At 37.3% G+C, this 576,716-nt stretch overlaps 1 protein-coding gene and 1 long non-coding RNA gene across 3 annotated transcripts; one reads left to right on the top strand and one right to left on the bottom strand.

Moving 5' to 3' along the window:
• Positions 1-204,913: 204,913 nt before the first annotated feature.
• Positions 204,914-526,720, bottom strand: NCAM2 (neural cell adhesion molecule 2). Of its 2 annotated transcripts, XM_068911269.1 has the most exons (18): positions 526,514-526,720; positions 366,610-366,684; positions 364,920-365,126; positions 362,467-362,610; positions 350,824-350,961; positions 343,449-343,566; positions 338,735-338,895; positions 332,405-332,550; positions 306,678-306,828; positions 294,103-294,290; positions 290,986-291,082; positions 280,601-280,774; positions 259,515-259,634; positions 257,426-257,547; positions 249,330-249,510; positions 221,174-221,378; positions 217,259-217,378; positions 204,914-209,002 (listed from the first exon to the last, which is right to left on the bottom strand). In XM_068911269.1, exons 1-18 carry the CDS (start codon positions 526,563-526,565, stop codon positions 208,891-208,893), a joined length of 2,511 nt encoding a protein of 836 aa, XP_068767370.1. In that variant the 5' UTR covers positions 526,566-526,720; the 3' UTR covers positions 204,914-208,890. The 2 variants fall into 2 exon arrangements, with proteins under 2 accessions (XP_068767370.1, XP_068767379.1); XM_068911278.1 differs by lacking the exons at positions 204,914-209,002; positions 217,259-217,378; positions 221,174-221,378 and adding an exon at positions 233,320-237,475.
• LOC138065798 (uncharacterized) lies at positions 490,644-517,865 on the top strand. Its single transcript, XR_011138867.1, has 7 exons — positions 490,644-490,763; positions 494,774-494,850; positions 497,237-497,369; positions 504,787-504,824; positions 514,268-514,355; positions 514,447-514,628; positions 516,721-517,865. It is a non-coding gene; the product is annotated as an uncharacterized lncRNA (long non-coding RNA).
• Positions 526,721-576,716: the final 49,996 nt, after the last annotated feature.

Raw genomic sequence — 576,716 nt, 5'->3', positions numbered from 1 at the left:
GAGGGTTTCTGTGCAACCTTCTTAGGGCTGATATCTCAGCCAGAGGGGTGCCAACAGAGGAAAGGCATCGCGAAAACAGAAAAAAATCTCTTCCCTCACCATTCACAAATTGAAAAAGAGACTAGGAGAGAAACTCATACAGCTACCGAGTCTGAAGGAGATGTTTGCCACACAGCGCATGGGAACCTGGGAACGTTGCTCTGCTCTGGCTGATTTTGGATCACTGCTTTCCATCCACCACGGCTTGTCACCAGCTTTTTTCCCCAACTTCCCATTTTAAATCCTTGTAATTACCCTGGCCAGTTTCAAAGGATCACATCTAAACCAGAGGTATTCTCATGAGTTCATCCACACCAGTACAAAATAAGATGAATTTTAGAATAAATTTTGCAAAGCACCAAAAACACAATGATCACATGTGCTATTTCATCCCTCTAGGATTCCGGAAACTTTCGTCTAAGAGTGTCAAGACATTCAAGGCTTGCTTCTTCCTTAATGGAAAGAGGGAAGGAAGTGTTGTATCCCACACAGTTTGAGAAGTCCTGTAGAATTTATATCACCGAAATAATAATCTACAAGGATGAGACAGTTAACAGCGTTGAAGATCCTAATATGTTCTCGCCACCACTGTGTCAAAGTGAATAGAAAGAATAATCTTGTGAACCTACAAACTGCACGCAAAGTCAACATATATTTTCTTCAGCTGGGAAAAAAGACTGATGTTTCCACATTCATTCCTTTGTCCTCAGCCCTGTTGGGAAAGCCCCACTCCCTCCGGCACGCCAGTAGAACCGTTTCTAGCACCATACTGTTAACTAGATCACCAATGTGAGGTAAGTTTACCACAGGAAAAAGCCCCAACCACTCACTGCCTCTGGTTATACTGAGGTTTGCCTCAGAGGCAAATATATCATCAGTCCTGAGGGACAGAAGCCTCTTGGACAGTTCTGTCATTGAGCAAATCCTCTAATATATGCACAAAACCTACACTCTTACTTTACGGTCACTCTATCTGTATTTTAGGATGTCATCAGGAGTAAAGAGAGGGTAGGTATTGTTTGAATATAGTTTCAGTTCTGGAAAACAAGAGGATCATTTCAAAGGTCTTCCAGCTCCTGTCAGCTGCTTCCAGGTCTGCAAGGTGCATCTCTCTGCATAAAACAAAACGTTTCAGGGAAAGCGCTGCTAAGTATGACTGCTAGTGAAAGAGTACATGCTACCTTAAAAAACTAGAGAGTGAATTTCAAAATGTCAAAAATCAAACTTCTGTTGAATATCTTGCTAGTTTCTTGTATTTACCAGAAGTTGGCTTCAGTTTATTTTTTGCTTACTGTACTTGGCTGTCAAGAGTACATTTCATAATTGTAAATCAAATACGAATTTCTCTTTATATTTGGAAATATTAAGCAACATTAATAAGTGTTTAAATGGTAAAGCAGTGGATGTCTCTGCAAAAAAATGAGAAAATTAAATTTTCATTGGAAAGATTATGTCATTGTCATACTGGTTATTTCCCCCTTTGAGAAAGCAGAGCAAACAGACGAACCAACCAAATGTTTACAATATATTAGTCTTAGCTATGCACACATAAATTCATAAATCTACAATACATTTAAATAATAATAATAAATAAAAAAAATCACAACAGATCCACAAACAAACAGGAGGAGCTTGGCTCAAATCCACTGTAAAAAGACGTGAGATGTCAGCCCGTGAATTACTAGCATTGACCTCAAATTCTCTTTAACTCAGATTTTACTGTCAGTATTGCAGTTTATACTGCAGACTAAAGAATACTGGAATATCTGCAATTTGATGGTAGGCAACTTCTCTGTACTGAGCAAAAGAGAACGTCTTTTAACCGTTATCAGTATTTTCAGGCAGACAATCTAAAGTACAGTCAATCATTTTCAGTTACAGTATTTCAGCTGCAGAAATACTTAAAAGTCTTTCACATCTACCAAACCAATAACCAACCATACTTCCCTGCCCTATTTTATGAACAAAGGTCTGCCTTATACTGATGAGCACCACACCTTGACACATAGTCTGAGTCATTTTCGAAGGCTAAACTCCTCTAATACTACTACCCCCATTAATGTTCTTGGAATGTGTCTGAATGACTAAGTTCTTGTAATTTTTTTCTGTGCCTTGTTTTCATCTAAGGGAAAAGCTATTTATGCTGATGTAAAGTAAACCTGAGGTAAGAAAAATTATATATGTATCTGCATATATGAGTGTTCAAGCTGTGCTAAAACTACACCATCTGCACACACGCATATACATCTCAGTCTTTTACTCTCAACTTGCTGTTCCCTTCAGAGCATCTTTTCTTTGAGAGGGCAAATAGGCCTGAGCCTGTCCCACATGCATCTCTATGCAGCACAATATGTTTACATTAAGCACGGGACTTACAGTGTATGCTGTGCCACTAAGCAGCATATCAGACTATGCAACATCATGTGTTTTGTTCATTCAGTTAATACACTCATTAGAGCACCTGTATTGTCACTTACAACCTCAGTTCCAGAAGAGATGGAATTCCCGGGCCAGTATCTCATGTGTCCTTTTAAACACACTTTTGAATCTTTCCTAGATAGTCATTCTGTTCTGTAAAACTCACCTTGGGTGTCTTGAATATACATGTAATGATGTTACATACAGCTCTAGAACCTATAAAAGCTGAAATATAAACGGCAAAATTTCACAAACTGCTCTTCTGTAAATCGTTGCTTTACAAAGGTCTTGGCTTCTTATGTTCATCCGAACAGCTTTCTTTTCCTCATCTTTCAACTTTCTGAATCAAGACTTGGTGAATGGTTCTCTCTTTGAACAGCACTGCATCTCCAGAACCACATACCAATGCCTTACCAAATCTTATTACCCTATTCGCTTCTTCCCACTTCTTAATCACTATATTCTGCCTACCTTTAAATATCTATTTTTATTTTAGTTAGAAACGCTTATGCTTTTGCTAACATTCACCTCTGGCAAGCCTTAGGTCTGCAGACATCCATTCTGCTTAGCTGCCACCAGAAAATCAGAATTTGAGTTAGGGAAAAGAACCAATGTTCCAACCATTGATTTACAACCTAAGGAATATGTTAGGCTAAAATTTTAAAAGATCTTCATATATTTGAATGAGAAGAAATTCTATGAACTGAGAGCTCAAAACTAAAAAGACTAATAGCTTTGAAGTATCAGTTGCTTATCTCACATCACCAGTGGATATACTTTGAAAGACACTGCTCTGCATGTAGGCAAAGAATCCACAAGCAGGATTTTTAAGCATGCTGTAGACAATACATTTTTTTTTCAGTACCACCAAACTTTCGGTTCTTTGGTCAAAAAGGTTATTTACTTATGTATTTTACATTGCTACTGCTCAAGAGGGGAAGAAAACCATTTCAGAAAAGCATCCTGCTACCTACTAGGCCAGTAAAAGGTGTAGTAAACATGACTGGCGCACATGGCGCAACAATGTACGCTTGAAAGGTTTTGGAAGTTTCTGGAATCTGAAGGGACAGAATACCTCTTAAGCAAGTGTCTATATGTCTACTTTTAAAGGACAGATTCTCAAAAGTCAAAACTAACCGCATTTTATTTAAATCAAATCCTCTTAGTCAAAAACTATTCATTTCTCTAGGTCTTAGTGCTCTTTATGGATGAAATGCAAGGCTATTCAAGACGCTTAAATGCTTAAACTTGTTATTAGCTTTAACTAAAGAAGTAATCTATTAACAATGCCTTATAGCTCAAAGATTAGATACGTTTTATCACTTTTTTAAGAAAGGTATATCTTGTGAAACATCAAAGAATGAACACTGATGTCCTGAGGTTTGTGGAGTGTTGTTTTTTTTTTTTTTTTTTTTTTTTTTTTTCCAGGAGAGATGTAAGCACACATCTCCTCCAAATCCAACTTTGGCGATCTCAACCTTTATCGTCCACCACTATTTACACTTTCAACCACCTTTTCCACAAATATACAGCCATAAATTAAAATAAAAAAACCACAAAAAACTGTTATACATATGCACACTTTCAAAAAACGCATAGCTAATGACAATGACTAAGACCATTCTCCAAATCCCTTTCTAGCCTGAGCAGTTAGCATCATTTCAAGATGCATACTTAAATAGAAAAGAGTGCAGTTTTATATCCTTTTCTTACACATTTAATATTTAGAAGCAGAGTTTCTTTTTTTTTTTTTTTTTAACTAAGTATTGAAAGAGGAGGTTGGAGGGCAGTTTAAAAGAAAAAGAAGAAACTGAAGATGGGTCACTTCTCCAAGTCAGTCCTGGAAGCACATACTCCAGTCTTTCTCTGGACAGTAAGTATTGCCTGTTTCATGAAAACAGAGAATAGGAACCATTTTCACTAAATATTCTTGCTATTATTGATTTAAATTTAAATATGCTTAATAGGAATTGTACTCAAAAAGTTTTATGCAAGTCTCTGGAAGCACTGTGCTATTATTGCTAACCACTTTTTTGCCCCTGTAGTTTATTAGGAGATGCAAGATATTTAGACTTTGGATCCTTAAGAATAATTGCCTGGCTTCTCCAATGTTTAAGGCAATTCTAAAGGCTGATATTTTTTTTCAGATGTAATTCCAGGAGAAATTAATTTAAGAATGTAACATGCTGATGATTTGTACTGAAATGAGCAAACATATTTGGTCACTTTTTATTTGGCATTAGAATTAACAGAGTTGAAGTTAGTTAATACTGAGTACTTTTTTTGCCTTCTAAATGTTTTTGTTCCACATTCAAATTATCATAAATGCTTTTTAAAGTATAACCATATCTCATCACTTGAAAAGGTTAAGAGTACAGAAACAATTTTACGAATATTTCAAACACCTCCCCTCTACTAAAAAGGAACATAAATGAAAACTCCTCCTCACTTTTAGGTAGATATCAAGGTGCAAAGGTTACCAGATAAAATATGCAAAACCATCAATGCAAGACTAATATTAATTTTAGATAAACAAAATCATTCTTGATAACCTGTAGTACATTCTGAAGTATATAAATTACTTTCCTCTGACAGAGGAAAGCAAAGATTTCAAAGAAAAAAGATAGTGCTACGAAAGCTGTATTTGCTTAGTCACGTCATGCTTACATATGGTAACTGCCAATTTTCCACATTACATGGTCATACATGACTCATGAGCTTTTTCAGAAAGGCAGGCCAAAAAGCAGCTTCTAGAAAGTCATTAACTGGAATCACTCTAGAACCTGATGTTATGGACTATTACTTGCCCCAGCCCCCTGCATAGCCAGCAACCCTCTTCCCCCCCACCCCCCACTCCCCGCCAAACATACTCTCCCTCTCTTGCAAAATCTGATGTAAAAGAAAAAAAAAGGCGAGGAGGGCACTAATTGCTCCTAAGACTATAAGCAAGCTGAAAAGAAAAGAGAAGACAGCGCTCAGAACGTCCGCGTTCAAAAGACCTGCAGCTAGTGCCAGCCCAGAAGGATCTACCCAGAAACAACACGTATACAAAAGTCACGCTCAGCATCCGAGTTTTAGATTCATATTTTTATTCCTCTCATTTCAGGAGAGGAGAGGAGTGAATACATGTGCTCTCCAGCTATTTTCATGAAGAGTGGAAGATGAGTTCCTTTTCAGTATTATTTGAAAGCGTTCGTTATTCTCCTACAGGGAGAATGGGAAGAGGGGGATTATACCTGTAATTTCACTTCTGAAAGCCAAACACCTAGCTTACAAAGCAATTTTAACTTGAGAGCATATAGAATTTTGAAAACAAAAGGCATTCAAAATTCACTGAAATAACTATAAAACAAACTCTAAAATGCACTAATAACGTATCACTTGTATCTGAGGTGGCTGATCCTTTCAATTCAATACAGATTATATCCTCAGTCATTTGTGGTGCTAGTAGAGACACAGGAGAACAAATAGCTAAAGAAAATTAAGTTACAAAACTCTTACCACAGTTCCAATTGACACCACAAGAGGTTCTATTAAAACCATACAAATTTAATACAAAGAGCATATCAAGGATGACAGCTGCCTTCATGGGTCCACGAGGAATTCAATAATTATAGAGGATCTTGCACCATCTTTCAGCAACTGTTCTAGAAAGCAAAACTACCTTCTTCTATACTGAAGTAAATCAAAATCCAATTAATCTAACATCTTTGTTCCAGCATTATTTTATGATTCTTAAAAGTCTCAGGTATTTTCATGAAGTCAACTCTTAATCTTAAGTTTTACCTACTTGCTATTTCTCATCTTTGGCTTTCTTGTTTCAAGCTACGTCTATTCAGATGACTGCCAATCACTTACTAGCTGCATTATGTCAAAGCGTACAAGAAAAGATTTCATCCTGCCTTGCTCAAAAAGATAGAGCCAGAACTCTTAAGATTCAATAAACTGTGCAAACGTACCGGGTAGGATTTCTTCTGAAAAGGGATGTAAACGATGCTAACACCTCAGATTGTTTAAACAAAGTTCAAAATAAAGTCACTAAAGCTAGGTGACGTACTAAATATCAATTTCACGATAGAAGAGAAAAATCTTCACTTGTGGCATCTATGTATAAAAATCTGCTGCCTAACTATAGAAGATTTGCTAACATGACCTCCTGTGGGAAACCGTCTGCATTTACAAATAGGAAATCTATTTTTCATCTCAGAGAATTCTGCATCTCATGTGAAGGGAGAAAAGCTGACATCTACCTTCCTAGGATAAGAATTTTCATCGTGAAAGTGTTGATCTAATAAATATGGGTAAGAACTGAGACATTTAAAGGTAACATTTAACTAACATAACTAATTGTTTAGTTTAGCTTTTAGGCTGCAGGTAAGAATACTACTAGTTTGCTTACTGAAGACTACTTATCAGAACACTGACAATGTTCTGATATCAATTATAATCCAGAGGCAAACAGGAACATTTAAGAAGGAAATGCATAAAATCAGTGGTATCTCAGATAGAAAACATTGCTCACATATTAGAATATTTACAGGACTGGAAATTAAGTCATGACAAATACAGCTTGGTTAGGAAGCTTATCATGATCACATTTGAAGCAACAGAAGATAGAGGAGGGCATTGCAGCATGATTTGCAATAAATAAAGTGTATTTTTTATAAGGAATGTTCAAATCCTAAAATAATGAGGCTAGGAAGGCCTATTTTAGGATTACAAAGACACATAGTGTATTTAAATATTTTATTTGAAGCGCTGTTTTGAAATAAAGTACATTAACAACATACTGTAACTTTTTACTATGGTAATACATACAATACAGTTAGAAGGGCCTCTTCGATTTAAAGTTTAGTTTCATTTTTCTAGTAGTAACTCCTCGGCAGTCACTGATATCGCTTACTTTCCTTGCGCTGCAGGCACTATCAGTATGAACACTATCCAGAGAATAAACTCAGAAGCAAAGGTTAGGCAATGAAAATAAGCGTTTAACTACCTCACAGACCTTTCTAAGACAAGCATGTCATAGATTAGGGACCACAAGAAAAATATATATTATTTATTTATACATATATATATATACATACACACACACACACACACACACACACATGTGTATATATATGTAAAAAACTCAGTCCATGAGTCTCCCAAGATGGTCAGTGAAACTGAATAAAAAATGACTGAAGTTGGAAGGCACCTCTGGAGATCATCTAATCCATCCCTCTCTGCTCAGAGCTGGGTCAGCTACAGCAGGTTGCCCAGGACCATGTCCAGTCAGGCACTGAATATCCCCAAGGATCCAAACTCCATAACCTCTCTGAGCAACTATGTTCAACCACCTTCATGGGGGTGGGGGGGGGGGGAGCTTATGTTTAGACAGAAGTTCCTGTATTTCGATGTGTGTGCATTGCCTCTCCTCCTGTCACTGGGCACCACTCAAGGAGGTCTGGCTCTGTCTTCTTCCAAAACTCCCTCCTATCAGGTATTTTATACCTGATCATTGATAAGATCCTACCTAGGCCTTCTCTACTTGGTGCTGAACAGTCTCAGTTGTCACAGCCTCTCCCTCAGATGCTCCAGTCCCTTAATCACTGCCTTTGTGGCCTTTTGTTGGACTCACTCCAGTATGTCCCTGTTTCTCTTGTACTGGGGACTCCTGGACACACTACTCCAGATGTGGTCTCAAACAGGGCTGAGGAGAGGGGAAGGATCACCTCCATCCGCCAGCAACGCTCTGCCTAATGCAGCCCAGGACGCTGATGGCCTTCTTTGATGCAAAGGGCACACTGCATGCTGGCTCATGGACAACTTGCTGTCCACCAGGACTCCCAGGGCCTTTTCTGCAAAGCTGCTTTCCAGCCAGTTGGTCTCCATCCTGTACTGGCACATGGGGTTATTCCTCCCCAGTTGCAGGACTTGGCATTTCCCTTCGTTGAACTTCACAAGGTTCATCTCTGCCCCTTTCTCCAGCCTCTCAAAGTCCCTTCAGAAGAGCAGCACAATCATCTGGTGCATCGACAGCTCCTTCCCAGTTTTAAGTCGTCTGTAAGCTTGCTTAGTCTGCATTCTGTCCCAGTATCCAGGTCTTTAATGAAGATGTTAAACAATAATGACCCTGGTATCGACCCTAGCAGTATACCACCAGGGACTGGCCTCCAAACTGGACTTCATGCTGTGGATCATAACCTTTTAGGCTAACATTTTAGCCAGCTTTCCATCTACCTCATTTTCCATTTACGTAGTCTGTATTTTATCAGTTTGTCATTGACAATGTTATAGGAAACAGTGTAAAAAGTCTTGCTAAAGTTGAAATAAGCAACCACCACTGCTCTCCCTTCGGCCACCGAAATAGTCATTTCATTACGACAAGATCACAAGGTTCGTCAGGCATTATTTCTCCTTTGTAAATACATACACTAACTACTACCAGTCATCTTCTGCTTCCTGTGTTTGGGAATGGTATCCAAGATCATTTGTTCCATCATATTCCCAGGGATCGAGGTGAGGCTGACCAGTCTGTAGTTCTCCGAATCCTCCTTCTTGAAGGGAGGAGTAATACTTGATATTTTTCCAGTCCTTAAGAGCCTCCCCTGATAGCCACAGCCTTTCAAAGATGATTGAGATGGCCTCGCAGTGAGAACAGCCACTCTCACGGGTGCATCCCATCAAGTCCCAGGGACTTGGGTTCATCTATTTCATTTATATGTTCCTTAACCAGATACTCCTCCACCAAGGACAAATCTTCCTAGCTCCAGACCTTCCCATGCGTCTCAGGGGCCTGGGATTCCTTGAGGGCTAGGCTCAACTTGCCAGGTGAAGAAACAATGAAGTACCACAGCCTTCTCCATATCCTCTGTTATCAGGTCTCCTGCCCCACTCAGCAGCAAGTCCCCATTTTCCCTCATCTTCCTTTTGCTGCTGATACACCTGTAAGAAGCCCTTCTTGTTGCTCTTCACATCCCTCACCAGATTAAACTCCAAGTGGGCTTTGGCTCTCCATGCATGCTCAGTGTCCAGTGTCTCTATATTTCTCCTAGACCACTTGGACTTGCTTCCACTTTCTGTAGGCTTCCTTTTCATGTTTGAGTTTTGTCAGGAGCTCCTTATCGACTCCTAAGGCCTCTTAGCACCTTTGTTTGGCTTTCTGCACATGGGGACAGACCATTCCTGAACTTGGAGGATGTGATCCTGGAAAACCAATTGGCTCTCCTCAATCCCTTTTCTGTCAAGGACTCTATCCCATGGGATTCTCCCAAGCAGATCTCCTCAACAGGGCAAAGTCTGCTATCCTGAAGTCCAGGTTAGTTGCTTTTTGCCTTGTTCCATCCTATCAGAATCCTAAACTCCATCATCTAATGGTCACTGCCAGTCAAGGCTGCAGTATCCTTCATGGAAGCTATCTCAAGGAAACAGAACATACCACCCAGGAAGAATAATTGCTTACAAAGGAGTTTAGCAGATAATTTGGGGGGGAGGGGGGGGGAGCGATCCAAACCATGCAAATATCAGGTGAAATAACATTCTGATGGAGGACAAGCAGGAAAGACACCTTAGTTAAACAATTTCCCTATACCTTTCATAAAACATGCTAAAAAGTACTTCAACATTGAGAAAGCAGCATGTAAGTGCTAAATGGAAGACTAAACAGCTGTTACATAGGTTGTAAAGAACAACTTAGCCACAGAAAACACATGCACAGATTGACTGTGTCACTGTGTCATTAGAAACTAATGGAACCAAGCAGGAGCTGAACCCACAGGAATAACTTCAGTAATTCCAGAGAAGGAAGAAGGTGAGACTAAATCCTCACTAAACATTAAAAAGGGAGGAGCTAAAAAACTACAAAACGAACTGTGAAATGGCAGAGGATGTATTCGCTCCTTAATGAAGGAAGGTGGGGTGCATTTATTTGGAGAGGTCAAACAGCACAGTAATTTTACGCTAAAAGATTTTATATCATACTATGCCAGTGATACTAAGGCAACAGTATGGCAGAAGATGTGAAAAGAGGATTTAATTTTCTGTCAGTCTTCATAAGACGACAGTGGTACATTTATAGCACAGTACAGAACCAAAACTTAAATATCTTTTCATTGTGCTATGTAGGGAATTAGTAACATGTTTTTTGATAGAAATAACAGGAGCTGTTTGCCTAAATCCTCACATACAAAAAAAAAATTATTTTCTCAAGTACAATAGAGTATTTCTTACTGTAAACATTACTTTTAATTTACAAAGTACAGCTCTTTTCTCAGTCTTCAGTCATTGTAAGCACAAAAATAAAGACTTTAAATGCAAAAAGATTCAACCTTCATTAAAACATAATATTCATTATATTCCATTTAGCTAAAGAAAGTTCATGCATTACATAGCCTCATAATTAGACTGTAATATTTGAATTACTTTAACCAGCCTTCACAATATATTCTTCTGAAGTATTGGAACAAAGCTGAATATTTAAATAAAATGAAAATGTCCCATCAGAAAGGAAGAGTAATAACTTTTGAATGTTGATTCTTCAAGAAAAAAAACAGTTTATAATTGTTGGAGAGAGTGTACACACACATAACTCATCATAATGTTATTTGAGCATTTAAATCCAATGTACTTAAAATATTCTAAACCATACCAAAGATTTTGTTTTAGAGACACTCACTTTGAGCAGATTTCTTCCTGTGACTGTCAAGTCTAATACATATAACTTGAAGATAAAGTCTTTTTAAATACCTGAAAAGATAATTTTGGGGGAACGTATTCTTACATCTAAGATGAGAAGCTGGCAGGTAGAGTATTGCTGGTATTAGCCTATTTTGAAAAAGATGCACCCGCACATGAGTTCAGTAACAGACTGCTCAAGTAGTCAATCAGCATGCATCTGAAATGACCATTTAATCCAACAAGCTTTTTCTTTCCAGTGAATCAATTAAAAAAAAAACACAAAAAAACCCACACACTTACTGTTGCCACTTAATTTCAGCAATCATGAAGGCAGTGCAGATCAAGTTCCACTGTTTAATAAAACCATTTAAGGTCAAGAAAGACACAATGATGCAGATAAGTTTATGCATTCTCTGCTATTACAGAGGATGCATTAACCTTGTCACAATATATTACACTTGAAAACAGACTTAACAGCTTGTATCAAAAGCAGTATGACTGTGGGACAGTATTCCTTTTCATGATTGGTGACCAACAAACATCTGTTTTCTGGAAAAGTAAACACTGACTAAATTTCTTTTTGTTATTGAATATAAGCTACTTGCTCTTTCTATTTGACAGGGCAAAATTTACAGATGCCAGGATTCATATGCAAGGTTCACCTGAAACACTCTTTCAGGCAAATAAGTTGTAATCATTTGCACATTCATAATTCCATGATGCAAACCTTGATACTGCATGAATACCCAAAGCAATCTAGAATTAAGGTCATGCGCAGGATAAGGGGGCAAAGGAGGTAGGAAGGTTGAGTTTGGAGCACTGCAAGGCAAAATATGCTTTGCAAAGAATGATGCTGCTTTGAGCTAGCTTTTGCAGCTAGCCAGTAGTGATTACTGCAGAAATTTAGATGTTCGGGCTTTACAGCAGAAAAACCAACATATGAGGCATACAGAACCTTGAACATGTCAGCTCTTCAAAATAAAATGGAAATTGTGCCAAAGGTGCTTACCAAATGAGAACAAGGGATATGAGGTGAACCACTGCTTCACATTTCCCTGAAATTCAGAGCTCACCAGAAATGAGAAGACAATAAAAAGTCGACATTATAGGCAGCTCTATTATATTATCCAGCATTTCACTTTCAGAAAGGTTGCAGTCACAGTGCCATCCACATGTCAATCCTATCTAAGAACCACAGGGAAAGATCTGAAAGTTATTGCACTTGGCATCATATGAACGAATATGCACAGACTGATACCTTAGGTCTTCCTGCACTACAGAATCATGACTTCCTATGAATAAGAGTATTGGAATTCTCTCAAACTCCAAAACAGTAACTGAGGTTAACAAGATCTTTCATGCTTAATGAAAAATAAGCACATAAATACAGATGTAACATTCTTATCTGGCTGTATCTCCATTGGTCTAATGAACTCTACAAATTCTGAGTTACTAGGACACAAATTAGTGACCACGTACTAATAAATGTTCAGTTACACAGCATGAAACAGCTTTTGTTAGGCACTTAAAATTACCTATCATATTGAATGAAGGGGGGAAAGGGCGGAGAGAAACTACTCAAGAGATGTCACAGATTACCTTTCATGAAGTATCATTATGCTAATAAAGCCTGAATTTCTCAATGAAGGACTCTCAACCTGCTTTCATGCTCCAGTCCAGGAATTCTTTCTTTCATTGAACACCTTCACACACACACTCTACTATCCCACTTTCTTTGGATGACTGACATGAAAACTCTAAAATACACGTTCAAGAACAGTAACCTTTCTTTAAAAAAAAAAAAAAAACTGTCAACTTTCCATCCATAATAATCTGTGCCCTCCAATCAGGGAATTACCACCTAAAACTAATAACCCAATACACCCTTAACTGGTATTAAAATAATTACTTAAATCAAAATAATATGAATTTAAAACTCCAGATAATTTTGGCAAAACCTTTCACAACTGAACTATGTTTTAGATCCTTTCTCCTTTGAATATAAAAGCAAATAATTCTCCTTTTTGTTGGGTTCAACAAATCCAAAGACCCATATTTTCCAGAGGGTTTCATTTAATGACTGGGACACATATATCTAATTGCCAATTCCAATAACTTATGATGAGAATTACTATATTTCTTCTGTGGTGTTTCTGAAAGTTTTCTCACTGAAGGCGATGAAGGGGAAAAGAAAATTGAGTTTAATCAATGACTTGCAATCTCTGATCGTCCTTCGGCAACACTGCTGAACACACCATGTCGGCAGCATCATGCTTCACTGTCTCAACTGTTTCAAAATGTAGTATCTTGAAAAATTAAGTTGTAACAGGTTTGTCCTACTGAACCAGTTCACCTGATAGAATTTTAAACTAAGGTTTACATGTAGAGAGTGAAACTTTAAAAAAAATCAGAAATGTATTAAATACTTTAAAAAATTTTAATGTTATCTTAAATAAGATGATTTCTTAAAGGATCAGAGAGGATCAGCTTAAGGTAGCTTGGAATTTTATCTCTTTAAGGAAAGCAGTTTTAAGTGCTATACTGGACAACTTCCTTTAAAAGGGATATTTACTAACCTCACTGCTTAATAGACTAGATACTTATATAGCAACACAAAAATGACAGCTATTAGTTTGGGTGTGCAGGTGGAAAAAAAAAAGATTCATGATCAAAGACATGCTTTATGGAAAATGCACTGAACAGCTGTGATTCTTACCACCACCACCACATCCTTTTCTCCTTGCTGCAGCTGTACTGGAAACACTCTGATTAAAAGAGAGTCTCCCACTTCTGTGCTTTTCCCCCTCCTTTCAGTGTAGAAACGTCCTTACTTCCTCTTCCTTTGCCCTCCCCTCCCAAAAACAAAATGAGTGGAAACATAACAGGACAGCTAGAAAGCACCTACAGGTTCAGCAATCAATTCGTTGCACAAACAGCTCCCCAGTCAGTTATCTCCCAGTCAAAAATCAGCTCCCTGAAGTTCTGTTATACTGAGATAGGAGTCTGAGCCAAAGCATTCCTTTTTCACTTTATCACAACCTCTCACCCTAAATTGACATTAATAAATAAATAACACACTATTCATTGCAGTCAGTTGCTGGAGCTAGATGGAGTCAAATATTTAGAATACATGGGCACATAAAGTGTTCAGAGATACTCCCCATTTCAAAGCTTCCTAAGCATAAGCCAATTGCCTCTACTGCAAATATCCTTGGTAACAAGGATAACAAATGGTCTATATGTTCGCCCATCAGAAGCTCTTTCCTTCTAGGAAGAGCTAGAATTAGAGTTTTTTGCCTGACAGATCTCTGAGCACTTCACACTCACAATTCTCTCCATGCAAGGAAGTTCTCTGTTAGAGAAAAGCTTAAGACATTAAAGCAGAACAAGCATATGTGGAAGTCTGCCCACATCTCACCACCAGAGCTTAAAACAAGTTAGGAAGATAGGATAATCTCCAGCTCAGCATTTTAACGAGCCAATATCTTACCTTTCAAGAACTGATCTCACCTCTGAGTAACGCTGAGGATCTTGTTACGTGCAAAAAGGGAAACACGATTTACATGTGTCAGTGACTGTGGTGGTGGGATCCTTTCCTCCTTTGTTTTGGGTCTGCTTTGGGCCCGTTTTATACATTTTCCTGTTGCTCCTGCTCCCTTTCCCCCGCTCCCCAGCAAAGGGGTGAAAGCTGCCCTGCAGCCCTGGCCCCAGGGGGCTGTTTGCAGGGCAGGGGCTGCCTGGGGCTGTCAGACCTTCCCCGGTGGCGCTCACCGAGCTGCAGCTCCGGCAGGCTGGGCAATGGGCACTCGGCCACGAGGTGCCCGGTCAGCCCAGCTCAGCCCAAGACACAGCAAGCCCAGCCACTGCCACGGCAGACCCTGCACTGGCAGGGCACCCTGGAGCCTGCCCCTTTGCACTGTAATGGCAAAAATCTGGGTTATTTACTGGGCTACAAATTAGTGTACCGTAACCATCAGCTGCAATTCATATTCCATATTTATCCATTAAAATAGTTCTCCCACAACTCTAGTTCATAAAGAGAACAGCCATATAACCATTCCTCTCCCAGATGGATTTATTACTGAAATATTTGGATAGTCCAATCAGGGCTGATCATACGTGTGTACACACACAAGGTGACATATTAACATTCCCAAACATTGCTTTAGTAACAGTAAATACACAGCCACAGGCCTCGTCTGTAGGAGTTTCCTCTTTTTCAGAGAGTCTTGAGGCAAAAGACTAGAGACCTTTCTGACAAAGATAACTCCCCTGAGGCAATGGCATTTAAATCCATAGCCAGCCCAGAAAGAAAGTTCTCTGCCCCAAGAAACTGCCTGTATTAGAACTAAGGTAAGATTTCCTTGTCTAGAAAAGATTTACCTTGGTTTAAAGGATTAAATATATTGTTTTACCTCTTCTTTCAAGTCAGCAGAAATCAAGGAATAGCTTATTTATCCACTATGCAACTGAACATTCAGGAATAGGCAGTTCAATTCACTCATTATCTATAGATTCTGTACCATTTTTAGCATCATTTGATAGATTTCTTTTGAACAATGTGGGTTTTAGCTCATGTTTGAGTTTTTACAGCTTTGTGAATCGAAGGTCATTAAACCTAACAAAATATCGCTTGTTTTGAGGACAATTCCAGCATAACTATCAAGGCAGGCACACAGGACCCATGCTTGGCAAACAGGAGGGCACGTGCAATTGCCCGACCACATACCATGACCAGCTGCATTAGACTATTTTGTATGTCAAAGTATAAGAGGGTCACAATTTTCTATACCAAGTACAGTCACGCTCCACCATTTGAGGCAAGAATACAGTTCGGTTCCAGAGCTAGGATTAAAACCAGACTTCATTTATTTGACAGAAAGAAGCCTACAAAGAGACACCTCACCTCTTTGTTTCCAGTGCTTTTTCCTCCATCTTTATTTAGGATGTTGCTAGTATATTTTTTGTTGGTGAAAGGTTAAATTACCAATCCTTCCATTTTAAAGGATCTCAAACAACGAACAGCATCTACTATCTGATAAGATGACCTTTTCGGAGTCCGTTGTCAACTTCTGATACATGAAAGAAAGGGATGGGTGATGCAAACAAATGTATACGTACCTCAGAATACAAAGATCAGCATCCATGCAGAAAACGTAAGCTAGGACTTAACTGTAAGATGTTGTAATCCTAGAAAACAAGTGTTTGGAGTAACAGCAAAACAAACAAAAACCAACCAAACAAAATATGAATAATATAAAACAAAAGTCTTAGCCAATCAGATTAACCTCCAGATTAGCCTGGAGGTCTCTCACTAGGTACTTCAGTACCAATATTTTCAGTCTGATTATAAAAGACACTGGAAAATTTGGATAGTCTTCTCTATGACAGAAGAATAGAAGATAAAAGAGCACAGGACAAAAATAGTTGGAGACTTTGTTCCGATAATAATAGCCCTCTTCAGATCTAGCTGTTCCCAGACCTTCCTTTGCCACCCACCAGCCAATGGTTAGTCTTCATCTTTTTCCAAAGAACCACTGTCAGTTTACTTCAGGCAAAACCCCCCTTCTGTCTGCCTCTGAGCCCTGCGTAGGATGTGCTGCGCTGAGTGGTTACTGACAGCAGTGGAGGTGGGTGCCAGCCTGGCGCTGATTCACTCACGTGTTATAAATTCAGGGAGCGTGTCAGCTTAACCTGTCTAGGGCTCTCCTTCACATCGCCACCCTTAGCATTTCGAATTAATATGTACTCCAGTTTTATCTCTACATCACCGAGGTAGCAAAACTAACCTTTGCTACTGCTTTGCTGAGGTTTCAGTCAGCTCTTGAAATATTTACGTTCTGCTTTTCATCATATCTCAGGAACTGAAAAAAGAATGAACACATCATCAACCCAAATACCCTATGCACAGTTTGGCAAAAAGCAAACTGACAGAAACTGCACTACTTTTTATTGATTATTTTTGTCTAAGGCAAGAAATAAATAATTGACCAAGACATTCAGATTTCAGTTTTGTAAACTGTCAAAGTCTGAAGTCAGTTTAACTTGAGTTATTAATCTGAGTATAAATAAATACACTCATCTATATTTGCATAAAATAGGTCTACAGGTCGTATTTTTTTTCCATATCTTTATTATTAGTCAAGACAGAAATTAAGATGTTCTGATTTCCTATATACATTTTTATGGTAATAACTGCTTTCATGAAGCTAAACACACCAAGTGAATCTGAATGAAGAGCATTCAATTCTTCTAAGACGCAGTCATTATAGCTAATCAACTTTGGTATTAGAAAACTTCAAAATGCACAAAAATACTTCTTTGACATTTTAAGCCTATCAAAGGAGCACTATAACTCCCTTTTTTTTTTTTTTTTTTATCCCCTCCAGATAAAAACTTCCTTCCTGTGATTTTCTATCCCTATTGTTTGGGAAGTTTCCTCAGAAGCATTGTTCCAAATGCTTTAAAAGAGCTGTCATTAGTGGAATATCAGCTCTCTCTCTCTCTCTCTCTCTGCTGAGAATTAAAACATGCAACTTTAGAACAGAAAGAATAATGCTAACACTGTTATTTCACTCACTCTTGAAGGGTTCTCTTTAGCTCCTTTGTGTTCAATTTTATATCGTAATACTCATGAGGTGGTGGTAGGAGTAGGAAGCACTTAAGAGAACCACCATTATCTCTTATTTTAATGTATTTTGATTCTGAAGGCAAAATTAGGATGTGTTACATTTAAAAATGGATTTCATTTGATTATTACTATCCTCTAGTACTCTGTGTCAGAGAAAGTATTAACAGTTAAAAATTAAATGAATATACTGCACCTCAATTTCATACATTTAAGTTTTTGAATCAGAAAATGAAAGCAGTTAACAAAAATACGTTTGAAATAGCTTCTGCTTCAGAATTCCTGCCTCAGTTTGTGAAAGGGTAAATTGATATTATTTGTACTTGCAAAGTTCTGTACCCAGATCTGTGAAGTAATTTTACCCAAGTTAATCATATTCTCACAAAAATCAATACTGCTCAATCACCAAGATTGCAAATTAAATTAGGGAATAAGCACCAGCATCTAGGAAAGTTCACCAAGTCCATTAAGTTTGCATAAAGCAGGCACACAGAAGTTCATATAACGACAACAAAAAAACCTCCAGCATTTCATAAGTACAGAACACTAACAATTGCCTTTGAGTCTTTTTTTGGGTGTCAAATACATCTAGATGGTTATGCTTCTAGCTTCAGGCCAAGAGTTGTTTGATTAGGCTTTACTGTTCAGGGTTTTTTTTTTTTTTTTTTTAATTAACATAAATTATCATTCAGGGTTTAAGAAAAAGTAAATTACCAAAGCCACTAACACTAGGGAGGAAAAAGTTCTCTATAAATATATTCAAATCAGATTTTTAAAAAAGAAAAAAAAAACCTTCCATCTTATGTTTTGGTGGTGGTGGGTTTTTTCCATTTAAAACACAATTTCCATTGTCACTTCCACTTTGTTCATATTCACGTTTGCAGGTTAAAGATTTCCAGTTTATACAAGAAAAACAGAGAACTCTCTAGGCAAACTTTGAAAATACTTAATTTTCATGAAATACGCCTTCAGGAATATCAAGATTCATCAGAAAGATCAACAAGTTTTTATAGAGATCTCTTGAAATATTTAGAGAGCAGAAATAATAAAGAAGCTAGGCTTATATAGTCAAGTTCCTGCTTCTGAAATAGGCTTGTAAGAGATTCATCTATTGCTAAGCCACTAAGGAGACCACATGCATAAAAGCTGCACGTAGCACCAGTTTGAAAACTCAGTACTGAAATCTAAATGCTAAAAAAAACCTTGAGTATGAGTAACTTTAACATATGAACATTTCTGCCAAAGATGAAAGGAGCTGCTCTCCTGTGACAACACCTGCATGATGGCAGAAGTCCCCACACTGCCCATTGTTTTTAAAGGGATTCAGAACTCAGTCTCTGCTCCTGCAGAATCATTCAAAGGATCAGGATCTTGGTATTTGCCAAAAAAAATTAACAAGATCTTAAGACGTACACGTATTCACAAAAAGTCTTAAATGATATTTCTTTATCTGGCATAACCTGGCATTTTAAAATACTTGCTTGCACAATACTTAAGGGGGCAATTTTCAGTTGCTATCTTGTGTTACAAACGTATAGAGAAAAGCTCCTTGTTCCTTGATGTAGTAAATCAAACAAATGAGGAGTGTTCTGTGTCTGACTAGTGCTGAAAAATCTAACTAAACGGAAGCTTTCAACAAGTAGGAAAAACACCAACCTAATTTGCATCATTATATTTTTCAAAGCAAATTAGAAGCAAATGACACCACTGCCATGGCAGCATTGTTAAAAGAGGGGAAAACATACAGCAACTTCTGAATCAAGGCTCTTCTAAATTTGTTCATTCAAACAAATAACTCCCCTCCCCACAAAAATGCATGTCCCTCTTTAGCTAGAGAAATGATACAAATGTAAAAATATTTTTGATCTACATTCATCTGTTTGATAAAATGGTATGTAGTAGTTGGGGTTTTTTTAATCAATATTTCTTCAAAAATTAAAGGGCTTTAGTGTTTTACAATTCTGCACATGTTACTACCCGTCGTAGCTAGTCAGGGTATATAGAGTAAGCAATGCATCATTATAACTCTATTGCTGGATGATGTATTAATGGTTCCCATAACTGGGACAGAAATACATTAAGGATATTTCTACTTAAATTTAAGAGGACGAAGACTGGGAAAAGCTTTAGGAACTGTTCATGCTTCACAAATCAGAAGTACTAGTCAGAAGCTGGGCCCTTCTGTGCCTATAACAATGTTTTGGATTAGGAATTATCAATAATTTTAGAAAATGTATTGGGACCTATTCATTTTTAAAATTAAGTCCTGGTCTTGCAAAAACTTATGGAATTGCTTAACTACACACCTGCAGATTTTATAACCTTCACATAGGTAATGGTAAGCATAGGCCCAGGTTTTCAGAGGTTCTCATTTACTCAGGTACTTAAAGGATCTCAGCCAAATTTGAATGTAAGATACTTGTCAACCATATACACAACATTAAAATTAGGATTTTATGTTACACATTATATTATTTTACTGTATTATATATTTCATGTAACAGAATTAAAATATCTGGATTAAATCTACTGAATTTAAAATTAGCCAGGTGTGCTGTATAACAGCCTTTACTACAGTCTTGAAAATCAAGATTCTGGTAATCTGTTAAAAGCCAAACATCATTCTTCATACTCTTAGTTTTAACTTGGACCTTTTGTCCTGTAGTCTGTCTCCTCCCATGAACTAGAGGCAAGCCTCTCTAGACAAAGTTGATTTGGTACCAGAATCTCCACTTGGTTTTCTTTCTCATTCAGAAAAATCAGGTATTGAAATACCAGGTTATTTCCAAGTCAAAACAGTGTAACACCAGGGAACAGCTACCCAGCAGCTGCAAAGACTCAGAGTCCTCTCTTCTACACCATCTGTGCTGTTGCACACAGTCTAGCCTTGCTAAGCAATGCCATTAGCACACACACACAGGTGAACACAAGGAACATGAGCAATGTACTAAGTATCTTCATAATTAGGAAATTCAAAATCTGTTGTATGAGTTAGGTCACAATTATATAGTTTTCACTAGACTTCAGTCTCTAGTTACTTGTAGCTATCAAACAGCAGCATCTCCCATCTAAACATTTAAGAAATACCATCACCAGTCAGGTAGACCAGTGTAACTAGACAAAGCAAGTCTTAACTTAATTCAAAACCAAAATAAGACAGTGACGGGGAGAAACAACATAGTAGTCCTAATTCTGCAAATATTAGCATACATGTGCAATTTGAAGTAAATGAAATGACCATTTCCTTTTGCTTCCTTGGGTATCTAAAACTCAATCTCCATCCCAATGACGACATTTGCCATCACTTCTGACCTACTGCATGTGAAGTTGAAAACAGTAGCCCATAATTCTCTCCAAAATTCACGCACATAAATAGACCTTGTGAGAATGGAGGACTAGTTGGTTTCTTTTAAAAGGCATCCAAAGAACACAACACTGCCACCTCTTGCCTTTCATTGAAGTAGCCTAGAGAAGAAAAAAACTAGTTCATATACCTTCTTCACTCAACCCTCAGATCTCCCATTTTGATCTTTTGGCAGATCAGTCACAACTGTAAGACATAGGGAAGGCTAAGCTAAGGATATAACCCATAACATTTGTTTCAATGTGCAGCAAGAACAAAATATTAATCAAATTAGCCATCATACTCAAGAATACAATATTAGAGCCCAGTAGTGACTCTGCTTCCTATATGCTAAGATCACTTTGTATCTTTAAACAAAGGCTATTGAGGCAGGTAGAAGTATGGAGGCAAGAGCCAGAGGATCATTTGCCACCTTCCTGATTCTATGAGCTCTTTCTTATTTTTCCCACAGTATCTCAGCTTCAACAAGAGAAGTGAAATTATCTTTGTTTCCTACTTTCATTCTCAATCAAGCCTGTAACTTAGGGTTTATGTTAAGGAGACATGAATACATGTTTCAACTTCTAAGCTATTATTGCAATACATCTGCTATAGATTCAGTAAAAATAAATGCTAAGCTTTAGCACAGTGAATTATCCTGACTGGACAAAATCACCTGAATCACCTGATCTAGTTTACCCTGCTCTGAGCAGGAAGGTTGGACCTCTAGAGGTGCACTCCTACCACAACCATCATGTGAATTTACTCATCCCCTTTCTATTCAGGGCAAGGAAAAGGTCTCAGCAACCCTATTAAAAGCTATCTGATCACCAAGCCCTGCCCTCTCTGCTTGCAAGAGGAACTTAAAGATCAGCTCAGTGACTGTTGCCTTACTTAACTGATTAAGGACATCTGCCTCACAAATAGTGTTGCAGCTGACTTTACTTTCCAGTGATGTGGCATCACTCACCTTGTCTGGGAAGGTCAGCGCACAAAACAAGCATGGACTGTTCTTTATAATTCAAATTTATTTAACTAGATTCATAAAAATAAACCTTTACGTATGATTGCTGCTGAGCCTGTTGTAAGGAAATGGAGTGAACAGCAAATCACAAAATAGTGGGTTTTTCTCCAGCAAACAGGACAAATGGCCTGATGTGGAAAGCAGACGCTGGTAACACACTGCAACCTTAACTGAAGGGAGATGATGCAAGAACAATTTTGTTTACACACTAGAAGGGGATGCAACTGTTTTTTATATCTTATCATTATTACACTTCTTATTTTGTGCATATACCAAAAAATGCAGTTATTTTACATACATTTGTTGTTTTCTGTGTTGCTCCCTAAAACTGCTTCTACACAGCTCTCGAGGTTGCATTCCTAGAGTGACCAGTAATTGCTCATTTGTGGTTTGCGTTTGTTCCCTTGGAGCGTTTCGTTATTATCTTGCTCTTGTGCTCTCAAGGCTTTTACTGTCCTCCTATGTTGTGCTCCCAACAGCCCTTGCTTAGACAGGAGAGGCAAATTCTGAACTTGTGAATATCTCCTCCTCCTCCTCTTCATGCCTGAGGCACATTCCTCAAAGCGTCTAAGCAATGGCAGCTCAAGCTTCCCAGGCTGAGCTGATCTTTGGGGTAAGCATATAGAGATGGAGGGGAATTCCACTTGGCTACAAAAGCTGCCCTTCTCTCTTATGCTTTTGCTCTTAAAATAAAAATAGCATTGGCAAACCCTAACTAACTCACTCGTTACTGGGAACGTGCCTGCTCCTCATCTAGTGGCTGCATGAAATACTACGTCAACACAGCAGGCTGACCAAGGTGTTTCTGGCAGATTCCAGGGTCATGGTAATAGACACCACAGTCTGGTTTTATAATATAAAAGTTCTCACTGCAACACAGGTTAGATCTTGCATCTCATGCAGGCTTTATATGACATAAACGCACACACAGATGAGCAATGCCCTTTCATCTCTGCTTCACGTTTAATAGAATTACTAAGTCTTTAACCACGACATGTACTTCCTCTGTATTTGTAATATGCTCTTGCAGGATCCAGCCCCATAGCACTAGTTTGCCTAGTTTGTAACCACCAGTAGCAGAGAGGTGTGAGAGTAAAGCCAGTTCTGCCATCGGGGAGCGTTTGTGAACACACGTGGGGCCAGAACACGTACAGAACAACGCTCCACAAACTGCCCCAGCCAGGACCAGACACAGGGCTTTGTAAATCACCCATTGTGACTTGTATGCACTTACATTGGGGCTTGGACAGAATTTAAGTGTGATGTTTTGAAAAGAGCCCTGTAAAATAACTTCAGTGTCACTGCAATAAGCCTCTCCTATTAAACTGAGATGATCCGTCCACTTACGTTCTTAGGAGCAAAACGCAGTCATGAGACTCAGATTAAAGCACTTGCAGCAGATCACTAAAAAGAATGATCTAGCAATTTCCTTTGTTTTTTTTCAGCAACCACAGCACAGCATAGAGTGGATTGCTTTCCCAACATGATCTGTTAGCTTATACTCCTCTCCTGTATGTCTTTACATACAGGACATACTTTTGCATGCTCAACATACCTTTACATTTTCTTTTACTGCTCTGCCGTAATAAATTATGATGCTGTGCAGAGTCTCACAAAAAATAATGTTCTTTGGTTAAATAATTTTGAGGTGCAAGTGGAAGATGCACAAACAATTATTCTAAAAGCAGTCCTGTCACGATGAATTCCTTGTAGAGCAAAAATCACCAGCATATAATAGCTCATCCAGTGCATCTTTTCCATCTGCAGTGAACTAGGAAGTTAGCAATGTACTCTGTGACAGTGTGGAACAGATCAACTCCCAGAGGTGAAATTCTGATGCCTGTTATTAATATGAAAATTCCATAGATATTGGAGGGATTGGGACTTCATCTTGAAAATCATTTTATTTCCTTCTCAGCAAAGAAATCCTACTCACTCTGAAACTAGAAGCGCATCCCAGTTGACTTGTGTTAAAAGGAACAAGCACTAACAAGAAAACAAATAAATACATCACATACATACATTTTTAGTTATAGAAATTTTAGCTCTTCCTTTTACTCAGCTTCAGAAAAAAATGATTTGGTCTGAATATAGAATAGCAAATAATTGCAATGCATCATATGCCTTTCACTGCTCAAAGAGCACTGTATTCCTGATTTCCCATTTTTATGAAACAGGTGGTTACAAGAACATTTAAAAGTTGTTCAGAATAAATACATCCCTGTGTCAGATACTGTATCCAAGTATGAAAGGAACCTGAACTAAGCTACTCAAACAGATTTTGAGTGAGATAGTTTGGAACTCAGAAGCAGATGAAATGCAGCAGAACATACGTCAAAGTAACAGTACAAATTAGCTCGTCAGCAGTGTAAAACTACTGTTAGTAAACAGACTGTGAGTAGCAAACATACCAAGGCTGAATCCTGGTGAGACTTGCATAGGCTTATGCTTAGTCTTAAGTACTGAATGCCTTCCTTGGACTATTTATTACTAAACTGAAGATATTCAGATGTGATTATTGGTCTTTAACACAGACATGGTAAATTGCTATGATAACTGCTTTAAAATTATTTGTTCTATGAAACAAAAGATAAAAGTTACTTAAGTTTACTAAATTTATTATGGTGTAGGTAGGCCTTTGACTGACTCTCCACACACGCAACTGTAATGCAGGGCACTTTGCAGTTGATATACTATCCTGATATATACAATATTATATACCAAAATATTTTAAATATTTAAAATACTAAAACCAGAAATAGGTCACAACGTGTTGTATCGAAAAAAAAAAAAAAAAAATCTGTGACCTACACATTTATCAAGGTTTAACTAAATATTCTGAGTTTCTTCTTACTAAGATTCCGGACACTTATGACTCACTATATTCTTGAACGGTGCTCACATACTGCTAAGACTTTTTCTTTTAATAACATGTTATATTATGAGCCTACAACCTAAATATTTTGTGTATTCAGACATCAGTGTAATTATTATATAACAGAGTTTTAGGAATGTAATAATGATTGACAGGAAGCAATATAAGAGATAGCATAATAATAGAGGATAATTTGTTCCCTAATATTTACAAAGTAGCAGAAACCTCGTTTGATTATCATAAGAATAGCTTGCCTCTACCTAGTAAGACATGATGCAGTGGTATCAGATCCACAAGGAACACCATTTTTTTCCCTTAATTTTCTGATTGGCACACTCATGTGAATTAAACATCAAAAATCTCAGATTACTGTATCATGGACAGAAAGGTATAACAAGACGCACCTTGGTGACTTGAGATGCAGGGTCAGACAGAAGCCAAACAATTGTTTCATTTACTTATATATACACACACATATATATACGTACATATATGGACAGTTTGGGCAGAGACCATTCTGATGATCAAATCTGATCTTCCATCATCACAGAGAATCACGTAACATGACTAGTCCAGAGTCTATAGAGCACCTACTCTACTCAATATCACAAGCCCTAAAAACGTCCTATTTGCTGTTCGACCTTCCACACTAACCCTGCTCCCTTCGAAGTTAAAAAATAGCAATACAACAGAAAGTGCAGAAGAACAAGGATATCGACAAAAAACTTACTGCTATCACTTCTTAAGTAAAAACACCACGTAATCTTGAAAAATGGACCTATGGAAAACGTAACACGAGTGGAACATGGCTATGGAGGATCCTCTTGCACCTCTCCTGGGACGCCTGTATGCTTGACTGGCTCTCTGAAATGCCTGTACACCAATGCATGCAGCATGCGGAATAAACAGGAAGAGTTAGAGATCTGTGTGCGGTCGCAGGACCATGATCTCATTGCAGTTACAGAGACATGGTGGGATAGTTCACATGACTGGAATGCTGTCATGGATGGCTATGTGCTTTTTAGGAAAGACAGGCCAGGAAGGCGAGGTGGTGGAGTTGCTCTTTATGTGAGGGAGCAACTAGAATGTGTGGATCTCTGCCTCGGGGTGGATGGAGAGCAAGTGCAGAGCCTATGGGTAAGGATTAAAGGGCAGGCTAACATGGGTGACACCGGGGTTTACTAGAGGCCACCTGATCAGGAAGAGGAAGTTGATGAGACCTTCTACAGACAGCTGGAAGTAGCCTCACGATCACAGGCCCTGGTTCTCCTGGGGGACTTCAACCACCCTGACATCTGTTGGGAAGAGAGCACAGCTAGGCACAAACAGTCAAAGAGGTTCCTGCAGAGCACTGGTGATAATTTCTTGACCCAGGTGGTGGAGACACCAACGAGGAGAGGTGTGCTGCTAGACCTTGTACTAAGGAACAAAGAAGGTCTAGTTGGAGAGGTGAAGGTTGGGGGCAGCCTTGGCTGCAGTGACCATGAGATGGTGGAGTTCAGGATCCTACGAGGAGGGAGCAGGGCAATGAGTAGGATTGCAACGCTGGACTTCAGGGTAGCCAACTTTGGCCTCTTCAGGGACCTACTTAGGGGAATCTCCTGGGGTAGGGCCCTAGAAGGAAGAGGGGTCCAAGAAAGCTGGTTAATATTCAAGCATCACTTCCTCCAGGCTCAAGATCAGTGCATCCCTCTGAGTAAGAAGTCGAGCAAAGCGGGCAGGAGACCTGCCTGGATGAGCAAGGAACTCCTGGCAAAACTCCAACAGAAGAAGGAAGTACACAGAACGTGGCAAAGGGGACAGGCCACTTGGGAGGAATACAGGGACGTTGTCCCAGTATGCAGGAACGTGATGAGGAAGGCTAAGGCCCAAAGGATACAGAGAAGGCAGAGTTGCTGAACGTCGCCTTTGCTTCAGTCTTCACTGCTGAGGCCAGCCCTCAGGAATTCCAGACCCTGGGGACAAGAGAGGAAGCCTGCAGAAAGGAAGGAAGACTCTCCCTTGGTGGAGGAGGATCGGGTTAGAGATCTTTTGTGCAAACCTGACATCCATAAATCCATGGGCCCCGATGGGATGCACCCACGAGTGCTGAGGGAGCTGGCGGATGTTATGGCTAGGCCACTCTCCATCCTCTTGGCAAGGTCCTGGAGATCAGGAGAGGTGCGCGAGGACTGGAAGAAAGCCAGTGTCACTCCAGCCTTCACAAAGGGCCAGAAGGAGGACCTGGGGAACTACAGGACAGTCAGCCTCACCTCCAGCCCTGGAAAGGTGATGCAACAGCTCAGCCTGGACACCATCTCTAAGCATGTGGGGGACAAGAAGGTGATCAGGAGTAGTCAGCATGGATTCACCAAAGGGAAATCATGCTTGACCAATCTGGTAGCCTTGTATGACGGGGTGACTGGCTGGGGAGATGAGGGCAGAGCAGTGGATGCTGTCTACCTGGACTTCTGCAAGGCTTTGGACACTGTCTCCCATCACATCCTCCTAGGTAAGCTCAGGAAGTGTGGGCTAGATGAGTGGACAGCGAGGTGGCTTGAGAACTGGCTGGATGGCCGAGCTCAGAGGGTTGTGGTGAATGGCGCAGAGTCAAGTTGGAGGCCTGTGGCTAGTGGTGTCCCCCAGGGGTCAGTCCTGGGTCCAGTCTTGTTCAAAATATTCATCAGTGACCTGGAGGAAGGCACAGAGTGCACCCTCAGCAAGTTTGCTGATGATACTAAACTGGGGGGAGAGGCTGACACACCAGAAGACTGTGCTGCCATTCAGAGGGACCTGGACAGGCTGGAGAGCTGGGCGGAGAGGAACCTCCTGAAGTTCAACAAAGGCAAGTGCAAGGTCCTGCACCTAGGCAGGAATAATCCCATGCCCCAGGACAGGCTGGGGGTTGACCTGCTGGAAAGCAGCTCTGCAGAGAAGGACCTGGGAGTGCTGGTGGACAACAAGTTCAACACGAGCCAGCAGTGTGCCCTTGTGGCCAAGAAGGCCAATGGTATCCTGGATTGCATTAGAAAGTATGTTACCAGTAGGTTGAAGGAGGTGATCCTCTCCTTCCTCTCCTCAGCCCTGGGGAGACCTCACCTGAAGTACTGTGTCCACTTCTGGGCTCCCCAGGACAAGAGAGACATGGCACTCCTGGAGAGAGTCCAGCGGAGGGCTACAAAGATGATGAGGGGACTGGAGCATCTCTCCTATGAGGAAAGGCTGCAAGAGCTGGGCCTGTTCAGCCTGGAGAAGAGAAGATTGAGAGGCGATCTCATCAACGTGTACAAGTATCTGAAGGGGGAGTGTCAAGAGGATGAGGCCAGCCTCTTCTCCGTGGTGCCCAGCAACAGGACAAGAGGCAATGGGCAGAAACTGAACCACAGGAAGTTCCATCTGAACCTGAGAAAAAACTTCTTGACTGTGAGGGTGACAGAGCACTGGCACAGGTTGCCCAGAGAGGTAGTGGAGTCTCCTTCCCTGGAGACATTCAAAACCCGTCTGGATGTGATGCTGGGCAATATGCTCTAGGTGACCCTGCTTGAGCAGGGAGGTTGGACTAGATGATCTCCAAAGGTCCCTTCCAACCTAAACGATTCTGTGATTCTGTGGTCTCTGCTCTTTGACCCAGATATTCCTTCCTGAACTCAAGCAGTCTAACTGGGATCAAGACACAGCAAGAAGGCACATATGAAAATGTGGATACATTAAGCAGTCTCTCAACCCCATCACTCAATATGCCTTATTTTCAACATTTGGGAAAAGTGGGGAGGGGGGGAGAAGGAGAAAAAATAAACACAAGGTACGTGTTGTAATGGAAAAAACACAAGAAACCCTATCTCTAGCCATGCCAAACCACTCTGAAATCCTGAAACATAAAATTAATGAAATGCACTATAAATACAGTGCCACAAATCTGATAAAGCAGCACTACAGTTTTGTGTTGGAATACCAATTAGCTCCTAGATAAAAACAATTATCAGCGGACTTATGCCTTTCCATATCCTGTTTTAGTCAAAGCAAACTGAGTTTTGCTATAAATTGGCTTTAAAAGTTGAACTTTAAATGACTAAATTCCTTATAGTCCCCTGTTTCTCTGACCTGAAGGATATATAATTATTCGTTCCAAAGTACAATAGCTTCAAGGGAAGTAAATGAAATCCAGCACCACACATAAAAACCCTACTATTGAAATTGGAGAGAGAGAGCATGTTTCCTTATTCTTGAGAAAAGCACTGATTTTCTTTGTTTTGGATCGCCCAATCTCTGTTAGTTTGTCACAAGTACTCATGAGAATTCAAATCAATTTTCAAAGCAGACTTTATCTATCCAACATAAATTTTGAGAGGGGAAAATTACCTTGGCAAAATTTTCAGCTGAAGGCACAATGACTTCATGGTTTTTGGCCACATATCTTTGTCCTTCCATAAAGCTTGCTGCTGAATTAGGGCCTCAACATTTCCAGGAATCATTAATGGTGATATTAAGCCCTAAGTGTCAGAAAGTTTTAGCGATGCAGCAGGATACACCCCTATGCATCTTCAATTTTGTTAGTTTGGTCCATAAAAGCTGTCTGGAACCTGTCAGACCACTGAATCTTTAACTCAGAAAGATTAAAGGACTCCTATTAAAAAATGCAAGCCTATGCCAGCATATAACGTTTTATTTTATTCAGATGTATTGGAAATTAGAACTAGTGAAATTTTCAATCAGAAATAAGTATTCTGAGGGGGAAAAAAAGGCTCAAGTCTTTTTCTTAGCACCTGCCAGCTCTGCCTAAAAATTCCATCCTGGAAGGACCTCAGGGCAGAGTGTTTACTAAAGGCTTTCTTGAAGTCTCAGTCTTCATTACAAGTGTATATGACAATGGAGAAAGAAGAAAGTAATGAAGATAAAAATAATTATTACTTTATTATTAATATTTCTTTATCTCTAGTACTCTCTACAATGTACTGGTAATTCAACAGTCAAAAGAAAGATTGATCCTAGTTGAAAGTGTTAAAATATAAATCAGAGAGACATGATGGAAGAAGGACTATTGATGAAACAGATTTTAATGCCCTGTCTGATCTTGGTTTCTTGACAAAAACAACTTCCTATCAATTTTCCTCCCACTAGCTTTTGTAACAAATGTTCATATTCAGCAGAAGGATAGCCAAATCTGGTATTTTAACATCATACGTTTCCTGTTCAGTAAACAAACTGGGGCTGCATGGACTACCCAATATTCTGCCCAGCCCAATAGCATATGAACAGCAGCGCTTTCCGGTTAAGCCACCTCCTAGCCAGGGCATAGCGCATTTCTCCAGCCCATCAACATGCATGGATCAGCTGCCCCCTCCACCAGTTCAACAGAATGTCCTCACATGGGGGACACTGGTAAAAACTTAAGCTGCAAGAGAACATGAAAAAGCAAGGGGGATGTTGCAGGGGCTTGCAAATATTGTGGTTCAAACTCAGCACGCAAATCAAACCCAGTTCCATTTGTTTATAAATCTCACTATTATTAAATAAAATTATCATCTCTTCTTGCCTCCTGAACCTTCTATTATTAGCCAGCACTTCTTTGAAGGTGACTTGAGGGATTTTCAGTGTAGTGCGAGTCTACACATACTGGATTGAGTTTTACTTGCTGAAAATAAAAGGATTGAACTTTAGCCTTGCACTAGATGGGTATTACTTTCAGAATAAATATTTATAGAGAAAAAAATAATTTGGGGGAGAATCAGACATGCTGAACTTGAAGAAAAGATTAGTTACCCTTTGGTGTTTGGAAAAGTCCACATTCAATGTCGTTGATATCACAGTGTAGGGAACGGAAAGTATCACAAGCTTTCGGTAGAGCTGTGGGACAGAAAAGTGCTCCATCGCCCGGCTACAGCGAGAGCACTCTGTGCTCAGCACTGGCAAGTGGATGAGGCTTTTCCACTGCTCCTGGCTCCTGGAATACCCACTTCCAAACTGGCTCCCAAATCATTTCCCAGAGCACGCATGTTGCAGCTCTTCTGATAGCCTAGAGAACATATTGGGAAGCGGGGCATCTTATTAAAATGACTCATTTCCCTTGTTTATAGACCTTTCACACCCTGCTGTAAGTGGCTTAGTGTTTTTCAATACCTTGAAATCACTCAACTACATTAAGGTAAAAGCTCAAAGTTTTGTTTAGAGCACCCAAAAGAGAAAACTGTCATGTGTTTATAAGACATGCAATTGGAGAAAGAAAAAAAATGTGTATAACATTCATTCTAAGGTTCAACATGAAATCTCTAACCATGTTACTTAACTGACTTGCTGCAAAATGCTTTCCTGACACTCTGTTTAGTCACAAACACTGTTCTCCCGTATACTCCACATCCAAAGTCTCATTCTGAGACAGGAGTTGCTCTATGGTGTATCACAGCTTTTACAGCTCATCTGCTTTTTCAGTATAGTATTCAATATAGTGTTTGGAGGGATTTTGTCTTCTCTTAAAAGAAATAAATAACTGCCCTCCTCCCCGCCCCCCCAAAGCAAAACAAACATACCCTTGTAATTCATTCAGGAAATAGGCTTGCCTTTCTCTAATGTAAGCATTAAACTAATTCCTTGGTGATGCAAATGTTTATCAGACTGTCATCTCCTGTTACCCACCTGTACTCCATTAACAGCTGCCTACAATACAGTCACCAGTATGGTCTCTCAACATTCACCATACAGCATGAAGCAAACCTCTCGTGAGCTTTGTATTTTATATCAGTCTGTATATTAATAAACACAGTTGGTAAAAGCTTTTCAGTGGGTAAAACGTATCTAGCTCAGGTTCTTGAGATGACACATTAACCACTTAGAGCAATCGTGGTTTTGAGGCAATCATGTGCATTTATGATCTAGAGGTACTTCAACAGGCAGTCTGAAGCCAGTGATTTAAAAACACTGAAGATTTCAAAAAGAAAGGCTGTTTTAAGTAACTAAGACGGGAATGTTTTTTGTTTAAAAAAATCAATATCGTGTTCTGACTTTAAAGTTTTTCCTTCCTCAACTCAAGGAATTCCATGAGTTTTTTCTTTTTTTTTTTTTTTAATTTTTTTTAAATTTTATTTTACTCCCAGGGCGTACCATTCACTGAAATCATTTTGGCAGAAATGCGCATTCTACCCCGACTTGCACTGATGCCAACATTCCTCCTGAAACTGTGAAACTTCTTTTTCTTTTCAAATTTAAAAAGTATAATAAAATATAATCTGTAGCCATTCAAAAATAGTTACATTCATATACATATGAATACATACATATTTTCCTATCATTCAGGAGGAGTTATAAAAAGGAGAAAATTCTGAGTTGGTCTGGTTATCTTTAGTTCCTATTCAGCTCAAAAAATTGCAGATGCTCAGGCTCCTTAGATTTAATATATGAAACTGATATTCCATTTTATAGATGAGGGATATAGGAAACAAAAATTAACTGACTTCCCCAATATCACACAGACAACTTAGGGCAACAAAAGTAATTGAACCAACAGCCAAACTGGCAGCATCAAATCCAGCACACTAAATCTGCTTTCTTGACTCAAATGCTGGCTTTCCTCTTCTAGTATCTTTCCTTTCTAAAATGTATTTCCTAGTAGTTTGTTTGTGCTGTTATGATTTCATTACATCTAGGATGCTAGAGGAGGGAGAGAAAGCCACTATGCCATGAGCAGCCATCTCTTTATTCTAACCACCATTAAGTTCATTGGAGATAGCAGGGACTGGAATTTGGGCATAAACACCATTACCAAGGTATTAGAAGCCATTCAAAGTGAGAGGAGGGAAAAAAAAATCCACTTCCCATTTTAACAGAAATTTATCTACCCATACGGCCTCTTAAACTCTGGACATGACTCTCCAGCATGACATTTCAAACTCAATCAATAAGTGCATAATTGTGCACCTAAATCATTCACATGGTGTTCAAAATGTAATAAATATGTCCTCAAAGTGCCCAAATCTATGCTATATGATAACAGTTATTGATTCCTATAAATCCATGAAGAGAGGATGGTATAGGATTAGATGTAATATAGGATTAGATGTAATGTAGCAGGAATCATGAAAATATCTTGTTACTGGAAAGGTAAGGAGAAACACAGCTAAAAGGAAAAGCAAAGAAGCAGAAGGCAGGACAAACATAGGCAATACTGTATATCCTCTGTGGACGAGACATTAATCTCGCTAAAGATTCTGCGTCTTAGAGATGACGGTATGCTATCCAAAGCAATCTTTGCATTGCTTTATGTTGTACAGATGTCATATTAGCAAGGAGCATGGAGGGTTCTTTAAGTTCACCTTAAAAAGTTTAACTGCTGTTGGACCAGATTTTTCAGTTTGTTACTGCTGATGAACACCACTACTACTGCATATTTCACCACTAAAATGTTATGTCGGGGTGGGGGGAAGAGGGGAAATATAGATATGACAAACTACTTCAAGTTAACCTAAGTACCATATAGCAACCTGTTCTTTCCTGCTAAAATGAGGCACCTTTACCTATGCTGAAGGGACATTAAAACAGCATTACAAAAGCAAAAGATAAGCCAAATTTTTCAAAACAAAACGTTTTTCTTTCCATTTAGCAGATCTTGCATGATTGTTGGCAATGCCAGTCACTGTATTTCAGAAGCCAACGAGCAGTACGCAAAGTTTAATTTTTGTAATGTTCAGTATTATTTGGGCACTTTGGGGATATATTTATTACATTTTGAAACATCTTGTGAATTATTCAGATGCACATTTATGCGCTTACTGGCACTGGAACACCATTGATTTAAAAGAAATGAACCCTAAATTAATAGAGGAAAAAGGATTTCATGAAAGCTAGATATATCTGGAGTAACTGGGACATATCAGGCTGTAGGGTTCATTATACATACACAGCAAAAATCAAGAATGTTATTAAAAAGTTCTTCACATCACAGTATCAATAGTCCATGCTGAATGAATGGTATCGTTCAGCTTTTTTTGATACTGGAACTCACAATTAATAATTAGGAGATGAGCTTTAGTTAAGCATTAAGAAAACGTAAATGCAAGAGTACTATAATATTACCTTCCAGAAGTCTTACGATATAAAATAGTATTTAATAAATAATTTTAGCATTTTTAGGTGGGCTTTACTGATGTATGTTATTGAGCAATTAAGTAAGAAGCAACTATCAGACAAAGGCCATCCTTTTAAAAATAGTTATGGTAGTACACGATATTATGCATTTGCAGGAATCAAGAGTAGACTATACATGAGGTAGCTACCTGACATTCTGCCTACAGAAGAAACACTCTGTGCAAGATAGAACAAAGCTTGAACTTGAATTAAAAGACCTTTTGCAAGAAAGCCAGCCCACTATGAAGGTGAGAGATTAATATGTTTTAAGTCTATAACACTCTCAGTGAATGATGCTACCTAAAGAAGAAAAGAACAGCATTATCATCAAAACTTATGATGCTCATTAAGTCTTTTGATGAGCACAGGTGAATTTAATTGCTCTTCAGAGCCTGGAAGATAAATCGTAAAACTTGCATATGAAATTTTACCTCAAGAAACTGGTGGCTTATTATTGACATTCCTGAAAACAAAATGGTCTTCACAGATCAACTGGGGATTCATCACTCTTGAGTAATGCATTTACCATCTGTGCTCATCCCAAACTACTACTGATAGAGTGTCTGGACTTCATAAATATTCTTAGGTAAACAACTCTCACACTTCCCCAGGTAAGTGAATAGATAATTATTCACAGCCACATTTTCCTAATAGCAAAGTAAAAAGAGTAGTCAGCTAGAGTAAAAGCATACTTCAGGCAACATTGCCTGAGTTCATATAAAAGGTCTGCAGGTTGTTGTATGAAACCACCTTGGGACTTCCACATGCTGGTAGGAGAGAGCGATACTCAGATCCTGTCTCCAGTTTTTGTGCATTTCTAAGGTGAATGCTCCTTGTGTGGCATTCTCCTTCAGGATCTACAACTCTAGTAACCGAATAGCTTAACACTTAAAGATCTCCAAGATGACAGCAATAATCAAAGTAAAAATTTAACTGGAAAATGGAACTTACTAAACACTTTGTTGTAAAAACATAAGGAGGCTAGAGAAAACACAAATGTGATGCTCACTGTTTCCTTAACCATCCAAGAAGTTTTCTGGAGCTTTCTTGGCATCTGCCAGAAGATCAGTGTCCCTTCTTACTGTTTTTCTCCAATTCCGACAATAGCATCTCACCTGAGAAACCACATCTCTCAAAATCTTCTACGGCCATGTGCACTCTGCACTTTATACTAGAATTTTCCGTAATAAAAACCTCTAGTGAAGTTGATGGCAAATAATGTAACAGTTCTGCTAGTAACCTTCATTAACTCCCAAACAGAAATTACTCAATTGTGATAGCTTTTGATGGCCTTCCCAAGGATTTGCTGATAAACCCCATGAGCCTGTCACCAAGTATCAAATCAAACAAGCAAAACATCTGCTCTGGACTGTAGGTTACACCAAAATGTTGCTGGGAAAAGTGACTGTTTTTCAGTATTTCTGAAAAGGACATATTAAGGTGAAGTTTCCCGTGATATATAAAAATATCTAAAGCTCCTTAGCTTCAAAAAGGAAAACAGCTAATGAGACTTATATGCATATTTATCTACATATGCCACAAAGAAAAATACATATAATGAGACTGAAAATCACATGGTGTGGAAGGCATTGCACCGTCCTTTGCCAAAGACAAGGCCCGCAATTTCAAGTGGGAGTACGCTGAAAAGTAAAGCTACTACACAGAGGTGCCATGCTAGAAGAAAGATCTTGGCAGAACTTTTCAGATGAGAAAAGGAGTAAGCCAAGCATTTACGCAGCATCACAACAGAGTAACTAGCAGACAAAAAAGACAAAACTACTATCTAAAGTTTGAAATATCAATGGAGTGTATTATCACTGTTGAATTCCTCTCTTACAAAGTCCAGTTGCTATTCAGATTCTACTCAGGTAGAAGGAATTATACCCATTTACAATAAAGGCAGTTATTCTGCACAAATGAGCTTACAGAAAGATAAATGGCGTTACTTTGCACTGTCAATACATAATGCCACCACACCTCAACTGTTTATGAACCTATTTAGAACCAAAGCACAGTATCAACAAACACATCCATGCAAACACTAAATGCTTTGATATTTTGAAAAGAGAAATGTACTTACTCTAAGCTAGTTAGATCTGTAAACTGAGCACAGAATTAATTTTACATCAGCAAATTACTGGTTTTTTTATAAGTTACACAAGGCACAGAACCATATAATTGCCCTACACTTGAAATATGCTCTCTTTCAAATAGAGGTAATGTGGTTAGTTGAAAGTGCAAGTACATGGAAGGGAGGGGAAAAAAAGTCACATCTTATCTGCTCACTGACTTGTTCTTTACAGGTGGTTGGTTGGAAAATTAGCAGCTATTATTTTCTGCAGTAATAAATTCTAATATTTGAAGAAAGCAAGAACAGATGGATTACCAGTTCATTGCCACTTGCCACAGCACAATGAAGATTTAATCTTTATGATGAGTAATTCACTCTTTACACAACCACTATACTAGCATTTTAATATAAAGTCTCATCATCCCATTTTAAGGCAAGGAGCTTGTTTCCTGCAGCTCTTCAATATAAAGTTTGTTTTTATTTTTATCGAAATTATACACAAATTGCTCTAAGACATTTTAGCTTTACTTAAGCTGTATGTTATCCTTCAAGTACTAAAATCACAGAGCATATTGTTACGACGATTTCAAATTCACATTTGCATTCAGACATTTTATCAAAGGAACTAATAATAAAGGTACCTTTAAGACACAAAAAGGAACAAAAAATAAAGGTACCTTTAAGACACAATTCACTTATGATTATTTTTATTTTGCAGAAATGAGAATATACTGATCTAAATTTTCAGCTGTGACTTCTGTTGGTTCAATGAAACAACTTGTTAATGCTCTGACTTGGGGAGCAGCTTCTCCTGCTAAAACTGACTGTTGGACAGCTGAACATACCTGTGTCCATGGCTGGAGTCAAGTACTACTTTGTCAGTCCCTACAACACCTCATATAACATGGTTCGTTACTGTAACGAGTGCCAGCAGTGTGCAACATGGAAACTCCCATGGTTCAGAGACATCCCAAACACAAACTCAGCCTTCTCTGACTATTTAAAAATCATTGCAACAGTATGAAAAACCCTGTTGGAGAAATATGACTAATTTCTTCTCAGATACAATTAAGAAAACATTTTCCACTATGTTCACAGCTTCATTCAGAATATTGATTTTCTAATATAAGGCTCTTCATACTCGTGGCATAGATTATGAGTTGTTTAGTGCTCGTAAGGTAATAACAGTGAAAAATTAAAAGTTGCATTCTTCAAATATGTGGCAGGGCACAGTACAAGAACCTGAACAGAAAACTTACGACAAAACACTTTTTACTTTGTCCCTGCTTTTCTAGAACTTCCCTAAACTCCCGTGTGCCTGATTTCTTGGCACAGTCTTACCAAAAGCAGCAAGGGCCCTTCAGCCCTTGCTTTAGTCCTGTTTCCCTCCTCCTTGATGTGGAGCTGGGACTGCTTGCATTTTCAGCATGACTCCTCTCTGATTTCCTAACCTTATATAGCAGATCTAGGGATCTAGAGAGAATTGTGGTGTCTGGCTAAGCAGGTGCTTGCTTAATGGTCAAAAGTAAGTGCTCTGCAAAACCACCTAGCTAGACAACAGAGATAAAAAGGCCCCTCATTGAGGTGACTTAGATCATCTTGGTAAGAGCCACGCTTTAAAGGGGCAAGCTACATAGAGAACTTTGTGGTGATAAAAGAAACCTGAATTCATAACTGAAATTTGGGAAGGAAAAAAGAAAACACGCAAAAAAGTGTTTTTGCTTGCTTGTTTCTTCTCTGCTTGCTCAATTTACTCTTGCTTCAAAAATGCTTTAATTGTGTAAATAATTACAAAACCAGTAGAGGGTGCTGAACAGCATCCAGCATAGTTCTAGGTTTAAGAGCAATAAAACGTAACCTTGTTTTAGATTGCAAATAGCAGTTGCTCTTTAGCTTGTACATTAACTTACAATACAGTTCACTCTATGAAGCAAGCAAGTCAAGTTACCCACCCTATTTGCACATTTCTGTCCGTTTCCCTTAACCCTCAGTTTTCATCTACTCTTCTTACAGCATTTCAAATACTCACTCCAATTTGTGAGTGCACTGACCATTTCCCAGAGTGCCGTAAGTATGTGGAACAAGCTGGAAAGAAATGCAGAAGGAAAGCCTTTTAAATCTGAGCAAGGTCAGACTACATGATGAGTCATTCTCTGTATACGGTTCTCAATCAACACGCTGTTCAGTCATCTTCTAGGGTATTTGGGAGGGAGGAAAGAGCACAGATTTGTGTACTTTTTCAAATGTGCTTCTGGTCCTTCTATGCTTATATCGGCCCATATTTACCAGAACATGAGAATACAAAATAGTTTGTGGCTTAAACAAGTTCAACAAAAAAAACTAAAGGGAAACTACAATTTGAAACTATTAACAAAAACTGTTTTCAGTACCTCAAAATCCTAAATACAGGCTTTGTCTGAAATCACAACTATTTTCAAAGGAAAAATAAGTAATAGAAGGAGTTATCACAATTTCACTAGCTAGAACAACCAAAAATGTTGTAATATGTGTAGAGACAGATGTGTTGTAATATGTGTTGACTGTGTAGAGAGAAAGTTACTCATTGTGAATAAGTAATAAATTTAGTCTCTTTCTTTTGGTCACAGAAAACATTTATTCTCTGCGCATTTTTGCATAATCCTATAATCCCATATATGTATGTCCCATGCATAGTTTTCCTATGAAATTCATCTGTGTAAATTGCTTCCAGATGTGAAAAAGTGTTGTCAGTCACACACCCCATGGACATACCGGTGTTCTGTATCTAGTGGTGGAACAACTACTGGAAATTGGAAGAATAACTAGTGGAGTAACTGTTTTGTAGTTATTGGCAGAACCAGCAAATTGGGTGGCCTTGCAGTATTTTACGTTCTGTCCCTTTGGATGCAGCACTGTTTTTAAAATCACATATAGCATAAAAAAAGACTAGAGTCATATGATGTAATCTGACCCACAAGTTCACTAAACACACGGTTGGCACTTTAAAATTCAACTTGTATCTTAATGATCAGTATCAGCACTTCTTGAGGCAGAAGCTGTGACTAAGTTTGAAAAAACACATTAAATTTGGGATACTGCACAGTATTATGAGTTTTCAGCAATATATGGCATTCTTTCATGTTTGAAAGTCACCTCATATTATGGGGTTTGTATACGACACCTCAGCATTTCTTAACAGCAAAGAAAACATCAGCAGACTTATCAGCTATTACAAATCTTGCATTAAACATACACTTTAAAAATACATTTGGAAAAGAATAGCCCTATATGTAGAACTTCCAAATTTTTCAATTCTGATCTTAAAGAGAAATAAAGGGTACCTGAAGAAAAATAATTTACTTAGAAATCAAAGAAGAGGAGATAGGGTGGGGACTTTGTTTTCCTAGTCTTTCACATTTTCGTTCCTAAATTGTTAAATGATATAACCTCTATTGCCATCACCAAGCCAAGCTTTTTTTTCCCTAGAAGATATCAGGGTGAGTAACAAAAGTACATGAGGTATAATAGACTTTTATTATATTGGTGATGAGATAAGATGATCACAATAGACTCCACTTTCAAAAAAAAAAAAAAAAGGAAAAGAAAAAAAACTTGCTTACACATAGCTGTAGAATGTTTTTGGTAACACACAACAGAAAACTTCATACTCTAGCAGATAAGATATAATCTGAAGTATCTGAAATATGATAAATTATGAAAAGTAAGAATAAGCAATTATGGTTCCCAATTTGATAATCAAAAGCAAAATGTTTAGACTGCATGTATTTAAACGTGTAGCTGTCTGTATAGCGTCTGCTTTAGGTATAGAAACGTCACCCACTTCAAAACTTCAAAAAGCCAGAAAAAGGAAACTTTCAAAATAAATCATTAAATAATTCTATAAATAATGAGAATTTAAAACGTATTTTAAAGTGTACTTTGGGTTGCATTTTATTTACAACAGGGTAAGATCCCCAAACAACAACAATGGTAGCAGTTTGAATTTACAAGTCAACATAGAAAAGCATCAGGAAAAAAAATATAAAAAACAACAACAAAATCACACCTTCACGTCCACTTGAGAAATTGGGTATTTATGAAAAGCACCACAACGGAAGTATCTCTCTAAACTCCCGAATACTGATATCTAAGCACTCACATCTGAGCTAGCTACTCTGCATGTTGCTAGAAGCTCTGCATGCAATCAGAGGAATGGATATTCTGAGCATGCAAGACGTCTGACCTACCCTGAACCCTGAAAAGTGCTCATTTCTCTTCATTAATACAGAGGGAAAATAGATGACTACCTTAAATGTCAAAAGATAAACTAGATAAATCCTGCATACATACAACACCATATGGGGACATATATACAATACACACACATACATATATATCAGCCACCTTTAACACTGCAGGAACCAAAAACCCTAGAAAAGGATTTTAAACTTCTCACGCTTTAGGGTATATATGGCCTCATCATTCTGCTCAGTTCTGTAGCATTCTCACAGAAGAATCGACAATTACTATACTAACGTAGGAGTCTTTTCTCCTGCTGTCTTTCCTTACATCAGCCCACTGCTTGCCTTGAGGGCTGTTCAAAAGAGAAACTAGAGACATCTATCTAGAATCACTGTGACTCAGGGTAATAGAAAAATACAAGCGTAACATACTATCTATAAAAACATCCAGTGTTTTGGATGTTTTGTCAATGTCAAACATACACAAACTATGCTACATGGGAAATGAACAGGAATTAGAATTTTATGCATACTTGCAGAGCTATGATGTCACTGGGATTATTACAGCGATATGGTGGAACTGCTCATGTGAATGGAGTACTGCAATAGATGGATACACACTTTTCAGGAAAAACAGGCGGACAAGAAGGGGGAATTGGGCTCTATGCAGATGACTATCTGCTATGCCATCTATAGTCAATGGAGACAGGCTGGCCAAGAGCTTATGAGTAAGGGTTGGGTGTAAGGCCATCGAAGGGGACGTTATGGTGGGTGTCTGCTACAAACAACTCAAGAAGAGAAAGTGGACAAAACTTTTTTTTTTTTTTTTAAATGGAGATTTATGTTCTCATGCGACATGTCTCAGTAACTTCAGAAGGGCAACATGGCATGATGCCAACTCCAGATTTCTGGAACGTGCTGGGGACAATTTTTGATGCAGCTGGTGGACAAGCTAGAGGAGGTGCTCTGCTGGATCTGTTACTCATAAATAAGGAAGCAGTGGTTAGCAATATAGCAGTCAATAGAAGGCTTGCCTGTAAGGATGATGAGGTGGTAGAGTCTAAAGATGTGAGAGGAAGGCAAGTAGCAAAATAAAAACCATGGTCTTCAAGACAGCAGACTTCAGCTTGCTCAGGAAACTGATCCGGAGGGATCCTATGGCAGGCTGTCCTAAAGGGTGAGTGGGTCCAGGACAGCAGTTGGACCTTCAACAACGACAGTTGTTGAAGTTTCCTCAAGCGCAAGAACAGTCCTTTCTGAGGTGCAGGAAACCAAGCAGACATGGCTTGGCTGAATGTGGAACTCTCGACCAAGCTAAAATAAAAAACGAACAATGTCTCCAGAAGGCAGAAATGAGGCCAGGCTACTGAGAACTGAAACATCCTGGGCATGCCAGGACAGAATTAGGAAAGCCAACCTGAAGCTCACATTGAAATTGGCGAGGGATAGGAAGGATGACAAGAAGGGCTTCTGTAAGTACATCAGCACACAAAGGAAGACCAAGGAACATGTTGGTCTGCTGGTGAACAAAGCAGGCAGCCTAACTGAAGAAGGGTATGGAAAAGATTGATATACTCAATGCCGCTATCATTACTAGCAAGCAGGGTCTGTTCTCAGGTCTCGCAGGTCCTTGTACCAGGTGACAGAATTTGCAGGGAGAGAGGACTACCCACAGTAGAAAAGAACTGATCTAGGACTACTTAAGTCAACTGGTCATATACAAGTCCCTGGAACTAAAAATACACTTGAAGGCGCTGAGGGGTCTTTGTCACTGTGAGGTGACTCTTTATCATCTTGGAAAGATTATGGTGACTGTGTCAGCTCCCTGATGACCAGAAAAAGTAAGTTAACATTACACTCAAAAGGTAAGAAGGAGGATCAAGAAAACTACAGTCCAGTCCATCTCTCCTCAGTCCTGGGAAGATTATGGAGCAAGTCATAATGAAAGCCATTTCCATACATAGTAATGACAAGAAAATGACTGGAAAAAGCCAGCATTACCAAGGACAAGTCGTGCTTGACCAACCTGAATCACCTTCTGCAACGAAATGACTAGCGGATGGAGCACTAGATGCTTATGTTTACGGAAAGGAAAGATCATACTATACTCTAAGATGGTATTACTAAGAAATAAATTCAAGATAATAATTACAGAACAAGGCTGGAGGGTAGAGAATTCTGAACTCCATTCTGAACTCAACCCTAGAACTGTCATGTAAGTTAGCTATATAGGTCACTTCCCAGTAACTAATTTTCTTTTCCTGTACAACGGGCACCATATTACCTGACACCCAGAGGTGTTTTGAACTACATTAGCACTGATAATATGATGCAGGAAAGGACCTCAAAACTCTCTCCTCTGTATCTTTATCTCAACGTATAAGTTCTTCAGAGAGCCTTTACTTACCAGATAAAATAGTGACTTTTTTAGAGGCAATAGTTTTCCTACAGTACATAAGCTTCAGTTTGTTTGGCACATCTCTTGCTAAAATATCAGCTCTAAACGAGTATGCACATAAGAGACTCAAATCATTAAAAAATTCATACTCATAATAATTGTAAAAGTTAATAGGAGCTGATAGCCTTTGCTTATTATCCCCTACTCCAACAAAATGTACATTGGCATATAAAAATAGATGGTCTTGAATTGGCACGGGTCATCTCAGACCCAAGAGCCTTCCCAAACACCTCATACTTTCACTCCGGGCAATCAGTCAAGGTCTGTTTTGAAACCCTGTAGTTATCCACAAGGTTTTCCTTAGGCACTTGAGAAGATTCATGCTCTGGATAGTCCCCATAAGAATTTGGTTCATGTCTACTTTCACCATGCATTAATTTAACATATGAGGCTTGTCAGAAAAGTTGAAATATATTTAGGCTCCTGTGAGATGTAATTCTACATCAGCCTTCCCCAAAAAAGAAAAAAGATTCCTTTCTTTCTCTTTCAAAATAAGCAGTTTATAGTTAGGTGGTTTGAACTGTGATTCATCCAATCTAGAAAGAAACAGCATGCTAATCTCAATTAAAAATTGGTTTCTTTGTTCCCAGGAGCCCTATACTCTCAAAGAGCTGCTATTTCTTTTCCTGCATTATAAAAAAACTATTGATACCAATTAAGCAGTGTCAATGTCATTTCTACATCTTTGTTCCATCCTAGGTCAGCAAGACTGCAACTGATAAACAAAGATGCAGCAACTTTAAGACAGTTTGTCGAAACAATTCTTTGCAAATTATCCTGGTGATGTTGGAAGCACCACATAAAACTTAAGTTCAGGGAGTCAGGAAAATGTTCCAATTGATAAATGAATCGACAAAGACAGGAAATTCACAGGGACTGCTGTGCTGTAATTTTCCAGTCCAATTCTGCCTAGGCAGTGCTGTGAAACTGATACATCATTTTACCCACTGTCTTCAGTCTTCTCAGTGGCTAGATACAACATAGTAAATTAGGAAGAGTGACAGCTGTCAATTACTGTTGATTTATTTTAAATTATTTGAATTTCCATACCTAATTAGTTTTATAATTTCCTTAATAAGCTTGAAAATGGCATTTCTCTTGTTCCAGCCTTCCTTCAATAAAAGCTGAATCTTTCTTTTGTCAAACCCTACGCTTTTTTCTCATGGAAGAGAAGGCAGTTTGCCTTTTATGAAGTATTCTTCTCCTTTCCTCAGTACCAGATGTGCTCGTTTAGTCACAGACCTGAGAACTGGCATTTCCTGTTTATAACACAGCTAGGATAAGTTTCTTCCTTTCCTAGCATGATCTTACCTGGTGGATATGAGATATTAGTGTTTGCACACATATTACATTCCCTAACAGCCTCCCCTAAATTTGAATACTACTGGATTATTTCCTCTGGTTTAGCACCAGCTGAAATCGACTGAGGAAAGATTAGAGCCCATCATTCAGAGCCAGTTGTGGAACACACCTAGAATTATTCTGTACTAGAAATAAGATACATATTACTAATTACTAATGATAGGATTAAATGGATATAATTATATTTTATATATATGTATATATGCATACACAAATATTTATATATAAAAATATATTTATAAATTATTACTGTAGTTAAAGAAAAATAAAATGTAATTTGGTTTAAACTATCATACTACGCAATCTTAATGCTGCAATCATGAAGTCAGATCAGTTTTTTTTCATGACTTCTACCTACAGGCTTATGTCTACTATGGAATGGAAAAGTTTTCTGAAGCACATGGAAGCGAAACATTTACAATAAACAGTCTCCAGAAATAATCACATGTATCATCTGTCACTAATGCATACTAGAGATGAGTAGGGCACATTTCACCCAATCTACCTTGGGGCCAGTTTGAAAGGAAAGAAAGCAATCTTGTTTGCTATTTGCAAAAACACATAAAGAACAAGTAGTTTGTTTGTTTTCCCCATAGTAGTTTGTCTAGGAATTCAAAAAACCAAGGGAATTAATAAATAAAGGACCCAGAGAACCTAGTGAAGATTTGCCATAATATAAAACTATACAAAAAGATACTGAAAAATCAAGACGACAAAAGAATAAAGACACCCATAACAGATACTAGTGTAAGTGTAATGCCCTTGTAAAACGAGTGAAACTTAGAAACTATGGAAGTTAGTAGGTTAGTATTAGTTACAATTTGAATAACAACCATTAGTAGGATAGCATAATAATTTCTTAGCCTAATCAGGGAAACATCTTCTGTGAAATAAAGGGATTCTTTAGACCAAGAGCAACTTTAAGACTTTACCTAGCATGATGCATCATCAGATCTTACTTAACTCAGAGCAAGTCTAACTAACCTACTGGCAGGGTAACTGAAGAGGAAGAGCGTATTCGTCCTGACCATGCCCTTGACAGAACCACAGTCACCACTGAACCAGCAGGAGCACTTTCACAGCCAGCAAAGCAAAGCACAAATCATGTTCAGCACTAATTCACAGCTGGAATAAATAACTGTCAGCCCAGTTCTTTCTGCTACCTACCCGATCAGCAGATGATGGTGCTCGCTTTGCTTTTAACTTTAACAGGAGAAGAATAGTGTTACCTGCTTCTTTGGCATGTATTTGCAGGCACTTCTCCTCCCTCCCGTCCTGCTCTACTCCTCCCTGAAGGAACAGAGAGGGATGGGAAGCAGAGGCAGCTGTATGAATGGAAACGCTCATCATACAGTGACAGGAAACCAAAAGAAGTGGTAGGACTGTCAGATGCATTCAGCAGCTGTATTCACATGTATACACTCACCACATAGTATATTTACTGCCAGAAAGGATTTTTTTGCTTTCCTTTCATGCCAGAGTGTTTTGTTTTCGTGCTGAATAAAAAAACCTGTCTATCCATGCCCTGTAGTTAGACCTCAGTTCATGATTCAGTTCATGATTTATCAAGGTAGAGTACCTCCTGCCAAGAAAACAGGCAGACTAAACATACACATCACCACTACTTCTGAGTACATGATTGCTACTTGTTATTTATATACTCCATTTACTGGGCAGTGGTGTTGGGGCTGGTTCCTTCATGCTCTTTACAGAAAGGACTAATCAGGTACCAGCTTTACAGAGCAACCACACAATGTCACTTCCACATACAGAAGTTAAGAGGAAAACAAAGACAGCCGCATATTTAGCAAATTCATGGGATTTAAAACAAAAGCAAAAATTCTGGTTTTTTCTCCTCGATACGTTCATGCAGATACAGCAGTTGTACAATTACTTCAGCAACTATTAACACATTGTTATCTTGTTTTTCTAAGCAAAACGTAAGTATCTAATTAGTAAAGAAATAACACTTTAACATTTTTTCAGACTAAAACTGAATTGTCGGAAGCTTTAAAAAAAGAAAACAAAGAACAATGTTCCTTAATGTTGTACAGATGGATCTTTCTACCAAGTCATGTATATTCTGCAATACTTTCTTTCAGGTTCACCGCCCAACTAAAATCTTGAGCCTTAGTTCTGAAGACCTTACACAGAAGCCAATTTCACCTTGGTAGACTGAACCAGACTCAAAAGGAAGCACTGACATTGACTTATTTGGGAACAGGATACTAATACTAGGAAAACAAGAAGAATAGGAGAAAGCAGGCAGGAAAAGTAATCTTACCTGTTACAGCTATATCAGATAAAAATAATAAACCTCACAGGCAAAACTCAGGAGGCCCATACAGTTCTTTCACAAGTCCGAGCACACCAGCAGCCCCCCTCCCCCCCCCACACACACACTACAGTGCCACTTATCAGCAGCCCTCTCCACTGCTATCTGCACTGTTTTCCTTTAACACCTGGACGGTTATGGCCTTTGAATCAACTCAGATTTGGGAAGACATCACAGCAGCTTAAAGTCACCTTTACCATCACATGCAGAGAGCTGGGAGGTTTCTGCTTTAGTGGGCACAGACCAGAATCCCATTCTGTGTCTGTAAATTCAATGAAACATAGTCATCTGTATTACCAGGTAGCAACAGTTTCAGCAGTTAAAATACTTACTGAAATATTGCATTCAATCAAGCTGAGTTTGGGCTAATTTTACTACTGAAGATGGAATTGAGATTCACTAGAGCATGTCTGATTACCCGAAGTCAAACAATAAGGCAAACCACAGCAAGGCTAAGGCTGCTGCTGTTGATATTTGTCTACACTATCAGCTCATCCATTCAATGTGTCACTCAGAGTTCAGTCCACAATACAAAAATATGAAACTACTAGTAAATCAGTGTAGCATTAACTCAGTCTAACACATCCATCATGCCATCATGTTTACGCTGCTCCTATCTTCTCTTCAGACAAATGTGAGATATTTGGGTGATTCTGTAATTATTTTTTTTAATATATAATAGCTAATTTATTTGCAGGGTAGATTCAATCACTAATTGTGATTGAACTAGATTGTGAGTGAGCTAGAGTTAACCATAAGCTCAGCTATGGACACATAGAGGGAAAAGAGAGAGTACAGTGACCCCTTACTACCCTGCATTAGCTGTCTAGATCAGCAGATTAAATTATGGCAACAGAAAGAATGGAGAAAAATGAAGTGCCCCCCAGCCTCATCCCACTAATGTATAAGCAAGGTAGGTATCTTTAAAAGGGATTTTGCTGCTTGTGTAACTTCATGCACTGAAGATGACAGTATCGAAAACTTCACTCTACTTGTCGTTTACTCCCATCACAGAATGATAATGCTGATGGAAATTTCAAATTCGCTTCAATGTTGTGCACTTGAATATTCCCAGAAGAGCTGATGTTTTAGCATTCCTAAATGTTATTTCTTTAAAGCTATTTTGCAGGGGAAAGAGTGCAGTGAATTTGAAAGGACTGTTGTTCTTTTTTTTTTTTTCCCCCCTCTCCCCCTCTCAATAGCCACTCAGGTGTGCAAGAATTCAGAGCAGCAACACAAATAGAAGGAAAGGGAGCAGACAGCTGCAAGCTATCTGATGGCCATTTTGACAGCCTGTCTTTCTCTTTCTCTCTCTTGCTGGGGTGGGGGGGGGATCTATATATCACTTTCATAATCAAGAATGTTGATGACTTTTTATCAGCCCTTGGAACTTCTGCAGTTCAAGTGTCATAAAATCTACTTTCATTTATACTTAATTAATACCTTAGTGTTCTACAATCCTGGGGGAGTGAAAGATGTCTATGTCTAAAAAAACAAAAATCTGGAAAATTAACCACCTCAGAGCGTTGTAACCTCAGGAAAGCCATGGTAAACTCTTTCCATTCCCAACATTTACTACACCTCATGATGGTAGTCCTGGAAAAGCAGATGCAAACACAACTCATACAGATTATTCAGATATTTTATTAGGACTGACTGGCCATGGTAGAGGTGTTAAATTATTGCTTTTAAATCAAACTAATTACAGAGCTTCTTGTGATACAAACACACACCCTGAACTCTCCATTTTGTGCCTCTTTACCATGCTACCAAATATAGACCCGTTCACGAAAGATACATTTTAAATTCTATTTTTCATCAAAGCTCTAGAAGAAAATTAAAAGGTAGAATAATATTTCTGGTAGGAAGTATTTGTGGGTGATGCAAAATGCTAACAATAAAGAAATATTTGGTTTCTTTTTATAGTGAAGCCATTTCAAATAAAAACTGTCTGAACGTAGCTAAGTTACGCTAAGTTACGCTGTGAGTTCTTAGGAAGGGGCTGTAGTTAAAGTGGATAGGAGTGATTTCACATAGAAAAAAGAACACCATGAAAAATAATGTGATTTAATCTCATGGTAGGAGATAATGAAATATCATGTTCCTAAGAATCAGAGTGTTAAAAAAAAAAGTTGAACATTGGAGAACAAAAAAAAAAAAAACCCTAAAAAATTTTAAGGTTGCAGAAATATTTTGCAATGAGGGACTTAAGAGTTCAAACCTTTTACCCTGGCAAAAAGAAAACCAAAATCTAACAACACAGAAGTACTTTTGCATGGAGAAAATGGACTTCAGATGCTAACGGGCTCCAGTTTCACAGAGAACAATCCAACAAGAACTCATGATTGGAAAAGGAGATTAGGCAATTTAAAACGAAAAACAAGCAATTTTCTGTGTATTTGAAGGGGCAAATCACCATGAAGTGGTGATTCTGATCATGTTGATACTTTCAAATTGAGACTGGATATATTTCTCAAAGGTGCTCACAGCACACTCTTCTCAAGTCTCTCAAGCTAAAAATCCCAGCGTCAAGCCATTATCTCAGCATTCCTTCATAGCTTAGATAGAGAAAACAATACAATTTGCTTTATCCAGGCTGAAGAGCACATAGACGATCTCAGACTACTCAGCGGATTAAAATCTGATCTATCACACTAAGACAGAGTTTTGGTATTTATGAAGCACTTAGCACCTTTCCTATTTTAAGCGAAAATATCCTGTAACACTAAGTCAGGCATTAATAGTGCATCGTGTTGGTTACAGAGCAAAATATTAAAACAATATGTTGTGTTTCTTCACCTAGAAGAATTACATTTGACAGCAAAACTATAAAGAATATACACTTCTCCTGTTAAAATGGATTTCAGCCTTCAGTTCTACTTGCTTATTTGAAAGACTCAGTAATCGTACATTTTGATTGCTGTAATTTACATACGCTTAAGAACTAGCTAACTCCCTAGGAGCAAAATTGCATCAACTGATCTTAAGCTGCGTTTCTTCTCAGGCACAAATGTACAGGCACACAGAGTAACATCATAAATAAAAGACAAAAGTATTCTCTCTTCATATCACACACCACAAAAATCTCTTATTTTACAAAATACAAAGCACTAAAAACAAATAAGAAATTAGTGGATTTATTAGTAATTAATCTCTTCCACTCTCAAAAGCATCTTTATTCTGCTTCTTGTGGACACCTTTAGTTTTGCCAATTAGCAGGCTGGCCTAACACCATCAAACCTCTGGCTGCTCTGTCAGCCTTGCCTTGTGCACGAAACAACTGGTAAAATGCTTTCTCAAAAAGCTGCACTAAGCTACCAGCCACTTAGATTTTGCCAATTTCACATTTTAAATAAGGGTCATAACAGAATGAGAATGAAATGAATAAATTCAAGAGAGAGGCTCAGAGACCCTGAGAGGACTTACAGAAAGGATACTAGCAGAACTGCTGCATTTGCCTTTCTTACAGAGGTAGACAGATGAGAACACACTGAGAGGCATGCAAAGACTAGTAAGGAAAACTAGATCTAAAATTAACTGCTGAAAGACACCTAACTGTAGACAAAAGTAAAATAAGCTCAGGAATAGACCTACTCTATGTAAAAAAGTAAGATAAGACCAAGGTCTCATCTAAGAAAATTGGATTCTAGCAAACTAATAAATACTACTTTTTTATGGAAAGCCTTGCTGCTTTCCTTTCTCTTCTGCTTTTTTTTGCCACTGCAATTTCTTTTCTTGACATTTTTCTTTAAGAAAGTATTGCAGTCAAAAAATCAGAGAGACCTGGAAGCGAAAGAAGGATGTTGAAAACTACAGTTTTTGATTTAAAATGACTATCATTTTAACCTATTGCCTATTCCTGCGGCTTTCTTACAGGATGACTCAGAGCAACTGATCTCTCTTCTAAGACAGAAATTTTCAAATCTGAAAAAGAATGGGGGGGAAACAGATAAATCTGAAAGCAATAAAGATTTCAATAAATCTATAGCAAAGAGGTAGTCAAGAGTCAAATGGCAAAACTTTTTTTTTTCCCAAACAATACTGTTTTTTCTTTCTCAGTAATTTCTACAAACAAAATTTCACCATCAACATCAGCTTCTACGACTGTTTTCCTTCAGTATGAACACTGCCATCATAGATGACCTACAGCCATGTTTATCCTAGACCTTTGTTCCATGGTATTTACCAGCATAAATGCATTTTTAATTAATAGCTACATCTGTACTGATACAGCGTATTTCAGCTGTTACTGCTCCTGAGAAAAATAAGACATATATGTAAAGCTGCACTTCTGGAATAAAACTGTCTGTTCAACAGCTTCTGCTACCAGCACAGGTTTGCCCGTCAAGGAACATAATTCTTCACATTTCAACTGAAAACATTTCAGCTAACAGAAATCTGCACTATAGACAAAGTTTCTCTGAGATGATTTCAATTCTATGAATTTATTTCTTTCTGTAAATACCTATAACTCTTTCAGCCATTACACTACCTGTTTTCTAGTAAAGATCACATTCCTTTCAAGAACATATTGCATCAGAATACTATTCTCTTCCAAGTGAAAGGCATCAGCTGCTATTGCTAAGAGGTGATTTTTTTTCTTATTTCTCACAGGCAAACCTAAGACCATCTCTCTACCTTTTGCTCTCTACCCTGCAGTCTTCAAGGCCCACCACTGTTTAAATATATGAAACTGATATAAAAGGAAGTTAGCTATAATTACCAATGGTAAGCCAGTACTTACCATATTAATAAACAGTGAGAATTAAAAACACGCTGAACCACTGAACTAAAAATCTTTTATAATTCAAGTTCAGTAGTGACATTAATGTAACTACCACTGGCTGCAGACTACGGATCAAGTCATGAAGTTCACTCTTGGTAAATAAAACTGTTAGCATTTTTTTGTTAGCATAGTACCCGCTCTTCTGATTTTACCCTACACTAGAAAACGTACAGATAATTTCAAGTCATTGATAACATTGGGCCTACGAATATCAGGAAACCAGCTGAATTCAGAACTATGACAGTTTGCAGCAATTGAGTTACTTCCCTGATGTCAGCACCCCATTATTTTTGTTGTCAGAAGTCTTTTCAGATCATCAGCAGTGCCTAATACTGAAGCAATGGCAGAAAATCTTCCAGTGGGGACTAATTTCTTGAGCAAGCAATGAACCATAACTTTCTTGCCTCACATCACAAAGAGGATGGTGGAAAATAAAAGCTGTTCTGCTGCTAGCTTAGACTGACTGGCTGTTTCATTGTTCTTTCTACTTCTAGTTTCTGGTAATTGCTGAGGGGGAAAAAAGGGATGAGTTCTTAATCCAAATACTTTTTCTCCCCTGAATTGCAAATGAGAAATTAGCCAAAGAGGGAACAGATGCCTTCTGTATCGGAAGCCTGACAGGCCATCAGTGACACCCAGAGTGCTGCGAGAAACAGGAAATCTGTTTAAAATAGCTTGAACCACCTGATTCCTGCAGCTCCACATCCAGGAATGAGCTGAGACTAGGACCTTCAAAGGGTGAACTATCATCTTGATGAACTATCCTTGCTGTAGAACTATCATCCAGGCAGTATTTCTGTGATACAGATTACCCTCAAAAATCAGTAAATTCTTTGGAAAGAATTTTACCTTGTTTGCAATGTACAGATGCATAGGCATTACTCATTAGATGACAACACTTCTGAAAGAGGCCAAGAAGTCACTTCCATATTTGTGTGTTCGTCTGTTGTCTACACATGAAAATTGAATTTGGGGAAAGTGGTCAACCTTTTACATCTCAGATTCTTCACTAAACTGATCATACACATATATTTGGTTGGAATTTCAGTAAGACTTCTGTATGTTATAGTGCCAGTTTTTAGCATAAAGAGCAGAATAAAAATATAAACTGATTGATGAGTTCCATATAAAAACATACTGTCAATACTTTTTTTTTTTTTTAATTGTATGCCCTTATTTTGGGCAATTGACATTGTGAGAAAGCTGAAATAGAGTAAAATACAGCAACTGCTACTGCAATTTTAAATAATTTATTATCCAGATCCTGGAAGAACACTCTGCATTGTCTTAATGAGAGAATATGTTTCCCAAAGACTGTAAGTGAAATGAGAACCCATTGAGAGAAGCAAGATTTAATGCACAAGAGCTGTAGGTTAACAAGAAAACTTTCTTTTATTTTCCTTTTGTTTTGACTGAAAGTAAATAATAGAATTCATTTAAGGTAAATAAAATGGATTACTTCCTTTTTATTAGTCTATTAACTAATCTATGTCCAAAAACTAGCACAGAATATGTTTGCAATGTATGCATCCGTGAAAGTTAATAATTATCTTTAAACTTCTTGTTGGACAAAAATTGCTTTATTTCCTAAACTACAATATGTCTAGCCAAACACTTCCAAAAAGAACATTATCCAAGAAGGCAAAAATTCCCTAATTTTTGCTCTTTTTTTTTCTTCACTTTTATCCATGTGTATAAAATTTTAGCACTCAATGCAACAGAGCTAACAGAAAGGAGAAAAGGGTCAGAGCTGTAGAAATTTTCTGAAAGATACAACTCAACCCTTAAATATTTGCATATAAGAATTATGTATACAAGCAGCATTAAGTAGATATACCTGGAAATCACAGACTGTGAACTCAAAAATGACTTTCAATGACTTCTACATTCCGGAAGCTATTAGAGACCACATAAAACAGCAGTATTGCTAAGCTTGCAAACTTCACGTTAATGTTCTCTCATTTTTTACATATTGTATAAGCTGTAGCAACAAAAACAATATTGAATAATCATTAAAAAACGGTGGAAGATGATGTCTAGACTGTGTTTTCAAACACCATTTTACTATTTCTCTTTCTAATATGTCTTGCTCTTACTTCATGGTTAAGAATTTATAGCAGGCTTAATCAAAATCTTCAAAAATTCAAAAACACTATTAGTATGAACAAGTTACAAAAAAAAAGTTAGTTATAAAATTGCATTATAAAGGGAATAAAAGGGAAGCAAAATTACAATTTATTTCTCTATCTGATGTAGTTTCTAAAATGGTAAAAAAAAAGGCCCCACCATCACAACCCAAAGCTTATGACTTTTATATGCTCAAATTGATGATGAAAAATTTTCAAACCCTCAGCAGCCCAGATGCTTAATTATTATAAAAATACTTGTTTTCATCTATTCCTTTGACTATTCAACAACCACAGCCACTAACAGTCACTTAAAAATCAAACTTCACAATCCCTAAGATGTAGAGTCAATTAGGACCAGAGTACATCTGAATAAACACTAATGAGACTGTCACTTTCCATAAACATTACTGTGAAAAAAACCCAACTATCTATTTATCTACTGAAAAATCATTTGAAAAGGTCATGGCAAAATTGAAATCAGTAAGTTTCACTCAAACTAAGTGTTCATAATTGTCTCCCTTGAAGGTATGTACCTTTAAGCAATAAATTTACAGTGAGATATTTCTGATGGATAATTTGATACTCACTGCAATTACTGCATCACTAAATAACAGCTAAACATAAATACATGCAGGGCATGTAAAAAAAAAAAAAGACTATGCAAACTGCTTGATGCATACAGAGATGGAAGACATGGATGCACAGAGCAAACTATGAAAGCACAGTGCCTCAGAGGAGCTAGAAAACTCAGTGCAAAATGCTCCTGGAGGTCACAGGGGACAAAATACAAAAAAAATCTCCAAGAAAGGTAAAATATCTTGGAAGGTCAAAATATGTCTCTTACCTAACAAAGAGTTTTAGTATAAAATTGTACTTGCTCAGTATTTGGAGGATACAATGTCAAGAGCCACTTTTGAACCCTCTCTTTGAGATGATCGTGACAAGGGACTCGACATAAAGTTAAGGAGGAAAATGCCACCTTTCCATTCCTCCTGGAGCATTCAGTTACAAATTGGAAGTGGAGAAGAGTAGAAAACCTGATACTTCATGATGTTCTTTGTCCTACACTGTAACACGCAGCCATCAGTAACAGAAAAAATTTTCCCTTCAACAGTGGTCTGAGACTGTTACCCTGTTACCATGTCTGATTCTTCCGCTCCAGACCACAGGTTTGACCCATATCTGATTCAGTAGACTGTGATGTACTTTACCAGAAGCAACAAATTACTACAAAAACTAATTGATTAAACAATCAATAACCTAATCAACTATTAAACACAACACTTTTAAAATCACAATTATATCATTGCACACACTATTAGACACATATACAAAGCTAATTATTACTCTTAAAACCTATGAATTACACACAAGTATTGAGTTACAAATCTATCACTCTTCCACTTACAGTGGAAGTCAAGCAGTCTTTGCTCTACCTTCCCAGATCAAGTCTTTTGAAAGTAGGCCTCACTGGCAATCTAGATGGCTGACTCACTGATTTTATACCCCAATTCTACCTTTTTTCCCCACTACAAGGCCCTCCTTATTTCCATCCTTGCACCACCATTTCTCCAGCCAGTCTCCTCTCAGATAAACAATCTGCCCTAAGTGCTTTTTCCATTTGTTCTCAGTTTTGCTACATCTGTATCTAAGTCTAGTGTTTCTTGTACCATTACCTAGTTGATCATAGCCTTATACGGTTTTATCACTACAGTAACTACTGATATAGTTACTTTTAGAGCGCAGCAAGGACCCCTGTAAGGGATGGGGAGCCAGCAGCTATTGGCATCCCTGCGCCACTAGAGGTCTTGCCAGTCAGGGCCATCCCACCACCCCCAGCAAGGGAGCAGGGCAGGTCTGGCAGGTGGGGGCTGCTCCAAGTCCAGATCATCACATAAGTCAGCAGTGATGAGGCAGGTCTGAGGTCAAGCTGTAAAGTCAAGTCAGGATCAGATCAGTGTCAGACAGTCTGTGATTTCCAGGCAGGGCCACAGCAACAAGGCAGGGCTGGGGTCCGGCCAGGAAGCCTGCCCACAGATCAGGTCTGGATCAACAAGATCCAGGCTAGGCCAGGGCTCTGATGAAGCTGCAGAGAGGCCCACCTACGATGTGGCTAGGGCAGGAACTAACAGGCCTGGGCTAGGCTGGGGTCCCGGGCTAGGCCAATGGGCAGGGGTGGGGGCAGGCCCCAGGGCCAGCAAGGGCTGATGGTGCCCTCAGGGTCCCATCCCGTACCTGGCCACTGCTGACCTTGCAAGGGTCTGCTCCCCAAAGGTCCTCCAAGCTTCCTTGAAAATTTAAGGGTTATAGTAATCACATATTGCTTGCCTTACGTGCTCTCTACAAAAGTCGTTCTAGTTTAGCCCTGAGACCTCTACCTAGGTCCAATTAAGTTCAAATATTTTCTTGTCTTATACACAAACAGCAGCATGTTTTTCACTCTTCGATTTTGCACTCATAGAGCATCCTGCTCTCTCACAGCTGCCGGATTAGAAATCATCATCCTCAAAATGTTCCTTGGGCAACCTCCTGGTTCCCTTCAGAGGCCTTAGCTAGTTATGACAACCGCTTGCTCACAGAGTCAAAAGAGCCTTCAGAAAGCTGCCTGCTGGTTATATGCCACTTAAGAGACTAAGTCCAAATCTTTGGTTGAAATTTTTCCTTCAATAGCCTTAACGCCTATGAACATCATGAAAATGTATTTTAGAACACAATACAAGCCCTGAAATCTCACCTTAGCTTGAATTTTACTCCTGTAAAAAAAATATAAATTGCTTTAAAGCAGTTAAGCATGAAGTATTATTTATAAAACAAAATATTACATTTGTAACATTAAAAATAGGAAATATTCCTATTTTTAGGAGGAAATATTTTCTTCAAGAGTTAACAGTTCTCCTGACCTTTTTCAGTTTATTTCTAACATAGACACATCGTTTGTCAGAACCTTGCATGATTTTGGAAGTGATAGGTATTCCTAGATTTTCCCTCTCAGAAAATTATTATTCATTTATTAACAGAACAGATTCAACTACATATCCTGTCAATGATTAATTATTTGGCAATGATCACTTATTAAGGAATCAGCTATATGGCACTGACTGGTGTTGATAATTCTCTGCTTCTGGAAAAACTTTACATTTAAATTTAATTAAGAAAATGAAATTTGGTTATGTTTTCCAAAGATCTGATTTTCATTAGAATCGTATGTTTAATTACTCCAAACACTATGTATATTGGTGGAATGCTAGAGCTGTAAAATAGATGAAAAGAATTTTCGAATACATACTAGATGGTACCTTCACTGCTAAATAAAAGGATTAACTGTTTCTGTAAGATAACATCTGTCCATTCCAGGGGACACACCTTTGCATTTCACAATGCTTCACATAAATAGACTGGAAAGCTGTGCCCTTCGCTCTGTTACTCAAACTTCCGTTTTAACTAAAACGGGGTCATGATGTCTATTAAGTATACGGAAGAGTCTCTCAACCATCTGAAATCATTCAGTGACCCCCATGACATTCAGCTAATCACAGCTGTACTCTAATTTCTGTGTAATCTTCATTAATTAAAGGGGTCAAGCTTCTCCCTGAAGACCAAGTTGCAATATCTTCAAGAAGTGACGCTATAGTAGCACAGTAACAAAAGGATTTCTAACAAAGAAAACACAAGAAAAAGTATTTCAGGTCAAAGAAAACAAAAATTAATAAGCAGTCCTAATTTTGAGCTGTGAGAGAAAGGAAGATGCATCTCTGTCTTTAAAAGTATATTTTGTTACTGCACTATATATGCTTTTCATGTGAAGCACTTACCTCCTGTTTAACTAAACAAGCCACTACAGTGTCTTTCTGGAAAACCAATCACTTTCATAAATGATATGCACGCTCCAACTCTATCCAACAGACAAGAAAACTGAGAAGATAGACCCAAGCAGCAAACAAAAAGGAAGAAGATGCTTCAGAGGAGCGGTGATGCAATTGCTTCGTGAAAAACCCCAAGGGCCTAACCTTGCTATCCCACAAAAAACTCTCTAGGCGATAATCTGCTTCCCTGCTGTGGTCTCCAGACTTTTCATGGCTAATTATTTTGCCAAATAAAAATCTCAGATGAAAACTGATGAGTAACAGAGACAGATAAGAAACAAGGGTTTCTGGAGGAAGCAGCTGGAGAAAGTATACCTTAACACCCATTCTGCAGGCATTATTACTAAATACCGTGTAAATAATTCCAATCTGTCAACACTAATGCACAGAATAAAAGTTTATTTATCCAAAAAGCCAAAATAAATCACTTGTCTCAGAATGCCACATTAAAGCTGAGCAAAAACATGCAATAAATTGCAACTGGACTATTCAGGAAATAAATACATTTTTTATAAAAAACAATTACAATGTAGTAACTAAAATATAAATTTTCCATAATTCTCCTTATAATAGAAATGACAGCAACCCACTACACTGGAAATAAAGGAAAATATTGGGTATCTGGGTCAAGTTGCTGCAAGTCTCTAATTGTAAAGGGTGTGCTTACTTTCCTTTTAAATTATGACTGCTAACTCAAACCTAAGGGATGCCTAATGGGAAAAGTCACTGATGTTACAAAAATTAAGGACATAATCACTTCCATGTGATTTTCCTGAACATTTTAATATTTTGTTTTAAGCTATAAGACATTAAGTTTTCTTCATGTTCTTTACAGTGACAAAGAAGCTGATCATCTAGAACTATAGTAAGTGAAGGTCTAGCATGCATTACCTTGTTGTTTCTCATTTCTGCATTCTTCCTTTTTAAACATATATACATATTTCTATATATATATACACACAAAATATTTTTTGTCATAAATAGCAAGTGGCTAAGACGCTCAGCTCCATGTTGTCCTGGCTGCCACCTTAACTGATATTGGCATTCTTCATTTGACTTCTCTCTTCTCTTACATAGTCATTCAGATGTAAGATAGGAGAGAATTTAGCCTGAGAAAGGACACAATCTAATTAGTTCTCAGGAGCAAAAAACAGATATATTGTATACATAGAGTAATTTGTCTGGAGCCAAAGAATACTGACTAGCATAGCTTTGGTGGTTTACTAACTAGCCCTAGGGGAAATTATTTACAAGGGTTTTTTTAAAAAAAAAGATTTCCAGAGCAACACACACACACACACACACACACACACACACACACACACTTATTTATTTATTTATTTATTTATTTATATTTGGAAATACATTTTAGTATAGAAAGCTTTTCCAGCTTAGAACAACCAAGAAATATATCAACTAAAAATGCAAAAAGATCTTCAGTTCACATGTAATTGATGCCTAAAGACACATTTTTCCAAATTGAAGTAAATATTTGAGAACCTTTTACTTCTACATTCTTGTCCTTCGATAGAAAATTTCTCAAGCCAGGCACTGCTGAACACAATCGCAGATCACACTCAGCCACATAAAATATTATATTAGCAAGCTTTACTATTTTTCTTTTTAAAAATATTACACCACCTTTATTTAAAGAGCCCCTAGCAGGCACTTTTCTTTTAATTGCCCTTTCTTAATCCACATGTCTCTGTTTTCTCCCCCTCCTACATTTTCTCTCCCTTTTCTCTTTTAAAAGGAATTTAAAGATCTGTTTCTCTCTTCCTGCTTTTATTTTTGATCACCTTTCTTTTTCTCTATCTTTTCCTTGCTTGGCTATCGCATTCCCTTTTTTGCACAGTGGGCTTTTTATTAATACCTGCATTAGAAGGCGGGCGGTATTCTACGCTCTCCCTATATTCCCTGTGAAGCTGTACAAATTCAAGTTGGCTTGTGAAGCACTAAAAACTACAGGCCTGTCAGCCTCACCTCCAGCCCTGGAAAGGTGATGCAACAGCTCAGCCTGGACACCATCTCTAAGCACGTGGGGGACAAGAAGGTGATCAGGAGTGGGCAGCATGGCTCCACCAAGGGGAAAGCATGCTTAACCAGCCTGACAGCCGTCTACGACGGGGTGACTGGCTGGGGAGAGGAGGGCAGAGCAGTGGATGTTGTCTACCTGGACTTGAGCAAGGCTTTGGACACTGCCTCCCATCACATCCTCACAGGCACGCTCAGGAAGCGTGGGTCTGATGAGCAGACTGTGAGGTGCACTGAAAACTGGCTGGACGGCCGAGCTCAGAGGGTTGTGGTCAGTGGCGCAGAGTCTAGTTGGAGGCCTGTAGCTAGCAGTCTGCCGGAGGCGTCAGTACTGGCATTCAGTCTTGTTCAACATATTCATTGATGACCTGGAGGAAGGCACAGAGTGCACACTCAGCAAGTTTGCTGGTGATACTAAACTAGGGGAGTAGCTGACACCCCAGAGGGCTGTGCTGCCATTCAGAGGGACCTGGACAGGCTGGAGAGTTGGGCAGAGAGGAACCTCCTGAAGCTCAACACAGGCAAGTGCAGGGTCCCGCTCCTGGGGAGGAATAACCCCATGCCCCAGGACAGGCTGGGGACTGACCTGCTGGACAGCAGCTCTGCAGAGAAGGCCCTGGGCGTCCTGCTGGACAAGTTGACCATGAGCCATCAATGCACCCCGGTGGCCAACGGGATCCCGGGCTGCATGAGCAAGAACACTGTCAGCAGGTCGAGGCAGGGCATCCTCCCCCTCTACTCAGCCCTGAGGAGGCTGCATCTGGGGTAGCGTGTCCACTTTGGGGCTCCCCGGTACAAGAGAGACATGGAGTTCCTGGAGTGAGTCCAGGGAAGGCCTACTAAGATGAAGAGGGGACTGGAGCATCTCTCCTCTGAGGAAAGGCTGGGAGAGCTGGGCCTGTTCAGCCTGGAGAAGAGAACACCGAGTGGGTAACCTGATCAAAGCGTATAAGTATCTGAAGGGAGGGCGTGAAGAGGATGGGGCCAGACTCTTCTCCGTGGTGCCCAGTGACAGGACAAGAGGCAGCGGGCACAAACTGAAACACAGGAAGTTCCATGTGAACAGCAGGAAAAACTTTCCTGGCACAGGTTGCCCAGAGAGGTAGTGGAGTCTCCTTCCCTGGAGATATTCATAACCCACCTGGACGTGATCCTGGGAAATAGGCTCTAGAGGACCTGCTTGAGCAGCGGGGTTGGACTCTCCAGAGGTCCCTTCCAACCTCAACCATTCGGTGATTCTGTGATCTTCAAAAGCTGCCTGGACAGGGCCTTGGGCAACATGCTTTAGCTAAGCAGAGGGGCTGGACTAGATAATCTCCAGAGGTCCCTTCCAACCTCAGCCATTCTGTGATTCTGTGATAATAGAAAAACTTGAAATTCAGGCAATTGGAAACCAGAAAAGTAAAAATGATAAAACAAATTCAGCAAATTTTAGAGGAAAAGCCATATCATTAACGTTTAACACTAGCAACCAATAAGGAACATTCTAGCTCTGTTTACTATCCTTGGGTATTTTTTTTTTTTCAATTGAGCATCCTTCTGTAACATACAATTCCACAGTTGACCACACTGAAAAATGACAATGAATCTTTTTGCAAATACATATCTAAATGATCTTTTTATGTTGGAAAAAGAAAATTTACTATAGGTGTATAATTATCAGTGGCCTCCAACACCACTCCCAAGACCCATTCTTTTACAGCATGCTTTTGCTTGACAGCACAATCTTTGCATTTAACAAATTATCCTAACCCTCTGAACCATTATTTAATCACAGGTCTCCTCTGCCTTAACACTGAAACCTGAGCCCCAAGCCACAGTCTAGTAGGGATTCCAGGTTTCACTGATAACCCATTTTGCACCAGCTCTGGCAATCCTCATCAGGCTCTGGTAGGGGGGAGGTGCACGCTGTACAGTTCCATAAAGGCGTACCTGGGGTTAAACATGCAGCACTGCAGCTAGTTACTGCCACAAGCATCTGCCTGACTGCGTGCGCACTCATACTCTGCTAACTGTTCTTACTGGAAGCCTTGGTCTACCTACAGACAACCTACAGCAGGCATCTCCATTTCCTCCGCAACATTGTCCATCATGAGCAAACTCTCTTCCAGAACCCATTTCTGCTTCTTAAGCAGCACAATTTTTTTGGTTCAAATTTCCACACTCTTCTGACACGGGTATTCTGTTCAGTCTCTTTTCATGCAAATCCACTGTGGTACAAGAATGACGCACATCCCATGGTGCTACATATTTCAGAATGAGAGATCTAAAATATTGCTTTTAAATACAGAGGATAGATGGGGAAGGGACGGGAGACAGCACCTTTACACCAAAGGGGTTAGGAAACACAGACAAGCAGCATACGATGAACTAGGTCCCAGAATGGCTCATATTAATGGAGTGCTAATGAGGTACCTCCTCTGAGATAGGTTCCCAATAACATTCATGGCAAATACAGGTAGCTGAAGCACATTTGTAATACAACTATTAATTTACTGCAATATAGATTTGCAGATTGGATGCTTACTCTTAGAATATATTTGCCTGGAAGTAGGGACAAGGATAGACTATACCTGAAACAGTTTCTGTCAGGGATAGTTTTAACTCATAACTTCCCAGATCTTATCAATAAAAATGTATTCCATTGTCTTAGTCTGAAAATCCTGATCAATTTAAAAAGTTATTATCATTATTTTGAAACAATGAGACAGTTGATTCTACTGTTGTGTAGGGAGTCAGTTACTCACAGCTTATTATTATTATTCAGCCTCCTACTTAAACTTTCCAGTCTCATGAACACTTAACGATTAATGACATTTTTACAAGAGTGATTAGCCAACAAATAAATGCTACTGGCACGTTAATGGTTCTTACTAACAAAGGTCCAATTATCTGATTTAGGAACAAAATCATGCAAATTAAGTAACTACTCATACCGCACTGACAATGAAGAGTAAAGCTCAATCCAGGAATTATTTTTTCCCACAAAACATTCAATAAACTCTTGTAAAAATTCATATAAGTATGAATATACATACATATATATTTGTGTGGACATATATAGAACCCTGCATTTATTTACAAAATACAAAAAGAAAAAATCTTGCAAAACCTGTGTCAAATATTGCTTGATTTCCTCCATCATTTCACTATCTAATAATTGAATGGCTCTAGAATTAATTCCTTCCTTTGCTGATAAACGTAACTGACGGCTTGCTTTACTCATCTTCCTGTTGAGTCCCTGCATTATTAGTACATGTAATTGTTGATTCACTGAATAAAAGTTTTACTCCCAATTTTTTTTTTGCAGAGTTGATCAATAGCATACAAGTAAAAGCAAAAATGACTGCTTTTTAGAAGTTTTAAGAGTACAGTACACACAATTTTTCAGAAATATTTTCTAAAAATAGTCATGATAGATACCAGTGGGTGTGGCAAACAGGTCACCTACAGGGTGATCCCTGCAATGATCTTCTGTTAAACCATTTTCTTCCTTTATCTCCTCACTCTCAGAAAAGTTTAAAAAATAACCACTAAAAACTACCTAAAAATCAATATATCAACAATCTTGAATTATATTAAATATTTCAAAGTTATTTGTTCTGCAGAGGGACAACCACAGAAGAGGACTGCTCATAGTAATGCTATTGCTTTTCTAATGCACTCAGATACAGCAGGAGGAGCATACTCCTCCTGTATACTTTGCACATCTTTAACCACACACTTCCCTCAGCCAGCCATCAGATAGTTATTCTCTTAGATAAAATTATCAACTTTTCTGACTCATCTCAATACCATTCACATGCCATTATCAATGCCTAGACCACAGTATCAAAAAGATGCTGGCATTACTGATCTTCCAGTTACAGGGCTGATGCTCACAGGATGCTAAAGGAGCAATTACTTCCCCTTAGTTTTGCCTTGGGAAAAATAAGACAATTTGGCAACAGCCCCTTTCTCGGTAATGAATCTCTTGATAAAAAATATGAATGCTTTGTATGAATGCTTTGGCTCCCCTTAATTTATTTTCGAATTTCAGTCCAAGTTGCTAAAATACAAAGGAAACGGATAGGAATGCCCTATTACCCTAAGATAGGACACCTCTTACAAAAACGTTCCTCTTTATCATTACTATGTCTGCATTTCTGTATCTTCCTGAAGTCCAGCAGACATGCTAAAAACTTCAGATTAATTATTGCTAACTATAATTACGAAATACTGGATTCAGAATAGAACTATCAACAGCCTGGGTTACTGTACTTGGAAGAAAATCTGCAGCCTTGGCCTTTAATCCAGTTTCAGCATGTAGCATTTTATCTCTGTAGTACTGAGGGAGATAGTTGCCAAGAGCTTTCTGTACTGTAACTACTCAGGCATATTAAAAATTAGGTCCTTTTAAAAACAAATCAACAATCAAAAAATTGACACTTTTTAAATCAATGTGCCAACATTAGAGAATGTTTATTCTTTAAACAAAAAATTTGCAGTTCAGTTTGTCACTTACTAAAATTACATTATATGTTCCCATTTTCTGTCCTTAAAAATTTACATTTAAATACTTAAGGGAGAATTTTCTTCATATGTTTTTACATGACTGACAATTACATGCCAAGTTTTTGTAAATTAAAAGGAAGGTTATGACAAATGAAAATTATCATGTGCATGACAGCTATCATTTAGCAATAGTTACTCTCCAAGAAGCTTTTAGATTCTAATACTCATGAAAATCACTGTATTGTACAGAAAAATTTAATAACTAATGTTCAAAGAACTTATGTGTTATAGGTTTAACATTTATATCATATTTCACAATTTAATTGTGAATGGTATTTGAAGCATATTAAATACTCTGACATTCTTCAAGATCGCATTATGGATTCTTTAAACATTTTGTTCAAGCACTCAGTTTAAAATAGACTGAGCTGCAGAAGTACAGAAATGCATACCAAAATCTTGAATATTACCAAATTAATTTTCTGGATATGTTTGATAAAGCAATTATTGAACTCCTTGCTGCTGGATATCTTATTTATTAACTTTATGATAAATCACAGAATCACAGAATCGTTTAGGTTGGAAGGGACCTCTGGAGATCATCTAGTCCAACCTCCCTGCTCAAGCAGGGACCTCTAGAGCATATTGCCCAGCATCACATCCAGACGGGTTTTGAATATCTCCAGGGAAGGAGACTCCACTACCTCTCTGGGCAACCTGTTCCAGTGCTCTGTCACCCTCACAGTCAATAAGTTTTTTCTCAGGTTCAGATGGAACTTCCTGTGGTTCAGTTTCTGTCCATTGCCTCTTGTCCTGTTGCTGGGCACCACGGAGAAGAGACTGGCTTCATCCTCTTGACACTCCCCCTTCAGATACTTGTACACATTGATGAGATCGCCTCTCAGTCTTCTCTTCTCCAGGCTGAACAGGCCCAGCTCTTGCAGTCTTTCTTCATAGGAGAGGTGCTCCAGCCCTCTAATGATCTTGGTAGCCCTCCGCTGGACTCTCTCCAGGAGTGCCATGTCTCTCTTGTCCTGGGGAGCCCAGAAGTGGACACAGTACTCCAGATGTGGCCTCACCAGGGCTGAGTAGAGGGGGACGGTCACCTCCCTCGACCTGCTGGCAACACTCTGCCTAATGCACCCCAGGAAATCATTTGGTGCCATAGGTGGTTGGCAGAAGGAATTACTTTGTTCTAAGAACTGACCTTTAAGCTGTTCTAATCATCACAACTATTTAACAGCAACATACCATACTATGCAAACAGATTGTATAGAAAAAAAGCCCTCCTGGCTGCAATCAGCAGGAAGAGAAGATGGTTTGCAGGGATAACATTTAATGACCACTCATCTCCAGTAGTTAGCCACTTTGGGAATATGCTAGCCATTTAAATGAAAATGGCAAACTGGCTTCTACTTTATTAATAAATATCCCTCAATCTTAATGGAACTTCAAGGTTTAGCTTTGAGAGCTAATTACTGAAAGTTTTACCAACTACAAACCCACAGCTGCAAATATATCGTAATACCTGAGGTGTTAATGTAACTTACATTTAATGCAACAACTTATTTAATCTGCCATTGAACAGTGAATGGATAACACTGATTTTTTTTTTTTTTAAATGAATTCCTCTAGTAGCAGCATATGATTAAAATCTGCCTAAGCACTGGGTTATATCTGTAAACTAGGACAACTGGACTTAGCCATGTATTAGGTCAATATAGGATTATTTACTGGTGTATTGAAAAAGGAATGGCAGTGGTTAATTTTCTGTCAAACAGATTTTTATCATAAATACGTAAGTTAGCACATTTTGCCATATTTAAAATATCCAAATCCAGAAAGCTGTCATCTGCTTCTAAGAGCGGAACAGGGCAAAAATAGTCTAAGATCAGCATCAAAGTTCTTTCCAACTTCAGCATCAAGTCCATAGCAGGGACCTACAATGAAAACTAGTTTTTACTGGTATCAACAGGCAATCAAAACTTCACCATAATCAGATGCATGCCAACAGCAAAACACACAATTTCAGGGTGTAGGGGGGGAGGGGGAAACAGTTATTTTAATTTTTACAATCCACATTTCCAAATTAAGGCCACATTTTCCATTACAGTTTTCCACTCATTAAAAAATTTAATGTATAGGGGTCACTATTTAACCACATCCTTAAATTTATGCTATATCCTGGAGGGCAGTGTTACCACAGCTCTTTCCACGCAGCTTTTCTATGTAGTCTACAATTTTGTACCTATATGGCTTTTCTGTTATGTCTGTAGACTCTTAAAAAAAGCAAACACACATGCAGCAGAATTGTATATGATTCATAGTTACAATTGCACTATAGTTCTATAGACACTTCCTTCCTTTACATTACCGGATACAAGCAGTAAAGAGTTAGGAAGCTTTCACTTACTAAAAAAATCATTCAGTTAACACGCTCTTATCACTAAAAGCAATCACCACCACAAACGCACAGTTTTGGCAGCATTCCTTTCACACTATAGCTGTCTGAACAGGACTCAGTCATAGCTCCTATTCTGGACTCCTAAGGTCAATGAATAGGCATAACCTTTTGGGAAGGACAGTTCATTTCCTCCATCTTCAAAACTGAGGAATCTTCAGCCTTACTCTGCTGACTGTCTAGATCATTCTGGATATCCAGGTGAGAGGAACATCTTCCTCCCCTTATGTGTAAATACACTGAATCCATAAAAAGCAGCATTTGGAGTCCACACCACATCTACCGATTTCTTACCTCCAAGTTTTGAATTCCCAAGGGCTTTGACTGTAAAGTATTAGCAGCAGACTGCACTAAAGGAATTCCTAGGAATCTGTCAGAAGCATATTAAAATGCTATTGAATTATTTATGGCTGGCAATTGTAATGCTGTGATATAGCATTTGTGATTATAACCATTTTTTCCATTAGCTTTTCAGAGTTAATTTCAACAGATGAATTCATGTTTAAAACTTGCTGTATGGTACAAGATTGAGCCTTGTTTCAATGCAGAACATTTGATGACACCAGAAGAGTTTTTGATTTTAGTTGACATTTTATGGCTTAAGGTAATAGCAGTTAAACACATGGGAATTATGTTTATTTGACATTCTAGATACCTTTAAATTTATATGCTAAAGTTATCCTAATTTTTCAGCAATAGAACTGTAGTGTCTCAAAACGTGTTAGGAGAACCTACACATGCTTGAGTAGCTTTGTCGAATGCCCATAGTTTTAATTGTGCAAAAGCACTTTCTTGCTTATTTTCTCTCTTTTACATCAGAAAGCAGTAATGGAAATCTTTTGATTAGAACATAAACAGCACTGTGTTTTGCTGAACTGAAAGTGGCCGACAATGGTTGCAACGTGCTACAAAATGATGACTCTAGACTGCCTAACTCTACAACAGCACAATCTCCACAGTATTTCCCTGAACCTTTTCCCTGATGAAGCAAATACTTTGCACAGAATATTACTAGAACTTACTGCAGCGCTTGATAAACTGAAGTTCAACTCAAAACTATATATAGAGTTTAATTTTCGTTTCCAATGTAGCTAACTTAAGACCCTCCAAAACCAGAAGACTACATGCTGATATAGCGACACAAGAGAGCCCATTTAGACTCCGTTAAGCCTGCTGAATTTGAAGAGATGTAGATTCAGCTCTTGTATCTGACAGACTTCACTTGTATTATGACAGTATGTAAAATAACAGACATAGACTCATTTAATTTCTCCAGAAGCTTATTTTCCAACCAGAAAATGGGAATAATATTCTTTCTTTATTTATCTCTAGGTCTAGCAAGCAAATAGAGGTTTTACTATGATAGTTTTCCAATGCTTTGTACTTAAGAGTCTAAGCACATTTAAAGGGATTCACATAGTACAGAGATATCAAATATAAATAGCTGCTTCTGATAAAAATGCACCCAAACTCCCTCAAACTTGTTAAAGCCTTAAAGCTTAGAGGGAATGATGGTTATTATTATTACTGCTTTTACCATTTAAATTGCAGACGAGATAACTGCACGAAAGGCTTGATGATTCCAACGGGAAAGCTCAGTCTTCAGCGGAGAATAGCTCGTCCACAAGGTCTTCTGCAGTAAAGTTCTTTGTATTTGAGGTAGCATAGCAGTTTAGAACTAAATTTAAAAACTTGTTTCATTTAGATCAAATGAGTGCCTCAAATTTACAGTGTTTGTTAACAGAGTCATTTGACCAAGACAACAATTAAGTTAGTTTTTATCCTTCACTTTCAGTTTTCTTATTCCCCAAGGGTTCCAGTTGTAACTAAATGTATTTTTGAGCACACGGCTTAATTTAAGAAATGAGCTGTAGGAACTGAAAGCAATAAATAGCTTTCAAAATAGAACTAAATTCAGTTTTCATTTTTTTAGGCAAATTTTAACTATCTATTCTAGAGAAAATAATCAATGTATTGCTACTTTAGTGCATAATGGACATTGAAAAATCCTGGAAGAAATACAGTGTGATAACACAGCTTAGAGCTCATACTTTTTGCCACTGTTATTTTTAAAAGAGCCAGGCTTTTGGTGGCAGAGACTTATCAGTTAAATTGCAGTTGCCTATTCTAAATTTACTGAGCTTGATGGGAGCAAACACAATGTCTATGTTTCCCTTGGTGGCATCAATCAAAGGGCTAGCGAGAGAAAACATTGCATCCTAAGCTTCTTGATCCAGAATTCCTCTTGTGCTGGCTTGCTGCAGTGTTCAAGGCATGCTGATACAGTGGTGGATGTGAAAAAGCAATGTGATAAACTGATGATTTATTTCCTCCGAGATCAACAGCATATAGAAAACTGACAAATGAGAGATCTGGAGGGACTATGAAACATTTTATTAAAAAGTCGAAGGCCTGATTATCTTATCTTCTGCAATTTATCACTCCTTCCTCTCAAGACCTATCATCTTTGCAAAACTATCTCAGAGGTACAGAAAATTTCTGTAAATTAGCCCTCTAAAACTGAAATAGTACTTGCTCTACAGGTAAGGTTATTCCAGAATCACGAGATGTGAGAGCAAATGAAAAACTATAATGTTGAAAAGATTTTTTTCTTAAAGGGAAATCAACTATCAGAAGTATGTTTTAGCTATATAAGGTCTTTACACATGGCTGTGTAAAGTACTATGCATTTATTTTTGGTATATCTACATATTACACAGTAAATATACTTAATATTATGGAAACTGAGAGACATCAGCATGAAGGACGAACACAAAAACTCAGATATTGCTCAGAAGAAACTCTTCTAGCTGCTATTCAAAATATTATTATTGGACATTGCGACTTGCAGGATGTTAGGGATTTTTTTTTCCCCCTCCAGTAGAAAGCTACATGGATTTTAAAAAAATAATATCAAAGATATAATATCCTGGCTCAAAATCTGGGTGTTTTTCCTGCCTCTGCCAGAGTGCTGACTGGACTGTAGATTTGAAAATATTGGAGGATTACTTTCCAGTCATGCAGGAAAAGTTTGTTTTTGTCAATAAAGGGCAGTTGTTTGGGGGTTTTGACTGAACTTCTCTGAAATTCATTGTCACAAATGAATCTTCTCAAATGTATTGTTGTAACTTTTAAAAAAAAGAAAAACCTTACAAACATTTCACTTAAATTACAGTTGTCAAAGGCGTACAAATCAGCAGCCTTTGTCTTAAATCATAAGAAATTCAAAAGTGTTGGTCTCCTATCAAAAATATTAAAATTATTACTGATGCTACTAAAATCATTTCAAGTGATGCAACAGAATCGCCAGACCAAAAACGTTTCTCTTTCTGAAAAGAGTATCTTAAATAGGAATTTGAACTAGTAGATAGACTAATTTTCTATAAAGTGAGTAGAGAATTATTTGAATAACGTAGTAATTTTTTTAAGCTATTAGCCTGAAAAATCAAAGATCTGTCACGTTTAATTTCGTGAAAAGCAGTGCAAAATTAATTAGCATGAAAACTATAGGCCAGAGTCTTCCACTGTTACCTCACTTTACAGATAACACTGATTTCTACAAATCAACCTATAAAGTAATGCATTCTGTGGAAAATGCATTTTGTGTAACGATCTTTTCCTGGGAACATCATGTACTAAGCTAAAGGTGTATTTTGAATTTGTAAGGTATTAGACTACCTTTATGCATTCTTGCTGATTAAGCTACCAAAATTATTATATTTAAACTGACTTCCTACTCTGACTGTACTGTTTTCCACACTGCAGTTATTTTCCAACTCCTAATCCTGTTACCCAACTGTAACTTTAGCAAAAATCTCTTCATCACCATCAGCCATGCACAGCTACAGGATTTTAAGTGAGCATGTTGGATTAGAGGTGCACTGCCTACAGAAGATGCACCACTGTCACAAGAGATTCTCTCAGAAGACCTGAAGCTCAACAGAACATGTCTTAGCCCACGGTTGGAGAACTAGATAGAAGTGAGCAACTTACACAAGCTAGAAACGGACTCCCAATGGAAAGAACTGAGAAGCGTAAATGGAAACAGATTTAGATAGTTCTGAAGTATATTCTTTCTTCAACTGCTTCTCCAATATGCTTTCAGCCCATCGGATCACCACAGCTAGTCTGAGGTAAACCCTCTGAAACATGTACAATGCAGATCTCAATGCAGTACGCTTTTGCTCTAGATTCACTCCTGCTGCACTACACCACTGGCTAACACAGACACAGCTTTTATGCGGTGGAAGCAGTCCCAGTATCCTCGATGGGACCTGGCAACGCGTGTACTATACAGTTAGTCCTTTTCAAGACGGAGTTAAAGGTTCCCGTCATCTTCATTCATCAAAGATCCATCTAGATGGGGAATGCAGTCACTGTATTTTGGATTACTGTCGAATTCATGATTTTGGCCTAAACTGAAGATGGCAGGAATCTGAATATCTAGAATTGTGTGCATTTACGCTTAGGGCTAACTTTCCATGTGTATATACACACACACACACATATATATATACACACACAGAAAAAAATACATATGCAAACACATCATTTTTTGCAATCTTTTTTTTTTGTTCTTATAGCTCGCACTCCCCTGCTGAGTTTAACAAATGAGAAAAAAAGCCGTTCGATATAAAACTCTGTAAGCTACCAATACAGCAGAAATCTAACTTAATTTTAAACTCCCTTGTAAACATCTGTTCCTAAAAAAAAAAAAGCCCACCCTTTCAGCAATTATAAGATTACCATGGAGCAAATAACATCTAAATAACCTTTATTTCAATCCAGTTCCCACTGAGAGTCTCTGGGACATATATTTCCACCTCTCTTTCTCATCTTTTCTATCCCCCTCTGTTTCCTCTAAGTTATTTGCATCCTGCATATACGCCTCAAAACACGAGCTGCTTGCCAGAAATATGCCTTAACTTCAAAACTTGACCAAAGTTATAACTGTTATTTTTGAAAGTCCCTGTTAGGCAACCCCGTAATTAACCGCCTGCTTCCTTCAGGGCTGGTGTCACTTGGCATAAATTAGGGACTGTATCATCTTCTTATGAAAATAAATATCTATTTTCCTCCTTATGAAAGAAAACAGTTGGTCTGTTTTCAGTCCATGGCAACACAACACACAAAAACTAAGCACACTGAAGATGCATTCCTTGCAGCTTAATGTCTCCCAGCAGTTCTTGTTTTATTACGCTAATATTTAAAGATCAATTTTAAAAAATATACATTCCTCTAATAGAGCTGGTTAGGAGATTGAAAGCTTCATGTCATAAGACAGTAAAAATTTTGAAACTATTCCAATTTGACATCAAAACAAGAGCTGGAACATTTTTCCCCATAGGGATGATTTCCCTTCCTCCCCTCTCCCCACAAAGGCAGCAGCTGGTGGCCCTACCACCACCATTTCCTGTAAGGATGGAAGCTGTCCCTGGCTTCAGGAGCTAACTATAGCACGGCCTGAATTACAGGCACTGGAAGAACCACTGGATTTACCAGCATCCCTCCAAGCTGACTAGGAGAAAATTAGGCAGGTGTCCTGTAAACAAGTCTTTTCCTTCAAAAAGTTAGTACCTTATTCCCTCAGGAGTTCTGCTGACTTTTACAGTATAATTGATTCTGACTGCACTAGAGCGCACAGACATATACAGACTAAATTTTAGCCAAATTAAAGTAGACCGATCCATCGACTCAGCAGTAGCAGCAGGATCTTATATGGTAGAGTTTTCCAGGGAATATACCGAGTTTCAATGACAGTACAAAAGAATGTAACATAAGTATGCACCAAACAGAATATTGTAAAAATGCAATGAACTAATACCAAGAAAATCCTAAAGGAGACTGTGCCAAACAAGAATGGATGACACCTTTATGTTCTGCCACGGTAAAGTCCTGCATCCTTTAATCTACTAGTCTTTAATCACACATTTATGGCCTATTTCAACACTAAGGAGAAACAAAGAGAGACTGAGGAGTCCCATCCCAAACTTCTGTTACGCCTATCGCATATCCATCACACAGCTGTCATGTTCAGGTCACACCTCAAAATATAAGGTTGTCACAGATCAGTGCAAGGGCACTGGCAGAGATATACGGAAAAATAAGTAATTCCAGTCATGAAGGTTATTGAATATTAATATAAATAAGCAATAGGACTGAATAATTCTAAAAATGCTGACGAAGATGGACATCTTCAAGCAGAGTCTGGTGTTACCTATATATAATATTTTGCCTCAGAAAGACAAAACTTCCAGAGTTTGTTGTTAATGTTTTTCCTTTGGAGAACATGCCTCTTAAGAAAAAAAATTACCTCAACAAATTAGGAAGATAATGCACAGAAAACTGCATTCTTCTTTCAGGGCAGCATTTGCAGATTCACAGATTAATGAAAGGGATACGTTGGGGTAGCTGTGACAGGAAGGACTGGAATTCGATGACCTCTCTACCGTGTAATCCAGCCCAATTAAACCTCAAGTTGGCAGCTACTTCGCAGAGCGGACAATATATATGCAAATACTAGTGTGGGTACTAAATATCCAGTACTGGCTCAAAGTATAGATGTTTTAGTTTTGTCTTTGAATAAAACTTAAAAAGAAGCAAAGCCTTGAACAAATATCCCAGAATGCATTGACATTAGCCCTCAAAAATAAACTCAGTAATATGTATGCTTTACTTTAAAAAGTTCTCGAGGGTCAGGGAGGATCACAGCCATGGATCACAACAGAACTCACTCGGCTTCCTTTCACTGTTGTAATATGGAGCTAACACAAAATTATGTCGTGGTGTCGTTTACAGCACCATACTACTCACATCTGAAACTACTCCTATTCATACAGACAGTTCATAGTAATGCTAACATTTGAAAAGTGCCTTCAATCGTCAACATTTTGTAGTTAGGTAAATAATTGTCACAGGCTGGCCAATAAACCAGAGTTATTGTTTTCTTTGCAGGAACTGGAAAAAGTGGGGCACGTAGAGATGTAAAGCATGTTGCAAAGTCTCCTGCATTTCCTACTCATATAACTAAGATTAATCAGCAAGCTCTGTAATAAAGAAACTCCTTATTCTCAGCTTCATGTTTATTTTTCCAGAACATGAGAACACTTTAAATGCAGGTAATTCAACTTCACTTTGCCAAGTTTTAAATTCTTACTACAGGCTTCATCAGCCCTTTTTAGTTATAAACCTTGAGTCAGTTTTCAACTTAAGATTTTAAAGGTAATAATCCAGAATGAGTCACAGGACGTTTCAGTCTAATAATTCACACTCAAATTACCACGCTTCACTAAACAAAACAGTATTTACAGTAATGTTCTCTTTATTGGCTATAATCAAGCAATAAATAAACGAGACTGTTAAAAACAATCTTTTCTGGGGAAATATATTAACAACAAAAACTTGTAGTTCTTCTGAAAAAATAAGTTTTCTGATATCAACAGATATGTTAACATGTGTCCTGTTCTAAACTCGTGTAATTCCAGCATAATCAGCATGACTAGTCACATGCTTAAATCAAATCTGTACTTAGGTATATTACTAAACTAAGGCTTTGTAAAAATTCTCGGTTTTGTCATCTTACTCCGGCTCTACTTCATTAAGTCATTCAAATAAGCCCGTTTTCCCCAGGCTCTACTTCACCCAGCCTAACACCTATCACTAAAGCCCTGAGCAGCTGTACAGTCTTCTCCATCCCCCACCCCACTCTCTTCTCCCTAGAAAAGCGTTAGGCACTATTTGCAATAATATCAAGAGCTTTCTACCTGCTGAAAAAATTTGCAGGAATCATTGTCCTCAGCCTATTTAGCAGCCCCTCAAAGGTTGTTGGAAAACAAAAGACTTTGCAATTTTGGAGCCTGTTTTACATCCGAATACAAAAACAGGCTACTCTGGCGAAAGACTGTGCGTGGACAGACACTATCCTGGAGCTACAGTGTACCTGTTACTAGTGTCCCTACACAGCAACCTTCCTCTTCCCTACGCAGGTTATTGTAGAATCTGAAAGAAGGTGGCAATTACATGGCTGGGTGCAGCCACTAGCTACCACTAGTGATTGAATTGCCCTGATGTTAGCAATGTGTGGGAGCAAAGAAAAACAGCTGCGGACTGTGGCAGGTTGTACAAGTCTCCTAAAAGGAGAGGTGCAAAAATCATTACCACCTTCACCAAAAATAGTTTCAATGAAGGAAAATATATTTTCCATATATTATGGTCGACCACTCCGTTTAGACATTTGTATTAATGATGCTAGTAGGTCTATTCAAGAGACTACACTTATGGGCCTTTGGATGATATGAATATTAAGATTTATACAAAATACCACAAAATACCATTGCTAGGCAGGCAAAATAAGTCTTCAGTGAATCAAAGCAACTGCAGAACTATTCTATTTTCAAATTTAATACATATTTTAGATAACATTAAAATAATTACTGTTAACATCTTTTCACTACAAGAGCAACACATCACACTGTTTGCATAATCCCTGGATTAAGGATCAGCAGCCCCAATAGTACCTGAGTAAGAGTACCTACCTTGTTGCCAGGAAGGGGTGGGAGGAAGGTGAGGCAGCAGACAGCCATTTTAGTTGTGGAATGTATTTTGTGCTACTGTAAGTAATAACCAACAGTGTTTAAAACCTTTCAATTTTTCCTAATTAAAATATGTAATTGTGATTCCATAAAAGACTTCCCCTATGGGTAGATTTCAAAAGGAGGAATTCTGAAGAGGGTGAGGGAGGTTACAATACACAGCTAAGAGAGACAGTGGTGCAGAGGGGTGGAAAGGAAAGGGTGCAGGGCAACAGGTGCAAGAGAGACCTCAGCAATGATACAACAGGGCAAAAGGACACCCACCTCAAGCACCCGCTGCCAGGGAAACAAGCAGGAGGAGGAACTAGAGCTCCACAAAACTACAGCATTGTGGGAATAACTGAGACAGCTCACACGACTGGAGATGGACAGGTAACAGCTCACCAAGAGAGATGAACTGCAAAGATGGGGAAAGGAGGTTGTTCTCTACTTGAAAGAGTAGGTCAGATTTACCGGAGCTCCTCCGTGGGATAGGAGCCAGCCATCTTCAAAGTTTGCAGGTGCAGGTAGGAGGCCAGTAAGGGTGACATCCTGTTGTGAGTTACAGATGGCCCAGTCAGAGTGAGGAAGCAAATGAAACCTTCTTTAAACAACTTCAGGAAGTCTCTAAATCACAGACCTTGGTTCATGTTGGGGGGCTTTAACCTCCCTGACAACTGCTGGAAGGGGAACATGCCAGTAAGCAAGCAAGAAAAGAGATTTCTTGAGGGTTCAGGAATAACTCCTTGATAGATGTACTGGATGGAACAACCCAGGCCGATGGACAGCTGGATCTGCTATTCACTAGCAAGGAACAACTGATAGGAGATGTGGTAATCAGTGGTAATCGTCAAAGTCCTTAGTGACTATTTTCAGGATTCTGAGAGAAATGAGGAAGGCACTGACCCTGGGCTTCAAAAGAGCAGATTTCACCTTATTCAGGGAATTGGCAAATAGAATACTATGGGAAGGTCTTCCCATATTCCAGAGGGCAAAGGAATTCAGGACAGTTTTTAAAGATTGCATGCTCCAAGTACAAGAACAGTCCCTCCCCATACTCAGGAAAACAAGTAGACACATTGGGAGACCAGCATGGCTAAGGAAGGAACTTAACAGCAGACTTGCAGTGTAAAAAAGGCAAAAACAAGGGAAGAATTTAGAAACACTGCTTAGGCATGTAAGGGATGGGCCAGGAAAGCCAAAGCTCAACTGCCAGCAAGACTAGGACATCCAGGGCAACAAGAGCAGCACCTACTGCCTCATTAGCTGCAAAAAGCTGAGCAAGAAAAATGTGGGCCCACTACTGAACAGGGCAGGTATTTTAGGCAGCAGACACAAATAAGGCTGAGGTACTCGATGCCTTCTTTGGCTTAGGCTTCACCAACAAGGTCTCCCAGGCCTCTGTGCCTAAAGCCTCAGGAGGAGAACTATCAGCACTGGATGAGGACTGTATCTGGCATAACGTGAGAAAACTTGACCCATTTGAGGCCCCAGGACCAGATGGGCTGCATTGACGGGTATGGAGGAAAATGGCTGCTGTCCTTGCAAGGCTATTCTCTATCATCTTTCGAGGGTTGTGGAGATAAGGGGCGGTCCCTAATCTAGTGATAAAAACCCCAGTAATCCAGTGATAAGTTAAGTTTAAATAATTAAACTTAAACTGTAGCATTTGATCCAGGGACAGCACCTTAAGGTCTATATAAATACCTGGGGAAGCTTAGCATTTTCCTGAAATCCGTAGTAAAAGAATGTGTAAGACTAAACTAGTGAAACAACAACCAACTTCAGCAATTGGCTCCTCTGCTTACCCAACTGATAACTGGGAAAATAAGTAAGAACAATAAAGTAAATGCTAAGACAACATTTTCAAATCCCTAAAGCATTTAATGAAGTTTTTTTTTACTACCCAAATCAAGAGCTCCAAGTGTTGAACTAGTCTTCCACATCTAATTTGCTATTAACTTCCAATTTCAATTTAACACAAGCAACTTGTGTATCAATAACATAAAGAAAAATGGAAGTGACAAACTGCTATTACTATGATATACAGCACTAAAATAACAATGGGAAATTAATTCAGTCTCTTTTACAGAACATATATTACCAAATTCACAGCTGAAGAACTCGGCACAGTTTCTATAAAAGGAAGGCTATTCATTAGAATAAAACACTAAATTTAGACATAAGTGTGCATTTAACTTTACAGTATTCACATTTTAGAGCATCATTTAATAAACGTAATTTTAAGGAAAACTATTGATAGAAATACTTCACTGCTATCTTGCAAATGAAAGGTTTAAGATATATTTTTTAGAACTGCAAAGAAGCAGAAGCTGACTGTAAAACATCTCACTGTAGGGTACTTAAATGTTTCAAGTAAGAAAGTTTCTTTACCTCCCAAAGCTAAATGTAGAAGGCTGAGTTTTAGAAAGGTTAATAGCACCCAAAGGCATGCCCTCACTCTCATTTATAAAATATGAGGATGACCAGTTCTGATGGAAAAAAGAACAAACATCAGCAACCATCCTTTAAGGACATGGATCCTTCAGGCCTCTGTTCTTCCATCACTGATGAAATTTGCTTTTGCATCTCTCTCAAAGGAAAGCTGACAAGATGCACATGCGGCATCCTGGAAAAAGAACCGAGTGTTGTTAAGAGAGGTTTTTGAGATGATGGAGCTTGTACCTTTCTATACTAGAAAGGTCTATGCTGCATTCAGGCACCATTCCTGAGACGCTTACGCCCTTAAGTTCACTTTCTCACTAAAGAATTACTCTTCTACTAAATGATCTCCTCCTGCATCTCATCTACAGTCTTTAAGTGTATGAGTTTCTATGTAATTCAAATAAAAGCATCATATTGTATCACAGAGTAATTACAGACCACAGTAGTTGATTATATTACTGTAAAAGAGAAACCAGAGATTTCACCATGTTTGCTTCCAACTTCACTATCCTCACATTTAGTCTACTCCACAAAACAAGAGTACTGAGGTATCTTAACTTCAGGGAACCAAAAACACACAAGCTATCATTTCATCCATACTGCATGTATTTTAATCAAGTCAGCAACGCAAAACAAAGTTTGAACAACTAATAAAAATTCCCAGAAATCAATTAGCCAGGCAGCTGTCACAAAAACAAACAAAAAAAAAACACACAAACACAACACATTTACTTCTTTATATTCTAGTGTGGTAAACCAAAGTACCAACAATTTAAATTTATTATATTTAACTAGCTACTGTAATAAATGTAACAGCGAATCTCTCTCAAATCATCAGTTTCCCCCCACCCCTAAAAATTGTCTTAATTTCAGACTCATTCAAAATAGTTCTCTAAAATGAGGGTGGTCCTAATCCCACATTTGAGAACAACCCAGCGCTTTCTTATCAACAACAGGACATACATCATGCATTTCAGAAAACTGAGGGAAGAGAATATGCTTGAACTGGTTCACAGAGAGAGCACAAGTTCAAAGCACAAATACTCGCTAAACACAAGTGCTTATAGCACTTCAGCCTTCCCCCCTCTGCTCTCTAAGTTCCCCTTTGAGAAACCTGGAGCAGGACTACCTGTTTACAGGATTTCTCTCCTTTGCATCTCCCAGAATAGATAGCACGAAATAAAATGAATGCTGCAATTCTTTCATATCATCATCTTTCCAATTTTCTGTCATAACCAGCCCTTCAGCTTACCTCTGCTGCTGTCACTTTGTGATGTGCACCCTTTTCCTACTTTTAAAAGTTATTCCTCTATCATTATTGCCAATATTGGTTCTGAGTTACAGAAACCAAGTGCACTGACAAATTAAAAATTAGCACTGCAAAGCTCATTACAGTACATGTTAAGCTTTGCTACTAGGAAAAATAGTTTAAACACGTAGTCTTAAAGTCTAAAGCATTTTGATATGCATTTTGAAAAGATGAAATGCTTTCATAGTTAAAGTATACAGTAAGAAACTGGCTATCTTGGGGTTTAGGTCTTTTCAGGGTTTTTTGTTGCTGTTTTTGTTTGTTTGTTCAAGTGATGTGATTTTTCGAATGGTTCCATTTTCTTAGGTGGTCTAATCCCTGATCTGATCTCCAGATAGTGGCAAGCAGCTGCTTTCTAAAAGGCAAAGCCATTAGAATTTTTAGTAAGTCGCCATTTCTGAAAATGTAGCCTATGCTCGCTATTGCTGGTGTTGCTACTGGCATGTTTTGACAGTTTCTCACATTTTGTTTTTCAAACTCTGGTTGCCTCACTTTCCCACTTGTAAAATTAGTCTCATTGCATTTAGCTTCTTTACTGGGTGGTGTGAAAATTAATTAGTGTTTGACAAGCACAGTTATTTATTTTTGTTGTGCTTCTTAACAAGCTCATGTGCAGAAGCATCCATTAAAATTAAGCATTTGCTAGCTATGAAAATTATTTACCATAGAAAAATACTATAGCATTGGCAAGCACAGATGTCATTGTGAGGCATAGGTGATATGAAAATTTTAGTGGTAGCCATTACAGCTATGATGTGACACAATGCATCTCTTCATATAAATGCATTAAATGACACAAAACTACACTGAAATATTATGGGCTTATACAACAAATTTGGCACAGTACAGTCTCAATTCTGCAAGAAGCTTTATAGCAAAGAAATCCTTGCAACAGCAGCACAGGACTTACTGCAAGACTGTGATGCACATAAGCATCCTTAAGTAAAAATTGCTCATTTTGAATTTCATGCAAGAAGTGCTTATTTTTCTGACAGCTTATCTGCATATTCTGTTTTTTCTTCCGTTAACTACTACAGCATTTTCACAGCTTTGTGGGCCTCTGCACTGATGTAAGACACGATGATGGGTTACAATAAAATAGTTTTCTCAGCTATGTTTTTAGCTTCCACAGTCCAGAAACTATTCTCTCCCCAAAGGAGATGTTAAGATTTCTGAGTGTCTGTCGGCTTGAGTAGAGATACACCAGCATCTTTTTTCCCCTCTCATATTTAACACTAAAAATAAAGCTATTTAAAATGTATTCCCTATACTATTATATATCCTAACTGCAGATTTTATTCCTTGTATTTCCTACAACTGAAAATACAAACTGCACACACAGAGAGAATGCTGGAGAAGTTCCCTTTCCAGTCTCATTTCTAACCTATGACCTTTCCTCAATTATTGGTTCAATTAAATCTGATGTACTCAAGTTGGGCACTCAAATAAACATAATATAATGAGTAACCCAGCACTTCATTATGTTAACCTTATTAGCATGACATTAAATGTAGTGATAAATAGATTGAACTGCCTTTAACTGATGACAAACTGAAAACGGAGCACTAGAAAGAACTCCCATCACTAATTTAAATAATAAACCAATTTAAGTTTTGTAATGATTTGAATGCGTTAGGAAAGCTATATCTAGCCTTCAGTTAAAATAAGCTGCGTTTCTCTTAGCTCATTTTAAATGCAATTATTAGGTTTCAAATTATGACGGAGATGCTGATACAGTCACCTCTTATCCATAGTCATTAACCTCCTTGTTTTCTCATATAAACCACACATAATGAACCAGTTCTCTGAAACGGTATAACATATGATAAGGGAGGGTCATTATCCCTGACTTTGCCTACAGACAGTAAGAGAACAGAATCCTCAAATTCTGGTGGAGAGGAACTGGAAAAGTAAAAGGGTTCCTCATGAAATTGAGAGGGAATAGGAGTTTTTAGTGGAATCAAAATATCTTCATCTAAAGCCACAGGCAAATCCCTCATTCTGTATTAACTTGCATTAAGATAGTATCTGGCAGTGGCAAGATGATGCAGGTGAAGTTGTTCTGATACAGAGCCAGAGATAAAGGCTAAAGACAGAGCACAAAAGCAGCAACTTTTCCTAAAAATCACCTCCTCATGTAGGTGACTTCTAATAAGGAATAATACAACTGTTAGACAAACTGTTCAGTGTGATTATAATCTCACTGCGTTCTTCATGAACATCATCAGTAGTTTTAGTCTTCACTGTTTATTTTTCAATTCCTCACACAAATTTTCTTGTGTCCAGTTTAATGAAAATCTTTTCCTATCTGTAATGCTGAATGATTAAGGACTTAACAGACAAAGGTAAAAAATAAATTAGATGAGATGAAAATTTTCCTTTGGAAGATCTTCAGAATACTTGGCAGGGGTCAGTATCCTTACGTGTGCAAATAAAATGGCTATTACTACTAATAAAGTTGCAGCATTAAGTATATACAGGTGTTTTTTTCTCCTCAAGTTTATTACCTGAGTACTAAGACAAATCTCTGCATGTACATAATCTTTCTCAGTTTGGAGTTGGCCCCAACACTCCAAGTAGCAGGGTTAGACATTTTAATTATCAATTCCATTAAATCCCATCAAGCACAGCCTATGGATATGGACACTAGCCAGTAATACAAGCTGCAATTCAGTCCTAGAAGCTCCCAAAATAACAAGCATACCTAGACTGACTCGACATCATAAGTCAAGGTATTTTTATTCCAAACATATGCTTTCAAAATCCTAGAAATCCTTACAATTATGGACCAAATCTCAAACAGTGACAGCTGATTCCGGAAAACAATAAAAAAACATTACTGATGCCACCAATACACACATGAACTTTTTTTTTTTTTTTTTTTTTAAATACAGACACCCTTACAGATTTGAAGATTTCTTTAAAGGCTTAGGCAATATGAGTCCACCTAGAAAAACATGTAGGTGTTATGATCAAATGTTTCTATAAAACAGTATACACTACAAATGGTGAAACCGGTAACAACTAGCCACAGGCCATTTCTCCATAAACTAGTAAGAAACAGACTAATCTAAACCAACATAAGTTTTCCTTCCTAGAATCTTACATGTTAATCCTGGAGTTGCCAAGTTGCTTCATGAAGGAAAAAGACAGTCTGAAAATCTCTATGAAGAATGTATCACTCGAGATCAATTTGCACAGAATTGGAACACTGGAAAATAATTCAATGACAGATGATGTAAATCTAATCGGTCTCAGTTAAATGGACCCATTTCAACAGAGTCCCTGAACTCCAATTTGATATGAAGTGTCTGCCTACAAGAATTTAATTGATTAGTCATGATTAGAGCTGACTTGACAATTCTGAATTTAGCCAAAGAATATCATGCTATTTTTCATTTGGTAAACTGCTTGCAAGGAGGCAAGGCTTTTCCCAGTACCACAAAAAGAATTCAATAACATAATTGGTGCCAGTTACAGAGAGGTATCAATAATCCTAACCAGTGTTGATGATAAAAATTTCTGGGTACCTCTCTGTGCCCATGTCGAGGCAGGCAGTTTTAACAGTCAGAATACAGTAAAATATTCAGAACAGATCTGCCTGAAGACAGCACTGTGTAGGAGTGTTTTGGTCAGTAATTGTTGACAGACTCTTCAAGAAGCTGGCTAACCTGGCATAAGGTTATCTTGCCTTACCAGAGAAAAAAAAACAGCTCCTGCTAGAGTCATTATACACATTTTCCCCATTGCTACTGAACACAAACTGCGCCAGCAAATGAAGCTTAGATAACAATTCAGCAAGCCTTGCACTGTTGCATGCACCTCACTCAAGAAAACTGCAGTCTCCATGGTTTCAAAGGACAGGAAAAGTAGAGCAAACACATTTTCATAGTCATACAGATTTCTTCCTCTAGAAGAAGTGTACTGAGGGAGAGCTACTAGAGCAGCACCTTACCAATTTGCTTGAAGCTTGTTTTGATGAAGCCTACACAAAGCTGAACCACTGAACTGAAAGTCTGCTTATTCTTTTACGCTAGAACTGATTTTAATACCCATAAAAGTGCTACTGTGTACCTCATGGAACAGTAAAATACATTAATAACAGCAATTAATAGCACTAACTACTATTTATATCTGACTTTTATGTTCCTCATCAATAAGAAAGTAGCCAGAAGACAGTAAGAGCAGCCTAAATACAAATGTTAGAATTCTATAGATGTATGACATTTGCAAAGGCTTTTACTCTTATGATGTTTCTAAAGTATGATAATGGTAACTCATGATTGCATAATTTGCTATAAGAGTATTTTCCTGGCCTCAGGTAATACATTAACCTGCATGGGGGAAAAGAAACATTAAAAGGAAGAAGTAATTCCTAACTAAATACATCCCTAAGGGAGCTGTTTCTTCTTTCATCTGCTGATAAAGAGTGGCCATGAATTAGAGCACAAATTCTTCAACATCCTAGAACTGCTGTAAGCTGAGACTGAGAAATTCTGCACATAGACACAAGAACCTGAATTAAAAAAAAAAAAAAAAAAGTTGTCACGTATTGTTTTGTGGGGAGGGGAGTTTTTAAGGGTTTTTTTGTTTTAAGTGATCTTGATGAGACTGCACTATCATGAAATGCTGATATTTTGGCAGAGTATGAACTGGTAAGGAAACTCAAGTATTCTTATTAGGACACTGGAGCTCCACAGAAATTATGGAATTGTTTTCCTTCTCATGGTTCTGACGTAAAAACTAAACTGTGCCAGGCTGTCATTCCTTCTTTTTAATAGTCATGTTTTTTGGAGCCATGTTCAACAATCCTAATTTTGATGAATCAATGGCAACAAATAATCAAATGGGCTTCTTCATCCATGTGGCAAGATAGGATGTCACAGTGAATAGCTACAGCCAGAAGTGCTATATCTTAGCACTACACACAGAGCAACCAGTTCAAGTGGTGTAAAGGAGACTACCTATTGACTTTATAAACACTTGTGCAGCCATATCAGAGTCCAGTTGCTGCTACTCTCCTAAAAGCAGTGCAACTTTTGCTTTTTCTACTTAGCTTGGAGCAGATCATCTCCCTTATAGGAGGCCCCCTGCAGCTGCTGCTGAACTAGACTCCAAAACAACATTTCTCGGTGTGGCAGGGGAGAGGGGGGGAGCGACACCTAAATTAGAACTGCAAGAAGGAGTTATGTGTAGGGGCTGTGCAGTTAGGACAGCTCTGAATTCCTGACTGCATCTACAATGAACATTAAATGAATCATAAATCATTCTCCAGCTTTAACTCGCATCAGATTTGCATCTCCTTTCTCTGGAGAGAGCACCAGATAAAGCCTACTGCTTCCATTTGTCCCTTTTCCAGGAACGGGAAAGAAGAGAAAAGATAAGAGAGAAAGACACCTTGACAGCAGCTTCACTAGCCAGAATCCCACGGCAGTCAACTAATCTGAACTATTCCTTCTGCACAGTAGTTGGCCATATCATCACACCTCCTCCTACACACAGTTCCTGTACTCACATGAAGATTCAGCTCAAGGTAACTTAACTGCAGAGCCTAACTAGACCCTCCACAATATCTGGTCAGTTGTGGCTGTAGATTACATCACCCAGCATTTGTTACCGTCTTCCATTTCAGTTTTTCCATCTATTGTTCTTATATCTTTGTGTATCAAAATGAGTAAATCACCTTTGTTAAAAACTGGCAAAGGAAATAAAAATCGTGAAAGGAAAGGGGCTAAACAAGATACACACAATCCATTTTGTTCATCTTTTGGGTTTCTTAAATGACTGAAGGTACACAGAAGACATCAAGAATATCTAAGTGAATAAAGTGATCAAGGGGTAAAATCTGTATATAAATCAAGGAAAAAAAAATCATCAAAACAACTGTTGTCTATGGCTATACTTCAGCTGTCTGTGAAACAGTCATAATGGCATTTCTCCTTTTCTGGGCTCTGTACAATCTACATAGTACAGAGATTTTAAATGACCATTTACACAGGCATTTGAACTTGCGGAGGGAGGAAAGGAGGTAAACTTTTCTCCCAAGAGCTAACAGAACAATGAATCAAAGACTTGGCAATATTTGGGAAGTTTCAACTTATAGGTCAAAGCATTGACCTTGTTATTTAATTTTTGAAGATGCGGAAGTAACAGTAATAAGTCTGCATCTTTTATTCTCTTAAGTAAACAATTCTAAAGAGGAGGGGAGGGGAAGTTTTCCTTCTCCACAAAATCTTTCATTGCAAAGGCATACACCTCTGCATAGCCGTATTACAGCAATCTCAGCTGCAGGTGTTGGGGGAATGCGAATATCAGATGCTAAACAGTCTTACAGGGTGCAGGGACAAAGCAGAGGAAGGAGATCATTTTTGTCAAGTAAAAATTCAAATTAAAAGCAGAATCAAGCACTGTCCTTAATCATTAGATGCTTACTGAAATCAAAATGTGCTTGAACATATATAGACTTTTTTAATTGATAAGTTCTAGCTACTTTGGTGACATATGACATCTCAATGTTCACACTACACATGCATATAGGGCACGAGAGCCCCTCTACCACCAAATGTGATTGCAGACTTTGGCAGCTGCACAGAATTTCCTTGATTTGTACAGCCACCCACCAACATGAAAGAGCTTTCACGCCTGGGCCTAAGGCGACATTTACATATGCTGTTAATATACGTAACAGTACCATGCAGTAACTTTTTAAAAGAAATTCCTAGTTCTATTTGTCAGGGATAAGTAATGGAAGAAAATATTTGTCTTTCTTTAAATTATTAACTACACTTTAAGTAATAAACACTACAATGAATATAGTCATTAAATATTAACGTTTCACTGACTTGCTTTAAGCGCTTCCGCCACTCTAATTCCAATAGCCTTACAGCTTACTGTAAAAAGACACACATTCTGTCTTCATAGACTGCATGCTCTGACAAGGAAATTAAAGCATTTTGGTAAGTTGACTTAACTATTCCCGTTATTAAAGCATGTATTTCCATTAAATTAGAATTTGAAAAGTTGAACAACTTTGTTCACTTTATTGTCCTTTTATTCACCCCTAATGTGAAAATTCTTCACTTCTGTTTCCTCAACTTCTCTATAAACTGACACAATTGTTATGGAGGTTTTATCATACAAGGAAATCTAAGTAGCCTAGCTTCACAATAAAAAGTAGCAGGATACTACTTCATTCTGTATCATTACTCCTTTCCTACCGTGCATGTGAAACAGCAGAATAGGTACAGTTTGGAATAGTATGTCAAAATAAAAACTACTTTTACAATGCCCTCCTTCCAGGGCTAGAATCTGTTCTGAAAAATCAGGTATCAAACCACCCTGTGTATTTGAAAACTTTAAGAAAAAGACCACAATAAACAGAATAAGTGTTACTATTTTTTAATCTTTTCAAATTTAAGATTTTTTTAAAAACAGCTATCCTGTATCCATCCCAATGTCCGAAATATCTGGCATTTTTACTGTGTTGAAATAATTGTAAATAAATTATATGACTCTGAATGATATATTCTAACATTGTAGCACTTAAAGTAACTGCTCTATTTAGCACTACATTAAAATCAGAATATGAAAATAGAACAGTCATGCTTTATTGACAAGTATATCTGAATAGTATGTTTCATATTCATATTTTTCCCTGAATAAAATGATTTAAAATAAATCATTAAAACAAAATACCTGAAATAAATGTAATTTAATTATGTCTGAATGATCTTTAAGTAAAATCTTGACACTTATAGGGATTCATTAGGCTAGCATCAGGAAGCTTTTAAGGCTAAAGAACTGGTTAAAGCTAGCTGGAACAAGCATGTGCGACTTCAGAGATTAGGCATATTTTACAACGATCTTAATTTTCTGTGAACACATTTGTTAAAATGAAAGCAAGGTCCAAACAAAAATACAGAAACCTATACTACCTAAATAAAGGCAAGCATAAGACAGCTCAGGAAGAGTATCTTTGTGAGCAGACTGGCAGGTTGAGCATGGTAAAGTTTAGGAACTGTGTGTCCAAGCTCAAGTGGGGCATCAGAAGAACACAAAAGCAGTGGTAGAAGGAGGGAAGGTTCAGGACTGTGTAAACCCCCTAGCCAAGGGGTGATCGGGAGCACAGAGTGCTTACAAGCGTCTCGTGATTTTTGTTAGAGAGCTCTAGTTCAGTTCCTTCAGGGATCAAAATAAGACGTTCTCTATGAAACTAAGTTGCAGCAAAAAATAGGTGCCTTCATGGCCCCTTTATCCTCCCAATTCAAATACACAAGCTGGTTAATGAGTTAAAAAGACCTAACAATGCCTTAATTTCTGCATTTGTGAAGCCTGCTTCCTGGTTCCTATGTAACTATCTGCCAGCCAATGAACTTAACGTGAGCTGCGTTCCTGGAAAAAAAAAGTTCACAATCTGACTCTTTTCCTGATCACTTTATCCAAATAGCCATAGGTAACTACTATCTTTCACAGGAAAATTACTAGAGAACAAAAACATCAGAATCGCTGCACTTGAAACCATGCATAGCCACAGGCCAAAAAACCTGGCCATTTATTAGAAGAACCCTGCTGCTATTTGTCCAGTCACCATGAGTCAGAACCGAAGGTGACAGCACCACATCTCCATTTTCCAATACCTGTAGTTTTACCACTTTTAGAGCCTGCAATTTATTGTCAGACTGTAATGGAGTTGCCCCTCACTATAGGTGCAACTTAGCCGTTGTGATTACTTCTCTCCAGAGAGAAACCAGCATTTCACAGATCTAGTCATCTATATGGTAAACTGCTCCTCACTATCTTCATCTTGGATGAACCAAGCCTGTACATTCCTGACATCTAGTCTAGACATCTAAAGAGTTTTTAAAGACTCTTGTTATTAAATACATATATACCCAATATTATTCTATTTGAATATCTAAGTAAAATTGGTAGATTTGGGGAAACAAATACATCAGTAAGTCTGTATGAATTTGGCTTAAGGTAGAAGGCCAGCAAATCCCTTTCACAATTTGTTCTACTTCTTGCAACAAATTTCATATTGTAATATTGTACTGAGAGACAATACCATTTTTAGGGAGGAAGAAATGCACATTCAAAATTCATCACACTGATGGTGAGATTGAGCACATGAATTATTATTTGGTCAGCATGATTTCAGTTCTGATTAGTGTACCTCACAGAAATTGTATTACTTTAGCATAAGTATTTCCATGAGCTTTGATGCAACTCTTTCATAATTCCAGATGATGAAAGAGCCATTTTATAGCCCTTTGGCTGTTTGCTTGTTTTCTAAACTGCATAATTCCCTTATATCATAGCTGGAGTGCCTATTTAGTCTTTAAATTACATATTATTATTAATAGTTACTGAGCTACACTGTCATGAATCACTAAATCTTAGCTTGCTAAGAACTGCCTGACTCTCAAATGTATGAATGAAAATAATTTATAAAACCTTACTAAATGAAAAAAAACACTGAAATATCAAGCCACTTTTTTTTGCAGCTATTCCAAAAGGGCTTAGAACATTGATAATCATCAAAAACTAGTTACTCAACCAAAACTGATCATCACTAACTTTTCAGATACTCAAAAAAATCATCTGATACCTCGGCACATTGCTAGTATCTCTAATCTGAAAGCATTCGATATTTGTATCTTTCCATCTTAATCCACAGAGAGCAGGCAGATCTGCTGAAAGGACTGCATTGGCCTTGTTTCATAAACAGCGAAGACCAAAAGTATGAATATTTTTTTTACTTTCATGCATCTCTCATAACCAAACAGTAGGTTCAGTTAAAAGCCCTTTGGGCTCTTCAATCTTGTTTCCAGGTAACTCTTCAAAAACATTACTGAAATGTGAATGTAATGTCAATGAAAGAAAATTAATGCAATACAACCATATGAGTCAGAAGAAAATTCATAGCTGGAGAGGTTTATGAGGGCTTTGTAGAAGTTTGTCTATATTATCTCTGAATGTACACAGTAATGCATGTCTATCTTGAGATAAACATATATTTATTCCATTTCCTTATCGCTCTAAAAAGTATTTATAATTGAAGGAATTTATTTAATAAGCATTTACAACCCCCGAGCAGTCACCATCCTCAGCCTTTATGGACATGGTCAGCTCCTACATGTACTTGCAGGGCTTGAAGCCCAATTATTATATCCCTTTACGGCACAACTACTAAATGAGAGTTGATGCAATCACTTTGTACAGACTCTTCCTTATATTTATCATACTGTTTATCACACTAGTTTGCCTTATAAAATAACAGTTAACAGTAAGTAATTAACTCTAGTTCTGACATACCTACAAGACACAAAGAAGCCATATAAACACATATTAGCAAACTCAGGAAAAAAATGTATTTTAAGAGTATTTTTAAGTAAAAGCAGCAGCAGATTTAACAGTGTCTTCCTCCATTTATTTGAAATATTGTAAGGGATCTCCTCTCACATTTACCATTATATATCTCTCACATTTACCAATATATATCAAACTCCTTGCTTTTTATAGAATTACTAATAAGGTTGACCCAAAACTCACTCCAATTCAAAAATCTTATCAAATTAAAGCTAATTTTGTCACCATTTCTCTTAACAATAGCTTTATATGGCACAAAGTCTTCCTCTTTCAAAATGGTGTTGTCATTGGTATGAACACAACATGTACTGTGACAGAAAGAGGCAGGAGGAGCAGCAGGCAGGAGGCCCTGCTCCCAGTTCATGCCTGTTCAGGCATCAATGACATCAGGAGAGCAATGACAGCCCAGGTGTTTTGAATGATGCTTCTTCCCCTTTGCCCAGAAAAAAACATGGGCAGCTGCCCCTCCAGCTGTACACCAGACACATAAGGGTAGTCTCCCAGAAATGAAAATTGGGGGTGGGGTGGGGGGGAGGGGGAACAGCAGCAACATAATAACAACAATAAAACACCCTCCAGTTGTTTAAAAAAAAAAAGGGGGGGGAGGGGAGCGGGGAAGAAATAGCACATGCGCGCACACACCAAAGTTTCCCGCTTCCTGCCATTACTTTCCTCATTGCAGGCCTAGTCTAGCCACACACCTACCAGAGGAGAACTTCTGGAACACTTGGCTACAGGAAAACTGATTATCTATTTTAAATAGGTTTATGGAGCAGACAGAGAGATTCCTATTATCCAAACCATGGCCCTTCTAGGCACGTGCTACAGAGGAAATGAAGATGACAAAGCAAGGGAACTGCAGGATGTGTGGATGCAAAAAGATAACCAGATTTTTTTCTGACTATAAACAGATACAATTCTACTCAAACTGAACCCTGGATACATAATTTTCTTTCATGTATCTGGGCATAGATGAGAAACAGCGTTGGATATTTGGGTGTGGACACCTAATTCTTGCTGATTTCAATGGGAGATAGGGGGTCCAAGTGCTTCTGAAAAGGATGTTAAATGTCTATTTATACCCTTACGTGATTTAATACTTGTAAAATTGAGTTTAAAAGTTGGAGTATTAAAAATTAATGCTAAATTTGATTGCTAAGAATCACTACTCTTACATTCTTAGCATCTAGCGTATTTTAGGAATTCACAAAAATAAACTCATCTTAGAGCCACTTGTTAAAAAGCTCCTTTTTTAATCACATCTAGTTTCAAACATGCTAAAAAAGTGACATATATAATATAAATATGCAGCATAACTCCCAGAAAATCATGTTATACTTGACCAGTTGCTTCAAATTTTATTTGATTTCTTCCAAGAAATATTTCTAAACCTGGCAGATTTCCCAGGATCACTTATTTCAAAAAAAGATTTAAGTTCAGCTCTTAATTCTGGATTGAATAAATCCATTTCTGTCTCAAGAGAAACTTACAAGACAGCTGAAACAGCCCATCGCTTTCTGCCAGAACTGAAGTTAATTGATCTATAGAGATTCTTGTAATCCAGCATAAAGAACTTACCTTTTATTCTCTCTTACACAATATATTGAAAAAGATTAGTTTTTAAAATCTAGTTCTCCAAAAAGCAATACTAAAGTTTCTGCATTTAATCCTCTTCATTTTTGGACTATATTATAATATCCTTTCCCTACCCATCAAAATTTTTGTCAGAAGATCAAAGATAACTGTTTAGTACCTTTCAATATGTTTAAAAGAAAAGTTGAAACACAATGAAAAGAGCTTTTCATATTAGCAGTAGCTTTCAGAATATACACTCGTTACCTTCTCTTTTTTAATATAATGAAAAAAATACTGAAAGCTCATCACAGAAAAAATTACCTAGATTACACACACACACACAGGAAATTTATCACTTTGGCTCCATGAGAAGGTGGCATTGCAAAGTTCAGCTGACTAAAATCAAAGAAAACCAAAAGACAAAGAGTGAACACACAGCTTTAGTTATGCCTTTTTCACTATACTTTTCACTTTTGAATATAACACAAAATAACGCTTCTTTCACACATGTACAAAATTCAAGTTAACACATGTATAAGGCTCAGAGGGGCAGAAAGTTACAGACAGAACTCTGATCATTTATACCTGGTATCAATAATCCTGGATTAGGCAAAATTCTTAACATTAATATGTATACAATAATTACAAGACTGTCAAAAATGTAAATACAGAATTGAACTGCCCATTAAAAATGGAGCAAAAGCAAAAACATAATCAGTAGCAACTATGTTTTCTCCTATTCTACCCTTACAAAACCACCTTCTTGAAAACAGATGAGTAAACTTTGAAGACAACAAAAGATAATGGTTTTGTTAAGATGGACAAACAGACACTGATTCTAAAACCCTAAGCCCATAAATAGAATGTATATGCCCAATAATTATTTTCATTACTTTCCAATCAAATAGCCATTCAACACTTTCCTGAAAAATTGGAAAAGTGGAATACTATGAAGAATTCTAAATGTCACTCTCTGTTCAGTTCCCAGGGTGAAAATCTGGTCAGCAACAAAACTGCCTTCAAAGAGGGCATGGTTTTACCCCAAGTACAGCAAATCTATGATGGCACTTTGGGGGTTAATTAAACTGTAATTATACCTCTATCTAATAAAGACAAGCAAGACATTGAACACTACTGGAGAGCCGCCTCAATCTAAGATATAAAAATGAATATTACTGTTTGCAACCCTTACTACTATTTTGACTATCACCCCTTAAAAATCCTTCCTTTGTATCACAGACAGCAGTAAAACAAACATTGGTATCTTGAAAACAAATGTTCTCTCAGTTTGTCACAAGTGAAAAAGCCTGGCTTTATTGAGTCAGCCTCCAATAGCTTCTGGAGACTCGCACCATTTTGCAGTAGAGTACTACACACAGTGAAATTGCTTTAGTATGTTCTTGTACAGATATAGTGTTTTAAAATGAGGTCAGACCATTTTCCTTCTGCTTTTACAGAAACCACGAACATACAGATCGGAAGATGCACGTTCTGAACATTCTTCATTTACTAGTTTTTCCATGAAGTTCTGTGAAAAGCTCCATCACAAGCATCAGTTAACCAAACATTTTGATCCATGCAAATAGTTATAAATAATTCTGAAGGAAACCAGAAGAAAGATAATACAGCTTTATTCACATAAATACGCTAAGACTTTACCTGACAGGTTAACACTTCTGGGCATTCAATCTATCTTCAGAATATTCCTCATCATACAGGCCCTAGATACCACCAAAACACGTATCCCTAGCAGTAAGTCACCATCATGGTTGCCATTATTGATCTTTACAGTCAGTAACTGAATCAGTCTATGGGATTCTGTAATATCTATCTTGATTTTTACAAAGCCTTATCTTCCTGCCTAAACCCATTAAATGGTCATCTCTAGGTTTATATCATTTTATTTTATTTTGAGGGGCCCAATGAAATGTTGCAGTTCTTGCTTGTTTTCAAAATGCATCCGAGCCTCTACTATTACATCCTGAGAATTCCATTCCGCTTCAGAGTTTGCGTCCTCTTATCTTGGCTCCAAAGAATAGCAGATTTAATAACTTTTAAGCAGCAGGATATCAGAAATACCAGCATTAGAAATATTTAAATTAGGCATTTGATATGCAGTTCTCTACTTCCCATCAAATGTCTTCGAGCTTTTGTTGCCCACTTCAGCAAACAGGCCTATTCTAGTCACATTTTTAAGGTGCTTTCTTTGATGTGCAAATAAATGAAAAGCTTCAGATAAGAAAATTCAATATATTTCGCGCTCTTCACGTCAGCAAATGAAATAGATGAAGCAAGGTTACTTTGTATTGATGGCAGAAAATGTCACAAGGCATATTTAAAATTAAATGCTGTAATTGCAGAAAAATGTGTTTTAATATGCTATTATAACAACAGAGACTAGAGATGAAAGGGCAGAAATAAGTTTCAATCATCTCGCCTAGGTGTAACTGAATATAGTGCACCGAAGCCATGTACTTTTTATAGTAACAGGCTCACTGGACATATTTAAAATACAGTCATCTGATGTTTTTCATGAGACTTGAAGGTACCACAAATACTCAGGTAGTTTTGTCTATTTGCAATGTCTAAGTTCCTTTCTCTACCTCCAATGATTGATTAGTTTTTGTTGTCAGATGCCTGTCATCCAATGTTTGCGCTTTAAGCAGCCTGAAGTAGGCTAAAAGAAAAAGTCCAGCTGGCCTAGAAAAGAACTGCTAACGGTTCAGCTATTCAGTTTGGCTATGTCAAGTTATGGAAACTACTTTCCAGGTGTTCCTGGCTCCTGAAAAGGTCACACTACTACTGAAGAGACTGATGAAAGCTGTGCCAAAAACAAATGGGTGAAACCATATACGGGGTCAAACAGGTATTTTAATTAGACAGTTTTCATGGAATCTCACGGGGAATCTCTTTTTGGGGAATCTCATGGGGTAGGGCCCTAGAAGGAAGAGGGGTCCAAGAGAGCTGGTTAATATTCAAGCATCACCTCCTCCAGGCTCAAGATGGGTGCATCCCTCTGAGGAAGAAGTCGAGCAAAGTGGGCAGGAGACCTGCCTGGATGAGCAAGGAAGTCCTGGCAAAACTCCAACAGAAGGAGGAAGTACACAGAACGTGGCAAAGGGGACAGGCCACTTGGGAGGAATACAGGGACGTTGTCCCAGTATGCAGGAACGTGATGAGGAAGGCTAAGGCCCATTTGGAATTAAATCTGGCAAGGGATGTCAAGGACAACAAGAAGGGCTTCTTCAAGCACATCAGTAGCAAAAGGAAGACTCGGGAAAACGTGGGCCCGCTGCTGAATGGGGCGGGTGCCCTGGTGACAAAGGATACAGAGAAGGCAGAGTTGCTGAACGTCGCCTTTGCTTCAGTCTTCACTGCTGAGGCCAGCCCTCAGGAATTCCAGACCCTGGGGACAAGAGAGGAAGGCTGCAGAAAGGAAGGAAGACTCTCCCTTGGTGGAGGAGGATCGGGTTAGAGATCTTTTGTGCAAACCTGACATCCATAAATCCATGGGCCCCGATGGGATGCACCCACGAGTGCTGAGGGAGCTGGCGGATGTTATGGCTAGGCCACTCTCCATCCTCTTGGCAAGGTCCTGGAGATCAGGAGAGGTGCGCGAGGACTGGAAGAAAGCCAGTGTCACTCCAGCCTTCACAAAGGGCCAGAAGGAGGACCTGGGGAACTACAGGCCTGTCAGCCTCACCTCCAGCCCTGGAAAGGTGATGCAACAGCTCAGCCTGGACACCATCTCTAAGCATGTGGGGGACAAGAAGGTGATCAGGAGTGGGCAGCATGGCTCCACCAAGGGGAAAGCATGCTTAACCAGCCTGACAGCCGTCTATGACGGAATAACTGGCTAGGGAGATGAGGGCAGAGCAGTGGATGTTGTCTACCTGGACTTCTGCAAGGCTTTGGACACTGTCTCCCATCACATCCTCCTAGGTAAGCTCAGGAAGTGTGGGCTAGATGAGTGGACGGTGAGGTGGATGGAGAACTGGCTGGATGGCCGAGCTCAGAGGGTTGTGGTGAATGGCGCAGAGTCAAGTTGGAGGCCTGTGGCTAGTGGTGTCCCCCAGGGGTCAGTCCTGGGTCCAGTCTTATTCAAAATATTCATCAATGACCTGGAGGAAGGGACAGAGTGCACCCTCAGCAAGTTTGCTGAGGATACTAAACTGGGGGGAGAGGCTAACACACCAGAAGGCTGTGCTGCCATTCAGAGGGAGCTGGACAGGCTGGAGAGCTGGGCGGAGAGGAACCTCCTGAAGTTCAACAAAGGCAAGTGCAAGGTCCTGCACCTAGGCAGGAATAATCCCCTGCCCCAGTACAGGCTGGGGGTTGACCTGCTGGAAAGCAGCTCTGCAGAGAAGGACCTGGGAGTGCTGGTGGACAACAAGTTCAACACGAGCCAGCAGTGTGCCCTTGTGGCCAAGAAGGCCAATGGTATCCTGGATTGCATTAGAAAGTGTGTTACCAGTAGGTTGAAGGAGGTGATCCTCTCCTTCCTCTCCTCAGCCCTGGCGAGGCCTCCCCTGGAGTACTGTGTCCACTTCTGGGCTCCCCAGGACAAGAGAGACATGGCACTGCTGGAGAGAGTCCAGCGGAGGGCTACAAAGATGATGAGGGGACTGGAGCATCTCTCCTCTGAGGAAAGGCTGCGAGAGCTGGGCCTGTTCAGCCTGGAGAAGAGAAGATTGAGAGGGGATCTCATCAACGTGTACAAGTATCTGCAGGGGGAGTGTCAAGAAGATGAAGCCAGTCTCTTCTCCGTGGTGCCCAGCAGCAGGACAAGAGGCAATGGGCAGAAACTGAAGCACAGGAAGTTCCATCTGAACCTGAGAAAAAACTTCTTCACTGTGAGGGTGACAGAGCACTGGCACAGGTTGCCCAGAGAGGTAGTGGAGTCTCCTGCCCTGGAGACATTCAAAACCCGTCTGGATGTGATGCTGGGCAATATGCTCTAGAGGACCCTGCTTGAGCAGGGAGGTTGGACGAGATGATCTCCAGAGGTCCCTTCCAACCTAAACGATTCTGTGATTCTGTGATTCCGTGAATGAGGTTACAAATTGTTACTGGACACTGCTTCCCTGACACGTACTTGACAGCTATTTTAAACTGGTTTGTGAAATGAGTGATTTAAGAGAAATAATCTCACTACCATTGTGAACATTTCCCTACAGCTTTTTAAGGATGTAGGCTTTAACAAAGCTCGGAGCCTTCATTATTCCAAACAAGACTATGCCCAATCTCCACGCAGCCATCTAAAACCTAAGTCGAACCGGTTATGTTGATCTGGTGTTTCTCCAATCCACTGTTTCAGGACTGTCAATATCTTTCACCACTTTCTAGAATTTTTGTCTACTATTCTCTTTTTTTCACAAATGCTTGACCAAGACAATTCTACTTTTGTAGAAGAGCCAAGAGACTATATGACTTTTGTGCCAAGAGACTATATGACTAAGTAACAAGCCAATTAACATAAATCCACTAGTAAAACGTGCCAGTTGCTGAAGTGCCTAAGAGGCTGCTTTGTAATCTTCAAGCTAAGTAGCAAGCAAAAAGAATCAAGACAAAACTTTTTAAAGCTGTTTCTTTACCATTTGCAATTTGTTTTATGCACTGTTTGGATTTAAGAATACGTGACTACACTTACTCACTTAAGGGTCCGTTCCACCCTTCTCTCCCCCTGAAAGACCACTAATTCCATCTCCATACACCACACATGCAGTAAACCTGCTCTCTGATGCTTCCAGCAATCTTGAAGGACATCTAAGTTTAGGCAGAGAAAGAACCTAGAGTCAGATCTGACATTTGCAATCAATACTTGGTCACTAATCAGTGGAAGAATAGTAGCTTTTCAGTTGTGTTTTGCAAGAAGGGATTTTACCTCCTTGCTTTCTGAAGAAATATCTTAAGTGCTTAATTCCAGGAGATTGTTCAGCAGCCTGACTCCTGAGCAAAAGAAAAAGCCTTTCAGCCTAAAATACCTACCTTCTGGAAGAGAGCAAGGATTTAAAAATACATCCCTATCCAGTGTTTCCTTTGATGCAATCCCCAATTCAGATTAGGGATTTTAGAGACCCATCCTTAAGAACTTAAATTCCCCCTTGCATAGACCTGTGAGTGCTAATGAACAACTTGCATTTTGCAAATGCAATTAGGCAGCTAAGCACCTCAAAGTCACATGCTTTAACACAACTATCCTCTTTCATTTCTAGCCTTGTGAAGTCCTACTTTTCTCCTTTAAGCAAAAGCACTCTGCAGACAATGCTAGTACTCAAGATGGGAATACCCATCCTACAAGCAGCATCCTACAGTTATTGGAAATTCAGACTCAGACACTTTGTTCACTTTCCTAAGCACCTAAAATTCACCATTTTTGTTTCATAAATCAAAGATAAGTTAGAATAAAATCATTACTACAATCTCAGTGCTTGTATGCTAAATCAACTCATGGCTTCATGTTGAATTTGCTTTCACTTTCCAGGAAGAAATTGATCACTGGCTAAAAGCTTTCATGTCACAAAGGCTGAGATAGCATTACTGAAATATAACAAAAACGTCAGCATATCTGAGAAGTAATCAAACTTGTTTTCCTCTGACAAAATGAGAATAAATGTGAAATTGGAGAAAAGTCATCATTTGCAGTCAGATGTCACTGTATAATTCACAAGAAAACATTTAAGAGCCGTAGGATCTTATATGTTGCTAAAAATATGAATAGTGGGGAAATAACTGGGAAAACAAAATTAAGCTATCCATGACTGCCAGTACTCCCTCTCAAGTCTATGGCAAATTTGTCATTCATTTCAATAAAGCCAAGACCAGATTCATAAGCATCAATTTTAATGAGAGTACATACTTAAAATATTGTATATTTTTAAATTATGTATTTACTAAAATGCTAATAATCTATAGCCAGGGTAACCATGTAGCACAAGATTAAAAATTAGAGCACAAAAACATCTCAGATGGACATTTAAACTCGTTTCTTCTACCTACTTAGAGAACATCAGGTACTCAATATACCATTTTTGGTTTTATCTATGACAAAATACTGTAAACACTTTACACTGTCGCAGAAATATGATTTGACACAGTATTCTCTTATGTAATAATGATCTCCAAATCACTGGGCAGATTTACAGGCCACAATTTGAAAGTCTAGTTCCATTTAAAAAGATGCATATTTATTTAGATATGTGACATTTATTTTTATATCACACTATATACACACAAATAAAAGGTGTTACTTTGTTGAATTGAATGTTGAAATATTTTGTACTATCCAGTGACTCTTCAAATCTCAGAGCTAAGCTGCAATAACTTTACTACAAGCCTTTCCTTTATGATGATGATGCACTGTGGATCTCTGGCTTAGCTCCTCAAGCAAAGGACACTGGGCCTATAGTTTCTGGACAAAATAGGGAACTGCAATTTTGACTTCCAGGGACTATTAGGTCTTCAGTTCCATACACTATTAGGTCTTCAACTTGCTTATGTTTTTATACATCTTAACACTGCTTATTTACAGCTCACTTTCTGAAGTTCTGTTAAATAAAACAAAAAAACCCAAAGCAGTTTGATAACTATGCAATCTATTTTCAATTTGACCAATCTTTGAGACTTTTCCTGATGTCCTCTCAGCTACCTTCAGTATAATTTCACAAAACCTGCAGAGTTGTTGAACCATGCTGCAAAGCATGAAAAGTCTAGAATGAATATCCAAAAGGAGGGAGAAATTCATGAACCAATAGCTCCTGTGTTTTGTTCTGCTCTACATACGACATGTTATGAAAACTACTGAAGACCTAATCAGCGTATTTCCCATGTTTTAAGAGCCATAAATGTAAGCTCACAGTCACAACACTATGCTGGAATTGACAGTATCTCAGAATCCATTTAGGTGAAAGATTCTGAGTGACAAACAAGTATGGCTGCTGTTCCTCTCCATTTTCAATCATGGAAATGGAGAACTGGATGTCCTGATGGGTGCTTGAATTGCTATTTGAACCCAAATCCAGGCACCAAAGGCTTGATTCAGCACTTAAACACAGATATTTAATGCTATTTGAGACACCATAACACATCCCACCTTGCCCTAGCTGCTATTCCAAAAGATCCCTGCATCCAGCATGGAAGTCTCAACCCACAGCACTGGAAAATGCACTGGTCGCAATACTTGGGCAACAAAATGTAGTCTCAAAAGTCAACATGAAAATGCCAATATTAAGAAATTCCTGTCCTCATTGAATGTGCATTCAACTATGACCACACTGAAACATAAGGAACATACATTATTAGACTGTAAAAGAAAAAAATATGTAAGTGCTTATTTTTTATGATTCTCCAGTTTCATTTCCAGAAATGGCTTCAACAGAAAATGCTCACCATGGTGAAAATATGAATGGATGACATGACTATTGGATTTTAGCTTGGGGCTAAGGCAAAGAAACCCTATAGACAAAATTTGCTTTGGACAGAGACAGTGATAGGGTTCAGAAAAAAAGAAATCTGAGTGTATGAGAATCTTCTTGCAGAGATCGTTCAAGTAGCAGCAGCTGCTTCAGACTTTTTAGAACTTGCAATAGAGAAGAGCTCTTAGTACCTCAGCTTCAACCACTACCTCTTTTGTGGTTTCGAGCCAGGCAGAGGGATGGAGCATTTGGTGGTCACAGGAGTCCTCATACAGCCCACCCTGGCAAACAGCCTGGAGAACAGCAGCTAAAAAAGGAATGGGACTGTCAACAGCAGAGGTGAATCAAACACCCTAAATTGTCTCGGAGGGCATTCGCCCAAAACCAGTTATGCTGAAGAGACAGACAACCATCAACCAGAAAAAAACAGTAACTGAGGAATTACAAAGAGACTCTTGAAACAAAGCAGGAGTTAGCCTGAGAAGACTTATAAAAAAAGTAGACAAATGTGTAACGGGGGAAGAGATTTTGGAGCAGGAAGAGCAAGGAGTCAAGCCCTGGTTTGACACTGTCAGAAGTCACACACACGCTGACAACTTTGGGGACCTCTGCCTTGGCCAGACTTGACTGCCTTTCCATGCTGCATGCCAAACATAACAACGAGTAGCCTCCACACTCCAGAGAGGAGACTGACCACACAGGGTGCAACAAGCAGCGCCCCAGAGCTGGGGTGGGCAGGCCAACCCCTGGGGTGCTGTCCCAACAGCCAGGGCATTTGCAAGTTGTAGGCAGTGGCACAAGTGCCCATAGAAGCTGGAGCGCCCACAGCTCCACCAGGTACATGCAACTAGGGGAACCCACAGGCCCAAAAAGGGTCTGTATGCCTGTAACCCGTGCTGCCTGCGTGGTGGGGATACCTGTAACTGCAGAGATTAGATGCAAAAGATTTACAAATTTATGAAGTTTATTAGTGTCTAGGACTGTGGTTTAGCTGTTGTATTACTCATATTGATCCTGAACGTGTATTTCACTGATTGCTGGTTAATTATGCATCATTAATAAATCAACAAACCGCTTTCACCCTGATTTGGTTTAACTACATTAACTGAGCAGTTTTTGCCTGCAACTGCTGTCAGCTCAGCAAATGCAGAAATGATACCTAGAAGTCAGAATTTATGCAGGTAAACTTTATTTCTTCCTTTATTTTAAGTTTAGTTTATTCATTTGAAACTACAGCTTGAATTTGCAGCTGCCACTGGAGACCCATAACTCAAGTTTAGTATACTCAGCTTTTTCCACTTCTGCCTTTCTGTTCCCCCCCCCCACACACACTTTTTTTTTAAATAAGGGTCCAGGTGGGGGGAGCTTTCCTAGTTGGATTTTTAAATACCAAGAAACAAAGGATAACAATGTTGAGGATAACTCGTAGGAAACTAAAAACAAAAAAGATTAAATAAGCTTTTTGCAAATGTTTCTAGATAGTATTTACCTGAATTTTGCCACCAAGGTAGAACACCTCAAGATATTCTGAATATAAGGTGGGAGATGTAACAGGATCAGCTAACATAGATTAGAAATGCTGACTACACTGGAAACTAACAGATAAACATGCCTCTGCAAGTCTTTAACACTTTGGTAGTTTGTAGTTTTGTACAGCTATGGTGATGCACTGTATAACATCTGCATATTTGTAGGTCTTGTAGAATCTGCTGCCTTTAGTCTTACTGTGATTAAGCCATTGCTCCAAGAAAAACTAGTGAGGTGAAAAACTGATGAAATAACTTACACATAATGAGTATGAGAGGGGTCCACTGGATTTGTTTTTCTCAAAAGGTTTCATATATATACACACACATTCATGTTGTGGATTTTACACAATTTCTATGTTAAATGTAAATTTGTGACATTTAGAAACAGAGCAGTGAAAGAATAGAGAAACATAAGGTCTCAGTCTGAATTCCTTCAGGCATAGAAGCAGCATTTTAAAGGACTAAAAAAGAGTCAACATCTGTCTTGCATAATTGCATGGAATACACTGAAAATAAAACATCCTAAATATTAATCAAGACAAATGTTTGTTCATAGAATTATTGATCTGAATTTCCTGTATTTACTCATACTCAAAATTTTACAGAGGAGAAAAGCAAACTGGGAAAGGAAAATTAGATTCTTTAAGTAGAAAAAGTACCTGTTAATATAAAACTGAAATTGTTTCCCAAAGTAAAGCATGTTAAAAACTGCCCAAGAAAATCAGCAAATGTGACAAAGACTATATACTATCAAATAGTTCCAGTGATTTCCATCTTTTAGGCTCATCTTTTAGGCTCAATTTGCATCAATAAAATATTTTTTCCTGTTCTCATAGCTGTCCTGCGAGGTTTCCATATACAACAGTAACTGTAGTTTCTAGTCAGTTCTTTCAAAGCTTCCACCTTACAGAGGAAAAGCACAGATGTCAGAGGCATACTAGTTCTCTTTAGATCATCTTTAGCTTTTGCAAGCTCATCAGGCACATTTAAAGCTGTTAAAGAATGGAAATCAGACTAGTAATCCAGAGCGTGGCATGTTCTGGCAGTTTCCAGATGCTGCAATAGTTATTTGGACTTTCAGCTTCTTATAACTATTTAACACCCTTGGCTGCATTCCATTCAGTTGCGCTGAGATGAGCATTTCCATCATCAAAGATCTGGACCCGAATCCTGAACAATGATAGCTTATGTTTTAAAAGGACCAGTTCATAAGGACAACAGCCAAGCTGAAAAATGACTTTAAGGCTTTTAAGTACTTCAAAAGCTGAAAGATAGGAACTGGTGGGACTACTTGATGACAAAAATATAAAATGGGCACTCAAAAATGGTAAGAGCATCCAGAGAAACTATGCATTGCTCTTAACAGTGCAAGATGACAAGAAGATTCCCATACGTTGATTGTAAGAGAGAATCAGAAGAACTACGTTAGTTTGTGGTCTTTATATAGGGAAGTATCAGGTCAAATACATAAGCTAAATGTTAAAGAGCAGCATTCACAAAATAAGCATTCTGAGGAAAGTCAAGTGTGAAGTTGCAGAACTGCTGACGAGGGCATGTAAGCTATTACTACATGTAGTTACAGTGCTAGAGCACTATTAGCTTTCTTGTAACTCACTCCTGTACAGTAGTACTTGCACAGCTATTACTCCTGTAATATCAAAAGGGGGTTGCAGGGGATTCTGAATTACAGACTGATAAATCTGACTTCTATATCCAGTAAGATGGAAGGTTTACAATAAGGACTACAATCACCGAGCCTATATAGAAAGATTCTCTTGGGAAAGGGACCATCTCACTTTCTATAAAGAAAAATCCTGACCCACCAGCCTGCCAGAGCTCTTGAAGGGAGTCAATAACCAGGTGGATATCCAGCAGACATAACACACCCAGATTTTCAAAAAGCCTCTGAAAAGGTTTCGCAACACAAGTTACCAGAGAAACTGAGCTGCCACAGGGCTGGGGGTTCTTCCATAAACTGAAAGCTGACGACAGGACACAAAGCAAAAAGTGAGCGTTAAGCTCTCCCTTCAGGATGGAAAGGAGTCAGCTCCTCCAAAAATCAGGGCTGTGACTGACTGCTTTTATTCAACATCTTCATCAGTGACCCATAAAAGGGAAGGCAGTGACTCATCTCCAAGTCCACAGAAGACCTTAAGCTTTTCCAGGTGGACAAATACCACAACAACAGTGAGGACCTCACCAAACTCGGTCAAAGATGGCAGATGAGCTTCCAGATAGACACGTGCAAGGTGATAAACAAAGGGGAAAATGACCTAAACCACGCCTGTGTGATGCTGAATTCTGAATGGGAAGACACAGCTCCAGATCTTGCAGCCATCGCTGACAGTTCTCTGACATCTTTCACTCAGTGGGAAATGGTAGTCAAAAAAGCCAACAGTGTTGAGCATTGTCAGAAAGCATACAGAGAAAACAAGACAGGGAACACCTTCCAAAATCTCAGTGCACCTACATCTCAAGTACTGCATGCAGTTCTGATCCATCTCAAGGAGGAAGTTATGGAATTAGACAAGGCCCACTAAAACAATCAAAGGGATAGAGCAGCTGCTTTATGAGAAGAAATCAGAAGGGTCTGGGACCTTTTAGTTTGAAGAGAGAAAAGGTGGAAGGGGACATGATCCACATTTACCAAACCATTTAAGCAGATAACTGGGACTTGTTTCTGCCAGAATACAAAGGCAGGCTCTATCAGCAGGTTCAGAAAGGGTTTAGAAAAATTCAGGGACCATAGATGCAAAAACAGATATTAAAAAGGAGTAGGCAAGGAAGAATCCTCTAACATCCATAATATAATCATGGATGCCAGGCTATTTGAGGGGAACGGACCGCAGAATGCAAGCAGGTTCTCAAGCTATCCCTAATGAACTTCTCCTTTTGTTACTGTGCAAGAGAATAATGGACTAGATAGATGACTAACCTCAACCAGCTGGGCATAGCTTATGTCCTCCTCATTTGTTTGGAGCAAAAGTAAAGTCATTACAGAAAAAAGCCTCTTCTCCCTTTTCATCCCAGTTACATACAGCTGCATCTATTTAGCTTAGAAGGAAAAGGACAGCCTTCAATCTTAGCTCTCTGGCATTTGATCTTTGCAGTTTGCATGATAAGAAAACAAAGCTCAATTCCTGATGCATGTTTACATTACTCTCTGGCATTAGCAATAAATGTATAGATTATCCAATGATTTTTAGAATCTATTGCATTTTTACCTTGCCTTCCTAGAAACATTTCTTCTAAAAAGGCTAATTTAGCATATGGTTAGATAAGGAAGGCTAGTTTGATAATCAAACTCTGCATCAAAAATTAACTTGCTATTAAAAAATAAAAACCACACTTAAATCAAGTTATTTAAATAACGAGATAAAAGACCAAGTAGTGTGACTGCTGAAAACTTTGTCCTTCACTGTTGAATAAGAAAAGCATTAGAAGATTTACAGGCGTCTTCCCTGTTGATAAAATTTTCATCCATAATTAATAATTGCATAAGGAAAGTGCATTTCAGTACCACATTGACATAAGAGTGCCACTGATACTTTAAGATATCTTTTCAAAGTTCTTTTTAATTCTTTTTTTCCCTTTTAAACAGCTATCATACTCATTTGAATAAGTTATCATGAAATAAACCATTAATAAGCAAAAAATTACCAAAAGTAGTTTAATTACGCTAAATAGCCTACTTACATAATGAGAAACCCTTTTAGCCTTGAGCAACCACAGAATCAACTAACTGTGTGTGTATCTTTTCAAGTGCAGATGAGTCAAAAAAAGTGAATACTCACGCAGAACAAAAATATAACTTATATATACAGGAAAAGAGCACAGCCTTACAGTATAATCTCAGTTAACCCTTATCCTTTTAAGCATGAGATTATCTCATCACACTAGGAAGCCATGTCAAAAGCCAAGAGCATTACAAAAGCACTAGTTTACCTTCTACAATACATTCTTTTGCATTTCCAAGGTCCTTGAAAGTTCATAGCATTCATAATCAACCACAGAAACTCTTTATTTTAGGTCACTGGTTTAAATCCAACCACAAAAGCAATTACTTAGATTATCACCATCTGACTGCTGTTCAGTCACATGCATTGTACACAACAGCTTGGTGATGAAGTCTGGTGAACATATACAACAAAAAAAGTGATTACCATATTATTACATGGATACTCTCTGTACTGAAAAGTAACTGTGTGCACCTATGCACACACTGTGAAGCAAAGACTATAGCCAGCAATCATAAATGATATGAATGCAGATTTATTCCACTTAAAAGAGAAATAGAAGACTTCTGCAAAGATGGGTTTAGTTAACAAAAAGGAAATGCTATAACAGCATCACCAAAAACTGACAGAAGTATGAGGATATTTTACAAGGCAATTTTTTTTAATAGGTATCCCTAATATGTAAATACTAGTACATTTATAAAAGAATTACCAGCATTCGTTGCTACATGTTCTTCAAAGAGCTAAAAATCAAAAACATGTATTCTTTTGTTGAAAACAGGGGAAATTTTAATTTAAAATGAAGTACCATGCTATGCAGCATGTCATCATCTCTGTTCTAACATTCAAGTCTACTTTTTTATTTTTTTCTGTCAGATTGGCTGCCTACTCACAGCTGTATAGAAGCACTATTAAATGAACTCCTGATCCCTGGTTCATTTTTCCAGAATGATATACAATAAACTCACACTATATTGGCTGATAAATGATAACTAAAGAGGTCCAAAGAAACCAATTTGGAAATAGCATGGATTATTAAAACAAAGACAAATGTCATCTGGAGATTGGCCTGAAGAAGCACTTCATGATCAAGTTTATCATGCTGCAATTTTGTTTTTTTTTTTGACAGTGCAATGGTTCTCAAACAAGTTGACAAATACACTGTCCACTGTTACTTGAGACATAGTTATTTTTAACGATCAGTTTTTTATATAAAAGTAGGTCAAAACTTGACCTGTGACATTCTGCTAGGAGTTTTTGAGGACAGATGTCTAACAGTGCAAAATTGCCCATTAAAATGAATGAATACATTGTATAATTTGAAATGTCACACTGGTTCTATTTAAGAAGGTCGAACAATCCCTAATGGAAAAAGGCTGAGCTGTATTTAAAAAACTATAGAATGAAAGAAAAATGAAACTTTAAGATTTCAGCCTGTTGCCAATTTGGGGGAGGAGGGGAAGGGGACAACAGACCACTTAAGCAAATAAAAACCTAACCATGACCTGCAGAAAGATATAAAACCTTGCATACTGCATATACTCTAATCTCTAAAGTACTTCTTTTTATCAGTTACTTGGAAAGTTTGATAACTAGTTTAAACGAACGTTGTCAGAAAACTGTCAGATTAAAAAAGCACCTAATTCTATTTTCACGTTTCAAGTTACATGTAGCACTATAGATAGCATTTACAATCCCATATATGTTCTTTATAGATATATTTACACGTGATTGGCACACTGTACACTAAATTGATGCTCTACTCAAAGTATTATTCAATTTCTGCGAATGAAGTTAAGAACTAATCAATTTAATGTCGTTTGGAGAAGAAAGGAAAGCAGGCAGTATTTTATTTATATTTTTAAAGGAAAAATAATCTTTTTGCTGTCTAAATATTTCAAAAACCTGTTTTTATGTGAACAAGAATTTACATTGTATATCATCCTGTTCCAGTTTTAATTCTTTTTACTTAGAAAGTGCAAAACAGCTCCTCAACATGCAAAGACTTTACTGAGAAAGAAAACAGATGTATTCTTATCTTTCTGTACTGGCTACTCCACAAGCTTAGTATTCATCTTGTCTTTTGGGCAGTCTAGGCAGTGAACTGCACTTCAGAGTAGATGTGCAGATCTATACATCATCTGTCCCCTACTTGCTGCTACTGGAAGTGAAAGATTGAGATTCTCAAATAAAACTCCCGAGGGGAAAACCTGAGTGCCCTATGTTTTTTAAGAACCTTATTCTGTACCCGACATACCCAAGACCCCTGTTACTAAATGCCACTAGGGGTGCAAGAACAAGCACCAGCATTTGCATGATAGTATTCTTTTCCTCAGAATATATTCTTTTCCTCCTTTTCATCAGAAATGCTGGACAACCCCCTTTCACATTTGGGGGGTTAACATGGTTAATCCTGGAGCAAATACAGGAGAAACTCTCGTTCTTTCCAGTACAGATATACAAGAATATTTGTTTGAATAAAAATTCAGCAAGAAATCAAAATACAAGGCATACTGAGTGGAATGAGTGGTACTTGATCTTAAAAAAGATTAACAAAGTAGTTTAGTTTGCAAACAAAAATGAACAACCACTATCTCAGATGTTTCAAATACATATAAAATAAATGCATGCAGCAAACAATTCCAGTAAGGATTCTGAACCTTTCTCCTGGCATACATTGACTGCTCTAAACCTTAAAAGTGTGTTGCATTATGGCATAGCACTCTCTAATGTTAATGAATACTTTTTACAACACTGCTTACATAAAACTGCTTTATAATGCATTAATTTAGACATGTGAGACTTTTGCCACCTTTTTAAAGAATAAATGCACCAGCTTTTTCCCAGGTTCTGAATATGTAGTCCATAATTACAAGGTGAAGCCCATAGTCACAATTTTGAGGGAAAATGGTTTTAGCAATAACGGAAACAAAATATGTATGGAATTACTCTTCTCCATCCATTCATTATTTAGAGTAGAATATACAAACAGAATAAGCTTAATACATAAATCTATATGAAGCACACGACCCTGCCATGAATGGCTTTCACATTGCTAACCTTTTATATGTCATCTAAGTCTCCCTGATGGAAATTTAATTTCCTGGAACAGTTTTTCTATTTTGGCAAGGAATAGAAGGTTTAGACCTATGACATTTATTTTTCAAGTCATAAGCTAAGGTGCCAGAACTTGGTGTTCATCTGCAGGATGAAAGTCAGAAAACAGTAGACTGTAGGGACACATTCATCTCCAGTAATCTCTGGGGAGCAGTAACTACTGGAACTATGTGAAGGTCAGGCAGTCTCCAGATAATGGTTTACACTGTTAAATCGCATGCAAGTTCAGAGCATTAGCAGCTGCAGATAAATTCACAAACCCTACTTTTCTCAATGCATTTAATTTTATTATCGCTCATCCAAATTATCTGGACTAGAGGTTAGTTCTTAAAAAAAGCAGAAAGCTTTCATGGTAAGTAAAAGAGACTCTAATTTTCAAAACTTAATAAAACTTGCAGATTTTGAAAAGGTAAATACATTTATGATTTTTCTTCTTTTTCAATCACTGAGAAAGCTACATAAAGAGTGCTGAAGGGTACCTTTCAAGCTCAGAATCTGAATAAAATACATTATAAATAAAATATACAGTATTCCTACACACAGTGTTTTCTTTATGTTTTTAAACCATTTTTGATTTCTTAAAGCAGGTTAACATACAGTCCAGACTATTCACTTCAATGCCAGCAGGCTTGTACTGCTTCACAGATAGAAAAGTTCCTCCTCATCCAGAATGAGGTAATTTTTTCTTCTGTTAGCGTCAACATGCATGTTTCAAAGACTTATTCGGCCATTTTAGATTTGTAGGTATAGTCATTTTATGAAGATTTGGTTTATGTGCAAAAAGTTTACTCCAAGAGTACACGATAGCACAAGGTCTCTCTTCAGGAACACAGACCACACTGTGTCAAGTGGTACTTGATTTTATACAATAATCGAGAAACTCACCTAGGCACGTGATCACTGCTCCACTGACTTAATTCGTAAGAAATCTTAAGTCTTAACTGAAGTGTTTAATAGGGTATGATTCCTGAGCCTGCTGGTCAGAAATAATTAATCTATAAACTGAAGACTGATTAGCTCATAAGCAACAACACTGAATATATCTGGCTAACTTCTGGACTTTGGTAGGGCTTCCCAAGGCCAGCTGACATGGCCGTGATCTTTTGGTGTAGTTAGTTATCTATCTAAGGAGGAGTTACAGAGATTGAAATCTGGTTCCTGCAAACCAGAGATTCAGCCATGAAACACAACAGGGAAGGGAACTCAAGGGGAATACAAAGCACTTCTGTTCCATTCAACTTCGTGATTCTACCACTGAAGCAAAGGTATTCTATACCAAAGTAATATAGGGAACATTTAACTGATATTAGGTCATTTCCTCCTGTATCAACCACTTTGGATAATGCTATCAAGCATCCCATGTTCCTATGCTTGTGCCAGTATGATGTGTTAAGATTTATACCTGTTCTTAAAAAGATTCTTCTGCTTTCCTATCTTCTTTAGTCATTTAAATACAGTATTTTTTTTTAATTTTTGAAAATAAGTCTTTCTCAAATCTTTTAAGTGAGCTCCCATTTTTCAGATGAAGTCACTATCAAGACCAACCACCGCTTCTTTATTATTTGGTAACTAAATATTGATCTTAAAGTATTTAACAAGTAGTTAAAACAGACTTTCATCATGCAGTATCTAATTCAACAAAATACTTAAAAGATTAGTAAGTCTAAGAATTAATATTTCACTTTGGTTCTGTATCCAGAGTGAGAACTTCATTGAAGAAACCCCCATTTTAGCAATTAGTGAAGACATTTGGTTATACTGAGAAAAGCTGTAAAATGCTACATTCCAATTGGCTTTTTATACCTCAGGGACTGATCTTTCAAGGGAAACATATCACAAAAATCTATTACAGACACTATGCAAGACGATCAATTCTAGTCCTAAATCTGTATCTACATCACAATTTTGGAAACAAAAACAGCCCCCCCTCAAAAAACCCCAAATAATCTGCCAAGCAACGTGCCAAACAAAAAACAAAAACTGAAAATTCAGACCACAAAAAGAATCTCCATTTGATGGATCAGATCAGTCTCTAAATAAGATCCCTCACCAACTAAATGTAATACGAGGATTTTATATATATATATACACCTATATATATATTCAACAGACTAACTTGAAAAAAATTGGTACTCACTTTAAAAAGCATTTGGATTATTTAAAATCTGACTGACAGAGTACCGCATAATCACTAAACTCATTGTACTGCAAAGGCAGTCAGCAAAATTTGTTCCAACGAATTCTTTTTCCTGTATCTTAGCATTTTTTGGAGTAATACAAAGTATCAGATAGGCTGTGGAAGGCAAATTCTGTACACTCTAAAATTACAGCAAAAGTTTATTATATAATCATCCTCTGTACATGAACATAAAAGTCTGTCATAACATCTACATGTGTTTTATGTTTTTCTTTCACTTGGAAGTCTTCCCCTCTATATTATACAATGAGAAAGTTCAAATTGAGCATGCATTTTTTCTGTGAATCTTACTTTCTGACTGTCACCTTATCACTTGTTCAAACAGAAACTGAAGGGACAAAAACATCTTGTAACTTTCATTGACTGAACATATATATATGCACTGTTTCCACTGAACTGGGGTTTTAGTGAGCTCAACTTCAGGTTTCTTATTTTTCCCTTACTGCAGTACTATGTTCAGCCTTTAAGCTTATAGAAAGGGCTGTAACAATATAAAGAGTCTATTAGCAATTTATACTCCTGTGACAAATTTTGGGCCCACTCCGACTTTAAAAACTCTGCAGAAATAATTTAAAAAGATACAAATGACAGCTAAACCACAAAGGAAAAAAAGGATGCAAAAAAGACAGGACAGCCACTCACGCTGCTTCCCTATATCGGTAACAAATGAGTATCAGTAAGCAGCAAAGCAGAACACCTCCTCAAGGAAAAGTGAAATGACAGGAGAGGGTGACAGCAATGCAGGCATGCACAAAATGCCTTGAGTGGAAAGGGGCAGTACTGCAATATTGAAAAAAAAAAAAACATGAAAGGTCTGCAGACAGTGCCCAGGGTCAGCCACGGATCAGTGATCAGAAAACTTCATGGTGACCATATAGATTCAAGATCACATAATCACTGAGGCTGGAAGAGACCTCTGGAGTTAAGTAGGGAGGTTAGACTAGACTAACTAACAGCACAGGTTCCTCAGGACATTGTCCAGTTGGGTTTCAGCATCTCCAAGGATGAAGACTCCAATCACCTCTCTGGATCACCTGTTCCAGTGTTCAATCATCCTCCCAGGAAAAAAAAAAAGCTGCTTCTTACAGTTTTTCCTGTATTTGTGTCCACTGCCTCCTGTCCTGTCACCTTGCACGACCCAGAAGAGTCTAGCTCCATCCTCTTTACTCCCCTCCAGCTTTATAGCTTTATGCTGAGCCCCTCCCCCAAACCTGATTTCTTGTTTCTGGCATTGGCATGCACTGGGACATCTATTCTACAGGTGCTACTCATGCTGTCCCTTTCTGGTAAGAAAGGCAAACAACTATTCTTAACATACTTATTTTCAAACAGCGAAGGAGAAAGCATACAAGGAAGTTGATTAAAAAATACGTAGGATGTGGAAACTCCAAAACTCAACTGTAGTTTTGGAGAAAATCATACTTTTAGAAAATGCTTTATTCCCATTTCTTATTAAAAAAAAAGGAACAAATCTAGCAGCTACTTTATCACCACTTTATGAACAAGGTAAAGCTGGAATGCACTTGCAATATATCCTTTGCAATTTATTTCCTAGCCTTTATTCCAATAATTTCTCCATTACTCTTGAAGATTGACCTTTCTGTGGCATGTTAAAGCACTAATAGTTTAAACAGTAAATATAGCTTTTGTGTAGCAGCACCATTCCTCATTCTACTGCATTTCTACTTTATACAATATTACCTCTAGCTGTCAACATTTTTAAATTATCTGCTTTCTGCAGGAGGTGTTTATAACCACACTAGCCCTTGAGAAATAATACAGCACATTTTCTGCATTACTTTTCATTATTATTTCAAATTAAGGTGATATCTCAGACAATTATATCCCAAAGCATAAATTGTTGCATATGATTAAAATTAAATTATACAGTTTGCTATGTTACTTCTCCCTCTTCCTCCTCTTTTCTTTGGTTTTTAAATAACTTTGTCTTTTGTTTCTTTTGGAGGTGTTTGAAATTTCAACATAACCTGAAAGTCCCAAAAGTCCTGCGGGGAAAAAAAAAAGAACAGTTAATTGCAACTTTCATTACTCATATGCCATCTCCAAAAAGCTAATCTATGTTAGGTTACACAAGCAAAGCACTGTAGTGTAGCTTGATTATAACACCATACAAAACAATAAGTGATGGAACAGTCATCAATGAGAAGACACAAATGTGTCTATGGAAAGGCTAAGTCATGACAGAAAGAGGAAGAACAGCAGGGCTTCTAGTACTGACTAGAAACACAGGACAGGTACTTTACCATACTTCCAGAAAGAAGGATGTAGGAGTCATATGCTTGCTTAAAAGCAATAAGGAATCATAACTTTCCGTCAAAAAGCAGTAGGTGCAATTAAATGAGCATATTAAGATTCTGAGACAGGACTGCCATAGTAAAGTTGCTCAAAAGCATGAGTGATCTGCCCTTCTCTCTCCTCCAGCTTTAGGAAATCTTATTAATGAAACCAAAGCAATGCATGCCATAAGAGGTAAGAGATTTAGCTCTATGATACCCTTTTCACTTTATTATGATTTTTAAATAAACATGAGAATTATTTAGCAAGTAAACCTTGTCTGGCCAGTGAATATACAGTAGCTCAGTCTTAAGACCCCATAAAAACTCATGTAGATGGTTACTGCACGGCAAAAGTCTGTCTTTGCAGCAGCTCTGAAGTTGCTGCACACCAGGTGGAAAACTACCTTCTATATACTCAAAGAATACTCCCTGTAAAATATCATTAATGAGACCCATGATGACTGTTGGGGGGCACTCAATGTCTGACACCTGCTTAGATGAGTCTTACTCTTGGAGTGTTTATATCCAGGAATCTTTTGAGGAGGTTAACTGAAGTAGCAAGAAGCAATTAGGCTAATTCTAGCTACAGCTGCGTGAGAAACTTTTGTCAGGTACGAAGAGGAAACATATTTACCTTTAACTCTTTCCTGGACTTACTTTGTACCACAAGAACAAATGCAAAGATATGATGGGCGAGTTGCAGTAGTCATGGAATTCACTCAGATAACGAGAAAGGGTTAATACAAACTGCTTTCCCCTGAACTGTGCGTCTCCTTCCTGACTAGATATAAGGACCACAAGTTTCATTATTCTTGGTACCTTATTTTTTATGGTGGCCCCCACAGAATTCTATGGGTACATGTGATGTCTCCTAGCCTGACCTATGGCTGACCCCTCTGGGTATGCCTGATGGCCAATAGTTTTCTGCCTAGTGACTGGACGGTGATTAGAGGAAACAGCCAGCCAAATTCTACATGAGCAGAGCAAGTAGCACCTGCTCGTCAAAGAACATTCAAGAACATGCTGGAATCATCCTGAACCTGCCAGAACCACCACATAAAAGTGGCCACACCTCCAATTTGATCACAGCTATAAATAACCACAGCGGGTTTCTGAACCTTGAGATCACTGCATCAGACACAGCTGGTCTGCTGAAGTGAAAGAACTCCCCTCAGATGAGGATGCTGCCCGAGGAATTCCTGCTGGGATTTAAATCTCTCTCCGTATGGTTGCATGAGTGTTCAGTGCACCTACTGGACTGTTATTGTCCAATCTATAGAAGCAAAGCTTCTTTGTTAAAGGGGAATGTGACTGTCCAAACTACGGAAGTGATAGTTTCCTTACTCTCTACTGCTTTCCTCTTTTGAGAGCAGCTACTTAACCTTTTCTTGTCTGTTACTTTGTTTCTGTTCCTTTCTTGATGGCTTAACATATAAATATATGTAAATAGTTGATATATGTAAACAGTTTGATAAATACATTTATTAGTTAATTACTTTATTTGTTATCAAATCTATTTGTTAATAGTAGAAATGCCTATACCGACATCCGAATCTGTGATCTGTACAGTTCAAAAAACTTTTTAATGATGACTTTAACTTGGCTTGGTACTCAGTCCTTCTGTGACAGTTTTTAACTGTTATCTCTTTTAATAACAGAAAACCAGATTTTAAATTTAGTAAGGAATAATTGGATTAAAGTGAACAAAGTTGATTACTAAATGCCTCAAAGCACTATGAGTTTTCCATTACTGGACTTGAAATACGTCCTGAAGGTGGGCAGAACACAGTCAAGAAAAGCAGTTACATCTCAGAATCACAAAATGGTTTAGGTTGGAAGAGACCTCTGGAGATCATCTAGTGCAACCCCGCTGCTCAAGCAGGGTCAGTCTAAACCACATTGCCCAGGATCACGTTCAGGCGGCTTTTGAATATCTCCAGGGAAGGAGACTCCACTACCTCTCTGGGCAACCTGTGCCAGTGCTCTGTCACCCTCCCAGGAAAGAAGTTTTTCCTCCTGTTCACACGGAACTTCCTCTGTTTCAGTTTGTGCCCGCTGCCTCTCGTCCTGTCACTGGGCACCACGGAGAAGAGTCTGGCCCCTCTTGACACCCTCCCTTCAGATACTTGTACACATTGATGAGATCATCTCTGTCTTCTCTTCTCCAGGCTGAACAGGCCCAGCTCTCTCAGCCTTTCTTCAGAGGAGAGATGCTCCAGTACCCTCATCATCTTTGTAGCCCTCCGCTGGACTCTCTCCAGGAGTGCCATGTCTCTCTTGTCCTGGGGAGCCCAGAAGTGGACACAGTACTCCAGGGGAGGCCTCCCCAGGGCTGAGGAGAGGGGCAGGATCACGTCCCTCCACCTGCTGGCAACACTGCCTAATACACCTCAGCATACCACTGGGCACAAGAACACATTGCTGGCTCATGGTCAACTTGCTGTCCAGCAGGACGCCCAGGGCCTTCTCTGCAGAGCTGCTGTCCAGCAGGTCAGCCCCCAGCCTGTCCTGGGGCATGGGGTTATTCCTCCCCTGGTGCAGGACCCTGCACTTGCCTGTGTTGAGCTTCAGGAGGTTCCTCTCTGCCCATCTCTCCAGCCTGTCCAGGTCCCCCTGAATGGCAGCACAGCCCTCTGGGGTGTCAGCCACTTGCTGACCAGCAAACTTGCTGAGTGTGCACTCTGTGCCTTCCTCCAGGTCATCAATGAATATGTTGAACAAGACTGAATGCCAGTACTGACGCCTCCGGCAGACTGCTAGCTACAGGCCTCCAACTAGACTCTGCGCCACTGACCACAACCCTCTGAGCTCGGCCGTGCAGCCAGTTCTCAATCCACCTCGCTGTCCGCTCATCAGACCCACGCTTCCTGAGCGTGCCTGTGAGGATGTGATGGGAGGCAGTGTCCAAAGCCTTGCTCAAGTCCAGGTAGACAACATCCACTGCTCTGCCCTCATCTCCCCAGCCAGTCACCCTGTCATACAAGGCTATCAGATTGCTCAAGCATGCTTTCCCCTTGGTGGAGCCATGCTGCCCACTCCTGATCACCTTCTTGTCCCCCACGTGCTTAGAGATGGTGTCCAGGCTGAGCTGTTGCATCACCTTTCCAGGGCTGGAGGTGAGGCTGACTGTCCTGTAGTTCCCCAGGTCCTCCTTCTGGCCCTTTGTGAAGGCTGGAGTGACACTGGCTTTCTTCCAGTCCTCGCGCACCTCTCCTGATCTCCAGGACCTTGCCAAGAGGATGGAGAGTGGCCTAGCCATAACATCCGCCAGCTCCCTCAGCACTCGTGGGTGCATCCCATCGGGGCCCATGGATTTATGGATGTCAGGTTTGCACAAAAGATCTCTAACCCGATCCTCCTCCACCAAGGGAGAGTCTTCCTTCCTTTCTGCAGCCTTCCTCTCTTGTCCCCAGGGTCTGGAATTCCTGAGGGCTGGCCTCAGCAGTGAAGACTGAAGCAAAGGCGACGTTCAGCAACTCTGCCTTCTCTGTATCCTTTGTCACCAGGGCACCCGCCCCATTCAGCAGCGGGCCCACGTTTTCCCGAGTCTTCCTTTTGCTACTGATGTGCTTGAAGAAGCCCTTCTTGTTGTCCTTGACATCCCTTGCCAGATTTAATTCCAAATGGGCCTTAGCCTTCCTCATCACGTTCCTGCATACTGGGACAACGTCCCTGTATTCCTCCCAAGTGGCCTGTCCCCTTTGCCACGTTCTGTGTACTTCCTTCTTCTGTTGGAGTTTTGCCAGGAGTCCCTTGCTCATCCAGGCAGGTCTCCTGCCCACTTTGCTCGACTTCTTCCTCAGAGGGATGCACCCTTCTTGAGCCTGGAGGAGGTGATGCTTGAATATTAACCAGCTCTCTTGGACCCCTCTTCCTTCTAGGGCCCTACCCCATGAGATTCCCCTAAGTAGGTCCCTGAAGAGGCCAAAGTTGGCTACCCTGAAGTCCAGCGTTGCAATCCTACTCATTGCCCTGCTCCCTCCTCGTAGGATCCTGAACTCCACCATCTCATGGTCACTGCAGCCAAGGCTGCCCCCAACCTTCACCTCTCCAACTAGACCTTCTTTGTTCGTTAGTACAAGGTCTAGCATTGCACCTCTCCTCGTTGGTGTCTCCACCACCTGGGTCAAGAAATTATCACCAGTGCTCTGCAGGACCTCTTTGACTCTTTGTGCCTAGCTGTGCTCTCTTCCCATGAAGTCTCCTGTGAGAACCAGGGCCTGTGATCGTGAGGCTACTTCCAGCTGTCTGTAGAAGGCCTCATCAACTTCCTCTTCCTGATCAGGTGGCCTCTAGTAAACCCCCACCACGGTGTCACCCATGTTAGCCTGCCCTTTAATCCTCACCCATAGGCTCTCCACTTGCTCTTCATCCACCCCAAGGCAGAGATCCACACATTCTAGTTGCTCCCTCACATAAAGAGCAACTCCACCACCTCGCCTTCCTGGCCTGTCTTTCCTAAAAAGCACATAGCCGTCCATGACAGCATTCCAGTCATGTGAACTATCCCACCATGTCTCTGTAACTGCAACGAGATCATGGCCCTGCGACCGCACACAGATCTCTAACTCTTCCTGCTTATTCCCCGTGCTGTGTGCATTGATGTATAGGCATTTCAGAGAGCCAGTCAAGCATGCAGGCTTCCCAGGAGAGGTGCAAGAGGATCCTCCATAGCCATGTTCCATGCTGTCTCCCCTGTCTGTATGCACCCGCTGGAGGCATCTGTCTTGAGTGGTGTTTTACTGAACACCGTGTCACTATATCACTCCCCTTCCCTCATCTTTCCTAGTTTAAAGCTCTCCTTATCAGGTTGGACAATCTATTGGTAAAGACACGCGTGCCCCTCTTGGTGATGTGGATCCCATCTCTTTCCATCAGCTGTTGATCTTCAAACAGGGTCCCATGGTCATAGAAACCAAAGCCCTGTTGCCAACACCAGTGATGCAGCCATTTGTTAACTTGGAAAACCCATCTACTCCTCCTCCCGTCCTTCCCCATTACAGGCAGCATTGAGGAGAAAATGACCTGGAGTCCCAGACCCTTGACCACCATTCCCAGAGCTCTGAAATCCTATTTGACGGTATCTAATTTGCCCTTGAATAACACAGGAAGGAAAAAGAAATGCAACTGGAAAAGTAATCTGAAGAGAAAGGAAGGAGTAACTTGAAGAGGGACAGGAGAAATGCTGCAGGTGTTCTAGAGAAAGTGGAGGTAGAATGTAAGAGTTGATTGTCTGAATCTGTTTTTAGCTCCCCTCACATCAGTTTGTCTTACTTATGTTTATCTTCAGTCTACTTTTTAAGATCTTTTATCCTGGCTGCTGAAACAGATATGCTGTCAAAGCCCGCTGAATAAGAGTCACTTACTTATGTGAACTGATGTTTACATATCTTTAAAGCTTGCTATATTTATGTTGAGTATAGGATACACCTGTATGTTATTTCATGTTACAACTTTTAAATCAAAATGACTATGGGGAAACAGATCCCAACAGCCTTCAATTTGTTAAACCTGGATGTGGGTTTTTGTTTTTTTTTGGGGGGGGGCGGGGTTGGGTGGGGAGTGGTTTGGTATTTCATGTAAAGCTGTTCAGGTTCTATTTTAATTAAAATCCATGAAAGAATTGTCACCATATTGCCTAAGAAGTTAAAATATTCTGTCCTTGTGATGCTAATGCTAAATCAGTCCTCTTCCTCGCAGCATGTCTGACCTTCTTTCAAAAAGATTTTTTGGAAGAATGCATTAACCTCTGAGTTACCTTAAAAAATATTTTGTGTTAGCAGCTTTCAATGTTTTTAATGACTGATTAACTTCTTGTTTCACTTTTTAGAAAAACACAAATAAATTGTTATCTATACACACTTTATTCACAATAACTTTGGGCATAATACAGCATCCTAAAGTGATAGATGCCAAAGTGTTTCACAAAAGAGGATGGTATTTGAGACCTCACTTAAAAAAAGTTGGAATAAAGGCAGGAAACCCCAGAGTCATGTAGCAGGCTAGTAGTGTCAGTGGTATGACCCTGGGAAAGGGAGAGAGAGTGACAGAGCTGCCATGTAGTTCATGCTGCCTGCCTCTCTTCCATCATCACCTCATGGTGATGACCTCATGACATATCACATTTCTAATAGAAATTGTGCTGTTCAAGAAGAAGAAACATGAGGAGGAGCAAAAGGCATTAGCTCTTAGGCTTTATTGTTGCATCTGAGAAATTCTCTCTCTAACGCCTCCCTTCTTCTCCCCTCCCTTTTTTTGGAGGAAGAAAAGTGCTGTTCTCCCTGTTTGCTTATTTTATGGATGAGAAATTGTGGCATAAAGTAAGGAGCGAGTTGACTAAGGATGCTGGAAATTTTGAGCACGATCTCTGGCTTTTTCTTTGAGTTACTATCTGGAATTGAGTGATTCAAGGGAAGTTCTGTTCTCGTATTTTAATATGATTTTATACAGTAGTCAAAGAAAATGCTTACAAATTCACCTAGGCTGTGTGGTTACCCAAGTCATGTGACAAAATGGACATGAATTGAAAAATAATGTTCCCCCTCAGAAAGAGTGAGCAGTTCTTATATCCCTTGCTTGTTCAAAGTGAATCCATCCAGCAAGGATTTTGCATCCTAAGCTGCAAAGTAGTAGCTTTCCTATTTTTCAGGAAGAAACACGTGGGAGCTATTGTGGATGACAACTTACTTCAAGTTTTTTTGGCAGCGTTTTTCTTAAGAACTGGACTTTACTGCTGAATAAGCTTTTAATCATGCTGCATAATACTGGTATGTATGCCTACGGTTCTCTTTACAGTATGGGATCAGTGCTGAAGTTATCTAATTCCTATTCTGATCCTGTATACAGAGGTGAATGTCTTCTTTCATGGTATCAAGTCCACTCTTCTGTATTGTTTACATGCTTGGAGGATGATACTAAGAGAAAGATAAACAACATGAACGGGTTACAGGAAGGAGAAACAAAGTCCATAAAAATTACTGAAAAAGACCTTATGAAACAATTTTCAAAGAAAAGACTAAAATGAATACGTGCCAAACTTAGAAGTGATAGTACTAGAAGCTGTAGTGCTTATAGGTGTAAATGCACCTATTAGCAAAGAACTGAAAACAAAACAAATGAAGAAAACCCTTAGGAATGATCTGGAGCTGGAGTAGCAAAGCTCCTGAGAGTTGATACTGAAGCACTGAAGTCAATAGGAGCAAGAACAGGTTCTGGTCATTCTTTCCATTAATATAATGTAATACGAGGAAGCAGAGTGTGACTTTCCTAACAGTATACTTCTGATAAAATTACACAAAATAAAACAACCCCACAAATGTCTCATATGTAGCAGATTCTGTGAAAGCAGCTTGAAGAAGTGGTGACTCTGATGGGGAGGAATGTACAGCTGTGAAGTAATAATGAAGTGTTAAGACATGGCCCTTACCAGGTAACAGCTTTTTGTGTTTTAGACACAGTATCTATGTTTATGGTTTGGCTATATCAGAGGCAGCAGTTAGAACAAAATTCCTGAGCTGCAAAAAATGCCTACTGACCTTCTGTAAGGAGAAGAGAAAGTATAAAAGCTGATACAACACTAGTATCAGTAGAGATTTGTTAAAGCAGGAAATAATGAATTCCTAAGTGTAGCTATTTAATAATAGGAACTTAGTATAGAAGGATGAGACTTGCTGAGAAAGCAAGATGACTAGAGGGATTAGAATTTTTAAAAACACTCTTCATCTCCTCACTTTCTCCCTGGGAGTTCATTGGCTCTAGTTGTAGGCCAGGTATTTTCCAAAATCCCATCCTTACCTTTAGTAGAAATGTACAAAAGCATTTCAGTTACCTGAAAAAGCATCTTATATATAAAAAGCATCTTGAAATTAGGAAGCAAACTGTACTTGTATCACAGACAAGTTCTATTTAACCTATCAAACCAATGTACTTTACTTGAAATTTAATTGTTCAGAATTGGCTCTTTTCCTGAGAGGGTGAGATCCTGGAAACGTTTAAGCGCTTGAGTTACCTTATTCATGTTAAAGCAATTACTTCCAAGATTGGTGTCTTAAGATTGCATGTGCTGTCTTGTGTTATGTACTTCCTAGCAAAATACGTTCCTATGTATTCAAAGGCTGTTTGACCTGTAGTGGACCGTTACTCTAATCTTTACTATTAGAATTGAAAATTGTTTACAAAACCAGTGAATAAGGAATGTTATTTTGAGTGCATTCCAAATTGGCACATTTCCTTTCAAAAATCTTTATTCTGACAGCAAAAACAAACGCTTCTGAAACCCAACGTTGCAAGTAATTCTAGCAACGCTAATAACTTGTCACTTCATAATGGTAATGACCATTTATGTCATCACTTCAGGTAAGATTTTCAAGTCTATTTTCATACTCTTCGTTCTGTCAGGTGCCCTACAGTCATTGGCCCTAGGTTTACAGTAAGAGCTACAAAAGAATTCAATGCCATAATGAGACAGGTACATGATATCATCCTTTCTTTCCTAGCTTTTGTAGAAGAAGGCACGGACAGGGAAGGAGTTCTGGTATTTCCTATAGGGCCCCCTGCTCATGGGATCCATACTGCAGAGTATGCCTTTACCAGAGTTCACAAACTAATACCTCGTCCTCCCCCAAACAAAAGCCCTCTACAGTATTATTTGTTGATTTTTTTTATTGATAGAATGACTTCTGTGTTCTCAGAATAAACATTACATGCACATTTTAGACCCTTTCTAGAGACAGAGGGCCATTTGACTCGGGAAGAATCTGTAGAAATGAATGTTCGTTACAGCACTGGCAAAATATATGGGAAATCACACTAATTCTCCTTTAGGGAGATAGCTCTTATCTTTACTTTATTAAAGAGCTTCCTAAAATGTAATTGATCTCTGCAATTCAGGTTACACAGTCTCAGAATCTACTGTGGGGAAAAAAACAATTAAGGAAATCAAATATAATAAATAGTGTAGGTGACAGATAGAACTCTTCTTATGAAATATCCACAGGCAGATCATGAATTTTTTAGAGCTGTTATTCAAATATGTTTAATTTTTTTTAAGTGGTATGGGCTAATCGATATCTGCTTGACTGTACCAGTTCAGTTCTGCATTAATCTGGGAACTTCTTCACTGCAGTCACTGACATGTCCGTGGTTGAGTTATAGTCACTACAACCATGAAGTATTTCAAACAAGTGTCAGTAAAGTGATGCTTAGCAGAGCTGATATGCTGAAATGGCGATGTTCTGACATCCTGAGCTAGGTTACTCTGAACTATTTTGGGTTCTCTTTATTGTGCTATTTTGGCATATCCTCAAACTTAAAATAGTGTGAAACTGGCAACAGCCAAAAATATATAGAGAGCTCTCGTACACTGCTTATAACATGCTTTTTATTCTAAAGTGCAGAAGACTTACCCTCTCATTAGGCTGAGTTTACTAACTGACAGATGGCCACTTAGTGAAAGGTTATGGCTATCTGAAATGTTACCACTGCCATCAGTTTAGTATTGTTCCTTTGTCAGAAGTTACTACTCCCACTGTTCAACTAGCAGAGCTGTTTCTCTGTGCTCTCTAACTTCCATCAGGTAAAATCAGTCAGGTTAGCCTAACTAGCTTAAACCAGTGGTTTGAAGTAAACCAAACTGTGGGTCAAAGGCAGAATAGGGAACTCTGACACAATTTGTTTCATCAGCAGTGGCAATATGTAGCTGGTGACTGAGTGGTGATGAGTGTGTGGGGTCAAGGAAGTATGTAAAATCTGTTGCTTTAGTAAGAAGAGCTCTTTGGAGTTCTATGCCTGCATGTTGCCTAGCTTTCGTAAAAGTTGCATATTGCTTACTGTTCTTGCTGTTTCAGCATTCCTCCTGTTTAAATCAATGATAATAGCTGATAGTAGCTTCATTCTATAATTTCATAAATAATAAAGGTATAGAGAAATAACTGATCTCTTAAACTTGATTTAGTTCATATGGCTTCAGTCCTTTTTCTGGTAGGATACCAATAAGTGAAAATAGAATTATCTAGAAGGTAACTTCAAACATGAATTTTTGTGTATGTCTTGAGGGGGGAAATCTACAGCAAACATGGTTATTTCATGCTAAATTGGTACATCTAGCCTGGATTTTTCTCCACCTTTTTATGATAAATTTTACAAACTATAAACATGTATGTTTGTGTGCTTACAGGTGACTACTAATAACTAAGGTGATGTGAAGTTATCTGCAGCTTTATCTTTCTATTAAGATTTCCATCCTGTCGAATTAAGAAGCCTTTGTCTGTACTAGAAAAAGTGGTTATGTTAGGGATTGTAAATATCAGTTTATGATTGCGAAGCGTAATTGAATGGGGGGGGGGGGGAATGAGACCAAACATTTCCTATTCTGATTGTATACATAAACTAGGAACTTTCTCCAGAGAGATGCTCTCCCTTACCCTTCCTCTTGAGGCTAATTGGAAATAGTTTCTATACTGTCTCTATCTGATGTGCTATTGTGGCAGTTCAGGCACTAAGGCCTGAAAGGATGCATAAGGGGAGAAATCAGGAGGCAATGAGTAAGCATCTGCAATAAAAAAAACCAAAACGTGGCGAAGGGGACAGGCCACTTGGGAGGAATACAGGGACGTTGTCCCAGTATGCAGGAACGTGATGAGGAAGGCTAAGGCCCATTTGGAATTAAATCTGGCAAGGGATGTCAAGGACAACAAGAAGGGCTTCTTCAAGCACATCAGTAGCAAAAGGAAGACTCGGGAAAACGTGGGCCCGCTGCTGAATGGGGCGGGTGCCCTGGTGACAAAGGATACAGAGAAGGCAGAGTTGCTGAACGTCGCCTTTGCTTCAGTCTTCACTGCTGAGGCCAGCCCTCAGGAATTCCAGACCCTGGGGACAAGAGAGGAAGCCTGCAGAAAGGAAGGAAGACTCTCCCTTGGTGGAGGAGGATCGGGTTAGAGATCTTTTGTGCAAACCTGACATCCATAAATCCATGGGCCCCGATGGGATGCACCCACGAGTGCTGAGGGAGCTGGCGGATGTTATGGCTAGGCCACTCTCCATCCTCTTGGCAAGGTCCTGGAGATCAGGAGAGGTGCGCGAGGACTGGAAGAAAGCCAGTGTCACTCCAGCCTTCACAAAGGGCCAGAAGGAGGACCTGGGGAACTACAGGACAGTCAGCCTCACCTCCAGCCCTGGAAAGGTGATGCAACAGCTCAGCCTGGACACCATCTCTAAGCACGTGGGGGACAAGAAGGTGATCAGGAGTGGGCAGCATGGCTCCACCAAGGGGAAAGCATGCTTGAGCAATCTGATAGCCTTGTATGACAGGGTGACTGGCTGGGGAGATGAGGGCAGAGCAGTGGATGTTGTCTACCTGGACTTGAGCAAGGCTTTGGACACTGCCTCCCATCACATCCTCACAGGCACGCTCAGGAAGCGTGGGTCTGATGAGCGGACAGCGAGGTGGATTGAGAACTGGCTGGACGGCCGAGCTCAGAGGGTTGTGGTCAGTGGCGCAGAGTCTAGTTGGAGGCCTGTAGCTAGCAGTCTGCCGGAGGCGTCAGTACTGGCATTCAGTCTTGTTCAACATATTCATTGATGACCTGGAGGAAGGCACAGAGTGCACACTCAGCAAGTTTGCTGGTCAGCAAGTGGCTGACACCCCAGAGGGCTGTGCTGCCATTCAGAGGGACCTGGACAGGCTGGAGAGATGGGCAGAGAGGAACCTCCTGAAGCTCAACACAGGCAAGTGCAGGGTCCTGCACCAGGGGAGGAATAACCCCATGCCCCAGGACAGGCTGGGGGCTGACCTGCTGGACAGCAGCTCTGCACCCTCCCTTTAGATACTTGTACACATTGATCAGTTCTCCCCTCAGTCTTCTCTTCTCCAGGCTAAACAGGGCATTCTCTTAGCCTTTTCTCATAGGAGAGATGCCCTAATCATCTTCATACCCCTCCCCCTGGATTCGCTCCAGTAGTGCCATAATATTCAATTCTAAAATTATCTACTATATTTTCCTATCTGCTCTACTCCAGAGTAGCTCCTCTGCCAACTTATATGCAAGAACATTGCTTAAATATGCATTCAGCTGTACCATGAAAAAGCCTGAAATATTTCAACTGGAAGCTCATATCAAACTCAGTTAAAAGAATGTGTGAAAAGGAATCCATAAGAAACTACAAAGAAATGTCAAAAGGCACAGAAACAAATGCAGTGCTAGATATGATGCTCAAAGGTCATTTAGACATAGAAGAATGTGTGGCTGCACATTTAACTGCATTCAGACAACAAACTTGTGATGCTCTTAGCCATATACAAGCTTCCTCCCTCCTTCCCCACCCCTTTACTAAAAATCTTTTTAAAATAGCTTGACCTCAGCCTTCAACGCAAGTTTAGTCAGCCTCTAGTGCCCCAAAAGAATAAATTGATGAAGGCCTACTATTAGCATTAGCTATAAGCGCTCCACACCTTTCCAAAGAGTTTAGCTAGTTAGTGCCGGTTTAATTTTAACCCTAGCTTTTTGTACTCTTCCATAAAAGCATTAAACAGCTTACTGGCACTCAGTGTCCCTACTCTATTACAGTTTCTTCCTAATTTCCATTTTTTATAGGTCCATTTAAACACATTGATAAGCAGAGTTAAACTACTACGCAGTTTCTGTTGTGCTAGCTGATGTAACAATACATAATATTGGTACCTCTCTACAAAACACAGAATTCACTAAAACTTCTGCGTCTACTAGATGACTGGAGGATCAAAAATCCTTGAATTTAGAGAAATTACAGGAAACCAAACAGAGAATGACAGAAGAGGTTTTTGTTTTTTTTTGTTTTAAGAGCTTAATAACATAAAACTACCATTCAATGAAATGATGAACCAATAACATCAAGACTACCTCACCTTCTTGCTTCAGTGTTTTCCATTGGCTGCCAAGCTAAGTGATGCAAGAATAATCATATACCTGATTTTCACTTAGATTCAAGAACACAGAGCATTTCCTATCAAAGGAATTTGTGCTATGCTAATGAAGTGATGCGTGCACAACTTATATATATTTGTGTGCTTTTCTTCACATGAATGTATGCTGAACATTATAATCCATTTTAAGAGTATGAAAAGTATAAATCTTCTAAATCAATTAGGAAGCAAGAGAGTAAATAGTCTACTGTAACTATACAGAAAACATATGTGAGAAAGGTCTAAACAGAAGTGTAGTGCTATTTAGTTTACACAGGAGGAACCCAAATAATTCTTTTGTTCAAAGACGACATAGCAGTAAGATCTTATCTCATCTTTAAGTTCCATTAAGAGATAATAAAATCCATATAGTAGTGAGCAAAAATAGAGAATCATGTTTCACTTAAAGAACACCTTCTCCACACCCCTACCCCCCCCTCAATGATTTATACTTCAATGCACTTTTCTATTGAAACTGGTTTGCCAGGGAACAAGTGTGCACGAAAATAAAACAGAACAAAAAACCCCAGTTTCAGATGTCCAGAATAGAACCAATTAATAAAAATAAACAGAATAAACAGGATTTGTTTTCCCTTTCACACTCATAATACCCAGTAGTTTTGATAAAGTACAAACCAAGAATGCAAAAAAATCCAGTCCGTCTTTAGGGCTTGGATGCATTTCCCCCAACGCATCATTGCGTTTCAAGAAACACAACATTTCTTGAAAGTACTCTAACCTTCTAGGTAATTGCCCACCTTTGAGGAATGAGTTTCAGGTTACCATTCCCTCGCTCTTTGGTGAAATTATTCAGAAGGCTCATTTTTGTTCTAAAGGAATTCACAGAAGTTTCAAAGCCTCAGTATCCCAGTGTGGTTGTTTTGTTTTCATGAATGAAATTTTTGTTTTAAAGGCAGCCTTCAACTTATTAAATCCTTGTGCTGTTGTGTAAATTAAATTATTTAATTCTGACATGACAGAAACTCAACAAGGTCCCACGCAAGTATCCAGGATAAAACAGAACAGTCATCTGTATTTGTTTCTAAAGATACTGCAAATTCATATAGTCACAGTAAGCATACTACAGTCAGAAACAGTGTTTGCTTCCTCTTCCAATAGGAAATTTGGTTGTAATGATTTAGTTTGCATCTTTAAAGTCAAGCGTATCTTGGATTGGGGTTCCGCGCTGAATGCAAAACCAGAAGTTGCCTTTTTTTTTTTTTTTAATCTTAAAGAATAAACAGAATAACTCATGAGATTTAAGTTAATACTTGATTATGAATGTGAATTACATCCTTGCTTTAGTGCTGAAATTTAGTGAAGTTGAAGATACGGTTCAAAGTCCTCGAGCAGCAACTTTTTGGAAGCTGGGAGGACTAGTCTAAGGGAAATATTATTATATAACCGCCCAGAAGTATGGTCAGATAAGTGAGACCTTGACTATATGACCCCAGCTCTACCTCATCAGACAATCCTAGCATGCAGTGGGAAAACAAACATGGCACAGGTCATTGGTATGGGGGAGGCTTAACCAAAACCTGTGCCCTGTGGCAATGCTCTATTAATTCTTCAAGATTGCAACTTCTCATCCAGTCAAAAGATAATAGTTTTACTAGACCTTTAGTTTCATTCAAGTATAGCTGTTCCACCTTAACCTAACCTGAACATCACTGTGTTCAGTTTCCTTCATATCAGAGAGAAGAGAGGATTTATATTACCATTTACAATATTGCACCTAAGGTTCTCAACTGCTTATGCATCTACATACAACTCAAACGATTCATCCTAAAAAAAATCACTCAGGCAGTGCTTATAAACAGGATACTACAACATAAAATATTTCTAAAGAAGGTAGTGTCTCTGGATTCACATTTGGTTCAGATGCAGTACTGCAGTGGGATGGTTGTTCATCTATTTATAATGCTAATTAGAAAGATTGTTGCGTAGTTTATTTTTTTAAAGATCATTTAAAATTACTTTGGAATTGTTGCACACTATTTACATTTACAGTAAGAAGTGCTTGTTACTGAATACCTATTGAGAATGAGTTCATTTATGCATGAAATATTCATAATGCAAGGATAAAAACTTCCGAGATTCCTGTCAATGTCATCCAAAAATAAAGCTTGGGAAACAGCACGCATTGAAGATAAGGAGATAAAAGCTGTACATATTAATTTCAATTAAAAAAAAATCAAAATTCAGTTTGAAAATTCACTACAAACTTAATTCCAATTCAATTTTTGCTACATTTTCTGGAAATTTAAATGAATTATCATGAGAAAATAAATTAAAAAAACACAGTCATGATTTTTACAGGAGTACGTTAGAAACACACCTAGAAAATATTTCTTCCTAGTCACTTTCTGTCACTGATCTGGTAAGAGTAGAATTATTTTCTAAGCTATCATCAAAGATGAGATACCTTAGACTGTGCTAGAAACGGGTTGTCTTTTCTCTCTCTAAAAATATCAAAAGGAAATCATACACTTTTTCTTTATGCTTCTATATACAGGAGTTACTGTTCCTCACAGTGACTAGCACTAATTATATACCATCACTTTTATGAGGATACTCACCTTTCAGCTATATTTATTTTAGCACAGGAAATCCTTTTGGCTCCTCTTTCATCTGATGTCTACAATTTAAAACATTGAAAATAATATCAAGCTGAAAGTAATAGGTGAGAATTTCCTTTTCAAAGCTCTTCTCCTTCCCCAAAGCCTCAAAAACATACAGTTCTTATTACACTTTTCAGTGACTGCCTTGGATTTTGTGACTATTATCCCCGATTTCTTTGTGGCAGACCATGGATAGAAATACAGAACACTATCATACTATGTAGGAACTGAGTCTTCCTACATACTAGATGACTTATCCCTTCCAAAACCTTTGGTAAACATGCTGAGTACCTTAGCTTCAGCAGTACCTAAGTAAATAAACTGAAAGTGCCAGTACACCATAGCTACACATATATATCAGCCTCTGATACTCTGAAACTTATTCTAACTTCACTTGTTCAAATACCTCATCTCCCAAGGACACTTAGCAGCACTCCTTAATGATCCTCCTGAATGAGTAGTTCTGCTATTGTGCACATGCAAACTGGCAAAAACAGAATCACTAATCTCATTCTCGATTAATCAAAATAAATAAGCAATACTCTCCCCTTCCCAATAAATATAATAGAGAAAAACTAACAGATATACGGGAGCAATATATGGTTTACCCCCACCTACATGGAAAATATTCATAGAAGTAAGTAGTACAACAGACCCATGACACAGATTAAGCATCAGTGCAATGTAAACAGCAACAACCTTTATAATTAATGTTACTGATTACATTACTCTGAAATGGTCAAAGAGAAAGAGAGGTAATATATTACAGCAATTATGTAGTCATACTGCTGACATATTCATCAAATTTTACATAAGCTAATAATTTACAGCAGATCCTTTAAGCATCTGAAAAATTATGCTGATATTTTATGTAATAGGACATAATTTGTAACTGATAAAACAAAGTATCATTGCATTTAAAGTATTTCTATGGATATCATTACTATTAAAACTATTAAAAGTATTTAAAGACATTAATGAATTTACCCCTATATGATTCCTACAAATAGAAAAATACTATTACTGCCATTTGAAATAAAAAGCACCCAAAAAATTTTCAATTCTTAGCATTTCTGAATCTGCTTATCACCAGTACAGAGCCGATTGCCTGCAGGCCTTTAAGGATCCTCACAGAACTGCTGAGGCTGGAAGGGACCTCTGGAGTTATTCTAGTCCAACCTCCCTGCTGAAAGCACAGATTCCTCAGGACATTGTCCAGTTGGGTTTCAGCATCTCCAAGGATGGAGACTCCGATCACCTCTCTGGATCACCTGTTTCAGTGTTCAATCATCCTCCCAGGAAAAAAAAGCTGCTTCTTATATTTATACAGTTTTTTCCTGTATCTATGCCCACTGCCCCTTGTCCTGTCACCAGGCACCACCTAGAAGAGTCTAGCTCCATCCTCTTTACTTTCCCTCTTATCAGGCATTTATATATATTGATAAGATCCCTCCTCGAGCCATCTCTTCTCAAGGCTAAACACTCCAAGCTCTCTCAGCCTATCCTCCGACGACGGATGCTCCCATCCCTTTAGCATCGTCTTTGTAGCCCTTTGCTGGACTCGCTCCAATATGTCCCTGTCTCTCTTGTACTGGGGAGCTCCAGACTACACACTCCCAACTCCAGATGTGTTCTCACCAGGGCTGAGGAGAGGGGAAGGATCACCTCTCTCTGTCTGCCAGCAACACCCTGCCTGATGCAGCCCAGGACACTGCTGGCCTTTTTGCTGCACATTGCTGACTCGTGGACAATTCTGTGTCCATCTGGAACCCCAGGACCTTTTCCTGCAAAGCTGTCCTCCAGTCAGTCAGCCCCCAGCCTGTTCTGGGGCATGGAGTTACTCCTCCCCTGGGGCAGGACTTGGCAGGACCCTTTCTCAAACTTGCTGGAATTCCTCTCTGCCCATTTCTCCAGCTTCTCAAGGTTCCTCGGAGAGGGAGCACAATCATCTGGTCTATCAGTCTCTCCTCCCAGATTAGGGTAATCTGCAAAGTTGCTGAGGGTGCAACTTTGCCCCAGCACCCAGTTTCATTAATGAAGATGTTAAACAGTACTGGCCCAGGTACTGAAGTCAAGGGTAAACCACTAGGGACAGGACTTCATGCTGCTGTTCACAGCTCTTTGAGCAGGGCAGTTCTGCCAGCTTTCAAATCACCTAACTGTCCGGTTATGCAGTCTCCACTTCATTAGTTGATCTATGAGACTGTTACGGAAGACAGCATCAAAGGCCTTGTTAAAGTCAAGATAAAACATCATCCACACCTAATCTACTGAAACAGTCATTTCATTCTAAAAGGCTATCAGGTTGGTCTAGCACGATTTTCCCTTCATAAACCCCTGATTACTACATCCACGAATCTTCTCCAACTTCATGCATTTGGAAATGGTTTTCCAGGAGGATTTGCTCCATCACCTTCTCAGGGCATGAAGTGAGACTGACTGGCCTGTAGCATCTTCTGATTCTGCTGCTCTCTTGCTCAAACTCAGTTTTAAACAGAGATAGGCAAAACATACAGTCTTATCAGCCATTAGGAGACCTGCAAACTCTAACAGACTAAAATATTGCTTCTAGAAGTTTTTCAGTTGACAGGTTCATATCTGAAAGAACCCGCCTTGGTTATTAGCCAGATTCGATTAATATATAAGTATATGCATGTTTACACGTACACAGAAGAGAATCGAGAAAAGATATGATGTTGGAAGGGAAAAACTGAGATAAATAACAGAAATAAGAGTTGGACACTTTCACACATTAGCTGATAATCGGGGATTTTGCAGGAAGCATAATCCAGAGGCCTCATCCCCTCTGCGGCCTGCTCTGGCTAAGGTTATGGGAGCCCAGGGTCAAAGTATCAGATTACCCTGGGTGACAGATATGAAGGTGAAGCTTGCTGTTCTCACTTCTCTAAATTGTTTCAACTTTGAAATACAAAAAGGGATGGTGGCTGGAATCACCCCTATTTACTTTTTTAATCTGATTTCTGATCTGTGGTTCATGGATTCCAAGGCTCAGATTCAGTTTATTTAGCATGCAACACCTTAGCAAACTATCAGCACGCTTTGCTTTTCATTCTCTCTTTTATGATCTGTTGACTTTCAGTATCAACTAACGATGATCCTCTGAAGCTCAAATACAGGGACAGAAATTTCTCACCACCCTTTTCTGAGGGTAGTACATTTTTTCTAAGCAAGGGGAAATCCTCTTCACTGTATACTTCTTAACTATCACCGTTTCAATTGAATGAACAGCCAGACTCAGACCCAGTTGTACTGGAGTCAGTAAAACTGTAGTTTGCATCAGGATTCTGTTTGGCCATATATCTGAAGTAACACTGCTATACAACTAAATCTGAAGAAATACTTGATGTAAACAGATTAAATATCCTTTAATGACTTGCTATTAAATATTTAAGCATAATTCTGAAACTTCTGGATTTTAGTTTCTCTGCACGTGTTTTTACAAAACATAATGGAAATTTCCAGGTGAGAGGGTGATTACGCCTAATAGCTAGCAACCATTCTCCTGCATAATACTGCTGGGTAATGTTATTACTGCTGTGGACTTAAATAAAAAGTTTCTTCCTTTTGAAGTTCTCAAAAAAAAAAAAAAAAACAGGCTCTTCCTGTTAGCTCCCCTCTTGTCTTATAGACCTGCACCAGACACAACAATTCTGAAAAATAAAGGAAGAAACTTGATTCAGCCCTCAGGCATGCCACTGCTGAATCCTTCACATTCCATACACAGATACCATGCTTTTCTGGACAGCCACATGAGTAATCTTATTCAAAATGCATTTCATGCACACCAGCGCAACTATGAATTGACTTAGGCCAAAAATCTGAAAGAGACATCAGAATGATCAGAACTGATACTGGAAATACCTCAAAGAACAAAAGGCAAGAGAAAAGCACAAAAAGCCTTGATCTGAATAAGAACAGCCAAAATGGACTTCTTTAAACAGAAGTAAAATAAAGAACATCAACCTTTTCAGAGCTTGCTGCAGCAGTTAAGGTATTCTCTAGTTGAAATGCCTCTCCAAATTACTTACTCAGTTAAACGCAATTCCCCACTGCCTCCCCTTTCCACCTCTCAAAGACGATAACCAAATGCAAAAAAAAAACCTGTCAAAAGTAATTAGACAGTTATGTGTAAATTGATAGTTTTGTTGCATTTACTCAAATGCAAAGATTATCAGAAGTTAGAAACGTTCTACATTTTTTCTATAGAAAAATAATTTCCTACACATGCTTCTAGGCTGACAGGTTACATATGAAGTTTCAGTTAGAAAAAGTTTTTACAGTTAAACTGTAGGTCCCTTGGGAAACTGATTTTATAGCAAAAATATGAATATGGCTAATCAGAGATTCTTCTACCATTGTACCTACAACTGATGCAAGTATTAGGCTTTTTCCTCTTAGAGTATTTAAAGTCATTAGCATGTATACACACAGTGTGAAACTTTATATATAATATGGTACCAAAACTGCAAATATTTTTCTTTACGTAGTAGATGATTTCAGCTATTACACCTGATTGTTTCCTGCTGGAAAAATAATCAACCTCATTTGCTCTGCATAGTAGCTTGAATTTCTTTACTGAGCGCAATTATGTTCACTTTGTAATGCTGCTGTCCATATAATAATATAATTTATCAGGTTCCCCCACAGCTAACACTACTATTGAAATTTAAAGAGTGTAGAATTTCAGACAAAATACAGTTTACTAGCCTTGTCTTTAATCTTTTTGGTTGAGGGAGAGAGGATCAATATTTCTTTTCTCCCCAGAAAATATCATGGTTCTCTAAGCTCCCAAGGCACAAGTCACCTAAGACGACACCACTTCACCTATAGGTAGCCAATGGAAGACAGAGAAAAAAGTAACATCTTGCCCAGGACACTGAGGATGACAACCGTATCCTGGCCTGCAGTCTCAGTAGAGGAGGACGTGAGGTGTGGCAGAGTTCAACTGAGTCGAAGTAAAGCAGGCCTTGTTCTTTCATAATTGCTAGCATTAGGTAGGAAGCAAAGATGGTGAAGCCCAGCTACAAGGACTGAAGTGCATCACTGTCCCTCTGTCATCTCGCCAGCTACAGCCCTTTCTGAGGATACTCTGTAGCCACAAAGAGCTAATGGAAAAGCCTGCAACTGGATTCACACATGGAGCCTGGGACTAACAGCTGCCACAGAGCTAATAGCAACATCCTTAAAAGGAGGGGTGGAGGGGGAGGAGAGAAAAAAAAATTCACAGGAAGCCAATAAGGCACTGATAAAAGTTATCAGGAACAAGCTCTTCCCTCCATTCTGAACAGGAGTAGAGCTGGGGGGAGACCAAAGCAGCTGGCCATGCCTCCAATAAGGGCTTGATGAGGAAGGTACTTTTCCCCTGAGAGACTGATTTCTAAGAGCAGAATTGCTAGAGGTACTCTTATTGCCTTCCAACAACATGCTCACTCCATATGGAACAAAGAAAATGGGAATTATCAGTTTGGACACTGTATCTACTACAGTGGCTCAGACAGGTTTCCAAATGGTAATAAGCAACACCAGTGGCAGACCTACAGACACTGCATTACTGTGATAAGAGAAGCCATACTACAGAAGCGAAGCATGCACAGCATGGTAACTGTCTCTAAGGAGAAAGATAAGATTATCTAAGCGAGGTAAAGCTAAGCTAAAACAAATGATTCATGAAGAGACTTGATATTCCTTGCATTAGTCTTATACTAGCCACTGGGCTACACAAACAGCAAGTGTTCATCAGGGAAGAGAAGTGGCATCATGAGCCCTATGTGGTACTCAGGTTTTTTGTTTTGTTTTTGTTTTTTATTTCATTCTCAAACTCTGCTCAACAAGGAATAAGTGTTCTAAAGAATAGACTATCTTCATAATATTACATACTTCGAGCTTTATAGTTGCAAAATATGGCAAGGTCACAATCATCCTGAAAGACCAGCAGATAAAGCCACAAAATGAATATAAGAATATAGTTCTATCATTCTTATGCAGCTAAATAGAGAAGAGTTAAGAGATTCCATTATCATTTAGGTAATTTGATTCAGATCAATGAGTTCGGGATTTTTAATTCTATTTCATTCTAACCCTTACATTCTGTTCAGTCTCTCTTTCCATAGGCACAGTAAGCTTTAGAGTCTTATATGCAAAAATAGTTTCTTATTTACAAGAACTAGTTAAATAGTTTCATGTTTTTATCATGGGGGCTGGGTCACTTTGTCACCATTCGAAATACTTTAAAAGTCATGCAGACCAGTTAAAAGCTTTAGACAAAACCCTTTAATTAATAATGGGATTAACATCTTATGAAACCTCACTGCCAACACTTTTCCATCAAAAAGGTGTCAAACCTTTCTCTCAGGAGTGTCTAGTCACTTAAATTTTCAGCAGATTAATGCATCTGAGAAAAAAATGGATCTTTCCTGCTCTTGCATATTTGCAGATCTAGAGTGAATTAACATTTTTACCTTCTACTACTATAAGCAAAACTGTAACCTGTCTTTACGTAAAATACAAAGAACTTCATTTTTAAATTTCAGTACATAGAGGTTTCTATCTGCACTTTTTGCTTTCAGCTTTTTACTGGAAAAAGCCAATGCACAACTGTTGCTGGATCGTTTTACATCCATATGTACAGAACACCACATCATTGATTTGATTCTGCTCATTGTAAGGGTCACTGAATTGAAAGTCCCCCATTGACATTCAGCGATCATGTTCTTGAAGAGTAAAAATTCATGACAAGGCTATTTTACTGTCTTTTCTTGTCTCTTCTACAGGTGATTTATGTTCCCATATCATATGGATTATGATTATTCTTCTCCCTTGCCTAGCCAGGATAAACCAGAAAAGAAAGCAATTTTTATACCTGTGAACATCCCTGGACAATCTTGCACCGGCCAGACAACATCTAGGCCTTAGTTCTGAACTGCCTGTCAAAGAAAGTGCACCAGCAGGCACTCACACTCTGCTCTCTTCAAAAATCCATCTGTTATAACAATCCAGGTTTATCAGCAGTCATTGTGCATCTGTTCTATACTGAACCTACTCCTAACCCTTCTGAGTTTCAGGGGTCACCTGTAAGTTGCTTGAAGCACTGTCTCTTTTTTCTTCGCTATCTCATATTCTAATTATGAGAAAATGATAACAGCTTGCAATGCAAGTAATGATTATAAACATAATCCTAAAAAATCAAATTAGAGGGAAAACAGGGAACTTGCAATCTTTAATGATTATCCACAAACAGAATGATGATACTGAATGACAGCAGACAGGTATTGTATTACTTCCATTTTGCAGATAGGGCTTCAAAGCTTCCTGACACAGTTTCCAAATATATAAACCAAAGGACTTTGTTTCATATGGTTTTAATTCCAGTAAGTCCTATGGAAATCAAAGTTGCTGCATTTCTGAATTTTTATAAGGTGATACATTTAAGATCCAAGGATTTAGATCCCTATACTTGTAAAGTTGAACCCATTTCTTCCTAAGCCAATTCTATTCTGAGCTGATGCACTCTGACAGACTGCTGTGACAGCTAACAGATTTCTGGGTAAAACATTTCTTATTTTAACTTCAAGCTCTAAATGGTTTGAGTCTTATCAATTCCCACTTTGACTGTGTAGCATCTGTGACTACTTAGCCCAAGACTAGTCCTGAAAGGTAAATTAAAGAGGTAGCAAAACATGTGTTTTGTTTCATTTCAGGAGTCTACCACCATTGATGTTTTATTTTTATGGTTAAATAATTTGCATCCCGTCCTATACAACCTTCTTTCCCAGTGCCCAAACGTTGGGAAAAGTCATGGAGCAAGTCCTCTGGGAACACATTTTTGGGTACATGAAGGTGACTGGAAACAGCATGCATTGAGCAAGATTGTGTCAGAAAGTTGTGCCTAAACAATCTCACTGCCTTCTAGGATAAAATAACTGGGTTTGTGAACAAAGGGAAAGCGACGGATACTATTTACCTTGACTTTATCAAGCCTTTTGACAGTGCCTCTGACAGCATTCTTGTACCAATATTACAGTCTGTCTGGGTGGACAGCTAGATGGATCAAGAACTGGTTAGATGATCAGACACAATGGGTAGTGGTTAACAGGTCATACTCTGCCTGGAGGCCAGTAACAAGGGCAGTACTGCACATGTCTATCCTCAGCATCTGTCCTGTCAAACATATTAACCAGTGGCCTAAAAGGGGTAACTGAGTACACACATCAAGTCTGCAGATGACATCAAACTGGTTGGGGGTGGTGGGGGAGAGGATATTTGATATGCACAACAGCAGAGCTGCCATCCAGAGAGACCTAGACAGGCTGCACGAATGGGATGACAGGAACCTCATGAAATTCAACAAGGATAAATGCGAAGCCCTGCCCCTGGAAGGGAATAAGCCCTTGCAAGAGTACAGGCTGTGACACAGCTCTGATGAAAGGGACCTGGAGGTATGGGGTAGACAGCAAGTTGAGCACAGGCCAGCAGCGTGCCCTGGTAGCTAAGAAGGTTAGCAGCATCCTTGGCTGTATTTATAGGATTATAACCAGTAGATAAGAGAAATGATTCTCCACCTTTATTTGGCACTCACTAGACCACATACAGAAAACATAAACCAGTTTCAGGCCTCCCAGTACAAGACAGACATTGAACAACTGGTTTAAGCTCAGTGGAAGGCCACCAAAACTGGGGGGGTTGGAAGGGAACTGAAACATTCTCCATGTAAGGAGAGGCTGAGGAAATAGGGCTTGTTCAGCCTGGAGGAGGCTTTTGGGGTGCCTTCTTGTACCTACCGAGAAGTGATAAAGACAGAGCCAGGCTCTTCATAGCACTGCACGGTGTGAGGGCAAGAGATAACGGGCTTGAAGAGGTTCAGGCTGAACAAAGATTAACTTTTTCCCCTACGAGGGCTGTCAAGTAGTGGAATCAACTGCCCAGAGCAGTTGTGGAGGCTCTGTACTATACGGGTTTTCAGAAGCCCACTGGATGAAGCCCTGAGCAACCCAGTCTGACCTCACAGCTGAGCCTGCTTTGAGTAAGAAGTTGTACAAGGAGACCTCCAGAGGTCCCTTCCAACCGGAATTGTCTTATGACCTACCTTCATGATAACTTCAGTTTTACTCAGTGGGAAACTTACCAAGGTCATACCAACTGCGTGTTAAAGGGTTGGCCTGGGCAAGTTTACTTCACAAGTGGTTTTACATTGTAGTAGCTGCTATATTAACTAAAGTGAAAATAACTGCCTTTTTACCAAGAAAACAAATTTATGTTAAGCTCTAAATTTCAAAATTCAACCTTTAAACGTTCCCTAGCACCTTTCAGTCTGTCACAGCTCAGACTTACTTGTCATCAGTGTAAGTCTTCTTGTTTTTTTTCTAAAATTAGAAGGCAAAGGACATATTCCTGTGGTTCCCAAGTGAAGAATTCTATCAGTACAATTTTTTTTTTCTATTCTATTTTGTACTCTTCTTTTTAAACTTGTGATTGAAGTTCTGGTAGAAACCACTGAATTGGAATTATAATTTTTAAATCATGTAGTAGCAGCATTTTATACATATCCTGATCAGAAGCATTATTTGTTATTGATTAAAATATGAAGCAAGTTCATAGCTCTTTCTCAGTAGGTAAACAGTTGGTGTAGTTTCAAATCATATGCCTGAAGTACACCAACAACATTGCACTGCGCACATTTCACTTCCACAGCCAATAACCTTATTGACTGTGGCAGGTAACAAGGATGTGACAGTAAGTCAAATGAAGTAAAAGTGTAGGGTTCTCTTATCTTTGGTACTGTTGTCATTGCAACCTTTTGCATTTCATTCGTGACAATACAGCTCCTTATGATTGAGCACTTTTTAATGTAGTAAATAAATCACTTCAATAGTAACTTATGATACCATAATGTTACTTAGGTTTTTATAAGATATTAAAGTTTGAGATAGTTAACAAATTGAGTAAAACAGAGATAGCAATCACAACTTAAGACTTTAATGTTTCATTAACTAAGTCTAAAAGTCTTTGATAAGGCCACAGAATAAAATCTGTCTCAGAAAGACTAGTCTCATGGTAATTAACCTGGATAAATTGCAAAGTGCTTAAGATTTCAGGAAAAAGATATTCAAGTTTAAAAAAGCTACATACTAAATTGTAGCAGCTGTAAAAGGCCACACACACAACATTTTTAGGGGCATTTGTGGTTGATTTGCACCTAATTGTCATGGATTAACAGACACCTGAGGCAATTAAAGTGTTCTGATCTCTCAAGCACAGTTGTCTATTATTTCCAAGTAAAGAAGAAACTCCAAATGACCAACTTTCAGTTACGCCACGTATTTCTGGCTCTCACCTTCTCCAATACATTCCATCTACGCTTGGAAACTTGCACATCACTTAAACTACATGAGTAGCAACATAAATCAAATTCACGTCTTGTTCAAAGAATCTTTTCTCCAATAACCTCAGTGGTATAGTATTCAAAAGTGGGTAAATTCAGTAAAATAGTAACATCCCTTTGTCAACTGTGAGATACACCTGTTAATTTTTCAGACTCACTGAGAAGACTCAGCTTTTTAGTTTTCAAACTGAACACAGAGGAAAAAACCTTATGACCAAATTATGCAGAAGCTTCAGGTATCTGGTCAATAAACAGTCTGGTTTTAATTAGCTTTTATTAACTGGATGTGGCTGAGAATACATATCAAATTGTCACATAACACTATTTCAATACTGTTCATTTCATCACTGCTAATTATTTTGCTTCCATTACTATTTATTAAAATATAATATAGCTACTCTATTATGTGCTATAAAAGTTATTTGGGTACAGAATCAAACACACTCAAATATCCAAGGCTAAACAGGTGTACTACCCCATTTATCTGAACAAAACTATACACGCTTTTGCTGATAGATACTGATTTCGTATGCAGTACTTTTAAGTGATTCTTTGTACATATATTGAATCAAAAGTTAACTTCTTTACTGCCCTGCAGGCTTCTCTTAAAAAAGTTTCCTCAGATACATGCTGCTACACTGTTAGGCTGACATTAGCTTATTACAATAGCGTTTCCATTTCATGATGTAGCTACTTACGGTTTCTTCTTAATAACTCAAGACAAGACTTGAGCTGAACACTGGAAATAGTGAATACAGTGTCCCAATCAGCATCAACTACAAAAAGCTGGATCAAGCTATATTCTGAATGGCATAACGTCCAGGTTTAATGAATACCCAAAATAAGTAAGGTCCAAGATTTTCATTTAGGTTTCTTGAAAGACAGCACAAATTTTGGCACATATTTACCTCACCTATTAAGCTCAGGTTTTAGTGCAGATTTGATTGTGTGTTGTCTTTATAACTAGGACTTATTGTTCTTGTTATGCTCAGGAATTCGTATTTCAGGGTTCTGTAATAAGGTTATTAGCTGAGGAAGCTATTATTAGTATAGGTAGTAAATACAGCTTTTAGTAAAGTTTTCAGGACTAAAACTCAGCAAATACTGGAATGTTTTGAGGGAGATAACTATAGGCAAGCTGATAACCTCTGTCCCAAATACAACCAGAGCCATTATAGGGGACAGGAGGATAATCTTCATTCTCTAAGTAATTGCTTTCAAGTTGCAAGTTATGATTTTAATAACTGACTTTTACTCTGAAAAAACTATCAAGATACAAAACACTCTTCCTCCTTACTCCTATGCATTTCAGATTTTAACATAAATGGGTAGAAAAGATAAGTGACAAAACTAGTTAGGAAAGTTGTGATCCCCAAAACAAACACTTAATACATTTCAAAAGGTAGCTGATATTTTTCAGTTTCACTCAAACTCATTTATTGTAGAATTTCAGTATCAGTTATGAAAGGTATGAGTCACATCACAATTCTGCTTCCTTTATCAGGGTTTACACTCCTATCTTAATCCACAGCAGAAATTCCATTTCAAAGAGAGGCTCCTTTAAAAACCTAAGCTAGAATATGAAATATACTTTCAACATTAGTCTAATCCTGATCTAATCAGTTTTTATTTTCCTCCTTTCTATACTCCTTTTGTTGTCTTTCTCTTCTGCACTACCCTCTCCCTTAGTTCTTTCCTTGACAACTACTACTTAATTAGTGTCACCTTGTAGAGGGAGGGGTCAAGAATAAACAGCTACCAAGGACCATCCATACTGGCCTCCATAGATAACCCTACAACAGCAGAGTAGTTACTATGCAGTCATCCTACCCTTCAACTACACAGTTCAACCTGTCTGCCAAACTAGTACAATCATCCCATTTTGATGACAGTTTTGGAGGATTTCCAGTTTTGCGGGTGGGTGAAGAAACATGTTTCCCCACTGCTACCTATTGTGATACACACTGTTCAGTAGAAACAGAAAGATATAGCCATATTTCAAAAATCTTACACTTTAAATGTGTATCACAATGTTCTGTACATGCATCACATTGTAATATTGATTTTCAAAATATTTAGAAAACTAGAGTATTCCTAGAAAAACTAATAGCATTAAAAATGTAATTTCTGTAACATTAACCTCAATAAAAACAGATAGGTTTGCCTCATTTTGGTAACTTTGAATAACAAAGAGTTATTTACTGAAAAAGAACAAGCAAATCCAGTAAATGATTGCTTGTGGTTAATTTGTATATACATTTACTAGCTGTGTATGCTGCATGCACATTCCTATAAAAAATGCCTCATTTGACTTTGCATCTGCAGAGTTTTCTTTTTTATTTATTACCTTGGTAGCTACCTTTTGTGTTGAGAAGGCTAGCTAATTCTTAATATTGTAATTGGCAGCTTGAAAGCAATCCTTTAAAGACCCTGAGAAAAATCTACCTAGTATTCATATCAGCATTCTCAAACAGCAAAAAGACAAATCTGAAACAAGAGTGTATCCCATAAAGTATGATGAAAAAAAATTACACGTCATGCATAATTAATGTCAGACTATTAACTTTGACCTAGAAAACTTGAAACAACCATCAGGATCTTAATCCTGTGCTTTCAGTAGTTACCACTTCAGTAGTAGAAGAGAACTATGTTAGGAAGATTTTTTTTTTTAAAGTAGTTCATTTAGGAAAAGCAAATAAAAATTATTTGTTACTCAATTAGAAAGATATTTATTAGCACAGGAAGTGATATACAAAGCACTCCACTCCTCTTTGAGGAAATCTTTTCCATTTATCTTTTCCGGTTCTCTTATCACTGCATTAGAAGGAAAAAAAAAAAAAAACCACATGATTTCATATAACTGGTAAGTTCTCTAATTTTATTCAAATTGCCTCAAAGTGAGATCCCTGAGAAACAGTCTCAAGTCAAGAACTATCTCCTTTAAAGCTGTTCCAGCTTAACTTCTTTTGTGGTTAGCCACTTCTACACCATGACACTTGTTTTTATTTTTAGAACACATTGCAGAACTCTGCTACTGATTGTGTTTGGCTGCATGACCCACATTACGAAGAGAATCTTCCTATTGCTACCAAGTTTTATTTAAAACTGATGCATGTGTAGATACACATGGAGTTTTATGTACTTTTGTCACACCATGCACCTACTTTGATGTTTTCATCTCCGGAACTAGCAGCGCTCCTTGCTCAAATATCAACTTCTTATGTACATTTTGAATGCATTTTATGTACAGTCTCTTTTGTCAGGCTGGAGTAAGGGACATGTAATCCAGCCAAGTACTTCAGAAAAACCTTTAAGTCCATTTTCAAAAATCATTTGTCCTACTGCCTTTCAATACCACTTCCAATAGTACTTAGTTGCTTTTGAAAAATATATTCAGTCACGTCTTCATAGAACAGATCTATTGTAGTAATCTGGGTATGAATCAGGCATCTATTCCAACAGCACACACATTCCTGATAGAATTAAAAAAAAATGAGTGTTGCCACTTAAAAAAAAAAAAAATCCTTCCTTTGATCTCTTAAGTTTTAAATAAGTATGAAAAAACTAACTTCTGCTCTCTTTCTGTACGCTATTAAGCACCTCTAAAACAAAAGGCTAACGCTTGCAGCCATGAAAGAGTAAGTTACAAAAAGTACTAGACTGCAGTTTCAGTTGCTTAAAATGGTTGTTCATTAGCGCTAGCTTTTTCTGGTCAAACAGTTTTGAAAGCAAGAACCTTGAGGAGTTTCATGACTAGAGCAAAAAAAAAAAACTGTACCAAGACATTTTACCAGCATGGAAGAAGTTTCCAAAAAGAACGTCTTGCAGATTATGTAGCTGCAGATAGCTGAAAATATGAAATCCAGCATAAACCAGATAGTGTACTGCTTTTGCATGAAAAGTTTTTTTTAAACTAGCCTATATTTCAGATACAGGGCATCCAGTGAACACAAGCAGCTTGATGAAGAGAATGCATTTATCCAGACTTCACAGAAAATTATTTATCAACTGATAATGTATCATACCAACTAAAGCATGCCAGGTGCTGATTCAGCTTTGCGTATGTTTGTCCTCCTGCTCTAACAGAGAGCCACAGCAAAGAGGACATTGGTGAGAATTCTAATAGTACACCAAAATTTGATGGAGCTGACAGGGAAAATGTGGTAGAGAACATTGGAACAATGTTACTGTTGACGAGCAAGTTTAGTGTGAAAATAAAACTGAAGAACTGAGAAAGCAGCAGGAGAGCTAAAGTTTAGAATCCCCCCCCCCCCCCCCCCGACAAAACAGTGAATTCAATGAACCATATCCAATACCCAACCCGGTTTTGAAAGCCCTTTCTTCCACATAAGACAATGGAACCTGCCAACTAGAAGCACAGTTATCTAGATCAGACATCTGCATCAACTTGGCTTTCAGCTCATCCATCCAAGATGGACTGATTAATGATTAGATGTTTGCTGCAATCACAACTGAAATTAAATACTTAGAAATATCAGTTTTAAAACAAGTGCAACAAAATAAAACAGCATAGAACTAAGAACAAGCTTTCTTTAAGGTAACACTTAGAAACGAGATTTCAAGCACCTGAAAGGCAAGTATGGGACTGCAGATGGTGCAGCCCACAGAAGAGGCATCCGCTCTGGGGCACTCCCCAGGAGTTAAGGAACACCGGGTGCACCCTGGCCAGCACCACTACACTGTGGAGTTGCTATAGCCTGGGGACACACCCTCCAATAACCCCATGATTGACAAGTCCAGACAAAGATGCGACACCGCAGACCCACACCATGAACATCTCACTTTGTGAAGCCATTCCCTACAGACAACCTTGTTAATGGGCGCTTTGTTACCAATGCGGCAGTACTGTGGGCTGAGCGTGAGGTTACCTAGGGATGTGAGCACTGCTGTTGCCTAGAGCCACACAGCTTTGGCATAACGGGCTGGCACTGTTCTGACTGATAAGAGGGAGTAAGCCACAGAAGCGTATGTGGACTTAGACCCATAGTCAGCAGGCCCACGGACCCAAAGACCCACCTATCAGCGGGGATGCCACCAATGTCAATGGTGTGGTGAAGAGAAACCAGGAGCAGAAGGGTGGCCCACAGAAACTTAGAGCAGAAGGGTGGCCCACAGAAACTTAGAGCAGTCACTGTACCACGCGCCCATTGCTCGAGAATCCGGGGAAAGCCATACTGGAGGGGTGGCCCTCAAAGGAAAAGCAAGAACAGTCACTGTACCATCCACCTGTGACTGAACTATATTTATGCACCTAGCAGAGCTCTATTTTCAGTTCTGTTGTATTTCCAACTTTGCTATACTTTTAGCTTTGGTTATAACCTCCTTTCTTTAATAAACTCTCACACTTGACAAATGATGATCTCCTGGGACTTCAGTACAACTAACCCCACAATCTGAAGGAATCCCGGATGCCCCTCTAGTGGTGTGTCACAGCACCACACTTCACGCAACAGTAAAGATACCAGAGCAAATGCACCAAATGACCTCCCAAACTCAGCTACTGTACTACTCTAATATACAGACATGCTCCTCTGGGTTATGCTCAAGAAACCTATTGAAGTTAGTTCTCGAACTGTCTCTGAACCAGCATCCAAACACACCTCTGAAAGTCACATAAGGTTTCACGTGATACACAATGTTTAAAACAAATCTAAAACTGGATACACCAAAAAAAGTCATGCTTGACTACAAGGAGAATGGAAACGCAAGGAGAATTCCTACTGAAGAGGAGAAAAATATGCAGAAGCAAAGAATAAAGCAAAGCTGGAAAGAGTTTTAAAAATAAAGGAAGAAAGACCTCTGTAGACACATTGAGGACCTTATACTTGAAGTTCCGCTATGATAAGCCACAATGCTACCTACCACACGCTTAAAACTTCACACAGAATTTTAACAGAAAGTGACCTAAAGGAAAAAAAGATTAAACAGCGTTCAGAGCAGAACAGTGAAATAGACACGGTCAGCATGTGAGTCCTCTACAGGTCTTTTTGCCATCTCTGACATAGTATCACTTGCTGATGGAACATGAACCAGAACAACTCAACACTAATGCAACTCCAGCTGACAAGAAGAAGGAAGCACAGACTTCAATCCAGAAGCTGACAGACATCAAAACCTCAGGACAGCATCAGATTGTAGCAGAAGTGCTATTAAACCCTTCTAACGTCACCTAGTTAAAGTTGACTTCTGTGAAAAGCGATGCCCACTGAAAGCATTTTCACATGTCAAAATGAGCTTAGACTACTTCATTCACTTAAAGGAAATCCCATCTGTTGTGGAGAAAGCCTTCTGCAATACGATATAACACAAAACAGAAAGGACAGTTCATGTAAAGCTTTGGGATTCAGATCCTGGAGCTTCTGGTCCAACTTCCTAAAGGTACTCAAAGCTATATCATTTCAAATAGAAGGAAGCAAGATGTACAAAATGCTGCACAAGTCTAAACCTGATAAAACAGTTTGTATAAAGCCTTGAAGATTTACACAGTATCACACTTCAATTTCACCTATTGATAGCTTTAAAAAAAGTTCCACAGCACATTTGAGTACCACAGAACTCTAAAGAAAGAGTTCTGTATCAAAACTGCACAAGTGTGAAATGCTCTTCCCAAGTTCACAATCAGAAAGTAGTGTGTTCTGTGTGTGCAATGAACCATACTGTTTTCCACCAATATTTACAACACTGCACCGCAAGTGGCACACTAACACAGAGAGATGACACTTGCCTAGAAGATTTTGCCCCTTTCCAGAACCTAAGAGTTACCAAGCAAGCCACCTAAGACTTGTCTAAATAGTGGCAAGTTGTCCTTAACTTGTCCCTCAAAACAACCTTACTTGTAAAAATGCTGTACAGGAATATGGGCAAGATTGCTGTCTGGGTTTCAGGATCTATTAGACTGCTACTTAACTTTCAGGTGTACCTTTACAGGCTTGCTTCTTCTTCTGGCTGATGACAGCATTTTATCACATAATATCTCCCACAATGCTAAAAAGCAAAAACTCAATTAAGAACTAGGAAAACATCAAGGTAAGCGGGGAAAAAAAAATCCTCAGTTTATAACAGATCATGTTTCAATTCATGCTATAAAATTCAGTGCAATATTATCAAATTTCTTTCCAATCTCCATGGATCTCATCTTGCAAAGTATATCTTACCCTTCTACAACCCCTTACAAGAGCAAAGCTATTAAATGTGGTAGAGGTAAGAATAGTATGAGAAAAGCAAACTGTATAAAACCTGACACAGGGGTACTGCAGCACAAGGTACAGAACAGCTTTTACAAGAGAGTGGTCACTGCTCACTGATCCTTACTTATATATAGTTATTTCATCATCCAGATGAAACTGATCCTGTTGCCTTTTTAAAACAAAAACAAAAAACTGATGATACACATCAAAGTACATGTTCTTGTCTGTAACCATCTAATCTTAAGGAAGAAGAACACATTCGTGAAAATGAAAATTTTCGTGAAAAAAAAAGCTTACCTAGACTAGGACTTCCAAAACAATAAGCCATGCAGATATTATGGTAGCATTCTGCTTTATTTTGAGAGATGTAAGCAATTACCCACGTCAAATCACACATTTTATCTGAGCAACAGGGACAACAGTTTCTGTGCATGCTTGAAGAGAGTTCTACCTTACCTTACAAGTTACACCTTGCTCTGATTACTATAAAACCTTAACAGTTGTTACAATCCCACCCAAATGCTATTTGGGTTCCTGCAGCGCATTTCACCAGGCTGCAAATCTTCATGCAGAGCTGCTGTATGCACGATTAGAACTGTGAATGCTTTTGTTTGCACATACTTCAATTTCCCCACAATGTTAAAGAAAGATAGCTAAAGTGAAACTTTTGCCAAGCAATCCTGACTTCCCCAAGTAGTTAAAAAGAAACAGAAATATGTTTATGAGTTAATTGCACAGATCATTGACTAAATGTGTTGTTGGTTTGGGTTTCAAATGAATACTTTCTTAAATTATCTGCTTTCCATTGAACATTTCTGATTTTTAACTTGTTTTTTTTGCCCCTTACTCCCCACCACAAGTCACAGAAATAGACAGAACTATTCTTTTATTCATCAAAGGCTCATATTTTGACTACTATGATAAAAGTGTCCCCAATAAGTATATCGCTAGATTTCATTGGCTTATGGTTTAAATAATTTAATATACATAATCAAATAATACAAGTTGCTTGCAAGTTTCTGTCACTTGTGATGCATCTCAGAAAACAGCCTCTCATACTGTTGATCATCTGCAGCTAACAGGAGTAGTATAAAACCCTTTTTCATTTAATAAGATGAAATCATAGAACTACTGATAGAGTTTGCCAAAATATTTTCAGCATCTGTTCTCTGAAGGAGGTTGAAATACAGTGTAATATCAGGTAGCGATAAAATTCATATTGATAGCCTTTACGCTCTTGAAACTATTCTTTTATAAATTGCAGGAGGTATGAGAAGCAATTGAATCCATGCATAATGAGCCAAAGGGTCATTAAGTTTCACCTCAATTTTGAGTCACTTTTTTTGGCACAACCATGCATTGATGGCTTGATTACTGCTCTTAGTATATATTGTTCCAATAATTTAACAAGGAAGAAAGTAGAAGTAAGTACCAAACAACTAATATAACTGAAGAGGCTAAGCACTGTTACCACGCCACATGATTTGATGTACCATGAATGCCAAAAGAGAGGAGGGGGAAAGACCTAGACATTCCTTCATTAGCTCCTCTGAGAACAGCCTCTGGAGTACCACAAACATGACACGCTCCGTCATCCACAGAGCTGACATGCAAGCAACCCACTTGGGTTCCCTGACTGCACAGGTGGCCCCCAAAAGGCCCACTGCCTTCCACATGAGGAGTTCCAGTGGGTGCACGCACCCCCTCACACGCATAAAACAATCTTGTGGCTAGCTGTGCTGCCGGATGAAAGTAGCAACAACGGTAAGAACTCCTGTGGTGCTGCAGCAGGCAGTCAAATATAGCCAGCAATCTATTAAAAAGAAAAATAGAGAAACATTTCATTCATTTTAAGTCTTCTTTAAGGCTATTTCAACATTTCAGCTGCTTTATACTATTCTGAAGTACCTAGAGCATGCTAGCTTGTCTAACGGGTTTAAAGTTGCTTCTCATTTGCAGAGCACTGAAGTTAGATGAGGTATACAGTCCAATTTTTTCCTTATCATCCTTAATATTGCCTGACTTATTACACCCTCCTGCATTTCACTGCACACTCACTTCATTATTTTCTCTTAAACTCCACAGACCATAACAAAAGTTTACATATACTTCCCTATTTTTCATCCTCTCTTCAGCAAACTGGGATGCATTCAGGAAAAAAAAGGTGCGAGGCTTCAGTGGTTGCCATTATTTGTGGAAAAATGTTTATGTGCAAGCACAGTAAGTATCTGTGCTTCTGCTTATGAAGAATTTCGTGAGTATGGACCTGAAAATAATTTACCAGTGAAATGAATGTCACATCAGTTAGATTTGTCTCATGTAACAAGCGGTCCTAAAAATCTAGCTACCTCAAGCAACAGTGAAGCCACGTTGTCCAAAGAAAAAAAATGGAGTCTCGTGTTTCTAGGAGGTGACGATAAGCCTTTTATTAGGGGTGCTAACTCAGTGAAATTGGTCTTTTCTACAGATATCTACAAAGTTCAGTCCCCTTCTGAAGGCTACATAAAATGGCAGTTATTTTCAGACTCTCAAAGCTCAGACCTCCCTGCTCTTCAGATACTAGTGATAAAGAAACCTACTTACAATAAATCAAAAAAACATTATCAGTAATACCTAACACAAAACAAAATAGCTTAAGCTATAACACAGACAAAGGATCAAGACCAAAGAACCAGAATCTACTTACCAATAAAAAAATAAGAAATAAGTAGTTTAATTTTTGAATATTCACTTTGAACAAGAAATGCTGTAAGTGCCCTTCACCCCTGTCATAAGTCACATCCCCTCCTTACACAAAAAAATCTCAGCTTTATTTATGGAGTGAGAGCAAATGCCCTCCAGAACATAGAAAATAATCCACTCCAGCAGTGCTCCAGTCTGACAGATCAATGACATAAGCACAGCACAAGTATGGGAGTCTTACTGGTGACAATCAAAACATTTCTAATTTTATTTAAAAGTACTGAAAAATATGATAACATTTCAGCCTTATGACAAAATGCTCTGTCACTTCTCTACAACAAAAAAACATATTTCAGTTTCAATAAGAGAAATGGCCAGTTTGAAAATAATTTCAAGAACATGTATATTTAGTGAATTCCCCAAGATCCTCTTAATTTAAGAGGCACTGAAATACTGTATTTTCAAAGCCCATAAGTGAACTTAAATACAGATGATGTCAACAGATATAGGCCCCTACATTTAAGTTAGTTTTATTTCAAGATTGAAATTGTTCACCACACAAAAAAAGAAGTGAAAGCTATTCATGGAAACACATACTATGGGAAATACATGCACGTGAGTATATACAGTTTCTACATCCTTGACATTCATTGCATCCATGGCTTACCCACTGAAGGTTAACCCCAAACAAATGAGAAGACACCCTAGAAAACTTTTGCAACAGAATTCCTCCATTCAACTCTAGGGCCTCCCTTTATAAAACACGAAGTCAACTCGATCATCACAGTGTTTTCAGCTGCAGGCATACCACTCCAACACACTCTATTGTGAAAGAGCTCTCGTGAGGATACCACCCTCAGTAATTTATTACTCATTTCACTCTCAGCTGATATGCAGTAATGATTTGTGCAAGACATCCCAAGTTTACGTGTATGTAAGTGTAAACAAGCCCCTAAATACATAAGGTGCATGTGTGCTGCACATTAACATATATTGACAGCAACACATTCTCTACCAAAACTAAATCTGAAATAGAATCTCTATCATAACTGAGAGCTGATATAACAAATCCAATGGAAGTTTTGCAAAAGGTAATGTAAATACCATATCAAACTCAGAAGGAAAATGCAAAAGTGTTTCATTTTCAAAATATTATAGGAAGAATATTTGCAATAGGAGGCCTACAAAGACACAAGCGTGACAAAACATACTAAAAATGACTAGTCAAGAAGTTTACCTTCTATTTCAATGCAATGACCATCTCTCACTGGTTTTTAGTCACAGAAAATGACAAAGAAGTTAGAAATCTGGCAGGTACTCTAAACTGATCTACCAAATACATGCTGAGCCATTTGCCCCATTTGTCTTGTGTGACTAAGAAGCAGTATATCCAACTCCACAGGTTTCAATATAGAATGTACTCTGGTAAAGATGTTGAGAACAACTGCACTGACTGAACTGAGCACTCATACTGTGTTTAATATGCCTTAGTATGTTTCATGTTGAAACTGTTTAAAAATAAATCCAAAGTTTCAGTTCTGTTACAGAGTTCTTGAGGAATACATATATAAAAAAAAAAAAAAAATTGCATGCTGCCTCTGTGGAAAGGAACCCAAAGTTATCAACAAAAGCAGAACAAAAATCAGTTTTTCAAGTAACTGGTATTACTTGCGAGACCAAGATGATTACTGTGTTTTATATGCAATTCTTTTCTGTTATCCATATGGTCAGAAGCACTCCTAATACTGAAACATGCTTGGGAATATCATGTAATAAGCAACCCTGAAACTCTTCGCCAAAGTACCTGGGTAAGTGGTTCAAAGAAAAGCCAAACTACAGAAAATAGTAAATATGATGAAAAAGAACACAAAGTAGCAATGCTCTGAGTTACGACAGTTCACTGCCTTGAATTTATATTTGTAGACCTCTGCCGGGAAATACATGTCAAAACCTTTATGCAATTTCAGGTCTATATTTAAAAGCTGTTTTCTAAAGGTACATAAGGGCAAAATTTAACTTGGATCTATTATAAACCACATAGTAATTACCTAAGAGAGGACAAAGACTTTGTAAAGACTGAGACAGGATTTTAAGTGTGTATAATACTATTGAGCAGGGTTGAAAGGAGTCATTAAGACAGAAGTTGTGGCATAGGGCTTAATACAGGAATTTGGGTGTTGAGCTAGGGTGGAGGGGTTTGTTTTCTTTTCTCATCAAATCTTTTGACCTAGGAAACTATTTAAAAAAAAAGATTATCTGGACTTTAAGAGTAAGCTTTTTTTCTGAGCAATGACAATGAGCAAGCTGCTGTCAAAGACACTAATACATCTCAGACATTTTTATCTCTGGTATCACTGCCAACAGCCAATTTTTAAAAAGATCCTTTGTAAATCTTTCTAAATGTATCTTCAAATAGGAAGCTAGTTAACAATTCCAACAAGGTTAAAATGAAAACAACACAACAAAACCACGAAACAAATCCACATTAATTTAACTGCCATACTCAAGTGACTGATGAAATTGTCAGCTGCTGAAAATCAGAGTTGCAGGTGAGCTCCGCTACTTGGGGGATTGAACCTTAAATCTTATCAGTATTGTAAAACAACAGGAGATAGAAGCAATGAAAAAAAAAAACCTTCCTTATGATCAATTTTAACAGTCAGATTGAAGCAACAATACAAGTCATAGAAATAAGTCACAAAATGCAACAGAATAATCAGACTTTTATTTAAGAATACTTATTCCTTGTCCTTACAAGAACACTGTCCTGTTTCAGTTCAGGTCAGCACTAGCAATTTAAGCTTCAGTTCTGCATTCTGACACACAAGGGAGATTCCTGCACCCTAGTGGATGAGGTATAAATCCCTTCTAGGAAAGTCCTCAAATGCATGCCATGGGACAAGATTAAAAAAAAAAAAAAAGAAAGAAAAAAATAAAAAAAAAACAGCAACAAGCTACAATTGAATTAATTCAATGTAGTATGTCCTTCTTGAACTATAAAGGAAAAACAGTGTCCCAAAGCTAAAACATTAGGCTACAACCTAAAGTCCCAATCTAATAAATTCCATCTCCTTGACTGGTTCACTGGGACTTGAACTAACCTCACTGTCAAAAACATTTATCATAAATGTCAACAGAACCACCTTTTCAAGTTTTTCACGAGTCCATTTAAACACATTAAAAAACTTAGTTTGCTTTGAAAATCTCACACACATGAACACACACCAATTGCTGTATGAAGAGGTCTACAATGAGTACTAATATAAAGTACATGATGTACTATTTCATTTTGACCTCAGACAGATTTAAACCACAGAACAAGATGCAAAGGAGAGATTAAATTTTTATAATATTACATTTGTATGACTTAAACTTCTCATCTCCAGTTTCAAATTTTCTTTTTTTTTTTTGGTAAAGCAGAGACAGTGAGCATGATGCACTTGCACATGCACATTTAACCCACTGAGTGGAGAAACAGAAAGAATCAATCTCTAATCAGCATGGAGCAAATACAGACAAGGTAGATTTCATTACTGTCAATCTCCCCAAAGTTCCATGTTTTACTATGGCCCTCTAGGCAGCATTCTGACCATTCAAGAGTGATGATACGTTAACAGGTTTGTAGTTTCTACTGTTCAGTTTTCTTCCTACAGTATTTAAAGGGCAGTTCAAGCATGCTATCCTTCAGTCAAGAGGCTACATTTGTGGTGCCTGTCTAGAACAAACATATTAACTCATCACAGATAGTCCTTTACTGCAAAGTAAAACATTAAATAAGGGAGGGGTACCTTAAAAAAATGGCACTGCGTAAAGTACAGTTCTTGATCCTTCAAGTACCCAATACTTTTCTTTCTCCTGAAAGATCCTTCTTTCCCTTCTAGCCTGCAATCATGACATGTTGCCCCCAACATCTGCCTACACATCTCTCTATGATGCGAGAAGGGGCTATTAGGCACATGCTCCCTGCCTGCATAAAGTATATTGGGAAATATACTACCCATAGGACTACATAGGAGATGGTATTTCCCTCTCTTTAAATGCTTGTAAAGCTGGGCTGTGAATATTTTTTAAACAGTAAAATATACTCGTGCCTTCTCAGAAAGAGACCTGCTTCACATATCAGATGTAGTAGCATTACAAGCTTTGTTAAATATTGGCTTTTAACCTGAAACCACAATATATTCCTCCCAAACTGAGAGAAGACATTCTAGAGAGATTTTTGGGAAGATATGTCCAATAAAAAACTCACACAGCACACAACCTGTAGTCCTAAAAGGGCATCCTACCCATTCATAGTCATTTACCTCCACAAAATAAATTTTGATGTATTTTATTCTTTATGTTTTATAATATAGTTTTCATGTCAGAAACTGCTATACTTACAGCACCATACCACACATACAGCAGCATTTGAAGGAAATCAACATAGTTGGCTAGGGCCACTCTAAGAGAGTGCTGAACTTGGCAGAGATTCTTAGGCAGGATGATTTGCAAGAAATAAATGAAAGCCCAAAGAAAAAACCTACACCACAAGCACCAGGATGTGATTGCTCCAAGACTTCTCTACTGCTACATAACCCTACAAGATCTACACTTGTATTTAGAAACAGGGGTTGCCAGGAACACCATGCTTTCCTTCCAATTTGCACCAGTGGGCTCCCCTGATGCCACAGTAAAGCTGCTGTCAAAAATACCGATAAGTAAATTAAAAAGGATAACTTCTCTTTCAAGTATAATATGTTTCTCACTCTCAATGACAAATTTACAATGACTTTCATGATGAGAAAAAGAAAGCAGATTTGGCATTATTAAATATACATGATACACTGAATACTAACTTAAGTGGGAAAACTAAAGCAGCTTAGGGTGAGCAAGATAATCAGAACCCCCTTCATCTTGGTCCAGTAAGCCAGGAAAGTAATACTTCATCCTGCAGAAGTAACTCAAATTTAAAAGGATACTAGGAGACATCAACCGTATTGTTAAATGACAGTTAAGTCTAGCTGCACTAAAGAGCTAATAATAGAAATGCAATTAAAATTGCTGTATTTTGGGGTGGGGGGGTTGTTTTGTTTTGTTTTTTAAAGGGCTAGTCTCAGTAAAACCAACTGAATTCAGAAGAACTTCCACAGACCATCCAAGCTGTTCCTTTTCCCAGAAGCCACAGGCAGAAAACCCCAATTTTAACCCATTCAAACAAACAGATTTTTGGATGAAGCTGAAAATTCTGTGGAGGTTACAGACAGCTGGAGGCTTAGAGTACCACATGCATGCTGTTTTTATCTTGTTCATGCCCGCTAATAGAGGCAAAATACTAGGTGAACCCTTGTTTTGAACCAGTACTGCCATTTTTGTTCTTGTAGAAAGAAGCCCTTTGCACACGTGAGAGGACATAGGAGATGGATGAAAAGGGCAGGCATGTAAGCAGGTAGAAAGGTGGAAAGGGATGATCCTTTCACTTACATAATTTAATTTAGCCTACACAGACCTCAGAATAACGGAAGAGAGCTGGAAAGGCCCACAGATTTCCTGTCTTGCTCCTGAACTATTTAAGTATTATCTCAACTCCAGGTGGCTACAAGGTCTGGCAAATCCTATAACAATCAAGACACATCCTTCAAGTTGTGCAAATACCTTTCTAGAGCACAGTATTGCTTGGTATTTCTGAAGGGGATTAATATTCTCTTGACCTAAGTTGAATCCCTTGTACGTCTTCTGAGCCACATGAGCAGACCTTCTGGAAATAGCTATATATTCTATTCAATAGAAGACGTACAACAGAAATGCTTGTGCAATAGTAGTCAGTATTTTCATATTGCTCAAGTCTTTCTTTAGAGCAAAGACACTGGAACAAGAGCAACTGTATCAGAGATATTCTATCTAGGAAAACAGAGCTTCCTACAGATTTAAAGATTTGAAAACTGGCCATACACTCTCCAGAGGAACCCATTCAAGAGATAGGGTAAAGAATCCTACTAAGATAACTAGCCTTACTTCTCTTCAGCACCAGTTTGAGCTGAACAGTTCAAGAATGAATCCAACTGTCATAATATCAACCATCATCAGGCATAAAAATGAAACTGCATAGTCAATTTGATCAATCTTTGTCACCTGTAGTAAATTGCATGCATGATACAAGGTTAGTTTGAGATGCAAAATAGAGATTCTGAAGGCTGAGATTCAATTCGTTAACCGCCCTCAAATTTTCTCTATGCCCTTAAGCATACCAGATTTTATAGACACTTTCCAGATCCAAGTGCTTTCTCCAGATATTTACACAGCAATATTTCAAGTCCTCTCTTTTCTTCTTCTACACCTTGGTTTCTCCAGCAAGTAAACTGAGGCAACAGACTAAAAGGGAACCTGAAAGGAACACTCCAAGAAGCTGTGGACCTGGAGAACTGCAGAACCAAGCCCTTAGGTTGTACCACAGCATGCACTTTTCACACTGTTTAGACACAGCCAGCTTGTTTCCAGAAGATTTAGTTACTTAGGTACCTGTAAAATCTATCCTTTGGGGTCTTTGCCAGTGCTTTGAGAATAAGCAGTTAGACACTTAGTTAAACACTATTTGGACTATGCCATTGCCAGTCCTACAATTTCCTACTGATCATGGAAGTGCGTCATGGCCAAATTTCTACAAGAACATCCTAAGGGCTACTTATTTTGACCTACCAGGTACAACTACTTAGTGTTGTTTCATGGACTGCAGGCAGAACTCTGCATGGTCATGTGGTTTCATGAGGTAGAACCCATTCCAAATCTCGATCCAGAACAATCTAAAAATTTTTTTTTAACTTTTGCAAGCTTATTTTAGTTCTTCAAAGAGCAGTCAAAATGGACTGTTACTGTCATTTGATACTCTACATCTTGCATTTCAAAGACCATGCAAACTCAGGAAATGGTAAATACAGCCTCAATTAAAAAGTATTCTAATGCTATGTTTTATGTAAAGGAGCATCTTGACAGAAAAGCTTTAGAAGTGAATCAAAAGGAGACCTACTGTATCCATTTGTATAGGACTACTCAAGAGCATTTCATCTCTGCATAAACCGGTTATCTGCATTTTCCATCATTTCCCTGCAGTTGAAATAGTATCTTGTTTCCACTGTATTCTTAAGAGCTCAATTAGTAACTCACTACCAATTTATCCAGCTAAGTAAGCCTCTATTCCTTCTCAGGCAAGAGCAAACTACTATATCCCTCTACCATTACATGAAATTTTCTGGGGTGAAGAGGAAGATTCATTGTTAATATTTAACTTTCTTGGGTAACCTTAAGTACTTCCAGCTATTGTCCCTCAGACATCTAAGTAGTATTTGTTCCCTAAATGAATGAAATTGTGTATGTTTGTTTTTTATACAGGTTATCTTCACCTTCTAGTAGTTCTGACTGACACTGTTTTTCATGAACGATTATGTATTTATATATATTAAATACTACACATCTGAACAAGCTTGACAAAGTAAATACAAGAACATAAAATGGCTGAAGTGTAAGCCTTTAAAGGTTAAAATGATTATTCATGTAGTTTACATTATTTAGTCCATTTTAAAATTCATTATAAGAAATTTATAATAGCATAATGATGATTGAAATTCTGTGTAATATCTGATAAGCTGTACAGCTGAACATAAATTTAAAAAGCAACATGGAAAAGGGGAATTCCTTCTCTCTGTTCATGAAATGTTACTGACTGCAAGACAACACAGACCATAAACTTCCTTCATCTTTTGCAGACAAACAGCAGATAGTGACAGACGGTTACTATACAGCAAATAGAGAGATTTTTCATAATATTTGCTGCTACCGTGGATAAAACCTGGTACTGCCACAGCTGACTAACATGCTAATACCAGTTTAATTTTCTGTTGTCAGTATCATCATACATATTTTGGCAATGAGATAGAGGGCATAAAGATTTTAACATAAAAACAAAAAACAAAAAATAAGATACTGTCCATAGCCCACTGACAGCAAAATACTGATAAGAGGACCCAATCAAAACATACATGAATCAAAAATATACCTAATATGAATACCATAGGGTTACTTCCAAAAGAGTAAACTCACTCCTAGAACAGTTAACAGAAAAGAACCTCACAGTAACCATTTTAGCGTCTAGAAACATTCGCTTTATCTCAACCTATGAGCATACTAAAGAGCATCTTTGCTCACTATGGATGTTTTTACTTTCTTGGTTACTTTGGTGATCTTAGAGCATGGAAAAAAGCAACCCTGATAAAAATCAGTCTTGTACTTGACATCAGAGTAGGGACAGCAAAAGTTAACAGCAGTGAAAACTTCAATACACTGTTCTATCAGTGTTTCAAAGATTCAGGTTCAAGGGTTGAGTTCTCCAGATCTTTCTCATTTTGGCCTGCTTGCAAATATACTACTTTGCCAAGTGTGACGGTTGGGTTTTTTGTTTGTTTGTTTGTTTTGTTTTTTTAAATGATGGCACCTAGAAGTCTGGACTACAACTACTCACTCATTTCCTAAAGATGAGTGAATACTCCATTTAAAAAAAAAAAAAAAAGACACCCTACACTCTAAAACCTGGTTAGAACGTGAACACTTCAGTCTTGATAAAGCTACATTAAAAGAAAAATACCAAGTTATCCATGCTTCTCTCTAGTTTCCAAATTGTCTCAGATGCCTTTACACAAACGCACACAGCACAGGGAATAAACAGGAAGAACTAAGAGGTCTGTGTGCAGTCACAGGGCTACAATCTCACTATGACTGCAGAGACGTGGTGGGATAGCTCGCATGACTGGAATGCTGCAAATGCATGACTACATGCTCTTTAGGAAGGACAGGCCAGGAAGCCGGGGTTGGGGGGGGGGGGAGTTGCTCTTTCTGTGAGAGAGCAAATGGAATGTATTGAGCTCTGCCTAGGGGAGGATGATGAGTGCATACATAGAGAGCTTACAGGTAAGGATTAAAGAGCAGTCTAACATGGTGTTTGCTACAGGCCACCTGGAATCATGAAGAAGTAGAAGAGAAGGCCTTCTACCTGAATACCTGCTGGAAGGACAGCACAGTAGGACACAAGCAATCCAGAAGGTTCTTGGAAAGCATCGATGGCAAATTGCTAGCCTAGAGAAGCCAACGAGCTTCATGCTCTGCTAGACCTTGTACTTACAAACAGGGTAGGGCTGGTTGGAGATGTGAAGGTTGGGGGCAACTTTGGCAGCAGTGACCATGAGATGGTAAGAGTTCAAGATCCTGCAAGGAGGGAGCAGGGCAAAGAGCAGGATCACATCCCTGGACTTCAAGACAGCAGACTTTGGCCCCTTCAGAGACCTGCTTGAAGAATTCCATGGGATTGGGCCCTAGAAGGAAGAGGGGTCCAAGACAGCTGGTTGATAGTCAAGGATCCTCCTCTAGAACGGTCCATCCCAATAAGCAAGAAGTTTTGTGAAGGAGCCAGAAGTCCTGACCTGCACAGATGAACAAGCAGCTCCTGGCAAAACTCAAACAGAAGCGTACAGAAAGTGGAAGCAGGGACAGGTAACCTGGGAGGAATATAGGAATGTTGTCCCAGTATGCAGGAATGTGATGAGTAAGGCCAAGGCACATCTGGAGAGGGACATCAAGGACAACAAGAAGGGCTACTGTAATGCATCAGTAGCAGAAGGAAGACTAGGGGGAACACGGGTCCACTGCTGAATGGAGCAGGGGCCCTGGTGACAAAGAGTACAGAAAAGGCACAGATACTGAATGCCTTCTTTGCCTCAGTCTTTACTGGTATGACCTGCCCTCAAGAATCCTAGGCCCAGGAGACGAGAAGGTCTGGAGAAAGAAAGACTTTGCCTTGGTGGAGGAGGATCAGGCTAGGGATCAATTAAGCAAACTGGACATCCATAAATCCATGGGCCCGACAGGAAACACCAACGAGTGCTCAGGGAGCAGGCGGGTGTCATGACTAAGCCACTCTTGTTCATCTCTGAAAGGACATGGAGAACAGGAGAGGTGCCCGAGGACTGGAAGAAAGCCAGTGTCACTCCAGCCTTCACAAAGGGCCAGAAGGAGGACCTGGGGAACTACAGGACAGTCAGCCTCACCTCCAGCCCTGGAAAGGTGATGCAACAGCTCAGCCTGGACACCATCTCTAAGCATGTGGGGGACAAGAAGGTGATCAGGAGTGGGCAGCATGGCTCCACCAAGGGGAAAGCATGCTTGAGCAATCTGATAGCCGTCTGTGACGGGGTGACTGGCTGGGGAGAGGAGGGCAGAGCAGTGGATGTTGTCTACCTGGACTTGAGCAAGGCTTTGGACACTGCCTCCCATCACATCCTCACAGGCACGCTCAGGAAGGGCGGGTCTGATGAGCAGACTGTGAGGTGCACTGAAAACTGGCTGCATGGCCGAGCTCAGAGGGTTGTGGTCAGTGGCACAGAGTCTAGTTGGAGGCCTGTAGCTAGCAGTCTGCCACAGGCATCAATACTGGGTCCAGTCTTGTTCAACTTCCTCATTAGTGACCTGGAGGAAGGCACAGAGTGCATCCTCAGCAAGCTTGCTGAGGACACAAAACTGAGAGAAGCGGCTGATACCCCAGAGGGCTGTGCTGCCATTCAGAGGGACCTGGACAGGCTGGAGAGTTGGGCAGAGAGGAACCTCCTGAAGCTCAACACAGGCAAGTGCAGGGTCCCGCTCCTGGGGAGGAATGCACCAGGAATGCAGGGTCCCATGCCCCAGGACAGGCCGGGGGCTGACCTGCTGAACAGCAGCTCTACAGAGAAGGCCCTGGGCGTCCTGCTGGACAGCAAGTTGACCATGAGCCAGCAATGCGCCCCGGTGGCCAAGGCGGCCAACGGGATCCCGGGCTGCATGAGCAAGAACACTGTCAGCAGGTCGAGGCAGGGCATCCTCCCCCTCTACTCAGCCCTGAGGAGGCTGCATCTGGGGTAGCGTGTCCACTTTGGGGCTCCCCGGTACAAGAGAGACATGGAGTTCCTGGAGTGAGTCCAGGGAAGGCCTACTAAGATGAAGAGGGGACTGGAGCATCTCTCCTCTGAGGAAAGGCTGGGAGAGCTGGGCCTGTTCAGCCTGGAGAAGAGAACACCGAGTGGGTAACCTGATCAAAGCGTATAAGTATCTGAAGGGAGGGCGTGAAGAGGATGGGGCCAGACTCTTCTCCGTGGTGCCCAGTGACAGGACGAGAGGCAGCGGGCACAAACCGAAACACAGGAAGTTCTGTCTGAACCTGAGGAAAAACTTCTTTCCTGGGAGGGTGACAGAGCACTGGCACAGGCTGCCCAGAGAGGTAGTGGCGTCTCCTTCCCTGGAGATATTCAAAAGCCGCCTGGACGCAATCCTGGGAAATATGCTGTAGAGCACCCTTCTTTTACCGGGGGGGGTTGGACTAGATGATCTCCAGAGGTCCCTTCCAACCTCAGGTGCTCTATGATTCTGTGAACGTTTGAAGGCCTTTGTTTTATTGAAAATCTTACTGAAGACCTTTATTCATAAAGTCACCAAAACATCAGACTTTAAGAAACAGGATGAAGATTTCAATAAAAAAAGTCACAGAATATACAGTTCAACTACAGGAGGTCTTGTCAACTGATATCCAGAGGCTGGAAGTTTAGGAATGACAGGTAACAAGAAAGTGACAAGTATGATTATAGCGAGGAAGGATCCTCATATATCAGCTGGGCTGCCATGAATAAAGATGATTATCCATTTTCTAACTAGCAGTAAGCTTATGTCAGATTTTTTGATCGTTTTAACTAAAAATGTTTGACATAATACAATTCCTATCATTCCTCCTGACAAGCTCCAAACACACTCCCAAGTCATCCAGCTTAGTTTGATTTCCTTCACATACATCTTCCTATTACCCTTTTCATCTGATAATTCATAAATACCTGGATATCTGAATACCGTAAGGAAGCTATGCGAATTTAACTTACTGTTTTTCATTTTGTGCTCAAGATGACTAAGGCCCAACTTTCTCAAGATTCAAAAACAAAATATTATTTTGTTTGACTTCCATCACAGAGATAACAGGCAAATTCATTAGGAAAATGCAAAAAATTAACTTGCTTCTGCTCTGCAGACAGTGTATCATCAGAATAATTTTTACTATGTGTAAAATACATTCCACTATTAAGTAGAGGCACTTTAGTAGTTTTATTGGTATGCAGTTTTCCTCTTCTTCATATACTATATGCAAGTGAATAACATTTTGAAAGCAAGCATTAGGCCACCCTAAAAAGGTTTCAGACATGTCATGAAACGGACACTACTAGATTAGTGTTCCCTATGAACAGTCTATTCAGAGATTTTGGGTTCAGGGTGGGGGATGTACACACACACACCCCTTTAGTAGCATGCGACTGAGCTGGGAAGCAATAGGGCTTCACTACTAATTCATTGACCAAACTTCTCCAAGGCATGTATTGTACGACATTTCTACACCATATATATCTAAATACATATGTATCCATCCCTCTATCCCACTTAATATTTAGAAAAGTATAAGGCTGTCTGTTCCTCTACACAGCATGTCCTTTTTTGGGCTTCATGTACAAAGCAAAATCTGGCACTGTGCTCATTAAGTGGAGATTCATTTTGCAGCTGGTAAAAAGTAACAGATAAAAACCTCTACAGAAATATAAAGTTGATGTTCCGGCATTACTGATATTTCATACACAGATATTTCAGATTAATAGCTCTTTTTTTATTTTTTAAATTTTCCACAATTTAATACCAGTATATATTTTTCTCCCTTAAGGTTAATTCCTAGTCATCTTAATTAGTTCAGTAAAATAGGCCATGCTGTGACTTTTTTTCATTCAGGCTACTGAACAAAAAAGAATGAAGCCTTGTTACTTCAAGTACAGATATACTAGACTACATTAATCTACTACTAATCTCACATTACAAAGGGAATGAACTGGTTATCTTGGTAGAGGCAAGGGAAAGTGTTGGAGCAAAACCACTGCAAAAACTGAAACACAAATACCCTAAAAATTATAAAGGCAAAACCCAGAGCTGAAGAGCTGCTATACAAAAAAAGATAAATTGATTATGACAAAAAAGGAATACAGCCACAAAATGTAATATATTCATGTTCCATTTGAAAAATCTGAACTAAGACCACAGTTAACGAAAAGACACATTAAGATTCATTTAAGAGCCCCATCTACAGGTTTTCATTCCCTGTGAGAGACAGAACCAAAACTGTTAGTTTACAGGGCACTACTTGTTTGTATTTACAGATTTGTTTTAAATACAGAGAGTGACTGTCTGTATACCTTGAATGCAAACAAGTGGAAGGAAGAAACTGTGTAGCACAGAAGCCTGTGACTGAGTAAGGGAACATTGTCAATTCCTAACCTTCTTTGTTTCAAATTATTGTGTTACTCCTTTTGTTTTTGATATTGCTTGAGGTACCTCTTCAAAGCATAAAACTGAAGAGGATCACATCCAAATCTCACTAAAGTCAAGACCTGCCTATAACTAAATAGGAAGACCTAAATGTAACTGGAAAAACACCACCACTAGGTATCACATAGCTATAAGCTCTCCACAGACAGTCTAAGGCATTTCTTATTCCTGATTAGAGGTAGCTGAAACTTCTGTAGGTAGTTTTAACTTTCAGATCAATTCCAAAACACAGTGGGAGGAGAAAAAAAAAAGAAAAGAAAAGAGAAAAATCCTCAAACAAGAAAAAGTCCTTTAAGAAAAAGCTACATTTGGTGATCTAAAAATGAACCGTTTTTCCCAGGCTAGATGACTGAAACGGATTGCCAGGGTGCAATTCACTTGACTAAGAGTAGAAGCTGATAGCTGTTTTAGATATGCAAAGATGACACAGATTCATCTTTTCTTTACTCTCCACATTTATAAAACATGTCTGACAGCTTCACCCACTAACTAGATAATTACATTCAATCAACCACCTGTGTAAAGATGAAAACACTGCCTTACTCAATCATATGCAAAATGCACAGCAATGGCATTCTAGATGTTTTATAGCTGCTGAAATTCTCCCTGTTGCACATATACTCAGGGGATAGTGTTTGTTAAAAAATAATTTTCCGGAATCTTCATATAGGATAAAGCTCACATGAACACTAATCTCTCAAACAGAATGGTCTGTTGCTGTCCAGATGGCAACAGAAGTCTCCATTACCAGGACCCTTCCAACAGCATCTTCATCTGCATTAAAACTCCCCATAACACTGTCTGGAATTCCTATATCCAGCTGGTGTGCAGCCTACATGACCACTCCAGCACATGCATGATCGATTGCTACTGACCATCTTAAAGTACATATAAAACTTCTATCTTTACTACAGAAATGGTCATGTAGGACAGTCACAGTATATATCTGCTGGAACAGCTTCTACCAATCATTTACAGGTATCACAGTTACTTAAAATTTGGTCAATTCTGCAGCATGCACTATATACAAGCATGTGTGTATATATATATATATATATATATATATGTGTATATATATATATACACACACATACACACACTAAAATATACCCAGATACACAATTATAACAGTGGAACACTTCTGTTTCATCCTTACTTCTCACTTAATTTAAATTCCAAAGCTCACTCTGCTTTCACATCGTGCTTGCACTGTCAGCATGTCAGGTGTGTGTATGTTTTTTTTTTGTTGTTTTTTTTTTTTTTAAAGAAATGTGCCATGATCAGTAGTATATCAAAGAGGCCTCAGTAGCATGAGGCACTCTCCTGCTGATATAAAGATGTCAGGTTCACTTATAGTCTGCTTACATTTGGGTGACAGCACAAGTATAGAGAAGAAGAGGATAAAGTTAGCTTTTGTAGGAACTTCCCAAGAAGATTAGGTGTAGTTCTTATAAAAGGAATCATAGCAGAGCCTAAGGGTAACACTAGGCTTAACATAAGGATGAGAAGAATGACAGCAGGTAATCAGAACACAGTCAGGGAGAGCCTAGACAAGAAAGTAGAACAGAACAGGCTTTGGTTGGGAGAGTCTGTAGACAGCTATCCTAAACTCATCATGATGTTCAAAGCAATGCTTACTTCCTAGGCATACAATATCATTTAATCACAGCATCTACATACCAAGAGAAGGATTCTAGCTGTCAAAAATCCTATCAAGACCAGACAGGGTAGAGGAGCTGAGGACAAACAAAGCCAAGTGGGAGTTCTTTGATGCAGTAATGCTCTTTGTGTCATTGACTGGATACCGTCTGCAGTATCTTGTTCGCTACAGCATGCGGGCCTCTCCATTTTTCCTGGAGGAATTCTGACCCTCATAACATTATCTCTGGTCTTCTGCATATTGCTCCTCAAACACTGAAGCCATAGCATTCCCACATCAGGATATTTAGCTACCTCAATTTTCTGAATAAAAACCCCTTCCTGCAGGAAAGTAGTTCACTGTTCCAATAATGGCTTTCCAGTTTCCCATTTCCCTATCCTAGGTCCAAGAAACTCCTCTGCTGGAGCTAAGCTTATAATACACCTTTCAAACAAGCATCTTTGAACGTGTAACTCATTAGATTGCAGGCAGACACTAGTTGTGCTGCCTTCGCAGTAAAATACATGCAGTGTTGACTTCGGCATTTTCTCTGCTGTCAGCCAAAACAGATGTACTTGGAAGCGAGTACGCACAGCAGGTAAAATGTTTTGTTGGGACTCCCACAAGCTACACGTTTTCAGTACTTTCTGGAAGGGATCACTCATTACGCTTTGTTAGAAGCGTTCCTCTTGGTTTTTGTGCTCTTGTACAGAGGCATTAGTAAGCGACACAAAAGTCAAATTAGGTAAGGAAGGAGTACTCCCTTGAAAAGGTGAGTAGTAACATTTATGATCAAGGACCATGAATACATGCACAAGAATGAAAAGAGAAAATGAAAGGAGACAGATTTAAGCTGTGCCTGCTCTAGGAGTACCTTTCCTTTGTGCTGGTGCACTGGGAAGTCCCTGGGAAGTTGACTTGTTCCAGACGAGGGCCTAGACATCTGTACTACCACGTGCTTTATGATTTGAGAAATAGGTCATTCGCCCTGAGACCGATGAACTGTGATCGTTTTGGGAGAATAATCTAGCTTAAGCTTATGGTACCTTTTTTTTTTTTTTTTTTTTTTTGAAGAAATAGATGCATCAGCTCTGACTCATAGCTCTAGTATCAGAGAGTCTCAGACTGGTACAAGAGTCAGGAGGCCTTGGAGTCTTCACAGCCAGATTATGCACACTGAGATTACCGTGAATGGTAGTCTCCCAGGCTTCCAGCTCTTCTTAGGACCACTGAGATGCCATGAAAAGAGAAAGATGAAAGACCCCAGCCCAAGCAAGAGTTTAGGTTTTCCAGGCTCTTTTCTACAGTTAAGCCCATTCAAAGACTCTGGCTCCTGAGCACGGAGCCTTGAAGCTATGATGTGACAAGTTGCCCTCAAACTACTGATATCGGAAACCTTACAAAGCCTCCACAAAATTTCACAGAAGTTTACTGAATCCCAAGCTTCTGCAGATAAAAGTTTGATTGTAGGAGTTGACGTTCATCAATAGAATTGTTTTGGTAAGCTGGAGTTCTGGGATGTGTCATTAACAGGCTATAAAGCAGATGCACTGTCACAGGAAATAACGTACAAGAAGCTGCGACCCTGCTGCAATTTAAAGTAACATTCTTTTGCTCTAAGTGAAACCCACTTCCATTTCCTCCAGGAGCCACTAGGACAGCCCAAGATAACTGGAAAATAGTATGCCCTAGGCTTGCTTCCTTCACCCTCCAGCACATCTCCAACATGACAAACAAGAAGAGGAAGATGGCAAGGCATATACTCTTTGTGTGAACCTGCAAAGGACGCTATGGCAATTTTCAGCTGTCCTTTTAATGGAGTCTGCCATCTCTACTGCATTGTAAGAGGGACTTGAATACAGCAGTAATTATTCCACTTTGTAATATTATAGATATCTATAGAACTACAGAGATTATTTTTACCTATATAAGGAAATGTAAAATTTATAACCAGTATCAATGTGACACTGCACGCATATCAAACATGATTATCTCAGATATTTTATTAAGCTACAAAATCAGAACATTTCCCAAATTCATGCAACAAGACACTTGAAGAATATGTCTTCGAAGAAAAATGTGCCAATAATCTAACATACAAGAACAGATATATTTTTATAGGAAAACGATCTTTAAGCATCCCAGTATCTGTGTCAGTACAACAAACATTTTTACTGCCCATCTTTTAAGAGAAATACACTCAATAAGTATGAAATTTACTCAGCCACCCATTTAAAATACTAGCTCGGGCCAAGTCACAGATACTGTATTATTTATTTCAAACACTACGGCACCATTTCTGTTTTACCACAACCTTCTAACTTCAGTGACTTACTAAGAGTAAAACATGGTATTTATAACACATTAAATTATTATTACTCTTCAGGGACATTGTCTGATCACTTCTACCATTTGGACAAAATTCATCGCATCTGACTTTACATATCTGTAGATATCTATCAAAGAACAGGATGAATCATCCTCAGCTAGGTGTTTCTCTCCATTGATTACACAGAGCTTACATGATTAGCTTAGACTGTACACCTAATTCTGAAAAGGTATTAGGTAAGAGAGATGAGCAAGTTCCTTCCAAAAAGACAGCTCTGAAATACATACTTGAAATACTCACACACTCAGGAAGACAGCAATATTTTCACTGAAATGTAAATCAAAAGAAGTCTTGCTGCCTCCAACTTTTGACATGCTTATTCTTCCTAATTTTTAGTCACATTTTTTCAAAATGCACAGGGGTAGGTATAAGCAAATATACAGGCACATATACATATTTTATATAAATTTACACTGCTACTAGACATTCTTTAGCTGTTACAACAAAGACAAGCAAATGAAAACAATTAACCTCAAATGGGGCAGGGGGCGGGTCACACAAGCTCTCCCTCTAGACTGTCACCTTTTTCCTCAGTGAATATACTTGTGATATTACAAACACTTTCTCATGTTATATATCCAATGATGCCTTTAACAATTTTGAAATACATAGAACCCACTTCACTCTGATGCATAAAACTATTTAGCTTTAAGTATGTCCTTAAGACACCCTAATCTTGAGCACAGTAGTTGACACTTGAAATATATTGTTTTGCTGAAGACAGATTGCTAGGATTTATCCTCAGAGATGTCAAAACAAAATCCATTCTTCTTACATGATGGATGAACATCACTGCTGCTCCACAAAGATAAAAGATTCGGAATACTTTAAGAGAAGGCAATGTAAAATGCCTATGTAAAAATGTAAGTAGGTTGGTATCTCGAGAGAATTACTCAAGGTGAAGAAATAGAGGAAAAATGAAGCAATAGATTTGTCAAATCATATGAGAAAGAGGTAAAGGATACTGAGGAAAAAGGGCTCATAGTATTTTGTTCCTTTTAGAGGAACAAATCTTTTTACGTCTGCTAGAATAGTCTGAGTTTGCAAAGATTCCCCCCCCCCCCGCCCCCCCAAAGTCAGTTAGGGTTTCCTCTAGCTTTAGTTTGATTCTGATTTGACAATATTTGACAATGTTAAAAGGAAGTGAGGATAGTATGTCCGATAGGGTAACTGACATGCTTCCACAGACTGTGAACATAATTTTGCTCACTACGGTCCAAAATACTCTTTTTACTCTAAAATATTCCTCCGAATATTAGCCTTTGCTGCCAAAATAGCTGGTTAAATTCCAATGCTGTACCCTTTGTCCCCTCCCCACCTCCAGGAAAATGAAGAACTGCCTACCTCTTTTTGAAAAAGATAAATTGGATGACTTCGCAAAAGCCAAAAATATGAAGTTAGAATTATCATTAAAAATTCCCTTCTTCCATCACGCTTACTTTAGTCACTCATTTAATGAGAAAAGCCTTACCTGCTTCTTAGCTCATCTGAGAGCCCACAGGCTAACATTCAATCAGAAAATTAAGACAATTTCCTTTGGGTTCACACATTGCCATTATCAGAGGTAGCAATGTTACAGTGAAGATTTAACTACACTTAAAATATGTTTGAGCAAACAGATCAGCTCATTCTTCTGTGGATTAAATATCAAACTTTGAATATTTAAACATGAAGTATCAAGGTAAAGTTACTTACATGTATGTATAAATACTAAAGTTTTTACATGCACAAACATCCCCAAACAGCCAACTCCACGATGAAAATACTCTAAGCGTTTGTATTTGTGATCTCTTTTTGTATATGTATAAAAATCTGTACAGAAATATATAAGTCCTTTTTCAAATATGACAAGCTTTTGAAGCAGTGTTTAGAGCACTATCTTAGATAATTACCACCTCACTGTGATCAGGCATGTAGTAATTAGCCCCGAATGCCAAGGGCAAAGTCCTGCCAATTTTACCTGACCACTTCTTCTGTCTAACCAGATCACAGAACACTCCTCCTACAGACATACAGGGATCCCGCTTTCCCCAGAAAGTCCCATGCTGAAAGAGGGTTGGGAACCACAGTAATCAACTGATACAACACATTTCACTGAAGGACATAATGTTCTGGAGAACAGGCCTTCTCTTGCCTTTCAAGTATCACAGACTAACAGATAGGATGTTCTAAACAGAGTCTGTTTAACAACTCCTCCCAACAACCAATATGAATACTCATATGGACACATCCCTGCCCCACATCCCCACCCCTCTAGGATTTTAGAAAGGGGAGGATTTTGTGTTTATGCTTACTCACAGCAGCCTTTGAGGCTGGACTGGGGAATCCCACCACACAAAAGGTTACTCTCATTCCCAAGGCTCACTGGGCTCAGGAGAAGCCTCTGAGACACAACCCCAACAACACACAGCTCCCTCATGTCTTGAACATATTTAAAGATCCTGAAGGTTCTTACGCAAGGGTAGGCTAAGCACGCTTAGCCTATAATGTCAGGCACAACCTGAGGCATGTACTTTTTTTTTTTTTTTTGGGGGGGGGGGGGGGAGGAGGAATGTTTCTTCCATTCCAAAACTTACATTGTTTGCCTGTTTGGTTAAAAGCAGTCTGAGTCAGCAGCAAAGATAAAGCTGTTTCATTCAGATGAAAAAAAACTTGCATTTTTTCAGCTATATACATAGCTCCTCTCAAAACACCTATGTGATACATTAGCTGTACAAGAAATGAGATGGCTGCTTAGCTGCACACGTGAATAGCTTTTTTCTAATGGGAAGCTGAAGGGAGGAGACGCCACATTTTTTGGCATTGGACAAGCAGTGAGAACTTGATTGGCACAGAAGGATCAAAGCTTGGCAGGATTACTCAGAGTCTCATGAGCAGTCTGAGTGATGCTAGTCCATCTGAGTTTTCTCACCACAAGAGCCAGGAAGCTCACAAACAGAGCCTGCTTCCGGAAGAGCAGTCACCGTAAAACCTGAAGGTCATGAGATTAAATAGCAAAACTGAGAACCCAAAAAAATCACATCAGTATGACTACATCTTAAAATAAGCCTGACAGTAGGTACAGGCAAGTCAGATGACATAAGAACTAAACTCTTCTGTAACAAAGTATCTCCTGTTATCATTTACAGTTTTTTGTCAGACATCCAATAAAAGGTCATTCTGCAACAAACAGCCAGAAAACACAAGTATTTCAATTACTCATCAGCCAGATCACTTCTGTCATTCAACAGGTTGTTCCCCTGATCTTATGAACAGCGTTAAGATCAACACCTTAGTTTCTTGCAAAACGTAACTCATCGCTTTTCTGATAGCTCCCTTCTCTGTCATCAGACATTTATTAAGATGGCAAAACAACTGACTGAGGCCAAACACCATAACCAGCAAAACAGTTAGATATACAGCTGTTACAGAAGTAAGCTAAGTATAGTTCAGTGTATATATAGGTAGATACACACCCATAAACACAGAAAAATGAATAATCTGTAACTAGACAGACTGAACTCTGCAAAAGTATGATATTCCAGATCAGCACACATCTATGGGGAAGGGAAGAACAGAAACATTCTTCCAAATTAAAAAAAAAATGCAGCATTAATAGAAAAAGATAGTTTGCCTGCGTTCTAACTGTTGTTGTGGACACTTTCTGTAGGATGTAATATATGCAAATTATCTTCTCAACAGCACTTTGAAACTAATATACATTAAGTCTGTTGCCAGTTACCACTAGCAAATGAAGGCATTACATCAGCAGAAGCATCTAGGACACTGAAAATAAACTTCAAACCCCGATCTTGTAACAACTTTCTCAGCTCTCTTACATAACCCAGATATCTTCATCTGATCAATATCTTAAAAGTGAAAAATGACAGGAATCTAAGCTATAGTAAGAATTTTTTAGTTTTCTCCAGTGTATATAAAGGAAGCGATAATCTAGACCATTTGATGTTCTCCCTCCTTTCCCCAAGATACTTTTAATAGGTAAAAGACTATACTAAATCATTACAGTAACCAGCAAAATCAGTGCATTCATCAATTCTTAAATTTTTTTCATGTAGTTTCACTGTAACTTGCTGTTGCACTTCTCTGAACATTGAAAGAATATAACTATTTTCAGTCTGAAACATCTTTATTTTAAAACAAGAACAACAACACCACAAAGTCCAACACAGTCATCTCCCAAGGCCATCTCAACATGTTTGCAGGCATTTTTGGTGAACATCACCAATGTTACTACATATCCAGAGATCCATGTGTGATTACCTTCCACCCATCTCAGTCTGCAGCCACCCTGCTTGCTTTGATTCTGTGGTACTTGCCTAGACACAGGATCCATCTGCCAAAGTTCCAGGAAACACCAAGACCCAACTGCTTTTAACCCTCAGGCATTTTCCTTTCAAAAACTGCCCCTTATGAATGTTTTAGAGGGAGACGACATAATGGAAGCAACAAAGCAGAAATCCACAACAAGTTCCAAAACAACTTCACCGTAAGGTCCAAAACCATGGGGACAAAAAAAAAAAAAAAAAAACCCACACACACCAGTAACATACAAATGCATTTTCTCATCCCAGCTGCCATACTACTTTTGATCATCCACTGAGTTCTAATCCTTTAAGTCTAGGACCCATGACTTTGTGCAGAGTGCAAAGTTAACTCTACAAAGCATTGAGCCTCCCTCCTGTAAGGGAATTCAAGTCATCTCTGTGGCCACATCAACAAAAACTAGAAGTATACCTGTAAGATAGATTAGCATAGAATAGCATTGCCAGTACTGTTACATGGAAAGTGCCAGAACAGGTCTTAACATGCACTAGCACAAGCTGAAGTCTATCCATAACATTCAGTGTAAGAGTCATCTTCATTAGTCAAATGAAGTTTGTTAAAGGTAAACGGCATATACCTCTACCATATCTTCATTTTGCTGTTAGAATACACCTACAAAAACCCCTCAGCTGACCTGTGAAAAGCTGATCAGAAATTCTTTAAAGGAGACTACAGCTTTCTGTCAAGTACTATACTCTTTAGTTAGCTTGATTTTCAAGTTCAGATCTGATTTTTTTTTTTTAAACCTTTTTGAGAAATTGTGGAAGGGTAATAGCCATCTTTTTCTCCAAAGGATATTTTGTTTGAAGGGACAGTCAAAATTAAACAATCCCCTGTTGTTAACCCAGTGCCAAGTAACAGATTTTCTTCCATTACCTCCCGTAAATTCAGCAGTATGAAAGCCAAGAGAGAAGTGAAGGCAAATAAATCTCACATTCAAGATGGAGCTTGCAATCTGCCACTGATGTATAGAATCCTGAACAACAAATGAAATGTACATACTGTACATATACATACTGACAGTATATATATGTATACACAGTCAGCCTCACCTCCAGCCCTGGAAAGGTGATGCAACAGCTCAGCCTGGACACCATCTCTAAGCACGTGGGGGACAAGAAGGTGATCAGGAGTGGGCAGCATGGCTCCACCAAGGGGAAAGCATGCTTGAGCAATCTGATAGCCGTCTATGACGGGGTGACTGGCTGGGGAGAGGAGGGCAGAGCAGTGGATGTTGTCTACCTGGACTTGAGCAAGGCTTTGGACACTGCCTCCCATCACATCCTCACAGGCACGCTCAGGAAGGGCGGGTCTGATGAGCAGACTGTGAGGTGCACTGAAAACTGGCTGCATGGCAGAGCTCAGAGGGTTGTGGTCAGTGGCACAGAGTCTAGTTGGAGGCCTGTAGCTAGCAGTCTGCCACAGGCATCAATACTGGGTCCAGTCTTGTTCAACTTCCTCATTAGTGACCTGGAGGAAGGCACAGAGTGCATCCTCAGCAAGCTTGCTGAGGACACAAAACTGAGAGAAGCGGCTGATACCCCAGAGGGCTGTGCTGCCATTCAGAGGGACCTGGACAGGCTGGAGAGTTGGGCAGAGAGGAACCTCCTGAAGCTCAACACAGGCAAGTGCAGGGTCCCGCTCCTGGGGAGGAATGCACCAGGAATGCAGGGTCCCATGCCCCAGGACAGGCCGGGGGCTGACCTGCTGGACAACAGCTCTGCAGAGAAGGCCCTGGGCGTCCTGCTGGACAGCAAGTTGACCATGAGCCAGCAATGCGCCCCGGTGGCCAAGGCGGCCAACGGGATCCCGGGCTGCATGAGCAAGAACACTGTCAGCAGGTCGAGGCAGGGCATCCTCCCCCTCTACTCAGCCCTGAGGAGGCTGCATCTGGGGTAGCGTGTCCACTTTGGGGCTCCCCGGTACAAGAGAGACATGGAGTTCCTGGAGTGAGTCCAGGGAAGGCCTACTAAGATGAAGAGGGGACTGGAGCATCTCTCCTCTGAGGAAAGGCTGGGAGAGCTGGGCCTGTTCAGCCTGGAGAAGAGAACACCGAGTGGGTAACCTGATCAAAGCGTATAAGTATCTGAAGGGAGGGCGTGAAGAGGATGGGGCCAGACTCTTCTCCGTGGTGCCCAGTGACAGGACGAGAGGCAGCGGGCACAAACCGAAACACAGGAAGTTCCGTGTGAACAGGAGGAAAAACTTCTTTCCTGGGAGGGTGACAGAGCACTGGCACAGGCTGCCCAGAGAGGTAGTGGCGTCTCCTTCCCTGGAGATATTCAAAAGCCGCCTGGACGCAATCCTGGGAAATATGCTGTAGAGCACCCTTCTTTTACCGGGGGGGGTTGGACTAGATGATCTCCAGAGGTCCCTTCCAACCTCAACCATTCTGATTCTTTGAAACATAAATGCTTTCCCCAAGATTCTCTCAGTAACATCACAAACCAAAAGTTACATGCGTTGCTGTCAGGAGTCAGCAGCCCCTTTACAGAGGCCTTGCACTGCTACTTCTGCTGTAGCTGAAATCGAGAACATTTATTTTACTGGCTTTTGTATCTAGTCAAGGCTCTAGAATATGCATCCACCACAAAAGCAATACTGACAGCTGAACCTTACATACAGAGAAAATGCTAAAAATGTGAAGAAACACTGCATAAATATCCATGCAGACCCATGTTTCATGACTTATCCAATATTAATTGATCTCAATGTCATCTGCACTGAATATGAAGCACTAAGACTGGAAATTTCAAAACAATAACATGCTTAATTATTTTTAAGATGAACTGTGATTGTTAGGCTTGCTTACTGCAACTTGAAAATATTAACAGAAAATCCTCTCGCTCTGCACATAATGTGAAAAGGGTGTTTATGTCCAGGCTCTCCTGTGGGTAGCTACATGCTCCAGCTCCTGTACTTGATTAAAGATCTGAGCTTAAGTATGAAATATCTTCAAATTCCAATAACTGGATTGGATTAAGGACATAGCATCTTTCTGAAGGTACAGTGCAACTTTCACACTACTATTGATGTCAGTGGCTTAACTCTAAAAGCTAGGATTTAAAAAAAAACGAACACACACACGCCACAAGACACAGATTTCTCTTCTTACATAGATAAACCTCTCAATAACTTCAAGGGTGATATCGTCTGCAGCGTCTTCAGAATCAAGGTGCTCACCAGCAGCATACATAATTAGATACTTCCTGATAAACTAGAAACATTTATTCTTCCTCCCACTTTGCTTTTCATTCTCCTTTGCTTGACCTTTTTCTTTAGAGATCTGGTGGCAATTGCCATGAAGTTGTTATACTACAAGGGGTGCAGCAGGGGAGAGGGTTATATAAATTTTTTAAAGTTCTCTCCTTTTTCATAATTACATATTTTTCCCTCATTTTTGTCAAAGGCCTATAAGGTGCCTTAGTCCCTTATTAAAATTACTAAACACTGAAAAGTTCTTAGTTCTACAATTTTACCCTTCTAGCTTTAGTAACATCTTAACAATGAATTATACATACAACTAACCATAGCACAGTGCCTAAATTTCCTAACTGTCTATTGGGAGACACTCATCTTATTGCTCAAATAAGCTTCTTTCCCCATTACTTAAACAGCAAAAAAGAAGTCCTCAAATCTTCCAGATATGAATTTTATCACTTATCTGTAGTAATATGAAAATAAAGCATAAAAAGCACTTTTGATTTCTCTGGTATTTATTTTTGCTGGAAAGTCAGGGGAAGAGGGACATTTTTCAGGAATGTCAGTGTCAAAGCCAAAGTGGCACAGCTTTTCAGTTCTGTGCCTCTAACCAAATAGCTTTACATTGCTTTGATTGTATAGGTGCATTCTCTGCAACACCTTCTGAACTGTAGTAGCCCTACGAGCCTAAGAGAAACAATATAATGTACAATAGTTGTGTGATGCAAGCCATCTCAGCAGTACAGTTGTAACTGGAAACGGCAGTCAGTGATAAGCTAACATTTTCAAAACGTATACAAGCAGCATAAATAAATTCAGTCTGAACTTCAACAACTCTAGATAACCCACAGTGTTTTCTTGTTTTAGAAAGCTCAACGGTCTGTTTCTTGTTGAGAGGGCCAGTCTTAATAGCACCGCATGTTTCTCTCCTAAAACACACAAGGTAAGGGTCAAATGCTCTCACTGCATCAGCTCCTGGAATTGTTCTCTTCAGAAGCATCAATGCTTACAACCACTGAACTCCTACCCTTTATCTAGAGCACAGCACTGATTTTCTCAGAACTGAAGAGGCAGGCACCTGGAATCAGAAAGCTCTACAGGCAGAGCTTAGCTTATATTGTATCTCACAGGACTGGCTGCCTAGAAGCTGCAATAACCTCACAAGTTAAGTGATATCTGGGAATGGTCACAGTTCTATTATTCTCATTTTCCTATGCATAGCAGTCCCTGAAAAATCCTGCCTGATCTCCAGCTCGCTCTTGTAATTTACACTTTGTTTCTATCCCTCACTGGTAAAAAGCTACCATCAATTGCCATCAACCTGGAGCATCTTAGCAACTCTAAGATAATGCTATGGTAATACTATGACTTTAAGGGTTACAGTTCAGCACTTAATATAACCCTGACCTTGAAAGTAATGTTAAGTATTTCCATTAATGTCTACAGGAGTTACATATGCACGCCATGGAGGAAAATGAATCTCTAAGTGCTTTTACTATATGATTTAGAACCTCCTTAAATGAAGCATCATGGTATTTTAGGGCCTAATTCTACTCTCCTCACTCAGGCAACACTCATATGAGGAGGAAAGGTTGGGATTCGTAAAGCATACTGCATTAAAGCCCATAAAAGAAACCAATTGTTTACCAGAGATTAAAATCAGAAATGTTTCCACATGGAAAATCTGAAGCCTCTTGACAAGAATTCACTGCCAGCAGGAGCTAAAACTCCCTGTGAAGATACTCACTCTTTGCTTAAAGTATTTCTAGCAGACAATATATGAGGGAGTCATGAAACTTAATGGTTTCCTTCTCATATGTCAACCTCTTTGCTCCTCCCCTGCTCTTTTCTCTGTACTTTTTATTCTCTTTCAGACTCAAAACTACAAACATACACAAACACGCACAATTTCCTCTCAGTTCAAAATATTACAAACATTTTTATGCTTTGATTTCATTTTGTTGTGATCCCCTGCTCTTCTCCCCACAAAACGGTCAGATTTTTTCCCCCTAAAGTACAATTCTATTCTTCAACTAAAGAGTGGGGTGGGGGGGGGGGCAGGAGAGAGGGGATGGAACAGCACGTTTGTGTTAAGCTCTCATTGAATTCTTCAATGTCATATCGTAGACTAACATCTCATATCGCAGTATACATTTGTGAAGACATATGAAAGCACACAATTTTTCCCTCAGAATTACAGAAGGGGAAAAAATCCTAAATCTCTCTATCTTGGCTTTAAACCCTCCGTAAAATTTCAGAGGAAATACGTATTTTATTATAAATGCTGTCAACCTATCATTTTAGGGGAAAAAAGTTTTAATATCAAAAATGATCAGTTGTTTTTATATTAACCATTAGTATTTTATCCACTATAGTATTTTATTCCTATTTTTCCCTTTTCAAATATGCCAGAGTTAGATAAGGCCTAGTTCAATTTCTCCTCTGCTTAAAATTGCTACTTTTCCACTATCTTTCATCTTCTCTTGGGCTCCATCATTGAAGTCTGAAAATCAGAAATGTCTTCCTCCCTTCCAACATGCCCCGAACGATTCATTTCCATATAATTATACTTCCAACATCATGAAATTTTTTGTTATGCTTCTAACACAGCACAAACAGTTTCCCTTGTTGTATGGCATGGATTTATGAAATTGATTTGTTTTTAAACTTACTCACCATTCTCCCAAAAGTTATTAGTCATGATGTTGGAATAACAAAATTAAGAATTCTGTACAAGGTTTAACTGAAAGGTTCAGCATTTCAAGAAAAGAAGGTTTCTGGGCTCCTTCTCTTCCCTTTTTACATAAAACAATCATACAAGTTCAGAAGCCACAAGAAATATTCAAGCCCTTATCAACAAAATAGATCCAGATATCTCTGCCTTAGTAAAAAGCTGAAAAAACAAGATCTTTGTATGGTACAAAATTAATTGAGACTATTTTTACGGATTCATGTCACCTATCTCTTCTTCTAGTCTTTCATAGCATTACCAATTCAGTTCATGCATCCATCCACGCATGTTTGGAGGGGCAATTGCTAGCATGCACAGCAGGTAACAGCTCTGAGCGTGCTCACTGGTCAGCTGGTCAAGATACATGCTCTGACCAGCTAGCTGGCTTTTACTCCTGGAAAGCAACCAATTTGTAACGACCCTTTCAACAGTTAGAGCCCTATTTTGATTTCTCTCTGCTGCTCACATGCAGATTTTTTTTTTTTCCCCCCTTAAAGGTCTAAGAGCTTCTTAGACCTCAAGCCTTCCATCAAGTTCAGCTGGAACTGAACAGTGGTTTCAAGAACAGCTGACGGGCAAAAAGCACAGTTACAGCTCAGCATACAGAACCAAACCAAAAAATAACTGACAAAAGGGAATTTACTTATACCAGGTTTAGACAAATGAACCTTCCAATCCCTCTGGGTAATGCTTTTCTTAACTCCTATCCTCAAAGACACACTTCCACTCAGATATAACACAGCATCTCCAAGATTATGTGCAATACAGCACACACAAGCAAAACATCTGGGAACACAGTAACTACCAGTCTCCAAAAAATGTGACATCTTTCAGCTTTCTAGATACTTCCAAATGGTTTTTTGTTCATTTTTTCAAAATGATTTTACAAGTTGGCAATAGATACATTAGACTTCAAGCCACGGAGGAGACAGCTTGCAGAGCACTAGAGGTCACTTTTTGTTCCAGGAGACTGTGTCTCTATGGCCAAAGTTTTCAAATGCTAGCCACCTGAGACATGCTAGCACGCATTTGCACATGTGCACGACAAAGAAGGGCAAATGACTGCAGTCTTCTTTCACCTAAGCAGGCCTGTGAGTTGCTACTTATAACCCATCCTTCTTCTCCAGATTATCATTCTGAAAATTCCCTCAAACACATCTAATTCCCCTCTATCTTCAACACCATATAGACCAATGACAGAAGTAATGAAACAATATATTCTTTATTGTCAATGACATTATGATGTTTTCAAGCCATATTTCTCATTTTCCAAACCGTAACAACTCCTAAATGAACAAAAGTGAGTTCATACCTCTGGGCAGAGTCAAACTGACTCAAGAGGAAAAAGGAAACATTTCAAGAGATGTGCCACAGTCCATCCACTCAGTAAGTAAAAGGTTACTTCTACCTGCCCCTTTCTGAAAGGGGATTCTAAGGAAACCTCACAGCAGTAATCAGCTCAGCATTTACGCTCAATACTCTAATCTAGTAATATCAGTTGTTTAAAAAAAAGTTATTGCCACCTCAAACCTGAGCTTGTTAGGAACATCTCCCTTTTTTACCTGGAGAAAAATTTATGCAAAAGTAATTAACGCAGCTTCAGATTAACCTGCTGGCTGGAGGAGAAAACAGCAACAGTGTAGACGCCATTCAACTTGCATGGCACTCTTATTTATTCAGTGGAGCAGACAGCTATTTCATCTAATCCTCCAACATCTAGTCGTATTCAGTACACAGCTATCTCCATTTGGACAGCATATTCCATATCAATGCATCAGTATTTCTTATATAGCACAGATTTTAGAACCTCAGGCTAAGAAAGTAAAGCTTTAGTTAAAAATTCAGTGTATGGAGGAGGTGTGTTATACTGGGGATGAGCTTTGGAATGACCTGACTTCAGGCATGCAGTACAACCAACACTGCTTCCCAGTACAGAGATCTGAGCAAACACCATGCAAAATTTAGGAAAGGGAGAAGATGCAAGGTTGCAGGATTCCACTAGGGACTTCATTAAGCACTTCTGACTTACCTGGAAAATATGAACCCTAAAACAGAGGGAGGGGAAAACAAAACAGAAAAATGAAAAAAGCTTCAGTGACGAATATAAGGTATTTCAGTGGCGATATTCAGTTAGTGGCACACATGCATTCTATTTCTAACAACATAGAAACAGAACATCCCTTTCAAGGAGCCACAGTTCAGTTACCTATTCGCATAAAGGTATTCCTAAAATTTATATAGCTAATATCATTTTTCTTTTTGTTCCTTATATCCCCCTACATCTATCTGAAGTTTATCTGCAGTAATATCAACAACTCAAAACAGGAGCACATGAACCAGAAGAGGAAGAAAATAAATGAAAACACTCATAATGAAAAAAACGTAGGTTTTCATTATCCTCATTCCTTGAGGGAATAATGCATTTACGTTATTGTGGTCCGATACATAGCGTCCAATAAGCCACAAAAGTTCATTAACATCACAGAAACCATGTCTCTTATCAAAATCCTTCAAGGCAGCTAATAACTACTGACTTGAGAAGTCTGATTGTTCAAGTCTGAACATTAAGAAAACTGTATTTTTTTGTTGTAGAAAGTTCTAGATTGGTAGCAATCTTCAAATGAAGATGCATGTCTTTGAAAAATTATTTTCAGTGTGTCACCCGTGAGCTTCCTGGGGCACATTCAACTACAACATTCTACTAGAGGCACACCAACTCACAGAATGGTTGTTACTGTTCAGAATATTATGCTCAAACAAGATTAGTAATTTCATACAGTCAAGCGCAATCAATAAACACAGATCTTCAACAAGTGTTGATTGCAAAACGTGTCTTACTTCCTCTACCCCAGTTTGTAGAACCAATGCACAAAATAGACAGTAAACAGTCTATAATCAGCATGAGCTCATGAAAAAGCCAAAACCCTGCAGCTGACTCTTGTGCTATTTGACATACAAAATTTGTCTTGCCAGAACTTAGAATGCTTGCATGGTATATTAATTTGTAAACAGTGCATAGTAAGAAATGCATATTGTCACTTTTCCCCAAGCTGCATTACAGGAAAATCGCCTCAAAGGTCTGTAGTGAGGATGAGTTGCTCTATAAGACACCCAATAGCAGCTTGAAAGATTCCAGTCAATTAGTCACACAGAACTGATCGCATCTCACCCCTGCCAGCACTGCACACATCTGGGGTTATGCTAGCCAGATGCTGGTTGCTCTACCCTGTGGCTCAGCTTTCTGTTGCTGGGGGCCTTGCATTTCACTGGCAGAAACCAGCAGCTTAACCAAAGGCATTTGTCAACTTCAGCCCGAATTCAACTATCGCCCATAAAAACTAAAATTATTTTAAAATATTTGTTTTTTCCTGCCTTGAAAGGAAGGCTGAGATTCACATCCAGGTGGATTTCAACATAGCAAAAGCCATTTTCCTTTGGCTCTATGGGCAAAATTGCTAGTAGTTTTAAACAAGGCTGAGACTGTAACTGCTCATCATTCTATGTTTGAACCATAGCACTGAAAAAAAAAAAACTATTTCATGGTAGATATAAATTGATTAAGAGTACTTCTACACTGCTTTTATGCTCTGGAACAATTACTATTGAAACATCAATAAAGAAAGCAGATATAGATTTCAGATTAGATTGTTATGGTTCAGCAAGAAGAGTTTAAAGATTTAAACTTGCATCCCTCCTTTGAGGACTAGCTTCTTTCACCCCAACGCTTTCACTAAATTCTGTCTTTGCACTCACACCTTGTAATTTTCACCACAAAATGTAAATCCCTCTCTGTCACACTAACTACACTTAGTGAGTCTGCCTCTTCTTCTACCTTGGCTCCTTTCTCACTGACCTCACATCCCATGCTTTTGGCCTCTCCCTTTCATACACTTTCTTCCTCATTCACACCTTCTTCCCCATCTATCAAGTCCTGCTCTTCCACACACAAATACCCCATATAAACTTGACACCTCACAAGTAAAAAATACTGAATAGCTACACTGCCTGTAGGTCAGACAATTCAACATGCTCAACTCAGTGCCCTGCCAGCATAAGCAACCCCAACAAGGCTGAGACCTCAGGCAAAATTCACAAAAAAAAAAAAAAAAACCCTTACATGGCTTAAATTCCTAAATCTCATGACACTGCAGCTGCTGCCCAGAGCATAGACCCCCGACATACAAGCACTTGCATATTATCTTTTTTTTTTCTCCTCCTTGAGGAGGAGGGGGGAACATGGGTGATAGTTAAAGGGAAAAAGTGCAACTCCTCACTGTTTAAAAAAAAAAAAAAAAAAAAAAAACAAGCCAAACAGAGCACAAAGCCACACAACTCACAGCCACGCAGCCCCACCAACACACACTACACCAGCAAGCACTCCAGGCCACCTTCCCCCAGCTACCAAGCCCCCACAGAAGCAACCCCACCCCTTACCAGCTACCTTAATCCAACTGTCACAAGACCAGAGGAGGAAGCGAGCACCCACAAACAAGTCCACCCATACTGGGGAACCCAGCCATGACCCACCACCAACCCACAGGAAGCACCACCCCACCCCACCACCTGCCCTCAGCCTTTTATAGCAGCGGCAGCACCACCCTGCTAGAAGGTTCTGGGCCCGCCCCAAGCAGGCAGCGGCAGCCAATCTGCTTCATGGTGGCACTGCGGACTCCCCCTCCTCGCCTCCTGATTGGTGCGTTCAAACTGCCCCAACCACCTTTCGCTAGGCGGCAGTGAGGCGCCACGCAGCTGGGCACCTCACCTGCTCTGTCCTGTTTAGTCCTTTAGCATGTTAAGGTATTACTTAGTCAAGTAACTGTGACTGCTGTCATGGCTTTGCTACACTAGGAGAAGCTACACGGGCTACAGACTTAGTGAAAGAGGCATCAGGGTCATAAGGATACCTGCTAGTCCTTGGGGACAGCAGGCAGTGTAAGGACAAACTGAGGAGAAAGGTGGGCGCAAACATAAATAAATCAATTTCTGAGGGGAGAGCAGCGACCCAGTAGGGAAAGTGGCCGAAAATGCTATTGGAGGGAAAAAAAAAAAAAAAAAAAGACATGATCAGCATGGCTGATCAGAAAATTAAGCTGCTGGGAATAATGGATGAATTCCTAGGGCTGCTGGCCATGCTAATACATTGTTCCTGGTATCTGTGGGCTCTTGGCCAGATTTTGATCATCCCTAACATTTGCTCCATGGAAAGAGGCAAAAGGCTCAAATCAGAGACATCTGCTAGAATCATTGAGTACCTTGTTTACTAAATCCAACAAGAGCAAAAGCCTGCAGTAGCTCAGCTGTTCTCTTTCTGTCATAATTGGGAAACAGTATTTGATTTCATGGGACACAAAGAAAACAAGGACAGCATGAGATACCAAAATGCAAACCTCCAGTAAGAGCTGAGTTCAGAACGTTTTGTTTTATTTTTGCCACAGAACAGATTATAAGAGGGGAAACAGGCAGATCAGCATGCCTGAATTTCATTTTTTTTTAAAAAATGCAAAGCAACAGCACACTATTGAGTTTATATGTTTACATCTCACCTGAGAAGTCTGGGGATTGGTTTAGTTTGTTGTCTTGTGGTTTTTTGTTTTTTTTTTTAATACTTGAGCCTCCTAAAAAATGTAACTATGAGGGAATTATGAACAACTCCAAATTCTGTGATTTGGAACAAATTTTTTTCCTCTAGCTTCCAGCTGTACTCTGTCATGCCAAAAATGAAATAGATACTAAACTGACTCCACACTTAGTTTAGTACCATCTATAAAATGAAAAGGTAAAGTACTAGGCCACTGTAAAATTCAAAACCAAGCTTGTATAAAAAAACTTTCACAGGTGTAACTGGGTTTGATGGTATTCCTATTATACCAAAAGGCCTACTGGGAGCACACATAGAAAAGCCTTTACTAAGATATTTTTCCCTTGCAACTCAAAAGACGTTTTGATTTTTTTCTGTTTTTTTCCTCCTCTCTATTAATATCCCTACAAAACTTTAAATAGAGACAGGCATACTTTTCTAGATTTGCCTGATGGGACACATGGAATTAATTAAAACTAAAACCACAGGAGCAAGAACAAATAGTATCTTGGGTGATCAGTCATTGGCAGATAAAGGGAGAGTTCATGCACATACATACGCACACTTGAAACTCAAGTTTTTGTTAGGAACAAGTCCTAATAAAGTATATCTGTCTGTAGCTAAGAAGCTGAAGCTCAACACAAACCTCAGGTATAAGAGCATGAGCTACTGCCCATCTAGATGATCTGTTAAACATCACATGTTGAGGCAGGAAATTGGATAGAAAGCGATCTCCCTTGAAAAAAAAAACTGAATCCAGATAATGAAGAATCTTTGCTTCTTTTAATGGAATAAAACAAATCATAAGAGATATTCTTTAAAGACTTGAGGAATTTCCGTGTACTCCAGAAAGAGTATGTACTTCCATATATTAGAGCAAAAATAAATATGAAGTCCAAAAAAAAGAACAACCTTTTGTGCATCCTTATACAGAAAGCTTCTATCATCACAGCCTTTTCTGGGGTTGCACTCTTAATCAGATTATTAAGGTATAGATTATAGGCTATAGGTTACAATAATCCCCATGACCATCAGATGGTATTTCCTTTAACTGGGGTGGGGGAGGCTGAAAATCATTGAAAACTTTGAACCTAGATTCATTTTAGTAAAACTGGTCTATGAACAGCACCAACAGATACTTTACAAACACCACTATATCCACCCTCAAAAGCAGTTTAAAAACAAAAAAAAAAACTAAACGGTAATCAATGTCACTTTGAGAACAGAACAGAAGAAAAAGAGCAATAGCTACCAAAAACACATATCTTGTAATTACATCTTAAGTTCCTTAGGAACTCTAAATAGACTGCAAAACATGTACTGAAAGTGTTATTCCAGATGGTAGTTAGACTTCTGACAGCTTTAAGCTGAAGCATACCTCTATCTACTGAATAAAAAAGGCACCAAAGCTGCAAAAGGAATCAAAATCGGACAATGTGAGAACCTGCTCAGTTTTACTTTCCTTAAGCCAAATTTGTAGAGTTCTCCACATGACCCTCTCTTAAAAGCGTTAAGATGCTTTTAATACATGACAGGGAAAAATTAAACATGCATTTCAACATCTGCTTGGAGGGCACATTAGACTGAAAACCTCATTATGGGCAAAAGGGAACACACCATATGTGTGGACCCAAGGACTTTTTGTCAGTCCAATTAATATTTTGGCATTCTAATAGTACAAACCATCTAATACAGAAAAGTCACAATAATTAAAATCATTATGTATATTTATCTATGTCTATATTAAAAAGGACCTTCCTAGGCCTTCCTTTCTCTGTTACTCTGCCCACCCTTCCAGTATCTCTCTGGATCCTACAGTCAACAGTTTCAGTTTTCCCCACGCAGAGGGGCATCGCAGCCCCTCCTCAGTACCCCCAGGTCTGCACCTGAAGTGCAGCCTTCATGGTGGGGTCCCTTCCCCCTCAGTCCTGGGGTCCACTTGGCTTTCTCATGATACGTTTTCCTACTCCCACATGCTGGGAAGGTGAAAGCTGCCCTGCACCACTGGCCCCACAGGCTGTTTGCAGGGCAGGGGCTGCCTCGAGCTGTCAGACCTTCCCCAGCGACACTCACCGAGCCACAGCTTCAACAGGCTGGGCAATGGGCACTCGGCCACAAGGCACCTGGTCAGTCCAGTCCAGCTGCCACTGGAGACTCAGCCCAAACCGAGCACCCCTAGAGCTTGCCTCCTTCCCCTGTAGTGGCAAAGCTATACTAGACTATTGAAGGAGGCCTCCTTAAGCTCCGCCTGTGCTGGGATGGAGTCAATTTGCTCTTATTGCTTCTACCTCTCTGGGTAAGGCCATTAGCCCTCTGTTCTTCAGTTCTGCAGGATATTAAGGAAGAGAATTTCATCTGGCATGAGAAAGGTTCATACTATTTCATGTGGCAGGAAGAGCACACAGTATTATTTATTGCTCATTTGTTTAGCTTCTTTGAGTTATTTTGTGGAAAAGTTGAAAGGCAGAAGGAAAGAGAAGACTGGGAAAAGATACACATAATCAGAATCCTGACAAAATTCACAGTGCAGGAGAAGAAAGCATAGAGCAGAAGTACTGAATGGAATAAATTTAAGATGTTTTTGCTCTTTCAGATAACAGATAGCTGCCTGCTTTAATAGATTTATACTAGAGCTGTTCTCTAGTATGATTCACCCACTAAATAAAGAGATTGGTGCCACTGAAATCTCTGTTTATAGACATGATTAGCTGGGGAGCTATAATTCATATTTCACTGATTGAACTAGTTTCAGTGCCTGCTTGCCAGACTTTAAGGTTGCTCAGGATTATCAGTCTCTCACTTTTACCCCAGTTCAGTAAGAGACTTAATCAGGATAAGTCCCACTGGCTTCAATAGGATTTACTGCTTAAATTAGGCATATGCTTAAGACTCTAATTCAGTAAGGTGTTTAATCATTAGAGCCTGGCTGTCAAAAAAATATCCCTAAAGGGAACAGTGATTAAGCTCTTATTTAAGCTCTTAAATATATATTTAATTTTAAATTCATGATTTTAGTACTGTGCTGAATAGAAAGGAACTTAAGCACATGCTTAAAGTTGCATGCTATGTGCTTCCCTGAATGAATTTCATATTCTTTGGAATATTAAATTAACAAGCTAGCAGAAGAGGATTTGTGAATCCTTTTTATCTTTTTTTCCTGATAGCCTTATCGGAAGTGTGTTATACATATACACATATATACATATGCACAGAAGCTTCAGTTAAAGGAAAAAAAAATCCCTAAATTTTTCAATTAGTAATAAAAGAGGTATTTGATTAGTATTTTGGCATAGACGAAGAGCCCTTTGCGTTGTTATGAAGGTATTCATAGAAAGGTGAAAATGAAAACTTGGAAAGACTATAAAGTGTTATTACCATGATGAACTTATTTCAGCAGAGATGAAAATCAGCTGAAAGTTATCAAAAATGTGAGAACTACAATGCTGTGGCAAAAATAAGATCTATTTTAATTAAAGTGGTATGTAGGGGGAGAAAAATATAATTCCCTCAGTATTTACCACAGCTCTGATGATCAAAGTTTTAAAATGCTTGCTCAGTTGCAGTGCTTTCAGTTTGCATTCACTACACGGAAAAAGGACTGATCTATAGATTTCTGGGCATCCATAGCTCCTCCTGCTTTGTTTGCTAGCATGAATGCTCAAATCATTCTGGACATCAGATCAAAATGTATCCCTCACGCTACTACATGCAAGCTTAAGTTTACCAATAACTGCCTAGAGAAAATGAGTCATTTCCAATATGTTTAGATATGCAATTCCATTAATTATCTGTTTACTAGGTAACATATAAACATTCCAGAGTAGGAAAGGGTACAAGAGTATTATTAGTCTATATTTTAGATAGACTTCCTGAATAGTGGTTTGAGCAGTTTCCTAAATGGAGATGATTTCCCAAACTGGATGCGAGGCCAGAAGAAGATAGCTAGCAATCTCTGGAAGTAATAATATGATGGTTTGGAATCTAATATCTTCAGAGATCATTTTTCTTTTTCAGGGCTACTGCCGCCTTTGAGATCACAGAATATAAGCAAGCCGGTTTCAAAGTAAACAAGATACAAGGCTGGAACGATCTGTGGGCCCTTGATTTCAAGACTGGCTCCTTTGTTCCGCAAAATCTGCTTTTATACCTTCTTTGTTAAGACTGCTGTGCAACATATGATCTGTAGGAGCAAATATTTGATTTTGTCTTTTGTTTGTATCTTAATAAAAATATTGCTGAAAATGCAATTTGAAAATGAGAACAATTTTTAAAAGCTGTTTAAGCAGAAATTTACACAAATGAGATTTATAAGATGCAAATGATCAGAATAACAACAAAAGATAATCTCTCTCCTTTCTGCCAAGTATAATGAAGTTTATTTACAGCAGTGATACAAGTTAATGATGTATTTATCAGGAGATAATATGACAGCAATAGTATAGGCTACATTGGACTGTGGAATTATCATAATTTCTAGTAACATTCCTACTGAGATGCCATATGTCAGTAGCATCAGGGCTCATATCAACAACTTCCTTAGGGAGAGAAAGGGCATGAATTCATTTTCATGTAAAATCACTTGAAGTTTAAAATTTAAAAATTTAAAAAGTATTCAGTGCACAGATTTTTTTCAACTTGAATTCTGATGAACATTAACGTATTGAGTTTTCTAGTTGTCTGCACAGGAACGATATAAGCAATGCAGAACATGCAACAAGCAAGAATACACATTTATGGGCTATTTATTATTTATGGGCTCTTTACTATATAACAGATAATGCTAAATTGTTTACAGATATACTGCTTTTCAAGGACAACTTGTATCCTCTTAGAATGACATTTCAAAAGAAGGGCCAAAACCTACATCACTGTATCCTCTGAGGGACCGGTGGGTGCTTGCTGCTGACAGTTAAGGAGAGCTAGGTAAAGACAGCTATAGGAGGCCTTAACGTCTCCTAGGAAGCTCTAACTAGGTGTAGCTGCAGCTAAGGAGCTCTGTTGGTTCCCCCGATCAGAGGGAGTTGGGGCCTTTGTTCCAGCTGGCCCTTCATTAGGTAGGTCAAACACCCTGTTAGTCAGTGCCAGGGAGAGGCCTATCTAAGAGCGAAGCCCAGAGTGCAGCTAACAGAGACAGCAGTTTGTACAGCAGGATGCAAAGAAGGGGCCCTCCTCTTTAGCATATGCTTCTTTAGGTGAGGTTACGTAGCCGCTGGAGCACAGTCCACAGTAGCTGCTAGAGTTGCTGTCTCCCAAGTCAGAGGTTTCCACCCAGGCAGACCTTCTGACAGCTGATGCAGCCCTGCAGGTCTCAGGCTGCAGGGAGAGCCTGGGGATCCTCTGTGAGGCTGGCATTGACAGTCAACTTTCCTGCAGAAAGGGTGCTGTTGATGAGTTGTGTTGCCAGGTAAAGGAGTTACAGGAGGCAGTCAGAAGGCTGTGTAGCATCTGAGAAGATGAGTGAGAGAGGGATAGGATATTCTCAGAGACCCTTGAGCTTCAAGTGTCTCAACCCTCCTCAGCAGTGGAGATGTATACGGGCTCTGTGCCATGTGGAACAGTAAGTCCTAACTCTGTAGAACATGAAGGCTGGAAACTGGTCACCTCTCATATGAGGAGAAAGGCTCTTAATCCTGAAGACTTGCGGCTAATGAACAGGTTCAGTGCTCTTCAAGCTGAGGAGGAACTGGCTATGGCTTCAAGTGAAGCAACTGAGCCAAAGGACCCTGTGCCATGCAGGAACACCTGGAGGAAGGGGCGAGTGATTGTTGTGGGTGATTGCCTGCTGCAAGGAAAAGAGGCACCCATCTGCCAACCTGACCTGTCTAGAGAGGTTTGCTGCCTGCTGAGGGCTCAGATTTAGATATCATGGAAAGACTACTTGTCGACCGCTCCGACCATTACCCCCTGCTGCTCTTCCACATGGGCACTAACAATACTGCCAAGGTCAACTTGGAAAGTATCAAACATGACTACAGACCTCTGGGGGCAGATGTCAGAGGTACAGGGACCCAGGTGCTCAGGGAGCGGGCGGGTGTCATGACTAAGCCACTCTTGTTCATCTCTGAAAGGACATGGAGAACAGGAGAGGTGCCCGAGGACTGGAAGAAAGCCAGTGTCACTCCAGCCTTCACAAAGGGCCAGAAGGAGGACCTGGGGAACTACAGGACAGTCAGCCTCACCTCCAGCCCTGGAAAGGTGATGCAACAGCTCAGCCTGGACACCATCTCTAAGCACGTGGGGGACAAGAAGGTGATCAGGAGTGGGCAGCATGGCTCCACCAAGGGGAAAGCATGCTTAACCAGCCTGACAGCCGTCTACGACGGGGTGACTGGCTGGGGAGAGGAGGGCAGAGCAGTGGATGTTGTCTACCTGGACTTGAGCAAGGCTTTGGACACTGCCTCCCATCACATCCTCACAGGCACGCTCAGGAAGCGTGGGTCTGATGAGCAGACTGTGAGGTGCACTGAAAACTGGCTGCATGGCAGAGCTCAGAGGGTTGTGGTCAGTGGCACAGAGTCTAGTTGGAGGCCTGTAGCTAGCAGTCTGCCACAGGCATCAATACTGGGTCCAGTCTTGTTCAACTTCCTCATTAGTGACCTGGAGGAAGGCACAGAGTGCATCCTCAGCAAGCTTGCTGAGGACACAAAACTGAGAGAAGCGGCTGATACCCCAGAGGGCTGTGCTGCCATTCAGAGGGACCTGGACAGGCTGGAGAGTTGGGCAGAGAGGAACCTCCTGAAGCTCAACACAGGCAAGTGCAGGGTCCCGCTCCTGGGGAGGAATGCACCAGGAATGCAGGGTCCCATGCCCCAGGACAGGCCGGGGGCTGACCTGCTGGACAACAGCTCTGCAGAGAAGGCCCTGGGCGTCCTGCTGGACAGCAAGTTGACCATGAGCCAGCAATGCGCCCCGGTGGCCAAGGCGGCCAACGGGATCCCGGGCTGCATGAGCAAGAACACTGTCAGCAGGTCGAGGCAGGGCATCCTCCCCCTCTACTCAGCCCTGAGGAGGCTGCATCTGGGGTAGCGTGTCCACTTTGGGGCTCCCCGGTACAAGAGAGACATGGAGTTCCTGGAGTGAGTCCAGGGAAGGCCTACTAAGATGAAGAGGGGACTGGAGCATCTCTCCTCTGAGGAAAGGCTGGGAGAGCTGGGCCTGTTCAGCCTGGAGAAGAGAACACCGAGTGGGTAACCTGATCAAAGCGTATAAGTATCTGAAGGGAGGGCGTGAAGAGGATGGGGCCAGACTCTTCTCCGTGGTGCCCAGTGACAGGACGAGAGGCAGCGGGCACAAACCGAAACACAGGAAGTTCCGTGTGAACAGGAGGAAAAACTTCTTTCCTGGGAGGGTGACAGAGCACTGGCACAGGCTGCCCAGAGAGGTAGTGGCGTCTCCTTCCCTGGAGATATTCAAAAGCCGCCTGGACGCAATCCTGGGAAATATGCTGTAGAGCACCCTTCTTTTACAGGGGGGTTGGACTAGATGATCTCCAGAGGTCCCTTACAACTTCAACTCTTTTGTGATTCTGTGACGTGTTTTACACAGCAAAGTGATACAAGAACGTTAGCTGCTGGAAGGCTTCGGTACTTTAGAATTCAATCAACAATTTTAAGTGGTGACTTTAGAAATAGTGTGCTATTTCTTTGAAATTACAGCCATACACACTAAGACGACAAATCACACAGGAAGGTATATTTAAAAAGGAAAAGATAAAAAGTTTACCATGAATGGGATTAAATGGAATTCCTTCACAAAATATAATGAACTACAAGGTTTACTTTTTGAAATTTACAGCCTAGGAAAATTTCCCATACGGCTTTTGCAGGGAGAAAAGGAGAAGTTGCATGTACTAGCATTAACTGATGAGATCCACAGATCTGTGGAATAACTGCTATATTATTCTACTAAACTCTTTAAACATTAAAATATTTTTGTAATAAAAAAATTTAAATCTTTGCCACTACAACCTTTTCCTCACACTTTTTTTCGTGAATATTTTTGCCTCTTTCTAATACTCTTCTAGCAGCTTCTTTTCATAATCTGTCCTCTAACATCAAATTCTGGAGAATTCCTTACTGACCTTCTGACTACACTGGGAGTAACTAGTCCACTACTATGATTACATATGCCCACACCTGCCAGCCTTTATATGGCCCTCAGTGAAGCCTCCATGGAACAAGAAACGGGAGGGAACCAACATGCTGCAATTCCTATGGATTATGACAATTATAGTTATGACAGTTCAGGAGTATGAAAAAATTATGTGATCCTTCTCATCTTCTGCCTGTTCTACCTATTTAATTTAGTATCCTCATTCTTGATAAATGTAATAAGTGTTTTTGTTTTTGTTTTTGTTTTTTTTTGGTAAGTCACCATTTGCTCAGGAAATTCCATGCAGTTTTTCTGGCAATGGCACTTCTGCAGTGTTTTGCAGTGGTCTATTCATCAAGATTGAGCTGTGCTATTGGGGAAAAAAGCAGTGTTTATGCTGAAAAGCCAGTTTTTGTCTTAGACAACTTGTATGACAAGCTATGCTTTGCTTGAATATTCAGAGATTTAGAGCACAAGATGCTCGTAAAGAAAGCTTTGGCTACAGTGCTTTCTGAAGGTTTTCACTCTTTTGGTCATTCACCTTGTAGTGTTATATATTATCGATGCAAGAATACACACACTCTTTAACTACACTACGCAGAGTTGAATTGTAAATTAATTTCTTACTAACCAAAATTGCAATAATTTACAGATGCTGGGCCCCCCCCCCCAACGTATTGCTAGCCTAGGACGATGGGCATGATATAATATTATGTACATAAATGCAAACACATTCCAATATATGCACTTTTAAAAGCAATCTTAATAATCTGCTAAAATAGCAGTTACTGAGCCCTGAATAAAATCTGGAATCAGAGAAGTAGCAGAGTATTCTATGTAGACAGTATTTCAGATATGCCTCTCCAGACCTTCAGTCTTAGGCCTTTGCTCAGATGCAAGCTTTCAGTTCATCTCATTTTAAAAGTGAAGGCGATTCAGGAGATGTCTAAGTTGACCCTGACTCAAACACTGAACATTTCCAAGATGATGCTATTCCTGTCTGCTGCCCTTGTTTGAGCCCTAGTTACACAGACTTTTTTTAACCTTGGTTGACATTTAATTTTCACCATTACCTTTGGTTGAACAAACTATTGCTCATCTAAGAAGCGGGGAGGGAGGAAGGGAGAAGGAATACACATCTAAAATTATATCTGCTCCGTAGAGCCCAAAGACATTACACCTTCATTTAACAGAGACTGTGATAGCTGCCTGTGTATGGTACATGACTTGTCTTCCCTAATCAGCATTCCTCAGTTTGACACTAATGCATCCTAACAAGGACAGCCAGAAGTTGTGTAAAAACAAAGCGAGATTTGGCAAAGGGCTGGAGCTGTCGATAAAATCTTCTAAGTGAATCAAGGTTGCTGTGTCAAGTAACATACTCAGCTAGGGTGGAATTGCAAATTTACACAGAGAAGATAAATACTTTTTCAAATCTGCTTCCTTGTCTGCTATTAAAAATGCATTCCAGACAGCTTTCAATCCCTGTTGTTTTGAAATACAAACAACAATCACATTTCCCACCACTTCTATCACTTCTACTCATGTACCATATAAAATTAAGGGTTTGGGAAAGTCATGCCTCATTTTAGCCTCATGCTAAAATGGGTACCCGTATTGTACCACATAGCTGTAGAAATGTGTGTTTACTCCAAGCCTGTTAAAAATAAGTAGAGTAGGCTGAGAATACTAGAAAGAGGATGCTGAATACCATGGGCAAAATAATGTTCCCACATTTTAGTCTGAAGACCTGAGAAAGAAGCAAGGAAACAGCAGAAATTTCAGAGTAGTGCATTACCTTTAACCATATAACAACAACGTTATTAACGGTAACAACGTTATTCCAGCCTCAGCTGGAATTTGGCTACAGTTGTTCACAGGATAGACTTGGCATAAGATTTACAGTGAGAAAGGAACTCACTAGTTTAAATAAGCTACAGGTAGAGGAAAGAATAAGGAAAGATAAGAGCTGAAAGTAGCAACTATAGCATATAGTCATACAGGCAGCTTGTGTATAAACTGAGTACAGCATCTTTTTCTTGTTACGCTAGTTAAGTGTTATGTGGAATTCAAAGCTGTATGAGGATATTGACTCAGTAAAACAGCTGTCATTAAAAGTCATTTCTCAAAGTCATTCTGGTCACTATGGCAATACAGAAAGTTTAGAGCTTGAAAAGCATCAGCGTATGTTACCACTGCAATTGTTCTCTTGTACTAGTCGAAGCACCTGTATCTATACGCAATTACTTTTTAGATCTAATCCTGATTGTCAGGCTATGGTCAAATGCACTGCTATTAAAAAGGCTTAAGTGAATGACTCAGGGGAAAAAAAGCCTAAAAAAAACAAACAATATGCTTTTGATTTTCTATTCAAACTTGTACACTATAAAAAAATTCTATTGCATGCATTTGCAGCTTGAAATGCTGAAAGAAGCTGCAAATATATGCAAATAGAAAAGTGAGTTTTGAATTGCATGTGTTGGCTAATAAGCCTGAGTTTTCCCCATTCCATTGAAGAACACCATGTTCCCCATTTGGGGGAAGGAAGCACAGTACCTCTCACACATATCCAAAATACATAATTGGATTCAGGAACTTGGGAAGTGTTACACATTAATTCTTCCTAAGAGATTTGGTGTAGTGAGCTGTAGCTGTTTCACCAAACCAAGCGTTTTGGGAGTTAAGAACCCCCCATTAAGAGACTAATATTAACCATTGTATATTAATGAATGCTTCTGAAGATCTCAGGGTCATGCTGTTGATTCAGTTACCTTTCAAAATATGTCTATATTCACGTTCACCGAAAGCTTCCTAAGTCAGCAGCAGCCTATGGGTGTGTCTGTTATGAAAATATTTTAATAAGTAGGACAGAAAGGTCAATCAATTCAGTTTAAAAACAGTAGTAATAATGAACATATCCTCCTCATGAACTCAGCCAGAGCGTTCTACATATCTTAGCCTAGTATATATAAATTTTTCCATTACTTACAAAAGGCCACAGGTTTTGTATTCACTTGATCATGGACCAAGTCTCCAGCTGTGGCTAGGCTTGCTGTGTCCTGAGCTGGGCTGAGCTGGACTCACCAGGCACCTAGTGGCTGAATGCCCATTGCCTAGCCTGTCAAAGCTGCCGGGGAAGGGTCTGACAGCCCCAGGCAGCCCCCGCCCTGCAAACAGCTTGTGGGGCTGGTTCTGCAGGGCAGCTTTCACCCCTTTGCTTGCAGCACGGGGAAGAGGGCAGGCGAGAGTAGGAAAATATATAAAAGAAAGCCAAGTGGACCTCAGGACCAAGAAGGCAGGGACCTGCCACCAGCATCACACCCCTCCTGATGAAAACCTGGGGACACAAATGAGCCTCTGTAACACTCCCCACCTCTCTGCTTGGTGAAGGCCGAAATTGTGAACCATAGGACCAAGAGAAATATTGGAAGGGTGGGTATAACACCAGAAAAAAGTTTTCTTATTTAACAGTCTTAAGGGTATTATTATTAATGAAACTTCGCTATATTAATTTGGACTGTGTTAGTATTACTGGACTAACAATTTTTCTCATATTGTAATTAGGGTTTTATGACCTTAGTTAGGATAACAATAAATTGCTGGCTCTCTCCCTCTCTGTATATGGTACATTGTCTCTTGTCCCAAACAATAACTTGAGCATAGCTATATACATCTTGTTTTACAATATTGAATTATAGTGTGATGCCTCAAATGAGCTACATGTCACATTGTGTTAGGTTCTGCACATAGATATCAGAAGAGCTGGAGGTCCAAAAAGTTACAATCTTATTAGCTATGATAGACAAGAGATGGGAGAAGACATTAAAAACAACAACTGTGTTATATTTAGTGAGCTGAGGAACAAAAAGATTAAATAGATTGCCTTATAGCACAAAAATTCTTCGCTAGCTTAAAAGTTCCAAGTCCTTATCCAGTGTCTTGTCACTTCCAATCTCACAGCAATGATGAGTTATAAAATCAGAGTCCTCATGCTTTAACATAAGAGACATGTAGGTAAACAACTTCTCAGTGGTAGGTGGAGAGGGAATCTAAAGGTAGACTGATAAACTAGTACAATGCTTCCTCTTCTGTACCTTTAAATCCTTCTTATATATAAGCATATAGTTCAAATTCAGAATGAGATGACAATATTTAATCTCTGTATACCCCACCAATGCTTACTCAACATGCTTAAAAACAAAACGAAGCCAGATTTGTTCACTCTGAAAAGCAGGAGGTGGACAGTTTGAGAAGTTTGTGCTTTATCACCACCATAGCCAGCTTTTCATATATGACAGCCTGTGAGCTATAGAAATCAAATTACGCTCTCCGCAATTCAGAAAAAGAGATAACTAAGAGGGAAGGAGAAAGCCTCTATTAAGACTTACAAAGGCCTGACCCTTTCGATGCATTTAGTTGCATCTAAATTGACTTGCTCAGAATTGTCACAGCGCACACCAGTATTTTGATCATCTGGCTGGAGCACAAAACAGCTCCCTTCTCACCTGCACATGTAGGTATCCTTCTTGTGATTGAAGTCATGTGTGAGAACAGAGGAAAGCCTTGCCTTGAAACAGGCTCAGAACAAATACCTAGGACTCAGGGTTCACAATGTTCTCTCTTCAAATGTTCCCATTGTCAACAGAAACGTGGAAACTCCCAGCAGTTTAGGAAGTGACTGTTTCAGTTTCAGACATTGCTATTCCGAGCAGTGCAGACTTTCAGAAGTTGGGCTTCTCCTGCTCAGAGATGGTATCACCAGACAGCATGAAGCTATGAACAGCCACTTTCCTTTGCAAGGTGAGTGGGTGCAAAGAACTTATCCCGGGACTGTCCAGATTTCCTGCAGCAGCTCTGCTGAAGAAAAGGGCGGTAAGAGAGAGGATTCCTGTGGATTACCTCATAGATAATGATGTCCAACAGAGCTAGAGATGGTCATTCATATTTGCACCTTAACCCAAGGATCAGTGAGACTGGCTGAGTCACCCTCACTCTGCGTCTGGAGTCCTCCCATCTGTACAAGGGGAGAGATGGAGCTAATGGCTGTGGGATTTCATTGTCCCCTCTTTGTTGACACATAAAATCATATGCAACATGAATAGACCCTGACATGGGCCAACGGTGAATCATAGAAGAGGTTTTTTTCTGAGCAGGAAAAGGACTTTACTCTTATTGAATAATTCTCTTTCCAGTGGCCCACTATTTTCCTTCTGCCTTCCTGCATCACTTTTTAAATAACACAATATGCATGTAAGAGAAATTGTTTTGTATCTCTAGATAACAGTTCACGTACATTGCCTTCCTGTTTAAGTCATTGGGAATGTCATTAGGATAACAACTAATGAGGCAGTGAAAACTTTTCCCTCTATCCAGCCCCCTGTGATGCACAAGTAGAGAATGTTGATCATCTTTAACAAAAGGTGAAAATCATTCTAGTGACCATTAATAAAACTGAGTTTAAATTAGCATATTTTCTATATACTAACTGTCCCATACTTGCACATTTATTTTGGCTAAAGAAATATAGCACACTTAGGTCAAAATATATGTAAATAAGAATCTTAGGCAAGAGCTGTGCTGTGAGGTAGACCCATTTATAAATCATCAGTGGAAAAAAACCCTCTAACTGTGAGGCATATTACACTTCATCTTCCACACACAGCTTTGTTCCTATCGATGTGATAGGAACCTTAGAGAAGTTGCAGAATTAGGATGGGTTATACCTGTATAAAGACAGATCTACCTGCATACAGAGGTTCAAGCGTAGGACATAAATGAGATCATGGAGGATGAATAAGCATCAGTAGTATCCTATGGAGTAAGGCATAGCAGCAAGAAAACCTACTTCCAAATTAAGGAATGGATTAAGTTTGGCTCCATTTTGCTAAAATTACTGCAGTTGGACTTGGAATACACTGAAGCAATTCAGTCATTCTCTTCCCTTTACTCTCAGGGGATTCCACAACATATCTGACATATTCTTTCTCAGTTTGGTTTTAATTGTAGGTGGTAAAGTCTATGATAGTTATTTAACAATGCTAGGGATTGACATAACTCAATTCACTTATGTCATGCTAGGACTCGTAACTACCTAACCGGGATTTTGCATATTCCCATTTTCATTCTCATGCAATACTGGAAACCTTAGCACAGATGGTTCATCTTTACAATACTGTAATTGAATGTGTATCACCTCAGATGTTTTGGCAGTTCTGGATGGTCTGAGAAGGTTGGCTGGCAAAAGTAGTCAAGTTGATTCAATATTGTGATGAAAAGGAAGTGAATATGATGTTTATTTTTGAAATATTTTGTAGTGAATGATGAATTTGTCTTAATTCATGTTTAAGTACAGATTTTTCTCACTGAAGAAATTAAACTGTTGAAGAAAAGAATAAAAAAAGCACAGACATATCTCTCCGCCTGTATTTAACAAGCTAAAAAACTTTGATTTGGGAAGATGCTCTCTCTTCATACTACCACTGAGTAACATGTAGTGGAACATAAAAATAATAGGTCTAGAGAATCTGGGTCTAGAGGTTATGTATAAGTAGCCTTCATCCATCCCAAGTCAGATCTAATAAAAAACTTAAATTATACTGCTATTATATTTTAAACTCAACCAAAATTAGCCTATAAAATTCAGATATATGGTATATCTTCATTTATAAGCTACAATTTCTGTTGAAGGCAATTATCCTTCTTTGTAGTTTAAAACGCAGCATGATGTGATGGCAGCTTGTGTACAAGCACACTGGCACAAAGATAGTAAGGAGAAGAGACGGTAAGCGTCATTGCAAGTTTGTGCTGTATGCTAATATGTGCTTGATTAGCACATGCTAGCACCCACCAGTAAGTGACAATCTCCTGTTAATAGACTGTTTATTTGCTCAATTTGAGGCCAATAAATAGTGGTCAATTTGGCTTATTTATATAAGGTACAGCTTGGAAATCCATTTTAATATGGGCAGGAACTGATTCTTAGAGGGTATTTTGTATTACTAGAGAGACTGGATTTTTCTCTTAAAAAAAAAAAAAAAAGAAAAGAAAAAGAAAACCACACACAGCAACAACCTTGGCTACCAGAAGTGTAGTAACACCTACTGCAATGCATTCAGCATATTGAGAGATAGTCACGGTGTATTTTGCTTCGAGAAGATCACCTACAACCTGATTTGGACTTGCTTGAACTGATATGAATTAAGGTTAAGAAAAAGAACTATAAAATAATCAAAGACCCACAGATTAGCCATGTTTGAAACAGGGACTCGCCATTTTACTGTAGTAAAGAGATTTTTAAGAAACCCATATTACATGGTCATTGTGTAAGCAGTTTTAGCAATAGCCAAGTAAATGGAAATAAATTCACCCTCCCCTCCCCGCCCCCCCACTAATTCAACAGATAAGTTTGTCCAGTAAAAAGGACAAGTCAAATTAAATCATTTAACTCCTTTATTAGGGTTTTCTGCCCACAGCAGTAGTTCACTGTGTAGTACAGGCCTCATCGTAGTATTAGAGAAACTCAAACTAGCACTCAGAGAGCTAGCATGGTCACTGGTGACTATCTGCAATACTACAGAGTTCCATCCAGGCAAAATAAATTGCTAATGAAGGGAGAGTGAGGGACTCTTCATCTACCTTGTCACAGCTAGGCCCTGTAGCTGCACCCTTAGACAACCAGTGTATAGCACTAATTGCAATCTTAATCTGTACCCATGAAAACTTCAGACTGAGAAAACATTTACAAAGCCTGGCAGCCAATCATCCAGCAGTTTTATTTTGATAAACCTGACAAAGAGGACACATCCATCAGAGGCAGCAGTTGCTCAACAAAACCCAAATGCCACCAAACTCTTCTCTTAATGGTATGTTCACTCCATTTTCCAGCACATCGCTATGATCTGCCTACTCTCTCAGCTAAATTGCTGAAGTAAAATATATGAATTTAGAGTCAAAAACAACCTTTTGCTTGCTTGACAGATTTTGAAGTCTAAGCCATGGAGCTGCTATGATGACAAAGATGGTAAGAAGACGAAGTCGTATCCATGAATGAATAGGTCCATGAAAAAATATGTCCGTAAACGCTCCATACATCCATGAAAGGGCCCGTGCACAGACAGAAGAAAGAAGCAGCAGTGTGCTTCTCATGTTTGTCTTTTTTAAGATTCAGGTTTGACAGAGAAAAAGTTACTTAACAGTATAAATATCCAATTACACAAATTTAGCTTAATCTATTGTATGGCTATTCTAAGAATGTCCATAAAAAAAATTAGCTACAGGGAACGTAATTAATCTGAACCTTGCAAAAATGCCATCTCAGGCAGGGCTTTAAAGGACAGCTACATTCTACATGGTTGTCAGCAAAAATAGAGAAGTAGAGCCTGAAAGGAAAAAAAATGAATTGCTTACAGAAAAAAAATAAGATATTTCAGTCACAGTTACATGGTCAGTAGGCCCATATTAGGCAGGTCAGAAGCCCAAAGGAATATTTATTAAAAAACAAAAACCAGAACCTCCCCCCGAAACCACCACCGCCAAAGAACAGCTTAGTTTAGTACTATTAGTTAATTACATCTTTCAGTACCTTCACTGTTATCAGTGTCAAAGAATGGAAAAGGGAAGAATACAGGATTTACCCTCCTCTGCTTCTTTTCTGAAAAGTACTGTTGCCACCCCACAGGCCTGCTAGTTTTCATCAGCATAACAAGGTAAGACAGGACCAAGACGTCAATGATAAATATAAGACAGCCAGCATCACCGTGCACTTTGAGGATGACCATAACTAGCTAAGCAAGAAATATAGCCACTATACGAAAGCCTCCCATTCCCATTCAAAATTAGGAAAAGAGTAGCAAGAAATACCCGGAAAGTTATGAAGGATTAGGATAAACCTACCCTAGTCACTAACTATAGTTATCAGATTAGAATGACTTCACACCCTCCAAAAAACCTTTATATAGACTCAAAAAAAAAAAAAAAAACAAAAAACCCCCAAAAAACCTCCAGCACAACAGCACAAGTTAAAATTTGCTATAGTATCCATCCAACATTCTACTTTTCTCCCAGTCATCATGACAGATCATAGATTTTTTTTAATCAATTATTTTATCATCTGTTTCATAAGAAGTTTTTTTTCCTGTTTGCTTGTTGGCTTAATTTTCTCCTCTTTTTATTCTTATTTCTTCCACTAAACTCCTTCTAATACATCTTTTGCCTAGCTCTACAGTCTTTTACTCAAATCTCTGTGCTAATCTCCACACTCATCCTCTTCAAAAGAGAGTAATTAATTAAAACAAAACATTAAACCTAGAATTCTTGTCACCAGTACAGCTTACCTATTGATTTGTTTTTTCAGGCTTCCTTCCTTCTCTCCCCTCCCTCCACTTTCTCTTTTTTGATTCTTGACTTCTTGAGACTGGAATTCTGTTTACACAACAGGACCTCAGCGTGCTTGGAGCTTTTAGATACTGCGCTGATACTAATAAACAGCAAGCTTGCATGGCTCCACGTTACAGTCTGCTAATAACTCATTCTCTTAGAAAGAAAAGAGAAAGCTGTAACAACACCTAAACATGCTTACTTCCTGAAAAAGAGAGATGTTGCAAACACTAGTTTTTGGCAAAATGATCATACCTGGCCTACTTTTGTTTCACCTTGCTGAATTTAAAGCGCCAACCTCAAAAAGTTATACCAAGGAAAAAATATCCCAGAAGAGGGTAATTCTGCAGTAATGGATAGTTAAGGAGGCTCTCAGGAAAGATGTTTTGGGAAATACTGCTACTTAATTAGCATTTCATTGAGTGTCTGTTATGTTACTTGAGTATTTCTAGGGAAACTTAGGTGGTCTGTTACAGGGAAGAAATTATGTCTCTCTTCTCTGAATAGCAGGCTAATTGATGATTGCCTTTTCTCACAGAAGTTACTGCATTTCAGAGCACTACATCTCACAGACAGCATAAACTCTCAAGGTAGCATATGCTTTTGAAGCTAAACATAAACATTCGGTTTTCCATAATTTAGTAAAGAGTTCAGACTTCTTTAGGGTACAGGTAACAATATTATGCTCATCACTAATAGTTCTGCTTTGTCTAACCTGTCATTAGACTGTCGTATCTGGTCTGGCAAAGTTTCGGGTTATTTCCTCCTTGCCCAGATACTCGTTAACAGTTTAAGTACTAAACAATTGATTAGTAATATTTGTATTACAAGAACTAAATGCTCTAATACATGATATCACAATTGTACTAACACTGCATAAAGTGCTAGTAAGAAGAATTCTCTGCCACAAAACTGGAAAAAAAAAAACACTTTTAACCTAAAGTTTGAAGCTTGCAAACAATTTATGCTTGTTCTTACATTTATTGTGAGTTGTCTCACTAAAATCAGTAAGATAAATAAATCTATAAATTATTAGGGCTAAAACAGAAAGGGAGAAAAGAAACATTTCTCCCACCTGGCAGCTGATTTGTCCAGCCAATGCAACCAGCATCCAAAACAGAAACTGGATCTTCTGAACCCCAGTCCAGTGCTTCAATCTTTCTCTCTCTCAGTTTTCTGCTCTCTCACTTAAGACAGATTATGAATTAGCTCTCAAGTATCTGACACAATATACAGCAAATCCAATCTGCTGAGAGTGCAATTAGTCTGCTTGTTAAACTACACTTTTCTCAACTGAGAAAACAAGCTTAACTTCAATTGTCTAAATGATCAACATCATACTGCTCTAAAACGTTGGCAATGGAAACTTACTCAATTCTCATCTCCAAAAGATATTTTTTTCTTCTAAATCTTCCCATGTATCAATGAATTTTCTCTCTGGCTACTGACCTCCCCCCGGGGTCCCTCCCAACCTTCACTGTCCCTGTCCCCCCAAGGCCCCAGCCCCAGCTCAGGGTGTCAGTCGCTGCCCTGCGACACCACAGCGGTGCCAGCTCCAGCCCAGCCAGCACCCAGCCCCTCTCCACATACGGGGCCCCCCCAGCCCGACCAGGGCAGCACATTTCTCAGTCATACGTGCAGCACTTTCAAGTCCCTGTCCATCAGCACAAGCAACCAACACAGATCCTCCATATTCATTTTAGTGCATAGTTTTAAGTCATTGTGCATTTTACCTTAAGGTGCTTAGCATTTTGCCTTGGGGAAGAATGTAAGTGATGGTAACATAACATACAGCTGTAATGTAACTGTCATGTTACTAAATTATGCAACTGGAGTTTATTTGGTTTCCTTCACTCAAAGAAGCAAAAAGTCATATTTTATAGACTAAGAGAATATCTAGAATATCTTTTTTTTTTTTTCCAGAAGATATAACTTTCTACTGAATATACACTTTGTATATAGAAGGCTAGAACACAACACTGCAGCCAGGCATGCCACAAATACTAAGAAGTGCAGAACCATTACTCCAGTCTAACAGTTAACACTTGCTTCCCAATAGGGAACAGATTCATTACAAAACTTCTCTAAAATGAAAAGTTTTGTATAGGAAACCTCTAACATACATCACTTTTTTTTTTTTTTCCCTCCCCCGCCTCTGGCCTACTTATCACACAGTAGTTCAAAATTAATTGCAAGTGACCTCTTAATTAAACTTGCAGTAGATCATGTGCAAGGAGTCATTATACTCCACACTTTTCTTTTAAAAAAAGAAAAAAAAAACTGTAGTTCTCAAATCCACTAGGAAGAAATTCTTTCAAAAGTCATAATGTTTATATTTTATTACTTTGGAAAATGTCTTACACATACACCACATTTTACTATTTTGAGGAATTAAAGATGTTTTAGTCTATAGAATATAAGTAAGTGATTCCTTCCCTTTCCCCCCCATTTACATTCCCAAGTAAAATTCATTTGTCATGTCTTGGACCATGACAGTAAAATTCCTTTTTTTTTTTTTTTAAATTGAAAAAAATGAACAATAATTTGTTCCTCACTAGCTCAGTCCTGGAAGATGATATCTGCTTTACGGAAAAAGTTTTTCTTTTTCATTCAAAAACTTTTTGTTTGTTTGTTTGTTCATCTTCTCATGAGAACACCTGAATGACTTCTAGAAATTCATTGCCTGACTTGGTAAGCTGAGCCACAAGTGGTTCAGTCTGCTTTTCCAGCATGGAAAATGCTTTACAGTGGTTCTAAAAGAATTCCATTGTTATGTTTAATCCTTCTGGAAGAGTTGCATCTTTTTGCTACACAAAAGATTTTTCAGAGATTTTAGTATTATACTAAGCCCAATTTGGGGTTAAATTTTTTAGTAAACATTAAATGAATCATCAAGGAATTTTAAACCACATCCTCAAACAAAAGCATGTTCCACATAGAAATGAACTTTTGAAAATAGTTTCTCGTGATCTGCAAGGGCTCAAATGTGAAACTTTATCCTTTGCTTAGCCAGGAAGGAAAATACAACTAAGTGGAAGTGACACATTCTTTCATTTTTTTTTATTGGTACACTTTATCTGTATTGAAGTTACTGGCAATGATAGAAGTAAATAATGTTTGTCCTTATCAAGTTATCAAAATAACCTTTTAAATATTTTTTTCTCATATTTTGATGAGAAGCATCAGAACACAATGTATAGCAGCAAGGCTGAATTTTAAAGAGTTGGTTCTTTTTCTAAAGGTTTCATACATTATCATTATATTATTAGCAATTCACAATAGTTGTACTTACCATTTATTTATAAATTAAAGGAGGACCCCTCCTGTAGCCAGTGCTCTGAGCTCACTGACTATCTGAACTGGCTTGGCAATGAACTGTCTGTATCATTTGAAGAATTCCAGCTCCTTCAGAACAAGGCACATGCCTACACGAAAAACCTTCAGAGACACACTGATGTTAGCAGGCTACTAAGTCAGTTCTCTCAGGCTTAGTTTTTCAATGCAATGAGAAGGCCGTTTTGCTAATTGTTCATGTTGTCATTGCCGATTAGCTAAGCATGTGCCTAAGGTATCTGCAGGATCGCAGTTTGAGGATCTGTAGGGAGAAGAAGACACAGCTGTGAAGATTTACTGCCAGGTGCAACTTTTTTGCTGTGTATGGCCCCCTCAGTGTTTTGGCTCATGTAGTTTGCTGGAGCTTAGGTGGCACTCAGAAAGCTGAAGCACTTAGTGCTTAGGCACTACTTAGTAACTTTTTAGTGCCTAGGCACTAACGCACTGTCTAGCAAGTTTCTATGGGAATTCAGCCTCTTAAGAGGCTTCATTTTATTGGCAACAGACTAGAAGCCATAGATGTTCCCCTGCTGTTTCAGGAAAGTGGTTGAGCTAGGTTGTTATGAGTGGGCTTCACCCACTCATCCTCCATCTTAGTGGAATACAAAGCAGCAATGATGCAAAAGCCCATTTTATTGCAGACTGAGCCCAATGTGTTGTGACCAGTTCCCAGCAGTGCTAACACAATTACATGCCTTTTGGCAGGCTCAAAATCTGGCAAAACAAGCTAGCTTCTGCTGATAATATATTTTCCTGGCATATAATAACACCTTTAAAATGTTGCACCCTTCTCTGGAAAATGGATTACTCTTCAACACTAACATTTAGGGGGCCTATCATCATAGGTCCCAAACTCAGCTGGAGACGCAAACTGCTACAATACTAATTTTTAATAACAATGCTGTATTTGACAGAAAAGAGAATAATAAATTGCAGGATTTCTTGGGGATTAGTCAGCAATTCTATAATGGAGGGAATAAATAATTTATGTTTCTTTTTGGCAATAAGCCTCCTAAGGGATCAGATCTTCTTGATAGGAAGACACTTATCAAAAATAAATGTGAACTACAACACTTCATTAAAGTAAAAGTATCTTTACTATTAATATACAAATGGTGAAGAGTGACAAATAATTGATATACTTTAAGCCATACTTTCAATGTCTTTCATAAATACAAAACCAGCATCTGCAATATTACTTCTTTTTACAGTTTAGAGATATATATATGTACACAGCATTTCATAGGGACATAAGATTTTGAAACAATAAACAAACTAGCTCCAGTGGTAGCTAACTTATCAATATATAATTCAGGTGGTATATATCGCAAGTGGGCTCTTGACAACATGTGGAATAACAAAAACAATATGTGGTATGCTTTAGCTTATACTGTACACAGCATACAAATACATACCAAGTGCTCATCGTAGCAGGAAAGCTGTTTTTAAAATCTTGTCCAAATACTTCATATTCTTAGTGAGAACTTTACACCGTGAGCAATAAAATTATATTCCTGGGGGATCTGATTGTTTTAGACGTTTGTCACTGATCCATAGAGACTCTGAAGGTTTGTTTCCCTTCCCCTAACCCTATATTTTAAATTTAAAATGTAGCCTACTTACATGGTAGAGTTAAAGGAACAGCAGGGCTAACGTTATCCCTTCTCCAGTTTTCACAGTATGCAGTACCCTGCTTTTTAGCAACACCTTCTGGCAGCCTCTTTTGCTTTATTAGCTCCCCATTTTCCTTGTTACTATCTGAGCCCTCTCTCAGCTCAGTCCTTTGCACCTGTTCTCTCTGTTTGCAGCTTTCCTTAATATTTTCAGCACTGCATCAAGTCATCTTGCCCGCTCCCAATCTCACCTATGACTTAAAAGCTGCCAATACAAATTTGGCAATAAGTATTTATTTCATTTCTCTGGGCTAAATATGGCCAATATTCAAGTTTGAAAGTCAAACATCATGAGGCTCACAATGCCTGTTAAGAGGAAAGATACACTCGTAAACTGCGATTTCTCAGAACCTGATCTGAAGCCAAATCTGTAATGGAAAGACTTCCTTTTGGCTAAGGCCCAGATAGAATTATATAAGAACTCATTTATATGTACAGTGGAAATCTTGTAGATCACTTAAAATTTAGTGAGAGGTTTCCTCCATCACTACAGAACTGCTGTCAAATGGATTGGGTGCTCCCTGAAATGACATTAAAAAAAATCTGAAAAAGGTGATAGATCTTTTTTTTTTAAGATTTATTTTTAAAGTTTGTATTGATTTAACCATGGCAGCTTTGCATTGAGCAGCAGCGTTATCTGAAGTTAAATAAAGTGATTTAAGGAGAAATAATACTTCTTAAAACATGTTTATCCTTACCTAAACGCAATCATGGAGAACTATTTGGAGGGACTTTTTACTTTGCACACTAATTCTGGGCATATACTAAGGTATGGGACAAAACTGAGGTCAGATATTTTTAATCAACCTTTTCTGTTCAGTACAAACTCCTGATAGGAAATCCCTCCCTAAGCAAAAGGCGAGCAGGAGCCTGATGTGGCCCTTATATTCCACTTACACCTAGAAGTCTGATTGTCAAAAGTGATTCAATCGGATGAGCACATATGGAGCCTCACTGACATGGATGGACAAAATTTAGGCCCCACTGAAATCAGACTGTATCTTAAACCCCAATGAGAGTTGAAGCCACTGTAGCTTTTCTTGCAGGGTTCGCTGCACCCCTCCATAGATCATTTCCCAAAACTAAGGGCCTTGAGCTTTTTCAGTAAATGGTTAAAAGCTGGGGAGATGTTCCACATTATCTTTCAGATTTGAGAAAAGATTATAATGTTTTTGGTCTAAGTGCCTAAATAGGACTAAGGAGACTTTCTATCCGACTCTTCAACTTGATAAATTGGTCAATACACCCCTACATGCCTCCATGTGCTCCATCTACTTGCATCTTTTTAGCAGTAATATACCCACAATGACCCTCACTAGAATTGCAATCTCAATAGTTTTTTTGCAAATTTTGTGTTTAAAATATTTATGTGAATTGAGAATACTATCTCCAGTTTACTTTAGATGAGTATTATATATTTGAGCAGAAACGTATGTCATTGCAAAGCTTTCAAATATTTTAAACAGGCTTTGTAGACAAATTATTGAAGACTTCTTTAATAAAGCAGAGTGGCATGCTATCAAAAGGCACAAACACATTTTCATTATCTGGAATAGGAAACAGAAAAATGGCATGATAATTATACCACAGTTTGATGATTGGCACTTAAATAAATAATCAAAGTAATTACCATCATAAAAAGAAAGCCACTTTTTGGATGAACATCAATGTAGAGGCTGAAGACAGCAGGTGGAATTTATTATACCATGTACTGTTGTCATACAGCCTTTGCATATGACTGTCACTGTGCACTATGTTGTAAATATCTATGAAGAGATAGAAAGTAGGCCCAATCCTGCAAACTCTTCTATGAAAGTACATCCTTCTGCTCACATTGACCCCACTGACGTCAGTGGGGTACCATATGAGTGATACACAAAATTTCTTGCAAGACTAGGGCCTAAATAAATTAAACTTTGTCACATTAGGCATTAGCATCACCAGAATAGTATATATTTCTGCAACCACAAAAAAAATCTTAAAAAGCCAAAAAACCCCAAACAAATAAACAAACAAACCCAGAAAAAACTCTCCAGAGTACATTTCTATACTAGGTTGTAAAACATTAATTAAAATTTTTGTTACTATTGTGGTAAATTGGAATACATTTCTACTAAAAAAATAACAAGAAGCTCTAAGTCATTTTACTTAATTTTACTCCTTATTTTTTGTTGAAGAGAGATTGTCACTGCCACATTCCATATTGTCAATAATTTCCATAGCTCCCTCCCACCCCACTCCCTGGAGTATGTTAGTGTAACAATTCAGATTACTCTTACAAATAGTTATATTCTGTCAACTCTTCTGACATTTCATACTAACACTTAAAATTACTTTCAGACAGTAAAAGTGACATTTATACAGATATCTGATTTTTCTTTTTAGTCTAGAATAGGAAAAGAAAATAAAGAAATGATGTTATTCCAGTTCTACATATATCTTACAATTTACTACGCGCTGTCCCTCATTTGGAAATATTTGCAAATATCAGTGGTTTTGAGCATTCTTTCAAAGTTATAGTTTGGCTTCCTCCTGTATAACATAAGAGTCAAAACACAAGAGATAACCTATTAATCCACAAACCAAAGGGTAGGCTTGGAACAGTCTATCAGTAGTTCACCTCTATTTACTTCTCAGACCTCACACGGCACAACTGGCAAGAGACTTAACAGCAGGAAGAAAATAAATACTTTCGGGACTAGATTTTGATTTGTAATCCAATATAGTGGGAAATGCTTTTGCTCCCATTATTAACATAATTTTGCTGTATATTTGGCTTGCAAAGAGTAGCAAAAGAATATTAATGAATGTGCTGAAGAGACATCTTAGATTTTCTAATCTCTTCACAGTTGTTTGCATGTTGTAATTAGAAGCCATATTAGAAAAAAAAAAGTAGTTGTTAGGCAATTCAAGCTTTGTGTGTCTTAGGCAGAAATACTAAGATCTGGAATGTAGTTACAGCTGCACCTAGACACTGTAAGCTCTGTCACATCATATAGGAATCTTGTTGTACAAATGGTCATGCTGGCTTCAGAGAAAGCATCGTTTGCACAGCAAAGGTCAGCTTGTGTGAGTATGCCTGGAACCACCTAAGTTTGTGATGGCAGGTAACAGAGGAAAGGAAGTTTTCTACTTCATCCTCATCCTGGTAAAAATACTGTGTGATACGATGTGGGGTGCAGATGTTCAAGCCACACCAATCGCATTATTCTCCATTGCTTTAATTTTCCACATCCCTTCCTTGTATTTTGATAGAGAAAAAAAGCCCATTTGCCTATATATATATTTTGCAGAAAGAATGTATTTTCACACATATAAATGAGGCAAGTGTTCTTCTCGGTTATAGATAAGGGAGCAGTCCTGCTCACTCCGTGCTTACCCAGAAAGAAACAGGAAAGAAAGCTAGTAGGCCAGCAGCTACTCTCTTGGTAATAGTCCCCATGGGAGCAACAGTGAAAGCTCATAAAGGGACACTTCATCTTTGCTTGATCCAAAAGTAGTGCCTTAGCATTTAAAGAGGCTTCTTTGAAGCAGCTTTAAATTATTCTTGTTCATGATTTTCATCCTACATTGCTATCTCCTCTGGCCCATATTTTTCACTTTGGTTCTGGTTTCATGGGAACTTGGCCTCTTATCCTAGCCACTCCAGCGTTATGCCTCTGTCCTCACCTACTTGATTCCTTGTAGGTTTTTCCCAAAGTGAGAAAAACCTTTAAGAGAAAACATAAAATTGCTTGTTCTTGAAAAATAGGAAAGGTCCATATGTCCTCATCAGCTCCTTCAAGCGCACTAATGCACTAATGCTTGGATTAAAAAGAAGGTGAACCTGCCATTTTCCCCAAATTTAAGGACACTCTTTCACATTTCACTTTTTAGCTTTACTGGACAAAAGTCAATCACTTGCCATAACTACCAAATATCAGCGAAGGATTGAAGACATTCTGTGGGAAGTTAGGCAGTCTAGGTGCTGTGACTATGAGCAAAATTCAGACATACCATGGAGGGGATGTAATTTGCTGAGTAAAGTTACATTTAAGCCTCAGGTATGACTTTGATGTGGAAAATTCACAAGGTATTGTATAATTTGCTCCTGTCAAGTAGAATTTTCTAATCCAGCTTCCTGTAGAGTTTATCTACTTCCTCCAAAGCAAGACTTTGAACACTTTGGTAGATGTGGATATATTGTGCTGGAAAGGGAACAAAATATATTGCTCCCATTAGTAACACCATAAAATCAACGATAATAAATAAGAAAATTTTCCTTAGTAGTGTATGTTAACCAGAATAAGAAAAAGATTATCTTCAAGAATGCTTAGCAGGAAAAAAATGTATTTGGCCTAGTACTAGATGCTACTAAGTAATCACTTAAAACTGTTCTTAACCATTTAGCCAAAGTTCTTCTATCCATCTTTTCTTGTGTTTTCTGTTAAGGCAAAGGATATGAAATCATAAAGTAGAAAGTGCTCCTTAAATACGGACAATTTTTAATATTTTATGTAATGATTTGGGGTGAAAATGTATCCATTACACTAAAATGCAGTTTCATCCCTTGACTACATGGTTAGAACTAACAGAAGAATGAATACCATATATGTATAAATACATTGGGGCAGCTGATTTCAGCTTATATTTATTGTAAAGGTTCCTTTGAAGCCAAAAGTTATTATCAAAAATCAGTTTCCTTTCACACATTTGCCACATTTCAGTTCACACATGGCCTTCCAAACATTAATAGAGAATACCTGAAGCACTGAAAATCCTACGGCCTTTCAAAATCACACTCCTATAGATAGGATGAAGGCAATATAGGTCTACAAAATATTTAGCCATTTTGTTTTAAATCTGCACATCTCGGTTATTAATCTTTGAATATACCAAAGAAGTCAGGTGAAACTGTGGGTGGGGCTGGCTCTATGCCGAAGACAGTTTCTTGTTTTGTTTCAAGTGATAAGCACAGCTGGGATGGCTACTGAGTGTTTGCCAGCTTTAAGGTCTTAAATGTCATACTGAGACTGTTTTGTTTTTTTTTTTTTTTAGAGGCAACCTAAACTCTTGCTTTATTACAAATGAAAATAAATACAACAGTATATGGCACTTTCCTTTACATATGTAGCTTGTACTGTAAGATCTGGAGAGACCCGACGTGTTGGTGGAGGTTAGGGGTGCTTCATAAAGTAGTCTTCTAAACAGACATACTTTGTCATATAATATATTACAGTTCTTATTCTGCAGATTTTTCAAATTTTATACCATGGGACTGGTGTCAGCAAAACTACATACTAAAACCATTAACAAAAAATAGAAAGAAACTGTAGACAGAAATAGTTTCATCATATGTACACAGGTACTAACTATTCCAAGCTTAAGTTTCCAAAGAAATTAAGGTCAGCCATAAAGTTTTGGTCACGGGGTTACTTCAATTCAAATGCATTTTTCAGACAGCTGTAGTTTATCTTATTATGCTTTGCTATCATCTTCTTTTGACTGGATGATGTCATTAGCAACTTTGATTTCTATGGTTTCTGGATTTAAAGCTTCTTTTCCATTTTCCTCCTTTAGTGGCAGTTTCCTATCAGAAGAAAAGAAGAATCATGGTAGTTACAAAAAATTATACTTTTTTATACTATATTTATATTTAAGCCTACAATATATATACTGTTCATATAATACACTGTTTATAATAAAACATAATTTACTGAAAATAATGTACAATTATTTTACTATGACCACTGAGGTTTTTTTTGTTTTTAAAGAAATATATACAAATTCTTTCCATTTCTATTATGCCAGAGAAAGCTAAGTGGTGCACAATAAGCACACTGTTGCTTCCCAAAAATACAGTTTCTTCAATAAGCCAAAAGAAACAATAGAGTAAGGGCCTGACCCAAGACAGTACTGAGGTATATGTCCCTTAGCATATAGTGAAACACTTAACAGTTAAGTGCTTTGCTAATATAGATTTTACTTTTTGCTATGTCAGTTGTATATGAAAGAATAAGATCTTTGACTGGAGAGTATGTCAAAACATAGGTGAAGGAAAGAAGATTTATAGCAAAAGGAGGTAACAGAAATGATTTTCCTCTTTAGAAACTTCTACAATTTACTTTAGATCATAGATTCGAGCTGTTTTAGTGACTTATAACACTTTTAAGGCTAACTTGGTGAAACCTCCAAATGAACAGCACAATAAAAAGTTGGCCATTTACATTTCACCCCGCGGTAAAACTCTTCTTATCTAAATGGATGCAGACTGATTCAGATGGAATTTCAATTCAAGAAACAGTCTAAATATTCCTTTGGGTCTTCTAACCATTCATTCCAATGGCAAAAGAGTCCTCACTTTTACTTTAAAGAAAAGACAAAATACCTCAAAAAAGGTCTTAAAAATCATAGATTTCCTATTGCCAGTAGTTACCTGTCAAAAATATAGCTGTCAAAAATGTGTATGGTTTATTCAGATGTTCCTCTAATAACGTTGCCTGGGAATAATAGCTGTTAATCCTGATTCCGATTTGAGTTTGCTTTCTGTTTTTTAACTGGGGAATAGTATACATATGCCTTTTTTATTCCTAACAACTGTTAAATTTTTCTATAAACTGTCACTACAATTGTTTTGACGTCCCAAAGAGCAATATACTGTTCAAAAATTGCCTGAAGAATCCCTTAGGAATGTCTTGTAAAAACAATGTTGAATAACAAAGCAAAGCAATACCCAAATTCTCAATCGTATGAAATTTTAGGCTGGCTGAAATGAACTAGGCTGTCTTTCTAGAGGTTAAGCAATGCGCACAAACGATATCTGAGAGAAAACAAAGAGAAGGCTAACTTGTTCTATTACCGTAAAATGTGTGGGATGTATCAGCTGTCTGGCTTTGAACACAGAGTTCTCTAGTAACTGTTTCACATGACACAGTTAAAGGAAACGGAATTGAGCCCACAACGTGATGCCTGAATGAATGGAAATAGCAGAATCAATGGAAATCTGTTTTTAAAAGAGGATAAAAAAAGATGAAAAGGAAGCATGGAACCTGAGATACATTTTAGCTAAAGGCCTAGTAATGCAAAATACTTAATCTGTTATTAAAAAGACCTAATTTAATCAAGTTTTATAAAAATGCAGAGTGCAGCTAAGAGAGGCAGCCAACAGACAGCAGTTTTTGCAGCAGTGAGCACAGAAGAACACAAAGAATGACTACTCGTCTCTGTTCGGAGCAGCATACATGTTCTCAGCTATGGTTGTGACATGCCACAGGGCATGTTCCCCTGTAGCTGTTGCAGTCACTCTCCCTGCCATGTCGGAGGCTTCGACCCAAACAGACCATCTGACAGAGGATGCAGCTCTGCAGGTCTCAGGCTGCAGGGAGAGCCTGGGCCTCTCTGTGAGGCCAGGGCTGACAGTCACCTTTCCTGCAGAAGGTGTGCTGTTGCTGACGAGTTGTGTCACCAGGGCAAGGAGTTACGGGAGAAAGTTAGCAGGCTGCGTAGCATCAGAGACAATGAGTGAGAGGATAGATAGGATCTTCTCAGAGACCCTGCATCTTCAAGAGCCCAGCCCCCAAAGGCAGTGGGGTCTGTGCCCTGCAGGACAGTAAGTGGTAACTCCTAGGAAGGTGAAGGCTAGAAGCTGGTGACATCTCAGGAGGAAGGCTCCTGCTCCTCCTGAAGGCTTGCAGCTAATGAACAGGTTCAGTGATCTTCAAGCTGAGGAGGAACTGGCTATGGCTTCAAGTGAAGCGTCTGGGCGGACGGACTCTGAGCCATGTAGGAACACCTGGAGGAAGCAGTGAATGATAGTTCTGGGTGACTCTCTGCTGCAGGGGACAGAGGCACCCATCTGCCAACCTGACCTCCTGTCTAGAGAGGTCTGCTGGGAGCTCACATATGGGATGTCGTGGAGAGAATGCCCAAGCTTGTCAACCACTCCGACTATTACCCCCTGCTGCTCTTCCATATGGGCACTAACAATACTGCCAAGGTCAACTTGGAAAGTATCAAACATGACTACAGACCTCTGGGGGCAGATGTCAGAGGTACAGGGACCCAGGTGCTCAGGGAGCGGGCGGGTGTCATGACTAAGCCACTCTTGTTCATCTCTGAAAGGACATGGAGAACAGGAGAGGTGCCCGAGGACTGGAAGAAAGCCAGTGTCACTCCAGCCTTCACAAAGGGCCAGAAGGAGGACCTGGGGAACTACAGGACAGTCAGCCTCACCTCCAGCCCTGGAAAGGTGATGCAACAGCTCAGCCTGGACACCATCTCTAAGCATGTGGGGGACAAGAAGGTGATCAGGAGTGGGCAGCATGGCTCCACCAAGGGGAAAGCATGCTTAACCAGCCTGACAGCCGTCTATGACGGGGTGACTGGCTGGGGAGAGGAGGGCAGAGCAGTGGATGTTGTCTACCTGGACTTGAGCAAGGCTTTGGACACTGCCTCCCATCACACCCTCACAGGCACGCTCAGGAAGGGCGGGCTAGATGAGCAGACTGTGAGGTGCACTGAAAACTGGCTGCATGGCAGAGCTCAGAGGGTTGTGGTCAGTGGCACAGAGTCTAGTTGGAGGCCTGTAGCTAGCAGTCTGCCACAGGCATCAATACTGGGTCCAGTCTTGTTCAACTTCCTCATTAGTGACCTGGAGGAACGAACAGAGTGCATCCTCAGTAAGCTTGCTGAGGACACAAAACTGAGAGATACCCCAGAGGGCTGTGCTGCCATTCAGAGGGACCTGGACAGGCTGGAGAGTTGGGCAGAGAGGAACCTCCTGAAGCTCAACACAGGCAAGTGCAGGGTCCCGCTCCTGGGGAGGAATGCACCAGGAATGCAGGGTCCCATGCCCCAGGACAGGCTGGGGGCTGACCTGCTGGACAGCAGCTCTGCAGAGAAGGCCCTGGGCGTCCTGCTGGACAGCAAGTTGACCATGAGCCAGCAATGCGCCCCGGTGGCCAAGGCGGCCAACGGGATCCTGGGCTGCATGAGCAAGAACACTGTCAGCAGGTCGAGGCAGTAGTACTCCCTCTACTCAGCCCTGGAGTACTTTGTCCAGTTCTGGGCTCCTCAATACCAGAGGAATACAGATCTACTGGAGTGAGTCCAGGGAAGGCCTACTAAGATGAAGAGGGGACTGGAGCATCTCTCCTCTGAGGAAAGGCTGGGAGAGCTGGGCCTGTTCAGCCTGGAGAAGAGAACACTGAGTGGGTAACCTGATCAAAGCGTATAAGTATCTGAAGGGAGGGCGTGAAGAGGATGGGGCCAGACTCTTCTCCGTGGTGCCCAGTGACAGGACGAGAGGCAACGGGCACAAACTGAAACACAGGAAGTTCTGTCTGAACATAAGGATCCTTTTTACTGGGAGAGTGCTTGAGCACTGGAGCTGGTTGTCTGTGAACAGCTGTGTAGTCACCATCCTTGGAGATATCCAAATCTGCCTGGACAGCACCTTGGGCAACATGCTTTAGCTGACCTTGCTTGAGCAGGGGGGTTGGACTAGATGATATTTAAAGGTCCCTTCTAACCTCAACTATTTTTTGATTCTGTGTATTTCTGAACACAGGTAGCTGAAAAGGATGAAATATTTAGCCAAAGTAATAATTGGGCAATTGATAGAATATATTGAATGGAAATAAAAAAAAATTGCTTTTGGAGAAATAGATTTGGAGCATGTCAGAAATAATTGCAAATTATTTGAAACAGAAAGATTTGCTAGAACCCTTCAACGTCAGATCATGACACTAGATATTACTAAAATCCAACTTCATGCAAACAACGTGAAAAAATTATCAAATGTGACTTTCACTGCAAGCAAGAAAAAAAAAAAAACAAACAAATAAAAGGTTTGACAGGTTTTCCTCATCAAAAAGCTGTCCCATTATTCTTTGACTTTACTGTCTTAACAAACTTGTGGCTTGTTTTGGATATAAAGTGAAATTATTGGTTTAGTTATTGTCAAACATTATCCATTTTAACAACATTTTAGTTATTTTGAAATTTTCTTCTCCCTTGAATTGTTTTCAAATATTAATTCATATTCAGTCTCTCATATTTAATCATGCTTGTCTTTTGATTAACTGTATTAAGTTTAAATATTTTAATTACCCCTCCTCCTGTACCTAATTTTCCTAATTCAAATAATTTTGTATTTTTCAGCTGGGGCAAACAGTTATTCTTCCAAATCTTAAGCCATTTTATAATAAAAGATTTTTTTTGGAAAAAAAAAAAAGAGTCCTGAACCCTAAAAAGTTCTTCTGCTTTAGTCTGATACTGGTTGTTATCAATCATTAATAAGTTGATTTCCTTTAATTTAGCATTTGGCCATAACTGCAATATTCTGCTAATACTACCCATATAAAACTTTTACTAGAATATTTACTTGTCTGAATGACAGTAATATAGCCAAATGGCTCCCAGCCATTTTGATACTGAAATTGACTCAGTTTAATTAAAACTAGGAAAAACTCAACCAACACTAGAAACACAATAATATCAGACAATATTAGGAATGTAATTATAATACCATGTTGCATGTGGCATTTTAATCACGTTACAGAAATATAGTAAGAAATGCACAATTTAACAGATTGATTTCCTGTCATTACTACTAAAAGGTTAAAAGTGCTTTGTGCTGATCTGCTGTCACAAATGGATCCCTGGCTTTAAAAAGATTCATCTGAGTGAAGGTAAAACATAGTTTAAGGAATAATATGCTTGGCAATATAATGAAAAGACTTCATTATTATAAGACTAAGTCATCTCATCAGTAATTATTTTATAGAAATGCTTCAACTGCATTTAAAATTCTGAGTATTAATTGGTACTATTCAAAATAACACAGTGCCTGTATTTATTTTGTCCTATTGTAAAAATCTGCAAAAAAGACTGCCTGAAAGTTAGGCACAAAGACTAAGCTAGGCTAATTTTGCAGTCAAGGAAGAGACAGGCATCTCATCCACATGAGGGATCTTATCCTTAAATAAATTCTCTCAGACATGTAGAACATGCCTCTCTCTCTGCGGATTTCACCTAATTTAGACTAAAGGCTTACCTCGTGTACCTTCACGACAGCCAAAATTAAGCAAAATGAATCCCACCTCATATGAACACTGACTGCCTAGAGTATTCTTGAAACTCTTTCCTCCTATAAGCTAAACTCTTCCCTCCCGCACCCCTGCTGGTCGTCATTGCTCTGCTCAGCATCTGCCTTTCTGGCTGATAGCACCTGCTGTTGATAATGTGTTTGTGTGTTGTTATTCCTGCTGAGCGACTTAGTTCTACCCCGTTGCTTCCTTCTTTCCTCTAGTGGCAACTCACCCATATTTTGTATTGCTTCTCTGCTTCATTTGTTATGACTCCTGAGTGAGCAAAGGTCTTTCTGTGTCCCCTCAGTCTTAGTGTCTCTTCAGATATCCTGATTGCAAGATGCTTTTCTGTATTCATCTTTGGTTTCATAAGTTACACTATCCTGAATCTGTAGCTAACTCATCTGACCTTGGCCCAGCTGTGCCTTAAACTGCTGCCTTTTGTCACTGGTTGTGGGAGAAGAAATTGCCAAGAAGGCAATACTCATCACTAATAATATCGTCTAGCAGTTCTATTCTCCCAGGGATACAATACCCATCAAACTCCTGATCAGCTGTTCCTATGATTTAGATATTTCTTCTGGCATCAGTGACTCATTATTTTTTTCCTCCAATAAGATAGTAAAACATTCTTGATCTTAATGTTCTCATGTTTCATTCCTGCCAGCTGTTCTAAAGGCTGGGACAGGCAGGAAGAGCTGAACTTAATCTTTCCTTGTATTATGCCCTACGCTGGATGCAACTCAGTTGTATTTGCAATATCTGGCACTGCAATTAGTCTTTAAGATATTAAACAACTTGGCCCTGGTGTCCTAGCAGCTAATGTATTCAAAGCCAGTGGATTTTGTACAATGTTTTATCTTTATAAATAACGCCACATCGTTAATTCCATCTGCTGAGAGTCAATTAAGATTTTTTACAGTATACATCTCTACTAGTCAAAAATAGTATTAGTTATGCTGTAACAAATATCAGAACATCAGAATTTTTCAAAGACATTTTAAAAAAAGTGCTTCAACTCTTTACACTGAAAGTTGTTTACAACTGTATTCCTCCAATAAACTGACTCTTTAGATGACTGTGGGTTCTCCTCAGGGACCCTCAATATAAATCTAAGCATTTTTCAGTAGATTAAATTTCCATGTCAATGTGCAAAAAATATTAAGAGCAGGTATATCACTAGTCATTCAACAGATTCCGTAACTGTTTTATTAACACAAATTTGAAGATGTCGGATAACTATTCTTTAAAAAAAGTGTATAGCATCACTTGCAGTTGAATCCCCCAAGTATTTTACTACAAATGTCAATGGCAGCCAGTAACAGAAGCTTTTATTCTTACTAAGGGCTTTGACTTTTGCAGTTCTAGACAACGACGAGGATGACAATTTTGTTGCATTTTCAGAAAGAGAAAAAGACTCGTCTATCAGAACTTTCTTTCCTTTTCAAAACACAACGGTAATTCCATCAAATAATCAACAGGAGAGTTTCTATCTTTACCTTATTCACCACAGAAGTGTCTTCGTAGCCCTGACAGCTATAAGGTCTGATTAAGCAGGAAAACATGAAAGCTTTGGCTCAAACCAAAGCCAACTCAGAGTTTTCCTTAATAATTTCAAATCAATTAACTGTTGAGACTTAGAAATTAATCTCTTGAGGAATCAATTCATCTTCTTTAATGCCACACTAGGTGGGCTCGCAATAGAAGGAATGGTACTGTCATCACCTTTGTTGACATATTAGTTTCTCTTCAAACTATATTTTCAGAAGAAGAAAAAATGCACATCAGAAGCTCTCAGTAGTAACCCAGTCACGAGCTTAGTAAAATACCAGGCTTGCTTGTGACTTTTCACAAATTGTGCTATATCCTCTACCCCGTTTTGGAAAAAATGCTATTCAAAGTATGAATACCAACAATTCTATCCAGTTTAATCTGTTCTGGGGCTGCAATAGCAGAGTTCAGGAGAGGACCTGACCATCAGCATTTGTCTCCTTGGAGTCAGAGGCTGGGGCTCCAGTGACTCACAAGCCAAGTGGACCTTGGGAGTGCCACATGAAAACTACTGTGGTTTCCGCACCGAGAACACCTTGCAGAGATAGGAAGGGGGAAATGAGAAAAGAAACAACTGACAGAAGTGGCTGGCCTTCAGCGCTATTAATCCAGTTATACCATGTGGCTTTAAATAAGCAGCCAAGCTCTAAGTTTGGCTTAGCTGAATTAAAGCAGCAAGGGATAACTCTGTGAGGAGCTGGGTTTCTGGAGCACTGAGCTCCATAACAGGGGGTGACGCAATCTACAGCCATTCCTGAGAATCAGGAGGTTATAACCACAGAGCGGTTCATAGCTGCAGGGTAGGCTCCTTGGGAGGTGCAAGAGGTGGTAAAGATTAGCTTTATCTGATTAAGAAAAACCCCGTGCTCTTGCTTGGTAACTGTTGAAAGGTTAGGGGAGCTGGTCGGTTTCGGGGCACTGTGGCTGCAGAGGCTCTTGCAGAGGCCGGCAGGGCTGTGACCTGCCTGTGTCAGCCGGCTGCTGTCTCCCACAGGATGTAGAGGTTACTCTGGGTGGGCAGAGAGTCAGGTGGGCCCAGACTGCCATGATTTAGAATGATTATTGTAAAACATCACACTGGTAAACTGCATTGCCACAGCATATCATTTTCACGTCAATGTTATGTATAGCTCTCCCTTTCCCAGAGTGGAAAGTCTTCAGAACTAGAAGTTTTTGTAAACTCTGAAAAATTTCAGGCTACTTACTCAGGTTCTGTGAGTGGAGTTGTTTCATTTGGCTCATTTACTGGACTCCCGTCTTCATGATTGGTAATTCTTTCATCCTCTGTTCTCATTTCCACTATTGGTTCTTTTGATCCATCTTTCCTAAAAATTATTAAAAGAATCTTAATCTCTAGCATTATATTAACCGCATACACTGCACCTTATTAATTACCAAGATGCCTTCTTTCAAAAGTTGTCAAAGATAAGGTAGAACTAATTATCGAAGATTAACATCACTAAGACACATTTAACAAGAGTTCTCAAATCCCTGAAGTCTTCAAAGTACCCAGTATATGTGGCTACTAACCTATTCCATAAACATGGTTTTGTATCTCAAAACATCATTTTGTTCATGACTAAATAATAAGAGGAAATCCTCTTGCTAGGAATAGATTTATACTTTGCTAAACTAGTATAGTTAAAGAGCAAACTAGGTCAACTGATCCTCATTTACGCCTGAACTTTTCTGGCAGTGAAAAGAGCCTTTATGCAAGTATAGATGTTGTATATTTTGTTCTCCTACTCAGTTGTCAGAACATGGCAAAGAGCCCTTGTGCAATAAGAAGCTAGCCCATTCTATTCCAATTGATAGAAAAACATCTTTATTTCTCTGTCAGAATCCCCCCATTTTAGGAAAAAATGCTATTTCCACACTCTTAAAACACTAAATGACCTTTGTGCCAATAGGCCAATGAACTGTGAGGAAGATGGAGCATGGAGTCTTCTCATTATGCTTTTGTTCAGTATTCAGGATATCAGGCCCTGATACAAAAGTACTGTTTGCTTCTACAGCAATATTAACAATATTACTGTTAATTACTAGCTTATACTTTTACACTCAAGACAGATCAAAAGATATCCAAAATATATCTGATATTTTCAAAGTAAAACCTCTTCCCACTGAAATATTTCCTTCCTTTTTAGAAGATCACATTGGCAATTGTATCCTGGACCTTTATCAGCCGCAATCCGAAAACATAGGGTAACCAGGCTAACAATCCCTTCCATATTTAACAGACTTTCCAGACCTTTCACATTCCAAAGAGTTGTCAATCGGTATGTGCCATAGTGAAGCTCTAGTCCTTGTCTAATTCATACGTTGTATTTTTAAACTGTTCCTGAGAGGACAATCCTTAAACAGTCTGTTACAACAGCAAAAATCTAAATATTGAGATGGTACGTGGAAAACCCTACCACCTTATGGTAGGTATCCTCTAACAAAATCTTTATAAAGTAATGATGGTGCAGCACAAATAAATGTATATCCAATAAGTTGACTAGGGAAAGATTAATGGGTAAAAACTTAACAGATTTTGGTTATTTTTAAAAACTCTGCAGGACTTGTGTTTATTTACCTGTGAAAATAAAATTCCACTTTGACATATATAAATGAATACAATACTCATTTCTATAGAAGGTGCACAGAAATGAAGCATTTGATTTACTAGTTAGGAGTTAGTTATTTGATAACATTGCCATACAGTTATAATTTGGAGCCATGACTACCTCGTATCTGAGGAAAGATTATGGCTCATAATAGAACTGGTGAAGGGAATTATAAATTCTACTTTATTTAGTCTGTATATCTGCAATCTTATCTATAAACACATATTATTACATATCCAAAAGCCTAAGAATGGTATTATTAAGAAATAGCACTCACAGAGATTGAACAATTGATTGTAGAGAAAACACAAATTGTGTAACAATTAAAAGTTCCACAGACGGAAACTTATTTGTAGGAATCACGTCAAGTCACTGCTGTGCCAGGAATGTGCTGTCTGTATTTTACATGCATTATAGCATCTACAATTACTACATATGGAACATAAACAATGACTATGTTTTTCCTACTAATCAAATGTAACAAAAATACTCAAAGAAAACCAGCAAGTGAACTGACACCTAAAAAGAGTGAAATGTCAGTGTCTTCTAGGGAATGGCAGCTGGCATGAAACAAATTTAAATTTTGACTGTTTCAGAATGTTTTTAAATTTTAGCCTGACAGTCCTGCTATTTTATTTATGCAGAGAACAGGCTAAAATAAGAACAGTCCCAGAATATGTTATGATCTGACTTACAGAACACCACCCCAACAAGGAAAGAAATAAAACTGAGGAAGATACTCATGCTTGCAAAAAAGCGTCATGGAGAATTTAGTGTTAAATGATCAGCTTTGTGCTTCTCTGGGACAGCACGAGATGGCATTTGTATAATAGATGTTGGTAGCAACATATGAATTGCTGACAAGTGACATTTGCAACTTTAGCTCCCTGAAGTCTTCCCATTCAGAAGAGTCTATACCCCAATTCGTATTTAGCTACTTCCTAAACGTGAAATTAAAGCAAAAGTTTAAGTAAGTGCTCTGCTCAGCAGGAAGAGACAGCTGAATCACAGCCAGAAGCTTCAAATGCTGATTCTGCTCAACAGGACACACTTCTTTAGCACGATGGAGAAATCGGTGTTATTCTTTCTCTTACTGTAAGCTGCGGAGAATTACAAAATAGTTATTTTATGGCACAACTACTCTTATTCAGAAGTATTATTTGATGTAAATATTGCGTGCCTGCTTATGATTGGTTTTGTTCTACGGAGCTGTTTTACAAAGGGTTCTTGAGAATCCAGCCAGGAAATGTAATAGAGTGACCCAAGTGATTGACAGTCTTTCAATCACAGTACGCAAAACTAAAGCCCAAAATAGAAAAGCTTATCTCCACGAGAGGCACCAAAGAAGCCTGACACAGCTGTGAACAATGAAGTCTGCAAACCGCTCTGGGCTACAAACAGCTGGGGAAGGACGGCATCTGGGAAGCTGCAGCAGAACAAAGTGCAGGGCCTGTCTACAGGGAGAGCTACAGCATCCAGGAACTGGACCAGTAAATGTTATTTAAGCTGTGCAAAGATGGCATTCTCATTAATACGGCAGCATACGCATTAAGAAGTATTTCATATGAGGATAATGAAGAAGTGAAGCTAACATATTTAGTAAAAAATGGAACTGTTAAAATGAGGGAACATACATACACAGTTCTCTCCCCATCTTACCTTTTGAAAACCCTGTAAACATTTGTTCTTTAAAGTACTATTATTTTATGCAGTCAGTACTTGAACCATTTTGCCAGAGATCTCACTATTTTCTGTTATTTAAGGCAGCACACTCGGCCATAAATGAATGGTTCATTCCCGTTTCTCTGATGAGGTGGCCATTATGCAAGGGTATTTGTCAGAATCATGATTGTTCTTTCCCGCTGATTTTTGCAATCATTAACTGCTGCTATGAAGAATAATCACACTCACCAGCAATTTCAGCCATGTCCTTCTGAGCATTCTATTTTTAAAAGTCAGCAATACTTCTAATCCCAAAAATTCAAGAATGAGAGAGAGCAATAGCTGTATTTAAGAAGACAAGCTCTTTCACTGATTTTCCACAAAACCTACCGTTCTTCACTCCCACATTTACTGGCACTGCCACAATCATATACTGAGTTTGGATGTTAGCAACTCAAAGATAAGACTAATATAAATGGAGTTAAAATGCTCTGACATCCACTTCTCATGGACCAAAAATGTTCCTGTCTCTAATACTGAATTATGATTGATTTTACTTTTCATCAGAGTAGCCCAAGTTGCACAAACAGAGCATCTTAAAGCGAAGTACGGTGGATGCTTTTTTTTTCAGTTTTTTCCTCCTCTCTTTTTTTTTGAGGCAACATTCCCCCCCCCCCCCCCCCCAATTCTGTACATTTCAGGGGAACTCTGAATTACTCTTCTAAGTAATAGAAGTAGTTTATGAAGCATTCCCTTTGCCACACTGCAAAACTGCCAAGAAGTTAATACAAATTGGACAACCAAGATTTCCTTTCAGTGATGTTTCCAAGATACACGATTAATACTCACAAGTAAGCAGCCTTTCCTTCTTCCAGCTCTTTACTTTTTCCACTTGAACCACTCTTTTTCCCACAAATCCTCCTGGTGATGCACATTAGCAATCCGCATTGTCGTACAAAGAAGCAGCTAACATCAGTCACAACAAGGATTAACAAAAGGGCTGCCACTCCGAGGCCAATGACAGCACCGAGTCCAAGACCATTAAAAAGAGTGTCTTGAAGGAAAGAAAATTAGAATTCTTTAATAAAATTCATGCCAAAGAATATATTTTCTAAAGCTTTTAAGGAAGTCATAGACCAGGATGTTGAAGTATGTTTACTAATGAACCATCAGAAATCACTGGAAATAAACGGACTTGAAGGTTAACCATGTATACAACCTGATGAAAAAGGAATAAAAGACATTTTTTCCATTTAATATTTTCCCACTGCCAAATTCTAACAGGGTCACAAAGCCAAACTGACATTGTTTAATAGTTACATAATAACATCATATCTCAATATTCCAAGACTAAGAGAAATCAGTATGCAGTGTAAGAAACAAATTTTAAATGTTTAGCATAGTAATAGTCAATATAAGTTATGTAAGAATATAAGTCATTTTCCAAGTTTCAAATTTAATTAATTAGACATAGTGCTAAGCAGAATTACTGAAAGGTTGAAGAGAGTGCTAAAACCTGTATTTATTCTTGTAAGGGTAATTTTTTGGATTAAAGTAGAATGAAAAAGTCTTCAGAGAAGTTAATTTGAGCTAAGCGTCTGCAAACAGTTGCACACACTTAGTCTTAGATAAATCAGTATGAGGACAACTATGCATATTCGTAAATGACTATAGGGTCAGAACCTCATTTTGTACAATGTTGTACCTTGAAAATATATTCATATATTTAAAAAATAAATGTATTTTGCACCGATCCTACTGGTTGCCGTTGTATTATAAAAGCCGTGGATGGCTAATTTTACTTCACTATAAATCTCTGAAAAATCTGCTTAAGGAATATATCGACCCATTTGACGTTCTATAATGTACAGAAGTGTTACAGATTGGTCTGAATATTGTGAGTCTGAGACAAACGATGACTGTATTTGTAAACTCAAGTCACCCTATGAAAGGAGCCTGATCAATAGCCTTGGGAAAAAAATACCACCTCAATAACAGTTCATGGAACCAGCTAGCTCCAGAAAGTATCATTGCAGCTCAGAAACAGGGTGCTTAAAAAAATGGCCAATGGCAATTGTCTAGTGTGATGCTACAGTATGAGTAAATGCCACAAAGGAGTAAAATATTGCACATCAGTGTTACTTGCTTAGTGTTATCATGCCTTGGCATGATGTACTAGTCAGCAATGCAGCAGGACACTTCCATTTGTGCCTGCTGCCAAAATAAGAGCAAGATTTTTCCTACAGTAGATTATTTGAGTTCGGTTATAACAAAGAGCAAAACATAATATATGGTAAATTTTTTAATGGGATTACTACTATCATCTTCCACTTTCTTCTCTCCCTTCCACCTCTATGACAAACTGTGGACTGTTTTGAGATTAAGAATACTGTTTAAGCTTTCATTTTTTGTCTTAACTTATTTTCAAAGAAAATATGACGTCTTTACCCTTTCCAAGGTAAATTGAAAGTGGTTTTCTACATGTTTTCTATCATATTAACAGAAATTTGGGCTTTGTTAGTCTGTTTCATAGAACTCTTAAAAATTGTAAAAACTTTTTTCAAAGGAGGTGAATCTTTCGCCTCTTAGGCAATCAAGTTACTTTTATATTGTATGGGTTATTTTATTATAGCACTGTTGTTTATAAGTTTATTATGCAATAAGCCAGAGTTCACTGTGTGTATACTTGGATGGAGGACTGAATGGAGAGATGGAAGGATGGATGGAAAGACAGATAGATAGATACAAAAAATTATATAGAGATATAAATAATGCACAGAACGCATTTCTGTTTCACTGGAATATTGTGGTGCAGCAAGTTTCCCTCCCTGGAGCAATTCAGTGACAGAAATAACTACACAATATTTTCACTGGCAAGTGAAGGAAATAAATAATAAATATAACACTTTGAAGTTATTTTCCTTTCCTTAGAAAGACTTGTAAAATTACATGAATAACTATAATAATGGCACAGCGATGAAATGATGTATCATTTATACATTGCTCCATCAGCAATGAAGGTGACACTTCACATGAATTCATTTTCTTTTTTTTCATATCAACACTCCCAGTTAAACATTGCAGGTATATTTTCTGATACGTTTTCAGGAACTTATATCCAATCATCCAATAGATTACTTTATTCCTAAAATTCAGTCATTTGTATTTATGAATCTGAATCGTCAGGAAGTTATAAATAGCTATTTAATCTCAATTTATTAGAAAGCTCATATGTTTAAAAAGATATAATACCAGTAAAATCCTATGGAATCAGTTTCTTAGAGCTATGACAACAAAGTTTGTCCATATCTTCTTAATCATTGAATAGAATTGTGGAGGAGGAAAATTAAGGTCTTTCACTCCGTAGTTTCTAAGGGATTTGGGGTTGGTTTTGCTGTTGTTGTGGTTGGTTTTTTTTTTTTTTTTTAATGCAGTGTTAGCAGGTCTTTTCCATGAGAAGGTAACATTGACAAAGAGAGCGTTTCTGTCCCACTGTAACACTGATGCAGCAAGCTTCCCACCCTAGAGCGATTCAGTGACAGAAATGGCTACACACTATTTTCTCTGGCAGGTGAAGGAAATGTTTGTAGTAACACTATTGCTTCTTTGTATGAAGATATTTGTGTACATTTGTCATAGCTGTGGGGAAGACTTGTTTTTTTCATTTTTAATCTTTTTGGTATTTGGTGAGACATCTGAGACCTAAGCATTTGACTGCTACACAGTTTTCTCTGTCTTCAAGGTGGATACATTTCCTTTTTTTTTCCACCCCACCTGTCTCGAGTCAGATTATGTGTAAAAAGAATTATTTTAAAGAATGATTAATAGGCTTGGCAGGAGTGCAAATCCAGACTACTCAGAGGAGATATTTTGCAAGACTAATATTTTGCCAACTAATGTCTGTAACTATTAAAAACAGTAAGGTTCTGAATGGAATACATACTCATCTCCATTGAATATAACAGACATAAACATTTCTAAGGTTGAAAGAAACGGTAGGACCACTCCACGGACATAATCACTTCTTTAGGCAGTCACAGCTGGTAAGAAGCAGTAGCAGAAGCTCAGTGACCTTCTGCTTGGCCAGAGCCATTTTGTTCTGCCACATCTTTACCTGTACATACTTGGCACAGCTGAGCCACGGTTAGAAATGACACCGTCAGAGACTAATCACAGTATCTACTTAGCAATAACTGTAATACTTAGTGAAACGTAGTGTGCATTATGAAACGTTACTCACGTAGTAGATGCTTAGAGTACTTTAACTTTGATGACCACAACCAAAGTTTGTTTTCATATGAAAAGTCAGTTCGTTCTGTCCTCTCTTGTTACCTGCTAGACCTTTAATGCTAAAATACAATGAAATGGTGGTCTGAAAGTGACCGGTTTTATTTCTGATTTTATTACAACATCATTCTAAGTTTTGAGCACCAAAGTTAGCAACTTTTCATGTTCCCTTCAGTCCAAATTATCCATTATTCATTTAAATATTATTCTTCAGAAACACTGAAGAAAAACCCTGTTCAACATATTACATCAGATATTTTTATTAACACAATTTTGGAAGAAATTGGTCATGGAAATCAGTAAATCTGCAGATCACTGCGAAAACAAACTTTAAAGAGAGAAGGTAGAACTCTCATGATTTTCTTCTGTAGCAATGTTGTTAGGCCCTTACATTAAGACTGTATCAGCTTTCATGTTTTTTAAATAAAATCCACTGAGAGCTTAGGTTGGGAGAGTCATTCAAGAACAGGGCCCTAGAATGAATGTATGAATATTCTACTCAATAGTTTTATAAAGAATAAAAAATAGTTTATTTTTTTCTTTAAATAATTCTAAGATATTATTATTGATATCGTTAACAGTATTGTTGTACTTACTATAATACCTTGCGAAAACATATTTGTGGAGTTAATATTGGGTATTAAGACTAGTATGGTGAATTCAACCGTGTCCTGTCCCAAGAAAAAAACACTACAACTACACCACAACTGCATCTATACCACCTGCCTAGCAATCAGGAAATAATCAGCTGTGATTAAATTGGTTGAAAGCATCACTGCAAGTCTCTGGCCCTTTTGATATTTTTCTCTTGGAACATTTACTGTCTTGATGGGAAAACTTTTGACTTTTTGATAGTTTTGAGCAGATCCTCAGTGGGTTTACATGTGAAAGGGATTTATATATGGAAAGAACAGCCTCAGTTACTTTAGAAATGGACTGTTCTGAAGTATTGGGACATCTGCTTGCACAGAGCCTGTGGCTTTCATCCATCCATATGTGAGTTTTGTAAGGAATACTGAAGACTATTCCCAACTTCTCTTCCCAGGGTTAGGGAGGGGCTAGCCTGGAGCAATGAAAGGTATATATTTAGTTGGTGTCAAATCACCAGAAATAGCAATAATATCCATAATATGAAGAAAACTCTGCAGAATTTATAAATTTCAAGGACTATCCTATAACCTTTTACTGAACACTGAGCTGTGGAAGCTTGTAGAAACGAGTAACTGAATTAATTAGGTATGATAGACTGGGCATTTTCTTTGACTGATTTTACATTTATACATATACATTGTTTTAGAATTTTTTTTCCCCTATTCCTTCATTGAATTCTCCTTTTTACTTTACTTGGGCCCCTTCCATTTTCTCTTTGCCTCACTCCTGGTTGTCTGATTCACTCTCCGTTTTCTACTCATTTAATCTCAACTTTTCTTCCACCTATTTCAGCACCTTTGTGAAGCTACTTCTGTCTTTGACTTTATAATACCTCGTTTCCTTTTGGAACCCATTTGTTCATAGATTTCTGTTTTACAACTTGTAGAAAGTCTCTTTTTTGGGGTTTTTTTTGTTTTACAATTTCTGATATCTTTCCAAAAATTACATCCACATTTCTCTCCCTTATCTCACACACCCTGAAGAGTAACAAGAACACTGACAAATCCTGTGGTTGGGCATGGACTATGACTACCCTTTCTCCTTGTGGAGATAAACAGAAATTGGATTGTTCTCTGTTAAAAGAGTATCCCTATTATGGTTTATTTTTCATGTAAAGGAAGCTATATTAATTTAAAATATATTTTTGAGGTTCACCTTCGGCTTGTTTCTGTTCTTGCTTAAATTACTGGGACTTTGCACCAAACTGTGTCTGCTCCTTCAAAAGTCAGCTGTAATATACTTATAGCAATGCCAGTTACTGTAAAAGTAGATGTAGGCCTATTTTGACTGCTTTCAAAAATCATATCCTGATGTATTTATGGTATCACAATAATGTGAACTCTTGCATTAATATCTTATGACAGCAATAGAAATACAAGCTTATTTACTAGTTGAAATGTTAGTGTCATATTGTATATAGCTTTCAAATATACTTTTGAAAAACAACTTTGGAATCAAAAAGTTTTGCCTTTAATTAAATTGGGATTAGCTTTACTGTGACAATTCTTAAATAACAACAATACAAAAGATTATAAGCAGCACTGATTTTAAATCAATTTTTTTAGTGTTCTATTATGTACCAAATGGACTCAAAATATTAGTTCCATTTTGTGCTGTATCATAACAATGTATTTATACATTATGTATGTGCCTTCTTTTTCTAGTTGAAAACATATTTACATGATATAAATTCAACTTTAATTTGAGTGAATCAGATTTTAACATTTTTCTGGAAAGGTTTATTGTATATCCGTCTTAGTAATCTAATCCTAATGGTGCCTTTTAAAACATTGATTGAAAAAAATGTGTAACTTCCATAGTTCTGAATGACTTTTAATTATAATTTGTCAAATATATGCTAAATTTAAAATAATATGCTTTTTATTATATAAAATGTGGCATAAAGAATGTCATGTACCTTGTCATGATAATGAAAGAAAATGCTAGCTTAAAAAAAAAAAATCACTTCGTTCATTCACTCCTTCAAATATGTGGTTATCAATGCACAGTACTTCAAGAAATAAGATTACAAAACTCTCAGAACAGTAATAAAAAAATGAAGCAAGTTTCTATAAATGCCATGGAAAGTTTTCGCAATTTTCAAGCTCTTACTTATTCAATCAATCAGTTGTATTTCTAACTTTTAATAACATTTTTGAATATTTTTGCACAAATCATTCTTTAAACAATGGCAAAGAACAATAAAGAACTATGGCAAATAATTCAGAACTTCCCAGAGAAGAGAAATAATTGGAAAGATGCAAGCTCGTGGACCCTCAAATGTAAATTCTATATGAATTATTTCAAGCAGTTTAGATCAGATACTCTAAAGGGAGTCAGATCTAAAGAGTTTCTGAAGAGTCCCACCATCTAAATGTGTAGATGGAGTGCACAGGAACACTTTGTAAAGAGAAAATTAAAGCTTTTGCTTCTGCACAAAAAGATAGGAATTTTATATGCAAAATTCATATATTCAGATTGATGTTACATGAACGTAGATCCTCTGATGTGACAGAATTTGCCTGCACGCTTACAAAATCCCGGTGTATATATTCAATTGCTTGTGAAATAAACTAATAATTGCATTGGTATATGAGGTTCTGCTGAAAACCTGACCTTAGCTCTTTTTTGTGTTTTCCTTCCCTTCCCCTCCTCCTCAGCAGGCATGGAGCAAAGGAAAGACAGATGATTCTACATAGCCCTTAACCTTTTCCAGTTATTTACATTTGTAAGGAAAAAAGCAATGATACAAAACACTTCCCTATGCTCATGGGGTATCAGCTGACACCCACATTTGAATGGGTGTGAATGACTGTGCAAGGGGTATCATGCTTTGAGTAGTTTCCTTCTTTTCACATAGCTCAAGCTGAAGTAGGAACTACTCCGGAGCTTTGCAGCTGAAAACTATGAGCTAGAGAAGGAATTTGAAAATCCTGCATTGGATGGTGGCAGAATAAAGAATCATCTTACTTATCATCTTCTCAAACTGCTCTTTTGTACTCACTCTTGTACAGGCTGTCCAACCATGATGGTTATTCCTGCACTATGACTACTGTCTTTTACGGTACAACAGATCTGGAATCCTGCTTTGAATCAAAGGCTTCCAAGATTTATATACTTATTCAAAACCTCTAAGAACAATAAAACATATACATCTTAAAAATAATATCTATTGATGAGCATGCAAACACTCATAACACAGTACCAAAAAGTTAAACAGCTGTATAAAATTCTTCTAGCATTTAAAACTATACGGGTGGAAAGCCAAGACTACTGCCAGAACGAGCACCACCAACCTAAAGACCTGCAGAGAGAGGAAAAAAAAAAAAGATATACATCGAAACAACATGCATAAGGATATATCATGAGAAAAGCAAAACCAACATGATGTACCAGAAATGTAATAGACGCAATCCATACAAGTAACATAGATGTATAGCATGGGTCTATCACAGACATAAAAATGTATACAAACATTCAAAGGGGTGTGTGTATTGGGGGCAGGTATTGTAAATATCCAGTGGCCTGTTCCTCATTTTAATCACTACAACTACTCTTTTTTTTTTCCCAAGTGGTATGAAGTACTTCCTTTTTTCTCTTTAGAGACGTAGGTACACTCAAATTTGTACATAGTAAGTGGAAATCACCGACAACAGCTAAAAAAAGAGTCATTCACCTTTAATTATAAGGTCTGATATCTACATTTCACTGCCTTTTAATGCTTCTGTGCATTTCTTATATATACAATGGATATCTAAACTCACATGACTTTGCTCACTGCCTGTTAAAGCATCCTCCTCCTTCATTTTCCACCAGCAAAAATGTCTACAAGAGGTTTAAAGGGAGCCGTTGCGTGCTCCAACTCCTTTGCTGTGGGTGACCAGGATGCAAGGACTGTGATACACAGCAGATCTCACAAGTTACATGTACTCAGAATGGACTGTATCTTTGGTAGCATGGGAGGATAGCACATGCTCAGCTTTTACGGTGAAGCACCTAAGCAGAATGGTATGACAGCAGACGATGCCTAGCTCTATGCAAGAGCTGTCTACTACAAGCACCTCTGTCCCTTCCTGAGCATGGGAGGCAAAAAGTCTGCAAAGAAGCAATAACTTCCCCACCCCCCCAACAACAGAAAAACTCCTATAACCTGGCTTTTGAACCAGGTTAAGTGCCCAGCAGCTACATGTCTACCCTCAGTTGAAATAAAAAATCCAACAGAATTGCAGCATCAACTTTTAAACAATTATGATAGCTTGTGCAAGCATTTAGTGCAAGAACATATGCAAGAGAGACCACTACATAAGTAATATTCTTTTTGATCCAATTCCTTAATACAAAAGATGATAACAAGACTAGAGTCAAAATTAAATTTAATCCTTCCCCCAGCAATTTTTTCCTATAACTTTCTCTTAGGACAGATACTGCTGAAAGTACAAGCACATGAGGATATGTGCCTTGTACTGCACAACTGAGTAACTTCATTCTGACAGATATGCTTTAGATAAAAAAGCGGATAATATTGTTGAGCTTGACATAACATACTACCTAAAGTGAAGGCCCCCTCTAACTTTCTGTCCTTAAATGACATATTTTCCATCTCTGATAAAGCTAATAATCAGTTAGCTCATGACTAAGAACATGAACCCGATTACAATGGAGTTACTTGCACCCGTTTTCACTGGCAGCAAGGGCAAACAAAGTACACATTGTACCGCCAGGCACCGACGCAGGACAGGGACGGACACGCGCAGGGCACAGAGGCTGTAGTGGAACAAAGATTAGCAATTTTAGAGATGCGCGTGCCCAAAATGGTGTTTTCAGAGATGCTATGCTTGTCTAATACTTCTTCAAGCAAGAGAACTTTTCTTCACTACTGCAAAGACAAATTTTCTGAAATGACTTTTGCCTTTACATTTTAAGAGAAAATTTCTTTTATAGTGAGCCTTTCTGTGTACTAAGTAGGACCCAATTTCTCATTTATGCTAATGGCACTTTACAATACAGGTGTCTTTATACTGGATGTAAATGAAACGGCCAAACAAAACAAATGTTGCAGTGTAAATGAGGACAGCAACTTGAGTGTTCCCTTCAAGGATGCCATGTCCGTGTCCCATGAGGGATGAAAAGGGAATGGAAAGAAAGCTGTGTTGACTAGAAAATATGTACTGGGTTATGAATTGAAAATATTCTTTAGAGTTGTGGTTTATTCATTATTTTAAAATTATTCCTAGCACCATCAAACTATCTCCAAGAAGCATCAGAAAAATTTCGAATGCGACTGAGGACTTATCAGATAGCTAAAGCCTCTTCTTTCACGCAGCAATTCAGCAACTAAAGCAAATAGTATTTTTTTGCTACTGCCTGCTTCCATGGGAAGTCCCAGAGAAAACAGGATAAAAGTCCCAGCTCATTCTGTGTAACTATCATTCATATAAGGACAATTAAAAAAAAAAAAAATTCAAGGACAAGCTGTTTCAAACTTAAGCCAGCTGATCAATACTCACTTTCCTTAGCATTTTGGGATAGGAAGAAAAAAAAAAAATCACAGAGGAGGAAGGGGAAAAAAAAAAAAAAGGTGTCCCCAAAACCAAAAAAGCCACACTTTACATCTGCTGAAAGCGATGCTTTTCGCTTTCTACCCTAGAAGCTAAAAAGCTAAAGGAGAGGCAGAGACCGCCCAGACTTCCTGCATATTGAGGGAAAAAAGCTGTCCAATTCAGGCAGCTCGATGGTATTTGTGTTATCAGCTCTTCATCCAAGTTGTTAGAAGGCCTTGGGGAAATGACTGTGTTTCTGTGTCCCTGTTCCTTCAATTCAAATTGACAGCAGATTTAGTGAATATGTCTCTTGGAGGAACTTATACGAACCTGTGAAAATCAATTAAGATTGGCATGGGTATTGAAAACATCCAGTTATATGTGCTTTGAATACTGTTAATATATAAAAGAGAAGTTTATTTTTATTATGTTAATTGGGGAACTTAAAAATCATACTGTGCATGTAACACAGAGATCTGAGAGATGTTTGCATCTTTATACTGGCTGACAGCTGTAGTCAGACTAGTATAGTCAGGAGGCCTGAAAAAAGTTGAACCACGTAGGGATTCTATTTGGATTGATAAAATATTTCAGGCTTGACAGCACTTCCTTTTAGCTCTACAACAGAGGCAAACACAAACACCAAAATCCTGAGCTTAGTAGTATTACAAGGAATCCTACTTTAAATGTGTAATTATTAAATAGCATTAGCTATAAAAACAAAGTTTTTTCAAAGTCTATTGATTGCTCCTAGTATATGGCTCCTAGTTTTTTTTTTTTTTTTAATACTTAAAGTAGTTACATTGATATAATTAGAAGTGGCACCACAGTTGTATTTGGTATAGAGATGTTATGTACCAGTACAGATTTTCCTAGCATAAAAACACCTGCCTTTTAGAATATAACTATTTCAAGAAGTCAGACTAGATCAGTAAGGATCAAATGCCCAGCCTTTGTATTTACACAGACATTTCACATACTTGCTTTCTTAGTGGAATAGACTGGCCACCACCTAACATGAACCAAAATAAAATTTGGGGAATTTAAATTAATGATTTTGTTTTCCAAAAAGTTGATTCACTGTCAGATAAAATGCTGGAGTTTACAGCTGAAACAAGATTCAAAAATCTTTTCTGTTTTATGATATATAATGTAGATAATACAAAGAATATACAAGAAAAGCAGGGTTCATCAGTAATAAAGAAAAGACAGATAGAGGTGCTTTAAGTCAATTTTCTTTATTACGAAAATGAAGACAGAAGTTGCATAAAATAAAATGAACTTTGAACAACAGATGAGAGACATGCACACAGTTACATACATTTCTTGACATCATGTTTGGAAAGAAGCTGAAGGACATTACATTAACACTATGCACACATTCTCCAGGGAGAAAGCTGTGAGATGACAGCAAGTACTGCATGCTTGAAAGATGTCAGCGGAACAAATGGTGGTGAAACATGAATGAGATGGAAAAAAAAGTTATTGTTTCACAAATTAAAATCTACTATTTTAATTCCAGAATTTTTTCTTGCTTTTCATATTTGTTTTTAAAAAACAGAAGCTTACAGAAACTGCAGTGCTTACAATAGAGTTCACATAAGTAGTTTTTTTCATCCATTGTATATAACATTTTCAAGTGTAATTGTGCTGGAAACATACACGAGGTAAGATTTACTTTGCTTGTATTACAGCTCAGTTAACATGTATCATAATGAAGATTATATGAAAATAGCATGTTCACTGGAAGCTGCCTCTACAAAAATATTACATATAAAATACTCAGAAATATTAATAAGAATATCAAACTATGTAATGTGACCATGATGATAAGAATAACTACTACAGTTCCTCAGTATTTTAGACTATATAAAATTAATAAAAATGGGTATTGCTAACACATCTGCTTGACTTACTACTGGGAAAATATTTATACTTAATGCAACTCCCAAGCTACGATCACTTGCCCTTATTCTTAAATTTAATCTTATAGTCCTACTGTCTGTACAGAGGTGACTTAATATGAAAGTTAGATACTCATGTTAGCATTTTCAATCTACCATATGGTAAATGACAGCTAATAATATCCTGTAGGGCTCCCAAAGGTTGATGAGTTCTCACTGACACACAGCATCAGATCTATAACGTGCTATCCTTCAAAAGTAAAGAGCGATAATTGATATCACTCATTTGCTAATACATGCAAATATAGTTTGCTATCTCAATGATCTACTCCTGTGTCTTAAATCCTTCTTAATAACATGTGCTTCTCTCTTGCAGACTAGCACAATACCTTTAAATTAATATATTTATTTTGTTTTTCAATTTATGAAAATAAACCATTTTCCCTATGAAAACCTTATGTGATGCACCTTAACCGGGATGCGAAATCAAAATTCTATGGAGAAAACAGAATTGTTACAGAGTCACATGAATGGAAGTAGCAATTGTTGCGCTATTAAGTCAAAAATGGAAAAAAATGGAAATAAATGTCATAGTACAAAGGGATGTTGCTTTGGTGAAGTATTTATTGTTTCATGATTCATGCAACTTCCAATAAGGTGAAATACACAGGATATATGTATTTCATACCAAATTTACGTATACAAAATTGCACTCCCATTGAAGATAAATCACTGCTATTATGATTTATGACAATATTCTAAATTCAGCTAGTATTTCTAAGCAGGCAGAGTTGGAAAAATTTCTACAATTGATATATGACCTATTGACATTACTAGCATTTGCCAGTGGATGAAGTACAATGAAATATGCTCACATGAGATCTAGACATAGCAGAGATTTCAGCAAAGCTATTATAGACACCAGAAGCTATATTTGTCATAGTATTGTTCAAACTACTTCCTGAAAGTTAGAATTATTTTCCTTTCCTACTAAAATCCTAAATAAATGAGAAATTCAAAATCATCTTCATGCAGGACAATGGGTAGAAAATTCAATACTATTATCAAAAAAACCACACATTGCTTATGTCTCCATTACCTCTCAAAAAATATTGTTACTACTATATTTTTAAATATCTATTTTTCATATACACATCATAAGTTTTACGTTGGTGTTTGGCCCTATACTTCCCTCACAACATTAAAATGGAATCTTATTTTATTGTTTAGCGATAGTGGGTTTTGTGTGTCCTGCAGGACTACATAGATGGCCATATTTTATTTCCAGTGTATGCAGGATATGCATCTTTTTCTAGGCAATATTTCTGCTGTTTATCTAGACAGCATATTCTAATAACCCTGCTGTAATAAAAAAAGGATCACATTTGAAGTTTATGATGTAAATCATTTGACGCATGAATAATTTGTAAATGGTAGGAACTTGTCAAAACTCAGGAAATAAGACAGACAACAAGTAAAATCAGATAAGGAAAGAACCCAGTCTTACACTTAAAAGGTTGTAAATCAAAACATTTCAAAAATACTGTTCCTTTGAGATATAGCGCTATATCACAGAATAATCATTATCTTGTTTTAAATTTCTGTACACCAATTTAGATTTAAGACATAAGTTCAGCATAGAACATTTTAGGACTTCAGTCTTACAGACAGTTGAATATTAGCATTTCAAAATATGTGACAATGTTGAAAAAATGGAAACATCTTACATTGTCAATCATAAAAGCTAAAATCCCTTTTACAATTACTACATTTAAAAGATAAATTTACTTATCTAACATTTAAGTACTAATGACAGCAGAATATCAAATTCAATTTGTGAAGATATATTTATCATTTTAACACAGTTCAAACTACAATTTAAAAGCTCCTCAGTCTGTATCTACCAATTATAATTTAATTTGCAAAGCCTCTCTTCACTTTTTCCCCCCTTTCTTGTCTGTAGGAAGGCAAGATTTTAAAATCTTCTTTATCTTCCTACAGACTGTAGGAAATATTGTAAAATAATTCTGTTCTAACTACTCTTAAAGATAGAATTATGAAATGCTTTTAAAGAATGAAACACAAGTGTATTAGTTACTCATCTAAAAAGATATGTGACAACCCAGGGGTGCTATCATCTTCCTTTTCTTTTTCTTTCTTATTACAGTGGTTTAGGGACATCGTCCAGAACTGCCTGGCACCACTGTCACAGAATCCCTATGATATTGGCTTAACTCATCCTCTTTGGTCTCTGATCGTAGGGGTAGGGCCAGAAGAAAAGGAACATATTCAAAACACACGATAACCTCAAAATACAGACCTAAAATTTCTCTCGATTAACAATGGAAACTGATGTACTCTCCAGCTGAACCTACTATCAGGTGGAAATCAGAGAAGTGATCCAAATTTGTCTTTTTGTTCCACTGGCATGGTGGCATTGAGCATACAGAACTTCAACAAAAGCAAACTTGTCTCTCATGAAGTAAATTTATCTTTAAAATTTCTTAAACGCTTTTTTAGGCCTTTTGGTGTATATCTGGACAGTTCAGAGTTGGTCAGTCTCTGTTCTCTAATCTTTTCATCCTATGTCATACAGTGTATCATACATCACCCTGCAACGTCATGATGATTTGATAATAGATTTATAACTGATAAAGAGTATTTCAAATGCTTAACAAGAATAGGCGAATAACTTAGAAATTTGCATTTTGCTATTTGCATACCTGCCTTTAGTAGTCTGTCATCTCGTTTTATTAGAAAAGTAAGAACAGAGACATGTAAATGATATGTAAAATAACTAATAAAAAGTTTATTGGAGTAACTTCATGGCTGTAAATTTTAGGAATCAGGAAAATACTGCAAAATAAGACAACATCAAAACTAGGTTATCTGCATAACCTTAATGAGACCCTATTGTGAGTTACACTCCACGAGGCCACCTCAATTTTATTCAAGACCTTTCTTCACTCAGTGACTGATGCGCACTGGCTGCAATTGCATCAATAAATTGTTTTTCTTCACTTGTCTGTAGGTCCAATAAATGCTTAAACATGTTCTTAACATTAAGCAAATAAACAGTGTTTGTTGTAAGAGTAACAACTACAAAAGTAAGTAACAGTTGATGTCAATAGTTAAAAGTTCAAATTAATGGAATGGCATTGGTTGGGTTACAGTCATTTAACAGAGTTGAAAGGGCCACGGATGAAACAGTCACCTCACTTAACTCAGTGAGATATTTTTCTACAGTTTACAAGGAAGCTAAGATTTTTTGCTTGCCATTTTCATGATTTAAGCTATTCCTTTTAGCTAAATATGTAAGTTAAAGAAAATTGTCATTCTGTCAGCATATTAAGACTGTCTTCCAATTTTCACAAACACACTTTGAAAACATCTTACATGTGACATGACAGTCATTTTAGAAACTCACTCATCTGTTTTAGATGGGAAGAGGATTTATTAAAAGTGTTTAAAAATGAAGATTTCAAATTTAAGAAATAAGAATATCCCTTAAATTGATCCAGAAAAATTAAAATTTGAACAAATCATTTCAAAGTTATGAGCTACTGGTAATAAACCTTCAAATAAATGAGCTACAGGAAAAAAAAAAAAAAAACACTCAATATGTTGTGTAAATTTGCTGCATCTATTATGTTTTGCAACAATTTGAAGGGAAGTACCTGAAAATAAATCTTTAATTCTGCCTTAGCTCTGAAGTGCGCTGCTTGCTTAGGTTATTCCATACACAACAGAGGAGTCAACAACATAAAATTAGGCCCCAATACTGAAATCAAATATATACAAGTAAAAAAAATCTATGTGGATTCTCACTAAAATAACAACTTTTTCGGAGGGTTTGCATGTTGTTCTAACTGCATGGTTTGAAAGCTATTTGTTCAGCATGCAAAATATGACTAATTCAATTTCTTGTATTTTATTAAAGTCCAAAATTAAGCCCCCTGGAGATTTAGGACCAACAAATGCCACAAAATGCCACAAAACAGAATGTGGCGCTGTGCCATTTCCAAGAGGTAAGTCTGGAGGGCAGTAGGTGAGAGTCTTATTTTGTGCGTTGAGTCATGGTTGCAGAGAGGTAGGTAGCAAATATATAAAGTTCACTAAAGCAATTCATAGCTTGTATGGTAGGGAAGAAATGTTTGTTAAACACCACTAGAAAGTGGTGGCTTTCCTTTTTTTTTTTTCCTCCTAAGTTTTTCATGAAAAAGGTTAATATAAACATAACTCTGTGAAAGGGATTAATACAGAATCAAAATGCTGTCATGAAAGACGGATTCATGGTATGTCTAGAAAACCACGCTACTCACCATAATATATACAAGCCTATGCACAGTTTTCTTATAATCAAAATATGAATGAGAAAATAGAATCAAATCAAATAAATCACTGAGTTCTGCCACACAGAACAGCCAAGCATAATCTGCTGAATTTGTCATACAAACCCATATAAGGCTCCCAAAAAGCCACTTGAAGAATTTTTCATGCACAGACTGAAGTAATTACACTATACAGGACCTTAATTAGAAATGGAAAGTTTAGAAGAGGTCTAAGAAAGTATAATTTGTATCCAGGTCTGTGTATATTTTTCCCTAAATACAAAATTCACAGGGAGAAGAAGTAAACATATTGCTTGACTTATCAACAGCATCAAAACATGCACCAGAAACTTATGAGTACAATGAAAGAGAAATCAGCAGCAGTCAGCTGCAAGGACTGGCCTCCATTTTCACGTCTAGTGGCTTCACAGCAGCTATCTGTGTGGATGAGAATTGTCATAGAAAATCAAGAGTGTGAAAAAGAAATACATTTGAGACAAAAAGTGGAACAATTGATAAAAATATGATAAATAAAGTATTAAAAGGAAAAAAAGTGACAGTAGGAAAAACAAAAAAAGAGAAAAAAATAATTAATGCAATATTTACACTATGCCAAAGACAATCACTTGAAAGACATCACTCTAACAGAAATATCAAATTAGGACTAAAAGGTGGATGAAATTATAACCATTAAAGTGTTTTAGAGTTGCAGAATGATAAACCTGGATAATAAAGTTTTCAAACCACAGAAAAGGCATACCTTAATAGCAGAAACACATGGTTTTCCACAGCAGCCAATGTGGTAAACTCTCTGGTCTGACTTTACAATTCACTAAGCACTGAACCTGAAGCACGTGATCAACCTCATTAATCAAATACTCGTCAATTTAGAAGCAGTATTGCCATCACAGGTAACACCAGTTTAAGTGGCCCATGACTCACTAACAAAGCTTAAGGAAATGAAATAAATTGTGGATAATTTTAACATAGATGAGTTCCCTAGTGCTTTTTACCGCAAAGACCCATAAAGTGCTGCTTAAGCAGCTGAGTAGACATCCCAAGGGCTGGAATAAGTGCGTCACGCTTAAGACAATACTGAAATAAAAGTACTTCATTCTTAGTCATAAGTCCATAAATAATGAGTTTAGAAGAGGTAAAACTGAAAAGAACACATGGCAGAGGAACTGTAAATATTTTGACCTATTCCCTGGAAAGCTTGCAGTTTTGTTCTGGAGAATATTTGTGAAGAGGGAAAGAACATATGCAAACAAAATAGGAAATATAGAACGGAAATAAACAAATAAAGCTGTACTAATAGGAGCAGTACACTAAGTAAAGTTTGTAGGAAGAGGTGATTATCTGTGATTAGTTCAGTTGATTTAGCTAAAAGTCAATACTGGGCTTAGTTTGCCCTCATGAGATCTGAGAACATTCAGACAAGACTAACCTAAGTCTAACCTAAATACAGGCTTTCGTGTGTCTTTTTGTGATGGAGGTTCTTGGAACTCAGGAAACTACCATGCAACACTAGGCAGAAAGAGTGGATACTTGAAGCAACCACAAACACCAGTCCATAGGCTGAAATAAGGAACTGTAAAAAATGAGTAGTTACATAAAAATATGGTTCCATTCATGAATCATTCATAGGCACGAAGAAGAGAGAAAACTGTTTCAGCGATTTCTTGTTGCCAGTAAGTTAATCCTGTTTCTATGAGTTCTCATAAGGGTGCAGAATGGTCCCCTGTCAAAGCAGTTCTTAATAATGTGGACATAAGTCTACTTGAAATATGGATGACCAATGCATTTAGCACAGGCAGATGGATAATTATTTAGATATTGACTTTAACACTAGGATGAGAACAAAATAAAGTTTCTTTTCAACAGATGCAACTCCTTAGAGATTCACATCCTCAGAGTGTGTCTTGTTACTAGCCAGTGCAATGTTTGAAGACTGCATATATATTTTCTTCTAACATTTATATTGAATGCTCACTTTTTGGCAGAGAATGCAGTCACATTTATGCAACACAGTCTATGTTTAAACATCTTGATGTCCTCACCCGGTAGTAACTTTTTTACCGGCAGTGAGTGACATAGTTATTATACAGACAGTGACTAATAGCTGTGTTAGGCTACTGTTTCCAAAGACACTTCAAAAAAAGTTGAAATGTAGAAAATCTTGTGCAGAATGAACAATAATCTTGGTTATATCTAAATCTAATTGTTTAAAAGGTGAATTTTAAAAAACTGTAAAGGAAGTAGAAGAAAACTCTTACAAAACATTGAATTTACAAAATTGGGTGTTTACGAAAACACCCAATTTCATTCAAACTGCTTTGTGTCAGTCCCTTACTATAATTATTTAGGCCTTAATAGAATTTATTGAGAGTTAAAATCAGGGTAGAGAACTACTTGTTACATCTTAGCACAAATATATTGGGATAAAAAAATAGTAGTGGAAAATCTTCAACACAGTTCATTTCCAACAGTTGCTTTAATAATACAGCTTTTTAAATATTTTTAGAGAATATACTTAATGATTTCATCTTTCAATTGGCACTTAATTTTTTTTTAAATGACAAAGCAACATAATGCTAGCAATTACCTCTAATATAACAAGTTATCTAGGTGAATAAGAGTTACATACTCGTAAAGTGTGACACAGCATTTCAACATCCAACATCTAAGATCATTTTCTTTTTTTGTTCATAGCATTGAAAAGATAAGCAAACTTTAATTCATAAGGTAAAAAAAGAATTCATTTTCTTTTGAAGCAGAATTTATGCGAATACAAAATAATTCTTTAACTATTATTTGTTTTTCTAATGTTCTAGCACTTTTCTAGTATTCAGTGGTGGCTAATTGCTGTGATAGCTGTACTAGAAGAATGGAGTTTTATTAAAAATAAGCAGTTTTTCCATGATTTTCTTTGCTTATGAACATCCATTCATACTGACAGCGTACAGCTTTTTGTCTCTCTGATTTGTAACAAACATGTTCAATCAATGTTTGTAAGTGATTTCTCGTCCTTTTCATGTAAAAGCCATGGAGTCTTTGCAGGGAATGGAGCAAACAGAGCTATTTTTAGCCTACAGCAAAAGCGTGTCATACCAGTTAAAACAACGCTCATCTCCTGGACTTAATGAAGAACAGTTCTTACTCAGCATACTTCTGGTATTGCTTTGTAAAATACAGCAAGCAGATTTTGAAGGGGCTCTCATCTCACTGCGATTTTGGATATTAATTAATGATACGTTTTGTTGGGATTCCTAACAACAACTCCTATTCTCAAAGCATGAGACTTCAAAGACACACTTAATTTCTTCTCTCTGCCCTCTTCAGGACTTCAGTTAGTAAAAAACATTTCTTCTTCAAAATCAGCAAAACATGCTGAAGACTTTGCTTCAGATTTTTAGCTCAGAAATATGAACTGAACGTTTGTTTAGACCCCCATTTTTCAGCTTCTGGCTTTGCACTAACTATCCTTCAACCTGTGAGAAAATGGCTTAGGTAACTTCACAAGGGTAATGCTGCAGCTCTTCCTTGCCTTGGGAGTAAGATCAGAGCTGCAAGGATACTAATATGCTCAATGCTTTCCTTTCTGCCTGTTATACTTTGTTCTTCCTTCTGCATTTGATAAAAAAATAAACGAGACAAAGCTGTAGAGGTTTCTCAGGTAGACTAATGAATCTTTCAGTTTTGGATATCTCACAAACCCAGTGGAACAGGATACAAAAGATATGTGTGTGGTGCCTATGCTTGAAAGCACAAGGCTCTGGGCTTTGACATTTTGGCACCTATTAAAATACACCTATATTCAAACACACATAGACAAAAGCTTTTAATTTTAACTAAACAGAAAATTCAAAGAATAATATTAAAGATGTCAGATTATTAAAAATTCAAAGATTATTAAGAGGTTTATATTTCCATTGTAAAATTGTTGCCCCAACTCATTTACAAATAATATCAATGCTGTATTGAAAAAGATCTATTATTCATGTAAAATAAAATAACTTGACTTCCTACTTTAAGAGCAAAACACATCCAGACTATAGCTCTGGATCTCAGTTAAGCATTGAAATAGGTTTTCATTTAAGTGACTGGGGATCATAAGTCCCTAACAATAGGCTAAAGGGCAGAGTTGCAGATGAAAGCAAATCACTTAGCAGCTGATCTGGAGGAACTGCTACAGTCCTTCAGTAAATGTGCAAGTGATCCCCTGCCTTGGAGGAGAAGCTTGCCACTTAAGAAAGGAACCTGGATAAATATTTACTTCACAGGTATTGAAGAAATTTATTCTCAGCTATTTTCCACAGGCTGATATCAACTTACCTATCAATAAAATCCCTCATTGAATATTCATAACTTGGCATCAGGGACCATCATATCCAATAGCAGAAGATACACAAACCTCAAATTTCTTTATAAAATTATAATTATGTAAAAGAGATACCCATTTCAGTCTTAAAAATTCTGATTTTTAGAACAGAAATTTTACCTTTGAAAAGATCTTCAAGCTCTGCTCTGTTCTTTTTTTTTTTTTCACTTTGTTTCAACTTATTGTTGGTATCTAAGCTGGTGCTAGGTCCAAAGGTATTTTTAACTGATCTTTCCCAAATAAATCTGGTTGTTAAAAACAGGTCAACTTTTAAAACAGTATTTTTTTTTACTGTTATACAATTTTGCTTCTATCCTCAGTTACCTATCTGAAGAAAGCTTATAGGAATGTACTATTATTGAAGCCTCTATTCTCTTGCAAATTTAGTGCAATTGTCAACGGGATTCAAAAGTTATCAAAAGCCACACAGGCGAATTTATGGATGTTTGTGCAGATATGCATACTTACATCCCTGCAGAGGCAGTGCGGTCACAATGAGCCTTAAGCTGAAAATCAGGCTAAAATGGTTTTCCTAAAGAATTGATACCCAATATAGTTCTACAGACTTTTTCTGGAGATTTAAAGAGGCAGCTTAAGCTTCAAGTAATGACTTCTAGTTTTAGCAGATGTAGCTACTGGCAGCCTTTTGAGCTTAGTACCATGGATAGAGATTAGGGAGGAAAAAGAACAACAACTCTCCTGAAACCTCTTAATCTAATTTTCACTCATGCAACATATATTTCCCTAGAAATAAGAATACATACTAGAGGCCAACTGTTGACATTACCCCTTAGCTACCTATATGCCTTAGAGTGTGGCTCCGTTCTGAAATAACACGTTGTCATGGGAAGGATTTTCTCTTCAAGTGAGTTATGTAAGATCACCACTGACTGATTTTGGTTGCTGGCAGTTCTGCAAAATCCTCTAAAGGGTATACCTACATCCTTTTTTATTTCCCTTGCTCATTACCTACAGAATTGTTAACTGAAGTTCAATAACCAGAGAGTTTATAGCTACTAAGGCACACGGTTTACTGACTGGGTAGTAAGGCAAAAAGTTCCACAAACGTAACTGAAAACCCAACTTGGCCTGAAGAACGTATGTTGTTGCTAATGAGGTAAAGGAAGAAAGGAAGAAATTTGGCTTACTTTTATGGGAACAAAGGCTGTAAATGTAAACCTATAAAATAAACATGGCAGGGATATCACAAACCCAAAAAAGCCACATTTCAAGATGAAGTTTCCATAAAACCCATCAGTCCCAAAAAGGAAAACAGGTCAAGGAGCAAACTGAATAAAACAAATAATTACCTCCCCCGCCTTTCCTGACTTATTTTAATATTTTGCCTTCATATGTTTCCATTTCCTGTACCTTCCTGTAGGCTAAAGTTCTGTGTTGCTGTGGCACAGCTTTGGTGATGTGCTGGAGATCACTGTGAAATCACTAGCAAGCGGTGAACAAAGCACTGTGTCTATCTCTGTATGCGTCCTTCTACTGGGCCATTACTTTTGTTACATGAATTGTTCAGTAACTCCAGAACAAGGATACAGTCCTTGACTTTATGTTATGATATTACTAGTTATGTTACTGAGAAGTCACATCTTGGAGACTGTCGAAGGAAAATGGGGGATCCCAACTGAGACCACCAAAAGCAGATGCATAGGATGATAGCACAGGTCTTGGAAGTGCAAGCACAAGACAATAGAGGCCCCAGAGCTACAGGCACACACCACAAATGCTCAGCTACTGGTCACTAAGGCAATACAGCCTTGGGATTTGTGTAAAACTGATTTTAAAGGATAACAAAGAGAACAAAGAATAAGTATTCAACATGTAAAACATACTATATTTAATAAAATTTGGCTATAACTTGGAATTTGTGGTCCACTGAAGAAAGAGTGTGAAAGTAGACTGTTAGAAAACATATAAAACCAGACTTCCATGGACGAGGAGGAGTGAGGAGAAAGAAACACCCCCAAGCAACCTCATCCCTGTGAAGGATGTGGGATGCTGATGACTCACTGTAACAACAGACTGGGAGGATAAGCCTAACACCAGAGGAAAAGCTAGATACTAGAAAGTTTTTGTGTATCAGTTTTAACCATATCAGTGTTGGGAATGAGCTGTAACTGAAACTAAGGATGAGGAACAAACAAATTCTTGGAGCTATATGATGTAAGTTTCTTCACATAAACTGCACATCATATTTGGTATGGCACCCTCACCCTCAGGGATGGTTTCAGTTAGTTAAAACATAATTCCAAACAGAGCTGAAATTATTTGAAATCTAAGCGAAATGCCTCAAAGAACACAAGAGCTATTCTGAACTGAAGTTTATTTATAGTTATCCTAAGTCAAGAAATGTTATATATCTTTGCAGTGTGGTGCACAGGAATAACAGCGGAGTAGGCTGCATTTTTGCTTCTCCTAGCTGATGCATGGCCAGGATCAAGTGCAATCTTCTGGAGAAAGGGGAGGTTGTGCCCTCTAGTTGAAACACAGAACACGGGATGGGGCAGGGCAGGAGGGACGTGAGTGACAAGGAGAGCGCCCACAGCAGCAGAGGCTGCTGTGTGGTGGCTGGACATGACAGAAAGAAAAACCTTCCTCAGTGACCCGGATGGACCCACGCGGAATTTATTTCAACGCAAAAAATCACTGAATTGTTGGACTGAAAAAATAAAGAAAAGGATCTGCTCTGAGAGAACATCATGGTCACGAGGGAGAGTTTCATTTCTGTTTTCCTGTACTTAGTCATTCTCAGATTTTTCTGGATTAAAAAGTTCATTATCCTAGTTTGCATTCTAATAGTACACTGGCTTTTGGGTTGAAAAGCCATTTTTGGCATATTGGAATACTCATATAAGAAACAGGTACAGGCAAATCCACCTCCGAACTCTGTCTTCTCAGTATATTGGAGATTTAAATTTTGTCCTTCTTAGCAAGGGAACTTAGGTGTACTACTTGATTTTTCATGTTTTAAAGGCTTTGTATCCTTTAGAAAGAGTTTTATATCCATTGTATCCCCAAACTGATTACCTAAACATGATTTTTTTGAGGCTGAAAAACATCTCAGTGATGTCTTGGATATAGACTAGAGGCATGGTGGCAGGGTTCATACCAATTTCACTTTGCTGATTTTATTTCTTCATTCTTTATTCATGCACACACACACAAGCACAAATAAATAAGCACAAAAACTCAAATATACATATAGACACACACACCATAGCACTGATACAACGTAATTATTTTTCCTTTTCATTCCCTTTGACAGAAACCTTTGGAAATCCTAAAGCTGCCATTTTTAGTAAAAACTACTGATAAAAAGTATGTCTAGCATGAATGGTGTCATCTTTGCTACTGTACAGCATAAGGTGATGATAACAGAAGATACCATATATTACATTGTCCATCTTCGCCAATCAGTGTATGACTTTAAGCATCAGTGACAGACATTCATTGAAAAAGTAAATGAGATGCTCAGCACTGTAGCAGCAAAATTTATGGAGTTTGTAAGGAACACACCACAGATTCTGACTCATCCTCTGATGTTAATTTAAAAAAAAAAGTGTATGCAGTACTAGAAGTTAAAAAATAAACAATATAGCAAAGTGAAAAAATAGGTTAACTTCTTATTCCTATTATTTCCAAACCCTTTTCTCATTTTCCTAGTATTTATATTGCAACATTAATTTATAATGAAGAACAAAAAACTTCAAAAAAACAAAATACATCTATTTTTTAATATATCTATAGGCCTTCCAGAGAAACAGCACTGATTGGATAACAGTCTATGGAAGATTGCACTTACATAATTCTTCTGCCACTTATTTCTGAAAAATATACACAACACTTGCATGAAGTGTTATCTTTTAACATCTTTCTTATCTTTTTTTTAAGATTCGTTTAATCTAAATCTGTAGATGTGTTTTTAGGTTGCAACAGTAGCGACTCAGACTGACAGCTATGATTTGGATATTTCTGTACCAGTCGTACAGTACAAAAAGCCAGGATCTCTATCTCTACACTACTAAGAGGGAGTAAATGGACCCATACCAACAGCCTGTGGTGTTAGCTCCCAGAGTGGACGGACTTTTGCTGTTCCCAGTGACACCTAGTCTCAGAGAATTTGTTATGGCTGCAGAGGTTTGTCTATGCCATGCTAAGACTGATAAAGAGCCGAGTCAAAGCAGCTCCTTTGAGATACTCTTTCTTCCCACAAGAGTAGAAGAAGCTAACCATGAAAGAGAACCTGCAATAAAATTTGCTAAAATAGCACATACATCAGTACTTAAAATCTGGTAAAGACTTCACCTATAGGAAAGCACATTGATGTTAGAGTTGCATCTGCCTCCAAGTACTGCAGATTAACATCTTGGTGAGATATTGGAAAGTATTAAACACTATGCTTAAAAGTATGCCTCTCTTTCTTCAAAGAAGGATTCTTAAACTTAAATACATGGTCATACACCTAAGTAAATAGTGAAATACAAAGATGCAATTGCTGACTGCAAAAAATAACTGGAAAAAGTAGGTAGTAAAACTTTATACATATATATATGTGTATATGTGTATGCACATATATATACATGCATACACATTTATCTAAATCCAAATGTCTTAACTTAGTCTACTTGCTGAGCATTTCTCAAAGACAAAGGATCCAGTGGTAAACACTTCTGAAAACCAAGTAACTTTTATTAGGTGGCCTAATAAATTCTTGGGAAGTAATTCACCAATTTGAGTGAGTCAGTGAATGGAGATTAGTGTTAGAGGCCAAGGAATAGAAATTTAAAAAGATAGTACTTCTATTTGGAGGCTGCTGGGGCCAACTACGTAAAAAATTAAAGAAGTGTCTGCCTCATTTATACACCTTGTTGATGCAAGACAGCAATTTGCAGCTTAAGACTTCTTGCTAGACCTAAGATGGGAAGATAATCATACGGTCTTACAAAATTTGACTACCAGACAGGTACTCAATAACTAGTTATCACTTCGCTAACAATTAGAAGATGTGGGTTCTCTGCCCACAGGAGTTGTGCACTCACAGAAAGTAGAGTTTTGGCTTCCAGGCCCTGACCTCCAGGATTGCTACTTAGGCATTTAATCCAGGTCCTTGAAAATGCAATCAGATTTCTTCTGCAGGAATCAGAACCAAAGTCTCATTTCTGGTGATAACTCCCATTTCCTTGGTAAGTCCCCATCAAAGGGCTTCAAACATGGTATCCTTGCCTCTGTCTCTCTCCAGCTCCCTAATTAATTATATTAGCTTTACACATTTTCACCACAATAGTATGTTAAGAGTAGCCACCCACCAATATAGTTATGGGATCCTAATACTCTCTTGGGAGAAGTAATACCCATGAGATTGTGTCCAGAGTATCCACAGATACCTTGGTTTTGAATGGCATTAAGAGGAACACAGAAGCACTCAGCTCAGCCAAAGTAGCATCACCCTGGGCATGTAGAGATGAAAAGCTTCAGGAGTCTTGGAAACTTTTGTAATAATCACTTAGGAATGATGTCTCAGTCATCACAGCTAAGTGAGCACAGGATAGCTGATGCTGATGCTGATTTCATTCTAAAGTCTATCTAATGCACTAATATCATCTAGTCTCTCTTTGGACCTAGCCGCAAACACTCAAGTTTCAAAGCAGATAAACAGGGCATCTGAGTTGGCTCACTGATATCAGAAAGTGTTAATCTGCTTAAAGCTAAGCATTTTATACACATTATCAAGTTTTAGAAGTGTAGGTTTATACCTTTGCAATAATGTAATATATTTTATTACTATATTGCGATAGTAATTATTTGTCATTTCAAAACAAGGTAAGTAATATTGACTCATGAATATGAATGTTATGGCCCCACTGATTTTAAGTGTAGTCTGACATACACATAAGAATCACCGACAAAACATTCATATGATGTGACTTTCACACCCTTTTCAGGCTTTGCAAAATCAGTTAGCAAGGAAACTAATTAGTTCACAACCATAAATGCAATAATGATTCATATAAAGAAGACTTGATGTTACATGCTGTAGCAGACCTTCCTTACAACTGCTTAGAGGTTTTGGGAAAGTACTGAAAGAAAAAAGTCCCTAACTATCTATAAAACTATGCTCAAATAACAATGTTCCATCTATATTCTAAAGCTAATTTAACTAATCTACTTTTTACTTGAACATCTAGAGACCATTTATGTGGACAGATCATGTTTCTGCCAGTTATGGCAGCTGTGGTAATTATACAGAATTCTTTAAATTATAACACGATTAAGTTAGATTACATTGCAAAATAAGTAAGGTTTGTGTAAAGGGCAAAACCATACACTAAACAGTTTCCAATGTGCAAAATTTAAAAATGCCTCATCCCTTTCATATAGTCTCTACCTAAATAAGGTTTTATTTACTTTTCTACTTGATAAATATTTTTCCTTCTTTGGGACAGTCAGTTTCTCTACATCTCTGTTCCCTTTTCTTTCTTGACCCTTAATTCAGAAATCTTAATTCTGAATGATGGCAATCACAAGGCACTATCTGTTCAAAATCAAGTAAATGTTTCCCTATGAAGGTACTGAATCCCAGTCAAGATGCAAAGCAACTCTCACATAAGCAATTTGAGGGCCTAAACCAAATATATGCATTATGACTGGATTTGTACCATTAATGAATTAAACCCAAGTAACAATGCTTCTAATCTCAACAGCTTGCTATAGAATACTGAGAACTGTAACACAGATCCTCAGATAACTTTCCTGAAAATATATTTTAAGAAAAGTTGAAAAATTAGTCGGTTATTCCAAATAGTGTGTGATTCTCTCACACTCACTGCCATATTACTCAGATCAGTGCGAGTCAGATGCTCAGATTCAGCACGAAACACAGTTATTGAAATGCTTTAACATTTTAATATATTGGCCATGATATTTATTTGGTAAGATTTCAATTTAACTGTAATACTGTAATCTACAGCACATAGAAAATATTATGTTAGAGGACTTAGCATCTGTTTTTAAAACGGTAACGATGACACTGATCTAATTTGGAATTTACTGTTTAAGATAACAGTTCACACACTAGATAAAAATTTTGAAATATCTTTCGCATAACTTTGATTTTATATAAATTACAACTAACTAGATAATGTCAGAAATTGCCACAATAATTTATATTTATTCTGGAATTAAAAAATCTTACATTGTTGCACCAAAATAGTTATATTATATTTATATTTTAGAAAGGGAAACACTAAAACTTTGTAAGTTGCTTACTGAAACACTCTTCATCACTATGCTGTTTTCACTTTTAAGTTTCAAACCTTCCTGTGTACACACTTAAAATTATGAACCATTTCTGTATATTTCAAAACTTGTAAATTGGATTGTTAGAGGGCTGTATGTTAACTAACCTTAGGTTAGTAATAGTAAGATACTATCTAAACAAGACTACTTAAAGTCTTAATCTTGCCAGACACTAAAATAAATACCTTTATTACATGTGTATCTTAAAGCACACGTATAATTACTTTGACTCGGACTGAAATCTAGGATTCTAACATTATTTACTTAAAACAGGGAAATATTCAGTGCAAGAGAACTTAAAAGATATAGTGAATCTGTTAAATATTAATCTTTTATTAATTACCATCACCTGGGTTGAAAAGTCAATGTTTGTTCTGCACTTACCAATGACTTTATTGGTAAGAGCAAAGTAGGAAACAAGCCCCATTTAAGGACTTTTAATCTACTTTTTTTTTCTGATAATAGAAAAGAGGGAGTCAGGCTTTGTTAAAGATGACTTCAGTTACCTTACACGTAAGTTAAGAGACTGTTCAACCACACACATTGATGTATTATGAGTAGTAAACAATTTTATAAAGAGAAAACATTCTTAAATTAACTTACCTGTAATAATGTTGGGCTTTGGTGGCATGCTGAATTCATACAACGTTGGTTCAGAATAACCCAACCTATTGGCAGCTGTAATTTGTACTTCATAACCCATGGTCCACTGAAGATGCTCTAGGATGATGTGGTCTCTACTACCCTGCACTTTTTTCTCTAGCCACTGGTCTTCCTTATCTTTCTGTAAAGATGTAAATATTAGTTTAAATTCTCAAAAATTCTTGTATTGTTTATCTAAACTGTATGTCTATATGATATATAAAAAATATAGAATTTCATTTCCAAAGGTTATGAGGATTCAAACCATACAATCCTGGAGTTCTGCGCTTTGTATAATTTTGACCAGTCCTATTCAGGTTTCCACAAGTTGGATTCGGGGATTTTGTAGCAGGCAATCATTTTTTAACTTTTTAGCCTCAATTTGTACTTTGCTCAATTACCGATGTTTATCTTAGGGAAGAGCAGGATTATTATTTATATATTCTACTATGAATAAATTTTTAAAAGGTTTATTTTATACAGATATTTCAATTTATTCTAATCAATGCTCTTTAAAAGAAGCTTCCCATCAAAGCCAAGGTGAATAGTTCACAAATGCAAGCTGTGCTTATACCATATAGAAATTATATACTGAAAACATATACTAACTTTACCAGTATGTGGTACAACACATTGCAAAGAAGATTATATGCAGTAATATAAAAATCATTAAGAAATCAGGCAGTCCTATGTTTACACTAGTGAGAGGATACTCGTCAATCAGTACAATGGTGTTCTAGAAAAAAAAAGGGTTCTCATAATTTAGATAATTATAAATCGCCTATACAAAGGGATCATATGAGGACTTGAGGTGCAATCTTAATTCTGACATTTCATAAATCTGGGGTGCTTACCTTTGCAGTCTTTTCTTTTAGTATTTTGAGTGCATAACGTTTTTTAATTATTCTTTATAAAAATGAGAATTGACGAATACTAATTAGGTACATGTATAAAACAATATATACTGGAAAACACAACAGTGATCTTGTTCAAAAGAATATCAATGGCTGTCACTAACAATCCATGCAGCCCAACTCTTACTACGCTCTGAGGTACAGTACAGTGCCAACCACTGTGGCTGAAGGCCAAATCCTGGCCATCCCCCACATAACCCATACAACAACATAGACAGTTAAAAGGACAAAATCTTTCTGAAAGAAATCCTTCAGTTACAGGAGAGCATGGCTTTTTGCTACAGACCACTATGCTTCTCGGCAACTTATATTCAGACTCTTTGCTGAAGCATCTTCCTCTTTACTGATACAATTGTCAAAGAAATTAGCATCTAAATTAGGTAGCTCTTAGCCCACTCGTGCTGCTTCTGTATGTTCTTTTCATGCTCAGTCTTCAGAAAATAGTGTGACAAACTAAGCTCCCTTATGTGCACTTCTGCAATAACTTATTTCCCATCAGCACTGAGCGTGATGATTCTTCCATACAGACTTTGCCTTTTGTTAAGCCCTTTCTACTCCTTCTGGAGTCATTGGGCATTGGTGCTGATTTGTTAGCCCTGGGAATGAACACAGGCACACATACAATTCAGTAACATATCTTTTCAGGAACATCCGCAGTAAGGTCAAAGTGGCTACTTGCTGCAGCAGTAGGCCAACTAAAAGCATCAGAATGGCGGTAACATTATAAATGATGAAAAAAACAAAAAAAAAAGAAACTAATTTACTCACCATACAGTGAAATTAGTATTTTCTCAAAATGATATTTTCTAAATAAAGTGACTCAGTATTACTCCTCCTGGATAACTTCTGTTGCAATCATCTGACATTTCACTGCATGAATCCACTTATCTCTTCACTATATTATGCGATTTTTCAAAATGTACTTCATGTAACTGTTAAAAAGAATTACTACTGATTGCAATATACACATGCAAATACTCCTTACTAATGTTAGGAACAGCAATGTTATGTTGTACAGTATTTTAGTACTTGTTTATATTGGTGAGGTTTGGGAGTTTAGAAAAAAATATATCTAGATTCCAAAGAATATCCACATGACAAAATCAGAAGGTGAACTCATTACGATTTTGGTGTGCATGTACAGACGTGTGAATACAATGAGGGATTCTGAAGAGGTTCAGAACCACAGAAGAAGGGGAAAAAAATCTGAATTGAAAAATAAAAGTTCAGGCTAACAGGATTCCTGCAAGTGAAAGAGACAGTATTATGAACAGATATGACTATATTTTCAAAACAAAAAGAATCATATGTCATGAATAGAATGAACTTAAGATTTGGAAGGAAAACTATCCAGTTTTCCGTATGAGATTGCTCTTCTGTAGAAACAAAATTCAGTGAAAAGGCAGCTGTTCTGCAACTTGGTCAGTTGAAGTCAGAATTGATCATGAAAGAGTGGAGAGGTGAAAGTATACCTGCATGCATTGCCAGAGAAGTGCTGTCCAACTTTTAGTTCAAAGTGAAGATAACTGGTGGATTGAGACAAATGAAACAGACAAAACCCAAGTACCGAACTCAAAGGCAATGCAATGTTTTATAAAGACTGACAAGCACAAGTTAAGAGAAAGAAGAATAAAGAAAATGTGTGGAGAGCAAGCTGTCTTCTCCTAACGACAAATCAATCAAGTTTTCCAGAATTTGGCCTACATTTGGCATCTTAAAGAAAAGAGAGAACAACTGAAATGACCTTCACTATAGCTGTTACTTCTTATGCATTTTCAAGTATTTTTTAATAAGTAGAGCTGAGTAACACATCCAGAGTTATTTTACTATTAGAGTGGAAATGGAAAGAGAGGGGTGAGAACACAAAAGTCTGGCAGTTAGTTCTTTCTACAAATCTCCCTGTTTATACTAAGGCCCTTTAATTGGTGGCTTGAGAAATAGAAAACAGAACTATAAAAGAAGAGTCATATCTTCTTAGTCTGTTCTATTACTAATAATGCTTAAAATTTATAGAAAGTTTTACATATGTGCAGTGTTTTACAAGTGAAAGACAAAGTTTTAAATCATGAATCACAGTCTAATTTGAGGGGTGAGCTAATATAGTCTTGAATCAGCATTTACTATTAGCAGTTTTACCATTAATATGCACCGACAAATGCACATTTTCAGACACTGCAATTAGATTTGCGACCTCAGAGACTAAACCGGCCCTTTATTTTCATTTTGCTTTGTTTTCTGTAATGCCAGACTACTGCTTTACAGTAGGTCACTGATGCTGTGTGCTTAACCAATGACTGACAACTCAAGGACCTTACTGCCCTCTTCCATTACTCATAAGCCTTAGATTCGCCCTCTCCTCTCCCCAGTATAAGCCTTTAGTTGAAACTAACCTGTGACAATGCCACAGACTGAAGACACTTTTAAAAAATATTATTTCTTAATTACTTGCATTTTATCTTTGAATATAAGCCTCAGCCAAATTTATCTCATGTCTAAGAGCTATACTTGTAAGACAGCTGTGAATAACCAAAGCATCTAAATACCTTGACAAAAAAAAGAATAAAATGAGCATTGTGAAATTCTAATCTACCTTGACTTAACTGCTTCCCATAACTGAGGCCACATCTGACAGCAGTGGAAGTAATGAAGGCAATCCACTGTTTAGGCACCTAACTGTTTACTAGTCTAGAATAAAATATCTGTCTCTCTAATGGCCATTTTATATTGTGCCTAAGATACATTCTCTGGGAACTCATAAATCCTCAGATAGGATGCACCAGAAAAGAAAGTGGCTTACACTGTAATGAGTGAGGAACAAACAGTAATTAACCCCCTTCAGCCTCTTCCTTCTCCATCCTCCCTAAATCATTGCACTGAAAATTCAGATCAAGACAGACCTATTACTACAGTGGCCACTCTGATAGGAAAAAAGTGGCAGGAAATGCCTTACTGTCTTGAAACTTGTCAGGAAAAAAATAAAGAAACCCTTAAGAAAGGCTATTAAAGAGTTTAAAGCAGTGTGACTTCACAGGGCAAGAACTAATCACATTAAGAGGGTGCTTTATAGGTCTAGGTGATATTTTAGAGGAAGCAATAGAAGATTAATGCTGAACAGATAGCACAAAATGGCTTTTAATGTACATTGTGTTAATGTGCAGTGTAGGTTCAAGAATGTGGCAGCTAAAGTGGAACTCGGATGCAATATCTGTAGATATCTCAGAGAGGGACTAAATGAGAAATTGTACATTTTAAAATTATTCATATTTACAGAACTTTATTCTAGCACATATAAAGCAACAAAATGAGCACAGTCCTCCGTTGATGCACACAACCTACAAATCAAACTGTTGTCAGTGCCAAATTTCAGAGCTTTAACAGTAACATTGTTATGGGTCAATATAGAGAATAATTTTTAGGCCTGCAAAAGTTAATCGTTTCCTCCAGACATCATTATAGATGCAAAAAGAGAAGAAAAAGAAATTTAATGCTGTTTTTTTTAAAGAATAATTTTAATGTGATTTTTGTTGCCCCTACCTAAAAATGTATACCCATAAAAGATGGATATTTTTATTACTTCTTTCTAATTCTAAATTTTTACTGAAATTTGGCATGGCAAGAAAAAGTAAAACCTTTTTTTCTAGCTTGCTACTGGTATTTTGTGACCTGAATGTATAGAAACAGAATTTCCTTTTCCAACCACTCTGAAATCTATTCCAGTACTTGTTATTTAAGCATTATGAGATAGGATAGAATATGGTACTGTAATAATAATTAAAGGTTTGTAACAAATCTCTTCAAACTAATACACTGATTAGCAGGAATTGAATGAATGCATTAGCAGGAAACTGCGGGCATATGCACCAAGCACAAATTGACAATTGTAACACAAGCAGCTATAGAATAACTGCCTCAGTCAAAATGCACTGGACTAACAAGCACATATTTTGCTCATGACTATATGAGAGTCACGTGTAAGGAACTCTTCCTATACGGTGATTATGCATTGTTTGCAGGGTGCCTCTGGTCCCTTTAACCTCTGTAATACTGAAGGAATATTACTTTGTAATGTTACTTGAAATGGAAGGCCGTTTGCTGTGTTATAGCCTGCTTTCCCCTCGCAGCTTTGTACGCTGCCACCCAATCACCCTCAGTCGCTCTGTGGCAGTTTCTTTCCTCTGATATGCCAAGTGCTCTTGTCTTCCTGGCCTTCTTTATCTCCTCACCCTTCGCTTTGTAAGCTCTCAGTCTATAATGTCATGCTACGATCTCTTCAACGTTTCCCTCAAAGCTTTTCGTTCATCACTATAGAGCCTAGTGGATGCCAAAGTGGAGAACAGACATTCACACATCCAGTACCCATTTTACCAAATACGTACATGCAGAAAGCCTAAGAATCAGCCATTGTGCAACACCAGCACCAGTCACTCGTGCTCCAGTGAGCACTAGCAGCATCATAAACAGGAACAAACAATTGGGAGTTTGAGTGGGTCTCCAAGAAAATTATACAGTTATGATGAGAAAAGTGGCCCAGGGGACCACCTCCTGCACTGGACAGGATGCTCGTCCGAGGATCTCCATCATTTCTTTCCCAAGTTGGCTATCGCGGAGGAGTTTTCCCTTCGCACTCTGTTTGTCTCCTCCTTTTTTTCCTAGGGTAACTTTGCAGTCAATATATGCCATCAGGTATGGACCCCAATAGCGAAGCTTTGTGCATGTAAGCCTGTGTTAACCTTTTTTGTGCAACAACATAAGTCATTATGGGGCAGCTACTCATAATAATTGCATAGTACTTACTTCTCCAGAATACAGAATAAAATGTGATGCTTCTTAATTATCTTAATTACAGGTAATAAGTCCTTCCCCTAACATGAATAAATTAATGCTAGGAAAGCAAAATTTGGTAGAAATAAAATATATGATTCCTGGGAGGGAAAAAAAAAAAAAACAACTTGCAAATTACCCTGGACCAGATAGTTTTGCTGTATCTTAAAAAGCTGTTCCACTCCCAGGTTTAACAAGATATGTGTAAAACTTAAATATGAAGGAACTGATCCTTAATAAGATATGAGTTGTTATGAAGCATGAAAAAAAAAGCCACTGATATAGAGACTGTTATCTAATATGCTCTTTAAACATGTAAGCAAATACATTTGTCCAGGTGCTAGTAATGAGGCTGGCAGGAGTTACAGAAAAGCTAATAAAATAGAACCAATGGGGAAGATAGAAGAAAAGTAGTCAACAGATAATTAAGAACTTTAAATAGCATCCATTCATTCTGATTAAAACACCATAAAATTATTATTGTGCTTTTTTTGTTGCATGGAGGTCTTTAATTTAGTCAAATTGCTTTTTCAATTGGAAGCTCAAGGAGAGATGGATTTGAGGTCCAAATAAAAACGTTTTTTCCCTAACCTTTTAAGTTTCAAGTTAATGACTAAACTGTACATTTATCTTTCAACAATAAACACGAAAAGTAATCTTCTATGTAATAATATTATACCTTAGTCAAAATACTAGATCGAAATCAAGTTTCCAAGTTTATTCAGGATAAATCCAAATTTATTTAACTTACTTAAAAACTGCATGAATATATACTGCATGAATATATACTTAAAATCATACCTTGACACTAAATTTTAACCATTTGTGTTTTCTTATCTTCCCATGTATGAATACTTAGAATACTTAATCTAACTAGGAAGCTTATTCCCACAAAGCTATATTGTATCTTTTTTCTTGCATATTTTACTACCCTATCTCTTCTTTAAAATACCTTTTCTTCTTCTCTGAAATCCGCTGTACATTCATGGGACTGAAAGCCATTTAAGAAGGTCAGTTAAGATTTAGGGATCAGTGATAAACCAGAATAACTGCTGGTTATTCCCTTAGTCTGCTCCTGAAAGCTCTACCACCTTTTTCTCAATTGATTTTGAGTGACCAATCTTCTCTGGTTATACTTAGATTAGGAAAATCACTTTACATGCCAAGTTTAGAACTTGGATAGGCCCAGAGCTAACATCAAAAAGTTCCATTATAAGAAACATCAGGAAATGTAACAAAAACTATTGGGTTTTAAACAGGTTCAGCATTTACTTTCTCAAAGGTTGCTAATTTCCATGAAATACCTCACTACCTTCTGTTTAATGTGTCTAAATATGTAGTGCTTTATGCCTAATCTCTTTCAGACTCTTGAAATAGATGTGTAAGGCTGCTATTATACTCTAGTAAAATGTCTTCTTACTCGGTCTAGTCAGATAATCATGGGTCAGTGGCAAGTGGTAAGAACCTCCTAAAAGAATATGAAAAAGTTATTAGAAATGCATACTTTTGAATTCAATTCATTGCTTTTGCCAGCTGTATTCTACTAAATCATTTGTGACCATTTCATAGTATATCAAAGAAAGGAAAGACATTTGAGCTACTTTAATGAATAAGAACTCTCAGAAAGCTATCTACTTTCCACGGAAGATAAAAGAAGAGTTACACATTGCAAAAGAGACTGTTTTCTAAACTTGCTAGAATACCAGCTGTTAGAAGACCAATAAACTCTGCAAGATAGCTGTTAAAGACCTGAAACACACACTGAAACACATGAAAGTCCTAGCAACTTGTAAATTATTTGGCTTTTTAAACTAACTCTTGGAATCTAGAAAGACAGAAAATACACATCCTGACCAGATGATTAATTTCATTTAAATTAGAGAACTGCAATACAGTCTCTAGCACTTCTCTATAAACAGATACAGCTATAAGAGATGATCAATTTGCTTTTCAAATAAATAGTCTTTAGTTATGTAACGTTCCTATCTGCTAATCTCCTACACTGAACGCAATGTTTTTCGCTTGCCATGTAACACCAGGTAACAAAACAAAGAATATAGTAAGTTTTCTTGTTAGTATGACCTTTCCATTATACATTTAGGAGAAGGAGGAGCGTTTTTTGCTTGCTTGCTTTTGATAATCTGGCCTTAGCAGCCTAGTCACAAGGCAAAACACAATATACTCTATTTTAGATGTTTTTTCTACATTTTAAAGCATTCAAACCATTTTGTTACATTTCAAATTGTATCAACAACATTCTCTACATTAAAAGCAGATATTACTAAGCAAACCCCACCTATTTTGATTAACTGAAATACTTACACTTCTGTATTTCACAATATATTCCAAAATGGGGGCACCTCCATCATCTTGTTTAGTTATGCTAAGTTTAAAACTCTTGCCACTTCCTGGTTGTCCATGAATTGATGGAGGGCTTGGCTCCCCTAAGCAAGGAAGAAAAAATTTGATAAAAACAATTCGGCAATGAGATAAATCTTAAATGATGGCTAGAAGTCTGTCCATAAAATTATTAATCCAAATCTTTTAAATCAGTATGACCCTTCCAAGCACTGCAGAACATACTAACAAATGTGTTAGATGTTTTGCTTAAGGTGTGTTCTACCCTGGATTAATAATTTCACACAAGAAACAAAAAGATACAAAAGTACAAAAGAGGTCTCAGTTTCTTTGATTTGACTTCTGATGCTTTCAAATGTAACTTAATTCAGAAATTATTTAGCCATCAATTTGACAATGCTGGCAAGCTGCAAGCTATACTCCAGCAAAGTGAGTGTACATATCCTTAATACTAAACTTAACACTGAGCTTCAGTCTTCTGTGTGAGATCTAAATTGTAATACTGATACTCAGATAATAATTTAGTCTTTGATAATTGTGCTGTGGCAAAATTAGATACTTTTAGAGTACAAAATAACAAAAATCGGCTTTATTACGAATAAATGTAAAGAATAAGATTATCAAAAGCAAAGAAAATGTTCTCAACAATGAATGGATAAAAATCATCTTAAATGTACATATTAAAGGGTTAATAGATTATACCACTTGGCCAACAGCATTTCACTGATTAATTATCATTTATAAATACAATGCCTATTATCAAGTTTTATATCAGATCTCAGATGACCATGTTTTGTCACGTGGAAGTGTCTTCAAAATATCTGTGACTTTCCATTCGCTCAGACAGATCCTGTTTCTTTAGAAACAGTTGTAATAATTGTAATATTTGTGTTTGCCCCTTGTTTTAAAAAAAAAAAAAAAAAACCCAAAACTGATTTAAATCTCAATATTCAATTTGCTTAGCTTTCTATCAGGTAGTATATCTATCAGTTCTACTAGTTTCTATCACTTCTCTATTGGGTATAATGTGCCATATGAATGGCACAAATCGTTTTACTTGTCATTCAATATATTTAGAATATCCATACAATTTAAACAAAAAGAAAATTGAAAGCTGCCAAGTTACAGGTTTTAGACAGAAGAAACCTATCAATAAGAATAGAACATAATAACATGGGGAAAATATTTTATGTTCTTTGTAGTTGGGTGACTTTTACTGTTCATTCCATTAGTTGCAGATTATAGTATTCTTAACTATATTAAATAATGCTCTACTCTGAAAATTGTTCAGTTGCAGCAGACTATTAGAGACTGGTCTACTGACAGTGCCTGACATATTTTGGCGTATCTATTTCAAAGATATACAAAGCCATTTAGTAGTTCTTTATTTTTCTTCTCTCCTTGTATTTCATTTATTTATTATTGTTTCTATTTAAAAATAATTTGGGGAGGATACTTTTCATTAGCCTGTAACATTTAAATCTGAATTTCTTGCCTATGAGGTTCACAACTAACATGGAAGTGGCTTTGTAGCATTTGCCATTTTCATGTAATCCTAGTTTATATGGTTTATTCTCATCATTTTTCTATAGCTTATGATTTCTATTTGAGGCTGGATAACCACAAAACTCTTGGCAGCATAACTTACTTAAGAAATATCTTCTTAAAATGTCAATTCCCTTTGCATACAGCCTATAATAACCCGGGTATAACTGAAAAAATGTCCTTAATCTTTCCTAATATCTTTCATGTCTTCTTCTCTAAACATCAAGATATGGCTAAGTCTTATAAAATATAAATAGCAGGAGAAATTCTCCAATTTAAATTCATCCATATTACTTTAGGGGTGCAGGAAGAAGGGGAGCAAAACATGATTTTTGAGAAATTTACAATCTTACGAAGACTGATGTTATATACTGAGAAGCACAAGCTTTTCCTTAAGTATAAATAATATTATCCACAGTGAATCACATTTTAAATTATTAGCTGATCTGAAGGTTACATACTCTCATAAGTATTTGCATTTTCATTTAATAGCACAGATATTACTCACGGACAGGTAAGGTCTGAAAGATCTCGATTTTGCTATATTCTCCTTGCCCTTTTCCATTAACAGCAGCTATTTTGATTTCATATGTCGTATTTGGTTCCAAATTGCTCAGAACAACCATTGCTAAAGGAAGGAAAGAAAAATATGGAACAAAGTTTGATTAGGCAATACATTGAAAAAAAGGAAGGCAATTTTGTAATTTGTTTGCTTCACCTGCAAGTAGGTGCCCAATTTTTAAACAGTTAATTGTTCCAAACTATTAGCTGCCTTGTTCAGTGCCAACAGTCTACATTTTTTTAATCTGCATAAACGTTGTTGTGTTTTGAAGGAATTTTGTGTTGGTGTTACAGAAATCATAGGCAACAATTAAGGAACTTGATGATGATAGATATTTTATGTTCAGATTACCAGCACAAGAGAACCAAACCTGGAAAAAAATGATGCAAGTTTCCGTATTCCTAGCTGGCAATGGACTCTTTGGCATCTGACATACATTCAAGTCATTTTCACACAATTCACGGCTTGCCATTTCTCCCTCATGGAAAGCAGTACCAACCATCCTTGGTCTACATTCCTTGATGGAGCTACGTGCACATTATTGTGAATTATTGATGTTATGCTCTGAAAGTTCAACCATATATCACTCAAGATCTAAAATAACAGGTTCTCATGATGATCAAAGAAAGATTTTTGAGTTGTCTACTAAGGATCTGAAATTGAACTAAGCATGTCTGTACATATTTAAGAAGAGGTCTATGGGGAAGCACATTAAGTTATAATGAACAAAGTGATTCAGGAAGAAAATAGGTTTGAACTTAGGATTTAAAGCCAGTATTCTTGTAACTTGAGAGACAACACAATCCCTTCCCCCAGTATCCAGAAGATTTCCTAGTAAGATGTCCATCAGTAAGTACCATGCTTTCGGAAATCAAGACTGACCCTCGGTGGGAGTATTCCATGCATCTGAGCACACCTCTGGAACTCCAGCTGAAGATGATATCAAAAGCAGAAAACAAGGGGAAGAACTTGCCCGAAAGAAAATTGTACAGTTTCAAGAATACAGTTATGCTGACAGCATACAGCAACAAATCTAGAAATGAAATCCAGAAAAAGGATGTTGCATTCCATGATCATCTATGGGAATGTAGTATTGGAGATTATGTTACCACTGCATATTACTAATACCAATGCTGCACACGCATGTGGAAGCTTAGATCCGTAATGAGTCCTTTGACCATGACCCTGTCTTTACAAGAAAACTTTTATTTTGTTGTCTCTACAGCAATCGTCTGCTTGCTGTTTGCCACCTCTGTGGTGAGCTCTCCAGAGGTCAGGTTCCTACTGGGGAATGGCACACACTGGATGAACTGGTCGAAGCACGTCACTATTCGTCTTGCTCAGAAAAACAGGGACTGTATGATCTTACAAGAGGACATAGAATTGCAGTGTCTTGAGAAAGAGCCAGTTCTCTCTTTGCCAGGCTCTACGGAGCCTAGTTTCTTTTCGTTATAGAAGACTATTCTAATAGTTGCTTTAGGCTTGCTTTTCAAGTTTTATATTTAATGAAAGTATAATTATTTCTGTCATCACTCTTTGCTATTCTTTTGAGTCCAGATGTACTATAATTTCTCTTTCATTTTTCTTTTAGTTTCCACAGCAGACAGAAGTCCCATTACTAGCGGAGCTAAATGGATTCAATGAATTTTGGAAAAACAGTAACTTTCCCATTCCATGCTTTATTATGAGTACTTTGCCTGAATTTGCCACTGAAACATGATAACCATTTTCTTACAAAGAAAAGAGTAGTATTGTGGGTTTTCCAGCACTTTTAGTTTTATCATTTTCATAAGATTCAAACTATAAAAAGAACCATATCATGAAAAAACAAAGTGCCATCATGAGAATAAGAATCAAATTTGGAGAAGAAGAGAAAGATTATGATATATAACATTCAGCTATGGTTAGATGAAATTTAAAAACATAAAACAAGCAGTAGCAGCGTTTGATTTGCCTTTCAGCCATGATTACTTTCCAAGGCTGAATAATTTCATTGAAAATAAACCTTGGGGCATACTAAAAATTAGTGTTACTGTAAATGTTTTTAAAATTTAAACAACATCAAAGCATGGCTATGAGTCTACACTTAATAAAATGTGAATGTGTTAACTACATAAAACCTAAGGATCCAGTTCTGTAAACACTCGAGTGAGTCCTGGGGCCTATTTAAATGAATAAAATTATTTACATATGCAGTATTTAAAGAATCAGTGTCTACTTTAAAATCCCCTGCACAGCTACAGTGATTCTCACAAATACATTTACAGAATTAACCCAACTAAAATCTGATGGCATGACAGACTCAAAAACTGGCACCACTTGGTATTGGTAATGGTATGCTGTGGATACCTTTACACAGGAAATAAATTACTAGCTATATTCTCCAGGAAAAAACAACGAAATGAAAACAAAAAATGCATGTTGCTTATCAGAATACTTTAGACAGTCCAGGCATAAAAGACAATATAGAATAATTGTGCTAGATAAAAGGAATTATCCCATAGTATAAAACAAATGTGCAGGGCTTAAAATAAACTAAGAGTAGGGAAAGCTGTCACTGCCTGCTAAACATGCTTTGTATTTTTGAAATGATATGCTGGGAATGGAAACAAATTCTTAATAAAGTAGTTTAATAGTCAGCTTTCTTTTAAGGTTTGTGTCTTTCATCTAAGCATAAAAACGGCTTATTCATCTTTCCATGTACAAATTAAATTCTTTTTATAGAAGGAGTCCATAGCTCGCAGTCCTGGCCACAGCAGGTATTTTGATCACAGTTTTCAATCATCACTGAAGTAATAAACTTCAAAATTTCCTATCATTTTCTGAAAGAAATATAGGAATTTCATTTTAAATATAAGAATGTGAAAAAACTGATTAACTGTATACCACTGTGTGAATAATGCTGCTGGCAATAATATCAAGTCTCAAAGAACTGAGGCTGCTTAATCATATTCAGTCTTTTTCTACCTCCCCTATCTACCTATGTTTTCACACTAGCTACCTAATCATAGCACCTATATGCTTTATCTGAAGTATTCCACTTTGCAGACTAACTGATTTTACAGCGATTCTTCACATAGTAACTGCTTCTGTTGAGGAGCAGCCTTGGAGGAATTACTCCAGGGAGGAAAAAGTAGAAGATTGTCTTGCCAGTTCTGCAGGCATAGCGGGACTCAACATGACACAGAATAACTCAGGTCTCAGTGTTTTGACTTGTGAGAAGCCAGACAGGGAAGATGCACATTGCATGGAAGCCTTTCAGGAGATCATAACACAAGAAGTAACAGGTATTATGGTTCTGTTTTCATTTACTGTATAGAGAATTTAAAACAAAATGCTTTATACTCTTTCTGAAACAGTAGGTAAAGAACAGGTGGTGTTTTTTTGTACTCCATAATAAAAACAAACAAACAAACAAACAAACTGATAACAACCACAGAAAACAACCACAGACAACGACCATGACAAAATTCAGTTCAACCTATTTGTGGCAGGAATCCTAAAGCTTAATGTTAAAGTCCTTATTTTTGATTGTAAAGATTCTTCTAATTTGCAAGCAGATCTAACATGTTAAAGGGTTTACACAGTACAGAAAAAGCCACAGAATGATGGCTATATTAGATATATTATAGAAAAATTACAGAAACTCCATAATTAGTGGTCAAACTACTTCAAATATGGAGCGTAAGCACTTCAGCTAGAAAAATTTAGTTTATTATTACGATTTTAAACTGCTATCAAGAAGAACTATAGGAAAAAGCAATGTTTGACACAAGATTTGCTGTGAAATGATTTGTACTATAAATCCAAGTAACTATACAAAAACCTAAAAACCAGCATCTGATTTTCTGGTCCAGGGCTAGGTTGCTTATATTGCCTGGTTATATTAGAATGAGAGGGACATTGTCTGGAATATCAAACTGTCCTATTCCCAAAGAAAATCTAGCTCAGAAATCATTAAAGGACTGTGATGCATTACGTAAACCATCACCAAAACAAGGAAGGTTAGGGAACTAATGGTACGGATACACTACCTTAACCACAAAGCAGATCTTAGCTGCTTTGCTGACCACAAAGCAGGTCAGTTAACAGAAATATCATTTACATCAATACAATGTTTTCATTGGAGAGCTACCTGCTGCACAGAACAATGTTCTTCTAGTTCCTGACTTCAGCTTTTTGCAGACATCAGATCTTAACAAAGTAGGATATCAATCTACCTCGAAACACAGTAGTTGAGAGCTATCATTGCTGAAATATCATCTTCTCTCATATGTATTTCAGATAGTGGTAGCAGTGCAAAATTTCTGTCTAAGAAGCACTGCAGATTTTAGGAAGTTTTTTTGCTATTCCTTTCCCTCTAGTCTAAATCCTTATTATGTACACAGACTGAATACAGAGCAGGTTTGTAAGTGGAGTGCTTTGATTTAGCAGTATTTTGCTGCAGCTCTTACACACAATTGACTACTCTTAAGAAAAAACAGAGTCTCCTGGAAACATATGAATCTCTTTCAGAGGAAAAAGTGAAGAGCATTTTTATGACTTTTAAATAGGTTTCTCTTTGTGATGATGACCCACAGTCTTTTAAGGTCAGAAGACAAGGACATGGGAGGAGAGCTGTGAGGAAATTCTGGTAGTGCAACATCGAGCTTCTGTATAAACGTCTCAGAATTTTGTAGCTGTCACACAATTTGAGGAACTTCTCCTAAAACCTTGGTCTCCGTGGGTTGGCCATCGTGCTTTTGTCCAATTTAAGTGCTTGTGCAATGGAAGGAAGAGTGTAAAAACTGTTTTTCTACCTGTGCCTCAAAGAGTTAGCTCACAGAATTGTTGCCAAAATAAAGTTAGAAATTGCCCCAGGGTAAAAATACAGGAAAAAACAGATAAACAAGGATTTTGCTACAAAACAGGAAACATTCATCTGCAGAAACAGTCATGCTTTCTCAGTTCCATCTGTCTGCTTTGCCCAAATAACAATTAATTTCATAAATGCTGCTTCAAGCATCTGGCTAAAAATGTCAGAATTAAACTAACACAATGAAGTGAACTTCAATAATGAAAATATTTCAAGTGGTGTATTAGGATGACAAAAAAAAAAAAAAAAGCCACTACTGCCACTCAAATCATTGGAGTAACATCCATTAATATATACCGAAACAGGATTAGGCCTTTAAATTCTTGTGAATCAAAGATCTATAGTATATATATATATCTCAAAGATATACAGTATATAGCATATATAGTATATAGTGTGTATATCTGAACAATGCATACTAGCATATTGTGCATAAACACTATATACAGTACTCTATATATAGTATATGTGCACACACTATATACTATACACTAAATATCAGATATAAGCAATATAATATAATGTTCAATAATATGACTCATAAAAGCATTTTCTGCAGTTGATATAAAAAACAATGCCCTCAAAAATAACTTTAGTATCTTGTGCACAGTCACCAAAACACAATTACCCTGTTAAGCTCTTCTTCTCCATATATATAATTTTTATTTTTATTGGGTAGTTTCAGGATTATGAGATGGCAAGCATACAATTGAGGTAGCATCAGCAGCTTACAGTTATCCAGGGGATTATCTTTGATAGCTATTTTTACTCAAATAAAACTAGTAAGAAAAGATGAGGTACTCTAGTGGAACACTTATAAAATGTACAGTGCTGTACATTAATGAAATTAAAGTAAGCAAGGCTGTAATCCAAAACCCTTAGAAAAGAATGAATTAGTGGACTGATAACACGAGTTTATAATATATTTGAATTGACATGAACCCGGAAGATGTGTTCTGCCATTTAACATACTTATGATGTAGCAAGGAATAGGTCTTCTTTAGAAGGCTTTATTCATTTTCTAACTCATTTATTTAAAAAAAAAAAACTTTCATTCTGTATTTAATCTAAATCACAGCATAGCATACAAATTTGAAAGAAAGTCCTTGGAGAAACATTCTTGGAACAGAAATAACCTACTGAGATGGATCGTTATATCAGTAAACCGTTCAGAAAAACTCATTCAACCCAGAAACATAGTTTCATGAACTGTATTTGCAAATGACATATTTTGCAAATGACATATTTGCCAATACTAGTATTGAGAAAAATGAAAAATTACTAATTGTATGTAATATTTTTAGGCTGTAGGCTTAAAAAAACCTATTAGTACTCCTATGGATAATGGAGCCCATATTATCATGACACTTGTTTTTAAATTGTTCTGTTACATCTATTTGACAATAACATAAAAAAAAATGTTTTAGGTACAAATTTCCTACTTGTATTGAGTAGCCTCCTACCCTATCAACAATCCTGTGCATCTAGGAACTAATTTTGGTAGATTTTGGGTCTTATCACCAAGAAAATAACATTTAGTTTTTAAATGTATATTCTAAATTAAAATAAAGCAAAAGCACACTAGTTTTACTTTTCATCTACATCTATCAAAAATGCTTTGTATATTTCCATTGCTTTCAGTGCATGGCAAAATTCTTCCGGGTTACTATCAAATATTTCTTGCAAATAGGAAGCAGTTCCCTCAGGTATGTTCAACTCAGCTGTTGTTTTTTGCTACCAGTTTTCTTAGTTTTTTTTTTTTTTTTTAATTCACTGAAGTTGCTGATGACTTTAATAATTGTATACCATACCCTAAACCTAAAGACAGTATACAGTCAATTTTCCTGGCCTACTGGTACAACGTGAATCCCAAGAGAGTTTTCTCCTTGCCTTCCACCCCTTGCAATTTCAGCATGCCTTATAGTAAAATCTACTTCTAGTAACTCCCTTGCTTCTACTCTGGGCATCAGAGTAGAGGGGCCAGAAAAACTGATCTCATTTTAGAAAACTGGGCATTACATGCACACTTTCATTTCTCCTTTTTTAGCTCCAAGAACTAGGCATGCTGCCAGCACTGAAACCTTCAAACTATTCTAGGTTATATTTCCCATTAAAAATGATAAAGAGCTTTCACTGAAATTTTGACACAAAACAGTTTCCTTACTTCACCAAAAGCATCTCTGACACTAGAATGCAACCAAATATCCTTCTCAGTTGTTCATGAAAATACACATGAGGAAGTTGCCCAATCACACAGCCAATAGGTTCAATTAGTTCAACCAAAAAGGATATGCTAGATGAAAGGTGAAGATTTAGTTATCCTGGCTGACCAGAGATTTAAGTCTGTGTTTTCCACAATCAGGCTGTGTTCTTACTATTTTTATAACTGGTCTTTCTTTCCTTGGAGAAAGTTTGAAGTTATTTCCACATCCTTGACCTGATGCATGTGTAAGGAGGGATAGGTCAGAGGAGGAAAATTTATTAAAAATTGTGATTTTTTATGCTAATGTTTGCTGGTGCAATTTTCATTATGCCAAAAGTAAAACTCTCAAAAATTATAAATTTCCAAAATTTTTAGGCAAACTCCTGTAGAATCAGTATTAATACCAACTAGCTATTCTTGCTTCCCCCACAGGAACCCTCTAAAATATATAAAAACAGTATGCAAGTACAAAAGTACATAGTAAGAGTGTATAAGAACATATAATGTAGATACTGACAGTTTGTAAGGTAATATTTTTTCATCCTAACATTCATGATTTTTCATATCATCAGCATGAAATTTGAGCATGAAATCTGATGGAAGCTAATCTTTCTTCCTCTTCAATTCCTTTAATTTCATTTTGTTCTTAAAAAGCCCAACACTTTTTTCCATAAGCCATTTAGCATTTCTTCAGGTTTGACACAACACCATTTTCATTCAGTAGTTTCTGTACTGTTCTTTTATATAATAAGTATCCTACTTTGCTGCTTTGATTGCATTGTATTTAGCTGCAATGTATACAGTTACATTAAATGTCAGTTTAATTTTTAGTAAGAATTATTTTAATAACTTTTTTTTTCAGCAGCAGAAGACAAAGCCAACAGATGATTTTTATTACACTAACAAGATATACTTCTTTCCCTCAACTGAGTAACAGCTAATATTAAAATACATAGATGCTCAAAGCTTACTGAGCATTAGGATATTTTTTTTTTAAAATAACTCCCTTTCATTTCTCCTTTTCTGAGCTTTTGGTTTTAAAATATCCTATTCTAGCTTTAAAATGACCACAGACTAATGCCAAAAACTTTAAAAAATGCAGTTAACTTTCATAAATAGTACTGGTATCTCTTAAAGGGAAGAGAAGGAAAAGGGAGGGGAGGGAAAGAGAAAGGGAGAAGAGGAGAAGGAAGTGTAGAGAGTGAAGAAAAGGGAAGGCGAGAGGGGAAAGATGACGGAAAGAATGGACAAACAATTTAAAACTCATTAGGTACCACCATACTTGAAGTTTGGGAGAGAGAGTGCTGGAAACAGCTGATATTCCCTGTAAAAAGATCTTGTTAAGCAAAACAAAGGCATATTTAATAAACTGCTTACACAATTTTGTAGGCCAAAACAGAAGTAAATATTGAGCTTTTAAACTTGTGATTTAAATGCATTTCAAAAAACAAATGCTCTTTGAATAATGAAACCTTAGAACTGCCAGGTCTCTTCCAAGTATTCATTAGCCCTTCATTCTTTTTTATTAAACAAATTATTTTGTAGAACTAGTCTTTCAAGAAATACTGTTTTAGAATTTTTTTTGCATAGGACTGTGCGTATTATGGACTGCTGAAATTTATTTCATGGTAAAACTATAAGTAGATGTTGAGGGAGATGGGCTTATTTAGCCTGGTGAAGAGGGGTGACTGAATAGCCACCTACAGCTATTTGAAGGGCAGATATAAACAGTGGAGCCAGAGTCTGCTCAGCAGTGGCAAGTGATGTAACAAGGGCAACAGCCACAAACTGCAGGTTGGTATGTTCAGTTCAGATATTAAAAAAAACTTACTCACTGGGAGAGTAAGTCAGCACTAGAACACGTTACCCCAAGAGGGTGTGAAATCTCCATCCTTGGAGGTTTTCAAGACTGAGTTAAAGCCATGGCTCACCTGATCGAGGACTGGCACTAGTCCTGCTTCAAGCAGGAGGCTGGACCAGATAACTTCCAGATGTTCCTTGCAGCCAAGAACCCTACGATTCTATGAAATAAAGAGGAATCATACCTTGGTTCTTGCAACCCAGTTATGTCCTCTGTTTTAACCCTATTGTACACTTCTTAATGCAAGGACGTTAAAGTCCTCTGATCGAAGAAGCAGGCAACCACCTGTAAAGACCTACACTTAAAACTTTTTGAGACAATAAAACTGTACAGTACAATAAAATCAGTGGAGGTTTGGACTGCTACCAGGTATTCTTTATATCTTGCAAAAAGAAGGCATCGTTCAAAATGCTTTCAAGCATATGACTAATGTTCTCAGTATACCAGCATGAGGGTTCCTTATTAAATATTTATTTGACTGTCATTGCTGTAATTGTAATAGAACAAATTACACAAATTTCATAGACCTACTGCTAAGTATAAAATCTGATGAGGTTTTCATAAATCAAATTTATTTTCTATGGACTTTTATTTGAAAATTCTCCTGCAAGAAAAATTTCTGGGCCACTGATACAGCTGTGTTCCATGAACTTCTATTGGCAATATGGATGCATAAAGACAATAGAATTAAGTCCTCTATATGTAAGTAGCACTTTATTGAGTGAATATATTACTCTGCATTATGTAGTAAAGGAATAACTGTGTTAATCTTATTGCAGAAGGGCAATTAAGGCATTTATTAAGACCTGTTACACTGTTCCATTTCCTTCTCCATTTTTCTCTTCACAAACACCCATCAAGGCTAAGCTCCGGGAGATGACCCAGAAAATAAAAGATGGTCTTCTGAAGAGAACAGGGATTCCATCTGCTAGTAGACTAAACTGAACATGCTGGCTCTTAGATCATAGCAAAGCTTTTAAATGCCAGTATATATTGCCTGTCTTATATCATGGTCTGGAATCCACCTAGAGTATTAAAGGAGGGAAACACACACATACACACATTATATATAAACATATATACATATACATATGTACATACATATACACACACAAGTGTACATTTTAGCTACAAGAGCGTACCTTACTTTCTTCTATGCCTGCTGCAGTTACACCATTTTCTTTCTTCTTCAATTGCATACATCAAACTGTATCCCATTCCATTCTATCTGATATATGCCAGAATCTAAAATCTCTTACACTCTCTCGCAGGGCAGGAAGAATTATTTTTATTTCACTTTTTCCTGCTTGATTTTCTCTTATACCTACAGTGGAGATCCTGATGTGAACTAATATCCATTTCAAGCTTGCAGTTCAAAGATGGAGTTGAAAAGGCATCCTACATTCAGGACTCCACAAGTTCTTTGTTACTGAGAGATCTTGAGTAAAGGGTGAGACGGACTTTCGACTTCACAGCAGACAAAAGTCGCATCTTCTGAGCCAGAAGCCACAGTGGTTTCCCTCACAACTGTTCAGCCTTCAGGCACCTCATCATCTTCCTTTGGAAAGCAAGGTTTTTATGTGTTTCCCCTAAATACAATGCCAGAACATTTCACGGTCTTTAGAGCTTGCCTTCACAAATTCTGTTGCAATAGCGAACTGCCAAAATTCCATTTCATGGATTCAAACTGAGGTACAGAAAGAGTTCTGATCTGTCTATACCTGACATGCTATAATTTAGCTAAACAAATTGGCTTGCCACATGTATATGCACACTACTACAGTGCAAGTACCAGGGATTTCTGAACCTGAGTTAAGCCTCAGCCTCAGCTTGACTGGGCAGGCACCTTAAAAATTTGATCTGTATGTGTTTTTACAGATGTGACGTATCTGGAATGTGTTAGACTGGATGTGCATGCACACAGTTTTCAGGACCATATTACTGTTTGAGAAATATCAGGCAAGTACAGGACAACTAGCGTACCTTCTTGCAACACCTTGACAGTTTTTGGTCTGAAAACCCCTGCCGTTTGGATGAAGGCTGAATCCACGCTTCTGCTATACCATAGCCACTGACAGACTGAAGCTTGTCAATCTGCAGACAGAACTGGGCCCACATGACTGCACAGCTTTAGCTGGAGCTGCTTTCCACCTGACTGACTTTGCCGAGTGAGCTCGCGTCTTATCCTCAAAAGGCTGAGCAGGCACCTTCCTTGCCCAGGATCACACAACCCCCACTGGAAATTGGTAAGAATGGGTCTGCTCCCAGGGGCTGCTTTTAACAGAGCAGAGTCTACCTCGGATGGAAACTAACAGCTGATCCTAAACAAATAACTCACTTCTGGTCTGAATTTCTTTGCTGTTTATCAGGGGAAATAAGCAAAAATAAATATAAAAATATCCTTTCTGTTTCTCTTCTAAGAAAACAATGACAGCAGTTTACTTTTAACATCTGCACCTTTTTCTACTGTCAACTAAGGTGTGCTGAGCTGCAATTGACTGCTCATTCCATTGAGACTCTGCAACAAATTTGAGACATTTCATGTAATTCACTAGTTTTCTTATGACGTTACGAAACTCCCACCCTACTAAGAGATGCACAAATAAGAGACCCCCTTTCTTAAGTAGATGGCCCAGGAACACCTAAGAAAAGTCTCTCAAGCTCTCTTTACTCATTACTAAAAATATATCCATACTCTTAGAAAGCTCCATGACAGATGTTGAGAACTCAGGAATTCTTTATTCTAAGACAAAGAAATATGTGACGAGCACAAAACGAATGCAAATTTTCAACACATTGCTCAGAAAAATGGACAATTTTTATAGGCAAATTAATATATGTTAGCAAGCTTTGCATCCCACTTGCAACTGCTACATAAAGTTCTAATAACTTTCAATTCTGTTATAATTCTGCAAACTAATGGTAATAAGCAGAACAACATATATAAAATCTACATGTCTTTTTTCACTTGCTTTTGCTTACTTATTTATAGAGAATTATGTACTGTAACACACAGCTGAATTCCATATTAGAAACTGCATGCATGACTTGTTCTTTTTTAAATTATTTGTTTTACTTGTTCAGTTTTACATCCCAAACTATCTACTTAGTTTGAATGCCAACCAACGTCATCTCCTATGCACTTCTCTTGCATGGACTTTTATCACTAGCCAGACGTTTTAAACTGGAAGCTCTAATTAATACTAACCATCTAATGATGAATGCAAGTTGCTGTAGTCTAGCAGCTACCTAGGAAGCAGGTTATGAGGTCAGACTTCTCCCTTTCATTCATTCCTCTAACCAGTGCAATTTTCAACCCTGGAGCAAGCAAAGTGTAAGCAAAAAGAGATTCTACCCACTCTGTCCCCACATGCAAGAGCACGCAAAAAACTAACCATCACCTTTTGAGGTAAGAGTAAGTCAGTCCCTGGTGACCACTATCTTCAAAAAGGCCACCTACACAGAGACAAGTAAAAAGATTCAAATGTGATCTCAGATGTGTCTTTTAGAAGGATAATTTCAACAACAAGCAGTCGTTCTGCTTGTTGCAAATACAAAGATAATTTTCATTCTTAACTTTTTCTCTGTCATCAGCTTCCCGCTCCAGCACATAGCACACTATATTTTGTTTCTTGCCAATGGGGAAAGAAAAGGGTAGAGAGAGAAGTGACAAAAAGCAGATGCATTTAGTGATACTGTGAAATGCAATACAGACAGGGCTATGCTATCTCTCTTTTGCTCACTGTTCTGTGTAGCAGAACAGAAACTCCACTCATCATTACCCTATCTTTGAATGACCTTGAAAATAATTAAAGAATATTACATCCTCCTGAAATACTTTACTCCCTTGTACTATAAAATACTGCTGGAGCTAGTATATGTATAAGTATTCCATATGTGTACTTTAACTTTTCAAACTAAGCAGATTGGAAATGTAAAATAGATGCAGATGAGCACAATACTAATTTGAAAGGTAAAATTTGCAGCTGCACTATGCTTTTCATTTATCAGTTATTCATATCCAATATTACATGGCACAATTCTTCTTAACAAGATCTATACTTAGGAGCCGGATCAGCAAGCCCTTTAGGTCTAATCCGCGTATTCAGTGCAAATTTATGTGAGAGCGTACCACCACAGAAAGCTTGAGGACATCTAAACAGTGACTACCAAGTCTTGTCAGAAAAGCAGAAAAAACACGCTAGAAGTCACAGCAAAGGAACAGCAGGAGAAAATTACGGCAGGAGAAAATTATCTGGAATATCTTCTTCTGTGTTTACCTGCTTAGTTAAACATACCTACAACACATTTCTTGTGATCAAAAGTAGCTTGCATTTTTTCTTCAAAGTTTTCAAATCTGTGTCTTTTTAAAAACAAGGTTCATCATAAATCACGTATTTTGCCATTTGCTTTGCCTTTTTGACTAAATCCAATTGCAGAAACAAAATTGCGAGCTACTCAAGAGGAAGAATAACCTCAGAAATTGCCAGTGGTTCTATCTGCATAACATTCAGTCGCTTTTGGTTATGAACTCAAGCTGTGAAATAGATTGTCTGGGTTTTTGTTCATTTCTCATGACATTTTATACACCTTTGAAAGTGAAAAGTACTTTTCATTCTCCTGATTATTCAGGTCTGTATAAAAACTTCCTGAAATATTTAAACTTAGCTTTCCCTTTACACTCCTCCTCACTTTCCAGTCTCTCTAATCCATCCATGTAATTTAGTTTAAGACATTTATTTATAATCCAACCTTTCTCTGCCACAACAGACTTTAACATCGAAGATTAAGACGGATGCAGGCCAAGGATAGTACAGAGACAGAATTAGAGAGACGAGCAACTTGCATACATGCATGTACACACACACACACATACATGCACACACGTTCATTTATTTAGATAAAAGGTTGATATTTTCCTAGCTTACTTATTTAGTAATTTATATTTTTTGGTAAACTGTATCCATTCTTTCATTCAGTTGTATCATACCATGCAAATTATATCATCATATGTTAACCCAAGAGCTTAGATTTATAAAAGTTAAGGATGTTATTCATGTTATGTGCACTGTTGCACCTTTATGCCTTATTAAAATATATACATGCAACTGCCACATTCCGACAATTTTCAAAGTTGGACTAAGTTTAGAAAAGTATTTCTGAATTAAGCTAAATATCTATTTTGTTTTGAAAAGGGAATCCTAAGATTCTAGGCTCAGTAATAATATTGCAAGCATACTATCTGATACTGGAAATGACCTACTAAGTTTTTTGACAGTATTAGAAATTAGTGCCTATTGACAATAGACAATTTCTGAAAATAAACCACTCAGTTCAATTTAAACTAACTATCAATATGATATTTTAAAAATAAATAGTTTTGTGTCATTTGCTGTGGTACAAGTTGAGTATACAAGCAACAACAGATTTTTCAGGCTTGTTTTGTGTTTTTTCCATTCAGTTTTGCATTGGTCTTAAACTGCCTGCCTCACAGTCAAGTAAATGGAGAGTCAGATTTTAAAGCTGAATTCCTAACCCGGAAATGTTTTCTGTATGACTTATGGCATCATTTAAAATGCACAAAAATCTTTTATGACTTTAGGTACTTCTAAATTTCTGGAGTACCCACATGATATTCCAGAAATGCAGAAACACTCCTCAAAAACAGGAAGTGTCACTTCAGAATCAGATGGGATCATAATTCATGTCCAGGGAACCAAATCTGATGGTTATTTCATGGAATTCAATATCATAGATACTTATTGAAAACATATTTTCCCATCGGAATAGGTTAATGATAATGTTAAATTCTGCCTTAGCAGTTTGCACTAGACATTGATGAATTGTATCTTGATGATTTTGGACTATCACTTCAACCATTAAAATAATTTTGAATGTTGACTTAGCCGACCAAAATACTTGCAATTCTTTCTGTTTGATCTGCAAAATATACTCAAATACTCTATTTAACCATTAAACTCATTAATGAAATTATTGAATTATATGGAGTTCATATCTCTCAGGAGTGTATTTGAAAAGTCTTCCCAATTTTACAATGAAGCACTGTTACACTTAGAAAGTGTTCCAGTAATCAATTGGGTGAATAGGCTCCTGCTTCAGCACAAACGAAGGAGGTAGCACAAAACCTATAACCTAAGATGTAGTACATAAGAATGATAACTGATCTACATATTAGATGTTTTCTCCATGACCATAACAAGATACTGCAACTGTTATATTTCAACACGAGAAAAAATCTTTTCATGTATAAAGCTGTTTCTGAAACATCAGTGGAAATCATACCCTATAAATGTCTGAAGGCTTCTGAAAGAATGTCTGTTTATGTGGTTACTATCAGACAGCCTTACTTGAGGACAGAAAATGCAGTTTAACAGTTTTACTCAAAAACCTGAACTGCACACACAAAAAGCCACAATTTCACTGATTATACTCTTGGAAAATAATACGTACCATAAAAAGTAATATAGAAAATTGAACAGTCATATGAAATGCACAGAATATTTTTGACTAGAAGGTTTATAATGAGATTTACCCACGCATCATACGTATATGCTTTCTCTCTGATTTAGCCAATTCTAACGTAAAAAAGACAACACAGAAATAGAAAACTTCAAGTTTTAATTATCTCATCAACACTCATATGTACACAACTTCCATTTATGTTAATGACACGTGTGATAAAGGAAGCATCAGTCCCAGATATAACACACAGCACAGTAGTGTTAAAATATATTTTGGGTTGCAGAAAATCCCTACTTTATTATGACGTGGTTAATAAAAAGCTAAGTTTATTAAAAAAAAAGAAAAAAAGGCATGGCCTAGTTTAAAAAAAAAAAATGTTTCAGAAACAAAACAAACAATCTGTAGAGAGATTCAAAACTCAGGGCAAAGCCCTGAGCAACCTAACACAACCTGAAAGCTGGCCATGTTGTGACCCAGGGGATTTGGACCAGATGATCTTCAAGGGTCCCCTTCTGCCTCAATTATTCTATGATTCTATGAAGTACAAGGAATTTAAGGTACTTAGGCAAAAGATCATACCAAACCAAACCAAACCAAAAAACCTGAACCTGCTGAGATATAAATGTGAATTTACAATGAATTAATCATTTCAAATCTGCTCTCCAGTTCCTCAAGATCCAAGAGAGAAAACCAAAAGTTCTGCTGAGAGCAGATAATAATATTAGTGAAGGCAGATAATAATATTAGCAATAGTGCTTGAAGCTTGAGAGTTCTTTTGTAATGAAAAGCAAAACATTATACTTATTGAATTCTCCAATTTATTGCATGAGATTAAGATGCTGTAAAAATTTTCTTAATAAGCTTTTCTTAAGAAAAACCATTTTTGCTGTGTTTTTATATTACACCATGAAATGTATTCATAAATAATACATACATTATTATATTTCATTACAATTAGTGCTTTATTTCATAAAGCATCTGCTTTCTGCCATCCAAAGAAAAATCTCAAAGTTAAAAAGAGTATATACCCTTATCTATTAAAATTTGAAACACTTAAATACATTCTGAAAAGCAGCTTTTGCAACATGGTTTAACTTTGATTTTTTCTTTTTCTACAGCATATTTTTGAAAAGTATCTATGACATTACTTAATATAATTCGTCCATTGTCAATAGTATTTGATGATATTTGCTAATATCTTAAAAATGCTGAATTATATATCTAGGAATAATTTGTTTAAAAGACTTGCAACTGGATAACTGATGTTATTGATGTAAGAAATTCTTTAAGTATAAAAAAATACTTAAATTAGCTAGGCATTATTACCTAAGCAACTTCCTTAAAAACTTAGAAAACCTAACACCTCTTAAAATATTATTAAACTGAATAAATTGACGGACTTTCCTCTATCTGTGCTTAAAGTCTTCCCTATTTATTGAGATGTTATATAAACTAGTAATGGCTAAATTTAAAAAATACAAGAAATTCAAGTTCAACCAAACCTTTCAGAAAAAATAATGAAAAGCAATAGCTTAAAACAATAGATTAAAAAGAACGTTGAGTCTTAAATCTGAGAACTTCCAACCCAAGAACAAGGAAAAACACACTATATGGATGAGCTGAGTATTGTATTATGAGGCTCTAGATCCAGTGCAAGGGCAGAAACAGAACATTGCGAATCCCACTTAATATGAGAGTGTGTTTTCTTCCTTTCATGTTATTAACCATTAGGGGTAACACTCGTGGTAATACGAGCTATTAGCAGCTTAGAGGGAGCAAGAGGGAGAATAAGTAGGAAGAGAGACTACTGGCTACATACACCTGAAAATGGAGAGCTATCTTCTCTAAAACAAGAGTGACAATCAGTCACATATGCAGTATGTGAATCTCTATAGTAGTCTTAACATGGGACTGGGTTTTTACTATATCCTACATTTTGCTGTACTGCAAGCAAATTGAGTGGTACTAGAACTGCAGAAACTGTTTTTTCCTTGATATTTTACTTTTATATGAGTTTTTAATGTTCTGAAAAGAACAATTTATCAACATGTGTATATATACATATAAATATATAAAAATGTAAAGAAGCAAGAAAAAATTATACTAGAGTTGTGGGTGGTAATATCCATCCTATGCTGAAGTAAACTGCAGCATAACATTTCAGCATTTTTTTAGTTTCTTTTATTCCTGAGCAAAACGTCTAAGAAATTTTGGAGAGCATATTTGTTCAAGTTTCAGGCAGACTTCCAAACTGGTTTAAGCTTGTAGATAAGCTACATTCATTTCATTACAAATACATTATTTGCTGCTCTGTGAACCAAAATTATTGGTGGTTGCATTGCTATCAAGACAAAACAAAATCTTGGTGGCTTCTCTTCTGGTTACAGCGGAAGACTAGAAGGACTAGAAGACCCAGTTTAGCCTGGACAGTCGCCATGTGGGAAGATTAGAAGTCTTTGGGACACTGCTTTCTCCAGAATGTAGGATTTTCTGTCTCTTCCTCTTAAGCGTGGGTCTGGGAATTTACTCATTACCCACATTGTGCCAAGAAAGAAGGCAGTCAGGACTGCTGTGCTGTTTTATCACTCCTGCATTAAATCAGCCTGATAAAAAGATATTCTGTAAAATTTCCTCATATTTTATCGTGGGTAAAAATTCATGACTCACACATTATGCATGCATCCTTATTTGCGATGTGCAAGCAGTAACTGTCCCTATGTAATAGCATTTATATCTGAATCTTAACCATAAACCTGCCTCTAAAATTCAAATACACAAAAAAAATGATTTTGTTTCCATCGAAGAATATTGACCAACTGTGGAAACTGTGATGACCTAACTACAAATCATATAATATAGAATACTAACTGCATGTAGACCAAACATCCTACTCCTATGCTTCAACTGAGCAAAAGTAGAGGCTTGGAATGAAAATGGTCTTCAAGTAACTTACATACAATGGCAAACTGTATCAAAAATATTATGCATTTTTATCATTTAAAAAATGTTAAACTATCTTAACATATCCAAAAAACACAAAGAAAATCGGAACGGCCTTCACATTAAGAAAAGCTGATTTAAAAATTCATTCAGTAACTGAAAAGAGAGATTTAGAAAGGAGTTATCTAAACGGTATCTACCATGACACAGTAAATGGGATAAAAAGTCATCAAGAGAGGTTTAAACAGATTTTTAGAAAACTTGCTGAAACCCTTTGAATGCTCAGGAGATAGGTGAAAGCTGAGCTCTTCAGAAAGACTCCAATTACAGTTTGCAGTATTGTCATACGAAAAAAAGCTAATATTGTTTTTTTGACATATCAGTCTTGGAAGACTTTCTTTGCACTGGGCTGTTCATTCTGTTCTGGCAATATACAACTTGTTTTTCTGTTTTGGCTATACAGAACATCACAAATATAACAAACTTTAAGTCCTTATGGAATATCTGCAACAATTTATGATAAAAGCAACCAGGTCCCTTTTGACTACCCTGTCAAAATTATGTAGTGTAGAATCAACAAGATTTACAGAAACAACAAGATGCCTCCTGCTTAACAAATATCTGAAAATCTGTAGTCATTTTCAGTCTTTAAAGTAATTCAGAGAAAAATTTAGAGAAATATAGTGCATACAATCTTTCTATGCAGGGTAATATAAATAAAGATTTCAGAAAACAGCATGAATTAATTATAGATCTATGACTCATGCTTAGTATGGTCTACTGTACTCTCAGTAAAGCATACCTTCCTGATATTTATCTGTTTACTAGGGATATCTGATTGCAGGCCAAAGATGACTCTTTAAGTCACTTTGATAGCTGCTAGTTTTTGCCATCATTTGGAGTAGTCTCTGATAATATACGCTAGTGAAAGGTACCTTTAAGATGTCCAAAAAGGCTGCGACCTATTTTTGTTTTCTCACCAAAACCTCTCAGTCTTACAGCAGGCGCAAAATGAAGCGAAGAGGAAAATATACATCTGAAAAAAGGGAAAAGCCCTCAAAACTTCCTGGTGAGGAAGGACGATAAACGAAAATAAGAAAGTAAAGGGCACAAAAGGAAGCCACGAGGTAAATAACATGACAGCATTTAGCACCTAACGTAGCCTTTTGCTCAGAGAAGCTGTATCTTCAATTTTAATAGATATAACAGTGGAGGTCCTAAATATTTATAGCATACTTCACAGTGATATTGACTTTATAACTACCGCAAGCACCTGCCACTCTACTTTCCATTTTTACTATTAACTATCGTACAATTCAAACAGATAGATATTATACTAAAGAAATTCCAAGTGGATCAATATATGTTATAAAGAAATCTCAAAAACTAGCTCTTTACAAAAACTAAATATGTAACGCTGAGAGTATGTTTCAAAATCAAACATAGTGAACTTTTGAAGAAGGCAGCTCTAGCCAACTCTGATAACCGCAATGGTCTGTGCAGTTTTATATGTTTCCTAATTTAATCAATTAATCTTTTGACAAACTTCATATTGGTAGAAATGACAGAAAAATAAAGTTATAGGGGGAGTGAGGTAAATACATTGTTGTACAAATTTACCACTGAAGACTCATTCATTCTTCCTTTACATTTAAATTAAGCACCTCTGTGACTGTACTCACTAGTCAGTGGCTTGGTTCTTATTTGTGTATGTTGCATTCTACTATACAGATGCCTCATTTTAGGTTTTAGTATCTCATATATTGCAATTCTCAGCATAAGCATTTATTGGCAATTCACTGAAAAAAGTAGCTAAAATAAATAAATAAACAAATAAATAAAAGTAAAACACATAAGATCATTTGCTACATCTATTCTCCCCTTATTGTGCAGATAGCTACAAAATAATGTTGTAGGCTGCATTCATTCAAAATGCTTCAACTTGCACTACCTGTTAAAAATACCAAAGGGTAAATATGGATGCAAGCGATCACTGTTAACAGTACTCTGTCCAGACAGTGTCTCAGCGTGTTCTCAAAGAACATTTGTCTACTTTGTGAGGTTTAGGCGTATTTTCTATGTTCAGAGAAGTGCAAAGAGAGCATAGAGCTGGTCAGGAACAGGCCCCATTTGTAGCATACCCAATACATAATATCTAACAAATGCATTTAACACGTTATTTGTTAAACAATAGTTTATAAATACACTTTTGAAATAACAATAATGAAGATTAGCAGGTATGTAGAAAGGTTACTAAGCAGCTCAAAATGAGTAATTCATCCTCAGGATTAAATATCACGTAACAGCTTACTTACTTAAAAATTTTAAGTTAACTGCATACTTAATGCACATTCTGAAGCAAGCTCTTCTATGATTTCTGCTTTCTTTGAAATCTGTAACTTCAAAAATGTTCTTTGTATCTACTTGTCTGGATAGTGAAAAAATGGGAAAGAATTGTAAATTTGTTCACCAAAGTTTTGTAAATCTAAAAAGTAGTGATTTACTTTTACAAGATCAGAGCACAATTCCTAGTTGGTATTAAGAGATCTGACTGCATTATTATTAGCTGAAGATACAGCTACTGGACTAAGAGTAATGGACAAACAAAGAATCAGTAAACATAAACTTGCATTGTTTTCTACTGATATCCTTCCAGTTAAAATACTTCCATTTACTTTTTGTAGACTTACTTTGAACTCCATGGGAGCGCACTATTTTCCAGGTTTCTGAGGCTACCTCTTTTATATCCACTTGGTAATGATGAATGGGCACACCTCCATGCGAATCTGGCTTATTGAATGAAACTTTGGCAGTGGTTTGTGACAACTCTAAAATTCGTACTCCATAAGGATTTGATGGCACATCTAGAAAAGCAAAAATATCAATTTAATAAACTGTAGCAACAAGATAGACCTAAACTAGCAGTTGATAATCTACCACAAAAAGTTTCCTTAACATCTTGAAGAGAGATGAAATGAAAACTGAATGTGATGAAATAATATTTGTCTTAGATAAATGACTTAACTTAAGCTTTCTAATATAAAGCTATCAGAAAACTACGTTTATTTTCTTGTATGCTAAACTTTTTCAAAAATATTTTCTATACCTGTCTTTTATAACATGATCTTTTTTTAATAGCTAACTCAGCAAATAGGCAAATATAAGAGTTGATTGATTAGTTTGCTTACTAAATAATTATGTAAAGGAGAACAACAAACTTTAAATCAAATTTAACAGAAGAAACAGTTATGGCTAAGTAGATCAGAGTTCAGTTCAGAGACTGAATTCCTTTAAATGAGATTAAGCCAGAAAACTATAGAAATCATATGGCCATTTTTATGAAACTCTGAAACACAGCTGAACATACAAGTCCTCTTCCCTCCCCCTCCCCCCCACAATAGACTAGCTTCCAAACTATCAGCAAACTATTAATCGAAGGTTTCTATTCTCCTTTCAGTTTAAGAAATAATTTGCAGAACAGGTCAGAAGAAACCTATTTTCTCTGAAATCAAAAGTAAGGGCATAGCTTTTGAAGTAGGAAAAAACTATGAAAAAAAGCAGGTGTTTGTAGTATTGGGTATGAAATAAAAGTGAAAAATTAACCCTGGCTCAGTACATATGTAAAAATGGAACAATTACATTACACTCATAACATATGACCAAATAAACTAACAAACAGAAGACTAATTTTTCTATTTGTCCTACATTTTCAGCATTATTATTACAAAAAAATGTATTGAAAATACTAGGAAGAATTTTAGTTCCGCGGAGAGTTGACGTCAAGGATTTGAAATGCTATTAGAAAAATTCTCTTCTGATACATCTGACAACTATTTGCATACGGTCTCCTTTCTGCTTACACGTTTGACATTTCTTCTGTTTCCATGGTATGCAAGGTATGTTTACAAGGATAGTATAAGACCTGAAGCAGATCAAAGCCTATCATTTGGTCAGTCAATATTAAACTTTTTACATTAAATGTAGCATTTATGCATGGGCTGTCAGACAGTTGAGCACGAAAAGAGAATCAATCTGAACTTCACCCAGTACTGGTACTTGAATAAAAATGAGCCTAAAATTGTAATAAAAAATTGAATAATGGGGTTAAGGACACATCCTGCTACAAATTCACATGAAAAGGGCTCCCGCCAAAGCTTTGCTAGAGCGGCTGATTTGTTCAACCTTTTAATAATCAGGCATCTACATCTTTCCAGAAAAGTCCCCTACACTTATCAGAGTTGAGTGTCCAAACATTGACACCATACCTGCATGGATTCCTACAGTTAATCTCTCTGAACATAGGTCTCCTGAAAGCTCCAATGCTTATTGTTCATTGTGCTAAAAACATCACAGATTTATTTTCATGGACGCACATTATTCATGTCTTTTACTCAAAGACAACTAAATGATTTAAGCGTCCAGGAAGTTTAAGATTTGGGTAGAATATACTTGAGGGATTCAAACCCTCTCAACAAGTTTTTATGAAAAAAATGTTCAAAAAATTCAAACAGATTCACAGAACAAGAAGAACTAGCTATACCAGCTGCTGGCTAAGCAAGCATCATTATTCCAAACGTAGAGGAGGATGAGAACTAGAACTAATTGGTGCCCTCTTTCCAGCTTCTCATTACAGTTGAGAGCAGAAGGGCTATTCCCATCAGCGACAGTACCTTAGAAACCATCTCACATACAGATTCTTTCTCTCTCTAGCTCAAATGACTATTCCAAGAAGAGTGGAAAAACTCCAACATAAGTACGGCAGAAAAACAATCCAGGCTGGTCAAATTATAGTGGCATGGCACAGTCTGAGAGATGCAGATAGAGATCATTCAGAACGGGGAAGATAATCTGGCTCGCCAGTACTGAAGGTGAATGGCCTTACCATTTAGCTATGAGCTAAAAGTGCCTGTGGATACCTACAGTATTATGAATAGTTCTTAAAAACTTTCATTACTTTGCTGATGCTAAGAGTATTCAAAATGGAAACAAATGGTTTTGCTTAAGGTTTAATGAATATTTAATTTCACTCAGTTTATTTTTATGTTAGGTTTTTCTTTGGTCCTTTTATAAAGCAATTTGGCTTATGTCAGTTTGGATCAAAATAATTTTTTAGTAAATTTCTGAAGCAAAAATACATTATTTACGTATCCACTGTGATCTTGACTCTCAAAATGATGTCTTTTCCTTCTATGTTTAAATGTGCATATGATTAACCATAATAAACATAGCATAGGGAAGAAGAAGAACCTTATGTTCTCTACTGAAGATTTGAGTGTAATTTCTGCCAAATGAAGATATGGTTCCATTTGGTAATAAGCATAAAATGAAGCTCCTGTGAAAAGGCAGTAAAATATTTTGCATAACTAGCATGATGCAATACATTTAAAACTCAATAAAGTGTGAAGTATATCTATAATACTATGTTAAATATGCATCTCATAATCCAAGCCACCAACACATGCACAGGTAACTTTTATGCAATATTCAGAGCTGAATTACATCAATATCTTATTTTAAGAAAACAGTGAGTCACCTGAAGAAAATACAACAGAAGACACATTACTAGTCATAACCAGAAACAACTACTAGCACTTTAGTTTAGATAAAACAGATTAAAATATCTACTATAGCCTTCAGACTAGCTAAACCTGTAACTTTTTCCCCAAAGAAGATCATTAGCAGCATAATAAACTAAATCTAATTTTGTAGTTCTCTATAAAGAGTATGACTTTGGTTGTGCAAGGTAAACAGCCCTCTGGACTTGATCTAGCTAAACATTTCAGCTTGTGAGCAACCTCCTGTCAGCTGAAATTATCTGGAGGGCTGCCATTGTGTTAGACTATAAGGTCTTAGCTCAATGTTTAGGAGTGAAGAATACATTGCAAGATTGTGTCCACTTAAGTCTGCACCTGGATAGAACTGTGGATGCTTCCTGCTTTCTTTCCTTCCAAAAACCAGAAATAAATGAATCACCTAAGAGTTTGCTATGGACAGTAATTAATTTTTCATACACTGCTATGGATATAAGCCTAATAAGTATGTGATAAAGTGATCGTGGGATTTCTTTCCTACACATACTCTAAAGATCATTTATTGATAGCACATAGTTTGATATATTTTTTGTCTTAGAAGCCCCACTGCTACCATTGTTGTCCTTGTACTGCTGTCAAAACGAGGGGGAATTTATCAAAGGCTAAGCCTTTAATGAAATTTCATTTAAAATTAAAAAAAAATCAGCTTCAAACATTTAGATAGTCAACTTAATCTTCTCTCCACAGTGTCTGTGTCTCTGTTTAGTAATGTGACTGTATTCATCTATGAGGTTGAAGAATTCCTTACAAGTAAAAGATCTCCAATATTAATTGTGAAATTGCACTTGATATATTTTGTTCTCATTGCATAAAGCTCATTAGCACAAATAAACATTGTGATACACTTGCCTAAATTAAATAAGAATTGATTTAGTTCCAAAAACATTGCAGCTTATAGAGAAACATATACAGAATTATGAGCACATATTTATCTCCACTGATAAACACTCTGTTGAAGTGTATCATGTTTTACCCAACCTGTTGAACCAGTCTTTTTCACTTGGGATTTTGTTTTCAAGCTATGTTTTGGACACTTTTATGTAAAAAAAAAAAGATCTTTCTGAGAGTTAAGCAGCTTTGCCGTACATGGAAAAAAGGAAGTGACGATATTGGGGTCAGAGACTTATCTTCCAGTTAGCTTTTGTCTCATCATCTCCTGTCATTAGGTTTCTATCTATCTCCTGTCATTAGGTTCCTGTCTCCTGTTATTAGGTTCCTAGTGAAGTTCTGCAGCTTTTCCTGTCTCTGTATGTCTGGTATATATATTGACTAAAAAGAATAGCACCTCTAAATGCCAAAAGTAAGCGGTATCACGGCCATGACAGGGAAGAAGTAGATGAGGATGGGTAGGAGACCTTTAAAGTCAAAGGCCTTCATGAAAAAAATGTGCTCGTACATCCTTACAAGGTAGAAAAATTTCTATATTAAATCTACACGTTAGGACCAGTCCTGCCTTGATGTCTTTGCTCAGGTAAAATTACTACAGAATTCTTCTATCAAATCACTGGGACTTCTGGCTAAATGAGGAATAAATTAAGAAACAGAGCCACATCTGGCAAATACATAAATAATAAAATAAAAGATACATGCACACAGAGCAAAACACTGTTGCAGTGCTGATAGTTTCACGCTGCTTCCTGAACACACACGCTTATCAAAAATATTACTATACCTGTTTTCCTAATAAAAATCCTTCAGTAGATGCTGCTAAAGAACAGGTGAACCGCAGGTTTTAGGACTGAGATCTAGATTTCAGATCTGTCCATATTTTAGGAAGATAAATGGGCTTTTGTGAATTACAAGGCGAAAACTATACAAAGACCAATCCAACCATCCTAAAAAAAATCAGTAAAACCCTGCAACACTGTCTTTCTACATTATTTTCTAGGGAGATTCTTTGTTTTTATTTTGCCTGGGTGAAAACACAAGTATTTAGAAAAACAAAGAACAATATCCATTATTTTTAGAAAATATCAGCAACAAAATCTGGATTACTAAACTATCAAATTTGATGTTGTACCTCTTGTCAGTTATGGATCAACCTTATTGCATTTTGAGCATGACTTGATTGTGTAAAATAAGCTACAGAATGCAATTTATGTGAAACTCAGTCTTTCCCATGTCTTCATTTGCTTTTGATGCCATTATTCATCTTCACTGACTTTCTGTGTATACAGGATGCTTAAGTTATATTTGATTAAATCAAGTAGCATGAGACGTCTCAATATCTAATCAAATTTTAGAATTTATTTTAATTTTGCTTTTCAGTTCCCTGTGATATTGTTGTAGAAGGGAAACATGTACAGCATCTCTTTTTTTAGGTATTATTATATGTCACCACCTCTAAATGCTATAGAATGCTTGATGTTCTATAGTATACTGTACAAAACACATAATAGGAACGATTTGGCAAGACAGGTTTGAAATTCATCAGCAGAGCTGTATGATATAGCTAATTTGCAAATTGTCTATATGCACTGGCTATTAGCATGGCTTCTGCCAACAGTTGCTCATGTTAAGACCTGGTTACTGCAGGTCTCCATGCTGAGCTGCAGTTCCAGGCATGATGTGATGAGATGAGACTCTCAGCTTTCATCAGAAATGCAAGTATCCTCCCAGGTGCAAAGACTGAAAGAAAGACTGAGGTAAAAAGGTGAATCAGAAACCTTTTAGCATCATAGAATAGGGGAAAGAAAGGGAAAGGGAACTGTGCAGGGAACAAGGTCGTGAGAGTCATAGAAGGGAATCATGGTTCATTTGTAGGGGCTCTGGCCCAGCTTTATAGTGCTATGTGCAAAATACACATTAGTATTTAAATGAAAAAATAACTTTAAAAATCCAGTTTAGCCCTCTGTGTCACAACTTAACATCAATCTTTTTAAAATAATAATATATCCATTCAAATAACATGGTAAAAGATTATCACAGGCAACACAATTTTCTATTCACCTATCCAAAAACATTTGAAATAACAATATTGAGACCTCAACAAAAAGGTTAAAATGTGTGTATAATAGTTAATACTATCTCCCTACATACTCATATTTCACATAAACTATGATTAAATTTGATCCGGGCAAATCTAGGAATATCTCTGCTCACCTCAGGCTCTGAAAGCCATTGGAACAATCTGCCAAGCTCACCTGGCTGGCCAAAGCCTAAGCCTGTCATAGAGAAAAAACAGAGTATAAGCAGACTTCTAGAATAAAAGCTGTGTTTGTGACGTGAAGTTATTCATCTGTAGTGCCAAGGAATGAAAAAGAATGTGTTTTTTGGATTCTACATATTATTCAAACAGTAATTCAAATGCTTAAGCAATGAAAAAGGAGGATGCCAACCATTTGGTATTTTTAAAAATTCATCATCACTAGTCTGGTGCTGAGCACCTCTAAATCTTAAGCCTTCAGTGAGTGCTGAATATTCTCAGCATTTCGCAAGTAATGGCCAACCCTTTTCAGTGTTAAACCTCGAATAGGCTGCAGTTCTTCAATTGTTTTGAAAGCTTTAAAGAAAACGTCTGGAGTTCAGGCTGACTCAGTAGCTCTGTATAATTAGAGTAAATAGGTATAGTTTTTCTCTTGTACAAAATGGTATGGTTGCAAACTGCTTCTCTATTTTGAAAGATACCTTATTCTATCATCAATAATCTCTAAAGGAGGGCAACAGAAATAAAGATATCAGCAACGAGTACCATATCACTTTTTAACTAGCAGTAAATCAAAAAAAAAGGAGTCCAATTCTGCTGAAAACCAACAACAAAAAAAAGAAAATGGAACAAAACATGAAGCAAGTAGTCATTCCTGCAGAATGTTAAGAGAAAACAATTCAGTAAAACAATCTTTATATTTGTAAAATTTACCCTTGGCAAGATACTTTGCTTAATAATATCACCCAACTGGAAATAATATTTATTTTTCCCTAATAGATCTATTGTAGAAGTATGCTATGCTCCAGCATCAGGACTTATAAATCAAAGTCAGAAGGAAATCCAGGCTGTATTGAAACCCATGAAAAAAATTTATTCCTGTGATTATTTTGATGTTTAGCCCCTAATATCCTCTGTCTCCCTGACTATTTTTCATTTCCAGTTGATACTAGCTTAAGCGTAAAACTTGCAGCAGTGAACTACATTTGTTATTTACTGCATTTCTTTTTAAAGTCTGTTTGGGTACCCGTGCTAACAACATCAACCTTTTGGGATAGTGAATGCATTACACTACTGGATGTAGTGCCTAGCACAACGGAGCCCTGACATACCCCAAAAAAGTATTTCCAATCCAACATAAATACCACCTTAAAATTACTTATATGAAGGATACATATGCACTATTACTACTACAAAATCCAAGTTTGTTCCTATTTTTTGCATCTTATTTCATCATATAGAATGTCCATATATAGCTGATGCTTAATATAATAACTTCTCGTAATTATTTGTTTCACTAAATATGTCTTGATTTACCTTTAAATCAAACACATTTTTCAAATGAGCTGATCAAGTTTTTGTGCAGAATTGACTGAAATGTTAAATAAATTGTTGCAAAAGTAGAAAATACTAAGCTGTTTGAAAAACTGGCATCAGTAACATCTGTGGCAATTGCATTAAAAGCCTGAAACAGAATTATAGCTTGTATGCAGTATTTGCTCTCAGTTGCATTTCCAGGGTCTCTCATACGACTATTTGCTGAAATAAAACCCATAATTAAAATATCACAGTCATGGTTAAATTAAAAAAAAATCACTTTTTTTTTTTTTTAAATTAATAATGAGAATTACCTTATATTAAAATTAATTATTTTCAAAGACCAGAGAGAAATATCTAGCTAAGATAATATTACAAGCTGCCACACAGGCAGACAAAAAATAATCATCATGCTGTGTCAGTGAATCGTGTTGCGATATTTTGTTTTGAACATCTAAGAAAAATTTCAGGAGATATAAAATATTTGCTGAAATACTACTATATGTATACACATCATTATGAGGACAAAACAGCGCACAGCCATAACCATAGCATGACTTCTTCACTTTGCTTTAGCATAAATGTTCTATCTTCTCATCTTCTACTGTGCTGGGTGGTAGGACACCCACAGGATGCACCTGGGTTTACTTCTTCACTAACCTAATATCTATGTTTATGGATTAAAAAAAAAAAAAAAAGACTTCTAGTAGCAAATTTTCTGTTTTTGAGAGGAACTGAGAAATTATTCTGCCAGCTTCCATGCTGCCTTTCCTACTGTTCTTGTCTTTCAGTAAAGCCTCGTATGTATCAAACCTTAGATATAACACTTCAGAGACTAGAGTAGCACTGCTGAATCAATAGATGCATGTCTTGCCCTGAAGAGAAAGCCATGCTGCTGAAGAGAAATACATGTAACTGACCAAAATTAAGGGGTAGCTGCAGTCCTTTTGTTTGTCCAATTTTTGACGAATTTAATACAACTCTGCAAATCCTATGTCATGAATATTCACAAAATCAAGTCCTGAATTTTTAGAGGGATGAATCGATTTCATAAATCAAATGAGAGGAGAAGTAATATACAAATAATACATGTAGTTTACCTATTCAAGTCAACATTAACTTCCTACAAGTCATGAGACTTCTTAATTAGAAGCAGAATAGTTGGCAGATAAATTAATTGCTAATCCATTTAAAGCTCAGAGCTCTTCTAATATTACTTCGATTTTAACACGTCAAAAGGAATATACATGTTTCATATTTAAAGGTCTATTTAGTAATGATGAGCTGCTACAGTTATAATTTTAGCCCAATTATGGAAACTTAATCGTTGAAGTACTTCCACTAAAGCAAATGAGATCAATCAGATAAATGAAATGATCATGAGAGTGAAGGTTCTAGAAACTGGTCTTTTCTGTTTTTTTTTTTTTTTTCACAAAAAATAAAATGATTTTAGGTTTTGAGTATGGGTCAGATTGTGGGAACTCTTAAACTAGGGAATATTTTGTAAGGAGGAAAGTAAGGAGTTTCATTGCGTGAAAAGTAGTTGGGATGAAGAATGTTTTAATGCAAAAGGAGAGATAATACTTTTTTAATTAGTAGCACGTAGCTATCAAAGGAAGAGTGGATTCACAACACAGCTAATATCAGAAAAAGTTATCAAATAGAGGGGAACAAATTTTGTGGACAAAGTAAAACCATGATAAAAATTACATTTTCCTACTTTAGAAAACACACCTGTTTTAAGCACTGATTAAAAGAGCATATAATATTAACAGTAAATGGTATACCAGTAATCTTTCCTTTAAGGCAATTGGAAAGACTTTCAAAGCCATGTACAACTTATATCTAACAAATCTCTTAATAAACAAAACAATTGTGCTTTACAACTCTGAGATACTAAAAGAAAATAATTATACTGCTGTGCAACAGTATAAGGAATTAAAATGTAAAGTAGCCGCACTATGACTGGACATGTGCCTTTCAGCAATTCACCCAGAAAGGTCCTGCTAGTAGGGCTCCAAAGAGTATTTTTTCTTATTAAAACAAAATCAAAGTTTTAAAACATATAATTGAAAGTTACAACTGAAACATTCAAGATCTTAAAAAATATACAATTCCTACTTAAAAAAGCACAAGGCTAAAAGGTCTCCAGTCCTTATTAGAGGAGTTCTTACCTCTCCCCTTCGAATGTATCAGTCAATGAGGCAGTATGGCATGCACTCAAAGCTACATGATAGAAATCCATCATAGCAATGCATCACAAGGGATGTAGTCTTTGTTACTGTAAACTGGATTATAATTCCATAGATGTCAGTAAAGCTGGAATAATTTACATCCTGTAAGTATGTACATCACATGTTGGGAGACCTTGAAGATTGCTTAACAAGCATTGATCCATTCCAAAAGAAAATATCATTGAAAAAAATGCTAGAAAACTCTCAGTTAACAGTTATTTATCCCAAAGAACAAATATACAGTCATATGTTCATATATTCCTAAAATAATGGTAGATGGACCTAAAAAAATATCCAGAAATTCTACCTAAATTGGTCACTGAACATCTCAGAGCTTGAATTACTTCAATCTAGCTTGCTAGGTCAGATTCTGCTATTAAATAATTAAGACTGCAAATGAAGACAGAATGCAGTACTCTATCTCCAGACATGGGAAAGAAATTCTTTGCTGAAGTATTTCAGTCTTTTGTGATCCTGGGTTTCTCACAAAAATGCAGGAGAAAACAGAAAAACTTTCTTAATCTTTCTTAAATTTGAGAAGTATAGGGGTAAAGAAAAAAGTTAGACTAATTCCGCTTTTTCATATATTAGAAGGGCTTAAAACTAAATGTAAAGAAGATTCATATCCTGAAGGAATGCATTTATTTTACTCTACTCCACTTTTGGAGAATTAAAAAATAACAACATTCCATTGAAAAATAACGATCCCAAGAAAGTGTGTCTGAACTTCATTTTGATAAAAATAAAAGAAATATTTAAAGAATCTTGGAAGCAACTTATTTACTTACCAGCTTGACCAAGTGTATACTCCTGATATCTTGCTCCCATTCTGTTTGTGGCTGTACAATTATATCGTCCAAAATCATTGTCAGATGTGGGAGCAATCTTTAAAATGAATACAGTTTGTAATTATTAGTTTCTAATCAAATACCAAAGTTCTTGTAAAAACTTAGCAATGTAAATATATTCTGCTTAACCAATATGCAGATGTGTTCTTACTTCATCCTATCTAGCATATTTCACAAAATACAGATCTAAACACATCCTTTTCAAGACAAATTCCCCTTTTCAAATTCAAATGAGGAAACCAAATAAAGCAAAGTGGTGATATTGTTCATCTTTACAATTTCACTTTTGAAACAAGGAAGAAAATCCAATAAATTGCACATTTGTTCATGGATACACTATTTGCAGATACTGATGCAAATTTTGACTGAAATAGGCAATGATAAGTCTGAAAATTGCTGTTTGCTACAGATGATGCAAGGATAATATTTCACTTTTTATTATTTGAACGATTCACAATATACCAGACATTCAGGGAAAAGATATAAGGAATGTGGCTCAGCCATATAGTCAGGTGAATGCGGAGATAGGACAGAACAAATTATAGATACCATTGCAACAGGGAGCTAATGTCTTGCTGGAATCCACTCTCTTACCCAGCTGTTGAGGTGATACCTTCAGTTGTGAAGAACCCATAAGAGCACTCAAAAAGTCAAAGGCTGCAATGTATTTTGTGTCATTACGTAATGCTATGTGAAAGCTTTACTTTAGGTCAAAAAACCTGAAAGATTACCCTCAAATGAAAAAAAAGATTCGGTTTCTTTAAATCTATCCCCTTTACTCCAGGTTTATAGAGAGTTACAAAACTAGGATTCTAATGTCAATCTGTATAGGAGTTCTAACAACAATATGATAGCAAGCAATGGCTGTCTGTGTTTTTCTAACCAGCATTTTCACTTCCACTCCTTCAGCACAAATTTTAGCTCTAAAAAGTACCACAATTCCCAGCCTAAAGGCAGGTATCTTCACCCCTGTTCTGATTCAAAACACCTGACAAAAATATGGATGTAAAGGGTTTCCAAACCCATAAATTGCTAGGGAGGAGCACAAGGTTTCGGAATAATAACAAACAAAGAGATTGTATCATGAAACCTTTGTAAACCTGTCTTCTATGAAGGCAATAGTGGCTCCATGAAGTTTCTTCTGGGGAATATGTGTCTTTATTGAAAATATATGTTAAAATGGACCCAAAAGGTGTGTTAACTGCCAACCTGTATAAATAAGCAGAACAGAATTCAGTGTCACTCCAAACTTGTGTTTAAAGGAATTGTAGAGATTGTTTCACTGAAAGTTGTGGCTTTACCAATGGCATGCTATCAATTCCCTCTCTCTTCTGTGCAATTTAATGCTTGAACCTGTCAAAAACTGATGTTTCAAAAGAACCCTTACTTTAAGGGTTAAAAGTTAATATGGTTTACTTCCACATTTCTGATGAGATAAATACATGCTCATACACGGTTACCAAGACTCAGCTAACATGAGTAAACTCACTAAAGCCAGAAGCTATATATGATTTTTCAGGCAAAATAAAAGAATCAGTTATTAAAACTAGTGAATATTTTCCTGCTGTCATCTTCTTCTCACAATATAATAGATTGGACTTTTTAAAAATATGCGTACATGTAAAAAATATACTTTTTTATCTACAGAAAGCAGAAAAATGATTTGCTATCATAGCCCATCTCTCATCAGTTTTTACATAACTTTTCAATCATTTGTTGTTGTTTCTGACACATTAGAAAAGGAAGGTCATGGAGATAATGAATGAAGTACAAATTGTAGAGAAAAGCTGTGAGATCATTTCTGCCAAGATACATAGAGATCACCTCATAACCAAACATCATAACAGTTTTTAATTGCTCATTCATAGTGACATCTCTCGTACCAACATGAAGGAATGAAAATGGCTGTCAATATACATGCATAAGTCTGTTGCTAATTTTAAGCTTTTTAATGAATGTCATTATACTGTATTCTGATACTGTATTACATAATATGTTCTCTCCTCCCCTCCGCCCCAATCCCCCCACGAAGCACTTCCTTAACATCTCTTAGAAAACAAGGCTTTTCTAGTAAAAGTAGTGTTTTTTCCAAAAGCAACAGCAAAATAAGCTTCCTCATGCTAATATGCTCACTGTAAATGTCAAGAAACGAGATTAATTGTTTGCACTTTAGGAAGAAGACACAGTTTGTTTCAGTGCACTGTACGCTTGTCACTTGGGACCTCAAGTGAGCCGCGCACTCTGATCAGTGGTATAGCTTCTTAACCTCTTTTCGCATGGCAACTGAGAAGGTTATGTTCAAGCTCCTAATACTAGACATAAAAGGATAAAACTAACTCTCCCCGAAGGTCTCTAATGGAATAGAGGGTATGTAGTCCCAGTAATAGGAGAGACCATGTGTGGAGATAGTAGTTACAGACTATGTAGTAAAATGATTAATTAAGGACAATGATTTGTTGTACATTATTTCCGAGTAGTTCACTGCTGAGTCAAGTTAATAGACTAGCTGGATAATGAAAACCTATTCTTTGTTTTCTGTCTTTCTCAGGTTTCATTCTCAAGCACAGCATTTAGATGAGAGAAGGAAGTTTAGTTCTCATTTTTCCAGTGCCTCTGTGAGAAAATTATTGTCATCAAACCCAAATGCAGTTTACTATTGCTTTACTATGCTGCCTTAACCTTGACTGGATGCCACACAAATCTTTTTGTACAGACCAAGCACTTATTAGACATTCATTTTAATTTTTAGCATCAACTTGATGGATTAGTTTTACATTTATTTATGTATGCACTTACTTGCAAGCAACACAAGTTACATTAGTGTTCACAGCAGATGGAGAACAGAAGGTAAGTCATGCAAATAAGCTTTATTTTCTAACTGATCACAAGAAACGTGGAGATGAATCAGTTCATACATAGTTGGGTTTTTTTTTAAAGAGCTTTACTTATTAAATTGTACATCTTATCCTTAAATGGACTGCATAGAACTTGCAATAGCACCAAACAGAGAAACAAATTTAGTAATGCCACAATGCTGATTTCCATTTTAAGCCTTACCTCTAAAATCAGCTTTCTTCCTGCACTATAGGTCTTCAGATGTGTTGTATTTTTTGCAGGTAAAACCAATTTTCCTCTTCTCCACTGAACTGAGGCAGATGGATTAGCTAGCACTTCACAGCTTATATTGATGGGATTGCCTTCCCAAGAATAATACATGGTTTGATTTGACACAAATGTTGGAGCATCTATGAAAAGAAAGTAGTATACAAATATGTTAACTGTTTTAGTAAAACAGGCCACAAACCTCTATTCAAGTATCACTGTTTTTAAAGAAATCTGAACTGACCGCTGTATCCATTTATTAGCGACTATAACTACATCACTACTCAACTCAATTTTGTTGTTGTTTCAGCTGAATACATGGACTGCTAATGTTATACATACTAACATTAGGCAATATCAAGTAGCCCTCGAAAGAAGATGTACCTCAGAAATGACAAAGAATATTTTCTTCTTGACGATCAGAAACTACAGCCATCCCTTGTGCGACAAAGGGAGGTGCGCTACAATGCTTAGATATATAAAATCTGTCCAATTATCTCCTTTGCCTTAGAGAAATTTCTGTCCTTCCCTGGATGTTTGTAGATGTCTAAGAACCTCATTCATCTCCTCTCTGAACTATCTAATATAGTTTATGAAAACTTTCTGAAGGGAGATGTTCAGTTGGGTGAATAAACCTAGAAGAAAATTTTTAAAAGAAAAGTAAAAAAAAAAAAGATTAAAACTGTTGCAATGTATTATGCTTACTTGAGATAAAATATTGTCAATAGAAGAATACTTAGTATTTAGGATAATCTTCACACTAGTTCCTTATGGAATCATCAGGCTACAGACAAGCAAAAAAATGCTACATCTTCCTTCCAAATCTCCCTTTAAATGGCTGTATTAAACATGTAGCCAAACATTCATCCTGTATACAAAGAAAATTGCTGGGTTGCAAAGTAATTATAACCTTGAGATCACAATGCCAGCAGTGATAAGACTTTTTTCTTCTACTTACAGTTTCCAGAAACAGCAGAAACAGTTTAATGTTATTCAGAAAATTGGAGGGAGCTCCTCTTTCCCTGCAATTCTAATTCTGTCTTGGGTAAATCATATCTTTTGCATGTCTAAGATTTATTTGGAAATCAATTTCATATTTTAATTCCACTCTTGTTATATTTTAAGAGTGTTAAGAAAATATTTTTTGCATTACTGAAAGTCAAGTAAAATCTCTAGCAATTCAATTCTGAGAGAAAGAGAATTGTCAAAGATAGCTGATACCATGGTATCTCTTTTTAATATTTTAAATATATAGGTATATATTTATATTTTGATAAATAGGCTCTAGGTGCTTCTAGACGCGTGCCTTAAAATTTTATTTTAGTCTTCTCATAAAGAGTTTAACTTTAGGCAAGAAAATTATCTGTAGATCTGCCAGAGACTAGAACAGAGCACATGTAACTGAACACTGAAAATTTAGCTGCAGGAGTGGTTTAAAACTGATATCTTGTTTTTGAAGTGCACTTTTGCAACCTTTCTGTATTTGCTGTTGTGAAAAATCATAACCTTTTTTGGAATTATGTTGCTGCTGCTGCTTTGACCAAAAAGGAATGTCATCAGGAGGAGTTTAAGCACAGATCAACATTGGTACATTGCTCATCAGCCTTTTTTTTAGAAATATTCAGCTTTTATTTTTGTAAGGAGGCAGCTGGTTTCATCCACAGAAGTGAAATATGTCTTCCTGTGGTCATATTTAGCATATATGGGAGCTCATCTGCCTTTCCAAAATGTTATAGTCAGTAATTCTACCTCTGTTTGATTCTCATATACCTTTAAACAAAATATTTTGTTCTAAGTATCTGCATGCAAAGGAGGAATTTCAGCGAGTCTTCAGGATACAACACATCACATTAGCAAAGCTCTATGGAGAGGTCACTAAACTTTGCATCTACCTGTTTTATGATGAAGATGAATTCTCATAATACTGAGAGTTAGAGCCACGGCTTTTCCTGTGGAAATGAAGTTAGCAGTGGGAGCCACGTGAAATAAAACTGTAGGAACTGACTTCTGTCTGGTAGGCAGTTTTTTGCACTGAACATATGTGTAACATATGGATCAGAAATCTCATCATAGTGTGCATGAGACACAAAATGTGGTTCTTTTAGATTTCAGATTTCAACAGATTTTAGATAAGCATTTTATCTTCTATAACGCACAACTTCTCAAAATAAGTTCACTTTATCAGTGCACACTGCCATGAATGTGGAAGATATAAAGCTGATCTGTCTGAACCCAAGTAACTTTCCTTTCTAGGTAACATCATGTGGTTTGATGCTTTCTGTTGATTTAAATGCACCCTTGGCCAATTCCTATCTATGTAAAAGTCTTAAAAGTGAAAAAAAGGAGTGTAAACTCTTATATCGTAAGTACAAGCATTCAGCAGAATAGGAACTTTCAGATGAGACAGCTTTCTCTTCTTAAATACACACTTTGGACAGCTACATTATTTGCTTACATTTTAAAAGAGTGAGTCACAGACTGTCATTTATACATGCTTATAGATACCAACAGATCAACAGTTCTAATGTCACAAACCACAACTAGGTCTGAAAGTCCACCAAATAAGAATATACCCCCAAATCAACATTTCACAAACAAAAAGCATTCCTACAAACAAAAAAAAGCTTTGCATTTTCCCTGTCCAAAAGCCTGTGAACAAAGGCTTTGCAGTAATTTCCCCAGCGTTTGAAAGCTCCCAGTGATGTTCAGATACAGCCAAAAGAAGATGGATGGATACAGGATGACTGTACTGATGGCTTGATTCTGACCAATTATCTTGACAAGTTGATTTTTGATTTCCTAACCAGGAATGGATTAAGTTACCTGGAGTGATGCTTCATATGGAGAAAATAGCTCCAGAAAATATTTTTTTCCAGTAAAAAAAAAGATTTTTTTTTATATATTTTATAAAATAAAAACTTCCTAGAAAATAAAAACTCAACTGGAAGGGGATAAAAGATTTATAGGAGTTTTTTGCTTTCTTGCATAATTTTCATCCATAACTGTAGTATATTAGGCATAGATGGTTGCAGAAACACATGTATGTGTGCAGGAAAAAACACTGCTTAAAAATAGAAATCCTTAAAATCAAAACTTTGAAGATATAAGCTTAACTATTTTATATGTCTATAAAATTTGACTCCACCAGTTTTCTAAAAAAATTAAGTATCACAGAATATTTATTCAGAACTTTTATCACAGATTTTATCAACTGAGAAAGAAGGTAATCCAAGCAGAAATGAAAAAGTGGGCCCTATCATATGTTAACATGTGTTATAGATACTTAAAACACTCTTTCTCTCTCTCTAGTACAATAATTAAAAAAAAAGTTTACAGGCAAATAAGTGAGAAAGGTAAAAAAATTAAAAAATAAAACTATTTTCTACTTAACTTGAATACTTTATAATTGAATACTGCTCCTATGCAATTCAGGATTGATTTGTGTCTGAAGCAAAATAATTCAGGGCTGTTCATTAATTAACTGTACTTTTTAAACTTGTGTACATCAATTACTACCAGTTAAGACAACATACTGGACTTTCAAGTAGATAAATACAAAAGCAGGGGCTTGAATACATTCAATTTTAATAAACAAAATGTTGTTTCAAAATTTAACAAAAGCTACACCCCAAACCTGGATGATACTTGCTATAGCTGAACCTTACGGCTTCCTACTACAAATAAAGCTACAGAAAAGTAGAAAATTTTAGCTACTCATATTAGTTACTATCGGTACCCAAGAAGGTTCATAAGAACTATTAGAAGCTTTAATGGTAAAAGGTGGAGTGGTATTTTGGGAAGATAAAGCAATCCAACCAGAAAAGCCATCTAGAATGAACAGAAAATAAATCACGAAGGTACAAAATGAAACTAAAGGATTCTATTATAGTAGGAGTCTGTAAGCAACTATAGCTTTGGAATGGCATTTTAGAACAGTTAATATTACGGCATCAACTAAACTCAAGCATATTTCCAAACAGGAAAGACATGGACAAGTCAGCAACACAGTTGAGAGAACTGATTCTGAATAAACTGCATAAAGAGAGTGGGCAGGAGAAGCAAACTTTGACCTGAAAACTGATTTGAATATCCCTACTGGGTATAATACCCAAGAGCACTGATAGAAGCACAGACTAATACATTACCTGTCTCATCCTGAGGGTAATTCAGTCAATGACTTCAAAGATTCAGCTTTGGTGTGTTTTCAGTTATACACAAAATTGGATACGGCAAATTACCTGATTCAGCATGTGTGTCCAGACACCTATAATGGCAACCTGATGTGCAGAATTAGATTTTCACTTCTTACCCTAGGACTACAGGTTTTCAAACTATTGGCTACTTATTTATCACATAATTAATTTTTCTGGATCACACAATGAAAATATATGTCAAATTGTCAGGTCTAAGACGCCAAGGACCTTTCCTGTACCGTATTATTGGAAGCCTCTCTCTCTTAGATGCTTACTATTGACAAAAGGTCCCCATCATCAAGGATTTTAATAAACTGTATCCTCTAACAAATCTAATACTTTCCTTGCTCTCCTTCATGTAAAAGGACCATACATTTTTGTAACTTTATCCCACACTAGTTAACAGCCTTCTATTTTTCTTTTTTATTTTTTCCCTCATACCTGTTTGGCAATAGTTAACATTTTGGAATGAATAGTTTTTCCCTGCAGCTAAACTAGAAGAATCTTCCCCAGACTGGTACGGTAACTGTCAAATATTTCCTGTAACAAGAAATGTATTGGAAAGACCTTAACAAATGAGGCCAGGTGATTAAATTTTAATATAAAATCATCCTTATGGAAGACAGAAACTACAGAGTTTCAGGGCTGCTAATTTTTATGATTTTACTTCCAATATCATGATCATGTGGCTGCCAGGAAAAACTTGTAATCTGAATCTTAAGTTTCCAAATAGAAAAGCAAATGAAACTTATCATATACTAGGTTTTAAGTTTCCAACATTATCAGCTAAAACCAGAGGTTGCTTTTTGTTAGACTCTGACTCATAATTTTGGAAGTCTGAGATCAACAGTTCTGCAGAGGTGCATGTTTCCTTCACAGTGGGCAATAAGAAACACCACCCATAGGAACATTTCCTTTTTCTTTTTGCTTTCACTTCTCTTGTTTCTTCCCAAAATGAATTACAATAAAATGCACGATATTCCTCAACAGCATAGATAGCATGGGCTATCTACTAATTGTACAGTTTATGCAATAGGAGTAGAAGTCCCCTCTTACTGGGAAGCAGTACTGGTCCCAAATACCCTTGACTGTGATATTACTTGTGGCGCTTAATCACTACACTAACTTCTCCATCTTTCAGCATTGCATTTATCATAAACAGAGCTAAACAATTATTTGTAAGGGAGATAAAGTAACTTTCCACCAGGCGGAATGTATGTTGTTGATGACGGGATCTTTAACTTTTACAAATGGTAGGCAATGAAGGAATGCACTGTTCTGGGGTTTGGTACTGCCAGTCTCACAGAAACTGCAAGTCTGCATTTCTCTTTGAATTCCACATGACATTAAGGAATAAGGGAGTTGGCTTAACCACAAATTAAACCCCAGAAATCTTAGTTTCGTAGAAATACCGGTTGTGGATGGAGAAACCTGTATAGAATATTTATGTTGCTACTGAGACACTGCTTTTACACTCCATGTTGCTGCTGCGTTTTGAGGCTGGCATTGTTATTTCTTCAGCTATTTTGGATTCACTAAGTTTAATCTGAATTCATAGTTTCCTGGTTTACTAGTGCATGATTTCTGAAAATCTGTGTTCCTATGAGCTGTTCACGTCTCTGACGCGTACATTAAATAATTCTAACTTAGCAACTGGAAATAGACGCAGCACTGCCTGCAAACGACTGCTGGGAATTCTTGTCTATGTTCTCAGGGAGGGCAGTCCTGAGTTTATGTTAGTACATGAGTTTGACCGTTCAAGAATTTATTCTGGGGTGAGAAGTGCAGGAAATGTCTGCCAGATGGAGAAGAAATGGTAATGAAATCACTGATGGCTAAAATAAGCTAAGCATGTCAACGCTGATACTTAAATGAAACAATCTGCACATCTCTAACAGTCACTTGCTATGTTGTAAATCACCAGGAACACTGGCCATGTGACGTAGCATAAGAGGAATCCCATTGCAAATCTCTCACGTATAGGATACCAGAATTCTGCATGCTTTTTTAGTCTTAATTTTATTTCAGTAGTCATTTTTATTTTAGTAATAAAATAATCAGGTATTTCCAGCTACTGAAACAGATCATTTTTGGATGCTTGCAGTTTGTATCAAAATTTCAATTGTTATATGCATTCCTGAATAGGACTAATGGAATAATTTAGGATGATCAGACTCCTGACATCATATATTAGATTACATAATTGCTATATAAAAGTCAAACACAGCAATGCCTTTCCCAAACCAGGATCCTAACCCCCTGTCTCACTTCCTCAGCCCTCTCCTCCTATGGTACATTTCACATTTTCAAAACAAAATCCAGCTCCATATCTTTACCTTCCTCTTTTCTAACCAGATATCCCTATCTCCGGTACATGCCTCCTATCTCTCTCTTCCTTCTGTTATCTGCCTCCTATATTCCCAAAGCCTAATTGTTGATCCTGTATTGTCCCCCCTGAGCAGGGACTCAGCCTTAGAATCTGTTCACTTCATTTTTACACACAGTGCTGTCCAGAAATCAAACAAAAAACTTCTCTACATTACAGACTAAAAATCCAAACATCATCCCTGAAATATTACCCTGTATATTGAACTCCATTTCCAATTTGTTGATTCCGCTAAATCTATACCTCCTATCCCTCAGATAACAACATAGCGCTAGATCACCACAAATCAGGTGTGGTAATTGAGTAGCGATGAGCTGTTCCTTCTCTGACTTCCTTTAAAATAAACTGAATCCCTAGTATGAACTACATTTACTACATTTTTATGACAGCATGAGGTAGCTGGAACACTATTTGGCATGAAATAGGCTACAAAATTTGCGACATCCTGCACATACTGGCATTATTTTCACTGATTCAAAGTCTGCTTTTGAAAGTAGACATAATTTGTGGCTCAGCTAGTTCAACCTGCTTTTAAGTAATTCTGTGTCTTTGCAAAGTATGAAATGAAATGGCATGAATTCAAAGCATCTGCATTAACTGCAACGTAAAACAGCTCACTAACATAAAATAAAGTGAAAAGGTCTGAAAGACTAATCTACTCAGGAAGAGTTCTAAGTTTAATGCTGTTAAATGAATGAGGCTGACTTCAAACTGCAGTAGAAAAAAAAGTAAAAAGATTGTTTCTGATAAGCAATAAAGACAGTAGCATAGTAAATACTGTATAGTTTTCTTTACAAATGAACACAATGTTGCACATGGTACACTTTCAAAAATATTTTATTTTTGTAACACTGACACAAATTGGTACCTGTCTGATATGGAATACAGCTGCAAAATTCATGTTTGGAGGAAAACTGTAGTAGTAAGAAAAGCATCTCATTTTTGTAAGAAGTTTTGAATTATTTAATTGTTTTCCTAGAAAGTAACACTTCTTAGAAATCGCTTTTACTTGGAACTCATGAATTTCACACAAAAACGCACCATATTACTGAATGTAACATGTTTGCGAAAAATCTATTAAAAACCCTAAATACTAGTCTTTGTGTATAACGAGTAGGCATTTTGGGACCATCCACCATATCGAATAGCTGCCCTATCAGTATTGTAAATGAGGAATTTTAACTGAAATTGAGTGAAATGAAAACTTGTTATTGCAGCTGTGAAAGAACATAAGCTTCCTGGGTAGTATACAGAGAAAGAGAGACTACTGCAAAGAACAAACTTTATTGCTGATAACAGGATTACTCTTTGAAGGAACTTGCACTTTCCATGGCTAATACCAAGCCTTCAGAGAGACCAGCATCTTACCATAGGGTGCATATGTCTGCACACAACTGAGTGCTGTGAATACTTCCCGATTGTGACAATGACCTTTTGAACACAATAAAGAGAAAACCTTACAGGAAAGAAGAGATTCACTTTTAAGTGTCACAGAGTGTTGGCTGATCACTACTGGCTTTTTAACATCCATTCGAACTTGGTAACTGCCATCACTGCATCCTTACTGAGAATAATAATATGAAGAAAGATGATCCAGCAAAATTATGTCAAAATTATATTATCCACTCTCTAATGCTAATCACCACAGAGAATAATTTGTGGAAGTACATCCAAGAAATAAATGTGTTCTCTCATCAGAATTTTTCCTACTTTTAGTCAGGTCTGTATTATGTTTTTTAAGATTCCTTTATATCTCCAGCATATATTTTCAGTAAAAATGTCTAACATAAAAAAAAAAAAAACCTACAAATATCACACAGAAATGTAAGCACCTATTTGCATAGTAAAACTGTGACTTTGAAAGGCACCTGACAGTACTATATGCAAAAATCCCTTTGTAATTCACTGGGAATTATACATTTAATTCCCTCAGTTAAATGTAGGCCCTGAAGGCCTCCTCTTACAGTATCTCCTGCTTCATCTATTTTTTAATTTATTTTTATCATTTTTTAAATTTAAGAAAATAACTCTCTATGTAGGGGAAACATATAGGTAAACACTACAGATACACCTTAATACCTAACACCTAATACCGATCCTTTATGCCATCATACTGGCAAACTTGTCAATCAATTGTTTCAATTATTAGTATTAATAACATCCAACACATAACAGATTTCATATCTGTAATCAAACTGTACAGATAATGAAATCCATTAGCAAATGATATTAATAAGGATATCTGTCCTTTTGTCTTTTTGACCTTTCCTTACTAAATGCAAGGAAAACGAAATGTAACTAAACACAAAGGTGACTTTGCGGGAAGAAATACTTTAACATGCTTCTCTCTTCCCTGGAGTTTATATTTGTCTAGTATTTACTTCAGAAAAATAGCAAGAGCAGGGTTAACCATGCCAGACTGGTATCAAACCCGATAATCTTTTCCTGTTCTGGGGAACTGCTCTTATCAGTAAAAGCAACCCCAACAGAGAACACAGATAATATACAGAAACTCTGTGTAATCATACTGTCAGTTTAAGTCTTGGCTAGGGGTAAGTAAGTAAAAGGATGAGACAGTGACACCACAGACTTCTGTATCTCCTTTAGGCCTGTTTAAGTGTCCTGTCATTTAAAAATGTAACAAGAACATGCTCCTGACTACACAAACAATCAAACACATTAAAAATATATAAAGGAAACAGCTATAGTTATTAACTTATAGAATGGCATTAGGTGCAGTGATTAGTCTCAACTAGGCAATATGAAACAATATAAATAATTATCCTTTATTTATTTATTTATTTTCAATTTTAAAATAGTTACTGAAGTTTATGCCTGAATACAATTAAAAATAATAAAAACTTTGCTAACATGGCTCACTGGTAATTATGCAAAGAGTCAGCCACATCTGAAAAAATTCTTCTCAAAACTAGTTTTGAAGAGAATGAAACCAAAATCACTGAAATGGAGCCTGCAATGTTTGAAGAGTTTTATGCAATTTAGTAAGTGAATATTTGGAAAAACATTGTAAAAAGTATGGAGAATAATATTTTTAATTATTATCAATATGCAGAAGAAATATCCCATGGAAAATAATGCAAAAAGAGTCAAATTATTCATTCAATACAAACTTCACAGAATCTCATAAAAATTCCCCAAATTTTCCCATTTTGCTAAGAAAAATACAAATTAGGTTAGCTTTTGAACCTGTATTTTTTTGCTGAAAGTCTGTAGCCTGAAAATTACAAAGTTAAATAACTGGAATACAGGATAACTATGACACCTACTACAGAAAGAAATGTAATTGTTTTTGAGAAAATTACTTTTAGTGCTTACAACAACACAAGCATTGTATATCAGCGGTGGTAAGAAGGTACTCATTGATTCTTGGAAAAGGCTGTTTCATTATAGAAGTTATTTACTTATGACAGAAACTAGGCAAATGGAAGAATGAAACTGGAACATAGACACCTCCCTCTGAGGACACTACATTAAAAGACAGAAGACGTCTTCATCATTTAACAAATGTTTTCTGGTCAGGGCAAGACAAACATACTATATTTGCTGTTCATATACCAGTATAAAGTTATTTCTAAAGCCAACAAAAAACTGCTCTGACTGGTTAATCAGAACATGAATGGAGACAGACCTATATTGCATTACACCAAAAATAGCCCCCTTGCATTATGAAAATACCTTACACATAAAGGATACGGAGAAAATTGTAATTCTGTTATTCAAAGAACACCTGTTCTAGGAAAATGATTTTGGCTTAATCAGTTATTGTTTTCAAAGTTGAAAACATCAATGTGACAAATTTCATAATTTTATGCTAGGTCAAAGAAAAGTCTTGTGATTTAAAATCATTAACACAACGTGTGATGATATCTCTGATGATATACATAATAATTATATATTCTTTTAAAAATTATGCCTTTTTGGAAGATTTCTGAACTGTAAAAGGTCTGATGCATCAGAAAAATACAGATCCCTAAGCATAAATATAGATTTAAAACAATATCCTAATCCATTTTCATATACACAACATTTGATTCTTCTAATATATATTCAAAATTAAATCTGCCACACTATTCTCATTAATTCAATATTGAGAATATGCTACTTTTAAATTCATAGGATCTGCTCCAAAAGTTCTATTCTGGAAGATATCTTAGACTACATTAACATACTGTATCAATCCAGAGATTTTGTTATGCCCTTTAGTATGAATTCTGTGCAGCTAATGAATTCTTAAGTTTCTGTTCCCCATGTTTCATATAATGTGACACATCCTATATCTCCCTTTTGAATACAAAAGGTAATAAAATTGAATTTTAAAGCACAATGGCTACATAACTTTAATCAAACAATATATTTCATGTCATTCTATGTGTAGAGCAGGACAAGATTTAGAATTTTACAGGAATTTTAAACTAACTTCATTGAACTTGCATTTTTGTCTAGTATAATCATTTTTTTCCCTTTATATACATATAAAATAACTAATTACCAGTGCACTAGGAAGCCAAGACTCATTAAAGGTATGAATCTTTTAAACGAATAGGCTCCTAGAAGAATAATAATATTTTGCAAAATTTCAAAGTCCTTCACAAGTACATTTATTGAAGAATAGCTGTGTTAAAGCTATTAATAAACAATGTGTTTATTTCTCAGGTCTTTGGGGCTGGCAAATCTCTCCATTCCTAATATCTAATTACAACTCTGAATGTTTCTCATTTTCCTTTCAGACCTATTTCCTAAACGAAAATGCATTGTTCTGCCTGCCAAAAAGATGGAACATGCAACTGTATGCTCAAGTCACTTTCAGAACTCCTCTAGAAATTGCTCAGTTGGTGGTCTGCAACTGCTACTTATCCCTCATCTCCCTATATTATAGTTCCTATCTAATATCTAGCAGATTTCAGTGCAAAGACATCCCTTGAGTTCAGACGATTCTACTTTTTTTTTTGTAACTACCAATGGCATATAAGAAAAACTCACTATGCTATGTTATGAGATTGATTTTTTATTCAGATTTGAAAAGCCTTTTGGACACTCTCTGTTCTGTGTTTTATCCTCCTTCATTAACCATTCAATTATATACCTTTGATGCAATCCTTCTGTTTCTCCAACCTTTCTCCTCATAGATTGCTTCCTTACTTCCTTTCAAATAAGCTCACTCAAAATATATTGCAACAACATACGGAACAAAAATATGTAGAAAATCTCTATCAAAATGTAACAATGATAAAAAAAAAAGAGCATTTTTGGGGTTTCATTTTCCAAAGAGCTTTTGCTTCAAGAGTTTGAAGAACAGCTTGTTTGAAGAGACAATTTAGCACTGAATTTTCCTATATTTCAAATTTATATACTCTGATTGACTTCTAAAGCATCTGACTCTTACCTAAATAAAAATAATCTCTATTTTTGCTGCATAAAATCCAAAAGCTGTCAATAAAATAGCCTGTCCAAAAGAGATTGCCACAAATATTTGTACTCCAGAAGGTGTTATAACAAAGACTGGAGAATCGCTGGGGATTAGTGACTTAGAGAACTAGGAAAAATGGATGACTTGATTCAGTCTTCGAAGATTAAATTCAAACTGAGCTGTTGCTCAAATTAGTCCTTACCTTATCCCACTGAATACTTTTCACACACAGCAGTCTCCGCTAGCCCAAAGCTTTTGAAGACGTTATTAAGCTTAGGCTCCAGTGGGCTGAAATATCATCATAGATGAATTGTCCTGATTAAGCCCCTGACAAGTGTCTCATTAACTTCAGTAGAGCAAGAATTCACCCAGAGTATTCAGTATCATTAACTACAGAAGGACACTCTTTCTTAAATCATGCAATTTTAAACAAGAATGACCAGAAAAACTGACCTTCCATTAAGAATGTACTTTTTTTCTTTTAAAACAAATTTAAAAGAGAAAACAAAATATTAGAACTTACATTCAATATCAAGGTACATACTCTTTTGGTGCCCACCAATTCTACTTGCAGCTTCACAGTCATATCTCCCTGAATCTGACAACTTCACATCTTTAATATGCAGTGACGATTTTCCATGCTGCCCTTTGACTTCTATACGGCCATCTGGGCTCTGTTTACATTGATTCAGGAAAGAGAAAGGTTTTTTATATATATATATATGTATATGTATTAATGTTTTAAACACCATAGATAATAATGACTGAAAGCATCTCCTCACATATGGTGTAGTTACTACTGACAGCTAAGCAATTTTTAAATTTGTCAAATAAGTTTTTAAAAGTATATAAAAATGGATGTTCTAATTCTAGGCACTACAATCAAAGGACTAAGTACATGCTTAAAGGAACACTGTCAAGGTAAACCACAAAATTTACCCATTTAATACTGACACAGTTAACCACATACTGAAAGGCTGCTTATGATCACACTCATTTTGCTAAAATGCAGGACTTAACAAAAATGCCTGTAAAAAATCATAACTTTTTAGATTAGAGTTAGCACCCAATTTCTCCCTTGTCCTTAAAAATGTAATTAGGAAACTAAATTAAAATAGCCCTCAAAACAATGACCAAAACATGAATCTAGTCATAGATTTGTTATTTTCATTATTCACATTTTCTTGTGAAAAGCTCACATCAGCTGAAAAACATGATCCAGAAATGCAATTGGAATTTCTGGATTTCATTTACATATCATTCCAAGGAAATAGGTAGGGTAGACATTTTTCTGCTTTTCTAGAAAATCAATTTTATGCTTATTAACTTGATAAAAATCCTTTTCCATGCATCGCCCTTCCTACCACAGTCCCAAAATGATTTGACTTTCAAGAGCATAAGAGAGTAAGGAAAATTAAATAAAACAAAACAAAACGAAAAAAAACCAAATACACTACTTGACTCTTAACTTCCATGTAATTGCATACCTGAGGGGAAAAAAAGGTAATTCTGGCTCTGCACTTGACTTGCTTTGTAGCTTTGGGAAACTCACATTACTTCTTTTTTCTTTTTTTTCATTTGTGAAAAAAGCTGATAAAAAATACTGATATTTACCTACCTTATCATTGAGGATGGTGGGAAAGTGAGTGAAAAGCATTAACTAACTAACTACTTCATTTTATCACATTTAGACCTGGAAAATAATTCAATGACCAATGCTACAAATATGTACACTCAAATTTACTGCTTTTTACACTAAACACTGACCAAGTGGTAGCTGATATTTAAATGACTGCGCTTATAATTCTATATAATTGCTTCTTCGCTGAGTGCAGGAAAATGGACACAATTTGTATCTCAGAATACTTGACATAAAGCACTGATATAAAGCATTCTATGTATCAGAATTTCTATACAAAGAAAAGTACCCTGATCTTGCATCAGAACCCAAGCACCTAAATTTTGTTTCATGTGAAAACTTCACAGTATATATACATAAATTGAAATTCTGAAATCCTAATGCAGGAGCAAATCTAAAAGTCTCCACATTGGTAAAAATTAATTAAGAACATTTAGTTATCTCTTTTGTCATTTCTAATGCTGAAAGTTCTATTCACATTACAACTTTAAAAAAGGAAAGAGAAAAGTTACGAAGTTACTAGTGAACAAGCTACGGTATTGAAGGTCATGTTTTTCTGGGGGTTTCTTGAGATAACCAAAATGTAATGTCTTTAAAATAAAACATAAAACAGTTTTCTGATTTCCACTATATCTCTATTTTGCAAACACTTCATATGATACAGCTAATAACTGCCTATTTGCCTACCAGTTAATTGTTTCTCTTTTAAAATATCAAATATGCAATATACAGTAAATCTGCATTACTCTTACTTAAAATGTACATATACTTCAGTAATTTTTTTCTGATTTTACTTTGACTACACATATTTGCCTAAGAAGTCACATTTAAAATTGTGAGAAGATAAATCTTATGCTGAAATAACCTGTGACTATGACTCACTGATACAGTACTCAACTACGTAAGTGATACATTGGCAGCTGACATCCTAGGGCTTTAAGGTAGTTCAATATAAAGGAAAGTGATGGAAGAAATGTACTGTAGAGAGTGGTAGCAGAGAAGAGATATTCTAATAAAAATGCTCTCTTCACACTTCCTTCTAGTATATTTCAAACCTACAATGAGGAGCCAAACTCTTTTCTTAGCTGTTTTTTAAATTGTGACGAAACCTTTAAATTGTGACAAAAGACCTTCTCCTGGCACAATATAAAGTGTCTTTCTGCAAAATTATAACGACCTATAGCTGTTACAACATATTTCCTGAAGTTCTTCTACCATGATTTTCAGAATTAGATCAGAGATATTTCAGCAAGTCAATTCTCTGTTTCTAATAATAAGTTGCAAGGACCACACATGGAAACATGAAAAAAATAAAAAATATTGTAAAAATATGTATTCTGAATAGTAACTCTTCACTCTCTGAAAAACAGGCATGCATTAGCTCTCCCTTCTGTGCAGTATGGTCAATAGAATTCCTGTAAAAGTAGTCAAACTATTTATAATAATCACTAAAGTAAATGAAGGTACTTCTATAGAAAAATAAAATTTGTAGCGCTGCTTTTGTTTTGATCACAACAAAGAAAGGGTTTATCAACTCAATACTAACACTGAATAAGTATCCTTTGCAGCAATTAATACCATACTTACCAAAGCACAGATATGAGTGCTAACTGGTGTCAAAAGACCACAAATGAAGTGAAAGTAATCACAGAGAGTCTTAAAATTAAATAACTTTTACATTTACTTCTCTTTCTTGTTTCTAGTGTACCTCTTTATTTTTTACTATTTTTTTGTTTCAAAGAAAAAAATATATCATATTAATTTTATTGTGGCATTTTTCCATATATAAGAATGTAAAATTGTGACTTGTTTTAACATCACAGTATTAATGATCACTTTTTAAGCATAGGCCACTTCACACCGTTAGCGTTGTATAGACGGATACCACCTGTATATTTTATAATTAAGACTGGCAGTATATAACTGTTTCTGAATTATCAGACTTTATTAAAATCTAATTTAAATTTGTCTCTTATTTGTTTCTATGGATATTACATTAAGATTTTTAAACATGATTTATACTTGGCATTATAAGAAACTTAATACTGAGCGACTGCCTGGAGAATTATCAGGTGAAATTCTATGTAAATAAATTAGAAGTGATGAGTATATGAGAAAATAATCCTAACTTTACATATAAAGCAATGGAATTGGAAGTGAGCATTACCTCCCACAATCTTTGAATTATACCTAATCCCTTGAAAACATTAGCTCAATGCTTAGGGGTCAAAAAAACCCAAATCAAATACTGCAATTTATTAGAAAGAAATATAAAATAACAGAAAATATCATTACGCCACTATATAAATACTGCAGCCATTTGCTTCTACCTTAGAAGACACAGTAGAAGTGGAAGAAAGGCAACAAAGATATTAAAGCTGTGGAATGGTTTCCATGCAGAGAATGATTAATGGACTACAGCTCTTCAGCCCAGAAAGGACATGACTGGGAGGGAATCTGGTAGACAGCTGCTAAATCTTGGACATGGAAAAAGAAAGTGTTAAGATTGTTCATTGTCTCCTCCAATGCAAGTCTCAAAATGAAATCAGCAGGTAGCAAGTTAAGCAGTAGAGTTCTTTGCACATCACATATCTAAAAATGTGGCACTCCTCTCCACAGTATGCAGCAGCTACTAAAGGCCTACACAGTCTCTTAAAAAAACAAGTCTGTATAAGAAAAATAGAAAAATATCACTCTGACTCAGGAACTCCCCAAGCAATTAATTACTACTAGTGGGACTGTACTATGGATATGCATCTCTATAGACTTGACTTGTTGCTATATTCTTCCCTAGACACATGCTGATGCCCATTGTTAGGAGAAACTACTTTGATATAGTATTAGTATGATGAGTTATTTCAGTTATTTAAAAAATCTGGTGAGGTATTTTGGCATATTCTGGTTAAGTCAACAGATCAAAAAATATGCTTAACAATCGTAGATAATTGTAGACAAGAAAATGATTCATAAAATATCCAATTCACTGAAGTCAATTTCTATTTTTTCCAAAATTGTTTCAAAATGATTAAAATGATCTTCCTGAAATTGTTTATAAAATAATGTAAAAATCCATAATTAGATATTTTCTACTGTGTTGCTCAGAATGTGTACTGCCCTGTGGCTTCTTCATGAACAGTTTAAGGAGTCCTGTTCCCTGGTCCTGTTCTCTAGGTGGATTACTGTAACACTTCAAAGCATTCAAGAGTAAATGCTTAGAATTCTATTCATTTTTCTGTAAACAGGTTGTAGTACTTGATTAAAAATATACTGTTTGCAAACATTCCTCAAACAAAAATACGTGAAAGAAAACAAAAGTGAGTACAAATCCAGTCCAAGACAATTTCATTAAAAATATAAAAAAATCAAAGAAAATATTTTGAAGTATTTGCCTATGTCTAGAAAGGATTCCCAGAACATGCTGTAGACACGCAAATGAAAAATGTTATAGACGGGAGTATGATGAATCTTCACAAAGACTTCAAAAATACAAGGTAGCTATATTAAATTGTTCTACGCTGTAAGTCAGTTAATAGTGGTCTGGATAAATAGGTCAAGGACATACTGTGATGATAGAAAAGGTACAATAACATTGCAGTCATGTTGAAGCAGAGCTAGGAAGGAACACTAGAAACACAGCAAAGACACATAAGGTGACTACTGCAAAGAGCAGTGAAGAAGCTGGGAAAAAAATTAACATGCAATATTAGCCTGAAGCAAAAATTGAAGGCTGCAATTTTTTTTCCAGCTCTTGTAAGGGGCATTATCAAACCCATAATATTCCAAAAAGTAAAAGTCTGCATTCATACCGTTCCATAATATTAGTTGTTTTTTTTTTTTTTTTTTTTGATTTAGCTTTGAACAGAAAATATACAATGTCAAGCAGGGGCAGCCCTTATTTTAGGAGTAATGGGATCTGTTCCATCAGAACTTTATAACCCTTAGTAAAATCCTTCTAAATTTTAGTTTCCTCCTGCACTAAGAATGGAGAGCACATATTATACCATGGCATCATAACACATCGGATCATGAACAGGAAGAGAAAGTAAACATGGGAACACAAACTACACTACACCTGCACAGTTCTCCTCAGAAGAGATCCCCACGAGGCAAAAAGCATTAGATCTGCCATTGATGTCAAGTCAAAATACAGATACAGTCTCTATAAATTAGTAATTTCCATATATCTCAAGACTGCCTGAAATAATAATGAACACCTACTGAATAGGAATAACCTCCAATTATCCCTTTCAAATATTACAGTGGGGGCAACAATATAGGTGCAACATTATATAGGTGCAACAATATAGGTGCAACGATATTTTTAATATTTTAAAATATGCACTAAGGTGCTTTCTGCTAGATTGAATAAAACTAGCATGTACTTTTATTTCTTAGTAGTAAAAATGAATATAAAAGAAGGACAAAACAAAAACCTAGGCAACCAGAACAGTCTCTGTGGTTCAATATTAAAGATTCCTGCTGACTCACTGAGTTTCTCTGAATCCCAGAAAATGCATAATCAGTAAGGTTTGAAAAACAAGTGGTCAACACAGTTCCATACAGATGTATATATTTGTCTAGAAAGATCAATAAGCACGTATTTTACCAGCCACGCACACTCAAACTGATCTTAACGAAGACTTAGAAAGGATTAATTTCAATAAACAGACCATTGTGTGTCCTGCAAATAGCACAGAAAGTCAAGATCTCCAGGCATTATTTTTCATAATATTTTAGAAATCATAAAACTTTAGGAAATCAAAATATTTTTCACTGTGAATGCTAATTAGAAAGATGAGTAGAATTTATTAAAAGCTTTTGTGAGTATTTTGCTCATTACAGCTGGCTCTGTGACTTTATCCACATAAAACCTATTCCCTGCATAAGAAAACTTAACATTTCGCAGTAAGAGATCTTTGATATTTGAATACTGGTAGCAATCTAGTTCTCTGTCATTGTCAGAGAAAACAAGACTGTTTTTTATAGGCCTTCAAGTACAATTAAACTTAATGGCAACACTGAACTGTAATAAAAGTGTCTTCCAAAAGAAATCAGGATGAGATGTTTATGTACTTGCAATATCTTTACTCAGAAAATGTAGTTTAACCCTAATGAATCCTACAATAATTATAAAATGAGAGCAATCTCATCACTTGAGGCTGACACTACTCTGTAAAAGTTTTTTTTTTCAATTTGTTTTTAATTAAATTCCTGTCATGCTTTACATGCCATCCTGTTACCTGACCTTTTCCATCATGCTCTTACTTCCTGAACTTCCCATATGACTTGTAGTTTCAGGTGTGAGTTTCCCCCACGTCCTGACTGGCTGATACTGTTTCCACAGTTCCAAAAACACGTTCCAGAGCTCCCAAGCCAGTACCAAAACAATGATAACCATGCATTTTAAGGGTTTCACATGAAGAGAAGGTATGCAGCTTTCATAGTATAACTGCTTGAGGGAATAGGGATGCAATGAGAGTACAACAACCACAAAGGGACAATAATGGCTTCTGAGAGAGAATAACTTATTCTGATACCATGGAGCATTCAATCTGCACAATTCCATTACCATTGCAGCTTAAAAGTGCAATTTCTCAGCAGGGGAGGATTAGCTGATTATGATGCTTAGAAATTCTGTCATTCTTTTTCAATTGTAGAAACCTGTACTTGGGGAGAGGTGGATATGTGACTAGTGGTTGAGTTTGATTTATCAACCGTTTCTCCAACTCGCACCGAGGAATTGTAGCACCAAATAAGACGAAGCTGTATAGCTGCCAAAATGTGCATTTTGAGATGGCTGAAAGCAAGAGTGGAAGGTGAGAACAGATGCAGAAAGCGGTGACTTCTTTGTAGCTGGATTTTGATAATATTAGTTGGATAGTTAAAGCGGCTGTGACTCTGTGTTGATTATCTTCTCTCCTATAGAGTTTACTGCTTGGTTGACAAAGGACTCCTTTATGCCTTGAAGCCCAAGTGCAAGACCGCTAGCAAAACATCCCTGCATTTAAAAACTAGACAAGTTGAAACACCTTTATTTGTTTTTCTTTTAATGTTTAAAATTTGTTTTAATGAGCAGCATGCCATTACTGACCACAGTTACACTATTACAGGACAATTTTGCCTGTCACTATAGTTATCAAATATTTTTTTGGACAAACTAAACTTTGTGTGATACTCTTTTAGTGCTGTTTGCAAACTGCATATGTTAACAATGGAAAAGATGATGAAACAGCAACTTCAAACTGAGACTGTTGTTTCTTTTCTAAAATGTGGTGCAAGATACTCAAGAACAAACATTGCAAGAACCCATTAACTTCAGTAAAAACTGCAGTATTTGTTTCAAGTTCCTCCAAAGGATGTGCTGCAGATGTATGTGGTAGAAGATCCACACACATAATCTTATTTTAATTTTATGCCTAGTTCTTCATTCTTCAAATCAAACGGTCATCAATTGCAAAAGAAAGAACTCATCAGTATGTTGTCCTGGTCATGTTGTGAGTGTGCATCACTGGATTTTCAAGGAAAAATAGAATATTGATTAACAGAATCATCTTTGAAATTTTATGAACCATAGTTTTTGTTATGAAACTTTCTGATTTCATGGGCAGTTGTATTGATATCCACAGGAGAGCAAAACTTCAAGGCACATACTTCAGGCTGAAGGTTTTTACACGTCTGATTTAAGCAGATAATAATTGCTCATGAAACTGTTCCTTGAAGCAGCATGAAAGATGAGAACTTTTGCAACCTGACATGGTGGTACTAAATGATGATAAAATTCCAGAAGTCTATTAAATATGAGTGACCAACAATTCCTAGTCTGAAAATCTACCTGTGATGATGAGAAAGGGCTGTTATTCACAACAGCCACCATCGTGTAGAAGCTGATGGAAGCTCCCTTCTGGATTATGGATGGTATATTCACAATATTTCCCATTCTCTTCAGGTAAATGTATTCTATCCATGCACCTGTTGGAGACAGCAGAAAATTGCAGAGTATTGCTACATGTCTATGCCTTAATGTCCAGTGAATCAGAATAATGTTACAGTAGTGTCTTGAACCTCAGTGATTTTTATAGGAGACCTTGTGATTCTTTTAAAACTGCTGCTCATTTAATCTATATTTCAGCATGCCGTAAATTCCTGAATTTGCTGGGAATTTATTATTCCACGCAGAAGAAACTACTAAGAGGAACCCATTGTTTGTGGGTCTATAGTGTAACAAAATGGAAGCAAAAAATAGTAATCTCGAAGAAAAGATATCGTTGTTTTGATTTTGTTTCCATCTGCAGACATAGTAGCTACTTTTAAAGAATTCAGATTGGAAAGAGTAGCAGGTTCTATGCAGCTTGTTAACAGCATGTATAATCTCAGGAAAAAAGTATTCTTGAAAGCTTCAAATAGCTTTAAAAAATTATGAACTCACACTTCATGCTGGTCTCTCTTTCAAACTGAAGTTGGTAAGTAATGAGATGACACAGGATATCCAATATACAAAAAAAAAACACTTACTAAAAAAATGAAACATAAAACTTAACTTCTGTCCTTGGTTGGCTTGTATGCACAAGAGTATGAAAGAGAAATAACAAACAGAGAAGATATGATGATCAGCCATTCAAGATTACTTCTGCTAAAGATGCAAATTACAAGAAGGAAATGGTTGATGATTGTTAATGGCAAAAATATTAGCATCAAATTGCATAACTATGTCTTCACGCTGGTGATAAAGAATGAAAACAATAGTAACAAGTGTTTATAATAGAAATATTACATCTATGATAATTACATATGTTCTTTGTAATTAGAAATTCTGATTCATTAATAAACAATATCATATTTAAAGGTCTTATTTTCGAAAATTTTGATGATCTCTATCTATCCTAAGACAGTTAGGATACCATTAAGATAGGTGACTCAAGATGGATTCAGATAGCAAAATTCTCAGGGATAACACCATTAAAATACAAGAGCCTTCTTCAGTACAGACCTTACTTAGTACAGTCACTAAAAACAACAGTTTTACTATACAATTACCTCTTACTCTAGATAATGAAACCTTATCTTAACATGATTATTTGGATAAATGAGAATGAAATCTATGTGATTATATCCCAGATTTGTAAATCTTTAAAATTGTTGAGAAATGTTTTTAACTTGAGCGCAAATTAGAGTTGCAAGGTCCTACTGCAAAGGGTGAACAAAGTAAGACTTAGCACAAGCATAGGACACTCAGCATGTATCAATATGGAATTAGCTCTGTTCAGACTCAAAATACAATGGTGGCTTGCCAGAATTATTCTTTGGTGATTACTCAATCTCTGCGCTTCCGAACAGGAATTGTCATTATTAAGTATATATGATACTAGTAGGAGCAAGGATGGTTATTCTGACTAGGAGCTTTGACCTGGTCCTGTTTCTATTCAGGTCAACTCAAACCTGGTGTATTCCCTCAGGTCTAAAAATAACCAGCACAGTGTAACTATGCCACTGCACTGCATGGACCTGCCTATGCAGGGTGTGCTCACCTCATGAGTTACAGAACTGTGAATCAACAAGGAAACATCAAGCAGTAGGCTCTCAGGCTGGGACGTGCCCAATAGGTGTGATTTTGCTGCCATCGCTAGTAAAAGGCTCTGTGCAGATGCAGCAGTGCAGGGTCTCAGGATTTGTCAGGACTTCTCCTGGCCAAGCGTAATTTTAGTTTGTTTTATGATAGTAAATGCCTAGTCACTAGGCAACCCCTCTAACTTGTTTCTGCTTAGCTCTATGAGTACCATGTATGGTAAAGGACTAACAAACTTTAGCTCTTTATGTTAATTGGGGCAGGCAGAAGCTGTTATGTAACTGGAACTCATAACTAACAGGTGAAAACAGTCAAACTGTACCTGGAAACCAATGAAGAAAAAGCATGTGAAGTGATGGCGTCACAAAATAGATAAAAATAACAAGATCCAGCCAGGGAAGGAAGGATGGTTTGGGTTATCTATTTATTTGTTTATTTTTAATGGGGTGAGGGCTAAGCCATTGATATTATAATTCTTCTGGAGAAGAATTTAGGATGCTGATGAACTGTAATCCCCTCTCTCCATTATTACTGAGGAAAATTAGCATTGTCAACTTCATGCCTCAGGGGAGCACTGTAAGGGGGACTATACACTAGAAAAAAAAGTGAGAGGAAAATCAGGAAGCTTTTGCATAACAATTTTAACTGTTACATTAATTAAAATTTTCTATATGAAATAATTTGGATTGAATGTTTGTATTATTGTAACTAGACTAAGAATAATTCCTTGCTTTATTTTGCTTGAACTGATAAAACATTAATTGGACTAATAATAAATTCTTGGATCTGCACATGGGTTGTGTTTCTCTTTTGCCCACAAGATTTTAATACGATGGTCCGAAAAGGTTCCGTAAAACATTAATACCCTGGAACCTCAGTCTCTTCTAACTGCAAGTTAAGAGTGCCTTCAGAACGAGGCATGGCTCCTGTGCTGGAAACCATATTAATGATATCTAGTCAATAAATGTACAGGGATCTTTGACCGACTGTCTGAAGTGAACACAGGTATGACCTCTGCTCTCTTGAAATACAGTTAAAATCTGCACACTGTTTCCAGCCTCAAAATAAGTTAGCTTAAACCATTCCATTCTGCTCTTGAAGATACACCTTAAAATACAGACACTAAAGAAATTAAAACAACTGTTATCAGACTGACAAACTATTTTGCAAGAATATAAAAGAATCTTTAAAATTACATGCAGTCCAAGGACTTCAAATTGAATTAAATGCATTTATATATCTATTTATTTCATCTTCATATGACTCAGGTTCAAATCATAACTCTCAGTTTGGCTTTAGTTATAGGAACAACTAGTGCAGTGAAGACAGGCAGTTATATACAGCATAGAATGGCCCATACAGAGCATCACAGCATGTGCTTTCCTGTGAAACAAAAAGCATCAGGATTCAAGTTTCTCTCATGAGTTTGTTCAGAAGTTGTATTCAACTCAGGATTCCCTTCTAGTTTTCCGTAAAAGCGCTGTATATTTTGTTAAAATGCCCATGCCTGGACAGCAGATAAGAAGTCTATCTGGAAACTAGAATTAGGTGAAGTCCTGCAGGGGGATATTCAAACAGTGAGGCTCATTTAGAGGAAGGAAAAGCACAGAAAGCCAGGAATTGCAAAACTTGAGTGAGGAAGAACAAGGGACTTGCTTGCAGCAGGACATATCCAAATGCCAAGCCTCAAAGACCAAGGAGACTTTGCTTATACAGTCAGAGAAGACTGTAGGGGTTTTTTTTGCAACTGAAGAAAGCAAAGGAAATCATTGTAGTAGCAAGCAAAACAGGGAAGATGATAACCTAAACTGGATGGATATCAAAGGGCATGGTAATATTTGTTTTCAAGTAATTTTATTCAGTATCATCCAACTGAGCAGGGTTCTCTATTTAAATTTCCAAATGTATTCACATTTACAGTTATAAATAAAAGATTACGCTAAATATGTCAGTCAAATTGGGTGAAATCTATTATGGAACAATCATGCTGCTGCTAGAGTTTGAAACAAGCTGGAAAGCAGAGATTTCAACATGGCAGTACAAAAAATTAATATGTCAGTCTGTTAGGGAAAATATCACTTTGAGAAACGAAATGCCAGCACAAATCTACAGCTCATTTTCAGTCAGCTTACAGCATTTCCTACTCAACTGCACAAGGCAGGAAGCTCAAAGGGTATGTATTAGTGAATCAAATTATGAAAACTTATGTATAGTACATTGCTCAAGAAACAGACCAGTAACAAAGCATAAACTGGAGAGACCATGTCCATAAATTTATTCTAAGTGAAAGCTCTAGGATTCTCAGCTGTGCGGGCAAATTGTTCGGTGCAGGGAGCGAGAGGCTTGGAAGATGGTAGCCAGTTCCCCGGGTGAACAAGCAGAGAGAGAAAGTTAGAGTATATGGAGGGGTTTACTCAAGTACTTTAAGTGAAGGAAGGGATCTGGGAGGGTGGAGCACTGGTTTCAGAGGAGGCTATGGGCAGCAAAGGGCTGCAGGAGCAGGGGCTCTTGGTGGCCTATCAGTGGGGGAAAGAGTTCTTTCTCCTTATTTGGACAGCTACCAGTTGCCAAAGTCTAATCTAAGGAACAAAGTTACCAAAAAAAATGCCAAAAATTTGTTCAGGGTATATCAAGAGCAAGAAAATTCATGTTATCTAATATTTTGGCATTTTCTGCATGGTGAATAACTAGTCTATAATGTTTTATAAGCACATAATTTCATTTTAACAAATATGATGCTAAAGAGAATCATGACAAAAAGACTCATCTATATAATCAGTATATACAATCAGTACATTTTCATACAGAATTTGTAAAGATTTTTTAACTACAGCATTTTTGCTAAACAAGTTGACCTATGACTTAGGGAATTCTTAGCAAAACTTAGAAGACTTCACGTTAAATACCTATAGTATTGCTTCTGAGTGAGACAGTAATACTTTTTTCTGAGTAGAGTTTCAGTAAGACCAAAACTATAGTAATTCTCTTACTTTGAATCTCTGATAAGGGAACATAAGCCAGCATTGACAACTGTAGTTGTAAATAACATGGCGTGTTTCATACTGTAAATACTTTTTTCTAATTGATACAAAAGCTACTTCAGTCTTGCTTTTGTTACATTTAAAAGTTCTAAAGGAAGTCCCTGTAGCTTCTGTACCCATTTTCACTTTTTCTAATCTAAAAATAGGTATCTATCAACATATCTTAAATCCAAATGAGGTTTCTCAAATATACTGCTAAAACAGTATTTATTAAATCTTAAAGTCTAAACAGTCACAAAACTGTATTTTTAATGTGAACTTCTACATTAATTATCCACTTTTTTATATTATGCTAATAAGATGAACATTTATAAAGTAAAGTACTATGTTAATTCTTAATTCAAGCTATTTTTACCAAGTGTTATACACACTTCCCCTCAGGACTTTAGCACAATATCAGCTACCTACAAGATATATTAAACCATGTTAGAAGGTCAGCTTGCAGTAAGCTAAAAATTACCACATGCTAGTAATACCTTTACTTTTGGCATAAATGTCACAACTTCATATGTACAGGTAGAAGGTTATAGGAATTAAAGACAAAAAATATATTGTTGCTGACATCATTATTTATATTATTGCAGCATTTAGAAATTTTATCCACACAGATTGAGGCCATGCATAGATGGGAGTTGTTATTCTGACCATGATTCAGAGCTCAGACAAAAGGTTGAGGCAGGCAATCCTAACAAATATTGTCAGATGAATTTCTGAAGCTGTCAGTAAGGGACTGTAAAAGCAGTCTTCACTTGCCCCAGTGCAGGGGAATGAGATTCTCGCACTCCACTTTAGGCTAAGTTACACAGCCTCACAACTGACATGGAGTGTGAACATCTAACTTGACTGTGTTTCAAATCTGGGAATTGATACTAACAGGAAAATAGTGTATGAACGATGAACAGAAAAACGGTAGTGTGAAAATGTGATAGGAAAATATGCTTTGTAGAAGCACACTGCGGACATTAATAATTTGGTAAGACTTACTAATGCACATAAAGTTTAGATAATTTCTTAAACAAAAGAAACAATAGATAGAAAACTAGAATCCAGGCCCCTTGCTTTGATCTCCCTTTTGTCTAAGTTCTAAATACCAGTCCTTTCATTTCTTCCTAATATACAAGGGTGTTCAAGCTACCTTTCAGGTCAGAAAAACTGCTGACAGATTTTAATAGAGTAAAATCCATTTTGGCAGCGTTCTACTGATGATTGTACTATAGTGTTTATTTCCTGTTTCCTATGAGCTTCCATGTTACCTAAGAGATTAAATATTTCAGAAGTCTCTGAAGAATGCATTCTACCAAATGACACTACCAAATGACCCCCGTCTATGAAGTGTGGCTCTACTACTTGACATATCAACAGATCACTGTATTATCAAACAAATAAAAGCTATTAGAATACATTATTAAACAGTTAGCAGATAATACAACTGATATTTAGGCAGAAACTCAAGAAACAATCTTTTGTGTAGTGGAAAGAACGAATGAATATTCAAGTCCAAGTAGTACTGATGCAATAGAAAAAGTGGGTCTATAAAAGTTGCCTGATAATTTCAATCTTCATTAGTATAACAAATGGAATATCATCACTGATGACTAAATGGAAAAAGCTAATATTGGAAGGGAAAGAAATTTCATTTGCAAACTTGTATGGCTTTATTTCAGCCAATAAATACAACATCACAACCTATAGAAAGTACTCAAAAAATATCTACTTTGTGCATAGCTAGTACATTAGCAGATGGATTAAATGCGAAACAATTTCTAAGTTTGAAATATGAATTAGGTAGAAATAGGATTATCCATATACAGAATAAAAACTCCACATTTATTTATGCTTATATGCCTTGTCAAACAAGTGATTAAATTAGCCATATTCCTAAATAAAAACCTCACTTCCCTATCTTTAAGCTTTTAATATAAGAGAGGTATTAACATTTACATTTACTTGGCTTTTTGTCATCTCTGAAGAATACAAAAAGCCACAACTTTGTCTTTGCTGACTTCATTCTGCTCTACCGCAAAGTGATTTTAAAGTTTCAATGAGAGGAAAAATCTACAGAAATGGGAGAATTCCGGGCTAGCGTAACACCAAACCTATCATCCATACAACATGTACATATGGATGTATGTACAGCCATTTGGATCCATTCTTGGGAACAGAACATTTAATCTGTCTCCCAACAGAGGCACAAATCCAAAGGGCCTTCTGACCATGACGCTTAGAGTTAGTATTGAGCTACCAATAAACCCACTAATTAAGCCTGCATTGTGGAAGATGCTATGGTGCATCAAAATAATTTCTGGCTTCAGTTCTGGTTTCATTTAGGCCTATTTAAAAACCAGGAAGGATACTGTAACCTAAAAGGGGGTATGGAATTCAGATAAGTGGTTGAGCCACTTAAAGACTTTGAAATATCAACACCGGGTTGCAGCTTTCCTACTGTAATGCTTCCTCAGCCCATCCAGGTCCTCCATCTTCTCCTATCCTCTTCCAACTTAACAAACTCCTGTGTTTTATTTCCTCAGCCCTCTAACTACATATAATCATATTCATATACATATAATCAATCTTCCTATTAAAACCTATACACTCTGTTTCTAGCTCCTTGTAGTTAACTGAATGGTAGGTCCCAACACTATGCAAGTGCAGTTGAATATGCAATGGAGCAGACAAAGGAAATCCAAAACATCAGCAGATTTCTATGCATTAGATAACTGTTGAGAGTATACTATTCAGAGCTAATATGTGCTTCACACTTTGCATACGTCATAGGGTATAAGTCAGTACACTCCCAAAAGCACTGATTACCTAACACTTAAGGTCAATCCCATGCTTCCTCCTCACTCTTGTGTCCATTTATTTACCCTTTCCCTGCAATTAAAATATTCTTGCTTTTCAATTTCATATCCTTAACATGGAAAGCCCATCATGCCTCATTTGAAAAAGCGCCTAGAATCAAAGCTGCTCTACTTATATCGGTGTATGCAGGATGGCTGGAGTAGTGGCCATCAGCTGTTGCTGCATCTCAGCTGCCCAACCAATGCCCAGCTGTCTACCCAGCCTGTGACGCCTGATTGAATTGTCTGTAGACTGCTTCAGTTGCATAGTCAGTCACAGTGAGAGCTAACTGCAGCAGCTACATAAATTATTTTAGCCTGCAGGCATGAACTAAAATTATAATGGCAAAAATATTCTATGACATTGTATGTAGAAGCTGTTCAGACAATACACAGGTGAAATAAGTTATAACTATTTCATTCAGTAAGGCAAGGAGACTTGCCCCTTACATTTTCCAACTATTCAAAGGAGAAAAGTTCCTGAGGTTAGTATAGCTCAGAAACAGAAGAAAATATCCTAGAATCAATAAAAATACCCTAGATACATTCAAGCTCCTCCTTTCTTTGGTGATTCACCATTCAGATAAAGAGCTCATCCTTGATGAGCAAAAATATAACGCAGCTCTCATTATTATCTCAGAAGAAAGGAAACACAATTCACTGGCATTTACTATAACACTGCTTTTTTTTTAAACTGTAGCAAAACCATATACAGGGATCCAAAATTTTTTCAGACTCTTTTTATTATCATTTGTGACAGCTGAAGTGGAGTTAATAGGCTTGGGGAAAAAAACACACAGCCAACCTTTCAAAAAAGCATGACAAAACAATTTCCCAAATCCTTTGCCTACTACCTGTTCACAACCACTGTGAAAAATTCTACAAGCTCCAAACAGTTGTCATTCACATGCTACTATAAAGAGAATTTAAACTTGGAAAATAATTTAATTGGTCGTCTAGACTCTGCAATATTTAAAAACAATGTCACAGACTCACAGAATGGTTTAGGTTGGAAGGGACCTCTGGAGATCATCTAGTCCAACCTCCCTGCTCAAGCAGGGTCCTCTAGAGCATATTGCCCAGGATCACATCCAGACGGGCTTTGAATATCTCCAGCGAAGGAGACTCCACCACCTCTCTGGGCAACCTGTGCCAGTGCTCTGTCACCCCCCACAGCCAAGAAGTTTTTTCTCAGGTTCAGATGGAACTTCCTGTGGTTCAGTTTCTGCCCATTGCCTCTTGTCCTGTTGCTGGGCACCACGGAGTGTCATCCTCTTGACACTCCCCCTTCAGATACTTATACACGTTGATGAGATCGCCTCTCAGTCTTCTCTTCTCCAGGCTGAACAGGCCCAGCTCTTGCAGTCTTTCCTCATAGGAGAGATGCTCCAGTACCCTCATCATCTTTGTAGCCCTCCGCTGGACTCTCTCCAGGAGTGCCATGTCTCTCTTGTCCTGGGGAGCCCAGAAGTGGACACAGTACTCCAGGGGAGGCCTCGCCAGGGCTGAGGAGAGGGGCAGGATCACCTCCCTCCACCTGCTGGCAACACTCTGCCTCATGCAGCCCAGGATCCCATTGGCCTTCTTGGCCACAAGGGCACATCATTGCTGCGTCATGCTTAACTTGTTGTCCACCAGCACTCCCAGGGCCTTCTCTGCAGAGCTGCTTTCCAGCAGGTCAGCCCCCAGCCTGTCCTGGGGCATGGGGTTATTCCTCCCTAGGTGCAGGACCTTGCACTTGCCTTTGTTGAACTTCAGGAGGTTCCTCTCCACCCAGCTCTCCAGCCTGTCCAGGTCCCCCTGAATGGCAGCACAGCCTTCTGGTGTGTTAGCCTCTCCCCCCAGTTTAGTATCATCAGCAGACTTGCTGAGGGTGCACTCTGTGCCTTCCTCCAGGTCATCGATGACTACATTGAACAAGACTGGACCCAGGACTGACCCCTGGGGGACACCACTAGCCACAGGCCTCCAACTTGATTCTGCGCCATTCACCACAACCCTCTGAGCTCGGCCATCCAGCCACTTCTCCATCCACCACACTCTCCACTCATCCAACCCACACTTCCTGAGCTTGCCTAGGAGGATGTGATGGGAGGCAGTGTCCAAAGCCTTGCTGAAGTCCAGGTAGACAACATCCACTGCTCTCCCCTCATCTACTCAGCCAGTCATTCCACCATAGAAGGCTACCAGATTGGTCAAGCGTGATTTCCCTTGGGTGAATCCATGCTGACTCCTCCTGATCCCCTTCTTGCCCTCCACATGCTTAGTGAGGACCTCCAGGAGGAGCTGTTCCATCCCCTTTCCAGGGATGGAGGTGAGGCTGACAGGCCTGTAGTAGTTCCCTGGCTCCTCCTTCTTTGCCCTTTCTGAAGACTGGGGTGACACTGGCTTTCTTCCAGTCCTCAGGCACCTCTCCTGACTGCCAGGACCTTGCCAAGAGGATGGAGAGTGGCCTAGTCATAACATCTGCCAGCTCCCTCAGCACTCGTGGGTGCATCTCATCGGGGCCCATGGATTTATGGATGTCAAGTTTGCACAAAAGATCTCTAACCCGATCCTCCTCCACCAAGGGAGAGTCTTCCTTCCTTTCTGCAGGCTTCCTCTCTTGTCCCCAGGGTCTGGAATTCCTGAGGACTGGCCTCAGCAGTGAAGACTGAAGCAAAGGCAGCAGTCAATAACTCTGCCTTCTCTGTATCCTTTGTCACCAGGGCACCCGCCCCATTCAGCAGCGGACACACGTTTTCCCGAGTCTTCCTTTTGCTACTGATGTATTTGAAGAACGCCTTCTCGGTGTCCTTGACATCCCTTGCCAGATTTAATTCCAACTGGGCCTTAGCCTTCCTTGTCACATCCCTGCACACTCTGACAACGTCCCTGTATTCCTCCCAAGTGGCCTGTCCCCTTTGCCACATTCTGTACACTTCCTTCTTCTGTTGGAGTTTTGCCAGGAGTCCCTTGCTCATCCAGGCAGGTCTCCTGCCCACTTTGCTCGACTTCTTACTCAGAGGGATGCACCCTTCTTGAGCCTGGAGGAGGTGATGCTTGAATATTAACCAGCTCTCTTGGACCCCTCTTCCTTCTCGGGCCCTACCCCATGAGTTTCCCCTAAGTAGGTCCCTGAAGAGGCCAAAGGTAGCTCTCCTGAAGTCCAGGGTTGCAATCCTACTCATTGCCCTGCTCCCTCCTCGTAGGATCCTGAACTCCATCATCTCATCGTCACTGCAGCCAAGGCTGCCCCCAACCTTCACCTCTCCAACTAGACCTTCTTTGTTCGTTAGTACAAGGTCTAGCATTGCACCTCTCCTCGTTAGTGTCTCCACCACCTGGGTCAAGAAATTATCACCAGTGCTCTGCAGGAACCTCTTTGACTCTTTGTGCCTAGCTGTGCTGTCTTCCCAGCTGCTGTCAGGGTGGTTGAAGTCCCCCAGGAGAACCAGGGCCTGTGATCGTGAGGCTACTTCCAGCTGTCTGTAGAAGGCCTCATCGATGACTTCCTCCTGGTCAGGTGGCCTCTAGTAAACCCCCACCACGGTGTCACCCATGTTAGCCTGCCCTTTAATCCTTACCCGTAGGCTCTCACCTCGCTGTTCATCCACCCCGAGGCAGAGCTCCACACATTCTAGTTGCTCCCTCACATAAAGAGCAACTCCACCACCTCGCCTTCCTGGCCTGTCTTTCCTAAAAAGCACATAGCCATCCATGACAGCATCCCAGTCATGTGAACTATCCCACCATGTCTCTGTAACCGCAATGAGATCATGGCCCTGCGACTGCACACAGATCTCTAACTCTTCCTGTTTATTCCCCATGCTGCGTGCATTGGTATACAGGCATTTCAGAGAGCCAGACAAGCATGCAAGCTTCCCAGGAGAGGTGCAAGAGGATCCTCCACAGCCAGGTTCCATGCTGTCTCCCCTGGCTGTACGCACCCGCTGGAGGCATCCTGACTTGAGCGGTGTTTTACTGACTACCCTGCCACTATACCACTCCCCTTCCCCCATCTTTGTCACAGGAAATTACACAGGGGCAAGATTATGATTACCCAGATTTTGATTGCAATGGTACATGGATTGAAGCAAAAATTGAGATATCTAAATAGTCATTACTATAATGTTATAATGTTAAAAATTTAAGGTCTTTTCACCTGTGGATATAACTAAAATAGAGTAAGGTATTTCAAAAACATGTGGTGAATGTCTATCAAAGCTATATAAAATACAGTATTATTTAATTTATCTTAAATCTAACTCCCTTACTAATTAACTAACTAACTCTTAGTTAGTTTTGAAACTAAGTTTCAAAATCCCCCACCCCCTTTTTTTAATCAGTTACAGCATATATGAGGCAATATCAAAACTGAGTATGGGATCCTAGACCATGACCTCTCTGCATCCATTTAACTTCCTTTATTCCTTTCATATGTTTAGACTGTAAATTTTTCACGGTAAAGATTGTCTCTTCGCACACACTCTACACATAGTGGAGCTACTGTCTCAAATATAGTTCCATATGTTATTGTTATTTTTATTCCAAAACAGGCATTGAAAAGAATTGCAAACAATCTTGGTCAGCTTTCACAGTTCTGCTAGAATTAGATACTAGGAAATGCCCACATGTCTCTACAGTATGCACTGAAATCAATGACATTTTTGTATCACAAAATCAGGATATGGTCTGTTCAGGGAGGTACACAGATGTGTGTGTGCATGCCCAAAATCCATTTTCTAAGCTATTACATCAAATCCATTCACCATCCTTCCTTCTGTTCTACAAAAAGCAACTCCTCCTCTGCCTCTTTTTACTGGGAAAATGGCCATGGCTGCTGGACGCACAGAGGTCTTTGGAACATGCCATCTGCAATCGCAGCTGAAAGGGCCATGGCCAGGTTGGCATGTTAATGAGGGGCTGCGCAGTACTGGAGAGCCCGTGGGTTAGAAATGAAGAGGCAGAGAAGATATACCACACAGAGAGCTTTAACTTAACAATGCAGTATCAGATGAAGATCCACTCTTGGAGTAAATCTTCACTTCAATGCAGGCAAATCTTTAAGGGTGAGCCCAACACCTTCTGTCACACATAATCGCTCAGTTACTCAGGCTCATCCACTCTCATATATTTATGAGTTATCAAAAAAGATCACAGAGGTCATGCAATGTGACCTCCTGGAAAACCTGAGGTGTGAAACTTTCATGACCCTTCAGTACAGTTAGATAAAGGAGAGGGAAATACCTCTTTATTTCAAATTCTCAATGAAGAAGAGACCACACATGCGGTTTCAAAGGCTGACTGACAAAAGGAAAGATGAAAATGGTTCTTCGTTTCTGGTTTGAACTAATTTGGCTTTAACTTTCAGATACATGTATCTGATATATTAAAGGCCTTTATCAAAGTTATATTTTCTTTAAATATAATTATAGACCTCTTACTCATTAACATTATCCTTCTTAAAAGCCCAGTAGGGTTATTTCTTTGATCTGTTACTTTGGCTCATTTTCCATTCCTTTGGACACAATCATTTCAAAACCCAGAGAAGCCTATGTCCTGGTTATAAGAACTCACATTTAAAAGAAAACATCATTTCGAATTCATGAAGGCTGAGAATGACCTCAAATTCACGTCTTCTTCGCTCTTGTAACAAGGCTATTATTTGCTCACAACCATACTCAGTTCCTTGGGAGGACGTTTCTTAGACAGCTATCCCCCAAAGGACTATGTGGTCAGGACATTCAGTGCATTAAGTATCAGCCTAGAATCTGACACTAGCATCTAAGCTTGAGCAAAAAGTAAGGCATACACTCTTCCATTTGGTATCTGGCTACCGGCTACTTTTGTGCAGTGTACATGGCTTCTGAATGACATCTGTGAGACACATAATTCTCCCTTCTCACTGTAATAGGCTGTAGAATTATGGATTCTGAATTCCTCTTTTAGACTGCGTAATGCATAGGCACTGGAATGCCAAAATTGTACATGCCTAAATCTTTATTAAACCTGAGCTGTAATCAAAATGCAGCATTGTTAAAAAACTGAATTTCCCTGGATATACTTCCTACTTTCACACAGAACTATTATTCAAAACTTAGATATTCACCAAATATGAGTGTCTGATAATTTTTTTCCAGATGTCCAGAAGCTGAGTTTCTGGTCTGATTGGGGCTATCACCATGAAACATGCATGGAGTAATTCTTCTGTATCAGTTCTGAAACATATTAACTATTAAGATGGCAAGCATATACAAAGGAACCACAATTCATGCTTCATGCCTCACAACTGTTGAGAGTGGTATACGCACCCATATTTCTAGCTGGAATTTCCATACATAACTCTAATGCCTTAAAAAGTTTATTAGATTGACTCAGTTAATTTTGCTAGTAAAACTTTTGGGATTTTTTATGTATACTGAGTCCATCTGAAAAGATGAACTCATCACTATTAATTACAATACTGAAAAAGAATTAACTGAATCTATTTCAGCTTTCCTATTATTTTGCTTGAGAACAAATCACTTTAGTTATCATTTCAACTACTACTGCCACTTTCATTTTTTTCTCCCAGACTCTTGGAACTTTACAGTGTTCTGGGATTTACTAGAAATATACAAGTGAGTCCACATAATTTCTTGCTCTTCTTTCATACCTTGATATATTACATCTGTCACCTACACAGACACATTTAAGGATGTAACTAGAAAACAGAGGAATGTCAAAGACTGCAAGGTGAATGACTGGAAGCTCAATAAGGACTTAAATTTCTTTTCCACAGTTATTATGGCAAGTGTCTGTAAATCTGTAAAGGGCCCACCATTAGTAGTTAAGGAAGAAGAAATCAAACAGGCCTGCAAGTATCCTTATTCACCACAGATCATGACATTCAGCTATCACTGGAAAGACTGTGTGTTGACCAGTCACATCTATCTGAGTCAAGGTAAGCCAATTAACGTCAAGATTTAGAAGGACCACAACTCCAGAGCAGCTAGCTACAATCTTACTAATTTTCACCTCTAAGCTGTTACAAAGTAAAAGAAACGAACCTGTTTTACAATTAGCAGATTATAGACAGTATTTCTTTGGGGTTTTTTTGATGCATTTTTTTAATGACAGATAATAGCAGCCTGCAGTTCCACAAAGACAGTCTGCTAATCTCAATCATAGTTTCATTCAAATAAACTAACACAATTCTTTATCAACCAGGAGAAAGTTATGACTTAGTAATAAATGTTATTGAAGATTTCCAGAAGGGATGATAGTCATATTAGCCAGTACTGAAGTAAATCTGTGTTCCGTGTAGGAAAAAGTAATAGTTGATCAATCACAAGGAACTAGATATCACGGACTGATATTTAATTCAGTTCAAGTAGGACATTCAGAGAACCAAAGAATTCCTGAAGTAAAACAAAGAATTCCTGAAGTTATGCACTATTAAAGTCTTCAAATCCATTACATTTTGGAAAAGGTAGAAAGGGAAGTGAGAGCTGTAATATAACTCATTTGTTACATAATATGCTGTCTGTATCCTCTGGGATCAAATAAATTTTGTCTTTGTCATTTTATTGGGAACAACATATATCATTACTATTTTTCTCTTAAAATTCTTTATGCAAGATTTCAAGTTTATGGAACTGTCAAATACTTCAGACAGAAGATCCTGTAACTTTTTTTACATAACTGACAAATCTGTAAGGATTTGAGGTTGATTATGTAGAATTGAAATTAGAGAGGCTAAATATCTTTAAACTTCATGCTTTTAAAAATCTACGTTTAGTTATAAAAAAAAAAAAATTACATTGAATGTTTTCTTCTCCCTTAAGATCAGTTTTAAATGTAAATGAAGAAACAGAAATAACTGCCATGTACCAGAAGAATAATTTGTCACCCAGATAGCCAGTTTTATCTATAAATGAACTTGCATTTTACTAAAACAGGAATAACATGATTGAGGAGCTATATACTAAATTAATAAAATTATAATTAAAAATGACAACATTTTCTGTGTTTTTAGTTATTATCACGTTAATATTATGGGTAATTTTTCTATTGTTTATGGGAAAAACCAATATTGTCCCTAAAGATATGTGTAATTCAACAAAAACATTGAATTAAGTGCAAGCTATGCCAAAAATGTGTTAAAACTAGTAAAAAATTCCAAAAATGATTTCACTGAACGTAGATGATAATTTTTATATTTATGCAAGTACATTGGGTGATTGGACATTACTTCAAAAGTTATCATATATATGTAATCATTTCAGTGTAAGAATACATTACAGAAAAACCCAGCCTTCCTCAATTCATCATCTTCTCTGTCTATGTGCAGAACATTGCTATATTACTCAGTAATTCCTCAACATTTTAATCACGGTCACTTTTCTTCCCTATTCACCAAATCTGGTAGGAAAGCAAGAGTCAAGGCTTTGGCACTCTAGAGTGTTTGGGGACCATGGAGCAAGTGTAGCATATTTTTACAGTTCAGGAACACATATAGTATTTCAGAACATTTAATCAGTATTCAGTAAAAACTCTCTCATGAACAATACATAAAGGTACTTCATTGGCAAGAAAGAAAGGAAACTAAGTAACTCTATTGATTCACATTCTTCTTACATTCCATGTGCACGTGTATCAACACACTAGTAGCAAACGAATATAATTTTTACATTGGTCTTCAATATTTTTCAGTTGAGCCTCCATTCAGATGCACCACTGTGGATGCTACATGGGTGACAGTGACAAGTCTAGAGAGTTTAACCATCTGCAGATTGAATTAAAAATATAACACTGTGCTATACCGGCACTAGATAAATATCAGATTTCAACTGCATAAATGGTTTTCAGCTTATTTCCGCAATTTGATTTCGTTTGTATTTTCTGATACAGTAAGTTATTTTAGGAACGTTTGAAACATAAGTGAAAGGCTACACTTGTAACCTCTGAACCAAGTTTAGTCTCTGTGGGTCAAAAAGATCACTTTCGGCTTGAAATATTTAAAGAAGAGAGAGATTGCTTTTGTTTTTGTTAAACTACTGGAAAAAATATGACATAAATACGGTTATGTCACTCTGAAATGGAAACTACAGTGCAGGCAAATGTTAAAGACAGAGTCTCACATAAACTGTCTCAACTACAGGAAAGGTTGAGTGGGATACTAGACCAGACAAGACATTTGCTCTTTCAGAACAATAAAAAACAGACATATGTATTTCCTTAATGTACAGTAATTCCCTATAAATGCAGTGACTCACTGTGTATTTAATTTCCTGACTGGCATGATCACTGTTTAGTTTTGTCAATTAGTTTTTTAAGTAACAGCTATGAATATGCAAATAACTCTAAGAAAATTGTCTATGATTTAGCTGTTTGATTATCCGGACTCAAAATTCTGGTTTAGCCAGCCATAAAGATGCTATCTCACACTTTAACTAAAGCAGAGAAATTCTGTAGTTTCTGCAAGGAAATTAAGAAGAAAATACTTGTGCACCACTAAAAGGAAATTATTTCAGCTCCTCCCCCCACCAAACTCTTTGTATCAACAAATTATTATCCACCTGGTTGCAAATAACATTACCTTCTTCCTTACACCTTTTCCCCACAACAACTGACTATGTTCATTCTCACACTGCATTACTTCCCCAGTCAACTGATATTTGTAACAAAACAAGAAATTGAGGAGAGCTCCATTTCTAATTAAAGACTGCCTGATTTGTGCGAACAAAATAATGTAAAAAAAGAGGTAAAAAACAAAAAAAAAACAAACAAAAAAAACAGAAGTGGGAAAGAAAGAACTCCAAAGCATTCACAAATATTTATTTTATATTTCTACAGGCTCCACTGCATTTTGAGAAATCCTGGACAGCCAAGAAGGGCTAAAGCCAGCAGTACCTCTGTAACCACAGCCATGATAACCAAGAAGAAACTGAAACCCTTAGTAGGGATTATTTTTGAAAATTTAGGCCTGATCATGTTAATCACCTTTCAGCATTTCAGTTGCCTTTTTTTTTCATTTTTAATTTTAAATTAAGAACTTATATGTTTCTGTTATTACCCTGTAAAACAGTAGTTCCTTCCAATTCTAAAGGAAGCACATCAAATTTTCTCTAATTTTCTATTTATGAAAACAAGATTAGTCAGAAAATACATATTTAGATATTTTAGACATTAAACATTGCTTACCTTGTCACCTTCAGAGAAAGTTACTCCATCAATGGCTCTTTTCCAAGTAATCTCTGGGATAGGTTCTCCTTCTGCTTCACAGGTAAGGGTTGCTTTCCCATTCTCAAAAGTGGTTTCATTTTTGAGCTGTATTATTTGAGGCTGTACTGTTAAAAACACAAATTACATTACTCACGGTGCACAAAGATTGTCATGTCAAAATCCATTTTTTAAAAAAGCACTCTTTTGAAAAAGGCACATTCATGTTTACTAGCTTAAGATTTATTAAAGGTTTAACATTACCATCTATAAGAGCGATCAGTTTTTTGGGCTACAAGTTGCATAACAATTTCTGTATGTCTGAAAGCAGTAAGACAGAAGCTACCTATGTCAGCAGCCTGAAGAAAGTGAAGCTTTGGAGTTTTCGGGGCACTTTGCAGGCAGGATGTGCCAATGGAGCCCCAGGATTGCCACTGTAACTCCACTGGAGAAGGAACCTCACCAGGGTTTCCAGGTGACCTTGCAAGCTAGTCTCTCCTAGGCTCATTTCTTCCCAGACCCTGAGATTCAAATGACTCATATAAAACATAACTTTGTGGTTGATCAGATCTCTCAGTAGTTGTGTTATAGCTCCAACTGAACTTCATGCTAGCCACATATGACTGGAGATAGAGGAGTTACACTTGTACTAGTAAGTTAAACCATACCAAGGAATGTTCCAAGGTACTGTAACTTGGCTGCCTACTCCTTCAAATTCTTAAAATGGTCCCTGGCAAAGGTTTGGAAACTAGTGTTTCATGACAGGACCCTGAGGGCATTATTATGCCTCCCCAACCCTGCCCACCTCCCCAGGGCCTCCCACCACCCTGGCCAGGCCCCGGGCCTCACTTCAGACCAGTCCAGGGCTGTCAGTCCCTGCCTCAACACCACCACCATAGTGGTGCCACTCTCCAGCCCTGCTGCAGCCCTTCCCCTGCCTGGCAACAGGCCTCACTGATCCTGACCTGTGGACAGACTGCCTGGCCTGGCTTTAGCCTGGCCCTGTTACCATAACCTTGTCTGATGATCTGAAGTCTTGCCTGAACCTGGCTGCCATCCCTGAGGCTGCCCTGCTTGGGTACTCTGGGATGGGCCCCTTCCCCTGCCTTCCCAGTTACGCTGTTACGCTTGGCTCTTGGCTCCTTGGCCCCAGGCAGCAACTCTTCCTTGCTGCTCCCTGATGCTTTAGGAATGAAGGAAAAATTCAATTGTTTCTGTGATGATTCTGCACTTGGAGAAGAATAACCGCAGGCACCAATATATACTGGGAGCTGACTAGCTAGAAAGGAGATTTGCAGAAATAGACCTGGGGGTCCTGGTGGACAACAAGTTGTACATGAGTCAGTAATACACCCTTGTGGCAAAGAAGACCAACAGCGTCCTAGGCTGCATTAGGAAGAGCACTACCAGCAGGTTGAGGGAGGTGATCCTTCCCTTCTCCTTAGCTCTGCTGAGACCGCATCTGGAGTGCTGGGTCCAGGTCTGGGCTCCCCAGTACAAGAAAGACAGGGACGTACTGGAGCCAGTCCAGTGAAAGGCCATGAAGATGATTAAGGGACTGGAGCATCTGTTGTGTGAGAAGTGGCTGTGTCACCTGGGACTGTTTCACCTCAAATAGAGAAGGTTTAGGGAGATCTTATCAATGTGTATGAATACCTGATGGGAGGGAGTAAAGAAGAAGGAACTGTATCCAGTGTCAGGATAAGAGACAACCGACACAAACCAAAATACAGTAAATTCCACATAAACAGAAGAAAAATCTTTTTTACTGCGAGAGCGGTTGACCACTGGAATAAGTTGTCCAGATCAGTAGTGGAGTATTCATCTTTGGAGATATTCGAAATCCAACTGGGCATGGCCTGGAGCAACCTGCTCTAGCTGACCCTGCTCTGAGAGGGAGGTTGGACCAGATGATCTCCAGAGATCTCTAGAGATCTCCATCCTCAACTATTCTATGGTGACCTGATATTGTCTTCTAATATTAATTATTGGGAGAAATACAGAATTATTACTATTCTTGGACTTTAATCTTCAAAAATATCTTCCTGTCTTAGACACATTACTGAATTTAGCAGTCTTATGACAGCAAAAATATAGTACTTGGATTAACACTCTTAAGAATTGAAAAGTCCTCGATACAAAGTTTTACTGAGTAAATTGATGGAAAAATACAATTTAAAAAATCCAGATATCTGTTTGCATTCTTCAAATTATCCCACTTTACAACCATTGGTGCAGAGCAACCAGAGCGCTCAATCTGTATTGCACCTTGTCAGGTTCTTTACATATGCAACACTATGCATGGTTACATGTGAACACTCTTGTTTAGAGGACTTATCTGTTGTAAAACTATGCATAGAATGTTACGGTCTTGGACAGCTTTCAAATATCTTCATTACAAGTTTTGACTCTATTTACTCACTCATACATAACCATTAATAACTTTCTCTGCATCTTTCCACTTTACACACCGAATGAGAGATCCATCTTGTGGGAAAGACTAGTATGTAATCAGGTACCTAGAGTGTGATTCAATACGTCTAGACCCAAAAGCAGTGAATTAAATTTACACAAGTAAATCTAATTTTGACAGCTCTTAACATTGACTTTATAAACATTAATGATATTTATTGAAAATGATGTATTTTTCATATAGTTTTATTGAGTTTTGCTTTTAAGGAGCTGATTTTAAGAAAATCATAGCATACATATTATAATAAATGTAGGTCTGTCCACAAAATAGACTTATATTATTGAGTTGAAGGGTTTATAGCTCTACTATAGTGTATTCCACATAGCTCATTACTGCAAGACACCAGTTCAGCTGAGGAAAGCTGTAACTTTCCTCAGTGGTAAAGCAGGGGAAGCTGTTTTAGATAAATACAAAGAATTTGACGATAACAAATAATCATGTTAAAATTTTTAAAAAAATTACTTCAGTTATACTCTTACACTTAGGATCATCCAAATGCCTATAAAATATTTTATCTAGCATAATTCAGGTACTCTATTTCTATAGCCATGTCTCTTGGCTAGAATATTATCTTTTCTTCCCTATACGTACATTATGGCAAGCAATACGATTTCCTCAAGAACATGAGGCATGTTCTAAAACATATAGTTAAAACTCTGCCTTTTAAATTGAGGCATATATTCTAAATTTCTTTAAAACTTTCTTCAAATGGATCACAAGAAGACACAAAGTTTTAGCTTGGCATTTTAGACATGAGCAGCTGACATTTAAAGGAATAAGCACTGATTAATCATGGAATATAGCTAGCTGATAGTTATTACTAGGGAGAAGAAGAGAGCTTAAATGAAGACAGGATACTATTTAATGGCTTCATTTTTATAGGTCACAAGTCATAATTTGCTATTGACTAGAAGTTCTTATACTGTTTGACTATCTTTTAACTACGTTTAGGATATTGGAAAATATTAAAATAATTTTCTGTAGATGCAAGTAACAATATTTATTTCAGAGTGCCAAGATAAGTAGTGATAGAAATACTGGAACAGTTTTTTTTTTTGTTTTTTTTTTTTTAAGTTCTGCAAAGTTCTGTAAATGTTTTCTCTAAATTGACAAGGTCATTCTCAAACTGAATTGGTATTTGCTTGCAATAATCTTTAACAAACATGAAACAAATGGAAATACTGGGTCTTGGCATGTCAGTCCAGGAAGCCTCCAGGTCTTTGCTGGTTCCTGCAGTCAAAAATTTTGAACTACTTGCAATATAATGAGCCTACAAACTGTAAACTGATTGAACTACCTGGCTGAAATGAAAGGTTTGTGGTGGAAAGGAGTTATACTTGAGCTTCATGCTCATTACTAGAGATGCATTCTGAAATGTTAATGGAGTGATACTACCATTTATAGGTTGGAAAGTTTTGTTCTTTGAGTGGAAAAGGTTGGTCTTAAGTTCTCTAACACTTTCTCAGCACAGAAGTTGTTTCATAAATAAAAGGATCAACAAAGTTTCTTTCAGATTCCTTCCTTGGTTGCTTCCACATTTGTCTAAGATAAGAAGAATACCTTTTTTAACAGTGAGTCTAAGCTCATCACTGTGTACTTTACAGCATTCGCCTAAAGCTTAGGAAGAACATGGGTAGCAATTTGAGGTTCTAAATTTGTTATCGGTTGTTTCCAAACAATTTTTTTTCACAAAGGTACAAAATGTAGTGAATTCACAGAGTTCTACCCATATCTTTGACCAAATAGGTTCATCAGACTTGAGAGCAGAACATATGCAAAGCTTGAGACAGTCCTGATATAGCACTTCCCAGAAGGATCTCTTGATTAACATGAAACATGAGGAATCAGACTCTTACACTGTGTTCCTGCATGGCAATATTTGACTCAAATAGCGAAACTGTAACCCTGTTCTGAAAATTACTGGTACTATTTTGAATTTAGTAAACAAGTCAGAGCCCTAGAAGAAATCAACACATCTAAGAAATAAATTCCTGAAATATGTTTCCTGGCCTAATCGGGACTTGCACACACACAAGTATCAAGTGGTGACTTTATTTATTCCATGTAAAATTTATGGATGAAAGAGTTATAAAAGGTTAGCTACCAAGCAGAGACAAATATTAAAAATACTTTTAAAGAATACAAGGAAGAACACCTGTGTTTTCAAGTAGTTCAAAAGAACTAAGCACAGACAAATTTTTATCAAAAACCTTAGCACAAGTTCTAGGCATTAATATGGATGAGATCTTTTAGGTAGTATTGGGTAACAACACAGAGAGAACTGTACAGAGATAACAGGATGATGGAGAGAGATTACCTAATCATGAACAGTAAGAAATCCTCTGTGAGGGAAACAGATCTTTTCTTATTCAAGATATTAGGACAAAATACCTTTTTAAACACTGATAATGGACAACTGTGGAATAGAAACAAAATCTAGGTCACACATGGAAACTAAACAGATGCAGATGTTTGATGGCACTAAGATGGGCATGTCCATTCAAAAAAGAGAAGAGTACTAAAAAAATTTCAATGCTGAATGTTTTTATTATTGCTCTATGGTTAAATTACTTTTATTACAGGTTTCAATCCTGCCAGAGCCCTGTTGTAGTACAAACAGTAGTCACTGCCCCAAGGAATTTGTATTTTCAATTAAAATTAAAAGATAACAGGTAGGTGAGACAAACAAGCTAAGGGAGTGGAAAAGAATAGAGTAATGTAAATTAGTAGATCATTTTAACACAGATTGGCTGTTTGTGTACTATTTAGCTACAATAATTAGCCATCTGCCTTGCCATTTTCAGACTGCCATTCTATGAATGCATTTAGGGGGAAGAGAAATAGAATATGTTGTTAACTGCATATATTACTGCAAGTTTAACCTGTGTAAAAGATACAAGAGAAAAAGTGAAGTTCTTTGTAGGAGAAAATAAAACAACTTTGGTCCACAATTTCAGAGTTAAAGTAAGAGATGAATGTTGTAAAGGAAATCACACTGAGCTTTAGAGATTACAAATAAGGTAAGAGGCTTATTTTTTGATACAGTTCCCTGAGGTCAAATCAGCAGTACACAGATTATTATAATTTAATTGAATTACATCCAATAGTAAAACACATAGGAAAAATAGCTCTAAATATACATACTCAGTCATGTGCTCCAAATTAGCTATTACCACTCAAGAAAGAGACCTAGGAGACACTGCAGATGGTTCTGTGAAAACAGCAGTTCAGTACTCAGGGATAGTCAAAGATGCAAACAGAAAAGGCACTGAGATCAAAGCAGAAGCACCACTATGCTGCTGAATATCCAGGTTCTCCCTGCAACTGGAATCCTGCATGTCATTCTCTCCTTGCCATTTCACAAACAATGTATAAAATCAAGAAACATAAACAAACAAAAATCAAAACACCTCTGCATGGTATTATTCTTATTTCTAAAAAAACAGAGTTTAAAAGTCCAAATAACCTGCTCTTTCCCTTCCAATAGTTTCATCTCTTTTTCCCTTTGCTTTTCTTGCAAGCAATCAACTTTTAGAGGAAAACCAGAGTGAATTAACAATTTAATACTTCACTGTACTTTAAATACTTCATTGTACTTTATCTGAACAATACAGTAGCAGATGTTGAAGACAGTCTTTTCAAAAGAAAATTCAGACGCAAAGGTTGAAGCAGCCAACAGTAAGGAAAGTCTAAGCAGTAAAATTACAGAGAGAGTGGTTTGCTGCATCAGTAGACACATTGCAAGGAATACTGTTCCACTGAAAATCATGAATTATAACTTCATTTCCCTACTGTTTGCCTATAAAAAGGAAGGGTGGAATACACTATGCAATACTTACCAAAAACTTGAAGGAATGTCTGTTTTTTATCATTTCCTGCTTTGTTTTTAGCACTACAGATGTATGGACCGGCATCGATATTTTTTATATTTCTTATTGTTAGTTCTGTATTGCTTCCTCTCAATATATATTTTTCATTTTCTTCCATAAGTTTACCATTCCTAAAAAAATAAAAAGGATGTATAAAAACCACCAGTATCTGCCATACGCTGAAAGAGTGCGCTATGGAATCATCAATCAATTTAAAATAATCTGTGTTGGAAGACAGTGCTATTATGCGATCCTCAAAAATGCATTAACTAGTGTGACATAAATTGGCAGTATGTACACAAGGGAGTTGATTTCAGCATGATGAAAATTGTTCTGCTGGATGACAGCTTCTATTCATAAGAATGTGCACATTCTAGACATAACCAAATCATTCTGGACTATATTTTGATCTTCAGAACCCCGACCTCACAATTTTATTGTCAAGTTCTAAAATATGTATCTATTAAAATATTATAATATCTTTATTCTTAAATTTTCAATTTTGACTTTATGGTAGAAACATATACTTGTGAATAGAACTCAATAATCTATTGCTTGCACTCAAGGAAGGATAGAGAGAAATCAGTAAGACAAATAAACATCATACATACTTTCATGAGAGAAACATTTAGAAGTACATTTTTAAAGTGTACTGTCGCACTCACATCAGGAACAATGTAAAAACTTATAAAAATTATTTCATATTACTTATATGTAGAGTCTATTGGCACATAAAGAACTCTTCCAAATTATTTCTTCTCTGTTTTTGTCGGCTAGCCACAACTTAGCAAGCAGACACATCTCCAGATGTCACAATGAGTTCTGACCAGATGGTATAGAAATAATAAACCTATAAAGAATTCTGATGGGTCGTCAAGGCTTGACCAGTCCATTTCAGCACCTTGGCATACACACAATTATCACAGCTATTTCTTCTAAAAATATGCTTTTATATGTATATATTATTTCCTCTCAAGTTGCCTTGTTTGCTTTAGTCTTCTTTTGACCTTATTGCTGTTGAACCATCAACAGCTCCTTCTCATAAGCACCTACATAAAAATTGCCTCATTTTCGTAGATGTTGATAATCCTGCTGACAGTGCTAAATCTAGAAAACAAACTACTTGTGAAATGAAATGAAAATGCATATGTCTAGTTTTATGGCAGCTAGTTTTTTTGAAGAACTGGGCAATAACGATTTTCACTTTCTCTCTGCTATTGTAATGCTGATAGTTACCTATATTACAGTATTTTCTAAAATAGTATTTTCCCTATAAATAACAATATTTTTTCTTTCTTAGGAACATTAATAGCTGTTAATAGTGTTTCCCTGGCATCCATACAGCTTGCATTTCAGCAACTTTTTTGAAGACAACTCCATTTATCTACCTAATTCATTCCATTATGATGATACTTGTTCATTTCTTTTTCAAAGCAAACCACAGAATTTGTATAGCAGAACAGAAAAGGTCTAATCTTCCACACAGTGTTTAAACAAAAATTCCAGTGATTTCTGTAGGAAACGAAAGTCTATATTCAAGGTCAAATATAGTTTCCAAGCACCTGTCATTCCAAACACCACCTGTATCTATGATGATTTCTAAGCAGAAATGAGATTATGAGCTTTTCTCTGGAACCTCTAAGGAATGGGAACAATTCATAGTGATGCCGATATTATAGAAAAATAAAACATGAATAACGCATTACAAGAGGATTATTTCTTTCGTTAGATAATTCTAAGTCCTGTCAGTAAAGATAAGGGAATTGATCCAGCTAAACTTTACCAGTGTAAATTATCTGCACACGTGCAATCCTGTTGGGTTTCAGTAGGACTATTCACATGAGTAAAGATTACCAGTTCATGACCTGTAAATTTGAATCTTTATCCTGGCAAATTTAATTCTATTAGTGTAATCCTCTTCTGAAGGTTACAAGTTTTATACTAGTGTAAAGATATCAGCTTCAAGAGATATCAGTAAGTGGTGAAAGCATTAGATTTGCTCAACCTGTGAAATATTTACAAAGTACATTTGCATGTTAAATATAGCAGCAACTAAACCTGGCTGACCTTTCTTCATTGCTAGGTATTTTAAACTGATTAACCTGTAAGTGAACTAAAACATTTTAAAAGAAACATTGACACATTAGCTCAGTTTCCTCCATTCTGCATTGAGAAGATCTTAAACTTTGTTGACACTTAGAAAGAAAAGGGATCTAAATAGATAAAGTTCCACCATATTACATATCATCTTATGGAGTTTGAAGCTTCAAAATAGTGCTTTGTTCAGCATTCTGCTTACAGTCAACACAGAGGGATAGGAAAGCCATCTAAATAGTACTGCCACCTGATCTCAAAGGTATAGCAATTTTTCTTGTCCTAGCTGCATTTGACCTGTTGTTAAATTAGTTCATCGGAAACAGAAAATGAGAGAATACAATAAAGAGATATTACTTTTTAATTGATTAAAATATAAGTTGATTAGGTAGGTAAGACTAAACAATGATATATGCAGACTATGCAGGCCTTGCTAAAGAAACTTCACCAGAGTCAGTGAGAGATTCCTAGGTGTCACAGCACATTTTTAAAAGTAACAAAAACACAATAACACTGAACTGTATATAAAATAGGCCCTTAATCTTGATGAACCATCTCAACCAGTACGGATGTACTCTACATGCAATAATAACGAGAATCCTCCAATAGAATTGGAGTAGAACTCACTCCCACCCTTCGTATCAATCAAGATTTTTCTTCAGCTTGCCAGGAACACTATCTAGAATGAGGTTTGCTTCACTCTGAACAGAACAGTCGAGCTCCGCTCATCTTATATTCTCTGTTTGTATATCAATAATAATATCCTGAGAGATCAGGGCCCTTTTCTATCAAGCACTTTACAGTCCCTCACTCCCAGCAAGTCAAAAAAGAAGAATATTCTCTACCTGTAAAGAGCTTACAGCCTAATAAGACAAAATAAACAGACGACAAAAGAAAAAACTGAGGAGCAAGGCACATAATCCATTATTGCACAACATGTACTGTGCCCAAACTGGGAACAGAACAAAAATGTACTCGTTTAAAATCCAGTACCCAGTACCCTAGCTTGTGAAGCTTTTGTAAGATCTTCCCAAAAGATACTTAATAAAGAGTTCTAAAAAGTCACTTGTCTCAGGGACTGGCAAATCAAAGGAAAATCTCTCTCGGTAGTCTCTGATCAGCAGACAGAACCAAGACATTTAGTCTGTGTACAGACTATATTAATAAAATACTGAAAAACTACAATTGTAAATATAGATATCCAGGAACTGTGGCAGTTTATGTATGCTTTCTTTCTTAACAATGTAAAACATCACTGTTGGGTCGTCTCATAGTGGCCATCCAGGATTTCAGACAACTCGTAAGAGTTTTAGCCAGATAAGAAGTACATTGTAAACAATGACTTCAAACACATTAAATAATCAGAACGCTCAACTGTAGCTTGTGAACTCAGTATCTGCTCTTTAATTTCAGCAGTGCAAATTTTATTTTTCTTTTTCCTCCTCTTCACTAGATTTTCAGTTCTAAGTCATATTATGGAATTAACTTTTGTGTTCTCTTGATTTTCATCCCCTGCCATTCAAATTACTTTACATAAGAGAAACATGTTTAAATCAACATTTGGCTTTTGGCTTGTTAAAAAGAAAGGTGTCAGTCAAAGGAAGCTAACATTTAAAACAAATCTAACAATGTCTAAAGATACCAAAGGAGATTAAGAACTGATGGGAATTCCTTCTAAGTCCATTTTGCACCTGAAAATGCAGTGACCTTTTGACTCCCTTGAAATATTATAAGTGGATGCAAATTATTCTTACCTAAAATAGAAAGGTACACCCATACCATATCTGAGGTAATGAATCTAAGATATTTGATATCCCAGAACTGATTTATATTTTTGTTACAAGTAAAAGAACACAAAGCATATGGATATTGAAATTTTTGAAGCTGTTGTAGGGTAAATGCTTCAAAATGACATGGGTTTACTTTATTTATTTCATTGTCACCACCAAAAATTATATATGAAATTTAAAAGCAGTTCCGTATTTCAAAACATACTATCTTTAAAAATTGTATAAAATGTGCTTGCAACTTTTTTAATGAAACATTCACACATGCTAACAGCGTCCAAAGCCATATCCGCTTCTGAATATCTCATTGAAATGGAGAGTTATGATTAGAATCTTTTTTAAAAAGGTACTATCTTTATAGATGGGCAAAATGTTATTTTTGTTAACAGTACTGTTGATTTGTGTGGGACATTTATTTATGGCATAACTGCAAAGGTTTTTTGCTTGAAGCATTCATGTTCAAAAACTTTTGCTACATTTTTGCTTTGTTTTTGAGGTATGCACTCCTTGCTTCAACTTTATTTGTTTTCTCTGAAATGTGAAGACATTACCTTAATAAAGTATTGTAGTTATATTTTAAATTTATTTCACTTGCTGGTAACTAGAGAGCAACTGATTTGGTACAAGTTCAGTCACTTATTAATACTGAATGTAGTTTTAGAAGCTAACAGCAGGAATGGACAGCAAACACTCTTAAAATTCAGTAAAGAAATTAAGACTGCACGGCTTGCTTAATGGAATGTGATAGAAAATGCTGACACATTTAAACGACGCTCTTATGTGCAGATCTCAATTGAACTTACCTATACCAACTGATTTCAGGTGGAGGTGATCCAGTGGCTCTACAGAATAAAGTTATTGCCTCTCCTCGATCTGCAGTGGCATTAAAGGATTTCTGTAGCAGAATAATTGCTGGGGGAACTGAAAAATAAAACATTAGGTCCTGTTAATGGAAAAATAGAAGATTTTATGTATTTCCGAGAAAATTTAAAGCATAGGATCCTTTGCTAATTTTGGAATTTATAGTTACAGTTAGTGATTAACTTACTATATTTCTCTTCCTATATTTTTCTCAGACAACACATGATGATAGATTTCTAATGTTATCAAGACATTTATGGTATCTTTTGAAAAGTGACCAAAGCCATCCCTAGCACGCACAAGATAGAGTGGAGTTATGAATCACGTTAGTTTAACTATCTCAAATGAAAATATATCTCAAGTCTCTTTTCTCTTTTATTCAATCGTATAGTAGACATTCAACTATGCACTGAGGTCAGATAGAGTTTTTAAACCAGATACAGAAGTATCACCAGCTTAAAATGGTGAAATGTGACAGAGTTCACAAATGTGATGGGTACAATCTGATTTCTGAAATTACATTTCCAAAAATTCTACTGTGCTCTGAGAACCACATATTTTATCTGTTTTTGATGAGATGAAGTTATTAGTAAAATTATTAATAGTTTGCAGATAACCCCTCCCTAACAGAAAAAATAGTAACAATAGTACTTAAGACAAAACAAATCACAAGAGGATACTTATTATATCTGTTCATATGATAATTTTAAGACAGCTGTTCTGAATCTGTTTCCATTAGGTGTCAGGTAAATATGCAAATAAAAATAATCCCAGCAGACTGTAAGGAAGAAGATATGTGAAGGAAAGAGAAGGCATGTCAGGGAAAGTGAGAAGGGGAAGAGAAGATTAGACCTTCGCGAAACTTAGCTCTCTACTAGCAAGAACAATGACTCAAGCCTTTTTAGCTTTAACTTACACTAGAGAAAAGAAGGACAAACAGGCAACCTTGATGAATTTGCTGTTTGTTTCCTACTGCTCTTCCACAGGTTTTTCTCACACTGTCAAGAATCAATTTCTGTTGCATTAAAGCAAATATTTCATCTTTAGTACTCCACCTCAGAAGCATTTATAGCCTCTGAACTTTAAATATATGAAATCATTAACAATAACATACCAGAATTATCAATGATCAATGATTGTTGTTGCTTTGCTCTTAAAGAAAAATGTTATGTACTTTTCACACTTTTTTGATGCAGTGAGATGTTCAGTCTGTTTCACGGATCACTTCTTTCCTATCGGAAATTGCATAGGACACTGCTTAGCATAGAAAACCTTCCTCTTGTGCTAGGGCAACTTTTCCATACTCCATGAAAAAAAATGTCACTTTCGAAGTGTTTAATATATTTTTAGCCATTTCACAGTGCATTCTAATCTCTAGACCTGAGAATATATTTAGCAACATCAGGTGACGAATCAATTCTTTGTCAGCAGTAGCAGGTTCTTGACTGAACCACAACTAAGAATTACAGGACTATGACTCAGTTCAGTATATCACTTAAGCATCTTGCAAGAGCTATTATGATGATGATCTTACATGAAATATTAATTTGCTTTTCAAAACTCAAATTTTATTTTTCTCATAGCTCTTTCCGGGAAGTCATCTCTTTATCTTTGATTCTGACCTTGCATGTACATAGGATGGAACTGAGGAGTGAGGTCAAAAGAGGAAAAGCCAAGTAAGTTTAGATATGATAAGCAGCCTAGATATTACTGGCCAGTCACTTGCATTTCTAACTTCAAGTAAAATGATAAAATCCAGTCACACTTAAGTCAAAGCAACTCCTTCTATTTATTTCAATGAGACCAGGATGTCTACCCAATGTATGAAAATTCCCAAACATAAAAGAAAACTTCAAGAAACAAATCTAACAAACTCCATCCAAAAAATAGTTCTTATTTCAAGAGAACTTGGACTTTTTTGTCCTATTCTACATTTGCAAGATTTTTGTTTAAGTATTTTCTGTTTAATATATATTTTGTTCACATATCATCTCTAACACACTATACAAAAACATATCTAATACAATGAACAGCCAGCTAAAATTACAGAGATTTTAAAAAGGTATAAATATTAGTTTACTTATTGTAAGTTGCCTTCACACTTTTTTATAGTGTGGTGAAATGTTATGTCTATTTAACAGATCACGTCTTTCCTATCTGAAGTTGCATGGGCCACTGACTGCACATGGAAATACTGGGTCCCCTTCGGTGATAAACCTCCAAATTTATGGATCGGTAATCTAGGTGCACAGATTTTAACAGTTCCTCCGCAAGTTTACTCAGTTTTCTTCTTTTTCATAAATCAGAAGAGAGAGCATTTGTCTTGCATTACCAGGCCTCACCATGAAACTATTCAGCACAGAGTCTTGGTCTTTCAATACTAACCAGAAAACTGTTTTTTCTACAGCTTTTATTTCTTAAAACTATGTGCAAATGACTTGAGTCATAACTGCTACTGTGATCAGCTAGTTTGGACACTGGTATAACAAAGAACATATTCTACTATGCTGACACAATATAAGCACACTGACAGAAACACTGTCCATTTTATCTTTTCTTTCCATCATTTATGTCTCTTCCAGGTATGAATTAGCCAATATTATGAAAACTAGCACAGCACCCTTATACAGATGATAGGTGTAAAGAAGGGAAGAGATGCTTTCAAGACACAAGTTTTCAAGATGGGGGAAGGGGAGTGGTATAGTGGCAGGAGAGTCAGTAAAACACCGCTCAAGTCAGGATGCCTCCAGCGGGTGCATACAGCCAGGGGAGACAGCATGGAACCTGGCTGTGGAGGATCCTCTTGCACCTCTCCTGGGAAGCCTGCATGCTTGACTGGCTCTCTGAAATGCCTGTATACCAATGCACACAGCATGGGGAATAAGCAGGAAGAGTTAGAGATCTGTGTGCGGTCGCAGGGCCATGATCTCATTGCGGTTACAGAGACATGGTGGGATAGTTCACGTGACTGGGATGCTGTCATGGATGGCTATGTGCTTTTTAGGAAAGACAGGCCAGGAAGGCGAGGTGGTGGAGTTGCTCTTTATGTGAGGGAGCAACTAGAATGTGTGGAGCTCTGCCTCGGGGTGGATGAACAGCGAGGTGAGAGCCTATGGGTAAGGATTAAAGGGCAGGCTAACATGGGTGACACCGTGGTGGGGGTTTACTAGAGGCCACCTGACCAGGAGGAAGTCATCGATGAGGCCTTCTACAGACAGCTGGAAGTAGCCTCACGATCACAGGCCCTGGTTCTCCTGGGGGACTTCAACCACCCTGACAGCAGCTGGGAAGACAGCACAGCTAGGCACAAAGAGTCAAAGAGGTTCCTGCAGAGCACTGATGATTGACCCAATTTCTTGACCCAGGTGGTGGAGACGCCAACGAGGAGAGGTGCATTGCTAGACCTTGTACTAACGAACAAAGAAGGTCTAGTTGGAGAGGTGAAGGTTGGGGGCAGCCTTGGCTGCAGTGACCATGAGATGGTGGAGTTCAGGATCCTACGAGGAGGGAGCAGGGCAATGAGTAGGATTGCAACGCTGGACTTCAGGAGAGCCAACTTTGGCCTCTTCAGGGACCTACTTAGGGGAATCTCATGGTAGGGTCCTAGAAGGAAGAGGAGTCCAAGAAAGCTGGTTAATATTCAAGCATCACCTCCTCCAGGCTCAAGAAGGGTGCATCCCTCTGAGTAAGAAGTCGAGCAAAGTGGGCAGGAGACCTGCCTGGATGAGCAAGGAACTCCTGGCAAAACTCCAACAGAAGAAGGAAGTACACAGAATGTGGCAAAGGGGACAGGTCACTTGGGAGGAATACAGGGACGTTGTCCCAGTATGCAGGGATGCGACAAGAAAGGCTGGGGGCTGACCTGCTGGACAGCAGCTCTGCAGAGAAGGCCCTGGGAGTGCTGGTGGACAACAAGTTAAGCATGACGCAGCAATGATGTGCCCTTGTGGCCAAGAAGGCCAATGGAATCCTGGGGTGCATGAGGCAGAGTGTTGCCAGCAGGTGGAGGGAGGTGATCCTGCCCCTCTCCTCAGCCCTGGCGAGGCCTCACCTGGAGTACTGTGTCCACTTCTGGGCTCCCCAGGACAAGAGAGACATGGCACTCCTGGAGAGAGTCCAGCGGAGGGCTACAAAGATGATGAGGGTACTGGAGCATCTCTCCTATGAGGAAAGACTGCAAGAGCTGGGCCTGTTCAGCCTGGAGAAGAGAAGACTGAGAGGCGATCTCATCAACGTGTACAAGTATCTGAAGGGAGGGTGTCAAGGGGATGGGGCCAGACTCTTCTCCATGGTGCCCAGCAACAGGACAAGAGGCAATGGGCACAAACTGAAACCCAGGAAGTTCCATCTGAACCTGAGAAAAAAATTCTTCACTGTGAGGGTGACAGAGCATTGGAACAGGTTGCCCAGAGAGGTGGTGGAGTCTCCTTCGCTGGAGATATTCAAAGCCCGTCTGGATGTGATCCTGGGCAATATGCTCTAGAGGACCCTGCTTGAGCAGGGAGGTTGGACTAGATGATCTCCAGAGTTCCCTTCCAACCTCAACCATTCTGTGAGTCTGTGACACACATTACTGACTTTCAATTCCTTCTCCTCAAAATGAAATATATATCTACAATGTGATCTGTATGTATAGGTATAATTGCCTACTATTTACCTCTAAATTGTAGACTGTTATTTTCTTTATGTATTAGTTTCAGAACAAGAAATTTCCATTCCAAGAAATTAAAAATTAATTCCATTTACTACTCCATTAAAAAAAGATACTCTGGTTAATGTCGCCTCTGTTACCTTGTGAGGAACTCATTACTGCCAAGGTAAATATTAATATTCTGAGGTATCTCAGGATATCTGGGTATTTGAGGATACCCAGATATCTGAGGTAGAAAATACAGTTCATTTCCACTTAGCCAGCATCACCTGCACATGCTGCTGCCTCAACTGTGAAAATTTCTGCTACTTATTTAAGTACCTAAATACGGATTCAGCCACCTAACTTCCGGAAAATAAGAATGAAATTCTGAAATATGTTCCTTATATCATTTGGAGAGTGACATTTTATATTGGTGATTGCAAGGTACCAAAAAACAATCACCAAAGAAATATCATCGATGTCCGAAGGGTTTCAGTGTACAGTATAAAGTATAGAGTATTTTATAAAGGTATACAAGCTTCCTGATCAGTTCAGATGTACTCCAAAAAACTTACAGCCTAGCTAAATTAAAACTTCCATAAAACTTTAAAGACTAAGCCAATATAAATTTTTTCTTACCATAGATTACCATTTTGTGTTTAGCACTTCGTTGCATCTAGATTTTGTTTCAAAGCTACCTTCTATTTGAGCAGTTTGCAATACCTTTGAAGTAACCTCAGATGTGCCCAAAATATACTAAGCCAACATATTCTATGAGTCCATTAATAAATCTCCAAAAGATTACTGTTAGTCTCATATGTCATGTTACCGAATATTTTAACATAAAGTATTTTTCTGTAGGAAATCTCAATTACATAGAATTATGAATGTTTAGTACTACAGAATTATTATTTTTATGTATGAATCATAAATTTGCTGAGAAGAACCGCTCTGGAGAGCAAACACCATTCACGAGCTTAGATTAAGTTATCAAATAATAATTACCAAATGATTTTGACCAAAACAAAAATACCAAAAGGTGTGGTCTCTTCATTTGTTTACCATTCCTTCATTCCTTTTTGCCTTGGGAACTAATCTAAAAAGACCAAAAAGTGAAAAAAAGGAGGTCTACAGCCACAATAATGACAGTACCAGTTCCATTTTTAGCTGGATAAACTGGTTCCTGGATATGAAAATCCTAGCTTTAATTTTCTCCTCTTTTTGAGAGGATTTGATTCCAGATCATCTACTTCTGCGAGATCTGTTTTCGTCAGTATGCTATAAGGCTGGGGTGCTCTCAACCTCTTGCAATGTTTTTCCACTCTCTTTACCTTTCATTTTTTCAGCTGGATAGAGGGGTGGACAAACCCTTGTGAATAAAACACTTATTTGGAAGAAAAGGTGGTCTTGGTTCAAACCTTTACTCTGAACCAGAGGATTTTTGGGTCACCTACATCACAAAGAATACTTCACCTACTGGGAAACGGGTAAAAGGATAGCTAATACTTTTGGGAAGTTTTTTTGTTTGTTTTTTAATCTTCCTCATTATTCTTGCAAAAGGGAATCTGGGATTTCACTGTTCTACCATAGTTGTATTTTTGAGTGAAATATGAACAAACATTGCAATAAATCACACTTGCAGAAATCCAGCCATCTTGCTTCCCCAATAGCAACTCTTGCTATGTAATAAAAAAGGCATTTAGAAAGTAACATACTCGCATACTCCTTGCTAAAGAGAAATATTATATATAGACAATCCAGCTACTCTCCAAATACATCAGCAAAGCTACAATACTGTCAGCCCCTACATTTCTTCTCAGGTTGCCTTTTCTCCCATAACTAACTGAGAATTCAACTTACAAAAGGAATTCTGTAAGCTAGGCTTTGCAGAAAAGGACCAGTCAAGGACAAAGCATTTAAAAGTCAGAACCTAACAGGCATTTTGGAAATGGTTTCATCAGCATTAAACAGAATGCACAGATAAAAAAATACCCTTTATGAACTCTGTCTTTTCTGGACAATATATTACAGATATTTATTTTTCATTGGGTCAACCCTAACTTTAAGTGATAGGTTAAGCTAAATGCTTCATTTTGTCTTTATGCATTCTCATTCCTTGTTATAAGTTTCTAGTAGCTGATAAAATATAAAATGGCACTTTTAAGGTAATTTGTTATATAGTTTACTATCCATAAAAATAAAATGTTAATGATTTATAAATAATACTGCTAATCTCAATAAAATGTATCTATGGCTTTTAGGATGGCTTCAAACATGGAAAATTAACAAAATACAGCGAGTGAAGCTGAATAATTATGAAAAAATAAGTTTTTTATAACAGCAAATGACAAAACATTGAAAAATGCAGTGAACTAAATTACTGTATATTATAATCTGAAACTCAAAGTCTTGCAGTGATTGCCAGTGTTCTGTGAATGATAAAAAACCCAAACCTTTAAATATTTACATATGCTGATTATGAAGCAATATGAGTTCTATTTATACAATGTAGAAGATTTTAGAAAGAGTTAACCAATCACATTAAAAAGAAAATGATACTAAAACAGATATGACAACTACAGTTACCAGTTTAATCAGCTTTTTTAGAAGCTTATACATTGTAAAATTAAATCTATGATAATCAAGTAAAACAAGAAGTCAATTCAACAACTTTTACTCCTTACCATTCACAATAACAGTTATGTCCCGAAAGTCAATTTCTCCTCTGGCTTCCACTCTTCCTTCACATCTATATACTCCTTCATCACTTTTATTGATGTTAAGAATTTGGAGATTATTGTTTGCTAATACTGCAAATCGATCTAGAAAGGCAAGTAAAGGATTAAGCAGTATTATTAGTAAATCAAGACAACACTGGGAATCTTAACTTACATTAGTAAAATGATGCACTTTCTCTACACAATGAAAATGACCATTGACAAAACATTTGGCTACTTAAAAGTAAAATGTAATCTGAGAAATTTGTTTATTCCACACCAAACTACATTGTCATTTCCTAATACTCAAATAGGATGTTCCATTTATGACTTCCTACTTGCATTTAATGACTTGTCAAAAGTGAAATTCCTAAATTATTACAAAATGGGTAGAATATTCATGAACACCTATATACAACAACAAAAAGATTCAAGATATGGAAAAAGATAAATCAAGCAATTTAATAAAGTAAGAAAATGCTTCTTTGCTCTCTATCTTGATCAACCAGCTCTTTTTGTGCCCATTTTATGGCATCATGCCTAATCATTTCTCACCTTGTTTGCTCTCTTTCTCTCCCCCGGTCCTTTGCTTATACACTATTGTTCTTTATTATGTACCTCACTATAGTCTAATATTTCATAGATATGTGTATAAAGACACCAGTCCAACAAACCATTTCACTTTCTGCATAAAGTCCAGCATAAACTTAAATTCAACAGACTCTTGCAGCAGCTCGAGTGCATTGCAAAAACAGATTCTGAACAAGTGTGCAAATCTTTTGCTGGAGATGCAGCAGCACATTTATAATCTGCAAGAGTAAACTAAATGGAAATTTAATTTTTCTCTCCTATCTGTCTGAACTAGTCAATATTAATGCACTCTTTGAGGAGATTAATTCCTGCAGGTCACTGTGTGCGGTTCTTGGAGCACCTGTGTACTGGCTACTCAGCACTTTCTTTTTCTATTTAAACCAGTCTCATGCTTTCAGTATTAGATGTGATTTACTAGCTTTCAGTTGTAACCAGCAACCCAGTGCCATTTTTTACTATGTTTTCCTTTCCTTTTGACTCTGCTGGAACTATAAAACATGCTAGATTCCCCACAACACAGCACTGATATTCCAAAACAGCAATAAACAACACTCGGTAGAAAAGCTTTTATGAAGTTATACTGCGAAAAGTCTATTTATGGAACATACATACATACATATCTACAAGTGAAGTAGCTTTCTATGCCTCATCAGTTCTGTTTCATAGTCAAAACTCTATCAGAAAATGAAGTGGGAAAATGTAATTATGCCTCACCTGATTGAGGTTTACAGGACATCAATGACCTCAACATATTCACACTGATTATGCCTAGTTTATTAAACACATGCTGGATCATTAATGCCATTTCACACACTACCACATACAAATTGTATTATCTTTTTCTTTCCTGTCCCTACACAATTCTCAGACAGCTGTGTTTGAAGATATTTTCACTTTGGTGAACTTTTTATGTGTTAAAATAAATTCTTAATGTGTGAGGTAAAGCAGAGAATAATTGGATCACCTTTATTCTTTAAAATGTGGAAAATAAGAAGGGTGTTTGAGGGTTCATTTAATAACAGAAAAGAAAAGCAAAAAGCTCTGTTGGTGTTGGCTGGATATCTTTTCAACTTTTATTGAAGAATAATGTTTTATCAGGGACTTATTACTCTACACTATGAGGAAATGCATAAAATAGGAGATATTCTTATGAGTAAAGCGGGCATAACAGAAGGATAACTTTTTTTTTTTTCCCCACTGCTAATACTGTCTATCATACAGACAAAAATATTAATACAGGGTGTATTATAAGGAAACAAAAAAATGGAATGTGAAATGAGCATGTGACTTTCTTGAGAATCATCGTTCTCCTTATTTTTATCCTTTGGAAAGCTTGTGAAGGAATAGCTCATGTCCCTGTAAAAATGCCACTAAGTGCACAATATTATTTTTAGCAGGAAGCAATTGTGCGTAGATAGGCTGGGGCAAAAGCCTAAGTGAAATTTCAGCAGGCAGAGGTTAGATCTTGATAGACTCATGTGCACTATGGAACCCCAGGAAGGTTGAAGAACTCTCTGCTGATAGCTGGAACAAACCTGGGCTTATGGTTTTTAAGTTTTACTGTATTCTAGTATACATACCAGGCTATGAATCACATCTAACAAAAAGGTAAGGCACAGCTGTTCATTCTAAGATTCCAACAATTAACATAACTCAGGACCTCTTGAGGAAAAAATCAAAACTTTTGGCAAAAGTTGAAGTACAAGACTCCTATTAACTAGTCCCTCAAGCAGCCAAACTAGTCACTCTCCACAGCAAAGACTGCTTCTCAACACAGTAATTTCTTCTTCTAGACCAAATGTGAAAGCAGAATGCAGCCATGTTAAATGGAGGGACATTTTCCATACAACAGATAATACTCAGCTCTGCACATTTACACAGGCACATTTAATAGGGCTATTACACTGGCTCTCTGCAGACAACTCTACCACTTTTTCCACTATTGTAATTAAAACTGTGCAAAGTATTGACTTGAAGCAACAGCCTTCAGTTACCAAATCTCTCAAAATTATCCTTTTATTTTCTTTTCTCAGAGAGTATACTGTATTGAAGAAATAGCAGAACTGGATTGCCAGAGCCTATCCAATATGATCTAGAGGGTCAGCCTGGTTCATCTGGGAATCTGTTCCATGTAGTCTGTAAGATAAGAGAGACTGCAATTTTTTGGACTATACTGCTCGTAAAATGAGATCATCATCACCCCACTTGAAGTGTCAGGAAGAACTCAAAACGGCACAGAAAATATGCGTTTAGCTTTTATAATTCTATCAGTTACTGGGCGCTGCACATCTGTTTGGCTTCTAAAATTACATCTGTATTCTTTAAGAGATTTTCCTCCTCCCAGTGCAGTGGTATAGTCCTACAGTCCTACCATCTAGGGTAAAAAATTCCTAATAGAATCACACAATTGTGAATACGAAACACTAAAATACATCAAATCACACAGAAAACATGAAGGATGCACCAATCCTCAATGTTTTCTATCCAGTCAGATATAATATACAATTTTCTACACATATAATACTTAAATATCACATCTGTACTATGTTCACAGAAAACTATGCTTTCAGTTATCTGATAGTGGAATTCTGACATACCTTTGTGATTTGAGCTCTCTCAGAATAAACACCTGGCTATATACACAGACAGCAGGTAATTTATATGTACATCTAGACAAATTAGTGTCTAAGATATTCATATTAACAGTGGCAGCTATTTCTTCTAAGTTATTTCTAACCAGGCCCATAAATTAATATGCATGCCTGTACACAAAATTTTTGTATTTGCTTTATGTATTGTAGAATGAGCAGTATTCAAAATCCCTTGAAACATTAGCATTGTACCAAAACTGAGCAAGTCACTTACAATTCCAGATAAGATCTGCGCCAAAGAACAATCCCATTCACTTTTATAGCTAGTACAATGTCTCTGACTCCCACACAATGGAATTATGAGTCATGACAATTCAGCTCTTCAAAAGAACAACAGAGAAGTCCCTAGAACATTCCCAGAAAATTCTGCCTTATATTTTGCTTTATCATACTTTAGCCAATCTATCATACTTTAATCAATTTCAGACCAGAAAGACTCTTTTGCAGGTCACTGTTCTTCTAAGCTTTTTTGTTTTCCTTTTACTAAAGGATGATGGACAGCCATTCCCACAGTCACATTTTCATTTGCAGCACTAAAAAGAGACCGCAGGTCTTAGGATGGTCTAGCAATGGTGTAGATAAGGTATTAAGTACACACTATATTAGATTTACTATATTAAGTATTAGATACACACTAAATTAGATATTACTATATATCAGATAGGTATTAGGTATCTCAGAATAGTGAGGTGCTATTTTCGGTTAGGTATATGCCTCCTACATAGGACAAATCTTTAAATTCTCACTTCACATTTTGTGAACTGGCCTTCTGGAGAAGTCAGCCTTCTGTTTAAATGGAACATAGAAATACAGACAGTAGTAACTGTGAAGGATCTGCAAAATTCAGAATGGTCAAAAATGTAACAGAAAAGTCATGAAACTAAAACACTGATATTCTCATGTCTTCCTATGATGCAAGTACTAAAATGTTTAAAAGAGAAGCTGCTTTCTAATGCAAAAAAATAAACTGTGCAATATGTGTTCCACTTTAGATATGAAATTATCAATATTTCAGGTTACTATGAACTAAAAACAATGATAATAATCAGTTATTTCTTTAAAAGGTATCATTTAGCACATGACAAAAATTTTGATATTATTTCATTTTCAATTATGTGAATAGGATAAAGGTACTGATTCCTCACTGGAGATTTTGAACCAGGAAATGTAGCATGAAATTTGATCTTTTTATATCACAAGGCATGAAAAAAAAGTCTTGACCTTAAGATTTCACATATACTCCTTTTCCACTTTCATGATAAAACCATATAGACATTGCCAACATTCATGAAGTTCACTCTGTCCTATTTTTACAGCTGTTAAAGCCTCACTTCCTTCCATGTATTGGCTCACTACTGCCTATTCTGTTACATATCAAAATATAAAAGAAAATATCCTGATGTTTAAATTAAAATCATTTTCTATTATTCTACTTTTTCACAGTGTAAATATTATGGAAGAAACAAGATAGAAAGATCCATGCACTGAACTTAAAAATTCAGATTTTTACAAAATGTGTGATTTTGAAAAAAGTATGCATTGTTTTATTTCTTTTGAAATAAAAGAGCCTATGAGAGAGTGAGATTCGCAAAACAAAAAAAAAATGGCAATAATAAAAACTTTAAGAAAAACCTTTGGGGAATATTGACTTTTGAAATTTCCAGCTGCATTCCTGCAATATACCTTTTGCTGAATTGCCAAATCTTGCTTTGTTTTCAGAGTTCTTATCTTTAGAAAGCTTGTAAGTCTCACCTACATTCATTTTTAATTATATTAACAAAATTTTACCCATTTTTCTAAGAGTAAATGTTGGCTCTCTCTTAGTCTCTGTACCTAGATGCCAGGAGGGATATGACATATTAAATATGGAAGGAGTTTGATTGAAATTTTCTTTCATAATGAGGACGAGTATAAGATCAATGTCTTTTCCTAAGGGACTAAGTTTAATTTAATTTTGGTTGCCATACTAGGTGACTCATATTTTATGTATATGAAGTTTAGTTTCATTTTGAAATAAAAACAGTTTTTAATTTCTAAAGATCAAGAATTTGAAGTAAATACGCTACAACCTTGAGTTTAAGTACATACAGAGATAAAGACTGACAAGAAGGTGGATAAGCTGGCTCATGACACAATCACAGAATGGTTTAGGTTGGAAGGGACCTCTGCAGATCATCTAGTCCAACCTCCCTGCTCAAGCAGGGTCCTCTAGAGCATATTGCCCAGGATCACATCCAGACGGGCTTTGAATATCTCCAGCGAAGGAGACTCCACCACCTCTCTGGGCAACCTGTTCCAATGCTCTGTCACCCTCACAGTGAAGAATTTTTTTCTCAGGTTCAGATGGAACTTCCTGGGTTTCAGTTTGTGCCCATTGCCTCTTGTCCTGTTGCTGGGCACCATGGAGAAGAGTCTGGCCCCATCCCCTTGACACCCTCCCTTCAGATACTTGTACACGTTGATGAGATCGCCTCTCAGTCTTCTCTTCTCCAGGCTGAACAGGCCCAGCTCTTGCAGTCTTTCCTCATAGGAGAGATGCTCCAGTACCCTCATCATCTTTGTAGCCCTCCGCTGGACTCTCTCCAGGAGTGCCATGTCTCTCTTGTCCTGGGGAGCCCAGAAGTGGACACAGTACTCCAGGTGAGGCCTCTCCAGGGCTGAGGAGAGGGGCAGGATCACCTCCCTCCACCTGCTGGCAACACTCTGCCTAATGCACCCCAGGATTCCATTGGCCTTCTTGGCCACAAGGGCACACTGCTGGCTCGTGTTGAACTTGTTATCCACCAGCACTCCCAGGTCCTTCTCTGCAGAGCTACTTTCCAGCAGGTCAACCCCCAGCCTGTACTGGGGCAGGGGATTATTCCTGCCTAGGTGCAGGACCTTGCACTTGCCTTTGTTGAACTTCAGGAGGTTCCTCTCCGCCCACCTCTCCAGCATGTCCAGGTCCCTCTGAATGGCAGCACAGCCCTCTGGTGTGTCAGCCTCTCCCCCCAGTTTAGTATCATCAGCAAACTTGCTGAGGGTGCACTCTGTCCCTTCCTCCAGGTCATCGATGACTACATTGAACAAGACTGGACCCAGGACTGACCCCTGGGGATACCACTAGCCACAGGCCTCCAACTTGACTCTGCGCCATTCACCACAACCCTCTGAGCTCGGCCATCCAGCCAGTTCTCAAGCCACCTCACCGTCCACTCATCTAGCCCACACTTCCTGAGCTTACCTAGGAGGATGTGATGGGAGACAGTGTCCAAAGCCTTGCAGAAGTCCAGCTAGACAACATCCACTGCTCTCCCCTCATCTCCCTAGCCAGTTATTCCGTCATAGACGGCTGTCAGGCTGGTTAAGCATGCTTTCCCCTTGGTGGAGCCATGCTGCCCACTCCTGATCACCTTCTTGTCCCCCATATGCTTAGAGATGGTGTCCAGGCTGAGCTGTTGCATCACCTTTCCAGGGCTGGAGGTGAGGCTGACTGTCCTGTAGTTCCCCAGGTCCTCCTTCTGGCCCTTTGTGAAGGCTGGAGTGACACTGGCTTTCTTCCAGTCCTCGCGCACCTCTCCTGATCTCCAGGACCTTGCCAAGAGGATGGAGAGTGGCCTAGCCATAACATCCGCCAGCTCCCTCAGCACTCGTGGGTGCATCCCATCGGGGCCCATGGATTTATGGATGTCAGGTTTGCACAAAAGATCTCTAACCCGATCCTCCTCCACCAAGGGAGAGTCTTCCTTCCTTTCTGCAGGCTTCCTCTCTTGTCCCCAGGGTCTGGAATTCCTGAGGGCTGGCCTCAGCAGTGAAGACTGAAGCAAAGGCAGCAGTCAATAACTCTGCCTTCTCTGTATCCTTTGTCACCAGGGCACCCGCCCCATTCAGCAGCGGGCCCACATTTTCCCGAGTCTTCCTTTTGCTACTGATGTATTTGAAGAACGCCTTCTCGTTGTCCTTGACATCCCTTGCCAGATTTAATTCCAAGTGGGCCTTAGCCTTCCTTGTCACATCCCTGCACACTCTGACAACGTCCCTGTATTCCTCCCAAGTGGCCTGTCCCCTTTGCCACATTCTGTGTACTTCCTTCTTCTGTTGGAGTTTTGCCAGGAGTTCCTTGCTCATCCAGGCAGGTCTCCTGCCCACTTTGCTCGACTTCTTACTCAGAGGGATGCACCCTTCTTGAGCCTGGAGGAGGTGATGCTTGAATATTAACCAGCTCTCTTGGACCCCTCTTCCTTCTCGGGCCCTACCCCATGAGTTTCCCCTAAGTAGGTCCCTGAAGAGGCCAAAGTTGGCTCTCCTGAAGTCCAGCGTTGCAATCCTACTCATTGCCCTGCTCCCTCCTCGTAGGATCCTGAACTCCACCATCTCATGGTCACTGCAGCCAAGGCTGCCCCCAACCTTCACCTCTCCAACTAGACCTTCTTTGTTCGTTAGTACAAGGTCTAGCAATGACCTCTCCTCGTTGGCGTCTCCACCACCTGGGTCAAGAAATTGGGTCAATCACCAGTGCTCTGCAGGAACTTCTTTGACTCTTTGTGCCTAGCTGTGCTGTCTTCCCAGCTGCTGTCAGGGTGGTTGAAGTCCCCCAGGAGAACCAGGGCCTGTGATCGTGAGGCTACTTCCAGCTGTCTGTAGAAGGCCTCATCGATGACTTCCTCCTGGTCAGGTGGCCTCTAGTAAACCCCCACAACAGTGTCACCCATGTTAACCTGCCCTTTAATCCTTACCCATAGGCTCTCCACTTGCTCTCCATCCACCCCGAGGCAGAGATCCACACATTCTAGTTGCTCCCTCACATAAAGAGCAACTCCACCACCTCGCCTTCCTGGCCCGTCTTTCCTAAAAAGCACATAGCCATCCATGACAGCATCCCAGTCATGTGAACTATCCCACCATGTCTCTGTAACCGCAATGAGATCATGGCCCTGCGACCGCACACAGATCTCTAACTCTTCCTGCTTATTCCCCATGCTGCACACATTGGTGTACAGGCATTTCAGAGAGCCAGTCAAGCATGCAAGCTTCCCAGGAGAGGTGCAAGAGGATCCTCCACAGCCAGGTTCCATGCTGTCTCCCCTGGCTGTGTGCATCCGCTGGAGGCATCTTGACTTGAGCGGTGTTTTACTGACTTCTCCTGCCACTATACCACTCCCCTTCCCCCATCTTGCCTAGTTTAAAGCCCTCCTTACCAGGCTGGCCAATCTGTTGGCAAAGATGCGCGTGCCCCGCTTGGTAAGGTGGATCCCATCGCTCCCCATCAGCTGTTGATCTTCAAACAGGGTCCCATGGTCATAGAAACCAAAGCCCTGTTGCCAACACCAGCGGCGCAGCCAGTTGTTAACTTGGAAAACTCGTCTACTCCTCCTCCCGTCCTTTCCCCTCACAGGCAAGATTGAGGAGAAAGCGACCTGCGCTCCCAGACCCTTCACCACCATTCCCAGAGCTCTGAAGTCCTGCTTGATGGTTTCCAGGTTGCCTTTCGTGTCGTTAGCACCCACATGGAAGATCAGCAGAGAGTAGTAGTCCGACGCATGGACAAGCCTTGGCAGTCTTTCCACGACATCTCTTCTTCGAGCCCCTGGCAGGCAGCAAACCTCTCTGGACAAGAGGTCAGGTCGGCAGATAGGTGCCTCTGTCCCCTGCAGCAGGGAGTCACCCACAAGAACCACTCGCCACTTCTTCCGGGGATTCCTGCACGGCACAGGGTCTGCCAGGCCAGTTGCCTCCCTTGGAGCCATGCCCAGCTCCTCCTCAGCTTGGAGGGCGCTAAACTTGTTCTTCACAGGCAACTCTTGAGGAGGAGCAAGAGCCTTTCTCCTTCTACGAGAGGTCACCAGCTTCCAGCCCTCTTCAACAGTGTTATGATGCACCTTTACACACGGCGCTGAGCCCTCTGACAACTCCGCTGCAGTGGGGGCAGGGGACTCCCGGAGCTGAACAGTCTCCAAGAACACCCTGTCAATCTCCTGCTCATCCTCTCGGATGCTACGCAGCCTACTAACCTCCTCCCGTGGCTCCTTTATCTGGTGACGCAACTGGTCAACCACAGCACACCTCACACAGGAGAGCTGACTGTCAGCCCAGGCCTCACGGAGAGGCCCCAGGCACTCCCTGCAGCCTGACACCTGCAGAGCTGCATCTGCTGTCCGAGGGTCTGTCTGGGTTGAAGCCTCAGACACAGCCGATGCAGCACCTCCAGCAGCCACTGGGGAACGTGCTCTGTGGCGTGTCATCACCATGCCCCGGGGAAGGGCACACCACTGTGCAAAATGGAGAGGTGCCTTCTTTGCCTTCTGGTGCCCTTCTGCACAAACTGCTGCATCAGTTCACTGCCTCTGTTGGCTGTGCTCTGGGAGCTGCACTCCAGGCCTGGCTCTTATATAGGCCTCTGCCTAGCAGTGACTCACAAGGGTGCTTGACCCACCCAATCAGGAGCCACCTGAAACAAAAGCCCCAGCTCCCTCTGACCAGGGCAGCCCAGAGAGCTCATTAGCAGCAGCCCCACCTAGCTAGAACTTCCCAGGAGAAGTTAAGTCAAGGCCCCCTGCAGGAGTCCTTGTCATCACCCTGTCAGTTCCATTTTCAGAAAATATACATAGTCCTCTTGTTTTCCATAAAAGCACATGAGACATTACACAGACAGCAATGAAAAATGGTCATAGCTTTTGAGGTGGTAAATCACACAATCCTATATGCCTAATTACAGAATTCTATGCAGACTGATGAATTTGCATATAGAGGAAGATGAGATTGATCTTCACTTAACTTTAGTAGTCTAACTGTTAAGGAGTCTACCCTAAACTAATTATCCATATCCCCAGTCATTTGCAACTTAAAGGACTGTTTATACTCATATAAGTAAAGGCTCACAATAGACAAAAAGCCTATCTACCCAAAAATCTCAGCCCTACTGTTCAAGTATACCGAAGTCAGTGTTTGCTCAGTAAATCTGATGCTGTAAAGAAGTGTCATAGCTCTATGTGTACAACAAAGTTCATCTACAAATGTTTTACAAATAACTTTGATACCTACATACGTGCTAGCCTCATAAGAGCTCCTGTGAATTAGCTCCAACCAAACTTTTGGACATTTGGACCTTCATGTTACATTTCAATGAAATTCTCAATCAGAAAAAAAAAAAAAGATATATGAAGGAAACAAGTGCAAATGGATTTTAAATACACCACAGCACCTGGTGAAATTTCACTTAAACTGATGGGCTAATCAAAACCCAAACTGGGTGAAACTTTAAATTTTAAGATTTTGAGAAGTTGTTGCTTGTGCTGGACTAGATCGGATAAAGGCTAAACCAAATCAGAGTTATAAACTTCACAATGTAAAAACGGATATTAACAATTTCTTTAATCCCAGTATGAAACTTCTGAGATTTGGTATTCCCAGAAAAACAAGTTTTCTAACAGCAGTTCAAGGTTATCAAACAGCAAAACGTAAATACACAAACTAAAAATGCAAGAAACCAGTGGCAATTAATTTAATGACTCTTCTCTTTTCTAACCCTAGAAAACTAAGGGGGAATCAATTCACCCAGCAATAGGTGTATAGGCCAGGGAGCTGACTTTTAACGGTACCATTACAGTATGCTGGCTGGAGATGGGAGAAATAAAAGATATGGGACAACTCCTGCAGGTAGATCTTGAAATGGAGGAAGGAACAACATGTTTTATACCTGCACATTTAAAATTGTTCCAAATTAGTTACAGATAAAATAGGACGAAGTGGAGTAAATTCGTATTAAGGTGAAGCATGACATTATTCAGGCTCCACCTTTCATAAACAAATATTTAGCAAACTGTAACACTTATTTAAAATTACTCCTCTTTCCTAATACAAAAACACAAACTAAAATTACTCCTCTTTCCTAATACAAAAACACAGACAAAATATTTCTTCAGAAAACATAATAATCACAGTAAAACAAATCTTTTTTATCACATAGCTAGGTAAACAGTGATTTTTCAAGATACATTTCAGAGTAAAAATTCTTCAGCTTTTAGTTATGTATTTGATTATTCTTTCAATTAACATAATTTCACTTAATCTGATTTCATAATTTCTTATTTTTCCTGTTTGTAACTTTAGAAATAGATAGAGCTATTGGCATAGACAATCTTAGTGACTGGAAAACACTCAGTAATTTTTGCATCAAGCTCATAACTTTCATTTGGATTTTGGAAAGATATGCATCCTTGATGTAAACCTCCAAGTGATGTTTAAACCCATATAAATATAGCTATAATTAAAGGTTACTTTCAGGAATGCCTTATTTACATCCTACACTATAATGTAATTAGTTTTCCCTTACAATAAGATTTTAATATTAATTAGAATGTATAACTTAAAGAGTTACCAAAATACTAACTGTCAGCAATAGTTGTGACTTCCTCATTCCGATACAACCAGCTGACAATGGGAGCAGGTGAACTAGTAACACGGCAAACAACTTCTGCATCTTCTCCCTGCCTGAACTCTTGTGGAGATGTTATGTCTCGGAAAGTGAGCTTTTCTGAAAAGGAAAAAAACCAAAATATACTAAACCACTTCCAGTTTACTTAGCACTGAAATTTTATAAAGATGATAAAGACGACTATTAAGCCTTCTCCTTGAGCATAATACAGAATTACTTCCATAGTATATTTTTCCCAGATTAGACTTAAATGATCCTGTATATAAGACTTCCATCTTGTCTGTAGAAATGATTTTACAATCATTCAGTATTATGAGTATCTTTATTTATAAACTGAACACGTCTTATAAATAAGCATTTTTTATTGTTTTCAATGTTGCAGAGCCCAATCTTGAAAATCTAATTTTTTAGAGGACTAATCATTCAGGTAAATAGTCCTGTTTACTTTACTCTGTGTTTTATTCTTCATGATATTACTGAAAAAAGCTTCATGTTTTTATTCCATCAGAACCACTAATATGATTTGGGAAAGCCTCAGTTTGTTAAAAAGGTGGAACTGTAGCCTCATTGATTGCGAAAAATGTCACCTGAGTAAAATATGAAGACTTAAAAGCCCATGGGAAACCATCTGGAAAAAGTTGCTGTTTTTACTTGGTAAGGATTTGAAGCTTTTTTGAGGAAATATTAACTTTTTTTAGGCTTAACTGGGCTCTTTATTATTCCAATCCCAAATATTCAAACTTGATCTTAAAATTTTATCAGTAAGTTGAATAAGTTCAGTATTATTAGAATTTAGCATATGAACTGTATGATGGTATTAATCTCATACAAGATCTAATGCAGAAATCAACTGCCTTAAAAAGTATCCTGGAAGAATTTCTTCAACACAGAAGGAAAACTGACTTATCTTCTCTAACATTACCAATTCCATTTCAGAGGATGGTTTGGAGAGTAGAAGATGCATCTCCACCTTGTATTTTTCTCTTCACATGTCCGTTTTATATTGATACGAGTGCAGGAGCAAAAAATCCACGTGATTCCCACAACAGAGGGAGCACACTTTTATTATATACATCTCTTGTATACTTGTATAACTGCTTGAAATATTTGATCTGACTTAAGTCAACAGAAAAACTCTCGTTGACACCAGTGAGCACTGAACTTGACCCTAGAGGAACAATGTATCCTGCTTTTCCCTTGCAATATATCACAAATACTGACTTTCATATTCAACTTTTATATGTCAGCTCCCATAAACCTTCACATTTCTTGTGTAGGTCTTTTAGTCTATCCTCAGACTTATTAAAATTACCACAAGCAAACACTTCAAAAGATTTCAGCCTTGCTCAGCAGTCTGTTAATGGAGTGACTGGCAGCTTTAAGCATACAAATGACTTCCACAAAACTTGAAATCCTTTGAACTGTCAGCTTTCAAGCCATCATGTAATTGCTTGTAACTGCTATCATCGTTCTAATGGTTGTTTTATCAATTGCATTTATTTTTAAATTGTATGCCTTTTGCTATCTGTGTTATCTGTGCCTTTCAGAAGCTCTACTTCATCATTTCACTGTGTATTTACTGCCTCATTGCAATTCGGTAATGCACAGTCCAACGAAAATCATATTTTTTTAGGTATTTTTTAAGGACAATTCTCCAATGAAATTAGAGAAGACCTCAGCTTAAAGGTGGCTGGCATATGTCCTATCCTTTCACCCATAAAGATCTGCCTTATAAGTTTGCAGCATATTGCATTTAGCATATTGCATTTAGGTATTTTTGACTGATCTAAAGAATATAGTACACTGTAAAGTTATTTAACTAAATTGAAAAAAAAAAAACTCTTACAGAATCCCTCACCATAATACACTGTATTTACATTTCAAATATACTCTTCAGTTAGTTGTTTGCAATTGAAATGCATTTTGGTTGCTTATCATATTAGGCTTCAATGCTTTACCGCAAAATTGCATTATAAGGTCAACAGGAAAAGATTGACATAAAAAATCTAATTCAGTCTAAAATTCACTTTTTTAATGACATGCGTTGCACTTCTTGCACTTCACTTAGTTATATACATTTGTCATTAGTTGAATATGCATTTGTAGTAACAATTAGGTTGATGTAACTCTTTTCTTGAATGTCCTCTTCTCCATGAGGGATATACAGTGCATATTTATAACATGGTATTTTAAGATGCAAAGTAAAAGTGATATACTATATTTTAAAGTGGCTATCCATTTCATTGGAGTCTTTTTCATAACATATGTGAACTTAACTGCAGGAGATGCAGTTATTCGGAAGATCAGGTTTGGAGCGTGGGATGATATTGTGATATGTTTTACTTCCCCAATAGCAGTGGCTTTCAAAATATATTCTTTCTTTTGCTAGTTGATAATATTTTACTTACGATAAATTTCCAAAACAACAGTAGCTTCCTGAGTTTGTCCTTTAGCATCTGTGGCTTGACATCGGTATATACCAGCATCTTCTATATCTGCATTGTAAATGGTTAGACGTGATCGAACACCTTCTTTTTGAACAACTACTCTTTGACTAGAAACAATCTTCTCTCCCTGTGGATTGTACCAATCTATGTTGTCAGGCTCACCAATGGCTAAAAAAAAAAAAAAAAAGTCAACATTAAAACTAAAGTTCAGGTAGACATTATGCAATATTCAGGTGAGGGTTTTGTAGTCCTTTTCTTCTCCATCCCCTCCCTGCCTCAACCTCCTCTTCCCTCCCTAGCAGCATACCCTTGGCTCTGAAAGAATTGCTAAGTTGCGAGAAAGAACAGTGTGAGTCTGTAGAAAGATGAGAAAATTGCAGGCAGATGTATCATCGTTGAGAAAGTATGATTAGAAGCTCGAAGATTCAAGAGGAAAAACACCAACATGGGAAAGTATAAAATCTGAATGGAAAGAAACAGGCTGGTCTGCAGTCACTGGACCATGAGGTCAATCCATCAGTCAGTTGGATGGTCAGCATAGTTAGGCCACATGTCGGTGTTGATGGAAGACGGCAGCTCCGCAACATCAAGAATCCATTCCAGGAAGCTGCCAATGCAAACCCTTCTCCTCTTGACTGATACCTGCTGGGCCAGCACAGACCCTTTGAGTCTTATCAGAGTGGAAGGATGCTATCATTTAGCCTAGTAGCCTATTAAATCCTAGCCCTTGCTTGTGTGTGCTAGCCAATAAATAACAGCTTCCCATTTTTAAGTTGTGTTTATCCTGTTGGTAAAGTCCTTGCACTTGGCTAGCAATGCCTCAACACAGTCACCCAGGAGTAGCAGTGGCAGTTTTTTCCTTTCCTTTTTTTTTGGTTTGTAGTTTATTTCTCTAATCTATTTTACTTTCTTTACAGTAGCAATGTAAGTAACACCGGCAGCAATAATATTCAACATCAGGTACCTTCCTATTCTCCACAATTCATTGTCATTTTCACTTTCTGACATAGTTTTCTTCCTTTGTCACTACTTACTTGGCAGCATGCACAAACTGAAATATTTCACTTCAAAAAATAAAAATAAGGAAAGATAAACAGTTTTTTGCTTAACGTTTGAAGGAATTGCTGTTTTTTAGACCTGCTCTATTAATATTCTTGCCACGGATTTAAGAATCTGTTCAGGTAACCTGTGTTGTAGGTTAAGTAAATGACTTTTTAACATAAATGTCTCAGCAGATTATTTTAAGAGCAATTATGTTAGAGTACTTTAAAAATAAAATACTTCTGCACTGTCATACACAATTATTCAACATCTGATTACTTATGCAAATTCTAATGATACAGTTTAGACAAGTAAAAATATTCTAACTAAGCAAGCAGGTCAATAGATAAGAATTACCTACGCTGCGACAGATAAATTTTGAATTGAGTGATTCCATTTGTTTGGAATCTGAAATCAACAGTTTCTAGACTTGAAACATATCATGCCAGTGAAGATCTATTATGTATTACAGTTATCAGTCAATATGAATACACAAAACATGCCATTTTAAGTTACTATTCTAAACCAATTGATTCATTTTCAAATTATGAAAAAGCTTTTAACTTAACAACCCCCCTCCCCCCAATCTGCAAATAAAATTAATACTTACCTGTGCATGTGAAGAATTTGGATTCACCCACACTGAGCTCAACTTTGCTAAGTGAAATTGTAACTTGAAGTAGACCTGAAAAATATCAAGCACATTGTGAATACATTTTTGGCATTTATCAGTTAAAAATTTCATATTTTCAAATTTTCTATTTTCTCATTCTATAACACAGGTACTATATGAAATATACAACAAATTTGAGAAGTTTCAGCTTAGCATTGTATCTCCTAAAACAGAGTGTATATTGAGATGGAGAAAACAATCAAAATGAACAGAAGATATTATACAAAAGATATTAGTCTCATATTTTAAAAATGAGGAAAAAAAAGGAAAAGAAGAAAAAAGGAAATAAACACTCCTGGGCAGCAAAACAAGAACTCAGTTAGAAGGTGACTGGGAACAGTTAGCATGGATTGAGCAAGGATAAATCATGCCTGATCAACGTCATTGCCTTCTATGATAAAACGAATAGTTTTGTGGATGAGGGAAGAACAGTGAGTGGTATTAGCCTTGACTTTAGCAAGGCTTTTGACACTATCTCCCAGAACATTCTTGTATCCAAGGTAGGACATTGTGGTCTGCATGGGTAGACAGCTAGATGGGTAAAAAAAAAAATGGTTGGCTGGTTGGGCCCAGAGGTTAGTGATTAATGGGATGCACTCTACTAGAGGCCCATAACAAGTAGAGTAATGCATGGATCTATCCTGAGATCTATTTTATTTAACATCTTTATCAATGATCTGGAGGAGGTCATTGACTAAGAGACTGGAAGAATGGGTTGACATGAAACTCATGATGTTCAGCAAGGATAAATGCAAAAGTCTGCACCTGGGAGGGAATGACCCCTTGCTGAGGAGTTATTAAGATGACTGACATGGTAGACAAACGTGTCCTGGCAGCAAGGAAAGCAACAGCATCCTGGTCTGGTATTAACAGGATCACGGCCAGTAGATGAAGGCAGGTGATTACCACCTCTATTGGCATGCCTTAGACCATATCTAGAATACTGCATCCAGTCTTGGGCCCCCCAATATAAGAAAGACTTCAACAAAATGGAGTCAGACTGAGGCCACCAGGATGATCAGAGCTAGAGCACTTGCCCTGCGAGGAGAGCCTGAGGGACCAGGGCTTGTTCAGCCTACAGGAGAGATGGCTGCAGGGAGGCCTAACAGCCAACTGCCCATTCCTATAGGAAGGTCATGCAAAAGACAGAGCTGCGCTCTTCATGGGATAAATGACAGGTAGACAAGAGATAACTGGAGTAAGTTGACACAAGAGAGTTTCAGCCTGGATATAAGGAAAAGCTTATTTATGGTAAGGACAGTCAGGTAGTGGAAGAGGTTGCCCAGAGAGGTTATGCAGGCTCCATTCTTGGAGGCTCCAAGAGTTGACTTGACGAGCGTCAGACTAATGCCCTGAACAACCTTGTCTGTCCCTACAGATGAACCTGCTTTAAGCAGGAGGTTTGACGAGAGATCTCTTTCCGTCCCTTTTTACCAGAATTATCTTATGACCCTATGAATAACTTCCTCAATATACCTTGTATTGATGAATGGTTTATTTATGCAAAAGAACTATGCATTCTTATATTTGCAGTTCCAGCACTCTCATTATTGTAAGCAGCTGTAGCTCTTCAACATTTACTGTCTCACAAAACTAGACAATAAATGTTCATGCACCAAAGTCAAGGACAAAAACAGGCATGTTAATTTCAAGCTCTAATCAAGACAAAAAAAGGTAAATAGAAAAGGGCTCAAATTTTAGGGAAGAAAACGTACCGTCTAAATTTTAATTCAGTATTACACATAGCAGGCAACCGAGATGTATCTGAGGTTAAAATTCTTTTTCTTTCAGGATTTTTAGGTTTTGAGTCTTAAAATACATAATTACAGTCTATTCTACACACAAAAATTATGAAAAGGAAGAAAATAAAAGAAAAGACAAAGAAAAGGCAAAGAAAAGGTAAGGATGACTTCAGTATCAGCCTGCCAAACTAAATTTAACAGAACTGGTTATTTTATGAAGAAAATAAAAAATCCATGCGGTACACATTATTTTATATGAGAGGTCCTAAATTGTGGATACTCCTCCTGAGGAGATGATCCTAACATAACTTTTTTTCTTTTTTTTTAACCTCTCCCACCCCACCCCCTAAAGAAAACAACTGAAAAAAAACACAGCAAAACCAACCACATTGTATTTCAGGCAAAAGTAAGCACTCATATGTAGTCTATTTAAGTATATCAAAAGTTGTCCATCCATACAGGCAGCCAGGAAGAGGGCATGATTGCGTAAGAGTCAGGAAGAAACTACAGTAGATTGTAAAAATGTCAGATCCAGCACCAGAGCAGGCACTAGTATCCTTCCCATTGCAAAGTAAGCAAAATAGGGAAGGCTCGTTTAGCACAGTGACACAGCACTGACTGCCGAGGACATAACACCAGAGACTAATGCCTTATGTTCTCATTCACATATATGGCCCTCATGTCCATGGACCAGAAACAAAGGAAAAGCCTAAGTACAGGGAAAGGATATGAGTTTTTGTTGTAATAAGCAGCTATGAGCATTAAATCATTCAGGAGGCTACTCAAAGCTTTATAAGCTTTATTAACCTGTAATTTCAAATAACCATGGCAATAATGGTAAGCTTCACTTTAACCTCAAGACATATAACAAGTTGGAAACCAAGTTACTAATAAATTCAGAGGTTGCAGAATTTCAAGAGATTAGAGCCTGGACATGTATTTTAAATCACAGACTCAGTTTTAGGTTCCATGCCATCACTCGTCTGGTACTATTTTCTTTAGGCCTTGCAGAGCTGCTTCAGGAACAAATATGTTAGCATATCACCAGTATTGCTCTAAGGACAATCAGATCGCTCAACAACTTTAATAACTGATGCTGAATTAGGTAAATAGACTAATCAATAAATGTCAAGTAGAACATAGGAAAACTCTGATGAGAAGTGAACGGCAAAGTTAAGAGACTATTTTTCCTGCATCAATGTAATATATTTCTGATACTGTAATATAGCTTTAGCAAAATGCTGATACTCCACTTAAAATTCTTAGCATTAGTCCAATTATTAACACTATGGAGACATGCTAGCCTCCTCTCTGAAAACAAAATGAAATCATATTTTCCACATATGGCACTTTAATATTTACAAAATAGAAAAATATCTGACCATCTGCCTAATATTTCCCGCCTTGTTACCATTGCTTTTTACTGGCATTGCTTCATGTAAATAAAAAAAAATTCCTTTATGTAAATTAGAATGAAAAATATTGCCCAAGTGATCAATCCAGCAATCTGTGCTTATTACGCAGTCAGGCAAATAGTTCATTACTAGGCTACGAGAAGACTCACTCATCACTTACTTGGAGCATGATGTGCAATTAAAAGCAAAATACTGTAAAGAGAGAGCACATTCAGGAAGTTTTACACTACTTCCAGGTTAATTTCAACAACCAGCTAGATGTGTTATTAGAAGCTGTGATGAAGATGATGTGCAATGTATATGCCATTTGAGTTACTACTGTACACTAAGAGCTAATAAATTAAATCATGGGGGGTAGTTTGTATCAAACTCGTTTGAAAATCTCTGAATATTTATGAATAACTTGAACGTTTATTTTATCAGGTTAATGAAGCTGTTGCAAAAATTCAAGTCAGCAGAGGCTGTTTTAACTATGCTTTAACTATATTTAACTGTATTAAAGCAATAGCCACAAAGGAGCAGTAGCTTCTTACTGGATTTGACAAAATACTGCCTCTTCCCATGTTTCCAAGGATATTACAGAACTAGCAAAAAATATTTGCAATACATTACTGTAAGATCACTTCAGGTAGAACACCGTGGACCATAATGCATATTGTAGTATCAGCTGTTCTGCAAAAAAGTGAAGTCAGTCAGGGTTTCACTCAGTCTTCAGTATATGTGCAATTTTATAGCAAAATAAAGTGCTGTTAGCACTTTGTGATACAACCAATCCCTTCCCTTCTGATCACAGCCATTATAAAAGAATTATTACCAGCTGTACTGTTATAAGAGGATCCTGCTGAATTATTTCTTAGCAGGTTTAAAAATCACTTAGGAAGATAACGAAAAATAGTACTAGAAGGTCCATTTGTTCTGTTAAATGTAGAGAGAAATGACCCCACATATTTTATACACTAAATGGTTTTAGTCCCATTTGCACTACTACCCTTCACATGCTAAAACTACCACAACTGGCCATTTTTTTTTTTTGTCAGTCTTGGCTGCGATATTATTTGACGGTCTGTTTTGCAGCTTCTATTCTTCCACCATTTCTTTACATACTACACAGTGATGTACTTTGGTGTATGGAGAGACACGTGAGCATGTTTTTCTTGACACCTTTGTTTCTTAAACATCTTTCAGGTTAACAACAGGTGCCAATGTCCAGAACTGCCAGCCTCATACCCTTCACAAAAATATAGGTTTAAAGTTCAAAATAATGTTAATGAATGAACTGTAGTATAAGCTCCTTCCTTCATGTGTTAGGTCAGGATATAAAGTGACAGTTGACATTTTTTCAGTACCTACATTATGTCTTAAGTTCATCTGTTTCCAAATGCTAGTTCTTACTGAACATTTCTTTAATTACAATTGAATAATTCCTTTTCTGTCCCTATCTGAACTTATCTCTGCTTTACCTTCAGACATGCTAAACTGTTAAACTATGGGATCTAAGCAAGAAATCTGCAAATAAGTAGTAGCACACAAGAGAGGAACAGGATACAGGGAATTTGGTACGTCAAAGAACATAAATTCAGAAATGCACTGTAGTGTTTAAAAGGAATAGCTGAGCTAGACTGAAGAATAGGAACACTGGCAGGTATTTGCCTATACAGATCCATTGGTCATTCCTCCCAAATAAAGAGTTAACTGTACCCTTAGTACTTTGCAGATAGAAAGAATTCATACTTACCTATAAGTCTACACAGATGATTATCTAATATAGCAAAATAAACTTGCCTTCACTGAGAGTTTAGGAAAAGTGTAAGAGTAACAAAGTGACTCACATAAACAGTCCTCCTCCCTGCACTTCTATGGTCACTTAGCAATATATTAAAACACATATGATAAATGTGCATATTACACAAATGTATATTTAATAAAAATATATAAAATATATAACATATTAGAAAGATGGAAGAAGAGACAACATTTGAATAAAATCTGAAAAACACTGGGTACTGCTGTGCTCTAACTAGTAACAATCCAGTGACTTCTTGATAACCCAGTTTCAAACACCCCCAAAACCTGAAGAACTTTCTAATCAGTTAGTTTGTATTGAAACGTATGACACCAGACAGAAACAAAAAACAAAAAATACCATATCCTTCTTCCGCAATGTAAATTTTGTTTAACTTAGCTGAATATTTTTATGCTAGCTAAATATGAATGAATGCTTTTTAAAATCTTTTTTGAGGAATTAGACAGCACTGTACTGTGCAGAGTAGTCACTGTGCAGAAGGGTTTTTCTAAATCTCTTGGACTGCAGATCCACTGAAAGGGAGAGGATGATGTTGTGAAGGCAGCAAAAAGGGAGGGACATAGCTATGAAAACTTCAAATCAAGGCACAGCTTGAGATCAAAATGGAACTAAGAAGAGGACTCATCAGGACAGCTACAACAGGTAATCCAGATGACTTTAGCACTCTTTGACCTAGAGAACAAGATGACTGCAAGATACAGCTGAGAGAAGGACTGTATTCTTCTTAAAGGTCCTAATTCTGTTTGGCCTAACTTCTCTGACATTAATTATATCCTAAGGTATTGGTATATTTTGACTCCAAATAGTAAGTAAACTTACTTGGGTGGTGGATTTTTGCTTTCAGGAGATCATCACAGTAGTATTTAATATTTAATATTCCTAGAAAAACTTGGCTTCATTGAACACAGAGAAATTAGTTAAGTTTTTCACTGGTATCAGATTCTACCCCAGAACAACCAAATATCTGGTTAATCTTCTTTCCCTTTATTGTGCTGGCTGAAAATACTCTGCTTAAACCCACCGATTCCCAGATAACGGTGAATGGACTCTGAATTACACTAACACTATCCTTGCAGAAACTGCTTCCCTCTGAAATTTCTGATATTTTCTGGTTTTAATACATTTTGAAATACCAAAAAAAGGGTGCTTTGTTTCATTTTTAAATACTTTATATCCATTTGGACTCCTGACTGAAATGAGGAAAGAGGAACTGTTAAATGTACACTGAACTTACTAAGTATCAGACAGTTTAAGGACATCTTGCATTTAGACCAAATGCTTTCATGTATTCCTATTTTATTTTGAATCAGATAATTTATTTCAAGCAATAATTCAGTAAAGTCAGGACTACAAAGATGTCGTATATACAAGTGATCTAAAAAGTTACAGTTTGGAAAGAGGAAGTATGATTTGAGCTGTTTCTGTGAATAATCAAACAATTAGGAACCATACACCTCTGCCCTAAAGAATTCCATTAAAATGACAGTTCAAAATAGAGCTGAATTAAGCTGTTTGCAATTAAAAGACCTGACTGCCCAAACCGAAACAATGTTCAGAGATGTGCTAAACTACCCAAGGTGCTAGGGTGTTCCTTCTAGACAATGAAGAAGATTGCAGTGCTGTACAACATTGGAGAAGGTAAGGCATGTAGTTAGATGTTATGCAAGAGATGACCATGAAAGCTAATGATATCTTTACTAATGCTATCATTACAATAGCAAACTCACAACAACATGCCAGAAAAAAGTGTTTTACCATGTACTGCCACATCTCTTTTATAGCTAAGTGTACTGTCTATGGGGAAGCAATCTGTTTTTTTGCAGACGCACTGAAAGGGAGAGGATTTTGCTAGAAATTTCCACAAGCTTGAAATGTCTGTGATGCCTGTGGTGCTTGACAGAACCTAACAAACTTTTAATCCTTTGGGAATAAAAATAACACTACAGAAGAGATTTGGGAGAGGGGGGAAGGCTGGCCTACTGTGAAAATTCAATCCAAATAGCCTATTCAAACTTAATTCACTCCACATTTTATCATTTAAATACATTTTCAGATTTTTTTCTTAATTTTTAAAAAGCTTAATAAACTACCTTAAGTTTTCTATTCAGACAGTATTTTAATATCCTAGAGGTACTACACTATATTCTTTTGTTTGTGCTTATGAATAAAGATATACTAATTGGCCTAATGGTAGTCTATCTTCCGTTCAAATGGCTTAGCGCCTTGAATGCTTGACTGCAACTTGTTTTATGGAAATATCTCTAAATCATACGAACCGCATCTGCAATCTCACTTAACAAAAATTTAAACTCTGCGGAAGTTGGTTAGTTTTCAACTTTGTAGTGAGTAGGCTTTAACATGGTATAATAGGGTATTACAGTACTGAGAGATGTTTGTTACATTTTTAATTGCTTGATATCCAGTGTCAGGATTAATCAGAATAACTGAACTTTCCATTTCATCATATTAGCTTTAATTCGGATTTATCAGTAGGAAATAGAGCCCTGATATGAAGTTCTAAGGTTTCATTTGATCAGGATGGATTTCTAGTTGAATTTCTGTGTTGTGGAACACTGAGTGCTTTATTTATAGACAGACAAAACAGTCTTTGTGTCATCACGATTTCATTTTCTACATCTGCTGACGTGTCATTTTCCCTGATGAGAAGAGCTAGAAGTCACATGAAGTTCAAACTGCCTTCTGGGGTATAACAGATGTTGTAGGGGTGAAAAGCATGATGCAAGAGAATCATCACAATCTAATTTTGTGCAACAATGGCACAAATACTGAAATATAGTCAGAAAAGGAATTATGAGAATCCTCTGTTGAATATTTTTTCTATGAACTTTGCACCCGAAACGGGAATAAGCCATTACTATCTGGGCAGAGACAGTATACAATTTTGAAATAGGACATTGCTTAAATAAAGTCGGCCTGTTACAACTTCATTCTCAAACTTTATCTCAAACAGAAATTACCCACACCTGTCCCGGAAAAACTCAAGCAAGTGATAGTCAAAAAGTAAACATATAAAATATAAACATTGTGAGTTTTATTGGAATATAAGTTTTTCAGAATCAGAAATCAAGAGACATGTAGGTATTTAGGAATGTCAGAAATTTTTCTTAAATGAAAGACATGAACTTTGGGGCTATAGCTATATAGAACTTTAGCCATAAAATGGGTTCTGTCAGGCATAATATGATGCAAATACTTAATTCTACCTAAGGTATTCCAGCTGAAGTGCAGTAGAGTTTCTTATCATGAATAGAAAGAATAGCGACGTTTAAAATATGCTGCTTATCAGCATCTGTAACTGTAGAGACATGTGATGGGAAATCTTTATCATATATTGATCTTATAAATAAATAGATAATGTAGATGTGTGGAAAAAACATCACATAGGATGGCTATACTTATAAAAGCTAAAGAGCACCTTAAAAACAATCCCCTCAATATAGAAATGTTCTTGTCTGGCAAGAATAAACAGAAAGAAAAACCATCTTAATAACCTAAATATTTTAAAGAAACTTGCTTTCCAAACTGATAATACTGAGGCTAGTAAGATCGTAATTTCATATTTATCCTATTCCCAAGGTAGAACCTTCCAAAAATCAGTTACTTCAAAAAAAAAAAGCCTCAAGATTTAGAACCTCACTTATCTTCAAAATGGCAGTTAGCTAGTTACATCAAGTCTAAAATATTTTTTGGTCTTATCTAAAATGGATTTAATAAAATTTATGAAACTTAAAACACTTTTTAGGTAAAGAAGGAGAGAGCCATGATGAGCTGACTACAAAACCTTGAAAAAATTCATTACCCTAAAGGAAAAGAAAATGCTAACGGTACAGATGGGAATATTTAGTTGAATAGGAATATCCTAATAGAATATAATCCTAATACATTTGAAATACTTTTCAATAAATAACCTCCCTTACCCTCCTGTTATGCAGTGCAGATACGGGCCTTCACAAGAAGCAGTTCATAAACTATATCATAGGGATACAGTATCTGTATCACAGTCATGCTGCAGCTTGGAGACATCTCTCATCTATGGGGAGAGGCTGAGAGAGCAGGGCCTGTTCAGCCTGGAGAAGAGAAGGCTCAGGGGGATCTTATCAGTGTGCATAAAAACCTGATGGGAGGAATAAAGAAGATGGAGCCAAACTCTTCTCAGTGATGCCCAGTGACAGGACTACAAGCAATAGACGCAAAACGAAACGCAGGAAATTCTGCTTAAAAAGGAAAACCCCCTCACTTTTTTACACTTCTTTATTGTGAGAGTAGTCAAACATTGGACGAGGTTGCCCAGAGAGATTGTGGAGTCTCCATCTTGGAGATATTCAAAACCCAACTGGATACAGCCCTGAGCAGCCTGCTTTAGCTGAACCCGCTCTGAGCAGGCACTAGATGATCTCCAGAACTCCCTTCCAACCTCAACCATTCTGTGTGAGTCTGCGTGATCCTTCTGACACACAAATCCTCCTTGCTTTCTGCCTGCTCCATTGAACAGTCTGTTATTATAAAACAGTAAATCAGACACAGTACAATGAAAAAATAGTTGAGGCTGTCTTTTATGCAAAACTGAGAACTTTTTCTTAAAGCCACAAACCTTAGAAATGTGGCTGAAAAGAAGCCCATATACTATGTGTCTCATACTTTCTCATCAAATTTCATTCTGGTTTTGCTGAGGTATAAACTTTTGAAAATTACCATTTCTCTGTTGGTACTTGCTGTAATCAGCACAAATTTGATAGCAAGCCAAGTCAGTAACCGAACACAGACGCTCTAATCGAAGGATACACTCATACTGCCTTCAAGACAGTAGCAGAATACATGCTGAGAGAGCAGGAGTGAGAGAAAAAGCCAAACTGAATCACTGTCAAAATTCTTTCTACAAAATCAAGGAAGAGGTCCTTCAAACGGCAGAGGAGAACTGGACTGAGCCAATATTCTTTCTAAGTACCTGGCCTTTATAACCTAAATGCAAGCAAGGTGCATTTCAAACTTCATGCTAAAAGTTGCATGCAGTAGTCCTGTTGAATGCCAAAAAAATAGCCCTTCAAACGAGCATGTAACTAATTCAACATCTCTTGATATAACAAAAAGGGAAATAAAAGAAAAAGGAAAAATACCGGAATCACCTACTCACATAGCATTAGAAACGTTCCTCTGAGTCTGGCAGACCTTGCAAGATCATTTCAAAATTATATCCAAAGGCTTGGGTATGTTAAGGTATCAGTTAATCAATCAATGCTCTTTATGATTTCAATGAGCGACAGAAAACATTTTGTTAACATAGTTCTGAAGAACAGATTCCTCCATGCCTCATAGTAGTAATCAAGAGTTCATTAAAACGCACACAATCGACCCCGCCCCACCAAAGGTCTGTATCAAGCATATTCTGCGAAGAAACCATGCAGTATTTGTTTCTAATAACCTCCTTTCCTTTTCTATTCCTATATTTTGCGAAGTCTATACTAAATGACTTCTCTAAAAAGATAATAGTAGTTGCTAAAAGAGAGTACTCTTTAATAAAGATGGGGTAAGGGGTCAGATCACTTCATTATGGAATCCATACATCTTGACTGATTTAAAAACAAATAGAATCTTTGCAATGAAAGCCACAATCAATACGTCTTCCTCAGCTCTCACCAGAAAGATGTTGAAGTTAGCCTTTGAGTTCAGAAGTTGTTAGGTGAGATTAACAAACAGCAGATGGTCAGATACACCAACCACTGCAATTGCATACACCTCCTCTCTTGGCAACTCTTGCTAATAATACAGTAGTTTATAGACCTAGAAGAAGGCAAACAGATTAAAACAGAACAAAAAGTAAATTAAAATCAACAGCAATAAGAACAGTACATAGCTAATTAAATCTTGAATAAAGTGACTAACCAACATCTCTGTAGCTGAACCAGGAGTATTTTAGCTCTAATTCCAATAGCCTCTAAAAAATGGACTGCATTTACTTTGCTCATGGATTTTTCTTTAGTCTTACTGAAAGGTAATTCATCCCAAAATAATCTGTTTCAGAGAAAAGGAGTGATCTGGCAGAAACTTTTGATGACCTAAAAAGCATTTAAAGTCTCTCTCAGGAGGTTTCTTCAACATAAGCACAAGCAGTAAGCTCCCATTTCTTGGAACTGCAGAATGAAATCAGAATTTCAACTTTAACCGCACAAAACCCACATTTTTATTTGTAAATGTCGACAAAGAGATTGTGGAAATGTGACCCAAGGATGTCTGCTTGACAGCCCAAGAAAATGAATAGCCCAAGAATAGCTCACAGAGACCTGAATTGCCCCATTCAGCCTGTTTCTGAAATCTGCTGTCCTTTTGAGGACAGTTGTCATCAAGGCATAGAGAAATGGCAACAGGGACTGTCTGCTGCTAGATACATAGATTTTGGCAGTGTCTAAGTTCAGATTTGAGAACTTGCAGCTTTTGTCTTGGCATTAGTCACTTTGACGGCATGCTCCTTATAAAAGGAGACATATTCCTGAAACACTCCAGATTTACTGGAATTTGGATTTCTGCAGTCATCATTTCATTCAGTACTGTTTACTTTGAACAATGTGTTTTATTGTCCCTCACTTCATTAAGGCCTTGAAAAACCTGAATCTTGGCTTTGAAATACAACAGTAAACAATCCGGTACTAAACTTTTCCACTATCTCTAATATATCCAAAACATGACAACAATATCAACAGGGACAGCTCCTAGGAACAGAAAATAATATCTGTATCAGACACTGAGTTTCTTTACTGTAGAAAATTTTGCTTAGTAAGAAATGCATTGCAAGATGAGACAAAAACTCATTTTTATAATTTTTTCTCTATACGTCTTTTCATCTTCTGCTTCTTTATAACAAAAGCATTATAGGACATATCTTACAGCGTTGTTAGGCAATCTTATTTTGAATCATCTTGATACATAATTATTTGTATAAAAATATTTAATCTTCCACTGAAACATTTAAAAAATATTATCATATTACAATGGAACAAAACCCTGTAATTATTGTAATGTACTATCTATACTTTAATGTTATCCTATTTGTAAACTATAAACAATTATGTCAGAAATAGAAAGGTAAAAAAACCTCTTATAAATTACTTTTATAATGCTAAAAGGTGTCAGATGAGAGCATTTAAGTTGATGATTTGTCTACTTAATAATCAATTCTAGATACTCAACATTCAATAACAATGATGCTATTTTATAAAAAATATTCCTTCATCACAAAGTCTTATCTTGAAAGGTTAAATACTGAATAAAAATGAAACGATATCTAATAAACGTCTATCCAAAGTAGGCTGACAAGCCAGTTTTTAGAAGTGTGACTGCTGGAGATGGTCCCCCTATTCTATGCAGAAGTAGACCACATTAGTCTCCATGGCTGTTAATAGTATTATCTTTTGAAAAGGAAATATACTTTTATGCACAGAACCTCCATAGTACTGAACGCTCTCAATCCCATTTTAACAAATACCATACCATTACAAAAAATATATTTAATTTCTATAAGGATTTGCCTCAGTATATCGATGAGTATATTAAAGAAAGGATAAGGACATGCACTCATAATCTCAAAAGATGAATTGACTAAACTGCTCATTTATCCAATTTTATGTTTATTCCTTTCCATTCTGTAATAGTTCACAAACAATCTACGCACAGAAATAACCCACTTATCTTGTAAGTAACTATTCCTATCCAGCATAAAACTGCTCATTTACATAAACCCTCTCGGTATATCTGGGTGGTTTTAATTCTGCTGCAAAATTTTTTTTCTTAATCTACTTCTATCTCCAAAAAGCTGAGATAAAAATATAGAGTAATTTAGGTTAGAAGGGACCTGTAGAGGTCATCTTATCCAAGCTTCTGCTCAAAGCAAGGCTTACCTTCAAGCTCAGATCAGTTACTGTTTTGGTAAGAAAACTTTTCTTTCATGTCTGGTTTCATTTAGAATCTTAGATTAGAGGCTAAAATGAATATATATGAAATTTTGAAGAATTAAATTCTTTCTTTCTTTAGAACATTTCATTTAGGACTTTCTGAAAGTATTCGTTGATCAGGTAGCCTGAGATTCAACTTAACGGTAAATTTCTTCAATAGAAAAGGGAGTATCTTAAGAAAATATTAGCTGGCAGATATTTTCTGATTTATTTTAAATTATCTTAAAAAGCAAAATGATTATTTCTGAATGACATTTAATCAACTATTTGGAACAAATTCCTCTCCCTACCCTCTGCTCAAGGCTGCTGAGGCTGCAGCTGAAGTACTGGTTCCAGTTATGCGCTCTTAGTTCAAGAGGGATGTAGACAAGCTGGAAGAGTCCAGCAACGGGCTGTGGAGATAGCGAAGAATTGTGTTTTCCAGTGTTCGGGTGGAATTTCCTGTGTTTTAGTTTGTGGCCACTGCCCTTCCTCCTGTCACTGGGCAGCACCAAAAAGAGTCTGGCTCAGTCTTCCTCACTTCCCCCATCAGGTATTTGTACACATTGACAGGATTTCTCTGAGCCTTCTCCTCTCGAGGCTAAACAGTCCCAACTTTCTAGGCCTCTCATATGAGAGATGCTCCAGTCCCTTAACCATCACCTTCATGGCTCTTTGCTGGACTTGTTCCAGTTGGTCCATGTCCTTCTTGTACTGGGGAGCCCAGCACTAGACATAGCACTCCAGATGTGGCCTGACCATTGCTGAGGAGACAGGAAGCATCACCTCCCTCAACCTGCTGTCAACACTCTTCCTAATGCAGCCCAGGATACTGCTGGCCTTCTTTGCCACAAGATGCACTGCTGGCCCATGCTCAACTCGCTGTCCAAAGTTCAACCCTTAAAGATTAAGACTAGGCAAAGAATAGGCATTTTTGTCAGGTATTAGTATTATTGTTGACAAAGAAAAAACACTTAAAACACAGTTAGTCTACCTTAAAAGAATGACTGCCTATTAAGGTATTATAAAAAAAAAATAATTATTGCTGTTAATACAGTTAAGTATTCTCTTTGAATGGTGCAAAAACATCAGAACAGCCTCATGAGTCCTATCTGCATTATAAAAAGTCTCAGGCATAAATATTCCTTATGTTTCAAAAAATAAAAGTTCAAGGAAATATTTATTTATAAGTGACGCTGCCAGATATCATAACATACTTAGACTGTTTTTTCAAGCTCCTTCTTTTAACCCTTAAGCTCTTTGATCTTTGAGTGCTATTGTACGGGCACTAGCAAGTTCCCATCTTTAATTATCTTGGTTTAGGAAACTAATTTTCTCTCAAAGGATTGCTTTGAAGGCTTTCTAACTGAGAACCAAATGGGTGGCAATTAATATGAAATCAGCCAGAAAAATTAATGAGCATATAACTTATGGTACAAGACAATCATACATTTTAAAAATCAATCTTTTCATGAAATTACATACACATTTTTTAATGCTGCTGTAATTCCCTTGATTAAATCTTTATCATCTGGTCAAGTTATAACTAGTTTAAAGATTAAAAATATGTTTAGTAAGTAAGCACAAACAAACTCTGAATTTCAGACTAAACCTCATAAAGCAGGTCAAACCAGAGAGCTATCTAGCCAGTACGGTGTTTTTTAGAGCAAACAAGAAAGAGGTTACAAGTGATCTAAAAGACAGCACAAGTCCGTAATGATCTTTCATGCCAAGTGTGGGCAATTAGAGGTCCAAAAGTACATTTGTACCATTCACTTAATTCATTTTTAAAATCCCCTTTCTACAGCGTCTTCAGTGCGCTTAAAACTTCCAGCTTCCTCAACAGCTGTTGACCATGAATTATAAAATTTAACTGCACTCTTCTGAAAAGCATTTCCTGTTGTCTCAATAATGATGATAGATTCTTTCACTGGGTGCTTCATCCTTTTAACTATTTTGAGTATAACAATGTGTACAACAATTTCTTGTTCACGTTCTTCTTTCTGTCTTGATTTTACAGAATTCTACAATCAGTTTTTCTCTAACTGAAGTACCATGCTCAGTCAGAATATTATAAATTATTAAAGCTTCCCAACTGACATACCATCAGACAGAATTTAAGGAGAAGGGTAAGTTGCAGTTTCTAGGTATGCTTGCCAACTAAACTATTTAAAGATGATACACCGTAAGTAACTCGGAATATTTTCTCAATTCATGGTAATTTGGAATGTGCAAGGAAAAATGGAATTTGTATTTGCCACAACAAACAAAAAAACATATTTCATTATAATTAACTATAGAAGTGAAAGGAATAAAATTTGGGACGGTATTTCTGCTTCTATGACTGAACCCCTGAATTATTTGTACTGAAAAATTTTGTTCTGATCACTGAACTGTGTTGTGCACCAATATTAATATTTTTGATATGCCATAGTATAATATTCTGAAAATGTTTTCTACAGTTCTAGATTTTGTGATTTATAGCACCCCAGGAAGAAGAAATCTGATCTGTTTTCCTACTCCTTCATCCCGATAATCTTAGTTTCTCACAGTTTGTTCATGTTATTAGCAAAAATAACCAATTACTATAAAAAAAAATTACTATTATCATAAAGTTATTTCTTAGCTGAAAAAGGCCCCTATTTTAAATATCATGTGTGAATAATTTGTTGTTGCCTATATAATAATGATGTTGCCAAAACTTACCTCCATCCCTACATCGTTATTCTACTATATTTCATAATCTCCCCCTTTGATGAGATACAGAAAAAGAACAGTAACATCCTATTGAGAGGGTGGGGTATGCATGTGCATCCAAAGGGCAAAACAGGGACATGCTTCTTAGGAGTTAAAAGACTGTTATAGTCTCCACAGAACAGGATGAAACACCTTTTCTTTGCAAAAACACTCATCATTCCAACTTCATTTCAAGGGCTCTGAATGTCATACCCTCCTTCATACCTACTATTGCCCTAATTTATGCTTGCGTTCTGCCTGTGCTCTTTTTCTCACAAGTAGGATTCTCTTTCCTTTGGTACTCAAATTACTCTACTGACTTTTATTAGTGTATACAGTTATGTATTTTGTTATCTCTGTTACTTGAATTCCACATTTTTTTCCACTTTTTCACCCATCCTTGTGCTGCACAATTCTCTTCTGCCTTCACAAAACACTTCCTGTTGGTTAAACTTCAAGCCTGATTGTTCCAAATTCAGATAAAATTTATCAAATAGCTTCTGATCATCAAAAAAAAAAAAAGATTGCCCTTGTGCTAGTTTTACACTAGTGTTGACAATACCCTTTGTCTAACAGTACACTCTCGCAGAATATACAATTTTGAGATTCCGTCTCTTACCACCTGTGTAGTAAAACCTTAAACCAGTAAACCTGTTTTTTGCCAGGTCTCCAGCAGTGGCTGGGCTTGCCATGTCCCGAGCTGGGCTGGGCTGGGCTGACCGGACGCCTCGTGGCCCAGTTCCCATTGCCCAGCCTGCCGGAGCTGTAGCTTGGTGAGCGCCACAGGGGAAGGTCTGACAGACCCAGGCAGCCTCTGCCCCGCAATCAGCCCCCTGGGCAGCTCTCACCCCTTCGCTGGCAGTAGGGGGAAGGGAGCAGGCTGGGATGAGAGAACAAATAAAAATAAATCCAAGTGTACTGGAAGACTGAGGAAAAAGAGAGCATCAACATCACGCCCCTCTTGGAAGGACGAGGATGACATACCCCACTCCCCCCTTCCCACCACCATTAACTCTTTCTGGCAAAGACCTCAGGATGCGGATGACTTGTCATAAACACCCTCACTTCCCCTTCCTGAGTACTGAAGTTGACAGCCTTAGAAACCAGAGGGAGTGAAGTACCAAAAAATGATAAATACTAGGAAGGGTTTTTTTTTTTGTATAATAATTTTGAGGCTCTTCTGTATTAATTTGGACTATCTGACAGTTAAACTTTAACTGGACTAATAATAAGTTCTTAGCACCATATATATGATGTGTTCCCTTTTGCCCATAACGATTGTGTGTGTTAAGACCCAAGGGGTTTTGAGTTCAGATATCTCACTTTTTAAGACAGCACCTCTATCTCAAAGCTACAGGATAATTTGTGGTTGAGTGCTTTCAATCTCTCTCCTGAGGCTGTTCACTTTGCATACGTAATTAAACATACACTAGAACAGGAACTGGAACCCAGGTGTACTCTCTTTTACATGAGTATCTTAATTAACATGCTACAGAGTCATTCTCACCTTCAGGCTGAGATTTGCAAGTAGCATTCATAGCAATAATCTCTAGATGCATGGGTGCTTTGGTCAGATATCTGCTCTTCAGCTCCCGTTAGAACTTCAGAAAAAAAAATATCATTTTATTTTTCAGTCCTAATATTCTAGTTGATAGAAAGAAAAAAATTCAACAAAGGAATTTTTAAAAATTCTTCATGAACATCAGTCAATGCTAGCACATCTTTCTATAACTCTTCATTTGAGAAGAAAATAATGCTTAGGCAGAGAGCTCTATAAGGTAATGAATTATTCCTTTGTGAAATGGAAAGAGCAATAAATTTGCCCTGTGCTTCTGTAAGTACAAGCTTTCTATGGTGCAGAAATCTGAAAGTCTTTCACTCATATAACTAGTATTTTGATTTACTTATTCTATGAGCCTTTATTTCCTGAGGTCAGTGGCCAGGCATTTTATTGGTCTCTGATTAGGCCTCAGACCTACTCTGTGCATTTGCGAATGATAGCTCTTTCCGAGCAAGATCACCTGACACGAGGCAGGGAATGGAGCACTGCTGCCTGCCGCTAGTAAAACCAGTGATCCTGCCTGTGGGACTGGAGTGCTGGATGAGTCAGAAGAATTCCTCAAAATGCAGCAGAATTAGAGATGTGCTCTGGCAGAACAGGGAGGACGAAATACGAGAAACGTCTGCATACAAAATCTCCCTTATATGTTCTTTTTTAGGTAACATCTGTGCAACAGCTTAGATAATGAGAGAGACAAATTATTAAATCTTAGTTTGAACTTTATAAACTATTCAGATTACTACTAATTATCCAACACAAAATCTGTGGACCCCCACGATTTCCTATCTGTATTATTTTAGTGCATGAGAAACACTCTGGGTGACATTCACCTTGACAAATTTAAATGACATATTTTAGATAATTGCCCAAATGGCACAAACAGTCATCAGACAGAAATAAACACTTTCAGAGCCAATTCATCCTATGCCAAAATAGATACTTAGATTTTGTCAGTTGACTAACAGCCTCCGAGGGCCCATTTTCTTTATTAACTACACAAGAGATCTGGCATGAACAGGATTTCCCTTCCTAACAACCTACATATCAAGATGTTTGATGTTTATCTGGGTATCTCCCTTGATATATATTTCATATACTTGGTATATCGATACTTGATATACATTTGACATGTATATGTGAGATAACTTCCAAGATTTCAATCTATTTAAGCGCAGAACATTCAACATTCGAAAATTAGATAAATATGTAATTTTGATGAAACATACAAAATCCATGGTTAGGTTGGAAAATGAAGCTCCATCCAAGAGTAATATATGTTAGGAATAAAATAATAGTTCTTACATCCACATACAGAACTATACTCAGGTTTGCCTGATTTTGACTTTTATTCTCTGACACTTTACCTATTGCCTGACTAAATTGCCCATCACTTCATTAATTCAGTCATCTATATGATATCTAAGTTAAGCTTAAACCTTAGCTTTTTCATACGCCTGTGAATAGAGTGGAAGCAATATTCATTCGGTGGAATATAGATTTCTGCTATGTAGTAAATTACACTTTTATATATAGCTCATCGGTACTGAGTTGCTCACATCTGTTCTGCCACATAGTTTACAAAAAAGAGACAGAAGCTTCAGTGACAGTGGCCAATGCTTTTCATATTAAGAACTCCATTCAAATCACTCTGAGGATAAATGCAGGTCATCTTTATACATAAAGCTAGAAACACTGGAGTTCTTTTCCAGCATGATACACAGAAGTTAAAACTAGAGATCTCACAAAATAAAAATAATATTTTATTAATTATAAGGGTTTCCTCAGAAACTTGTGGAGATTTTTAAACATACATTTAATTTTATGAATATTTATATTGCCTACTGAACTAACAAATTAATAAATAATCACTGCTTTTGTTTAACTGATCTAATCCATTATGATTAAGCATGGCATTTTTTTCAGGTCATAGCCTCAAGAAATTCAAGAAGAGTTAAATGAATAGCTGTTCCTTTCCACAATTCAGAGAGGTTATGTAACAATTGCTGTCATTAATTAATTAACTAACTGCATGATCACAGAAATAATATAATATACATTTCTTTGTTTTAGTTTTGGAGGTTTTTTTTTTTCATTTCCATAAATAATATTGTGACTACTAGCAATAGCTAGGACTGGAAGAAGACTTAAGTTACAGCTCCACTGCTGACTGATGAAGAAAACTGAATAAAGGAAGCAATAGTGTTGCAAAACAGTTTTAGAATAGTCTTGGCTGCTAGCTCTAAAACACAATGAACCTGAATCAAAGCACTATCAGAGAAGCAGCACAGGGAATAACCAAACTCTGAAGATGTTTCTATTTCAAGTATAGAAAGTGGGGTTATATGTGAAACTTTCTCTGAAAAAAGTATATCAAAAAGAGGTAGAAGTACATCTTTCTTGGTCAGGGCCGGAGCTAAGAAGACATAGAGCTACCTTTTTAACAGCTTGTATGGAAGCTGCTCCTCCCAAGTGATTGGTTATCAAACCTTACAATGCCTTTGAGCCAACCAGCTTGTGAAAGTCCCATTTGCTTAACATATTTAGAGTGGTATTGCTCTGAATAAGAAGTGTGTCTTCCTCAATCCTGCTAAAGATGTCATATGACTGCAAAAACACTTTCATGTATCAAATCACCTGGAAGAATCTAGTCCCCATACAGAAACCTTTTTTTTCTGTTGTCATCACGAAAAAATGCGTATAACTGTAGAGGATATGAATAGAACTAATTTTATCTAAGTGTTTAATTACAAATGCAATTTAAAAATAATTATTTGTATTACTTTTATTTGTAATAAAAATGAACATCTATAAACACAAGTGTCCACACAGAAAATGTCCATTTTCTGATCTCTTGTAAAGGCATGCTAATTTAGTCAGAGGCATGACATGAGGAAAAACTGTGGTCTTTAGTATGTAACATACAAATCAATACTATCCAGATTATTGTAACAAAATAAAATGAATACTGAATGAATTTCACTGAGGCCTAAATATATATATATAAAATTATTTCACTAAAAAACCTGTGTAGTTTTCTTTCATACTTAACCTGCTGGAAAAAAAAAAAAAAAAAACCAATAAAATCAAACATTCTTAACTGCCCTGACAAAATAGCACCTCTTGAATTAATGGCAGGTGTTCATCTTCCTGAAGTATGCGGATATGCCTTAGGAACATGGGAAGCATCAACTAAAACCTAAATGAGGACTAAGGAGCAATAATACTTTTCCAGTCACCTACTTTGGGAGTTTGTAACAGTTTAAGCGGTTTGGAAGTGTATCTTTGGTGCTGATGCTTTACTTGTTACAAGTAGCAAGACAAATATGTTAAAGGTGAATTCACTGAGAAGCGCATGTCTGACAAACCTGTTATTTTATACAAAGGCTGTGGAACAGAATTGAAGAATTATTCATTTTTCCATTCCATTTCCATTATCTATTTATTAGATAAAAAGACAGGAGCCTTCTTTTCCCCATAAACTACATTCCTGGAGAAAAATAAAATTTATAAATGTACTTCACTGATTATCACATTTTACTAGAGCACTAGTACTGCTGGAAAAAGTAGGATAAGCCAGATGACTCATCATATTAAGGTAATTCATCTCTTATAACATAAAACAAGATATTTAATCTGTATTTATGCAGACTGAATTAGGTTTGGAGACTGCAGGTTCAAAGAACCGAAACTGCTAACGCTATTTAGATTTGCAAGCAAGGGCTAATATTAGAAAATAAAAGAGTCTAATTAGATTGTGAAATTTGATTAACATTTTTGGACTTCTGGAGCAATACATGCAATGCAATTTGCTCTTTCTCCCCCCCCCCCCCCCCCGAAAAGAGAGAAAAATACAACACTGATTAAGCCAAATGCACTAGGGATTGCACCAAAGCAAGCACTATCTAGTGGGTAATTTTAAATTTGAAAGATATTTTTGTGTCCCTACTACTACTATTGATTATAAAATGCCTTAGCAATACTGGAAATTGAGAATGTTGCTAAGAGAGGCTCAAGACAGTCTTTACAGCATCTACTTTATAGAGGAATGCTAAATAAAAACAATATACATTTCTTGATCTAAAGCACTATATGAAATGTCAGACAATTTCTCATCTAAAAGGTCATCCTTTTTATCTCTCCCTCCCTCCCTCCTTCAAACTGGCAATCCTTCATTCTCTGACTTCCCAATGATACCTTCAGTGATATCTAATAAAGCTCATGTTCCCGGAGCTGCAAGTATATGAGCAATCTAGACCAGAAATAAAAAATCAGTAAGGAAGAAATAATAAGGTGACTTTTGCTGGGTCTTCCCTGCTAAAGGAGGTAAGAAGAGAACATAAAAAGTTTTCTTTGAGTAACCTGTAAGCATCTGTTACCCTTATGAGATATGAAGTTCACATAATATATTCACTCTGTACATCACAGAAGACCAGCGTTGTTTGTTGTTTTCACTAGCCACAGTCAGGCCATAAACATAGGAGAGAAAGAACTGAAAACAATCTCTTTCGCCTCTCTTTGGCAGAATTCCAGAAGTAGATAGTCATGACAGCACTTTGAGAAAGATGGAGTGCAAGCTGGAAGTGATGCATATGCAAGGATTACACATCTCAAAGAATGGGAGCTACTGGTAGAGAACACCTCTTTAGCCATCAAGTGATAGATACGCACATATCTACCATACGCACAGTAACACTGGAGGTTCATCTCAGAATCTTTCATTGAAAAAAAATGAAAAAAGAAGGATTACTCTGCACTTTCATTCCAGAATTCAGTGACAATGGTAAGAGAGTAATAGATTTGGTAAGTCATCAATGGAACAGCTGGCGGCACCTTGGCACTTGTCAGAGACATGTATTTTTCTTAGTGGTGGCTCCCATTTAGTTTGAACTTTGCAGAAGTACACTAACTTCCAGGACTACTTTAGAGGTCATAACAATAATTACCAAATTAGAATCTCTGCATAGAGATTATATGGACTTTTAACCTTCAAAGGAATTGCCTTGGGAGCATTTTGAAATATTTCAAGAAGGCATGAGAAAACCCCTTGCAATTCCTCCTAAAGGACACTGACTCAGTCCTATATGCATGAAGACTAGAAAAAAGAGACAGGCAAATTAATTTCACGACTCAGCTAGACTTCTGAAACCATCTCTGAAGAGCTGAAAATAGCTTCTAAAGGATACTTTATCCAGAAAGAATATGGTATATGCTGGGTGAACCAGAAAATTTGAATCTTTTTCATTCTTCTGACAAAAATAACTGGCATCAAAAAAGACATTTTCAGTAACATGGGCGTAGTAGAGTGTAACTTTGAGTAAATCAGGAGAGGACAGATGGTCAGGGACATCAGATTCAGATTCTGTCTTCCACAGGGACATAGAACTTCCACAGGTGGAAGAAGTATGACTAATCCTTCAAGAATCTGAAGACTTCGATACAAAATCAAGATATCAGACTACAAGTAAGTGATGGCTCTTTAACTGAACAGAGAGAGAGATAAAACTCCTTGTGGTCCAGTAAGTAATCTAGAACGGTATAAAATGCCATCTCTCATACTGAGGCAGATGATTTACAGGAATAGCAGACCTAGCCAGACACTAAGATAAGAGAAAAGTCCATTTTGCTGAGTAAGCATATCATAAAACTTTTATTCAGGGTCCTTCTCACAGATGAGAGAAAGTGATGAAAGCAATCCAGCATTCAGACCACGAGGTAGGGCACAGGGGAAATTCACTTAAGAAATCCACCTCAGAAAGTGATCTCAGGAAATCTTTTCTAGTGTCAGTGGAGGAAGAGAGACAGAGGACGCCAGCCTTCCTACAACGTGGATAAACTGCTGAGGAATATACTCTTTTTCTCTGTTGGTCTCCTTGTCATGGATCCTATCGTTTTGATATGAGTGCTTGTGTTTGAAGGTCTCTCAATGCTTATCAACCTAAAAGCTTGAGGGAAAGACAGAGAAGCCTGTCTCAGTGCTGAACTCCCTGAGCAAAGAGTTGCATGAAGTTAATTTCGTAACTTCAGCTCCAAAAGCCCACTTCCAGAAAACTGGCTGCTAATAGAGCTGAAGGGGCAATTTATTCTAATGCCTGGTCCCACTGCCAGATAATAATAATAATAATTCATTTCTCTCACAGAAATAGTTTAGACAAATTGAAATGATGACAGATACGTGGCTGCTAATATGCTCATGCTCCAAACATGAGGGGTAAGGAACAAAAATGCACAGTTTAATGACAAGAAGTATGTATATGCACAGCATGAGTATATACGTGACTAACTTGATATGGTTTTCTTTTAAAGCCTAAATCTTTGAAATACATATGAAAGATTCAGTATGTTTCTGAACACAAGCAAAGAATGGAACATTGTATAAGCTGGCAAATTTTTATCATCTGTTTTTAGATAGCTCTTATTTGAAAGAAGACTGCTTTGGGCACAGGAGAGAAGCGAGAAACTGTGCTGCCAAAAGATTGTGATTTGCTAGTAACACATTCTATTGTCTCAGGAAGGACCATGCTAAAATCTTCATTGACCTTTTTGATGAAGCGTGGATGCTTCCAGAAAACTGAGTTGAATTAGATGATTATGTACAGTGTCTTCATTTCTTTCCAGATGACTCTCTAATTCTTATTACACTTTACATGGCAGACACAAAAATCCTGAAGGGAATCTTCTTATATGACATTGATTTAACTTTGGAAGCAGAACTGGAGTCCTAACATGCTTTAAATCCTCAACTGTGCTCTGCAATACCTGCTTCATAATCGCAGCCAGGCAAGGCTCCAGAAGATTTAGGAAAAGAAAGGGCAGTATATCAAAGATTAGCCACACCTGTGCATACTATAGCTTATCTTCAGCAGAGTAAAGCATTATGTGACATTTACTTACAAATTTGAAAGTGCAAACTCTCTGAAACAAAGAACAAGTAAACCTAAACAGTAAAGATAAGCAAGAGCATTAAACAAGCTAATCTTTCAAATTTCGTATTACTGCTGCCCAGTGCAACATCATTTATAATTTTTACAGACTTAATTTAGATCATATCCATGAATCCATGATAACAATGAAATGTAAAGTGTCAGATTTTTTTTTGCTTGTTAATTAAATGTTTAAGTTCACTTAGAATGAAATGAAAACACACTGCTTATAGTTGCACAATAATAAAGGTAAAAATGATTGATGAATGTCCTTATAAATTGTATCTATAGAAGCTAAAATAATATTGAGGGATACATCTAAGGATTGTTTATTAAATCCTTCTGGTTTAACAGGCAAGTTATTCTGACTGATCTGCAATATATTCACTGTATACAAGCAGTTTTGTTAAATTTACTACACTTTCAGCTAGTAAATCAACCCTGTCTCCCTACCAAAATGAGACAAAAGCTGCTTCTGGCATTCATTTTACTTTTTTTTTTTTTTCTTAAATGAAAATCGATAAGCAGACTCTAAATTATTAACAATGATTCATTTGCCAAATAACTGCTATACACATACCATTAATCCTATCTTTGTCCGGAATATCTCAGTTAATAAAGTAGTAATAATTTAAACATTTAAAATAGGAAGACAGAGTTATTTGCAAATAATATCCAGAAAACACCATTACATGAAAAGTTCCACTTAAAAAAACAGGTAAGAAACCGCACAAGCAGAGTTTAGTCGCTCAAGACTACTCTGAACCAGTCATGATCCTTGTTTTAATATCGCGTTGTGCCTCACGGAGTATTTTTTACCGAAAGACACCAGTGTCCTATACTGGAAAGGATTAGCATTCTCTCTTGCTCAGAAATACAAGAAACGTGAGAAGCAAAGAGAGAAGTTATCATCAGCCACTGGATTTGTCTGTTGAAAATTCTATATAGGTATGTGTGGAATGTTTCTTCTGTTTTCCGTGAAGCTTATCTGATCTTCATTCCATCCTACTCATCCTAACCCCTATCAGATTTTCTCCTCATCCATTTATTCTCCTGATGTCGGCATCCACCTCTTCCTCCCTATAATTTCTCCCCACACTAGAATCACTACTGAGAGTGATTCATTTTTCTATTTGGGCTGCAGTATTAGCTTCCACCGCACACTTGCACCTTCTTAATTTTTATGCTTTCTGTAGTTTAAACTTCATACTTAGGATATACTCCTCACAAAAGGCGCTGGATCACTGTTTTGTTTAGACAGCTTTGTGCCACAATATCAAAATAAGAATTAATAACTTACTAGATCATTTAATATTCTGACCAATCACCAGTATTGTCACTTGGCTTCCCTGTTTCTCTTCCATTTTAGAGTTGCTTGTGAGTCTCTCTACGGCAGGCATTAGCTCTCTTTTCTCTGTGAAATAGCTGTTAGTATAGGGGGGACTCTAGTCCAGGAGTGGAATCTATGGATTACAATCATACAACAATTCAGGTTTGAAAGGATCTTGGGACGTTATCTTGTCCACCTCCCTGTTCAACGCAGGGTCAACACTGAATCTGGACCTCATTGCTCAGGGCTTTATGCAGTCAAATTTTGAAAACAATGAAAAACGGAGACTGCACAATCTCTCTGGGCAGGCAACTCTGCTGCCTGACTGTCCTCATCAGGAAAAATGTTTTCCTTGTATCCAGTGGATTTCCTTCTTCAACTTATGGCTGCTCTCTTCCATTCTCCTGCAATTCTTCTCAGTGGAGTGCCTGGAAGCATATCTTGATGACCTCCTCATAGGTACTGGAAAGCTACTATTAGGTCCCCCTGAAGCCATTTCTTCTCCAGGCTGAATTAGCCGAGTTCCCTCAGTCTCTGCTCAAAGGGCAAGTGCCCCAGGCCCCTGGCATTCCTGGCAGCCCTCCACTGAACTCACTCCAGTTTAACAGTGCTTTTGTTGTTCCAGGGCACGCCCAAAACTGGATGCAATACTCTAACCGAACTGTGGTCTAACACGTACTGAGTAAAAGGGCCTCACTTCACTTGGTCTACTGGTTTTATTCCTGCTGATATAGCCCAGGATGTTGGGTTTTAGCCTTTATTACTGCCAGGGTGCACTTCTGACTTATGTTTAGCATGCTGTCCACTGACACCCCCAGGTCCTTTTCAGCAGAACTGCTTCCCTACTAGTACCCAGTATCACTGCAGGTAGTTGGTTAATTCCAGGTGCAGGATTTTCCATTTGTCTTTGTTGAATTTCAAGAGATTCTTGTTGGCCCATTTTTCTAGACTGTTTAGGCTCCCCTAAATGGCAGGCCTGCCCTTAAGCAACAACACTGAGCTGGAGAGTGTGCTCTCTCTTCTCCTCCAGGTCACTGATAAAGATGTCAAACAAGATAGGTTCCAGGATAGACCTCTAAGGAACTCTGCTTGTAATAAGCCTCCACGTAAAATGCAAATCATTAACCACTATCTTTTGAGACCAATGATCCTACCAGTTTCTCATCCATCTAGATGTCCACCCATCCAGGCCATAACATCCCAACCTGGATAAAAGGATGCTGTAGGGGACCGTGTCAAAAGCCTTGCTAGAGTCAAAGCGGACAACATCCACTGCCATCTCCACATGCACAAATCTCATCATTTTATCACAGAAATCAATCTACCCTTGATAAATCCATGTTGTCTTTCCCAATCACCTTATTCTCTTTCACACAACTAGAAATGGATTCAAAGAGGACTCGCTACAAAATTTTCCCAGGGACAAGAGTGAGGCTGATTGGCCTGTAGTTCCTCAGATCATTACTCTTGCCCATTTCTAAAAAAAGCCGTAACATTTGCCTTTCTCCAATCACTGGGAATCTCCCCCAGTCTCCAAGACCTTTCAAAGGTCATAGAAAGTAGCCTCACAATGATGAGGCCTCAGCTTTCAACCTTCAGATGCAGCCTATTAGGTCCTTCCACTGGTCGAAACTTGGACTTGCATTGTTTGAAATTTCTCAGAAGATTCCTTACTTGATCCTCCTCCATTTCTTGTAGTTCCTCTCCTCCTTGAAGCCTGACACTAGGCACAAAGGCTGCGAGACCTTGTCAGTGAAAACCAACATGAAAAAAGGCATGCAATACCTCAGCATTAGCTGCATCTGCTTGTCACTAAATCGCCCACCTCACTCAGCAGCAGACCCACACATTATTGCTCATCCCTCTACTGCTAATGTAATGATAGAAGCCTTGCTGCCATTCATGTCACTTGCCATACTCAACTGAACTTGAGCTATGGCTTTCCTAACACCACCACAGAATGCCCAGGCAGTGTCTCTATATTCCTGCTTTGTAGCCTGTTCAATTTCCACCTCCTGTACACTTCTTTTTTTTGTGATGAATACTGCTGGAACAACACAAGTAATAAATGATTAAAATAAGTTTATCAGGCTACATCACCCAATTTCTTCTTATACACCTGAACTTGTAACAGCTTCCAAATACTCTGACAGGGTACTTTTTGCCTACAAAAGATATTTATGCATAGAACTCCTCTAGAATTTTACTGATTTATTCCATGTATTCCCAGATAATCATGAAAATCATCCAAAGTAAGTCTCCACATGCTGTTTTCCTCCAATCAGCATGGAGTGGTGATCTAAAGAAATGAAGATTCACTAAAAACGCATACATATTGCCCATATTTGACTGAACCCTGTATGCTCTTTGTTTCTAAAGGAAGTCCTAGTCTATCCCATAATGTTTTTGACACAAGCACAGTCAGATCACAAAGAAAATGTCTTCTTTGTTCCAGCAGATAATCAGAATGTGCCTAAGACATGGTGAGCAATATCCATTTCCCTTTACCTTATGTTTTCTGCTAAAAAAGAGGGGAAATTCACAGTATCTTTCAAGATTTCCTAGACACTGTACAAAAGATAATTTGTCCACAGTGAGGATTTTCCTGCCCATGGAAGTAGCTCTAATTTGCATCCAGAAACTTTTTATTAGAGTAGTCTGACCACTGAGCTAATCCGCTAATCCTGTGTAATAGTATTTTGGTATTAATCTTTGGAGTACTGAACTTACTTTCCAGGCACGCCACCCAAACACTTGGCATGTTCCACTGAATATATCCAGCTCTATTTACCCGTGGAGATTATGCTAATAACTTGCACAGCAGCACATTTTGGTACTTTGTGATCCTAGACCCTGTCATCAGCAATCCAGTGCTTTCTTTTACTACTCATATAATAGTGCAGAACATTATGAAAGACATTATGAAGACCTTTCCACAGTCATTTAACTTATCTTAGTGTACCTGACTTAGTGAATTTAGTAATAAGTAGTAGACATCTGTGAAATAAAGCAGTATATAGTTTTTACTGATGACAAATTCCAGTTGACTAAAATAGACTAGAGAGCCGTCCCTAAGATAACTGACTAAAGTAAGAAATAATTGTTACCATGATGTTTACTATTTGTAACTGTGTTCCCTATTCAAAATGTTTTAGGTGAAACTAAGTTCTATGCTGTAAATTATTCATTCAGGTCTGGTAAGCATGTTCCACAATCGCTTTCTTCCTTTTACATTCAGGAATCTTTTTTTAATGAAGATCTGTACCACTCTGGCATACAGAGCTTCAGTATTCTTTCCTCCTTCCTAAATGAAAATATCTTTGTTTAATTTCACAGCTTTGAAACTTGATGCTGCAACTGGAATTGAAGTACTTCAGGAGCTGAAGGAGTATTCAGGATTTTAGACTAACTAAATACACAAGATCATTTCATGAGCCTGACACTGTGCCCGTTTAGTCCCATATCACTCTCTGAGAAACAGATCAGCTTCACAGAGTGGTACTTCTCTACTTTTTGGCTGCAGTACATCGGTATATTGAAGCTCACTGTAAACTCCCAAGAGGCAGATTTGGGTAATGAAAGTGGACAAACTGGGAAACCTGGTTGTCTCATGTGCTCCATGAACTCATCAATCTCTGCTTTTTTAGCAGAGTTTTTAGGACAGCAGTATGATATGTGAAGAATATAAGGAGTAACTGATCTAAAGAGCAATGGTTGACCCCTACAACGCCGGTCTTTAGTTTTTCTCCACGCAAATAACGTTAAAAAAGCAGTTAGCTTTCTCCATCTTTTTCTGCTGCAACAAAAGCAATTCAGCATAGCTACACAGAAATTACCTTAACCTGCAACTAATCATAAATATAACAGAAACTCGATTTAGATTAAAAAATAAAGTAAAACATAAGACTTTCACATAATCATGGTCATTATTTTCTTATGCAGTCAAACGCTGCAGGTACTAATATGTAACAGTTCAGCATTATAGGGGCTAAAAATCTATAAGACTCTCTGCTAAGGGATGTGATAAATACCAGGACAAGAACAAATCCTAGTATTTCCAAAGAACTGACTTTATAATAAAGCCAGACAGGGTGCCAAATTCTGCTTCTCTATCTCATCAATATTTTACAGGGCAGAATCGAAACAGAGGCTCTGCTGAACCTGGCCTAGATGAAACAAAGTTTTAAGAACTGATATACTTGATAGCAGGTGCTTCAAAGCTCTTTCAGTCTATTGGTTACACTATATAGACCTTGAGTGTGTGTAATTATTTTAATATGAGCATACATACACACAGATAATGTAAAATATTTTCCTTTTACTCAAAAACTAAACTGTATTATTTCACTCAGTATTTAGCAACATTCAGATTGGTCTCCCATGTTGGTAAAAACATTCTGTTTTGCTAAAAAATAAATTTTTGCTTTCAGAATAAGAAATTTAGATACTCTTAGGAAAATATTTTTTTAAATAGTTAACTGAGCAATTCGTTTTTCAGGTGAATTCTGGATTCGCTGCAATACCATTCATTCATACTTCTATTTTGAAAGCAGCCAGAGACACCACTCTGAAACTGGAGTTCTAATGTATGTACTTACAAAAGTATTCTCTCTAGGAACAGCTCCAGAGGAATTACCAGGCCGATGAATAACACTTTAGATTAGAGGAATGAGTTATAATAGTATGCAACTTCAGATTATTATCTCTTATTCCTATGTAACTGATTCTGCGGTTGATGGCATCTTGGGCTCACAAGAAGAAAATACATTACTATTACAGAATAATGAAAAAATAAAACTAAGGAGCCTTTCTAGTTCCTTTAAAGGTTTAGTTTGTCAAGCCATAGCCTTTTTTCTGAATCTCTATAGTCTTGTTGGAACAAACATTTGTTGCATCTGCTCAAAAGACTGCTTTTTTCCCACTTGTCTGGATCAGGAAACACACAGAGAACAGTGCATCAGCCACAATAACTACATTTAGACAGTTTTCCTTTCTTCCTAAAGGATTTTTTACAGACAATATCCACTGAGATTATTTTACCTATAATTAAAGGAATCATAGTCCATGGGCAATATAGATGCAGATGGAAAAGCTCTTCTGTGACAGCCGCATGCGCTTGTTACACTGAAGAAGCTATTTTCTTAGTTGTGTTGCAGCAAAGTAGACAGTACAGAGTTTCAAAGCCCTAGTAAAACCCGCATATTTTCTCAGGTTAGATCCATTTATGCATTGCAGCCTGAAGCCACTATATGTAACTCAGTTTTAAAACCTGGTAGTTGAGATTGAAGAGGAAATAGCTGCATATACCACCGCTATTATTTGACACTTTAACTCTCTCCTCTCCACTGTTCTGGAATGACTGCTTTTGAAAATCTGGTTCTATTTTCTTGATTATATTTCAAATAGTATTATTCTGAATGTTCTGGCAGTCTCTCCTATCTGACTGTTATCTTTTCAAGTGTATTTCCCTCTACAGCGATTTTGATTACCATCAATTCAATCTGCCACATTTTTCTGTTTGGAACACTGCATTTTGAAGCTTCAGTGTTCACTTTTTCACTTTGAAATAACTTTTTTCCTCTCATCTGCATGTCTTTAACATATAAAGGTGGAAAATAAGCCAACAGAATAAAATGTCATTGCTACCATGGTAGTCTAAGCTGTTGGCTGCAATATACTGATATAGCATTGCTTCTGTGACTAACACGGCTTCTGTCAGATCTATTTCAGATATGCTTTCACAACACACAAAATTCTGATTCACATAAACTGATAAATGAGTTCTCATAAGGGTTTGCACTTGTAAAAAAAGAGAGAAAAACTCTCTTAGAAAATGAAGATGAATCATTTCAGACACGTATACAATACCAGTTATGCAACAGTAACGGCCAATAATTACATTTAACCTATTTTTTCCCAGACTGAACTACTGAAACAGGCCTATCAGATAAGCATGTAGTCGTATGCCTGACAGTCAACCCAACTGTTTCAACCTGAGTTTTTGCTAACTTCAGGCACTCTGATCACTAATTCTGTTTCCCCATGTAGGTCAAGAGCTGTGGCCCCAGCTCCACCCACAGGAATATCCTCAACTAGTTCTTCACATAGGAAACGAATAAGTCACCAAACAAACTCCTTCAGTAGGACAGGACCAAGGAAAAGCAGGAGAACTCAGAGCTGGAATGGAAAGGACTTGTAGTTATCCTGTGATGTTTATGAACTCAAGGAGATGTTTCAAGTTCTGGAAATCACCATTCTATAAAAGTGAGAGAAAGTGCATATGTCACTAAGGAGAGACATTATCTAAGTCTTCCTCCCTACATGAAAAAGCTGTCTGGGAGAAGAACCTGGGGATCAATGACATAACATTCATCTTCTGTAGATTTTCCAGATGTTAATCTTCAATGTTTCATATTTCAATATTTATGTAACATGAACAGATTATCTTCAGTTGATTATAATATTTACCACTTGCTGTATAATAAGCGTATCTAATTCCTACCATCATTTTTTATCTTGCATAGAGACTTAGTGTTTGTTACTTTCAGATGTAACACTCATTCTTTTCATTAAGTATATATTTTCTAAGTAGATTAAGTGTAAGCTGGATAATTTCAAAGGGGAACTTTTCCTCTGCTCTGAGCAAATATCCATGATAGGATCAAGTTTATTAATTTTTTAACAATTTTCTCACCACAGAATATACCTATGTTCATGGGTAAATTATCAGTAGTAGAATATTAAATACACTTAATAATAAGCTCATAATAATTTAGGAAGTGAATGTTCTGTTTATAATTCCTTTTGAAACAAACAGACCTCTGCATCTGTGTCAAATAGCAAATTCTATTTTGTATATAAGTTTTTCTTCCCTTTTTTGCCTTTTTTCACTGAAATTCTCATGGGTGGTGATATGAAACTAACAAGGATCATTATATCTTTTCAGTCTTCTGTTTACATGAAAGTTCTGCTGAACCAAACTGGCTACAAACCACAACAACCAAACTTCCCAGACAGTCTCATTACCAGAACTAACATCATATCCTTTAGTCCACTGGTGCCTGGCTCATTAATTAAACTGTTCCTTATTATTCATTTCTTACATATGGAGAAGAGAAAAATTCAGACACTCCATCCAGTACTGCTCAATTAGCTTACAGATTAAACACATGAGAGAGTAAATTGAAGGCAAAAGGATTACGTTGCCAAGTCTTGTTGTGCTTTGTTTGCAACAGTTCTAATAGAACTAGCTCTACTTATCTGCCCAATTTAAATCCCCTGTGTTCACAGGAAATATAAGACAGCAAAACATGCCAAACATGAACCAATACTAAACAAGAACAAATCCTGCATGTGTCTTACGTCACTTTGAACAAAGCATTCCAAAATGCTATTAAGCTTAACAACAACTTTTCAGAATCATATTTTCAATGTGAGGGGAAGGCAAATATACCTGCACGACAAGAACAGGATTATTTATTTTGTGCTATATTTTTGATACAGTTCTACACCTCCCAGGAATCAATACTATTTTGTACACACTCTGGAAGTTATTCATATTTAAGCAATCTATACATAGAAATCTTTTCTATTGTTTTTGTTATGTATCCATAAGCAATACCATTACACACCAGAGGGTAGAGTCATACACAAAAATGATTCTTGGAATCAAAGTGCTAAATATGCCTGCATATGTCATTATTAAAACTTGTACCTACTGCAGGAGCCTGAAGTGATGATGTGTCACTGAAGTCCTACCTAACTGAAATGTAATTATAATAAATTATCCTGTCACAATTAGGAATGACTTTAGAACATGCTAAAATAATTTTCATTATCTCATCTTAAAGATATTTCAATAATTTTTGATGTTTAAGAATTGTAATATCACTAAATTAACAATTCAAGCATAGCAGATGAGAAATCTATATTTTTAAAACATTCTCCTAAAGCTGAAAACAGTAAATGACATTCGTACAGATAATTTACTATGAAACGGTTATGGCTCACACAATTATCTTGTTTTACTTAATCACATTTATTGGAATCTTCCCTCTTCTCATCACCAAAAATAAACTTTTTCTGAATATAATACAAGGAAAGGCTGTCAGAAATGTGAAGCTTTCCATAAAACCATATAGTATTTACCAGTATTTTTCTCTCTGGAGAATGCAAACATCTTTTACACAGAGTGTGGAAAAATAAGGTATTGTATAGTCTCATTAAAAATGTATTTAAACATACTCAAAAGGTTCAATTTTTCAGTTTTGTTTCAAATAGAAGAATGTTTTGCTCTCTAGAGCCTATGATGAAACTCAGGAAAACAAACACTGCAGTAAACAGGAATTTTATCAAGTAAGGATACTGAGTCTTGACCCAAAGCTAAAACATGCTAACTTCCTATTAATGCAGATCCTCAACCATTCTTTTTTCACAGACTCTTCCCCAAAAGGAATGACTTCCCCATCTGTTCAAGTTTCTTGCAGTGTGGCTTTCTGTTTCTAACTCAGGAGGCTTGTATTTAAAGCACAGCAATGCTTTTCCCCTATTAATACAGAAGGGTCACTGCCACAACTTAGAAGGACTACTGAAGAGGTATTCAGAAAACAAAGATTCTGGATATCAAAGACACTGGATCTGTGAAATCATTAAAAAATTCCCTTTTCCTGATAGATTTAAAATAGATAGCACTCTTGCCATATCAAGAATTAGACCCTGCCAGAAGACAAATAAAAAAACAAACAAAAAACTACTAATTCCTAATGGGTTTTTTTTCCCCCAAAGAAATTAAAATCTTAAAATAAAATCAACTTTTCAAAAACAAGCAAACTGTTCATCATAATCTGAAACACATTTCACTAGATCTTGTGTTATGTCTCATGTAATTGACCTGGCTTGGGATTTTCAAAGATGTCTAAGAGGATGAAGAAGCTTAATTCCTATCCTTTGATCACACTATTTGTTAGAGTTGTAAGCATGCTTATTCTATGATATAGTCTTGTCCTTAAGTGTGACTGGAAATATAGCACAGTTCAAGAAAATATTTTGGTCTTTATCATTTAATTTTTTTTAAAATGTCTATAGTTCTTAGTTAGTATGATATGAACAGTGTTCTGACAATGAACTATAACATTGAAAGCTAGTCATTTTCCATATTAACTTAAAGTTTCTTTGTAAATTTCAGGAAATTTTGTATTACTTTGATTTTAAATATAAGTCTTTTACCAGATGTGGGATCCAGATGGTTTAGATGACGCTTCTTTGCATTCAAAACACAGGGGTTATTAAGTAGAAGTATTTTACTTAGTACGGGATTTCCACAATAAGTGACAGTAAGCTCTTAGTGACAGTAAGCTTTTAGTATTTTTTTTATAGCTTTCCCATAGGCCACACTTTTAAAAGAAGCTAGTGCATTGATTTTAAAAATACGGAAGAAATGAATAACCCACTTGAATAGTTTGGCCTATGAGCAATCAAAAAATATCATTATAAAAGAAACTCATAAAACTTATCTTCTTCTTTAAACAAAAAAAGGAGTCTTTCTCAATTCATTTTGTTCCAAATATCCCTTCTCTTCCCCCCTCTTCCTCTCCTCCCGCAAATAGGTGATTTCTGCCTCCCACTTAAATAAAGAGGATGCCTTATTCTTTCAGATCTGGAGTGCTCAAGGTACAGAAATTGCATTTAATGGTGCAATACATAGTAGAGTCTATGTTGCACTGAAATACTACATCAGTTTTCAAAAATAAGCAAGTTCATTACAGAGAAGGTAAAAAGGTGGGTAAAGTATTCAAATTTTTTCACTAGCATGGAGACTATTAAGTGACTATTAAGTAACTCTAGCAAAAATGCAGAGCAAATTTATTTTCCCTCTTCCCTTTTGAAAGACTAACTTCAGAAAGACCAAATGAAGCAGCACAGCTATTGAGAGAATACAGATTATTTTTAAAAGCTGAAGTGGTCTCAAAATAGACTATAAACTCTGGAAGGTCAAATGTAACAGCAGAATGAGGCAGTCAAAAAAACATCTGAGGATCAGCTTATAAAAGACATTAAAACTGATAATACATTCTTTATAAAACACATCAGAAGCAGAAAACCTGCCAAAGAGAATATAGGACCAACATATGATCATGGAACAAAAGAAGTGCTCTAAGAAGCTAAAATGATAGAGAAAAAAAGGTATTTCGGTGTGTACCATGGAAGAGGTTCACATCAGAAGCCCCCTCTATGGGGAACATGCCAAAGGGTTTGTCTCAAATCAAAGCTCTGATGGAAGTAGCTATGGAACAAATGAACAGAGCATGCAGCAAGAAATCACCTGAAAAGCAGGGTATTCAACCAAGTTCAGAAGGAACTCAAGGATGAAACAGTGGAACTAATAACTGTGATATGGAACCTCTTTCTCTAAACCACCTTGATACCTGACGACTGGAAGGTGTCAATATGATACCTATCATTGAAGATGGGTTCCAGGGAGACTGGGGAACTATAAAATGGTAAAGTCTAACTTCTATACTGTCCAAATAAGCAGGCACTATAATAAAATATAATAAAATATAAAATTAATACCAGTACAGATAAATATCATATATTATTGAAGAGTCAACATAGATTCTACAAAGGGATGTCATACCTACATTGCTATTGAAGTTCCCTGAAGGAATCAAAAACCATGTACAAGAGGGGGAAACAGGTAATGTTTAGATTTGCTTATGATTCCAAATTATGTTTGTGTTTTAACGGTGAGGCTAGCTGTGAACAATTACAGATGGACCTTATGAAATTGACTGACTGTGTAATAAAAAGATAGATGTAGATCAATGTAGATAAACGTAAAGTGATGATACACCACGGGGAAAACAACAATCCCAGCTTCACCTATTAAAGGAATGGCTATAAGCTTACCATAACCACTGAGAAGGAAAACTGGGTGGTCAGAATTGATAATTCTGTGAACTCCAGTTCAACTTTTAGTGGTCAAAAACATAAACAGAATGCTAAAAATTCTCAGAAAAGAAATAGAGAATAAAATGGAGAACGTAATTATTTTATCTATGTTTTTTGTGCAGTTCTGGCCCCCCTTGTGAAGAAAGATATGTTAGGATTAGAAAAGCTACAGAGAAGGGTGAAAAGGAGTACAAAAGAGTGGAACATCTTCTGCTCAAGGAGCAGAACTGTCTAAACAGGTGGTGGGTCCATAACTCGGAAAAGGAACAACTTGAGGGTTACAGATACAACCAGAAGTCTAGAGGACTGTGGAGTGGAACAGAGAGGGTTAATTAGTTCCTGCCTTTTCCAAAAGAAGAAAAACGAAAATAAAGGCAAGGATGGCAAACTGAAAACATACAAATGGAGATGGTTCTTCACACGATACAACATACTTAAGCAGATGCTTTGCTGCAGAATCTATGAAAGTTACATGGGCTTAGAAAAAAACAGAAGAATTAACGGAAGAGGAGTTCACTCAGAGTGATTAAATACATGGACTCTAAGCCACAGCCTGCTGAGTGCATGAGAAAGTGCTACTGTATTGCTTCCTCTGCTCTTAAAGCCTTCACTATGCAAGATCACTAAAGAAACCTCTGATGTACTGTGTCAGACCAGTTTTCCTGTTCAAGGTTTGAAAATATATCCCTCTTTTAGCAGGAGAATATCATCTACATAATGTAGAAGTAGAGTTATGTTTTGTTAAGGAACTAAAATTACTGGTTACTGATAACGGGAGAAAGTCTAGTCACTTCAGCGTTGAAGCAGTCACTACGGATAATTTACATGGACCTACAAGCATTCAAGAGCTACTGACTAAAATTTTGACTTTCGTTTTGTTTAGGCAAAAATAAAGTTAAACGTTTTTAAGGCTTTACATGAACCATGAAGAAAGGCTCAGTATATGCCTCAGTACTCAGAATCAAGATCATTGTTTCCAAACCTGTTCTGCATACCTGTTCTACTAAACAATGCCACATAACAGATGATGATACACAATGAACAGTGCTACACAACATATGGCAGATAAGAGTAGGGCAGCTGTAGGCTGCTCTAAAATTGGACGGTCAGCAAATGATAGTTACCTGGTATGAAAACTAATACGAAGTTATTGCCTCAGTGTTTTCTGCATCACTACGCTTTTGAAATTATTTGAATAATCTGGAACCTACGCCCAACTCCAGTTTTAAATGAATACCATTCTGCATCAGGTTTTAGAGTAAATCTCAATGTATTTCCCTCCAAGCTCACATCACAGATACCCACTGTGAATAAGAACATACATAGGCTGAATAAAATACTCAAAGGAACATGACATCTTTTGAGTTACATAAACAGAAGATAAAAGTACTAATATCAAAAAAGCTTTCAGAAGTAGCTTGGAGCAGGGATTCAACATAATTTGCAAGCATAAAGGGTTCCAGTTACATTTCTGTTTCCAAAGTTAGGCCCTATCCTTGTGTCACTACAAGCAATGGAAACTTTATTATTAAATTCATGCCACGTGAGAGTTAGCTGAAAGCCCTGCATTCAGCAAACTATAGGTTAACGGGACTTTAAGAAAATTGCTTAATGCAATTCCTTAATGTTTTACTGAATTTCAGCTATAGTATCCAACAACAATAATCCTTAACATTTCTCTTTTTTCCTGGCAAATGCCAACAAATACCAGTCAGTCTAGGCCAGTTCCAAAGAGAAGAATGCTTCATTTGTCCTTGTGAAACATTGATCAATTAATCTGCTCTGACCTGTTTTCAAATCATTATTTCATCTTTACATTTTTACACGATATAAACATATTTCCCAAAAGGAGTGTTTCAGAAAAGCTGATATTCCATAAAGCTATTTAATGCATGATTGCTGAACTCAGAACTCGCGCTATAGTAGAAGCACTGATTCCTCATGCTGACTAGTACATTTATATTTTATTAAGTTTAAGTCAATGAAAATTGTTTGAAGTGTTAATTAAAATGTTTTTTTTTCCATTTTATTCATCATTAAATTGGTTCCAAGTTATTTGTCCAGCTTACATATTTTCATTTAATTTTCTTGTCTTCTATGCACTTTCACTATGCCTTGAAAAAGCTACCTAGCAAGTAAGTGTAATTAACTTCAAAGGGACTTATTAAATCACCTCATTGTTATTAATTTTTTTAAAGGAAGTTAGTCAGAATGGCCTACTAATTTTTAACAGAATTATTTCATGTTCATAAGCAATGCTCCCTTCACAGGTTTTATAATGCTTAAAAATAATAGCTACAAATTTTCAAGGAGAATATTTTAAAAGTTGCACATAATATTTATTACGTTAAAAAGCTGTATATATATAAGCTGTTCAACATAACATTTCTATTAGAAAATCCTGTCTATGTGGATGTTCAACACAAAACAGAGGCCAAGCATTGTACTCAAAGAAAATATTTATCTATATTTTCCTTAAGCTGAAAGGACTATCTACAGGTGCATCTCAAGATTCTATGGCTATGAAGAGACTCCTCTGTTAAAAAGAGACATAATTTTCCTTGGTATCAGAAAACTGCATTTGGTATTCCCAGACAGCTCCTTTTTTTTGAGGGGAGAGATTCTACCAAAGTTTTATAGCAGCTATTATCCATATATGAAATAAGACAAAAACGAATACGAATACAAGACAAGTCTCACTTTGTAAGTGCCACTTCACTCACTACAAAGTAATAGATATTCAAAAAAAAAAAAAAAAGATTAGCTAAGGAATATTCAGACTTAGCAGTGACTACACTTACATTTGATTCTCTTGAAAAAAGTGCAGAGTACTTAAAAAATACAAAAAAACTCCACAGCGATCAGGTATTATTCTAATAACACAATGACATTCTAATGACATAAATTCTTCATGATATAATACCATGGACTAATATGAAAACAGTACCTCACTGCTTTAAAAAGATAAGTCAGATTTCAGTCAGAGAGATGTGACTAGGCAAAAATCCCAAAGAACAATTTTTTAAAAGTCTGTTCCTTCAATTGCACAAATTTTCAGATTTTTCATCAATATTTGAACAGATTAGGGATTCCTGTTGCTATCATACCTCTGTGCCCATTCCTCATTCCAGCTCTGTGTGTCAGCTATTATTTTCATAAGCAAAAACTGAAGGCTTGGTCTCCCTTTACATTTATACGGCAAATGCTTTTACTTCCACAGACCCAACCCTGCCTCACAACTTTTACCACAGATCATGTATAAATAATCACAAAAGTCAATAAATTATTCAGGTTTCAAAGTTGGGAGCTTTCTAAACTCAGTTGCATCAGCCTGTGGAACCTTTTGGGGATTTTCGCTCAAATTTATACAGAAGTCACACAATCAATCTTGAACCATTTGCCCTGAAATTGCCCTGAACTCCTGGCAGTACAGGATTTCTTCTGATTCCACAGGGATAGTTAGGCACATAAAAACAAAATTCCTCTTTCATTTTCTCTCACAAAGCATTCATGAATTATGTAATGCCACAGATACTGTAATTATAAAGGATTTACATTTTTGTATGAATTTTCTTACACTTTCTAAGCCTTACTACTAGGTTTAAGTCTTTGAGTTACACAGAAGAGAATCAGGCTCACAGTTGTTTTATTTTATTTTTGCTTATCTAGGGAACGTGTGGAATCAGGTCATTGGAGTTATATGGCAGATCCTTCATGCAAATATTCTCTAAAAAGAATTCTGTTTTCTTAGCTTTTTACTCTAAATCCCATTTGTACATAAATTAGGCTTACTTGCATTCCGAGCTTCTATTTCCTTCTCTGTCTAGCGGATACCACATGTGTTTCCATATTGATTTTCATCCTAGCACCAACTTCCATATCCTTCACTTTTCATTTTACACGGTAACTAATCTTAAACTCATCTATTTTTAATTTTTATACTGAGGGTCTTTTTCACTGGATCGTATCACCTGTGATAGTGATAGTCACAACCATAAACAACCTATTTGACTTAGAGAGCCGCATGATTTTAAAGCCACAGAGTGATATATGTCATCCACTTATTTTTCTCAGTCTGAGTGCTGAGGGGCTGAAAGTGTTGACTACATCATGTACACAATTCTCCTGAAAATATATATACAAGAGGGCATGGTGTGTGTGTGTTGGGGGTGTCTGTGTGCACATAAACTAGAAAAAACTGAAAACAAATAAGCAAAAATCTCATCAGACTTCTCTAGAGACAGAATAGGAGAACAAACATAATTAATGCTAGTGGTAACACTTAAAGTGAAACTGGAAGGTCCTCAAATTCCATAGTACAAGCATATAGAAAGAACTAATAAAATGTCACAAAATGAAATTAAAATTTAAGATGATTATTGACCATACATAAATGTCAGAAAGTCATTGAGGCACAAGAAAAAAACATAGCGTTAAGGGATGCTTCACCAGAAACTGAGAAAATATCATTGCATATTTATGTATTTTTGTACTTTTCCACAAAGCACTCATGCCTGGCTATTTCCAAAAAGAAAATGTGCCTTGCATTTACTTAGTGTGGCCATTCTTCTGAGTGCATTCTCAAGTTCTCCTGAAGTCCTTTAAAGGCAAGATAAACATTGCACAACTAAAACTACACATTTACTCAAAATTACTCAAAGCCATTGCTTAAAATGACTTTTCTTGTCTTATGAAAGGCCTTTTTTCTTCTCCATCTGCTAATTGTGTTTAAGACTTACCATAGAAAAACTGGCTGAACCTGTTTAGAATAAAGTATTGTCTATTTGATGCAAAGAATATTTGATGAGACAAACACAGATTAAGTCCAAGCTAACTCCTGTTATGGCCATCTTTATTCACTTCAGGATCATGGATGCAACAAAAGCAGAAAGAGAAGACCCATTTATGCTTTCATGACATACAATGCAATGCATTTACATGCCTCCCATGAGCATTTAAGCTTCCCTTTCTTTGAAAGATAATATTATTTAACAAAAGGCTTTCATATCAACATTTCAGTGCTCTGGTGTAACCAATATCATATGGCCATTCTCTTTAATAGCTTGGAAGAGCTTCTAAGAAACCAAAAAAAGAAGTCAATCCCCTCACTGCCTCAGTCATCCTCTTGCTTGCTGTTTCCTATTGAAACATTTTCAAAGAACTTTAGGAGTTCTTGGTCACTTCTATCAATCACTTATGTTTTTCTTTAGGTTCTTGTTCATCACCTAAATGGTAACTACACTACAATTTTCCATTATTATCAAAAGCTTGGTGACATAAAAGCTTATTTTTTATGCTCTATACGTGCAGAAAACCAGCATTTGAAATTCCTCCAAGATACATTTTAACTATTCAGAGAAAAGCAAAGTAAAAGAAAGGAACTAACTCAGTCACCTGGTAGAAATTAAATTCAAATTCAGGGACACCAGTAAAATGATCACCTACAGAGCATTCGTTTCTCTTGACTCCTTTCTTTAATGCGAATTTTCATAGACAGGATTTGCAAAATATATTTACTGGCATCTCTCACACGGTTATTATCCAGAATGAAACTCACGCTGGATGCATATGCTAACTTGGCTGTTCAGACTTCGTACGTTAGAGATATTCTTGATCTCAATTTTGCCTATGTTTGAACGTATTCATACTGTCTTTTTTTTGAGAAGACAAGGCCAAGAAGTTTCACCTAACTCACTCAAGTAGTGGACTAGTGTACAAGCATTATCCCTATGTGTTTTATAGTCAATTTTACATAAACAATATGTTTAAAGGGACTTTAGAACTTGCCCCCTTACCAGTGAAATATATCCCTTCTGGAAGTGAGGTATTTTTACCAAGATTTAAATAATAAATTACTGCAACAGGTAATTTTTTGCTGAGTACCACCATTTTATAAACTAAATTTAACACTAAAAATGCTCTATTTTAGGACAGTTTATAGTCCCAGTTAGACCACAAAAGTTTTTACAAATAAGCTATGCAATACCATAATTTGGAAACAATTACTTTCGGATCTTTTCATGGCACATGAACTGACAGTGTATTTCATCCAGTAGGCATTTGCTGAAAAGCTAAAACTAAACAAAAACAAACCCCAACGACCAAACAAATAAATAGACAAATAGTTTAAGGTTTCAGTGCCAACTTTTGGCTATTGTTTATCTGGGACTATAATATATTTAAATTAATACACTAGAAGGACACCTACTGGCTGAAAAACATATGGGATCTTTTTAGACAAATAAAGATCTGTAATTTCTAGTTTTGGTGCTTTCATCCTATCAAAGAAAACACTACCTTTTGACCTTTTAAAATGTCAAAAAACAATTTAGTCAGTTTTGGGCTCTACAGAGTGCCTTTTTTCAGCCCCCAACAATTTCAGCCTGGGAATAATTTCTCTTTTTCATAGAAAGTTGCTGAAAATAGACTTCCTGACTTCCATCATTATACCAAATGATAAACAGCACTTAAATCAACAGTTTAAACAGAAAGACATTTCTCCTACTCTTTTTTCCCATCGCATACATTCACTATTAAAGCTATTAAAGAAATGAGAGCTGAATACAGTTTTCTTCATATTTTTCTTCATTAATATCGCTACTGAAGAAAAGTAAACTAACTGTTCTGCAATTTCTTTTATACTAACCTACACCTTTCACAGTAAGACATCATTACCCAAAATAATCTTTAAACTAAAAATAAAATTACTGCATTTTCACTCAGTTCAATATAGTTTAAATAATTTTACAATTACTGCAATTTTAATAATTCATGTTATTGTATACTACTCACTAAAAAATCTAAAAAGGCGTTGCAACAATTTAACAAAGTAAGTTACATTCCGGAATTGGTTGAGGAATTTATGTATGCATGAACTGAAAGAGGGGGAGGAGAGCTATATTCTAATGCTTGGAAAAACATTAAAATATACAAATATATTGCTACTGAGCGAACAAGCTGTTCTTAGTGACACAATGAAAGGATTTACACTGTGAACAACATCCTTTTTTGATTTTTCTTTAAAACTAACATTTGATCACAATTTAAAAATTCTTTACTTAAAATAACAGCATAACAAATCCAACAATCTTTCCTTTTTTCTTCGAATTAAGTTAAATTTTTCCACTGGAAAAGTCAGTCACTAATTTTGATGCCCAATTTTTCATAGCATTCTGCCTGTGTATTTGAATGGCAAATTTTCAGCTCAGAAGATTCAATTTTATACTGAGTTCATCTACATATATACGTACATACAGGTTCACAAAAAACAAATTAATGCTTCTCACCATCCACTTAATGTTACAACTCAGTGAAATATACTTACGCTGTATTTCCTGGTGATCTGCAAGTATTGGTTTTTGTTGTATATGGGAAGATGGGCACGATCAGCCTTACAATTAAGAGTTGTATTGTCTTAAAAAAGACAATGCTTTTAAGCAGCTGTATGAGCTGCTGGCATAAAGTAATCTCATAGGACCTATTATTCCTCTCTTACTATTATTCTTAACATGTAATCACATTTAAGGAAGACTTTTTTTTTTTTTTTTTTTAAGAGTAACTAATACGACCGGAACAGTGAACAAGTTCTCATGTCCACGAAAAGGTACTTAGGCACTCCAAAATACAATCTTTCTCCTCAGTTACATACCACTATAACAGGAAAGATTATTTTGACGTGCGAGCCTTATCTCTTTAATGACCTTAAGCTGCTGTGGCTGCAACGATACTACTACTACATACTATTACTACCATGCAATGTCATGGTCAGCAGTTTTAGTTCTCAAATACACTTGCAGCTTCTGAATCACAGAAAAAAACCCCACAGTACATAAACACAATATTGAAGAAAAAAAAAAAAAAAACACATACAGATGCACAGACAAATACACATACAGGTCAGCCTTTCCAAATCTCTATTTTTTTTATAATTATATAATGATAAACTACGGTCTATTCCAACCATTTTTTCCCAGATGAAATTTTCATTGATTGCTGTAGATATCTGTGCAATCCTAAAAGGAATACATCACATTGTATTTACATAGAAATTTTTCTAAAAAAACGTAAAACAAAAAGACAAAAAATTTACTTGGTATTGACATTAATTATTCTAAAAGAAAGAACAAATGCTGGAGACAAACATGGGGCAGAATGCCACAAATGCTACTCTGCTTACAGCAGCTAGGAAAGTTCTTGTTATACAGACAGTCTATCTCAAAATTCAGCTTCTCAACCAGCCTACCCAAAATAGAAGAGATGTTTATCATCATTGCAATGACTGCCTGTAAATCATTGTATACCCTTGGCAAGCTGACACTTAGAGAAAAGCTTCAGTGTACACAGCTTACAAGTACATGTTGCACCGAAAATCTTTTTCCCTCATTCGGAATATGTAACTTTTTTCCATGTAGTTTCACTTTAGCTTCGGTTTAGCCATTATAAAATATCAATTACTAATGATATGTGTAAGAAAACAATAATTCATTAACTTACTAAGTAATCTTGATAAATAGCAGAAGAATATGCCATTATTTTACTCTAATCTTGTCACTTGAAGCTAGTCATGAATAGCTGTAAGGAAGCCTCTGTCACTGTAAATAGTTTGCAGTGAGATAACAGAGCTTAGTCATTAAGATCTCAAAAAAAAAAAATGGAATTTGTGCATATGTATTGTGTTGATATGAGGGTTTTTTAATCATTAAAGAAAACTACACCTATTTCAAAGTGCAATTTCCATGTTCCATGATGTTGCTGTTTCCATGTTCCCTATAATAATACATACATACTTATACTGCGTCCCTAAATTAAAGTGTGGACAACTGTGCCTAAGGGTCATACATAGTTAGAGATTATATGTGATTATGAAAAAAAAAAAAAAAAAAAAGAAATGATCCAAATGCCTGAAGTTGCAGAATTTCACTAAATAATTCTAATTTTAACTGTTCTCCTTTTGTGCCCCTAATTTGCTGTATAAGAGAAAAACAAAAGGGAAGAAGATATGCCCCAAGAAGCACGTTTCCATTCCACTCACAGAAAACAAAGGTACTCATTTATAGCAGATGTCAGTTTAAGAACTTAAAACAAATTTTCTTGTGAGGATGAGTTTATAAATAGAAAAAAATCATAGATGAATAACAGTGGAAATTTATGTAGAAAACTACATCCCAGGGAAATGGTTTAGGATTAAAACTTCAGCTACAGAGGGATTTTACTGGTAGGAAGCCAAAAGTGTGAAACAATGCTGACAGAACAGCAGCAGCGCAATGCGTAAGGAAGGCTTTTCTTGGATATTCTGAAGTACTTCAGAATCACTGGGGCTAGTTCAGCATACACAGAGGGCAGTATTTTGCCATGCAATCACTTGCAGCTGAGGATTATTACAGTATGCCACCTACCTTTGGCATGGACAGTGGACAGAAAATTGCATTTGCTATACATAAATGTTCATAAATGTGACCTGTTTTAAAGAAGCTACTATAGCAGAGAATAGTTAGCACTGACAATCACAGGAGGTGGCACTATGAGGAACGGGGGTACACAAAACAACAACAACAAAAAAGCAAGCTTCTGCTCAAACATATTAGGATGTTTTAGTACACAGGAGCTTTAACATGCTCTCACAGCTTCAAAGAAACTGTCACCACATCACATATCCAGCAAATTGTAATAATGAGAACAGCTAAGGGAGTGGGAGGCAACATTCAATAGCTCTAGTACGTTCTCTAGTGTGGGATTCACATTAGTACTATTGCTGAATGGAGAGTAGGGAAGAGATCTGGCTGGTTCTTCTGTTGCCAATGGCTAAATAGAAGGTAGCAGAGATGAGGCAAGAAAGGAAAGAGAATCAATTGCTTCTTCTTTTTACTGCTATTTAAGAAATCCTTGAGGCAGTTGCTGTGCTGCCCACCTTTTTGTTAAAATATAGTTTAATTACAGTTTCGATAAAACAAAAAAATACAGTTGAAAGTAGGTTTCCAGGGATCACCATACGCAAAATGTATGACTGTTCTGGAAAGCCTGACCAGTTTTATTTTCCTTTTGCAATCGAATCAACCTGGCTATTACAAATGGTGAGTAATATTTTTCCCCTCGTAACTGTAGCACAGAAATGAACGTTATGACATTGTGCACCATGTGAAGATACTAATAAGGACATTAATGACCACAGAACAAATAAACCCTAAGAAAGATTGAAAATAGCTCAAGAATCATGTTAAAAACGCCAGCATGACCTACTGACTAATTTTAAGCTAGGAATTATAAAAGCACAATCATACATGGCATAATAACGTGCGTATTGCAGGCAGTGGATAGATGATTACTGAAAAAGAAAAATAACATTTTCCAAAAGTTAAGAACCTGGTTATATTTCAATACTACTTAAACTAGATAAGATCTTTCAATTATTAATGTTATAACTATTGCTTAAAATATATCGTAATCTCTTAATTTTGCTTTTGGATGCCAAAATAGGTCTTTTTAAGATAATTCTTTGCTCTTATATTAAAGAATATCGCTTCACAAAGATGCCTGTTATTTCTACCTCTATGTCCATTTACTCAGCTAAACCGTACCACAGTTCTGGCTTAATCCTCTGTTTGTTTCCCCCACTCACGTTACTGTGAAAAAGAATTGCTGCAGCCATGCTGACTTCTCTAATTACAGCTCGATGCTTTTTTCTGATGCTGACATTTTCTTAACTGAGCAACTCTACTTTTATGCCATACCCACAGAATATCTGGGTCCTCCCTCACTTCACTACGCCAACTACCTTCTTTGCTCAGAATTCTTCTAGATTTTTCAGAAGTGCTTCAAATATAACCTGTACTGAAATATCCCCTACTCCCTTCTTTCCTCCTTTTTTTTTTTTAAACTGATCTTTTATAGCCTGATTGGGTGCGTTCCCTTGCTTCTTTTTCACCTTCATGAACTAGAGCTCACAACCTCTTGTTCTGCTTTCTTTCTATCCTTCCCTCTTCCTTCCCCATCCTCAGTTTCTTAGTAGCTTTTTTTTTCCTTTCTTACCTACATACATGGCTTAAAATGCCATCAAGTAGACAATTCAAATCTCTCCTGACGATCTCCCTCTTCATACATTTCCACACTTCAGCCTATCTTCCTGACAATACTTCTGGGATTTACTTATACCAAAAAACATCCAAAACTTAGCTTTTGATCTTCTCTCAAAGGCCTTCATCCTTCACTCACTTCACACAACGCCATATTTTGACTGAAGTTGTCTTTATCAATTGCAAGGAGAACAGTAAGACATAAAAGAGCTCTAATCCGTAGCTGGTTTTCCTATACATTACTGAATTAAGAAAATTAACAACAAATCAAAGCTTTTGACGTGCACATGTTCAGGCTATTAAAAAGCAGTGATTCCACTATATTATTTGGGATAACTGGACTTGAACATTTAAATGAATAACATAACATAAATTTGATGCTAGCGAAATCACTGAAAAAAGGTCATTTGCTATTCAGTTGAATTGCTCTTCCATATAAAGGAGAGTAAAAACAGTGTTCCAGAATATGCCAACACATAGTTTCTTCTCAGACCTTTTCTTTGTATGGAAGATGCTAGATGAATCAGGTTCGAGGGCACGGACACTGCTCTGTCAATTTTCAGCCCTCTCTGCATCAAGTCATGCCTACTTCTTGCTTACTTTTCTTGTCTCATGCTTGGACATCTTCACAGTAATGAACATCAGATAGTAGAAAATCTCCTGTGACACATGCAGCAGTGGACACCCATTCAGTAGCAAAGAATAGTAATAACAGTAACAAAAACATCTTCCCTTGAAATTTTATCTCTATGATTATATAATACAACTACCTTCAACACAGCTTTAATCTACAAATTATATATTCTTTCAAACATTCAGTCTGTCTCTCAGAAAATGGAGGCACTATTTCTGATCAAATTATGTAGCAGAGTGTATCTACTTACCTCTCAGAGGTATAGCCATGCATGATGTAAGAATGTCTCAAGATGACAAATCACTGATAAATACATTCACTGCACTTTCAAAACTGGCATAAACTAAGTAACTATTATTTTTGGAAAAATTAATCAAATTAATACAGAAAACTGTAGGCAGCACACTATGGCTAGGTCATGTACAAGAAAATTAGTCAGTAGTCATTTATAGTTTATTAACTTCTTTGAGGGCAGACAATTCATCTGTCAATTAGACAGCTAGCAAAATAAATGAAGTGGCAGTGTTCTCCATTTGTCCCTTGACAGAAGGTTCTTCCAGCTCATATGAATAAACATGGAAGAAATCTCCTACAAATTCATATAGCAGATACCCAGTAGTGTATACTTGGCAGTGTACTTCCCAGTTTTCTGGTCAATTTGTTTTGAAATGATCCAAGAGATTTGTTCCACAGATTCTGCTCCATTTTAATTGACCTAATGATCTCCAGCTTTTCTTTCTGAAATTGTTAAAGACATTTTTACGTTCAGCTTACATTTTTTTCTATATTCCTTTCTTCTACGTCACACACAAAAAATTCCCATCAGTTACCTTATCATTGTGCTAATCAAGATTTTTCTCTTAGAGCAATACTCTTCCTGTTTTTAATCTTTTTCCCTATTATCTTTCCTTTTCCTTCTTTTGTTTCAAAATGACACAGCTTGGAAAGTGAGTAGTTTTTTATTTCCTGTTGTTCTCAATTATTTTTCTGGTCAACATATTTTTCTACTTTGCACATTGCTCTTTTCCCTTCAGACATTAACAAGCATCCACATTCCTCCTCAGTTTCAAATTGCAATTGCTGCTTTTTGTCTTTCTTTAACGCCTTCTCCCCTTAGTGTTAAATATCTAGGAGACAGTCAATGAGTCACTGCTTCATTTCTGGTAGGACGAAATTCCAAATAACTATTAAGCAAAATTTCTTCTAATATATGAATGTCTGAAAGGCAGAAAATGTTGCTCTTTATTCCTGCTCTGCCTCCTCGTATCTTTCTTTCAGTAGCTTAGCTAGCCTTACAGCTGACAAGTCAAAGTATAACTAATGCTTTTCAATTCTGAGTGCATTGGAGATATTTACTATGACAAATTAAAGGGGAACTTCCTTTAGAATTGTCATGTAATTATAAAGTCAACAACTTCTGCTTACCCACTAATTATAGAAAATTGTATTTGATAGCTGCATAATTTGTTCATATTTGCAAATATTTGCTCTTTAGTGCCATTTAAGGAATATTTTAAGACGTCTGCTCAATTCTTTTGAATTTAAACCTATGCATAGTGTAAATAAAACATACTATATGCCAATAGATTCCTTTTATCTCTCTGCCAATTTAATTTACATCAATCCTTCTGTTGAATATAATTTTCTACAGTTTAATCTCTTTCAGCAGATGCACATGTTTATGATCTCTTTAGAATTATGTGAAATGAGGACTGAAAGTCTACACCATGCCATATAGCCAAATAATCCTACATAGTTTAGTATGTTTTCCAACCATATGTCCACACTTGCATGTGTGTGCTCCCACGTGTGCACAAACACAAGCCGCAGCACCTGCAAGGCAACAGTTATATGTCTAGCTACGAAGAGGAAAACTCAGTTAAGGCGCCAAGGAAAATTCGCAAAACACACCTTAAGAATTACATTTGGTACAGATACTGTTATAGCAACATGTTACCCAACAATGAGAGACCAACTACACAGAAGTCTAAATCCAAGCCACAACACATAACAGAGCTAATTTATTTAAGTTATTTAAGAAGACCCTGCTGTCATTGGGTCTCAAAGATTCTTTTCTCCTTGACAGGCTCATGGAGACACTCATTCCTAAGTATTTATTAATCCATGTTTTACATAATAAGAAGAGTTGGTTTATTATATATGTAGCCTAGATAGAAGATACAGGTTTAAAAGTAAACAGAATTAAATATTCTAAAAAGAAAATACATTCTGTCTGAATTTATTACAAATCCTTCCTACACTGTAGTCTTAAAGTCTACAAACAGATTTTCCTGGAAATACCTGGTAGCATTTCACACAACTCACGCTGGCTTTCAGGTAATATGCCTTCTTGAAAAACATTTTTTCTCATCAGGGAAAATGCTTCTGTAATGGGACACGCCTTCAGCATGGACACTTCTCAGTCAAGAATTAATCTAGATCCTCAGATTATTAGAACTAGCAGAGATGCAGAAAAAGTGAAGTTTATTACTTATTATTTATTATTTAGTTTATTGAAAGCTTATTACGGACTAATTGTTTTATATATGTAGTGATAATGACTGATAATGGGTAAGAACTAACCACTAGTAATGTGTACTGCTAATAAGTATGTTAAAAAAATGCTGATGTCTGAAGCTGACCTGACTTTTCAGTCTTTTAAACAGTTCCATCACAGTGATGTCTAATAAACTGACACACACACGTGCACACATTCAGTTATAACATAGCAGGCGAATGAACATTACAAATACACTTTAATACCATGAGACAAAGTTATTTCCTGCACTGAAAATTCATTCAGTGACAAGTGGGAGAGGAAAATATTAGGTTGCTGTTACTTGATTCGGGTAACTGGAAGATATTCATCTGGCCACATCTACCACAAGCTATGAAGCGGAGGAGGCACAAAGTAGATGTTATATCTGCTTTCTCCTCTGGCTCAACATAGTCAGAGCCAGAGAGCACCAACAAGCTCTGCAGCTGCTTCTGTCTGCCCGCAGCCCCCCAGGGCCCTGAGCCAGCCCGGGCCTGGTGCGGCTTGCTGGGGGCTGCGGGACGGGAAGGGGGCACTGCAATGTCCTGCTGGCTCCTGCTCATGCCTCGCCCCCACGGCCCCTACCTGTGCTGCCCCCTGGCAAATATGCCCTTAAAGCATGACTGGAAAAGAGCAAATAGGTAGATATAAACGAGCTTAAGGAGCTTAACATATGCTTTATTAAAAAAAAAAAAAGAAAACAGAAGTATTCAGGAAAAATTAAATAAGGTATACTATCCTGACTTGGATTCAATTTTGGGGGAAGTTACAGTAAAAGTAACCGGTAAACAGATTATGGAGTGAAGTGTCTGGCGTTCTTTTGCTTTATCCTGTTTCTTTATTCAGTTTGCACTTGGCTCCCAAGAAGAAATTCAATTTTTTTGCTCACTTCTCTGGTTAGAGATTTCATTATGCACAGAAAAGTCAATTTCCTTGATTTTTGCACATGACGCCGGTTGTTTTTATCTTGCTTGACAAGAGGTCCAAAAACATGTCCCCAGCAGACCTACTGATTTTTTCTCTTCACAAGCCACATACCAGGAAAAGGTAATTCTGGGGAAAGGGTCTATAGCTGTGGGCGCTGTACATAAATGCATATATATTTGTGGGCACATATATATGTAAATATACATAAATACAGCACTGTAAACCCTGTCACTGCTATTGTAGACTCATCATCTCCAGAAGGAGAAGAGAGAGAAGATAGATAAAGATGAACTATTTTTTCCTAAATTGTCAGTTACTGAACTGCTCAGCCACATTTAGACTGCTGCAACCTGTTCCCCTCTCCCTGCCTTAAGACTCCCCCACCCCCAAACCTTTATCCTGGTTTCATATTGAGGATATATTGCCTGCAAGTAACAGGCAATTGGAAAGATTACAAGCACAGGAGACAGTGAGGCTTCAGCTTTAGAAAAAGGTGAGCTGGGTTTAATGTCACAATGATGGATGAATCTTGTTGGGCTCAATGTGAAATTAAATTTCTGGAAGCAGAAAGCCTCAGGCATTTCTCTTACATTATACTGTGCATGAAATAAGAACCATTGTGTTGCTAATAGGATTATTAGGTATTATAAATAGATACTCCAAAATAGGCTGTAATAGCCTGTTTTAGTTCTGTGTGTACAAATAAATTCATATTTTGTAGAATTGCCATGTAGCTGCCCCCATGGCTGAAATGCGAAGCATTTAATTTTCTTAGTACTGAAAATGCCATGGTGAGTTCATGAACTTAAATCATTGCACCTATGTAACCTGAACACTGACTTTTCTTCTCCCCCCCACCCCCTTTGTTTTAAACAACTTAGAAGGCATATCTGTATTGCCTTGGTCTGAAAGCAGAACTGAACCAAACTATATTTTCCTTTCGGGTTGAAATAACTGTTAGGCATTCCTCATTTTGCTAGGTTACTTCACAGTCCTGCTGAGCAGATTAGAGGAACCCTTTACACCTAAAAGTCAAGCCAAACATTTCAAGTCCAAATACGTAAAACCAAGTTCTTAAAACCTGACTTGGTGTTCAGAAGAACTAAGCGACAGGTGTCAGCAACTAATTACTTACAGACAGGGAAATGAGTGACCAAAAGAAGTGATAAATCACTTTTGCCAGTCTCACTAATTTTCAAAAATGCTCTGAAAAAGCTCTGATTGAGACTGAAATACTTCAAAACCTGGCTACACAGATCTTAAGAGCACTTTAGATTTCAGGATCATAGCAATAAATTTACTAATAAGCAAGAATGGGCTTGTGAGATGGAAAAAAGTTGATTTCACCAAGTCTTTTAAAAACTTAGACTAAAGGATATCTAAATGTACTTAAAAAAAAAAAAAAAAACAACAACTTCCATCCATGTAAAATGTTTCTGAAAAGGAAATTCCAGGTGAAAGTCAGTAATTTCAATAAAATACTTCTTTTATTTTGCATACTTTAATCAGAACTACTATTCATCTCTAATGGCTAGATCAAAATATACCTATAGTAGATAGTAGCAAGACTGCCTTCATCACGCTCATCATTATTAAACACTAATGGCCACAGGCTATGACATACCATATTCTTATTGAAAGAGCAATCATTTGGATAACTGGGACTGTCTCCTGATGTTAATATAGTTTGTTCCACAGAAGGGCCATTAGTAATGTCACACTAAACACAGACTGCCACTATTCACTTTCAAATATGTCATATTATTTTGCATCTTCCTGAATACAAGCAAAGCATCACATAAATAAAATCAGATTCTTATTTTGAATTAATTACAGATATACTTGCATCATTATATTCTGAGTAATAACTTGAAGAACTGACTTTAAAATAGATGCCTATAAAACTGCATTTTATAGTGTACTGATGGCAAATCAAAATATACAGGTAAAGGCTGCAGAAACTCAGGTGTCTTGGATTTGAGACTGAGAAACTCCTGAATATCATTAGGCCAGAGAAGAGACTGGTAGTATGAGCTGATGGTACAAAATCCAAGACACATGATGCAGATTATTTGTGGTTTGCAAATACCGCACTAAAAGAGTGACTTTATTTGTCTCTAACAGTAAGAATTTAATGCCTTGTCTTTACAAGGGCAAGATTCATCAATACAAACTCCTTCCCTCCTAAGGAAAACACATAGTTTAGGAAAATTTAAAAATAAGTAGAGTTCCTCAAAATACTTACTTCTTTCCTCTGATAGTAACAGGAGTTGAGATATAGATGTCTAAAACCAGGTGAACGAATCTCACCGTTAAGCGCTTAGATTTGTTTATATTTCTTTTATACTTTCTTAAAAAATAAAAAAATATTTTGGATAGAAATACCTATGACTCGAGAAAGCAGCTGAGAGAAGAGAACCTTTCCTAGTACACTTTGTTAGGATTTAGACTTGTCAAGACAGCTAATAAATTCTCTGTCCTAAAAGTCTGATTGCTTTTGCCTTTCTTACCTGGTATTTATTACCAACTTTTGAGCATATGGCAGGCTGTAATAAATTGTTGACAAAAGGCATTATTTCAACCTGTGGGAAACCTGGACCTTGAATACTGAGTCACTGATTTTGTGAAGCGTATTATTGTTTCTTTTTTGTCATCAGAATTCAGCAAATACAGCCCTTCAGAAATAAAAAATACAATCTGACTGACAGCTACTATATTATAACTTCTATCATATTTTGCTAGGGAGCAGTTCAACAATAAAAAAGAAAAAAGAAAAAAGAAAAAAAAGAAAAAAGAAAAAAGAAAACGAAATGTCATGGTGTTTGGTTAAATAAGTATTTGGCATGATTTTATCTTGTAGTGAAGTGAAAAAACACCATTTGTCTCATTAGAAATTAAATTCCTTGAAGTTGATGCACTATTTAGTAACACAACAGTTCTCATTTATTTAGAATTTTTTCCCCAATCCATCAGCCTAAGTGTGTCGATTAGTAGATAAACTGTGACAATAAGAAAAGAAAAATGTTGAACTCTTTGCTGGGAATTAGGAGCTGGTCCAATTCCAAATCAGCTTTTCCTAGTAACAATCCTAAAGGCTACAAAATCTATTGTGACAAATAAACCCACTAATAAATCATGAAAAAAATTAACTTGTACTTCCCCAGCTTGCAATGGGCTTCCTTTAAAGCCCAATGCACTCTTTATTTTAGAAGTATAGCTGCTGCATGTACATACACATGACTTACTCCTACATAGTAGAAAGCCCTTCTAGAAGCTGCACTTTCAAAAGTTAGTAAAGGCTTTGCCAGCTCTTCCTTCATAGCGTTGTACGTAGCCAGTACTGCGGCTCACACAGAACATAGAGGTTGTAGCAGGAGCAACTGTGGTGGTTTGTAATCTCCTGTGGTGGTTTGTAAACTCCAAACTTTTTCAAAAGTTTGCTGAGAATGTGTATTTGTAAATCGTATGGTGAGGGCATTGGTGCCAAACCCCAAAAGAATTCCGTACCTATGCTCATTTTATGTAAAAATATGAACAATAAAAAAGCTGCTCTGAAGGTAAATGTCGCTAAAATAGAAGAAATTATTAAATCAACCCTTAAAAAAGGAGTTCTATGAGATTTATATGCTGATTCCCAAATGTTCTCTAAGTAGTAAGTCCAGCATCCTATGTTTGTATCACATATTATCTTATCTGGAAAGGAAGAAAATTCCTGCAGTAGAATTTAGACTTTAACCACTAGGTTTTTTCTTTTCTTTTTTCCTTTGCGGGAGTAGAGGGGGCTGTGTAGGGAGAGCTGAGGAAAAACTGTAATAATGTAATGGATGATGCAGAAAACAAAGGAAAAAATCCTCTCAAAGCCAAAAATAATAACAGAAAAACTGAAACCAAGTGACTGTTTTGTATATTAATACAAATGAAGCTAGTATTTTTCAATCTAGACTAGCACACGTAAGGAATAGAAATGATGGGAGCATGATATTCTGTCTGCTATGCAAGGAAAATACATAAACATACGGTTTAACTTCTAATTTGCATAGCAACTATATGTTGTTTATTAACCAGACTAAAAAAATCATATTAAGCTGGAAAATTATTAATTCTTCATATCTAACAAAACATACATATTTTAATAGAGAAAAATCAGTTTGACTTACCTATGTGCAGTAACAGTCAGGACATAAGAAATCATGTTGCAATACAATGCAAGATGAACAAAGTCGGTTCATTATAAAAAAAAAAGGGAAGAGAAAAAAATGAAAGTTAATATGCGTAGTCATCTCTGCTCTTGGGATATATAAAAAGCCATTTTTTCTTAAGCAAATGTCTCCTACTTTAATGTCTCTTGATCTTTACAATCTTGATTCCTTCTAATTTGCAATTAAGGAGTCAAAAACGTGATGAGCAGTGACATACATCATAATGATTCAGATGCTTGCACTTTACACAAGATTAGCAGTTTTTCTGTACAAAATATTCCATAAAATAAACTCTAGTATAAGTAACCAAGCAATTAACACATTTCCAGAAGCTTGCAACATTAGTTTTTACAATATTTCTAATTTTAAGAATTGAAAAATACAAATGTTAAGTATTTTAAAGGCTAAAAACACAGAGTACATGCCATATGAAGGCCAATAGTGAAGCCAATAGGCAACACAGGACACAAGAATATTTCCACTGGAATTTATGGTATTTTCAAAGACAGTTTAATACCAACACTCACATTCCCGCATTTTTTGTGTCTTTAGTTCTTGGTTTATATAGTACTAAATGTTATAGTCAAGGACCGAGGTTTCAAAATTGCACCAAAGCAGTTTGTTGAAATTAGTCAAATTTTTAATAATATTTGCAGTTTTTGGTTGACTTCAATTCACTTCTAAATCAGTCCTTCCAGTTCATCATCCAATTCGTCAGTAACCTCAGAGGCAGGCTAACAAAAAGGTAAGCAGCAGGAATTCAAAAGAGGCATGCACCCTAGGCTCGTGACTCTTTGGTAGTCTAAGATGCCAAATTCATGGTCTCACCCTCATAAATCTATTTCACCTTGTGCAAAATTTCAAAATGTTTACATGTATTTTCAAATTATAATGATCTAATCTAAAACATCATAGGATTACCTTTCTCTAAGTAATTTCACAGTTATTAATAGTTCAATGCATTAGTTCACCCAAACCTGAACTCTTATTTCTTGTATCTCATTTTTTCTCTGGGTTGCACATTCTGAAAGAAGCCATAGTTATTGCTTCGAGAATCTAATTCTTCATAAATTACTTAACTAAAGAGGTGCACTAGTTCCACGGATTTCAGCAGAATTTCTCACAGAAGTCTGTATTAGATTTTTACCTACTACTGCTCTATCCTTATCCTTACAGAAAAAAATAACAAGCAGAAAAGTCAAGAGCAGTCAAGCAGAAAAACCAAGAATGGTACACCTTAATGTTTACCCATGTTTAAGGTTTCTTATCTTTTCTGGTTATAATTAAACAGATACATACACTCACAAATACACCCTACCAGCAAAGTTCCTCAAAGCAATTCTATGGTGCAAGAACGAAAAGACAGACTGAAAAATTAGTCCCCTTGTGCTTTCAGTGATTTTCTTGACAGCTCCATGGAGATTAGAGCAGGAATTGGGCTCATATAGATTGAGAGAATGTACCAGATTCTTGCCTAGAACATTATGTTTCCAAATCCCCAGAAAGTTCATCTAGTGACCGTGGAATCTCAACCTGTGATGTCTGCAAGCTGCATGGCATCTCCCATTCTGGATTCCTACTCTGGGACCTATTCTCCTTTCCTGTATGGAACTGCTAGTCTCTAGACTGCTCTCCTTAAGTCTCACAGACTCTCGCTCTTCTCCCTAACATAGCTGCAAAAACTTCTATTCATCAAGTACATGTCCCTAGCTACTGGAAATGGGAGAGGAGTGCCCCTAGAAACCAGCCTAAATAGCCCTGATTTTAAGGACTAACTGTTTCTGTAATTGAGTAAGTAGCTGCCAGTGCTAACCACTGCCTCATGCATAACAAGAAAATCAATCTTAATTTCCCTGGCCTAGGTGAAATAAAGACTCTAACCTGCAGTTGCCTACCTTTCTTACACTCAAATCCACCACTTTAATTTACAACGAACTGCAGTTTTCTAAAATAAAGAGCTTCAAGCCAAGGTATGTATGGCTACTTCAAGAGCTTCAGATAAAATAATTTAAAAAATCCTCCAGGTGGTTCAGACATGGTACTGAAAACTACACTTTTTCTGACAATCTCATCAGGAAAAAGTGACTGAGATGGAAGGGTTTAGATCACTTCTAACACAGCAAAGCTTTTTCAGGCTTTATTCTATTATACTCTACTTGTTTTCAGGAATCAAAGTGCAGAGCACAGTCAACCATAACAGTCCTTCTTTGGATGCGAACGTAAAAAGTTTAGAATACGTGAAATGCAATCTGAAATTTCCCTAACATCCTGCTACTTGGGTAATTATTCAGATAGATCATCAAACTTGTGTAACTCCCATCCCCATTCCCAAAAATCCAAACTAAGCCCTCAACAGCTTGCAAAATACTTATGACGTGCTGAAATTACTTTTCAGTATATCTAGCTTTCTTCTTTTTATGCTAGATCAGCATCACCATTTAAAACAGCATATGTCAACCTGTGTGACTTTTTTGTCAAAAGGAGTAATAGGTCTTTTGAATAACAAATTTCTATCAATACATCAGTGTTTTCTGAGACATTATTTAATATATTCAGTAATTACTCAGATCTTTGACATTCAAGGGAGAGGAAAAAAAAAACCTTAATGAAAATTTGTCTCTTGCTTAATATACTAACAGTATAACTTCTGCTTTTTAACATTTTATTCATCAGAAACAATTATTTCAAAAATTCCCCTGCAGCAAGAATGACTAGGTAGACAAATTAGCTGTAGATATCTTTTTCACCTCTTCCAAGCTCTATGTTCTCAGCCTACTGCTGATGCAACAAATAGGACATGTAAAAATGTATTGGGAAGTCTTTACTTTTTCAATCCCAGAAAGTATGAAAAGCCTAGTAAAGCCTGACAAATTAAAAAAACAAACAAACTAGTGTGTGTGTGTGTGTGTGTGTGTGTGTGTGTGTATACATGAGCATGTATAAAGAAGTTCAGTTTCCAGTTTAATTTTGTAAGAAGCAAAGTATATTAAAAAAGACCTTTCTTTTCTGAAACATTTGTCTTTTATTTAGCTTTTGCTGAATTCAGTATCTTTTACACGCACATAAAGGTGAAAAGGGATTACAGTAATGATAATAATGTACAATTGGGCTAACAACATATGGTATTTGGATAGTTTTCTGTGAACTGCAATTCTGTTTTTAGAAACAGCTATTCCAAACATGTTCTGCTGCTCCTGCTAAACGTGTATACTGCTACTCTAGGCATAAACTTTACCTAATTTGTAAAAACTTTTTAACTCATTAATTTTATTTCAGGTTAGCCAAAAAACCAAAAACCCTCTGATCTAAAGGTACACATCTCTGTACGGATGCAGACCAAAAGGTAGTAGAACAACAATACATAAATGAATCATAGCACTTGACACAGTTTAAAAAATGGATTGAGCTGATTAGCAATTATATTTTACCTTCAGAATATGACATTTTTTTTATCTTAAAAAATGTACTCTTATGAACTCTTATGTAACATGAACTCCATGCAGAACTGCAAATATTTTAAAGCTGAATACTTATTTGAGCTATCTTAATTACAGTAAATAGTGATTACTGCTTTTCTCAGCTATATTATCTCTTATGCAGAGAAATCTACTCTCTTTTTACATGAATGGAAATTCTCATGTTCCTTTTCTTTGGTGAATTGTTATTTCAGAATTAGCACATTTAAAAATTAAATAACTTTCTCCTACTTTATAAGCGAAAAGACAGTCTTTGCTTGGCCTACTAACACTGAATCAAAATCTTCCGACAGCAGTAGAATAAACTCTGTACTGTATAGCTAGTTTTACAATATACAAGGTACATATAAATATCTCATCACTGTATATGTATCTTCGAAGTATCTTTTAGGAGTCATAGATCCTGACAGATAAGAAAGAATTCTGCTTTGAATATTGCTGAGGGGGAGAGGATACCATTTTCACCTGTCTCAGATAGATCTGAACCCACTGTCTTCATCTTTTTGGAAACAGCTCTAACCACTAAGATGTATATAAAAGTATATATAAAATAGAGGTGCTAAAATCTCTGCCTTCACTTGTGTCCTAAAGAAAAGTTGCCACGGTTTGGTTGGCTGTTGGCTGATTGCTCCCGTATGTGTGTGCACGAGCACACAGAGCGTTGCAGGACGTTAGGTAGGCTCACAGCATGCCTAGTGGGCTGCGTACGTGGGAGACTTTAGCAAACAGTAGTTCTAGAGCCTGTTGTGCTTATGGTGGGAAACAGTCTGAACCAGTCTGGATGTGCTCAAAAGCACAATTTACGAAATTTTAAAGTTACAACATATCCAGTAGGGGCATGCACCTGCATGATTAGTGGCAGCAGAAGAGTGATAGGTTAAGTACAAAACCATCCTATTTCCATGCCCAGGAGTTTGATCTCTTTTGAGGTAGACTAACTGCAATTTACAACTGCAATCTAAGCAAGCAACTTACTAACAAGGAAGGAGCAAGATAAAGGATGGCAAATTTCAAAATGGTTAAAACCTCTGAGATAGTTACCTGGCATCCCTTGGAAAAAGGAAAGCCTAGGTTTTTCCTCACGTTTCCTGAGAATAAACTGGTTTATGAACTTGATGAAATTCTGCCTGGCTTAAAAACTCTCAATACCAGCTGTTCAGATGTCACTTGGAAATGACAGATCTTAATTTTTTATTCCCTCTGATATTTTTTATTAAAAATATAAGAAGATAACTATATTTACTAATGTCTTTCACTGTTGAGAATTTTCTGACTGTCAGTTTCCATCATGCTGAAGAAATTCAATTTTAAAAATTCAGATTTAGTGATGGCATACACATGGCTTGATTTGCATGAGATAGATAAACAACCATTCAACCATTAGAGGAAATTTAGAAAGGACAATCTGACGTATGGATTTGAACATATTCATTTATTTATTTCAGCTCAGCAAGAGCATTATGTTTTGGATTCATGCAAAACAATGATACGTGTCAAAGAAATGTTCTGTGGAGTGCAGGAGTTAAGGCTTGTTACCTGATTTTAAAATCCCGTTTCGTGTCATTCTTTCCTGTGCTGTCTATAGATGTCATTGAACCCTGAAAAGTACCCAAGCTAGCCCTGTAAATGTAATCAGGGATGCTAGATATATCTGATATCACAAATTTATTAGGTATAAGAAAATCCCGGGACAGTGGATAATCAAACCTACAACTAGCCAACAGGCCATTCTGTCCTTGACTTCAGCTACCAGCAGCAACCTAAGAAGAAATACAAGTATGATTAGGAAAGCCTAATTGGGGGGGGGCTTAAAAGTGACAATATAATTGGTTATAGGTCACACAGGTCATATAGGTGCTTTTACCAGTGAAAGAAAACAGAATGATTACTTAAATAAATGGCAAAGTTTGTGAAACATCATCCCAGGAGGAAATAAACAGCATGAATGCCTACAGGTATTAACTTAAAAGCAAGAAAAAAGGCATATTGAGTGAAACAATCAGCTACATTTCAGTGTATGCTAATTTTTTAACATCTGTGGATTTAACATACTGTGGTGATTGAAAAGTGACATTTTGTTTGTTTTTTCATCAACTTTAAATCAAACAGCTATTACAGATAACATTATTTCAGTACCACAGACGAAAGAGAAGGGAAGGGCGTTTGGTAATTGCTCACATTATCATAACAGCTAAGAACAGACTACCCAATCAATTCTTACTTTATTTTCTCTTTCATCACCAAGAAACAACATTTGAATGTCTTTTAGGGACAAAATAGGTTGATTTAAATTTGTCAGTGAACAAAATGAGCCAAAAATCCTGTGATTATTAAAGGATCTTCAGTGCCTTATTTTAGGTTTAGTCTTGCTTCTCCTCTTATTTCTTTCTTCCTGTCAATAATCAACATTCTTTCAGAACTGAAGGGGGTTTATTCTCTTCCTCTATCAAAAATCCACCACATAATTTTGCATCAATTTCAGCAGACAGATTAAGGCACTAAGTCATCTCTTAAGTAGTTTGTAGCTTGGTGATGATCTCCTGCACACACACACACATATTGAGTATATATATATATATTTCCAAAAAAGAACTTAAAGAAGAATAAAAGAGAAACAAAGAAAACCTAGCCACAGCCATTTTTGTGATTACTCCCAGGATGTCTCTCAAAGGATGCCTTAGCATCTCTGAAGGGAAGTCCTTCCTCCTTCACTTCATGTGGTTTAATAAAATGCTTCCATTTATCATCAGCCAACACTACTTTTGGTATTGTAGTGATTCCAGTAGCATGACTACTCGGAAAGCTGGGCCAGCTAATTACTCTATACTTGGATAATTATAATCTTTAGCAAAATCAAGAGAGGGAAAGCATCTTCATGCTCACATAACTCCTTGCCATAACACTTTACATATTTTCAATCTCAATCAATTACAATTTTATTAGAGGACTAAGCTAGATTGTTAGTATGCCTCACATAACAATCCAGACTGCCTTTAACTAGACAGCACCCCATATACATTTCTTTTACATATAAAACAATGACAACAAAAGGTCAGAAGCTGGATACAATCCAATTGTATTTGGATACAATTCAAAACCTACTTCCTTGTAAAAAGAAGATTCATTTTCTCTGTATTCCATTCTTGATTTCTTTTGCTTAGTCTTTTCCATTTTAGTTGCACGTAACTTCCTTGTCAGTCTGCCCATCCCCACTTTCACACATCTTTCTAATCCGTATCTGCATTTTTTAAACTTTCTGCTTACTTAGTCTATGTGTAGTTTTGTTATAAAAACAATTTAAAGCTTAAGAGAAGCATTGTGATTTAAGACTTATGTACATAATAAAATGGCTGCTATTTTCAAACAAGTGAGAGATGTTGCTGTCTTGAAACACCTAGTTTTAGCATTTAGAAAACATAAATAACTTGTAGACGTTTTATTTTAAAATTAACATACTCTATAAAGAGTAGGGAAAGATGAAAAAGAAAAGTATTTTTTCCTAAATGTGTAGTTGACATTATTTCTAAAAGATGTTACTTAGATATTATTTCTACTAATGCATTAAGCTAATTGCTGAACATGACTAAACAATCTAGTAATTACTCATGCACTATCCAGCATACTTAGCTCCCGTACAGTTTAGATGTTACTTAAGGAGCTATTTAATTTCTGCATGTGAACTTAAGTAATTAATCAAAAATGGCTATCTTGCATATCTCTAGCAATAACCCCTTGTAATAATGCTATTTTATTCCTAATACCATGTTTCTTAAGACAGGTATATTTCTATGATGCCAATTCCTTCTTCACTGACAGCCTCAAATAAATTAGAATAGAAAACAGTATGTGAAAAACAAATTAGCATTTTGCTTTCTGACTCAACAAAAAGTACCGATGAGAGTTACACTTTATAATGTAACACTTGAGGGAAAGGATTTGTGACATTCGGCTTTTCACGAGCAGAATCTATACTTCGACTACTATGGTCAAGAAAGCCTGGGTCCTGGCACAGCTAGGTAAAGCGGCGTCTCTCGCCTGTCTCCCCGCTGTGCCGTAACAGGCAGCCTGACGCCAGCGTGCGGAGACACTGCTGCCAAAGAGGGCTCCATCCCAGGCACCTGCAGCTCTGCATAATCTACAAGATGATCTCTGGGCACAGGCCAGGCTAGACTGAGAGCTGCCCAAGCTGTGCTCTGGTGGGTGCTGCAGGCAGAAGTGCAGCCAGCTTCAGAGGCCACTGAGCTTCTCCAGTGGGGCCTCCAGGGCGTACTGCCAGGCTCCAAGTATAAATAAAAAGCAAATCTGCACCGAATGACTTGCCGATGTAGGTGCGGACACACCTGTTTTAGAACAGTCTCAACTATCCATCCATATCTGAACACAAAGATTATAGCTGACAACAAAAAGGCATTATGCTGCTAATTCCTCATGCCTTAGATTATCCAAAATGTTACTGGAAAATTAGATATGTTCTGCTCAGTCCATACAGTTAGAACGAGAAAACTACAGCTTTGCAGAAAAATATAAAAAAATAGAGAATCAGCACCTAGCAATTCAACAGTAATTGTACAGAAACTGCAATTATATATTTATTTTTAAAATAATGTATTATGGAATCATTCTTATAAAACTTCATCTACAATTCAACTGTTGTTCAAGTGTAGGTCAGAAACTTTGCATAGCAAAATTTTAACTTTGACTGTACTCTGTGACCATAATGGATTGCCTCCAAGACTGAAAGAAAACAGTTTTCACACTAGCTTATTCTTGGGACTTGTTTCAGAAGACAAAAAGTGTGACTAAGAAAGTATACCAGATTATGCATGATTACTTTTCTGAGGTGCTCCAGCCTTCTGCATACTATTTTATATATCATTACACCACATTTTTAAAAATGCAATAGCAATCGGCATGAAATTAAGAAATGTATCCACCAAGCCAATTCCTAACCATCTAATTCTGCTCAGGTAAAAAAGCTGTTCAGTTATCTTAGCAAAATATGGCAAACCACGTTACCAAACTAGGCCCAGATTAAACTACTTTAAGAAAATGTTACCCTGCTAATTAGCTTTCATAGAAATATCTTAACACATAACCACTAGGAAGAGATGAACCAGAAGATATAGCTAGTCGACAAAAGAACTGGAAGATTTTCTTTATGTGCAAGACATTGAAAAACTCTCATAACTATGAAAACAGCCAACATATAGAATAAGTTAGTTTCTAAAAAAAACAGATTATAAGGAACATAAATTTGTTCTGACACAAATCATCAACAATGACTGTTAGATTGAGCAGACCTTCTAGTCTTTTCTAGTTTTCAGGATGATTACTCTTTTTTTTTTTTTTTTTTTTTTTTTGCTAAGCCTCAGACGATACCACATATTCCATTTACTCCTGGAAATTAGTAACGGATGAAACATTTCTTACTGTGTGGCCGTCCTTACTTTGGTAATTTGAGAATTATTTGCAGGTATGGTTAGATACTATGAACAACATACTAAATCCGTCACCTTGAATTCCAGATTCTTTCAGCATCTCATGGAACCACCATCACTAGAGGTCTTTCAGAATTGGTTAGAAATATGAATGGGTTGGTATATGTGTTAGACAGGAATGATGTGATCTTGTGAGGAAGTAATAGATAACTCGTCTGTGGTCCTTTCTAGCTTTTGTGGTTTAACGGCTTTCAGATTTTTCAAAAGTATCCCACTCAATTAGGAGTACAAGACCTTCTGATTATGAAAGCTCAGTATTTGCAAGAAGGTTAAAATGGGTCTTAGGATATAAACTTGAGCTCACTGAAATACTTAACTAAATATTTTTAAACAAGCTACGAGCCACAAGGCAATAAGGCACTTTTTCATATTAACTTCTCTACCTACCACAGTGGATCCAATATATGACTTAGATTTAGACCACAGATACTAAGTACAACGTTACTATGTAAGTTTTGCCATGTACATTTTTCACCATGCAATATGTTTCTTCATCAAGCTTTCTGAGGCTCGGATACTCCACTGAGGACTATATGAAATACAGATTAGAGAGCAAACGGGTAGCTTTGGTATGAGAATCCTAAATTATTGTAAAATAGAAATGCTCTATTTGAACAAGTTTCATACAATAAAAGATATCCTGCTCTGATGATCATGAAAATGACTCGGTAAGTGTACTGCACCAATTATTTTACAAATACAATTTGGCTGTTAGAGAAGGAAACTGTAGCTGACTTAGCTTCAGCTTAGCCTAAGTGCCTAAAGTAGATGAAGGCTGCAGGCCTTAAGACCAAACTGTCCATGAACTCAGGAAGAATTGCTGGTGAAGTAACTGAAAAAAGACAGTTAATGAGGATACAAAATCAGTTAATGAGGATTCAGAACAGGATGCAGAAGACAGATGGGATGCACCTGGGTTGTGGTTGACCCTTGAGAAGATAAGGCACTATGGAAAACAAGGACATGGCATTTAGCCTGGGTTGAAGGCCAGGACCTGTCAGAAGGAGGGTGACCCCAATCAAAAGAGAGACCACTCACTCAGAAAAAATGATTGGAGGATACCTTCACAGGTAGGTGGAGAAATAAGACTGTAAAGGGTATAATTACCTCAGAATTTCTTCTTTTGGGGTCCCTCCCAGAGGCACCCAGCTTGAGCTGTTACTATGCTGTACCGTCATTTAAATAAATAACCAATTTTGCTGTTACATGTGCATGAGACACTGCTCCTTGGAAACCTAAGGTCGGACTGTTCCAATAACACTGGCCTTAGGTAGATTGCACTAATTAACTATCAGAAGGGAAATAAAATCATCCCCATGCTGCTTTAGCTTAGCAAGAGACATGAAGATTAAGAAATAAAAGAAATGATGAACTCTAGAAGTTTCACAAGCTCTTTAAGAGAACCAAAGCAGCAGAGAGATACAGTAGAGAAATACCAGAAACAAAAAAGGAAGCAGGTGCAAGTCTTCAGCTATTGCAATTTTCTTGAATCTCCCCTTTCAACAAACATTGAAATTACCTCTCCACTCCTCATCCTAAAGAGCGGCATCTCTCTTTTAAAGCATCCAGTACATAAATTACATTTCAGAAGAAATTACGTATTCAGAAGTTTCAAAAAGGACAACAATCATATTTAAAGCATGCCATGGGATATGTCATGTTTCAGAGGCTTGCTAATACGTTCTTTCCTGCAAATGCTACCTATTTTAAAAATACTGTTTTAGCTGGAATAGTTATTAATTCAGCTTGCTCTACAAAACTAAGCAATATTGGAAATGAAACAGGAACTGTTCGGAGTCACATAACCTGTAACACTTAAAATCAGAACACTTTCATTGAACGGCCTTGCAAATTCTCCTGAAGATCATATACTGTGGATCTGGTAAGATGAACTCAAGGAGAGAAACTCTGTATGCATCCAAACTGTAAGCTTGTCTGTGGAGGAAGCACACATAACAGTTTTCACATTGCTTATTTGATAAAGTGATTCACACAATCTCCTCTCACCTAAATGTGATTTTTTCAAGACAGACATACTCAGATCTAGAAAATCCTCAGTGGGTATGACAGACAGTGGCCTTGGAAACGCAAAACCTGCACCCCCTAGCATGCTGAGAAAAAAACAAAATAGAACTCTCAAACTTTCAAAATGAACAGACATTTGTAAAGGAACAGTACTTCAGAATTAACTTGAATAAAGTGCTATCAATCTCTGTTCATACCTCAGATACAGCATTTCAAAAGCTGCTACATACAAATGAAACAGAGAACTTGGCGAGGATTGTTGTTACCTAACTGTAAAAAGCAATACCAAAAATAGAATCAACTGCAAAGTAGACTGTCTTGGCATACACCGTTGGACCCATCAGAGTATCTAACTTGTTTTCCATAACTTGTGTTACATGCATGTTTTTGAATAGGTACGCTTTAAGGGCTATTCTAAAACATGTACTTATAACTGCGTCACTCAAAACTTTTTCAATGCACACACAACATACAATAGGAAGTGATGAGGATGTAAGAAAACAGCAAAACCTTATCCAGCCTATATCCTGCTTTAAATTAAGATTCTCCTGCAAATCTGCCATCAGCAAAAATGAGTTGAGTGGTCTCATACTAAACTTCATTAGATATATTTTTGTATCTTGTTTTGCTATAGTTTTGTTACACTTTGCTACAACTGAATCTCTTCTAATTTTCATTTCAGAACAAATGGAGAACCGAGAACTCAACAGAACGACGAGCAAAGTTAGTGATGATCTAGAATGATTTGCACTGGCACAATTATCAGTGGGAGGAGACATTTCTGTTTCTTGCTCTTTTTCTGTTTCTTGCTCATAATAGCAGTTAATCTATAAAGATTAACATTAGGAACAAACACTGGGAATGCTTACACTTAAATGATCTACCCCTGTACTGCTAACTGAATTTTACCAAAACAGCAGCTATACTAAAAATGAAAGAAACAGTTAAAAGAATCAACAAATGATAACATTTAACTCATACCGTGATGTGTTCTGGACCACACGGCATGTTTTGCTTATGACATTCTGGATGTAGCCTGGCTTCTCAAAAACATTTAAAGGATTTCTCCGAGAACTGAAAGACGGACATCAAGCTTGTTACAAACTCTGCAGTACAGCTGTTTTTGAATATAATCCTGTTACAACCATCAGGGAAAACCACCAAGAACCAAAGGCAGGCTGTTTCAATGGGGCCTTAGGTATTACGGACAAAATTTGTGCAAGCACCGTCCGTCCCTGCAACAAAGAACAGGATTTTTGTTCACTTGTGGTTTGTTGCTTGTTCCCCCCAGGTTAATGTTTTACTGACCTAAGACATGGCAATACCTAAGATTGCCACCTAGGCACCAAATACATCAGGGAATGATTTTATCTTCTTCCAAGAGTTTTGCAATACTTCGCTCATGCTACGTAGCTATACTAAAAATTAAAAAGCAGACATACAGAAAAGAACGTTTACAATGCAGTGCTCAGGGATTTTTCACTGTGTAAATCCCATTAATGAAATCCATACAAATAAGTCCCTGAGGTTGTGTCTCGAAAATTAATGCTGAAGCATTATTTATAACGTTAAGTCCTTTTAAAATGACTAACAGTTATCAGACTTTAATGACATCTCTTTGGAGACTGCAAACATATAAAAATGTATAAACCTAAAATAATTGTTTGGCTGGAAGCCTGGTTATACCACAATTTTGTAAGTGAAAACTAATCTTGCAGGTGAAACATACACCTTTTTTCATTGTACAGTCAAATTCATTCTAAAAGTCAAGCTGTACTTTAAAGTTAGTAATTTGGAAAAGCTTTTTCTTTCCTCAAAAATAAAACAAAAACTAATAAAATGACTACCATTCAAACTAGCTGGCATCTTTCTTTCAGTGTTGGAATAAAATTACTTTTTTGACAAGTGCTTCTCAGAACCTGCATGGGAGCAGGAAAAATGTCATGCTATGGAGCTAAAGTTAATTTAATATTTATAAAAAGAATCTTTTTAAAGGTTCACATATACAAGTACTGAAATCAATGTAAGTATCTTGTTCTATGACTTAAGGTGACAGCGCCATGAAGGGAAAGAAGAAAAGTGAAAAAAGAAAAAAAAATGTAGTATTCTAGAAGGATGTGAATTTCCACAGTTTCTCAAGAGAATAACAAGTGCCTCAGTCATCCTCCAGTAGGACAGATTATTAGCAGCAGAGGAGAATCGGTTTAAAACTCTGGCTACAGTATTTGGTCAGTAACACCACGGTGAAACTCCTACTTAATAACTTGTTTCGTTTTTCTAGAAAAAGAATTCATTTTATTTTCCCATATCCAGTGGTTTCTGACACTCCAAATTAAGTATTTCACCACATAATAAAAAAAAAAAGTACAAGTCAACATCACAGCAGTGTCCAGAAAAAGAAGAAACTGAGGGAAATGTCCTAGCTACATTTCTTCAAATTTAAATATTTCAGGAAAGGTAACAGGCATTTAAAGCTGCTATTTTTAAGTTAGAATGCTGCCATTTGAATTTTTTAAGATGAGTTGCATGGTGACACCACTACCTTGCCAAGACATTCTTATTTTCAAGTATGGTCTTTTAATTTTGTGACAATTTTCCTAAAAAAAAAAGTGTTGTTTTGATAACATGGTAACCTGATAAGATATAAAAATTGTATGAAATTTTATAAATTATACATTTTCTAATAAAACATTTTATTCTCTAATATTCAAGTTATATTACACTAGCTGAAAAAATAGGATATTTCCATGGCAAGAGACAGTCCTAGCTAGCCTAAAGAAGCAAGGGAAGTAAGAATGAAACAAAGAAGGATTAGCATTTCCCGTTTACTGATGAGGAAGCTGGCCCAAAGAGATTTTGCTATTTTGATTTTTGTTTCCATATAGACTAAAAATCCTGCAACCAAATAGATTTTGTATACCAAATACATTGTTCAGGAAGAATCTCTATATTGCGTCATTTTTCAAACATAACGAAATATTTAAATGAGCTCATTAAACATAAGCTGATACCGGACTGAGTTAATCTTACAAATCTCTTATCATTTTAGCAAGATTCAGTGTTAGTATTGTTTCCATTAAATTAACTGCATTTTCCAGGTCGGTGATTGTTGCTAATTTTCCAAATGTGTCAAAAGGAACACATGACTGTAAACTTAATTTCAGTGTTTCTGTTTTGAACAGCGTGAAGTCTTCATGGAAGATCTACATAACCTGGAAGCTTTTAGTTATGAAGGTACTTTTTCAAATAAGACAAGATTTTCAAATTAGACAAGTCTCAAACCATATGACATTAGCATAATTCCCAGAAGCTTATTTTCAAGAAAGCCTGGTTATTTTAATAAATTGGAAAAAACCTAAACACGAAGAATATAAACTCTCTTTAGTCACTATATGAAATTGACAATGTTTTTGGCAAGTTAAATTCATACGGGCAGACTCAAACCGCATACTCAATCCTACTAAATAATCAAACCAAACAAATCTCAAACTACAGTACAAATTTTGAAAAATCTGGCTCAACTAAGAAAAGATAGAAATCACTGAGAAATGCACTGGCTATGTACTGGCATCTTTCAGGTTTTTAACTATTTCAATATCTATGAAAACCTCAAATAAAAAAGCTTATGGTGAGGACAGGTAGGCCTGCTGACTTCAGCTAGTCAGTCAATATCCCAAGGCACAGTAGAAGACTTGATCACGTGAGTAAACTCTACAAATATAATGTACTTTCTTCCACACACAGACCAAAATAATTTAACCTTCCATCAGATCTGATAACATGAACGGAAGATTATAGGTAGGGCCCAGAATTAGGGCAGAAGCCTTTTTTTTTTTTTTCCTAACATGACCATACTGAAAGAAGGTGAAAGAACTGTAACAGCAGCTGTCTCATCCAAACTTGAGAATATTAATACTTTTAACACACTGAGGACACAGTTTATAAATGATTTTATCTGTAACATTATGTAAAATGTTAAAGACTACATGTTTACCTTACAGTTCAAAACTTACTGTACTGTAATATAATCTCATGTGCATACATTTAATTAGCTTTTTTCCTGGCTTCAATATCTTTGATAAAAGCAACTAAAACTATCGAAGATTGCGTAGTTACATAGTAGTAAGTATAAATAAGACATTTAATATTACCAGCACTTACTTATAAAGTGTCATGCTAACATGGTGAAATGCAGTCATTTTCTTTTAGGAGGATATTTAACATAGCTTCTTGCACAGAATTATGAATCATTTATCTGTATAACTGGCATTACTATTCATACAATATTTTGTGTAGGTAAATGGGTTTGTATGTAGTAGAGGCCAGAATTCCAGTATTTCAACATTTCAGTTCTTCTTGTGCAAATGTATTATGTCAAGACACTGTAACATGTACAACATCATTCTCCATTTTAGTGGGAAAAATATCTATGGCTTGATTCCCATTTTATGCACACCTTAAAGCTGGAGGAAAATGGTGCACAATATCCCAAAATCGGGCCCAGGGTTTGGGGTGGTAGAGAGACAGACAGACAGACACCTGTGGCTGCAGAAAAAATCCAAATAGAAACTTAACCCCAGAAATACTGGAAAGTTGTCATTAGTGGATGGAGAAAATAGTTTAGGAAGTACTTAAAGACCCACCACTTTTGGTTATGGTATATTGATCACCGGTATATCCAATTTGCTCTTTCTCCACTTATATAGGCTACTATGATTGAGTTCTGTGACAACTGCAGCCTTCCCATGGCTCATTTCCTCCCCAGTCCTTCACAGAATTGCTAGATGTGACCTCATATGAGACTGTAGCTACAGTCTCATAACTACTATACATCTAAAATCAGTATAGTGTTTGAGTTAAAGAAGAATAGCTTATCTCCACTGTGGGGGTTTACTCTCAATTTAAAAAATTCTTACTTACAAGGTGTGCATAAATACAGCGATAATTTCCTACTAGAAATGCTTTTTCAATCACTTATTTAACTGGGAGAGACATACAATGTGCAATTTGCATTTTTCCAGGTTAACACATTCCCCCCCCCCATCCCTGCTAAGTACAGAAGATCACTTTTATATACACATTTAGTATAGTTTTTATACGTTGTGACTAATTAGCATTATCTTTCCTATGGTTTGGGCCTGAGGCAGAAATTAACTATTAGCAGCAATCCTACTGCTATCAATACAACTTGCAGATAAATTTAAGAAAACCTGAGGCACATATCCAATTCCAATTTTAATACGAGTAGCCTCTTTTAGGATAAAAAAAAGAGTTTGCTTTATTCAACAAGATTAAAAATAAATCTTAGCCCTTACAAGATTTTACATTTTTCTGCATTAGCTACTGAACATGAATATCTTCAACACATTTAAGAGAAGGAGTATCCTAAGCATAGCAAGAGTCAGTAAAATATTTTCTTCATAACGCAAACAAAAGTAGATAGGCTCCTTGTGTACTGAAAAATGTGCAAAATGTTCTGTCTAAAAGCACAGTTATTAAATATTTCAGAACAAATGGCATATAGACAGGGAAATTAAAGCTCTGTAAATTGAACGGGAATCTTTTCACATATTTTAAAATTTCATGCAATATGCTTTCCAAAACAACAACATTTCTCTGTAGATGCATCTTTATTGCATACAAGGTCTGCATACAGATCTACAACCAGAGTATTTTCACAGTTTACTTTATAGACTAAAAGGGAATGCCCATGGAGTGGGGAAGGAGGATCAAAGTTAGAAGCCCTACAGTCAGCATAAAAATCCTTCACTATCAAAGACAATGGCCAAATTATGACCATCTTAAATGAAGCTAATCCATTCTGGGGTCCAGGTTTTTACCTAACCACCTAGACATTATGAGATTGCTACTATGAACAAAGAATTCAGTCTGTGAGTTTAAATCACTATTTAATTCCTTTCACAGTCCATTCATTGGGCAATGACCAAGTAATGGTCAGGATAAGCACCAGCAGTATCTCTCCTGTCACTTCTGATACTAACTCCAGTGAGGCAAACTACCCTTCTCCATTGTTCTCTAGCAACCTGCCAGAAACAATGTAACCCTTTTAAATAACAAGATTTTTTGTTGGAGCTGTTGAGAGATAAAAGATAGGGAGAGACAGACAAGCAATAAGTAGATAAATAAATATATTTAGAGTTAATAGTACAGACATTTCCAAAACTAACAGGTTATGAGTATCCAAAGTAAGTAAATACCCCAGCACAGTGAAGAAACTCCTGTTTCATCTTTCTCTTTTAGTGGCTGTAAAAAATTTTAGGGAACTAAAAATCTTAGCAGACAGAGATAGTAACAGCGTTACTTTCGTCCTTTCTTCTTGTAAAATTTTTCCTTGTTTTCTTGTTTCAGGTAACATATACAAGTGCACAAAATAATCATCACCATCTGGCTTTTATCCATAACTTGATACAGAAATTATATTATTAAATCATTCCAATCACCAGCTGAATGTCAATGTTTTTGTTTTAGTAAGTTGTTAGTCCTTCTACAAGCCCTGAGCAAAAATGAAAAGAGCAAGAAATGAACAGAGTGGGAAAATACAAATAAATTCCAGATAACCAAGGGTAGTGTTATTTTAGGGTCTGATTTATTTTGCAGAAATATTGAGAAATTATTAAAATGTGTAAAGGCTTTTTGTTTGTTCCCTATATTATTATGATGTGATGAGAAGACCTTCTTGAAAGATTTAAAAGTGACGGGTCCCAGAAACTAATTAATGTGTAAAAATAAAACAAGGAAGCTATCGTGACAGAAGTGCTAGACCAATTATAAAGATGCAAGGTTTACTTTGTGACTATATTATCCATTCATAAGAGTAACCACACTGAAGGACTGTTGCATTTTCATTCCTGGTACTGCACCCATTTTCTTCCAGAGAGCTTTGACTTTTGTCTCATGACAATCAAAGTGGAGGCCTGAGCATTCCATACTGACATATATACAGATGAAACTAGAACAAAGAGAGTTCTGCAAATACCAAATTTAGAAAGCACAAGTTACCTTTTCACATAATGAATATCATAATTCAGTTACCTTTGCAAACGAGATGATTAAAAAGAACCACCCCAAACAAAGCCAGAACCAATACTTCTTGGATGAAAGAGAAGAGGGGGACTGTAAATACACATTTTGGAAGCTTCTCATCACAGCATTTTATCTCAGGATTTTATTTAATAAAGCATGTCCATGCTAGGTTAATTTTTCATATTTTGAAAAATACTTTTCTGAATTTATAACAAACTACATAATAATTCAGTAACTTCTGTTCAAAAAAACCTCACAAACATATTCTGCTTTAGGTTGTTTCACTCCGGTCTCCTCTACTTTATTCCTTCTTGCCCTTCCCTTCCTCCCCGCTTCCTGCCTATTCTAATTGTAAACTCCAAGTACTCACAACAATAGAAAGATGGAAGAAATCATATTATCTGTTTTTTAAGCAGTGCTACTGTTGTTTTTTCTTCATATTTCTTCATAGGCGAAACATTTCGTACATTCAACTATAAAGCAATCTTAGCTTAAGCATAACACCTATTAGTACTTGCACTGCTGAACTAAATAGCTTCTGCTTTCCTTAGTAAAAGGACTCTTCCCATCTATATTGCAATACTCTAGAGAAGTATTCTACTTCCATAATAAATGCCACAGACTAACAAGACAACTTTTTTCATCTATTTCTCTCTCTAAATTGAAAAATCTATTTCTGGTTGGGTATCAATAAAATTGGCTTTTGCCTTGATTATGTCGGTATACTCACTGGAATTTAGATCATATATTTGTCCCTTCAGAGAAACTACCAATTCCCTTACTAGGTGAATCTATTTTTTTTTCCTCCTTTCTTTTTGTCATTGGTTAAGCTGTGGCCAAAAAATGATGTCTTATATTTAAAATATTTTCAGGTTTTAGTTAAGTTTGCAGTCTAATTATTCTTGATTCAAGTTAAATGTCAAGATTTGCAGTTTTGCAGCTTTTCACCACTTGTAAGAAATACAAAATGGATTAACTAGCCATGCACAAGTTCATAGGACCTGACAGGATGCACCCACAAGTGCTGAGGGAGCTGGCCGATGTCATTGCAAGGCCATTCACCACAGTCTCTGGAAGACTGTGGTGACTGGGGGACTGCAAGAAAGCAAATGTCATTCCTATCTTCAAGTAGGGTGAAAAGGAGGAACCACAGAACTGCAGGCTTGTCAGCCTCACCTCCATCCCTGGAAAGGTGTTAGCGTAAATCCTCCTGGAAGCTGTTTCCAAACACATGAAGGACTTGAAGGTGACTGGGAGTAGTCAGCATGGATTTATGAAGGGGAAAGCATGCTTGACCAAACTGATAGCCTTCTAAGATGAAATCACTAGCTTGGTGGACAAGGGGAGAGCAGAGGATGCTGTTTATCTTCGCTTTAGCAAGGCTTTCAACACTGTCTCCCATAACATCCTCACAGATGAGCTGATGAAGCACTGGCTTCAGATAAGTGGTCAGTGAGGTGGACTGAAAATTGGTAGAACTACCGGGTTCAGAGGAGTGTCATCTGTGGCACAGAAGTCCAGCTGGAGATCAATCCTCAGTGCTGTACCTCAAGGTTGGTACTGTGGTACATCTTCATTAATGACTTGGATGATGGGCCAGAGCGCAACCTCAACAACCCAAAGCTAGGGGAAACGGCTGATACACCAGACAGTTGCACTGCCCTTCAGATGGACCTCAAGAAGCTGAAGAAGTGGACCAACAGGAATCTTAGGAAGGGAGAAAACATAGGGAAATGCAAAGTCTTGCACCTGGGAATGAAAAAACCCCATGCCTCAGCACATGCTGGGGGCTGACTAGCTGGAAGGGCCCTGGGGACCCCAGCAGACACCAAGTTAGCCACAAGCCAGCAATGCGCCTTTGTGGCAAAGGCGGCCAACAGCATCCTAGGCTCCATTATGCAGAGCATTGCCAGCAGGCAGAGTAAGGTGATCCTTTCCCTCTCCTCAGCACTGGTGAGACACATCTGGAGTGCTGTGTCCAGTCCTGGGTTCAAGATAAAAGAGATAGGGACATGAGTCACAAGGAGCCATGCAGATGGTTAAGGGCATGAGCAACCTGCTGTAGGCTGACCCTGCTTTAAGCTGAGGGGTTAGATTAGTTATCTCCAGAGGTGCCTCCCAGCCTCAGCGATTCTGTGATCAGTAATGCTAGAAAATTGGTAGGTTTATAGGTTGGTAGTTGGTAGGCTGGTAGGTCTATATAGAAGTATTATACAGAAGACTATAGAAGAACTATACAGAAGTAGTTTCTTACAGTTAAAGAGAAGGAACTTGTGTTATGCAGCAGTTAGCGGGTACTAGCAGAAGTAATGACCAGTGGAAGATCATGTATTTTGAGTACCGTGATTCAGACAAAGATAAGAGCGAAGAAACCAGTCTCTGTTTTCAAACACACATGTGCTTGTTCACTTCATTGCTGCACACAGAACGTTTATCAACAATCACATATTTGTAATTTTGTACAGTTTACTTCTAAAACTGTTAAAAGAACTCCAACAATGAATAATTAAAATGAAAACTACACGGGGAAAAGAAAAGAACACAAAGTACTACTTTGTCAATTCCCCTAATTAAACTGTATCACTCACAGAAACTGTCATAACATTACTTCCATTTAACCAGACTCTTTTCTGTGTTTTTCAGAGAGTAAGTTACATTCTGTTAAAAATAAAAAGTCAGTCATGTATCAAGCTTTGATGAAATAAAGACTGCTTTCCCTAAGAGTTTGACAAGCAAAGCTGTGTAACTTCCTAGAAAATCTACAAAGACAAAGACACCAGTAATTATTTTAATCCTTGCTATTTTTAATAAACAATTGCTCACAAATTAAATCTATGATACTCACCCAAAATATATAATAAGACACTTGGTTTGATACAACTCATGGAAATTTTTATGAAGCTTTTTCTCTAAACCTCAAACAATACACAACCAACATTTGCAACAAGCTTTGACAAAGCTTTCAAATGTTGTTTCAGTGATCAAAGGGGAGATTAAAATTTTTTAAATATAACCTTTGAGTAATTATTGCAGAAACTCCACACAGCTGAGGCTTAAAATTTGACACTGTGTACTAATGACCTCCTAAATACAGTGTTAAATCTCTACTCTCATTTGATTTTAATGCTGACTTCAATTTGGATATAAAATACACATATAATTTTGCAATTATCAGATAATTATTTAGAAATAAATCTAGTTCTTACACCATTATGAAATCCTGCACGTGCGTAGATAATTCCATGCTTGATCATTCGTATCATTTTTTCCTTTCATCTTTTTTCCAAAGATAAGGACTGTGTAAAGTATTAAGTATTTTATAAGTATATTTCACTGCTGGTGAACACATTTGCCTATTCTATACTAGACTTGGTTATAAGGCAAAATGTCTTTCAAACACCTCCAAACAAATTTATACATATTTTAAACAGTTTATATATTGCTTAAACTTTTAAATTTATTTGCTTATATACCAAACGGATTTACAAACCTTCCTTAATGCAGTGCAGTGCATCGCTTCAGAAAACAGGTCCCAGGGTGGGGAAATGGGGCAAAGGAAGGGCAGGGCTTGCAGCTGGTGGGGCAGTAAGAATCATCTCTCTCTGGAGTAAGGGCTTTAAAGCCATCTCTTCTGTGCTGTAGGCTGGTGGCTTTCGTGAGACCACAAAGAGCCTGAGGGGAGAAGCCCCAAGGAGACAAGGCAGCTGCCAAAATACAGCGCAGGAGAGGCCAGCCTGAGTAGGAGGGACACGGCACTCAACGGAAGGTGGGGAAATGAAAGGAGAGGGCAGCTCCTAAGCTCCCACCACTGTGGGGGAAATGCTAGGTATGAGGAGAAGCAGTTACCTGTTTCTCTTAAAGTCAGGGGTAGCTGTCCGATGCCTCTTCCTTTCCCTCAGTGGCTTCTCTGAAGGACTCGGAAGGAAACAGACAGTCATGGGGGTCTAGCAGAATTATTTGAGGAAGAGTGAGGTAAAAGTGGAGAGTATTAGAAAAGTTTGAGGAGACTTCTTTTAGATCACAAAAAAATCAGAGATTCTGAACAATGTATGTTATATAGATACATTATTTCAACGTCCTTGTGATAAAGGCAAATGCAAATAGCATAATTTACATGCAGACTCTAACATGTTCTCTTCATTCTTGAAAGGCTAAAATTCATCTTTCATGTGTAACTTATGATCCTAGTTTTAATGAGCACTTTGACAACTGACAGGAAAAGTATGTAGATTTCCTTTTCAAATATACCTAAAGTCTGATTAGGAATCTGTAATGTGAATACAGGCCATTTTTATCGTTTCCAACGGTTCCTCACACTGTTAAGGGCGGTTATTAGCAGTGTTCCTGCATTCAAACAACACTACTAAAATTTGACACACACATTCTGTCCCTATAAAGAAGGGGGTTAACTATTTGTGGACAGAATTTGACCTCTAAATTTTAGCTATCATTTTTGTACATCCTGATGTAATCAGAAATCACTATGTCTATGTTTCTTATGTTTAATTTTATTTTGTATTACCTTATTATTTCTTTTTGTTGCCTTCATTTGGATTACTTTCTCAACATAGCAGAAAAATATATATTTAAAAAACTGCACTATGCATCGACTTGATGAAAGAAAATTTACAGTAAAGAAAGGAAATAGTTAAGACTATTTTTATATAATAATATAACATACGCAATAATATAATAGCATATGACATATAATAACATGATAACATATTTAACCATACATATGTTTTCCACATTTAATTAGCTATTTGCATGGCTTCTACTAATAATATTGGGCTTAATTTATGTGTGAAACTGAGTGTGAATAATTTTGAAAAATAAAGCCCCAAGTAATCTAGCATTTAAGAATTAATTTTTAAAATGAAGTCATCTTTATGACATATATTTATGTACAGTATCTACTGTACATTTGGACAGTAAAGCTATAATAGTGTAATTTCTCACCACAATTCACCAGAATATTGACTCTAAAATTAGAGCGCAATGTCTTTGATCTTTCAGCATCTACTTCAGAAAACCCAGTGGATAAAAATTACGTTATTCATTTTCCATTAGATCAGCTGTAGATCTTTGCCTTCTTTCCATTTTATCATCAACTGCTAGAACCAAAATTTAGTAGTTGCTTATCTGTGGATTTTTCATTAGTAAGTTTTCCTCCACTAAAATGTATTTCATTCTTTAAAAACTTCTATGCTAAGAGGAGACCAAAACAGGGTCTCTCTTCCATTTTCACTATACGAACAAGTACAAAAACAAATCTATAAGAAATGTATCTGTTTCATTATTTCCTTGGTGGGTTTTTGTTGGTAATTTGTTGCTGTCTTTCACTGCATTGGTTTATAAGAGTCAAACAGTCTATCAATGACAAAACTACAAGTTACAACTGAATTACATTACTAAGATGCAATAGTACTTACTTTCAAAAGAGCCTTACAAACAGTCTATCCCTGCTTTGTAAGTTACATTATCTAAACCACAATACATAACTACAGTTCACATAAATTTCACTTTGTGTCACCCCATACTGTTAAAAGCTGAAGTACCTAGGAATTTAACAGCAGTCAACTCATTTAAGATTTTTCATTGAATTTAAAATGTGCCTTTTAAGAAACCTAAAATCATGAGGGTGAGTAAAATTCTCCAACTTGAGAGGTTTACCATAAAAGCCTCAGCTGCTTGTCAGTCAGCAAAATGTCCAAAGGTGATTTAGAGTACTCAACATTTGCTTTAGGTGCTATATACAAACAAATAAAAGTAATTTATGAAAACTCTGTACAATCAAAATATAGGAAACATTTTAAACTTTTTCTTCAAGATGGCAATTTTTTCAGATATTTTGTATAGTTGAAATCCCCTTTTTAAGGGCAGACTAATGAATGAAATTTTCACAATACCCCTCTCAAATGACTTCTTTTTCTTGCTGTTATCAAAAAGGGTGAATCTAAATTGCTCTCAGCTCAGAAAGCTGACAAACTCTTATAAGAGCAACAAACTCTTATAAGAGCAACAAACTCTTAAGCTGCAAACAGCAGCTTATGAAAGACAAATTTTCAATGTTAGCAATTTGCTTTGTTTTCGTCTTGCAAGAATATACAGTAAGAGTAGTGGGCAAAAACAAACAAAATTCATCACTTTTTTTAAGTGAGACAATCTAATTGTTTAAGCATTAATCATAATTTTTTATTTATTGCATGGAAGAGTTCAGTTGTATATGTGTATAAAATACATAGTTTCATACCATTTGAAGTTTTACCTCTTGCTTTTTGTGGGATCATTTGATGTACTTGTAATATTTTTAATCATTCATAACCTTAAAGTAATTTTAAAAGGACGCGTTTTATATCATACACAATTTTAACAAAATTACTGTACATGCTTTATCATTCCTTACAGAGAGGAAATTCACAAGAATCCTGGCACAGGGAGATTAATGAGCAGTTAGTAAGAGCAGAGTATTCATTAAGTTCCAAATCCAAGAACAGTAGCTAAAGAAGCCAGAGACTCAGATTTGACTGTACTTCCAAGAGCTGCCTATAGGATCTTTAATATTCCATGGACTTCGGACAGGTCAGTAGCATTTGGACACTTACAAATATGACACTGTAGTTACAGGAGTCATCGCGTCATTCCCAGTGAAATGTTAGTGCTGCAGGTATATTTGCATTAGATTCATCTAGTATTTCTGAAGACAGTTTTGACTGAGTTTGAACAATGGATTCAAAGGTTTATCATAGAGCCCATGTCATCCCATTCTACAGTGCATACAAGCTTTCCTTTCGTTTTAAACCTCAGAATTTAACTACTGCCAATTCGTAGTGATGAATTTTACCAGGCAATGACAGGCTTCTGACTAACCTGAGGACTGTTAGTTAATTAAGCTAGTTGATTGACAGTACATGAAACCAGTAGGTGGAATTTAACAGACACCGAGCATGTGTCACTAGATGTTAATAATGTTACATGTTTAAAGCTAACAGCAATTAAAATGTGAGAAGACTGGAAAAGAGAAAATATTTTGTGCCAGTGGCCATTTCACAAAAACACCAAAACTTTAGCATTACACTTTTTGACACAGTATTCATGCATAGTTTGGTCACACTGACAGTTTTCAGCTCTTTGTAGTTGAGGTGTCAAACCAGATCTACAGCCACAGGGTTTTGGTAGATAATGGACATAGAATGATGAAATAACAGTTTGGAAAGAATTAACATTTGTAGGCAGAGTTACTGAGACTGACCAGAGACAGACATATATGGACCATTCATCTTGATGACCATTTTAAAAGGGGAAAGGTACTCCTGCAGGATTTGGTGATTTGACTTGGTCTGATTACTTCTTTATGGGTAAACAACGAGGATGTTAGGAGTTTTAGTTTCAAGCACTGATAGTGGTGGGACTGGTCAAAACTCAGTTAACAATTACATCATGGGAAAGACAAAAACTGATAAACAGAAATGATGACCACTCCACTCTAATGAATACTGACCACTCTGCTGATAGCCAGACTAAAGGAAGGGCTGAGGGAATTTCAGAACAGTTGACTACATTTAAGCGAACTGCTTAACCTTCAAAGCATACTACCACCTTTCCCTATCACTCTCCCAGTGCTCAGCAGAGAAATTAGTTTGAAATTAATGCTAGGAAAACAAAACAAAACAAAAACAAAAACCTAAACAATCATGGTTACTGAATCTCCCACTGACCGAGTCTGGAGGTGGTACTGAATCATTCATAGGTGGTATGCAGATTTTTGGTCATATACTGCTATCAAGATTCTGGTACTCTGAAAGCATGATGCCATCCTCAGAACACAGCTTTGATGTTCACCAGCTCTTTCTCCCATATATAATGCTGCTCATTCACAACAGGCTTACCGGTATAGAATGGAGTTTGGAATAGTCCCAAACAACAGAGCCTTAACGCATCAATTTCTTTCCAATACAGAGGGATTTCATGGTGCTCTTCTGAGACGTATCAATGTGAATGGTTACTCCAATACTCAAAGGCTGGCCAGAACCCTGACGTCTAATAGAACTGCACTTTTTTCAGAAAAGTCCTTTTAGGCAATGGTCTTGGAAAATGTGTGCTGTAGTAAACTGAGGAAATACTGAATATCTTTTATATCAAGAATATCATATGCTTTCTTAGCATCTACTGTCACCCTTTGGGGAGAGGCTTTATCTCAGGAATCCAATTGATGAAAGGTAAAAAGTACCCTTCTCTTACTTTACATACATATTTGTTTTCTTAGTGTTCCAAAATTAATCACTTAGGTTCATCAAAGACCTCATAGGAAAAATAACGTCAGTCAGCTAAAGCTAGGTTAAGTTGATTTCTGCTGTCCTTAAAATACATTTTCAAAATATTAAGAGTTTTGAAGCTCTAGAGATCAAAAGCTTAACCATATCAGGTTTAGAGCGATGTTTACATCATGAAAATGAACTGGAGGCAAAACTGAAGGCGTTGAAAGGTCACTTGCAGTGAATACTCTGGCAGAACATACTCTTTCCAGCAGCCCCCTGATTATCATCAAGACTGGGTTTCTTTGATAAATCAATAGTCCATATAAAAGCATAGGGAAGCAGGTTGTTTCTTGAATGTGGAACAGACAAGTTAACAAAACTGCCAAGTTCTCACTGCGGTATTCTTAGTGAATCTTCAGTTCAGTTTCTGATAGTGGATAAACATGTCAACTACAGTCACGGAGTGCGATTGCTGAATCACAGGCTTGACAAACTGGCAGGGTTTCATCATTTTATTATTAAGCATTAGACAAATCTTCGCATTGAATTTGACTGCCATAAAAGGTTTTGCAAATTCAGAAGCATTAATCTATGACAACTAGAATAAAAACTCCGGACTCAATTTGGCAGTTGCTGAGATTACGGACAACTGAAGATAGTGAGACTTTCACCAGGGTCAGAGGTAAACCCTGAGATATTTTTTTTTTTTTTTTCTGACAAGATATCCATAGTAACTGGAAATGAGAATAGCAGGATAAACCTAGATTATTTCTAGAAAATCATGGCAGAGTTCATAGATGGCTGGATGAAAGGCAGAATGTGTCCATGAATCATTCAAAAGGTTGGGACGCATTACAGAATCACAGAATGGTTGAGGTTGGAAGGGACCTCTGGGGATCATCTAGTCCAACTCCTCTGCTCAAGCAGGGTCCTCTAGAGCATATTTCCCAGGATCACATCCAGGCAGGTTTTGAATATCTCCAGCGAAGGAGACTCCACAACCTGTCTGGGCAACCTGTTCCAGTGCTCAGTCATCCTCACAATAAAGAAGTTTTTCTTACATTTATTCTCCAATAGAGAGCTTTTCAGGAAGAATATTGGAGGCTCCTGAATTAATCAATCAACGCACATGAAAATTTAAATCAGTTCAAGGTGAGAAAGCAGAGCAGAGCATGAAAACATGGGGGCACTCAGGTTACAATAGTAGTGCTGTTGAGCCTGAGATGGTAAGTGAGCATAGTCTAAATTACTGAATGTGAACATTAATGAATAGATTGGTCTTTCAGATTGGTCTTTGATACAAAAATCGGGGGTCAAATCTGAACAAATTTAGGATTTTGTTAGTTATGAAATCCACTGAACTTGCAGTAATTCTCAAACTTTCTGGAAGTGATACTGTTCAATCAGTTTCCAAGGTGAATAATTTGGGTTTTGGAAAGTTTAAACTAGGTTCAAGCTCATTTCTGAGTGAAAAATTAGTTAGCATTTTCTTTTCCCAACAACACCGCAAAGGCTTTGCAAGGCTATTACAAAAATAGAAAAAGCAAGTAATATAAGGACATACATATTTAACCTTCACAAAATAGGACAGTAGTGGCATAGAGACTCCATGTTCAAGAAGGGTTAGAAATGTCTTTACTAAAAGCAAACAAGCAATATTAGATAATCACGCTTAGTTCTTTTACACCCATGAGTGTTCAGGCTTTGGCACTGCATGAATCAAAAGCATGTGATTTGTCATTACAAATGAGTCAACAGTTAAAGTAAGCTAGTATATTAGGCAAGCATCAGAGCATCTCTGACTGCCTAATATTTGTTAGAATCAGTTCTTTTACACAATTATTGCAACATTTTATATTATCATTTTATGTGAGATTCTTCTTAACATGTGAAGTAAGGTATCAGCACATTTCTCGAACCTGAAACAATAATCTTAGCCAAAAGTATCTAAAGAGAGAAATTATGAACTGATTCCTAAAAATCTTCTGATACCCATAGAAGCTTTGTAGCTTGTTAAAACAGAGTAACAAATTCAGCTTTGCTATTAGCTAAGATCAGGTATACAACGTCCTAAAAGAAGGAAGGAGAAGTCCTGGAGGAAGGAAAGCAAAGTCCTGGAGAAGGAGGCAACCAGGAAATCTGCAGAGCCATGGCTTGCACATCAGGTTCCAGGACTCCCAAATGCCTTCCTCCAAACCACAGATTTTTGTAGGCCAGAAAGAACTCTACAGCCTATTATCAGAGGCTTTTCTATTTTTCAACCTAATTAGTCTAATTTAAGTTTTTCATTAAAAGACATTTCATCACTGATTTCTGAGACAGCGGTATGAGAACAGAACAACTACAACTTGGAAAACTTATCAAATAAGATGATAACTTTTAAAGGAAAGAGCAAAACTTATCATCATAAGGAAGGTAAATATCAGAGAGGAAGAACAGTGGGCGGGGAGAGAGAGAGAGAAAAAAAAATAAAAAATAAAATAAAAAATAAAATTCACTCCTTGACAAAGATCACATGTAGATGAAAGAAATAAAAAAAGAGCTCAGAAGCTGAAAGAATTGGTCATTTAAGAACAACTGAAAATCACAAGGGGCAGCTGGGAAAGTCTTCTCCCAAAGGGATTCAAGCAACTCTGTCAAGTGGAAAAGAACAGCTAAGCCTTTCCAAATATGAAAAAAGTAAACTCCATTTATTTTTAAAATATCAGGTAAGAACAAAAACCATCATGAAACTTTAATTAGAAAAATTAATCCATTCCTGTTATCTTGAAAACAAGGTTAGATAAAGGTCAACAAACTAGTAACTTAAATACTAATTCAGAAGAAGAGGTTTGCAAAGCTTCAGAACAGAAGACATTTAAAGGATACTTTTGCAAGTGGAAGTCACATCCACTTGACTGAAAATAGAAAACTTTTCCCTAACACCTTCTTTCACTCTGTGACAGATTTCCTGTTCAGAAATGAAATTTCTATTTTAACTCGTCTCCTAAACTTTTCCAAAAAGCAAGTAAAAAAACCCCAAAATACAAATCCCAAACAAATTTAAAAAAAAAAAAAATGAGGATGACTTATTTTGGATAACCAGAAACTTTACTTACTTGTCTTCTCCTGTATATGAGAACTATGCACCACTTTCTGAAATTTTTCTGAACTTACACTAAGTGCTTTAGCAGCACAAGCTATTATTCCAAACCACTTTCATACTGTTTTATTTATTGGTTTCTTTTTTTGGTGTTCTTTTTCAGGAAAATTTTAAAAAGAATGTCTGCCAGTATAAAAGCCACATTACTATACAGAAAAAAACACACTTTTCCCAATGCACAAAAAGACAGCCACTGTTGAACTGTGGCTCACCTGTTATTAATGCTCTTAAACACTCACTGCTAATCAGTGCACAGTCGGGTAGAATCTGAAAACACGTCGGAAAACCAGCTTCCAAATAGTCGCAGGCTCTTCATCATAGCTTCTTTTTCAAAGGATACGTACACAGTAAAAGTAAGTAAGTGTAAGCAAGCCAAACTGCTCCCAGAATGAAGCTGTCATGGCCAATTAACAGGAAAGACAAGCCGATCCTGTAACAGAATGCCTATGAATGAAGTTATCAACCTTATCTAGCTTTCAGAAATGAGTTAGTGATTTTTCCTTTTTCTCTCTTCTTCTCTGAAATCTGAGAGGTTTAAGGACAAGATAGTACTTTGAAATCTTTTTTCATTTTCCTGTTCTATATTCTTCCACAATTTAACTGCTTTTCATGTCAATTTAAATCAAGGATAGGTTCAAAAAAAAAAAAAAAAAAACAGTGAGCCATGTACTTCCTTTTGCCCTGACCCCCTCCCCACCCTGGCAACAAATCCAAAACACTCTTATTCTCTGTTACACTCATATATTGCTTACATGGTTACAAAAGCTATAATTGGGAGTTGGCTGGGAATGCACAGTGACTTCAAAAGTTATGCTAAATTTTTTTCTTCCCCCAAGCATTAATGCAATCATAACTTGCACACGATGTTATTTGCCGCTTATTGTTTTCACAGCTGAGACTACAAACTTAAAACACTTGTTATTCATTTTTGCCATGTTTCATTCATTCAGTATATTCAGTATAAAATGTACTTTGACAGGTAATCACTAAGTGCTTACCAACAAATAAGATTAAAAGAGAAATATCTGATATTTAAGAGGAGAGAGCTTTCTAACCTATTATCAAGGAATTTCCCAACTCTATATATTGTGTAAGGGCAGTACTGGGCACTAGATATATTATCAGATACTAGAAAGAACTAGTAACAATGAAGAAAAATATGAGGATGGAATTAAGAGAATACAAATCAGTAATTTGAAAGTAAAATTAAAAACTGGCAGGTATCTCATAAAAATGACAAATTTGCAGTGTGGAGAACTAGCTATACTTAAGGCCAAACATGCTATGCTAAAAACGCACAGTTAACTAGCCTGAATAGTGATAATTCTTTTCAGTAGTTATTCCATTATATGACTGTAAGATTAATATATTTTAAAAGCTAAGATCTAAGCTGTCAAACGATACTTAAAATAAATTTTTAAAGCTAGTTAAAGGAAAAAGCTAGATTTTGGAATCTTTCTTCTCCCTTCCTCTGCCTTCTTTCCTAACAAGAAGAGGTCATAAAGAAAGTTGCTTACTTAGAAAGGACAGTAAAAAGGAAGAAAACCAGAAAGACAAGAAGGAGAAGAAACAATCACATCTTCTTCTTTGCCTCAGTTAAACTCATGGACACAGTCCACAAGTTAACTCTTGTAGTTATTCTTGGAAACAGTAAACACAATATTCCATAATTTTATTCTTACATAACTTTATGAAATTTTAATCTCCCTATTCTTGTTTTCAAATAATGGAAATTCTCTTTAGCATTTTAAAAATTTTAAATAAAAGCTATTATACATAAAACAAATTTGTAAGAAGGGCTTTCTAATAAAAACTTAACATGTATTGGTGTGATCTCAATTAAAAAAATAATTTAAAAACTGTTTTTCTTAAGTTCTGACACTTTCTGTTTTGTTTAATAGGTCCTTTACTGCCTTTTTTTTTCTTACTGTAGTTTTTTTTTTTTATAAGCAACACTAATACACATACAGCTTGTCTCTAGTGTATTCATCAATGTTTCTATTACCTTCAAAAATCTGTAAACAAAAACTGCAATTTATTTTTCACACTTTTAAAAACTTCAATGTAATCTGTGATTCTGTGATTCTGTGAATCCTGCTATAACATGAGTAAAGATATTTAATCAGATTTTAATTGCAATTCTGATTATATAAATTCACACTAATAGTGACAAGTTTAATTAAGCCCAGTTTGATTTTCTTCCAAATAACTGCATATTGTTATGCTGTACTTTCATTCGGATAGATGTCTTTATATGAAAAAAATGACATAAAATCATTAGAACTGAAAATATCATTTCACTTAATTTTCAGAGTAACTTGATAATTTTCAGAGTAACTTGGTTTCAGAGTAACTTTCAGAGTAACTACAGTGACTTGATACAGACTTTTCATTTTTTCATAATCCTTTTGGAATTTGTTTTGTTTTCCATTTATATATTTACATTTCCTCTTCATCGTTGTTGTCACCGCTTCCATAAAGATTAGACAGAATTTTGCCTGTTAAGTCTGAATGCTTCAACAAGATAAACTAAGCACTCAATAGATCTTGTCAGATCAACATCACTTCAAAAGGAGATAGGGATGATGTGCCAACCTTATTGAACAAAATCGCTTTGTATATGAAAGATTACTTGCCATTCAAAGAGCATATCCAAAGATAAATTTAGAGAAAAAAAAGTCATTAAACAAGTTGAAAATAGTATTTTTAAAAGATAGGAATTCTACCTTCTTCTATAGAGTGCTTACAGAAGAGATTAATGAGATCCTACATACTTTGTGACAAGACCTTTTGCCAATGGCAGATTTCATTAAAGAGACTTAGATTAAACCATTTCCAGCTACTAACTATAATGTGAAAAAGAAGTATTCTGGATTGATGTAAAAAACATATTTTTTTTCTTTTTATTGTGGAAAAAAATAAAGACCTATTTCAATAAATGAAGTAAAAAAAAGATACCAGACTGCTGCTCCTCTATCAATGCTCCACCAGTTTTCAGCATTATAACCTGATAAGCAATTCTAGTATTTTGATTTTCATTCACATATGGCATTTGCAAAGAGGAAAAAACAAGATTTCAAAAAAAAATTCATGCTTCAAAATTATATCTAGTGAAGTTACAGCATTACATCAATCTACTAGTAAATGGAAAATCCTGGTTTGTGCGCATATAAATCGGTAAAGCTCCAATCATGTTTTAGTTTATATTTTAGTCATGAAAAGGCTTACATATGCATAACATTCTTAATCTTTATGAATATATTCATGCATCCGCTTGAGTACTTTCAGGATTAAAAGTTTATATGAAACTGTTTCTAAAACCAGAATGCTTTTTGCCCAAGGTCTGCTACTTGAACAATTTCTTCTATTTCCTGAATACCTGATACTGAAAAATACATTACTTCATTATTTTCCTTTCCACTTTTTAATATAGACTGCTTTAAAACATGTTATTACATTTCCAGTTGGATAAGTTGTTAAAGGCTTTATTTTTAGACATTCAAAAATATATCTTTTCAAATTAAAATGTTCACACTTGATTTATGCTTCAAGGTAATTTTTTTTGACAAGAGGGATTATTTTTCTGTTTTTTAAAACAAGACTACATGTCTATTTCCAGTATTTAAAGTCATAATACTAAGAGTTCTCATTTAGTTCAACATTTAACATGGGGAGTATTCAGGCAAAGACCGCACGTGTGTAAATCAACATTGTACTAAAATACAGAAGAGTTTCCTCTCAGTTATAATATTTTTTAGGATTCACAGGTTTGAATAAGGGCTTCAAAATGTGACTCTACTGCGAATGAATCCTATCAGAGTTTGCAGTAAGCCTGAAAAAAGCAACTTCATGGCACTGCAAACTGTCCAACTGTGGTGATGTCTGCTGTCACCTTAAGATGACACCAGGCACTACTGGTACGGAACACTATTCTATAACTATAATCCTCAAAAATGTCTGTTATCCTGTTAAAATGCTCTTGGATATCTTACTGGCTACACATAATACCAGGTTTATACCCAGGACTAAACTTCTACTAGCAGAAATCAACCCCCAAATCGAGGGTGCAATTCACTGCTTTTCGGATGCTGTATTCCGCATGTACCTTAAAGAATAAGATTAGCCATAGCATGCTTGTTTCTCAGAGTATACTGTGACAGGAGTTTAGACAATTTAAATGCAGATGTGACTCCCATCACTAAGATCACAGAATACAGAAAATAATCAGTAGCACAGTAGGTCTATGTTGACAGGATTTCACAAGCAACCCACACAAGAGACCCAGGTTAGACACAAGAGTTTAGCTGGAAAAATAAGTCAATTGCTATTGATTCTAGGAATGAAGAGGAGCTCTCAGTACAGTGAACTGGTTACTTTACGGAAGGACAGGTCTATTTAAAGACTTGGAATTTAGGAAGCATTAGTAGCTTTGTTTTGTAGCTTGAATTTGCAGCCCGAAATTGGAAAGAAGTATTTTCTAGGACTTCTATAAATTTGAGAGCTGAAATTTGCAAATTATGCATTCTAAAGGAAAAAGCATAGTTTTAATCAACATAAACACATTTAGTGAAGTCATCTACTGTAAAGATTCGAGGGAAAAAAAGAAAAATTATGGTTATAAGATTGCATAAAATTTCTCAAAACTCATTTTTTTCAGTTGGCCTATTTTTATTCTTTCTATTACTGTATTAACCAATTAGTCACTAACAATGATTTTCATTCATTGGTTACATTATACATCACTATACTTCACCATGCAGGAATGTGCTTTCCTGAGAGAAGACAGAAAAACAAACTGCCTGGGAAACTAAGAGACATCTGACATACTTCTTAAAGTGTCTCATTTATATGAGCACATTTATATTCAATTTTTTGGGACCCTATCAGTTATTTAGTTTCTTTTTCTATATAAATCCGGTAGACTTGCAAAGAAACACTAAAAATATGACCTAACTGTAACTAATCCAGCATGGGCTTGCAGAAAAAAAAATCTAAAATAATAGCAAGGGGAAGTGAACTCTCATTTCAATCATTGTTGTTGATGTCATAATACTTAGATGTCGTGACACTTAAAGTGTTAGCATTGTTAGCCTTCTTACTGTTTTCTGAAGTATTTAAAATAGAAATTCAACACAGCAGTGCTAAAACTTTGTGCAGAATACACCGACTGTCCCAGCACTTTCATTAAAAAACGTTAACAGAACATCAGCAGAACTTAGTGAATGGAGATCTAGTTCACAAAAAGCTGAAAAAAATTCTGATTTTGGTCATGTTAACCATCCTCCGTGCGATTTGTTGGGCATTGACTAAAGGTGGTCCTACAGCCAGATATGAAAAATATGAAGTTAAAGAACACTGTTAGAAAGAGAAGCTGATTAAAATACATTCAGCAGACTTTTGTTCATTTCACTGCATTGGCTTTCAAAACATTTAACTGTATCTCTTCAGTATATGAACATTTGAATGAAGTATGAGAATCCCATTGGAGAATTATGTACAAGTAACTACAGATGTTAAGGAAAGAAGATCAGGTGATTAAAGTATGTTTTGACTTGAACATAACTAATCTGACAAGATTGCTAGGAAAAAAATATAAGCAGAGAAGAAAAACTGGAAAAAAAAATCAGTATTTCACAAAGTGAAACAACAGAAAGGGAAAGCTGCAGAAATTCTTGTGCAATGATCGCCTTAACAGCAGTTTAAGTTCAATATTTTCTATGGCTTTTTAATACACACTATGGTCATGTCTTGTGACATGACTGTGACATACCTTGTCTTGGAGTAGTCTGCTTTCACTGCTCACTGCTGAAGATAACTGCATACTATGAAAATAGTTCAGTGAAATTTCTTGTAAGAAAGCACTTTCTGAAACTTGCAATTTAATATTGCAATCACTGCAGTTTGTAGCAAGATTCCCATTACTGTTACGTAGATTTATTTGTTGTTAAACAAAATAAAAAAAGTTAAACAACATTTTACTTTGGAAGAAAACTAAAATATTCACTTAAAATATGGGGTTAACAGGAAAGTATTACTCAAAAGTGTGTCTGCGAACTTTTCATAACCTACTAGGGAAAACAAATGTTTTCCCTTTCGTTTCTAAGTTTAGGCTCAGGCTCTAAATTTTTTTTAGGCTGTTAATCAGATTTTCTCAACAAAAAAACTTGTTCTGATGTTAAATAAATCTCCTGTTTTTTTTTTTCTTTAGTAAATACTCATGAAAATTTCCATGATTATATGTCTGAAATTCTGCAGTACATTTGGAAGTGGTTAACTTCAAAAGGAAGAGATGTCTTGTTTCTGTTCCTGTATACTGCTTTACCTAAAAGTTTCTGAGATAGCTGCTCTCTTCTCTTTTTTAACCTTTATGTGAGGGAGGGGACGAATGAGTTTAAGTATCCACACTACAAGGTTCTGTCTCAAGCCAAAAGAATTATTCAGAGCACCTGGATGCAGGATGCTAACTGATAAAGTAATTATCATAGGATGGTAAAGTAGTCTAGGATGGAAGGGACCTCAGTAGATCTCAAGTCCAACCTTCTGCTCCAAGCAGGTTCAGCTATGAGCTCAGGTCAGGTTGCTCAGGGCTTTATCCAGTCAAGTCTTGAAAAACTCCAAGGATGGAAAAAGCACAACTTCTCTGGGCAACCCACTCCTGCCTGACTGTCTGCATGGAGTAAAGTTTTCTCTTATACCCAGTATGAACCTCTGCTGTTTCAGTTTATGCCCTTTGCCTCTCATCCTCCCGCCACACAGCACTGCAAAGAGCCTGCCTCTGTCATCTCAATGACCTCTCTGTAGGTACAGGCAGGAACCTATTAGGTCTACTTGAAACTGTTTCTTTTCCAAGCTGAATAAGTCCCATTCTCTCAGCCCCTCCTCACAGGGCAAGTGCTCCAGCTCCTGACCATCTTAGTGGCCCTTTGCGAATTCATTCCTGTTAATCAAAAACTTTCTTGTACTGGGGGGCCTCAAACTGGATGCAGTATTCCAGATGTGGTCTGAAGAGTGCTGAGAGGGATAATCTCTCCCTTCTACCAGCTGTGCTTGTATTGACACAGCCCAGGTCACCGTTGTCCAGCTTTGCTACCCAGGCCACTGCTGGCTCATGTTCAGCTTGCCATCAGCCCAGACCCCACAGGTCTTTCTGCAGAGCTGCTCCCCACCCAGTCAGTTCCTCACTGCCGTGCGGCCACGGGCAGGACTTTGCGTGTGTCCCTGTGAACGTCATGAGGTTTTTGCTGGTCCATTCCTCCAGGCTGTCTAGGTCCCTCTGGATAGCAGCCCTGCTCTCAAGCACATTAACTGGTATTCCCCTGTCCAATTTAGTGTCACCTGCCAACCTAGTAACAGCACGCTTGGTCACCTCCTCCAAGGCACTCAGAAAGACGTTAAATAGGATGGTTCCCAGGACAGACCCCTGCAGTTCTGAACTTGTTACTGGTCTCCACCTGGAGTATAACCCCTTAATCACTAACCTCCAAGCCAAACCATCCAATCAGTTCTCTAAGCATCCAGTTTGTCTACCACTCTAGACCACAATGTCTTAACTTAGATACAATTGCATAGCTTACAGCTTTCCCCAAGTTTTTCCAGTGATATATGAGGGCAGAATTGGGGAAGAGGAGAGCAGAAATATCACTTATTTTGAGAGAGGCTCCGTGGCCCTTTTTGTGTACACCTTTTAAATTCCACCCTCTGTGATACTAAAGATGCTCTTGGCGTAAGAACTGTAATCAAGTCCTATACCAAGTAACGGTGAAATTCCTCACATTTCCCCACGGGGCAGCTAGGTATATTCTGCTTTTAACTCCAGAATATCTGAAAAGGGTGGTTAGTTAAATTGGAGAAAGAAGGAGCAGATCCAATGTGAACAATTTATACAGAAAAGGGCAACAGAGCACTGGGAACAAACATCGCTGTATTTGTCACAAAAAATCGCTGCCAAAGGGAGACTGCTAGGTTTTTAAGTTTTAGACAAAACAGTCAGAAAGTTAAACTTTGACAGCTTTACGAAGTTCAATGGTTTTGTGATTCCTGTTTAAACAGTTACCATTAATCAATAGCTATGAGCTGGTATGAGTGATGCCATAGCTGCCTCCTGTTGGATACATGGAAAAATACTATGTTTACTTGAACAAACTTTGTCACTAGCGCATGAAATACATAAATTTGCAAGGCACTTTCATCCCTTTCGATTTTGCATTACGTGCAAACTTGAGAGGATTACATTTCTCTATTTAACTCCCTCCAGGAATCAGGGATTCATTAGTAGCTTCCAATCACTCACCACTCAGACAGAAGGAAGTCAGCTGCCAATCCTACTGTCCTCTGGCATTTTCATAACAAATGAATTCTCTTTTGAAATTCGATTGCATCACTTTACATAACAATTTCAGTAAAATTACTTTATCACTTCCAGTAATGATAGTAGCTTTTATTTTGGCCTGTTTTAACAACATGGTAAAAATGGGCCACCCTGCTTTGGCTATCTTGTCTTTTAATATTTTACTTTATATGATGGCTAGTTATTCCTTCGAACTTAAGCAAAACTAGTATCACTTACTAGTATTATATTAAAAGCATGTTGTTTCAGAAACAATATTTGTGCTATGCTATGCAATTTAGGCAATTTGAGGCATACCTTCTGTTAGTTAATATGTCTTTGTCACACAAACACTTGGGCAGCTAACATGTTTATATATAGGCTAACTCCAACAATTTTTACCCTCACATTTTCAGACACAAGAACAAGTAAATATAGAAACTGAATTCCTACAGCATAACTTCCTTTTATACCTTGTATAACTTTTGTTTTGTACCTTCCTAATAGTCCTGTTCTATAATGTCCTAAAGATTAACAGTAACTGATATTTATGAAGCGTATCAGCGATAACAACTTCCTTTTCTTTAATCTCTAGCTTTCTCACACTGGACAGAATCATCAAAAAAAAAAAAAACCAAACAGTATTTTATTTCAGTAGCATTTATTAATATCAAAATAGGGCTAAAGGTTTTAGTTTTTAACTGGGCATGGGAAGGACAAAAACAGCACAAAAACTAAACAAGCACAGAGAAGCAGAAAAAAATTAATACCCCCAATGGTCTCTTATCACGTCATAACAGGATGTCCTGGCAGCCAACAGAAGATCTTGAACCGCATTAAAGGGGGCAGAGCTATTTGGAAATGCTTATTAACTAGTTCCAAATATTTAGAGACATCTAGATAATATGCTGAGAAGTGCAGGAGAAAAGTGTCCACCACACACACGTGCTGTTGTCAGCAACACAACAGGCAACAATTTTAATGAACATGTTTTTCTCCAAATAAAACAGCAAAACCCAACCTATGACTTGATAAATATGACATACTGCAACCTGCACTGCGACAGAAGGAACTTTTATCATAGCCTATCTAGCTAACCACTTTATACACTGCTGTAAATCTACAGCAATAGCGGTATTCTTTTACCCACATTTACATACCAGTGAATGAGAGGATCTGTTATTAGGCCTTTACACAATTTTCACTTAAAAGAAGTAACACATTCTCCAAAAATAAAAAAATTCAGAAAACAGAAGCAGTAAAAAAAATGATGTCATGAAACAGCTGAATAGCAAGCATCAATTATGCTGATTTTTTTAAAGCTAAATCTGGTAGCATTTATTCAAAACAAGTTAATTTTGAGAGAAAAATAATACTACAGGCACAGGCGAAACTTCATGCTGATATAGCCAGATTGCTTCTTTTGAAACTATGGTGCTAAAACTTTAACTATGCAACAACTGCAGTGGGCATTAATGAAGGTCTGAACAAAACAAAACAAAAAAAAAAAAAGATGTCTAACCACTTCCCCTCTCAAGTCCTCATCCGTATGGAATCATAGGCACCCATACAATTATGTCTCTGCAATATATGGCTGAAAACACATGGGGCAACTAATCAGATGTTATTGGTTATTTCATTCACCGCTGCCTGTACTTCTGCCAAGTTTTTCAGTCACATGCAGGAAATTTGCTCTTACATGAATATAGGCAAGAGATTAGTGATGGTGACCAGAAAGGAGAAACTAAGATGAAAGGAGATACTAAAGGGATAAAATTATCTTAGTTTTTTGCTATCTTTTCTATTTAATATCATTCAAAAGAGAGATTTTTTTAAAACTCCTCGTAAAGTTTAGCACCATCCCATAGCATTCATTGTCAAAAAGTTATTTTTCATTTTCATCTAAGAAATTATTTCCCTTTTCCTCTAGCGAAGGACCTGGTTGCTGAGGCGACAAACATTTAGCCTTGGCTGTTTTGCAGCTAAACACAAGGATGATGTACATATCCCAGATGGTTAAGAATGAAGACATTTGCTCATTTGTTCAGGTAACTATAAGCATATCATACCTGTGCTCAATACAGTATTTTTTTCAGACAGCCTCTTATGTTAATTTAAAAAGATAGTTCTAATCTTCAAATGGATCCAGGTGAAGACTGTATCTAAAACTGCTTACTTCTGTCGATCTGTTTTGGGAGGACACGACCCACACAGTCCTGGGACTCTGCTGGTAACGTTAACTGTCCTACAGTTTTACATTAAAGACTGGCTCATTATGTTACACAGAAAGTATATATCAAGAATGCTTCCCAAGTGGGCATGAATTTTCTGCCAAAAAATAAAAGTCCTTGAACATTATGAGAAAATGTTATGAACCTCTAAAAGCCACTGAGCACTACTGTGTTTCATCAGTTTCTCTGCACTCGTATGCTTGGATAAAATATATATAATAAAGGTGCTAAATATAGCCATGCAGCCCTGTCCATTTGATAATCCTTATGCAAAGAGATTACGACAACACCAACTGTGGGACTACAAGGTTCATTTCTGATTTACCACCCTGAAAAAAATTCTTAGTAAAAATCCCCTGTATTTTCCATCAGCTGCTAGACATAAGTTTGAATTAAACATAAGAAAAAAGTTTGAATTAAACATAAGAAAATTAAACTTAATTAAACAAGTTATGATCTTAGAAAGAGAAACTGCAAATTAGGCCGGGGGGAAAAATCCTCAAAACCTAATAGTCTTCCCTTTGCACATACACACCAACTTTAGCAATCAGAGAGCAACTGTTCAGTAAAACCTTTTTCTATGAACTCCACTTAGATTTCAGCAATAGGACACAATTATCATTACTGATCTAAGTGCAAATTTAAGTACATAAGAGAGTTCTCCAGATTATTCTATTTCCTTTCTTAATTGGATGTTATTGTTATCCCCTCTTAAGAATTCTCTTCAAGTTTATATAGATCTAATTTGTGTGTTTGTTTGTCCACTGTTCCCCCCCTGAACAGTTAAGTGTTTTTGTTCAAGCTCATGAAGTTTAATTTCAATTGTGCTAACCGCAGCATGGATAGCTTCAAAAAAAAAAAAAAATTATTTCATTCTGATAAGGGTTAGAGATAAAAAAAAAAAACATTCTAGTGCCATCTTTTTGGACTTCAAATAAAATGAAATACCTTAACTATACCTTCCCTGGATCTCAGTGATTCACTTCAAAACAATTACCGGAAATCTCTATGCATCTTCTTATTGTCAAGATCCCATTTTCTCATGAAACAGTTTTGTAGATGCAAGAGCTTTCTTTGTCCGGATCTGTTATCAGAATGTAAATCTTCAAAAGCTAGTCCAATAATAGGGAGAGCATTTCACAGACTGACAAAGACTTAATAAATTAGAGTCATCTAAACATGCACCTTTTCTAAAATTTCAGGAACAATCAAGTTGTATTTTGATCTTGTATAATGCAGCTTATGTGAACTTCAGATATTTTAATTTTCAGATTGAAAAGAATAAAAATCTGCATATTGCTTACTTATTGATTTCAGGACAAAACTTTTAAATGTTTAATTCTTAAGAAAGCAGTCAAGATTTTAAAATGCTGTCTAGGAGATTCAGGTGTGCCAGTTACTGGGTATCCAGTTTGATTCAACTTAAAGAGAGGCTCAGAAAACTTTAAGCATAGATCCATGGAAAATCAAGTGGAATCCATGGAAATCCAAAATATATTCACCCTAGATGCTCATGAGTAACAGAACCTAATAAGCTAGTCTTTAAGAACTTATAATTAGGCTGCTTCTTATCCTCCACTGATATAAATTAAGGCACTACCAGCTTTTAGTAAATGAAATTCAATTATTTGCCTATTCATACTAAAAGATCTTTTTCATGTTAAATTGTATGTGTGACTTATGAATGAGCTGCAGTAATATCAATTAGCTCTTTAACAACAAACAAATATCCTTTCAAATCAGTTGCAAATCTGCAAAGATTATTTTTCAAAACACGAAAAAACATAAATAATCTTTGGTGTATGTAAGGAAACCAAATCATGACTTGTTTTGCTATGACAACAACATTAGAAAAAATTAACACTGTAAGAAGGAATAAGTCAAGAATAATAATTTTAACTAGAAGACAACATAAGATGAGCTATGAACAAAGCCACTGTCAATAAGGTAGAGAGAAGAAGACAATAAGTCCCATTGCCAATCTAGTTCTCAAGAAACACTGCCTTTGCCTGATGTTTGCTTAATGCCATTAGAAGAAGAGTCGCAGAGTGTTACACTTTTGGCAAAAAAAAAGTCAGTACAGATCAGTGCCTAAAGGTTTATACAAAGTACCTGAGAATCAGTAGTTAAAATATAACTGAAGCTATCTTATTGCAGGTGCCTGTACTGCAAAGAGAAACCAAAATAACGTCCACTTTTCATTTTAACAAGCTTCCAAAAGCAAAAGCCTCCTCGTGCATAAAAGTGGCTGCTATTTAAAACAGGCATTCCTGGAAAACTTAACCTTTAGTCCTGTTTTGACTCTACTTCAAATACTCTTTGCCATAATCACCAGCCTCACACCCACTCTTTAATCACTCATGTATCAGGGAAGTTATATGCAACGGTTACCTGTTGCTCCTACATTCTTCAGGAAGTTCTAGCAGCTTGCACAGCTTGTAGAGGGAAGCAGGGAAAATAATGAGGTTAATCTTACTCTTAGGCTCTCTGCACAGACAATCCAGAAAGGCTTCCCTACAGGGGCGTTAAGGACATGAGACCACCAAGTGGCCCTTTATCTGTCTGAACTAAGGACAATGCCTAACTTAACCTTGCCAGATTAAGGACAGCTTTTGTGCTACCAGCTGTCTCCTCATGCCTCCTTCCAGTGATTAGTGATTAGCCCTAACTAGCGCAGGTAAGGATAAACAAAAAGAGAGAGGAAAGTGTATTCTCTCTGTGGATGTCTAAAGGCTAGAAAACTAAAAGTGTTATTTTATTATAAATTAAGATGAGCTGATGATACTTTCAACAATTTGCTAGGAGGAAAAAGAAAGTTTTAAGGCACTAAACTTTCAGCAAAAGTTAACTTTTGATGCTAACATTTAAAATGTAATTTCTGAACGCTTATGCTCAATTGCCAAATTACTACCACTCAATTTTTCTCTAAAATATTTCTTTAGGAAGTTCCACAACTGTCTGCTGAGGTAATGAAAATGAACATATTCTCAATCTCATGAGCAAGAACCGATGCACAAAATTGCCATCAGCAGTAATGGAAGCTGTATTTAAGAATCCCAGTGGACAGAAAGCTAGAGGCATACCTAAACATACAAAGGAAGTGGAAAAGCTTAACAAATTCAGACTTAAAACAAATAGAAAAGATTTAAGTTTACCGAACATATCATGGCGATTTAATAAGTTAGTATGAAAATACTGCCATATTCCGATGCAACAGTTACCCAAGGAAGAAACACATACATTGCATTGTGTTTCTCCGGCCACAGAATTACTAAGCACACAAAAATTTAAGTCCTGCATGCCCTTCCTCAATCTCCTGATTTTCTCAGTGTTAAAATGATAGGGGCGTGAAGAAGCCTATTTACATGCATATGTTACTTAAGAAGAGGAAGAGCTATTTCTGGTCTCCCTCTCACAGTTAATACACATAAATAGGATATGGTCTCAAGTTAGGATGAAAAAATTAGCCAGCTACTCAGAAAGGACCAGCCTTTCACCTAGAGATATACTACAGATATATTATTATGAAATTAATAATGTAATATTAAATACCAAATGTATACTTTTTTTAGAAAGCGGCAAAAAAATATATATTTCTTTCAGGCCTGTTATGGTAGAACATAGTAGTTAATGAAAAACTTTAAATTCTGAATGTACAGTTTTCAGTGAAAATAAATGAATAGAAGTTCTCATTATTTGCTTCTAGGAGTGTACCCACACACTGGCTTGAAAAGTTTACAGTTTAAAATGATAAAATCAGGATTGTGGGATTGAAGTCTAGAATACTGTATTTTCTGGAGAACATAAAATGTTAGCATTAGGAAAAAGCTCAAAATGGAGAGGAGAGAAAAGATAATATGAAAAGCAGTCAGAATGGAGGGCATCTGGTGAGAATAGACACAAAAGTTAAAAAAAAGGTAAAATAAATTTATATGGCAAGGTAGTATAATAGAATTAGAGGTAAAAGCAATCATCAGCAAACAACAAAGTAGTCCAGAAACAAGAGTAAACAATACATTTTAATTTTTTATTCATTTTATGTGTTGATGTATCCCTTTATTTATCAAAAGGAGTCTTGTTTGCAAACAAACAAGTAATAAATTTTTATATTCTTCTATCTCCTATAGCAGCATCTTCTAAAAACTTCATGATATGATGGTAATGACCATAGCTTAATGCCTCCCATTTCAGTTTATTCATTTTGAAACAGGCAACTGTTTTTTACGTATGTAAAAAGCCAAGGTGAATATTTTCAGAAGTTACTGGGTTTTCAACAGAGGAGGAAATAGAAGAGCCACCTTGTGTTATCAAGGCAAATTTCCTGATATACCAGATAACCATTCATGTAATTATTATCCGGAACTAGCCAACGTCTACTTTCGTCACTGGCATTCTCACTAAAAGCCTATTTTAGAATCTTACTCGGCTGGCAATTAACAGTCCCCCTTTTAATTTCCAGCCACATTAACTCTTGGCAACTGGCCACCTTTTAAATTTTGTCTTCCCTTCTGTAATAGGGAGCGATCATATTTAAATCTAATGTTCAGCTTACTAAGTTAAACAACCTAGGTTGTTATCTACCTGAACAGGTTGGGTTGGGTGGCCCCCACCACTACTGCTGAAGCTGGATGTGAACCAGTCTGGTCTGAAAGGTGAAGGCACATTAGTTAAGTGTTCTAGCTGAGATAATAAACGGGATGAAATCACACACACACACATTCACACAGACATCCTCTCAGACTCTTCTGATACGACATGCTCTCTGCTACTCTGACATTTTTCTAGTGGCCTCACTCTTCCCTATCTGTTCTAGTTTTCTTAAACCCAGTCACCTGAAATATGACGACTAGGACTGAGCCACGGATTCCAAAGAAGTCTTATCAGGGCTTCACCGGAGGGCAGTGAAAGGTGAGGAATCACTTTCTCCCCCTCCCCCCCAACAAACAAACACCCAAGGAAACAACTAAGCACATACCAAATCAGAGTGAGACCAATGAAAAGATTGCACTGAAGTACTGGACACGCAACAAATACTAAACACTTGAACTTTTTTAACAGTAAGGCTCTAAATTTAAATACTTCTTGTGAGTTTGCCTCTCAAAGCATGCAATGTTTCTGATGGAGGTCTTCTGTTAAGCACTAGAGACATTAATATTAGAAAAAAACAGTATCTATTCCTATAATTTCTTACTTTATGGTCTAGTTATTCACTGTATTTCCTTCCTAACCTCATAGCTTTCCACAGGCAAGTAAAAAATAAAATAATCTAGACACCTGTGCAATTTCACATACTAAACTGAAAATGCTGCTTTGATATCAAAATTTCACTCCAAATCATACCCAGAACATCACGGATTTGTACAATGCTCCTTCCCTAAACGATTTTTTTTTTTTTTTAATTTTACCATAATACTATCCTGGTACCAACTGTCTAGTGCCCACACCAAAGTGTTCCCCCTGGCTTTACGGCACTGCAGCTGAATGCTGAACGAACTGGTGTGTAAAGAAGTATTTTTCACCCTCAAGTATAACACACAGTGCTCTTGTCTGATGTGTGTTATGAGCTGTCTCACATTAGTTATGTAAGAAGGACTCTTTTCAGTGAGACTACTTACATCAGCACCCTGTCTTCAGAAGTGACAAGAAACAAATGTCTAAGAAAGAAAAGAACAGGCAAACATATAATGCCACTTCCTCAGCACATCCACGGTGAGCAACTATAGCACAGGGGCTTTCTGAAGTAGCACCTATACACTTAATCATGAAAAGTATGGTTTTGTCAGAGGAGAAAGCAGTATTTGGTATACTGGTGTTTGTATTAACATATATCGGAAATAGTGTTACAGTATCACAAAGAGCATTTCTATAATGAAAAAGTTTCTTTCATCCAGCTTCCTCTGAAATGTCAGTGAGCCAATTACAGACATTTTTATCTAACTCATTTCATATTGTTTTTTTATTCCTTGAGGAAACATATTTCAGTGACATAACTGAGAGCAAGCCTGACGTGAGTATGACCGGAAGATTCCTCTATCTTTCTACATACAAGCAAGAATATAATTTTAATATCATGTGACAAAGGGATGACTCCTTAGATCTCACGACCATGAATATATTAAAAAGAAAAAAATTCAGACACAAGATGTAAACCAGGAAACTTACCATCTAATGGATAATTTGGGATAAACATCTCTTAAGTAAAGTGTAGTTTGATTAATGATGACAAACATGGATTCAGACATGGCAGGTCATGCTTAACCAACCTTCTGAAGGTCTTTGAAAATATTACTGTTGTGCTAAATAAAGAAAATCAAGTGAATATAGTATGCTTAGATTTTCAAGGAGCATTTGACAGGGTTTCTCATAATTGATTATGAGAATATAATAATATAATCTGACTCTAAGCCAGATGAGATTATAGCCAGACTAACAGCTATGAAACAGAAACTGAAATAGGGTTCTAAATATGAAGTTTTAAAAAATGAGAGAAAGGTGCAGAAAAATCAGTGACAACTAAATTATCTCAACAATTGTGAGAGTTTTTGGAATGTGCTTGTTCTGAAATATATGTAAACGGTCAAGTCCTAATCTTGATAAAAGTGAATTACATTATAAAGTAGTATTGGCAATACACCATATTATGTGGTATTAATCAGTATTAGTAATTTATCCAATAATATTAGTGAGCCTAATACCCCTCCAGATAGCCTGCAAAAATTACATTAGAATTTAAGTCAGAATAGAACTGGGAATAATGACATGAAATTCAGAAAACTTTCTAATATTGAATCTAGCGGCTGGGAAGTATATTTAAACATACACATTCAAGGAAACATGACACAAAATACCACTATCTGAGTGATGGACACACTGAAACACCTTTATTCAAAGACATACCTTTGAGAAATGTATACAAGGAAGCTGAAGATTTGATATGGTTAAATTATTTTATGTACATCACTGCCAACTCTGACATTGCAAATTTCACATCCATTTTCCTGCTCTGCAAGAAGCAAAGAATAAGCCAAGTGGATCGATGAGATCACAAGCGAGAACATACAGCTTCTCTTCAATACACAGCCCTCACCACAGAAAGCCAAAGATTTAATTCTTTTTTCCCTACTTTTGCAATGTTATCATCAGTTTTTTGAAGGCTGGAGACAGTTTCAAACGAATCAATTAGTAGATATTTGGGGACTGATACACAGTAACTTATGACAGATAAAGTATTCATCATACAGAATAAAATATTGAGTTGGGGGCAAAAAGTGAATTTGAAGGCCTTATAAAAAATGGAAAGGATTCAGAATGTGAATATAGTAGAGGAATATGGAGTTTAAAGTAATTCAATTTGCCAAGTTGACCTTTTTCAGGTCCTCAAACTATTTTTCCTTATGATCTGAGTCATTTATAACAATGTTTGTAAACACAAATTTTGTGTTACTGTATCCTTTTCTACTCACTCATGATCAAGATGGCAGTCTATAGGCATGAAAATTCAGTAACAAAAATGAAGTTAGTCAAATCAAGGAAACCTCTGTTCCTCAGTCTACAAGGTGGCAGCTGCTATCAACTGCCTATGGATACATGCAAATATTTAATGGAAATAGAGAAATTTATATCCAGAGAATTTATATCCTGAGACCCAGATGTGGAGTCTGGAACAAAAAAAAAAGGGGGGGTGGGGGGGGTGGCCAGAGGGGGCAGAAAATCAGCAAAGAGCAAGAATGGTAAGAAAGAAGTATGTGACACTTTGCATCGTATTAGACTAAATGACAAAAATCTGTATTTGAGAATGTTACACAGGCATCTGATCTACAACATATTCCCTGTACTTAACGCTTATATATGTTTTCTAAAAGGGTCTCAGGTAGTATCTTGCAGATTAAAACTCTTATAAAGAAGGACCCTTAACAGCAAATGGTATTGACTCCTCTCAGAGTGGAACTTCATTTAAAATATTTACTGCTTGAACATACTACAGGGTTTTCTCATCGATACTATCCCAGAAAAACTACTACATTGAAAGATGTCAACGAAAAGACAAGTTCAAGTACTGACAAGATATCTTTGTTGAAAGGGAAGATAGGACATTCCCACAAAGGAACATAAAAGGTGGCCATGTATCTTGGAGAATTACGAAGGGTACAGCAGCTTTTCTCCATGGTGAAATGGAGGGAATAGGGTTCAGCCTTTGTCTCCTTCATAACATAAAAGTCATGGTCCTTCTCATGATATAGAAAATATATATATATTTTTTAAAAGGACTGAATTTCTCTCACAACCCTCCTGATGCCTCCTTTGGCATATATTCTGAAATGTTTTTTGACAACTAAGCATGACTAAGCACTATTAAGAGAATATATTTTTGATTATAGAAGCAATTGGTAATGAGAGCAAAGGAAAAAAGTTCAAAATAGGAAATAGAGCAGTAAAGTATCTCCCACTTCTTCCGCTTTGCCAGACCTTCATTTGATAAGACTCCTACATACAAGCAAATATATAGAAGAGGTATTAAAAACCCATAAGGGGAAAGATGAGGTTCTTTAATACCTAGTACAATAGTCATGTACCACAGCTTTTAAAAGTTAATTGTACATTAAATCTGCCTCAATGAAAGCAGTAAAAGTTCCATTTATAATGAATGGGCCTTGACCAGTTTTATGACGTTGCTTCATACTGAACTCAAGTGCAACTGTCTGTGATGTTCAGTAAGGGTCAGCACTCCACAGTGGAAAAAAAAAAAAAAAAGCAGTAAGAACAGAAAGCTATAAAAAGTTTGTGAGTGGACATGTTTCCTCATCACTTTTGATAATGTTCTACAGTTTGGCCGAGGCAAAACTCCCACTAACACAGACACGCCTTGTGAAACTATTTTTCACGCAACAGGTGGCCTTGGTGACATATTTGTGTTATACTACATTTATCCAAAAAATTGTCGTACCAGGCAAAACAGAAAAAAAAAAAAAAAAAAAACTCAAAAGACGAACACACAAAATGTAACACCAGCATATACTGATATAAACTTCCTCTCTACAGTGTTAAAGAAAAGGAATATAAATTTACCTATTACAAAAGTAATGATGGCTCTGGTTCCCACTGCTAGGCAATAGGACTTAAAAAGGCCAGTTTCTCATACCATGGTATGCTACTTTTCATCTTCAGAAAGCTTCTTCAAATCTCTCCTGAAAGCTTTCTTCTTTAAAAGGTCCTTTGAAAAGGTCGTATTTAGGCAAAATAAAAACTCAGCAGATACAACTATTATTTTGTTTTAAAGGATTTTTTCAAGATACTGCTTATAGGCCATAAAAGCCTGTGATATAGAAATGTTACTTGAAAACCTAGAAGAAAGTTCAATTAGGAAAAAAAATAACTTAAAAAACTTATTTCTGTAACTCTCTGCATGGCTTTTCATTGGTTTGCACGATACTGTTCAGCATAGTTGTACAACTATATGCATTTCCCCGTTCGTTTTTAAACATTTTACTTCTTGATTGAGTCCAAGCAACAAAAGCAGTAAAAAAGTAAGTCATGAGAGAACCTGGTGAAAAACAGTAAATAACTGCACTATAGGATATATAGTAGTACTATAAGGAATAGGTAACTGTAATCACAGCGTTCTTGACCTAACAGGAGCCAAAAAATGAGGTCTTTATTGGGTTGGATTAAGAACAAACATGAGAAATCCACTCTCTCCACCCCCGTTTTTTCCCCCAATAGAAAAATATCAAAAACTTAATTTAGCCATGTGAGAAATACTATTAAAAAATGATAAAATAGATAAAATACATAAAAATGTAAATTTATATATAAGAAGGCTTTACACACAAAAAAAAATTTAACTACTATAAAACAAATTGCAGGTCAAAAATCAGTGAAGGACAATTCTTGAGAAGTGTCTGTAAAAGCTTGTTTATTCTTACAAATGATCAAAAAACTGTTAGATATTTTTACCTGCAAATTATATGAATAAAATGCTTTCTTCTATTTGTCACTTCTTAATACTTTCATGTATGTGTGAATATGTATTTTAGTAGCATATCTGATCTTATTTTACTAGGAAAAAAAATCAATCCTTTCTTTGACATTTCTCTATAATTTCTGATCTATCACTGGGAATGAAATTAGCAATTTTGCAAAGAATTTTCCTTTTGTTCACACTTTGTTGAAACAGTTCTGTATGGTTAAGCTTTCCTAGGGTTGAATATTATTTTCCTCAATAAAAATACTCTGTAGTTGGTAAAATCCCTTTGTTTTTCAATTAAAATCATAAATCATTCCTTGGGTATAGTGAGAATAAAGTTTTTCAGATCTATCACAAGTTTTGAACTGAATAAAGTTGGATGGAGGAGATAGGAGAACCTGCCTTTCCTTTTAGTTTAACACAGACCTTTAATGAGATCACTAGAATTTGCCAAAACTGGAAAGAAAGGAAGAAAAAATGTTTTAGAGGTTCCTCAATGAGAAAAAAAAAGGCATAGTTTCCCCCATATACCTCCCTTCTCTCCCCAGCATACAGTGCAATAAAGAAGTCACAGGCAAAGAAGTTTACAAGGTCTGAAACAAGTCCTCCAAGTTTCAAGAACATCTGCCTCAACTACCGTACTTTATGCTGGAATTTTATTCCTATTTCCGCATGATGAGATGCAATGCTATCTCCTCCATTGCTTATGCATTCTTTTTATCAGTCTGCTGCTCTCATGCAGTGTCAGTATTCAGCAAAATTAGATATATAAAAAATTCTGATGTTATACCAGGGTAAGTCCATGAGGAAAATAGTAATTTTGTCATACCTTTGTGAGCAGAGGCCAAAAATGGTGTAAGGGTACAGAATATGCTGCTATGTCTGACTACAAAGGTCAATAGAAAAGGTCATTTCTTCAAACTGCAATCACCTACACGCACAGTGAGCAATACAGTCTGTTATATGTTTTCTGCCAACTGACCCATTGTGTCAAGTTAAATAAGTATTATTTCAACATTCGTTCACCTAACAAGGACATCACTGCTTTTGAACATAAAATATGTAATTTATGTGCTTCCTATTTAGTTAAGCCATTTTGTTATTGCATCAAATTATCTATTTAGATATGTATAGGTTGTGCATCAGTTCAATACAGCTCTGTTCTTCTGTTACTCCTAAAGTCCACTGTTATATTTCTTTTTCCTTTCACACCCCTATTCTAATAGATACTGTTAGCTTTTGCAAAACATTATAAAATTCTTTAGGGTATATATAGTAGAGCAGGTTTCCCTTAATGTACTACAAGCCTCAGTGTGCTCCACACTGAGTGGGATTCACTTGCCTAAATGTAGTATTTTAAATGACCTAGGATATCCCACCTAGCCCCCAGATGTTGCATCAGAGGGCTATGGGTCTCCTGCATGTCCTGTGTCTTATCTGGTAGTTTTTTAGACAGTCTCAGATCGCTCAGAGAGAGTCCAAAATGATATCAGATATTCTCTATTTAGACCAGATGATCCCACCATTTCTGAAACACCAATTGGGCATCTATCTCGGAGTTAAATAAAGCTCTGTGCTTTCTGCACTCTGATCTGACTCAAACAGCTTAGCTTTTTTATTAAGATGACCTTCCCAAAATCAATTCTGTCCAGAAAACATGTTATAGAATAAATAAATAAACAAATAAAAAGAACCAAACCCCAAATCTAGTCACAGCAGTCAGTAACAGTAAAGTGAATTCATTCAGAGAATCACCAACATTGTCTAAATAGCAATTGCTTTTGGGTAGGAAAAATACAGGTTTTATTATTTCAAATGAACACAAACCAAAGAAAACTGCCAGAAAAGTGTTGCTGTAAACTATTTCAACTCACTGCTCCTACTCCCTAGCCCATGAGGACTTGTAATTATGTCAAAACAGTTAATATCATTAAAACTGTAGGTTATACAGTGTTTTATATACTGCTACTATATTCACCAGTTGTCATCATTCTCAATGGGAAGAGGTTGTGATATTTGCTAGAAATGACATTTATCTCCTGATACACTTACATCATACATTTCCTAATGCACTTCTGTATATATCTCCTAATACACTAACACACTATACATTTCTCTCCACACACTTATTCATAAATCTTGTTCATATAGGGGCAATTAAAGACTTGCATGTTTCACTTACAATTTCTGAACACTGCAAATGACTATTATTGCTTTTTAGTACCCTTTCTCTTTATCTAATATTAATATTGGAAGATCTATATAAATGTGGTCTTTCACCAAATACATTTACAAGAACAAAAAGGCAACAAATGAATAAAGTGAAAAAAATGAAGAGCTTCCAAATAAGAAGTCTCTTCTCCCAAAAGAAGTTAAACAAGCCTAGTAAGTAGCAAAGATGCAGACATTGCTATAATATTTAAAATATAAAGAATTTTAATCTTACAGCTTTCACACATTTTCTTAGTAACTTTATGGATCAATAAAAATGTTATCATTCAAAGGTGTGGGAAGTGGAGAATTTTCTTCAAGCTATAAATATAACTTAATTTAGGTACCAAACAACTGCTACTGGACGTTACTACCAGATGGTGGACAAACCTTTTCAAAAGCAATAAACTCATTAACACTGTTCAAAAAAAAAAAAAAGAAAAACACTTTACGCATGGAAAAATGGTACAACTCTTAGGTATCAGTGTCTGCTCACAAAAGTCTTCCATGTTAGCATTCTTAGTTCATGATGCTATCAATAAAACTTTTAGAACGTAATATTGATTTTAATTGGCCAAATACAGGTAAGGCATAAATACTCTGCACAGAAACACGTATCTAAATCTGGTGCATTACTGACCAGTTACAGGGTGGGAGACAGTTTAGCAAGGTGACCAAAATCTTACTGTAAGTTAACTTTCATTTTAAGAGCCTATTAACTTAAGGTTGAACAGCTTGAACTGGCTTGATTGACAGACTTGACACAACAAAAGTTAGGAAATTTCAGATACAGATGCAGAACTGGAAAAATATCTAATAAAGTCTAATTTACAATAAATTATAAAAAGAATTTCAGCAGCTCAGTTTAGGTTTCATAAAGGCACAAGAAGGAACTACTCTTAACTGAAGACTTCAGAAAGACTTGGAACAAAACTTTCTCAGAAGAGTTATTTGCATACATACCACACCAATCATAGAGGGACGGATGTGTTTGTGAAGCACTTCACTGTTACTGTCATAAATTGCCTGCATATAATGTACAAAGCCCATTTCGTTCCCGGAGAAAATCATTTTGACCTGATCTTAGAAGCTAAGCTTATGTTCTAAAAGGCACTGCAGCATGTCAGGAGATGATAGATCAGACTTATAGATCTGGTATGCTACCAACAAAAACAATCTACCACTACCACATTTTGAAATAATCTGAATTGGATATTATAAAAATACACACAGTCCTGGTGGAAACCACTAGGCCTCAAAGACTTTGATTTAGCAAGACACAGATGGGGTGGAGTGCATGCGATTAGCTTCTTTACACTGTGACAGGCATTTCATATTTCTCTTCTTTTCCATCACCTCTTGATGCTTGTATTTTACAACAGAATCAAACAATTTGGTATATATAGTATTAGATGACTGCACTTACAGATGACAAGGGAAAGAAAGCAAAAAAAAAAAAAAAAAAACTGTTTTCAAATTCCTTTAGTATCGGAGCACTCCACTTGATTCAATGAAACAGATAAACCTTTCCTCAGATCTTCCCCATCCCTGCTTCCAGCTTTAGACTTTGGTCTAAAAGTTTTCTACCTAAACGTGAATTTCAGTGAAAGAGATCTTTGCTTCTGTTTTAACGGAATTTTTGTCTCCCTTGTTGGTGTTCATTTGGGACACCATCATGAGAAACTTACTACAGCACAACACTCACATGCATTACTGAGAACTAATGATACAGAAAGAGGAAACACTCAGGTTCACAGGGCTTATGATAAATTTGATTCTATGGATAGATTATTTTCTTTTCTATTTGAGTTAGATAAACAGTCTTGCCTTTTAAATACATTAGACTAAAGGTAAGACATACTTTATGTACGCCTTGTGCAATATTTTGTTAAACATTCAGAGGTGTCTTAGTTGAAGTGCTATTAACACGCTTGCATGCTAGAAAATTTTGCCCAAATATCTCATGATATTTCAAGAGTTGACTTGCCAATATTGTCAGTTTCAGAGCAGAAATTATGATTATACAGTTGTCAATTCCACATAGTCAACATCCAGATCAGCTCAGCTGATTGATCTCAGCTGCAAGTGCAATAATGTATAGATCTTTTTCTCCTTTAAAAATATCTGCATTTCATTAATAGTCCACGCTCCAGATCTTCCATCTTCTACTACTCCCCATCTACTTATGCAGGTTTATCTGCAGGTGCAATAACACACAGATCTGGATCAAAGCTCTCCATTATCTATGTATTCCAGTAAAATTTCCTGCCAGACAGCTAAAAATTCATTATCTTGTCATCCCTTCAAAGGATGGGTGTAGTACGTAAAGAGTGGGAGATTGGCAAGGAGATAGGAGCGCATTGACCGATCAATTATTCCAGCTGCCAAAACACATGGTGTGCAGAAACTAAGAGGTTGCAACTCTTACACTTGTGGCACATAGGCATCAATCTGGACTTGTATACACCTAAAGAATTACTGCTTCCCTTGTTATCTGTAGCATATATGCAGTACCCCACACTGTAGCCTATTAATTTGCCTCCAACTCATGCGCCCCTTCCCCCCTCCCCTCGCCATGGGCTGATGCTCTGCAGTGCCTGTGACAGCCTGGTCACTTGGCCTGCAAGGTTCCTGGGGTTCTCCTTGCACTTCAGGGATTTCAAGGTAATAAACATCTAACAACTTTACTCCAGAGTAGTGTCTTCTATCTCAGCGTATTCCAAGTGTCAGTTACTGCCGTTAACAATGGGCATTTCCATCCTCAGATGTGTTTTGCAAATGTTTATTTGTGACATGTACAGTAATTAGTGGCAAGACCAGGAGCTACAGAGTAGTTTCAGAAGTATTTACCACTGTCATAGCCTTTATTAAAAAAAAGTGAAATTTTTTTCTGTCTTATATAGCTAAATTATCAAATTAGCTTATTACAGGTATTTTGACACTATCAGATTATCCTCAGTTACTGTTGCTAGAAAACACAACGGTGCTGGCTTTGATTATTACAGAGATATAACCGACATAGCTGGTTTGAAAATAATAAGGGTTAGGATAAGCCTTCCATCTTGGCTGCAAGGCTGGGAACCAAACGGTGAGTACCTGCAGTTGGTCTGATTGAAGCAGAGTGGAGGACTGTAAAGAAGAGATGGCAAGGTGCCTGAAAGCATGCATTTTTTTTTAAAACCAAAAGCTAGAAGTGTCACTGGAAAGAACTGGAAAAATTCAAAACAAAAACTCAACAACATAGCAGAAGCTTCAGAAAAATTATTGCTTCTGAAGAGTTATTTTTTTAGGAGTTTTTGTTTATTTACCATTATCAAAGCAAAAGAAGAGACGCACTCAGGTAGCATAAATAGACAGGAGGCAGTCGAAAACAGAAGATCAGGATCATGGAATAGAAAGGAAAGAAATTTTAGAGGAGGAAGGAACTCCTCAAGACCACACAGATATAAAAAAGAGCAAGGTGTGGGTATCTTTTCTCTTTCTCTAACCAACTTCACTTTTACAGCACATATTTTTGGAACAATTATGCAGCTTATGAAGGAAAGGAAGAAGAGTTGCAATTTAACTTGTTGCAATTTAACTTGTTCTTCATGTAAGAAAGTTTGAAAGCACTGTTGCTATTAAAAAGATTCCCAAATATAATCTGTACTTCAAGAAAAAGAAACTAGGGAAGGTATGTCCAAGAATGACATTCTAAATAAGCTACGGGGCAAATTTCTTGTTCTGGCAGCATGAGACTAAATTTTAGGATACCTCTGTAATACACACAGCTTGATTTATTTATTTGGAATCTATATCAAAAAAACTGCTGGCCAAATTCTTCTTAGAGTTACAATGAAGCTTGAGGACAAAATTAAATTCACCTCTCTATGAAAAATCAGTGTATTTATCTGAGGGGAAACTATTTTTACTAGGGATAGTAATACTGCAAAAAAAAAATCATGAAACAGAAGTATAACTCTTTGGAAAAGTCAACCCTTATGGTACAATTCCAAGTATTTCATGACTTTACACCAAGGATGAATTGGCGTATCATTTTCCAGACAGCAGAAAAGTTGTTTGTGTTTGTCAGCAGTTCATACAAGAAGAAATCAATGCAATGGGAAAGAAATTCATAAAGATTTTCTGAGAGAACGATTTAAAGCTTTACATTCTAACGCATTTTGTTACCTCACTCCTGCCAGGAAAAAAAAAAAAGTTAGATAGTAGAAACATTCCCATGTATTAGTGATTTTATTTTATTTTTTTTAGTTCACAGCTCATTTTTAATAATTTCTGGCCAGACAAATTTTCAGCTTTACTAGTGAAGTTGTCAATTTGAGAACTGTTCAGTCATTACATTGTATGACAGTTAACAGCTGTGAGCAACTAACATTGCTAGAATTTAAACAACATTGGGGATACCAAAAAAATAAAAGTATTGAACAGTAGGACATCCATTTTAAAAAAGGCAAAAATGTAATGATCTGTTGCAGTCTGCCATGAGAATGTCACCTATTATCTGTTAAGAGTGGTGCATTGTACCTGCAGATGGCAATTTTATGTGCTACTTTGTGCATCTTAAATCATTTTTCTGCTCTAGGGTTTCCATGAATCTCTGCACTAGAATGGCTAAACAGCAGGGCAAATGAGATGACTGAGGCCAAGAAGGAATGCTTAAAAAACTGAGGCTGTGTCTATATGAATGAAACAAAAAAAAAACATTAATTCCAGAGAGATAAATATAAAAGCTTAGCAAGATAGACTAAAAATAATTTGAAGAACAACTTCAGAAAAAATGCAAATAATAAAACTTTTTCTAAATGGATCAAGAGCACAGACAGTCTGCACACATGATCATGGTAGAGAAGGAACATTCAGAAAAAACAAGGTTATAGCAAAAAAGTAAGAGTTTTTGAAGAGCAGTTCAGTTTGGACCCTAAAATGAAATCTTTGGAAGGAGAGTATATTGAGTTGTCCCAAACAAGTTGTCTGAATAAGACAGTACTCACCAGAGATTCCTGGGAGATTTCACAAATGAAATAGTGAAAAGAAACACTAGGAAACAGTGGCAATTACAAGAAAGAATGAATTAATGTTATCTGTTTGCCTTGAAAGATATACATCCGCCGTTATTATATAGTTTATGTACATACAAGTTAAATCCCTAACACAATCATTATCTACTCCATTAGAAAAAATAGTTTAAATTATAACATAGTATAGCACCCTTTGAAGTACAGTTGTTTGCTTGTTTTAAACCACCACTAAGAGGAAAGACATGTCCAAAGACCCGTTTGAATTATTAGGACCAAGGCAAAAAAGTCATTGAATTTCAAACTGAAAAGAACCACATGAAGTAGTAGCACAACACGTAGTAGTGGATGCAGAGTACATCCGTCCCAGAGACCAACAGAAGGTCTCTGGAGTTCAGTTAAGGCTAACAAGACCGAGCTGGGAAGCACAGCTCAAGCTGATAAGATTTGGCTAAATCACACTCCTACCCGCAAAGAGATATACACTTAGCTTTTATCTTAGAAGATAAAACTTTCAAATATTACTCACATCTTCCATTAGTATTTTCGGTTACGACTATAGTGTCATTTATAGAAGATAATACATTACACTCAGTTTCATTATATTTTATGTAATTTTATTCCAAACTAGAGTGATTTAATTTAATTAAAAATAATTTAATGAAATCTAAATGATATGGAGTGGCTATTCACTGTGACAGAATCATCAATAATAACAGGGAAGTGTTCAAAAAAATTGTCGTAGAGAGAAAGCCAGAATAGGTAATGAAGTCAAAACTTGATAATGACAATATATTTTCTAATCTATTCCTGTTTAGAAAGTTATTGGAATAAAAGCTACAAGATTTCATCAGATCTAGATAACCTGCAACCAGGATGTCTAAAAGAAATGGTTGAGGAGTTCCCCTAATAGTACTGATTTTCAATACATATTGGAATACTGAAGAGTTCCACTGGACTGCAGAATACTAACGTTTAAAAAAGTAATTATAGACCTATCAGCCTGATAATTCCAAGGTAGAATAATGAACACAGGACTGTGATAAAAATTGTACAATAATCCACTGATTAATGCCAATCAGATCTCATCAATTTATTATTTAGAGGATTTGAAAGTCTAAACATAGTTAGGAAATCTAGGACAATTAATTTAATTCAGACTTTTGTAGGATGCTTGCATAATAATGTAAAATATTTTTAATTGAGAAACTAAACTAATACAAAGTTAAGTTTCCTAATAAAAAAAATTAATAGGATAACCAGGTTCTTGTTCTATTTATTTTGTAACTTATCCCACTCATGTGGGAATTCTAATGGAAAATTGTCAGTGAGTAGGTATGTTTCTAGAGCAGTCATAAATGAATTAGTTCTAAACCTTATACTATTTTAAATCACTAACCTAGAAAAACAAACAAACAAACAAACTAGACAAATAACAACTGATCATCTGTTTCATCCTGTAGTGGTAGTAGCAGTAAGGTATTCAGATGAGAGAACAGAGCTATAAATGAATACAGATAAATGTAAGTTTATACCTCTACAAGTGAGAAATACACATCTCAGGTTAGAGCGACTGGCCTAGGAAGCAACATTTCTGAACAGTACTTTTCATAGTGCTAGTTTTATATATGCATGAACAATAAACTTACACTTTTGTGAGGTTTTTTTTTTTGGTAAGAGTCTTTTTCAGTAAAATGATGTAATCAGCTACATCCGTCCATACCACTTCAGACCTTGACTACACATGTTATCTTTGTGACTTATTATTTCAGTGTAAAAATTAAAATTCTCTTCACATATTTCAGTTAAATGGTAACATATATGAAGAGCTGTCAGTGAAAATGATTCAAGTAATTGATTTTTTTTTTAATTCCTTAATTAACTCTTCCAATTCTTCCAGTGGAACCTAGAACCTATCTGTTTCAAAGCATTCACTAACATTATTTCTTTATTGATGGATGTTAACACATAAGTAATGGCATATGCACTCTACACGAAAAATAGATTTTAGATACTGGTTCTATCCTGCGCTATATTATACAAAAATTTTAGAACATTTGCATACATGCTCTTCCGAGTTTTTCACTTGCAGAAAATATATTTTATACATATGAGCAAAACTATGAAACATGTCAGAAGACTAAGAAGGAAAACTCATTTGCAATTCAAGCTAATACTTTCAGAACACAATTGCAGATATTCATTAGTTTTTTTTCTTTATTTTTTTTTTTTTAAATAGGGCTTCTAAAACCTTTCACTACAGTCAAATATTATCCAATGCAAACAGAGAACTGATGAAGAACGTTTGCACCTCCTTTGACCAAAGGTAGCTGTGCTGGACTACTGCCCAAATGCAAGCTGAACAGCCTGGAGGCTACCACTAACCACCAATTCCCAGGAAGCCTTTTCATCTCAAAAACACTACAGGGCATGAAAAAGGCTAGAGGAGAGTAATGCAGGGCAAACTGGCCTTTGTACATATTTAACTTTAACATACAATTTTTATAAGAGCAAATAGGCAGAACAGCAACCTCTTTTGCCACATTTTTCCACTCAGGTTTTCAACTTGCATGAAATTGTATAGCTACTTTTTCCCTCCCTCTTGTTCATGTGTTTGTGTGAGCTGCAAGAAACATATTCTGAAAAGAAAACCCATTAAAGATTTCAAAAGCTAAGGGTACTAGTGATTCTCGATTTTCAACTGGATAGACATTCAAGACTTTTGAAATTGAGAAAGTGTTGAGCTCTGACAACTTCAGTTTTTCATCTGGTTTAATATTATGATTAAGTATGCAAAAACAATGCAAAATTTCAAGATGTAATCTTTGTAAAGAAACAACTTAGATTTTTAGCAATCCTGACTAAATCAGAATAAGCTGAAGTTTGATTTTGATTTTTGACACTTCCATTTTTTTTAAATTCATTTTGGGTGCCTTTTGCATGAAGGTATTAAAATTATCCCCTATTTCCAGAGTTGTTATTCATTTTGACTATTATTAATTCTGCAAATACTTTTAAATATAAATTGTTTTAAAAATCTGGTATATAGTTGTAAACATAAACACATTTAATTTTTTCACAAATTAAATTATTCTTCTCATTCACAGCACAGTGTAACTATCAGTCATCATCCAATTCATTCCTTTTACTTAATTTTCTTTTTTTTTTTTTTTTACTCTCTGTACAAAATACATGAAAACCTATGAAAAACCTACCCTTCTTTAAAGCCACATTTCTCACATACTGTTTATTTCTCACGTACTGTTTACAAGTATTCTTTCTTTGCAATTTGAAGCATATTGTTTTGTAATTGAGCTTGCATTCTCTTTCAAATTTAATCGAGGATTTCTGAACGCTAGTAATCCAGAGGGTTACTTTGTTTGGGCTTACTGTTTATTAACAACACAAAGTGAGGAAAAATAACGGAGAAGACGATAGTCCCTTTACATCACCCTCATCTCCAAGTCCTTTTTTGCTCTGAATTATCCTTTATTTTTCTAACTCATGTTGTTAGGGCAGGCTAACGCACGGCATATACTGAGGCTCCCATTTCACTGAATCCTAAAACTGCTTCCGCTTCTGCTGGTAAGAGAAACAGAAAAAAAATAGAGTTATCTGGAAGCAGGGCAATCTCTTAAACAAGAGCTGTCAGTGAATATGGTAAGACTAATTTCAGAAACCCACTGGACATTCAGGCAAACTTCAGGAAGAAAACATGTACCCTTTGTTTAGGATTTTCTGGTTATACAGTACCTTGTTACGTGGACAGGAGCAGTATGGTATATCACAAATTGCATATTAAGCAAAAAGGGTCAAGCATTACCTAAACAGCAGAACAGCACTCGCGAGGCATCAACCTTCCTTCCATCCCCACCCCCAACAACCTCTTCTTTCTTTTCTATTTAAGCCCTATCAGATCTGTAGTTTCTAGGACAACTGATAGAAAGAGACTGAAGAGCATCTTCTGGCCTTGTTGAATACTTTAAAAACCCACCCTTCACCTTTCCCTCTCCCCTTTCAACCCTTCCCTGTTACAGCTGTCATACAGAACAGAAGCAGGGCAATTTTTTCTTAATGCAATTACAGCCATCTGTAAACACAAACTGTTTCCGAACCCTGTTTTTTGGCATTATGTGAGCTTTTATACCTTCAGCAGTCTCTACGAACACAACAGAGACCAAAGACCTTAATATTTTCAAGTCTTTATACCTTGCACAGTCTTGTACGTTACATTATAAAGCACCTCTCATTCATGAGGCCACATTGCAACCTTAATAAAAGCCCATCACTGGCCTCTGCAAATACCTGTTCCAGATTTAAATCCTTCCACAGTTTGAGAATATGCTGTGGCAATGACATTCAACCATGGGAGGTGCAGAAACAGATCGTGCAAGCCACTGCTATCTATTCTCTTATTTCCTAAGGTAATTTGACACAAATATTTTGTTCTAGGAAGTCTATTTTTTATTATTACTATTACTCTTGATAAAGGCTAGTAAGCTGAAGGAGAAATACAAAAGAATTTATATGTCATCATATTTAGGTGGTTTGTGTATGTTTAGATATATATATACATATATATTTATATATTAATGATTGCTCGTGATGTATTTTTAGAATATGACTTACAGGATAAACAAATAAGCCAGAGTACAAATAAAACTTAAGCAGTCAAGGACCATCTTAACATCTCAGATATATTTAACAATGTATTTTTATCAGCACGATTGATTTCTCAGAAGATCAGAAGTAGCTGCCTAGTAGGAGGGCAATATATTCATAATATATTAAAACAGAGTGTCGGTAAACACATAAAATATTAGCATATTCTGAAAAGAACAACACTAAACACTGAATACAGCATAGGCTTCTTTTAAAAATGAAGTAATTTCTTTTTATAAGGGAAAAATGTCATTGCTACTAATGCCAGTGAAGCTTGTCCTTCAGATATTTCTTTCCTTTAACAGCAATAATTTTCATATGACTTTTTTTTTCCTCTTCAATATCACAAAGTAAGATTCTGTGACACCCCTCTTAAGAGACATCCATATAATTAGCCTTAAAAATATACTAGATATGCTTTTGGGGTTGCATGCGAGCCTGCAAAACTGCCAGACCAGTAAAGTCTGAAGAATTTTCTTAGTAAAATCAATACCTATTTTCTCACCAAAACAAATGAAGGGTTCACTTCTTCAGTTAGATTTGCCATACTATAGTCAACACATCTCAGTTGTGCACATTTCCAGTTGGCACAGCCAGTAAAAACCCTGCCTAGGTAGACATTAAACTCATGAAATTCTGTATTTGTAGTTAAAATCTAAAACCAGATAATGATCAGGCCTATCACTGAATATTCAAGTAGCAAATTCACCTGAGAATGGTATTTGCCTTACTCATCTCCAGTATGGAAACTCCCTTCAGTTAATCTAACAATCTGATTCAGCATGCAAAGATTAGCTTTTCGTTTCTCTTAAAGAAACAGAAAAGAGAAAGGATTACAGTGTTGCCAAATAAGTTAGGATTTTTTTTTTTTTTTGGTACTCAAATTAACAGAAAGAGTTTTTGTTTAGATGATATTCTTCAGTACAAAGGTATACAGAATCTTCCAGTTCACCTATATTTCAGAAGAGAGATTTTGACAGAATGAATCACATGCAACATGGGATGACAGATTTCCTATATCTCAGTATGAACACATTCTCAGTTAAGTAAATTTATCATCTTTACTAAGCAGTAAGGTCTCGAAAGAATTTCCTATCCTTCATGTATCTCCAGCCATGAGATAGCTCAAACTGAGATAATACCATTGTGCTGCAAATCTTTATTCAAAATTGATCACAAATCACCTAAATATTAAATCTAAAATGCAGACCTGCTACTGTGCATATACAAAAATTATCTCAAAAATAAAAGTTTGATTTTCCTGTGAAACCTCTTCGCAGCCATTGAGCATTTTGACCTGATTTCAGAATGTCTTTTTTTTTTTTTTTTCTCGGTAGATTTTACATACATTCTTCACTTCCTGCTTGGTTTAGTTAACTTTTGTTTAGCTAAGGTTGTTTTGCTTTTTTTCCCATTTCTGGTTTGCTACAGTTGATAGGACTTCCTTTATAGAAGTAGTCTGAAGCTATCTCCCCTGAAAAGTTATTCTTATTTTTGTAAAGGTGAAGAGTGGTACATCAAGATTCAAATTGTAGCCTGAAATCATTTGAAACCTGATTTGTGGCATCATTTGATTATTTTTCTCCAGTAGACAATGACTGATCCCAAATAAATATGGTAATGCAGCCTAGTAAGTTACAAATTCTTGTATTTTTCAATGAAAACATAGAATTTCTATATTATCCTTTTAACATAGAGTGATATGATATCTATCCCAAATGAACATTTAACTTCAATTAAAGAAGTGGTCACTCCTAACAGTAACAAGTAATCCCAAAATTACTAAAGGAAGGCTACCATTTTTCTTTATTATAATATGCATACATTACACATAATTATACAAAAATCTGGAAGAATTTAAGTGTTAAACAAGGAACGTAACCTCTTTCTGCCTACATCTCTCTCTGTTTCAGAGCAAAGGATACTTCTTACCAGAAGGCCCAATTCTCTTCCATCTTCTATAATGATCTCAGTGAATGTTTGAGGTATAAACCAATTGAACTGAGGGTTTACAAACGATACCGTGCATCAAGGGCGTCATGTTCCATACCAATGCTACCCATTAGCAGGCTAATCCAGCATTTCTATGCAGCACAGTAGCTCTACCTACCCATATAAAATATGGTATTATATATATTGCATAATATTATATATAGCTGGTTTTAAACATCATTTTTAAATCCAAGTAAAATAAGATTGTCCCCTTCAAGAAATACTGGGCTTATTTATCAGTTTAGATACTTTTCACATTAACAACAGCCCAGACGGACTGTAGTTTCTCTCAATAAGCCTTCAAAAAGCTTCAGTTCTGAAATAAAATGAAATGAATTTGTAAGGTTTATATTAAGTTTTGACCTGAGTAATACATATTTAATCCATAATGTATTTTCTTTGTGAAGATGATGCTAATCATAATGTGGACGGAGGTGGCTAAAACTCTTCGCAAAAGACGGTATCTGCGCATCTTTGGTGGACAGGTACAGGGGCAGCTTTGCAACAGGAGTGTTGGAGCAAGTTCTGTTGAGGAGGCATCTGCATGGCCACAGCTGAGCAGAGTACCACAAAGAGGAAGTGTCAGGTAACGGCCAAGAAGGACTCCTTCTGGGAGTGACAGTCACTCATCTTCCAGCCTGACTCATGGAGGCTTCCTCACCCAGGACCAGGATCTGGGACACGGCATAGATTGCTGAGGCTGATCCATTTCTAAAATTACTGCCCTTGGATGCCAACCCATGTGCACACTAACAGCATTGGCAGGGGTGACTACACCTAAGGGTGACTACAAGCTCTGAGTTAGGGCAAAGAATTTGGGAGGACCTGACAGTGTCCTTCCTGCGGCTAAGGGAAAAGGCTCAGGAAAGATGTATCCTACAGAGCAACCCCTGGCTGGGCTGCTGGTGTCATGGGCAGGGCTTTAGCTTCTATGGGCACAGGATCCTCTCCAAGGAACAAGGACTGCTGGGGAGAGACAGGATCCACCGAAGGAGTGGGACAAGGCTACCTTTGCACACAGGTGCCTCAGCCTAGCAAGCAGGTCTTTAAACTCTGTTCATCCTGGGACAGAAAACACAGCCTGCAGGCAAGTGGGAGAATGGGGGATGGGGAAGTGGTAAATAATATCTCTTATTTCATTCTAATATCCTCCTGATTCAAACAGTAACAGATTTCTCAGAACTGAAGACAGATAGCTTTGACACCTTCTGTGTCAACTCATGCAGTGCACTATTTATATGTACAATTAGACTCACATATAATTTAATCCCATGTTGTTAACGTTTCCTTGAATTTCTGACCGTTTTTTCAATATAGTTCATTTTATAGGTGCCAGAGAAATATTGTATACTTACACCACACAAACCACACCATTATCATGCCTTTAAAAATTGTAAGGAAACTCCGTACATTTTTGAAGGGCAAAGGTTTATGATTGCACACACGATGCTCTGAACTTTTCCACTGGCAAACCTTAAATTTGAAGTAGTGAGAAACACCATTCAGAACAACAACAAAAATCCCAAGCCGCAAAAATTCATCATCATTTTGTAAAGTAATAATGCTGTGGTCTACAGATAGATAAATTATCTAAACATTTCTAATGTTATTATTACTTGGAAATTGGTCACCAACATTTCAAGTGGATGAAGATAAATATTAAAGATGGATTACATCAAATTCAAAAATGTGAAATGACAGATTCAAACAGTTGATGGAGGGGGAAAAAAAAGAAAAAAAATGGCAACTACTAGGAATTAAAATACTGAAGAGAATTAGGCTACCTAGTTTCAGTCTGCTTTATATATCCTTAGATTCATTTACAAGGCCTGATTAGAACTTTTACACTGATGATTATGGAAGTTCACATTACTCATTATAAAATATATCATCTACATTTTCTACTTATATTTAGCAAGAAACAAAAGCATTTCATTCCTATGACTCTTAACATTTTACTATTAAGGTCTATTTAATGGTCTGAATCTCAATCAAATATTGACGTTCAGCTCTAACAAAGATGCACAGATCTGAATTTAACTCCCTTTTTTTAAGCAAAGATAAATATTAGCAGATTGATCTAGAAGAAATCTGACATAAATTATCACAGAAACCAAGTTACCAAAGACATCTAAAGTACCTTTTTTGTATTAGTCACAATTTTGTAGAACAGACTACCCACTTCAGCTGAACTCAACAGGTTGAGATTATCCTCATAGTTAAGAAATGTCATTTAATTGCCTGTATCTTATATCCGCATATTCAAATACAATCAGTTCACCATAGAAGCATTAAAGGGAATGGCAAAACATGTTTTGCATGTTTTAATCACATATTAAAAATGATTCATGTTCTACGTCAACAGAAAATAAAAGATGAGGGATTAATGAACACGCTTTATGAATTTCACATCTCAGCATTAGCTGGAGTGAGAACGTGAAACTCATCTCCTAGATATACTGTTCATCTACTGTCAAAGTTATGTGCAGACTAAATATAACTTTTATTTACTTTGACGTTTGCTTCATAAACAAAACTGCATTTCAAGGTATTAAATTCAGAGATCGTATTTCTATCACTGAAACAATGTCTCATATGGGATATAGCTTTTTGCTGAGAAAGCGTCTGAAAAACCGCTTCTGTGAATGTCATGTAAGCCTTCTGCTGATTTCATCACAATTCTTTTGAATTGGAAAAACAAAAATACTCAGAAACCCAGTTCAGCATACCTGTGAATACAAGATACAGCTCACATAAGGAAGGTAAAAAAGTAGAGCAGAACCTTTAGGGGAGTGCAATATTTCTTATGTTTTGAGCTTTACTGAGTGACAAGATCCAAAAGAAAAATCATTAACATACAGAACAATAAAAATTACGCATAAAGAGTACATAAAGTTCTGACTGTTTAAAAATAAACACTCGTTCTGAACTTATGGAAAGAACCTTATGGTACACAAATCTCAAGTATTACAAGTTTTTTTTAATGTATAAGTTGACTAGTTATACTCTATTACTGTTCATGTTTTTGCTTAGCTACAAACATACAGTCCCATTTAAATCAATGTGATATGATATTAACTAATGACACAAACACACAAAGAAGTCCGTAAAACTCAGAGCCTTCCTTTTTTAATTACTTTTTAGAATGCAAGTAAGCTAGCACTTTCATATCTGGACCTCCTATCCTACAGGAGGATGGAGAAAAAGGATATCTCTATAGCAACACTTGAAGTGGAATAGGCAGGGAACTACTCCACTAGATGCTACTCCTTCCTACCAATGCATAGAAAAACAGATGTAAAGAAAATAAGTAAGACTCTCTTGAATCATCCAACCAATGAAAAACTGGAGCAAGAGGAGATCTTCTCATTTATAACTTACTCTGATATAAGGTCTTGTATTTCACCAGTGCAAGAAACTGAAAGGAAATTACACTTTTTTGTGCTCCCTTTACACTTAACTAAAATTTTTCTCAGCATGTATATTTCTGTTCCTACAGCCAAACTTTTTTAGTTTCCTTTTTTAACCTATGCAGAGCCTTAAAAACATAACTGGCAGTATCCTTGAACTTAGGAGTGAAACAGCAATTTCTCCCTTTTCCCTAAGAAGGTATTACCGAAAATACCAGCAAAGACAAGCTGCTGTTTAGCTGTGGTCAGAGTAGTGAAAGATGGCACAGATTATTGTCATTTAGGGAAGCTGTTCTCCTATCATCAAAAATGCTTAGTCAAAACAAGGACCTCTATAAACTACCAGAAATCTTGCAGAAAGTGGCCAGTATCTTACAGTTAATACACAGAAGTTTAAACTATTAAGTCGAGTTTTTTCTGCCTGTATCAAGGTGAAAAATAAAATTTCAGTTCCCCTTCCATGAGAAAGGAATTATCTTATCAAACGGGATAGCATTTAAGGAGTCCTTATTTTGTCTGATTTTTTTCAATACAGTCTGAGAAATTTTAAATCTCAGCTCCAAAAAAATTGCTTCAATTTTGGGTACCATTAGGAAGCTGTGGTGGGATGCTCCCAGCTTCCCCCCACCACCTGGTGCCAGTTACAAGCAGTTTGCACTCCGGTACCTCACACTCCAGACAGGAGGATGCCAAGACCTTGAGATAAGGCCTGCTTGGATGTCAGGACCCTCAGAAACAAAGCCTCCTCTCACTGCTTGGGCGGTGTTAATTATTGTGGCCTGGAATTATCTCCTCCTGGCGGAGACCTTGAAACAATAACCTGCTTTTACTGCTGAGACAACGTTAATCATTGTGGACTGGAATTAACTCCTTCACCACTGCAAAGGTAAAGCAGACATTAGCGACGCCACCTCCACCTTCCCCTGAAGGTTGGCCCCAGAGGCCGTCTTTGGCTCTTCGCGGGTGACAGTGTGCGCGCCAACTTGTGGAACCTCTCAGGACAGGGGAGACTGTGACTCCTGAGTCACTTCCTGAGGATTGAGAGCACGTTGGCCACGGAGGTCATGACGGGTAAGATCAACTAGAATTGGTTTGCCTAGTCGGTTCATTGTTCATTTGGGTAATTACATTTAACATAAATTAGCTGGCTTTGTCTGTTTACTAAGTAGTTACTGTCAGCATAACTTTTAGCATAACTAAAAACAAAAAGCATTCTAGTTGAGCTAAGTTTCTGATAATAAGAATTGTTGCTTTGTACTGTTGTAACTCGGGCAGTAAATTTTGATCTTTAAAGGAAGTTGTAGAGTCACGCAATATATCTCCTTCTCCCCCTCCTCCCCTCCCTTGTGCCACATGAAACCCCTGTGGTCCGGGACAGTGAAGTAGTTGTTCGTCCCGCAACAGGAGTACTCCTAGGAAAAAACATCCAAGAATTGTGCGTGTCTGCATATCATGTATATGTGCTGAAGGTTTTACTGTCCTGGATATTTACCATTAGAAAGCAGAAATGGTGACTACAGGAGACAGGGGAGTGACGTTAGGTGACAGAAGAATTTGTGAGGTCGGCCAATCATTACAATGATGGTTAATACTAGAATTAGTACTAAAAGAGTTTATTTGGATTTCAAATTAGTATACTAATAGAACTTAAAATAGAATGCCAGATTGCATGGAATGCAACCTACCATATTATCAAGGAACAGTAACTGCATAAATGCAACTCAGAGACACATACCTATGTCTTTCTCAGCCCTTCTCATGACTCCTCTCCTCTGAGAAGACAGCGTATCTGATTTAATATAATTAAATATATATTAGCATATAGAATCATTTCTGCAAAGTTGAAACTCAGCTATATAAACCGGAAGAATGGTCCAAGCCAGAACTTTTTCAGTAACTGTAACTGGTGACACAACCTCCTGATGTGGAGCAACGATTTTGGAGTGGAATTAGCATTGAAGGTACTTTCATCTGAGTTTGCATTTAAGTGGGACTCAGAGCGCATACAGTCAGTTTTAGAAAACTACCACCTCCCAGGTAGTTTTTGTATGCCTTACTACATTCCATTCTTTTCAGATAGCCCAAAGGCAGGAGTTCAAACTTACCATGGCTGCCTCTGCTCTAGTTCTTACGTTTTAGAGACCTTTTGGAATAGTTAAAGGGATGATACTGCAGAAGAGAAATATTAACAGTTTGGGTGGCTGGGGAATTGAGACAATATTAAGACTGCACGTGAAAGGGTAACTGACAGTGCAAACATATCTTTAAACTTTACAGGAGCTTAACAAAGAATTTATAATGAGAATGAGGAAACGAAAAATATTTTATCGTAATGTAAAATGCATTCTGTGATGCATCTATTCCATCCTGACTCCCATAAAGCTTACTGACCACTTAGAGGCATAGAATAAGCCGTTTTCAAAAAGAGCCAATACCTTTAGCGTTTACAATCACATTTGTCAATGGCAGTTGCCAGTTAGCATAAAACACACTGGTTACAGGCTCAAAGTTTCTTAGGTGTAGGGCCAAAATTGAGTATTGCCATTCCAAGACCAAGAACAAGTAAGCTATATTTATCACAGCAAACTGAAAGCATTAGATTTTTGCAGAGCCAATGGAAGAACAACAAGAAGATCTGGAATAACTGGAACAGTTAGTGATGTTTTAAGGAATGAGATTAAAGGCTAATTAACTCAACCTTGTCCAGAGAGGGTCAAGCGTTGCTTGAAGGAATTAATAGAATTTGTGAAGGACGCAGAGAAGAGACCTCAGAGTGTGGAAAGCTTTTTATTTTGCTTCTCACTAATAACGTAATAGACTTCACTGTTTGGCCAATTAATTTCAATAGTTAGTTTTTTGACTGAGTTAGACTTGCAAGGGATCCACCTAGCTAAATCCAGCTGGGTGCTAGTACAGTTTATAGATGCCTAGTTAGAGAACGAAATAAATGAGGTAGTTGGGTATTTTGCAGAGTTCCACTTACTTCCCTTCTATATATTTAGATAACGCTATTGTAAATTGTGTCCTTAGGTACAAACTTCTCATTGAGTTTTAGGTGTAAACCTATTACTACAGTTCTAAACAAAAAGGCAAAATGAATTACTGTCTGGCGGAAACAACAACAACCAAAAAAAAAAAAGTTGTCATTTCCTTCCTGCAAACCAGAAAACTGAAATTCATCAGAACTAAAGCAACAGTAAAATCTCTAAGGCTGGCTGAAGTGTGCTTACATGAGATTAAGTATCTGTCTCACCTAATTGCTTGAAAGAGAAAATAATGTCTGAAGTTGAATTTCAGAAGTCTTTCTGTCAAGTTACAAAACTAAAGCGGTGAAAACCTCTTCCAAGCACAGACCTTGTCTGTAACCGTCTATAGTGCTAGGCACATATAAAGCACTTTAAAAAAAAAATAATAAACCATGAATTCACTGTCCTTCTTAGAGACCGCACTGTCTTCTGAAGAGTTAGGAAGAGATGTGATCAAGCTGGATTAAATCAGATACAGGAGCAAGCTATTTCTGTGCACTTCATTCATCACTGGTTTATGCCAGTTTTATACTATTTCAGTGGAATTACAAGCCAATGCAGCAAGAGCTGTGCCTGAGTATGGATCAGGCCTTTAGAAACTTGAAGATTTTTGACAGAATTCCTCTTGAAAATAAACAGAAATGTATATATGCAACTGAAGGGCTCTAATCAAAATATCTCATGATGGCATTATGGGTTTTCACTTATTTTCTTTGTATTCTTCTAATGTAGTATATGTTCCACTGACTGTAGCTGAATTTCAGAGGAATTAAACTAAACTATTGGAATAACAATTCAAGCGCCACATTATCAAATATTGGAGCTTGACGGCAAGCACAGCTGTTTCCATATTCTGAATGACTACCATATACTGGCAAGTAAACTGTCAGCAAAATTTATCAGCTAACTCTGGATATCTTTTTGTAGTGAGAATAGTTGAAGAATTTCAAATATACTAAATACTTATTTAACTTAGTGTAATTCACCAGTGAGAAAAATTAAAATTTCCTGTAGAACTCTAGATCTTTTTTTTCTTTAATGAGTCACTACTAAGCTTAAACAGGAAAAAAAAAAAAAAAAAGGTACTGCAATAGCACAGATCTATGTATTAGAAGAAATACCTGCTTTAAGACCAAATAAACAGCAAATTACCAAAGGCTGTATTTTCATGGTTAAACATATGACGCAGTAAAAAAGAATACATGCATAACTATTGCTAGTTATTACAGTTTTACTATTATGAAATTTATACATGGTAGAAGACATGCTGTAATTCTGCCATTCATAGTTGAAAGGTCATGAATATATTTGCCATGTGAATAATAATTCACTTCTCTAATTTCACAAACACGTCCAATAGTGCAAAATACTTTTGTCATGCAGAGCTAACATATTTCCTGTCTATGGAAGGTAACTTTTAAGAGAAAAATGAGAAAGAGGTAAGTATAAAGTTTTTTGCTATTTTTTCTTTTGCTTTTTAGAAGTCTATTCTTTGATAAAGGTGAATCTGTATCATTCCTCCACTTACCTGGAGGAAGAAGAGGATGTCCCAGTAAATACTTATTGAATCTTAATCTTTTACTGAAATAGAAAACTTTTCACAATGTCTTGGAACTATGCGAGGACTTAAACAGAAGAAAGTGAAGTACAAAGGAGGCCCCAGATTGTGAACAAAAGTCACAGTGGTCTATTACTGGTTATTAAAGGAGTGCAGTGCTGTGAGTTAGATAAAACTTTATATTCTCTAATTATATTTGACAGAATCCCTCTTGAAAATAAACAGAAATGTATACATACAACTAAAGGACTCTAATCAAAATATCTCATGATGGCATTATGGTTTTTCGCTTATTTTCTTTGTATTCTTCTAATGTAGTCTATGTATAATGAAACAGTGAAAAAAGAGCAAGCAAACAGCCGTTTTAGAATAAGCACAAAAATAAACTCAAGCAGACCCAAGACTGAGGGAGGAAGACACCACCGCAAACATCATACTTTTACAGGCAAAGATCTCATGATACTGACTAATCCTCATAACCCTTTCATCCCCTCCAGGATTCTTAAGGAAGATAGAAGCTGTCGACCTTTGCACTCAGAGTTGCATAGGAGGAGTGATAACACCAGAGAAACTGGTAGGTACCAAGACGTTTTTATGTAACAATTTTTATTAACGATATTCTTCTGTAATTTATATTACGCATGTAATTTATATTATTTATATTATGCATGTTAGTATCACTGTAACTGGAAGAAAAATAACAATCTTTTTGACTCAACTGTTAGACATTGTTGGACTGATAATAAATTATTGTCTCTATATATAGGGTGTTTCCTTTTTGCCCATAACAATATTTTGAGTGGAAAAAGACATAGTTTAATGCTAATACTTCTGTAACATTTCTAGCAGATGACATTTAAAGAAGTAAAAGTACAGAACTAAGGATTGAAGTACAGAAGTATCCTTTGCTTTGTGGGCTGCAGTGCCAACCCATCAATCTCCATTCAAGACAATCTTTGAATTGTACAATTTAAAAATAGATTACTACTGCAGGTTTTTTCCTCCTTTTTTTTTTTTTTTTTTTTTTTTTAAAGGAATGGTATGCTATATGATTGGAAGAAAACATTTTGGCCGGGGGGGGTGGAACCTGAGAAGAAACTATAAAAGGTTCCAGGAATATACTTGCTTTCAAAGATTTTGTCAGCTTTCCCATTTTAAAAGAATGTTTAACCTAGGCCTTTTTGGTACATTACAGGCAAAGACTTCTTCACAAAACCCATTATTTTCCACCCTACCACACTTTACACCTGTAAGGATTAAATCTAAGTCTAACTAGTGCTCAGTCTATTGATCATCTGGGTCACTAAATTATATCAAGTTCTGACATAATAGAAACTTGTTTCTTTTCAGGTACTGGATGTGTAAGTATTTACAGTGCTAAAATGGTAACAGTTGTGCAAACAAATCTCACCAGAAGAGCTGAAATGCACTAGGTTGTCTGAAAAAAAGGGACTGCCCATTTCCCGGACACCAGGACAACTGCACTCCCAAAGTGATTGGCTGGGCTGAGCCAGTGTGGTTAATTTTAGAAGAAACCCAAAGCAACAGGCTAGGTGGGGAATGAGCAGCTCTTTTCCCATGCAGTTGTTCAACACTAAGTGCCCTTCAGTTCCCAGCATGTAATAAAAGGGATTCAGGAGCAGCGAGAATTAAGGATGAAGGCTTGAGATTTTGGCATCATGACAGGGAAGTGGGACACAGAAATTCTCAGGGCTGCTACAATTATTGTTCCTTCTGTACAGCAGATCCTCGTATTTGTCACATATGGCCAATTTATTTTTCGTGATAAAAAGACTTCCTCTGAACCTCAAAACATCTTTCAGCTGTATTCCCTCAAATCCAACCAGAGATATAAAAGCCTACCATACTTTCTCCTCTTAGACCTGCCCTCCCCCCCTCCACTCTTACGTATGACTGAAGGTTAAAAACCTTTTGAGTACGTCAAAGAAAAGCTCTGTTAGAATACTGAACTACTAATTGCTCTGTTCCAAGCTGGGGCTGAGTAGAAGAGTATTTTTAACCCCAAACTAAACATGCATGAAGACTGCAAGTTTAATGGGTTGCTGCTATTTGGAAGAGTACGTTTTTCTTTCTTTTCCTCTGTATGCAGGGAAAACTTACAGACAGCTGGAACTCAGCAATTCCAGGTTTTCCCACCTGGAACTGAAGTATAAATATCTTAATATGACTGTAGATGTATTAAAGTAGCATATGTTTTACTTACTGGATGTAGACATGATCATATGCTGGTTCACATCAAGTATTACAAAAGAGGCCCCTTTGAGCATTACAATATATGCACACCGAATCTTCAGATGATATCAGCTCCATTGAGAGAACAAATGGCCACATTTTTTTTTTTTTTTTATGGGAGTTTAGGAATATTTAAGCATTTAAAAGCCCATTCTTAACACAGCTGAATTCTTATAAAAAAAATCTGATTTAACTTAACCACTTATCTTCCACTATAGACTACAGATTTCATTGTTTTACTGATTTACTTTCCTTTTAAAGTATAAACATTACTGTTCACCTACTTTGTGTTTTTCCAGTAAAATTTCAGTTTCCTACCCAAAATGCTGATAATTTAAATCTAATTGCAAAAGGAAATTTCAGGATAATTTTAGCTAAAGTAGCATTAGAAAGCTTCACACATTCATCCGGGACCTACTGTATTAGTTTAGAGTTGAGGCATGCAAGCCTTATTTTTACATCAACTTACCCTTTTTGTTGAAATCAAACGATTCAAATATAAATTATCTAGTTTTGAAGATACTGCACATTTACACAGCCTTTCATATCACTAGTTTGAATAGCCTGGGGTGCAGAGCTGGGCTTTCCTAAGAGACAAACTACGGATGTTATTCTCCCTTTCAGGCACAATACAAAGTAGAGCTCTTTGTATGCTATCATTATTAGAATGTGGCTATTTCATCCTTGCCCTTCTTTTTCTTTATCAGCCCATCCAAGAACTGACCTGCTACTTAATCTTTGAAGAAGTCCTATGAAGAACAACATTTACTAAAACATAAGGAAAGACTCCAGGATTTCTAGATCCTACAGAAATTAAAAATCTCACATGAACATAGAAAGGTAGAATAAACCTCTTTATTACTACTATATAGCTTGTCACATGATCACAGAACGGTTTAGGTTGGAAGGGACCTCTGGAGATCATCTAGTCCAACCTCCCTGCTCAAGCAGGGACCTCTAGAGCATATTGCCCAGGGTCACATCCAGACGGGTTTTGAGTATCTCCAGCGAAGGAGACTCCACAACCACTCTGGGCAACCTGTTCCAATGCTCTGTCACCCTCACAGTCAAGAACTTTTTCCTCCTGTTCAGATGGAACTTTCTGGGTTTCAGTTTGTGCCCATTATCACCCACCCAGCTGGGCACAGTATGAATTCTGACTTCAATGACTATTGACAGGTTATTAGCAAATATTTAATTATTTTGAGAAAAAAAAACCAAATAAAAACAATAGAATTAACACACCAAAATCAGAATTTCAATATGGACTACTAAGTGATAATTCAACATAAACTAGGCCATAGCTTTTATTTTAAACTACTGCTGAACTACACCCAAAATATGGCTAGAATTGGTATACAGATGTAAAAGGGACAACTGAAAGTTACAAAAGGTAAGCTATAAATAATAGCAATATAGATATGATTAATGAATACAGAACACAAGCTGTAAATATTCAGGGTAATCCATGCAATATCAATTTAAATTGAGATGCTGTATCTATTAAGGACTTTCCATAAAATAAAGCTTACTAGCAGCTTTTATCTTTCCACAATACACGGTGGCTTAGGTGGTTGGAGGTTTTTTTTTTATTATTATTAAAAAAAAAAAAAAAACAAAACCCTGTCCACACTCATTCACAGTAAGTCAGGTACAAACAAAGCAGTACGCCTGAGGTCAGGTAATTAAAAAGTTGCATGAATGATGCTGGGGAGGTTTGCAATACAATTATTCCTATTGGGAACTGATAGCAGCATGAGTTGGTAGGATTTTTCCTAAATGAGAAAAAAAAAATTCTTTTAATTACATAGTCTCATTGAAAGTATATACTCTCCCCCAAATAGTGTTACTACTTAATCTCAACATTGCATTTATTCCTAATGAATTCCCCACCTTAAAAAAAAAAACGAAAAACTAGAAAGTCAGAAAAACAATGAATTGCCAGCTTTACATTTAGTGTAATAATACTGCAATTTCAACCCAAAGTAACAGGTACTATACTGAGACATGCCATGAAATACATTTGGATGAGCTCCAAGATTCATAACCCACAGAAAAACAATGGAGTATATAACAGTTTGTCTGTCTTTTTGACATACTATGGATTCAGTCTCCAAAAAATGAAAACATTCTGGCAACATCAGCAATAAACTAGCAGTCAGTTTTGCTCCTTTTAATAAAAGAAGCGGTAATGTAATATTTTATCTCCTTGTCTCATCTTGACCTAGAGGACAAAGTAAGGTACAAAATAAATGCACTACATATTTATGATAACGCTGCTGCTAGGTATATATGAAGAGTGTCAGACAAGGACACACCCTGATAATTTCAGCTCATTCCTACTAGAAGAATGCTAAAGCTCAAAACGTTTTAACGTTTTTGAAGGGGTAGAGGGGGAGAAAGAACAGTTTGTTACTTACTTTGTTACTTTGTGCTTACATGCTGCAGAACTTTTTTTCTGTTTTTGTTTTAAATAAGAGGCAGCATATGAACCAGTCTTAACTGGTACACAACTTTAAATAATTAGATATGGTACATGGTACTTCACCCTTAGGTATTTCCCACAAAATTTCAGTATATAATTCGCGGTGGAGGTAGTAGTTAGAGAGTAGGTTAAGGTGTTTTAAAGCAATACAATATTGTGAATCTGATTTATTCAGTTACAACAAATAAATATTAACAAAGTTAACATTAAGTTTGTCAGCTACATTTTTATCCCTTACATTCTAATTATAAGCCATTATATCATTGTTCTTTCTCCATGGGTGTTAATGTTTAAAATTTTCAGAAATAGGTTAACTGTTGGGAACCAAGTTATGTTCATGCTCTCAAGACAGTCAAAAATCAAAAAACAAACAAACACTCCCCCCTCCCAAAACAAACAATGAAATAACTCTCACCAAACCCACCCTATCACTCATAAAAATAATCAAAAGTTGAAACTTGTGTTATCGCTGCGGATATTAAGGAACATCACCTTATAAACACTCAGATTGTTTAGATTTGCTATTTTTTTTTCCTATATTGTAAGAGGTAAAAATGTAAATTAAAACAAATGGATAGTAATATGAAGGAAATCAAATTAATGCCAGAGTACAAGGTTTTTACTTCAAAGTCTTTCCACACTGAGACCTACACAAGATCACAGTCTACTTGTAGCAAACTCAATTATTTTAGGGCTTCTATAATATAAAAGTCAGTTTATAGAATAAGTTCCTTTTCCAAGTCAGTATATGCTGTAGAGGTGAAGTAGGAACATGGCTTCAAGAAATACAGATGCTTGGTTCTATTTTTTGCTGTTCTTACTCTAAAAATCACTTCTTTCAGAAGTCTGTCCCTTTTTCGGGGATTAATTCAAATAACTAAGATTAATTAAGATAAAATAGCTTAAAGAAAAAAGGTATTTTGAGAAAAATTGCAAGAAAAAAATCTATGCAAGGCTTTGCAAAAAGAATTTCACACTCTAAGCAATAACCAAGTTGCTAAGAAAAGAACCCATGTATTTGATCTCTATCAGTTTAGAAGAATGGAAGCCTTCCCCCCCACTCCCCCGCCAAAAGCTTACATATACAGGGAAAAAGATACTCTGGTTTGCACTTTTTTTTTTTTTTTTAACCTCAGCTAATTCCATTGGATGAATGGAGTGTGTCAAATCACCACCGTATTACCGCATTCATGGTTTGGAAGAGAGATCCGTTATTCTGCTATATAAATATTATTTGCTTGGTTGGGATTCTTTGCCTTTCTCCTTTCTTCCCTGTGCTCATATTCTATGCATCTTACACTGCAAAAATGTAAGGCAAGCACAATAAAACATTTGATACGCCACTGCGAATAAACCATACTTTCAATGAATCATTATCAGGCTGAGTCCCTTGCTCTTTCCATTTACTGCTCATAGACCACAGATAGTTTCTATAGCCTGCTTTGCCTAAAGATGGCATCAGCAAAGGCAATTTCTTCAGTTCTCACACAGTACATTAACTTATATAGTACTTCATCTATGCACAAAAAATACATCCACACATACGCAACAGGTAAGAGTGAGACCAATGTATGAACTTTACAACAAAACAAAGAGGTCAGTTTCTTTTTAGATTGCTGCTAGACTATTCTTACAGGCTTTTTCTTAAAAGAACGACTACAGTTAAGTTTAAATTACTAAAGAGCACTTCACAGACCAGTATATTTCATAACTGGCTATATCAAAATAATTACCCTAAATAAAAACTGTTCACTGAAGTTACATATGATACCACCTAAATTCAACAACCTAAAAGGCTGATTTTTCCTTTTTAAAGGCTAGTCAAGGTCTATTTTCAAAAAAACACAAATATAAAAACTACTACTGGTTGTATTGATTCAAAGTTTATAACTGTAACAGATGATAAATAATACTACATATAAACAAATGTTCTGAAGAGCTTTTGACTCCACATAATTTGCTACAAGGCTTCAGCATCCAGTCAGCTCTGACCAAAAATGTTCTGTCATTATTACTTACTTTTAGTCACAAGAAAAAAAATAGATTTAAAAAGTAAGTATTTTTGTGATTACGGTAGTATTATTCATAGTTTTTGACTAAAAAAGAAAAGTCTAAACATTTGTCATGGGAAAAATCTAATCATTTCCTTAAAAATTCTACCTGATGTGGATGTAAAGGGAGTAAAATGATTAAGCTGGTCAAAGTACTTTACAACACCCAGGGATGCTGTAGCTTCCTTTGGTCTTAGCAAGTTTCAGAAATACAGCATGATCTTTAACTTCCTCTCCAAAAATATCCTCAGAACCACTCTGAAGGTTCATAACTTTTTTGGTTTTTTTGAAGTCTTAGATAGAAATGCAAACACATACCTTTCCAGAGATTACTTTACTTGTAAGACAAAATATCCACTCAAAAGTGGATAATCAAATAATGATGCTTTTCTGTATGAATCGTAAATCATATATACTTTTCTTAAATAACATAAAATTATTGTATAACTTCAAATTTAAACCTTGTACCTCTAACAATTGTCCTATGAAAAATCTTGTTCATAAATTCTTAGAAACATATATTTGATCAGACAGGTTGTTACTGTGCTTATTGTTATGGAAAGGTTATCTTTTTTCTCTGAGGAAAACTGGCAATTCAGCAGTCCAGCAAAGAATGTTTCTTTGCAAAATTATGCTGGAAAAGAGCGTATTACCCAACCTTTGCACAATCTAATCCATATTTTATAACTACAGGAATAAGCAGAATATAAATGTGAAACACTTGAGTGTTGACTTTATCCATCAAAATACCTCAATTGCTCTTTTTCAAAGGAAATAACATACGCATTAACACAGCTCTGCTAATTGAGGTTTTGGCAACGGACTCACTTTGAAGGCAGGTCGGCATGGGACACTTACTAAACATCCATATGGGTGCTTACATGCAATTACATACAAGACAGAAGTAGCAACACACAGAGTTCAGTTTTAAAATTTTTCTATATATGTATAGGTGAGCTTTTTATTCTTTTTTAAAAGGCAATAAGTGACTGATCCGATTTAACTAGCTTTGATGTTATGTTTCTGCAAAGAAAAAAAAGTGTTCCAGTTCTGCCTGTTACTCTCTTGCTAGCTATGACATACTGCCACCAGGTGGAGATTACTTAATAAGAAGCTACCTATTTATATATTGAGATGGAGGAGGGATTTCATAATCTAAAAGTGTTATTGGAAATGAAAGGATATCCAATTTCAGTCCAGTTCTGTTTTCATTTAACTAAGACATATACCTTACCTACCACTAGTAGTAAGTCAAACAGAGACCAAGGACAAAAGAGAAAGTCTTCTCATATTCGACCTTAAAAGTTCAGAACATACAGAAATTCATTTTTAAAGGCTCTAGTGTGGTGACTGCTACTGAAACGCAAGAACCACCGCAATTCAGCTCTGCAGAGTGTTCCACTATTTTGCCTGTGTGCGTGCGCACGCACCTGCCTGGGTGCCGGGGGGGGGGGGGGGGGGGGGTAACAGAAACAAAAGTATCATAACAACTTTTACTACAGAGTCACTAGATGGCTTAGACAGAACTACCACTTCTCTAATACAGACATTAGAAACAAGACAAGTGTGTGTTTTAAGTGACAGTGGTAAATACCCAGAATTTTAAAGAAAATATGTAGCTATTCTCTTCATAGTGACTGACTACAGTGTTGTATGGAAACAGTACACTGTTTTCCTCCAGGTCAGCTGTGCCACTTGTACTGTGTGGCTTCAGATCCCAGTAAGCACTTTCAGGGCAATACAAACAGCTTTAGAAAACTAGCAAAAGCAAATGTAGCATTTGAATAATGCTGTAGATTCACCTCATCCCTCTCCTGATACATATTCCAACACATTGGAAAGGCAATCCACTTCTGCATATCTCCCTGCTTTAGGTAAATGAAAGAAAGAGTGATCATTGACTTCACCATTAAGACTCTGTTGGAAGTAGGTAACGACAACAAGGAGTGAAAGGGAAAGGAGTGAAGGCTGTGAAATGAGGAAAACACTGTTGTATCAGCATGCGGCCCTCTAGAGATTTGCAGCGAAACGCACTGCAACCTAAAACAGCATAATCTTCTCTATAAACCTTCCCCTTTTCCAAGGGCATGCACGAATAGAAAGGATTTGCTGTCAGGAGGGAGTATGGCTGGTGGAAAAATTCACGATCACCTCCGCTCCAGAACGGAATTAGAAGCATCAAAGCTTCATTCAATCTAGCATTACCACAATTAGCATTACAAAGCAAAGACAGATACAGTTTCTCATATGAAAAACACCTAATAATGTCTAAGGGGGGGGTCTTAACTAGCTTTTTAGATATTTAGTATTACTTATGTTACAGAAAACTAAAAGGCGGTATCTGTCTTATTCAGCATCAGTTTGGTATTATTCATGACACTTGTATTTCTGTTTAGTCAGTCAGGGCATTAAAAAAAACAAAAAATATCTTCATACTTAATTGCTCTTGAATACACCTGCTTTAGAGTCTTCTTTTAAATTAATCTTTTCATAGTCCATATTTGAGAGAGTTGGTTTTGCTTTACTTTTTAATATAGGATTTCCTCTGTGGACAGAGAGCAGAATACAAAATATATTGATATCAGAAGAGATATGAAGTCTTGTTAATAATACTTGGCTACTTTTAAAAAAAAAAAAATTACAATATTGCAGACAGAGAATAAACAAAAAATGAGTTAACTTAAAAATATTTGCACAGCATTCATTAAACATGAATTTTAATAGCTGAGTAAGAAAATGGAAAAAAAACCCAAGAAAATAAAGATATGTGGCTTAAAAGTAGCAAATTAGTTCTAAATTAGAAGTCACTCATTGAATTAAAATTAGCCTAGTATGTTGAGAGAATATAGGCTGAAATGCCATGTTTAGATTTCTGTAAAAAGCTAAAAATTTAGGTGTTATTAAGCAGTCACTGAAGAGATGTATTGAGTAATGAGGTATTAAATATGAGCGATCATGACAGTCAATGATTAAATGTCAGCCTGGAAAAGCATCTGAACATGAACCAGAACTGGAAATCAGATGTTTCCAGAAATTCGAGAGCACTTTGTCTGTATGAAATGCTAGAGTAATGGATATTGAAGTTTGAATGGGAAATGTAGTTACATGGGGCAGTGTACAAGTGAGCATTTTCTAAATCTGCAAAAGGTCATCTACCTTGCAAAACTATCATCTGTGTTTTCTTACAGTTTGCTAGGGTCTTAGGTAAACTCTCAAGCAAACCCAAAGGCGAGGTATTCAAGTAATTATTGGATGATGAACAGGATCAACAGAATTTCAGGCAAAAAATACTGGAAAATAATGTTTGCCACAAATTATAATTGCAAATAAATTATGTACTTGCGGATACTGTGATATACTACAAAATTGTATGAACATCATTATAATCAGTGGAGGAAAGAACTGATGCCACCACAAAAATTATGAAAATTAGATGTTTGTTATCAGAAAAATGTGACAAGTATTGTGTAACTTATTTTCCAAGCTAATTAAATTAGATAATGTTAAAAAATAAATGACAGAACGATGCAAGTTTATTATAAAGTCCGAACTTCTTTGATCTGCATGAACAAAGAATTTATCAATGGAAAAAAAAGAAGAAACGTTTGCATGGTTACAAAATTAGGATGAGATTACGTTCTACAAATGTTACTGCTGTTTGATAACAGAAAGTATTAAATATTTAGTCTAACATCTCTTTTTATTTGTTCTTCCCTTTCAGGAGCGTATGGAACAAATCTTCACTTTGCCATGTTGAGTGTAAGTTATTTGCTAGGTGCTATGATTCTCTATTCTTCTTAGGCAAAGTCCCTTTAACAGCACAAGTTGAAACATTTAGGGCAATATTTACTGGTCTTCTGGGGCTCCAGGTTTGGGCTCCCCGGGAAAGCCAGAAAAAAAAAACAGGTAAATGGAAGAAAATAACATCACCACGTAGACAATAGGGACATTTGCCTGGCATTTGTGATGCCATGTGTTAAATGAGGAAATCTTTGGCTGAGTTCTGGCAATTTATCCCACCCTCCCAATATAACTTGTTAGAATCTGGTTAGTTATACGTACAGCTAGTATGAAACTGTGGACAACTTAGCACAAAGAACAAAGTGCACAACTCGATACTTGCTGCGAAGGAGGTTTTTTGTTTGTTTGTTTTTGTTTAAATAGACCTCAAGTCTTCTGTGATATCAAAAGAAACCATGGATAGGCTTAATCAATACATTTCTATATTACACTTTTTCCATTATTCATATAATTCCTGTCAACTGGAGGGCATCAGACACCCTTTATTAAAACACTGTAGAAATGGATTAAACAAAGAATCTGCTGATTTTTCCTGCTATTTCATATAAAATAATTTTTCAAATTCAAATTATTTTATATTTCAAATATGTCTTACAATTAATGAACTGAATTAGCAGTTCTGAATATTTGTGCTTGTGGATAGCAAAATGATCATTGATTGTTTCGAGGCACACACAAAAAAAACACAGGCAGAATTCTCTATCTTCAAGGTAAGTCACTGATTCAGATCAAGTCTGCATAGTACACAATACTGAGCATTTCGTTTTATATTTTCAGTGCCAGTTTAGTACAACTTATTTGGCTAGGACTTGTCTAAATATGAGATTCTTCTTTAGTATCCCCAGAACAGTTTTGTTAGGTCCACGTCCATCAAAAATCCTGCATATTTAATACATGCTTTTGCCTTTCTAATGGTTGTCTCTTATTATTACTCTCATTTTTTAAGAACTGCTACTTCTTTTGTGTAGCCGGAATATTTATATGAGATTTATTTTGGAGTAAACTCTGCAGGCAGACCTTTGAAAGTAATACTGAAATGCTAATTATCATTAGTCTCAGATTTTGGGCTACATATTCATCACTAATTCACAATGAGCAAAATTCCTTCTCATTGCATGCTAAATCATCACAGGGATTTTACACATCCAAGAGTTCTAGAAACGATTTTCTGAACAAATATCCTATTATTTAGTACGCATTATGTAATTATTTTATTATGCAACAACAGTAAATCATTGTATTTATTTATTTACTAAGCACAAACTGAGAGTAGTACTTTCTCAGATATATCCAAAAAACAACTCAATTAAGAATGCAGGAGAAAAGTACGTTCTAGGTAAAAGCTTCCAGCGTCCTGCTACTGTAGACACTGCATTAGAATGTCTTCCTCAGAAATTTCTTTAACTCCTTAAAAATCAGTTAGTTTCTTGCTAATGTTATTTTGAAGGCTATTCCACAATTTCATTGCTCTTATGGATGGATGTCATCTTTATATTTCCAGACTACAACTAGTCAATCAGTTCATATCCATTTGATTCTGCACCAAGAACATAAATAAAGAATAATTTCCCCTCCCTCCACTTCTCTCTCTGAAATCTTTAGGGACTGCAAATACATTCCACCTTTAAGCAAGCCAATTTTTTCTCAGCTCCTCTCAAATAGTAGGTTTGCCTTTTTTCTGATCTTGTAGGAACACTTACTCTTGAAAACAGAAGACCAGATTTGTACAGAATATATATATTTTATATATACATACACACACACACACTTGTGCACTATGAAGGAGATTTCATCAGAACTTGGTACAATGGCACAACTACACTTAGAATTCTTTATATTTAAAAACTATATATTCTACCTCTCCATATATATTTATATAGCCTTGCACACTGTTTGTGTCAAACTAGCAAGCCTGTACTGGATAGACAATTTTCCTCTACCTTTAAAACTAAGATATAGCATTTGTAACTAAATCTTCAATTCCATATCAGTTCTTTCAAGATTATGGGACAGAGATAATCTGCTCATTCATTTTTGCTTCCACATACACTGCAAAAGTTTTCATAACATTAGCCTCAATTCTGTCTATATTTGCCCTTTTAATGCTTTTTACCCCTCTTACTAAAATATTAGTTGCAAAATTCAGTTACTGCACTGAATAACTGATTTCTATACTTTAGTTGCAATACGTAGTTACTGCATTGCAATAACTAACCTCCAAGCTGCTTGATTCAAGGCTGCTTGGAATAGCTCAGAGTCTGTCCCACAGTATGCAACACGCTCAGGGAGAGTTACAAGAATTAGCAGTAGAAAATGATGAAGAAAAGTGGTTGAGATTTCAGAAAGAGCTACTAACTGTTAAGTGTCTAACTTAGCTGGAAGACAGCTGATGAAGAGGTGAAGAGCGGAAAAAAAGGGATGTGTTACAGGAGAAGGGAGTGCCACTCCTGTCTTCCACCATGCATGCTGAGTAAGTTAAGGACAGACAAACAAATCCTCCTCATGACTCACAACCACTATTCTACATATATGCAGAACTACACATCATAAAAATCAAAGTTTTGACTCATGGCTGTGGGATACCACCATCTGTAGCCTCACATTAAGTGAAAAAGTACCCCAGTGTGAGAAGGGAACTGGAGGAGTTTGTGGGAGTAGGGGGGAATGAACACGGCAAAAGAAAGAAGCGCTGAAGAACTGGGACTGCAAATCCATAATCTGTACACCGGGTGCAAACAGTGCTTTACTGCATAGGCTCTAGCACTGTCAATGAGTTGAGAAGTACATTTTCATTACATAAACCTCTACAGTAAGTCTGTGTTTTCTAACTATGCAGGCAGAGCACCTTTTTCTTCACTTTCTCTTCATATTTAAAGAGCATCTAAAAGTGTTTAACTTCTACTTTAAAATATAGTTGAGCAAATGATAGAATTTCTATCAGTTTCCCTGCATTTTAAAAATTCACCCAACAGTACAGTTGGCTGTCAATAGCTAAAGTTTTACTTCAGACTCAGAGTGCATAGCCAGTATGATCCAGATTTGTGCAGTGTCCTAGAGGTTTTTTTTGTTTTTATATATAACACAATTTTTTTTCCTCACATTAGATTACTGACATTTCTTGCATGGCCTCCTGTTTGCTCTGCCTCGTAGGACATTCAAAGCTTTTACTTATTGCAGCTTGAAAATAACATGACTCAACTAATCTAGTCAACAAAAACAATTCTGAATCTCTGCACAGAGGTCTAGCAGCTGTCACTGTGACACAAGAACAAAATCTGCTTTCTTATGCAAGCTACTCAATATGACACCTGTTAAAATGACTTTTTTGTCTTCATTTTCAGCCTGTATTTTCACGTTAAGCTCAACTAGCCAGAATATACAAAAATACATCTTTTAAGATCAAATGATGGAAAAAATTATCTTCCATACATGACATTAGATGAAAACAGATTTCATTACAAAATTCACAATTACAGCTGGGATAGTGGATCTAAAATTTAGGGGGAAAAGGCCTACGTGAAGCTTTAGAAACTAATTAAATGCACTGTGATATTAAAATATTTACAACAAACTACACTTCACTTGCAGAGGAAAATTTATTTGCCAAAATGATTGAAAGGCAAAATGAGAATATAAAATTGCTGTGACTTGGTGCAAACTGTCTGCAAACAAAAAAGATATCAATAATTTTTATATGTCTGTCTATGTAGAGGAAGAGTATTATTAACTCATTTCTCTAAATTGTGATTATGCCCTTTGCTCTGCATGGACAAGTTCCATACTCTCAGCTCCTCTGACATAAATTACGGCATCTTTCTTTCTTTCTTTTCTTTCTTTCTTTCCTGCCTAGCGGCTCAGACATTATTCTAACAGTTCCAGACCAATTTCATTCTTTTGGGGGGTAAGAGGAGTTGTTTGCTTTCATTTTCACATGAGCTAAATAAAGGATTAATTATTGACTAATACAAAACTTTATTATAAAGAACCTATAAATGACCATAATTTTATCAGGAATCTTTATCATCCAGTGATTCAGCAAGTCTTCATATGAATAATCAGCCAAGTGTTTTTATCTACCTTAAAATCCCTCCTACAACTGATTTTTCATCTCTCTCTTGTTAGCTTTAACAGCCTGAATATTTTTAATACAAAATATACAGTACTTCTCTTTCATTTGAGCTGTTCCTGTCTTTTAACTAGCTGTTAACTAGTCAGGAAACAATGAACTGTATTTGTTACAGCTGACACATTCAGAAGTTAATCGCTGACATAGATTTGGCAGCTATCCCAGTTCAGGAAAAAAAGGATGTATGGATTAAAACTACTTTGCATTCTGGTCAGAAACACACACTAGCAACATGACAACGAAGAACTTTACACTGGAAAAGATCCCTCTCTTACAGGAGGACTGCATTTGAGGCTAGAGATTAAATAAAGAGCCCAGCTTATGACAGATTTGGTCCATAAAAAAATCAATAGTCAAGATTAGAAAAATAAGATGCGTATTATATGCAAGAAATCATAATTTCTAATAAAACAATAGTTGTTCTTGTCAAAAAGCCTTTTTAAACTAAAAAAAATCCATGTTTATCTATGTAATAGAAAGGCTACTTTTTACTAAGATATCCACATCATTTACAAGAATTTTTAAAGGAAGCACAAGCTCATAAGCATTTAGTGTCCCCGTTTCCCAAAAATTTCATTATTGGGAAATTATTTCAATTTTAATTATTGGATAAAGAATTTTAAAATATTGTCAAAAATTGAAAAAAAAGCATGCTCAATATTCAGAATGCCATTTGGTTTAGAAAATGGGTTAATGAAAGCAAGTGCTATTCATGGTGCTGAGGGTGAAAGTCTCTATAACTGACCAAGTTGCAATACCTTTCTGTATCACATTACTCTGCTGGTAAATACTAATATTAATTGTAAGTTAACTTGCTTGGGTTAGGAGAGGTTACAATTTTCTGTATGTGGGGAGTCTCTAGTACACTTACGGGAGAAAAACAAAGGTAGCAGTGTATTTTTTTCTTTAGCATCATAGAGGACAAGACAGGAGTAGTGACCTCTCACAGACCTCAAGCAAGCGCCTCTGCAGGGGCACTTCTCTGTGCCTCCCGCATGGTATCACCACTGCTGCAGGTAGGGAAACTTCCCCAAATGTTCCTGTCAGTACCTTAGTGAGAGTACACTGAACAAAAACCAAGCACTAGAGAAGTCAAATAGGAGTTACATTACTGACTTCAGAGAAACCAGCTCTCTCTCCATTTGGAAGCCATCTCATCATTTCTGCAAGTCATCTATGCAAGAAACATAAGCGGGAATATTCATAGAAGCTCAGTAGGAGGTGGTGATTGATTTTTATGAATTCATGAAATACGATTGGTTTTAAAAATGTAATTTCAACAGCCCTTAAATACAGGTTTAAAAAGTCTGCAGAAGTTTTGAGTCTCAAGCTCTTTACACTGTCAGTGGTTAAAACACACCTAAAGAAATACTGCTGTATCCAAATAGACCGAGTTATAAACATGAGTTACCTGTATAAGTTATTACAAGTAATACAAGCACAGATGCATTAAGAAATCTCTGCTCCTTTTACAATTCTCCTCTTGTTCTTCCACAATTCTTTTCCAAGTCTTTGAGACCTGCCTTTAAATAAATTGTGCAGATGTTTGTAGAGCTAATCCAATTTGCAGCAATAGATGACCTCTTCTTGTACAAACAATGCAGAAAACACACACACTTTTCCCCCTCTAATTACTGTTCTCTCTTTTGTGCTAGAAGATCAGGGAATGCATGCTACAATCAGCATTTCTGAGCCCTCCTCATTTTTTGCAGTGTGGGTTAAAGCATCCTCAACAGATTTGAACAGCATTTGGTGCCCTCTAACATGCTCATTCAAAACATCTGCACAAATAGTTTTCTTCCCTATTTTTATGTTAACAGATACTGAAATTAGTATAGCTTTATTATTTTATTATTTCTGTATTTCACACTAGTACTAGCAATACTATAATTCAGCATTTGTGTGCTAGTACTCTATGAGCCTCAAACACATTTGCAAAGACAGCTGTATAACACCGTCCCACTTTAAATGAAAGGAAACAAAACTCTAGAAGGCAAAGATCCATCCTTCATTCTAAAAATAGACAGAAACCCCCCAAATCCTAGATATCTAGTCCAGCAATTTTAGTAGTGAAGTTTCTGAGAAAGAAGGAAGAAAAAGGATAGTCAGATTCTGAGCCTACCAATACCGACAGCATCTTTCTCACCTGATTCCAATCACTTATAAAATGTTAGCAGTTCAACAATCACAACTAACCTGGAATACCCTTTTTGGAGATGGAAAGAAAACAGCTTGGTTATTCACTTTCAATCTTCAAAGAGAATCATGAGAGCTACTATTTCAAAACTATGAAAAAAGTCTCAAAAATACCATATTTCATTGTAATTTCTGATGCAGAGTCAGAATATTGAGTGGAAAACAAAGAACTGTTTACACCCAGATCTTACAGAAGTGCTACTTTTTTTAAAATGAAATTTCCCATCAAAAAACACATTTCTCTTATTTTCTTGTCTTCTTAAAAGGAAGGACTGATCCCTGCACTTGATATTCTGCAGAATTAAATACAGGTTTCAGGGGATACTCTCTAGTATCCTCAAGAAAACCTGAAGCGTTATGCTAGCCAAACAGTTTGGCCTTAGGCAAAACCTGTTTAAGATTGTGAATTGCTAGAATCAGTGCACAATTCCCAACAGAACAAAAAAGAGTGAAATAAATTTACAATCACTGCATATTTTGGTGTCAGTTTTGACTCCCTATCACAAAACAAAGGCAGGATGATTGTTAAGCCAGAGGACTGAAATCAGAACAGCTGTTTCAATTCTAAACTCATAATGATCTTTCTATCTGACCTTCCTCGAGTTTCTTTATGTTTCATTTCACATCAATAAAATGGGGAATCTCAAGACAACTAAGGAAAAAATATTCACTAGGCATGACTTCTCTCATCTTGTAGAGAAATACTCCATATGGTGATTTTAACACACAAAGAGAAACAAGTTTTACAAAGAAATGGCAATACATACTAATATTCCTGTTTTACAGATTATGACAGAACTATAACAAGATCCAACACATTAAGTGAGGCTTATTGGCTAAGGTGCAACACTAACATCGCCTCCTTCTTTCTGTTGCCAGTTAGCTGATCCAGAGCATACACTGAGCTGCATCAAAATTCCTGAGGCACAAATAAAGTCATTCGTATTAAGTCACAAAGCACGGCAATAGGAGAACCAAGGTTTCTAGTCTGCTAGTGGTGTTCTAACAGAGCTCTTACACTTCTTTATGAAATAATACTTCTCTGTGTAAGTGTCTCTCTTTTACTGTCAAAAAATGGAATTCATTCTATCAGATTTATTCTATAGCTTCATTTGTAGGAAGAACAGAAATAAGCAGTTTGAGTGAAGCTAAGTAATAAATGTAAAACACTTCTAAAGAATTACTAATCTCATAAAGCTGTTTTTTCCTTTTTTTACTAATAGTTCATTTTCTCTCAGTTACACCAGTTTGAATCTCTTACTAGTATGTCTTCCAAAAGATATTGTCTGACTCTTACTACATGCATATAAACCACATGGGCACTCTCAGAACACATTAAATGCCTCTAATAATGATAGTAAAGGTCAGTGTGGCTTCCTAGAATTTATGGAACAACATTAAATGTTAAAAAAATGGCCCAATGTTTAGGGCACTACCCTAAAACTCCAGAGACCTGAACCGAATTCATTACTCTGTGCAACATCTTCTCTATTTGTGTCATGTATGCACCATCTGTAACAAGCTGGCTGTGCCTGTGGCAATGCCATCAGCAGAAACTTGGATGAGCACGAGGCGGAGATACCTTAACTCAGCTTAAGTCTAGAAACAACACAGGTATATCAATATGGTCCTGTCCTACAGCAAATGAAAGTATTTTCTTGGAGTTTTAAGTTTTCATCCTGTTCCGTTCCTCACAAGAGTGGTCACTGTGTGCCACAAGGACTGCTGTGCTATTCAGACCTACTGGTTTAGGTCTTCTTTAGCTTGAGGACCTTTGTACTGTACCCCTCTGCAGAGCAGACGTACCCTTAATCTTGCTGTGGTTACGTCAACACAATCTTTGGCAGGCATATGCATGCTCTGTGCTGTCCAGACACAATCTAATAGCTATTTGTGGATCTATAATTAGCACAACACTGGGCTAATGCTAATAAGCCCCGGCAACAGTTTTGTTCAAGCAGCGTCACAGAAATGGTGGTTTCACAGTTTTTGATTTGGAGATGGTTTGTGTTCAGTTAACTGGGAGCACAGGCAGGATGAGTTCCTATTTGCTTGGAAAAGACCTTGTGGGCATACCTAACATCTGGATTCCTCACTTCTCCAATGGGGAGATTATAGGTGTTATGAGGATAAATACATTTCATGCCAAGAGTTCCTCAATGTTTTTGATATGCGGTGGCATATATGTTCCAGAGTCAAGTAGACAGAAGCAATTTTAGACTTTATGAATAATACCGAGTAGATACTTGTGAAAGATACATTATTTAATAGAGAGCTTTACAGGAAAAATGAAAGTTATCTTGTCTACTCTGATCTGGAGAAACTATTTCTGAATTTAACACCATGAAGTATCCATCCTTGTTTAGCCTTCTTTTGCTTCTCTCTTCAGGCTAACAACAAAGATGCCAATTGTGTCAGCTATGATAACTGATTTCATTATGTGGATGTTTATGCATATGACATTAAACAGACATATCACCTACTTTCACAAAGATAGTTACTTTGAGATCTGCACTCTGCTAACAAAAGAATGAGGGAAAAAAAATTACTCATGTTTTGTAATTACCAGCAGGTCATAACTTCATTTTTCAGTAGAAGCAGCCCTTTTTTTGCCTGGCTTGGTATCCCAAGTTTTACTACATAAAAATATTTATTTCCATAAAACAATACTTTCACAAATTGAGCTTAGATTTTGCAGTTGCACTGTGCTATGCAAGTGAATTGAAACACTGCTAAAGGAGAGAAATTCTGCCAAACGGATGTAGGGCAAAGCTCAGAGTTAACTCAGTGAATCTTTGAGAAGGTTAACCATTTCCAGTCTTGTATTTCTTGTAAGATATCACGCCCCTGAAAAGTACTTTATATTATAAAGACTAAAAAACCAAAACAATTCCTTATGTAGTCAGAAATGAAGCCTTACACAAACATATTTCTTGAACAATTAAACTCAGACTGATAATAAAAATGAATGTTTTATACAAAAAAAAATGTTTACTATGAAAAATAGCTTTTGCTTCACTTGGCATTTTTGCTAACAATTGATTAGAAAAGCTTATATTCTGATGTTTTTCTCTTTTAGTAATTCTTCACCATAGAGATCATCAACTATGAAGTAAACAGATATATCCAAATTCATAATCTCCAGGACTGAATTTCATAAGACTCAGGTAACAAATTTTGAAATATTACTTTTTTAAAAATTACATAATAATTAGAACAAATTATTTATAAACTGGGAACTTTCACTTATGTTTGCAGATGTGGAACACTTATGTTTGTTTGTGAAGAATCCAGTGGACACTTGTGAGAATGACCTCTAGCAGAGATTTTTAGAACCTCACACGATAGCCTGGTTTTTGGATGTGATCAAGGTTTTCCTAAGGGCAAACAGTAGGCAGAAGTAATAAAATCAGATGTTACAGAGAAAGACATCACACAGTGTAAGTACATATAACTTTTACAAACATGCTCTTAACAATGTTCACTCTATTTCCAAGAAACAGTCCAATTGATTTTTGTTCAGTCTTCAGTGGGTAGATGTCCTTGTTACAAAAACACTACTCAGAGATAAACACAAAAGGCCTGTCATGCAGAAGATGCCTCTAAGTAAAGATGGTGTTCCAGACTTGAGATCGACGTCTTTCGGAGCCATTACATGAAACACTTCAAAGTATACCTGGACTACAAAAATAGAACTACCTTTTTACAAGGCAAGACAGGTCACCTTTGAAAAAAAAATATGCACCCTCAGCAAAGATTAGGTGTTACTTCCTGCTGCTTGAGTTCCTCCCCTACCACACACGCCTTTTTGATCAGCAAATCAGTGTTGTAATGAGGAAAACACATCCACAGATGCAGCTACAAAATTAATCATCATTATCGTTAAAAGTAGAGCATCACTGCACAACTACATGGGTCCATAAGGTTGACAGATACAGATGCTCCTTTTAATACCTGCAGGTCACACATAATAGATGTAGTGTGGTAAGAGGCAGCACAAAAGGTTTTCCGCACTGCCAACTTTCACTGACTAAGGTGTAAATGGAGAGTACCTAGGCACCTTTCAGGACTAAATTCAGTGGGATTCATATTCTGGAAAACAGTTACTAGTTCATTCAAGGTGCCTTAAAGTGATATTAACATTCACTAATCACAATAAAAAAAATAAGATTTATTCAGAATACCTTTTATAATAACATTTATGTGATAATACATTCTTTGTTTTTATTTTTCAGTCCACATAAAACCTAGAGAGACAGATTTAGCTGTTAAATGGGCACAGAAAATCTGGTATCAGAACTCCTCTATCGAACAGCAAAAGGACATTTCTCTTGAAAAGGAGTATTTCTCGGCTTTGTTTGTTTTTTTAAATGAGATCCTGAATAACTAAAAATATAAAATATACTATTTATAGGAAAGTATATTTATCTTTATTAACATTCTTACAGGGAACGATTGTTTCCCCCAATCGGATCTACTTTTATATATAGCAGATAAACTCTCCAAAAATAAATAGATTAAAAAAAAATACTATCACACTGTGGCACCCTAACAGGCTGCAGAGAATGAAGCAGGTGAGTCCTCAGGTCTTAAAACATAGAGCGGAGTCTTTTGTCATATATTAGTGTTTGAAAGTGATACAGAAAAAGTGAATATAACAAAAGTTTATTTTACAAGTATCAGTATGCAAGCAAATAATAACTTTGCATTCTCTCCATCTACTGCTACCATGATGTTAAATAAGTGTCTGTAATTTCCTTTCTAAGAAATAGTAAAATCAGGTTAAATCCACAATGAGTTTAGGGGAACTGTATATAAAAACCATCACCTGTGAGAGATTCCTCAAACCCAGCAATGTAAATTTTGTACGCACAGAGGCTGTCTAAGCCAAAAATATTCACAGAAATGTAACGTAAAAGGGTTGGGGAGGATCATTTAAATTAAATGCTAAAAGCTGTTGAACCCAATGTCTAGAACTGCCATAAATTGACACAAATTCATCAAACATCTGATCATTTAGGCAAAATGCTTACAGACCTACAGACACGATGTGAACACTGGACATCTTAGGAACAATTTTGACTAGTGTCACAATGCCACAGACCAAACCAAACAAGTATATTTTATTCATGTTTTTCAGTGTTTCAATTGATTTTTATTTTTATTTTTTTAAAAAACACTGAAAGGTAAACTCCTCCATGGCCTGGGCAGATACAACTAGAGAGACTTCGTGATTAATTGCAAGAAGTTCAACTTTATGGTATGTTCCCAGAGGGAGACAAAAAATGCAACCAGTAGCTTACAATACCTCTTTGGTTTACCATTAAACACAGAGACACATACCATATTTTTACGTGCCTCATGTACTATCTTGAATAGAACCTGGCATATCAGAACACCACTTCTGTCCTTAATTCATTTGTATTGGTAGAGTAGTGCTACCCTTTTTCAACACTATACCATATAAATGTGCCCACTACTTCGATATACATAAAGTTAGAGCCTGATTTTTTGTTCTTTGCTTTGAATCAGATTTCCCACATACTCTCATAGGAGTTATACAACTCTTGAAAGCTTCAATCAAGCCCTGAAAGCTGCAATCAACACAACCACCGAAACAGTACTCTTGGCACACAAGTCTCCCAATGACTTCAGGGGCAGTTCCACAACTGCAAGATCTGCAGAATTCCATCAGCAGAACTCATCTCACAAAGTATTAAAAAAAAAAACCACCTAATTTATACATGCTAGAGATAAATATAGCACTCACACTACAGATAATCTTCACTGGGAAAAAAATTTAAAAAAAAGAAATCAGCATTTGATTTTTCAGGTATCTACAGTCAGGGTATCATTCCGCAAACACAAATCATAGGAGTAAATGAATTATTGCATTATTCATGAAATTCACAAAGTTATTACTGGTGGAAATGCCTAGTTGGGTATAACTCTTCTCGAATTTCAGATCCCAGATTATGTTCACAAAATTAGAATGAAGGAACAAAAAAAACCCAAAAAACAAAAGCAGTAACAAAACACACCCTCACAAAAAACACCTCCCAGACAAAAAACCTTCTATTGCAAAACAGTGACATGTTAATGTCTGATACAAAAATCACTGAGGTGATTAGCAAAAAAACACAAACTGTTTCAATGTCATGTGATTTTATCTTTGTAATTCTTTATTAGTTTGTATATGCAAATCAACTATTTAATGCTGCATATTCTAAGAAGGAATTTCTTCCATTTTTGAAGAGATGTAAGCGAATGAGGAGGAATACTCAAACATTACAAAAAATGGAAAAAGGATTTTTGAGAGCCAGACATCTGTATTCTTAAGGTTTTCCCAGAAATAACAGTAACATATGCCGCATATTTATGTTCTGCAACATCCGGTGACACCAGCAGAATTTGCAGTATGAACCAGTATTATTTCTGGCCATTCAGAAATAATATCTGCCATGTAGCACTTAATGGATGAGAAGCACTGCAATAATTACGTTTTTCAGAAAGTACCGTACATTCAGCAATTTGAAAAGTATTCTTCCCTTATATCTTGAGAACCTTTACATGAAGAATATTGTAGAAACACATCATTTGAACGCATCTCTTGGGACATTCTGGGGACTCAGGAGATTAAATTAAATCCTTTCATAAATTAATAAAAAATCCATTTTAAAAATAACTACGCTTCTTGCTTCTCATTCTTAGAATGCTGCAGAATCACTGCTCTTGTGACTAGAAATTTAATTTTTGTCCTAAAGTTATCTGCAACAGTTTATACCCATTTACTCACATATCAGTGTTTTCCTTTCTCTCAAGTATCTCTACACCCGCCCCGTATTCATCCCCAGGGTCTTCATAGTAATCAAATACCTCTCAGCTTTCATTTTAGTAGGGTAACTACTCACACACTTTAGCCGCCCTTAAGGCAGAACTTGCAACACTGATTACAGTGCTAAAAAGACACTGAAGCAGGAGGCTGTTTACAATTAGCCTGATGCAGATCAACTGAAAATTCATGTATTTCACATTATCAATTACTAAATAAGACAACCATTAACAAAAAGCCAGGAAAATGAAATACTAAAAAACAACGAAAGAGACACTGAACAAAACAGCAAATGTAACTATAGCTCTGAAAAATCCATGAATGTTACATGCAGGTCTGGTCACCTCACAGAGGACAAGAGCAACTTCTCAGTGCTACATGAAATTACGACAGGAACGGAGACGATGAGTAATGAGTAACAACCTCCTTACTTATAACACAACAACTAAGGGCAAAACCTGAATTTATCGGGTGGTTTCCTCCATTTTTCTGCTGTTTAAGTTGTTAACACAGAGCATCAAGTACATCAAAATACAAGTGGGTTTAAGACCAAAGAAATTCACTCAAGACATCTGTCAAGATTATTAAGCAAGATCACGTAGTCTCTTGTTCAGGAAATCCCTAACTAACAGACCACTGAAGGGTGTAGGGTACACTGACAGAAGAATCTTCTGTTCTTGTCCTGTTTCCTCATGCATTGTCATTAGTCTCTGTTCAGTCATAAACTTCAGGTCACTGAATTACACTGATCTTTGTTCTGACCCAGTAAGCACATCTTAGTTTATGCAAAAGGCTTGTTCAATAACCTTAAAAATAAGGCTATATTATGTTATTCCTGTTAACTGGAATTCAAACTTTTAACACATTCCTCTCTCCTCTGCCTTCCCCCCCATAAATCCTTGAATCTTTATTTTGCTTTGACTAATTAATATCATGTTGACATAATATTATGGCAATTCTGATTACATCTTTCCTGTTATAATAAAAAAGATTAATTTTATACAATCAGTACAGAAAATTGTATTCATAATAAGAGATAGAAATACCTCTATCTGTTTATGTCTATCTGGGATAGAGCTATAAGGATCTTTATATACTACTTCATGTTTCTCTCTCTCCAAATATTTTATATCTTCTATTTTAAGTGCAGACCTCATTTCAAACCGACTTCACAAAGCTCTTAAAACAAGCCAAATTCAGCTGTGGTGGCATGGTATATGAAGTTAATGCGTTTGTAATTGCTCGCAGCTTGACTGAATATGGTGCAATATGTTTTAGTAGCAAGAAAATTGATGGCAGCAATTTTGTTTTTAAACTAGATTCAGAGTATATTCCAAATGGCACCATGTGGGTAAAGTCATGAGGACAGCAACTCTATGTGTTAATTTCACACATGAATTCCATGTATAAATTTCAGCTTATAGCCAGTCAAACAATTGTTACTGTTACTTAAGCTACAAGGACAATGTAAATATTCCATTTAATAGTAACTAACTAGAAATTTTGAAAAGGGAATTTTCATTTATACCCAAGTATATTATTGATATATAACATATATCATGCATTACTTTGATAAATAACTTCACAACTCAGCAAAAAAAAAAAAAAAAAAAAATCTTCATCAGCTGTTCAGCAATACTACTCAGATAATTAGAACAATTAAAAAAAAGAAAAAGAAAACAGTGTACCCAGCTAAAATTACAATAAGAATTTAGGTAAGAGGAGAAATAACTCAACAGCAAGACAATAATCCCCCCCCACACACACCCTATTTCTGGAAAAGAAGCCACTACATCTTAAATGAATATAAATGAACACATCCACATTTTTATGTTTTTAAATGGAAAGATGGATCTTGAAGGTACACATGTAACCCCTGGATAACAGGAAATTATTTCAGTAATGACAAGGTAAGAACAATGAAGGAGCTGACTAAACCTCCCAAAGTACAGCTTCCCAAGTTTCTTTGGACGTTCTCTGCCCAGGAATGGGCCATTTCAGATCTGATCCTGCCTACACCATGGAAACTGGTGAGAGATCACTGTCTTGGATAATAGAGCTCCAAGCTTACTGAAATGATTTGTTCAAATACCTTTTAAAAAGGCTTGATCCCTTCATCCTAACGGCAATACTGCTTTTGTGTTGCATTGAAGAGCAAATGTAATCAAAAAACTGCTTATTTCTTTTCTAAGAAATGCAGAAAAAAAGGGGAAACATTTCAGAGGTTTTTTCTTATGGTAGAAGTAGTGGGTTTTAATAGGTAGAAACTATGTAATGAATGTTTAGGTAATTCGCTTGACTGCCTACCTCCTTCCCAAGTTAAGCTACCCAAGACACGGTAGAATAATTGTTGTTAAAGAACAAGTCTTGTTTGTTTCTCCAACAAGCACAGACCTATCGAAATCAGTGGAAATGCTCCTCTAACTAGGATCAGTGGAGCTTGCCCACAAAGCCCATACTCATTTTCATGTTTAATAACTACTTTATAAATAACTCATTGTGCAGTAGATCCTACTTTATGTTTGCAGTTCAAGCCACTACTTTCGTGTTGTAGCATTACTGTTGTAAATTTTGCTGCATGGATGAACAGAATTGCATTTCCTGTTTGTAGACTCTTAAAGAAGTGGGATTTTCCTAAATCACAACAGCACTATAAATGAACAGTATCTTCCAGTCTCAGGCTACTCAGCTACTCATCTCCCGCCATATCGAAAGGTACTTCCCACATGCTCCAGGGTCTGATTCAAAACACACTGAAGTCAATTAACTCCTGCTCAGCATAGCAGCCTCTGGAACAGCCCAGCCAGGAATGCTTCCATGGGGTTACTTAAGTACAGGTATTCAAAGGCTTAGGGGCCTTATTTAACATGGTTTTCTTAAAAAAGACTTGCGTATGCACGTACAGACTTCTTCTTTCCTTTTGGTATCATCTTTAAACAGATTTGAAATGCATTTCTCTTCCAGCACAGAAGGATTTTAATGTCATGAACTGTCAACACAAACAGCTGTAGTCAGATAAGTGACTTTCCCTGTTTATGTTCTTTTTTGTTCCTATAATTTATTGAATGAAAAGAATAAATGAGTTAAGAGCTAGATTCTGATCTCATCTACTGTGGTGCAAATTAAAAAAAAAAAGTCTGCTCCAGTTAATGAAGCCATGAGTCAAATGAGCTACTTCAGCCGTTATCAGCTGATGTAAAAATTAAGCCTGGTATCTTCATTTTTGAAGATACCTAGCTCGAGATGTTACAGCATAACATGAGAAGTCTGAGAGTATCCTGCACTTTGGAATCATCTCTTTTCATTTTCCTGACACCCTTTAAGATTATCCACATCCATACTACCACAATATTATGTGCAACTGCACTACAAAGGCAATAAAAAGATTTTGTGGAAGAATAAAGAGTTATGTTACTGAAGCTGGGCATCTTCAGATTCTTGAAGCAAGAGCAAGCAGTTCTTTGAACGCTCTATTTATAATTCAAAATTATTCTCTATCTTAAACTAGTTTATTAACTAGTTGGAATGATTGTAGTCAAATACCTAAACTAGAAAACAGTTAAACATACAAAGAAAAGAAAGAATTACATTTAATTGATTAGGTCAAAGTTAGTTCAGAATTAACTGTTTAGGTCAAGATAAGAGTGATAATTTGACAGGCTGATAAGCTCAGATTTAGTCTATGAGACTTAACCGGGTCTTCAAATTTGAATGCATCAGGATATCCACAAATTTTCTCATTAAGTCTCTTCCAGTTTTTGGAATTTTAGGAGCCATCAAAAATAAAATTCAAACGACCTGTAACATGTAAACACAGTATGCTCATGATATCCTTCATGATAAGCTTCATCAACTATACTACCTTAACAAGTATGTGTTCTAAAATCAACTACAGACTCTAACATAAATTAGTTGGTATATAATGTTTAAAATTTAGATATGAATTATTATCCTCATTCCATGTTTGCAGAAGTACATTTCTTATGCTTTCAAACTGTACTTTGTAATGGACTTTCAACCACAAATTACAATGCAGTTAAAATATGTTTCCCAGGATGTCATATTAACTTGACTTGATTATTCTGGAATCAAATGGCATGTGCTGAATGTAACTGGAGGAATACTGGAGTAAATTGAAAGAAAAATCAGTAAGCAAACATGAATCACCTGGGAAAGGTGCCTCAAGGGAAAGGTCAATGAAAGGCCAAATAAATATTTATTCTCTGAATGTTTGTTAAAAACAGAAGGCCATGAAAAGTAAATCATAAACAATTTGGTCATCACATTACAGTAACATTCCCATAGATAAAAATAACTAATTACTTAAATATAAGCAACTATCCTGTAAATATAAGCAACTATCCTATAAGTAACATATCTAGTCAGAATGATGCTACTCAAATGCTTATAAAAGGATTTAAGCTTTTATCTCTACTACTTTCTTTCATGTTTCATGGTTTAGGGCCACTGCAAAAAAAAAAAAAACAAAAAACAAAAAACCACACGAAACATCTTTAAATGAAGCTTTTTGTGTAGGGGCATATGAAAAAATCCTCTATATATTTCTTGACCACCCATTCTTAAGACAATCTGCAGAGCATCTCACTGGTGAAGGTTTATGTTCCAGCAGATTTTTTGATCCTTGTCTTCACTCAAGGAAGATTTATATATTCTTCCTCTTCTTATACATCTTCTATATATTATATATATAGAATTATATAATCAGTAACCCTGAAACATTTTTTTTTTTTGAAACAGGGAAAAGGATAGGAGAATGTAATAGGCTGATACTTATTTTGATTTTATTGCAGTTGTATAAATCAGCTGGTAAGAGAGAACGATGATTATCAGAAGTTTCAGGATATGTCTGGGATTTTAATACATATTTGGACTAAAATATTAGTTCCACTTAATTTAGTTGAACAAAGCGTTAGGTCACTTTAGTTCACTGACAAACTCTTACTGACTTCCAAAATGCAAATTCTCCAATACTCCCTACATGAAAAGCGCTAAGAAACAAGATTCCAGGAAGTGACTGCAGTATGATAAGTTAAGACACGCTCATTGGAAACTCTTTTGGGGAATGCTCCTTATAAATGAAAAGTCTTCCATGAGCACTTGCAAAGAGAAAATCTTCAGGAGAAGGAAAATAAACAAACAAAAAACCCCAAAACTTAAACTCATCATCAAGGCAGTAATAAGAGGAATTGTCAAGCACAATTACTGAACAAGTACTCACTCAGTTGAATCCTCTTGTTCTGGATGTGCCCAGAATAGATTAAATTTTACAAGAGAAATACTTTCTATTGCAGCTTAATAAAAAATTGGCAACTTAAATAACTGGCTATTATATACAGAGAGCTGACAAACTGGGAGACTGCAATCTGGGAATATGTCCATTTCATTCACTCTGAGTCAGTGTCCTCAGACATCAGTACAAATCAATGACATCTACTCCTCTTGAATGTTGTTGTATCACCACATATGGTAAAAAGTAGATTTACAAATAGAAGCTTTACTTAAAAAAACTAACTAAATTTGGGCCTTTCACACTAGATGAATTGTCTAGACAGCTTTGAAAGGGTAAGAAAAAAGTCCTTTTGTTTTAGCTTAATACCATTTCCTTTTAAAAGGAACTTGTCCCTTGTGATGAAAGTTAAGGGAGGGAAAATTTGGCCCTGTTAAGAGCTTGTGAATGTCAAAATTCCCTAATTTAAGGGGGCTGGGGAGGGGGTTCTTATCAGGTGCTTGTTTTCAAACCATGACTGACTGAAAAGGAACACATCAGTTCCTCCTTCTCAGTCTTAGACAACAACATTTCCCAAATAAAAAGCTTCAGGCTTAGTTTGGAAAATCTACTGTAAATATATTCTTAGAAATTTACATCTTCTACCTTAGGCTTTCAATATTTCCAAAGCAAGTGATCCACATCCTTTTACTCCTGTTTTTTTCTTAACCATCTCTATCCTTCTCTATCTACTTCTACATTAAAATAACATAATAATCATCATTTAATATTTAGATAATATTGGTTTTCTTTAAAAAAAAAAAAAAAAAATCAGCTGATGATGTAAGTGTTCTCCGTTACCGCATTCCCAGAATAGGAAAAGTCCCAGGAGTTTCTGGAATAGACTCTTGCATTATCTGAATCACTTCAAGAAATTCTCAAGATTACTTAAAGGAAGTGTCAAAACCCAGAAATTCCACTATCAACCCCTTGCCAAGATAATGCTTAATTTCCAAAATTGCTGTAAAATTTTCCTCGCCCTTAGCAACCTAAATGGGAATATCTTCCATATGCAGATGTTTCTCCCACTCCTATTCCCTCCTGGGGATTAAGGCTGCTTGCTCCAGCTGTTTCTACAACCAGTCTGAAATCTTACTCTTCTTTCCACTACAATTCACTTCCTTTATAAAACAAAATTTGTTTTTTATTGCGTTGACACTAATAACAACTTACTCTTAATATCAGATTTATGAATCCTCCTCTGTTTCCTATCTCCCTCTGAAATCTAACTCCTTGTCATTTTAAAAGCTCAGTCAGTTTAATGAAATCTAGAATTTCACTCCAGTATTTATCTCCCGATATTTGTGATGCTGCGATACAAAACTATGTAATCCTTCCACACTGCAGTCATCGCACTTCACAAACTAGCTTTCCACCACTCCTCCTTCAGAGGAGCCGCAGACCACATCTCTATACTCGTTACACCTAGGTAGATCAATGCAAAGACTGAAAGGCGCTTTTCTGCTCCCTTCCTTCTTTGCCATCCCAGTGCTGGCTATGCTAAAAATCCTCCGGACTGTTTCTGAATTTCTAATCGTGAGACCTCCAGAGCTCATTCAGACACACCGGTGGCAAGAGGCACAGAAGCATTTCTGTATCAACTGAAAGCATCTGGTGGCTCTTTGCTACTTGTCACGGAACAAAACGTCTGTGCGGTAGGAGGTTTAGAAATAATTGCAACGAAGAAGAACTACAGAATCGCAGCCTTAATACCTACTCCCCTCCCCCCCCCTTTTTTTTTTAGGCGCAACAGATCCCACTGCCACCGTGCAGTATCCACTTCAGACATTCAGCCCTGACGTTACAAGGCGAGCGTGCGTGTGTCTCTGTGCGTGCGTGTGGCAGAGCCGCGCCTCAGAGGGCCGCTCCAGCCGCTGCGGCCGGGGCGGAGGTGCCGGCTGCCCCCTGCGACCCGGGGCGCGGGGGGGTGGAAGGGGGGCGGCTGCGCCCCGCAGCGCCGCCCGCCCCGCCCCGCGCCTGCCCGCGCCGCCGTGGAGCTCTGCCGCCCCCTGCTGCAAGGCGGCGGGAGCGAGGGGCGAGCAGCGACCCCGCAGCTCCGGCGCCTTCGCTTAGACTACCCCCCCCTTAAAAAAAAAAAAAAAACCTGCTTAAAAAGGCCCTGAGCGGCGGCCCTCTCCCCTCACCCGCCCGCAACCACGACTCCCCTCACAGGTGGTGGCAGGGCAGCGATTTCAGGCGCCTCGCGGAGGTCACTCCGCAGGAGGCAAAGCAACCTAGCTCAGTCCCAAACGAACGCCAAAAACTTGCCCGAACAGTTTGAAGCGCTGCGATTAATTCACGCGAAGGGGCACTGGGGCACTCCCGGTGTGTCACATCCGCGCGCAAACACAGAGTCCGCAGCCCTCCCCGCCTCCTGAAGTGCCATAAACCCTCAAGTAATCATATAGGTGACATCCACAAAAGCAAACAAGCCCGTATTCTACGGAGCGCTGCCGTAGCGCGTACATACACACGCAAAAGGCTACGAGAGCAAAACAGCGCAGAGTGGTGTAGCCGCGGCATGCTCCATCCCTGCACGCACCTGCCTCGTTCAGGATTATTTCAGGGCCAAAAAGTCTCTGCGTGCGTGCACACGTATGCGGCTGCGGCCGTACCCGCACACGGTCCCTCCTCACCGCTACCAGCCCTGCTCCACCGCTTACGCCACGATCCGCTCCCAGCGCCCAACAGACCGAAAGGCATAATCTTCACCCACTTCTTATGAGGAAGGCCAGAAATCTGGACGGACAGACTTCGGGTCAGATTTCTCACCGACACTAGAGAAAACACTTCTTTTTGGTCCTAAAAGGGAAGCCTTCACCACAAGCAGACGCGTATTTTGAAGCACGATCCCTGACAGTGGTTTTTAAAACATCTCTGGAAATCCCTCCCACATTGCCACCAAAAAGAGGCGAAATCCCATGCAAAGCAGCTAAGTGCGCTCAGCACCTTCCAGCTTTCTTCTTTTCCTTATGAAGGATTCCCCCCCCCCCCCCCCGGGAGACTGTTAAAAAGGGAGGGAGGATAAAACAAGTTTCAGGTCCTTTTTAATTGGGGTTCCAAGAAAATACATTCCCTTAATTATTTTTTCCCGTTTCTTTTCTGGGTGTACATTAAAGCTGAGTGGACGAGTGAGCAGACAGGAGAGGTAAAAATAACAGTAATTAAAAAAAAAAAAAAAAAAGCTGCAGCAGCCCCGCTCCTACCTTGCCCGCTACTGAGGAGCAATCCGAGCAGGTAGAGAGGGAGGAGGCTCATGTTCAGGAGCTCACGCTGGCGGACAGTTCCCAAGTTAGAGGTGCTCAGCCCCGGCAGACCCCGCCGCCGCCGCTACCTGCCGCCTGCCCAGCCCCACACCAGCGGAGCGCCGCTCGCCGAGTGGCTGCCAACCCCTCTCCGTGCCGCACTATATCGGGGAGGCAGCGGCAGCGGCGGAGGGGCGGGCACACGGCCCCCGCCGCGCGGATCCCTCCGCGGCACACGCGCCGCACCACCTGCCAGCCGCGGCGGCGGCGGCAGCGGCAGATTCTTCCGCCGCTCCGAGCGACTAGCGCCGGCTCGGAGGCTTCGTCCGCGTCCGGCCGCCAGCCGCGAGCCGCCCGGGGGTTGGGTGGCTCTGGCCGCCGCGGCCCCTCGCAGCATGCCGCTGCCGTCTGAGGAGGGGGGCAGCCTGAAGGGGAGGAGGAAGGGGAGAGGAGGCGGCGGCGGCGGCTGGACTGAGAAGCCTACCGCGAAGCCACCGTCTGCCGGAAAGAGAGAGCCGAGAGCTGTGGCGGTTTGCCGCGGGTTCCGTGCGGGGCGCCACCGAGGGGGCTCGCGCGGCTCCAACGGCTCCCCTCGGGGCTCCCGTTAGGGGGCGGCGGGCGCGTGGCACGCGAGGGGCGGTTGGCGCGGGGGCGGTTGGCTCGCGGCCCGCCTGGGGCGGGGCAGGGGCGGGCGCGGCCCCGGCCGCGGTGGGCTGCGCGGCGGGGCGCTGCTTCTCCTCGTCCTTCCGCGTGTGCTCTGAGCCTCATCTGCGGCGCTTTTTTAACATCGCATTTTTTTTTTTTAATACCTATTCATATAGCTATCTAGGAATTTGCTTGTTTTGACTTCGGTTGTTAGTAAGGGGAGGGGGGGAACCTCCACCATTTGTACCAGAGTGTATAAAATATAACCATTAAACACGAATTGCCTGCCTTTTCGATGCTTCAATCAATGCTATCTCACTGAGGACCTTGCTTGATAAAAAGCTGCCCTAAAGTAGATAGAAGAGGTGGATTTTTATCCAGCTTGACTTTGAAGAGGTAATTCTTTTTGTTGTTTTAATTAAGCTGTGATCTCTGAAACTGCTTTTATAAACTTATCATCTTGCCACCTGTGTGATACATGCAAGGAGCCAGAAGTGGGTTTCAATTAGCGTGGAGCAGTGATAGTAATTAATCCAACTTATTAACACATGCCTAATAATTTTTCAAACCCTCCTTGCATCCTTTTCAACACTGTTTTTGGAACAGGGAGGAGGGAAGAACAGGAGGATAAATCTGGAGAAAACTGGTATAAAATACCACAATCAGTTTCTTCATCTTGACACTTGCTGCAAAATAATCATCCAAAATTATGAAATGTCAGAGGAAGAAATTATATAGTCAGCAGATCTTGTTGGGATCAACAAGATACATAATGGAGATGCAAATCTTTCCTCAGAAGATGACATTTTAACATACTTAAGAACATGTACAGAAAATAGTAGTAGAGGGGAGGGAGACTTTTGTGCCATTGGTTAATCTACGCTATTGTAAATCACAGGCTTATTATTCAACAATATGTTAAATATGTATTCTAAGAAGTAAAGACTTTTTCTCACCTATTGTAAAATGGACAGATTCATTTTCCTGTATTTATATTCTTTGTATAGTTTCGGAAAAGGAAAATAGACAGCTCCAGCAAGAAACAAAAGATGACAGCTTCAGTGAAGCCTTTTAGATGAGAACTGGATTGATGCGTAGGAGCCGTTCTGTTGAAGTGTCAGGGAAAAGACTCCTAATAGCAGAAACTTTTGGTTAAGGCCTTTAGTCCTCGTTCAGGAAAGCACAACAAAAGGAAGCATTTTAGTGCAACAGCTTTCCCAGGTAAGAAGGTTCTGTGAGTCGCAGTCTTAGTGCACAACTACAGAAATACACATTGTCAATAAAGCAATATAGAAAGTTGATGGTACAGGGGGAAATGACTAGATAGAACTGTTGAAAGAAAAGGAAATGTACATCTTACTGGGCAAAGCAAGAAACCTTTACTGTGAAGTGGACAAGATGCCACTGTCAAATAAGATTTATCTTTGGTTTTAGTGTTAGTTTGGAATATTACCGTCCAGCAAAAGTTCAATAAATAGTGAAAAAAAAAAAACCAGCATTAATAAATAAAATCAAATAAATTGTATGCATTATCTTAACATCTATTACAGGTTGGTTTAGTTAAAGGCCAGAAGTAATAAAGAAGCACGTACAAACAGTCTGACATCTTCGCATGTTGCATAGATGCAAGGATTCAAATCAACATAGACTAGACAGCCCACAAAGACACCACAGTACAAGAGGAAGTAGGAATTCTATTGCCATGTAAGCACCAAACATCATAGAAAGATTTCTCTTATCCCAAGTCTGCTTTTTTTTAATTGTAAATCTGATGAGAATGTCACCAGTGTCATATCTTTAATGTCCAATTCTTGCTCCTTTGCTTTGAGTGTCCAGTTCTTGCCCCTCTGATTCAGATACTTATTTCTAAGTAGGATTCCTTGTTCTAAGAGGCAGATAAATAAAAATACTTGTCTGAACCAGTGAACAAAACCCTGCATGTAGACTGATCAAGCAATGTTCCTATAGGATTTGGAGAAATCTGGTTTTAGCACAGCTTCCTGAGGGGGAACACGCTGTCTCTTTCAAACAATGGGACAACCACAGCAAAATGTGAAAGATATTTATCTGTATATATATGTATATCTGTATTTATATGTATATATATAAATCTTGAAGATAATCACATTCTTGTAGTACAAGTGTAAAAGAGAGAGACCTCATTGAGGGAAATGTAAGAAGACTTCATGCATTGCATTTGCTGCAGCAGGTTGGCCAATTAGTAGCTCCAAGTATTCTGTAACACACACCACTCAACCCAATAGGTGTGTTGTAGGGATCGTGAGACTGTGCAGTAGAGGGAAGGGCAGGAGACAAGGGGACAAAGTACAACAATGTGCAGGGTTTCATTGTTTCTGCTGCTTACAGAACAACTAATTTGCTACAGAGGAAAGCTCTACAAGAAGGTGCACCATACTGAATTACAAAAGGATATCACACTGAGGTTGTGCAAAGAGATTAGAAAGATGCATAAAAAGAGCTCGTCTTTTCTGTCACCCGTATCTGTGTGACTCTTGGTCTCTGTGACCATATATTAAATGAACCGAAAGATGAGCATTTCAGAGAGGTGTAAAACACTAATCCACATCAATAACAATACACCTGTAAAATTTGCCATGCTTTGGCTATTCGTATTTTTGCTTAAAGAAAATTCTACATACTTGGAAAGCCTGACATAATTCTGAAAAATATCACATGCATAACAGACAGATTGGCAAAAAAGAAGTGCATTTGTCATACTACATAAGTTTTAAAACTAAGACCGGAACTTAAATACAGTGAGCAATATCCCATATCAACTGCAGAGAAGTCCAACATCAAAAAGTATCATAATCAATCTATCGGTGTAGCTATTTCGAAGATGTGTAAAGTGATTTTCATAGATTCCTGAAGCAATTAAAATATCCCTCCAGTTAACAGAAAGATTTATTGGGAAAAGTGTCAGGGGAAAAGAGGGGGAAATGTTACATAATTCAGGGTAATTATTGTTTGGTTAGTACTTTAGATCTTATTGCATACAAGATTCTTAGCTGTAGTGGTATCTTTAAGTTCCATTATCTTTTATGTGACAACCCATAGTCTCCAGCTTGCACAACTGTGCTGTCATGTGCTGTCTTTCTGTTAAAAAGTTTCACTAACTGTAAAGTTAGCAACAAGAGTGAAAGATATCAAGAACTCTTTTTTCCCCATGTTAGTTAGTCATTAGTAGTTAGTTTTCATTTAGCTCAATGGGATGTTTATACAGTGGGCTATCAGCTGGTATGAATAAAAGTGGCAGAATTAGGCTCTGGCAACAGAACCATTTTAAGCTATCATCACTGTTCTTAAATCAGTTTACACCAGCTGAGGATCTGTAAACTTGCTGTGAGAGAACTTATTTATAAAGAGCCTTCTCCATGATGTTTTAGCAGTCTAAACAGGAACAGAAAGGATTATTTTCTTTTTGTATTTATTAATGATTGTATATTCCTTGCAAATGTAATTAAATACAGAAACTTGCATCTTGGTAATGATTTTCTAACGGATATTTGTACTGAAATACATGCTTCCCCATGGACATCCCAGTTGCCAAGAGATCCAGCTGGATTTGCTTGTCTTACATAAGCTGAAATGTTAGGGAAAATTAGTTAAGCCTTTTAGAGGAACTTACGATAAGACTACAATTACAAAGAAAGAGCAGAAAGACCATGTATCTAGAAATAACTGGTGAATAGTTGTAAGGAAATCAGCATGTTCTAGAGCAGCTGTCAAATGTTTTCAGGACAGGAAAGAAAAGAGAAAAGGAAAAGAGAGAAGAGAAAATACCCTTTCTTGCAAACTCAGTATCTTGCACTTGCAAGAAAATGCCTGCTGCAAACATTTAGGGTAATTTTCAGAGGTGCTCATGAACCAAATCGCTGATCATCTCCGAAGTGAGTAATTATCCCAAATAGGATGCTTTCCTATGAACACCAAAAAGACAATTAAAGCAGCACTGAGATAAATTATACAACAGTGAACAACAGCATTATTATGGTGAGGAAATTATGAACAATAAACAAGAGAGTTTCATAAATGTTTGCTTATGTTTCAAGTTCTTAACATCTTATGGAGATTTTCATGAAGATCTAAAATTACCATCATTGTGGATTACAATGTTATGAGCAAAAGTCAAAAAAGCGTTGTTTTCATTATATTATTTCAAGTGTCTTTAAATAAAGAACTCTCCTTCCAGTTAGAGAATCTTAAAATGATCTGGAAATTATTCAGATACTAGGAAGAGACTCATGGATTTTGGGTATGGAGGATAATTTTTTGTCTCACTCCTACAACTGAATAATGAAAAGGGCACGTGTAAAATAATTTTGTCCAGGTAAATATGGCTGCTTAACATTTAGAGGCAGCAAGGTTGCTTGAAATACAGCATACTAATTTGATTACAATATAAAACATTGTACTGACAAAAAAAAACGAACAAGCTGAATTTATACAGCTGAAGAAACTATTGTACTCTTTTGTGTCCAGTGCAGCAAAAGCAGCATTTGAGAGATGAGACAAAGCAACTTGATTCTAGAGAACAGTTTTCCTATCTTCCAGGTTACTGCATTTCTAGACATCTATTCTTCTCGGTTACTCTATTCTTCTCGGATCAGTCACTCAAATAACCATGCACCCTCAACAGTTGTAATCCAGTCACTATCAGCTTCAGATATTTGGGCAGGATTTTGTGTCCGCAATCTCTGTTATTTTACCTGAGAATGAAATGTTATATACCAAGGTACCAGTGTTATGGTGCTTCATCTGGCTCAAATGAAACTGCCTACATATTCACTAACAGGTCAGTTGGGTCCCTTACCTCTTGTATGGGCTGCTTACTATATAGAGAGTGCGCAAAACCCAAACTTTTTCATATTAACATCCTTCTCCCGCCTCAGGAAGCAGTGCTTAATTTTGTACAATTTTGGGAGAAAAGACTCCGTTTGTGATATTTGAGAATGTTGTGGATGCGAGCAAATGACACTTTATAAACCTTTATAAACTACTGTATTTCCTTAGCTCTTTGGAACTGTCAGTTTCATGACTGACAGGCATAAACACCTGCTTTTGGTAAATTCTGTCAGTTAAGTCCTACCAGCCATTCATTATCATATCTTAGATAAAAGTTATTCCTCCATGCCCCACAGGTGAACTGCATTACCAGATTATGCAATACTGGGCTTGGTGCACAATTAGTTAAGTTAATGGAAAGCACCTTTAGCTGTATTTCATCACTGCAGCACTTGTGGATACCCTCAAGATATGGAGAAGTTATTTCAGCATGTGGAATAGCAATGGATGGTTGCTGCACAGTAAGAGTTTAAACCACTCTAGCTGTTCTTGAAATGATTGTGTGCACCTACACTTTATGTGTGAAAGACACAGACCTTTCTCATCTGCTGTACTGTGACTGTGAAACTTGTTCCCAGAAGTGCTTACAATCATCATAAATTTTAGAGACATTCAGAACAAAATGTAAATCACACTTACTTAGCCATCCATGCTTTTGTTAACAGCAAAGACTAAAAATGTATGAAAGCCCAGACCAAAGAAAGAAAAGCTATCAATAGAATATAAAATAAGAGATAAAGAGAAAACAAGAAAGTTCATGAATGTCTTTGGATGGCACTTCTATATTGTGATGTTTAATGTGCTGCACAGGCCAAGATTAAGTAGAAAGTGTGGGATTCTGAGTAATCTGACTACCATTGATCAATCTCGCTTTCTCTCAGTCTTCACTGGAACTGGCTAGTTATTGACTTAAATCTGATACAAGTAAGCAAGGAGCTATGACAGCTGATGTGATGGATCTCAGTAGTCAATGAAACTTGAATGGATGGCTTAAAAACACATAAATAAGATTGGGAGGGAGGCACATATGTCATGAGACCACAACTCCAGTTGCCAAGGTGGAGAAAAGAGTCATGGTGAGAGAGTTTGTTGTAAATTCAGGAAGAGATTATCAATTAAATAATGATGAAAAATTCAAAAAATATGAATTTCAACTGCAGCTAGCTATATAGGCTCTAAAACACAGCTTATACCAACACTAATTTTTTTAAATTTTATTTGTGACCAATAACTTTGGAGGCTCTTATTCGTAAATTAACATCTGCTCCTTTACAGAAACATTCTGAGCTCTTGACACCTTCTAGCATCTTGATATAGTGAACAGTTTCAAAGTTTAGCTGTGTTTCTCATATTTCCTTTCATTAGTTTTAAATGAGTTTTGCAAGATAAGTGCTCAGTTTAGTTTCTCTAGACATCATATTATAAGAATAAACATCCTATTGTCTCTTTTCTGAAATGAGTGGTCCCAGTTTATACATTATCTTACCTGCTTTTTTTCCTGTCTTTCTAATGTATTTGTCATCATCCTTCAATGACTATTCTAACCCTTAAGGAGGTAAGGAATTAAACACAATACTAGGATGAGAATGAATTCCAGATATATAGTAAATTACTTCATACCCAAAGATGCTGGTTTTTGACTGCAGCCGCTTTGAACACTTCACAGCTCACTTCAATTAAGTTACAAGACCACACATCTTCCATAATCTATCATACTATTTAAACCATAAAAAATTCTCATTATGGAAAAATTTAAGATTCACTTCCAAGATCCTTAACTAGAACTGACAAATCTTTTTTATTGCTTTCTTATTCAGATTTTCAATGTAAATAATGAAAGCTTTATAATAAAAAACACTGGAGTTGGCAAATGTCAAGGTGTTACCACTTTTGTCCTAAAAAACGGAGGAAAAATCTTGTGTTGTTAAGCAAATCTATATTATCTGAAGTACTTTGACACATAAAATAGGCTTTTCCTTTGGAGAGGCATCATTTTCCACAGTTTTTTTCAGCCCTTTAAAGAAATTTCTTTTCCTCTCTTAACAGACTTACGTTCTCTCCAGAACAATAACTACATTGCATCTTTTAGAGCAATAAAAAAATTCTCTCGGCAAGCAAGAACTCTCTTGGAAAGATAATATTTAACTTAAAAGAAGAATGCAAACAACCCATAACTTTTAGACATGTCAGTTAGAATCATACTAAAGTTAAAGGTACCTAAAATAGTAATGTATTTAGTTTTACAATGCATTCGCTTGTACCTTTTTACGATTTATTTCTTCAATGTAGGTATAAAGTTATAATTAAATAAAAAAGTGAATTAAGTTTTGAAAGAGAATTTTTGCACAAACTTTAACTGAGCTAAAATTTGACTGTAATTTTAAAATTGCATGAGGAATTATATTAATGAGTTGGTTTATAATTTGGAAGGGATTGTATTTGAGAATTTTATCACATAGGGAAGCCCCTTAGATCTATGTGTAGCAAGCTGAAAACATGAGAAAAATTTGACTAGGGAATAAACTTTAAAATACACAAAGGTCTAAATTTTCCCAACTGTTTCATGTGAGCATACCTCAAGCTTTTCAGACCTTGACTAGCTCAATGCAAGTACAAAGATATCTTTGTACTGCACTACTTTTAAAATGAGGTCCTCAGATAGGATCAAGTTTCCAGATGTTTCATTTTCTGTTTTTAGGTACACATGAAGCCTATGTGTATATTCAAACTCTTTACCCTATACTATTCACCAGTGATACCTTATGACCAAAAGCAGCTGAAATCACAGTAAATGAAATCAGTACTTGTAATTAAGCCCCTGTCATCCTTCCAGCAATTTCTCCAGTAATTTAGACCCAGCATTTGAGAATATTTTAAAAATAATAAGAAACCTTTTTTACAACTTCAAAGGTAGAGGCCTCTGAGTTCTAGGTACATCTTTTGAAAATAAAAACAAATACACTTTTCTGTCATTTAAAAAATTTAAAATCTCAGAGCAACCACTAATAAAGCATGATGCTGCAGTATATTTATGTTACTGCAGAAGAAGCAAGACTGTCAGAGGGAAAATAAGTTAAGAAATCCTGTTTTGCAACAACTGTGCCAATAATGCTGATGAAATCATCAGTTATGTTTTTGACAAGTAAGAGAAATCAGTGTACTGTATATATTGCTGTGCTGACTTTGTAGGAAAAAGAAAAGAGAGGAGGGATGGGAAGGATCAATATTTGCCAGATGAAGAAGGAGAGTTAGAAAGAGAGGAATGTTATATACGGCATTAATAAAAACTTTTTAAAAAATATTATTTCTCTCGGTTTTTTATTGTGGCTGTTATTTGCTAAGATTCGTTAAGTTTAACAACTCAAAGGAACATAGTTAAAACCTATTAAAAGTATTCAAAACTGTTTAGGACTGGGTTGTCCCCACTACTCCCAGAAATAAAGGGAAAAAGACTGAGGGAATGGTATGGAAATGGAAAGTTGTACCTCCACTGCATTGTCTGCTTTGGACCCAGGGTACTGAGTGAAGTAAAAATTACCTTTTGACTTGGAAATATGCGTGTCAGCAGAAAAGCTAATAGAGGATCCAACACAAAGTTTTCAGCAAAGCTTCCTTTGCAGAAGAAAGGAATTAGAAACTTACAGCAGAGGCAAAGTAGACAACTCTATTGGATGACTCTCAAGATACAAGAGGAGAAATTCTTCAAATCTTGTAGTACTTTGCTTTCTTGTAGCATCCTACTTGCTTCAGGAACTTTCCTGCTATTGTCTGACTTCTATGATGCCACATATAACAGCCATAGATGGTGTTAAGAGACATTCATGATTTTCCATGTATAAGCCGACAAAATTTCCTCCTAATAGCATCCTTGCTGTAAAATTCCAAGCAGTCATCAGTAATGATCAGTAAGAACTTTGAGTTGCATTTTTTATCAATGAAGAATTCTAATAATAAAAAAAAAGAAAGAGAGTAGACTTTGGCCTGTTCAGGAACCTGCTTGGAAGAGTCCCCTGGGACAAGACTGGGAGGAGTGGCTGATACACAAGCCAGTAGTGCTGCTTTTCAGAGGGACCTCAAGATGCTGGAGAGATGGGCCGACAAGAAGCTCGTGAAGTTCAACCAAGGGAAATGCCAAGTCCTGCCTGTGAGATGGAGTAACCCCATGCACCAGGATGAGCTGTGGGCTGAGCAGCCGGAGGGCAGCTTTGCGGAAAAGGACATGGGGTCCTGGGGCTGGGCTCCCAAGTTGTCCATGTGGCAGCGGCGTGCCCTTGCAGCAAAGGCGGCCAACAGCACCTCGGGCTGCACTAGGCAGAGCGTTGCCAGCAGGTGGAGGGGCGCGCTCCTTGCCCTCTCCTCAACAGCGGTGGGTGAGACCACATCAGGAGCGGTGTGTCCAGTCCTGGGCTACCTGAGACATGAAACAGATGGATCTGCTTGAGTGAGTCCAGTGAAGGTCCACACAGATGATTAAGGGACCGGAGCATCTCTCATAGGAGGAGATGGTGAGAGAGATGAGACTGTTTGGCTTGGAGAAGAGAAGGCTCAGGGAGGATTTTATCAAAGTTTATAAATATCTCATGGGCACGTGTCAACAGAACAGGGCCAGACTCTTATCAGTTGTATCCAAAGACAGGATGAGAGGCAATGGGAACCAATTCAAAAACAGTACATTTTCTCTGAACATACAGAAACACTTTTTTGCTGTGAGGGTGACTGAGCAGTGGAACAGGTTGCCCAGGGGGGTTGTGGAGTCTCCATCTTTGGAGATATTCAAAACCCAACCGGACATGGTCCTGGGCTATCTACTCTAGCTGTCCCTCTGGGAGCTGGAGCAGGTGATCTGCAGAGGTGCTTCCTAGCTTTGACAATTCTGTGATTCTATGTAATTTTTAATAAGCTCTTAGAAAACAGACAGTTGTTACAGAGAAGACCTACCAAAGAAGAAGAAACGACCCTTTGATTCAGGCTAATCATGCTATATACTAGCAGTGTTACTTAAAGCAGTTACCCTTACCAGCTCAGGCTGTCTGTAGCTCCAGCAGTGAAATAATTTTTAAAAAGTGTTAAGGAGAATTATGAGATATCAGAAGAGATATCAGCTCCCACACTTTTTTTCTTTCTCATGACAGAGCTCTAACAAGAGTAATGGTTCAGTTCATTGTTAGGGCTTAGGACAATCAATCTTATCCTGTGATATACACAAATATACATATAATATACTTCTGCACAATAAAACTCCTTTCAGGGTGATTCTTTGGTAAGGGACTAATAAAGGTACTTGATTTTGACCCTTGATGTCCATATCTGAATCCATTTGCATTATTTCTGTGTATTATTTTTTCATTTTCTCTCCCTTTTTTAAAGTTCTTTAGATGAGTTATTTATTACCTTCACAGTATTTTCCTTTAATAGCCCCTACCATAATTTTTGTTGCTTTGGCATCCTTTGATACCCATAAAATTATAATTTGCAACCACAGTACTTGCAAAAATCTAGTTAACAATACATAAGACTTGAAGTCAAACTTCCTATTTCTCATACTTCATCTATTCTACTCTCAAAAATCAAAATCCTGACAGCCAATAATATATTCTCTAGTGGCACTGAACCTTTCCTGATTATTTCTTTGCCCTTGCTTGCAGAATTTCTGCTTGGGAGTCCGCGTGACTGAATTATTTTAATTCAACGTTTTGATTGTAGTCTACATACATATGATTTGGAAATATAGGTCTGGATTTTACTTTCTATGATCAAGCACACCTCCTGTAGTCCACAGCATGATTTCAGACTTTGTACTATTTGCCATAAATAAGATTTGCAGAACTTAGATGATGTTTTTCCATGTTGTGACATGACTCCTTATTTAACAGGAATGCCTCTCACATCATAAAACAATAACGCTTAAAAAAAAAAGGTTTTAGACCTGCCCATTAGCCTTTTCACAGATAACCCTTTTCACAGATGTCAACTGAGCAGTCCTTTTCTAAGTGGTCCTCAATCCCCAGAAGCTTGCTAAAGGACAAGAGAAAGAAAAAACTGGAGATTTTACTTTTGCTTTGGGCTTTACAATACAAATGCTTTAGTTTTACAGTAATTTATTAGAGACCTGTATGTAAAACCTTTATTTTCTGAGTACTGGTCCTGTAGCAACTTTTTTCTCACCTATACATTTTTCATGAAAATATGAACAAGGGGAGAGGGGGAAACTCAGGCAAATACCTCTCTTTATTTTAGACGTGAAAAACACGTTTTATCTAACCAGTTTAAGTGCAATGTCATGCATCTATATTTTTTATAGTGATACTACTTTAAATACCAAAATAATACAATTTCCTAAGTAGTCTATGAGCTATGCATGCACAGCATTCAAAAAGAGAATAAATATTCATCTAGAGTAGAAATGTGAAAGTAAATAAAGAGTTAAGGTCTCTGTAAAGTTCAGTTTTGATGTTTGGAATAGCCACAATATTTTCACTTAAGAGTCTACAATTCAAGCAGAGCAAGTATTTTCACTTCTGTACATGTTCTACTAGTTATATGCCGAGAGGCAAATGACCATCTACTGAATATACGTACTTACCATCTTAATATTTGAAATCCCTGAAATGGGAAAAGAGATAGACTTTCCCCTTGAAGACCAGCAGAGGTACGTTCTGATGTATATTCACACGTAGGAGGAAGGTACCCTTGGACAGTTAAAGAAGGAAGTGGATTTTGTAATTGTTGCTAATTGATATCAGCTTTCTTATCATTTTTGTTCCTGAATAGAGAGTTCCACAGCTAATCAGAAAGTTGCACTTTGTGTGTTTTTGATCTTCTCTAGCTTGGACAACAGCATTGTGATTTGCTTGGGACAGAATGAAAAAGCAAGGAATCTAAAAAATTTCAGTTGGAAAGGACCTCTAGAGGTCTTGTAGTCTTCTATTTTCCAGTTAAGAAGGGATAATTTAAAAGTTAAATTTGATTGCTCAAGGCTTTGTCAAGACTACAGACGGGCAAACATTCTACTGAGCAGCAAATACAAGGTATGCATTTAATGGAATTGTAGTCTATGAGGTAGAGAATCAGTCAAGATAACTGTTCTGTATTAGCTGAAGGGTTTTTTTTACAGAATTTTTGCCTTTTTTCTTTCTTTTTTAACAGCAGGAAGTTTAGAAACATCTAAAAACATTGTCTGGTGTAGGAACATAGGAATTGCCATAGGAGAATACAAAAATTGTCCATTTAATTCTCTATTATTTATCCATCAGTGACCAACTACAGTGGATAGCTCAAGCTATCCACTTAAACCAGCAGTAGCTCCAAACCAAAAATAGGTAGCCTGGTATAAGTCTAATAATTCCCAATAGTAATAGCTGATAATTACAGATATGCTCACATGAAAGATTAATTCATTTTAGAAATTTCTTTGCATTTCTAGCTTTAAGAAAATTTTATAGCAATGAGTTTGACAGAGTTGTGTAAGAAGGTGTTTCCTTTGTTCACTTGGAATTTGCATATATCTAATTCTACTAAATATAGCCGATTGGTATCACACATAATCTTTAACGTCAAACTGAAGCCTAACTCTAACTTAGCTATGATTTACAGTGCCTTCCACCATAATGTACATAGAGTAAACAATGCAAGGACAATCTCACTTAAAATATTTGCATTTAAAATTGATCTATGGGAAATCAAAGGTATGCTTATTAATAAAATAGTCAGAGCTAAACCACACCAGATCTCATGGAGATTGATTGTAAGATGGAAGATTGTTTACTTCTTACAGGGCTGTAAGAGATGTAAGATTTATCACTTAAAGGGAATCTAGAGGAGCTCTAGTCTGGAGAAGAGGAGATGAAAGCACTCCAAAGTTCTAGTCAAAGAAGAAATTCCACCCTCCGTCCTTTCACTGCTGCAATATAGGCTAGAATACAGACCAAGTGTACCCAATTTCAGACATTATAAAGTCAGAGAGTCTATTATGTTTATGATTTCATATATTGCAATAAAAGGACAAATGGGCACTTACGTGCCGAAAAACAGAGACCTCAGTGCATTCACATCCACATTCACATCCACAAAGAGGAATTCTGGAGAAATCAAACTATTTTGACAGTAACTTTAACCAGATCAGAACTGATGTATTTGAGGTAATGGTAGATTATCATCAGTCTCTAAATCACATATTTATGATTTTCCTGTAATTTTAAGTCCTAAACTTAGAATATTAATTAGAGACTTTACGCCTACAACGAATTATAATATACATTGGCCAAAAATATTCAGATTAGCATACTGAAGAGTTGGAAACCTCCATTTTTTGGGGGGCAGCAAAAAGGATAGAGTACCCACCACTGATGAGAATATAGCATGCTGTCAATGATTCCAGTGCTTGAGTCTGATTCAGTAAATGCCGTTTAGCCTACTGAGATTTGCTTAAGTCAGTGCTTATCTCAGTTCCAGAATATTAATTGATTTTAAATAAAAAGATAAAGTTTCAAATTCAAAAAAAAAAAAAAAACACACACACAATTGCCCATAGAACAGTTTGGGAGAATGCTGGCTGTGCTTGGTGGGCTGTAATTTGTACAGTACTATCTTTCTACTGAAGAATGCTGTAACAAATGAATGAAAGAGGCCCTTTTTTCTTCAACTGCCAGCTCAGAAACTGTGGCTATATTTGCAAGAGCAATTTTTATTCTGTGGAATTAAAGAAACAAGAGGAAAATATAAAACAGTCCATTAAAGATGAATTCTTCTGTTGGCATCTAGCCTGCTTGGCAAGAACCAAGTGCCCTGTAACAGAAGTTAACTTTTCCTTCCAGAACACATGTGAGTATCTCTACTACTATAAACATTCCTTTAATCCGAGAGACTAATAAAATGTAAAAGAACACGTTGAATTGAGACCCAGCTTACTGGTGGTGAGAGGGAGAAAAAAAAAGATGCTGCAAGATGTTTGGTCTATAATGTCTGAATAAGAAAAATGATTCTTTGACTGTTGGGCTCATATTCAAGAAGGCAGTCTCGTCTGTGAGTGAAATATTCTTTTCTGTCACACAGAGTTTTCACATCGTGCTTTAAGGGCACTCTTCAGTTATCAGTTATAGGAATGATGTATTGAATTCTGTGAACTCTGTGCTGAATGTTTATTTCTTAGAATTATCTTAAGCTGTAACACTCAACGAGAACAGGTGGTTGCCAAAGGCATGAAAATATTACAAGCAGCAAAGTGTTTACTGACTGTTTGGAAGAGAAACTGCACTCCATGAAGATTACATTTTCTTTAATTTCTTCTTGGCAGTAAAAATCTGAATTGTTGGTTTGAGAAGAAGTGGGTAGGATAGTGAAAGAAAGAAAAGACAAGATACGTTTAGATACTCTTTCCTGTTTAGCTGTTACAAGACAGAATGATTCATTTTAAGTAGCATATCAGCATTTCACTAGACAAACACAATTTTCAACACTGATCTAGAAACAAGCTCTGTTACTGAAAAATTATCTTCACCAAATACACACATCTAGAACACAGCTGTTCCCCTACTACTCAGTCCTAAATCTATTCACCATTAATCTGTCTAGGTAGACAGGAATACGCACACATTTGTGCCTCTATATGCTTGTATGTGACTGTGCATAGATTTGAATTTAAAAATGATGCATAAATTCATATTTATATATCTCTGTATGTACATATATAAGGAAGAATATGTTTATGTCAATATTCTTTCTCCCTGTTTGTACAAGGAGCAGATTCGGGAGGCAATAAGGTGATTTAGGGGGAGAGACCTTCTCTGGCCAATGATGAATTTGAAAAAAGCTTTTACAGCAGGCTTTGCCCCTCCTTCAGCATAGTTGCTATTCAGGTGCAATGAGGTTGCACCTCAGTTCCCCCACAGGGCCCTGCAAACTAGGCCACAAATTAGAACAACCCTGAGAGTGTTATGACATGTGTGGGCTGCTACCGGTCACATATGGCACATAACATTGGCCTTTAAGATCCAAGGCAATTTACACTTACCTGACGTGGCTTTCTCAGATCAAGGAGTAGAGTGAATTAGCTTACGGTTTAGAAAGTGATATAAATTAACTTTGCAGTTTAATATATAGAATGGAGTATAATGGAGTTATTGTATTGTATAATGGAATCTTTAGGAGCACGGTAGGGGGATCTGCCATAAGAAAAGCCTGCAATTATTTCTTTAAATTTTTAGACAATTTATCTTCAAAGTTTATGTCACGTGCAAAAAAGTTCAAAAATTGAGCATCACTTTCTTCTCCCTTTCTGTTTAGCCCACAACTTATTGCATTTTATTGTTTCATAGCGTTAGCACAGGGAGGTAATAGCTGGCTTTAGAATCAGTCGTCTAATCATGAACTATTTCCTCTGCTTTCATTCTAAGTCTCAAAGGAAAGAAGGCAAATCAAACCTTCTTATTGAGACTGAAGCGCTCTCACTGAAAGGAAGAGAGTAGGTGCTTTTCATGAACAATTTTGATCAGAGATGCACATAAAGATGTTGCATTTCCTTTTACACTCGGGAAAGGTAACCAGAATAGGGGAGATACGGATACAAACCATGTGGAAGGGAAGAACAGGAAAATAAGCAGCCAACTGCACTTCCAGTCATTTTACAGTACCTTTAATGCTACTTGAATCTGTCAAATATAAGGAGCCAGCCTCAAAGAGGCACACTATAAAACACTGTTCACAATTCAGGGGTGAGAGCTCTACGTGAAAAGTTTTGTCAATATGGGAAAGTTGCCTACCCCAGGTGGCCTCGGGGAACATCCTGCCCTGTCTGTCACGGAAGTTTGGCCTAAGGAATAGGCTTATGCATAGTGAGAAAACTTGATCTATTTTCTGCAGAAAAGGTAGGCATCAGATGTCTCCTTATTGTATAAACTCTAGACTAGCATAAAAACGTAGCTGCGGATTAGCCCTTCCCTGGGTTTGAACTGCTATGTTGTGTTTACAAAAGCTACTGAGAGGCTTAGTGAGCAAGAGGAGGACTCCAGCATCTGGAAGAATATTGACTCCTTGAGAATGGATGTGATTAAAGATTAATAAGGTCTTTTATCTTTTATATTTCCTTTTCTGTTCTATAGGATATTGTATTTTTCCTCTAGCTATATAGCAGGCAGTTTATTACAATATGCCTTTCAAGCAGAGGGGAATATTGCAAGCTGGCGTAGGATGGGAATATGATGAGAAAACGCTGCAATATCTGTTTCTCGTGTTTTTGTGGCCTTCACTTTTAAGTTTTAATGTAGTTACACAGGCTTAAGCCTTTACTGTAATGCCAATATGCTAATAATATGTATTGTCTGTATGCAATTCACATCCTCCGTATGCCTCTACAGCTGAGGAGCTACAGTGGAGATGCCATAATGATAGAGAGAAGACATCATTCTTTATTACTGCAGTTGAATCCAGCTATTCAATTAAGAGTTGGAGAAAATTATTCAGTTTGATAAGCTACTAAGACTTGATATCTCTTGATGATAGCATTTGCTTCTTCTCCTTCCCTTGTCATCTTTTCAGAAGGACTTTATCTGAAGATGAGAGAGTCAAGGGTTACATTTTGCTGTTCTGATTCATCCTAAAGTAGACTTGTACTCATATGGGTTATGATTAGACTCTTCATGGAGCACGGTAAAAGTCACATCCATAGGGATGACAAAATCAAGCCTTACTACAATACCTACTAATCATAAACATCTTGGGCCAGGGACTGCTAATTTGTTATGTTTGTAATCTTATTGTGTGGCACAGTGAGGCCCTGACTGTGAGAAGAGCTCACACAAACAATGACATAAGTTGTTTTCCTTTCTTTTCTCTCCCCTCTGCCTCTCTGAAGGAAGTGCTTTAAAGCAATATTGAGAGAGCAGTATTCCTTGTCAAAAGTGAAGGGCAGTTTTCTTAGGCAAATGATGAAAAAAAGAATTTCTGAGGCCAGTTCAGATTTGCACAATGCAGTACTTCATGTTTACTCCCTGTTCTATTTTTGATGCAAGGACCGTCATTGACTACATAAAGAGCATGGAAGTATGACTCTCCAAAGACATAACTGAATTGGCAGAAAATAGAATCAGTTCTTATAATTCAATAAAGCCAGCATTTCTGAAAGCATGCAGAGATGGGCAGGGTCCTGGGAAGAACTACATATTTGGTGAAATCTCCATTGTTCAGTATCTGACAATAAAGAGAGCAGGCTGGTAATGAAAACGTGCTGTAAGACGCATGGTGTAAAAAGCACGGCTTAGCATAATGAGACGCTGAATGCAGCAATATAAAAAGATAGTTGAATAAATATATATTACTATATATATTATTATATTTGAGCAAGGCTCAAACATACACATTAGCCTAAAAGCCTCAGTTGTATTAATGTTTTAGTAAGATGGTCTCTGTTCAGAAATATATTAGAGACACCATCAAACCAAACAATTTACAGAGTAACTAAAACATATCAATCCAACAGTATTGTATATGTCTACATTATAACCTTGAAAGGTAATTATCAGTGTGTAATTAAAAACTCATACATGCACAGACGGGTGAGTTCTGAAAGGATACAAAATACGTAAGCGCTGTATATACACGGAAGAGTAACTTGTACTAGAGGCACTGTTATGCTGAATATGTGAAAAGCCACGATATAAAGAATTTGAAAGAGCTTTTAAAATAGTATTATCTCTCTTTTCTGGTAGGTTTGCAAGGTTAAATGGCAAATCATATGCCATACAGACTATTGTCAGTGAAAGACATACCTTGCTTGTGGGAGAACAACAACATGAGGTAAGATTTGCATTTCTTCCAGCTTTGACTGAGACTTAATATTTATCCCCAAGAAGTCAGCTGGCTTACTCCAGTGCCTCAGTTTCCTTTTAGTAATATAGAAATAATAGACATTATTTCTTGCAGTGTATTGAGAGCTTAACTCATTTGTTATTATAAAGCATATAGATCTTTGTATAAAAGGTATTACTAAAGTATAACAGCATTATTACAATGTTATTACAACTACAAGAATAAAGTGTGAAACATAAAACACTTTAAGCACAGAAAATAATAGGAGGTTTCTAGAATGAGCCTAAAAGAATGCAAAAAAAAAATTAAATAAAGTTCGAGTCAAGAATAAAATATTACTGCAGAAATATTAAGGAGAAGGACAATCTGTTACAGTAGGTAACCCTTTAAGAGATAGCAGGGAAAATTTATTGTGGAGGTGACAGTCACTGCAGACCACTTATGTGAATTTGTTGCTTCAGCGCTCTTAAAGGAGGAAAAAGGGCTGAAGATAGAAGTAACAACAGGGAAATACTTATACCAGATCAGAAAAAAAGATAGAACTGAAGGAACCCAGCATTACATGAGAAAAATGGTAAGTTTGAAATAATTGTAACTAAGAAAAGCACTAAAATTCACAGGAGTCATTTTTAAATAGGGAAAAAATGAAACAAATGAGGTGGTGGGAATCATCCACAGACATACATATTCTTTCCCTCCCAGTTAGAGGAAAAACAGTCTGAGGACTAGAGAGCTATTGCTGTCATCCATATTTATCATATAAATTTTACGGGAAATCAGAAATAATAATTAAAAAACAATCCATCCAAATCTGGAGTTACATAAAGCAAGTAAGAAAATACCGAGCAAGGATAAAATAGAGAAGAACTTACAGCAATACAGTTTAAGGATTTTCAGCAGTGTCACAAATGACCACTGTAACAAACATATCAGCTCTATTGAGTGAAAAATATGCAGGATTTGTCGAAGAAATTTTGGGCAGAATTTACATCCTAAAAAAAGAAAAAAAGCCCTTATGGAATCTTTTATTACATGATCACACAAAAGATTATTTTCCACAAAGTCAGCTGGTATTGCAGGAGACATGTGCAGCTTATAAGTGTAAAGCGCTGTCTTTCCTGAGAATATCACCAGTGAGAAGAAACGGGCAGAAATGGATAGATGTGACAAGTGTAATACCGCAAACATTGGTATTAGGTCCTACGCTATTCACTGCCTTTGCTTAGGAAGAAAAAGATACGCTATTTAGTAACAAAATGTAAAGAGGAAGCCAAAATGACAGCAGTAAAAGATAGGAATGACAAAACTTGCGGAGTAGGACTGCACACATACTTAAAATAGCCAAAATAGTAAACCAGCTAAAATGCAATAAAAATGCATATTTTGCCCAGAAGTAGTCAAAAAATGCTAAATGGAATATTATAGTTCACCAACAAGAAGCCAGAGATAACTATTTAAATAAATCTTTTGGAAAAAATTTGTCGCCTTCCTTCAGATTTAAAATAGTTGTGGAATCATACTTTTTCTAGTACTGAAGAGAAAGTAATTTCATGCATTATGCAACATGTATGAACTGAGATCAGGATTTAGTGTCTAAATGTTAACATAAATTATTAAATAAGGCTAATTTATTCTGAGATAAGGAATAGTTACTTTATGGGAAGTTAGTGAATGAACAATATAAAAACTTTTTAAATAAAAATAGTGTTCTGTTTTAAACCATACTGGACATTTTGCTAAGTCAACACAGTAAGTTAACCATAATTACAGGTTACTGTTACCTTGCAAATATATTTAAAGACAGCAAGTAAGCATTTTCCTGGTGAGTGATAATGAGTGATTGTATCAAAATCATATTTATTTGTATAGATGGAATGAAGAGACAAAAGAATCTATTTATTTAGAGTATTTTTCTCTTATCCACAATAAGCTGACTTTACAGAGTTTTCTGTAGTGAGATTATGCCCGCATTCTCCACCCATCCCGGGAAAGGTGATGGAACAGCTCATCCTGGAGGTCATCACTAAGCATCTGGAGGACAAGAAGGTGATCAGGAGTAGTCAGCATGGATTCACCAAAGGGAAATCATGCTTGACCAATCTGATAGCCTTCTATGACAGAATGACTGGCTGGGTAGATGAGGGCAGAGCAGTGGATGTTGTCTTTCTGGACTTCAGCAAGGCTTTTGACACTGTCTCCCATCACATCCTCCTAGGTAAGCTCAGGAAGTGTGGGCTAGACGAGTGGACGGTGAGGTGGCTTGAGAACTGGCTGGATGGCCGAGCTCAGAGGGTTGTGGTGAATGGCGCAGAGTCAAGTTGGAGGCCTGTGGCTAGTGGTGTCCCCCAGGGGTCAGTCCTGGGCCCAGTCTTGTTCAATATATTCATCAATGACCTGGAGGAAGGGACAGAGTGCACCCTCAGCAAGTTTGCTGATGATACTAAACTGGGGGGAGTGGCTGACACACCAGAAGACTGTGCTGCCATTCAGAGGGACCTGGACAGGCTGGAGAGGTGGGCGGAGAGGAACCTCATGAAGTTCAACAAAGGCAAGTGCAAGGTCCTGCACCTAGGCAGGAATAATCCCATGCACCAGTACAGGCTGGGGACTGACCTGCTGGAAAGTAGCTCTGCCGAGAAGGACCTGGGAGTGCTGGTGGACAACAAGTTAAACATGAGGCAGCAGTGTGCCCTTGTGGCCAAGAAGGCCAATGGGATCCTAGGGTGCATTAGGCAGAGTGTTGCCAGCAGGTCGAGGGAGGTGATCCTGCCCCTCTATTCAGCCCTGGTGAGGCCTCACCTGGAGTACTGTGTCCAGTTCTGGGCTCCCCAGTACAAGAGAGACATGGCACTGCTGGAGAGAGTCCAGCGGAGGGCTACCAAGATGATTAGAGGGCTGGAGCATCTCTCCTATGAAGAAAGACTGCAAGAGCTGGGCCTGTTCAGCCTGGAGAAGAGAAGATTGAGAGGGGATCTCATCAACGTGTACAAGTATCTGAAGGGGGAGTGTCAAGAGGATGAGGCCAGCCTCTTCTCTGTGGTGCCCAGCAACAGGACAAGAGGCAATGGGCAGAAACTGAACCACAGGAAGTTCCATCTGAACCTGAGAAAAAACTTCTTGACTGTGAGGGTGACAGAGCATTGGAACAGGTTGCCCAGAGGGGTGGTGGAGTCTCCTTCGCTGGAGATATTCAAAACCCGTCTGGATGTGATCCTGGGACATATGCTCTAGAGGATCCTGCTTGAGCAGGGAGGTTGGACGAGATGATCTCCAGAGGTCCCTTCCAACCTAAACGATTCTGTGATTCTGTGATTCTGTGATTCTGTGATTATTTTCATTTTCAGCTGTAAAAATATAATGGCAGTACATTGTAAGATTCAGCTACTGTCATATGAAGGGAGATAGTGAGCATCCTTTTAAGGCACTCCGTTTTTTATTTGATTTTTCTTCATTAGCAGTTTTTGGAATGAGGCATAATTTTGGCAATTTGGTCGATTCAATAAACAAAACTTTTTTTTTTTCCCCAGAGCCTGGATGTGTAAGTTGGATATGCATGCGAAACTGTGAGGGACATGGAAGTTTTTGCTTTATTTTTACTTTAGTTTTGCTTTTATTTTTTACTTTTACATTAATGAGACACCATCAGAATCCCATTCTGTCACACATTGCCATAGAAAAAATACCAGGTCCTGCCCTGTCTCTACTGCTGATTTTGAAGTATTTCTAATAAAACAAGTTAGTGGAGAAAGAGAATGAAAATATAGCTAAAGGTAGTAGTGAAGTCACATTCCCAAACCCTATTAGCATCATAACAGATTCTTAGTATCCAAGGTAGTCTGAACCTGAACAAGTATAAAGTAAATTACTGACTTTTTTTGGTCTTTGCATAAAAGAGCTAGCACTTGAAGTCATTTTTTCTACTATATCAAGCTGTACATTTCTTTAAAATGCCTCGTATTTGAAACAATTAAACAGAGGCAGCCAACAGGTGCAGCTGTTTGTGCAGCAGGGCGCACAGCAGCGCACGCAGAGGGGAGCCAGACACTCTGCTGAGGGCGGCATCCCTGTGCTCAGCGCTGGTGGTGTCCCACCACTGGGCACGATGCCCACCACCCATTGGAGCAGCACCTACCCCCAGCACGTCAGAGGCCTTGATTCAGACCAAGCTCCCGTGGGCAGATGTGGCTCCCTGGGCCTGGGGCTGCAGGGTTGCCCAGGACCTCTCGCCTAGGAGGAGGTGGCGAAGGATCACAGCTTTAAACCAGGAATGACCAAGAAGGGAGATGAGCAGCCACAATTAAATGAGAAAGTGGTGGGCTGGGTCAGAAAACCGAGGGTGCAGGGTGATGGGGACAGATGAGACCTTCAAAACAAAACAAAACAAATCAAAAGGTCAGAAGAGGGCCCACCTCAAGTTTTTGCACACAAATAAGGAAGTGCCGAGGGGAGAGCATGATGTGGGAGGGGAGAGCATGATGTGGGACACTTTCCTACCTTTTCTGGGAAATCAACACAACTGGGTGACCATATGAAGTGCCTGTGCACTATCACACATCAGGGAACAAACACGAATTAGACATCTGTGTGCCATTGCAGGGCTACAGTCTCATCAGGATCACACAGGTGTGGTGGGATAGCTCAAACAACTGCAGTGCTGCTGTGGATGGATACAGGCTCTTTAGGAAGGACAGGCCAAGGTGGCATGGATGAGGAGTTGCCCTTTGCACAAGAGAGCAGTGGGAATGCATGGAGCTGTGCAGGGGTGAGTGATGTGCCAGCAGAGAGCTTATGGGTCAGGATAAGAGGGCTTACCTATACAGGCAGCGTTATGGTAACTGTCTGCTACAGATCAGGAGGAACTAGAGGAGACTTTCTTCAGACAACTGGAAGCAGCCTCATGTTTGCAGGCCCTGGTCCTCAGGAAGGACTTGAACCATCCCAATACTTGCTGGAAGGGCACCTTGGCGGGGCAGAAGCAATCCAGGAGGTTTCTGGAGTACATTAATGGTAACTTCCTGACACAAGTGATCAAGTTGCTGGTGAGGGGAGACATTCTGCTGGACCTTGTACTCACAAACAAAGAAGGACTGGTTGGGAAGGTGAAGGTCAGGGCAGCCTTGGCTGCAGTGACCATGAGATGGTGGAGTTCAGGATCCAGAGAGGAGGGAAGAAGGCAAATAGCAAAAGGGACCTGCTCGGAAGAATCCTCTGGGATATGGCTCTGGAGAGAAGAGGGATCCGGAAGAACTCATCAATTTTCCAGGATCACCTCCTCCAAGCTCTAGATTGGTTCATTTCCACATGAAAGATGTCAAACAGAGGTGGCAGGAACCCTAGGTGGATGAACAAGAGCCAAACATAAAAACAAAACGTACAAGACATGCAAGCAGGGATAGGTGACCCAGGAGGAATATGGAGACCCATCCAAGCATGCAGGGATAAGGTTAGGAAAGCCAAAGCCCACCTGGAGCTGAATCTGGAGAGGGACGTGAGGGGCAACCAAGAGGGCTACCACCTGCACCTCAGCAGCAAAAGGAAGACTGGGGAAAATGGGGGCCGGCTCCTGCATGGGGCAGGAAGACCTGGTGACAAAGGACATGGAAAGGCCAAAGCACTCAATGTCTTCTTCACTTTGGTCTTTACTGGTAAGATTTGCTGTCAGGAATGCAAAGGCTCTGATACCTGTGAGAAGGTCTGGAGGAAGGAAGAGCTGCCCTCAGTGGAGGAGGATTAGATTTTGGAACTTGTAAACAACCCGGGCTTTGCCAGATCCCTGGGCCCTGACGGGATGCACTCACAAGTACCGAAGGAGCTGCCCAGCATCACAGCAAGGCTGCTCTTGCCTGTCTGTGAGAAGTCATGGTGCTGAGGGGAGGTCCCTGAGGACTGGAAGAAAGCAAACATCGCCCCTATGTTCAGGAAGGGCCAGCAGGAGGATCCAGGGAAGTAGAGTGTGATCAGCCTTTGCTTTGATCCCTGGGAAGGTGATGGAACAACTAATCCTGGATACTATTTCCACACACGTGAAGGGAAGGAAGGTGGGGGGGAAGTCATGCTTAAGCAGCCTGACAGCCTTCTGTGGTAAGAGGACCGGCTTGGTGGATGAGGGGAGAGCAGCGGATGTTGTGTAGCTTGAGGTTAGTAAGGCTTTTGACAGTGTCTCCCATACCGTCCTCATAGACGAGCTGATAAAGTACGGGCTAGGTAAGGGGTCAATGAAGTGGTCTGAAAATGGGCTGAGCTGCTGGGCTCAGAGGGTTATGATTAGCAGCACAAAGTGCAGCTGGAGGCCAGTTCCTAAGGGTGTCCCCTAAGGGTCAATCCTGGGGCCAATACTGTTTAATATCTTCATTAATGACTTGGATGGTGGCAGAGAGTGCACCCTCAGCAAGTTCACAAATGATACAAGACTGGGAGGAGTGGCTGATACACAAGCCAGTAGTGCTGCTTTTCAGAGGGACCTCAAGATGCTGGAGAGATGGGCCGACAAGAAGCTCGTGAAGTTCAACCAAGGGAAATGCCAAGTCCTGCCTGTGAGATGGAGTAACCCCATGCACCAGGATGAGCTGTGGGCTGAGCAGCCGGAGGGCAGCTTTGCGGAAAAGGACATGGGGTCCTGGGGCTGGGCTCCCAAGTTGTCCATGTGGCAGCGGCGTGCCCTTGCAGCAAAGGCGGCCAACAGCACCTCGGGCTGCACTAGGCAGAGCGTTGCCAGCAGGTGGAGGGGCGCGCTCCTTGCCCTCTCCTCAACAGCGGTGGGTGAGACCACATCAGGAGCGGTGTGTCCAGTCCTGGGCTACCTGAGACATGAAACAGATGGATCTGCTTGAGTGAGTCCAGTGAAGGTCCACACAGATGATTAAGGGACCGGAGCATCTCTCATAGGAGGAGATGGTGAGAGAGATGAGACTGTTTGGCTTGGAGAAGAGAAGGCTCGGGGGAATCTGATCTATGTGTATCAATACCTGATAGGAGTAGTAAAGCGGATGGAGCCAAACTCCTCTCCGTCATGCCCAGTAACAGGACAAGAGGCAGTAGGTACAAACTGAAACACAAGAAATTCCACTTAAACATAAGAAGCAGCTTTTTTACTCTGGGGGTTGTCAAACACTGGAACAGGTTGCCCAGAGAGGTTGTGGAGTCTCCATCTTTGGAGATATTTAAAACCAAACCAGACATGGCCCTGTTGTAGGTTACCCCACTCTGATCAGGGTGGATGGACTAGATGGTCTCCAGAGGTACCTCCCAGCCTCAACAATTCTATGATTCTCTATTTAAACGATTCATTACTGACAATCACGATAAATCCATTTCAAAAAAGTTCTGTGAAAGCTCTTGACATTTTTATGTCATCACTCATTTCTTGCTAATGGATACAACACATATATGTTAAAGTAAGCCAAAGTTAGAATTAACATACATTTGCTTAAAATTATCTTGTAAAATAGAATTCATAAATTAGCTTTTGAATATAAATCTTGTACATAAATTATATCTGAAGAATTCTAAAATATTTCAAATAGTATTTGGACAAAAAGTATCCTTTTTTAAAGGGTAAGACTGAAAAGAGATGAAATAAGTTTTAAGTAATACCAAGCAACAAATAATCAACCAAACTGAATTAGTTATAAACTAATGTCCAACTAATATCTGAATACAGTCTTTCCAGCTTTAGGGAGCTTACCTCTCTACAAACAATGCCATATCTGGATTTCAACTCTTATCACTTTTTAATTTAAATTAAAGCCATCTTATAGTGTAGTTTCTAAAGAAAATAGCGTGGGCTTTAAAGCACTTCATTCATTGTCTGTTTCTGAGAATAATGAGAAAATTATGGCTTGGTGTCAGCCAGCCAATAGGATATCTGCAGATATTTCTTCTTAAGGACTGAAGATAGGAGTTTTGTAGATGATAGAGTCTATCTAGATCCCTCTCAGATTAAGTTCTTTTAGAATTCGTTCTCTAGTAAAGACCTTTCCTTTCCAACAAGTTCTAACTGCTAAACCATTTAGCTTTTGCATGCAGACAAACCTGATACTCTTAGCATGAATCAAACTAGTCAGTTCTGTAGATTATGACATATTGCAGTAGAGCTTGAGATGTGCCAATATCTAGCCCATAAAACGTATTTTTCCCTTCATGGAATCAATACCTGTCCTGTGAGAAAACGCTACTCATGTTAGAAAAAAAATGGCCTACTTTTCATAACCTGATGATTGCGTACAAAACTTTGACTTCTTTCAAGAAGTACTGATGAAATACTTGAATAAGAGATATGAGGATAGATTTTACTTAAGTAGTTGGTTCGTAGGTTGTTTAATTTTGTAGGAGAGTACACGAGCAGATAAGCTTGTTGAGAAAGGAATGTTTACAGGTTTAATCAGTTTAAAAAGATATAATTAGTCACATTATTGCAGTTAACTGAATCAGAGAAATTACTGATTAAGTAACCCTATAGATTATTTTGCAAGTCTGCCTGCCAAAGCAGGAGTACTTTCTAGACTGCTGCTTACAACACTTTGTTTTTAATGGGTTTTAAAACGCATTATGGAAGGTGAATATGTTTCAAGCTGTCAGTAACCTGATGAGTAGAGTTTCAAAATCCTACATCCACAAGAACCACATCCACAAGAAGTGTAAGGCCCTGACTCTGCAAATATTTATGCACTGAGTCCGTTTGTACGTGTATAGCTAAGTGCATTCACTAACGTGAGTTGATGGCAGCCTATACCCATTAGATTTAGTGTTTCATACAGTGCCCAAGAAACACTCTTCCCAGCTTTTCCAGGCCATTATATTTACAGTAAAAACACTGAAAGTTTGAAATAAGAATGCATTTGCACTTTTGTAAATGGTAACACATTTATGGTCTGAATAAGGACAACACATAATAATGAGAGAAACGAAGAAAGGAAAAGAAATGAGAGGAATTATGTAAGGAAAGAAAGAGAGGAATTTCTGTAATGAAATTTCATTAAGGAAATGGTAGTGATAATGTGCATCTAAGGAGGTAATGACCATTTTTAACTTAGCTGCAGAGAGGATTAAAATTATATAATCATCAGATGCTTTAGTTGCTGTGCACTGTGCAGCCTCATACTTGAGATCATCCCAATTCACCACGAGTTGAACTAGATGTTCATTCAGGTGTCAGCTCAGTCTGAAAATAAGTCATAAGTTGCTTCAACTTTTAGGGGCAGCATAATTTGGATAGCACAAAGCAGTTTCACAAAAATCGGTCATTCCAAATATAGCTCAGAAACTGCCATTTTAGAACAAGGGATATGATTCTCATGACCGGCTAAGAAAGTATGAGCATCTCTACAGTTGTACCAGCAGATACACTTAAAAACATAAGCATAGCAGTAGGCCTGGAGAATTCAGTAAAAGTGAACTCCTTCAATAGAAGGTGCAAAAGTGAGACTGCTTATTAAAACCTTACTTAGGAAACAACTGGATTTCAAGGATGCTGCATAAGGAAGGTCTGAAAGTACTTGGAAAAGACGATAGTCTTTGCTTAACACTGTTCACGTGCATGTCACTTGCACTGAGGGATTTCCTACTGCTTGTAGAAAAGCTCATGTGATGTTTTTCAACAGCTTATTGTAGCAACAAGACTTAAGCAGGTGTCCTCAGTGTTTAGACTGACTTTGATAAATCTGACTTTGATTCACTTGATCTCTTTTTTGAGCAGTAAAGGATAAACATCTTTCAGTGATATCAATGTAGGCAAGACGTAAAAATAAACAATTCCATATTTTCCAAAATACTTCATCTTTTCCTTCAACAGTAAAGTCTATTATCTTTCACCCCAAGAGGAAAAAGCAAGCAGTCACCTTCCTGAAACATAAACCAGCACAAAAGACCTTTACAGACAAAGTTGAATTCAGAGCTTTTTTGGTATCTTACCTGGAAAGAGAGTGTATATGGTAGCTGGTGACACAGCTGACAGTTCAGACTTCTGAGAATTACATCCATCACTTCTATTATCAAAGCAATGAGCTGATGAAGGTATCTTTTTTTGTGTCCCATCTGACCATATGCTGCAGAGAATACAGACTTTGGAATGCTGTGCTTAAATACATATCATCATCCGTACGCTGCATGTCTATGGCCCCTACTAATCAAGGAAGTGCTGTATAGCATTGCAAAGTCTCTTTGTTATGCTAATTTTTTCTTGCCAGCTGTTTCTATAGCATCTGTTATATGTTGCAGAGATGCAGCTAAGCACTCATCGCATATAGTGACACCAGAGGGCAACTCTCCATTTTACCATCTGTTAAAATGTTTTGTTGAATCCACCCAGCATGTCAACAGAGGCCGTGTTAACCAAAGGAAACAAAATATCAATAAATTAGTTCACTTACAGCACACAGGCCCTGTGTGGTCCTCACATATCTTGTGGCCTCACATTTATAAATAACATTGTACATTTCACCACAACTTTTCAAGAAGAAGAGAAGCCTAATTAACTACTCCTATAGTGATGAAGCAATGATAAGCATATCATTGAGAGGTAACAATGCAAACTTTACCTCACTACTAGGGTGGAATGAATGTAGATTGGAAAGAAAGGATTTAAAATAGTAATAAAAATATGTACCTTATGCAGCGTAGAACACAGATATCTTTATGAGCAGATGAGACTCTTCCAGAACATGAAAAAAGGACAAAAATCCTAGCACTTGTTTAACATTAAGATTTTGACATGGAATGCAAGCACAGCAAGGAAATGAAATGTTAACACACTGACTATATCCTTTACTTATGTAAATACATATTTATGGATTTCTCAAATCATCTCTCCCCATCAGTCACTCACTCGCTTAGGTTTACACAGGGAGTCCTTCTTGGGAACACCCAAAGGCATTGTACAAAATCAATATAAGAACAAATATGCTTAAATATTCATGAATACAAATGTTTAATGGCACACGATCTCAGATTAGTCTGAAAAGCAGGCAAGGATTCTGAGGATTTACTCTTTTCATATTCAAGAATGCACCAATTTCATAGCAAAGAGTTCATTAGAAATGCATTAGATAAGATGAATATAAAACTATACAAACAGCTAAATGCTCTGTAAAAAGCCTGGCACAGTTAGGATGTACGGTGGGCAGACAAGCAGTTTGTAAAGAAGAAAGCTGTATAGATGTTTCTCAAGGCTCACAACTGCCTAATAGTTGCTGTGGTTATAAAACCTCAATCACCTCACATCACTTTCTGTGGGAAAGATGAGGAAGTACTATATTTTAATATGTATAACCTGTAAGTTACTCCAAAAGGAGCCACAAATTCAGCAGCAGTTCTTCTTATAAATGCATTTGTATAACACAGAAGCATATTTCTCTAGACCCCACTACAACCTGCAAGTCTCTAATCCTTCTACTTCGGATTCTCTCTGAGCCATCCGAGGATGTGATTTATCTGTAGAGTTATTTCAAGGAATGCTATTTTAACAGACATGAAGTATCTGAGGTGCAGATGATGGATATGAAATTACAGTCATTTGATGAGATAAAGAACTGTTGAGGTCTTGTTTCCAACAGATTCACATCTCCTAAATGATTAACTATTTAACTGGAATAGTTTCTGCATATACTTTACAGTCTCCCACAGAGTACTTTGGTGGCAATATGAGGACTGTTTCCATTAGCAGGAGACTCTCTTTAATATTATGCAAAATGCTTCGTTAGTGTTCACGCTAATAAAAGCTATTGAAGGTGAACTTGTCACTCCTCAGGTTGTGTTCACTCTGCTAGCCTGCTACTAATCTTTATAAAAGTTTACTGACATCAGACAGTGTGTTAACAATTATTAGCAGCAGATATAGAGATATTTCCAAGGCTGCCCAAATCCTTGGTGCCTCACAAAGTTGTGAGCTGTCTCCAAGGCCCTGTCTTTTCACAAATTCAATCCCCACATGCACCCATTTCCAGAAAAAGGACCTTGAAGAGGTCTATTCTCTCCTCTATTCACAGGAGTATTCTGTGTTAAAGCTCAACATCTCACTTCTTAGTCCATACCGAACAAGACTTTGACTATCCAGTGCGATAAGTGGGTAATCATGTTAGATCATGTTGCAACTTTTCATACAATTAAGATAGCAGAAGAAATCTTTTCTTTGTCAGGTTGCCTATTTTTATAAACTTAATTTACTTTGGAGCTTCTCCCTGCTGACAGCTGTGGCTGGATTAAGCCAGTAGGTCCATAACCTGGGGTGAAGGGAGTACTGGAGAAGGAGTTTGATACTAGAAGCCCTGTTTCTATTGGAGACGAAGCTGAAAGCAGAATGATCTGCACACTCTCCGTAATAGTGTTTTGGCTGAGTCAGGCGATGGGTCAGGGTTTGGTACCTATCCATCTAACACTTCATATGGTTCAGTTGCTACAGAGCTTTCTATATTTGTATAGGTCAGAACTAGATTTCACTTAGAAAATGTGTAGAGATTTTTGAATCACACCAAAAATTCAGTCATATAGAGTTTAATTCTATATGCATGTGATGTATATGCATTTTATATATATGTATGTATGAGAAAGCTTGGCTTAACATTCCACATGTATTGAAATTCCTTTTACACAGTTTACTAGTACTCTTACAACCCCATATGAAAAAGGAGATCATCAAAACTTAGGCTGCACAATTCTTTTTAACCGATACTGAAAAAAAAATACTGATTTTGGGGGTACGGTTGAGGAAATACTGAAGACTAGTCAAAATATTTTCTTCATTGTTTCAAATACAAGTTGTAATAATGCCATTAATGATAGATTCAGTGAACTGGAAGAGAGAAATGATTACTCTATAAAAATAAAGTCTTTCAATAGATTTTCTAGTGAATGTTTGAAGATAAATTAAGTAGCAATATTACCTTATCTTCTCTGTTTAACAGAAACAGAAAATGGCTAAGAAAATTCCTCTTTAAGAACAGCTAATTTGTAGCCTTTAAATGACATTAACTTGTCACCGACAGAAGAGTCGTATGCTTTGTCTACTAATTCATCTCTTGATTGGAAAATCTGACCTGCTAGCTAAAATAATCTTGGATAAATTAACTTTAGAGCCTTTTCCACAAGTATTAAGTAAAATATTTCTGGAATATATCTATGTAAATGAAAACTGGGCATTTGTAGGTGCACTCTTAAAAACATAATAAAATAACAACATGAATTTTGGCTTTGGGTGAATTCAGCTACAAAAGGTAATTAGCTTTTTCTTCTGGGAAAGAAAAGCAACCCTCCTACAGAGTTGCATCAATAAAGCCACACTGAAAAAACTATGCTTAGAGTTGAGATTACTCTTTAATTCTATCCTGCTTCCATCAGCATTACTTTCTGAATGACCTACTGCATATGTTTAAAGTTTCCTAACTCCATTCCGTAACCTAGAAACATAACCTTTCGGAAAATTACTTTGAATTATAACCATTCATCTACCTATTACTCATATATGAAGACTCATATCTATCATATTTTTTCCCCTCTGCTTTTCTTGGACTACTCAGATTCTGGGAGAAGTGCATCAGTTGAACTATATAGTAAAGCTTGCTTTTGTAACAGTTACAAATATTTAAAGGTATATAGGACAATTACACTTAGGCCCTACTGGACTTCATAACCACAAGGGGGCAGAACAAACACTAATCACAGAAACCCAGTTCTGATTTTGCTTCAGGACGATTAAAATTTCCATGATCTAAGCACAGCACCACATTTTTCTTCAAGATAGCTTAAAATGTCGTTACTGGCTACATTTCTCCAAGTAGCTTTTATCTCCTTATCTTTAATTATTACAATAGATTCAAAAAATGCATTATATTAGTTTCCAGGAATCTTGAAAGCACCGCTTTGGAAACAAGGGTGATTAAAGAAAAAAGAATAATAAAGCAAGGAGGGGAGCATAGGTCTTTACATGCTTAGCACGGATTTACCTGCAGTAATCACGTCAACCAGGCTAAAAAATCCCCCAGAGACTTAATTTCACAAGATTTCTTTAATTTCTTTTGGAAGTATTGAGTATACCTTTCTCCAATACATTTTGGGTAAAAGCTAGAGATTATTTTTACTCTATATTTTCTAAAGTGAAAGTGCTCTAGATTTATATTTTTGATTAAAAAGCATCAAATGAAGAAAGTGTTCTCAATTTAAGTCTGAAAGTTTTGTTTTAATTCTGAAGCTGATAAAGGATGGGAATGTGGACAGAACTTTAATCCGGGCAACAAGTAAGATTATAATGACACTGATATTCACCCTTCAGGAGTCAGTGTGATCCTTTTAGTTGCTATTATATAACAAGAAATGAAATTATGTTATTATAATGTTATGTTATTGTAACAGGAAGTGAAATGCTATTATTTAGCTTTATTTTGATGCATTACTCACATTATCATAAAGTATTAGCATAACAGAAAAGAGAAATCTGGTACAGTGCTCACTTTGCTCTGTTCAGGATTTGTATTGTATAAAGAAAAAATGTAGTGCATACAGAAAGGCTGACATTTAAATTTTGCTTAACTAGGTTGCGAGTTTCATTCCTTGTAGTTCTTTACCAACGAAAAAAACATGAAAAAAGAGGGAGAGCGGATGTACAAGAAGTAATCTTCATCCAGACAGGAGCAAGCTCTGTTTACAAATAGAATCTATTTTAAAGCAGCGAAAGTTATTTTCACAGAAATGTTAACGGACCAACTTATGGCTCTCATTCATATTTGTCTGCTTGCCAGGAAAGAAAGCAGTAGCCAGAACGAGGTGCACGCCACCTTCATTCCGGCTCCCAGAAAAGTGCTACACTTCAGGTTTCTGTGGTGTTTTAATGAGACAATTGAGAACATCTGATGGCTGGCGTAGCTCAGAAGCAACAGTCTACATATTAATACATATACATACATACAGCATGTGAATGAAGAAACACACAAAATATATAATGTCTAGGCTTCTGATAGAAATGAACTGCATATAGGATCATTACATTGATCAGCTAATGATCAGATTCAAAATAATGCCTGCTAGACAGACAGGCTGGGAACTGCTCTGCTCAAATACAAAAAATTCCTGATCTTCATATTATACAATCTACAGCCTCAACTTCAGCACATTCTGTGGTATTTTGAGAAAATGCTGCTTTCTTTTCCAAAGTGGAATGAACTCGATCTCAAGTTACCCGCTTGCTAAAAGGACCTCAGAGCACACACCAACACCAAGAGTGCAAAGCCTGTTGGGGATCAGGATTAGAATTCAAGATGATCTTGACAAACTGAATAAGTTGTCTAAAAAGGAAAGAAATAAGAATGGAAGTGTGAAAAAAATGGAAAGTTCCATTGTCCCATTGTTCCATTGAAAGAATATGGTACTTGAGTACAAAATGGCAACAGCTGGGTTTTCCGGGAGAGAAACTAGGGGAGAGAAACTTGGAGTTGCTATTGATCATTAGCAATCTTATGCTGCTACAAGAAAGGAAACTGAGGACAATAAAAAGCAGCGTAGTCTACCAGATATGTAAACGTGCACGAGTGCTACTTTATTTTGAACTGGTAGGATCCAAGAGTGTATTTTTGAAGTAGAGTTGGAGTAGACTATAATTTTGTAGGCTGTTGTATTCCAAATGTTAAGAAAAAGTTGATCAGCTGGACAGAACTCAGAGAAAACCAACAAGAATACTATTTGCAGAGAAAGTCTGAAATGGATTTGCTTGGTAATAGGAGTTAAAAATGAGAGGAAGCTTTAGACCTATTTTCAGATATGCAAGGGTAGCTTCAAAGAGGAAGGAAACAGTTGTTTCTTCATATCTATAATAAATAACTTACAGTGAGAAAGACTTAAGCTAAACATCAGAAAAATCTTTGTAAAGATATAGATAATAAAGCACTGAATTTTTGCCTGGAAAGAGCTTAAAGTCTCTATTATTGAAGATTTTCCTTGATCAGTTTGGACTAACTTCTGTTTGTAATGTAGGAAGGAAAGGGAGGCAGTAGAAGGAAGGGTCCCCTTGGAGTTCTCACTTCCCCTATTTCCTGTGATCCGGGCACATCCCTTTCCTAAGATCTTATTTACTTCCAAAAATAAATAAAAGAGAACAAAACAAAATTCAGCCTTTGCTTTCTTTGATTATTCAAACTGCTGAGTCACTTCTTACTTCCTTTACTGAAAGGTGCTGTAAGTCTAGGGAGCCAGGAAATCATACATAACATTGTCCAGTGAGAGCAGCCTCTGAAAACTGGGCCAGGTAGCTTGGACCTAGACTGTTTGTCTGCTCAGGATAAAAATCAGGAGAAAAAGAAAAGAAAAAAGGATTCTTCCATAAGATCACACAATCACAGATGTAAAGACTAAAAAGTTCGTTTGCCACCACAAACAGAAAAGAACAAGTTCTCAGGAAATCTATGAGAAGACTGTGGCTGAAATAGAACACTGGACCCAAAGGATCACGATAGATAAAGCTTCTATAGAGTGAAAAGAAGATTATACAAGCATATGGAAGTTTTGTGGAAGAACTACTAAAGAAGATGAGAGTATATATGATACTTTTTTCCCCTCTGAGGTGATATCTGTACTTGGACTAAAGAAATGTTTTTTGAAATAAGTTAGAATTACAGCGGGTTTGTGATAAAGTAACAAATGGTTAGCATTCTTACATGTATGTATCATAGTCCTTAATGAATGATTTTAACCACAAGTATCTTTATCGTTTCAGGGGTAAAGTTAACTAAACTGAGATTCCATATGAATTACCATGGTAAGCTTTTTGGAAACTATTGCAAGTGCTCCTCATGAAAACTTCATTGAAGTGATTGTACAGTCTGTGTATTTAATTTATTTACACACACACAGCGTGCTATCTTATAAACTCATTTCAGTGAATTATGATTTTCATAACTACTTATTCGAGGATCGCCTCCCAGATGACCAACAAAACACTACCTTCACATGTTTTGGCATCAATATTATATTACCTATGCACTCAACAATTTGAAAGTGTTAATGTATTTAACCCATTTAACCCACATTTTCTAAGCCTACCCCCAAAATAGGTGGATAATGATTTTACTGAAGGCTGAGTGAATCAACTGGTTTGGTTGGACCAGCTATGAAAAGTCATTTCCTATTAAAAAACCTGCCTCCAATGTGTCCAGGCATGCTTGATCCCTTTCAAAGCTTTGTTGCAGGGAATTTGCTCTCCCTGACCACTCACTTTCTTATACTCATTCCCAGAAGTCCCATGACCTGAGATGAACAGCTGTGTCTACTGTTCTTCATCAGTCTAAAAGGCAGGGAGAGGACATCTGCGTGTCTCCTGGCTCTTATGCACTATAAAGACATTTTCCCTGAAGGCAGCATAAGGAGGTCGCTTCTGAAAATTTGGGAGCAGCCTGTGAGCCCCTCAGTGCAAGGCAGAAAAGAGTCTGCTCCGGCTGTAGGAGGCGGCTGCAGGGTCTGGCTGTAAGGACGAACCTCTCCACTTCCAACAGCAGTGCTGCACGATCTTACATTGAGCCAGCCTTCTGAAGCTCCTGCGCTGCTCGGAGCCAAGGCATCCTCTGCCAAATGGCAGGTCAAAGGCTACAGCTTATGACTGATTAGTCTGTTATTTTTCTACTGTGATTGGTGCTTTCTGGCCACAACTTTTTGCCTCCACTGCAGTTCAATTTAATACAGTTTGGATGATCTGATAAAAATCCAGAGTGAATTTAGATGAACAGACCATTTCTCATACCACAGAAAGTGAGTCAGAGATTGACTTAATGGATTTGGAGAAGGCTTAGATGAGTCATTCTTCTCCCAGTTAATTGATATTGCTGGGACATGCTAAATGTATCCCTAAATAGCAAAATAATTTATAGAATGTGCTTTTCAGGCTGTTAATTGTGCAGCTGGATAACTGCATTTAAAAGCTCATCCAATTCTCTTGAAATCACTAGAAGGTTTTCCACTGACTCAGAGGAAGCTGAAGTAGGTTTTGAGGGACCATTATGAAAAGCAAGAGGTGACTTGACTGTAAAAGAACTCCAGGATCTGATTGCTATAAATGTGCTGTATCCTTAGAATTTTTCCAAAACTGCAAGGACAGAAGAAATCCTTCTTTATCATACTTCTGCTTTTCTATGAAGGAGATAACTTTGCCGTTTTTTAATTTTTTAAAGGACTCTGATTTTCTTCAATAGCCTTAAAACATTTCATGAGTACAAACTGAGAGCCACAACACAGTTGACAGTGTAAAAGTTGAATAACAGCTCCTTTGGGTTCTAAGGCTTATGTGACATTATCTGCTCTTAATATGCCTTCTTAATATGCCTTCAAGCGTGCATGTTACAAATATTTACTATTACCATTATTGTGAAGGCCTCACATTTCTTTTCTCTGATGTTTAAACTTTCTTGACCACTTAAACTCTATCAATAAGTACAATAAACTTAGAGTGAAAAATACAAATGAAATTGTCAAAATTTTCAGAAGCAATCAAGTAATTTGGTTTTTCTGTTGTTATTAGCATGTAGTATTCACTAACCTATTTTCCTTTTTCTTTTCATGAGAGTATGGAATTCAAGAACAGTGTCCTCTCTAGTACTGTTTAAGAAATACGTTCTGAATGGCACGAAAAATACAATATGTTAAAGTATGTGTGCTACTCTCCTAGTGGGAAAATAAGAGAATAAACATATTCAGCCATTAACGTATTTAGCCATCGGAAAAAAAACAAAAAGCTACTGAGAAAATGAATTAACAATCTTTTATAGAGAAATTAAAATATCTTACTTTACATTCAGCTGTGAAACAAATTCAATTTTTAAAGACAAAAAAAGAAATAATCCAAAGGGACGAAACGTTTTGTACTTATTATTAATATGTGCTATTGCTATGTTAGTCGAGAGCTGAACTACAAAGATCGGAACAGAAAGTAGGCATGGATTTTTCTTCTTTGTTAAAAAATGTTTAGCGTTTGATTTTTTTATCTGAAGGTCACTAGACTTGAGTTCTGATAAACTTCCAAAGCAAGCACATTCCAAAGGCCGTTTTCTGAATGGCATGTTCAAGCTGAGACACAGACATGAGTTTTCTTCCAGCTTATCTCAACTGCAGTAATAGGGTTGTGGTTTATCCAAAGCTTTAAAGGTCACAAAACCACCCTGGATTGCACTAAGAATGTCAACACTGAGATTTGCTTAAGGGTAGAATGTTTAATTGTCTCTAACTAGAAGGAAGTGTCATCCATCATTCAACTCATAATAGAGCTTAAGATCAGAAAGTTGGGAAAGAACTAATTGATTTTTAGGAGGAGTGGTAACATGGTCCATTCTCAGATGATTCTCAAATGATCACTGCTATAAGGGTGCAACAGCAGCAGTAATTGCAGCCAGCTCCTCTGGTTCTTATAACGGAATAAGGCGTGAAGTCAAAAAGGTTACCATTCTGTGACCTGAAAGGAGAATAAAATGGGAGGGGATGGCTAAGTACAACTGGTGTTATTATGTAAGTAATCACGGAATATGGATATTTATAGTTGGGAAATATGATAAGGAAAATGAGATGGAAACAGCTAGATAGGTTTAATATGTCTGGGGGGAGGTATTAAAAGGCAAATCTAATTGCTTCTGAAGAGCGGTGCTGATATTCTTTCCTATCCTCTTTCAGGCAGCCTGACTACAGAAGGCTGGGACAGCTACGTTCCCTCAGTGGGCTTTGGAAGGAATTCTAAACTGCATAGAGGTGGTAGGCATGCAGGGTGGGGATTAAGCTTATTAGTGTTAAAAATCTTATGCTTAACACCATCTGATTTCCCAGCATGGGCCTTCTCCTCATACTCTGGTTGTTTTTGGAAATTTCCATTCTCCCTTGAGAAGGATCCTATGTGGCTGCGCCTAGTTCATGAGCTGTCACACCCATGCAGAGCTTCATCACTAGCAGCAAGCAGAGCAAGGCATAGGGTTCCTCTGGGAACTCCTTGTTCTCCAGCTTGTGCCAGAACTTTTCAGAAATGACTTGTGTCATCAAAATCAGAGCAAGGAAATGCAAAGATTGAGACTTACTTACATACATCCTTCAATTAAGTAAACAAAGATTCCAACTAACTTTTCCCTCACAACAGCTTCTATGATTTCAAGAAGTATTATTTCTTGGACTTGCACAGTGGGAAATTGAAATGCAGAAGTTATATAACTACCTAGCGCCATAAGAAGGAGTCCCTAATAGAAAGTAGTTGAGTTGTCTGTAAATAGCCAAAATCTTCAAGTCTATTTTACTCATAGGGTCTATTAAGAACTCAGTAAACCTATTCATATGAAAAAATTCCACCTGAGAGTCTATGCCCGATATGAAATTAAGTTGGCAAGAACTTAGCTACATGTGCTCCTTTGATTAAATGAATAAATAAATGAGAAAGTAGAACTAGGAAGTTCAATAGCTGCTTAATATCATTGTGCTATTTCACTGAAAGAAGACATTCTACTGAATTGTAATAAACCTGTCTTGGAAGGAATGGGTGTTACAATAGGCTATACTAGTTCTGATCAGTGCTTGGAGAGCAAATCAAGCAATGAGTCAGGCAAAAAGATTAAAACGCTGAATATTCCTGAGAACACACCATCAGAATAGTTTTCAGAGGATCCTAAGAAAACTCAGACACAAGTTAAAATGTAAGCCAATGAAACAAATTTCAGTGGTGTGTTCGGAGCTTCTTTCATGTTTGATACAGGATTTCAACTGCAAGTCAGATTGCCTGAGCAACCCCTATGCAAACACAGCACAGGCTAGAAGCCAGAGATACTGATAAAGACCACAAAAATGTTTTCTGTAGAAGCTGTATTTGGCTCAGCCTTATCCCATTCTCTCTCATAAGAAAACAATAATGTCTCTATTTTGTTCACCTTTTGTCAATGTGCATAAGGAGTAAAAAGGGACAAGCAAAACCATTAATATCACTATTTGGGGACATTTACAGTATATCAAAATCAAAATATCAAACTTTTCCAGTTCAACTACTCTGCTGCATAGTTTCTTTGTATAGTGCTGTGTGCACTGAACCAAGAATATGTATTAAGGAGACATTAGGTCAGAGACTTTTTTTCCTTGCTGCGTAGGTAGACTTCTACGCTTTCTGATCTGCATATAATATTAATAGTTTAGTCATTACAGGAGCCTCTAGGAAATTTAGGAACCATTTTACAGATTCAGTAATGAGGGGAGGGCGAGGAGGCTCAGAGAAGCTGAGCATTCATAGCTTTCCAAGTCAATAGGAGCTGTAGTTTACTTTGAACAGCACTTCTGAAATTTGAGTCATAAACAATTTATCAGCAACACAGGACAAATCAACTACTAAACTTGGATTAGCAACTATTAACTAGAGCTAAACACTGAAGAATAAAACTTATTTGATAACCACATGACAGTTTGGTTTATTTATGACCCTTGTTTCTTGCTATTTGAAGCATTTGAGTGAATGGATTATAGTTTACATAAATGTTTTAATTAAAAAAAGCCTACTGTTAAGTAAAAGTATCCCTACTACCACATGAACCATGCCATCTCTATGACGATAGAAGTTTTCATGATGCTTTTGCTGTAAAACTTCTTTTTTCAATTAATTAGTAAGCAGAACAGTAACATATGATTTAGGTGACTGACAGCTTATAATGATTTACCAATAGCAAACCTTAAATAGGTAAATGACTTCCCCCCTCTCCACCATGCTCCCCTTAGGCTGAAAATTCTGAAATCATTAAACGGTTTTTAAATGATTTGTGAATAGAAAACCTGTTTACATTAATAATAAATGATCACAGTGACCAGTTCTTCCAAATTACTGTTCACATCAGGTCATGTTACCTTCCACTAGAAACATAACTTTATCCTTAAGGCAAAGCAGAACTATATTAATTGCACACTTGCACACAAAACACAGGGCCTATTCTAAGTTGTTGCCTGGTCCTTGAGCTATGTATACCTCGAGACTTGATAAACCTTTCCGCAAATATTTATTTAAAATGTTATGTTCCCCAAAGCTTTAGCATCTAAAATTAACATTTCCTATATTTCTTTCCTGCCCTGAAGGTCTTCTTGACATCTCAAGCCCAATCTCTATGTAAGACTAGCACGTCTGTCTATTTTTATAGAAGCATAAAGCAGTAAAATAATATATTATTATTTGTTATTATTAATAAGATTCTGAACTAGCAAACTGCACATATTTCCTTTGTTAACTCTATTCTTAAAACTGCCTCACCACCTTCAAACAAAACCTGTCATTTCAATGCTTTACACAGTTCATTTCAGTGGGTATATTCTGGGTCCCTTGTGAAACCTCACCTCCCACTCAGATGCCAAAGAACACATAGACTTGTATGAAAACTCAGTCTTGAAAATGTCAAGTATACAAATGTCAAATTATGCATAGGAAAGTTAATCCAGAAAATAACTTAATGTGACAAGATGTGCAGCCTGGCTTGATTCAGCAGTTAAATCTACATAAGACATAGGACTTATTTATGGTTTACAGTTGCACTGGGAGGATTATAAAACACAATAAAAGAAAATGTCTTGAGGAAGTCCATAAATTGAATGCTGGCCTTCTGGTAAACTGGAAAACAAAATTCAGTTATGTTATTTTACAAATTTCCCTTACTCTTTCTTCCTTGGAATGAGAAGCAGAAATGATAGTAGTTTATTTCTGCTGAAAAATTAAAAAAAAAAAAAAGTCGGAAACCCAATCCTGCGAACACCAGAAAGTAAAAATGAGAAAGAAGTAAATAGATATTTGTGAGATGAATATTACTGTTTGGACAATCATGAAATTAAGTTAGAAGCTCTCCCATGACCTTGGATTGTCATTTCCAAACATATGTCTTTCCAAAAGAAGCCAATTATTAATAGCTTTGTTTACATTGTGTACAACTCACAGATATCAAGTATGTTTGATATCCCAGTTCTAAAAATTCGGCTGTATGTTAGCACAAATAATTTTCTCTAGGGAACAGTGAATGGTAAAGCTGGTCAGAAAAGTTTCCCCCAGCTGACTAAAAATAGCAGGTTTTCAGTGGAAGTTAAAAACTAGGGAAGTAGAAGAGAAATATAGCGGTACAGAAAATATGTGTACATGTTTGGAAACTTTTTCGCTCTCTCAGGTAATGATGAACAATTTACTGCTAACAATAGCAATAAATAAAAATTATTACATAATATGGAAGGCTTTACTATGCCATATGTTTTCACTGAAAACTAAGAGTGCAGCACTAAAGCAAGTACAAAAAAGCTGAAAATATCACAGAATCACACAATTACAGAATGGCCAAGGTTGGAAAGGACCTCTGGAGATCATCTAGTCCAACCTCCCTGCTCAAGCAGGATCCTCTAGAGCATATGTCCCAGGATCACATCCAGGCGGGTTTTGAATATCTCCAGCGAAGGAGACTCCACTACCTCTCTGGGCAACCTGTTCCAATGCTCTGTCACCCTCACAGTCAAGAAGTTTTTCCTCCTGTTCAGATGGAACTTCCTGGGCACCATGGAGAAGAGTCTGGCCCCATCCCCTTGACACCCTCCCTTCAAATGCTTGTACACATTGGTGAGATCGCCTCTCAATCTTCTCTTCTCCAGGCTGAACAGGCCCAGCTATCTCAACCTTTCTTCATAGCACAGATACTCCAGTCCCCTCATCATCTTTGTAACCCTCTGCTGGACTTGCCCCAGTACATCCATATCTCTCTTGTACTGCGAAGCCCAGGACTGGATCTGCTACTCCAGATGTGGCCTCCCCAGGGCTGAGCAGAGGGGCAGGATCACCTCCCTCCACCTGCTGGCAACACTCTGCCTCATGCAGCCCAGGATCCCATTGGCCTTCTTGGCCACAAGGGCACACTGCTGGCTCGTGCTCAATTTGTTGTCCACCAGGACTCTCAGGTCCTTCTCTGCAGAGCTGCTGTCCAGCAGGTCATCCCCCAGCCTGTCCTGGGGCATGGGGTTATTTCTCTCCAGGTGCAGGACTCTGCACTTGCCTGTGTTGAACTTCATATCATGAACTGAATATCAACTATTCCAAAAATAAATGCAACTGTTTACATCAGGTGAAAATTTATAAAATGTCACTCTTTGCTCTTTAGCAACAAAACTAAGTAGTCATGAGTTCTAAGAATAAAACCATTATTTAAAAGTATTTTGTTTCAACTGCCTTGATAAAAACAAAAAAGGAATTGTAAACTTAAGTTTTAAGAATAAGATCTGAATAAATTACAGATTTCTCTGGAAAATAATAATTGATATTTGTAGAGACCCTATTAGAACATTATGGAAAATTTTCCTTTCCTCTTAGTGCACATTTATTTGTTTAAACTAGACCTCTGTCAACTACAGGCCAAGCATGCTGGATGATATTCTTTTTTTTTGTTGTACCAACTCCTGAACAGTCTTATATCACCATACTTGCAGGTATCGGTAACACACAATACTACTTTAAACAAGTTTAAAAGTGTATGTTTACTGTCATGATTCTCTTAAAAACAAACTAGTGTTTGCAGATCATAAGAAACTGTTCTTTGTAGGTCTGTTTGGCTATCTTCTTCTTTCTCGGAGATCTCCATAAAAACTCACAGCATATCTTGCTCCTGAATTTTCAGCTACAGCTAAATCCTCTCGTATAATTGTAGCTACTCCCTAGCCTTCAATCTCTTTTCTTTCTCCTGGTTATCAGTTAAACTAATCAACAGAAATGACTATGAATCTCCTCTTCCTCTTCTCTGAAGGCTTAATTCTGTCGTCCATCATTTATTAAGTTCTGTATTGTTTTCAGGAGCATTCAAACAGGAAGCATCAGTACAAGCCTTGGGTAAAAGTTATATTTATATAATAACCTATGCAACAAATGCATACCACAATACGACTCCAAGTATAATTGCAATTGTATGACTATATTTAACCTTTAGGATAGTGTGCTTGCTTACTATTGTCATGACCTGCATATTACTTATTACTACACTTTATCTGCAGCCTACAGATAGTTGCTTTTCTCATGTGTAACTATTTTCTAACATGACTGGAGGTTTAAAACAATAATTTCGTAGGTACCAAAGCTAAACAAAAAACATAACCTTACACAAAAAGCGATTGTGCAAGATTATTTGCACCAGACAAGAAAAACACTCCTTAAGATCTAGGTCAGGAGAAAATAGCAACTGTTACTAGTTCTCCTCAATCTTTGCAATGGCTCTTTACATTTGTCAGCGACACTATAAATCTTAGCTCAAGATAGCAATTAACTTCTAAGTGGGAAGAACAGAACCCAAAGATGAAGCAGTGGTGATGTAATAGTAGTATTTTATTTAGCAAATCAATCAATTTATTGAGTTAAACAATTTATGGAGCTCTAATATATCAGCAGCATTTTAACTTGTTGAGTTTCTTCATTTATAGTGCGGTCCTAGCTGTTGCAGTCACACTTAGGTCTCCGTTCATTCTATCTAGCACTTTGCAAAACTATTTTAACCCTATAATGGCAGTTCATGCTAATTTTTTTTAATGAGCATGCAAACCTATTATCTTTAGGCAAGACTAAATCAGTGCCGGATTCACCATCAATATCCTTCTTTCTCACCAGTTTCAGCATTCAGAATTTTACGAAATAATCTAAATGACAATATTATCAAATGAAGTCTGAATCCAGGCCTTGGAAAGAGAAACATTTCTTACTCTCCACAAGTAATGGCTACTAGATATTGCATTTTTAATAGTTAAATTATAATATGCAAGGAAAAGGCCTCATGGATGCAGAGAAAGAATGAAGATCAGCTTGCTCTATATCATTTAAAATTTATGTCCATAGCTAAAAACCTACAAACGCTAAGAAATTCACACTATAAATGTCTCTGAATTTTCTCCCTTAGGTTCTCCATTATGTTTACTTCTAAACTGTGAGACATGGGAATGCTTCACAATTGCACACTGCATACCGAGTTGTGCCCCGACACAGGGCTGCAGCCTGCTAGGGGTCACCACTCCATCCTCATCCTCATCCAGTTTTTGGTTTGAAGTAGAGAGAAACCTGGAGACTCCAGCAAGGAGGGACTTGTGATGCCCCCTCTGGAAGCAAGACTGCAGGGTGCATTCTACAGAATGTGGAAAGGGGACAGGCCACTTGGGAGGAATACAGGGACGTTGTCAGAGTGTGCAGGGATGTGACAAGGAAGGCTAAGGCCCACTTGGAATTAAATCTGGCAAGGGATGTCAAGGACAACAAGAAGGGCTTCTTCAAATACATCAGTAGCAAAAGGAAGACTCGGGAAAACGTGTGTCCGCTGCTGAATGGGGCGGGTGCCCTGGTGACGAAGGATACAGAGAAGGCAGAGTTGCTGAATGCTGCCTTTGCTTCAGTCTTTACCGCTAAGGCCAGTCCTCAGGAATTCCAGACCCTGGGGACAAGAGAGGAAGTCTGGAGGAAGGAAGACTCTCCCTTGGTGGAGGAGGATCGGGTTAGAGATCATTTGTCCAAACTTGACATCCATAAATCCATGGACCCTGATGGGATGCACCCACGAGTGCTGAGGGAGCTGGCAGATGTTATGGCTAGGCCACTCTCCATCATCTTGGAAAGGTCCTGGCAGTCAGAAGAGGTGCCCGAGGACTGGAAGAAAGCCAGCGTCACTCCAGCCTTCCAAAAGGGCAAGAAGGAGGAGCGAGGAAACTCCAGGCCTGTCAGCCTCACCTCCATCCCTGGAAAGGGGATGGAACAGCTCCTCCTGGAGGTCCTCACTAAGCATGTGGGGGACAAGAAGGGGATCCGGAGTAGTCGGCATGGATTCACCCAAGAGAAATCATGCTTGACCAATCTGATAGCCTTCTATGACGAAATGACTGGCTGGGTAGATGAGGGCGGAGCAGTGGACGTTGTCTACCTGGACTTCAGCAAGGCTTTGGACACTGTCTCCCATCACATCCTCCTAGGTAAGCTCAGGAAGTGTGGGCTAGATGAGTGGACGGTGAGGTGGATGGAGAACTGGCTGGATGGCCGAGCTCAGAGGGTTGTGGTGAATGGCGCAGAGTCAAGTTGGAGGCCTGTGGCTAGTGGTGTCCCCCAGGGGTCAGTCCTGGGTCCAGTCTTGTTCAATATATTCATCGATGACCTAGAGGAAGGGACAGAGTGCACCCTCAGCAAGTCTGCTGATGATACTAAACTGGGGGGAGAGGCTGACACACCAGAAGGCTGTGCTGCCGTTCAGAGGGACCTGGACAGGCTGGAGAGGTGGGCGGAGAGGAACCTCCTGAAGTTCAACAAAGGCAAGTGCAAGGTCCTGCACCGAGGGAGGAATAACTCCATGCACCAGGACAGGCTGGGGGTTGACCTGCTGGAAAGTAGCTCTGCCGAGAAGGACCTGGGAGTGCTGGTGGACAACAAGTTAAACATGAGGCAGCAACAATGTGCCCTTGTGGCCAAGAAGGCCAATGGGATCCTGGGCTGCATGAGGGAGAGTGCTGCCAGCAGGTGGAGGGAGGTGATCCTGCCCCTCTCCTCAGCCCTGGGGAGGCCTCCCCTGGAGTACTGTGTCCACTTCTGGGCTCCCCAGGACAAGAGAGACATGGCACTGCTGGAGAGAGTCCAGTGGAGGGCTACAAAAATGATGAGGGGACTGGAGCACCTCTCCTCTGAAGAAAGGCTGAGAGAGCTGGGCCTGTTCAGCCTGGAGAAGAGAAGACTGAGAGGCGATCTCATCAACGTGTACAAGTATCTGAAGGGAGAGTGTCAAGAGGATGAGGCCAGCCTCTTCTCCGTGGTGCCCAGCAACAGGACAAGAGGCAATGGGCAGAAACTGAAACCCAGGAAGTTCCATCTGAACAGGAGGAAAAACTTCTTGACTGTGAGGGTGACAGAGCATTGGAACAGGTTGCCCAGAGAGGTGGTGGAGTCTCCTTCGCTGGAGATATTCAAAACCCGCCTGGATGTGATCCTGGGACATATGCTCTAGAGGATCCTGCTTGAGCAGGGAGGTTGGACTAGATGATCTCCAGAGGTCCCTTCCAACCTAAACGATTCTGTGATTCTGTGATTCTGTGCGTTGCAAAGCAAATCCGCCTCCCATCTTTTTTGGGCTGCAGTCAGAGCTCCAGGTGAAGCTCACTGCAGAATTTCTATTAACTTCGTTGGTACTATATAAGGCTAGTTTTGATAGCTTGGCAATTTTCTTTGGACATGAAGCAAGCTTATTCAGAAGATAGATCTCATGAGGTATCTGAGTAATGGGAAAATTCAGACCCATGTTGTACTGTGAGCATTATTTAAGTGTGACTTTGACTACTTGTTTACTTTGAGAACTACCAGTCGACTGCAAATACGGCTTCTTATGATTCTCATGAAGGAAATGAGGCAGAGTCCCTTGCTAGTGAAATCTGCTGTGTCTATTTCTTATGTTTAGAAAATGCTCCGCATCTGCACTGATGGCACCCTGTCCCAGGCGGGTTTAAAACAGCAACGTTCCCAAGTAATGTTGAGAGAAATAAGCCCAGTTCTTTTTCCTCACAGGTAGAAAGTGGTAGGGAGGTTGATTAAAAAGAAAAAAAAAAAGAGAGAGAGAGAAAAAGAAGAGGAAAAAAAAGACCATTACAAACACTGCCTCTCCCAGAGTACTTCCAGAAAGCTGGATTAACTTGTGGATCCATGGCTTTTCCTGAAGTAGATGGTGACAGCAGCTTTCTTACGAAGCTGCAGTGGAGCATCCTCTTCCTCTACATTATTAAAGAGCTTCTGTCCTCTTGAAGAGGGAACATAACATAAAGTAGAGAGATTTTACCTTTTCTGCTATCTCTGGGAAGCTTCTGGGAACTGTTACAGCCATGGACTTTCTGAAAGTCTCATTAGCAAAACAGAAGATAAAGCCCTGTCACTCAGCTAAGGGCTGACAAAAACATTCTTCTCTAGATGCGTTGTTTAGCTTTCTAAAGAAGCAATGACAAATTGAGACATTTTCTCAAGATTCAGAAGATGGCTCTCCTCAGCTGAAAATAAAGCCATAATTCCCCTTACTCCTCAAACTGTTTTCCTCCTCTTCTTTATATCCACTGCTTCTTATTCACATTCTGTTTGAGCTCTCTGGGTTTCTTCCAGGCTCCAATTTTCTCAAATACTAGGACAGCTGGGACACAGTAGGGAAGAAAATGAGAGACAGGGCTGACTGTTACCAGTTGAGTTCTGTTCTTGCTCTTCTGACTGACTCATATAAACTTAGGCATGTCACAACCTTTCTGTATCTCAGTTCATATGCTTTCAAAATGGGTATGATTACAAACCCCCCAGGGATTTTATAATGGTGGATTTTACACTGAAATATGTGCCTGAGAACAACTTTAAGGGTGCAAACCACTCTGTACATAAACAAAATATTCACCACTGGCACACCTGTAAAAAAAGAACTGGGAATGTATTCATACTAAAAATATTAGTCCAGAAAGTGTCATTTTTTAATAAATATAACTGCAAGGATAATGATTTATCTTTTTGTTGAATACTGTACATCAGGTTATTATCCTATTCAGTATAATTAGTGTGTAAGGTGTTATGCCTATGCACTTTGCACACAAATGTATAAAACAATTAAAATAAATTCATCCATAAAATGACATATTTCTAACTAATATATTAGATAAAATATGCATTTCCTCAGGAACACTCTAAAGACTGCATTTAAGGAATTAAATGCAAAATCCTATTGTTTTTTTAATTTTTTAAAAAATGAGCTGCAAGCGTAAATCAATTCACGGAATACTGAAAATATATTTCAGCTTGCTACCTAAATTATTGAGAAATAGCGGACAAACATCGCTTACTACCTCATTATTTTCAGATAGCAATGTGAATTTGGAGGAATGACCCTACTAATCCTATGGAATTCCTATCTGGAAAGCACTTCTCCCCTTTCCCGCCCCTTGCTTGCTTGTTCTTTTCCTCTTTCTGTTTTTATGTCTTGGTCTGTCTGTCTGTCTCTCTCTCCCTCACTCTGTTCTGCAAGGAAGGACAATAAACGAAGCTTAGAAATGAAAAAACCCTAAAAATGAAAGTCAGAGATGTCGTTGTTATCATGGTTGAATTTTGGAAACTCATTATCAATGTGCATAATAGTCTAGCACCTGTTGTCTTTGCACATTTTCTTGGCTTGAAAAGCAAGAAATCACATATTTGCAGTCACGGAGCATTAAATAGTATCCAATATTCCTGGTTTCTCCAGGCTTACGCTCCAGCTCATCAGACTGATATACTTAAGTGTTTAGTTTTCCTTGAAGGGGCAAAAATGAAGGACAGACTGTAAAGGCAGTTACTTGAAGCCAGAGAGGGAGAGATGAAGAATATACAAAGAGAGGTGAAGGAAGTCACTGTCAGTAAATAAGAATTAGAAACACAACCTCAGGAAGATGGTTTTATATCTCCTGTAAATCTATTCGAAAAGACATCAGAAAAGGTAGGCAGTAAGGAGTAAAAAGAAGGATGAGGAACACTTACAGACCATTTCAAGGGAAAGTGCAACAGAAGCTGGGTACTACTGTGTCCTTAAGCGACTAAAGCAGGTTGAGTTAAGAGTCAGACTATTCCTCTGTGTAACTCGCCTAAGGGCTGACTACAATTGCAGCTTCAATAACTTAGGCTAAAGCTGTCTGAAAGAAGGATGGCATCTTTCTGTGTGTTCATGTAATGCACGATGCAAAAAGATATCCCCTGGCACCCATACAGCGCTATGGCAGAAGTTAATACACCAGTCTTCATATATGGACATGTTCACAGATCTCATTTGCTCCCTCCCTGTGATTCTGATCCTTACCTAAGCATACATAACATATATTTTCTTTCTTAACTTAAACTTGGAGATCTCAGAAAATTTTGATCAAAATCTAAGTAAGAACACAAAACTAAAGTTAAAAAAGAATCTAATCAATTTGCTGTTTATTTTTAATAGCTTGCTGATGCCACACAGCAAGCAAAGCTCTGGGAGTTGTAATACCCCAACAAGCTTTCCATGCTAACATGAGGACCAAGATACCTCTAAAAAGCCGCTCTGCTTAAAGGTAGTCAGCCATCTATCATCTTGAAGAAGATGGATGTTAGGACCAAAGAACTAAATAGACATCAGTGTCTGAGCTAATCAGCTTCAGGCTCCCTTTGTAAGTGGAGTGAAAGAGACACTCTTACAGTATGATATAATATCAGTTCTACCTCAGAAGTGCTTGCTTAGTCCATGGACTATAAAAACACCAAGGGCAACTAGCTTGAGAGCTAGATGTCTGTAATGCTGTTTAGGTCAACTGAGAAGTGTTCCATCTAGATGGTCATTGCAAAACATGGCAAACAATTTCTTAAGCACTTGGATTCATCATCCTGTGTTGCCACTAATGCTACCAAGCTACTAGCAAATAGTATGCTAAACTTATGTAATGAGCTATGCTTTTTAAACTATTCGTTCTATCATTTGCAAAGTCCAGTCTGACTTACACAAGTCCTGTGAAAAAGACTATTCTGCCCAAACATTAGGCAATCCAAACACACAACCATAGCCATATAACTATTTACCTGACATTTAAGAAAGTAGATTAACACATGGTCAGTTCTGTATATTATGAAATAAAGAGAAAATATCTGAAGCATCAGTAAACAGTTACAGTAGGTGCAAAGATCATCATTGGGGCTCTTTATTCAGGGAAAACTGAACTGGTAGGATGGAGTATAGTTGCTATAGTTAGGTTGTAGAAAGTCAGAAGGAGCAGAACAATGATCAAGAAACTCACGATTTAACAGGCAGTAAGAGTAAACACTTTGAAAGCAGGGTTCCTGAACTTGGCACACATTTGACAAGCAATAGTCGATGTTCTTCCAAATAGTAAATTGGACTACCTG

Source organism: Struthio camelus, chromosome 1, assembly GCF_040807025.1.
Source record: "Struthio camelus isolate bStrCam1 chromosome 1, bStrCam1.hap1, whole genome shotgun sequence".
NCBI lineage: Eukaryota > Metazoa > Chordata > Aves > Struthioniformes > Struthionidae > Struthio > Struthio camelus.
The sequence above is the reverse complement of the archived record's forward strand: the minus strand, read 5'-3'. Positions and strand labels throughout refer to the sequence as shown.

Bases quoted from the DNA above. Each gene is read 5' to 3' on its own strand.
- NCAM2 (XM_068911269.1), bottom strand. From the start codon at position 526,565: ATGAGCCTCCTCCCTCTCTACCTGCTCGGATTGCTCCTCAGTAGCGGG. The intron at 338,896-343,448 runs GTAAGTTCAATT...TTATTTTTTTAG, and splicing joins CCTGAAATCAGTTGGTATAG to GAATGGTAAACTTATGGAAG. The intron at 221,379-249,329 runs GTAAGTTAATTT...CTTTCCTTCAAG, and splicing joins AAAGCCCAACATTATTACAG to ACACTCTTTTTAATGGTCTT.